The 576,716-nt window shown below is 38.2% G+C and overlaps 14 protein-coding genes and 1 long non-coding RNA gene across 58 annotated transcripts; 7 read left to right on the forward strand and 8 right to left on the reverse strand.

Annotated features, from left to right (window-relative positions):
* Positions 1-22,522: 22,522 nt before the first annotated feature.
* TRMT9B (tRNA methyltransferase 9B (putative)) lies at positions 22,523-124,672 on the reverse strand. Of its 6 annotated transcripts, XM_085223104.1 has the most exons (9): positions 122,994-124,623; positions 121,471-122,135; positions 119,637-119,687; positions 47,858-48,014; positions 40,709-40,768; positions 40,582-40,593; positions 30,074-30,228; positions 27,087-27,260; positions 22,523-24,170 (listed from the first exon to the last, which is right to left on the reverse strand). In XM_085223104.1, the coding sequence occupies exons 6-9, from the start codon at positions 40,590-40,592 to the stop codon at positions 23,128-23,130; spliced, it is 1,383 nt and encodes a 460-aa protein (XP_085079230.1). In that variant the 5' UTR covers position 40,593; positions 40,709-40,768; positions 47,858-48,014; positions 119,637-119,687; positions 121,471-122,135; positions 122,994-124,623; the 3' UTR covers positions 22,523-23,127. The 6 variants fall into 6 exon arrangements, with proteins under 6 accessions (XP_085079230.1, XP_085079231.1, XP_085079229.1 ...); XM_085223105.1 differs by lacking the exons at positions 121,471-122,135; positions 122,994-124,623 and adding an exon at positions 124,640-124,672; XM_085223103.1 differs by having other exon boundaries at positions 119,637-122,135.
* On the forward strand, positions 91,270-94,410 carry LOC146544488 (uncharacterized). Its single transcript, XR_014883147.1, has 2 exons — positions 91,270-91,455; positions 94,215-94,410. It is a non-coding gene; the product is annotated as an uncharacterized LOC146544488 (long non-coding RNA).
* A 176-nt stretch (positions 124,673-124,848) lies between the features above and the next one.
* Positions 124,849-139,942, forward strand: LONRF1 (LON peptidase N-terminal domain and ring finger 1). Its single transcript, XM_085223100.1, has 12 exons — positions 124,849-125,625; positions 129,642-129,760; positions 131,996-132,118; positions 132,810-132,956; positions 133,464-133,701; positions 133,789-133,879; positions 134,719-134,833; positions 135,397-135,518; positions 136,210-136,368; positions 136,480-136,642; positions 137,036-137,188; positions 138,672-139,942. The coding sequence occupies exons 1-12, from the start codon at positions 125,049-125,051 to the stop codon at positions 138,828-138,830; spliced, it is 2,166 nt and encodes a 721-aa protein (XP_085079226.1). The 5' UTR covers positions 124,849-125,048; the 3' UTR covers positions 138,831-139,942.
* Positions 139,943-144,333: 4,391 nt separating this feature from the next.
* On the reverse strand, positions 144,334-179,898 carry PAICS (phosphoribosylaminoimidazole carboxylase and phosphoribosylaminoimidazolesuccinocarboxamide synthase). Of its 2 annotated transcripts, none has more exons than XM_085223109.1 (18): positions 179,499-179,898; positions 175,003-175,089; positions 171,157-171,594; positions 170,080-170,169; positions 165,392-165,478; positions 163,357-163,428; positions 162,245-162,646; positions 160,791-160,856; positions 159,572-159,762; positions 151,294-151,342; positions 150,592-150,789; positions 149,315-149,493; positions 148,762-148,941; positions 148,561-148,674; positions 147,679-147,762; positions 147,352-147,532; positions 146,149-146,307; positions 144,334-145,494 (listed from the first exon to the last, which is right to left on the reverse strand). In XM_085223109.1, exons 1-18 carry the CDS (start codon positions 179,881-179,883, stop codon positions 145,328-145,330), a joined length of 3,129 nt encoding a protein of 1,042 aa, XP_085079235.1. In that variant the 5' UTR covers positions 179,884-179,898; the 3' UTR covers positions 144,334-145,327. The 2 variants fall into 2 exon arrangements, with proteins under 2 accessions (XP_085079235.1, XP_085079236.1); XM_085223110.1 differs by having other exon boundaries at positions 171,157-171,637; positions 174,998-175,089.
* PPAT (phosphoribosyl pyrophosphate amidotransferase) lies at positions 151,457-194,389 on the forward strand. The gene is made up of 11 exons (XM_085223101.1): positions 151,457-151,895; positions 181,960-182,026; positions 185,462-185,668; positions 186,276-186,388; positions 186,480-186,625; positions 187,651-187,723; positions 188,754-188,905; positions 190,036-190,163; positions 190,432-190,653; positions 191,411-191,531; positions 192,896-194,389. Exons 1-11 carry the CDS (start codon positions 151,768-151,770, stop codon positions 193,069-193,071), a joined length of 1,533 nt encoding a protein of 510 aa, XP_085079227.1. The 5' UTR covers positions 151,457-151,767; the 3' UTR covers positions 193,072-194,389.
* Positions 194,390-194,542: 153 nt separating this feature from the next.
* Positions 194,543-217,760, forward strand: AASDH (aminoadipate-semialdehyde dehydrogenase). Of its 9 annotated transcripts, none has more exons than XM_085223094.1 (15): positions 194,543-195,929; positions 197,903-198,156; positions 200,177-200,297; positions 200,952-201,292; positions 201,938-202,130; positions 203,328-203,569; positions 206,371-206,477; positions 206,918-207,090; positions 208,099-208,291; positions 208,824-208,942; positions 210,760-211,597; positions 212,400-212,563; positions 213,144-213,269; positions 214,484-214,615; positions 215,641-217,760. In XM_085223094.1, exons 2-15 carry the CDS (start codon positions 197,927-197,929, stop codon positions 216,046-216,048), a joined length of 3,387 nt encoding a protein of 1,128 aa, XP_085079220.1. In that variant the 5' UTR covers positions 194,543-195,929; positions 197,903-197,926; the 3' UTR covers positions 216,049-217,760. The 9 variants fall into 9 exon arrangements, 6 of the variants coding, with proteins under 6 accessions (XP_085079220.1, XP_085079222.1, XP_085079223.1 ...); XM_085223096.1 differs by having other exon boundaries at positions 200,955-201,292; XM_085223095.1 differs by lacking the exon at positions 194,543-195,929 and adding an exon at positions 195,936-196,215.
* Positions 217,240-325,976, reverse strand: CRACD (capping protein inhibiting regulator of actin dynamics). Of its 6 annotated transcripts, XM_085223089.1 has the most exons (14): positions 325,754-325,976; positions 279,146-279,250; positions 274,665-274,803; positions 264,134-264,205; positions 253,812-253,980; positions 240,829-240,964; positions 233,120-233,284; positions 230,633-230,698; positions 229,206-229,388; positions 224,586-227,745; positions 223,132-223,322; positions 222,113-222,275; positions 220,297-220,453; positions 217,240-219,144 (listed from the first exon to the last, which is right to left on the reverse strand). In XM_085223089.1, the coding sequence occupies exons 4-14, from the start codon at positions 264,156-264,158 to the stop codon at positions 219,084-219,086; spliced, it is 4,476 nt and encodes a 1,491-aa protein (XP_085079215.1). In that variant the 5' UTR covers positions 264,159-264,205; positions 274,665-274,803; positions 279,146-279,250; positions 325,754-325,976; the 3' UTR covers positions 217,240-219,083. The 6 variants fall into 6 exon arrangements, with proteins under 6 accessions (XP_085079215.1, XP_085079216.1, XP_085079214.1 ...); XM_085223090.1 differs by lacking the exon at positions 279,146-279,250 and having other exon boundaries at positions 274,665-274,799; XM_085223088.1 differs by lacking the exon at positions 279,146-279,250.
* A 6,281-nt stretch (positions 325,977-332,257) lies between these two features.
* On the reverse strand, positions 332,258-364,417 carry CEP135 (centrosomal protein 135). 5 transcript variants are annotated; one of them, XM_085223111.1, is made up of 26 exons: positions 364,139-364,417; positions 362,318-362,452; positions 361,229-361,419; positions 360,741-360,908; positions 358,934-359,075; positions 357,299-357,383; positions 356,335-356,460; positions 354,505-354,720; positions 353,870-353,935; positions 352,740-352,890; positions 351,567-351,784; positions 350,961-351,104; positions 350,258-350,401; positions 349,643-349,720; positions 349,342-349,493; positions 347,621-347,736; positions 347,397-347,551; positions 346,891-346,946; positions 345,977-346,145; positions 342,809-342,919; positions 340,845-341,030; positions 339,727-339,936; positions 338,901-339,103; positions 335,145-335,249; positions 334,593-334,739; positions 332,258-332,846 (listed from the first exon to the last, which is right to left on the reverse strand). In XM_085223111.1, exons 2-26 carry the CDS (start codon positions 362,428-362,430, stop codon positions 332,825-332,827), a joined length of 3,474 nt encoding a protein of 1,157 aa, XP_085079237.1. In that variant the 5' UTR covers positions 362,431-362,452; positions 364,139-364,417; the 3' UTR covers positions 332,258-332,824. The 5 variants fall into 5 exon arrangements, with proteins under 5 accessions (XP_085079237.1, XP_085079238.1, XP_085079239.1 ...); XM_085223112.1 differs by having other exon boundaries at positions 362,318-362,471; XM_085223113.1 differs by having other exon boundaries at positions 351,567-351,760; positions 364,139-364,416.
* Positions 364,418-364,804: 387 nt separating this feature from the next.
* On the reverse strand, positions 364,805-392,877 carry EXOC1 (exocyst complex component 1). Of its 4 annotated transcripts, XM_085223116.1 has the most exons (20): positions 392,758-392,877; positions 390,090-390,223; positions 389,474-389,604; positions 388,419-388,578; positions 386,554-386,741; positions 385,963-386,190; positions 385,595-385,727; positions 385,300-385,409; positions 384,754-384,807; positions 379,760-379,909; positions 378,349-378,454; positions 375,003-375,047; positions 373,663-373,826; positions 372,098-372,208; positions 371,555-371,631; positions 370,846-371,074; positions 369,493-369,676; positions 367,877-368,076; positions 366,260-366,454; positions 364,805-365,472 (listed from the first exon to the last, which is right to left on the reverse strand). In XM_085223116.1, exons 2-20 carry the CDS (start codon positions 390,211-390,213, stop codon positions 365,320-365,322), a joined length of 2,742 nt encoding a protein of 913 aa, XP_085079242.1. In that variant the 5' UTR covers positions 390,214-390,223; positions 392,758-392,877; the 3' UTR covers positions 364,805-365,319. The 4 variants fall into 4 exon arrangements, with proteins under 4 accessions (XP_085079242.1, XP_010708417.2, XP_085079243.1 ...); XM_010710115.4 differs by lacking the exon at positions 384,754-384,807; XM_085223117.1 differs by lacking the exon at positions 375,003-375,047.
* A 2,802-nt stretch (positions 392,878-395,679) lies between these two features.
* On the reverse strand, positions 395,680-403,774 carry EXOC1L (exocyst complex component 1 like). The gene is made up of 3 exons (XM_085221917.1): positions 403,591-403,774; positions 399,901-400,028; positions 395,680-398,018 (listed from the first exon to the last, which is right to left on the reverse strand). The coding sequence occupies exons 1-3, from the start codon at positions 403,709-403,711 to the stop codon at positions 397,755-397,757; spliced, it is 513 nt and encodes a 170-aa protein (XP_085078043.1). The 5' UTR covers positions 403,712-403,774; the 3' UTR covers positions 395,680-397,754.
* Positions 403,775-448,927: 45,153 nt separating this feature from the next.
* NMU (neuromedin U) lies at positions 448,928-462,959 on the forward strand. 2 transcript variants are annotated; one of them, XM_010710157.4, is made up of 10 exons: positions 448,930-449,135; positions 451,190-451,248; positions 455,168-455,215; positions 455,315-455,374; positions 456,279-456,308; positions 456,415-456,465; positions 458,048-458,122; positions 461,346-461,399; positions 462,050-462,089; positions 462,608-462,959. In XM_010710157.4, exons 1-9 carry the CDS (start codon positions 449,003-449,005, stop codon positions 462,083-462,085), a joined length of 546 nt encoding a protein of 181 aa, XP_010708459.2. In that variant the 5' UTR covers positions 448,930-449,002; the 3' UTR covers positions 462,086-462,089; positions 462,608-462,959. The 2 variants fall into 2 exon arrangements, with proteins under 2 accessions (XP_085079266.1, XP_010708459.2); XM_085223140.1 differs by lacking the exon at positions 455,168-455,215 and having other exon boundaries at positions 448,928-449,135.
* Positions 462,960-463,967: 1,008 nt separating this feature from the next.
* PDCL2 (phosducin like 2) lies at positions 463,968-471,542 on the forward strand. Its single transcript, XM_085223423.1, has 6 exons — positions 463,968-463,973; positions 465,989-466,133; positions 467,281-467,371; positions 468,482-468,625; positions 470,499-470,707; positions 471,012-471,542. The coding sequence occupies exons 1-6, from the start codon at positions 463,968-463,970 to the stop codon at positions 471,173-471,175; spliced, it is 759 nt and encodes a 252-aa protein (XP_085079549.1). The 3' UTR covers positions 471,176-471,542.
* A 2,562-nt stretch (positions 471,543-474,104) lies between these two features.
* Positions 474,105-528,421, forward strand: CLOCK (clock circadian regulator). Of its 16 annotated transcripts, none has more exons than XM_085223124.1 (25): positions 474,105-474,245; positions 483,191-483,292; positions 486,536-486,616; positions 488,876-489,028; positions 499,818-499,926; positions 501,427-501,517; positions 503,221-503,280; positions 503,637-503,785; positions 505,942-506,033; positions 506,962-507,051; positions 508,496-508,616; positions 509,172-509,285; positions 511,008-511,126; positions 511,682-511,764; positions 511,996-512,102; positions 512,707-512,854; positions 513,078-513,153; positions 514,013-514,154; positions 514,551-514,651; positions 515,547-515,636; positions 516,089-516,247; positions 518,078-518,284; positions 519,552-519,760; positions 520,039-520,315; positions 523,241-528,421. In XM_085223124.1, exons 6-25 carry the CDS (start codon positions 501,471-501,473, stop codon positions 523,412-523,414), a joined length of 2,565 nt encoding a protein of 854 aa, XP_085079250.1. In that variant the 5' UTR covers positions 474,105-474,245; positions 483,191-483,292; positions 486,536-486,616; positions 488,876-489,028; positions 499,818-499,926; positions 501,427-501,470; the 3' UTR covers positions 523,415-528,421. The 16 variants fall into 16 exon arrangements, with proteins under 16 accessions (XP_085079250.1, XP_085079249.1, XP_085079246.1 ...); XM_085223122.1 differs by lacking the exon at positions 488,876-489,028 and adding an exon at positions 481,132-481,234 and having other exon boundaries at positions 474,114-474,245; XM_085223123.1 differs by lacking the exon at positions 488,876-489,028 and having other exon boundaries at positions 499,818-499,938.
* A 4,751-nt stretch (positions 528,422-533,172) lies between these two features.
* On the reverse strand, positions 533,173-544,144 carry TMEM165 (transmembrane protein 165). The gene is made up of 6 exons (XM_085223136.1): positions 543,817-544,144; positions 541,106-541,331; positions 538,787-538,962; positions 537,890-538,072; positions 534,954-535,059; positions 533,173-534,128 (listed from the first exon to the last, which is right to left on the reverse strand). The coding sequence occupies exons 1-6, from the start codon at positions 544,003-544,005 to the stop codon at positions 534,052-534,054; spliced, it is 957 nt and encodes a 318-aa protein (XP_085079262.1). The 5' UTR covers positions 544,006-544,144; the 3' UTR covers positions 533,173-534,051.
* A 237-nt stretch (positions 544,145-544,381) lies between these two features.
* SRD5A3 (steroid 5 alpha-reductase 3) lies at positions 544,382-550,557 on the reverse strand. Of its 2 annotated transcripts, none has more exons than XM_085223137.1 (5): positions 550,305-550,557; positions 548,022-548,173; positions 547,415-547,612; positions 546,113-546,235; positions 544,382-545,595 (listed from the first exon to the last, which is right to left on the reverse strand). In XM_085223137.1, the coding sequence occupies exons 1-5, from the start codon at positions 550,505-550,507 to the stop codon at positions 545,336-545,338; spliced, it is 936 nt and encodes a 311-aa protein (XP_085079263.1). In that variant the 5' UTR covers positions 550,508-550,557; the 3' UTR covers positions 544,382-545,335. The 2 variants fall into 2 exon arrangements, with proteins under 2 accessions (XP_085079263.1, XP_085079264.1); XM_085223138.1 differs by having other exon boundaries at positions 547,415-547,609; positions 550,305-550,556.
* Positions 550,558-576,716: the final 26,159 nt, after the last annotated feature.

A 576,716-nucleotide genomic window follows, 5' to 3' on the forward strand; every position in this document is an offset into this window, starting at 1 on the left:
CTGTTAAAACCCTTATGCAGATGTTACAGTAGGCTTGCTCTGGCTACTGTTCACTCCTTATCCAAATGGTCTTTTGGGAGTGAAGGCAATTCTATAGCAACTTTAAGTAAATAAATATACTTTGAAACAACGTAGCAGCTTAGAAATGAAATGCCTACTTAACAAGCAAGAGAGCTGGTAGTGTCAATTGTTATAGTGCCAAAAAATATTTGTAGATTTTACCCTCACTAATTATATGTATGTGTTTTAATGAGCCGTTAAATATTTTACCATCTTCTAATAGCTCAAGAGGAAAAATTAAACACTGGAGTCACAGGACTCTTGCAGCAGCGGATGGAGTGAGTTGGATAGAAGACTTTTGTAGGAGTTTCCTCCCTTTCTCTCTCCTTTGCTGTTTTCTTAAAAGCTGCACGCTAACGTGAACAGAACCTGAATGTGAGCAATTTAGAGGGGTACAGCTGGGGGCAGAGAGAAGGGTGAGATTTTGTTTTGGGTTTTATTTGCTTTTAATTCCTTTGGGATATCCCCCCCCCACATCCCTAACAATTAAAGTATGTGAACTGTAGGAAGTGTTGAGGTCCTCCAGAAAGGTGTTGTTCAGTAGGTGTTACTGTAAAGGTGAGGTGCAGTATTAAGTGATAAATGTATTTTGTGGCAAGAGTATGAATGAGTGGAAAGATGGAATTTTGACTGAGACTTTGTTACCATTGTCAGTATTATTTTAAGCTTTCTGATGAAGATTTTTTTTAATTAAAATAAATAATGTAGTACTTCCAGTAATAGTGTTCCTCATGAGTAGGAAAACCTTGTATATTCTTCTACAACAAACACTTCTGAATTTGTAAAATTGTATGTTGTACATACCATTCTATTGTAAACATGTATACTTGCCCACAGTGTACTGTCAAACATAGATAAAGCATGGTAAAGATTATTTAAAATATACCTGTATTTATACCTCAGATATTCTTTTTGGGTTTTTGTACCTCAAGTATGTTTTCTATTGTAAATGTGCTTTACACAATTATGATGTAAGTGAGAGAAAGGAAGATGTTTAACTTGCTATAGATGTCTGTACAGAATATATCCAATAAGTGCACTATTAAATGTTTAAAAAAGATCATTGTAACATTTTTATTTTTTTCCACATCCTTTTTTCTCCTTCTGCCTCAAGCCTATTTCTGAATCAATACTCTCACTGATTTCTCCAGCCATCTGAACTCCTGCTTTTTGAGGCATGGGATTAGCTGGAAATCCTCCTTTCCTCCTTCCAGTTCCCCAGCTTTGAAAGTCCCAACTAATCACCATCACCTATATTGGGATGATTCAGTGTTGGCTTACTGCATGCTGAAGCTTATTCTAGCTCTATCTGAACTTTTTTTTTTTTTTTTTTTTTTTTAAGCTGAGTGGTTCTTACTGGTGTAATGCTGTGACCAAAGCATCCAATAACCATAGTGATGATGACATGCAGTACTGTGTAGCAATTGACATCATACAATCCAAATTATTGGCTATATTCATCCAGCATCAAATCAATTTGAGGTACACAACAGCCACCTCTATCCCTTCTTAACGGCAACCCCATGCTGAATAGAGCCAGTTTGATATGTGCTTCATAATGTTGAAATTCAGTACTGCTTTCTAAAAAATTTAAGTAGGAGAGTAGAAGTCTTTCTTTTAATTGAAAACAAAAGAAAACACAACTATCATTCTTCAAGTACATAAATAATCACTGGCCTTCATCTTACTTCCAGAAAGCCACATCACTGACACATAGTCAGGACAACAAAGCAAGACCGGTAAGTGATTCAGAACAGTACCAACAAATCCCTGGGGAGACCAGGACCTGCTATACCTTCACACCAGTTTATTCGAGGGGATTGTTAGCCTGCATGTAGTATAACTCAGGCTAAGATACTTTCTGCTTAATATATCTGAAAATTAAATGTTATACACAGATGTTCCTCCTCAGTACCAGAAGCACAGGTTCCCAATCATTGAGAATGAAATAAAGATAATGGTTTAATTTACCAATGCATTTAATTTGCAGAGACAAAATGCTAATCACTTTTACCATGTTCTAAAACGTATTTTGTCAATACAGCTATTAGCTATATTCTTTCTACAATACCTCTACAGTGAGATACTAATATTTCTGAAAAATTGCTTCCAGATGTTTCTCATCTGTCAGTGCAGAATTATTTCATTTCTCTAGGAGAAAAAAAAAAAAATATTAACAAACATCTAAAATGTTAACTAGTATAGCACGGAAAGTGAAGTGCTGTTCTTATTATTGATGATAATAGAAAACTTGCAATTATTCTTCTTTTGCATAAGAGCACTATCCAAGACTGAAGGCTTGCTCACTTCCCCCTCCCCACTACCCTGATTGCCAGAGGCTTCCTGAGTTCTTGTAAGAAATGAATTTCCAAGCTGAGGCCAGGAACTGTAAACTGCAATGTAGGATGGGATAGAACGCAAAGCAGAAGATGATCCCATGAAAAGAAATTAGGACACTGAAGGGGTACGTTTATGCAGAAAGATTCAATATACATAATCTGGCCACTAGACAAGAGGTAGTAAATGTCTACTAGCACTGGAATGTCATAAAAACACAGAAGAAGAGTTCAAACTGCCTAAGTGGGTGTATAAGTTGGGAGAAAAAAAAAAATTGTTAATGGAAAATCTGAAGCAGGAGAAAAGGAAAAGACATTTTCCACACAGCAAGAGGTCTTTGAGGCTGTGGGACAATCTCTCCCTGAGAAGCAAGAGCATAAGTCATCTAAAACTGTGCAGTGTAAAACTCTGGAATCATTCCTTAACTGATTTCCATTAAGCATTATGAAGGCCTAAGAGAGATCATCTGACCATTATTTGACATGATTACAGGATTTGCAGACCACCAGTTTTCATCTGTTGATGTTGAATAATGCTATTTCCCTGAGTAAGAAATAACAGTGTCAATAATAAAGTCACTTTGATGTAACATTTATTCTGGAAGTTGCTAATGAGCACATCTTTCTTGGAGCTTATGTTTTGCAGAAGTGGATTTTTGTTTAAGAATTAAGGTACAGTGCCTCCTTTCTACATGCCAGAAACATAAAGATCAGCACAGGACTCAGTCAGTCAGGTTGATGGTTGGATTTGATGACCTTTTCAAGATCTTTTTCATCCTAGATTATTCTATAGGCACATTACCTGAGAAGTGGGACAATCTTTTGGTTTTCTAACATTTACTCAAAGCCTATCCCAATTAGGAAGGTCTGTTAGTATGCTTTGTTAATGCAATACCTGTGATGAAAGAATATTACTATTCAAAAAATATATATATAAAATACTCAAAAAGTAGAGTGCTAAAAGTACTAGTGCAACTGAATTACATTACACACATTCCAAGGAGCTAAATTAAATAACACTTTCCACAGTATGACAGCCAGCCCCCACAATTTGTTGAGATAAGCCCATTTTAAGCATAAATTCAGAACAGCATAGAAGAGGGATAAGGTTTGGGGGTGCTTGTGCCTCATCATTAGAACTGCTAGAAACTTCCAGTAAATGAAAGGGTAATTTCAAAAAAGCGTGATTCTAGTTAAATTGTTTGAATGTTGCTTTAGACAACTTTTATCTTTTAAGTACATCAGCTAGGAGCAGAAATAGATTGTGTTCACAGCACAGCTCAGAATAAGATGGAGTGCAGGATGTCAGCAACAGCAGAGGGGTTCTGCTGGAAAGAAGATGAGGAGCCAGCTGGCCAAACATTTCTGACACTTCTAGCATCCCAGTAAGCGGCAGAGCATTCTGGAATATTTATTCACAACAAACCAAAAGGTCACTTCATTAGAATTCTCTATTGTGTCAAGTTAACAGTTCAAAGAAAATATATTTAGGTCAGGGTACAGTTGTCATCTGATTAAACATATAATCTTCACCTAAAACATAGTTTAACTAACCCTCACTGCACAGCTAGCAAAGTCCCTTGTAGGCCACCTTGTTCCCTACTTGAGACATCTGTACAATCGAGCATATTTTAAGTAGTCCATTTACACATTTGAAAAGGAACACAGAGACACCAAAATCCTCATTTTGTGTCAGTCATCTCCAGCAGTATTTACTTTTCTCATTTCATTTCTCTAAGTATTTGCCAGCACACAACAGTACAACTGAATCTCTGCAGAGCACCCATGAGGATTTTACTGATCTATAGGAATGCTGGTGGGTTCTTTTTTGTCAGAACATAGAAAGTTTTTAGGCAATTTTGCAGTCTTTGTCCTTATCATCAAAAAGGATATACAGAAAAACAGTTTTGAAGGCCTTCCTTGTTAGTCTTTTTAAAAACAAAAGGAGTTCATTAGGTTACCCTGGCTGGAAGACAGCACCTGCTCTTCCTCTACATAGGCACTATGTTCTAGTACCTGAAGCCTCTGAAGAACAGATAACAGGTGCCGAAAATGAAGAATTCTAGTTCTGTGGCTACAGCAGTGGTGAGGTATCCACTTTCCAGAAAGGAGAGCAGCAAACCAAATCAGAGGATGCTCAATCATACATAGTGAGAACAGCAATTATCATCCTCAAGGGCATTCCTTCTCTGTTCCATCTCCTTATCAGATCAAATGCTACATGCAGCATAGAAACATAGTCCTATTAACTTTGGCATAGTATTCGATTAAAGTGAAAATAAACCACATTTAGAAGGGGACATAACCACTTATGCATGGATTCCAGGACTGTCACAGAGCGCTCAGCAGCATTAATATTGCACTCTGCTTGCTCTTCTGTCTCCCTGATTTGGGTTTGGAGGCCTCAGCAAACACAAAGAACTGTACCTAGAGGCCTTTTAAGAATTGAGCAAGCAAAGAAAATAGAGATTATCTAGCTTCTAGCTGAATGACTGAATCATAGACTAAATAAATAAAATTGAGTTTGATCTCTTCCCCCTTCCAACCTACAACAAGAATACTTCTATATAGTAATAGTATCCAAACAACGAGGCAGAACACAGACTCACAGCATTAGTTACAAACCAGATCAGGCAGAAGAGTTATCAAACTGAAGTCAGTTCAGTTATTGGACTGGAGACAGAGGAAGTGCTGTGCCCCAAACATCTCCCCTGGTAAGGCAAGGCAGACAAAGAAGGAATGAATGACCCCACTGATGGCAATTGGGTTTAGAGCCCCTATAGCTTAGGGTTACACAGATCTCAGCAGGCCAGCCATGGCTACCAGGCTGTTAGGTGTTTCTCTGCTAGAAACTCCAGCCACAGGCAGGCCTTAGGGAGCTAGAAGTGTCTGAAGTTCCAGGCTTGGATAAAGCTGTATCTGGGTTAGTGCTTGGAAAAGAGCAGCACAGAAGCACAGAGAGCTGCACTAAGATGCCTCAGGAACAAAGACAGCACACCCTGACTTCTGGAAACATTAGCCATCAGCTCTATAAAAGTAGTAACTGCTTTCAGTATATCATTAACACTTGTAATTCATTATTTAAGTCTTCAGAAGTGTTTTTTCTTGTGTCTTTTTTTTTTTTTTTTTTTTTTTTTTTTTTTTTTAAGAGCTTGGAGAGAAGCATGCTTATAGAATTACTATTTTTATATGCTTTGATTTCTACACAAGCCACTGATTTGCTGGGCTTACTTGTGAATATATTTTTCAAAAGAGGCCACAGGAAGTTCCCTGAGCTGTGCTCCAAAGAGTGGTGCTTCTGTTTGGAATGTAATGCACTTCTCCTTGTAATCTCTTGGTAACAACCTATATATAATATTATATTTATACATAAATATATATTATATATGTATTAGTTTGTGTGGTGTTTTGGTGTTTTGTTTTTTTTTTTGTTTGTTTGTTTGTTTTTAAGAGTTAACCACTGTATCTTACCCATTTGGAGTTTTTATATGAGACTTTCCACTATCTCCTTTAAGTTCCTTTCCTGTGCCTCCTCTTCCTCCGCTGCTAAATGGTCAAAACATTTTCCAGATCCAGCAGCTCTGTGCAGCCATTTACTGATGAAAGAGCTGCTGCCAAATTTTATAAAGAATGTTCCCTGGGGCACAGAGGGGCGGGAAGTATCCTTCATGGCCTCTGTTTTCTTCCCATATTGTTTAACAAACAAGAAACCCGCCCGCAGCCGCTCTGACCTCTTTAGGCACATCCCTTTCAGGCAGTGACACAAATGCACTAGGAAGGAAGTGTTGTCATAGCCCTTAGAAAAGATGCAGGGAAATAAAGGCCAACACTGTGTGGCTAAACAAACAGGCTCACTCTCCGCTATCCTCCTCTGCTGCCCGGTTCCTTCAGAAACAAAGCCCAACAGCGTGGCTAAGCCTATTCCCCAGGTTTCACCTATAGATATATAAAGGTAATATATGTAGGTTGTACACACACACACACACAAAACCCCTGAGACAAACACCTAGAGGCCAAGCTGAGAACAAGTTCCTGTTTGAGCTGCTTCTTTTTTACCCGCAGCTCCAAGGGAATTCCAAATCAAATTACTTGTGATAGACAAGAGATGAAATAGATGGATTACTAACTCCACTTTATGGAGGAGAGCATAAAGATAAAGATTTCGGAACCAGAGATGCTACTACAGTGTTTGAAAACCAGACTTAATACTGCATGGTGATCATGGGAACGAATTGTAACACATCAGAACTGACAAGCTTTGCTTAAATAATGCTTTAACTGGGGCAAAGAAGAAAACAAACAAAAACACATTAAAAAAACCCAGTAATTTAAAAGATTACAAGGATTAATTTTTGAAATATTTCCACATTTCTCTGGTAAATTCCATTGATTGTAGTCCCAGCTTGCTGAAACCCCAGTTGGAGAATAACCTCAGAGTAGTTAAACCCTGAGGCCACAGCAGAAGCAGAGCCAGGTTGCCCAGCACCATTGGGTTCCCCCTGCTCACCAGCAGCACGCTGACCCTCAGGGCTGCTCATCAACAGCCATTGGCCCCAGTTTGGCCAAAGGAAGGGAAACCTCACTGTAAACGCCTTGCTGCAAGGGCACTGCCTGCAGTCTCACAGACTTCTCAACTTTTTTTAAAGTTTGTTAGAGGAACACACAGAAAAGCAGTCCAAGCATTTGCAAGGATTTGTTGAGAGCCTTGCCCTGTTCTGCTCATCACTCTGATAGCACCACACAGCACAGCAGACAGAATGCAGGATGGAGCCTGGTGGGTGTCACGACCAACAGCACTATTTGTGCTTCTGCCTCAGCAGCATCCATCAACCACAGCTGATGGATAGCACCACATCCAGCCAGCTCCCAGAGGAGATAACACTCAGTAAGTTGTTATCAGTTGTGCCCCAATCATCATTACTGGGGGGGGGAAAGAAAATAAAATGTTTTTAAGCAAATTAGATTTTTTTTGTTTTTGTTTTATACCTATCATTATGTTCCAGGAGTTCATCAACTGGCATAAAATGAAGATACATACAGCTCACAACTGCTTCAAGTCTGTTTGTTTCATGGCTACAAGATACCCTTTGTAAGGAAATATTTCCCAGGCTGCCATTCCTTACAGCTCATCATCCTATAAATACTATTATCTTTCTTCAGTCAATTGTTGATCAAGCATACTTAGTGTGATTTAGACATGAATACTTCACTAAAGCACCAAAAATCCATAAATGCTTTTCAAGTGCAAATAAGATTCTCTGGTTACTCTCTGAAACACTGCAGGAGCAGACAGGAGGCTGAGCAGCAGCAGTTCCAGGAATCATTTCCTGCTGTAGCCCTGCTGTCTCTTACTCTGGTACTTTTCATTCTGCAAACCCCTCATTAGAGCCAGCAGGCTGTCTTGGAGGGCATTTTCCCACTGCTTTTGTGCTCTACCTGATGGCAGTGGTCACTCCATCCTCGCAGGGCCAGCACTGCAGCTACTCCAGGTTCAGCCTTGACACCTCACTTCCTTCTTCTGCCTTAATCTGATGAAAAAAACCTTCCACAGTTGGCCTCATTTGCTTATAGATTACACCATCTTTAGCAGTACTTAGAGGTAAGGGGCTTGTCATCAGCCTCTTGGAAAGCTGAATTCTGAATAACCATCCTTTCTCCAGAAATGCATGGGTTTCTGTGAGGGGAAGATTGTCCAGGCGTTTTCCTTTCTATGACAAAATCAGAAGTAATCTAGCCTTACTAGTTGTTTTCAGTCACCAAACAAGGCACCCACAAACTCAGGATCATCAAAAGGTGTTTTAAAATATCTGACTATTTTTGTCTAAAAGCAAATAAAACTTTTAGCTGATGTACCCTACACCAAGTCTCAGCTTCTCCTAGTTAACTGAGACCCACTCAGGAAGTTTGCAGATGACACCAGACTGTGTGATGTGGTAGACATGCCCAGGATGCCATTCAGAGAGACCTAGACAGGCTCAGGCAGTGGGCTCATGTGTACACCATGAGGTTCAATAGATTCAAGTGCAAAGTCTTACACATCTGGGTTGAAGCAACCCCCAGTAATACAAGCTGGGGGATACAAGGTTAGAGCATGGCCCAGCTGGAAAGCACTGGGAGGTACTGGTGGATGGCAAGCTGGACATGAGCCAAAAATGTGCCCTCATGATACAAAGAGCCAACATTATCCTGGGCTGCATCAAAAGAAGCATGACCAGCAGGTAAGGGAGGGGATCCTTCCCCTGCACTGGTGAAGCCTCACTTTGAGTATTGCATCAAGGTGTGGAGTCCTTGGTACAAAAGAGATGTGGACCAGTTAGAGCACATCCACAGAGGGTTATAAAATTGATTCAAGGGATGGAACACCTCCCCTGTGAGTAGAAGCTGAGAGAGCTGGAGCTGTTCAGGCTGGAGAAGAGAAAGCTCTAGGGAGACCTGATAGCAGCCTTTCATAGAATCATAAGATTGCTCAGGTTGGAAAAGACCTTAAAGATCATGAGGTGCAACTGCAACCTAACCATAATATCCCTAACTCTAACAACCCTCCTCTAAATCATGTTCCTGAGTAGTGTTTATTGTGATGGACAAAGGGAAATGGTTTCAAACTAAAAGAGGGGAAATTAGAATATGTATATATATATCCAATTTAATTTTTTTTGAATACAATCAGAGTAATGAGGTCCTGGCACAGCTTGCCCAGAGAGGTGGTGGATACCCCACATCCTTGGAGGCATTCAGGCTGGACCAGGCTTCGAGCAACCTGATTTAGCTGTAGGTGTCCCTGATCATTGCAGGGGATTTGGACTAGATCTTTAATGGTCCCTTTCAACTGAAAAGAAGATTCTATGAGATAAGCTTAGCTGTTGCTTCCAATCCTGCTCTCCCTGCAGCTCCCAGGTGACACTTCGCCCCATGAAGCCAGCTGCCTGGAGAGCAGAATTAGCCATGGAGGAAGTTTCTCATTAAAGATATCTCAAACTCTCCCCTTTGGTCATTTTTCCTCATTGTTATTCCACAGAGAATAATAAAAATGTCCCCAAGAGAGTCAAATGCAACACCTATAAGATAATCCCAGTGCAGACAACCCACTGTGCTGCCTCAGAGGGTACTGATAGCTGAGACATGATTCCTCAGGGGATTATAGATTCTAAATCAGTGCAGTTTTTTTGTTTGTTTGTTTGTTTGTTTTCAAAGCAGAAAAAAAATTGTTCTTTCTCCTTAAGTACACTGAGTTCTTTTATCCACAGAACTGCAAGTCTGAAATTCACTGTTAAATACAACCAGTCAGCTGAAATAACTTCTTGTTTCTGAAGTTCTAAGGCCATGTCCAGAAACCCCAATAATCACTAACACAGTCATATTTATATGATAAAAGTATGGTGGTATTAACAACTTGTACTAATATATCTGAATCAGGGCTATACATAAATATAGAACTTGTTCTATAGATATGTTTTAGAGCCTTTTTCTACCTGTTTATGGCTCCAGGCAGCTCATCATCTATATAGACACAGTAATTAAGGATTGGGAATTCAGTTCTGTGGCCAATACTCCCTACAGGATGAGACATGGTTGGTTTTCAGCCACTTGGCATTTCAGATGCCCACTGGAAATCAGCTACTAGAAAGCTGTCAAAGGAGAACAGCCAGCAAGTAATTCCATTTCAGCATCTCAACAGGGGAAAGTGGTTGCCCTGAAGATCTCGATAGGAAATAGTTTTACTTACACAGCTCTGCAGATCCTAATAGAAAGCCACTGATTCCATCTGCTTAAAACAAGGGCATACAGCAGGAATCAGCACTTCCCTCATGCCTCCATTTCAGAGGAGTACACTCCATTTCTTGGTAACAAGCTGGATACACAAGAAAACAAAGGAGGGCTTTTAAATCTCTGAAGTATGTGTTATAGAAATACCAAATAAATAAAATATCATAAATACAAGCATTTTTCTGAAATGATTACAGAGGGGTGGGAATTTGAACAGCAAATCAAAACTGACTTCAGTAGATCCTAAATTTTATTCCCATATAAAAACAATCAAGGTGTCTGTCAGCTAGGAAGAAAATAGCTTTACTAGAAACCATGGATCTTTGCGAATAGCAGGAGGAGAGCAAAACCTAAGAACAGCACAGAATCCAGCATCAAAGACATCAGTCTTGATTAGAACTCAAGTTTTAGCACCACCAATCAGTTTTGTTGAGTTTTGGTTCACATTGGTTTGTCATAGATTAAAGCTGCATGTGAGAAGGTAGACATGATGCCCCTGTGCACTCTCCTGGCTCAAACTGAGAACATCAGCCACATCCTGCAGCCCTATAGTACCACAAAGCAACGTCCCTATATAAATGAGCTCTAGGAACTTTTCGGTGAAATCACATCTGTCTGGGTGTGATTTTAAACCCATCAAACTACAGGAAAAGCAGGAAAAGAATTCTAAGACTTGAATGAGAGGTATTTAACTAAGTAGTTCAGCTCCACATAACTAAATTACTGAGGGAGGAATGGAAAGGTAGTGCTGAACTAGAGTCTACAGTACATACAGAAGAGTCTTCCCTAGGACACAAACACCATTCAGGTTCCAGAGAGCAGCTCACAGCTGAGCTATTCAAATCACTACCTGAGACTAATATATTGGGAAGCGTGGCAGAAGACAGTTCCCAGTGGCCTCCAAAGCATCAGCTATACTATCATCAGTTCCTTGAAGTTACTTTGTGAGGCTCTCAGTGTCAGGGGTTGAAAGCCCATTGCAAAGATAGGAGCTAGTTTTATTCTCGTTTTACAGGTTGGAAAACTGAGGATAATGAGTGAAGACAGTATCACACACATTGTATGAGGGAGATACAGCTGGAGGTATTAAAGAAGAAAGATCAAAGCAAGAAATCTGCAGGTGTTTTGGGGAGATCAGCTGTTCTTGAGTTTGTCTATTCTGTGTATCTTGCAAAGCTGTACCAACAGACCCACCAAAAATATTGTTATTTCTCTGTTATACATAGGCAGGCCAGATAACAACACTTGATGACAACCACAACATGCAATGTAGTAACAAATCTAGTAAGTTAATTATTCAGGGTTTCAGAGGGTTTATATTAAAATACATCTAAATAACTTCTCTACTATCAATCGTTTAAAAGATACCTCTGATTTTTGCATTGTGTCCTTTCATCAGATTTTCTCAGGCCATTGAACTGGGAGACCTGGTGCACAGAGCAGCGGATCAATCACATTCAACAACCATTACAGGCAGTGACACAGGGCCAAGGACACCATCAGGGAAAGCTGTGCCTTTTCAAATCCATATTGATAAACTCCTCTCTCTGCATCCATCTTTTCTTCTCTCCTCCCTCTGGAGATAATTTCCTGGTTTATGCTGCTGCACTCTCATTTTTCCAAATGACCTCTCTGACCTGAAAAGTCATTGCTTTATTTTAAATATGATAGCAATTCAACGCTTTAAGCTTCTTTGAAACATGCTGGATTCGGCTTTCCATTGCAGCAAGCAGTAGCTGAGGCACCCTCCCCTTAGTGGAATCATACATTGGCCCAGGACTGATATTAAATTACAAAATGGTGGCTCAGAAGACCAGCCCCGCCTGCCCTTGCTCCAGCTTTCTCCGGAACTACTTGCTCATGGATGGACTGTACCAGGCTTGGAGCATTTGGGGCTTCCTCTCAGTGTCTGGTAAATGGCAAATGTAAAGCAAATAAGAAAACAGAGGCCAAAGTTCAATACAAAACTGTTTATTCAGTCTGTCTTTCAAAATACTTCTTGTTGGTGCACACAGAAACAACGTTTGGATCGCTTCTGCATTTTGCTCTCAGTTTTTGTTTGCAGTTAGATCCTACTTCACCAGAGACAGAGATTAACTGACACCTAGTGGAAAATTGAGGCTTTCCTTCCCCAGATTCTGTTGAGCAGCACTTTTTAAGGCAGTATTTACACAGACTGCATCCATATTACTATTATTATAGAAATGGGAGATCTGGGAGCCCCTGAAGTGCTTACAAACAAATTTATCCTCAAAACAGTTGATCTTCTGGAGTTGTTGCTCCTAGTAAAGCAGAATTATTGATTCCCCAGTTAATGTCTTATGTATAAATATTTAAGAACCGAGAGGCATTTTCTTCCAAAAAAAAAAAAAAAAACTTCCAAAATTTAAGTTCACCATATGGTGTCATTTATTCCAACTAATGATAAAAATGCAAAGATGATTTTGCCTTGTCCTTAAGTTTATACATGCTTCAGAATTCCATCTCAGTAGTTGCCTAATGTTCAGCATCTGTGAAGGGATTTTGCAATACAAGACAAATGCCAAATGCAGCTGAGCTGACTGCAGAGTTCCCACAGACTGATGTAGGTAGCATCACCCCTATGTTCTCGTGACGAATAGATTTGATTGGTGCAGTGCTGTGCTCTACAAGCCCTGCTGAGCAATTGCTTTACAAGGTCCAGCTGGACTAGAATTAAATAGTGGGGATTCTTTCGCAGACAAGATCTCTAAATATAATTCCATGGTACTGAGAGAATTCTGTATTCACTTCCTTAGAACAGCACTTTCATTCTTCTAGCACCTCTGCCCGCACGATTCAAACTTATCTAAGCTGTCAGCTCCTGGCATAGAAAATTCACATTCCTATGACTTGATCCCTCTGTCTCAGCCAAGGGGGATGAGTGTGTTTAGACATAATCTTCCATGCAATTGTTGAAGAAGCCCAGACCTTATTGTAAGTAGCTGAGAATACAGCTTGATAACTACCAGCAATGCCACTCAAATCCCAGAGGTGTGAATATTAGGTTTGGTACAGTGATCTTGAGGGAACCAACACACAAAATTATACAAACTGATATGAATAATCAGATATTATTAACTTAATATATAGGTAAGTTCTGAGATCTGATTTACAAGCCAATCCCCTTTATGGTACTACTACCCAAAAAGCTGATTTCATACCTAACCCCCCAAAAAAGTCCTACTGACACCCAAAATCTTCTGCTCTACAACCACAGTGACCTAGATTTCTAATTTTGCCTGTTAAAATAATTAATCACATTACAGAATCAATTTTACATTCTCATTCCAATTTCAGATAAATATAACTCTACATCTCTTTGAATGTATTAAGTAACTATTATGTTTTTAATAAGCATTAAGCACTTCCAAATATCTCTGCTCCTACAAATGAAACCAAGGACTTTAGAACACAGCTGTAGATCCTGTGTTTGTGCTGTCTTTCATAATACTTAGCTACTTTTAAGTTGGCTTCTAGCTGGATATGGGAAAGTCATCTTTTTCTACAGGGTTATGGGATTTTTTCAGTTTGGCTCATTTATGAACTGATTTTCCTCTGTCCCTAGTTTTGTTCTCTGGGAACAGCAGAGACCACAAAATGTTTTTGATTATCCACTTAATCCCCTTAGGCAGTGTAGTGTCTTTAGTCCAGGCTTCAGTGAAACTACATCTATTTGTTGAGCTTTTAGTTCTCAATTAAAAAGAAAAAAAAAAAAAAAACTTTAAAAACTTCCTGTGGTCCCTTGTACAGCCTTTTGTCCAGTTTATACTAGAAAAACACTGTCTTATATTCCATATTCATACTTTTTTTCCCCTCTCTTAACTCCTTTTTAAAAACTAGCTCAACTTTAAGTTTTTCCCTCAGTTGTGAGGTTTTCCAGAACTGTTAGAAATATTGCTATTTGTTGTTTTGCCATCTCTTCTCACTCAGTTTTCTGTTTCTGAATTCTTCTGACACACTCATTCAAACCTTTGCATTTGCTCTCCAGGAAGTTGGCACTCAAATGCAGGAGACTGCTATGAAGTTGCTCACAACAACCTCGGCATCAGCAGGAAAATGTAACATCATGCTGTTCTCTGCACACATCCAAACAGCACAGGGAAAGCCAGCTTTGGTCCACGCAACCTGAAGGGATCAAACCAGCTGAAACCTATCCCAGACTGTGTGCTGATATTTCACCTAATGTTACCTTTATAATCTGCTTGTATTTAGGAAAAGAAAAACAACGACAAACCACACGAGTCTATAGATACTAGAGGCAACAGGAATGGCTTTTGCTGTGAACCGAAGCTAGCCAACATGGTCCTTCAGTGAGCTAAATGAGCTAACACTCTGAAAAAGCCCAGATTACCAAATATCACTTGCAAGGATGCAACTCAGCTTTGGACCATGCCAGTGACAGAACGCAGACATTATTAACTACTTCATGCCTCTGGAAACAAGAAGGGGACTGTGAGTGCCTCAAATCTGTGCTATCCACCAAGAGTGACATCTCTCTAGGTATGCCTAGTGAGTCATGCTTGGGAGAGATCATTGTTTACTTGGGGTTTTTCAGTCCACTTATGTTGGAAATGAGTCTTATATGTCATGGCACAGGCAGGGTTGACTGGTGGGCAGCCCAGCTCAGGCACACTGGGGCTCCTAGAAAGAGCAGTTCCCCAAAGTGCCCAGCAGCAGAGCTCACTCCAGGCTGCTGCCCTGCTACAATTCACATCCCACAATGCTGCACTGAAACCAAAACCCACAGGCTGATTTCCCACTAAGGACAATGACAAAATTAACCACAACTCAAAGACATTTTTCCTGAGTGTACCACTGGTTATTTAAAACAATAATTACAAAGAAAATATATAGTAAAAACCATTGACATCCCCATATCTTTTTCACGAAGTTTTTTGATGAACTATTTCCTTGTTTCAGAGAGAACATCTGTTGGTCTTTGAGGCTGTCACACAGCTTCTGAACAGTGTCGCTTGCAATTGCTTTGGGAAGGTACATGTCTTCCCCCTATGCTTGACCCCCCTTCCATCTAATGATCTCCTGTAGCTTGTTCCAAATGGGGAACAACTATTCTGACCCAAGAACAGAGGCACAACCTCCCCGTACAACTATTCTACCTGCCAGTGTTCTGCAATCCCCTTTGACATCTCAGTATTTATTATATCACATGGGTGTTGCTGCACACGACTTTATTTCATACTTCATTGTAGGAGCGTTAGAACTGTTTACGTAACCTCATTATTAAATATCTTTCTGGCAATTTGTTAGCTTAAATGTTTGTTTTTTTTTTTTCATAGCCTGTCTTCAGTGAGCTCTCATTTATGCTTCTTTTCTCTTAATAAGCAAAAGCCTAGTAAGTTATCACAGAGACATGAGCCAACACAGATTTGGGTGAACTGCCCAGACAGACTAATACTTTAATATTTCATGCAGACATGAATTATAAATTCAGTTCATATTTGAAAGATTTCTTCACAAAGCACTAAATCATTTCATGTTTCCAGTGAAGTCTCCATGTGAACTGAAATCAAAAGGTGAATCTGGGACACACAGATTTGCAGACCTTACCCTGTACCGGCCAGAAAAATCTCTGAACCTCAACAACAGCCACATGCTCTCTGTCTCAGAATTCCCCATTAAGGACTTTACCCAACATCAGCAAAGCCAACACATATAACTTAAAGCAAATTCAGGCATGAAAAAAAAAAAAAAAAAAAAATCACTTTTTTTTTTATTGTTAAACTTAACACATTTCCTTCTACTCTTTGATTTGGCATCTCTGGCTGAGCTTTTGAAATTTTTCATAGTAACTAAACTATGAATGCAAGGTGCTTGTCTTTCAATCAGGTAAATGAAAGAAGATCAGAATATGTCACAGTCCCACCATGATCAGTCTCATACAAAGGCTGGAAGGAGAAACAGAGCTGGGAGTGCCGGTGGCTCCCTTCCCAAAGGGACCCAGGAGCTGGATGCAAGCTCCACAACCTTGAACCCGCTTGGACACACCACCTGGATCTGCCAGCCATAGCCAATGACACCTGCACAACCTCATTCAGATGTTTGCTCTTCTGTTAAGCTGATCAGACATTTAAGCATTAATTAAACCTCCCAGGGATCTTTTTTCTCCTCCAAATCAATGAAAGAAAAATTCCAGGGTAAATAGTTATTTCTGAGAACAGCCAAGGTTGTTCCAGATCAGGGAAGCCACCAGAAGCACCTGAGTCAGATTTTGGTAAAATTACTCCCAGATCAGATTCTCCAGGCTCAAGCAATCTTTTTTATTCATGTGGCTCTGCTAGGGCCCCCTCCTTTCCTTCTACTTCCATCCAAGCAGACCTGGCTGGGCACTCATCTGTGCCCATGGTGTGTAGTCCTTTTTTCCTTGTTTTCAAATGGTTTGTTTACCTCTCAGAAACTGAACCAAGCAGTAGTTTCACTATAGTGTAGTCAAAACATTTCCCCATCCCCCTTCAATTAAACCCCTCTCCCCCTCCCAAAAAAAAAGAATGCATGGAAGTATTAGGTGTGTCATCAGGAGTTAGAGTGACTTTTTAAGTAGTCCAAAAGTCACTGGTGAGACAGCTGATCTTAAAATGGATAGGGCAAGTCCCAGGAGGCTGTGAGCACTCTGACCATTATTAATATTGATAAGAGCTGCTACTGCTCAGTACAGGCAGTGCCTTCTCAAGGCCATGTCATTGACTAGAACATCAATTTAAAACAACCTAAGAATGCTGCGAGACCTGACCTCTATTAATGTTATCACCACCTCACTTCTAGCATTCTCTTATGTATGTTGGAAAGTGGTTTTGACCAGTGATTCAGAAAACACTCTGCTTTGCCTCCTTCTAAATAGAAAAGTTGAATGCAGTATTGAAAGACTGTACTTTCTCTGCACTAAAGCATTTGTTCTGTTCAGGAGGCTAACTCCTCCTTTCAGAGGAAACATTGATTTGCCCTCCCCAGATGTTCATAATTAAATCTGTCTCTTCCTGTCAGCCTTATGGTAAGGAAACAGACCAGTAATGGCTCATTGTGTTCCCTGTAGCTCTGACACAGTATAGTCTCTTCTATAAAGATATGGAAAGAGACACAGAAAAGGCTTGCTGCTGCTTTACTGTAATGACTCCCATGAATGGGAGACTTGTTTATCTTATGGGAGAAGACATCAGTTTTTAACCTGACTGTACACAAGCACTTTTGTTAGCATATCAAGGTGATGTTTTCAGCTAGATAGTAAGTATCTGCTTGCTTCTGTTCCTTCTTACTTCTTTCTTTTACTCATGAAAAATTTGAAGTAACTGAAAGTCATGGAGCACTCTTTTCTTCATTCAGAAAATTGCATTTTAGATGTTAAATAAACAGTAAAAAGCAGCCAGTGTTGTACAGAAATCAACACACTTCATCATGACAGAAGAGGGCAACCTAACACCATCTAACTGTTCTCACATTACTTATTCCATCCACCAACTGGTTTGGGAAATTGAATCCCATCAACAGAGACAAATAGGGCAAAGAAATTATATCTAAAAATATTTCTAAAGTCAGGAGTCCCCCTTACCTGTTTTTTCTTCAATGTTTCTAGTTCAGTTTGATCGTAACTGCTGAGGTCCCTCCTACTAGCTTTGCTGTTGCTTCATCAGATGATTTGACTTCAATTTAAGATTACCTTTCTCTGTAGGAGAGCTGATGAGTTTAAAGAAGACAGTGAGGGTGGGTGCAGGTGCTGCTGGTTTGCCTAGAATTGACACAGCAGCATTGCAGGCACCTGCTGTCTTCAGGTATGCCAAGCTCTAGGAAGACATGAGAATAACCTAATGGGCTCAAAAGGCACCCAAAAATAGACAGTGATGAATAAAAAACAGCTGACGTAAAAAACAAAGACTGATGTATAGGTGATACCATTATTTGTTGCACTACTGTAGATGTAAAGTGACCTTAATTCTGTAAATTATTCATTGTTTTAAGGTTTGCTATAGTGCTTTCAGGATTTAAGAAGTTACTATCTCAATTTTATCTTCAACTGTCAGAGCTAGAAGTATGGAATACTCAGAAAGTGTTATCATAAATGCAGGTTAAAGGGTAAAAAATGAGAAATGCATGGAATACAATGCTCAGAAAGAAGAAAATGAGTGAGGTTAGAAAGAAATAGAAATGAAATTATTAGGAGTAACAGAGCCTTCGGTAATTAGTCTGTCAAGAGGGGGCTGCACAATCACTTGCATCTGAATGCAAAATTCTAAATATATTTACAACTGTAGTAGCAAACCAAGCATCTAGAAATTAATTGTAGAATCATCATAGAATCTTTCGAGTTGGAAAGGACCCTTAAAGGCCATCTAGTCCAACTGTCCTGCAATGAACAGGGACACCTGCAGCTAGAACAGGTTGCTCAGAGCCCAGTTCAGCCTGACCTTGGATGTTTTCAGGGACGGGACATTCACCACCTCTGTAGGCATCCTGTTTCAGTGTTTCACTACCCTGATTGAAAAAAACTTCTTCCTTATATCCATTCTAAATTTCCTCTCTATCAGTTTGAAAACATTTCCCCTTGTCCTATCACAACAGACCCTGCTGAGGAGTTGGTCCCCTTCTTTCTTACAGTCCTCCTTAAGATATTGAAAGACCGCTATCAGGTCTCCCTGATGCCTTCTCTTCTCCAACTAAGTATCCAAGATGCCCACACATGTTTGGGATAGTTTTCTACAGCACACTCATACATACTGCACTAAGGGAGAGTCTCAGAGCAGTGTTTTCTTCAGTCTGGATAACATTCTGTAACTATACAGAAAGTAAGAGCAAGAAATGGCATCTCTTAACAGCTGAAAATATGCACCTTTTTGTGCCTTAATACTTTTTTAATCTGTTCCTACAACCCTTTCTACAAGCAAACCTTGTACCAGTTTCACTATACTGATAGAAGAGGAAGCTCCTCTGTGCAAGGTCATGTTGACCAGGATAAACTGAAGCTCTCAACAAGAATAAAAGGAATCAAAACACAACAAGCTACAATGAAGTAAAAAGGAAGGAAAAATTGTTAGTCCTATCAATCTTCATCTGTATATGCCTACGCCTTGGAAGTGCACAGGAAAGTACAAACTTAAAAAGGTGTACTCTCCCCTCTGTGTGTGCAATGAAGAGAGCAGGACGACATCAATTAGACCCTCTGGAAATTATAAATATCAGCAGAGCTGACTGCTTTCTCTGCTGTGATTGCTCTCACCTTTGCTATTCCCCTTCATTTCCCTGTGTACTTCCTATCTTTGCTCTTTTTCCTTAGCCCCTCTCAACTCTGCATCAAATTTTATTCATTCTCTCTTCACAAGGACTGATCCATATCTACCTACAATACCCAATCTGTATTCATACTATTTTCCCATTATCTAAATGCTACATGCTCTATACTAAAATCCAAAGGGCTACATGATCTTTTCTACCAGATATACTCACCTGGACAGTGCTTAATTATTTCTAGGTCCTTTGTCACTACTGTGATAAATTTATCAGCATAATAAAAAGTGATCAGTGTAATTGTAAAAGCACAATTGATGATCACTTTAACTGTAAAAACACTTTTAATTGAGTACAGCTGTAATCTCACCTGGAAATTGAATAATTTTAATTACAATGTTTTTTCTATTCTGACTTAAATTGGTGCAAAAAGACTGTGAACAATGTCAACGAAATATTTCGATGTTATCTTATGCCACAGTGCTTACTCCTGGAGCACAGTAAATAATTCAGAAGGGGATCAGAAATGAAGCTCAGTAGCAGATAATCCTGCTGGACCATCAGCTACACCCTTTTCTATCCTCAGCATGACACATAGTACTGATGTGGTTGAAAATCACTTGTCATCACCTTTATTTACGTAGTTCAAATGAACACATTTATAGTGAGTCTAAAGTAAAGACAGATTTTCTGGCTTCATAGAAAATCAGGCTGCTCACCTGCTCTGCATTGTGCTATGTGGTCTCACTGAGCAAATAGCACTAACAGTCTTCTCAAAAACACTCATCAAGAACTTACCCATACACAGTTTCCAGTGGCTAATGTATTTATTAACTAATCCTAAAGCACAGAAGTTCTGTATGAAATCATATTTTATCCAAGATTTATTTTCTGTCAAATACTAGATAATAGGTTCTATGCACAGACAAAGAACTGATTACAGAGCACTACCTAAGCATGGCTGTGATCAGCAGAATGGAAGATAAAATAATGGATAGCTGCCAGAATTAATATATTATATAGAAATGCTGAATGCACAGGATAGTTACAAAACTGTATGTATTTAATATTGACACACTTCATTTTCATGGAGCGCTAAAATAGCCACAACTCCTATCAAAGAGCTGAGCAAGGAAATGGGTAGACAAATGGGTTCAACACAGTGTCAACACCAACAGAGCCCCACAGAGGCATGATGCAGCTTGATATGGCAGGAATGTTACAGGCTTAGAGCCACCATCTCTCTTCAAAATCCACCAAGGTAGTTTGCTTAAAAAGTTCTGCTGGTGTGGAATACACAGCTCTCCATTCAGCATGATTTTATAGCACACACATAAGTAACTTATATATAAATATGTGCCAGAAAAAGATTTGTTGGCTTACTTACAGCTTTCATACCTCACCTGTGCTTTTAAAGATCCTGCATGAGTTTGGAAGAAGATAAATTAGTTGCCATTAGCAGAAAAAAAAAAAAAGATTTTTCTGCACTTCTAATATAAATATTCTTTGTGTTAAAAAAAGACAAAATGCCATTTATCGAGGTTACAATTGTATTAGTCCTTCAGAAATAGATCTGTTCAATTGCATCCATTTTATCACAGTTGTGCCTTCTGATTACGGTTAGTAAGAGTTAACACACTAGCAGCATTTGTTCAGCCAGTTCAGATTCCAGTAAATTAAATTGTAAAAAAACGGGGCATGTTTTCTTGCGCAATCAAGACATCTCCATGTGCCTCTTATGAGCAGATGTACTGAGGTCAGTATCAAATTTGATACTGGCAAAATCAGGGTGACAATTTTGCCTCTAAGTCAGACAAGAAATACAACATATTTGCCTTTAACCTTACAGCAACCAGATCTTGTAGACTGGGCATGACTGAGAATGCAGGGGAAACCGGATTTTATTTATTTATTCATTATTTGTTATAAAGTTTTCAAGAGATTTGTACTTTTAATGAATATTTTAATGTATACACAATGGAGTTTCTGCATGCTGGACTTTAGGAACAAGCTTTCAAGATTGGATATAGGACGATAAATAAATAATTTCATTCCTACACAGGGCCCAAATTCTAGGGGTGCTGAATATACCCTAACATATTTGTCTGGAAGAAACTGAGTTTGGTTCTAATTCCTCAGGCTTCTCCAGAAATTCTCAGGAAATGAGGTAAGCCTTTCTGGTCAGACATGACAACATTGCAGATGAGGTGTGGAGCTGATCATGACCCCCATCGACTTTGCAATTTACCACCACAGGCTTCTATGCACTGTGCTTCAGAAACTGGAGATGGAGGAAGCAGTTGGAGCAGCCCCTGAGCAGAGAGCAGCAGGACCCAGTCACATAAGGAATATTGCCTATGCTCTGAGGTAAGGCTCAGACAGAGAGGAATAATATTTCAGAAGTTTCAGATGGATAGTTTTTATTTTCAAAAGGCAGTAGGGAATATAAGGATTTGCGTCTGGCACTTGGTACATACCTGGGAAATATAAAGTACAAGGATCCTAAACTAAGAGGAAGACAAAGATGATTCTTCTACAGGCATTACTTCAGTAAATAGATATATAATACATTACCATGCAGTAATTACTCCTGGGCAGCTACATCTAAAAATAGCCAGTACCACCAGGGATTTCTACTGATCAACTCAAAATCCGCCCAGTTCAAAATCCATCCAAGTCAAAATCCAATCCAAAACTCATCTACTTGCTCACCATGGACTAGAAAAGTTGTATTTTAGATACAAAATTTGACTTGTATCCTCTTTCTATCTACATTGTTTAATACACCATTTAGTATATATTCTCATGTCAATGAATGACGAGAGTTGATATGAGAGCTAATTGGATGTGCACTGGGATCTTACTAATTATACCAAGTGTTATTTATCTTGGCTATTCAAGCTTATAAAAAAAGAGATATGCATCTCAAATATTTGAGATTTTGTAACCTTTACCTAGTACTGATATTCTCACTAATCCCTCTGACTTGTATATACATATAACCAGTGAAAACTTGCAGCACAGGAAATCAGTGAGAGCCAACATGCAGAACCAAACTTACGACTGAGGCACAAATTAAATTATTTTCAAAACAAAAATCCAAACTGCTGTTCAAAATTCATTCCGCCATTTATTCTGAAATATCAGTCACAAATGACAGAATGCAGCTTGCTCTGTACATAGTATTGCCCACTAACAACTCTACTCCAAACTAAGTAGCACTAGGACCATGCTTGCTCCCAGTTCTACAGCATGCACTCAAGCAGCATATCCTCAAGTGTTTTTCAAAATGTGCGTCTCTCTATTCATATGACTTCAAGAACAGGGAATAATGTCATCTATTTTCAGCATTTCAAGAACAAAACCCGAATGTTCTACTGAGATGATACTTCTCATAAAAGATGTCCTGATCCTTTCCTTGTCTTATAAAAAAGTTTTATTTTTCAATAGAAAAGTATATTTAAAAACACAATTGTTTGCTAAAAGCAATATAAAACTCTTCATTTTTAACTTCATAAAAGTTTAACAAAACATAAATATCGTTTGCCACTTACATTCCTATATACAGGCTTTGCACTAGATATTTACATATGTAATAAATTCAGGAATGAATGGCACATGACTACAGGGGATTCAAATTCCATGTCACACTGTACAGTCACAGGAACACAAGGAGCAGCTTAAAATTCTCAGTCACTACATTGTTTTGTTCTGTTTACGGCTGTTGTCCTCTTTTCTCTGCAATAATGCACCAGTTTCCGTGGTCATAGCAGGAAGAAAGTATCAGAAGCTCAGGCACGTTCTCTTCTATCAGAGAGCAAAGCTCCCCTTCCCGAAAAACATGATAATAGCGCATGAAGGCTTTTGTATCCAGTGTGTCACCAGTTTGGTCTCCAACAGACACTGCTGAATCCAAAGCAGAGTCAGTGGAGTCAGTTGTTGAAGTTCTTTTGAAAAACCTACTGGCATTAGACTTAACAGCATCATCTTTATTACAGCTGCAGCTGTGGTCCTTGTCTTCCACTGGGCCATTTATAAATGCAGCTTCTTCATCCTTACTCCGAGCTGCACTTTGGTGCCCTCCATTTAAACTCAAATCCTTCAGTGCATGTATGGCTTGTGACCACGGCAGTTTTTTGACAGGTGAGCTCTCTACAAACACATCATCATCATCTAAACACTGTTCTTTTAGCAGTGCCCTGTGATGACCTAAATCCAAACTGCAGTGTCGTGACTGCTGAATAGGCACGGTACTGTTTGTCCATTCTCCTTCATTCTTCAGAGGCTTTAACTTTTCAGTTTGCTTTCTGAGGGCTGATTCATCAAGGGATCTGGAGAAAAACCATGAGCGGAAAGATCTTCCAAGAGCACTGTAAAATCTATTTTCTTCTTCAGAAATTTTCATGCAGCAGGCTCTGGATAAGCAATGGTCCGTACTGTGGGGACGTTTTGAATCAGTTTCTGGTTGTAGATTGGTTTGGTAGCTGTAATCAGAGCTCAGTACCTCTGCAGGGTATATATCTTGGCTTTTTACTGCATGCACAAACTCTCCCTTATCTCCAGATTGATTCGATTCTGAAAAATGCCGCGAGCACAGAGCCTTGTTCCAGGGAACAAATACATCTTGTTTCTCAAAGTGACGATTCTTTTGTTCCATAGCCCAAACATAAACCATCATCTGGCCTCCAGGCATCAGTACTCTCGCCATTTCCTTTATTGCTTTGATTCTTCTTTGTTTAGTTGAGAAATGATGGATCACTATGAAAAAGGAAAGACATTATGTACTGGATATGAGTAAGGGCAGAGCATTTTCTTTTTCAACTTGTTCTATGTGTTAAATCATTTTTGTTGCCATTTCACAATCATCACCCATGCAAGTCAGCAATGCTGCAGAATTTATTGGTACTGCAACACAAGTTTACCTCTTTTATGTTCACATTCAATGGATAAAAACAGGCAAATCCCAAAGGAGGACATTCATCCAATCACAAAATAGAGTTTTGAGATAAGTCAGGCACATAAGACAGAGTTTCTATTTCTCTGCATCACCCATAAGAGAAAACAGTATGACTAGCTTTCACTGAAATGCTTGGCCTTTGGTTGAGTTAGGTAATATTAAGTTCGACTTTGGGGTTTGGAACACACTTGAGATTTATCTTAACAGGAAACACACATTCTTTTTATCATTTAATACAGCAAAAAGTAATATTGGTGAAAAGAAAAAGTTTTTCATGTCAGTGTGCTTTCAAGAGAGCTAGTCAGAAAAATTAAACAGAAATATTTTCCAGTGCATTAATTCTGTAGAAAAGTATTTCCTTTATTGAATGTTGATTTTAGAGGAAGAAAGATGAGAAATGTCTCAGTCTCCATTTTCATTCCTGAGAAAGGTATTGGGAAAAAACAAAAAAATCAAAGTCAAAATATAACTATTGATAACTATGGTTGAATTTTCTTTCCAGGACAATTTCCAAGTTTCACTATAACATGAAATGAACTGTGTTTCAAGATTTCTGCATTGTTTATAGATTCCGGCTCACCTGAAGGAACCATTTTAACAGCCAGAGAATAGCTAAGTCAGCTGTTTGCTCTCTAAACACTCAAAAACTTTAACTTGGACTGAGATCAGTTATGTTGGAGAGGTTGTTCTTTATATCATCAGATTGTGATATGTGATTCAAATAAATGACATATGGACTGATTCCACAGTTCAGTTCAGATGGGCCGGTAAGCAGCTACTTCACACAACCATTCAATCTACCCATATATCAAAATACATATGTTCTCAGCTTAAGTCATCTTCATACCTTCAGAAAAATTAGATTATGTGTGCTGCTTGACAGTAGCCAAATCTTGTAGAAAGATTATTTCAATGTTGCAGTTATTAAAACTGTGTCCAGATAGCCCTGATTTAATTCTAAATGATGATTACGTTACCAAAAAGGGGAAAAATGAACTTTTTTTACCAAAGAAAACTTTCTTGGCAGTTGATATTAACTAGGCCCTCAGAAGCATCTGACAGAAAACTCTGAGAAGAGTTTTCCATATGGTCAATGTTTTTTTCCAGCTCCTCCTAACTGGAAAAAAAAATGAACACTATTAAATAAGATGGGGAGAAAGAAACTGATATTTTCTCTCATAATGGAGGTAACTTATATGTCACCACTGAACCTCCTGTAAAATGGTATCAAACTGACAGCATAAGCATGTGATCTTAGTTCACCAGAATAAAGGGCTAATCAGCTAGGTCTATCTAAGCAATTCATTCAACAGATTAAATATTCTTTGTGGTTAGAATTACATAATCATTCTGGTACTTCTACAGAAATAGAAATCCTATAAAGAGGAGAATTCCAGCAAAGCGAAGTAGAGTATTTGATTCTGCTCACAAATACTTGCCATTACCTGGAATGGGATAAAAACCACTTTATTTATAATTAGATGGACACAGACATATCATGTCTCTGTTCAGGAGAGATTAAAATCCATTACTGCTGAAAGTACAAAAATACCACACGAACTTTTAATATTGTCAGGCCTTTAACTGGTATAAATATTAAATAGGTAGGCTATCCTACAAAGTCAGCTAATCTGATAGCATCGAAATTATGCCACAAGACTTGATATTTGGATAGACCTGACAATTATATTGAATAGTTAATACAAAAGCAAATAAATATACAGATTACTCACATATTGGTCAACATTTCTTCCCTTTAAAATATGCTTACATGTACCATATATTTAAAAATACTTGTCAGTAATAGACTGAGTACTGTTGATTACTATCAATAATAATTTTCCCATTTTCTATTTTTGCTCATGCTGCAAAACAGCCTGAAGAAAGTTCAAGCTAGCACTGAACTAAAAAACCTAGACTTTAACTGGGTACTCTGACTATTGCTCTTCATCCACCCTCTTCCAGGTTTTGTTTCTCAAATTATGAGCAATATTTTCAAAAATAGAAATCAGAGGAGATAAGATGTTAAGATTCTTCACTCAGACAACAGGTATTTGAATAGTTCTGAATTTTAATTTTGTGTCTATTCAAAGAGAAATTTGTATTCCTAATACATAATAGTTAATATAAGTTTCAAGCTCTTGCTTTCTTACATGTTTTTTCCATTTCAGTGTATTTGCTAGTCAAAACAGTTCTTAAGGAAGAAACAAAAGTGTATCTTGACCATGTAATGTATTTAAACTACAAATAGCCATGTTTATATGTTTCCTTCCAGTACCTGAAGGGGACCTGCAGGAAAGCCGGGACTTTGAGCAACCTGGTCTAGAGTGAGGTGTCCCTGCCTATAGCAGGGGTGCTGGAACTAGATTATCATAAAGGTTCTTCCAATCCAAGCCATTCTATGATTCATTCTATGATTCTATATTAATTTTTACTTGTTTAAAGTGCATGATGGAAGGAAATATTTTCTTCACAGAGTGATCAAGACCACATATTAAAAAAAAATAATCTACATATTTCCCTGGTCAACAGCACATCTTTGTAATGGAACAAAATTTTTTTTTAACTTTTACTACATTAATTTCAGTGATACATGCTGTGATTCTTAGGGAACTTTTTGAAAAGACATTTAACTGAACCAAAGACACTTGGAAAGAAAATGATCAAAAGAAATATGTATTTGCAGTGAAACAGAATGAGACAGTATGCTGTCTTACCTCCAATGGAAATGACTGCATTGAAGCACTGGTCTCTAAAGGGAAGGTTAAGGTTGTCACAAACCAGAACTTCTTCACCTCTCTTCCTTGCGATTTCTACCAGTGGTCCACAGTAATCACAGCCGAGATTGTACACCTGACTGTTGACACTGAGATATTTTCCAGTTCCACAACCTAAAGAAAAGAATACTCTTTAGTAGATCAGAAGCTGTATGTTATGGACACAATCTGTTCCTCCCAAAATATGAAAATAATGGGGAGTGAGGCTGGGAGCGAGTTTTCTTCTCTGGTTCTTAGGTTTCCTGAAAATGTTTGTTTGCTTCTTCTAGCCTAATTCCAGCCAGATTCATTTGGACTGTTTGAAATTATTTGTTCACACCATTAGGAACGTAACAGTACAACTATCACAGATAAAAATACTCATTACATAGCCCTGTGCTATACTACACTACATGCAGTTTACTGGGGAGGAAAGCTACATGCAGGTGAGAGGAGGAATGAGTGGTCCTCTGCAGCCACGCTGAGTATCTCAGAGCAATGTCTTTTTAGTGACCTACAATAAATCTCTCTGCCAAATACTTCTGTAGACTCTGCTAAATCCCACCCAGTACCTCTCCAGCACATCTCACTCAAAGGGAGCTAGGCAGAAGGAGGAACTCGTTGGCCCAGACTCAGCCAGAAAGATCTCTGACTGCATGGCAGAAGAAAGGATTTATCTGCAAGAAATCTGAAACCATATCTGTAACTGGCACAAGGTAGGGAGGAGCATTTCAACTTGAGATACAGTCTTGACAATACTTGATTCTTAACAATTCTTGTCTTCGTTCTGTTGCATTGTAATACATGTAAATGTAATGAACAGTCCTAAATATCTTCCACATAGAAGTATGTTAACTAAAAGACTGTGCTATACTAAGTTGAAATTTTTCAGAGTGCTCTCCACTACCACATGCGTAACAGACATTTTTCAAAATTAGATTAGAAAACATTCACTGCAGTTACAGGTCAGTAGTGAAAAATAATTTCTGGAAGTTGACAGCCAAGCAACAGGGTAGCAGCTTGGCAAAGAGACCTATCTCTGTACTGGTAATTCAATTTAAAGGCCTGGAGCTATCTTTAGAAACGTCATTGCTTCTTGCAGCACTGCTGCTGTCATTGATGTTAATATGCACCATTATCTGGAGAGACAGCACAGAAACTGCTGGAGAAGAGCACAATGCTTCCATCCTGAAAAAAGAGCAGAATCAAGCGTTTTTGTAGAAGGAACACATTAAGTCAAATTTGTATTCATTTCGAAGATTCAGTTGCTACATACATGTTTTTTGGTGGAGTGCTTTTTAATCACAGTGTTTTCTGAAGTACATGGTCTGCTCTGGAATGAAGCCATAGAGTGGTAACACTGCCAGTACTCTAAAAATCTACATTTGCAGGAGATTCACTTTTAAATGAGTCATCAGGAGGGTGGATTCCTTCATGAAGCTGTTAACAACAGCCACGCTATTGCCATTTATTCTGATGAATGAACAATAATAAGGCAATTACACAAAATGATAATTCATTCTGCTACTGTTATCATTCTTCATGGCAAACAAAAATATTTTAATAAAAGGTGGTATTAAACAGAAAAAAAAAACTATCAGTTGAACATCTTATTTTGAAAATGTTGGTGCTACCGTGTAGCCCTCCTCTCAAAATGCATGCTAAAAATAAACACTGCTGTCAGATTCCTGTAGGTCTTATTAAATCCCTTAAAAGGAGGTACCTTGTGTGCCTTGATGGGAATACTTCTATTGGCAACTGTAAGTATTTGCCTTCTGACCAGATGCTTCACCTGCATTTAAATTATTTCAGCTGAAACTGTAATAGGGCGATCTTAAGGTTTCAGCAACAGTCATGACACTTGCTGATAAAGCCTCAAATTTAGCAAAGGTTTCAATGACTTTTATTGACATGACAAAAAATTTTGGCTGAGAAATACCATGTTAAGCCAACTGTCAAATGAATGGATGCCATAGGATATTTCCTGAGATTATCAGTGAAAATGGTGCAGATGTATAAAAGATACATATCCACATATCCAAAATAATACGAGCCTAGCTTTTTTTTATTTATTTATATATTTTTTTTTATTTTGAGGACTGCTTGACATCAGCAGAACTGATCTTTTGATTACGGTAGACAAAATCTTCAAAGATATTTTTCTCTGACAGGTTCAGGCAGATATAGAATTTATTTTGTACAATTATTGCACTGTGCAGTGTAAATGCATTTTACCCGTCTAGGAAATGAGGAAAATCCAATGATGCAACGGAGCAACTAGTTTGCAATGATGTGGTGTATAGGACTGAATTCATAAAACAAACACAAAGCAAACTTGAGGACCTGGTAAATCTTACAATATCTGTAGGTGCAGCAGAAAATGAAGATATAAACTAAATATGTAGGAAAGACAAGGCCATAGTAGAAAATTGAGATTTCAGTATCCATATTTAGGAGCATAAGGGGATTCTCATAACTATTTGTGGTTGTTGTTTTTAAGAATGGACATGTCAAAACATAAATATGAAGCCATGATAGGAGGAGTTTTGGAACAAATGAAAAGTTCCAAATTGCAGACCAAAAGTATTTAAACAAAGAGTCTGAAAGAAACTGAAACACGAAATAATTGAGCTATATTGATACAATTTAAAAAAACAAAACAAAAAAAAAAGGTGCAGGGAAGTGACTGACCACTACGTCTCTGAAGAAACTGGTAGATTAAAGCTTAGGTCCATCAAAATAAGGTAAAAATTGTACTTACTTGCTGCCTGATACACCATCAAAGAAATAAAATAAATGGCATATGACATCTAATATTATTTTTAAAAAATTTTAAAGCAATCTCTAAATAAATTTAGAAGTTTTTTCTCAAGCAAATACATGTGATTAAAGTATAAACTACTAAAGTTTATGAACAATATTTCATGCTGTCCCAGGGAATGGCTTACCTATGTCAGCAACGAGACTGCCAGGCTTTTGCTCCAACAGAAAGTTTCTCACACGAGGCCATGCTTTGCTCTGCAGATCATTAAAGTAGGCAGCTGTATTTTCATACACACTATGCACATGCTGCTTTTCTAGCTGGGTAGCCTCATGTTCCATCCTGAAAACATAATGAAGATTATATACAATGAAACATGAACTGTTGTAGACTATATTTTATGGACATGTATAATTCCTAAACTTGTACCCTTATTTTTATAAAATCATTACAAACATCTAATAGCCATCATATTTATGTTTTTTAACCAAAGGATCTGGTTTTTTTCATAAATTTTATGAATTTTTTTTTCATAAATTTTAAGAAAAATTTTAAATTTATCATCTTCCTTCAGGAGCATTATATAACTGCATGTACTGTTCAACAATATGCATATTCCTCAGTAATTTGACCAGTGCAGTAAAGGCTTACCTGCTGCCAAAACAGAACATGTATTCAGCAGGAACAGAGAACCAGGAAGTTAACAATAGACTCTCCAATGAGTAGATAGGCAAGCTCTTATTATGGTGCTTTTCAAATATAGCCTGGACCCCGAAAGAGGGTCCATAGACTTTGGTTTCAGTGATGAAATGGCTGAGATTTACACGGGAAAAAAAAATATCAGGATTTCTCTACCCTTGCTTAACCATCTTCATTTCAGTCAAAACACCTATCCTACAAACACTATCTTCTTAATTTATAAAATGGGAATTAATTCCAGTGACCACAAAGAAAGTATTTATGTGTTTTACATTAAGTGTATGTGTGAACACTTATAAAAATAGTATTTATCCATCTTGCTGGTTTTATGCGCTCTGCTATGTCAGACCAAATTGTCCCAGTGGTCTATTCAGACTGTACCTATATATTATACCTATTTAATAGCTCTCGTCAAAACATTTATGCTCAGTGTCCTTACAGCACCTATTTTCATTTTTCTGGCCTGATCCACGGTTTTCTTTTATGATGCATTAGCTGAGGTTTTACTAGCTAAATATATATATGTACGTGTGTGTTTTTATATATGCATATATATTATATTACATGCGAGAAAAAATCAGTAATAGACTAGCAAATTCCCAGTAGCCAAAACTTCAGCGTTACCCTGAGGAGCATAAAACTATAACAGACTGAACAAGAAAAGCAGATACTATTGGAAATACAGACTTGAAATGATATCACGTGATAGAAGTAACTCAGAATTTTTCTCAGAGTTCTATTTCAAGCTATGTTGTCAAATAGGATTGGTTAGTTGCAGCAATTTCAAATAATTACTCCTTAGAATCTAAAGCCCATTCTTTTTTTCTTTTTTTTTCTTATTTGACTATTAAATAAAACAGATCATGTTTTATGTGTTTCATGTTTGCAGTTATCTTTCTTCTCTACCTTGAAATGTACTCTATTTTGTTGTTCAGTTGCCCAGAAGTCCTCTATTTATACGTAGAAATTCCAAAGACTAACAATTATTTATCTTCTTTTGTCATCTTGTATGCTTCTTGCTCTAGTTTATATTTCATGTTTGGTTACTATGTGGTTCAGTGTTTACAAGTCTTTTTATCTTTCTACTTGAAGCTGTTTGCTCAATCTTTGCAGTTCTTTTTTTTTAAAAAAAAAAAAGAGACAGAGTTGTTTTCAACAATTCATACTGATTTCCAAATGCTACAGAAATTTCAGTTTATGACAACTACAGAAATAGCTGCCTGAACCAAAGCTTAATTTGGGTATGTTAAACACAAAAGCCAGCTTGGACATGACATAGAAGATGTTAAGTTTCCTATTGATGCAACATTCTACTACATTTTTCATGAAATGTCTTCATTTAATCTCAATATAGGCTGAAATTCAGCTTTGTTTTCTACAGAATCACAAGCCCATTACATTTTTGCCTTAACTCTCTCATTCACTGAGACTGCTACTGACCCTTCTATAATGGACATGTGGGAGAGTACCACAGCACTGTATTAGAGGTTATTATTTTTGGATATATTTCATACACACTATCAAGATAATGACTTGGCTATAATCTTAGAATAACAGTATTCTACCAAAATGCAAATAATTTAATGTACCATTTTATTACGATTTCCATTCCTATTGATTACATATATTTTGCAGACAATTACGTCACATGATGAAATGAGACTTGCCAGTTTGACTTTCCAGTCAAAGCCCTTAACTCTGTCAGGCTTCATTTTGCAGCACGGCAAGGAAACGCCCTAGCAACAAACCTCTTCATTTCACTGTTTACAAAAGGCAAGAAACCTGTGGAGACAGACTTGACCTACAGCTGTATCACTACTACACAAGCCTGATGTCACTGAAGACATAAAGCTTAGAACTACCTAATTATGCAAGCCAGAGACAGTACCTCAATTTTTCCTTGTAAACAAAACCAATCATTGAAACCCTTTTGCCTTAAAAATATCAGACAAAGTCTCTGCTGCATATAAACCGTAGAAAATGTTCAGTTCATCCAAACCCTATCTTGTGACTTCCAGGATGATGGGAACGTCTGTTTTGCAAAGGAGGTAATGAAAATGTAAGATTTCCAGAAATCCTACTGCTTCAGCATCTGCTCTGCTCAGGTTACCTGGAAGCTATCCAATTGGCCAGAGAAAAGAAAAGCAGAAGAAGGTGATTAATGCATACGCTTTCCTCACCCTCAATTCTTTATTTTCTTGCGTGGTACCTCATACAGCTGCCAAAGAGCTCTTGCAGAGGCTAGATGCAAGAGCATGAAGGGTACTATGAACTGGCAGCCAGTTGCTTAGAGACTGCAGGAAGTCCACAGAATAGGGAGGCAGCTTTAGAAACATGGGACTCCAACAAACTGTTTGGATAACAGATGAAGAGTAGGATTTTCTCCTCTGCCAGTGCCTCCTGGTTCATCTATGTTCACTCACAAGACTACAACAGGCCCTTGTTGTGTATGATCTATGAAATGAAAATAATAGATGGAAGCTGCAGTGTAGTTCTTGTTGATCTTGTGGGAAAATGGATCATCAGTCCATCACTGGAACTGTGGCATATGAACAAGAATGACAGGAATTAAACAGGTTCTTTGACTGTCTTACAGAGATGGTTTTTCTTTATTAAAACAAGTAAAAGCAAGTAAATTTTAAAAAAAAAAAAAACTAAAAATGACAGCTTCACAAGGTGTAGAAATAATTGCACTAACATACCATATATTTTTATAGCTACACTTCTCTCCAAAAGTTTTCTGAGTCCAAGGGAATCTACTTTCTTTCTTTCCCATTAACATTTTGAAACTGTTTAAACAATTGACTTTTCAAGGGTATGCCTTTAAGGAAAGTCATGTTGCTTGGACTTATTCTATCACTGCTGAAGCATTTAACTACATGACCTTGAAATGAAAAAACAAAAAATTAATAATTCCAGCTTACAACATTTTAAAAAATCAGGAATTTCTTTTCCTAGTTTTTTTTTTTTTGGGGGGGGGAGAAGGGGGGATAGAGGGAAGGGGAGGGAGTTGGAAGTGATTTAGCTAATTGTATTAAATACCTTTGCCTCAAGAGGTCAAAACAGTTGTTGCCCTTCAAATACAAGGGGTGCCCTAACACTGAAATGCAGGCGGTAGTGTTCAGTCCAAAAACTCTGGCATTCACTTCAAGTTCCATTTAAGCCAAAGATTTTCACATCATCTTCTGTCTACCTTACCACATATTATTTCACCACCACTATTTAAAATTGATGCATAACACTTGAAGTCTTCAATTGGCTCACATTCAGTTCTCCCTCTGACTGTCACTATGGCCAGGCCAGTCACAATATCCAGAACATGCTACAAACTTCTTCTCAGTGGCCTCTCGGAAGCATCCTCTGATTTTCATGCTTGGCATCAAATCCTGCATCCCTTCTATTTCTCTTCGAATCAATTGCTCTTGATTAATTTGATCCACAGGCTTTCCTTTACTTCTCTCTCTTGCAGCCGCCTGTTTTCTCTATCCCTTTGATGAACAGCAGGAACTTACTCAATTCAGCCTGAGTGTCAGATATGAAATATTTCAGTCTCTCAATGAGGGCTCCTTTTAGCTAAGCTCTTCACACACTGATGGGAATTCTCAATCCCATTTTGGATTATGAGACCTCCTACTTCAAAGATCTGTGAAATTCAGCACAGTTGTCTCTTCATGTTGCTACAGCAACACAAATCTTGGTTACGCATGCAACTGCAGCTATGGATGTAATAATTTAAATAATAACTTTAAATATAGAACAGTATAACCACAAGGGCAGATCTATTTCCCACACTACTCTGCTCTCCAGTAATAACAAGAGCAGCTATAGCCAATACTAACTGGATAAAGAGTGAGAAAGTCCTACTGATTTCTGTCCCCCCACCTACAGGACTGTCTATAACGGTGAGCAGCACTTCCAGTTAACCGCCAGCTTGCTTACAACTTAACAGTCTTTTCATTCAAATATACGTAGCAATGGAAAAGCTACATGTACAGCCAATGGTAAGAAGCAGCTGCAAAACATCATAACACTCCTTCTCAAAACCTGACCAGTTTTCTTTGTCAGAGCTTTGCCCACACTTAAGACTGATTTTATAAATCACAGTAATAATGTTCATTCTGATTTACAGTGTTTTATTTCGTTAATAAAAGCAACAAATAGGAGTGTGATTTTAGATATGAATCATTACATAAAAAACAGGCTTACAAGTAAATAAAGGATAATGAAACAGAATAAAAGGAATCCTGCTGTGAATTGTTAAATGAGATGCAATCCAAGTTAAGCAAAAGGTTACAGTAGAAGACAGTTTTCTTAAGGCTAACAACTCTGGTAATTAAGTTCACCCACGCATGAACAGCAACAATCCCTTGAAAATGCACAGTGTGAAATCAGAGCAAGAGGAAGGCCATGCAGTGTGTTTAAAACCTTACTGAACTGAACTCCTGATTCAGTAGCATTGTTCCAGTAAAATTTGGCAAACTGAAGTGAAAAACAAAGATTTGAGACAAGCTTAGAATCACTGTTACTCAAAATGCTCAGTGTGATGCTAGAATTTTAAAATAATGTCATTAATTGAAATAAAATCACTCTAATCATACTTTTTTTCTTACTGATAAATAGAATCTTGCTCTTATGAAAGACTGAAAGCAGACAGACTGTTCTTTCAAGGTCCTGAACTAAAGAAAAAGTTTATGACTCAAATTCCCATTATTCCAAGTGGCAACCATTCACCATCACATTTATTTTCTGTTAGTTTTATTCTCCAGTCAACACCTAGTACTATTCACACATCCTATTCTTTGATCAGTCAATCATTTAATTTTTCCCTTGCACTTTTGCATCTAGGGGTCATAATGTACACAGCTGAAAGGTTGCATTGTAAGCAGATTTATTACATTAGGTACAAGTGCTGTTCTGTAGATAGGTAACACTCTGCAAAGACAACAATGCACAAACACAAATCCTTTGCTATTTATAACACTCAAAGAAGGCACATAATCATGCAGAAGTCCTATTAAATGCCAGTTCGTCTTTCCTACTGCAAGAAAATACACATCCCAACTCCAGGCAAAGAAGGTGCCTTCCTACAAGGTTCTCAAAAAGTCAAAAATCCCTGATGCTAGACTTGCACTGATGTAATCTTCAGATCTTCCAGGGCACATCAATACACAACAGTCCTTGCCTATGGCAATCCAGCTTTCCAACAGCCACAGACCAAAGTAATGAGAACAGTATGAAGAAAAGGGTTAAATTGCAGGGAAAACAGCTGATAAAAGAATTGTAGCTTGGAAAGTGAATCTTGGAATCATTTTCAGTTCACTGTAATTGTGCAGAAGAGTGTATGATGTACCAAGCCTGTACTATTTTACTGTGAGGTTGTGTGCCAATCGCCTTGCAAGCTTTCTTTGCTTATGGATGTATCTCTGCCCATGATTAGCTATGAAACAGAAGTACATCAGCTATTCCTCCTGTGGTAACAAATACTATGGACTGAAGAACATTTTTACAAATAACTAATACAATAATCTTCATAATCCACACTTGTTAAGTCTGTTGATCGCTGTTTACATTAATGAACTGCAAAACACATAGGTTGCAGAAGCTAGGTGCCAATGGGCTTTTCCAGGCAAATCTTCTACTGCTCCTTAGCCTTTTCATACTGATTCATCAATAAGAAAGCACTAGGAAAGCAGTAAAAAAAAGCTGTTTTCCACAGCAAAGAGCAGACAAAAAATAGTGGCCTTAAACTACAGCAAGGAAGATACAACTGAGACATTTAAAAAGCAATGGGAAGGATAGAAAAGCATTGCAAATTACTCTGGAGTGAGTGGGTCATGGAGCCTCCATCAATAACTTCTGAAAAATATAAGTTACCCAGGCATCTGTCAGGAAACACACTGATATAGGTGATGCAGTTTGGGAGGAGACACATAGATGTCCCAACATTAAGCTTTGTGAGTCTGTTTGTCTATGAATGTAAGAATAAAGCTTGAATTTTTCAATTTATAAGCAAGATTTCAGTTAACTGATACAGAACAAAAAAAAAACCAACCCAACAATAATTAAAAGCTGAAAGTATGTTTCACATGTATTTACTACTCTTTAACATGGAGGTTGGTTTTGAAGCTAAATTACTAAAGATAATTAACTGATTTCCCCTTGGAAACAGCTATAGTTGGTTTGTTTGTTTCTTAAGAGCTCTGCATCAATATCTCAAGTTCCTTGTACTACACTACTTACAAGCTTTTACGTGTAGTTAAATTTTCTTCTTGGTCAGTGTAACACCTCATATATTTTTAAAATTATCTTGTCTTCTGTCCCTTATTTACCAGCAATTAACCAAGTGTTAAACATTTAATACTTTTCACCCTTTGTGATGAATCAATCTCGGTGGTCTTTTATGAGTACTGTTGTCATCCTCTGTCTCCTATCCATATGTCCCTATTCTTCATGCCAAGCTATATTTATAACACTTGATTCCCTAATGTCATCCTATAGTTCTAGAATTATAGCTTTTTAAATTCCTTATGGGATTTGGGTTGGTATTTAGAGTACTATTTCCAGATAGATTAGTTTAATTTATTCAGTATAATTCTCCTTTTTCTCCCATTCATAACGCTCATCACTGTTGGTATTTAAACTTTTCTTGGTGCTACATACAAAGCCTCTCAAATTAAAACAATTTTACAAACCAATTTAATTAAGACATTCAGTTACTTGGAGATATATCTTTTGCTGAATCTTAATATCTTAGTGACAGAAAGATAAGCAGCACATTGCCAAACTGGATCCCCAACTAAGGCCATTAATGGTTACCTTTGATCCTAAAATTAAACATAAAATATTGCAGTAATTACAGAATTGCTATGTGGATTCTTTCAATATTTTTTTATAAACTACTCCTGATAATTGCTAGTTTATTACAGCTGAAAATATGATTTCGTATTTTCAAATGCTCATATTCACTACATAAATGCATTCAGTGTTCACTAGGCTGTCTAAATAAAGTTTCAAAAGAACAGGTCTTGTGGCAGAAAGAGTTTTAGTTATTAAGTTATTCCTAGTTCATGACCATCAGAATGAGAGTAAAGACAGTACCACACTTCTTTTTTTACCATAATGCTCAAAAATCCAACTGATGATTGCTTTGTGCATCCTCCCACAAGGTGCCTGGGCACTGTTGCAGACACGGGCTCTTCCACTAATAGCCATAGTGGGCTGGGCAGTGTGAAGGCTTAGCGTTCCACTACCAAATTCCCTAGACAAGAGCCTTCCTTTTCCTAACTCACCAGAGTTTCTTCTGCAGTATTTTAAAGGCTTTATGTTGTAATGGTACTGTTTTACCCAGCTTGGTGTTTCTAAGCCTTCTATTTGAATGCAAGGAAAGGCCTTTACACTAAGAATTTTTTCCTGTTCAGCAAGGAAAGGAAATGCTGTGGTGATTGATGAGGGAGCTGCAATTCCCTATACACACTGTAAAGTTTTCCATTAGGAAAATATTTGAATACCATTGTCTTTATAGATGCAAATGATTTTTTTTTATATATTTTTTTTTTTAGGAAACTATTCTATGATGGAGAACAAGAGTTAATATCTATAAAAAACAGTGTAACACCATTAGAAATATTTTCTTACAAGAACTTCAGTCTTCAAATAAATTATTTTTCTGAAATGACTACATGTGTATATTAATATACAAATATTCAAAAATAAATAATTTTCAGTAACAAAGCACAAACCAAAATGAACAATGCCTGGCCTAAATAAATTACGCCTGAAGTTTTCCAGGGGAAAAAAAAAAAAACATGCAGGACACTGTCCATGAATTTCAGTCAGTTACATAAGGCCTAGCTATGACATGAATATTTACTCAGTTTTTAAATAATTAGACTTCTTTTCTCCCAGCAATTCACTTAATACTTTTGTCTCCTCTTATGAAAGCACATACAGAAGTTTTATGAAGAGCTAGTGTCTCCACTTCTAAGTATATTTTTAAACAAAAGAAGTTCATTTTTCATTTTAAAAATTATTAAAATTAACTTGGTAAGCATATAGAAGTCAGAAGTATTTTTTCAATGTCTTAAATCTCTACAAATTAGAGAGCCATGCAGACCTCCAGCCATGGTTTTCTGCCACATGGGATTATTCTGTAACTATTATTAGCTATAAACATGCCAACACAGATCCTGGTACTAGAAAGACACAGATAACTGCTTAACTTTGTGCACCACAGTCATCTCGCTGACCTCAGGAATGTTATTAACAATGGCTGAAGGTAAGAATGTGCAAATAACTTTATGCAGAACTGAGCCTCATGCTGTTTGTGCCGTCCCATGTTATTCTTCTGGGTCATCCATCCAGAATGGATGGCAGAATACCTGCAAACCAGAATGTTTGCATGGGAAGTGTTTGTCATCTGTCTCTTGGCTCAGGGCTGATTTCAATCTTTGGACAGACTTTATAACTTCAGGTATGGATTTATGTTTGCTTTATCTCAGAAAATGCTGAGGAGTGACTTTTCTTCACACCAAATTCAGTTTAGCATTGTATGTACGTTTGACAATGTTTTACCCCTTTCAACATCTCCTTGCCAAAGACAATATTAAAATGCAGAGCCACAGCTACCTGCATGTGTCTATTTTTCCCAAAACACACATCTCTGTAAGCTACACAATAGCAGCACCACAGAAACATCTCAGTGCACAGTCCATTACAAGAACACAATGTGAGAGAGAACACAGTAAATAAAAACGCACTCCTTCAGAGAGGCAGGCACTTTATAAATAGCATATAGACAGACATAAATATAGCAATACACCGGATTGAAAATAAACTACCAAAATGAAACCCGATCCCCCCACTGGCTTTATTACAGGGCATTAAAAAGTCCTGAGAGGACCCTCTTGGTTGGTCATGCAGAGATTGATGCATATTTTCCTTATCTCTTTCTCAAGTTTCATGCTCAGAATCACAAACTCCAGAAGCACACATCACCCAAGCAGTTCCATCAGCAGGGAATGTCATCCTGTGTACCACAACCACACAGCTGTACTGCTGTAAGAATTCTGCTCCTTATGACTTTGCCAAAGACCAGGTGTGGATGACCCCGATTCTCTGAGCACCCACTGCTCCCACCAGCACTCAGCGGGAATGAAATCCCTTTACAAACATTCAGTAAACACAGAACACTCAGTAACAGTGAGGTCTCTGCGTGCATTTACAAAGGCAATGTTTAGGTATTTTGAATATTCTGGGAGAGTAAAATACGTTAAACTATTAGGACTCAGAATTGCTCGAGATCATCGCTTCAGAGTGCATACTTCATTTTTAATTAGCCATGCAATCACAGAGAAACTTGTTATTTCTGTTGTAAATTCCCCGCATGTCTCCTAAAAACTACCCTTCCCAAGTGCTGCTGCCAAGCCCAGCGCCAGCAACGCTGCTAGATGCTAGGGCTGCCTGCACCGCGGCCCCGCACTGTTACACGGGGAGCATGGAGGGCGGGGGGAGAAGTTAAATCTCGAAATCCCGAAATCCTTTCGTCCCGGGGAGGGTCAGCAGCTCGGCGGCAGAGGGTCACCTCTGTTCTCCGACATCGAGCTGCCAGCAATCAGGACGCTATTTTGCTATTTTTCATTTCTAATTTTTCGGCATTTGTATTATTATTTTTTTTCCTCCATCCTCCCTTCCCTTCCCCCAAAAGCCAGCCCTCGGGGCGAAGGGCTGCGGGGGGGATGGCAGCGGGGATTTCCGTGCTCCGAGCATCCCACCCGGCGGCCCGCCCCGCTCCTTACCTGCACCAGCGGGGCGGCGGCGGCTGCATCCCGGCGCGGAGGCGGCGCTTGGCCGTGCCGTGCCGGGCCGTGCCAACGGGGGGCCCTCGGCGGAGGGGAGAGAGGAGGGCTCGGCCCTCTTCTGAGGGCACCCCCTCTTGGCACGGCCCCGCTCCCCCCTTCCCCGCCCCCCGGAATGCCAAATGTTAACTCTTTTCCTTACCCCCGTCGCATCCTGCAAAGGAAAAAGGGAAGGATGAATGCTGCTGGAGCTGCTGATGGGAAGAGGGGGAAGCTTCCAGGGAGGAGGGGGGAATTAACCCTCGTGTAAAGGTTAAGCTCGCACTGACCTTTGTGGGTCCCTGCCAGGTTTTGCAGCACGAGCGTCCTCCCAGTGCTTGTGATGGGAGCTGGAAAATGGCAGGTTGTTTCTATACTTTCACACGTTTAGCCATATTTGTCAGAATAGCGAATGGAGACCCCAAGAGTTTTAGGGCTGCATAAACACCGAACATAGTTTGTCCTGTTCCAGGAGCTTATAGTTTAGATATGAGGTTACAGATAAATACAGAGAGAAGCATGAAAAAGCAACACAAGCTCATATTACAGGCACAGAACTCAGCACAGCATTGCACTGATGGCTCTAGAGGTGCTGAACTATTAAATGTTCTGTGTGGCCTCAAATCAGCTTTAAAGGTACCTGTAGACAGGATTAAAAGGGAATAGTGGGAACATGACTGTGTGTCAATAGGGTTTTCAAAATTGCTGAAGTGATTCAAGAACATGCATTGCTTTTAGTCTGACAAGCCCACCTAAAGCAAAAAACAACAGTAATACTGGAAGAGAAGAACAGGCTGAGAAAAACTACACTGGAGACATATGAAGCTAATATCCTGTTAAATATATCAAAGCCCTGGAGAAATGCTGAAGCCCTTGATCTTTATTATGAAGACATCCAACAGTCAGAGCTATTGGCTAACTCACAATTAACCTTCTTAACTTCTTCAAAGAGCTTTGACTGATTTATAAGACACAACTGAGCTTTACAGAGATTGTGTTGACATGTATCCTGTTATTCCATTCTTCCACATGCATCTGCTAATTTTGTTCTGTAAGGCAGTGTCAGGTAATTGTCTGGTACAAACTAGGGTCTGATACAGCCCAGTGCTCTCAGAAACCTTTTTTTTTTGTTTTTTTTTTTTTTTGCAAGATGCCATTAAATCTGCTGCATTTCTGTCCTCAGGTACCAGTACCAAAGCTGGTTCTAAGAAAAGGCTGCATAGTTCAGCACCCCCAGTAACTTCATACCTAAGTTTCCTAAAAAATCACTAAACTCTGAATACCATCTGGTCCAATTTATGTATTGACACCATTATTGGTTTGTTTTAAAATCTCTTCAACTTGAAAAAACTGCCTCTTAGAAAAAGATTCTGATGTAGACTTCTGTTGTGAATTCACTCAGACTTCTCCTTAGAATCTAATCTTTTTGGGGCACTCTACGGCCAAGACAGTCCTATAAACTCTAGCAACTTTCTCCTTTGGATGCATTTGAAGTAGATGATAATCATGTAGCCTAATGGGCTTTAGGGGAAAAAAAAAAGAAAAAAAAAAAAAAGAAAAAGAAAAAAAAAACAAACATCCACACAGGTATTATGGACTCAGCCTGATTTACAAATTTATGCAGAATAAAAATAGAATACTTTTTCCTTTGAAGTGCTAGGCATCTGTAATTGTATAATAAATTGCACTCCTTAGCAACTCCTCCTCTTTAAACAATTAAAAGACCTCATCAAAAACAATTTTTCTGTATTAAAAAAAGATTTAGGTCACTAAATTAAGTGACCAAAGGTTGGGAAAGCCAGAAGGCTACCCATGAAACCTTAATTCAGCCCTTTTGTGCGTGTGCTTTGCAACTCTGTACTTAATTATGAGCTTGTCTGCAGAATACCAGGCTCCACTTGGAGAATTTGAAATTATGTAGTGGCAAGCATGTGAGACTGGCTAATTAGGTCTCCTCCTGTGTTTCATCCATTTATTCCTTTGCTTTCTAGGGTCTCTTTTCTGCTTATCCCTTGTCACCTCTCATGTGGAAACTCTTCTTTGCCAGATCTGCCTGAAACTCACACCCTTAGATAAGAAATTTAATAGTGAATCAGGCAGCAGTTTTTACCTTAGGGTCACAGAGAATTCTAATTATTCCTTCCAAGGTTGTCATTTTCCTCCAAAGATGGAAAAAAAAAAAAAAAAAAAAGAGAAAGAAAAAGAAAAAGAAAGAAGACAAAAGGAAGGAAAACAAAGACAGGAGAAAACAGTAAAATGTAGGGAAATAAAAGTTTCCACGCTGATGCTGAAAGGAAATAAGAAATCGAGGTCAGTCTTCTCAAGTCATAGAGCTTCTTTCTTACAGAAATTGCCAGCTTTACAGAGAAGATAGTTGGAGATGAAAGCAAAAGGAAGGCATTCATTTTCCTGATGTCTTGAAGGGAATATAAATAATTCCGCGTTGACTTTGTAGACATTCTGGAAAATTGAGAAACTTTTGTTCTAATTTGTGACGAAAACTGTAGTTGCTGTCTGGTTCTCTTGTATTTATGCCTTGCCAATCAAAACCACTTTCTTTTCTGAGCCATGTATTAGAAAGAATTTTCACTTTTCGGAAGATTCTTTTTAATGGAGTAGTCATGAGTTAATAACTTACACTTCTGCTTGGTGAATTTGGTCTTCACGTGATTGTAATGTTACATTCAAATTATAATGGTTTTTATAAGTTTTCCAGTAGAACTAACAAAAAAAGGAACCAATGGCATTTGTGACGTTATCAGATGTACAAAGTTAACATTATTACTGTGAAGTTAAAGTGGTATTTTCACTTCATAGGACATTTTTAGCCTGAAAGCAACTAAAGCAGTAACTATTCAATATTCTTTTTCCTGGGATATGAAAATTCAAAGAAAATATGAGCTAGGAAAGTATACAATTTCCTAAATGAAATGCAGTTTCTGAAGCCTTAAGTTCCCTTAAGTATAATCATGCTTTGGCTTGATAGTCAATCTCAGTAACATAAAACTTGCATTCTCAAAATTGGTACTAAATCTCCTGAGAGCTTCAGGATTGAGAGGCTTCCTTTGTTTTCTTTGCAATCATTAGCACTAGAAACGTCATTTCTTGAATGAAATAACATTCTCTGCTTCTTATTTGTTTCCTGGTGTTTTAGTAATAATAAATATCCTTAAAATCATGCTAATATTTCATGTTAGGTCACAATACAGAGTATAAGAAATCAAAGCTAATTTAGTAAAAGTGCAACAGGTGACAGTGCTATGGTCCAGTAAAATTAAATACTCAAGACTCCAGTGACATAACTGCACATATATTTTTTCACATATGCTTAGTATGCAAGCAAGCTCATCTTGTGGGAGATGTTCAGTGTGTGGCCTTCATAACCTACCTCACAGATTTGCAGTGGGGATTTACTAGTTAAGATTTGTAAAGTGCTTTGAAAATTATAAAGCTTCAAGTTGTGTAAGTGGTAAGCACTATTATTTAATACTAAAATATTACAACCAAGCCTCACAGGCCTTCACCTTACCACACAAGCCTTTGTGAGGTCAGTATGGATGTTGCAAGAGGTAAGGCAAGCAGAACTGATCACAGGAGAGAGAAATTTCTTTCTTAATTCACTGTCAGAGATTGATCTGAAACACAACTCTAAAGGTGTTAAAGAGAGACTAACTGAAAAATAAATGTGAAAAGCAATAGTATATAAATCCACATAAAAATATAGTACTTCTTAAAGTGCCAGTTCCTTACTTATTCTGTATAACGTCTTAACCAAGTAACCTACTGACCGTTTTCTAGGAAACACAATTCAGACCCCGAATGCATAGATGGATCGACTACAACACTGATATCAGCTGAAATGTTTCCAAGTGACAGTAAGAATGGGCAAAATCTATGCACTGATAAGTTGTACTTCATGCATATTTTAGGTTTGACTTAAATCAAGTAAAAACTAGTTAAGTAAAAGTTTTGAAAGAAAGATGAACACAGAAAAACTTGTCTATCAATCAGATTGAGAACACCTTCTTTGACAGGTTTTTTGTTAAATTTTATTTCAGTTTCATCTTTCCTCTTGCTTGTTTTACAGTTTTCAGAAGCAGAAGTTAAAGAAATATACTTGGATGGATTTTGAGGTTGTTACTTGATTGTCTGCTTATTGTGGAGGGTTCTTTTCATTTGGTTTGTTTGTAGGTTTGGTTTGTTTGTTGAGTTTCCTTTTGTTTTTGCAGTATCAAAGGGACAGAGCGTTTCTTAATAAGGTAACATATAATAAACAACATGAATGTATAATAAACAACATATAATGTATAACGTATAGCAACGTATAACATATAACGTATAATAAACAACATGAACGTATAATAAACAACATGAATGAATTTGGTGCCTAACTATCTTGAACGCAGGTGAACACAATTGTTTCAGGACTGCTGGCATCAATGCACTATAGATGTTAGGGTGGTATATTGTCAGACACTGAGCAGCGTCCCAATATCCTGAAGCAATAAAACCCTATTTGGCATGCAAGGAAGGAGAGTTGGATTTATTTATCTTATAAGGACTAATTACTATTCATTGGCAGTCTCCATGCAGGACAAAGCCCTCAGTACTTAAATTTCTTGCCTCTGCAAAAATGATGCAAAAAATGATGCAAAAAATGATGCAGGCATTCCACGAGGACAAGTGATTTTCAAGCATTTGCATTTTCTCTCTGTGGCTAAGAATAAAGATTACTTTCCTGCAGCATTTTGACATTTTGATCTGAATTGAAGCATATAATAAAAATTCATTTCAATGAATGTTCAAGTATTAACTGAAATTCAGTATCGGAGAGAAGTAAAGGTAAGAAGATGCAAAAAGAGAGTGAAAAGTGCACTACTAAAGCAGATGCATATTCTTGAGGGATATGGTTTAGCGAGAACTATCGATGATAGGTGGATGGTTGGACTGGATGATCTTGTAAGTCTTTTCCAACCTTGGTGTTTCTGTGATCCTTGCCCTTTTCTGGGTGGAGGAAGTTGCAGGCCTCTACTGCATCTACTTCTCTTTGAAAAACAAACTTTGCTACCTGTATTTAGATATTTACAGTCTTTGTGTCACAGGAGTTAAATTATTTGTCTCCAAACACACAAAAAGTCCATGAAAAAGCCAGAGCTCATTTTAACTTTCTAGACACCAGTCTCGATCCCCTGTAAACATTCCATCTAGTAATAGCTTAAAGTAGACTTGAACTGTAGGTGTACATTGTTCACAGAAAAAACTGGCTATATAGGATGGCAAATTTCACTCTACATGCTTTGTTACCAAGGTCTTATCAGTTTTTTGTCCAGATATCCCAGGTGATGAGGGAAAACTGAGATTATAAACCTTATTCAGACTCAGCTCCTAAAACTCAGAAGAGTCCCAAGAGTTTTAGGGGTTCTTTGTTCTGATTCAGACTCAGTTTTCCAGTCCTCTATGTCCTTCTTTTCAGTTCTTTCCAGTCCTCTACTCACTTCCGCAGTTATTCTTCAACCTCATTGTCAAAGCTGAGGCAAGAAAAGCAACTCAGCTGTAATATTACTTTCTTTTGTCTCTCAAGAACCTTTTTCTTGGACTTCCTTATTGCCTTCTCTTTTATTTATAGAGTTTTAAATCATACAATGGCAGCTATTCATTCACTTTGGATGCAAATTATGGGTTATTTATGCTGTTGCTCATACTAATAGCAAACTGCTTGACCTATATTAGTATTCTTAATGCTCATTTTGGCAGAAGTGAAATTATTGTGTTTCTGAATGGGCAGGAATTTACCAGATGCATTACAAATCTAATTAGAATTTAAACAAAATACAGATGGGTCTTTCGATGCCTGAGCTACTGGGTTTGAATGACTGCTATCAATTTAATATACAGCGCTGACACAGTTTGGAAATAGTTGTATGTGGCTTAGTTTTCACGTGATTTTAGTGTACTGAGCAATACTGAAACACTGCAAAAACAGAACCATAAACAAGTGATTTTGAATGCTGCTTAAAACCAGTATATAGTATATAGCATATAGCATATAGTATATAGTATATGGTATATGGTATATAGTATACAGAAATGAAGTCATTTCTGGTAAGCTGACATTTACGAGAAATTTTACTGTTCAAATATGCTACAGGAATAAATATGGTGTTTTGTCCGCTTAGTAATTTTTCTGTTCTCATTGTACCATCCACTATGCCAAAAAAAAAAAAAACAATGAATGCTTGTTTTTAAAACTATTTCTTAGCAAATATTGGAGTTTCTGAATGAAAATTATGAACAAATCTTTGCCCAGAAAAGGTAAACAATTGACCTGAAAAGGTAAACAAATTCCTAAGATTAAACTAAAACAGGTTTTCTATAATGTTTATGAAATCACACTTACTGTAGCTGCATTACTAGTTTTGCTTCATTTAGAAAATTGTGGTGATTATCAGAATAAAATTAGGTACAATGGATCACTACATTTGAGCCTGGTACATCAAGTCATCTCTTGCTTCTCCACATCCAAAAAAACTTGCCTTCTTATTGCTAAGGGTGTAATTCTTCTATCTTCAAGGACCACTCCAACAGGAAAATATAAGAAATTCTTGATAGGAGTCAAATAACTTTTCACTACTAACTATTTAAATTTTCTTATAGATAGAAGCTGTAAACCTTCTTAATGTTAGTTCAATGGTAACAAGGTACAAAGTAAGAAAAGAGCAATAATTTATGCTATTTTTCTTCTTAAAACTTAGATGTCTTTTCCTATACTGTACATAAACTTTGAGAGTGGATTTCCATATGTGAATGTGAGATTTTTTCTAAATTCTGAAGGATTTTTTATATAGACTGAAAAATTCTGTGGGAGAGAAGTTCAGAATATACACGCTGGGCTGAACTATCTACCAGAAGTATTGTAAATTTGACAGACTCCTTAGCTACTTCTGGTCCCCTGAGCTTCCAGTGAAACTATTTTCCTAAGAGTGTTGTCTTCCTTCTTTTCTTCTTACTCCCTGGGACTCCTTTCCGTATGTACCCACATCTTGCAGCTATCAAGAACAAGCAAACAAAAATGTTCATCCCAACCCAACACATGGGCTCTGATTTCCACCCATCAGCATATTTTAGTGATGGGAGTGGGGTTAGTCTCACTGAATTCCTCCTGGCCATCGAGGAGCAGAAAATATATGCAACACACCCCAGTTAGACCCTCCTATCCCAACTGCATGACAGGTAGGAAATGAGTCTTGTGTTAACTGCATGTGTGTGTATTCTGGGTGGAAGCACTGTGATAGTCTCTATTCCAGATTTACATTAATTAGTTTACTAAAGCTGCAGTTTCACTTCCCTTACATGTCTGAAGTTAGATCATAATACCAGCACAACAAAATGCATTACAAAATTTTGAGAGACTTTGAAGTTGTCAGCCATTTGAAACTTACCCATGCAACTCACTTTCTGAAGACTTTCAGACATATCTTTTGAAGCAGAATGTTGTTCTGCTCAATGTCATCACACAGGAGAAGTCAACATTATTCTCTGTGGGTCACGCTTGAAGCTTTTAGGCCTTGACAGAGCAACCACTAGCATGAAAAGCACCTGAAATTAGAAGTAAAAAGAAGTGGTTAGAATGTAGTCCCCAAAAGCCTCTGCACCTGAAGTATCCCCAGAACACTGAAAAATACAGTGTAGGAACTATACAAGATTTTTGTCCATCTGTAGCAGCCTGTGGAGGCCCAGCAGGATCCCCATGATCACCACACATGGCATTAATGTTATGACACTAAATTTAGACCTTTCAGCTGAGCCCTAGTGTCTTCATTTGAGTATCTTAGGATCTTCTTAATCAATAAGAGATCTATTCAGATCTGTTCAGCTGGAGATCACAGTGCAGATCAAATGAAAAATATAGGTATGGTAAGAATCTCAAGACTAGACACAGTCCACAAGTTTGCACATGTTACTAATGTGAGGTATTCACTGTGATTTTTACACTGCTGTAATAAACATAAGTATCCCAGCTAGAAACTTAACTTGCTTTCTTCACTGTACTACATATAGATTAAATTTAAATACTTGTGGAAGCATGTAATTTGTTGAGTATAAGTACAATTGTAGCCATCTCTACTACAGGATTATTAGTTCAGTTGTGTTACTTCACAGTTTGCTTTATACCATTTGTTAATTTATAATAGGAACACACACTCATCAGAAATTTTCAGTGCTTTTCTCCCCACATCATGGTATTTTGCCTAGTTTCTGTTTGGTTTTGTTGCAAATAAATATTTTTGGGTTTTATGTGTGGCTTCTTTGTTCATTTCACTTTGTTTTTCTATTCTCAGCAGATTTTCAACCTGTACTCATTGATTAACCATCTGAGTCACAGAGCAGCCCTTCTAATCAACACTGTAGCCTTTATAATATCCTCATAAAGGACGCCGCAACTAACAAATTTTGATTCTAGACATTGGGAAGTTTTATCTATCTAGTCACTCTATAGCTAGCAATATGTCACTGCTGTGCTGCTTGCCCTTACTGATTACCTTTGCTTCCACAAAGGAAATCTAGGTGAAAGTGCTAAGCCTCCTGTCAGAGATAACTGGACTCCACAGAGAGGAAGCTGACAGAGGAAAAGCACAAGATCATCAGCTAGGAGGATAACTACTGTTATCATAATACCTACAGCATCTTCTCCAAGGTGCAGTATCTGATATCTGCATCTGTATGCATCTTCATCTTACAGAAGCAGCCACTTTTTAGCAAGGGATGCCTTAAATCAGCATGCAGTCAAGGACAAGTGAAGTATAAAATTATATTACAGAACTGAGTTCATTCCTTTCTACTTGTAATGCATATACTTGTGATGATTATGTTCACTTCTACAACACTTCTTCAAGAAGGAGCAACTCCTTACCATCTGAAATCAGCTAAACAATTAATTTAAAAATCTCTGAATATTTTACATTTTGTACGAAGTCTGGCAAAATATATATATATGCACTTATACATTACATATACATTACACACTGCTTTCTCTTATTTGTAAGAAAGCCTTGTTTGCAAATAATTTTGTTTTTCTTTCTCAGTTTTTCAAAACTATAACATCTCTACATTTGAAGACTCGCTCCTTAGAATTCCAAATTTAAATATAATGAAGAAAATGTAACCCTTTGTGTTTTTCTCTATCCATACCACACCAAATCTCAAGCCTAATATTAAAAGACCATTCCTTTCAGCAACATCAAAACATAATGTTTCTTAGCCTTCTCATTCCAGGAAACTCAGAGAAGAGATTTCAGCAAATTAAATCCAACAAGAACACATCAAAAGATATTTGATTTGCCATCTCGATAAGTTTTAATTGATTAATAGCATCTTCTGTTTATTCTGTCAATAATTTTAACTTACTACAATTTTAACTGAATATCAGCAAATTATTTCCTTAGCTGTTTATTTGTCAAAATATATTGTTATTATAACAAAGTAGGATCTATTCATTCCTATTTTATTTCTCAGTGAAAAAGCTAGTGTCTCTGATGGCTCTGACTGCATTCACTTAGTACCTAAAGCTACTTGTCGAACTGGGTGGTGTTTCCTACTTAGCACCCCAGTCTCACAGTACTGTAGAAAAGGGACAGAGAGATAGACAACTAACTCCACAGGGAAATGTGTCCTGTTCTAAAAAAGCTGGAATGATTTGCATTTCATAATTGCCTACTACTATCTGCTAATAGACTAATTTATCAGACTAAATTGGAGTACATATATAATGCTTGGCAGCTTTGATCATCTAAGAGGAATACAGCCCCAATAAAGCATTGTGATTCAACTAAAAGAAATGATTAAGAGCAAGACTACTGTGTTATACTTCTTCCTAAACCTGAAAGACAGCAAAGAGCAAATGCAGCCAGATTTCACTACTACTACTATTCAGCAGTGCTTTCTGTTGATTAACTAGTTACTGGCTACCAGTTCAAACTTGCCTGAAGAAATTCAGTGTAAGCAAGCAAAATCAAGTTGTTTGAGAGTGAACATAAATTACTGGCATTCTTTGTCTTTGGACGATTAAGGGGAGAGATCAAAGTACTTATCCAAGGACCAAATTTAGACTCTGAGTTGGCAATGTATTACATCTGATTATCTGGACACAAGTCTCCAGTCTTCCTTGCTGTATACGAGCTATATAGATGCCTGTTTAAAAGCCTTAACAGGTGTTTCAGCAAGTTTTAATTTTATGTAATTTAAATGTAATGTTCAAATGAATTTTTAATTTGCCACTAAAGCCTGGGGTTTGTTAACCATTTACAGTAACACATGACAGGAGTTCTGTCATCTCTGACTGATTTGTCCTTAAGATCAATAAGAAATTTTCAGAACCTTGAGATAAGCTAAACTGTGTGCCTTTGTAAAGTAAGTCTCTTTAAAGATCCGGAAAGCTGGCTCTGCTCTTTCAAAAAAACTTATGATTTTACATATACGCTTCTTAGGAAGGATAATTTTAAAACAGAAAATCTACCAACCGTATCAGCTAGACAGAGGTTCTTTTTATACGCAGTAAGAATAATGGTGTTGCCTGACTCAAATACCAGTCTTTGCTGTCCTTGCTGTTTGTATGCAAGTTACTGCATTCCTTTGCTGAAAAGGAAAGAATGCGACCAACAGATTTTTCTGCTTATAAAGAAAAGGTATATGCAGAAGTTTCGCTTTCTTTTGTCATCATCAAGCAGCTTAGTGAGAAAGATGTTACCTGTAAAGCTACATAAAAATGCAAGAGCAATTTCAATCTAGACAGTTATGTTCATTAAGTATAAAAGCAACAGTGATATACAACAAAAAAACTGTGTGAGTTTTCATCTTTTATCAATTTCTCGCAATTCTCTAGGAGTTTTCTAGGAGTTTTCAGCAGTGTTTCTAGAAACAGGAGCAATTTCAGTTGTAGGTAAAAACATTTCAGTTTAGACTCGGACAGCTCTGTTCTAACTTCCTCTCTCTCTCCTGGCTTCTGAGGGACAATCTTGTTCTATATTCTCAGGTTGCTTTCTTCAACCCCTGCCTCCTACCACAAATGCACGAAGTTGCATTTCCAGGATCACTTACTGCTGTTGAAATATATTTATTCTTGTCTTGCCTGCCTGTAAATACATTTGCAGTTCCCTAATGGCTCTGATATCTTTGTTAATCATTTTCAGCAGAATTTCAGCACAAGAGTCTTAATTTATCTTCCAAAGATTCACATTCACAGGTATAACACAGTCAACACTTGAGTTAGTTCACATAAATCCTAGTCTAGATAATTTTGCACTAATCTTCAGATGGCTTTATAGACATAGCCACAGTGGTTTCTTTCCAGCTCTCAGTGGCCAAGGAGAGCACTGAAAATTAGCTTTACTGAATATGAGGCTGAAGTTTTGAAACAAAGGGACTAAGGTACAATTCCAGGAATTGTACATGGATAAAGAGCCAAATAGTTCAGACTTAGTGAAGTAACTCCTACAGAAAGGTAAATGTTTCTCTGAAACATGACTCAAGTTTCCTGATAGTTAGCTGAAGACAAGATATACGTGCTACAAATACTGTCCTTATGTGCTTAAATCTTACCATATGGATGAGCTTTGGCAGAGGCCACGCTGTTAATGCCAACAGACAGATGAATGTCTGAAGGAGCGGGACTTTCAGCGATGAGTACTGCAACATCTACATCTGCCTCAAGGAAGTGATCCATCTGTATTCTTAGCCAAAGTCAATTTATTAAGGGACATTGCCTTCTGTCTTGATTTCATACCACTCTTTGCAAGAGGATTAGTCTAAATTTCCTGTCTTTCCCTGTTATATAAGCTTCCTCTGACTTAAAGCTTACTTCAGCTTCTTAGATAAAGATACATCTTTCTATAATTTATATGCAGAAATCAGTTCTACATTTCAGTCTCATTTAGTCATTTCTGTAAAAGTATTTGAAAGGGATAATAAGATTAAAATATTTTAAATAAAATAGGAAGCATTAATTATCTGCCTTATTTTATGCTAGAAATTAGGCATATATAATTACAATGGAAAATTATCTAACAGTGTACCTGACTCATTCTCCATTATATTATCAAAGTTAGAAACAGCCTTACTAAGTGTCCAGGGAATAAGAAATGCTAATTATATTGTCTGGCTCTGAGTGCTCTGGTAGTACTTTACAAAAATAAATAGCTATTGTATGTCGCCTATTTAATGTAACTGGGCTACATGAAAAGAAGTTTAGAAAAACTCTTATGTAGAGTTTTCTATTTAAAGAATCTTTCTAAATTCAGCAAAGAATAATCTTTTTAAAAATGTGTTTGATTGTTTTTCAGGCTTTTCTGATTGATTTGGCATGCAAGAGAGTAATCTAATTGTTACCACTGTGATGAAGTTGTTTTGAACAGAATCCAACATTCTTGATAAATCCTCTTGCTTTTTTGGTTTGTTTTTCTTAATTGCCAACAGATTTCAACTTAAATATGTAATTCATATTATGAATATGCAGAAGAATTGAAAGCTTTTAGATTTTTTATGAGACTATCCTGGAATGGATGGGCTAATGGACTCTGTGATTTATTTTCCTTAAACAAAAGAAAAAATCATATCTTATTCATCATCTGTCACTCAAGCCAGAATTTTCTTTGTTTAGTCTCAACCAAAGCAGATAGAATTCCTAATCTGACTAATTTTTCTTTATACTTTACCTACCGCACACACAACATTTTTCATACAAGAGAAGCAGTGAGGAAAATTTTAATAGCAACACACTATGTTTTTATATACCAGCAATGAGAATAGCCTCTTTTAGAGACATTCAAAAACTTCTTGATAACAAGTATGACGTTTACTAAATAAATGCAGCAGCTGCTTCTGTAACGGAGGGGCAGAGACTCAGAGGCTATGTCCTTCAGGTCCTCTGAATATGAGTTAGAGAGCAAGGAGGTAAAGAAGGCTATAAATTTAGCAGGAAAAGAGGAGCAAGGTCTCAGTATCTATGCCATATCTCAGATATGAGTTATACATTCCTGTTTCTTGGCAACTGATGATCTGCGGAATCTTGCTAGCAGTGAAGACTACAAGTCAATTCTTATATGAAAATATGTCACACCAAGAAAGAAGGAGGTCAGTTTGGCTCAGATGTTAGATTTTTTTAAATCTTAATGTTCTTGGTGGTATTTCAAAGACTTTTTACAGTATTTAATCCTCCTCTCTGTGCAATATTTTGGTTTTAAGAAATCCTATGGTTCTCTTTGGAAGTTGGCTGAAAATTACTAATGGGTTCTTATAATTTTATTTTATTTTTTTTATAACATGCCCTAGAGGTTTAGTGAAAATCCTGAAGGAAACTTTGGCAGTGCCCAAGCTAAGCAGCAAGAAGAACACATAACAGTTATGTGTTAGATCTTCAGTGGTCATTTGTACTTTTCCAGACCCTGAAAATGTAAGAAAACTCAAGAACAATGTTGTTACCATACCTTCTAATGTCATTGATTTTGGCAGCTAGATCCATGAGAAGAAAAGGTCTCCCACACGATCATTACACAGAAGACAGTTTTACTTTCTCAACCTTAATATACTGCTTAAAAAGAACAAAATTTATGTTTTACCCTGTTCCACAAACAACATAACCAGCAAACACTTTTTCCTAGTTGCTGTAGTATTATTGCCTCTTTAATCATCTTTTATTCCTTATCTATGTAGCAAAGTGTCTGAGTGCTTTCAGGCGTTCAGGATATGGGAAAGATGTGCATGAGTGACATACAAAATCAGAGCTGTAGAGTCACTGTGCAATCTTCCATTGTATTTCCCAGCATGCTCCCTGACTGGGCCACAATGCTACTTCAAGCCTGCTGTGTGTGTCACATTTTTAGCTAAAACACAAAGAACAGAAAAAATAGATTGCCATTTCCTTTCTCTCTGAAGGTGTGGGAAGAACCACAATTTTGGCCCCATCCCTCTCTCATCTTCCAGGTTGTCACTGTCCAAAACCATGTAGGCATGCTTATGAAGACCAGCTCTAGCAATAAGCTAAGATGAAGCCAGGCTGCTTTTGTTCAAAAGCATCGTTGTGTCTCTGTGCTGCATCTCCCAGTTTATCTGTCTTTAAATAGGTTTTTGAAAAGCATAGAGCCACACCTGACTGCTCAGCCACTGTTCCAAGTGGAGTCTGTTCTCCTGCAGATGAGCTGTGCTTTGAAGAACAGCTGGACTCCTGTGATAGGCATCTTAGCTAAAGCACTTGCACAGATATACAGAAAGCCCATCTGCCAGTGAATAACAGATTCAACTGTAATGCATCATGCCAACTCGACTATTTACTGTCATGTGTTTCTGACGTATATGTTCTTTAAAAAAAAAATTGACCTCAGGCTACCTTATGGAATTCAGGGATTTCAGGGATTGTATCTAGACTCACTCATATACATACAGTAGACTCTTATGACCTCTCTCAGAAATGTGCATATCACAGAGTACTGCTTCCTCTCACTGATCCAAGAAAAGCCTCCCAGTCAAAAAGAGGAAACTCACAAACTGAAATGAAATACTATTTCAGGCTTCAGAATGCCTTCATTCAAAAGATGCAGGAGGCATCAGCTTCCTTCTCACTACTTCTCTGAGACATTAGTCTGTGCTCCTGATAAATATATTCAGTCCTACAGTATGGATTGAAAGCCACATTTAGAGATAAGAAGAAAACAGTACATTCTAAAGTCAAAATACATCAACAGATACTTCGCTGCTTTTGTATTTGAAAGTATTTAAGGAGTACAATTAAACTTCGAAAGTCTAGACTTACTCTCTGTTCCTCTTCAAAAACCCCTAAAGTCATAACTACCAACGCTGAAGAAATAACTACCAACTTTAAAGAAATGAAGCTTTCTAACTGTTGAATAATAATCACTGTTCCAGTGAAGCAAATGATGTGCATAAAGATTTCCATGTCTGTACATTTTGCAGAATTCCAATTTACTGAGATACCATATTGAAGAAGCATGTCCTGTTAAAATCTTTCTTAAGCAGCTGTATGAATGGTTATTCGCATGATTAGCAGACTATTCCTCCATGACTTTAACTTCAGTGTTCTGGAAAACATAAATGACATTACAAGAAGGTAGTAAAAGTATTATAAAAATGAGTCATGAGACCAAGAACTGCAGGTGATATTTGCTGAGAAACATTTTAATATATTTCTGAGTGCTGCATGATGATTACTGCTGCTTGCACAGGGGAAAAGGTGAGTCTTGCATAATAACTGTAAGTATCTTGAAGTTACTAGTTCTTTAATTACAGCAATTCTCCCACACAAGTTTTGAAAATACCCAGTATTCTACTCAGTTATATAAAATTTCAATTTAGATGGCAATACTTAAGAGATTTCAAGGTAAGAGGGAGTTTCCAGTGTCTACTTAAAGGCCTGAAAAATGTTTTGCCATAGCCATGATGCTTAATTTCAGGGTGTTATTATCAACGAAACTGTATATTGCATCTACTTTAATAAAAACAAATAAACATTTTGGAATGGAAGTATTCAAGCACCTCAAAATTATCTGGGGATTTGATCTCATTATACCCTCATCATTACCTTAGGTCTCCAAATACTCAGAAGTAAAGACTAATGTCTCATATTCCTGTAAATTGTTCTTGTGTGTATAGCACCTGAACCTCTACCTATCTCACTGTAAACTGGAGGGAACTGCACTGAGATCAGTGGGGCTAGAATAAGAATTTCCACAACTGTAAGGTTAAGTAAGAATTTACCTTCTGGAATAAATAAATAAATAAATAAATAAATAAATAAATAAATAAATAAATCAATCAATCAATCTATATCTGCTCCCCAGGTATTTTGCCTTTCTCAAATTACCTAATAAAATTTGCACAAATATATTTTTTGAATGAATAAATGCTGCTATTTATGAGCTACTATCAACTTAAAATGCCCTGAAATCCAAAAGAAGAAAATATCAAGAGGCACCCCAGCAGGTTCTATACTGAAGCTGACAGAAAGCAAACTGTTTTCAGTTCTTCTACTGGTGAATTATTCAGTTATTTTTATTGATGTACTTAAGAATTTTTGATAATCGTTACAAATACTTGAAATCCTTAAGGTGTCTCTGTTTTTAGTTTTTATATGTGATAATATTGATATATCTGTAAATACAGTAATCATCAAGTAGAACTCAGAATAACATACAGGTTTTGCAAACAGCTTAAAGAATGAGCTAACAGGAGTGATAATCTAGCATTATTTCATTCTGGCTGAGGAAGACTCCTTCCTCTTTAAACAGTGAGGTTCTTTGTGACTGTACCTAATGATATTTATTTTCTTCTGATAGGCTTCACTTTACATTCACTTAAATATACTTAAATACAGGCAAGTTAAAGAATTAAGATCAAGCAAATCATAATGAAATAATCCCTTCTAACTTTACTGTTCTACTGGAAAATTCTGCTGATCAAAAAATTCCTGAAACTATCCTTTTTCATCACAAAACTACTTTCATGTCGCAAATCATGTGGGATGACTACCAGAAAAGGAAGTTGCTTTATATATTCAAGATTCTACACATCTTCCAATTATTTAACATAGCTTTTCATGAGAAATGTACACGCTGCCATGAAGAGTTTAATTTCTCCTTTTTGTTTAGATCATGTCATACCTAAGTTGAGGAGATAATTTGGGCTTCCAAATGTTAGTACCAGCAACTCATTTTATATTCTGAAATCATTCTGTCAATTCCTGTCTATTGCAGATTTTTGAGGTGCCCTAGATGCCTATGGAAAATCTTACATTTAATATTAAATTTTCTGTAAATAATGGATGAGTTCCTGCCTACATTGGAATAAACTGTAATTTGATTTTAAAGGACACTGACTTTAGCCCAACATGCAGGGCATGACAAGTAAAATCATAGTAATTCCTCTCTAGTATAATTATACACCTTAGAGAACGCTTACACTCAAAATCAGTTCGGCCTTTGACTTATACTCTTTTATACATCAATTTATCATTTAAAATATTCAAAGATCACAAATAATATGTTCTGAATATTCAACTATTTTTTTCTGTTCTGCAGAAGCTTGTAAGAAGTGAGAAAGAGATACCGCAAATTACTGTGGGCATGACAATCAAAAAATAGAAGACCAAATAAATATCACATTTACATACCTTACAGTGAATTCAAAATGAAGATGAAATTATGCCTGATTGTGTCTATTTAACATTATGAAAAGGTGATTAAAAACATAGGGGGACTTGCATTTGGCATTGAAATTGCGAGACATGTTCAACCTTTAAGAACCATAAGAGTTGAAGAAATAGGATACAAATGTTGAAAGTAAATAGCTGAAAAACTGGAGAGACAGAGAGATTTAGCTAATATCCTTTTGACATCAGAACATCATGGGCATTTTGTTGTAGTATCACAAATGTGAGAGCATGTTCAATGTGAGAGCATGTTCAAGTGTGAGAACTGATGATATCTGCATTAGCTGAGAATGTACCGGTAACCTAGGACTAGATTGTTTCACACAAAGCACAGTCTGTAACACCATTTATCATATGATTGCCTCTTCTCAACTTAAAAGTACCCAGCAAGAAAGAGACAAGCTCAATTTTAAAACAAAATCCACTGCAAGCCACCTTTAAGTCCATCATGAACTCTTGTTGGAGTTTCATGTAATCTTAGTTCTCCTATCACTTCTCCTAAATAATTTCTCTCCATTCTGGAAGAACAAGGACAAATGCTTGTATATTCAGCAGTGATTTTTCTTTAAGCTTTATTATGGGAAGACTCTGAAATTGATGGTTTTTAATTTGATTTGGAGAGTAACAGATGTAAAACTCGTTACGTCTTCAAAAAATCTCCTGGGTTTGCAGCTCTTGTGTACAAGACCACACAAAATGTACATTCGTCTAAAATAGAGTATCTTAGCAATGCTTGTTGTTATGCCCTGGGACTAATATGGTGACACTCTGCTTGGGTGGTTGAGGTAAAATAACACGTCTGTCCAGGACCATTAGTGGTAATGCTCTCAGATTGTTTTCACCATAAAGGAATGCTGTATAGTAATCACATAACACTATGGGTTCCAGTCCATCTTCATAATTGGATTTTTTTCCACCTTTCTGGATATGGAAGTATCCTGTATTCAATAATAAAATATTTAAATATATATAAATATAAATAATTTAGTCCTAAGTTCTGTTTTATCCAGCCAACCAAATGACGTCATTATAATAGTTTTGTTGCATGTCTAATTTACCCATATCTATCTATTCTTCTGAAGTTCTCAATCTAGCTGCTGAAACAAGCTTCATCTTGAATGGGATATTCCTAGGCAAAAAACCTCAGCTAGAGGAGAACATTTTAATACCCAGAATCACAAACTCATCCTTTTTCATTTAGGAATAATCATTGTGGTTATGCTGGCTTAAAAATCACAAGCAGAAAAACCATGAAACAATGAAAAATATAAATTTGATGTTTTCTTACTTATTTTAATGTTTTTGAATGTATAGATCCACCTCAGAAGAATTTTGAGTAACTGTATGAGGCTTAATGTCTAAAGTTGCCACATGTCATAACCTACCAAGATACGGCAATTTTAATGAAAATTTTTATCAATTTTTAAGTGGGAAAATTTATTTACTCAGACTTTGAGATTTTGAAGGTAAAAAAGATATTTTACACTATACAGTACAATTATGATAAATAAACACAACCGTACTTTCTTATTTTTAATAAAAGATATTAACTCACTCTGAACTTGCCTCTCTTCAACATCCTGTCCAACAGTTTTCAGCCATCCTGGGTGTATAGATCCTTACAGTTTTTCATCTAAAGCATGAAAACCTTCAGAAATCTTTTGTGACATAGTGTTTAGACATCACTAGAAATAATTTGATCTTACTCTTGTATCCATCACAGGCTAAATAATTCTGGCTCTGTCTTTCTAAGAAGCTCATTTTCTTGTGTTTCACAAAACTCGCACTTCATAAAGCATCTAGCTCTTGTTGCAACAGTTAATTAACCAAACTGTAAAAAATAAAAATGTGCTTTTACATCTGATTGCAGTTTTGCTTACTTTTCATTCCCAAATGTTTTTTGGATGCTGTTTGTTTAGGCTGAAATAGCATAACTAACTGGTGATGTTTTCCTGGCAGTTATATGCCATAATCAAGTCACCTTTCCATTATCTTAAGTTCTTTAATTACTCCATTATAAGGCATTTTCTCTAATTTTCAAATAACTTTTGTAGATCTTCCTTGGGGCTTCACTTTTTTTTTCCATGGAAACACAGTAATTCCATTATCAGTTTATAATTATTTTGCCTGACAGGCAGACTTATTGACTTTTTCTACGTGAATTTTCTCAGCTACTTCATGAATCTCTGACTGAGCAACTATTATGAGCTACTCTGAAATAATAAAAATTTGTCGCAAATAAACAAAACAATATATGTGCAACTGATCAAATCCAAAAGGATATTAAGATAATATAACTCAGTAACATTGAGTTGGTGGAAGTTAGGCTGGACATAAGTTCTTCATTTTGAATACTCTTCAGGAAGAAGTATTCATGACCAGGAGTGCTTACACAGAATTCAAATCCCTCTTTCGTTTGTGAAAAGTAAAAAATGTCACATATGGAAGCCAGATCAACTCGTATTCTCACTCACTAGTTTAACACTCCAAACCTACCAGTAGTCCTTTTGTACAGTGTCCGAATTAAGGCATACATTGTATTGCTTTCCTACTACATCTTTTTAGGAGTTGCTATTAGTGGCTACACTGCCGTGGTCTAAAAAATGCCTGTACTGTTTTTACCCATATGTATGATCTTGCATTTTGTGATTTAAAACATTTATTTTTCTTGAATAGCATTCTTGAGAAAATATATTAATATATATATATTAATTATTGTGATGTCCACTAGCTTCATCAGAATTAATTTGCACAACATTTATGATAATATTGAGTAGTCACAACGTAACAGGAACAAAACTGCTCATGATTGCTGCTAGAGGTAGCTGAATCCAATGAGCTTCATGGTTCGGGTGATTTTTCCTAGACCAGCCCAACAGCCTCACTTGGACAACAGTTCCTCTCCAGCCTCACTTGATCACTGTTCCCATACATTCAATATTTGCCCTAAACAACACTTAGGAAGTTCCACACAATCCTACGATCGTTTTGAAACATATGTAGTCTAAAAATTCTCTCTCCCTCCTTCCCACAGCAAGTCACTTTTAGGCAATTGCTCTGTTCTCATTGTGTTGCTTTTGAGGAAGAGAATTTCTTCCTAAAAAAACATCTCCTTCAACAGTCTTTATGTAGTAGCTGATGCAGTTTGCTCCATTACCACCATCCAGCACAGCAGGGATCCTCCACCTGCCATTGCTACTGTCATCCTCTCCAGGATTTCCTATTGAACAGACAACCTGAAAACTCTTATTTGTAGATGATCATTACTACAATTACTATTGCATTTTGGGCTATATGTCATGAAAATTCTTTTTCCTGTTTACCCCAATTTAGTCCAGTGACCTCCCAGGTTACTGGTTTCCTGTCAAACTGGTCCCATCAGAAAAATACAGCAATAACTGGAACTTATGTAAATAAATAAGATGCTTCTCAGACCTATGGAATTACATTTCAGTCTTTTCTACCAATTTTTGAACTTGTCACAGCTGAGAATATCTTGATTTACAAGTCACAGTGGATCCATTTCGGTCCCACACATCAGGCTGAAAAGACAGTATGAATTTATATGAAATTATATGCTGACAATGAAATCCAAAACCCTTATATTTTGAACAAAAATTACATCAAGATAGACTAATAAGGTTGGGTAAAGTAGCTTTGAAGATGTATTCTGAGAGGTATTTTTTAAATATACAGCTTTGTCACATTGTACAAAAGCAGAAAACTCATGAAAGGCAGACTGTGATATACATTTTGTTCCCCAAGGCTTTTAGTAAACTTTAATAAAATGAGTAAGCAGAAAATAAGGCTAAAGTACAAGGAACTGTTTCTTTGCTAAGGGCATCAGTATGCAAAATGGAAAATATGGAGTGCAGATAAGCAGGAGGAGGAAGTTAGTCTTGTTCTCCTGCAATGCTCATAGGTAATTGAGGAAAGTAATGTTTTTGGACTTAAAATTCCATTTCAAAAGATCATTTTTCCCTGTTCCACTACCCTCCACATTCATTATCTCTTCCTTCCTACCTTTTAAACACATTTCATGTTTCTATTTCCTTTTTATTTTCTGAAGCTCTCTTCTTCTCCCATTATCCTCACGCTCTTTGATTCTTCCATCTCCTTCTCCTATGTTGTACAGTTCCATATAGCAAAGCAAGCAGGGACTGAACCTCATCCTTCCTCTCCTTTACATCTCATGACAATGGCAAGGTTTGACTTACATATTATATGGCAAGACAATTGGAAAAATACCAAAAAACAGTCATCGATACCCATCAACCAAGTATCTGATGACATCCCCCTCCTATTGCCTTTCCCCATAGCCTCCTCAAAGGTTATTTTCTGAAGAACTTGCACTCTTGTGATTGTCTCTGCTTGCTTAGAGTTAGGGTTTAACACAGAAAAAGCCTTTCCAGGCTTATCTGAAATGGTGAATGGAAGCTGTGTGATTCTCTGCTGCTTTACTGCAAAATGTTCCAGATTCATTGCCCACGTCCGTGTGTTGGACTCTGAAGTTTTCTTAGGGCTGGGAATATTTTAATTTCAGAAATCCTTCCACATCTTGTTTTTTACATATATACTACCTAAAGAAAATATCAGTAGAAACACTGGGCTTCATACTCTGCAAAGGGAACTAGGTAACTTGTCAACTTATGAGAACTATTCTGTGCTTCAGTTGTGAAATGAATTGTGAAATAAATTCTGTACAGTTGAAGACTTGCCTTGAATATGTCCTTATAACATTTCACTGGTATCATTCTTATCTTAAGGTCAGGGAAAACTGTTTTGGCGATCTGCCTTTTGACATATGTACCAGCATAACTAGCAGATGGCCTAACCTGAAAGAGCCTGCTGGAACATTATTTCTGTGCTGTTTTTAACAATGCCCTAAAACTTTACTCTTTTGGATTTTGTCAGCAATAGACAATTCAGCAGCATGCTTTGTTTATTCCAGTAAGGTAGAGGGGCAAATCCTTTTAAAAGATAAGCATCTGGCTATGGAGCATTAGATTTTACTCCGATCTAGAACGATGGCATTACTTGCTCAGAGGGCATTACCTTCCAAAATTAACTTATCGTTTCCTGGCAACCAAACTGCTCTCGTTAGAGTGCCAAAGAGCCTTCTGCAGTGACCTGACAGAGTAGGTAATGCTAATTCTCTTTATTCCCATCTTGAACTAAGGCCAGTAGAAATACTGTAAGTACTTTCCCTGTTTTTCTACCTGAAAAATAAATTGTTAAAAACTTTAAAACTTTACACAGATTCTACTGTATTATAATGCAAAGGCAGATTTCTTCCTTTTGTTGCTCTGTATTTAAAGATGTGATGTCATATTTCTAACTGTACATAGTTCTAACTGTATTAAGCTTGTCAATACTTGCTATGACACAGAATAAGACTTGCTCGTTTTGATCCCACTTGCCTTCAAACTGACATTCAGCATATCTCCAGGTTTTCTCAGTTCCATCCCCATAGATGCTGATATCACCCATCTAATCAAATCTCTTAATACTAGTAAGAAAGCTGGTGATCCTGGAAGGCCAGATAAAAGTTGCTGAGAGGCAGACAGAAGGAGAGAAGCAGCTTCTCTGCCAATTATCTTGTTGGCCATTTTGAAACACTGCTGATTTTTGGTTGGTCATTTTGGATAACCCTCCATGTCATGTTCTCTTAACTAGTAACAGCTGCAGTACTAAATATACAAAAGATATTGAAGCCTTTCTGGTGCTGTACAAAGTCTTAGAGCGACAAAACAAACTGATGAATATGCCAGCACTGTTTACTTACATAATTTCATTTCATTGCTAAGAATAAGCTTTTAAGTAATCTCACAGACCTGAACTTTGAATACTTTTTTTGTGTTGGTAAAAAGAGGGGAATTGCAAAAGTTTTCCTATTTAAAAAAAAAAAGAAATATACATATGCAAAGTACACAAAACCCGAAGAAGTTGTTATATCCTGGACAAAAACCAAAGTTACCAGAATTGAGCAAGTGGTTACATAATTTTCTGAGAACAGCTCTGTAGAGTTCATATCCTGAGGCTACACCAGATATCACAGCAGCCAGAGGTAAGGTGCTACTGATCAGAATAAAATTCTCAGTATCAATATTAAACTTCTCTGTTCTCACTTTCCAACAATGCTATTAATGTAGAAAAAAAAAATAGAATTCTACTGCAAAATAATTGGGTTTACATCAGCTGAAAATAAAGTACTTCTGTGCTACAGAAGATAAAAATAAAAATATATATTATTGTGTGATAGAAATAACTATTGTACCTAACAATTCTTTTCCATAAAGGAAAATATACTAAATGGCCCACAGGAATATTTGTTTAAGAGTATTGAAAGCTTTGCAGAAATCCAAAAATATCAAATGACTTTCCGTGGTCAACTAGCTGAGTAATCTTGTCATGAAAAGCAATTCAGTTTGTTAAACAGGACTTTCTCCTCATGAATCAGTGTTGGCTGTGATCAGTGACTGCATTGTCTTTCAGGTATTTTTTAATATTTCCTCTCAAAAATATTTCCATAATTTTTCCAGGCATTGAAGTGAGACTGGCAGGTGTGTAAGAGGAGACTAGGCTCAGGCACAGGCTGAACACTTGCATTTAAAATACAGTATAGAAACAGAATATGCTTCATTTCTCTGATAGATTTTCCCACTACGCCACAAAGTTAGATGATATACATAGCAGGTTACATTTGCTATGTGCCAGGTTGCCCAAATTCATATTTATCTACAAAAGTGTCACTCACAAAAACAGATTAATAGCTCGAACAGCTAATCATTGCGAAGCCATACTAAGCCATTTAAAAGACAAGGTGTCCTAAATTTTTAAAAAGTAAATCTGTAGAAACGAACACCACAACCATCCATTACCTGCCGTTGTCAAGGTAACAGCTGCTTTAGGATTAATATAAGATACTTCTAGTGTTTCATCACAAACACTACAAATGTTACATGTGTTAGCTGGCTACTTGCCAATCCCTTCTTTCTTAGTGTTCTTCCCACAATGGTTACTCTATTAGCTTTTCAAGAGCAGTATAGCACTGGCTCCAAATCAGGAGGGAGTTTTTTAATTGCATATTTATACATCATTTATTTATTTATTCTCCAGCAGATATAAGATAATTGCCAATTCACCTCTCAGTTTCTTTGTCTAGAATGGTTCATTTCCCTTCACAGAATCACGAGGGTTGGAAGGGAGTTCTGGAGATAATCCAGTCCAGCCTTCTCCTAAAGCAGGTTCCCTATTGAATATCTCCAGAGAAGGGGACTTCACAACCTCTCTGGACTTCTTGTTCCAACTCAGTCACTCAGAAAGAAAAGTTGTTTCTCATATTACAGATGGAAAATCCTCTGTTCCAGTTTGTGCCTATTGCCTCTTGTGCTATCACAGCGCATCACCAAAAAGTGCTTGGCACCCTCCACTTGGCACCTGCCCTTTCAATATTTGTAAGCATTGATAAGATCCCCTCTCTGTCTCCTCTAAGCTAAACAGCCGCAGGCCTCCCCACTTTTCCTCATAAGAGAGATGCTTCAACCTCTACTTATTTTTGCAGGCCTCTGATAGACTCTCTAGAAGTTCCCTGTCTGTCTTGAAGTTAGACAGGACACAGTACTGCAGAAATGTCTTCACAAGGGCAAGAGTAGAGAGGGGAGGAGAACCTCCCTCAAACTGATGACCATGCTCTTTTTAAATGCACCTCAGAATACCATTGGCCTTCTTAGCCACAGGGACACAATGTTGGCACATGGTCAACTTGTTCACATGGACATCTCAGTCCTTCTCTGCAGAGCTCATTTCCAGCATGTCAACCTGCACAAATGCATGTGGTTATTCCTCCCCAGGTGTAGGACTCTACACTTGCACTTGTTGAACTTCAGCAGGTTCCAACTCCACCCAACTCTCAAGCCTGTGAAGATCACACTGAATGGCAGCACAGCCTTCTGGTGCGTCAGCCACTTCTGCCAGCTTTGTATCATCAGCAAAATTGCTGGAGGTACACTCTATCCCTTCATCCAGGTCATTGATGAAGATGTTAAACAAGATCAGACTCAGTACCAACCCCTGGAGAGCACCGCTAGCTACAGGCCTCCAACTAGACTGCACCGCTGATCACAACCCTCTGCACTCTGCCAGTCAGCCAGTTCTCAAACTGGCCACTCATCTGTCTTGCACTTCTTAAGCTTACCTAAAAGGATATTATGAGAGACAGTGTGAAAAGCCTTGCTGAAGTCAAAGTAGACAACATCCACTTCTCTATCTACTCTATCTGGAGATATTCAAGTCTCGCCTGGACGCCTACCTGTGCGACCTGTTGTAGGGAACCTGCTTTGGCAGGGGGGTTGGTCTCGATGATCTCTAGAGGTCCCTTCCAACCCCTACAATTCTGTGATTCTGTGATTCTGTGATACTCAGCCAGACATGACATCGTAGAATGCTACCAGATTGGTCAAGTATGATTTCCCCTTGATGAACCTGTGCTGTTACTCTTGATAACCTATTTTTCTTACACTTGCTTGGAGATTACATCCAGAATAAGTTGCTCCGTCATCCAGGGTCAGATGTGAGGCCAACTGGCCTGTAGTTTCCAAGGTCCTCCTTTTGCCCTTTTTGAGGACTGGAGTGACAATGGTGTCCGTCCAGTTTTCAGACACCTCTCCTATTCTACATCACCTGTCATAGATGATTGAGTGATAAGTATATAGATAAGTAAAAATATCTCAAAATTAATTCTGGGAAAATGCATTGCTTCTCTGTATCTTGAGAAGTTTTAATGAATTTTGTAAATCCTTAAAACATGTCTTTTTTTTTTTATCTTAGTACACCTAAGAGAGAGTGTTATATCTTTTCTTAAAGCAGGACATGTTTTCCTCAAGACATGAATTCTGGCATTAAGAAATTAGACTTGCTGCTAGGATTTTCCAAGCATCCTTCAGGGCATGGCCCTGAAGAATGAACAAAGATCTAGAGGAAATTGCCTTGGAAACAATGAAGTCATATCTGTATAAATATTAAAAGGACATCTTTGGAGTACAGTGTTTGGTGTGCGTAATAGAAAATCATTCATCAAACATATTGGCAGTTGGTGTGAACTCTGCTGACTAAAAGTGTAGTCTCTGGGGACTTCAGTGCATTTGTTATAGGCATCTGAAAATATACAGTTCTTCTCTTTATTTTGTTTCTCTCCTGTAAGAATACTCTATTAGTCTCAAATAGAACTGCCATTTTGCTCCATAAAAATTGTCAGTGCTAACCAACAATGTAATCCAGTGTTCCTTTAACTTTGCTTTTTGTTAGTCTCAAAAGAACTCCCTAGACTGGATTTATACACACTATCATCCAGTGTCAGTCTTGAAGTAACTGAGCTCCATCATTTTTTTTCTAAATATACAGGCAGGAGAAAGACATTTACCTCTGTAAGCCAAAATAAGAGTTGCTAAATGAATGTATTTAACAAGGATTTTTCAATCATAGGAAACATTTAACTTGGCACATAAAGCATTTTTTCCTCTTTTAGGAAAATATCATGCATTCATTGTTCCTTTCAACACCCAGCTGAGAAAAGTACATGTTCAGAAGATTCTGGCATTTAGTATCATTCCACTCTTGGTCCATTCCGTCTAAGCTGAAATACTGCATTTACCTGTAAGCTACTAACTCCCTGCTTCAGGTCAAAAGGTCTATGACTGATGACAGATCTCCACTGAATTCTTGGAAATGTAATCTCATGTAATTCCCCTAAATAATCTTAGCAAAACTGGTCTGTCACCAGCATCCTTTAGATACAAAGAATTGCTCTGAAAGTTTCTTCTGTTTTCCTTAAGAATGATAACTTAACCTGCAAGAATACATAATTTTTTAATCTAATTGCTCATATGTGCTATAATTGGACACAGCTCATTTCTCTTTTCTGCAACACAGGCTGTAAAACCATCATGTATATAAATTTATGTAAGAGATAGCAACAATTACAATGTTCTTAATATACATTTACTTAATTAATCTCTATTATCATTTATCATATTAATGCTATGCCTCAAACAACTTGAAAGGATTATGCTTATCTCTCAGGATATATTGTAAACAATGGTGAGTAAATCTTAGTGACATACTGACAACTTGTCTGAAAATCATGCCAGCTTACTATTAATTGCTTTTAAGAATATGGCACCAATACTTCTAATGGTTAGTCCTACTTCCTGAAATAAAAGATTATTAATTATAACCTCTTTTACCTTCCTTTAAATTTGATGACAAAGAACATTTTGGGATTAGATCAGAAAACTCTCTGAATGAATTTCACAAGGCAGTAAAAAAGATGGCAATGTTTTAGGTATTCTACAGATGCCCTAAATTTCAATCTGCTTGAAAAGATAACCTTCATAGTCTAGTTCATCATTCTGTTGAGACTCTTTCACATACCTTGGAGTACACTAAATAAAATACCACATGCAACGGCACTTTCAGAGATTTATTCTCAAAGTTAACACTCAGTTATTTACTCTCAGAGTTAATACCATTCTAACAGGAACATAATCTATGAATATGTGGGCACTGCAAAATCCAAGCTAGTTTGTTGAGCTGAGTTGTGTGCTAGGGTTTTACTGTTGGTGCTATCATCTGTTTTTAGCAAGAAACAACTCCTTTACTATGTTGTAAATCATTACAAGAGGATCTTCTATTTTCAAGGCAGCCTTCAATGTTAATACAAATTCAAATTCCATAGTTATGAGCTCTGCCTAAACCTATAGTTAAACAACGTTTCAACGTTTCATTTCTTTTATGTTATTTTACCTTAAAGACCAAAATTCTTCTTCATTTCCTAAATTAGAAATAACATCTCTATGTTCATAGCTGTTTTATCTGGAGTATCAAGGAGAAAAAAATAATCCAATTCCTCATCATCAAATTTGCATGACTTCTGAATATGCTTCTGGGTGATGCATTAAACAAAACAAGAACAAGAAGTACAGTATTAATCTTCACAGGGCATTCCTCATTAAGCTAGTTTAAATAAATCAAGCGCTGAAATGAGCTACATTGCACAAGCCACTGCTGCTCTAAAACTAGGAAACAAATTTAGGTCTTGCAGTCACTGAAGAGGTCTAAGTCTGGACATTTGTTTCTATAAAATACATACACTAATTCATAAGTTATAGCTATCACAGAATTGCATTTATGCTGGCATGGGGCATGGGGCATATATCATTAAAAGTAAAATGGGGCCCAGAGGGTAGGAAATGAGGGCACAGTGAAACGATGTCACAGGTGTAGCCAACTGGCTGATCTTTCTTTCAAATAGTACCATGTCTTTACATCATATTTTTTAACTAATTATGATACAATTCCTCCTTACAAGAGAGAATAATCAAAGGATGGAAGAAAAAAATGTAATTATTTCAAGATGAAGCACAATATTTGTTACTGAAAATGTGCTCAACAAGAATTCTCCCAAGAAGAAATGATCCTCAGACAAATGTGTTTCAAGATGGATTTGAGGGAGAAGAGATATGAGTAAAACTTAGAAAGGAAGTTGGAGGAAAACTCTTCTAAGTATAAAGGACAGCACACGAGGAGATTTGAAATCAAGATCAATGAAAAATCAAATGAAAGAAGCTCCCAGCATACCCCTGAGTCTGAGGATATGTCTAGTCTGTCAACAGATTTCTTGTTTTAAGATCTTGCACATATGATTGTATCCTCGCAATTTATTTCGTATGGGAACATCCCATGTTCTTTCACATTGTTGTGTTCAAGGACCTTACCTGGTAAGTTAAATCAGTGATATGAGAACTTACTTATCTATTTAGAAAAATGATGAGCAGGTTGTTAGAGAATTTGCATATTTTTAGGTAAAGTGAGCATCTTTTAGCCTGCTTTATATAGTTCCACTGGAATAAATTAAACAATATTGAGAGTGTTTTGTGTAGACAAGACCTTAGCAAAGGTATGCAGGCATAAAATAAATAAGGACACAGAATGGCATATGCCCATAAAAACAATTGATTAACCGTTATTTAAAAACAATCTTAATACTGTTATTGTTTACTTGCTTTCATTAGCTTTTAATATACATTTGCTTTCTTTTTCTGATCTGTATGAGTGTTGTGCTGCCCATGTCACATTGAATTATCTGCTACAGTGCTGATGATCTTAGAGATTTTCCTGTAGCTCAAGAATAAGATATAAAGCACACAGAATGTGATCCTAACAGCACCGTGTTTGGCTGCTCACTCAATGTAAGGATAATATTTTGCCTTTGTCTTAATAACAGTCTCTAGATATAACCATAAAGAGCAGATTAGATAACAACAATCCTGACAACTATGATTACATAATTTTTCTTTATAGTGAAACTGACTTTTATAAAGAGACGCATTAAATCTCTAAGCCAGAAAGGAGGTAGTAAGAAAAAATAACTCTTACCAAAGTTTGCTGACTTTCTGCTTTTTATAATAACAACTAGGAAGATTATTACCATTTTCAACCCCAGCAGAAATTTTACCATTGCAACAGCAAAAGAATGCTGAAAAATTTCAATAAGCTTCACAGTGACTCCACACATCAAGAATTATTTCATTCTGAAATGTGAATCCCCTAGAGGATTATACATTTAGAGTTTGCAGGTCACTGGTGATGAAAAGCATAAAAAGAAGTGACATTAGACACACGCACTTCTACTAAGTTACTATCAAATATTTTATCAAGAGAATCCAGACTGTAACTTGCTGATATTAAAATTCTAGCTCACAAAAGCAAAGCATATTTACAAGCTTAATAACATCTTGCTACTTTTGTTTTTAACTTCATACTAATAATATTAACAGATGATACATGAACATTAACTGACATCAATGACATTTTTAAATGCCCATGCTGATGCTCCTATCAGACATGTAAGTCTGCTCTTCCCTATTAGATAGGACTGTCATAGAAGCCAAAGGGCCCAATTAAGTTTGAGAGCCCTTTTGTGCTAGGCACGAAGCAAACACATCCTTCTCTGTAGGATGTAAAAGCTGAAAAACGAGACATGCCTGATGAGTGTTGATGACAGAAAGATATAACCTAATGTTTACAAATTATTACTGGTACATTAAATGAATGCAAAACATTAACATCTGCTCCTCTAGCTGCCACCATTCATTAACACATAAGCATTTGAAAAATGAATTTCATTTTTTTGTTGTCCTATGTAACATTGGTTCATTTGTTCCACTTCAATTTGATCAAAAAACATTAGCTGCTCAATAATGATTTTTGCTTTGGCACAATGCTATTTTGCTTAAAGCATGGCAGAAAAAAAATCATTTTATTAAAGATATTTTCATTAAAACATAAAGAGCAGGCTGTGAAGACAATCACATACATAAGAGTGAAATAAACCCTAAATGACTACTATGTGACAGTAGTGAAATTATACATTTAAGAGTTTTGGTGAATTTGAGCCGTAGTATTACACAATTATAACTTAGCAAATTAATCCAGAAGTGCCAACTAGTTCCATATACCTTCTTCTACCAGAGCAAACCTAAGCTGCCCCCACTTTGCTCAAATCATTATACAAGAACAGCTGTTTGTGAGCTGACATGACAAATCAAATCAATGAAATAACCCTGGTTTGAAAGTGGGGTTTTTTATTATTTTATTATTTTTCACTCAACTATCTTCTTGTGTGTAAAAGAAATGCTAGGATCAATAGATCTATATATGGGATAAACAATACATCAAATACAGTATCTAAACACTTCCTTAGTAACCACTGTCGCTGCAAAATAATGAATTTACTTCCACAGTTTCTACATTATGCAAACATCACTTTTAATTTTTTATGCACTCAAAAGGTGAAAATAGCGTTTTATTAATGGTTGATGAATAAGCAAGTTCTATTAGGAGTGTTATTTATAAATTACTTTCCAAGACAGCTCTCACTGGAGTAGGACAGAACCTTATATTTATCCTTGATTAGTATGCCTCCAATGACTTAATAATGACTTTCAAGATTTTGTAACATTGTTCTGTTTTTTTTAATGTTGGCTGTGATTATGTAACAATAGTACATATAGCATACAATAACATTATTCAAGTTTACATTAATTAATTACAAAATAACATAATAACATGGAGTAGTCTCACTACATTATTAATTTTCAGTGAAAAAACAAGGCTCCTTTTTATGGGCTGGTGGTGATATTGTGGTGATGAGCACTTGCCTCTGCTGGGCTCCAGAGGATGCTCTGGGGCTGGATTGCCACAACTATTTTAGCACATTGTAGCTGCAGCCTCATGCAGGCCACCCCGTCCCAAAGGTATAGTATGGTGGTTCTGATGCTGAATCACCAGCACTGACTGGTGGAACCACTATCATCCTCCAGATGAGGAATAACCTCTATTGAGCCATGCCTAAATGCAAGAGGCCACACTCACTGTTCTGAGGAATGAACGCCTCATGGAGTTCAACAAAAAAAAAAAAAAAAGTTCCTCACCTGAAAAGGAATATCTCCTGGATAAGTACAACCTAAGGGCCAGCCAGGTGAAAAGTAGCTTTGCAGTATAAGACCTGGACATCCTGATTGACAAGAAGTTGAATTAAAAGAGCAGTATAGCCTTGCAACAACGACAAATGTTACTAAAATAATTATGCCTTAATAATGTGGCCAGAATGTAAGGGAAGTAATTATTCTCTGCAATTTGTCACTTGTGAGATTGCACATGTAGTAATGCACCCAAAAGGATATTCCTGATGGAGAAAAGACATTGGAACCCCAGCAATGGGTCTAGCAAAAGTAGTTAGGGTGCTAGAATACCTGACAGACAGGGAAAGACAGAGAGCAATGTTAGCTCAGCTTCAAGAAGGCTAAGGGAGGTCTCATTGCTGTCCTCAACTAGACAATGGGAGAGACAGTCTTTTCTCAGAGATGCACAGTGAAATAACAGAAGGCAGTAGCAACAAGTAACAGAAAGGAAAATACTGGTTAGACACATGGAAAAATAAATCATTGGTGAATGTTTAAATTGGCAGTACATTAAGTAAAATATCCCAAGCTGCATCTGTTTGACAGTACTTGGTAAGTGATTTCCCTGTCTTTATTTTGACCCACAACTTTTCCTCTTCCTGCTCTGCTTTCTCACTTTATCGTGCTAAAGGTGGGGGAGCACAGTGAGTGAGGGTCTATGTGGATGCCTGGCTGCAGGCCATGTCCAGCCCATCACATAGCAAAGTATAGTTAGCTGATATGTCAAGACGGGCCTTAGCATAACTTTGCCGGCCCTACACAAACAATACAAGGACTAATCAAATGGCTGGTCACAACTATGAGACCTTAGTGTTACTACAAAACCAAAGAGAAATTGATGAACTAAAATAAATCAATTAATATAATTCCTGTGCTGCCATTCAGCGAGACCTGGACAGGCTGGAGAGCTGGGCAGTAAGAAACCGGATGAGGTTCAACAAAAGCAAGTGTAGGGTCTTACACCTAGGGAGGAATAATTGCATGCACCAATACAGGCTGGGGGATGAGCTGCTGGAGAGGAGCTCTGCAGAGAGGGATCTGGGCGTCCTGGTGGACAACAGGTTGGCCATGAGCCAGCAGTGTGCCCTCGTGGCCAAAAAGGCCAATGGCATTCTGGGGTGCATTAAGAAGAGCGTGTACAGCACGTCGAGGGAGGTGATCTTCCCCCTCTACTCTGCCCTGGGAAGGCCTCATCTGGAGTACTGTGTCCAGTTCTGGGCTCCCCAGTACAAAAAAGACAGGGATCTCTTGGAAAGAGTCCAGCAGAGGGCCACAAAGATGGTGAAGTGCCTGGAGCATCTCCCCTATGAAGAAAGGCTAAGTGAACTGGGTCTGTTCAGCCGTGAGAAAAGACGACTGAGAGGGGACCTGATCCAGGTTTATAAATATCTGAGGTGTGGCGGCCATAGTGGTGAGGCCAGTCTCTTTTCAGTGGTACGTGGAGACAGGACGAGGGGAAACGGACATAAGCTGCAGCATAGGAAGTTTCGCACGAATGTGCGTAAGAACTTCTTCATGGTGAGGGTGACGGAGCACTGGAACAGGCTGCCCAGGGAGGTTGTGGAGTCTCCTTCTCTGGAGATATTCAAGTCTCGCCTGGACGCCTACCTGTGCGACCTGGTGTGGGGAACCTTCTTTGGCAGGGGGGTTGGTCTCGATGATCTCTAGAGGTCCCTTCCAACCCCTACAATTCTGTGATTCTGTGAAGATGAAGATGCCGACCAAACAACACAGTGACCAGTTGTCTGTGAATTGAGTTAACAGAAATAATGAATAAGCTTTCTGAGGATGCAAACTATAGTATATGATAGGTCACAGCATCTTGAGGAGACAAAAAGACAACTTAAAGACTACCAAGGTGGGATGAAAAAAGATCAAAGTTGAAGATCCCAGCACCTAAGAATCTACTCTTGCAGAAATGAACAGACATCTAGGCCTTCTCAGCATAGCAGGCTAGGCTGGGAACCTCATGACAGAAGTGTGGGTTTCTAGGGCCAAGAGAGGAGTACTGAGGACCTTCGCAGACTGGGGCAGGATTTGCTGCCATAACCATAACACTACATTGTTAATGGTTCAGTTACTAATGCTGATAATGTTTGTTATAGTTATATCTACTGCCATCATCACACTCATTTCATAAACTGTTATACTTACTCAATATCATTATCATTGCTTTCTTACAGTTATCTTATTTTTTCTTAAGAATTCATTACACAGTTAAATATTGCAAGACATGATGGCATCTGCTATTGCCATGCTCAAGTTAAAGCACTTTAATATTACAGTCTACATAAGCTGTTAAAAATCATATATATAGGACACAGTCATTGTCTCTTTCCATTCCGGGCATTACTGCAGCACTCTCCTGTTCTTCCCCACTGACAAAGAAGCATAATTGTGTGAAAGAATACAGGCATTGGTGCAATGTGTGGACGGCTGAGGCAAGTGCTAGAAGACATTCTAAGGACATTCTAAGTGAAAGCATTTAGGAATACAGATCATGAGCACACATAGCCCTGGAAGACACATTAAGGACTAGAGATACTTGAAGGTGGGTGCTCTCATAGAAAACCTAAAGATGAGCTTGTGAATAATGCATTTGAAAAGCTGAGGAATTCAGCCTTAAAAGGAATGATAAGGCTACAGAAGATGGGCATATGCTGCATATCTCATTTAGAAGAAATTCCATTCCAGTAAGTTTATATCAGAGCAGTCATGAGAACCATTTTTGTTGTATTTTCATACAGATACTATTTCATGAAGATCAGCCTTCCTTTGTTTTCATGGATCTCTTGTCCAACATCCTTGTTTTAACACAGTTCATTTCCAATTGCTATACAACCAGTTATCTCAGACAGCTGTTTTTCACCACACACTCTATGCAGCATGTGCAGCACGTGTGTGGAGGAAGGAGAAATGCAATGCTTCTGACATCTGAGAATGCTAATGAGACTAGAAAATAGAGCAGTTTACGTAGGCAGGTTAGTGAAGCACACTTCTCCAAGAATGTTTGTTTTGAATCCAACACTGGCAAACTAACAAAAAGCTACTGTCACTCAGATGCTCTGCTGTAATCCAGATGTGGCCAGGTATTGACTTCAGAAGAGTTATTTCCAAAGTACAGGGATCCAGATCATGCAGGATACTATCACTAACCGTCCCCTTTTTACTCCACTTGAAGTAAAACCGTTAGGAAAAGCACCAAAAATATGTTCCTAAAGCCAAGGTTGACAATAGAGCTAAGCCACAACAAATGGGAAAATTTGTGGGATTCTAGCTCCGGAATCTACTATTACTTAAGGTCATTTCACTGAATTGTGCACAAGCTTTAAAGACTTTTGTACTATTTCATTTTGCATATTAATTATATTTTCTTTTTCTGTGAAAATTCCCAGTACTTCTATTTGTACTGTGTTGATGAAAAATCTGTATTTTGTACTGATAGAAAATCTATTTCTGAGAAAGACTTCTTAAACTGACAGCCACTAATAGTTCCCAAACACTGGTGTTTTCAATGCCTTACTATTTCACATTGGGTTACTGTTTCATAAATATGGAATGGATGATTTCTTATCATGTCGCTCTTTAAAAGATAAATAAGCACTGCATTCTTGTACAGAGAGGAATCTGTGGGATACAGAAGATTAATGAAAGCAGGAATTGAGGATGAAATTTAAATAGAAGTAGATTCTTCTTAACTTTTTCACTTGGATAACTCCATTACCTAGTAAGTTATAATTTAGAGATTGTTTTCAAAGATAGAAGTGTTGATAAAATTAATGAGTAGTACTGTAGCATCCAGGCAACAATTTGGATTCAAGTAGTAAGAATTCAGTCCCCTTCCTCTCATAGATTTTCTTGTGTGATTGTGTGCAACTTTATTTCTAAGTACCTAATGTGTAACAAATGACATAAGATACAGGATGAGGAAACTATATTAATGACTCTGAGAAAGAGAAAAAAAATCTATACAGAAGTTGATGGCTGTGTGGCATATTTGTCATTAGTATCTTTAAAAAGGTCATTTTTTGGTTGAACGTATGCTTTCAGCATAATAGAAATGTGCTACTTTAACACACAGTACTAAGCCTTATTATACACATAGGTCACCCCAAAAGTAATACCGCATATTTCTTTCCATGGGAATTACAACAGATATGAAGAGCACAACAGCACTTTTAGATAGAGTAAATTCTCAGCTACAAAACAGTATTTTTCATGACTGTCACCATTATTAGTTATGAATTTTTGCCAGCAATCAACAAGGGCCTGCATGCTGCAGAGGTAACCCACTGTTGCTGTTTCCATTACTGAAGTGCACTCCAATCACCTCACTGCACTCACTTTCACTGTACGGTCTCCACTAACACTCAGGAAGTGTCAATAAATGTCAATGGGTGCATCTTTCTTCTGCATGGAGAAATTCAGTGACAAAACTTGGCTTCATACACACTTCCATGTCAGACACCATTTTGTCTGCCCCTCTGCTGCCATCTGGGAACAAAATGTAATGCAATAGCAGTGGGAAGTTTCAACCTCTACTGCCATCCCACCATCTACCTTTGATACTGTAGGCCAACATGATAAAAGATGTTACTTCTGAAACAGTGCTCTTAGAAGAAATACAGTCACTATATGCTTGTAGATAGTAATAACTTACGTATCCTACACAAGTTTGAGTGACTGACATAAATATAACAAGACTTGTGATACAAACTGCAGAATGATAAAACAGATGTCCGGTGAAGTAGTAAAACTAGCCTCTTGCTACTTGCATATAAAACTACTTTTTGGCACAAATTCATTTTTGTAAATTGACACAAACTGAGCTGTGCAGCTCATTTAACATTTGAGCTTGAGAAATTCAGGTCTTCATCCCCCTCCATTTGACCCAATAACTTGCTTACATATGGCCTCAATGAGCTCTGAAAAAGTGTGGATTTATTGTGTACCTAAGAGAAAAATGTACCCTTGGGTCTCAAACTCTGAATGTATTTGGATTCTACTGTAAAATCACCAGAAAAAGTATTTTTGGTACAATAAATATATTTTTAAATACAGATACACCCATATAGAAGTATACAAGTGTATATTTATATGTATAGAAATGTATGCAAGAATTTTATTCAAAATAACAATACAGAAGTACGAAAGGTGGTTTCTGCAATCAAATGCAGATGACAACAAAATATAGAACATCATTTTAAAAGATTGTATCTGAGTAAGTAGTTCTGGGTTTTTATTTTTTAAGCCTGCAGAAACTGATCTATCCTGTAGCTTGTCAGAATACCAGTGAATACTGATATAAGCATTTCTGTTCATTTAAGCAGCATAAATGAATAAACATGTGAAGGGAATGATCTGAGTTGAAGAAAATGATGTATTATTCATGCAGCTAACAACTCTTACTCACGCCTAGTATAAATTGAAACCTAAAGTGCAAATCTAGGACACTGAAGATTTTTCAGTCATGCTGAGTTATATTTAAATTTAATCTATGCCAGTAGTTACGAGGTTATTTCTTGTTTTGACATCACCACACAAGCATTTCACAGTGTAAAACTTCCTCTCACTGGCTACGCTGTGGGAAACAGCCTTCTCTCATAAATTATGAAGGTAGCAGTTTCTGCAAATGAAACAGCTAGGTTGGCTTAACTGGAGGTGTAACGAACATAGAGATGGTGACTAGTTTAGTTTCATATGACATACATCTGAACAAAAATATTTAAATCAAAACTGAAATATGATGTTGCCCAAGAGAAAAAAAAGTTTGTATTTCTCATTCTATTTTCTTTAATGAAATATTCATATAGCACTGTTTCTGATATGCTGCGTTAACTTGGAGTTGTGAAGACATTAATTCCTAGAATGTGATATCTGGGTTTTTATCATCAGTGGTTGTTGTAATGTTTCAGTAATTAATATTTTCAAAATATGGTAATCATACTGAACTCTTATGCTGAGTCACTGCAAAAACTCACTGCCAGACTGCAGTCAAGTCTCTATAACATCACCTTTCCCAAAGGTGCCTGAAAACTTCATCTACAAACCACCTAGCTTTAATTACCCCATACTGGAAAATAAATGAAGAAAATAGATACAGAAAGAAGAGTTTCATTCAGTGGCAAAATCTGGACCCACAAGTTAGGGCAAGTAATTTCATCTTAACTGGATTTTAAGACCATTGGAAGGTAGAGATTAGCTGATAGAGTATCTGTATCTCTTTTGTTTCAGTTGGATTCTACTGACATAACTACAAAATAAGTTTTATCAAATACAGGTAGTTGGGTCATTTTCTTGTCCCTACCTAGCCTGTGAAGTAAAAGGACTATGCAAGCAAAAAATCAAACTCAGCATTCACTTTTATTACTCTTAATGTATCATAATTTGGAAACAATTTCACAGGTGTTCTCTTTCTGTATTAATTCCTGGATGTTTTTGCATAGCACAACAGAGCAGACACACCTAGCTAGATGAGATGCAGTATAAGGTATCTAAGCATAACATTGTACCAGGACTGTTTGATCTCATATAAACTATTACTGCCTCTATAAGAAGAGTTTTTCCACTGGTCAAACCTTATGGAATTGTCATTAGGAAATAATCCGGCCTGTGAAAAATTTGCAGAGACCCAAAAAGGAGTATTATCAGACTGGACTATTTTTTTCTCTTCTGGGCTTTTCCAGCTCTTAGAGAGGAAAGTAGGAGTAAATGAGAAGTTCTTTTACACACTACTACACTGACATTCTAAGAAATAAAGAGTAACTCTGAAAAATCATTGATGAGACCAGGGTTCCTGAGGCTGGTAAGGTTTTAAACACTGTGCTGGAAGACTTTGCACATTATGTTGGTTACAATTTGTCTCTCAGAGGAGAGTTCTGGGCAAAAGATATGAGTCTGGAAATGTGTTAAAGTTCTAGAACAGTGAAGCAGGCAATATCCATATTTAAAATACCTAATAATGCATTCACACTTCACGTGACTATACAGTGCTATGTTACCCATTTCCAGTAGCAGTATTGTCGCAGAATAACAAAATTTTTGTAGCTGAAAGGGACCTCAAGAGATCGCCTAGTCCAACATCCCTGCCAAAGTAGGGTCAGCTAGAGCAACTTACTCAGAATTGAGTCCAGTTCCATTTCAAATACCTCATCAGGTAAGAATGCACACCATCTCTGGGCAATCTGTTCAAGTGCTATACATTTCCAGCTCTCTCAGCCTTTGCTTGGATCAGAGACGCATCAACCCCTTCATTATATGTCATGTCATAGTCTTTTGTTGTACTCTCTACAGTAGTTCCATGTCTCTCCTATACTGGTGAGCCCAGAACTAGACACAGTATTCCAGATGTGGCCTCACTAGCGTTCTTACTTATTTACTTCCCCTTGTTCTGCTGTTATTTACCCTTTCAAAGAGTTGACTCCCCTCCTACTTGTAGGCTCTCTTTAGGTACTGGAAGGCTGCATTTAGGTCACCCTGCAGCCTTTTTTTCTCCAAGCTGAACAAGCCCAGCTCCCTCAGCCTGTCTTCGTAGGGGAGGTGCTCCAGCCCTGTGTTCATCTTTGTGGCCCTCCTCTGGACCCTCTCCAACAACTCTCTGTCTTACTTGTACTGGGGGCCCCGATCTGGACATAGTACTCCAGATGGGTCCTCACAGGAGCAGAGTAGAGGGGGACAATCACCTCCCTGTCCCTGCTGGCCACTGACTCTCACATCAGTTGTGAAAATTTAGCAGGTCTAAGCTTATTCTTCTTCATTGTTCATGGCTGTCAAACATCTTAACTGCAGTGATTCTACTGGACCATTACAACAAAGCTTCATTGAAAACATTTACATACACCATTCCTCAACCAAATCGTTACTGCAGAGGTGCAAGAATGGCTAAAACAGAAATATGACTATGACAATAATTTCACTGACAGTTTTGTGACCAGCAAGGTACATAGCTAAATCTGTCAGACCAATTGGAAACCTCAAGCTAATCCTGAAAGTGGTTTTAATCTTAAAATAAACATCTAAGGCTTGATCATATTTCATTATAATATAAAGTCACTTTTCATAGCAGTAATATTGTAAAGGAACAGAAAATTTAACAAGTCTAGAAAACAATGCAGTAATACAATCCTCTTTCAGAAAAAGCTTTTGATTTTATGAGTTAGTATTATCTGGTGATAAAATATTTGCCAGAGAATTCTATATGACGGGAAATTTCTGTAATGTAGTTCTGTTATTGCAAAGGAAAATAGAGAATGACAGAACGCAAACAAAAACTTCTAAGATGCATTGCAAGATACCGTAGGGATCAATTTCTTTTTAATCATCATGTGATGTCTTAAAACTAATAAGCAGAGAAACAAAAAAATGAGAAAGTTAATGGGCTGCTCATGAGAGATTTTTTTCAGTGTTTTTCCTCTTTTTTCTTTTTCCATAAATGTAGGCACATATAAAACATTTAAATACTTAAGTCCAAATCTTCTGTTTTATCTAGAAAAAAAGAACAAGCTGCCAGTATTATACTTTGGCTAGAAATGCTGATTGTATCCAACATTATCAACATTCTTTTGCTTCAGCAGATTCAAATTACTTTATTAAATTTTCCTGGCAAGAGTTTACCCCGTGTATGAAAAACGGATGTTCTTGATATACTTCCAAGTTGTTAATCAACTGACATGTTATTTATGTCTGAGAGGTTTTAAAGTACAAATGTACAGCACAGATCCGGAGGAAAAAAAAAAAAAAAAACACGAGCAGAAATTACGTTGAGTAAAACACACTACCGTAGATTATACCAGAATACCGTGGTTTGTCAGATGAAGACAAAGGGTTGTCCTATTTGGCTTGAGGGAGATGAAAAATCATGACTTCTCTGTTGGCAACAAATGATAGTTAATAAATCCTCAGCACACTGGCATTTTTTTAAATCTATATAGAATACTGCAAGTATAGCCAAGTTCCATTTCCATTGGCTGTATTTCATGCAGTGCTCCTTTTGGAGCTCATATTACTCTTTCAGTGTAATAGCAATAGCAAGATGAGCAGAGGCGAGCCTATGGGTGTTTTTGCATTAGTTCATAGGTGCATGTTTATTGAATTAATGTAAAAACACTCAGACATGTCTTTACTTTATAGGACTAAGGTGCTGTTATCATTTTATATTAGAGACAAAGTTTAATTATAATTTGAAATACTAGCTGGAAGTTTTATGAGGTTTACATTCCCTCTAATAAGAATTTGAAAGTAGATAAGCAGGAATCTCCTAACTCATTCTGACATTGTCTATAATAAGAAGGAAACTGCACAGTCACATCTTTTTCAATATAATTATCTAAGCTGAAGCAGAAAGGTCAAACCTTGTAAATCATTTGCAGGCTAATCAGGTAATCATTCAGAAAAGAAGGTTTTAGCAGAATAATTTTCAGATAGTCACATGTACATTACATAGAAATTCAAAGTAATTTCAACTCAATAGCTTAGGATTCTGACTTTAGCATGGTTACTCCTGTACAAATCATGGTAAGTAAGTAAGAAAAAGTTTTTTATACTTACTATCTATGAGAAAAAAAGGGGGGAGGAAGTGATCAAGAAAAACAAATTTGCATATGCATAAAGATGATTAAGAGAAAATTGACTACAAATATGTACAAACACATACAGAAACTCATTTCAGAAATACAGTCACAGCTTACTTTTCTGTTTTTTTGTTTTGTTTTTAAACAAGATCTACTAATTTGACTGAGATCTAATTGGTTACAAAGTTCTCCTAAAAATAGAGCTGATCAGCACTTCACATTTCCACTTCACAGGAAATGAAGGCATATAAATCTGACCACATTCTAATTCACAGAAAATCTGAGTATTCTCAATACTTCTTATTAAATAAAATTAAAGTGTTATGTAAAAACTGATTATTTTATGCTTACATTTAGTTCTTTTTGTTTATTTTTTTAATCACATTCTACTACAAATACATACAAGTTGCTGGAAGTTATCATAGCCTAATACGATTTATCATAGAATCATAGAATATGATTTATCACGGAATCCAAGATAATCTAGTTTCAAACTCCCTGCCATGGGCAGGGTCACCAAAAGTTATATTATATCATGATATAATATGGCAACTTGATGTACTAAAGAGTTGATTATTCTATTTTTATATTATTTCCACATAAGAGTTGCTGCTACATTGTTTATTTTCTAAATTAAGACTGCAACATTTTAAGAACTGTGGCTTGCTATGAGTTTTGGGACTCCTAAAATCAAGTTCATAATTTACTGGAAATTGATAGTCTCAGCAGTAACTTGCAGAAATAAGTGGCCAGCATAACTGAAATGATCAAAGTTGTACAGGTCTGAGACAAATTTATCCATCAGATTGGAAGGATAACTCCTTCAGATTAGACAGTTTGCAGGCCAGCAACTCTGCTGTAAATCACATTTTTTTTTCCACATATGCTGCAATGAGCCAGTGTGATATTTTGACACAAAATATCTCTCTTCAATTTCAGCGCCCAACAGCATTATGAAGAAAACAAGCTTTTGATCTTTCCAAATATTCCCTATGCGTATATGTACATATATGTGATTGTTTTGTTTTGTTTTTTTTAAATATCCTAGTCTTCATGAAAATATGTGTTATTCTGTCAGGTATTTGTTATTAATCAGCCCTTGCACCCACATATAAAGAAGATACTAGGAATATTTCTCACAGTTAAAAATGTATGCATAATGGAAAATTGGAGGAGTACACGGAGTAGGGACTCAGCTCATCCTTTGATTACTCATACTGCATGCATCCAAGTTCTGCTTAGGGTCTAATTTAAAGCAAATTAACTAGTTGCTCTAACACAATGCTTGGGTGCAGTCCAGAGGTAATTGTTTTTTTTTGCCAGGACTCCAAACTAAACATACTATGAACAAGAGTACACCAGGGATGTTTCTTCCATACAGTCCTCTAACACTATTCCAATAGACTCATCCTCAGTAGACCTTAAATGCATTTCTACTGTCCTTACATATTGTGTTCCATGCATACAGTACATAACACAGGCATCATCTTACGAACATGTCACTCTAGCAGCTATGACATAAGTCTTACATGATGGCACACACTTTTATTAGAAAAAGCACAAAAAGCCCAGAAGTACACCACTTGTAGACAGTCAGATTCAGAATTAATATTTTTCTACGTGATATGAACTGTCCTGTCAATGAAAACTACCATACTATCATTAACGCCATATTCACTTTTTTTATTTTCTTCCAGAGATGTTTTCATGTTACCTATTTAAAATCTATTTTTTTCCTCCTCTAGTATGAATACACTTAATTTTGCAAGGTACAGCTGGAAATGGGAGATGCCCTCTTTCGGCAGATCAATGAGTCTGGACAGTAGCTACTGGAAGACTGTAGTCCCTACTGGAAAACAGGCCCTTTTCTGTGAAAGGTAATGGTAATCCTAGCAGAGAGGAATGGGTCTTTGATAAAAGCACACAGGTATGTTATGATAAAATTCATTAAATTAAGGAGTCCCTTCCAGATATTACTTCAGTGAGAGGAAGGTAGGAAAGAACACTGCTCTAGAATTTTAAGGATAGGTAACATCAAAATGCATTCATAAAAGCACACCAATTGCAATTCCATTCCCACCTTGTTTCTGCTGTCCCCAGCTGCCAATTCCTCTAAAACTGTGCTCTTACTGGATTATCATAACAAATGACATTTTTTCAGTGTACTGACTGAAATTGTTAGCATCAAAAATGAGTTTTTCTTCTTATGTAGAAGAAAGCAGATTTGTTTTCCCCTGTACTGTCAATAAATGGGGAGATTATTCTTATCAAATATGATTGCATTTTTCTTGGCAGAGATGACATGCACAGCCTGAATTTTGCTTCAAAATAAGGTAAAAACTGATAACATTTGATGCATCAACTTCTTATTTGCCTGCTTTTAGCACAGTATCCAATACATAGAGGACCCTTATTTTCCACAGAGCATAGTGTGTTTTATGAATCACGATCTATGCCTAAATGAACTTTACCTGTAAGGGATGATCTTAAACATTTCATAAAAAAGTAGCTTTGTACTATCTACAATGTATAGCTTTGTTGATTGCAATTTTCAGTATATTCTGCAAAATAAAACAGTGCCAAACAATCTGCTGAGCAGTGCAGTCAATACACTGGAGGGAAGGGAAGCCATCCAAAGGGACCTGGAAAAGTTAGAGAAGTGGGCCCATGAGAAGCTAATGAGGTTCAACAAGGCCAATTGCAGTGTGCTGCGCTTGGGTCGGGACAATCCCAGGTGTTTATATAGACTGGGAGAAGAAATCCCTGCAGCCCTGCAGAGAAGGATTCGGGAGTCCCTTCCAACCCAAGCAATTCTATGATTATATGATCAGGAAAAGCGTTTACCTAAAAGAACGATTGCTCCTGTCACTGTGAGAAATTGTTTTTAATTGAAACAAAATGATAATGTACCAACAGCATCAATATTTTTCCTGTGACAAGATTTTTTTTTAATTTTAGTGGGAAAACAATATAATCTGCAGCAAACACATTTGTTTGCTTTATTACATGCTGTTTCCCACTGGATGTGTTTGATCAGTTTACTTGATTGGTTTTAATCCACCATGCCCTGATCCAACCTGTACTTTCTTCCAAATATTGTTCAAGATGAAGAGCTATCTAATGCCAAATTAGCTTGGGGATAGCACAAGTAGTGGGTAAATAAATTAAGGCAATTACTGTTGAAGCATCATCCTTAAACGGAAATATATCTGCAGAAAGACAGAACGGCCCAAGAATGATTTGGCAGTAGTTCTAATCTAGCAGACAAAACTTTCATGGTAGTAGCCATAGCAGGGGAATTTTAATCAATGTTAAAAAGCTATTGTAGAGGTTTCTAGTTTTTATGATGCTGAAGGAAAACATTCAGGACATAGTATATCACTTGAATATGCACACAAAGATGAACAAGCCACTCACAGTAATTTTTAAATGTTAAAACTGACCCGCAACATTGAATTGCTCAGAACCATTGAAGCTTTGAAATACTGGCAGGATTCCAAAGCAACTCAAGAACCAAAAGACCAACTGGAAATACTTTCAGATTATTAAACTGTGAAAGCATTTACAGAATTCATACTTCCTAATCAACAGCAATTTTTCCTCTCTGATATTAAAACAGCTGAAAGCATACATCTGATGCAGTATTTGACCTACAAGGCTGAAAAGCTAATTGACAAAAAAAATTTACCTTAAAAATATATTTTTTTTAAAAAAAAAGAAAAAACACCAACAAAAAGCAAACAAACAAGACAAAAGCCCATATGACATTTAGTCCATTTTGAGTCTAGTATGAAAAAGTGGAAGACTGGCAAAGCACGAAGAAAAAAAATTGTTCTCTGTGACAGTCAAAGAAGCCTGAAAAGTATGAAATTGCTTTAGTGCTCAATCAACTTTAGAATATTGTAGTGGCAATCAGATCAGCAGCTAACCTGTTCCAGCTCCAGCATTGTTACTGAGCTCTGGAACAGACTGTGCAAATCAAACATTCAAAAGAAAAATGTTACAAAGCAATAAAAATTGTCAACATTTGTTATCAGATATTCTGATAGATGTGTTCTTCTGAATTTCATACTAATGATCAACCGCCGTTATGAGCGCAAGCTATTTTGGGCAATAATGCATTTGTCAGCAATAGGATGAAGATGAGTCAGTATTTTCATGCTGTATTTAGCTAACTTGAAAGACATACATGTTCTTATAGTTAAACAACAGGTGTAAATCAATCAGAAAGCACGACAGAAATAATTTAAAAAATGCTTGGAAAAATAGATAACCTTGTCATATTTGTGTCTCAGATTCTGGTAAATTATTTAAAACAAAACTATCTTGTAAGTTACAAATGCAGTATATCTGCAGTTAGACTACACTGTAATGCTACCAATAAAATTGAAATGTCTACTGGTTGAAACTTAATCAATGAGATACAACTCATATATCAACTCAAGTTTTATCAGAAAGGCACTTCTGTTTTAGAGAATCTAGTAACCATGCTGATCTCCAAATGAATCCTTGTTCTCTCAGTAAAATTCTTTTGGATTCCCAGATCTGATATTCTGAGCCTACAACAAGCATGTTCTCAAAGGAAAAAAGGAAAAAAAAAAAAGGAAAAAAAGGAAAAAAAAGGAAAAAAAGGAAAAAAAGGAAAAAAAAGGAAAAAAAAGGAAAAAAAGGAAAAAAAGGAAAAAAAAGGAAAAAAAGGAAAAAAAAAAAAGGAAAAAAAAGGAAAAAAAAAGAAAAAAAAAGAAAAAAAAGAAAAAAAAAAAAAAAGAAAAAAAAAAAAAAAAAAAAAAAAAAAAAAAAAAAAGAAAAAAAAAAAAAGGAAAAAAAAAAGGAAAAAAAAAAAAAAAAAAAAAGGAAAAAAAAGGAAAAAAAAAGGAAAAAAATCCTGGAAATGTACAAAAGTTTCTAGAGTTTGTTCAGAGTGCTCAGGTAATGTCCTATGAATTCTACACAAACTGAGGCTAACATTCTGGTTATTCCTTAGTCTGGAAAGGAGGTAGGAAGGTCTACAAACAAGTTAAAAATTATTATGTGTACTAGTATTTCTACTACTCTTTCTGAGAAAATTTATGAGGTTGGGTAAAGAACGTTAGAGATAAGCAAGGGGCAGAGCAGGTAAAGAACATTATGCTATCTTACATAACTGTTCTTGGTGCATTTTTTCCTAGTCAAAACTTTCTACCTTGTTGTGAAATATCAGCTGTCCATATTCAAATTCTATTTGTTGTGTGCATGAGATGAAAAGATATCAAACATTACAAAGCTGTAAATAGTAGCCTATGTCTTTGTTCGTCAAAGACAATACCAGTGCATCAGCTCTATGATGTGCTTAGGGAGCCTCTGTTTTCTGCAGTCAGAAATTATTCAAATATCCAGCCCACGAGGCTGCAGAGCTGGGAACACCACAAAATTTCCTGCATGGATGGTAACTTCTGGCACCGAACAAATGTCAACTCTGACACTCCAACAGTGAACAAATTCCTGTGAAGAGCTGTAATGTTCCTTTGCCAAAAGTTAGCCTTTGCTAGAACAGAATAGTGGTATGGAAAAAAAAAAGAAGTCATATGTAGTAAATGCATAAGAAATATACAATATAGGGTATCCTATTGTAAATTATTATGTAATCAGCCCTTCAGCCTGCTGCTGAAGTTACGATTTTCTCAGTTCTGCTCAGTATGGCTGTTTGTTTTGCCACTCTCCAAAACAGATCTGCCAAGTATCATTTGGACACCACTGTCAGAATTTTCTCAGATTTCTCAGTTTGAATTTTGGGTGGTCCTGCACAAAGCCAGAAGTTGGACTTGGATAATCCTTGTGCATCCCTTCCAATTTCAGATATGTCATGATTCTATGAATTATCCCAAATTTGAAAGCAGAAGAGTGGCACAAAGAATGTACAGTAAAACCTATCATTAAATAGATCATCTTAATTATAAATTTTTAGCATACAGAGCCATCAAGTAAATTGCTATCATAGCAGAATAAACAATTAGGGTGGTCACTGTCAGCAAAGAGGTGGTAATGCCAGGCTGAGAGGGCATCAGGACTTGTATCTAGATCAGCAACAGTTAGTGCCATGTGTAAAGCCACAGTCTCCGGCTGATGGAGAGCAAACAAAATGGCAGCAGCCAGAAAATGTCACTGTTGCTGAAAGGGGGAAAAAGAAAAAAAAAAAAAGAGAGAAAAAAGAAAAACAAGATCATAAAGTGGTAAAGCTGCCAGAAACATTTAAGCCAATATCCTGCAACTTTTAAACTTTTAAACTCTTCCTAGTTGAGACTTATTGATTTACTGTTTATACAAAAAAAGAAGAGAAAAGAAAGAAGAGAGAGAGAGAAAAAAAACCCAACACATTAGCACTGTGACCACCAACCAGCCTTTTCCCAGGGACATGTAACATAACTGAATAATCTTTTGCAGAAGACGGCAATGCTCAAGCAAAAAGAATAGTCGAAAAAAAAAAAATCATTTTCTTTTGTAGCCTATTCACTGCTATGTTTTCAGACCTCGGAAAAGGGTAAGTCGATGCAGCAGAGCAATGAGCACCACCAGCTGTGCCACTCGAGATGGGTCTCTGCCCTTTCAGCCTGTGTCATCAGAGGGATCCCACATCGCTACAGTCAGTGGCTTTCCTGGCACCACACCGTGGAAGAAACACCAAACTGCAATTTTCCCATCAGCAAACTATGAAGAGCTTGCAGCTGTTAACTTTTTACTTTTTCATATTTTTTTTTTTTCCTCTCTTTTCCCTGTAAGTGGCTTCTTCTTTTTTTATATAACAACAAGCCTACATCTGTTCAAGACATACTGAATCTGTCTCTCTTCCAACCACAGCTTGTGTTAGGGGTATGGTGTGACCCAGCACCCCAGAATATCCTCTGATATGCATGTGGCTCCTCGGCTGCCCTCTCCTGATGGTACATCTGCAGTTGGCCTGGGAACTGCCAAGCCCTCCTGTCCCCATCTCCATCACATCTCTGCGCCAGCCACAGCAGTATACACCATAAATCTACATGAGAAGTCTCTGTTCTATCAGCAGCACTTTGTGCAATTATAGAAGTTCCAGTCTTTTCTACTGAGATGTAACACATTACAAAACCCAGAACCTGAAGAATTTCTTTCAGAGAGCAGCAAGTCAGAACCCACCCATCACATACTCTCCTTACTCTGGGAAAATTCAGAACTCTTGCTACGATACACTGAAATGAGGCCAAAGAGCTCATTTCAGTAGAAACTGAAAATGTAATTTCCATCAAATGAAAAAAATCAATAATTTATCCACTAGCCTTCACCTCTACTTTAGTTAGCGTCCAGAAATGAAGATAAAGGACAGTAACCTCATTCCTGCAGCAAGCTCCTTCAAGAAAAAAGGACTCACTCACACAGATAGCTACACTGAATTGTATCCCATTGTCATTTTATTCCTTATTAGATCAAAGCTTCAGAGAAAATAGAGTCATTCTGCAGAGAATTAGATTTCTTATTCTTTACTTGTATAGAAATATTCCTTCTTAGTTTCCAGAAAAAAAATCTACTGTATGTCTTCATGACTGCCTCTTCCTGTAACAATTCATATAACGAGTTCTGCAGACTTGTAACATAAGCCCGTGTCTCAGATAGAGGGTATGACTCTGAAATTTGATAAAGACACAACAGCTGAAACACTGAATGCAGTAAAGTAGAAGATTTCTAATTAAATCCTAGCTATTAATTATTATGAGATCTAGTACTTCATTCTTCAGTATAGCTTGTATCTTAGCCTAGATAAACTTTTAAAAAATAAAGTGATATGTGGTAGATAAACTGTAAAAAGTTACAAAACTTCCATACATGCTGAAATTAAAAAAGAAGCGCATCATAGTATTAAATATTTGCACCCTAACCAAAATCTTTGGGCACAGTTAAAGGCTAAATGTTTCTAAGTGTCCCTTTGCTGCAATGAAGCCAGTGCCCAGCCAGATCTCGTTCAGCCTCCAAACAGTGGGACACACTGGCAGGATGATCTGTACCAATGTACCCTGATTTTCCAGTACTTTCACTTCAGTTTGGAAACGTTACCTCCATTACGTGCATTCATATTCGTGTTTGCTCTGAAGTTTAGAGAGATTAAGGCAGCTTGGTGAGGAAGGCAGAACAATATTCCTTGCAGCTGGAGAAACCTCACGTCTGCCTGGTATTGTGCTATGCTCCAGGGTGGATTTCTTGATACTAGATATACAGCAACTAATAGACTTTTCACACAGATGTGTAAATATAAAATACCATTTAACTGAAATGAACATATTTGAATAATAAGGATTTTGCAAATGAAATATTATAAGCTCAAATACATAACACTGTCAAAAAAGGTAGTAAAGCACAGTCTAGAGGTGGCTTGCCCGAGCTCTCGGAGCAGAGACACCTGCCGCAAGCCGCCGCGGTAGCAGAGGGGACGACAATCGCCACTGACCTCCGAACGCCAGCGGATGGCAGCACCGGCACAGAAACTGGAAACACGAAGAGCTCTCTTTATGGCAGCGAGTGGGACTCCTGCTTCTGGAATAATTGCCCCAGTCAAGGCACATTAAATTCGTCATAAGGGTCTCTCCTTCTCTTTCATTATATCCTCTTTCTGAAGTTCCAGCAGGAAATGGGAAATGCATAAGATGCACATCTGTGCACATAGATTAACCAAAAGCTTACCTTTTTTTTTTTTTTTTTTTTTTTTTTCCTTGACTAAGAAAACTAACCTTGTAACAATCTGGAATCAGTACAAAATACTGTGAGTACCATTACTAAAGTCATGTTTTCAGTTACAGGGCAACATCTCCTGAGTTGAGGGGAGAAGGAGAAAAGACATACCTCAGCAAAAGGTATTTTCATTGTGTTGAAGTGAACCTGTTGCTATTTACCTTGCAAACAAAATAGACAAGTCAATATTACTTCCCAAGAGAGATCTACTATGTTGTGCCTGAGAAGTTTGGAGCAACATACAAATTTCTAGTAGGGTCAGCAGATTCAGTAGCCATCATTTCTAACTTAATGGTATTGGTTAAATACACAGTGTAAATTGTTTCAGTATAAGCAAATAAAAAGCACAAAATGAAGTATTTCATTGCTCAAATTCCAAGAAACACTTAAATGCATATATATACACACACACACTTTTAATTTAGAATAAAGTTTGAAACAGACACAGAATATGTCGTTTGTACACATTTCTAAGCATTTGTAATCCTTTAATCACTATCAAGCTAAACTATCTTAAGAGGAATACTTCCTTTGCACCGTAAACTTGCCCTGGCCCTTCTATAAATATCTGAAGCACTAAATCTAAAACTAATTTATTTTCAAGTATGATTAAAGCTATTTTCTTACATATGCAACTCAAGCTCATTGTGACACACTAAAAATTAAGTAATTATATAAAAATAGTTTAATTAGTTACTTATTAATTAGGTAGTTACTTATCTGAACATACCCCAAACTCACAGCTAGAAATCCTATTGACAAGTTCAGCATAATAAAAAAGCCTTCAACATCACGAACAGTAATGAAAGTGCCAAATATTCCAGATATCATATGTTGCTAATGGTTCTCATTTCTGCAGAGGGTACCAGGAGTGGGGAAAATAAACTCATTTGCCTATTACACCTTGGAGGAAAAAAAAAAAAAAAAAAGTTTCCATCTTCTTCATTTGTTTTATCATAGAAATGTGATCTGCTGACACTTCTACAGATTTACTGTTACTGAAGGTAAGTCATAAATATGTGTTAAACTGAAAACTGATTTAACTATTTACATTGGGAAAGTAATCCATTTGACTTGATGCTCTAACTGCAGTACACTAAGTCTGCACTGGGTCTTGCAGATCTACAAACATCTTGTTAAGAATACAGTTAGCTACCCAAACATTAAAACTGAAAGAGGAAGAGGAAAAGAGTCAAAAATTCTTTACAGACTGTAATGAGTTCCTCTTAAATATACATGAGGTTAAGAGGATTTGGATGGAAGTTAAAAGTTTTAGATACACAAAGAAATGAAAGTTTATGTGCAATGAAACAGACTGGTCCAAAAGTAACCACTGAGCAAGCCAGAAGCATTGGTGACCATTTTTTACTATTCTTCCACAGAGGTCTGAGAAATGTGACAATCTATGCAAAATAAGTCTTTGACATCCAAAGTCAGTTTAATCAAAATATTTCTTTTCTCACTCTCAACAAATCTAATAATGGCTAGTCATAAAGGAACTTGAGACTGGTTGACAGATTATTTCACATTCACGTACAGTGGTTTTGAGCCACATTTTCCCTTATTTACATATGATAGAAGAGGGAGAAGAGGAGATGGAGGAAGCACAAGAGGAGAGGCAAATAATTAATTGGTAAACTCTCATGAAGCAATTTAAAGGACTGAGTATCAAGCAAAGATGTAATTTAGGTTTGATGGCAGCTTGTTATAGAAACCTTCATTCAAATAAAACTTCTTAACTGGTTAAGTATGTACTTTTTCAGAGAAAATCCACCTTCTCGTAAGATCCAATAAGCCTTAGTTTTCTTTTGGTTTGTATTTCTAATATGTTGAATTTTGCTTGAAATTTTTCATTAGGATTCCATAAGGAATCTCAAGCAAGTCTCTGCCTGTTACAAACAGTAGCTACTTTTATGCCCACAGTTACTATTTCTGTTCATAAAAGACACTCTCTAAGTCAGTCCTTTTCAAGAGACTGAAAAACATCATGGGTGCCAATCCCTTTCTTCAGGGTACAGACATTAAATGACAGATATCCATGTGTTTCTATTTTGACTTCCATCCAAGCAAATGTCTGAAAATGACAACAGCATGATAATGCAGAATAAAAAACCAGAAAAATTGTCATTCTGTACAATATGAAAGAATCACAGAATTTTCTGCATCATGAATTTGCAAACTTATTTTTCTAGCATTAATTTCAATTAATATTTATATATACCTTAATGTACAATTTTAACAAATTTTCAGGTTAGAAACAAAAGTATGCATTCTTGAAAGAAGAAAGTCTGCTGAACTATGATAAATCAATAATAACTATGACAGTACAAGAGGATTTGGAATCTTCCAAAAAGATTTGGCAGACCAAAAATTTTCCAGTCAGTTTGAAGAGATCTTCACGCTTGGCAGAATACAGACGCATAAAATCCCATCTGACCTCTTCCTGATGACAAGTATTATGAAAGACATATGCATTTCAAGATCTATCATACTGGCAATATTTTGTACAGTAGTATCAGATGGAGCAAGGTGTAACCTTAAAAAAAGAATTCATGACTCACTTTTGCACTGCAGGAGAACATTTAATCTTTCCTAGTATCTGATATGAATGACTGCATAATGGTGGCTTATTGCTAGAAAGCTTTTTGGTTGCTAATACATAAAGCTTCTGATTCTGCTGTCAGCTTTGGACTAACAGTTTGAGGAAAATGATCTATCAGATACCTTCTTTCACATTTATCAGCGGAACTGAACTGCTAGTCACTCAGGAGCTCATTGTTCTCCTAATCTTCCTGCTGATGGTGATGGGCATACCCCATCACATACAGAAATCTACCTCAGTGTTTTGCAAACATGAACTGAACATGGAATTCATGCTGAAAACCGCTGAACTGGGATGGGGTTCTGCACAAAAAAAGAATATTAATCATTGGAAGTGTTCTACTACATGCACATTTACATCTCTCTGAAAGGGTTCTGAGGACATACTCCTTTCTCAGAGGTTGCCTCAGTTAGGGACCAATTCAGGTAGTGTGGTCAAGGGCCCCCTCCAGACACAGCTGTGGGGAGACTGCCACCAGGGCTGCCTTCCCTTCCCAAAGCTGCTTTTAAGATGAACCACTATCATTTGTCTGTCTCCCAGATGAGCTATGGATCCCATGACATTGTAATTATGCCTGCACCTGGCCAGCAGCCATGTTAAGACCCTAACACACAACCTTACTTCATCATTACTGGCCTGTTTGACATTGCTATCATGTTCAGCTTCTGGCTTACCTCCTGCTATAGAGCAGCCAGCCAATGATGTTCTCTGACAGCCTCATTAATTGGGAGAGTATGCAAACCAAGAAGTCACAGAGTTACATAAGTTGCCCACTTTTATTCATGAACTCTTAATGGGCAGGAAGTCAGGCAAGTGGCTCTAAAATGGAATTCAAAATTGAGAATCAACATAGTTCTGGTTGATATCAGAAGAGGCATTGCTGAATTTTTTGTTGTCATAAAGGCTAGTAAGAAAGGCTGGAGAAACAGCTGAGGCTTGGAAGGTATACATCCTGTCTCAGGATATTCCTCGTCAGACAAATGCTTCTGCCACTAACATTCACAGCTTCTGCGCTGAGAGAACCCATGGCAATAAAAACAGACCCAGCAGTCTTGGCTCTGCCTTGACAATGACCACTAAAGGCCTGAAGAAAGTCTCTTTCTAGAATTCCTGTGTAGTAGGTCCATAAAGAGAACTGTGCTGTTTATGTTTTTCTTCCAGAAAAAAATCCTAAAAGGTTATCATCAACGACATAAAAGAGGATACACAAAATATTTTCTCACTGATCCTGAATTGAGCATCGTTGTGATATCAGTAAGTGTGCTTTCTGAAGATAGATTGGTATTTCCTCCTTAACAGAAGTTATAAGTTTTATAAATTATATAACTTCCAAATAAAAACAGATAGCAAGTAATAACTAATGCCTATTTGAATCCTTTAAAAACATTGCAAAGAGTGTAAGGTAAAGTATTGATGTCATACATGTGACACAGTTGGTTTGATAGCTTGAAAGCAATTGTACACCTCAAAAAAAAAAAAAAGTTATCCATTACTTCATTATAAATGATAAGGAATTCTAATGAAGTTTACCTGTTTTCTTAAATAACTGAAAAGAACCAAAGGAGTAATACAGGGTACTTTTACCATACATGTTTTCCAGATAGCTTGAATTTACTATTTATTCATGTTTTTTCCATGCACCTTTCCCCCCAACCAGTTTAATTCTGATTCTGTTAGTCAGTCAACTTTTGCACTGTTAGTGTGTGGAAAAGATTATATGCATAAACCAATTAGAAGATTGGAAGTGCTTTCCTACTGTAAGCTGGAAAACTAGTTCACTAATGGTGAATGAGCTAATTGAGTACTAGCAAGGTGGCAAGCTTTTTATATACCAGCAGAGACAACTAGAATAGTCAGGCAGAGAATCTAATCTATTACACAAGCATTATGCAAGGACATTAACTGGTTCCTTCCTGTTGCAGCAATGCCAAATTTAATTCAGATATGCTCTGGATTTCACTCTGCCAGATCCTTGTTAGCAGTTAATATGCAAGGTATAACTGACAGATGTAAGATTTAAATGCCAAAGCAAGCATAATTATGAAGTTGTCAAGGTAATAAAAGCTTACATTGTAGTTCAACTACACTGTGCATGAAGTTTAAAAAAAGGGCTATTATTTCCTCTATTAAATCTTTATTAATGTATTCATTCAAATATTCTAAAAAGCAATAAATAGTATTCCAGAAATTAGTGAACCTCAAAACATTGAGAGATTCAGTTTAGATTAGAGCTTAACATCAAAAATTAGCTGGTATATCAAGCTCTCAATTAGCTCCTGCCCAAAATGAATCCTTCCGTGACACATCATCTACACATTAAAATGTAGCTCCTGTGCAAACACTCCCCTGTGGCCTTTCCTAAGCCCTGTTTATCCCTAGAGCATGATCTTGATGGCAAAGCTAATCGGCTGGACAAATTATGTATCTGTTTTTTTCACCTAAACAGAAAGGTTTTTAAGGAAATAATCAAATAGTAAGGCAACATGCCCTTGCTGGGCATGATTTTCTGAAACATGCAATAAAATCTTGACTCTATCTGTGTCAAAGGCAGGGCTTTCTTTTGACAGGAAAAAATAAAAATAAAAAAAATAGATAAACACTACCAGAAAACCCCCAGAACAATAGCAGAAATTAAGGCAGACAGTCAGATTCAAAGAAAGAAGAGGAAGCTGACTTCTAACTTCAGTGTGTATCTTTTTCATTGATAACATTTTCTCCCATCTACATATTGGCTTTACGAGGAGTTCCACTGCCACTGAATGAATTGGGTAGCCATGCTTTGAGGGAAACGAAAACTTCCAGATGGGAGAAGCAGTGGTAGTTAAGCTTACTTTTTCTTTTCATTTTGTTACATGTGGGTTAAACCCAAGTCATTTATGAATTAGGTTTCCAAAGGAAGAATTAAAAACCTTAATTGTGAATAGTGAACTGCTCAGAGTGAACACTAGGCAGTATTAATAGTGACTTGAGCCTCTAATCTCATTTGATATTACAAATAAGAACAAAGATTCTATCAAAAAGGAACAGGAGAAAATAAAGACAAACAAGCAAATCAAGGCTGCAAAAAGCAGTGAGCACGGGTATGTTGTCAAGACCAGACTCAGCAGTAGGTATCAGCCTGGTTTCTTCAAGATTAACATCACTTTTGCCAAAGGCAGTAACAACCAAAATGGCCATGTTAGCTAACTTCCATTTAGTGATGATCATGCTGGGTAAGCAAACCCTAGTGATTACATCTGGTTTAGATCAACAATAAAAGACAAAGGAATACTCTGGTGTATCTAATGGGATGTGCATGAGAGGGCATAATCCATTCCAGAAGCCTTACAGCTGCTTACATAACTTTTCAATAAAAAGTTAGCATCACACCACGGTATGATTTTTGAGAACACAAAATTTCACTCACACAGCACAACAAAGTTAAATTAGCAAATAGTTTCAGAGTACAGTCAAATCCTTAACTGTGATTAAGAGATCACAGTGTGATGAAAAGAAGTACTAACATAAACAAGACAGCACATTGGACTAAGGAATAAGCAATTATTACAAAAATTCCCCAAGTGATCTAGTACACTAGAGATAGATGGTAGCATGATTCTCTGGAGTCACTATAAAGAAACACCATCCTCTGAGGATGCTCAGATACAAGAGAAAAATATTCCAGAATGTCTAGAAAAAGCACCTCCCCCAAAAAGGAGGGGAAAGGAGGGAAGGAGGCAGTAACATTTAATGAAAAAAAAAAAAAGAAAGAAAAAAAAACAAGCTAATACCCGTAGTATTACACGTAGTGACAGCTAAAGGTTTTGTCCAGTAAGTGACATGTCGTACCAAAAATGCCTTCAAGAAAAAAAGAAAAAAAAAAAAACAGTCTGCTTGTATAAGCATCCCACAGAAGATCAAAATGTACTTTGAGTTTTCCTTCACTCATGATGTGTTATCAGTACAAACCACGTCTCTTGGAAAAATACAAATTGGATGCCAAAACACAACTGATTATAAAACTGCGAGACAAAAATCTTTCCACAGAAGAACAGAAGTACCAATGCTACTAAGCCAAAGCAGATAATTAAACTACCCATCAAAACTGAAATCAGAAATCTGGATGTTCAACAGTTAGAAAAGTACGTTATATCCTAATACATTCATACATGCTGTGGGTGCTTTACCAAGATACTGAGTAATCAAAACATTAAGCGCTATTACAAGATGAGAATCAACAGAGATGACTCTTAAACTGGAATGAGATTTCCAAAATCACTCTTAGGTTTATGGACACTGGAGAAAGAATTAAAGCAACCTCTCGTCCTGTCATCATGAAACAATTCTTTCTTCTGTTACTAGAACAAAAGCAGCAATTAACCACATGAAACAAATATGATAGATTTTCTTAAGAGGTGCATTAAATTAGAGGTGTGCAGGCATGATAATAGTGACAACAGTAGGACTGCATTGAATGAAGATAGCTAGGCTTCCTAAAAAACAAAATTAAGCAATGTCTACATGGTATGCCTGTTTCAAACATATTAACAACAACAAAAATGCAATATAACACACAACTTTTGCTGATTCCTCACACTACAGACTTTGCATATCATCTAACTACTGTCTAATACAAACTCCCTAACAACACTCTCAAAATAGTATCAGTGAGCACAAATATAAGTAGTTAAACCAGACTGTGTTTCAGGCATTTTCTGTTAAGCACGGAGTTTCGTACAGAGACTGACAACAAACTAGCAGTCTCAGGTGACACATGACATCGGATTTTACAGATGCTACTTAGAATCACAACTTTTTAGTATATTCAGTAGATAAAAACAATAGAACAGCATTACCTATGCACTATTTCCATTTTGCCTACCTAGATTCTTGTCTGATTTCCTCATATCTAAAAAGAGAAGAAAGATTTGAAGGAAAGATTGAAGGAAAAAAACAGCTCACAAGTATCTATGCTGCATTAATTACTTTGTCCTCCTTGATTAGCAAGCAAATGAGAATTATCTATCAGAGCAAGCATTGCTTTGAGTCATCCTCAGAGAGATTTTCAATTTCTTTCTCTGGTAGTCAATATGTCAGCTACCCACACAGAACCAACAGCATGCCCTCCAGATCCACTCCTGGTAAGGAGCTGTCCCACTGAATAGAAATAGCCACCCACATTCCTGTGGTCTATCCATACTCTTGATAAACCAAAGTAGAAGTAAATAATTTCAAAGAACAAAGTCTTATGCAGTCTACCCATAGCTTTGTATAGCCATTGGTTTTGTGTCACCCTTCAGTGTTTTGTTACTCAAAGATAAATACATAAATAAAAACCAATTAAGCATTAACTAGGAATGCTTAACATCCTTCTGACAGCAGCGTGGCATTGCTCTTACAGGAGAAGACTCTATGCAAATGGAAAAACAGTCTTGCATTCATTCCAAGCATAATGTGTTTGTATGATTCCCAAACAAATTCTTTCCTCAGTCCCTCTAAGCCTCATTGCTTGCAATATACTCTGCAGAATTTTTACTTATTCATCTTCTCTCCATCCTCCCATTCCCTGGCTGCAAGATAAATTTCAATTTAGCCTCCATGAAATTTACTCAGAGATATTTTGTAAAAATTCAGACACTGGAAATTTCAGAATTTAGGTGATTCTAAAATAAAACATATGGGACCACTTACCTATCAAACCTATTAACTGAGCTTTGCAACTGCAGGTGAGCTACATAGTAACAATTCACAGCCCTAGGAATGTGATAGAGGAAACCATTTCATAGATTGTATAATCATTTGATTTGGAAGGAACTCTTAAAGGTCATCTAGTCCAACTCCCCTGCAACGAACATCTAGAGCTAGACCAGGTTGCTCAGAGCCCCATCCACCCTGAACACAAATGTCTCCAAGGACAGGGCATCCACCACCTCCCTGGGCAACCTGTTGCAGTACCTCAGCACAATTATAGTAAAAAGCTTCTTCATTATACCCTTGTCTTATCACAACAGACCCTGCTAGAATCTGTCTCCTTCTTCCTCACGGTCCTCCGTTAGATACTGAAAGGCAGCTACTAGGTTTCCCCAGAGCCTTCTCTTCTCCAGGCTGAACAGCCCCAGCTCTGTCAGCTTGTGTCCCATCACTTTGATCATTTTTGTGGCCCCCCCTCTGGACATGCTCCAAGAAGCCTATGTCTCTCCTATACCAAGGACTCTACAAGAGGATGCAGTAATCCAGGTGAGGAATCACCAGTAAAGAACAAAGGGGCAGGATCACCTACCTCAACCCACTGACCACCCTTCTTTTGATGCAGTCCAAGATACAGTTGGCTTTCTGTACTGTAAGGGCACACTGCTGGCTCATATCTAGCTTGCCATCCATCTGTATACCCAAGAGCTTTTTGGCAGCTTGTCTTGATAGTTGCCACTACCCAGATGTAAGGCCTTGCAGTTGAATTGTTAAACCTCATGATGCTCACCTGGGCCCACTTCTCATATCTATCTAGGTCTCTTTGGATGGCAGCTCATCCCTTGGGTGTGTTGACAGCCTGGTGTCATTCATAAACTAGCTGAGGGTGCACTCAACCTCACTGTTGATGTCACTAATGAAGATGCTAAGGAATTCTAGTCCCAGTACTGATCCAAAACCATAAAGGATAAGATGATAGGGAGTAGTCAGCATGCATTTACAAAGGGGAAATCATGCCAAGCCAATCCGATACATGTAACCGAGAACTGACTAACTTACTGGGCGAAGGGAAAGCAGCTAATGATGTTTACGTCGACTTTAGCACAGCTGACCCATAACATCCTCACAGACAAGCTAATATAATTACACAGCAAGAAAGGTTGAATCAAAGTCCAGCTAGATGTTAGTGGTATAACCCAGAGGTTGACAGTTGGGCTAATATGAACACCTTTATTAATGAACTAGGCAATGTGATGGAGTACTCCTGAGCAAGATCACATATACCAGAAGGAGTGGCTGGTGCACTACATGATTATGTTGTCATTCCAGTGGACTTAAATATGGGGAATGTGAAACCCTGAACCTGGAGAGGAACAACTCCAGGTACTGGAATACACTGAGGGCTGACCAGTTGGAAAGCAGTTCTGCAGAGATGGCCCTTGGAGTGGATAAAAGCTAACCATCAGCCAGCAATGCACCTACATAGCAAAGAACATCTACTCTATGAAGACTAGAAATATATTTTTTTTTTCAAGTAAAAGTTAGTGCAATCACAAGTGCAAGGGGGATAAGTTGTCAGAATATATGCTTTTCAACTTGTATATTTGACATAGAAAGGTGAATGAAAAAGCAACATTGATGAGCAATATTTGTTCTTCAGATACTTTTTAGATAAACCCTAGGGGTATTGTCCCTGAGCTCTATTACAGTCCACATAGTGGATGATTATGTAAGTCATACGCTGCACTACTACATTTTTAATAGGGAACAGACTGTCACCACCATCCTTTCAGGCAGCAAGCTACAATCCCCAGGCAAGATACAATCTGCTGTTTTCACCAAGTTTCTGCAGGTATTGTGGAGCAATCTGACTTGAAAACTGCTGCCTAGTGCCTAGAGGAAGGAAATTCCCTCAGCTTGCTTCACAGGTCTGATAGGAATGCAGCTAAACTTTGGGAGGAGCTAGGAGCTTTCAATTTGCAGAATTGTGTTTTCTTGCCTCTTTGCTTTACATTTATGCCTTGTCATCAAGCCTTTGAGAATTGTGAATTTTATGTTCTGAGTTCTGGCAACTTTGAAAAATAGACAAATACTTGATATCTTAAATCCAAAATTTTATCTGTACAAAATCTAAAGTATGAATTTCTAAAAGGACAGCTGTTATACCTTATGTAACTCTTACCCTATAGTTAATAGCATCTAAGGAATTTTGTGGGCAGTAAGGAGGAACAAACTAACCAAGGTTTATCTGTACAAGCAGGTTTTGCAGCCAAGCAACTAATGTACTATAAACTGAAACCCTACTTTATCATTTATCAGGTAAAAGGAATAATTACGGCAAAAATATTGCAGTACTTGTCTGATCATTTTTCATCTGCTATTTTACAACGACAACAAAAACTAACCATCATTACTTGTGGATGTTTTGGTGGAGACCAATTTCAAATAGTCAAAAGGAATTTCACAATTAATATATTTAGAGGTGCAATGAATCTTGACACTTCAGAAGTTCTAAAGTGATTTGCATAGGAAAACTTGCACATATGCACATTGTGTGTACGGGTGATGAGGTGCTCTCTTCTTAAAAATAGAGATGGAAAGCTGAAGATCACATAAATGGATTAGAAAAACTGTGGATTTCCCTCCCATTGCTTTGTTTGCCTATTTTACAGTGCCTCAGTGACTCTGTTCAGCCTAATTACTTTCTCTTGCGAGGACAAATCTTTAACTATCTCAACACAGGGCAGAACACAGCAAAGCACCACTGCAGCAAAGTATCAAGATAAAGGGTGAATGATTTAATACATACTATGTAGTCTGGCAGGAACTTTCAGTGTCTGGAGCTGTTTTTAATTTTCAGTGTGACATAGAACATACTGTCCTGTTCTGAAACTCAGATTTAACTCATTCTGGAGTGCCAATCTCAGGTCAAGCTGTCAACAACAGTTTTAAAACCACTGTATTTAAAAAGCAATGTAAAATTAATTTAAGTTTGACTTAAGAATAACAGAAGGAGAGTTCTTCTGAAACTGTCCATTTACAAGGCAACAAAATATTTTACATTATGACAGTTCTCAACATATGCCTGAAGAAACTGTATGGAACCTAACTTATGCCCTAAGAGAGGATGACAGGAAACATGAGAAACAGATTTTCTTCATAATTACTATCATGTGATAAGGCTGATATAAAGATATCATCAGAGTAATACTGATTACAGTAGCAGTAATTTCCCCCCAGTTTTTATTCCCAAGCCCATTCATGTTCTAGCCCCAAACCAAAGGAGAAGTTGGACAAAAATCAAGAGGAAATGAACAGCTGCAACAGCCCCTAAACCATCACAGCTGGGTGGAAGGGAATGGGTATAGTAGCACAAGCCAGACATTGACAGGTCAACAAGTTTTGAAGTAGGCTACTTAGAAATAAAATCTCATCACTTTGCTTTCTGATACTTTATTTGCAGCTTTTCCTTTCAAACCAAATTCTTTAGATTTATCATTAAGAAACTGTTCTACAGGGAATTTAGCAGTCATAAAACTATGGCAGCAGAGCGGCAGTCTGACAAAGTGATGACTGACATGAAAGCGTGTATGAAGCAAAGGTGTGTCACTGAATACTTTTGTGCAGAAAAAAAATGGCACCCACTGACATTCATCAGCACTTGCTGAACATTTATGGGGACTGAGTAGTGAATGTCAGCATAGAGAGGCAGTGGGTAGTGCATTTCAGCAGTGGTGACAGCGACATGAAAGACAAGTCCCATTCTGGACAGCTATGCAAATTTTTATGAGCATAGTATGCAGGCTCTTGTTTGTTGCTGGTGAAAATGCATAGCTAACAGTGGTGACTACACTGAACATTACTTTTCTGTAGCTGAGAGTTTGCTCTATCAAATAGTGTTATTGTGCTCTTTGCATCTACTGTAGTTTCTAAGGAAATAAGTAGGAGGCATTACTTTCAGAGTGACTTATATGTAATTGTCATTACATTTAGTGCTATATACATAATGTGCAAAATAATATTTATGAGTTGAACAGAAGCAGTTCAGCAGAGGAGGACACCTGTTATAAGTTGAGTATTTTAATTAGAAGTCAAGTTTTGATAAGAATATGAATTCTCCCAGTCACTGCTGTATCACCAACTAAAAGGCATATCTAGCACACAGGGAAGTGATAAGAGCTGGGGACACAACAGCCCACTCAGCCACTCTAGTTTATCTGTACACAGATCAAAAAGGTTAAACTATGATGCACAAAGGTATCTCTAGATATTTTGAAGTTTAATTCTGACAGGGTGAATTAAGCCTCTTGAGCATATCTGCTCCCACAGCTCAAGCACTTCAGATCATGAACTATTTTATTTCAAGCTAATTTAGGTACTATACACTATTGCCTTCTGGCATAAGTTGTAAAGTAGACAATAATAACAGTCATGTACCTTCAACCTATGCACAGCACTTAGTGAAAGTGTCAGCTGTTAGTTACTATAGATACAGAAAGTAAATTCACATGTGAAAAGTGTTTGAGTCACAGCATGTGGCAGTAAGGTTGTAATGCAGCTCACTACAGGAGGTACTGTAGTGGCACGATTAAAATGGTGAAAAATCACAATCATTAGCACAGGCTCATCCAAAATAAATTTCCTGACAGCAAAACTACTGCATTCCAGCCCTACGGAGTGTCTGAAGGATATCAGTGTTGCATGAACACTAATAACTTATCAAAACTAAATACATGCCTAACATTCCTTCCTTCCCCCATGCTGGTTCAAACTAAGACTATAGACCAGAATTGAATGCTGTATGACGACATAACACCCTTGGTTATTTCTTTGCAAAAGGCATCTATATTCTTTGCCGCTGCACAAAGGAGTGGCTGGAAAGAGCTTGTTATGGTACTACCTTTGCAACTTTACAATGTGTTCTTATATCTTTTCCATTCTATCATGTAAGAAAAGGTTTCACAGACATTAACAAAACATAAAGCTATCCTTTAGAGCTCTCTATCACCTCTTGCGGTTTTGTACCTAATTTCCCTATACTGTTCTAATATGGAAACTATGCCAAAGAGCATTTCTTCAGAAAGAGTCCAAAGTAATTTATAGTGTATGCTAAGGCCAGATAGCTGTACTTAAATGAAAACTGCTTAATTTTAGCTAGCATCAGTACAGGCTAACCTGGACTGGAAAGCAAAGATATTTTAGGATTGTAGTATTTAACGCTCCAGGTACAAATTTAATCAGCAGAGCTAAATTGTAACATTTTACTTAATAAAATATAGCTAAATTTTACTACGCAGAATTCAGCAGGTACGACATTTGAACAGGTCATCCAAATGAAAGCCATTATTATTCTTTAATAATTGTCAAGTTTCCAAGTGATCTCAATATTTCACCATAAAAGATAGGAATAATGAATTCTCTCAGGTTAAAATATAAAATAAGTGGGAATATATCAGTTTATTGTTATTTAAGTTTTTTTTTTTCCTATACTGCACAGTAACTCCTGACTTTTCATTCATTCATCTTTTCCTCCTTCATTTTGAGCTTCACAAATCCTCTAGTTTTGTGATTGTATTTATTCTGCCTGTTGAAGAATAGTCTTTAATAGATGGACTAACTCAGATAATGTTGACAAGATAATACTTCAAATTAGCAAGAACTGTAAATCTGAACTGCAAAATTAAAGAAACAGGAATTGCAGAGACAGGATGTATAGACAGGCTTGGCAAAGAATTAAATAGTTATTAGGATAGTAATGAAATTATCCTAAGGGATGCAGACCATATAGCAGGCAATGGAATTAACAATATTTAAGGTACCATCTGATACATCACTACCAATGAAATTATCCAATGTTTTTGATTAACAAGATATAGCACTGAAATAAACTATAAGAAGTTCTTAAAATTGATAATAAAAAGCTATATCAGACAAAATACATGTGTTAGACTTCTGAAATAATCTTTAGATAGTTCTTAAAATGGATATTAAAAAGTTATCCCTGCTATGTGGAATGCCTGCCACAGTGTTCTAAGCATTTTCTGTAGTAAGCAAGGAAAGTCATAGTTTCATTTAATAGTGTTGCATGGCCTGAGGGGAGCAAAAGTATTTTCAACAAAGAGAAAACATCTGCAAAGACACTTATTTACAGAGGCATGTGATATACAGACTCATGCACTCATGATGTGAAAAAGGAACAACATCCTTTTCTGGGAAATTAGCAAAGCTTATGTATCATAAATTGTAATCTGAGTTTTGGGAATACTTATTTGCATATTTGTTCTGCTTTGTTTTACTGTTGTGTGTCAATTTTCTCATGTTGTAACATAATCCAGTAACACGATTTGGGAAGCATCAGCCACATTTTAAATTTCTATTACAAGTAAACTAAGTTTCATAAACACGTAGACTTTCTTCTGTGTAGCACTTCTTAATCAAATGTTACAAAGGTTATGAGAACAACTGAGGCCATCAGAGGACTGAAAAAAAAAAAAAAAAAAAATCAACAAATCCCTTATTTAAAAATATATATTCCTATGTAAGTATGATGACTGAGATCAGTTCTTCTCTGAAAGCTACTCTCTGTCAACAACGTGGTAGATATTTTGGAGAATTAACAGCAAACCCAAACTATGAATTCTTATTGATGCCTTTTACATTGTCTTGAACTTTTTTTTTTTTTTCCACCAAAACTTGTCTCCCATAACTGTATAGAAGAGAGCTACTGGATATAAACTCCCACTCATCCTCTAAGTTTAACAGAGAATTCAGACCAACTCTTAACTAGTTCTTTTAGTCACATTGCTTTTTCAGACACATTTATGTTTCACCCAAGGATTGGTGAATGCAAATTACTTGAGGTAAATAAGGTAAGGTTTGTTGGAAAGTATCATCTTCTAAAAGACCACGTGACGTAGTTAGGGAAAAAAAAAAAAAAGGTACACAATTATTTTTTCAGATTTGAAATAGAAACATAAGTTTCAGGATAAGGGCAAGTTTAAACAAACTGATCCCAGTTGCCTAAAAATTAGGCAATGTGAAAGAAAAAGGTGGTTACTCTTAGCAAAGCAGAGCGAATGACGTCACTAATAGGGCAAGGAATGACACGGAAAAAGTACTGCTACTGCTAAATATAAAGGTCTTTCTGAAAGACAAAGAAACGAAGCAGAAATGATTTCAGATCTTCAAAAAAAATTAAAAACATTTAAATAACCTTCATGTCATTAGAAAAAAATAAATATTACTGATTCCAAGAAAATACCAAGAGAAATAATTTCCACAGTAATTTCATTCCAGATAAAAAATAGTGATATATTATTATTGAAGAACTGTACAATTACCAAGCCTTGAAAACACTCAGTAAATCACTTAGCAGTTTAGTATAGGCAGATAGTATCAGGAAATGTTTTTAGAAAGTTTCCTCTTCCCAAGACACAAAACACTGCAGTATGAGTCTGAAATGCTAAAATATTGTCAGCTCTGCTTGTTATCTGATTACATTTCAAGTTGTTCAAATTTCTATACATTTTAAATTTACAATTTGTAATCTTGTTCTTGTTCATTGCTTACTTATTTTTCACAGTTAAATAGTTCATCATGTATCTAACTAAAGAAGCTAGCACGTGTGGCAGAAAGCGACATAATAAACTCTAATCACAATTAGGATATTACCACTAAAATAATGTTTCAGAAAGCAGCATGAGAGACATGCTCATTCTGAAAAATTGGGCAACTTTTAATGAATTCCAACATCAAGAGGTGAATATCATTCAAAGATTTTGTTTTTCCCTCTCAAAGATTTGCACAAGAATATCAATTAGACATTGTTCTTCTTGCCATATGAAGACACAATGCAGCCACAGATCAGCTTTGACCACACAAAAGCAGGGCAAAGTACATCCAGTGCTTCATAAATTATTTACTAAATATATTTTGAGATGAAAGATACAGGAAAAAAATTGCAAGATCTGAAAGGAATAATAAAAAGAAGTGTAACTTTTAGTCAACAGTTTCCTGTACGTACTGATACAAGCATAATCAAATCCCTAGCAGGAGGAATCCCTTCCTATACTGGGGGGCGGGAGTAGATGATCTTAAAGGTCTCTTCTAACCCAAACCATTCTATGATTCTGGGATTCTATGAAAGTCCTAGCTGCATCTTCAAAAATTTAATCAGGTTGCACCAATGCAATTTCAGATAGTCCTTTTGCACTATTGCTGAAAGCTGTATAATGAATTCTTCACAGTAAATAATGCATGAGTTGAACTGAGAGACTGAAAAACTGCGGCTTGGATGTTTTGAGATAGAGAGACTTACATATGAAAGTCAGTGGAAATAATTTTTGTCTTTACTGGTCTTTGTATCTGTACCATTGTATTATGTGATGTAACATATTTTGAAACATAGGTATTCTGCATAGTAAATCTTACTTTTATTGCTTTGTAGAGGCAGAATTTTTCAGTATTCTGCTTAACAGTGTTATGAAGTGAAAATGTGCAAATACCATTTGATACCTTCTGTTTTTGAAAGCAATAGTACTAAAAAGGGCTGTGCAGGAGAAGCAAGAAACACCTAACATCACGAAGATCAGGAAGGATTGTTACCAAATACATCATTTTGTTTCCATCATTGTGCTCAATGTGAACTCTGGCTGTATTTATTTTCTGTTGCTATAAACAACTTTCATTTAGTGTACATAAAAACCTGAAATTTTCCTGTGATTATTTTCTTCTCACAGAGCTTCTCTCAGGGCATAAGCATGAAGTACAGAAACTGGATTTGCAGCGAGGCTTTAGGCATCGAAACATTGGCTTATAGTTTTCTACAGCATGCAGGAAAATCATGAATAGTTTTTTTTTTTTTTTTTTAAGCAGAAAGAAACATCACTCAGAGGAAAAATGTAAGTTACTACACCTGAAGTAATGATGCTTTTTGAGAATATGCATCTCTAGGCCTTGGTAATATGAAAATCTTTGAAAAAATAGCTTAATTATGATTACTGCTTTATTATGATAAAGTATACTTATGTTTCATAGAGATCATACATAGATTGAGAAGTTCTTACTAGAAGAAGAGAATATACATATTACTCAAATGCTGTAAACAAATAAGGCTACTTTTCTTACTGAAAGTAGGTTAGATGTAAAGGTTCCCATAAAACATTCGGTATACCTTAACATCTTAATTCTTCCCTTTATTATCTCTCAATTCTTCTCTGAAATGTTCTTGCATAACACTCCTATATGCCTCATCCAACAGTTACTATGAATTCACATTGCAAAGATCGTCCTGCAATTTGTGCTTCATCATTTGCAAAATAATGTGCTGGAGTAGACAGGTAGACATGTGAAAATAGTTTACTCAGCACAAAAACATATGATAAAGCTATTCATCAGAAAAAAACATACAGATGGCATTTGGATTGTCTCAGCAAGGGTTCATATTCTATATTTTTCCCTCGAATAGAATTGTCTGTTTTTCATGATTCATCTGGTACTGTGGTAGGCAACTAGCGTGCTAAAAGCCTAGTGCGGACAATGAACAAAGCCTAGCTAGCATTCCAGTACTTTTCTGATGCCCAAATTCCTGCTTTGAGTAAAGGCTAACACATTTCCTAATGCATTCTTGCAAATTCTGACTTCCTTTCCTGAGATCTGTGACAATAAAATGGAAGATGTCATCTGGAAACATTTTATGCTTCTGTTTGTACATCAGATCATAAATCTCTTTTAATAGAAAAATAATCCTGAAAACAATTGTTGAACTCACTATATCTACTATCTTGCTTTGGATACATTCAGTATGCGATCAGGAAAATTTCTCTAAGACTGACTGACGGACTCACAAATTCTACCTAATTAGTATTCACCAGATTTAGCCAGGCATCTTCAGCACATTAAGAGAACATTGCTTGGAGTAAGACCTTGCTTTTCCAATTCTACATATGTAAATATTTCCATGAGTCAAAGAGAATTATTCAACAATACTATGTCTCTCACCAAATTTAAGGATGTTTCAAACCTGAAATGTAGGAGCAGCTTGATATAAACTGCAGAAAAACTAAGCAAGAGATAAAAAGAGTAGATGTGCAAGAAAATACTTTATTTCAGATACTATCTTGGAAAAAAAACAGTATTTGAAAGATTATTACACGTTTAAAAACCTACTCAACCATAGGAATAAATGTTCTATTTAAGATGATTCACTTCAAAAGTGGCACTGAAGAAAAAAATCTACCCTAAAAAAATTTACAAAGACTTTCTCACAGTTAGTTTCAACAACTTTTCGCCAAGGAAAAAAAAAAAAAAACTAACAGAATTATTTTATGATGCTACATTTCCAGGCTGTAAAACAAATATTTAATGTACCAACTAACCGCCCCACCCACCCACTGTACTGACTGAATATCAGACAACCACTATATATTTGATATGATTAAGACAAAAATCGAGCCATAAGGATGGCTTGACCCATACAGTAAAGGGGATCAACAGGAACGGGGGGAGTAAAATTAATTTCTTTTAAGTCCCATGTAGAAAATTCCTGGTAAGGACATTTCTTGCAACAAATACATTATATTCTTTTCCAAAAACAGCTCTAACATAAGTGCAAACACGCTCTCTGATTTTTTGAAGTGCTTTCAGATTTATGCTGGCCTGAATATGAACAGAAGTTGCCCTATAAGTTTTAGAAATACTTGGCTAGACACCAAACACTGGACTTACATAAGGCCATATAATCACCTGACACTTGTAGCTGCCCTGTTGATTTTCCAAGAATTTTAATCCTCTTCTCATGAAACTATCCCTTCAGTGAGCAAATATGTTTAGTCAATTATTTAAATGCTTATTTTGGAAACAAAGTTTGATTTATCAAACAGGAGAATATTTTCCATTCTCAAACATCAGAAATCAAAAGAAATCTATGTGTACAGCAAAGTACGAAGTATAGCTTGTCATGAAAGGGCCCATTACTCAGCTGAGCGCTTGCAGGCTGCTTCCACACGTTTAAAAGTCTTTCTACAGGAAAATAGTTAAGCTTCACAGCTCTTGCTTCCAGCCAAACAGATGGATCATCATGCCAGCAAGTAACTCACATAGTTAGCACACAGTAACTGTTACACTCTGCATAAAGCAGACCAGAGATTGCTGCCTGATGTTTGGGCACAACAGTAACATGAGCTTCCCATTACTATAAGCTTTGTTTTTATAGAAAGCTTAGACATACAACTAGCCTATTCCATTTGCTTTAGCTTATATTTATGTCAGATGTATAACTAAATAGATCAAATCCCTAGCCTCATGAAGGCAATGGAATTTTTTTACAGGCTTCAAAGATACCAAAATCTGTCTCATTAGTACTCAAAATATTTTTACGTGCTGACTGCACAACTGGAGCTATTCATTGGTGATGCTGCTAGTATCTGGGTTTTCTTTTTGTTTGTTAGTTTTTTTTGTTTTTTGTTTTGTATGTGTAATTTACATTTATATCCTTTGTAATAATTAAGGGTTGCTGATGTGACAACAGAATAAAAAAAGCTCTGAACGACAAATTGCAAGAAGCCAAAACAATACACTATGGAATTACTACTTTCTGTGCACTTTAAAATGGATTATTGTGTGGTTTTCTTAGAACAGCTTAAAATTAGTGTCAGGGAAGAACTACCGACAAGTCTGCTAGCAACTATCATTTTGTGCTCCCTAAAATTCCTGCTTCAATATAAGCAAAGCAACAAGAAAAGGGGGCTGCATGCTGCACACACTCCTCCAACTCCAGCACAGATCACAGAATCATCTAGGTTGGAAAAGACCTTCAAGATCAAGTCCAGCCATCAACTTGACTTTACTGAGTCTCATCACTAAGCTATGTTACCTACTCCATCACTTCCCTCTGAAGCTCACATCAATGCTTGACTGCCGCCCTCTGTGAAGAAATTCATCACGACTTCAAATCTAAATTTACTGAAATGCAACATGAGGCTGTTTTCTACTACTTGTCACCTGAGAAATGAGACTGACACCCTCCTCACTGTAAACTCCTTTCAGAGAGTACTTCCAGAGAACGATGAGATCTCCCTCAGACTCTGCTTCTCCAGATTAAAGAATCCACATTCCCTCAGCCAATCATTCTGTTCTCTGCACACAGTCACGCAATTCAATATTCTCGTAGCAAGAGGCCTCTAAAAACACAATATTCAAAGTGGTCTCACCAGCACTGCATAAAAGGGTACAACCACTTCCACACTCCCCTTTGTCACACTATTTCTGATGCAGGTCAGGCTGCTGTTGGCCTTGTTTGCTACCTGGACACACTGCTAGCTCTTGTTCAGACAGCTGCCAATCAGAACCCATAGGTCCTTTTCTGTGAGACAACTTTCCAACCACTCTGCCCTAAGCCAACACTGCTGCACAGGTTATGACCCAAATAACACACACTCTCCTAGCAGACTCATACCTTCGGCAACTGCTTACCTTGCTTATGCCCAAAAACAGCTTTTAATGGAAAGTTCTCTAGTAAAAAACCTACTGGAAGCCAGTGGCGATGCCCAGCATTTTCACTGTTCTAGCACCTAAGCAGATATACCAGATGAGGCAAGAGACAAGCAAAAAGAACAAAAAGCATAAGAACTCCTGTTGCTCTCTCAACCCCTTTGATTCTGACACAATATTACTGGAGGTCTCCAAAGGAGAGGATATGTAAGGAGAAAAGTCAGTCACCAATAAGCAAGTACAACTACAGGAACACTTCTCTATGTGAGCACAAAAGATTCTATGCTCTTGCTTGACATGCTCACAATCTCTGACATGAACGAAGCTTTGGTAACTGAGAACTCAGCTGGCTTCCATAGGGATTACGCAGCTTAAGCATGGGAAAAATGCTGTGGTACGCACAAAATTCAAATTCTGACAACAAATCAAATGGGATGAAATATTTAGCTCTTCTTTTTTTTAATTCCTAATGAAAATAGTTACATATAATTGAAAAAAAAAAATTTTTAATAATCTTTTTCTGTTACTAATTTTTTGTTAATTTTAATATCTACACCATTCCACTGAAAAGGAAATTCTGTCAATTAACTCTTAAAAACTGTGTTTTGTTTTGTTTTTTAACTGCTGAACTTACAGGACTAAATTTTAAAGATTTGCAGTAGTTTCTACATTTGTCTTTATTTTTCTGGAAGAGCAGTTATCTTACATACACATGTATATTCCCTGTGGTATGCATTGTGTGATAAGAAGTAGTTAGAAAATTACTTAAAATCCTGGACTATCCATTTAATGCGAACAGAATTGACTTCAGTTCCTTGCTTGAAGGGTATTTTAACATATTAAGCAGTTTGTTAAATGTTAATTTTCTAAGGGGAAAGCAAAACAATTTTGAACTACATTGCTCTCTTCATCTTATCTAAAACATTGTTTCAAACTTGTTTACCAAGCACTGAATGCATCTTCATGTCAGCACTTTTACTAATTTTAGCCAAAATTCAAAGTTCTCCTTCTAAGGGCCAAGTCTGCAGAAAAATAACATCTGGCTAGAGAAACGTGTATTTTCTTCAGCATCATGGGAAGTATTTCTGGCCAGAGAATGAAGCTTCCATAGCAGAATAGGCATTTCAAGCCCTCTAAAATTCTTATGTTATGTTAGGTAATGATACAAAATGGAAAATGCTGAGAGTTGAATCTACACAGAAATATAATTGCCTATAAAAAAATAAAATAGGGATACATGCTTGTGTATGAATCTGCATCACAAAAATCCTTCTACTTTCATTCAGCACTGCTTGCTACCTTCCACAAATCACAACAGATTTTTTTATTTGTATCATGAAATTTGCTTCACAACTTTCAAACTGCTCTTGAGCACAGAACCATAGAATTGTTTGAGTGGGAAGGGACGCTTAAAGGTCATATAGTTCCACTCCCCTGCAATCAACAGAGAGGGACACCTACAGTTCAACCAGGTTGCTCAGAGCCACATCTAGCCTGACCTTGATGTCTCCAGGGACAGGGCATCCAATACTTCTCTAAACCTGTTCCAGTGCCTCCCCACCCTCATAGCAAAAAACTTTTTCCTTATAGACATGTGTATAATCAATGAATATAAAAACATTATAATTATGAAATAAACAAGAGAGCTTGGCTAAGCAGGTTATAATAACAAAAAGAGAATAGATAGAATGCTTACCCATATCCTGGGCTCACTGCAAAACTCCAGAGGAGCGATCTCGAGAAGAGATCCACTGGTAGTCAGCATAAATGGGTGTAGGAGAGGTAGAGCCAGGCTCCACCCCTTCCAGCAGCACAGGTAAATTGCCTTCACCTTTGCTCCTGTGGTTGATTCATTGCTCACCTCAGGTAATCAATCAGAGGTTCAGGCTGTGATTTAGCAGTTTCCCATACAACATGTCTGAAGCATCTTCAGAGAGTTTTGCATAAGCCCTGCTCCTAACTCCAAGGAACAAATAGAAACTTGTACAGGATCTGCTACAGGAGAAGTAGCAGCAGCTTCTCAAAGCAATACATATGTTTTGAGTGGTGATGGAAGTTTGCAGAATGAAGTAAAGCAGGTATACAGGAACGCATAGCCAAGTCTTACAAATGAAACTAATACCATTTTCTTAGGAGAAAAGCTCAAATATATTATGAGCAGTTCAAAAGATACATTTATTTCCTTTAACCTGTATTAAGCTATAGTGATCTTGATCATCGTACATAGTCCTGGAGTTAGCGATCCACACAGCAGTTATCCCATGCTACATGCAGTTTGGCCTTTAAGCCTGTGTTGCATGCACTTCTTGGCTGCAGAATAAACTCAGCCAGCTCACTGCAACAGGCAGCCCCCATTATCATAGAATGGCCTGGGTTGAAAAGGCCCACAATGATCATCTAGTTCAACCCCCCTGCTATGTGTAGGGTCACCAACCACCAGGCTGCCCAAAGCCATATCCAGCCTGGCCTTGAATGCTTCCTGGGATGGGGTATCCACAACCATCTTGGGCAACGTGTTCCAGTGCATTACCATCCTCTGAGTGAAAAACTTCCTCCTAAAATCTAACCTTAATCTACTCTTAGTTTAATACCATTCCCCTTTGTCCTATCACTATCAACCTGTGCAAACAGTCATTCCCCCTCCTGCTTATATGCTCCCTTCAAATATTGGAAGGCCACAATGAAGTCTCCCCAATGTCTTCTCCGAGCTAAACAAGCCCACTTCCCTCAACCCTTCCTCACAGGAGGGACTCAGCAACCACATCAGCCATTTCTGTCAGAACCCTTGAATGCACGTCATCTGGCTCCATGGACTTATACACATTCAGTTTCATGAGGAGGTATTGGACATGTTCCACTGTTACAGAGGGACAGAATCCACTCCTCTCACCCACACCTAGAGGTTCAGGGTCCTCGCAGGTATGGGGAGCCTGATCATCAGTGTAGAGCTGTAAATACTTTGATTGTAAGTATATTTTAATGTTAGTAGTTATGATGCAAAAATTGTAAAAATGAAATGTGTAGTGAAAGCAATAGCACCTACAGTAAAACCCAGTGTACTGAAATGCACAATTTTCAAATACATCAAGTAACTAGAATGTTTAAGACAATTATATTGTACAAATGAAAATGCTTATTTAAAAGCAATGATAATTAGTTGTTACATTAAGCAAGATTGCTTAAAACAGTCATTCCAGATTATTTACAGTAAGAACAGATAAAAGCATTATGGCTTTCTACTGAGACATAAGAAAGATAGTCATTATCTTAAAATGAAACATTATCAAGACTAGAGATCTGTTTCAGCTTTACTATAGCACATCACTGCTCATATTGCCTGGAGAGAGGTGATTTCAGTGAGAATAGGAACAGCTCAGTCCCAGTAGTGTAAGTAGAAATCAATTACTGGCCTGACTATTAATCTTGTTAATGACGTTGCAAACAACATGCATTCTGAAAGTCTGTTAGTCCCCAAGCATTGGTACTGCAAACATCAGATTACTCTGCTTACAATTTTATCAAGGTAATACAGGTATCAAAAAACATCCCAAAGTATTTTTAAATAAATGTTTAAATAAAATCATACTGCATCTTTTATTTCTACAATTAAGAATTAATAATTACATCTAGTCTGTGTTGTTTTGGCTTAGATTTGTGGCTAAGGAATTAAGGTTTTAAAGCAGTACAAGTGGGAGGAAGAAATATTACAGGAGTGATGAATGTTGACACATTGAATCCTACATCAAATCTTCACGGTTGAGAGCCCCAAGACAAAACCAAGTACTTCATCACAAGACGCTGCAATGTATCACAAAGGAAAATGATGACAACAGCTTGTCAGCTTTTTTTAGCTTTTTAGTGAAGAGCAGGAATCGGTGAGTGAGAGGTAGGGCTCTATAATACCAGCCCTAGGTGTCTTACAAATCTGAAATCAGAACATGCTGTAAGTCCTGTGTCAACAGAGTTCCACTGCCAGACATGAGAGTCTACCTTCTAGCACATGTCAGCAGCTCAAATAATAAGCTATTGCTAAATTTACTGTACAGCATTAAAAAAAAAATAAAACAACAGCAACAAAAAAAATAAAACCAATTTCTACAAACTTCAGTTTCCCATTCAAAAAACACACTGATGTTAACTTATCTAACAGGAGCACTCAGAAAACTGCTATAAGATGCTTTCAGATACTCTAATACAGTATCTAATTTGTAACAGAGAACAGATATGTTGATTAAATGTGAGAACTTAGCTGTATTTGCTTCTTAGTCAAAAACAGTTTTTACAGGAGGACTGAAACCTCAATCTAGTGCCTACATTTATCACTATAGTATCGTATTTAGGTATTATGGATTCCTTGTTGTCTAGGCATCAGACATATTATGCTTTAAAAGAGATGGAAAAAATTTTATTCAGTGTATCCCAGCTTTCTGTAGGAATACAGAGAAAACTGATTTATTAAGATTAATGCTTATGGAGGCTGGCTTGCATAAAGCATCACAGTAAGATACTTATACATCACTTGGTCAGCTAAGCCATTGCTCTTTGCTCCTCAGCAGGCACGTGCTAATAGACTTGCATAGTTACTTCATGTATGATATGTTTTTGTGAGTCCTGAGTTATCTCACCATTTTCAGATAACTGAAACTTGAATGTCCTTTCTATTAAACAAGTAATTAGTTAAACCATAATGACAACACTATAGTTATTTGGGTAAGAGACATTAAATACCATTAGCAAAATATCATCCTTTTTCTGACCTACAGAAAAGACAATGTGATTACGCGCTGTTAGAAGAGACATACATGAAAAACAGTGAATAATGAAATACCTGCATGGAGGTAACATATTATTTAGTTTTAAATTGCTTCAGTAGGCTGAACAGGTGCATCTCTTACCACTCATTCAAAATTAGAGCTATCCACATCTTGAAGATACTGTTTTAATTCAGTTACTTTAACACAAAATTAATTTAATGAAACATTAACCCAACTGACATTCAAATATTTTAATTGGGATTTGATGATCCTTTTAAATTACTGTTTGCATGGATACAGTGTGGGATCTTCTTTGAAAACTGTATATGATAAGCATGGAAAATGTATGATTCTGAAAATCATTTTTTATTCAGGCAGTATTTACCTGCATAAACAGGTCTGAACTTTCAGTGTGTTAACCACAAATACTTAAAATGACCCAAGTTTTCTTGACTGGATTCTCAAAATTTCAGGGGAAAAAAAAAAGGTAAGTATAAGAATATAACTTATTTATTCCTGCTTCAAAAGAAGTCCTTTCTTTCCTTTGTCTTCTTTCATATACAGCATATAAAATCAACGGCCTAGAAGAAACACTGCAAAAGTGTACAATTAAAAAAACCACAAAAATTATACTTCTGCAGGGGATTAGCAAGGAAAAAGCTTGATACTGTTCAGTTTTAGGTTTTGTAAAATCTTCAATATATCTCTTTTTACTGCTGTAGACGAACAAACTTTTTAAATTGTTTCTGAGCTGAGAATAAAAGAGATGATAAGGTACACCATTCGCATAAATGAACAAGTAGCTCAGGTAACGCGTTAGTTCAAGTAACAGAAGCAGTGTGGCCCTGTTAGGTTCGTATTTTGCCCAGGCTTGTTCTCAGAATAGTTCACTAAATGGAAACACTATAACAAAGCTACACTGCATTCCTACTCAAACTGGCTAATATTATAGAGGGAAAATACTGACGCGGTAAAGTACATAATCATCAGATATTACTCTGTGGAAGATAATAAATTGAAATGTGATAGAAACACCAAACAATATTTACATAAACACTGTAAGTGAATATGACATATTGGTAGTTACACTACAATTATGTTTGATTTTAAATATTTCTTCTGTAATGACCTAACATAACTGGAGTTCAGAGAAAAGCAAACAGAAAATGGACACAGTGCCAACAAACCTCTGAAAAACAAAAAGATAAGTTGCTCACTTAAAGGATTGCAGGATTTTTTGGTAGGATTTTCTTTCTTTTAAAATTAGAGATAGAAGTATAAAGACCAATAAAATATCAAGCAATGTGCTTTAAAAGATACACTCACACGCATGGGCGTATCACGATCTTTCAGCTGTTTTGATATCACTTGCAGACGATCAGGAATCGAAGGACGTAGATCCTTAAGGGAGATCCCTAAAATTTAATGCTTATGTAATGTATGACAAGGACTGAAGATACGATGAAGATCATTTTGGATGGGCTACTTTCACTACAGAGATGCCTTTAAGAAAATGTGACCAGCCTCAATTCATATCACTGAAACTCTGTACCATCGCATAGACAGATTTGCACAAATATATACTGGGAAAAAAACAAACAATACTTGTGTTCTTTGATATTGTTGCTGAATAGAATCTAGTTAGGAAATGAAGTGCTCTTTTGTCTCCACGTTGATCATTTGTGGGCAACAACCTGAGCCCAGAAATTGCTTTATCTCATTGCAAAATTCAGCAGAAAAAAAAAACAAAAAACAACACAAGAAGGTAGGGAGGAGAAAAACTGAAGTAGTAAATGTTCTTTACTCAGCTGATGTTTCATTTACTCATTTTAGCGTGCTCACTTTTCTGCTGTATGATGCAGTGCTCTGTTGGAAAAAAAAAAAAAAAAAAAAAAAACCAACCAACAACAAACAGATAGACTCTGAATTCAAGCCTGCAAACAACCACCTTTGTCAGAAGTGATATAGAGGAGAACATTTCCTGCACTACATTGTACAAACGACTGACAAAATGTATGTAATAACCCAACTTACAGTGTACAATGTTCTGCGTGATGCTACTAATGTTCAACTAGTAAGGAGGACATAGAAAAGAGATACAAGTCAAAGCAGAAAGAGGATACCAAAGAATCAAAATAAACAAGAAAATCCACCTTGCTGCTAAGGGGCAAACTATTGCCAAACAGGACATTTAATTAAATAAATGTTTTTTGCACCTTAAGTTTAAATTAACCAATTTTCATCCAGCTCATTTTCTTCATACAACACTAGATTCCATAAAGAGTACTATTCAGTTTCTGAAGAATATTCTATTATCATTGACTACAAACAGTTGCCTAGTATTACAGAATTTCTGAAGAAGGGGCACTCATTAGATAATAAAAAGATGCATGTAAACTCTATTAAAAAAATAGTTGATAAATATTTAAGACAAGGAGCATACTCCTTTGAGCCTAAACGGTTAATCTAAAGAGAATAAGTAAATCCAAATTTTGTACTTGTATTAACTGCTTTTCAATTTTCAGAGACAGGTTACTTTATCATTAACTATCTCAAAACCCAATGATTTATCTAGAACTAGCACAATCAGCTTTCACTGGAGGTAGAGGTACTTGACAGTCTCATTTTATACCCTATCCCAGGTGAGATACAATACAGTTGTAATAAAAAATGTGGGGTTTTTGCCACTCTGTGAGTAGGCTGAAAGTAATTTTATGTGCATTTCTTAAAATCAATACACAGATAGACTGAAATTACTTCCACAACTATTATTGACTACCCAAAAATGATAGTTTTTTTTTTTCCTTTTGAGATATCAAGTATCACCCTTAAGATGGAAAAAAAAAATCTTGTATAGCACCGGTGTATTTTTAATACAAATATAACATAACGCTTGTTTTTGTTTTTTTTTTTAAGGGTATAAGAATGAACGTCAATAATTGTTCAAAATCAAAAGAACTTTATTTGACAATATATATTCAAAACTAAGTATCTCAGAGGATGATCATAAGTAGATGCAAAGCACCCAAATTAACAAGGATGTAGTAGAGAACATATGTAAGTATATATAACAAAAAACATATCAGATAATATTTAAAAAGATATCAGAATCAATTATTGTTTAAGTATCAAATTGTAGCACAGAACACAAATCTCAATCATTATCTTGAATTTTTGCTCTATATTCATTTATAAATAATCAGCTTATCCTTTTTCTTCACTGTGAATCATTAATACTAAAAAAACAAACAAACTTTAGTACATTCAATAAAATCCTAAGTCAGTAACTTTCAGCTGGCAGAAAACATCCTGATAAACTGAAAGTAAATGCTGGCTGAGTTACTTGTCTTGCACACTTTCTTAGTGAAACATTTTTGTAAAAGCAATTTCTTCCTTACTGAAAGCCTTTTTAGTTCTACTTTAACTATTCTGCTTTTTGTTCTGTTTATTCAGTTTGCAGTTCTGTATTAAAAGCACTCGAACATCAAGAATAAATATGACTACACAGTGTATTGCTCTGTATCTCTTTAAATTTAGAATTTAAAGCTATCAAGTCATGACAATTTGAATTGTTACAATATATGTCAATGTATATTGATAGGAGCAAAAAAACAAGCTTTTCCACTTCAAATTTAGCTACTTTATTAATCTACTGATTAAGTGAATCTCCTACCAGGCAACAATAGCAGAAGGAAGAAGTCCAATCAGTCCAAGGATTCTCTTCCTAAAGAGAAGACAAACATTACTTGTATCATACCTGGAGCTAAACAAGGTTTTCAAACCAGACAAGCCTAAAATAAAAACTTCTTGATCACATTTAGAATTTTATTGTCCTGCAAGCATAGAAAAATTCTGCTATCTTTTGAAATGCATACCTTTATAGCTCTATACTGGATATCACATATGAGGGGAAAAAATGAAATGAACATGAGAACAGGGAAACAAGCAAATCAAATTGGTGTCTTCAAGGCAGTCACTATATTTTCACAACTTCAAAATATAATCATCAGATTAGATTACTGAATCTTGCTCATCAACAGTAATTGATGCTAATATATATAAAAACATACACATACACACCCATATCAATAATTAAGTGTGATGATTATCATTTTTTGGTGGGAATACATTTAATCCCAGCACCACTCAAGGAATAAGTTATCTGGACATAAAAATTATGCAATTCCAATTTTTTTTTTTCTATTTTCCCTTCCCAATAAAAGTTTAGAAATTCATATGAAATATCCAGCTATGCTAGTTAGTACATATGAGGAGGTGGTACCACCCCATGCATCAGAGTCACCTAACGTCAGCCCGCAGGAAGGGCAGCAATGCTACTGCAAGCCCTTAGAAACTTAACTCAGGACAAGACACTGATGTGTCCTCTCCACAGTCCTCTCTAACTGTAGGATCCAGCTACCGTTCTGTTAAATCATGGCTGAGGCAACAGAAGGAAGAAAAACACCTCTCATACAGCAACCCATTGCCATTGCATGCCCTTGTTAAACCAAAAAGATTTAAATCAATATATGTCAGAAAAGTGATTCTACCCAAGAAGAGAGGATATTAAAAACAAAGATGGCTCTGCTTTGTTCCCGTTAAAGTTGTGCCATCGAGAAGAAAAGGATTCGAAGTCTATAGGGACAGAAATAACGTGTGAGATTTATCCCAAAGAATAGAGCATTCAGCAGGAAGTGACATTCTCATTTCTAATTCATGCTCCCAATACAATTTAAATTCATGCTGTCACACTTTAGATAAGTTACTTGGAGAGATGAGACAAGTTTGAAAACTCTCAGAACCAAACTGAATCTTCCAGCTCAGATAAGTAATTGAAGATAGGTTGTTAAATAAAAAGTTACTCCATCTCACCATCCTTCATATAAATGTGAAAAGCAACCAGATACACCTAACTTTAAGAATCTCTGAATACAATTGCGTGTTTAGTGGGGCCTGAAAATACTGACAAAGTAGAGTCACTTTGACAATTCAGTTGAAGACTGTACTGGTTGAAGAGTAAGTGCTGAACTATTCCAGCTGCTGCAGAATTAAAACCCTAGACATTCAAGGGATATAAATTAAAAAGTCTTCTGACTTTAGGCATCTTCTCAGGCAACAGCTGTGTGAGATTTCTTAGATCTCTTTTTAAGGAGCTCGGTACTTAAATTCCTCTTAAAGCTTGCTTTAGGTATGCAAGTCCCTTATTGGATCTCACCAATAAACTCTCTCTCTCTGTGCATCTGTATATGTCTTTTGCTGGTATTTTCAGGTCTGTTATGCTTTGCCTTCCTTTTATTTTTCATGGGATACTTACTATTTATCCTATCTGTAGCAGCTTTTTTCTATTTGATAGTGCTATCATAATTAGTAAGTGTAATTAAATAACTTTGAGTGCCCTATTTCAGAAGTTAGTTAGAAGAGAGTTAGAATTTCTTGAAAAACCCACACCGCAGTACTGCACAAAAATGCCAGAGATAGCTGTAGCTGTCTAGATCTGATAAGCTTACCTTAACATTGAAGGCCAAGCTGCAAAAGCAACTTTGTTGCAGCTCATGCCAAAAAAAAAAAAAAAAAAAAAAAAAAAAAAAGCTCCAAAAAGTCCACCAAGCAACAAAGAACAAACTGAAACAAAATTGAGTTGCATCTAAGGATTCCTTATTCCTTAGCCACATCTGAAGTGATTCAAAGATCACTAAGGTTTTCAGAAGTTCAAGATTTTCCTAAGTACAGCTTGATATTCTTTCTTATATTTGCTTTTTTTTTTTTTTTTTTTTTTTTTAAGAAAAGGTGTTAATAATCTCTTAGCAGAATAATTCACTCTTAGGAACAATAATGTTTAAAAATTAAAAAAGTATGAATATTATTTTACCTAATTGAATCTCTAACTAGTTTCATTTTGCTGTACATACCCTAGCAAAATTTACAACAGCTGGATAGGTAACTACCTTTAAAGAAATAGAGGGAAAATAGCTGGAAAGCAATTACCACATTTCTGATGAGATAGAGCAACTTTCCTTGGATTAGCTACTTTTTTCTTGGGATGTACGTCAAGAGAGACTGTCAGACACAGCTCTGGATTTCCAGGCATTAAGCTTCAGGTCCACTGCCTGCTACTGCCTGCTCCCTCAGCCTGCATTGGTTTTGCTTCATTTTGTTTACAGTGCTGTTATTTCTGAAAACGTTGACTAAAGATTATTTTATATAATTTACAAGAGGCATAATTAAAGACAACTTAAAACACTATCTTATGGTCATCTTGTATTTAATCAGGCTGCACACACTACGTTTATAAGGAATCGCTTACAGAAACATCAAATCAATAGCTTAAAATCATAAGCAATGTACTTCTACCTCACTGTACTGAAGGCATAACATTTTGTAGGTACCCTCCTGAATGAGGACAACCAAGACTTACACAAGCAGTTGTAAAATTCTGCTCTACAGAAGGCAGGGGAAGGACAATCCCTGGAGTCCTTCTTAGAACAGCCCACACAAACTGTGCAACTGCAGGGATATGTGGTGTTGTCTGAAAGTATTATTTATCTCATCCTACAGTAGGAAAAAAAAAAAACCTTGCATGTGTTATTTTTAATCAAGTGTTGGTGGAACTATGTGTGTTATCTAATCTAGTAAAAAGCTGCAGGTCTTTTATTCCCTGCTTACATAACCATCACATTCTGATAGTAGCACAGTGAAACATGAGAAAATATAGGCTTGAAGGAACAAATGTAACCTAAATATCTAAGTACAACCACAATGGATAATAGCATGGTTTAACAAGGCCTAGTATCTCGCTTCCAAGAGCGATCAAAAATGTGCATCTAAAAATTAGGACAAGGTGAACATACAGTCAAATTTGTCCTCAAGTAATGTGCCACATTCCAGAGATCCGCGTCCTGGGAATTTCCTGACAAGGAAGTGATTAATTTTATATAAGAGATTCTTTACTATGAACTTCTTTCAACACATCTTGGGCCCAACCCTAATGCGCTATGCTCCAAAATCATCTGATATCCAGAGGCTTCCCTACCTGCAACATACTGCTGATGTATTTAACAACATTTTGAGGTCTTCAGTGAAACGCTTCAGTGTCTTTCTGCAATCACACAGGACAAGAAGAAAACTTTTTCTATCTAAATCTCGACAATGTTTTTTGGATGCATGAAGTCCTGAATTTCCAAGAGAAATGAGGGCAACTACGAATGTAGAACAGAATGTGTCACAAACATGAGCAGACAGTAAAGGCTTACAGTGACAGTAAGTACTACTCACATAAAGAATAAGCTGTGAAGGAAGATACTAAAGATAGATTTCTAAAATGGTGGGAGCAGGATAGTGTCAGGCTCCCTATCAACCCATTCATCCATCAAATCCAAACTCTCGTCTGTCACTGTTTTTAATTGATTTGAAGTTGAGGACAATGGAATAAATCTCTGCTCTTCTGCTCTAAGACACCCCAGTTAGCAAAGGTCTATTTTATTCTTGTAATCTGAGAATTAAAAAAAAAAAAAAAAAAAAAGAAGAAGCTGATTTGAGCTGACAATACTGTCCAAATGACCGGTATGAATGTTAACATGTGAACTTTCAAAAAATTCACTGGAAATGGTGAAAAGGGGCTTTTATTTCTACTTTATTATCATCCTAACTCCAGCTTTTCAATGAATTTCCACAACCCCATGAATGTTGCCCTGTTTTTCTGTTTCCATGGGTAATCTAATCTGAAATGAAAACAAAAGTATTGCTCTCTTTGATGCTAATTCACCCTATTTCCTAAAGAGTTTTGTTTGAAATCTCTGCTTGTCTCCCTGAAACCCTGTCCTCATATTTCCTCATAAGCTTAAAAAAGAACCCCAAACCACTGAAACTATCCATGATGATTCAAACCACCCCACCTTATCCCACCACCATTCAAGTCCACACTCCAAGTACCTTTTACTTCAATCTTTCCTGAGGCTGTCACTTCCTAACTCATGTTGACTATTTTAAAGTACAATCATTTTAAGACTGCTATCTCTCCACATTTAAAAGCCATCCACGTTCTCCCTTGATATTTCAACTCCCATAGCATCTTTTATATTTGAGTTCAGGAAGCAGAAAGGCACTGTAAACGCAGAGGACTGGTTTGAGAGGGAACGAGCTCCGAAAACACAGCCGGATGTCACGCCATGGACTCCATGCTTTCTTCAGAACGAACGAACATGTAGAAACGCAAAACATTTCCCCATCAAGACGGGCTGCAGTTACGCTTTGGGCGGAGATCAAGAACTTCCCAAAAGCACTGGGCTCGCTATTTTACGCTCCCAGAAAACTGGAGATGCTCTGCACCAACCGGCAGTTACGGCATTATCTGACCAGCGACCGCATCAGCCGCCATCCTACAGGCACGATACACAGCGAACAAAAACCGTTCGAGAAAATCGGCTGCTCCCCCTCGTACCGCCCCCAGCAGCACTGCTAACGCCCGTCCCTCACCGGAGTTAGAGACGCTCCGAGGGGCGGCAGCACCTATAAGAGCCGCAAGCCGAAGCCGCGGGACCGACCCCTTTCCCAGCAGCCGTCCCCCTTCTTTCCCCCCTCGTCCCGCTCCCCTCCGAGACAGAGCAGGGCTATACCCAACGCTCGCTCCCTAACGGCCGCACGCGCCCCCACGCGAGCCCGCCCCCCCGTTTGACTCACACCCAGTCCGCCCGGCGCCAGCCCCGCCCCTCCCACCCTGTTACGGAACGCGCGCGCGGCGCGGCGTTTTGTAACCGCCTCGCTCCCGCCCTGGAGCTTCCACCAATGGCGAGCCGGCCCGGCCATCAGCTGACGCGGTCCTTTATGTAAGCGACGGGGCGAGGGCGCGTGGAGACGTTTGAAAGGGGCGGGAGCGGGGTGGGGCGGGGGGAGTGCACACGTACCCGCACCCCTTTCTGCCCCGGGTCGCGCGCGCGGAGGCGCGCACGTGACACGCCCCCCGCCCCGCGTGGAGGGTGCCTCGCTTCCTCCCCCACCCCGCGCAGCCAGTGCCTCAGCGCCTTGCGCAGCGCCGGGCTCGGCGGCCGGAGCGGCAGCGCCACACCCCCCTCGGCCGAGCCGGCAGCCGATGGCGTTCTCTCCCGTGGCCGTGGGCTCGGACGCGTCGCCGGAGCCGGGAGACGGCGGGCGGCTCGGCGAGGAGGCGGACGGGGAGCGTAGGGGCCGCCTGAAGGAAGCGGCGGGTTCCTCCCTGGCGTCGCTGTGCCTCGGACCGCTCGCCGGCCCGCGGCGCTTCGGGACCCTGGTGGAGTGCCTGGTGCTCAACTACCGCCTGCGGCAGGGGCCGGGCCGCGGCCGGGAGCGCGGCGCCGAAGGCGCGGCCGAGGGCCCGCTGCGGTGCTGCGGCTGCGGGCGCTTCCTGAGCGAGCCGGTGACCGTCCCGTGCGGGCACACCTACTGCCGCCGCTGTCTGCGGAGGGAGCTGCGGGCCCGCTGCCGCCGCTGCCGGGACCGGCTGCTGCCGGCGGGAGGCACCGGCGCGGCCGCCGCCCCGCTGCGCACCAGCGTGGTGCTCAGCCAGCTGGCCGAGAAATGGTTCCCGAGAGAGTGCGAGCGGGCGCGGGCCGGCGGGCGCCTGGAGGAGCTGCTGGCGCAGGGCCGCTTCCGAGAGGCGCTGGGCGCCGCCAGGCAGGAGCTGCGGGCAGGTGAGCCGGGGGCGGAGGGGGGGAGGCGGCGTCCCGTCTGCTGCGGGAGGGACGGGGAAGAATGCGCCCGGCGCGCTGCATCTCAGCGCTCTGAAGTTTTCGAAGTTTGTCGCTAGGACCCAAGGAGCCTCCCCGTGGGCTGAGGTGCGCTCCGGTGCCTCCTTCCCGCCGCGCTGACCGGGCTCAGTGCGTCGCCGTGGCGGCCGCGCCCGCGTTGCCGCGTGTAACCCCGTTTCCTGACGGAGACCCATTTCCAGTGTCACCGCGCGGCTCCGGAGGGCCGGGCCCGGTTGCATAAGCGCGAGGCACGGCGGGGACAGGTTGTGTAATGATGGTGACATCATGGCGGGCGGAGCCGCGCCCAGTCTGGTGCCGGGCGAGGCTGCGGGGGGCGGGCGGGGCCGCCGGGCTGCCCGCGATACGGCCGTGGCTTTGTGCGCCCTGCGGGGCTCGGCCCGGGGGCGGATACACCTGGGTGGTGCTGGCACAACGACCTTCTGTGTTGGTTTTGTGCATCTGTGGGGTTTTAGCGCTTCGGCAGCCCCGCATTTCCTACTGTAAATACTGAAGTGTTGGAAGAGGTGGGTTTTGTTTTGTTTTGTTTTGTTTTGTTTTGTTTTGTTTTGTTTTACTTCAGATTCTGAAGTACAGCGTTGACTTACATGAGTCATAAGGCAATTTCTTGAAACGTGAAAGAAGTTACTTTTTGGAAACATGAGAGGATTGGTAACTTTCACATAGGTAACATGGGCTATGCAGGCGTTGGAAGGAATTAACTTATGTAAAGGAAGGCTTTAATCCCAACACACCCGGCTCTCTGAACCGAGGTTGGTGCAGTCACAAACCCGTTCCTGCTGGAGGAGCCTTAGGAGGTCTGTTGACCAATTCTGTGTTCAAAACAGGGCAAACGCTGAGTTAGAGCAGTTTGCTGGAGGCTTTGTCCTGTTGGACCATGAAAATGCTGCCAGGGCGAAGATTCCACTGCTGTCAGGACAACCTGTCGAACGGTTAATTACCATCATAGTGAAACATTTTCTGTTTACATAAAGGCAGAACTACTGTTGTTCTGATTTATAACCATCATCACTTGCTTTTCCTGCTGTGCATGACAGGTTCTGTGATCTAGGCAGCCTCTTCTGGGATTTCAGGAGGCTCTTGGGTTCTTCTGCTGCCTGCAGTGTTTCCTCATTAAACAAGACCAGTGAGCTCAGCCTCTTCTTAGGTGTTTGCACCCTTGACCATTGCAATGACCCTGTCGTACTGCATTCATAAATACTGCATTCTGCAGTTCTTTTGAACACTGGTGCAGAGCGCATCTTTTACCAGGTGAAGCCGGGCAACCAGACCAGAAGCAATTCATTTATGATATTCTCATGCTGACAGTAGGTAGAAGCAGATGCTTTGAGAGTAGTAAAGAAATGAATGCTTACCTGGTGTTTTTTGTGTGTAAGCTTTTGTACAGTTTTCTATTTGTGTGCAGTAATATTTGGCGCACACATTTCTGCTCTGAAGATATTCAGTACCTTTTGGTTTTTAATTGCAGTAATTTGTATTGATGTGCTAGGAGAGAGTGGTCTCTATATAATATATTGTAGTGTTAAAATTGACTGTTGAAACAAACTATTTCTGGTTTGTTTAGTATCTGATATAAGGAATTGAAATACGAGGGCTGCTCCAAAAGTAATGCCTCCTATTTTACTATGTTGGCCCATGATGTCAGAGGCAAATGATGATATGGCACTAGAAGTTGAACCATCCCACCAATATTCGATTACAGTTTGTTGCCATGCAACAGATGATAGAGCTTGCTGAATGTTTATAGAGACCAAACATTGAATGTCAGCACAGTGAGGCAGTCGGTGGTACGTTTCAGGAATGGCATCAGCAACATGAAAGACAAACCCCATTCTGGATGGCCATGCAGATTTTTAAGAGCACAGCATACAGGCTCTTATTTGGTGCTGATAAATGCATAACTAATGGTGGTGACTGTGTCAAAAAAAAGATAGTGTTCTGCAGCTGAGAATTTGTTATGTAGTGTTATTGTATTTATTGTGAGTGTTGTAGCCTCCATGGAAATCAATAGGCTTTACTTTTGAAACAGTCCATATAATTTTACGTCCTCTTGTTAAGTGGCAAGCATCAAAACGCATTCTGCAACATTGTAAAACTTTTTTTTTCCCCACAATACAAAGCCTAGGAATTCTTATTTTAAAACACTCTCAGACATAGGATTTAATTTTTGGGTGGTCCTCTGTGGAGCCTGGTGTTGGACTTGATGATCCACATGGGTCCCTTCCATCTTGGCATATTCTGTGATTCACTGGAAGTTTTTGTGTAGCAGCAGAGCTGAAATCTAGTTGAACTCCTTGATGTAGACCTTAATTTTGTAGCAGTTCAGTTCAAACCATGCTTTTCTCTTGGATAAAGAACAAACTATCCACCAGCTCTAGACTTAACTTACGTTTTTATCTTCAGACTATCCCTAACCCCACCTTCTTGAGGAAAGCTTGGGGCTCCTGAGATCATCTTCTACACTTGAAAGTCTGAAAAAGATGAAATCCTTGCACTGATGAAGTGCAAATAGGCTGCTAGTTTATTACAGAACAAAGACCCCCACTCACTGCTGCCTCTGAAGAAAGGAATTTAGGTCAATATTGACTCTGCTGGACACCAAAAAATGAAACACAACAGAAAAGAACTGAGCTCTTGCCTTAGAAGGCTACAATAGTCAGAAGGCCACAAGAAAGCAGGCATCGGTGATCTTGCACCTGCAGGATTACATGTTAAGTTAGACAATTTCACCGATTTCTGTTAACTGTCCAAAGCAGAGAAACAGATTTAGGAGTATATGTATTTTAAGGGAAACTGAACTATAGCTGAATCACACACTTCATTTTCATCCATGAAATCTGTTGACAGTTTTTATTTACTTACCGTTTCTTTTTTGTTAAAGTCTTTTACCTGTGATATCTAAATATAAAACAGTATGTTAAAATATTTTGGTTCATTGACTGGTCTGGCTTGCTGCTAAAGCAGACTTATGTGTAAAACAAGCTAACGCTGGAAATTATGGGAACTTAAACTAGGCATTTAGGGTAGACTTAAGACAGAATATAGAATTGAAATGATTCCTCTGCATCCCTCCAAGGGAATCTTGTTCAAACAAGCTTATGGAACTTAATTTGAGTGTTATTTACATTACATTAATGTTTAACGTATTTATTTTGGTGAAAAGCACAGGTGTGCAGTTAGCTGTGTTATGAAAGTCATGGTTTAAAATGACATGGAGATTTCCTATTTTGAGATTCCTCTGCTGAAAGTCCAAAATGCTGCATCTGGGACACGAGAATTTGTCTTTAAAGAACACACATGAATGTTTTTCCTCTGTGGAGGTGATTCTAGCACAACTACTTCGAGCAAGGCTGCCAGCTGGCATCAGTGGCTTTCTGGTGTTGGCTATCTTTTCAGTCCTTGTAGGGGTATAGACTATCTCTGATAAATCATCAGGTGCTAACACTGTCTGTAGCTATCGCTGGCAGGGGCTGGGCATTATCAGAATAAAGGACAGTCTAAATAAAAAGTCAAACATTTGAAAGGAAGCTTTCTAATACTTAGACTTTTTAATACTTGAGATTCACTATGCTTGAAAAATGACAGATTTGTGTGATTTTGCATAAGTGTACCATAAAACTAAAATCAGCTCTGTTCTCTACTTCTGTTGTCACAGCAATATTGAGCAATACTTTATTTTGTCAGCTTTGGTGCTAAATCTTTTAAAATATAAAAGGGTTCAAAAGTTAATCTTGGAAGATATAAGCTTGGAAGCATTGCCAGTTTTTTTAAAATCCAAATACTGGTGAAAAGGCAGGAAGGAGGTACCTCAGTTGTTGTACAGTACAGAAGAGTGTACTAAATGTTTTTGTACAGTAAGGCTTTGACATCACTGTAAAACATCTCATTAAAAAAGTACAACATTCCAAATTATTAAAGATGTTATTTAATTTTGTCTTCAGATTCCAGTAACTTGATGCTAAGAATCTACAGAGCTGAGTCATACGCTGGCCTCCAAGAGTATAAAACAGCCATAGAAGATCTAAACTTTGTTATTTCTAAAATGCCAAATTGGCCAGAGGTAAGTTGATTAAACTCCTAATTTTTCAAGATCTATGTTTATCTATGAACATAACGTATTTTGCATAATGCAAGCTGTCTTAAACACTTGGTTTTCTTGTTTTTCTTTGTAAATGCAAAGTACTCAAAAGTTTCTTAAAATAGTTACTTATACGTGAGACAGGCAACTGGTCAGCACTGTAAGTTGGAACTGTTAATTCAGCTTTCATCAACAATTTCAGGTGCTTTTATTTCCCATCGCAACATGCGATAGTGATGCTGGATGTAGAGTGATGTGGAGCAGAACTGATTTGTTGAGAAGTACTATGAAGAACTTGCATGCTGTTTACAGTTGCTTGTTAGCACTTATTTCTCTTTTTAAGAACAATGCTTTTTTCAAATTCTCTTAAGAAAAGTTTTAAAATATTTACAAACTTAAATTCAGCTGAATGTTATTTGAGTGGGTGGCTGGCTGAAATCATGCAGCCAGCTTTAACTGCTTCATCTGCAGAATTTCTTAGTGTTTGGCTCATTGATGTAACCAAAATATGAAATTTCTTATGTTATATAAAAGTTAGTCCTTTTAAAGCTCTGCATTTCCCTGAAGTGTTTATACTTTGACAGCATTTCCCAAATTTGAGAGCGTTTTAATTGCTATTTGTTCTTTGAATATCATGTGAGATGAGTGAGCATTGTTGCCAGCGCAGATTAGGATTTTTGGCTCTACGTTGAGTCAACATTTCTCAGGTTTTTTTTTTTGAGTCTTACTGATTAGGAAAAAAAAAAGAATACTAATAGGACAATTTTCTTTTGCAATTGCTACCAGAGTTAAACAAACATGTAGAGAGAGCATTAAATTCTTTTGCAATATTATTTGCAGTAGTAAAAAATGTGTTTATTTGGGGCCTTCGTTACTGGCTTCAGTACTTGGAGTTGGGATAGTTTGTGGTGATGTAACTTCTTAGAGTTGCCTTTTTTTGTTTGTCTGGTGAAGAAAACTTGCTGTTTGAGCTGGGAAAGTTTTTCTTTGAAAAACACAGAGAAAATCGTTGAAAGCTGAATTCTGCAGACAGTGCAGGCAACTGGAGAGTCATTGGCCTTTGGAACTGTTGCTACTTAAATATTGCTTATTGCAGCAGCATCCGAACTCAGCACAGCAGGAGCAGCAAGGTCTTGCTGCACAGGGACAGATAACTGCTTCGGTCTTGTTTTCTCCTGTGTTGAGCAATTTCACGGCTGCTGCAAATTCAGAGAGCGTTGTGCCTTTCTTTGTTTCTCAGACTTCATTTAACTGAGCTTGGTTTGATGGATAAAATTATTATCTGTGTAAGGAGATGAAGTACCTGTAAGAGGAGGATTAGCTTGCTTTCCTTCTTAATGAAACTGCCCAAATCCATCAGAGAAGATGCACGCCCTCATCTTACAGCCTTGTTTAAGATTACTGTTTCATGTTGGCAGTCTATAGAAACTGCATTCAGTGTTTTGCTTGTTTGTTTTTTCTGGTTCAGTTTTCTTGCCCATTGTCCAAAATCTAGTTTAGAATTTTTTTTATTGAGTTTCTGTTTATATTACTGCAAATGCAACTTTTTTAATTCGTGTGAGTTGGGTCCAACATTGTATTTTTGTAAGTTCACCAACATGCAGTAATCTCATCTCTTTCTTTCCCTTCTACCTTATATAAAATAGTAAGCATTTTTTTATTTAGTGTTCAAGAATAAAATGTAGTTGGAGGAAGCAATTCCAAAAGTTCGTTGTTTTGGATTAGGAATCTAAATATAGATAGATGTAAGGAATGCATGGTTGTGTGGATTGCCTTTTCATGCAGGTTAAAGCTATAAGACTTCCAACAAAACAGCAAAAAAGGTGTCCAGTGAAAGCTGTTTCACAAGGATATGTAATAATTTTCATGGAATTTCCCTCTTCTCTGTTTCCAGAACCGCACAGAATAGTGAGATTAAGGCCTTGTGTGAATTCAGTCAGGATTTTAAGTCTGTTTTAAAGTCTGGCTTTTATCTAAGCCAGAGCAAATTAACTGGAAGGAGATGAACACCAGCCTATGCCATAGTTATTTTCAGTGTAGGGGACTTAAGTTAGGCAAGACATGTGTCAGACATGCTGTGCATGGCTGAAGGTTGCTGAAGAGGTGCATTCCTTTGTCATTGAGGGTTCTTGTTCTAACTCTGTTGTAAGGCCTGTAAGGTGAATACTACAGCTCTATATATTCACCAGAAGTGTAAACATGTTTTCTGTTTCTCAGGTCTACTTCCGGAAAGGAAAAGTGCTGCACGACTCTGGCTTTGTAGGCGATGCCTTACAACTGTTTCTACAGTGCTTAGCCCTTGATGAAGATTTTCTTCCAGCCAAGATAGAAGTAGAAAAGGTAATTTGATATATCAAACTGGATTACTACCTATGTTTGGATTCCTTTACAAAGTTCCTGTTGTGGTAGACAATTGACCATCAAAAAATCTGTCATGCATACGGAGAGGGTTGAGCTGTTGGTTTAATTCCTTTCAAGATGTACCATGCTGTGTTGGAGAGTCCTAACGTATAGATTTTGAGGGCACATGCCTCAAAGTATTAATGCTTCTGAATTTGCTTGTAGGTGAATGCAAAGGGAATGGTAACTTGAATATGGTAAATGGAATTATTTAATGCGTAAACGACAGCAGCGTTTCTTCAGTAATGAAAACCTGCACAGAGAAATGTGTGTGATACTGAATTGATAATGTCTGACCCTGAAGAGGTTGCTTACTTCTAGTGGAAGAATTTCTAGATGCGTTTTCCTTAATAATACAAACTGCATTGGAAAAACTGCATAATATTTAATTGATAATGTCTGAATGTTCATGGAGATCATCCAGTTCCAGTGGAAATGATTCTAAGATAAATTATGCTTAGTTATACAGGAATATGGATTTCTGCTTATTTCTAACCATTCTTAAATAAAGCTTTATTTGGGGAGTAACTTCATATAAGTTGAATTGTTGGTTTTGGTGAGTAGGTTTATAATGAAGCTATACCCAGGTCTTCCTTTCATTGTTATGAACAGTTAGCTGTTTGTTTTCCAGACATTGTGTGATGTACTGTCACCAGAGATTCTAGGAGAGAGTTTGAAGGAATCTGCTTGGAGTTCACCACATACTCGAAATAAATCTTTTGTGCTTGGTTCTGAGATGACTGAGCCTTACTGCAATTTACAACTTTGTCCTGATCAGGTAATAGAAATCATAATTTGTTCTAATACTTGCTAATATGCCAGTATCAGACATCTTGATATCCTTATTTGTCATGCTTATTTTCTAATGTAAATGCTGGCTCTCTGCAATTGGTTAAATTAGAAGAATTATGATTTGGGAGCGATATCTTTTCATTTGGATTATTATATACCTCATTCAAGTGAATTACTTACTAGAAATTACCGAGATATTATATTAGTTCTAAAGCAAAAAGTACTTTTTGATATTATTGTTATTAATATTTTTATATTTATATTTGTTTTTTAGTATAGCTTCAAAGTAAGAAGTTTAGTTTTTCTTCTCTTTAAGATAAATATTTTTTTTAATTGTTAATGATAAGCAAATCTGAGTATTGTCTTAACAAATTCTTCCAGTTAACTGATGAGCTGACTGCATATCAGTTTGGATTAACCATTTTTGCATGTTTATATTTTATGTTCTTACATTTGTGTTATCCCTTATGTACAGTTCTTTTGTCTTATGTAGAGTTTAGGAAGATCAGAGGTACTGGAGCCTGTGATTGGAAGCCTAAATCGTGCACAATCTGCCCATGCTCTTAACTCAACAAAAGCCCTTGCCAAGGAAGATGGCTTAAAGAGAGTATCTTCTGAACCTCTTCTGTCTGGCCGAGAAAAAGGTGCTTTGTTGAAAAGAAAGCTTTCATTTTCAGAGCAGGATACATTTGTGTGTGAAGATGGAAGAAACAAACACAAAAAGCAAGGAGGTAAGCGATCACTTAATTTGAAAATCTGAAGTATTTATTCTCTTGTGCCTGTCTTTGAAAGGTGTGGGTTTTTTTGTCTTTCTTTAGAAAATTCAAACAGGGACATGAAACTGGCTTATGGAACAGTTCCAGAGAATTTGATTGACGTATCCGATTTTGAGTGCTCTTTATGTATGAGGTAAGATTTTTCTCATTGATTCAATATTTTCATTATAGGTGTTTGACTACATATCTTTGTCACATGTTAACTGAGATGTTTATAGATTGTGATGAGCTCTAATGTCAGTTAAGAAACTGACATTTTCAGGCTTTCCTATATCCCAGTATTTAAATGCTTATTTAAATGTGTTACATCATAATTGTAGTCAAGTTGCCTGTCAAATTTGTGGTGGTATCAGCTGGTAGCTCAAAAAGGAGAGGATCTTCTGTGATACACTGCTAGAGTTTTTTTCAGCCAATAAAACTAGTTAATTTGTTCATTTGGAAGGTCTAATGGCTAGAAGGATTACCTGTGCATTTCAGATCAAGGAAATGACTTCAGAATGACAATCTAGTAGATGCAGTTGATGGATAGTTTTTATTGAGTAGTCTTCTGTTCTAGAATAGAAATCTTAAAACATAGTCTATCTGCTAGATTGTCTATAGTTCTGTTAATAGTGTGCAAAACAATGTGAAAACAACATACCTCTTTAAATAATTACTTCATTTTGTATATTTTGAATATCTGTGTAGTAGGATCAAAATCTTTTTGTATTGGAGTGAAGGTTTAAATATTTAGAGCATAGAGATGTGTTTGGATTAATCGTAACGTGCACAAAACTAGTGCAGTGATGAATGGAAACAAACTTCATAGAAGAAAAGGTAGCATAAGGAGACATGGGATTAATGTTCTCTTTAGATAATAATTAGTGGGGAAAAAAATTTAAAAGGTTGATCGCTGAGTTGTGTGTGTTGCTTAATAAAGAAAACAAACAAACATTTGCCACGGTATCTTAATTTTTAATAACTTTGTTTCAGGCTGTTCTTTGAGCCAGTGACAACACCTTGTGGACACACTTTTTGCAAAGGTTGCTTGGAACGGTGTTTAGACCATGCTCCTCAGTGTCCACTCTGTAAGGAGAGTTTGAAGGAGGTACTGTTGATCGGTAGAACTCAGATAGACAAACATTTTATCATTGTAAAGGCTTCTTAAAATGCAAGGAATTATGATTATAGATTGCTCCTAGAAAGAAAAAACTTGAGGTAAATATCAATACAAACTGACTAGGTTTGCCTCAGAGTCTTAGAGGTTTTATATTTTTGTGATCACCTACTTTATGATATAATTAAATCCTGATTATTAGTAAACTGATAACTGTTCAATAAGACTTCTCTGTGGTTTCTATACGCTTTCCGTATTTGTGTGGCTTTGTAATGTGAAAAATAAATTCTGGTAAGTCTGGAAATACATACTGAATTAGACACCAGAGATGTTTAGACTGTAAGAACTTAAACAGAATTTTCAAATATTAACGGTGGGGGTTAAGAAATATAAGAATTTCAGAGCTCTTCATATCTTCAAGTTTTCATGGACATATATCTCATTTGTCACACATTTCATGTATCACACTTCTAAAAAAAAAAAAAAAGCTGATGTGACTCAATTCTTCTGTTAATATATCAATAAAGAAACACTTTGTTTTAAATTGTTTACAGTACCTTGCAAGCAGAAAATATAGCATCACAGAGCTACTAGAGGAATTAATTATGAAATACTTGTCTGATGAACTGTATGAGAGAAAAAGAATTCATGCTGAAGAAACGGCTGAACACTCAAAGTAAGCTTCACACCTTTTACCTAGAAAACCTGAGAAATTAGTATCTGAATGGTATTTGACCTAGACAGGCTTAATCAATGGGCCCAGCTGAACCTCATGAGATTCAATAGATCCAAGTGTAAGGTCTTGCAACTGGGTTGTGGCATACCTGCTATCAGTACAAACTGGGGCTGAAAGGATAGAGCACAGCTGTGCTGATAAGCTCCTGGAGGTATGCATTTCCAGTGGAAGAATTTCTAGATAAACGTTCCCATTAATAATTATTCCTAGATTCTGCTTAGTTTTTTTCAATTACTATGCCTTGTTGAGACATTGCAAGTGTAAAAACCATAGCTTGGGTTGCATCGTTGAACTTAACCTAAATGGAGAACTGGTTACTATGCAGTTATTGTGGCATCAACTTAACCAAAAAGGAAAAAACAAGAAACACTCTTGCTCTCGTGACAAGTCCTATAGTCACTGACTAGACATTTCAGCTCACTGCTGTTATGTATTCAAATCAATACATAAGTATTCAGTGACTGTGTTCTTACTGATTATGGAAGTTATTGTAACGTGGTTATTATTGAAGTTTGTAACAGGTGTTTTACGACCTCAAACACATACTGTAAAAAAAAAAGTCTCGGCATTGCTCAGTAATTATGTTTTAAGCCGTGGTTTTTTTTTTTTTTTTTTTGTCATTCTTTTGAAGCTTGACCAAGAATGTTCCAATGTTTGTTTGCACTATGGCATATCCTACTGTGCCTTGCCCTCTACACGTGTTTGAGCCAAGATACCGACTAATGATTCGCAGAAGTATGGAAACTGGGACTAAACAGTTTGGGATGTGTATAAGTGATTCTCAAAATGGGTAGGTTTTACATTCTTAATAGTAAGCTTCTTTTCTCTTCTGTCTTTTAAATTAAGCCAACTGTCATCATAGAACTGTGTAATTACATTACTGATAAAGTCTCTTTTCTAGTTTTGCAGATTATGGTTGCATGCTGCAAATTAGGAATGTTCATTTTCTGCCTGATGGACGATCTGTTGTTGATACAGTTGGTGGAAAGAGATTTCGAGTTTTACGGAGAGGGATGAAAGATGGTTATTGCACTGCAGACATCGAGTATTTGGAAGATATTAAGGTATTCAGAATGCTGTCCAAGTACTTCTACTTTTAGCTGGTATCTTAAGACTTTTCCTTGATTGGTTTTGAGGGCTCTGTCAAATTTTTAGGTCCACAGAACTGTGGAGGATTCAATGTCAATATAAGGAAGACGTAGAAGATAGCTTTTTTCAATTATTGTTAAATAAGAAGGAAATATTTTGCTTTTTATTTGAACAATAGTTTGTGAAGCTGTAATTCTTCTTAAGTATCACAGGATTTCTTTGCAATTCAGCCACTAGCAACCATGGCTTAGGAGAGTGCAAAAACTTAACTAAATAGAGTTGAAATTAAATGTCTTTTTTATGTTAGCTTACAAACTATGGCAGTTTTCTTCAGCTGTAATGGTGTTTTCATAATGTTCTTCTGCTAGGTTGCTGATGAAGAAGAGCTGAAGAAACTGAGAGAGCTTCACAACTTTGTTTACAGTCAGGCTTGCAGTTGGTTCCAAAACTTAAGAAACAAATTCCGCACTCAAATTCTTCAGCACTTTGGGCCAATGCCTGACAGGGAGGAAAATATACAGGTGAGACGTAATTTAATATCAAATCTTGGGTGCCTGTTTTTTACTGGAGGAAGGTAGGTGAGGAAAACCAAAATCCAATTGTTAAAAAGCTGCTAAACATTAAAAGGAAAACACTTTTTTCCTCAACTTAACAGGAAGCAGGACTTCATCTTGCTTCCCTTATGGAGAGCAGCAAAAGACAATTGGCAATTTTTTTCTGCATTAAAGGATGATATGCTATTTTACATATAGTGTACTGATTACACTTTCAGTTATAGAAATGTTTTGAACTATTGGTTTGTATAAAGCTGTTAGAATACAAATGGAAAAAAATAGGAAATGTTTTAGTATTTTCTTTCCTGTAATGTGTATAAGCAGTAATCTGGGACAGAGGTAATCACAAATAACACTTTCCTCCTTTCTGAGCTTGTGCTGTAAATTGCTGCAGATGTTAGGATTTGGCAAATATTTATGTTAACTTTAAGGAACTAGCTTCAGCCATCTATTTCAGTGGTTGTTGTAAACAATTAATGAAGATCAGGGAGATCCTCAAAGAGTGGGAGGCTGGAAAAAGTCATCTCCTATGTGCTACATATATTTTTATGAGACCGTATCTACTGATCTTGGAAGACTGTAAATACTTTGGAGGCCAGTGTATCATTTCAGAAATAATTTTAGAACATTTTAATTAAAGACTGGTTTAAAACAACATATGTTAGCAAAGAGGAATAAGTGCACTCAAACAGAGTAACTAGCTGGGCAGCAAGACTGAAGGTATGTGCCTGAGACTTAGAACATTAAGTGTCAACTGTGTGATAAAGATGAAAGGGAGAAAATTTCATTCAGGAGTGTACCACTGCCAAGACTGTTTTTGCAAGTATGTGAGGTAACTGAGGTAAGTCTGCTCTGCAGTGATGCATCATCCACTGAGAAGTATTGTGTCCTGGGCATGATGTCTCAGGCTCTATGTAGGGAATTGAATAAAGTATAGGGGAAAGCTAGAAAGTATGTTTTATAAAATTAGAAGAAGCAAGCTAAGCAGTCTTGCTCTGTCTAGAAGATAACAAGATGAGAGTGGAATGGAGTGGTAGAAATAGAGGAGTCCTTCACATGCAGCAACAGATAAATGTAATCTATGTTAGGCATCAAGAATACTCAAACCTGAAGAGCAATGTGACAGATATGAAGTTAGTTTGCATCAGGGACGTTTATTAGGTGACTGTCCTATACTTAGCCATCCTTTCCTTAGGAAACTGAGATGCCTGTGTTGTCTTGAAAACAATTGATTGCTTTATCAAACATAAGTGCGCTTTATTTATAGACTTCTGTGGTGAAGAGGGATGAGAATAGATTAACTCAGAACCCTCTTGATCTTACAATCTGTAATTCTCTAGTTGATACCAAAATTCAAACCAGTGCTTGTTTTTGACTTGTTTGTCTTTTGATGTCTTCATTGTATTAGTCAGCATTGTTCATAAGTAACTGACATTTCTTTTATTTTTAGGCAATGCCCAATGGTCCTGCTTGGTGTTGGTGGCTTCTAGCTGTTCTCCCAGTAGACCCCAGATATCAGCTGTCAGTTCTCTCTATGATGTCTTTAAAAGATCGTCTGATAAAAATCCAACATATACTTACATATTTTTCTAGGGACCAGTCCAAGTGACTAACCGCCTGGGTCTTCCTAAAAAGTAAATCTATTCTGGTTGTAGTAGCAGCTGGAATTTTTGCTGCCTTTGCACATCTAGCACTGGTTTGAGAAGTGTAATGGAACTGCTTTTTCTCTCTCCTTCCCGCCTGCCCAGCTTCTTGAACCGTATGGTTCTTTGAATGCACACTTTCTTAACTATGAGAGAAGACCACTGATGATTGCACAAAGTCAATCCAGCTAGATATGTTTTTCACATGATCTGTTTTACAATTTGCACTATGTAGAAGAGAACGTTTTTGAGACTTGATAATTTTAGCCACTGACTTTTTAAAGCTGTGGGAATTGCAGGACTTAAGGCTGACAGTCTGAGTTTACAACATAGAACAGGTATTAAAGGTTTTGCAAATAAGTAAGTTTGCCTCATACAACTGTTCTTTTGCTGTTTGCACAAATATTTGAAATATAGTGTTGAATATCACTGTTGAATATTACTTTTCCTGTTGAATTATCTTGACCATGAATATGGCACAGATTTTTAAGTTATCTTGTAAATGTATGCATCACAAAACAGTGACATTATGAACTGTATGCTGAACTGACAGCCAATTTTAAGGATCAAATGCAAAAAAAAAAAAAAAAAAAAAAAGGTACTTCTGTCTAAAAATAATTAAACTGTGAATATGGTTTACATACCTAAGCCTGTACATGTTAAAGAGGAAACTGAAAACTAAACTCTAGTACCAGTTACATTTCTACTGGGCTTTTCAGGCTGGCTGTTCTTCCAGAGCACACACTTAGTTTATAGAGCTTTTAAGAAGAATTCTTAGAGTGTGCGTGTGTATTTGGGATTGTGCATCCAGGATTTAAAAGCTTAAAGTTTTATTTGAACTCTTTAAGTTGGTGCAAATGTGAGTTCTATGCCTTATATCAATAGTAGAGCACACTGCAGTGGCAAGGTAAGCATCATGCTGCCATTAAGTACTTTTTGTAATTAACGGTTTGCATATTTGTGAATATGTCTGATACTGGCTTTCTTGTATGTAAATGATTTGTAAAATATTTCTTAAATCTTGCTTTTGCTAATATATTTAATTTTCAATAAAAGCTAAAAGTTTGTAATATTTTAACTTTATCAGAAACTAACTTTCATTTTCCATATCCTTCTGTTGAGAAGCTTCTGCAAGGTACAGCTGCCAGGAGCAGCTGTTCAACTCAGGGTTGTGGGCACTTCATGATGTTAAGTAGTATGTATTTCTGCTTACGGTACCTCTCCTGCTGATCATTGGTCAGTCAAGTTTGTTGCTGGGGTCTTTCTGTAGTACTGTTGTATCTACTCAAGGTAACTTGAAGTATAAAGTTTTCATTTCACAGAATTTGAAAGTCATGGGAAACTGTTCCTGCAGAACAACATTTCACAAGTTTGCTAACCAGGTGTTTTGGCTTTGTTCTCTTCTGATGTATAAGGTTTGAGATACCACAGGCAACTGAGAATCTGCAGAATTTAGTTATAACATGGGTTTCAATCCAGGGTAAGTTCGGTTTAATATTTGGGAAAGGTTTATTTGCATTAATGGAAGAAGAAGGAGGATCTTCGATTCCTATGGTTTGGTATCTTAACAACTTTAGAAGCTTAATTTTTGTATTACCATGATCTCCTTAGGAATGCAGATGATATTTTTTTTTGTTTGTTTTGTTTACAGGAAAACCTAGTGGTAGATTTATGTTTTTTTTTTTTTCTTTTTTTGTTTTCATGCAGAGAGCCTTAGTTTACAAACAGTGTGTTCCCAAACCTGACAGAAGATGTGGTCTCCAGATGTTCTTATTAATTTCCTTGAGTTTTTAATGAAATAAAAATTCTGCTAAGAGCAGATAAGGAAGTGTCCTGTGCTTGTGTAACTTCTACCTCTGGGATTGGGAAAAACATAAGAGAAAATTTGAAGAAATAGAAACAAAAAAAAATGAAGTTACTGAGATCAGTATGTACTGCATTAAGACTTTAAGTATTACTGTCTAATTGCTGTTCCACAAACATCATCACCATGGTTGCCATTGGAAATGATAAGAAATTGAGAACAGAAAGAAAAAAGATTTTTGAGGCCTCATTTGTTTTTGGATCAGACTTTGTCACTTTGCAGTTAGAATGGAACAGACAAGCAAGATGGACTGAAGATTGGCATAGACCTTTCAGTGTATATCTTAAAGATATGTACTATGATGCATATTTTGTGTAGTGTTTTGCAATTGGGAAGCTCGTCCTTATCTTTTTGATATTTTTTGCTCCATCTTTGAAAGCATGAGAGAAAGGCTGTTCCAGCAAGTGAGTAGGTAGGAGGTATGTTTTTAAGGATCATTGGATCCATGCTGAAATCTCTCCGTAACTCTTTTATTTAAAGTGTTTTTCTACAACTGGGAGGGAAAAGAAAAAAAATAATGTAAAATGTTCAGTGCTAGGATGTAACTAGCCTTGATTTTTGTTGAAGGTGTACTTTCCCAGATGCTGCTGACAGTAGCTGCTTTCACAAATAAAGGCCAACGAAATGATAGCACCGTGAATTTGAAAATACAATTACATCAGTGATAATCAGAACTGATGTAGTTCAAGTGCAGTCAGAGAGCTTGCCATATCACAACAGCCACGTCTAGATAGGACAGACAGGAAAAAGTAGATGAAGATGACTTCATACTTCCAGTTGACAACTTGTGTTTTGTTAAGGTGAAAGAATGTTTTGTGTAATATGATATATATTTTATATATATTTTAAAAATGAAATGATGTAAGGAAAAATTCAGGACAGGGATCTGTACTATATTAAGACAAATACAGTCACTGTTAAATCCAAATAGAACTTTGGAACATGGCATCTTGAAAAACTTTTTTGTTGTGTAAGAGTTGGTTCCTTGTATTCAAAGCTTTCTAATCTGTCAGCTAGGAAAACATTAACACAGAGCTATACAGTGGGCTTGGCAAAGTGGCTTTTTCCTTGACAGTGTTGTAAGTTTTGGTTTCCCTTTTTTCCTGCTCCTTCATCTTCCTTTCATCAGACAGCGTTTTGTTAGGAGTACTTGTTGGGGCTACCGTAGTCCATTCTCTGTTGTATACTTACCAAATGTTCCATCCTGCTGCCCTCTGTTGGTTGAAAATCTGGGATTTTAGAAGCTCTAAGTTCCTATAGATGCCAACCTCTTCCTTTCTGTTGAAGACTTGATCCTTGAAAAGACTCAAACCTGGTGCTTGATATTCTCAAGCATTTGTTGAGCTTTTGGCAGCAGTTTTGCTGTATTATTCTTCTCTCAGGTATCCTCCTGCTGTTGATGACATCTGTCATCAGAAGAGAGGGAGAGAGAGAAATGTATTGTTTCTGTAATTAAGTCTTTCAGAAAACTCAAGGTATTTCCAAGTCCTAATCTTTTTCATACATAAACAGATACAGACATAAGATAATAAAAGAGAAGGCTAAGGCCTGCTACATGGCTGAAGAAGAAACCCAAAGCTCTACAGGTAGCCACAGCACTGTGATGCTCAACCTCTATTGCAGTTTTTTAAAGAAACAGATAGAAACAGTGCTAGAAGAGGAAATGAAGATCTTTCTTTAGGTCTCCCAAATGCTTGTCATAAACTACCCTTCTAAGATAGGACGAGGCTGAACTTTTTTCTTCTCAGTAGAGAAGGGATTTATTTGCTTATAACCCAGGTGACTGTTCTGACATGTAGGATGTGTCTCATATTTTGAATGGATAGGTACGCTTTGATAACTTGTCTGTAGTAGTGATTTTGTGTATCCTGATGTGCCTTAAACGAGCAAGCTTAGCTGTTCTGCCCTGTAAAGACCTAAAATGCTTCTGCACAAGTACAACAGCAGATGCTTAAGTGGTAGGGAAACTTAGATACCAAAATCAGGCCCAAAAGCTTTAGGTCCCTGTCAGATTATGCAGCAATTGCATAATCCTGCAAGTACTTAAATTTGAAATGAAATATGGAGCTGGGACTGCAATTCAGTTCTAGGGGAACTTGAACTATGCAGGGGCTTTATATGTAGGGTTTGTTTTTGTAAATCAATCATCTGTGTGCTCCCTCTGGTGAGGGAACAGATGTAGTTTTTCTTTGGGAATGAATTGCTCAAGTAGCTTTCAGGGGGAAAAAAGAAGCATAAAAAACAGCATGCTTTTATGCCATCCCCATAAAAGCAAGGTCAATGCTTCAAGCACATCAACTTACTCCGTACAATTCTATCTATATTCAGATGCTACTTATCGTTCCCTTTTTTCCCTTTGAATGTTTTTACAGAGTGGAGCTTGGGGGTATTATTGGAAGTAAATTTGTTATTAAAGACTTAAGGACCAGATGCCACTTACCTGTACCTGAAGCAGCTAAGGATGTAATACAAGTCCTGCTGTCAGTACTTCCCTCTGCTTGCTGCTACCTTTTAAGAACTACAGGTAACTGCTGAAGATGACATGATCTCATGGAGAGTCTGAAGTTTCACAGATTTTTACTACGGGTATTCCAACTTGAAAAATGCAAATAAACTTGAGTAACCTCTCCATTATAGGTTTGGTTTTGTTTTACAAAGATACAAGCACTTAAGGTGTTGGGTTTTTGTTTGTTTTTAACCAATGGGAAGTGCTTGCCTTTATTAGCAAGAACTCTAGGAAGAATTTTATATTAAACAGCTGATTTGCTGCATTCTAGGGCAATCTTAATATCCCAGCGACTGACAAACAGTGCAGGTTTTCTCTTCTGATTTCAGCAATACACCATCAGTGCTAACTAACTACAGTGAGTACTTTTTGCAAGGCAACTTCACAAACGGGGCCTCCTCACTTTTGAGGATTTAATACAGACTGCAAGAAAGGAAGAACACTCAAAAACTGAAGAATGACCTTCTCCATGGCAACTAAAGCACTTAACGTGCTCATGCCTAACAAAGGTTGGCACAGCCTTACAAATGAAGTTAGTATAATTGGGGTGAAAGTGATTTGATGTAAGAAATAAGCCACTGCACAGAGCATGGCCCCACTACTAGTTTTTATTGCAAAGATGATATTTTACTATGAAGTTTCAACCTTCTTGTCACTAACTAGCTCCAAGTACTACTAGTTTTTTTATGCTTTTGTTTAAAAAACAGAACAACAAAAAAAAAGCAAATTCCCCTCAAAACTACACAAAGAGGTAGAGTTGTTTTGCTTCACTGTAGGCTTTGATCAATTTAAGAAGGCTGCACTCAACTCTGAAAAATAGCACTATTTGGACTCTGCTATAGCTACACAGAAGATGTGGTCCTTCGTGTGAAGGCCAACAGCAGCAGAAATCAATCCAGTTTACCCTCATTAAGCAAATATGAGCTACACAATAAAACTATGTTTTATGAAAAAGCATCAGGGCTTCCTCTAACAGTAAGCAACATTATCTACTACTTTATGCTGCTTTAATACATAGGGTTCTTTGACAAGTGTTTACTGTATCTTAAGAGCTGATGACTTATTGTATGAGTATCTTATCAAGTCTCCACAAAGCAACTTTGAATTAAATAGTTTATTTAATTATAAAAGCATAAATTGTACATACGTTGAGTAATTGCATATTTCTTGGAATCAGTACCTACTTTGAAGAATGTTGTGTGCAAAGACAAGACAGTCATGCTTAGGCTTGCCCCTGGTATTCTGCTGCTTTACTATTTGTTCCCACCTTCAGTTCAGTATATGTCCCATAGAAACAGAGTGAGGGAATATAGATACATTGATGTGTATGAGGATAATTTGACAGCATCACATACATCCACAGTAGATCTAATATTTGAAGGGCAAAGACTGGACTAGTCAAGAGTTATACAGCAAGTAGGCAACAAGCCTAGTTATAGTTCCATTTCAAATTAGTTTGTCACAAACAAGAGAACTGTTAACTTCTCAAATTATGTAATAAAGTTATTGATGGGGTGTATATACATACACACATGTACACATGAAAAAATATATGTTTTTTTTAAATAAGGCAATTATTTCTTTCAGGCTCTTATTCTTAGCCTATTATTAATACAGCATGTTGCCATTTTATTGCTAAAAGAAAGCATACCATTATTACAAGCAGAACAGTATCAGCACAGTTTTAGTTAGCAGTCCCATTGAGTTAATAAGCTTCAGGACATACATTATTACTATGGAAGAATGTTACTTTTACAGAAAAAAATGGATTTCCATTTAAATCACACCAAATCATTATGTTGACATAACCATCATCAGTAGTTAACAGTATACACTGAAGAGCAGAACAGCACTATTTTGGAATAACAGAAAGATATCTAAAATATTATCTTCTCATCTTTTACTAAGTGGTTATACTAAAAAAAAAAAAAATACGCAAGAGAGGGATGAGGACATAGCAGACTTAATTGCTGCTCTAAAAGATGCTTCCTTCTGTATGAAAAGATTTCTCACATTGTACAGCTGCAAATCCTGATGCAAATGCATATGCATGCCATTATCTTTGTGTAGCTAAGAGTAGTTACTTGTTGGACTTACAAGGTGCACTCCCGCAATTTTTTGTCAGCCTGTTTCAAGGAGATCCATGTATTTAACATGTTTGATCGCAGTTTGGCCCATACCAAGTGGTTGTTTAACCCAAATATCTGGGCAGCAAACTGAGCAGCTCCTTCAGGTGACAAAGTAGTAGGGCAGCCAAGACCTGCAAAGAAGGCAGAATGCTACTGTCAAAAAACATTTTATAAGCACGAGCAAAACATTGCCTCTAAATGACTGTTTAAGACAGTGCTTGTTTCAGCCCTCAAAAGCCACATGATTTAGTTTTAAAGCTACTGAAGTGTCAAACGTCTCAATACTTCTCTCACCATGGCATTTGAAACCCAAAGCCAGCATAGCAACAAGTTTGAGGAAAGAGGTAACAGGCTTCTGGGCCTGTAAGTTGCCAAATAGCTGTTCTAGTCACTAAGTGATCAGAATTCATATGTTAGCAATACACTGCTGTAGAAAAATCAAGTTAATTGTAGAGAAAGATATTATTTGATCTTTCATCACAGTAAATTTACCAAAGTAAAGTGGAGTACTATAAGCAGAAACAGCAGCTTCCCATTACTACTAACTCCTCTTTCAAACTCAAATATTTAGCAAGGATAAGCAAAGGATCATATCTTTCTGAAGAGTATTTGTACATAATCTCTTTGGGCTTTTTGCAGCTGAGAAGTCAAAGACTGCATGCGGAAGATTTCTAGAGACTGTTCAGTACTGATCAAACCACTGTTCCAAATAGTGCATGTACATGTTTATGATAAAATAACTATAAGTAGGTCTGTACAATTGCACATGCTGAAGATCATCTTACCACTGGGCAGTCTGAGAGAAGACCACACATCCTGAGCACCCCAATCAGATGAGAGGGGGGGACAGTTGACAACAGGGTAAGCAGTGTTACCAGACATTACTGGTCCTAAACCATTGCTTCTGCCAGCTACTGCAACGAACACAGTTGGGATTCCATCTCCTTGTAGAGGAAAAAAAAAAAAAAAAAAAATGATTGGCAGTCCATCTTGTTTCCTCCCACTTTCTTTTCTGGAGTTTTATCTGTCTATACAGTTCTTCAGTTTGCAGTTAATTTCTTTCATTCTGTTACACAGCACTAAAATTTACGTTGAGTTTTCCCCTTCGTAGAAACAACTGATCTTACAGCCTTAAAACTCAGATACTATTTATCATAACTGAACAAGTTAGCATGTCTTACTCTGCCCCTGAGAGAAAGTATCAGAGTAATGGGTGCTGCTTAGCTTTTGGAAAGAGCAACATTTAAAAATGAGAGATTTAGTCAGCTAAGTTCTGGCTGAAGTGTTGAATTAAGACTTTAGAAAAAACTATTGTTTATCTCAAAACAAGTGAATCTCAGCTGTGATTACCACGTTTGTACTTCTGAGCCTCTATAACTGCTTCCTCCTGTCCCCAAATGCTAATTTTTTTTCCTCTGTGTAAGGAATACTCCTACAAATTAATTTTTATCTCTTCCTTGCTAGCCTATAAACTGTTTCAGAGAAAAAGTCAAGTTTCCTTGGTAAAAAATCTGAATTAAAATATTTTTCTCATCACATAAGAAAATGATTGAACATTTTCAACAAATGCGTAGAATGATGGCAGCATCATCTGCGTTGTAGGTAAGCAAAGAACATTTATAGTCAGCTAGAGGAAACCACCATTCTTCCCTGTTTCAGAAATACATTTACTGTAGTATCTTCCTACTGATGCAGGTATTAGCATGATCAGCGCTTGGGCAAAGAAGTTCAGTACTGAGATATAATCAGAGTTCAAGCTTTTGTGTAATGGAAGCTCTGAGACAATATGTTACTTTGTAATTGCTTAGTGCAGTCTACCATCTATCATGTAATTAACAAGAGTAGAACTGCATTGCAACAGCTTATTGCTGTGTTCAACAAGCAAAAAATTCTGGAAAAAAAAAAAAGCTTACAGAGATACTTAAGTTGACCAGTCATTTTTGTACATGATACTGCTCATTCTCATTCATTAGTTCTTTGACACCTACCTTCATATTCTGCTTTGATCCTCAGAGTTTCATCTGGCCCTTTGTGTGCAGAGGTTACTCTTAATTCACAAGGAATTCCAAAGGTTGCACATGCCTTCTTTATTTTCTCACAGTGGCCAAGGTCAGAAGTAGAGCCCATCAATACCACAACTCTACCTTGGCTCTTTGTTTTCAGAAGCAACTACAAGAAAGAATTAAGGGAGAAGACAGAAGGAGGAAAAAAAAGGAGAGAAAAAAAAAAAAAAAAAAAACAGTCAACAGGACTGAAGACAGTTATCAAAAACCACACACATTGTTCATTAGAAGAAAAAAGCCACCAGAAAATACCTCTACTCTTTCTGCAACCCATTCAAAGTTTCTCTTAACCATCTGCAGTGCTTCAGGAGTCACTTCCTTCAGGTCTCGATAGGACTGTAAAGGAAAAAAAAAAAAAACACCAAAAAAACAAGCGTTAAAGCTGATCTTTTGCTTCAGGTGCACAAAGCAATTCATTCTGCTACCAACCATTGGTACAAATACCCCAACTGAGGTATTTATGCCATTTCAAGGAAAGAAGATGAGCTGACGTTGGTACAGTTACAGGAGAGATTCTAAAGCGAGTCTTTTTTCTTTACATAGAAAAGGAAACGGAAAGAGCAAAAGTCTTTAATTCTACAAAAATAAGAGTTTGAGTGGATATGACTACTTCTTTTAAACATGGATATGGAAGCAAGGAAAAAAAATTAAGAACATTCTCTGTTAAAAAAAACACCACCACCACCACCACGACATTAGAATTGATTGCCATTTGTAACATGGAAGGCTTTTTGCCACAGGGCTATCAAGGTTTCAATAGCTTCCCAGTGGGTAAGCTTAGGGAAACAAATAATTTGAAGTTGGAATTTGCAGTGATTTCATTGCCTGCAGCAGCACTGCACTAGCCAACCAAGGTTCTGCATGATGTTATCATGTACTTTATTTTAGGAAGATGAACAAATGTACATTCAGAGCAATTCACTTGAGGATGTCATTACATGATTCATTCAACAATACAGTAAGTCAGAAAGCAGAACTGCTTTAAGTTTGATGATGATGAAGTGACACCTCTGCTTCCCTACTCTCCCGCACTATTTAAAGAAAACAGAAACAGAGGCTTAACTACAGGGAGAAACATTTTTCTTAATCCTTCTCCTTTCCCATTGACTTATAATTTAATTACTAAAATGTTACCTGTTTGTCCTTCTGCTGGCTTCTATCTCCCGATGGCCACAGTCTCCATGAATCATTATCAATAACATCAGCAAGAACAATTTCTTTGGTCAAAATATTAACACCAAATTCAATCTATAAAGACAATAAGAAGCTTCTGTAAGAACTATAGAGATATATTTCCTGTCAAAATTAGGATCATGGGAAATTAGATTTTCATACCTTCAGGTCCACCAGAGTGCAGTTTTGGGGCTGCCATGATTTCTCCAGGATCTCAAAAATAGCTTGAGTAGAACGAGCCATAATATCCACTTCAGTCTTGCCAATAGTAAGTCCAGCAAAAGAGAATTTTGCTTCAATTAGCTGCTCCTCAGACCACTGTGGATCATTATTAGCATCATCCTGTTAAGGAACCAAACAGATAAAACATGCAAGTTCAGTTGTTATAAGGGAAAATTAGCCATTAGAAAATAACACTATTGTTTAAAAAAAAAAAAAAAAAAAAAAAACGCATCATTAAATATACTCTTTACCATTCAGCATTTTCAAAAGCACTTTTGATTTATCTACTTTATACACTTCGGCTTGTTATTCTTTGATGGCTTTGTAAGCCAGTATTGCATCGATGAGAACATAAGAAAACATCAGAATACCAGAACTAGCAACTCCTTAAGAGGAGGTCAGTCAGTGCAACCTCTTATCCATTAGCATTTTTAATAAGATACTACAGAGTTCTATCTGTAAGTTTGATTCTCACCACAGGAGAGCAACCTACCTTGTAAAACATCTCAATTTTAGGCGGGTAAAACTTATAGCCTTCTTTGACTCCAGGGTTTCTTTTGAGGAAAGAGCCAGTAGCAATTCTTCTGCAGACCCATTCAATTGGGATCATTTCACAGTGAGCTGCTATGAAAGCTGTGTCACTCTGCTTCCTGACAAAAGCTGTTTTGATTCCTAAATAGAAGGATGGCAGCTTAGTTTCATTAGTAGGCAAACTCCACAGCTGAATCAGAGTCTCTACAAACTTTAAGTACAACCAAATCTTGCACTTTTCTATACTTAAAGGATGCAGTGAATCTTTTCATGGTATTTTAAGCCTAAGAAAAGGCTTTTTTTTTTCCCCCCCCTTGTATGTGTGCTTTTCAAAGGCTCACACTGGTTCCATTATAAAGGAAAGAAAAACTTTAATAGAATTTGTTGAACTACCACCTTTGAAGAAGTTAAGGTTAAGAAGAGTTGCGAAAAGCTAACAAACTTCTACAATAAGGCATTCATGTTATCTGCAATTTATGCCCTCAAATAATCAAACCAGAATAGAAAGAATCCTGGAAATTCTTTTGTTGCTTTAAAATGCAACTGGAATTTATTGTGCCAGAAGCTACCAAGTAAAAGCCACTTAATCTTTGAGGTACCTTCTTAGCATTTAAAATTCATACTATACTCATAGGCTATTGGGTATTTAAATTATTAGGTTAATTACGGGCCATATAGACTTAGGCAAGATGCTTAATTCATGCATCAACAACAGGCTTTCCAGGCAAGCCAGCAGCTGGAGGTTATACCAAATGACCCAATCACGCGCTCCTCTTCACCAATCTGTTCGCAGAAGACCTCGATCTCTGCTAATGCTTTAAGAACTACTTGTACAGAAGTAGATAAAATTCTACAGAGGCCTTTTTTCTCACACATAGAACATACTAGCTGTGACTCTGCCGATTGACTAAAATCTATTACTTCTTATAATAGATCATACGGTTTTTAGATCAGTTGGGACTGAGCAACAAAAGGGAGGTCCAGGGCTACATTCAGACTAGGGGAGAACCTGTACCAGTGATATATGTGATCAGAAGATTATGTCAAATACTCTAGTACTCCAAATGACTGGGCCACCCACCCAGCTCTGTAGTATCAGAGGAAAAGGTGAACTAAAAATTAAGTCTGAACAAAATATATCAGAGCCTTCAGGAAGGCTAAGAAGGAGCACGGAATCGGTGGTGTTGGGTAACAACTTGTGCAGCATGCAGGCATTAATTCTACCTCTGCAATACAAACCTGCTTCCTGCAGCAGCTGGAACACGCAGCTGGTGGTGGTGTTGGAGATGGCAGCCTTCCCCTCCATCCGGTCCTTCCTGGCGGCATTCCCTGCCGTTATTTGGTCCTTGGACTGCATCAGAACGCATCCCGGGATATCCGGCAGCTCATACACTTCTTTCGTTTTACCTTCATTAACTTTTTTACCAAGTTTCAGTTCTAGAGAAAAAAATAAAATTAAGAGCGTTTTAGATGCGAAGAGTTTTGGTCGCGTACGTCAGCACGCGTGAGAGGCTCCGCGCCGACCAGCCCCAGCGCCATCTCCACACGTAGCCCGGGGCTGCAGGCGCTGCCCAGGGGGCTCGGTACGGCGAGAGCCCATTTCACAACTTTTTCGCCGTTTTCCAGACACCGAAGCCCAGAAGCGCAGCTGAGCGGCATGCGCCGCGGCGCTCCGACAGCGACGGCAGCGAGACGCGGAGCTTTTCGGCTCCCGGAGCCGCGGCTCCTCCTCCGCTCCTCCGGGACGCGGATAGCGGCATCTCCGCCCGCGGGGCGAGGGAACGAGAAACAATCAGAAGACGGCGTCGCAAAGAGAAACTTTTCTGCAGGCGGCCCAAAGCGGAGCACGGCCACGCGGCAGCACGGCTCCGACTCCTGCTCCAAGCCCTCCTCCCCGCGACCGCCACCCCATCGGCACCCAGCGGTCGCGGCGTGCGTTACCTGAGGCGGCGGGGGCCATGGCGACGACTGCGGCGGCGGCGACGGGCACCTAGGACACAGGAGAAGAGCTGAGCGCACGCGGCCGACCCGCCGCGGGAGTAAGAAGGGCCCGGCGGAAGGGGCGGGCAGGCGGGGCGGTGGAGCCCGCGCGCCAATCGCCGCCCAACGCGGCGGGGCCGACCCGAGCCCCTCCATCCCCACCCCCCGAGCGAGCGCTGCCCCGTCCGCGCCTCGGCCAATGTCGGCTCCCCGCAGTCGGGGGGGTGCCGGCGGGGCGGGGGGTGGAGAGCGAAGAAGGGGCCGGGCGGGGAGCGAGGCCAGAGCCCCCCCACGCATGTAAATGAGGAGGCCGCCCGGCAGGCTACCCGCGGCTCCGCGCGGCGCGGCGCTGTTGGCTGCGCGCGGCGCCCGTAGGAGCGCGCGGGAGGGATCCGCCGGAGCGGGCCGGGCCGGGTCCCGCCGCCACGTGCCGCCATGGAGCTGGAGGAGCTGGGCATCCGCGAAGAATGCGGCGTGTTCGGCTGCATCGCCTCCGGCGTGTGGCCCACCGAGCTGGACGTGCCACATGTGATCACGCTGGGGCTGGTGGGGCTGCAGCACAGGTAAGGGGGACGCGACTGCTCGGACGGCGCCGAGCCTGAGGGGGGAAGTTAGCGCGGGGCCGGGCACCGGGCCGGGCCGTCCTGCCGACGGCAGAGGAGGGAGCGGTGCGGCCGGGGGCCTGCCCGGCCCGTCCCGTCCCGCGCCAGCCGGGCAGTCTCTCCGGGCCCTCAGGAGCAGCTCCCGCTTCGGACTTCGTCTGCAGCCAACGAAGCAGCATCGCCCGGCCCGGCTGTGCGCTCCTCCCGACCCTGGGCCGCGCGGGGAGGCGGCAGGGATGCGCCCGGCCCGGCAGCCCCGCGGCTGCCTTAGCGACCCCGCTGCCCTGCCATGCCCTGTCGTGCCCATGTGCGAGATGCTCGTGCCTAAATGCCGACCGGAATCTACAGAAACAGAACGGTTCTCGAGGAGTTTTAAGCTCCTCTTAGGCGTAACCGTTCAGATGTATCATAATAATAAAATAAAACTCGCCGTCTACCTGAGATACATATGGCTGTGCAAAGGAAACTACATTCGCTGCTATTCATTGTAGAAAGCGCGACCTCGTGGGAGCACCCGCACAGGCTCACACGCACATGCTGCGTCTGGCTGCTGGCCTACGAACACCTGCACAGTATTGCTTAACTTCCTCTTGCTGGACGGTAGGCAGCATTCACATGCATGGCAACTCGGGAAGGCGTGCTGCTCTAAGTACACATGCACAGATTTGTTCTCTACATTTTTGAGGTCACAAACATGTAAGGGTTGCTCCGAATTTGTTTTGGATCAACAGCAGAAAATACAACCAGTTTTTCTGTTAGATCTGAGTCTCACATACGTTACAGGTAAAATGCTGCATCCTTACATCACACTTACATCCTAACAATTTTCTTTGGGTTGCAGGTGTATCATTCGTGAACTATACATGTTCGTCAGTGTCCATCAAAATCATTTTTATTGGGAATGATAAAGCTACAGAATGCAAGGAATGAAGCCATGTGATCAATGGCCTCGTTTTTGGTTGAATCATTTTTCAGTAAAGAGCCTGGAAAAACGTCCTAGTTCATTTATGCTTATAGTCACGCTGCTGGACTTGGATGAAGTTTCTTAGTTGGAAACAAAACGATGTATTTCTGTCACTTTGCAACTTACTCTCTCAGTGTTTGCTGCAACCTTGTTTTATGATTTTCAAAAAATAGTTTTTTCCTCTCTTTTTCTAATGGACACTTGACAGCTCTGATTTCCATGAGCTCTTTAATATTAAATATTTCCTGTGGCATCGTATATGATAGTAATACTAATGTTGTGGCTGAAGCTGTAAGCAATTTGCAAGTTATACAAAACTACAAAATAAGCTTCCGAAGGCATACAGACCCTGCCTCTGGCTGATCTCTTAATTCAGTGTAAATCAAAGATTTTAAAGGATGCTTTCTTGGAGACATAAACTTTGATGCCTATGTAAAAGGAAATTTGTTTACTTTCACTGTAAATTTAAAGTCCATGCAACTTGATACACATTTGCAAGCAGTCAATAAAAGTGTTGTATAGCTGAGATGTTAACTTTCCGCTCTCCTTTTTCACCATTTCTGTCCATCCTCTCTGTATTTCTCCTTAGCATTCTGCTGTGAGTTGTAGTGAAAGGTGCCACCCCCTTTCTGGAGGTAATAGGGTACCAAATTTGTTGGAACACCTCTTGAAAACCAAGAATAAGATATATAGCATTAACTGCATTGGTAAATTTTGTTAAGTCTGTTCTTTTAAACTGAAAAGCTAAGAAGTGTCTCTTAGCCATATTCCTTTTGAGGGGGTTAAATATGAAAGAGAGATGCGGTAAATATTAATGGATAATTCCAACCATGCCCTCAGCAACTAACAGAGATTTCATTGTCCAATGGAAGATATAGTCTTTAGGCCTCACACTGAAGTTAGTGGGGATGCTTAGGTAATAACTACTGGCTTGAGATGGGTGCAGTCACAATTCTTTTACATTGCTGATTATTCCTGTGCTATACATGTCAGAAATTATCCTTTAATTCATCTTGGATTTTAAAAATTAGGATATTAAGGCATTCTTGAGATGACCTAAAAAAAAGAAAGCTATTGGGAAGTTGTTACAATTTCTGGTCTTTGAAATCATATCTGTATGCATAAACAGAGTTTTTGTTACATGACACAAGAACACATGGCATGAATTCTTTGTGCTTTATGTCCTGATACAGTTGTTTTCAGCAATGTGAAGGGCTTTGCTTTTTGTGCTAAGTGGCCTAAAATGAGGTGAGATTTTTACAGTGTTAGAAAGATAGTCAGACACTGGAGAGATTTTCTACAGTGAGGATATTTGCAACTGAAAACTTGAAACTCAGTGCACTGGCTTGCTCCAGGAAAATATTTTAGCATGAGTTCAAATGTGTGTATTTGAATGGTGCTCTTTCTGCCACTGAAACTCATTTGCATGAAGTCAGGTATATGTGTCAGCTGGGTTCTGCAGTGAACCCACAAGCAGGCACATCATGAAAGACAGACTTGGGATCTCACTGCACTGACATGAGCAACAACTTCTAAGCTTTTTTTTTCCTTCCTTCCTTTCTTTCCTTCCTTTCCTTCCTTTCCTTCCTTTCCTTCCTTTCCTTCCTTTCCTTCCTTTCCTTCCTTTCCTTCCTTTCCTTCCTTCCTTCCTTTTCTCTCTAATTAAAAAAAACAGCTGCCTGAATTTGGAGCTTAAACTTGCACTTCTTTATAGCAGAAGGCAGAATATGGCTTTTACTTTATAGTCATGTACTGTGAATTGAAACAAAAACTGAGTGTATTTCTACTTGCACACTAATCAAGACCTTCCCTGCACTAAGAAGACAGTCCCAATTTAGCTTAAGACCATTTTTCAGTGATTTTCATCTGGTCTTGGAACATCCTATAGCTGGGTTAGCAGTGAATTCTCATTGCACATGAAACTTAAGGCTGTTAAAGTTAAAACTGTTACTTTGGATTTAACACTAAGAAAACTTAAAAACAGGTATTCTAAGTCATCTTTATGAAAAGTAAGCTAGAGAACAAAGTCACTGTAAAATCGACCAACAGCGTGCCAAAGTCAAGTTAAAGGATATTGGTGAGGAGATTTTCTTGGGGGCAGTGAGAGAGGGGGGACGAGTACTTTGAGTTGCAAATCTATTAAACGTCATTGAAGTCCTTGACCAGGACAAACGTGCAACATTAATCTTGGAACAAGTGTGATTTCTGTTAACTTTTTGCAAAATTCTCTGGAAAATATTTTTGGCAGTAATGCCATGTACTGAAACTGATTTTTTAACAAGGTCTTTGAAAGTCCTTTTCTGTGCAGGGGGAAGCCTGGTTAAGTAAGGGAATCCTGCCTGTCCCAGTTCAGCTGGGTCTGTGTAAGGGATTTGTTAGGAGAATGAAAGTAAATGGAGAAGAAGATATGCTTTTCTAATACATTCTCTCTTACTGTCCACTATTAAAACTCATGCAGTGATGCCAAAACAATTACCATTGTATGTTTAGAATTTTTACTTCATTTTCTCTCCAGTGGAATTACTTATTGCTTCCAATTAGCCATTCTTTCTAATATCTGTAGTCAGTATAGCATATCAAATATCATCATATATATCATATGATATAGGTATATCATATATCTACCTTCTCTATGCATCCTGTTCACTGCAAGATAGGTTTTTAAAGGCTTTTTAGCAAGCTATTGGTATCCTGTCTTACACTGAGTCTTACTGGAGCAAATTGGACTCAGCAGTATTTGAATGGGAATTTTCTCAGGAGCATGGATATGTTACAGGTAGTGATCCTTATAATTTCTATGTAGTATATTTAACTTTCAGTATATTTAACTGTAGCAGATCCTCCATCCTCAGAGGTAAGAGTAGTATTGTTAATGTTTTAATTGTCTAAATGCAGGGGTTTTTTTATTAATCATATTTCTATATACATTACCTGTGGAATATACTGGGAAAAGATATTTGTCTAGTAATTATTTGAGCCCTTGTGATATTTTACAGCAAATTTATGCTGTATGTGCTGGTTAAACATTCCGAGTACTTTCAGAGACACATACTGCATGTAGATATACTAACACTTTACCTTCAGTTAAGATTGGTGTAAGTTTATAGGCCATTCTGTGCTGCTACATGTGGACAGCCCCGTTCAGTTATATGCTCCAACCCTCACTGCTGCAGGAAGAAGAGGACAGAGAGCTTTGGGTGTGGTGAGCTGTTGCTCTGCTCTGCTTTTATATAACTTCCTGCATGTTGATTTCCAGATAGTGAAGGCAGGTTTATGTTGTAAGTTAAAGTCACTGAAATCTAATGCTCATTTCATAAAATGCAGCTCAGCCTTAGGTCTTATTTCTGGATGTAGAGTAAGCAATTGGAATGACATAACATAAGCAGTGGGAAAAACAGGAGGGAAGTGGTGCTGAAATGCTTATTAAAGGAAGATTTTTCAGAACAGCTGTTATGTTCATTGTGGCCAATGGAATTTAATTCCATCACATTAACCTAGCCATGGAGTGAAAGTAAAACTGTTAATTTTTCTTCTCGTTTTAGTTAAGTCATCCATGCAGGTGTGATACAGCTCTCCAGTTCTTTTCACAGGATTGCTCTTAGTTGGCTTGACTTCCCACACTTCACAATAGAGCCTGGTGCATGGAGAGAGGCTTGTACACGACACAGGAGGTTTGGGTAAAACAGACTATCTTGGCTGCTCTTTCTGCCATGTCTTGCATTCCTCTTGATCTTAAGGGGGAAAAAAAAGCAGCAGCAACGGCAACAAAACCAGCAACAGAGTTGTTTGGAGGGGCTTTTTGTCAGATTAGAACTTACGGTTGGACAGCTCACTTGAGCATGAGTGCTTGTGCCAATACAAAGGTTACTTTGCTGCAGAAGAAAGGTGGGAGTCTGGAGGAGAGTGCCTTTTAAGCAACAATGGTGATTGTGGATCCACCAAGAATGCAAGTACTTCTGCTCAGTGAAGCCCGTTCTCCATGCATTTGTCCCAAATGTAGTTTGATCTACCAGGAAATCTAAATGGGGCATTCAGAGGACCTTGTAGAGTAATAGCCCTATCAAAGGCACATAAAGTGAGCCATTCATATCAGAGAATAAGCATGTTTTAGAGGTGAATTGATCATTTAATATAGATCAGAGTGGTGATTGTGATGTTTATCTGCTGTACCTCAAAAAAAATCAATATCCTCATTTGAAGAAGGCAGTGGGGTGACCTCATTGCAGCCTAAAGGGAGCCTACAAACAGGAGGGGAATCAACTCCTTAGAAGGGTAGACAATAGCAGGACAAGGGGAAATGGTTTTAAATTGAGGGAGGTAAGATATAGGTTGGATGTCGGGGGAAAGTTCTTTACAGAGAGAGTGGTGAGGTGCTGGAAGAGGTTGTCCAGAGAGGTTGTGGATGCCCCGTCCCTGGAGGTGTTCAAGGGCAGAATGGATGGGGCCTGGGCAGCCTGGTCTAGTATTAAATGGGGAGGTTGGTGGCCCTGCATGTGGCAAGGGGGTTGGAGATTCATGATCCTTAAGGCCCATTCCAACCCTGGCCATTCTGTGATTTGCAAACTGGGGATGAAACAGTTTTGTCCTTATGCTAGTCTGAATGGTCCTCTGGCAAAAGATAAGATGTTTGAGAAGGGAAAAGAGCAAAGATCTCTGTTTTTTTATAGGATTGCTGTTACTTCCATCATTCCTTGATGTTGGTTTTGATTTTTCAACTGGATCATTTTTATGAAGTAGTTTATATTAGATTATCAGGAGCAGTTATATGTGAACAACTTGGTCTGGCCATGCTACTTAACAGGAACCACAGTGTGGTTGCTAAGAAAGTAATTCTAAGCAGCTGTATTTTCCAGGCCCTTTCAGTTTTCCTGCAGTGCTCTCACACCTAACATTTAGCATGTGTCAGTATCCCAGGTTCCATTCAACTTGTTTGTAAGTGTGCCTAGACTACATATTGTGTGACTATTACAAGTTTAAAGCAGAACAGAGCCACAAGCTCAAGTGGATCTAAAAATACTCTCAAAGGATGAGAATATTGGCCTAAGTAATTGCTAATTTCAAGGGACTTTTTTTGATAAATCCTTCATTTTGGTGATTTGGCCCATCATCACTACCCGGGATGATGTTGTCGAAAGGAGACAGACCATAGCTCTAGACACTGGAATTCTAAATGCAACATTCATGTTATTTTGTCTCTAACAAAAAAATGATGTTGAATCATAACCACAGCTGCAATGAAGAAGGACTTTCCTTACACCACTTGGATTTTTCTGTCTAATCTTCCTATATATTCAAGTTAATTGTAACGAATAAATGAGAGTAGCAAGTAAATATTAGATGATGCCAAATGCCCTATACTTTTGATCTCATACCACTACTGACTGAGAATAAATGTGAATGGCGAAAAAGAATGATAAAGAATGTTAAAACAATTTTAAAAAACAAGCTATGCTTTGTAGTCACAAAGCAGAATACACAAAAGCAGATCCACCTTCTTTGCACATTTGTTTGTCACGTAAATCCTGCTCTGTGGCACGTGCAGACATGTTTTCTGAGGGGAAAAAAACAACACCTTTTCATTAGAAAGCCACGTGCTCTCTTTTTTTTTTTTTTTTTCCTCCTGTCAGTTCTTGTTTTGTACCTACCCTCTAGTGCTGATACGAACAATTTCCATATATAGATTGCAAATGCATTCTCCAATTACCTGCTCTGAGCTGCTGAGAATTCAGTCATTTGCCTCCATGCTTTTGTGCAGTTCTTACCTGAACAATATCATTTAAATACTTGTTTCTTGAAAGATCTGCTTATTTTAATTAATATAATAAATGTATTTTTTATTTTCTGGGAGAGGAAAAAGGATTTAGGGTGCAGGTGAGGTTGTTGTACTGAATGATAGCAAAGCTCTGGAAGCACTGCAGATCCTCAGAGTGCATTATTCAGAATTGTAAGTGAAGTTTGTCTTCTTTGTCATACAACCTTCCTAAAGCCACCCTTTCTTCTGTGAGGGCAGACACAGTATGACATACACCTAACATTTGAGCTGCTCCAAGTTAGGGCTAGCAGAGTTGAGAACTTGCTGGGCTGCTTCTGTTCATTACCTACACAGAATATAGTTTGCTTTTTCTTTTTTTCCTTTTTTTTTTTTTTTCAGCTGGGCCAGTTCTTGTGTCATATTAGCAAACTGAACTGATTTATACGGGACCCAGTAAGAGTAAAGAGCAGATCTGGTTGCAGTGAGTTATCAAATCAGCTTCAATTTGTTTATGCAGCGTTAGCCTTGCTCTTGTGGAATGGTACAATTATCATAAGAATTTCTGACTTCCTAACATGGTCATATTTGATGGGTTGAAATGTTAAGTGTAGATGTTTTATTTGATCAGAGTGGTATTTGCTTTCAGTTAAGCCTGTTATTTGTGTCATGTAGGTGAGCCAAGGCATACAGGGAGAAGTTATATCTTTTATTAGACTGATGCCACTTCTAAAATCTCATTGTTAAGGATTGTAATAGAAACTCATACCTTTTTCAGTTTAAATAACTGAAGGTGACAAAATCAAAAGGGAGCAACCGTGTACTCATGTGGGTGACCTTCTCTCACAAAAAACTCTGTTTAACTTCTTACCATCCAAGAGAATTTTTTGCATGCTAATTTGGTAGAAAGTTCATTAAACCAACCTGTTGCATGGCTGAAGGATGTGCATACAGCTGTGTTCTGTTGAGATCTTGCATTTCTTCCTGCTTACAAAGCCTTTCTAATAGCAACTTTTTGCCTTCTGTTACTGTGTTCACTCTCTCTGTTAATAGTTTTTGAAACTGGAATATGGTGTTTTCAGAAGCACTTTTCTTAAGTGGAATGGGTGACATCTCTGTGGACAAAAGCAAAGTATTTAGTTAGAGTGCACAAGTCAGTGAACTGCTGACTCTGAAGTTTAGCACATGCTAGATTTTCCTCATACTGGCCTTGGAGTACCCTCTTTTGGCAGGCATTACCCAGTGTTGCATAAGGGGACACTGTAAAATGACTAGTAGGAAAGGAGCAGACCTTGTGAAAATCATCATATTGCTCACTTGTATTTGAAAATTTTAGCTTTACCTATTGCCTTCTGCAAGACATAGTTATCTAGGTAACAGTAAATGAAAGTATATTTAATCACATAAAATTGGTCTTTTTGGGGTAGTTGTAACAGTGCACTGAGCAGCTTGAATTCAAAAGTTTTGTAGTGTTTGGACTTGTGTTCATTTGCCTGCAGACAGACATTAAGGGGGAACCTCCCAAAAACTAGCTTTCTTATTCCTCATTGTTGAAGTTATTGATCATTTAGGGCTTGCCAATTTTGGCAGGAATGAAAATAGCTCCTCTACTTTCCTATGTCAAATTGCATATCATATATTTTTGTCCATCCCTTCATTTTTCTCTCACAGTAATTCTATACCATATTTCTTTGAGAATAGCTGTCTTAACTCGTTTTTCTCTTGTGCAGTTTTAGGCACAAAATTTCTCATTTACTGACTACATGGTATAATATGAAGAAACTACAACCATGACTGTGATATCGTCATTATTTTCCTCTGAGCAGCACAGGTTATTAAAACAGCTTCCTCTTTTGAATTTTTTTTTCCTTACGTTTGATTTTTTTAAATCAAAATCAAGTAAAAATCCTGATGTTTTCCTCATTCTTATCACAGATGAGGACTCAGAGGAATTGCACTTTTTCCCTCCGGTTCACATTTTAATCTGGAGTTTTCTTCTTACAGATCGTTGATGGTTCAAGAAGAATGTTAGTTTGGGGGTTGGTATTAAGTTCTAGGATTGTTTTTTTCTTAAGTGTAAACTAGAATATGACTTACGATTTATAATAATGTATAGGTGCTTTAAAAAGTCAGAGGGTCTTACCATCATTCCATGTTTTTCTCTTGATACCCAAGGATCCAGTGTTTGCTGTAACATCTCCCACTGAAACTTAAGAGAGAAGCAAGCTGACTAGGTATTTTGCAGAGATTCTAAAAACATAGTCTACGATTCTGTGATAGTCACAAACCAAAATGCCTTAATACTGTAAAAGCAAATGCACTGCAACAAGTGACTTGGAGCAATAGGAGTCTCCTAGAAAAGTTAGGCGCTGGATTGGCACACAAAATGAAGATGCAGACATGTATGCTTGCTTGGCAGATGCCTTAGCAAAGCTAATAATTAAAGCATCTTTTATGAATGGCTGTTGAATTCCTTTTTTCTGCAGCAGTATTCACAGCACAGGTTACACAGCCCTTTTCTAGCATAATAAAATATAAAGCAACCAATTTGGCTCAAAATTTGGCTGAAATATTCTATTTAAAAAGACTAGAAATGAGTGATACTTTCAGCAGTTTCTAGATGTGGAAGAAAATGAAAGTTTTAAGAAAATCATTTAGAGTAAGAACAAGGGAGCTGGAAAACAGTGTCATCTCATAACTGTGTGGACTTCATTCCAGCCACAACTGATGGCACTACAGGATGGTGCCACTGGACACCTCACTAGGGCTCCGATTCGTGAGTGAGCACAGCTTACTTAAGGATGTCAGTAAGGGTGGCTTCAGCCATTTCTACTCAAGCTGTCCTTGTGACCTCTGCTACCAAACTGGTTCAAGTCCTCAAATAATATTTGCAACATTGCAAATTATTATCTAATACGTTGACAAAAATCATAGTTCTACTTTACCATAATTCACTGAGCTCTAAGATGCTTTGGCAAACTTGCTTCTACCTGATTGCTTTGACTCTCAGGGGCATCTGCCTCTGCTCCAGGCAGGTAATAATTACAAGTGTTGAAATACATATCACAGCCATGGATTTTTTTCTCTCCTGTCTGGTGTGAATTGAATTAATGAAGTTTGTATGTTTGGAGCCCTTGCACTTCATATCACCTTGCAGCTCTCTATCTCTTGTCTATCTAAGTGCTTTACATGCCTCTTGGATCACCTCTGAAATCTGCCATATTTTTCTAGCACCATTTCACTATATGTCACTTAAGATTCCGTAAGCATGAAGACTCTCCATTAACACTGAATACTTCATATGTTTGTACTTTTTGGTAATTTTCTTAATTCTAAACTCCCCCAGAGCCCACTGCTATTCTTTGACTATTGCCTACTTGACAGTGCACAGAATCGAATAATCATAGAATACCCTGAATATCCATAGAATATCCTGAGCTGGAGGATACCCACAAAGATCATCAAGTCTAGATATATGTTCTTTAGTTGTTTTCCTTCCTCATTATGACCATGTACTTCACCCCTAGAACATGGGTCAAACAGGCAACTTTAGCATTCTGTTTAATTGCTTTATCTCATTGTGGAAGTTTTTAGTACCTGACAGGAGGCTTGAACTTTCACATCCCCAGCCTGATGGACCTAGAGGCTGTCTTCTTAAGATACAGTCAACTTCATCGTAAAATCTCATTTTTCTCCTGGGATTACCAAGATGTTCATTTTCTTTCTGCAGTGCACGATATTCATATTTTAGGTTCTTGTACTTCGTGCGACATTGTTTCCAGTCTCTGTCTATTCCACATTTCATTAACCTTCTGGCAATTTCCTCAAATATTTCTTTATTTCTTGTTGCCCCTTCAAGCATTTGCTGTATCTTTTCATCTGACCATATGTTTATCAGAGCTCTGACTTCATTGTCACTCCAGTGTTTTCCTGCTCCAGTGTCATTAACTGTGATCACTTTAAAGTGATTTTGTGCTTCTTCCAAGGGGATATGATTATCTGAAAATATAATGAAGCAACCAAATACTGCTGAGTTATACGCACATTAAAGTGTAATTGTAGTTAACAGTTAAGTAACAAGCTGAAGGATTAATTAACATTTATAATAATTCTCTGGTTGCAAAAATCTTTTAGTTTTGCAATATTAATATCCATATGAGATTACATTTCTTTCTAAGTGCGCAAGATATATATATAATGTCCTGTTCTTGGAAACCATCAAAAATTCAACATTTTTTCTCTGTGATTTTGTTCTGTTGTCAAACTAAAGACAGATGTGTCTGAGTGCTATGTGCAGGACAGCAATAAGTTTAAAGTCTTAAAAGCAACAATTTATCAGCAGTTGTAAGAAATTGGCTTTCCAGTGTTTTGTCAAATTAGAATGGCAAGAAGAAATATTATTCAAATGACAGTGCTTCCAGGGATTGAATACAAGAAAAAAAAAATCTTATTATGTGGATATTTAGAAGAAAGCAGATGATGTTTATACAATAAATACAAAACTTCACTAAAATATTAATGCAAGTTTTGTTAATGACAGGGAATAAAGATAAGAAACTAAATTTTGGGTGTAATGCTAAGACTAGACAGGAGGCAAAAGCAAATAAAGTAAAGTAGTATTTATGATAGAGATTTGATTGATCCAGCTTTGGTCCTGAAATTACAATGCAATTTTCTTTCAGAGTAAATGCATGGAAATTAATACTCACCTGTCCCAACTATCTGTTTTGCTAGCAGCGTACATGATCTGTCTTCTGAGGTAGAGCTTATAGAATCATCATCTATAGAAACACACAGGTTTAAAGAAAGTGGACATAGGCAAATTAATCACAGAGATTATTTTCATTTTCTGCAGGTAACACCTGTCTTAATTAAAAATGTCACAACCCATTAGTCTTAAAGGGCTTTAATAAGTCTTCTGCTACATGCTTCCCTAAATCAAATTATCTGTTAGCATATCTCATAAGCCTTATCTTTGTTTCTGCTGTCGTGTTCCCCAAAAGGTAGCTGTGGATGCTGCACACAAGTTTAAATACTTAATTAAATGTGTAGGGGTACATCAGTGGTTTGCATCTCTCATATAGGTCGATTTGCATAGCATGTTTCTGCACATTCACTGGCACAGGTATGCCACCCATTTTTGGGTGCCATTTGTTCAGCTGTGCTCTTGCAGATTCACTCATACCTAGTAGGGATTGAAGTTCTTGAAAATTAGAATCAGAAAGTACATTCTTTGGAAAAAAAAAAGTGTGTGTGGTTAACTTGGGATGACAGCAAGAAAAATTGTTTCATAAACATCTATTTCATGACTAGGTACCCCATAATTCTTCAGAAAATTCTTGCATTTTCAGCTGTTGGAAATATAACCTTGAACCCAAAGGGAGCACTAGCACATCTGGTCTAGAGGGACATATCCCTGCCTGTAGCAGGGGGATTGGAACTAGATGATCTTAAATGTCCCTTCCAACCCAAAACATTCTATGATTCTATTCCTGGGCTCTTGAGTGATTATTATTATTATTATTTTCTTTTTTAAACTGTGACCCAGGAAAGATGGCTTTCCTTTCATGTTCATTCTCTCAGCGGTGCACTCTAATCTCATTGTGCTTTTGTCAGTGGCATTTGTGTACTTCTGACCTCAGTGATTGCTATCTTCAATGGATATTTGACAAGAAAAGGCAATTGGTGCGACTAAAGCAATCATTTGTATTCTGTTTCACCGTGCATGAACTCTTCTCTTTGCATTCAGGTGGCCTTGTTATGCCCCTGAACTTTCAGGGACACAGTCTTACTTTATCCTTAATGTAATTTGCGTTTTCAGTGTCATTGCTGTGATGGCATTGCTGTGGTGTTGTCCTCAGTGTCATATTCCTTACAGTTATGTAAACAGTTGTAAAAGCTGTGCTGGACAGGAGGTCTGAACAACCAATTTCAGATCACATAATTGCCAAGGACAGCTCCTTGCCTGGATTGCAGAAATACTGATGCATACGATGGAAATATTCTTTCAGTCTAAGAGGGCAAAGAATTTTCATTCCAAAATCGCTGCATTGAGTTTTTTATTCTTTCATTTAAATTCTGGGTATAAACAGTAATACTGTAAAAGTAGCATTTGATTCAGGATGTCTGGATAGTAGATTTCAAAGTCATCGCTATTTTTCTCTCTAATGCCTTTCTTCCATGACCATCCATAGCTTCCATGTTCAGTTATTCCAGAAGGTTAATATCCCTCATGTACTCTAATGTCAATTTTAAGTGATTTTAATATATTTCCTGAATACTTGTTGTTGAATGTATTCACCTCTGATTTCAGTTTAACAAGTAAGATAACGCAGAATATTTATGCAAACTGTTGGATAGTGAACAGTGTTAAATTTAATGGTCTGTCTTGAAATAGTTGGAAAAGACAGACAAGGCATAAAACGTTTAGTGTTTATGAGACAGGTCACCCTCTAGTAGCTGTGTACAAAAAAAGAACTGTATTTGTGTCACAAGCAAGCACATATTTATCACATGTAGCATAAGGGGTATGTTATCAGATGAAATACAATCTTTTTTTAATGGAGGAAAGGAGAGGTAACTGTTTATGCATTTTTTTTTCCCCAGTATTAAATCAAACAAGAATAGGTTTTATCATAACCTAGAAGTAGAATGAGTATATGTAGGAGTAACATGAATCTTAGAGATCTGCAGTTCCCATTAAAATAGAGCTGTTATAAATATCAGGACACGGTCTTCATTTACCTATATCAATTGTCTCCTTCTTTATTTGTGTAGCTTCCAGAGCTGCCAGAGTGGAATTGCTGAAGTCCTCCTCATCTTCAAGTATTTCTGCAACAAAGATTTAGAGTTCTTATTAACTAAACAGTCCTTAAGTTATGTCTCTAGGACCACCAACTTGAGAGTGTCTGTAATGATAACTATTGCTAGAGATTTCATCTCTTAATTTAAGACTGTCACTTCTTGACAATGCTGGGCTTAAAAGCCTAGTGTAAGCAATTATAAAATAACTCCAGAACACCATGTGACAACTTGTCAGATAAGTTTATGGATGAAATGTGCAAACTCTTAAGTTAGTAAAATCTGGATCAGAATGTTTAGAATTGTTCTCTGATCATGGTTGTAAGTAACATAGTAACTTTTATAGAGGTGTTTCAGTACCCACTGAAATATTGAAAGACTCCCAGGTGACTGATGCTAAGAGTCACTGAATTAGCCTCAGCTGGAGCAAGAGTCCATTCATTAACATGGGGGTGCTCTGCCTAGATAATTGATCTGCAGGACTGATTGCTTGCTTGATAGAGACAAAGTATTTCATTCCTGTCCTCAGAGCATCCCCCTCTGCTGCAGCTGTGGCAGTGCTTACCTCACACTGTTGGGGCCCAGGCTCTGGGCACACTGAGAGCGGGTCCATGGGCTCTCCTCCATGGGGAGGAGAGCTCTGCACCTCTGTCATTGGTTCTCCCTTGTTTAATGGGGAACTCCACCCCTGTGCCCTCAGACAAATTGGCAGATGATGCAAGTGGTCTCTCCAATCATCATTTCTAGGTGAGGAAACTGGTATACAGAGATTACATGCTGAAGGCCACACTGCAGATCAATGACAGCAGCTGCTGACTCCCAGCCTCAGTCCATTCAAGAATATTGCCCACAAACATTGAGCAATAGCACACGATCTATAGCCATTTTATTAAAAATTACCCCCTGAATCAATACAGCTTTGTTTGCATCAGACATTCTTTATGATGTGACCAGCATCATGTGCTTTTCTTTCCTTCTTTTTTCTTGTGAGCCAAGAATGTGTGGTAGATAGCCTGCCTTTTTTTCTAAGCCATTTGTCTGAGTTTCTGGGGAAGGGCATGAGGAGAGCATGACTGTGCCAAACAGAACAAACCATCATTGGTTTCTGGCATTTATAAAAGACACTGGCTCCATCCACATTGTTTTGTCAAGCTATACATGATTGCCAGCAAATGTGCTTAATCCCTACTTTGTATTTGGAGTATTTGCTCACAAAGCCACCTGAGCAATATTGTAGCAGTCTTCCCATTTACTTCCTCAGACTGATAACAAGCTATGTTCTCTTTCAGCACTGTGCTTACTATTGCTATTTATCCTGTGTTCTGGCTCACGAGGCAAGATTAGTAATGTATTCTAATCCTTACCCTCATCTATGTCATGTGCGATACAAAAGTAACACCTACTTCATACCAGCCTAAGACATATGCATTAAAACATTCTCTTTTGACTGTACATTTAAAAATTCTATTCACACAAGAGACAATATTCAAGAGAAGCCAACATAAAGGCCTTGAGTACATTCTGACTTAAGACCTTAACTTTAAACAATCATTTCAAATAAGTGTTTTCCTTAACAATGTACCATGGCAGTGTCACAACTTATCGCAAATCTGTCCTTAGAGAGACATAGAGTAACATAAGCAGCACATCAAAGAAAAACAAAGATAATGACAAGAGAAGTAATTTTTTGGAAACAAAACACATAGATGTTTTTGCATCAGTCTGCTGGCATTCCTTAGGGTCTTGTCTTTATCTTCACTGTACACAGTCTGTGGTCATGCTACAAAGTAACACGTTTGGAATGTGTGCTTACACATACAGATTTTGAATTGGCTCTTCTAAATAGATTTCTGGTATTAGCTGCCCTTAATAGCAATCTCATGTTTTATGAAACGGCAGTAGAAGTGACTACATACGGTTTTATTTCCAGATTGACTTAATATGGATAACTGTTATCAGGACAGGAAAAAGTTTACAGTGACCCTGGGTTTTCTTTACCTGTTTTTGACCAGAGAATGGTTTTGTGATTGATACAAGGCTCTGGTGCACTCTGCTGGCCAGTCACTGAAAGCTCTTCAAGCACAATGCATTGAGAGACTGCAGTACAGTTGCAGTCTATCAAAGAATGTGTAAGGATTTATTTACCTCTATCTATTCCTTCCCAGGTGGACATTTGCTACTCTTTAAGTGGCAAATACATTTGTGCAGTGGTGAAAAAATAATGAAACATCAAATAACTGAGCACTTGCCTCAGACTGGTGGATTTGTCTTTTGACTAATACTGTCTTAATCTTTTTCCTTGCTGGAGCCTGGCATACCTGACTGGACTATTTATAATGATTGGCAGTGGGTGATAATGTCGTTGTGGTTTTTAACTCAGATGCACACATAAGATCATGAGAAGTACATACACTGCAGAGGAATCTTATACACCTCTGCACTTTTATGCTACTGCAGTTTCCAGAAAGCAGATGTTTCTAGTTCATAGAAACAAATATGCACTTAATTCCACCTGCTGTTTCTATGTACAAATTTGGAAGATGCCCCAGCATGAAAATGCAGAGCAAGGTTAATTGAATTTCTGAATTCATATTTATTTTATAATTCTTCAAAACAAAAATAAATAAATGAATATATATAGGTTATAATTATATACTTGTTGAGGTTTTCTATGGAAGTTCTGCTGTAATAGGTAACAGAGGTCACCCTAAAAGCTATGGATCACCAGAATTCTGTTGATATTGAAGAACTCCTGTAACATGGTATCCCTGCTGCTTTTTATGAGTACAAAGCTACAAACTCTTTACTTAACAGTTTCTCACCCTAAATTCACTTGAACTATCAAGGAAAGGCTGGTACCAAAACTAGAGAATAGAGTGCCCACGATACTGTGATGTAAGAAGCAAACTTCTGTTCTCTGTTTTATGTAGTACCTAATAATTGTACCATAAATAACATTAAACATAAAGTAGTTTTTACCATCTGTGATAAAATAATTTGATCCTGTATTGTTCATTTGGGAATGGAGAAAAGGATTTTGAAAACTGAAACGGCATCTTATCAAGAGTGGGTGCTGGGTGCTGTTTTTTGCCTGCTTTTCCCCACAGAAGTTGGAACAGTAGTTTTCAGAGTGAATAGGCTAAGCTAGAGAAACGTAGTGAAATACTTGCGATTTTATTTTTTGCCTACCAAATGAGACTGCAATTGCAATTACCCAGAAACAAAGAAAAAATGCCATTAAAATACACATATTTGAAAAGGGAAATGGTAACCATGGTAAGCTATAGCTGTCTAACTACTACACGTATCCTAAAGGAATGTTAAAAAGTTAAAAATAAGTGCTCAGAACTGTCCCAGAAATATACGGTTAACTTTCTCACAACTGGTTCAGAAGTTAATATTGTAACCTTCTTGGAATGCAAACATAGCAAGCATTTGAAAACTAAGCCTTATGACAGTTTAGTAGCACTGCTGAGTCTATGTATTATTACAACGTAGTGATTTTACTTGTTGATGGGGGAAAATGGAGTTTGATGCATTTTACAAATTGTCTTGAGTAGATCTCACTGAATAGTAGTTAGGATTTCTTATATATTTTGTCTCTTTAGAAAATGTACTTTCTGTGACAACCTATTTTTTCCCTAATGAATGGCTCAGGTGTCCGTGGTAATCTGGTAAAAGGGTAGTTGTATTTCTTTGTAAATAAACTTAAATTAATAAATCTAATTACACTTGAGTGGTGAAGCCAGAATGCTAATGCCCAGAATACCTCAAATTACCTTTCATCATCAACTATCTCTTTACTTACTTGTCATAGCTGTTTCTTTCCTTATATGAAAATCTGCCAGATTCTCTGGAGAAGTATTTACAGTAACATCATCTGACATAAGATTTTTAATTTGACATTAAAACCTTTCAAGGTCACTTTAGACCATTTTAAATTCTATTGAAGTACTCCTTAACACCTTACTTATGAGCACATTCTACCTTGTGCTACTGAAGGAGACCATTAGGTTCTCTCTGCCAAGGAAAGATGCATCCTTCAACCTTCAGACTTTCATACATGCCCTGAGCTCAGTGCTGAACTCTCACTTCCCCCGGAAGTTATGCTTTCAGAAGTAAGCTGTAATGTTTCTTTGTAAGGAGTGTATGACTTTCATTTTCAGTGTCCACCATGAGCTAGAAAGTGATATCTGAAAATGAAATTCTCACCCCTGGCATGGGTGTTGACAGAATTCTGTTAAATACTGACCAAATAATATTGTGAAATTGAGAACACTGTATTAGACTATGCGCAGGAGATGAATAATTATGTACCTTGAGGATATACTGCTTAAGTAAATGTAGTAATACGTTATACTCAACTTCCTTAAATCAATAGCTTCTTTATTTTGTGGTCGCTACATCTTCAAAAGGGTTATTTAATAGACTGTTTTTGTCAAATTCAGCAGAGCACTGTAAATGTGCACGTGTGCCTGTTTTATTAGAAATATGGTTATTACTGTGATATCTTTTGATTTGAAGACCACTACATTTTCTGACTGTTGTTGCAATGCACACTTCTTTTAGAAATCTATCCGAGGTCACTAAATTTAGGTATTTATATAAAAAAAGCAGACTTTTCAGTTTACCTGAATCAGAAACTTTCTTTACATCTGCAACCTGTAGGTCTTCAGACAAATTACTAATAGAGTCCTCTTCACCTGTGTCTCCAGGTATTTCTGTGTAAATAATGCTGTGTTAATTAGGGCATTGCATTTGTGTTCCATAGAAGAACAGCTGTGCTGTGTCAAGTCAAATGAGCCATCCAACCTATTGATCTGCTTTATGTCAGCAGTCATTATACATCTACTAAACAAAGAATCTAGAAACAGCAACTGAAGAGTGAAACTTCTCCCAAAACGCTCTCGTAATTTTTGATCAGACTATCCACTCATCTTTGCATTACATTTTTCTTCATTGACTTCTTCCATTAACCTGCTAGGCTTATATTTTTGGCCATAAAGTCATTCACCATGTATCATTGTTACTGTGTATACTGTGTAATAAATTACTTTGATTTTAGTTTTGTTTTTAAACAACATGCCTCTACCTGGATGTACACACAAAAATTAACTCTTATGCACTGTAGGTTCATTGGTCTTTTCTGTTTCTGCACTAGTCCATTCAGTATGAAGTTATCCATCAATAAGCACACTAAAACAAGTAACTGCCAGGATTCTTTATGCCAGTCATTCTGCTATTTTTACAATAGCTGTCTCACTAGTTGGGGAACCTAGCTCAAAAAGTCCAGTAAAACTGAATTTATTGGACAACATAAAAAAAATAAGTTAAACATTTCTTAACTACTGCCTATAACTGTACACTTCTTTTGTCCAGTAGCAGTCTGATCCTTTCTTTTCTAAGCTGCAAACAGTCTGTTCAGACTTCATTTTGATTACAATTGTCTCTCTGTGTCTCTTTCTTTTCATCTTGTTTTCCTCTTTTTGTTTCCTAGTTCTATAGAAAATGCTTGGAGGAAATCTGAATAATATTAAGTGAACTACTGGACAAAACAGTGGATTTCTACTCTGGGTTCCTTCATCACCTCACCCAGTAAATTGGTTTACCTACCTGCTTGGTTTTTTGTGATTCATTTTTAAGATTGCTGTTGCAAAAAATTTAAAACTAAAAATTTTAAATGATGTGTGGGTAGCTGGAGTACTTACCTATGGAGTCCTTTCCTGATTTTGCTTCTGTCCATTCTGGAGGCCTCTCACTTTCCTCATTATCTGATTTACTTGCTCGTTCCATGGTACCATGCCCCAGAATGGCATCCAGTTCATTAAAAAATTTCATGCTTCTACTTGTACTCCCTGAGTCTTGGCCATTTTTTATGCTCTTGTATTCATGTTTCAGATTTTTATATTTTGTCCTGCACTGCTTCCAGTCCCTGTCAATTCCGAACTTTTGAAGTCTAGCAGCAACCTGTTCAAATATTCTTTTATTTCTCACTGTCCCCTCCAGTTGTTGCTGAATATTTTTGTCTGACCATATGTGTATCAGAGCTCTGACTTCATTAACAGTCCAATGTTTTCCTCCTTCATTTGCTACTGTTGGAATGAAAGCCGGTGTTTTGGAAGCCTCTACAGCTGGCGGTGGATTACCTGCATCATGTGGGGTAGGGGAGAGACACAGACACAGGTTACCCTCGTTAGGTAGGCGGGGTAGGGAAAGGACAGAGAGAATGAGGATGAAGTATGCTAGTTCCTAATGATTTTTCTAGCATAAAGACTTAACTTCCTGCATTCATCTCATGCTTCTCGTTTTACATACATGCAGAACTTCAAATTGGGCAAGGATCTGAAGAATCCGATTTTTAACTCCAAAAAAGCACCCCTTTTGAGGGAAGTAGACAAGTGGAGAGAATTTTCCCATTTTGTGATAATGAGCCTGGATCTGCTAGTACAAAACTGCTCCCTTTCTCAGTGCAGGTCAGCATAAATATCAAGATTTCAATGATAAAAAAAAAACATATTTTTAAATGAAAAAAAATGACAATTTGAGTGTCTTATTTTGTAGACCTGTATTACTATTATGTATTATGACTCTCTCCAGTCTCCAGCTTTTTTTTTTTTTTTTTTAAAGCATTAGGAAGTAAAGGAGATACCACACAATCGCTGTAAACACTGAAATATGATCTCTTGCATTGAAAAAGAAATCCTTATTTGTAATTACGAATTTGCTTAAAGACTTCATTTTGATTGATTATGGAATTAGTTTGGGAGTTTTATCTCATGCATTTTACAAATCTTTTCAAAAAATAACTTAAAAAAATTAAAAAAAAAAAAAGTGTTTTATCAAAGAGAGCAAAACTGAAAGTCCACAACAGTAACTTTTTTTTTTTTTTTTTTTTTTTTTTTGCAGTCATACTGAAGTCATAAATGCTTTTGCAAGCGGCTTATTCTAACAGGGCAAGCCAGAATACAGGGGTTGGATACATTATAGTCAGTGGGCTTTGTGTGATGGCAAAAATATCTGACCTCTGCTTGCACAGACAGCAGAAGTGGAATATAGTTGAGTATAATAACCTGTCTGGGGACAAGCTTGTCCTAGATACAGGCATTATTTGCTCAGTAATTCATTCTAGTTGTGAAAAAGCTGTACTAAGAAATACCAGTATTTTTCCTGTTAGCCCTGCGATAACTGGAATTCCACAGCAGCCAACTGACTGATGTTTTACTGGAAAGTGTAATTTTCAGGTGACATATGCCTTCTTCATTTGTTCCTGAGGGAAAATGCTAGCTTACATGTGAATGCAAGCATAGGAATTGTCATGGTTGTCAACTGTCAGCACCAGATAAGCTTGATGTAGTCTCTGCTTAGTATTACTGGAAGTATTTCACCTATCTGTGTTTCCAAAGTAGTTCATTCTTCACTGTCAGAGAGCACTGTGAACACCAGAGGAAAAAGCCCCAGGGAAAGGACAGCCCTCTATTGCCTCTGCATTTCTCAGTCAAACCCATACAGTATATGGTAGTTTGAGAGGGAAAAGGTTTCTTTACTTCTTGTATAGTCCAGTATTTCTCATTATGAAGTTCATTTGCAACTGAGCTCACTTTCAGTTATAAACATTAGTTTGAATGAGTTCTAGTGACTCAGTGGATTGATCATCTGTTCTATTATATGCAGAGCAAGTAGAGCAGAATAGAAAATTGCTTGTTTGGTTCCTCTTTACCTTCCAAAAAAAAAAAAATAATAATAATAATATCTTACCCTTAAACAGACAAAGCAGTTATAACCACTATTTTTTTCTTTAATGTCTTCATTTCAGCTCATATTCATTTAAAAATGATTGTGAAATTAAAGCACATTTGGATATCCTGTCTTAATAATCAGAAATACCATATTTGATATTTTTCTCAGCTTCTTCAACTTGAAAAAAGTGAGCAATCTGCTGAAATGAAACCAAAATATTAAGCAACATGGATATGAAGGGCTCAATGTTTTTTTTTAGCGGTGTCTGAACCACTGTCTGAAATCTAAAGATCAAGGGTGGCACTAGAGAAGACATTCTAGTATTAGTACATACTTGAGAGCCTATGCAATTTAAATTACTGAGCTGACTTCATAGAAAGCATTCCAGAAATTAAGTTATTTAGCAGTTGTACAATTAGCAAATGTACAGTTAGAAGAGTAGCATAGTTAGGATAGTATTTTCAAGGTTTATAGTTTAGATTAAGATTATCATAGTGGAAAGAGACAAAAATGAAATGCTTGCCTGTGTCTTAAGCTCACAATAGAAAACTCCAAAAGGAGGAATCTCCAGAAAGAGATCATTCCTTAGTGGCAGTCAGCCCTTAAATGAAGTTTAAGAGAAGTAGAGCCAGGCTCTACCCCTTATGGTCACACAAGTGAATTGCCTTCACCTGTGCTCCCATGGCTGGCTCAGTGCTTGCCTCGGGTGATCAATCAAGTAGTTCAGGCCGTGACTCAACAGTTCCCATACAGCAGGCCAAACAAATCTGCTTGGCAGTGTTCTGTAGGAGCACTGATAGCACAGACTTATTCCTGTAAACTTTGTTTCAGATATGGCTATAAAAGTTTTGGTTTTATGAGTATATATGTATACAGTTGCATGGGCATTCTTGTCTCATCCTTGATTTCTTGTTATGCCAGGCAGAGAGAGTGTAGTGTAGCTATTAAAAGCCGTAGGTTTAGCTGGGGCCCTATTTTCTCTCAGAATATTGCACCTTGGAGATTATGTAATGAAAGTTGAGCCGGGACTGGGATGTACACTAGGGCATAAAGGGCTTATCAGAAGTGAAAAGAGCACTTGGGGAGATTCAGGATACTGCTGCTGTTCATCCAGGGAAGGAATGAGCTCATCAGTTCTCTCTTATTCTCCCCAAAATGTGTTCAGGTCTCTCTGTTGTCTTTAGCAGCTTCTTGAAGGGGGTCACATCTAGGATATTCACCTTCCTTAAAGCTTGCCAGATTTGTTCTTTTGCTCTGCAATGACTTTCCTTAGCAAAACTCTTATAGGAGTCCTACTGGCCAGTTTCAAGTTGTATTGTTGGACTAAAACATTGTTCACCACCCTTTGCTTGAAGAGAGGACACAGTTGCTGTGAAGACTATTGTGAACCTGGATTACTTAGTAGGAGAGGTCAGACTTCTGCACTGCTGTCCTGGCTCAGGCCATTCACTAAGTACTACTTCAAGCAAAAGTTACATGAGTTGGAGAAAATCCACAAGTTGACATGTGGATCACACACTACCACTTGGCGTGCTTTCCAGTAGCATTTAACAAAACTAATATGGTTAATATGATTAAGCTATAACATGGGATGTCTTTTGAGTGGGAGTGGGGGTCGAACAGGAGGCATATCACATGCAGTGAAAAGTATTTAGTGATGCACGAGACTACTAAGTACTAAGACTAGGGAGGAGAAGGTGGAATGGTGTGATTATTTTAAAGCTTTGTTGATCAGACAATGATGGCATATTCAAGCTATTGAAAATCCTCTGAAAGCTTGGAAAGCTATTTTGGGTCACTGCTCCATCATACTATACCTAGTTGAACTGGTCTGACATGTGACATAAAAAGTAGTGGATCTCCTGGTGCATCCTCATCGTCTTCTAAAGAAACTGATAATTCACCTGGGAAGGAAAGAGTTTTCAGATGAAAAATAGGTATGGACAAAATTAGAAATTAGTTTAAGTGAAAATGTCCATACACGATGAAATGAGTAACTTTGTAATCTCCACACTTAATTTGTATTTAAATTAAATTTAAACTCATTTAGCCTGTCCCCATAAAAAGACGGGAATTACAAGAGTTAAATTAAATTACTTTACATCTACATACACCACCTGTTAGATATATATTTTATTCTAAAATTCTTATAGAAACTGACTTGATTCTAGTGACCCATACACTTTTCTGATTCTAGGTATTACAGGTTGCACTTTAAAACTATAGTTTGGAAACAGAATGTAAAGTAAAGATTTACAAAAAAGTAGACTTTGCACATGGATTCAGATAAACATGAATTCATTTATATAACCAAACAAATATTTCCAAAAAGAACATTTAGAGAAGAATAGGATGAAGATAATGATGTTCAACAAAGAGTTGTGGAAATCTAGGGATTAATGGCACAGGGAATGCGGGAAAATACTTTGAGTAGAGCATGGAGATATTTGTAGCCAACTGGATTCAATCTAGCTTTTAAAGTTTTGCATTCCTACATTTCTTTAACAAGCAGCATTATAGCAATTGCTACTTGCATTTGGAAAGCAGCACATGTAGCACAAATTATGAGTCAGCATAATTTTCACAGAGGACAGACTATTAAATTGTGCTGTATTCAACACACTGTGTTGACAGGAAGTTTGAAATGATGATTTTGCAGTTATGCTGAGTGAGCTGCTGTCATTTCCAACCAGGTAGGTCATATCGATCAAAGCTACCTGCACAGCAGTACTGCAGTAATAACAGCAAGCAGTGATGAGGTGCAGTCCTGATGGAATGTAGCATCCCTGACTGCATCTAGATTTGTTTGAAAACATTATCCTAAATCCTTCCCGACTTTCAGCAAGACCCAGAATGACTCATAGATACTATGGCCTCATCTCTAACTGCTGCCAGCTGTCCACCTTGTTTCTCTGGCAGAAGCTGTAATCTCCTGCAACTGGCTTGACAGGAAGAAAGGTGTGCTCCTGCCTCCACCCCTAGTGCCAGGCTTTGTGCTTTATCTGCCTGAGAGCCGCAAAGCAAACTGTGGAGAGGGAAACGAGCTCTTTGTTGGAGCCCCACTGAATGGGCAGTGGGATAAACAAGCTTTATTTACAAGGTACACTTTAAAAATAAACTGCTTAATATTGTAAGCAAATAAGAACAACAAACATGAAATACGTTGTATTTGAAAGAAAGGATATTTGATGGAAAAAAGTAGTTGATGAGTAAAAAAGTTTACATGCGTGTATTGCATTCTCTTATTAATAAAGCTGTGTATATAGAATATTTGTGAATGCTAAGTAATGTTAAAGTCCAGACATGAAAACGACATATGTGTGGCATTTGCAGTTCGCATTTTCATAGGATCTTTTCTAGTAGCTATCTAACTTGAGTGCATATGATAACAATTTCCTATTTCTGTTCTGACTGAACTGAAATTAGATTTTTTTTTCTACATTTGCTGTTGTAAAGCAAAGGGCAAGGAAAGTGAGTTTGTCCTCAGACACCTCTCTCTTTGATTTAATTGTGATTTTAACTATTAGCTTATCTAAATTACTTTCTAAAGGAAGCTGACTTTATAAGATACGAAAAAAAAAATCAGGAAAACACTGCAGAAACACCATTCAGTCCTATAGAATTTGACTTCTTTTTTTCCCTTCTTCTCCTTCCTTCCCCTCCTCAGCAGTATCCTAGTAGTTGAAATAATCAAACAAAACTTTGTAGCTTTATATGAAGGATGAGTATGAATATTTAAACTGAGGCTAAGCAGAATGGTAAAAGAGTTCTTTTGGGAGTGTGCACTATCCGTATTGTGCATGTTAAATAACACTTTACGACAGCTAAGTTCTCCAGATAAGATCTGCGTAGTGAATATTATTATTTGGCACAGGTTTTAGTTTTCTGATAGCCTTTTGTTGTTGCTGCTCCTCCTATGCAAGGCAGAAGCCTTGAGTTCCTCCAACTGTTAAAATAAGGCTTCTCAGCCCCTTCTAAAAAAGAGAGAGGTAGAACCATGCGTCCCTCTGCTCCCGTAACTTTCAGTGGCTAAACAGAACTTCAGGAGGACACCTACAAGGACACAGATGTACACAGCTCTTAACAGGAGATACTTGTATGAAATAGTCCCTTTCTTCCCGAAGGCAGCAGAAGAGCTGTGATGTTGATGGTGGATAGGCACAGCGGGCTGTGCAAACTCACGCTGCCATCTGTGGTAGTGCCACATTCACATCTGCACCCACGAGACACTTCTGACCAGCAGCAGCACAGCCACAAATGCCACTTCAGCCTTACAACTGAATTTCAAAACACTGGGCATGGCAACTCCTCCTGTCATAGCCACCACAACTGTCCCTGAAGCAGCGCTGTTTACTTGGCTTGTGTCTTTAAATGAAGGAAGTTGATGCTGTCACGGCTATTCGCACTGTCCGTGGTGCAGATGTGTGTGTGCTGCATAGCTGCAGGGCACATTCATTCCTTAGCAAGCTTCTATTGTGGCTAAATTATGGCTGTGGGAATCTTTGCATTTAAATTGTTACCATTTGTGTTACATTATTACAATTACAGTTATTTTACAGTTTTACAGTTACTATTACAGTTTCATTTACTTTCTATTTATAAAATAGTTGGGGTTTTTTGTTTGTTTTTTGTTTTTCGTTTTTTCCTTGTAAAGGAAGTAGTAGAAATGCTTGTGCATTTCAGAGATATATTTCATTATACCACCTTTAAAAACAGATTGTGTCAATGCTTCAAAATGAAGCGTCTCACCTCGGGGACAAAAATTTTTTATTTTATTTTTTGTGTTTTTCTCCAATTTGGGAGTCATAACTGCCATCAACCCTTCCTGATTTAAACTCACAAGAGGTCGAAAGCAGATGAGAATTGAGATTAACAATTGGTGCAAACTGCATCAAAACACAGAGGATAACTTAAGTTCAGATCCTGAGAGGAGGGACTCTGATTTAGCTTTGTGCACTCCTCAGGAGTTAACAGCTTGTATCAGCCACAGATTTGGTTCTCAGTTCTGGATATTTAAAAATAAAAATGGACTGTAGTAGCAATACATTGTGCAGACAGCACATGTTAAAATAGCATGAAATTGGCATTTTATTTTAAAGTGACTTGTGACAGATTAGAGGCTTTCTGCTAATGATGACAAATTAAGGTTGAGCTTTTAGTTAAGGTAAACAGTGGCAAGAGAAATGTTAATTCCTTTTTCTCAGACCTGTAAGACAGCATTGTAGAAGGAGCCTTGGAAGAGTACAGTGGTAAGCTATATGTCCAGCATCTCTGTGCCATTGGCAAGCTCCTCTAATACTATTTTAGTGGGTTTATTGTTTTCTTTAAAAAGATTCACAGTCTTAATTAATGTAAATTAGTATATACAAATGGAACAAATGGAGCTTGTCTTTGAATTTCTCTTTGTAGCCATATTATTTTAATACTTGCAACTATTACTGGAGCTTGTGCTTCAGTGACATTCAAAATGTGATGAGGAGGTTTGAATGCTGTCGAATAGCAGATTGACCCTAATGAAATGTTAAGCACAGCTTAAATGCATATGTAAAGAGGGCTGAATCAAACAAGGAAAGCAACTAATTTGGTTAAAAAAAAAAAACCCTTCAGAATAAGAGCAGTTGTAGTTACATGTTTTGCCTCAGAATATTGAAACATGATGATTTTTACTTTTCGGTGGCACATTACAATTTTTAATAGGCACATTACAATTTTTAATAGGAAGTTATTAAATATCCCTCTGTTTCTCAAAAAAATGAAGTTAATCTCTTATAGAATAATTTAATTTACCTTTGGTCATCATAGCTGAAATTTCAATTACAGAGAAATAAAAACTAGAAATTTCAGTTGTGTCACAAGTAACAGTTTTTGAAATAATTGTGACATTTTCCATATCTACATTCAGTTTTCTTTAAGTTTAGGACTGGAGCTCTAATAGTCATGGTTCCAAAGTATCGCAAATGAAATTAAAAGGAAAAAAAAAGCAACACACACAACCATCTTTCCTTAATTTAACGCATGACCTCTGTGCAGGAGCCTTGACACCAGAGTACTTACAGAGGCTTTATGCAAGCAGTTAGCGTGATTTGGTGAGAATTACAGTGTATTTACAGACTTCAACACTGGTGGGTGCTAATATGTCCTGCCCTGTGCCGGAGTGCATCCCATCTGGGGCTGCTCTACAGCACTGGCAGGCTGGGCAGCCTCAGTGCAGAGCAGGCAAACTTAGGCTGTGGGCTTGTTTGCCTGGGGCTGGGGGCTTTTCGTTTGGTAGTTTTTAAACAAAGGGAGGATATAGAAGCAGAAAGAGTTTTACCTTGGCTGCTGTCTGCGGTGGGACTGGCGTTGAGCCGTGCGGTGGTGGAGCACCTGCTGTTCCCCTCGGCAGCCAAGTGTGCGACAGGTTCACATCGCAGTATGGCATCCAGGTCATGAAAAAACTTCATGGTTTTAGTGGCATCCCCGGAGTTGCGGGCGTATTTAACTGTTCTGTATTCATACTTCAGGTTTTTGTACTTTGCTCGGCACTGTTTCCAATCTCTACAAACTCCTAACTCCTGCAGCCTTTTGGCGATATAGATGAATATTCCTTTATTCCTCAGGGTGCCGTGGAGCTGCTTCCTGATGCTCTTCTCCGACCAGATGCTTAGCAAGGCTTTAACCTCCTCCTCAGTCCAGTGCTTCCCCGCTCCACTCTCCATGTTGAGAGTGACCTGGAAATGATTCACTATTTCTAGCCAAGATCTGGTTCCCTAGGCAACCAGGCGACTGCTTCTCGGCGGCTCCGTGCGCCGCCCCGAGCACCGCGGGCTGCAGGCCGCCCTGAGCTCCACACCGGCACCCAGAGCCCCAGTGTGCCCTCAGCAGCCGCATTGCCATCAGCCGGCTCTCTGTCTGTCCCCTGGAGTGGCCTCTCAGCCCCCTGTGTAGAAAATGGTGCCGGGGTCACCACCGCGCTGCCATCAGGGCAACAAAGCCGGTTGGGCTGGCTTGCTGCCTTGAGCAAGAAAAACACGGGTGCAGAAAGCAAGCTGTGCTTGCACCCACCCCATGCTGGGGACAGGCTGCGTGGACGCGGTGCGTGGGTGCTGTGTGTGAGCGCTGCGGCAGCTCCTCTCTGCCAGCAACGTGAAGCTGCTGCCGGCCGCTGTGTGGGCTGCGGGGCGGTGTGGGCGGTGTGGCAGCAACGTGGGCATGATGCACAATCTCACCATTGCATGGCCAAGTGGCGTTTGCTGTAAAACTTGTGGGCTCTTGTATGCATTTCTGTATGCATTTTTACTGTCCATTTACTACCGGTGATGAGTTAATTAAATGCTTGCTTACTTAAAAATCACTGAATTGGTAAAATGGCATAAGCCATTTTGCTTGTGCTTACTCTTCTTCTATTAGCACTACATAAAAGATGTAAGCCCACTACTTGCAAAGTCCTTTTATTCACGATGTTGGCTTCTCTCCCTCTGTTTGATTTTGGTGATGTTTTAAGGGACATTATCAATATTGAATTGGAAATCATCTATAATATTGAAATTTGGATTAAAAGTTGCTGAATGTGTTGTATCAACCCTTAATCTTATTGCCAGTCATTAATTAACAGACAGGACATCTTCCTGAGTTAAAATAAATGTACTTAAGGGTTTTCTTATCTCTGATTTTTTTTTTCCTCAGAGATCTTTCAAATCAGTTGTAGAGTAAATTCATTCAGATATGTATGAAGTTTGTTTTGTTCTGCTTTCTTTGAGTAAATGTTCTTTAAATGTTGCTGTACACATAAGTGGGTCTAGTGACAAATATAAGCGTTTTAGGGCTTAAAGAAAATCTTCAGTTGTAGATTATAATCTGTTATGTAGGTTTACAGCTACTTTTATTACTGCTTATACTTGATAATTCCTTAGTTGAGTTAAACCAGTCCAGTGGATGAATAGCAGCTTCTAGTATTCTAAAAATATTCTAAGTAGTTCTAAGAAAAACATCTTTCCCTTTTACTTCTTATTATGTACGAGAATGCAGTGGGATCTGAGCAGACCAGATGGGCTCTGCACAGAGTCAGGGAAGACAACTGGGAGGAAAAGCAGCAGGCTAGGGACAAGGCTGCCGTTTAGCTGATAGTGCTCTTCTGCTTAGCAAAACACAGCTGCCATGTGAGAATGGTCTGCCATAGTGGAACCATTTCCATTTTCAATGACACCATACACCAGAACTGTTTTGCTATGGTTCAGAAGCTTAGGTTTATGTTCTCAAGCACTTTGCCAGAGGGTTCACACAGCAGTTAGTGGTGTAAATGCTAGCTTGATTGCTTAGGTGCAAGAGTGCAAAAAATTTGTGTAGGTGATCAGTGGGAGAAAAAATGCATTCCTTTAGGCAAAACCAGAAGTTTCTTCAGACAAACCCCAACAGAAATAGATGCTAGCTAGTGTTAGAGTACTAGCACTGCAAAGTGGCTTTTCAGATTAAACATCTGCTGTTATTTTATGCCTACACTGAAATTGGACTGCAGTAAGAGGCTGAGCCAATGCTTATTAATGGAAAGATTTCCACTGAATTCAGTGGGCTTAGGCACAAACCTTATGTGACTGTTTTGAAAAAAAGAGCACAACATGGGCAAGAAACCACTGTTTTGAATTTTGAATACAAGTGTGTAAAATGAAACAAAAAATAAATTTACATTAAAATTTCATGTTGTAAAGAACAGATGAAAAGCCACTAATCCATAGCATAATATGGTGTTTCATTCTAAGTATTTCCATCCTTTATATTTATTTGTATTTTGTCCACAGGGGCCAAGAGAGTGCTGGAATTGTGACAAGTGATGGAGAGTCATCTCAAGCATTCAAAGTGCACAAGGTAGAGTGTAAATGTTTTGCTGATGCCCAAGTGAGATGCATATTTCAGCAATAATAATTAGAAAGAGGGGAAGCAGCATGGTTTCATTTGCTGTTTTGGCATTGTCAGAGTGATAGTATCTAATTGTGTTATTTGGGTGATTTCTGTCTGTTTAAACTCACGTTTAAAGCAAATCTACCAATGTTATCCCTTCTGGGTGTAGCCACATACACTGTAGTAGACAGAAAGAAGTATCCAGATCAGGCTTTTGTTACCTTAAAAAGTGCTTTCCAAACTCCACCTGCACCTAAAGTGTTAACTACAGAGATGTGGAAGAGTACACCAATGCAACTTGAGAAGAGAAAAGGAAAATAGGTACAGGTTCTGCAGAAGTACATGGCCAACTAATTCTTAGCTTAGTGAGAATCAAGGAAATGGCAGCTACTTCACCTACAAATAAACATAAACTTAGTAAATGATTGAGTGGAGATCTGAGAAGGTCACCCAGTCTTTCTCAAGCTGAGAAAATCCCAAGGGAAGTTAAAAGCCATTAAATGACCACAGCCTCAAGTAATATGCCAGGAGAATCTCTGCAAGCTCAGGGATTGGTTTTGCTCATCCAGAAAAAGATAATCATCATCTTATTAAATCCTGGAAGAGCAGAGGACTAGAAATAAAACTATTTCAGCAAACAAAACTGTGGAGCACACTTGATATGAGTGTGCTCTCTGACCACCATCAGAAGGCAGTTCATCTTTATGTTTAGGCATCTCTGAGGAAGATTAATTAAGCTGTTCAAATCAGTTTAAGAGTAAGAACTGTTTTGCTGCAGCAGCATGCATATCTGCCTGACTGTTCCATGCCTCGTGCACACTCTCATCTCTTGAGCATTGTGTTTGTCACCTTTTCTGGAATTTCCCCCCTTCCTATCTGTTACTTACAACCTCATCCTTCCCCCTACACACTTTTAAATGCCTATTTTCTCAAATTCCACACTGTGTTATCTGTTCTTCCTTCCTGCTTCTGCTTGGGTTTCAACTTACCTTAAGGTTTACTGGAATTGCAACTTTCTTTTCAAGTGAGATTTAAAAATAAATGAATAAATAAATCCTGCAGTAAAAATTACTTATCTGAATGAAATTCTAACAGGCAATAAAATAATCTGCAGATTTTCGATGTTACTGAGCTGACATACTTAACTGTCATGCTAAGAGTTTAATTGACTTTCTCATTGTATCAGCTTTGATATTTTAAGAGTTGCAGAGCATGTGATGTTTACTCTTATCCTTGAAATACCTTTCTTGGATTCAACACTTTTAAAAAGCGTAATAACTAAAGTGTAATAAACAGCCTGTGGAGTACAACAGATTTGACTTGTATAATCCTGGAAATTATGCTAATGTAAGGAACATTTGGGTCTGTTACCCTGGTGAAAATACATTTAGGATTCTGACTTTAAACTACACCATGAAAACATCTCAGCAGTGAAGATGCTACTGTGTCCATTTGTCCTCCAGACACCAGCTGGCATTCTTCATAGCAGAAAAAAAACAGAAGGGAAAAGCTGCCTGCTGCTCACCGCATCGATTTACAACACTGTGCATTAGTGCAAGCTCACCTTTGTCAACAGATTAAGCCAATAGATTAGAGTACAAACTGGACCACCTAAGGCATGGATATGTGTTCCTTTCTGATTGTTACCAGCCTTTGAAGGTAGATTAATAGCCCCTGATGAAGGTTTTTAATCCTTTGTTTTAAACTCTCCCAGAAGACTCATCCAGATTTGTCTGTTAGTGCCTTTCAGCCAACTCTGTGCAAGAAAAAATTAGTGTCATAGCTGTACTAGCCTAGGATGTGGAAAAATGTACATCTCTTATATAGATGTAGTGACACCAGTAACAGGAGAGTTTTGTCTTACTGTTGCATGCTTGGATATGCAGAAAAATCTATATTAAAGTAGATATATTATCATTTTCTGGTATATACCAGACTTGGGACATACAGAAATAAGATTGCATTCACTAGGAATTTTTTATACTGGTGTAATTCACATTCGTTGTCCCACTGACACAATCTAAATCATCAAAATATTTCACTATGCATATTAAAGATTATGTACTTGTGTCACCAAATGTGTTTTGAATAGCATTGCTTGTTTAACCTATTGCAGTGCTTCAGATAGCCACATCCATTAACATTGGACCTGTGAAGTGCCAGATCTCCTGTTGGCATAAGTAAGCCTAAGTGAAATAAGAGCACGATTGCATTTCTGCACATGGTACAGATTTCATGTAATTTGTGAGACAATAGGTGACATTTGATTGGGCATATAGTTTGCTGAACCATTAAAGCAAAAGCACTACTTTGCTTGTGGCAGTAACTTTTTAACATGACAGCAAGTATCCTAAAACCATATGTGCAACCTCACTCTTTTTGTATTTTGACTATCCAGACAAAGAACAGAATACTCTAAAGCTTGACTTTCTTTAATCTGCTTTGGTTGAGTTCTGCAAACGATTCACCAGATTTCCTTCCTTCCTATGTTATCCCACTGTGTTGTTATTGTATCCACAGCACAGGCCATAAAGCAATCATGACTTTTCAATCTCTCTCATGTAACTTTACAGATCCTAGAAGAGTCTTATCGTGTGTGATTTCATGTACATCACAGTTACCATGCATCATAGGGAAACAGGGGCTTAGAAGTATAAACATTTTCCACAGGCAGCATAAGAAGCTGGAATGGTAGGAGGGTTTGGAATCCAGTCTTAATTTCTACTGTGTGCAGGTTTTTTTTTTCAGGCTATTCTTGCTGTTAATTTGTTGCCACATAGCGCTTGTTGCCATAAGAAGCTCCTGACAGCTGACTAAAACGCTTTGACGCATTTCTGCTTTAAATAGAAGGCAACCTGGATGTATGAAATGTTTGTTTTAAGTAAACAAGAAAAAGCTTTGCTTCTGACATTGATTGCAGTCTGATAAATGGGAATGACTGCAATCTGATAAATGTTGTCATGGACCAGTATAAAAGCAAATCATATATATCACTAACTTGCCAATAGTATATCCTAAGTGGAGAATCTTGCAACTTTTTTCTTCTTTTCCTTCCCTTTGGACATTCTTTTTTCTTACGTTTTTAAATGCCTTAACTCTTTGGTTGTGTTTTTCGAAGGGTGCATTTTTAGTCAGGAAATAGATTGTTCAGTGGAAATCCTCAGAACGAAAATGTATAATATTTTGTCTAAAAATAGGAGTAATGGTATCTGACATATCATTGTGACACCTAATCAGCTTCTTTCTTTCTTGTAGATTTCGGGTTATTTCCCTTTCTAGCAAAGTATTAATTACCAGGAACAAGCAAAGTATTTATTACCAGGAACAAGCACAAGGAGAAATGAGCACACTGCCAATAAAACAAAACAACAGAACAACAATTTTTTTCCTTTTCTCCTGAAGGGAATGGGTCTTATAAATCACGTGTTCAATGCAGACAGCCTGAAGAAGCTATATGTTTCAAACCTTGGTATCGGGCACACCAGGTACTCTACTTCGGGGATCTCTGAGCTGCAGAACTGCCAGCCTTTTGTTGTAGAAACTCTTCATGGAAAGATCGCTGTGGCACACAATGGGGAACTAACAAATGCTGTACGACTGAGGAGGAAGGTTAGTATCTCCTGGGAGAACCCAGTATCATTCATTTCTGAGCATGAAGCAGAAATGAGCAGAAAGTTTACTATGATGAGTACTTAATGACAAACTACTGTGTGTTGTGAAAGAGCATCATAATCCAAATAGCCCTGGGGGAGGAGAAGCCCCAGGAAAGAGTAGACATTTGTAATTACTAAAGGGCATAACTCACTAGTTCTCTAGTCTATTTGTCAACACTTCTGTATGTCAAGTGAGAAAACTAATTCCTAATGATCATATGTTTAGAGCTAAGAGAGACATAATAATTAGGTGAGGTAATCATGATATGAAACGTTCTTGTTTGCAATATTGTCTTTACTTTCTGGCTTGCAAAATTCATCATGAGCACTATCAGGACACAAACATAAGGAGATCATCAAATGACAGATTTTATAGTCTATTTGGCTGGAAGAGTATTTTTTAAAGAACCTGCTTAAAATTTAGCAGATGTTTCAGTGTGAAATCTGTGCTATTAAATTCCATCCAAAATCTACAGGATCTACTCCTGCATTGAAGCAAGGCAAAGGTATGACAAGATAAGTACTTTACTACTGATAACCCTTTTTTGTGTGTGTCTTAAAAGCTTATGCGGCATGGTGTAGGATTGTCAACCAGTTCTGACAGTGAATTGATCACCCAGCTGCTGGCTTTCACACCTCCTCTAGAAAATGACGACACTGCTGACTGGGTAGCAAGGTGAGGATTACAGGTTTCAGAAGCAAGAACAGCAATCTATTCTCAGCATGGTGTGCAACACACGATTATGCTCACCTCTGTCTCATTGCAGAATTAAAAATTTAATGAATGAAACTCCAACTTCATATTCATTGCTAATTATGCATAAAGACATAATCTATGCAGTACGTGATCCATATGGGAATCGCCCTCTCTGCATTGGTCGCCTTATTCCAGTAGGAGACATGAATGGAAAAGGTAAATCATACGAATAAACTAATATTCATACACCTATATATATATATATATATATATGAATATGCACATTCATGTTAGCACATGAAGCCATCAATTTAAGTAATTACAGCTGCATTACTGAAGTAGAGATAGAAATATGTAATGCAAAAGACAGTTTTGTAAATTCCTAACAGTAGTGGTGTAAGGAAAAGGTAATTTGTAAGAAGCCTGCAAACATTGTTTCTGTTTTCAGCAAAAGTGAATACTGCCTGATGACAGTGTCAGAATTAGGCACCCCAACTGCAACAGTGTATTTCTGAAAATGAAACTAAGTTCTTATCACCAAACTAGGAAAGCAAGGACGAACAGAATCACAGCTGAGGTTAGAAGGGACTTGGAGGTCATCTGCTCCATCCTCTCACTAAAGCAGAGCCATTTGGAGTCATTTATCCAGGACTATATCCAGTGCAGAAAAAATGTCAGTTTTCTTCCTTTCTTTTGTGTAAGACAGTCAACAGGTGTTGGATTACAGACAACGTATTTCTACTTTCCAAGTGCTCACATCAACTGATGGGAATAAAGTCCTTTGAGCACAAGAAAAAACTCAAGATTTTTAAAGCATACAGACATTTGGTTTGATCTGTTCTGTGCCTGTACTATCTTTATTGGAGTTGAGTACAATATTCACTGTAGTCAAAAGGCTATGGACACAATTAACATAAGAAAAAAATAAGGAATTTCTTGTCTAAACAGAAGTAATTGTATATATCTAGAGCAATTCAACTATAAATGGAAAAATCTGAAATAGTGTGGAGACAACATTTCTGAACCAGGAATATGATGCTGTTACTACCAGTTGTGCCTAGAACTACTTTATGGTGCTTACATTTTTTAAAATGATACAGAAATTTTGGAGTGCTAACCATTGCAAATTTAAATTTGAGCATTTGGCAAACTAGAACATAGCAAGACAAGTACTGTATTAGGTATGCAGAGTGGTATCAAAAATTGTGGAATCTAACTATAACAGAAATCTTTTATTTCAGGAAAAGATAACAGTGAAACAGAAGGATGGGTAGTCTCCTCTGAATCCTGTAGCTTTTTATCTATTGGTGCTGAGTAAGTGTTCTGGTTCTCACTTGATCTGAAAGGTCTCCTCAAGCAGCAATTAAACATTAAGCCTCAAATTGCCAAGTATCGTAATCTCTAACAATGTAAAGACATGAAGGATAAGTTTGTTGACTGTTTGGAAGGGGAGGGGGATTGTTGGTTTTTTTTTTTTTTGCCAATTCTGTCTTTTGAGAGTTTATTTTTTTGATTGAGTTAATGTAAAGGAAGTTAAATAATTACATGTTCAGGAAATAAGAGTAAAGACAACCTCAAGAATGCCTCTTGTTGCTTTAAATTTGAATATCCTTATCGATTTTAATTTTACCCTAGTTAGCAGTGAAATTCATGTTATTATAAAGTAATGCTATGGAAGAGGTTGCAGTGGTAGCTTATGGGTTGTACTAACTTGAGCAATAGCATATGCTGGCTATCAAATGGCCTCCTTGTTTCAAAAAAGTGACAGGCACTTGAAACTATTTCCATAGGTGCAAACACATTAGATCTATTAAAGCAATACATGAGATTCACATTCCCTCCCTACCTAAAACACTGTAAAAAGAAAAATGGAACACTTTCTTGAAACAAAAAGAGATTGAAGGCTCATTGGGAGATGTCAAAAAAAAAAAAGAAAAAAGAAAAAGAGCAGTTATATTTAATTTCTTAATACGAGATTACAAAAATATGCATTTGGGTAACACACTACCCGAAGAAAGAAAAGCAAAACCAGGAAAGAATGTAATAACTTTAGTAGTCTTTTATTGTCTTCTGTATAGTATTCTTGTGGGTGTGTTTTTCTGTGTTTTTTGTACTGGATTACATCCCACATATGGGAAGAATTCTGTGGTATCACAGTATTAATTTATTGCTATTAGGTGCTAATTCAGGCCATTCTAGTAAAGGTCACTTCTCTTACCATGTTGGTCATAAAACAGATCAACTCCTAAGACAAGAAAAAGATCATATTCTAAAGCAATTTTCCCACCAATAGGGTTTATGTTTTAAAACTGTCATTCTAAATGCTGCGTATTTCTCTTTCAAGGTACTATCGTGAGGTACTTCCTGGAGAGATTGTGAAAATATCCAGGTACGATGTCCAAACATTGGATGTTGTACCAAGACCGGAAGGAGATCCGTCAGCATTCTGCATCTTTGAATATGTTTATTTTGCAAGACCAGACAGTATCTTTGAAGGTGAGAAGATGTAATGTACAAACCTTCTGCCTCCCGAAATAATGGGAGGTTATATTCTGGAGGACAACTGACTCTAGAGAGGATCTCAAATCATTGCAGAGTGGCAGTGAGTGTGAGCTTTCACAACAGGGCTGGCACAGAATGGGCTCGCACAGTTCTTGAGGATATAAGACTCAGGAGAAGCATGTAGCATCACCTTCCTGTTCCTGTCTGTGTATACTGCCTCAGTCAGGCCTGCCTGCGTAGCCTCATGGAAAGGACAAAAAGAACCACAAACATGATTAAGGTAGTGGAAATATCCCTTCAAAGCAAGAGACTTAAGAACTGTATTAGTTCTTAGAAAACTTTTTAAATAATTAGACCTATGAAAGAGAATCTGCTAAACAACGTTATCTTAGTGTTTTTGTTGGAAGAAAGGGTTACTTCAGGAAGACACTTTTAATACAACTTCTAAATCTGTGAATTATCTAAGTATTTGGGACTGTCAGTCTAATGTCTTTATTTCAGTAGAAGCTTCTGAAAATTGTCTTAGAGATGTGATATTAGCCAGCACATTCATACCTAGCAATGTCCCCACTTCCCTCATGTTCCCTAGTACTGTCTTCTGTACCTTTACCTTGCCTATGTCACCACAGTACTTCCAGTTTCCTCTCCTGGTTCCAAACTTTTAGGACCTTCAAAGCTCTTGAGGCCTCTTCTTGCCTTAACGAATGTGGGGTAAATATAGCCAACTGATTCAAAATTAGTAAGTAGATAGAGACAGACAGAATGATTGCACAAACTTTGCTTAGGAAAACAGACTAAAAATAGAATATGCATATTGTGAACATGCAGGCATAATTTCTTCTTCTTTGCTCCTGTAAGTAGATTTTGTAACATCCACAGGAAGTTTAGTTACCTGATTAGGGCAGACTGGGTGTTAATTCTCTGTGTAGTGATAGAGTTTTGAATGTTATAATATGACATGATGGGTGGAAATAAAAAATGAGCTCGTGTGAATGACTGCTTATTAACTCCAAAATTTTTCTCACTGACTTCTATGCCTGCAACTTACCACAGACATTTGTACAGCAATCTGAGAGGAAATCTGAATTATGCATACCAGGAAAAATACTTATTGCTGTTCTTAGGTCAAATGGTGTATTCAGTCAGGAGGAGATGTGGCCAGCAACTTGCTATTGAAGCACCTGTGGAGGCAGACCTGGTCAGCACTGTTCCAGAGTCTGCAACCCCAGCAGCTCTGGGTTATGCTCAAAAGGTTTGTGTTAATTTGCTTTCTTTTCTCAAGTATATCTACACATACCTTTTTTTTTGTAGTGGTGTATTTCAGCACAGGCTACTAGAGTGGCCTCACACCTTCTGAGTCACTGCATCACTTATTTTTGTTATTATTCCACTCCAATAAGGTATTTCAAAGATGTTTGGTTATTGTGAAATTATACTGAATCCTAAGGTTTCTTTAAAGCACAGTAACAGAATAACCAGTTTTACAGACACTAACTCTGTTTAATGTCTCCTGTTTATAGTGTGGACTGCCATATGTTGAAGTACTCTGTAAAAATCGCTATGTGGGAAGAACTTTTATCCAGCCAAATATGAGGTTACGGCAACTTGGTGTTGCAAAGAAGTTTGGTGTTCTATCTGACAATTTTAAAGGCAAGCGAGTTGTTATCATTGATGATTCAATTGTGAGGGGCAATACTATTTCTCCCATAATAAAACTACTAAGGGAATCAGGAGCTAAAGAGGTAAGTTCATTTTTAGTCTGTACAGTACACATTTAAGTACAAGATTGATGGGAGGGTAAAGCACTGGGTTTTTACTTTATTTGTACTCTGCATTTTTCCATTATTTAAAAGTGCAAGTGTGCAAAAAAAAAAGGCGGCAGGTGTGTGTGTTTTGTCATGGTGGGTTGAAAAGTTTATTTTGTTTCTTTGGCTTTGATTTTTGGGAGATTAAGGGAAGAGGAACAGGGGAACATGTCTCCATTTATAAAGTGCTAACTGACAACTAGAATAGAAAACAGATTAGGTAAGATGAGGAAAAAAGTATTGGTGTGATGTTACTGCCACATGCATTAAATACATTCACGTACTGCAGTAAACAGACGTGCTTTAAGTCATCACAGCACATTTGTTTAATTGATTCAGATTTTTTAACTGAAACAGTAAGCAAGTTTTTCACTGAAGCAGAAGTGTTTCATATGATGTTTGACTTTGTAAACTGAAACACCTGCATCAAGAATTGAACGCTACGGAAGAGAAGCAAAATCAAGACTGAACCTTATGGAACATTAGGAAATTGTAATGATAAATTCTAAAATTACCTTTCTTTCTTTGCGTCTTCAAATCTGAAAGTTATCTTACTTTTAACCATTCCGTGGCTTTGATCAAATGCTGTGTTCCTTTCTTCATTACTATTTTGCAGAACTTGGACTTTGATATTTTATTACGATCTGCTGAACTTCACCTAATAGCACTATTTTGAAATTGTGTTTTTATTCAGGTGCACATTCGTGTGGCTTCACCTCCCATAAGATTTCCATGTTACATGGGAATAAACATTCCAACAAAAGAAGAACTGATTGCCAACAGACCTGAATTTCATGATCTTGCGAACTATATAGGTAAATGTGGGGTTTTTTTGAAAGGTGGTTTTCACCTGCAAGGTATTTACTGCCTGCATCAAAATAAAGAACACATCAAGGCAAGAATGGCAAAACTGACAAAAAATCGTAAAAGTTGACACACTAAATATTGTGTGTTCCCTCTGATTCAAACCAACTTAGCTGCATATTTTATGATGCAGTTAATGAATTTCTCTGACTAATGTAAAGCATTAGAATAATTCATAAGTTACAAGTAAAGGCTAATAACATATTTCCAGTACTTAGAACTCCTTCTGGGAAACACTTCACACATAGTGTTGCTGTAGGCAAATATCAGAAAGAAAATAGGTGAAAATCTGTTGTGTAATGAAAAACTAATGTAGTTTCACTTTCTTGACATTCATAAAAATGTATCCTAAATTTGTAAACACCCACTGATTTTTCTACAAATTTAAGTTCTTGGAATTTGCATCACTTTGAAAGAAATGACATTTGAAACTAATCAAAGAATGTTAATTAAATACATTTAATCTCTAGAGCAAGTTACATTTACAGCAGAACAAAGAACCAGTAACTTAATGTTGCTTGCGACGTGGTAAATAATGTGCTCATCATGGAGATAGCAGTAATAGAAATTGTGTGAAGGACTGTGAGTGACAAAATCTAGTATATGGCTTGTTGTGCTGCAAAGTATTTTAAAAATGGTTTAAGAATATAGCTGTGGTTAGAAAACTTTAAACTCAGATTTCTTGTGTAAATACTGTCTAATCTTAAAATTAATTCCTTTCTCCAAAATCATCATCATGAAGGCATGTTGAAATATTTCAAGTTTGTAGGATCTTGTATTTAAGAAATAAATACATATTTATATACTCACATAAAATAGTGAGTGTAAATGAAAAAGTGATTATGTGAAAAGGCTGTCAAACTTTTCTACTGCTACAACATTTTCATGACCTGAATACTGAATTTTTTTTAACATGATGTTCTTCTGCTCCTCCACGTTCCAGAAAGGGTATTATTGGTAAGAAGTTTAGTTTGGGAATTGAGTCACACGTTACACCTGCTTCCAGAGCTGAAATGCAAAATAAGTCTGTGAAACTGCTCAGAGTTTAGACAGTCTTAATACATACCCTGAATTCTGTTTCAATTTTTGCAACTCAGAACCTCCTGTCTAGATTTCAGTGATTCTGTTCCCTGTACAAATAATTGGAGAAGGGCAAGGCTTGTTATGGTCTTGTTATTTTTCATGACTATTGTCTTGATGTGAGGTGATCCACCTTGTATTGTAATCAATACAACAGTGCACTCACATTTTGTAAGAGCACTGCATTTGGAACAAAATTGCAGCTTTTAACTGATGAATTCTTTATTTCCTCTAGGGGCCGACAGTGTTGTTTATCTTTCTGTGGAAGGGCTCGTATCATCTGTACAAGAAAGCATCAAAGCAAGAAAAGAGAATGAGAACAGTCTTAAAACCCAGAAATCGCGTGTTGGAAAGATTGGTCATTGCACAGCATGTCTCACTGGAGAGTATCCTGTAGAGCTAGAATGGTGAATTTTTAGTGGATAGACATTGGTTCATCCATTGATGAATGCACCTGTTTCAAAGATGCCTTCTTGCTAGTAGCCTTCTTACGTTTAGGTAATATGTAAAGCTTACCAGAGCTAACTGATTACTGTTACTAACTACGTCTTTATGGAAATGGCTTAGATAAAGTCTGTGCTGACAAAAACTATCTAAGCAAATTAAAATATAAAACCATATAGTTTTGAAGCACAGTTGTGCTTTCTATTTTCTCTAAAATATTGTAAAAACCAAAGTGTTTATAATTATTTACCAGTCCCAAAGCTTTTTGTTTTAGTCTTGCCCTGACTGTGAGCTGTGTCAGATTTATTCACAAAGTTGAAGAACAAATTATAAATCATATGGTGTAATTTCAAATTATCAAAATCAGTACAAGGAATGTGAAGCTTGCTTCTCTCTTTTGGAAAAAATCTGAAGAGTCAAATTGCTTCCTTGGCAGCTTTTGCTTAGATTTTAAAAAAATATATCTTACTAAATAGCCATTTATATATATATAGCTAAATAGCATATAAGCTAAATAGCCATTATAAATCAAGCCCTTTGTACCTAAGTGTCCAGATTCCATGAACATAATGTCTGTTACATGATTTTAAAAATGAACACTCAGGGAGATTGTAAGCCAAAAGCTTTCTATGTTTGTAACTTCAAAATTCTTTTCCGAAGTCCAACGCATATCTTCAGGTGTTTTCCAGTGGCCAATAGAATGTGGAAAGAGAAAAACACTTGGCACTGCCATTTTTTATTTTTTGTTTCACATCTTGTTTTCTCCAGGACAAGTCCTGACAATTTCTGAAGTCTGAGCTATTACTCAGTGTGCTCTATCTATGTTAACGTCCAAACTTCACTCAAAAATATAGTCACTTTCTTAACAGTAAGTGTGATATAACAACTGAAGATTGTGTTGTTTTGGCCAGACTCTTCTTTTTACACTTCACTACTGTTAAAATAAATGTAATGTTTCAAAAGAAAGAGTTTTGAAGAACCATTAGTATTGAACTTTTTAATTGTATTAGCATAATATTTTTAATTGGTCACAGTTAGTTACTTGTATACATAAAGATCACCTCAAAATGAACCACTAGCTGAAACAGAAAAGCACCTTTTGAAACTACTGCAAATGAACGCACAATTGTAAAAAATATTTTGTATACCTGTGTTTTTTCACAAAGTACCAGCAACTTGATTTTAGATTATCTATTTAATATTGTGTATTTTGGCCTTAAAATTACATGTGACACTGCTACAAAAATAGAGAAAAATAAAAGTTTAAGAGCTTTTTTCTTCCCCATCTTGCACATAGTTGAGAATTACAGCACTGGTCATTATATTAAAAATTGAGCTTACTTAGGTGGAATTTGTAGCAATTGTGCCTGATACATGATCACAAAAGTCTCAATTCAAGAAAGGATGTAAGTACTTTCACAAGACTGAGCCTTGTGGAGGTTCTCTGTGGAATCAGAACCTAATTGCAGTCAAGCTAATGGGAAAATCTACTTTATTTTGAGAATTGCACTCTTTGTGGAAGTCCAGATCTACTTATTGGGTGAGGTATATAGATCTCTTCTATTTAGCAAGTGTTTTTGTTTTTTAACAGTCCCATTACCTGGACAGCAAAGTGAGCAAAAAAGGAACTGGATGCAATCTCTCTGACCTCCACTCTTACACACTAGGAGGGAGAAGTGTGAGAAAACTGAGAAACTTCAGCATTTTTTGCCCTTCTTCTCTCCTCCTTCAAAAAAGCAAACATTTTTGAAAGGCTAAATCGAGCTCTTGTGTTAGATGTGAGGAGATGAAGCCAGTTGCACAGTTTAATACAGTTGCAAGCAGAATTCAATCCATTTGAAGTTATCTTGTAGAACAGGTTGAAAGTTATGCAAATAATTTTTAAGACTTTCAACAAAAGTGCTATTTTTACATGTGGAAAGAACTGTTTAAATGTGATTTGAGCATCAGGTGGCATAAATCTGATTTCAGTGAGAGTCATAATCCCATTCTGCTCCATAAAAACGCACATTACAGAAGGACTGCCATCGTATGCCCCATAACTTTCAATTACGCTGCATGCCTCATTTTAAGGATGTATGTTTTAAACTTAAAGAATGTTTTTTGAGCACCACTTTATTCACTGAGCAGTGAGGAGGTTACTGGGCTTCTCGTGTATCACATACAGCAGGATGCACACGTGCTGTCAACACTTTGAAGGGAAGAATTCCTCTGGCTCTAGGCTCTGCTACCACTTGCAACATTAAAAAGGGTGAACTGGTTTCTTGGAATGTCTCTACACTGTTTTTGGTGGCAGCATGCCAAGGAGATATCTTTAATAAAAAAAAGAAAGAGCCCTCGGGCATGAGATAAATCCATTCGGGTCCTACGTTAAACCCCATCCTTGCGGCAGCATTTCAGCCCAAGCCCGGAGCGTTACCCAAAGCCGCAAGCGCTCCGTTCCAGGAACGCCGCAGGACCCCTACGGCGCTCCGTACCGTCTTCCTGGGGGAGGGGGATGAGTGGCACGTGCGCGGCGGGGCAGAACCTTGCCCTTCGCTCCGGAGACCCTGCGTTTGTTTTCTCCCCTCTGGCTGGCAGGGCTATAGAACTCCCCCTCGTCTTCTCGCCCGCGGCTAAAATGGCACCATCCACACCCGCCATTGAGATCCGGGCGCCGTTTGTTGATGCACGAATAGCGCGACAGGTGTTGACCAATGAACGCACGCATTACTAGAGAGCGGACCAGGGGTAACAGAGATTCCACCAATTGAGAGCGCTGTTCTTTGGTTGCTAGGAGACGGTGAACGGATGGCTCTGGGTGTTGCTGGAGGGCCCCGGCAGAGGTGGGTCTCGTGGTATCCGGGCCGCGCTGATGGCGCCCGTGTTCCCGGAGCGGCTTAGTGCCCCGGGACGGGCCGTGCAGGGCTGTGCCTGCGGCGCCTGGAGACGGGGAGGGTTTGGAGCGTGGCGGGAGTGTGCGGGGGAGCCTGAGCGCGGAGCTTTCTGCCTCGCGTCTCGGGTACCGGCAGCGGTGCGGGCGGCCAGGAGGGCCCCGCGGTGCAGGGAGCGGTACTGACAAAACCATCCAGTCATCGGCGCGGTGGATTTTCTACTTGCAAAGAAAATAAGGTTATTTCACAGTACTACTAAAGAGAAAGCTATTAGCTGATCTGTGTTACCCTCTGCAGTCAGTCACTACGGGTCACTACAGGCATTTCCAACCCGCTGCCGCCCCCCGCATCGCGCCGTCGTGGCAGCCATTACGCAGTTAACGCTGTGTGGGTGAAAGCACTGCACGGCGTAGCTGAAGCTACTGCCAGTGAGCGTGTGCAGTTTGATGCGTTGGCTAAATGCAGTCCTGTGCATAGAGAAAAATGTGCAGCTGCGCTTTCCATTCTGATAAAGGAATTCGAGAATGGGTTTCAAGAGTGCCGAAAAAACTTTGGTGGTTTTTTTTTTTTTTTTTTTTTTTTGGTGACTTCATTTTCAGTTGATAAAAGTATGTTTTCAAATAGAATATGTAGAATTGCAGTCAAAAATCTGACCATGTCTCCTTGCCGGACTTCGGTAAGCCCAGTCTTACCAGAGAAAAAACATCCCTCGGTTCACAGTTATGCCTTATTTGTGTTGCTGTTCTTTGGCAGTACATACGTTTGTAAGCAACTCAAGGATGAAGTACAGGAAGGGTAAAATTTCATCAAAAATGAACACCTTAAGAGCTCACTGAGAATTATTAGCACTGCCATTGAACCTCCCTTATGCTCTAGCTTCACAAAAACAAGATCACATATCCCGCTGTTTTTATGATTTAGTTGCCTTCTTCTTTTTGTTTATTTTAATAAAAAATATTAAAGATTGAGATGACTTTTGTTACTTGCATATGCTAACTGTGTTATATGAGGGGTTTCAGAAAGTAACGCCTCCTATTTTATGGTGATGTCTCACAATGTCACGGTCAGATATTGGTGGTATGGCAGAAGAGGCTGAACCTTCCCTCCGCTATCCTGTTCCATTTTGTTGCCATGTGGCAGATGGTGGCAGAGGGACCGTCTGACAAAATGACATCTGACATGGAAGTGCATAGGAAGAAAAGGGTTAGAATTAAATTTCTCCATACAGAAAAAAGGACACCCATTGACACTTGGTGAATGTTGATGGAGACCAGACAGTTGACGTGAGCGCAGTGGGGCAGTGGGTAGTGTGTTTCACCAGTGGCGATAGCAACAGTGGTCATCACCTCTGTTGGCACAGATTTTTATGAGCGTGGCATGCAGACTCTTACTCATTGCTGGCAAAAATGCATAGCTTGTGGTGACTCTATGTAGAGTCATAGAATGGCTTTGGTTGGAAGGAATCTCAAAGATTGTCTAGTTCCAACCCTCCTGCTGCAGGCAGGGTGATTGTTGTACAAAAACAACGTTTTGTAGTTGAGAATTTGCTCTGTTAATAAATGTTATCATGCTCTTTGTATCGGTTGTAGTTTGGAAATAAATAGGAGGCATTACTTTCAGTGCAACCTACGTATAGTGGCCCAGGACAATCCCACTTCACTCAGTGCAGCCCAGGCAAGGCAAAAGGTTGGACTCCTGTAAATTAGTGAGTTACTCCTAGCCCTTAGCATGGGAGCTGTTGTAAATGATGGAAGTATCAGGTTTTGCATTCCAGTGGTGTAAGGTGTTGTGATAAAGGATTGTGCTTTCTGTTCAGGAGTTGTTTTTTGAATTTTTTTTTCCTCTTTGGCACTGTTTTGTGTATTTAAGTCATTAAAATATTATAAATCGGGAGATGACAATGCACTCTATTTTAATCTTTCAAGGGGAACTGGAGAAGTGCAGCAGAGATGACTCTCCATGATATGGTGGCTCAGGCGGCCAGTCTGTACTCAGATAGAAAAGCTGTTTGGTTTGATGAATGCAATGATGGACCTCCAACTTTCTACACATATGCAACAGTGATTAAACATGCCATGGAATTAACAGTTTTCCTTCAGAAGTACTGTGATCCCCAAGGAAGGTGTGAAGTAGGCCTTTACTGCTGTCCTGGAATAAACTTACCATCTTGGATCTTAGGGTAATGGTTTGAATACCTGCATTCTGTGTTGTATTTTTAATGGTCATCTCCATTAAAGAAAACTGCAAGTTTAATGTTTTTAATATCAACAAAAATGCTGTAATACTATTGTAATACCACTGGCAGTAACTGTTAGTTGGCTTTGGTGCTGCTGAAATGCTACAGTTGTTAAGTGTTGGGTTTTTTTTGCCATTGTTGCATTCCTTTACAGTCTAGAGGCACTGGAGCCTCAGATTCTTATGAAAGGATTGTGGTATTACAAATCAGTCTTTGAACAATCAGTGCCAGAGGTTTTTGAATCTTAAGTTCATTGATCTAAAATGTAACTTTTTTTTTTAATGTGTGGTTAAGTATGTTTATAGAAATATAAACAATTATTAATGACCAGTATTTTTATTCTTGTTTTACAATGGGGTTGATTTAACAAAATAAATATCCAGTGCAAAACAAATATGCGGTTTTGTAATGTATTCCTTTTGTCTTGCTAGCAAAATGTATGAAAAGAAATCTCATGCTTTAAGCTAAACGAGTTTACGGATGCAGTTTCATTACAGGAAGGTTGTAGGAGAAAGTAATTAGCAATGCAGCACTAAAGAAACATTGATTATTTAATGGGAAGGAAATGGAAATGTTTGTGATCTCAACGTTAATTCAGCAATTTTTAAATCTTAGTGTTGCTAATGAATAATAATAGTTGTATCCTTGTACCTGTTACACTTACAGTGTAATACAGTACCTCATCACCACGAGCATATTTTCTTCAGCGGATGAAGCAGCATCAATGCTTCTCTTAGTTATGTGTCTGTATTTTCCTGCTTCACACTGCACCTGAAATGTGCACAAAGAAAGAGCACACATCACAGCTGACTACAGAGATCTCAGTGAAAGGAGAGCTGTAATAATAATCCTTCCAGGTGTGCTGACAAACTGCTTCATTACTAACGGAAACCCAGTGTGGCAGCAGAGGAGGTTTTCCAGAAAAGCTGTACAGGCTCCATCCACTCAGACTTTCAGGGTCTGACTGGAGCAAGTGCTGCACAGCATGGCCTGCTCTCACAGCTGACCTGGCTTGAGGTTGTCTCAGGTCCCGTCCTTCCTTACTTACCCTCTGTCCCAATGCTCTGAGCAGCCACACAGATATCTTTTGTAATGTCACTGGAAACTGACGAGGCACTTTGGTTTATCGATTCATTTATTTAGAGCTCTAATTGCTGAGTAATTAACTGCTGTACATAGTGCAGGGCAGGCCTAAGTGCTTATTGATTCCAGACGCTGTTCAAGTTTGCAGAAAGCTGCAGTTTCCAAGCCTTTGTTCAGTATCTTGTCATCATTACAATGATGATTCATCTGCACGAAGTATACCTAATTGGACATGGGAACCCAGCCTTAGATGAAATGCTAAAATTTATGGGAGCTGTTCCTGTTTTAGTTACCGTTTTGTTTTGTGGAGTAATACATTCAAATGCTTGCCTTTATCAAATTGAGCCAGTAGAGGGAGTGATTGCATTATACAACTGTTGGAGAAAAAAGGGACAAGGTATGGCACAGTGAATAACAGCAGAATGATACTCAGTGTTCCTCTATTCATTAGGAAAAAAGTTCTGGTACACACTCAGATCTTACGCCAGATTGTTTAGTGAGAATAGAAATTGTATTCAGTGTGTTGTTGTACACATATAAATGAATGTTTGTATTTCTATTCACAGTCAATAGCAGAAGCTTTGAAATTGTGTTGCTGTTGATGTCAGTGCTACTTTTGTCACCGCCGACCTGCTTGGCAAAAAGAATTTTGAATATTTTTGTCTAGCTCTAATCTTTTTCCTCACTGTAAAATGCCAAAAGGCAATACTGATTTGCTTCATACTGTATTTCTAAAAAATACTTGAAAGTCATGTTATAACTATATTTTCTGACTCGGGGGGGAGGGAGGGGGGGGACCGAGTGAAATGTAAGTGGATTTTACTTAGTTTTATTATTATTTTTTAATTTACTTAAAACATTTTAAATTTTGTCTTGTTAGAATCCTTCAGGTTCCAGGTGCTTACTGTCCTATTGATCCAGATGCCCCACCACTATTATCTACTTACTTCATGAGGAAAAGCAATCTTCAGTATATTCTTGTTGAGAATGACAAAATAAAAGTGAGTGTTCAGACTTCCAGTAAAAGCATTGAAGCACAGTTTAGGAATGTGTAGCTAATCAGATTGTATGTTCATGTAAGGTTTGTTGAGCTTGTTTAATTTCTTCATGACAAAAGTCTTTAAGTCAGAACGTCTTCAAGATTAGAAGCAGAAAGTATTCTTCCTCCATTCAAAAAAATTACCTGTTTGTTTTTACAGTACTGTCCAAGTAAACTTGTTGGGCAGTGACTTTCAAAGACTTCTCCACTCTTGTTTCAAGATTAGGAGTTAGAAAGCTTCACAACAGTTGAAAACAGTTGCTGCATGTAATGGTTTAGTTTCCTTTTCTTCATCTTCTCTCAAATCCAGTACCCTGACTTATTGCTAAGGGAATAGACAAGACTGGATCATACAGTTGTAATGTGGGGTGCTTCATCTTCTCTGAAATTCTTTTGTATGTTTTCACTTTTCATTATTTGCTCAGATAATTGATTTCTCATTTATGAATTCTGTGTTTATTTAATACATAAGTATACATGAGTTTAAAACTGCTTGGTGTATGTTCTGCAAAAGTAGAGAGGCAGATTTGTGAAAAACGTTTCATATTTTATTACAATAGTGGAGCAACAATGCAGTCTGAGTTCTGCTGTTTAATCTGTTCATTTTCTTTTACAGCAGTTCCAGACATCCCATGTCGGTTGGTTGTCCCACAATTCTTCCACAATAGAACATATTGGTTTAACTCTCTTCCAAATGAATCAGAGCAGTACTGATGTTAATTTGCAAGCAGACAATGTGAAAAATAAATTTGAAGCTTTCAAAGTTATGGATAACTCACAGCTAGGAAATACTGTCTACCTAGAGCATCTCAAAATAAAAACATCAGAGGGAGGACACAAGGATGTTGGCAAGAAATGCTCTTTAGCATACATCTTGCATACATCAGGAACTACGGGGACCCCCAAAGTAGTCAGAGTGCCTCATACATGTATAGTGCCAAATATTCAGCATCTTAAGTAAGTGTGGTTTCTAGGTTTTCCTTTAAATGTTTCTACAAATTTGATATTTGGGGTCTCTTTTAAACACTGAAGAGAGGTGTGCATTTTTTCCTAACACTGCTTCTCTTCCCTCTTCCCTTTCTTTTCTGATTTCCTTGCATTTGTTTTTGTTGCTTCAAAATAGTATCATAAGATCTTGTTTTTCATCATGCTGTGTTTAATATTTAAATGGTACTTTGCCTGAATTTTTGAAGAGTGTACTTCAAATCGTATTATACTGTTGTTTTAAGTATTTTATTGCTGGTTTGCTGCTTAAAAGAAGTAGATAACTGTATTAATTATTCACAGTTAAATTTAATGTGTTTTATGGTTTTTAAAACCTAATTCAATTTTAGGCTATTTGTATATATTTATATATTTGTTAGTTTAATCAGTAGTTCATGTCTCGATACAGGACCTTTTGCTTAAATTGTCTGGTCTGCATATTAAGGCAGAATATGCTTAAATATTTACTGTAGTCTGTAATCCCTTAGTAGTGCTAAAGTGAGACATCTATTTCACGTTCTTCCACTGTGCTCTTCTAGTTTAGAGTTGTTGTTTGTTGTTTTTGTTTTTTTTTTTTTTAATCAGGGTGCATCATAATTCCTGGCTTTCTGTTTTTAGATCAATTTTTGAGATCACCCAGGATGATGTGCTGTTCCTGGCTTCTCCTCTAACGTTTGACCCATCTGTGGTTGAATTGTTCATTGCTTTGACAAGTGGAGCCTCTATTCTTATAGTACCAAATGCTATTAAAATGATGCCTGTGGAGCTGTCTACTGCCCTGTTTAGCCATCACCATGTGACAGTGCTGCAGGTAGGCAACACCTGAGTGACTGCTGTGTCTCACTTCTCACTTCTGCTAACGTGTGTTATTTGTTTCAGCAGTCTTAACAATAATGACATTGGTGTTCTTCATGAAGAGAGCAGACTGTGCTATCCTTTTTGCAGTAAAATGTTAACTGTTCAGAAAATTGCCTTCTGATCAAAGTCTCAAACATCTTGCAACATAAAGCAATGAACTGAAGATAAAACCAGCATTCATCTTAAGAATCCATTAGTTCTTAAGAATAATTACAGAGTAACCTGTTAAAAACGTCTACATCTATTTAGCATCTTATAGTGGGTTTCCTCTTTGAGGAACAGTTTTAATAGCAGTATCTACACTAAAAATACAACTAAAACAATGCTATCTATAGGATGTTAAAACATTCGTTGTTTTTACAATACTGAGAGAAGAAGAATCACTGATTCCCCAGCAACACTTCTTGTTTGAGGTGTTATTTGCCTCTTCTCTCTTGGAATAGGTCTTGTCCTATATGATCACAGTTATAAAAACTTTGAAGTTAATTTTTGGGAAATTTACCTGAGTTTATGAGCATTCAACTTGGCCAAATAAGCCCAGTGTAAAAAGGTATTTCATAAAAACATTAATTGATAATAGAAGATTAAATCAGGGTTTAGGGGGAAATGTGGCTAAAACAGATCTCACTTGTAATTAGCTTTGGACAAAATTAGTGTAGTTTAATTAATCTATTAATTCTGATAAATCAACCCCCAAAGTCTTGCTTTGTCATTAACATAATTCTGAAATACTTATATTTGTAGACAGGTTTCCTTTTTAAAGAATAGTGATAGTTGAGATTGTAGGCTTTAAATACACAATTAATGAATAATTTGCCGAGGACACCACAGCAGAAATAAAATTCTGAATATGCTGTGACTTTATTCCCTGCTTTTGTTTTGATTTATTAAATTGCTATAAATCTTGATGGTGTCCTTTTCCCTCTACAGAAGAGCATGGGGGCTGATAGCATTCATTAAAAACTTCATGCAGTCTCACAAAACACCAGCATGATCTATACTGACATCCAATGGTTGATGCCATCTATGGTTAGGTAGATCTGCAGTATAGGTAAGATAGTAGATAGGATAAAGCTAAAGAAAGAGTACGCGCATACTGAAATGATGTACAGTGGTTTCTCTGTTTTGTTTTTGAATATGTATCATCTAGGCAACACCAACACTTCTCAGAAGATTTGGAACTCACATTATTAAATCAACAGTGTTGTCTGCAAACACTTCGCTCCGAGTCTTAGCCCTTGGTGGTGAAGCGTTTCCCGTACTGAATCTCTGGAAGAGTTGGAAGCACAAGGAGAACAAAACAAGTATTTTTAATCTGTATGGTATAACTGAGGTTTCAAGCTGGGCCACTTGCTACAGGATTCCTGAAGAGGTTTTCAGTGCTGATTTTAGGTAGGAAATTTCAGTTTTCATGGCTTGGTGTGTGAATGATGAAAATCAACAGAATAGAACCTGTCCAGGGTTAGAGAGTCTTCACAGGTGTTTATGTTGGTGGAAGTTACATTTAAGTACTTGTTTTTCAGTCAGTCCATTGATTTCTTGCTCTAATACAGCCCCTTCAAGAAGAAGTTTTTGTTGGGTGATTCTTGAACCATAAAACTTCAGTCTGAGAACCTTCATACTTGTAGCACTGTTTTTTTTCACATAGTATTTCATGATGGTCTCTGTTCCAATCATCTGTATGTAGACCTCTTCCTCTTTCCAGCCTGTGTTCCCACGTGCTGAGCTTAGGTTGGGCTGTGCTGTCTCTGGTGGTATTTGCTAGCTGTAACTTCAGTTAGTCCTACTCTTGCTCATCAGGAAGCTTTTCTAGTGAGATATCTTGCATATTCAAATAGAGGAAGCTTAGCAGAACAGCGGGAGTTTAAAAAAACAAACAAACAAAAAAACATAGGCTTAGAATGAAGCTATACTTGTAACTTAGGTCTGTCAAGTTCAAAATGTTATTTCTGAGATTTGCTTGTTTGAAGCAAAAATAATCAAAGGAGGACATTGAAATAGGGCTCTCTTCAGTGGAGCCCAGTGAAAGGACAAAGGTCAACAGGCACAAACTGGAACACAGCAAGTTCCATACAAGCAGAAGGAAAAACTTTACTTTGAATATGACGGAGCACTGGAACAGGTTGCCCGGAGATGTTGTGGAGACTCCTCTGGAGACATTCAAGACCTGTCTGGACACTTTCCTGTGTGACTTACTGTAGAGAATTGCTAAAGCAGAGGGTTGGACTTGATGTCATCTCCAAAGGTTCTTTCCAAACCTGTGATTCTACGTGTCTTTCTTAGAGATACAGGGCTTTTATCTATGGTTTTTTAGAACTCCACAAATGAAGAGATGGAGACTAGTTACTGATTTTTATTTTTCTAACGTTGGATAATGTACTGCAGCAAATGATCCCACTGATGTTACTTGGCAAGTACTAAGTAGTGAAATTGTACAAAGTGAGACATAAGATCTCACAGTTATTTTACATGGACTTTGAGAAGTAATTTCATCATTTAGCACTCCACCATTTTCACTCTACTAAAGACTTTGTTCGTTGTATTTCGTAAAGAGAGTTGAATGAGTGTTGAGGCCAGTTAGCTCAGTGTTTCGTTTGCTTCCTGAAATGTGTAATTATTCCTTATGACATGCATGGTAGTTACATGTGTGACTTGAGGTAGGCATGTCTGAAACATTCCATTTCATAGGACAAGTGATGTGATATTTTAACCAGGTACTTTAACTGCTGAAGAATGAAAATGGAAGATAACCAGAAACTATTCTCAAATTTTCCTGCAAAATTCCTTATAAATAAGCAAGGAGTTTTCTGTGGAAGCAATGTAATATGTCCTGTTATTAAATATCTGCTATGCAGAAAATATGAGGTCTTCTACAGCACTGACATTTTCTGATTCTACTATTATGTTCTGATTTCTTTGAGTTCAAATGTTACTTTCTCCTTTCTGAAGCTGTTTTTTCCTACTTCTTGTCTGTGCTGCAGAGATAATGTGTTGTTTTTCTGTTCTGAGGTAGAATTGGAACATTTGAAAACTCCTATAGTCTCTGATTGTTATCTCCCACTTTTCACATCACAGCCTGCTCCCCCTAAGGGGTAAGCAAGTAAGTAGTCCAGAACCAAAACCAGGACACGTGGTTTTATGTCATCGTTACTTCTTAGTATTGGTAGGACAGTTGGAGCATAGTGCATTGTTATTTTTGCTATCTGTAAAATGAAAACTGGAGCAATTTCTAAAGAACACTAGAAAATCAAAAGATAAGCAGAAAAGTTAGCACATTATTGGTCTGCCCTGCTCTGCACCGCTGCCCTTTTTTCTATATGTTTAGCAAAATTAAATATCTAATCCCAAGATTCTTAATAATAATGTTCAAGTGAAGTGCTGTTTGTCTTCTGTTTTTGTTCTTTTATAAAAATTTAGAAATCTTGTTCTAAATTGTTTGTAGATGTAAAAAAATTTCTAGTATTGCATTTCTGGCAGCACTTTCCTGTGGTATGGGGTAAACATACTGAATATCAGGGATGCTTTCTCAAGCTTCTTACTTGGCAAAAATAAAAAATTTGGCTGCATTTAGCTTAACGTGGGATAAAGAATTCACTGACTGAGCAGAGGAGGAAAGGTTTCAACTGCCCAAATAACAGGGTTTGAGCAAGAGCTGTTAGGTTGATGTAAGAGACTTTATGATCAAAGTTGATCTGGAACCTGTGCCTAACTTCATGTATTTGCAAAGTTGTTTCAAATTACTTTTTCTTAAATTTTGCTTTACTGAAAAAAATCTGTTATGCTCTACTCAGCTGTACTCACCAATACAATATCAGTAATCACAAAGAATTAAAGCTCAAACTATAATGGGGAAAGAATGAATTAAAAGTCGTCATGTGTTTAAAATAGTTGTGTTTGATGGAGGTTTAACCTCAGAGGCTTAAAAACTGGGTACTGTTATAGGATTTTTGGGTACATTTAAGCCTTATTTTCTGTCATTCTTTCGAATGGGTTTTGTTGAGTTTTTGTTTGGTGTGGGGTTTTTTTATATATGATCATGAAACCCATGTGTGTTGACAAGATTTTTCTTTTTGAACTAATAGAGAGTTTTTGAGAGATAATCTTTTAGAAGATTATATGTGAAATCATTCTTGTGTTCAATCATTTGTGTTCAGAAAGGAAAGATTTGTACTGTTTCTCTCTATCGTACTTAGAACTGATTTCCCTGTCCCTTTGGGATCACCGCTTCTTGGAACAACAGTTGAGATCAGAGATGCCAATGGTTCTGCAGTTCTAGAAGGCGAGGGACAGATATTTATAGGTTACTTTATATTTTTTTATTCTTCTAAGATATTTTTCCTACTTGACTTTTAATAATGTGTTGGTTTTTCTCGTTTTGTTTGTTTGTTTTTTCTTGGTGCTTGCCTCTGCTAAACAGATTAGAGTAACATTGTAAATTTCCATTGGGCTGGGGACCTTCTGATGGTATTTTAGGTTGTTGGAATGATGAACAGGAAATGATCACCGTTTTAGCTGCAGACAGGTTTAATTGTACTGATTTTTTATTTTTTTTTCCCCTGCTTGCATTTTGAGTCAGCTGAAGTAGTTTGTATGTATTAATTGAATTAACTCTATTGCCTAATTTGTACAGTGTAGAAGTCTAGACATTGATAAGAAACTTCTGATAAAATACTTAGTATTTCATTAATTACTTCATGTACAGATAGACATCTAATAATGACCACAATCTTTTTTTTATAGGTGGTAAAGAACGAATCTGCTTTCTTGACGATGAGATAATCGTACCACAGGGCACAATGAGAGAAACAGGGGATTTCGTAAGAGTACAGAATGCAGAGATATTCTTTTTGGGTCGGAAAGACAATCAGATTAAACGTCATGGCAAACGTTTTAATATTGAATGTTTGCAGCAGGTAATGTAGCATCTTATGAACAGAGTATGCCAGTATGAAAGAGCAGGGATAATGTACAAATCGTTATCATCGAAAATCAGTATGTATTCATTTTCAGAAGATCTTTTGGAGTCTTAAGGAAGTTAGAGATTGTATTATCAAAAATGTGATCACTAATGTACCTTAATGTAGGTACTTAAAATGGAGAAGTTTGGCTCTGAGTTCTTATAAATCTGTCTTATTATGGGCTTTGTTCCAATAGAATTGAGATCTCTATATAGATCTGAAAAATACTGCATGTTGTGTTTCCGTGCTCATATAGTCATTGTCCCACAGGACTGAATTCAGATCTCTCTGCAGGGCTCCATGAAGGAGTCCGCAGCTCCTCCCACTTTTAGTATCATCAGCAAACATACTCAGCATGCATTCAGTTTCTGCATCCCAATCATTTGTTTTGAGGATTAGTTTCTAAATAGGAATAAACTTTAAAATATTTTTTTTATTTTCACCAATTGCTTACAATTTCATTTTTATCTTCTTTTTGGATCTTACTAAAGCCATTCTTTTTTAAAATAATGCATAACCAGATGGGATTTTGACTCATTTAAGACACAGGCAAAAACGTAACCCCTTGTAGCTGTTATCATCTAGTAGTATTTTTGTTAAAAATTGATGGTTTAGCATTTATTCAAGTGTCGACACTTCAAAAACATGTTCTCTATCTTTATTGACAGTTTGGGCTAAGAGACCTAACGAAAGCATTTCTTCTAGGCTTTTACTCAGGAAAGTTGTTTAGATAACTGCGAAGTACGCTGTAAAGTAGCTCTGCTGGTTTCTCTACATTCATTCTTTATAGTGTCTGACAACAGTCATTTCTATCTAAGTTAACACAAGTGATGTACCAGTGATTATATAAGAATAAGAGAAATACAAATTTTAAATTACCATAAAAAATTACCCATTTGTGTTTTTTACTCCTTGTGCTCAGGTGAACTACGTTTCAAAATACATGTATATTTTTAATTACAGGCTGCTGAAGATCTTTGTCAGGTAGAAGCTTGTGCAGTGACCTGGTATCAGCAGGAAAAACTTATTCTATTTGTGGTTCCCAGGGGTGATTTAAAAGAGAGAGAAACTCTTCAGGAACTCCAGGAACGTCTGCCAACTCATGGAATTCCTGATGAGCTTGTACAGATTAAAACTTTGCCTTTAACATCACACGGTAAATGACACTTTAAGTACCTTTGCCACTTACTTTAATGATTATCATTCTGTTCTAGGTTTTTTTGTGTTCTTGTTTTTTTTTTTTTTTTAATTGACCAAAATCCAGTCATGCTTTTTAAACACATAAATCAGATAACTAACTCCTCTTCGGAAATCATGGCCATCTGTTACGTGTGTTTGATAATGTTTCATTCAAGATTCAAAAAGAAGCAGCAAAATCAATTTAGTATTAAAATTGCACATTTGTTTTCTCCATTGCTGTTGTCACAGTCTGCGACAGAACCCTGACTTCACTTGGAGAAAGATCAGGGACTGAAAGTGGGATTAGGTGGGAGGTTAGGGTGAATGTTCAAAAACCTTATTGGATTCTGTTGAGTATATCTGATTGACTGGATTAAAAAAAAAAAAGTGCAGTTGAGTATTAGTAAGGAAGTCAGTAAAAAACTAAAATGACTATTTGGGTAGAGAGAATTTTGGAAATGTAAATGCAGAAGAGCAATAAAAAAAATCGCACTTTATTTTCCACAAAGGCAAAGTTGATATATCTGAACTGAACAAGATTTACCACTACCATCTAAACTCCAGAAGGCGTGACAGTAAGCTGAGTGGCGCAGAGGAACTGTGGGAAAGATTGCAGTATTTATGGAAGGTAGTATTTTGAGCTGCCTTTTTATCTTTGCAAGTGCATCATTATACATGTGTCAGGAATTAACAAGTTTAAGAAGTATGACTAATGCAGCCAGAACATTCTAGCTGCCTATACATTCAAGTATTACAGCTCCTTCCGTTCAGTTAATACTTAAATACAGTTGCTCAGTAATGGTCAGGAGGGAGTAATTTATGTTTCTGTATCAGATAAAACTGCAGAGTATGAAGGTATAAGAAATTAGCAGACGAAAGCTGTAATCTGTCAGTAGCTTTTTGTATGCTGCTTTGCTTACCAAGTAAGGTATCCCTAAGGGAAACAGGGAACTGGGACGTGGAAATTTTGTACAAAATAGCTACTGTGTAAGTAGAGTTTCTATTTGCTAAAAATAACTGTGAATTGGAGAGTCTTTTTTATTTTTTTTAAATTGGTGGCACAGTTGTGTAATTGTCTCTTGAGCTGTTTGATTGTATTGTTTCTAAATTTGTGTGCTGAAGTCTTGTTTTTCAAACTACCTAAATATAATATAATATAATATAAAACAGTAATATTTTTTCAAAGGTAGACTTTTAATTGTCACCTGAAAATGGGATTTGCTCCAGTTAGATCTTGAATAAATAAAGGTAGAAAGAAGTTGGTGAAGTAATTGGCTTTTCTTGTGCTGATACTGAGCTGTGTTGCTGGCTATAGAAATTATAACCAATTGGATTGGATGTGCCCTAGACTGAGTTTGAACTGTAGAAAGCAGCTTACAAAACCAGAGGATTTGGGACTTTATAACCAGACTTAAAGAACAGAGAGTGCAATGACAGGAGATTGTATTAATTGTTCTTTATTGTAATAACAGTGCTCAATCCAGAATCCTTCACACATTGAAAGGGCTTGTAGCTTCAAAAGTAGAGAGAGAAGTAAGTTGCTTAAATCATTCAAAAGCAGAAGATACTGCTTTATATAAATTTTATTAATAAAATGAAGCATTTCAATCAATTTTATCAAAACGATTGGTAGTTTAACCCAGCAGGCAGCCAAACACCACACAGCCATTTGCTCACTCCCACCCAGTGGGATGGGATAGTGAATCAGACAAAAATGTGAGTTGAGATCAAGACAGTTTTATAGGACAGAAGAGAAAGGGAAAATAATAAAAGAATATACAAAATGAGTAATACACAGTGTAGTTGCTCACTGCCTACCAACTTAAGCCAGCCAGGGAGTAAGCTGCAGCAGCAGCTCCCCCACAGCAAGCCCCTCTGGTTTTCTTGTTCAGTGTGAAACCACATTGTATGGGACAGCCGTCAGCTGTCTGGTGCTGTCCCTTCCCAACTCCTTGTGCACCCTCTGTCCTCTGCAGCACAAGAAGTTGAAACATCCTTCTATCTGTGTAAGTGCTGCTCAACAACAACTAAAACATCAATGTGCTGTCAACACTGTTCTCATACTAAATCCAAAACACAGGACCATACTGGCTACTAGGAAGAGAATTAACTATTCCAGCAAAAACCAGGACAGGCATCAATATCTTAACTGACAGATAGTGTAGATATCGTTAATGAACAGTATTGAGATTGAAAAAGGCCGAACAACACAGCAGAATTTGCCTTAATTCCTTAATTGGGAAAAATTGGAAATAAATTGGCAAAAAATATTGCAGTGTCTCTGTGTTCCTCCTCAGCTCTTCTTATTGGCACAGTTTCAGAGCTCAGTTCCTGTTAATTTTTAGTGGAATTCTGGATATTGGTTAGGATTTTACTCAAATTTTTTTGTGGGTGTGATATGGTGTAACACTTACGAACTGTTCTCTCTTTCCTTCTTTTCTCTAGTCCGTTCTGGATCTCCTAGATGATTCAAGTGGAATTTCTAAAGATGCGGTATTTTTGTACAGTGGTGGAGATTCTTTAAAAGCACTACAGTTTTATGATGAAATTGAGATGCTAGTAGGCAGAGGTGTGCCTGGGCTCCTTGAAGTTATTCTCAGCCGTTCAATTGAGGAGGTTTATAAGCATATTCTTAAAACTGTGTTTCCAGATGAAGACCAGCTAATAAATGATGACAGTGTTTTGAAAAGAAAACTAAGTAAAAACAGTGGAGAGGAAATTCACAGAAAATATGCTAAACTGCAATCTGAAGGATATCTTAAGGTTGCTCCAGGATTAATTTCATTTATAGCACTGAGAAGAGGAAATCATTTTTTTTCTATGGATTTCACCAGCTCTTTTATGCAACCCAGTAGTACAGTACAGGTGGGAGGGGAGTCACTACAACAGCCATCCTTTTTGAATGCCGTGACTCCAAGTATAACAAAAAGCCACATGCAAGGGCATGAAAAGGAGAACAGAACTTTAACAATTACCAACAAAGAAAATAAAACTGACTGCTACTCTGTGCAGCAAATCTGTGCAGAATGCAATTATGTAACAACAGCAGAGTTGGCATTACGCACAAGATGGAAGTCAAATACAAGAAAATGTGTTGATGCGTCACCGTTGATTGTAATATCATCTAAAGATGAAGAATCTGCATCTGTATTTGTTGGCTCTCACTCTCACGCAATGCAGGCTATTGATCTAGATACAGGAGAAGTGAAATGGGAGAAGAACCTTGGAGATCGTATTGAATCTTCTGCCTGTGTATCAAAGTGTGGAAATTTCATTGTTGTCGGTATGTCTTTTGTTTTAGCTTTCATTTCAGATTATTTTTTTCATATTTCTTACCTCTAAATGTTCCCATCTACATTTATCCATAAACTTCCATATCTGCTTCAAAATGAATTTATTGTAAAACAGAATCAGAAGGCATAAGTAATTTAAATGTCATGATACATTGAGATAGAGATTGATATATTATGCAGTTATGATTGATTTTTATGCCAGTTCATTAAGGCCTTGTTAAGGAGTAAACCATGGGTACAGGTAATTTTCAGTGATTGATTGAGATGTGACCCTTAAGGTGTTTTTTAAAGAAGTATGGAAGGGTGATTATGGAGTGTTTAAAACGTCATTAAAAATTGATAGAGACAGCAGTTAGGATGTGGTACCTCAGATAATCAAACTCCGTGAAGAACAGTGTAGTTTCCTTTGACTACATATTTATAAACTACATGTTAACATTTGGATTGTTTTTTGTCTTTTAAACATAAGTTTTGGAAAGGAAGTTTTTAATCCATCATAGTACGGGAATTTTAAAGACTGCTGGATGTTGATATATAGCACTGACTTTATATGCATTCTGTCAGCTAGGACAAGTTAAGAAAGAACACACAGAATTGACAACTTAGAATGTATAAACTAATTGGAAAGACTTGATGCTAAAGGAGGAGGAGCAGCTTTGGAAAAGGTTTTGAAGCTGTACCTCCTTAGTCAACTAAATTCTTTCCAGCGGTGATACAGCTAACAGCATAAAACACACCACAGGTGGAGATATTTCTTTTTTTATTTCCATTGTTGTGTTTTGTTTCCTACAGGTTGCTATGATGGCTTAGTGTATGTGCTGCAAAGCACCGACGGAGAAACATACTGGACTTTTGCTACAGAAGACACTGTGAAAAGCTCTGCAGTGGTAGATCCTTCCAGTGGACTAGTCTACATAGGATCACATGACCAACATATGTATGCTTTGGATATTTATGTAAGAACACTGGCTAACTTGTACATAGACAAGAACCAATATGCAAATTAGACCCTTTTTGTAGCACACCAGGTGAAGCTGTGTTCATTATTGTTGGTTAGTGTTGGTATTCTCAGAAGTCTGCCATAAAACTTTTGAGATAGTTGTGCTTGCTTGAATGGGCTAGGATTATGTTTTACTAAACAGTTCTAGTGGTGTTCTCATGCTCCTAGTGAAGGAGTGTCCTGGTGAAGCTAGATCTTAATTTTCTCAGTCTCTGAATACTCTTTGGGTATTTCAGAATAGGGTGCCCATCTAGAAGTGACACAATGGTTTAGTGGTGGGAAGAGAGTCTTACATTTTGAAAGAATAGATGAGGGAAGATGGCAAATTAGGAGGCCAGATACTGCTGATTGTTCAGCAGAATTTTGTACATTTACTGGTATGTGCCACTGACATGAGTTTCTATAACACTATGTGAATTATATCTTAATTTAACTAATGTTTATTAATTAACTACACTGTTTGATAAGCTTCGACATTAAAAGATCTTTTTAAAATTCTGAGCTTGAACTGGAATTGTAAATTGTTGTTCTTACAGGAAAAGATGTGCATATGGAAATTGCATTGCGAAGGTGGAGCTGTGTTTTCATCTCCTTGTCTGAGCACTTTTCCACATCATGTTTATGTTGCTACGCTAGGAGGACTGTTACTGGCTGTCAACCCGGTATGTACCATTGCCAACTTGTCTTTAATCTCAATGTCAAATTTAGATTAAACCAAAATGCATTTCTGAAATTAAAAGCAGTTTATCAATGGAAGAAATTATGCGATCGTGTATTACTATGAAATCTTTTTCACGTGAGAGCCTCATTGTTATACAGAAGGTCACTATAATAATTTCTGGTGATAAAGAGAATGTAAGTGACTTGCTTGAATTTACGTGGCATAACTGTAAGCCAAAGTTGGAATCAGCATCTTCCAATTCCCACATACTTATTTTATCAGTTAAATTAGTATGTGAGAGTATGCCTGTAGATTTTGTTTTCTCTCCTATGTCCTTTTGACAGTAAGACTTGGAAAAAAAAATATACACAGAATGTACTGAAATTAGAACAGAATAAGGAAAGAAGCTCCTTTATTCCTTTATATTAGTGTTCCCCTTCTCGTAGTCATTTAAAGAGCTGCCCATTGTCATCTTGGACTATTGCTCTGTTCTCTGCACCAAGAGAGTGGCATTCTTGATAAATGTGGTGCAATTTCATAATTTTTCTGAGGCAGTTTTGGCTTGCAGCTGGTCCTGCCTGAGAGAAGAAACAGTCACTTGGAGCAGATACTTGTGTTGTACACCACTCGCAACCCAACATTAGTCCTCACTTTCCTTATGTTCCACCCACTACAAATTTCCACAGTAGCACCCAAATACTACTTCTGTCTGCATCTAGTTTTATAAGGTTAAGTATATGGTGTTGCAGCTCTAGTGAGCTGTGGATAAGAAGTTTTGGTGTGTGGGTTTTTTTGTTTGTTTGTTTTCATAATTATGAGTAACAGGCGGTTGAAAACTCCAGCCATAGCTCCATGTGATTGTTTATAACAAAGGAGCTTACTGTGGCAATCATAGATTGTAGGTTGAAGCATTTAGTATGGTATTTATTATAAAGACACAATACTCATTTTCAAAATATTCTCTACTTCAGTGACCCTGTTCGCATTCTGAGAAGCTGAGAACAGAATTAAGAATCAATGTCCTTCTTGAAACTTCTACTACTGCTTATTATTAATTATTTTGCCTAGGGGAAGGGAGAGAAAGGTGGAATAGAGGCAACGAGTATGCCAGTGTATACTAACTATTTTGTTGGAATAACATTCGAAGAGTTTTCTTCTGGTATGCATGGCTGGGTCAAGTTGGAAGAACTTTTTTTGTGCAACCTCCATTGACAGGTGACAGGGAATAAGATTTGGAGGAGTTTCCTGGGAAAACCACTTTTCTCTTCTCCTCACTGCAATGAGAAGTGTGTTTGTATTGGATGTGTGGATGGAAACTTATATTGTTACACTCATTGTGGAGAAAAGGTAAAAACTGTTGGTGATGGAGGGGATGGATTTTTTTTGTTTAATGCTCATTCCCAAACACTGCATAACATTCTTTATTAATACTGTTTTCTGAGGCTTAATGATTAACATACATCTTTTTGCGAACCAAATAGAAGCATGTTTTATACAGAGGCAAAAGAAGAACTGTAGAACATTCAGTCCGTGCCAAACCAGAAATAAGCCACTAAGTCCCAAATTGCTTGATGTAGTAACAGAAATTGTAGTAGAGCTTATACTCAGAGCAAATGATAGTGCCAACAAGTAAATACTTTTGGGTTTCATGTTTTTTGAAGAATGTTTAAAGCCATCTCTTCATAGAGGATGGCTGTTGAGAAGTAAAGCTTTCTTAGAGTGTTTAGTTGTTTATTAAATACTGGCATTGTGGCAAAGATGTTGCAGATGATAGTTTTGGAAAAGTAAGTCAGCATGGAATTAAATATTGTTTTGTTCTGCCATGATGAATATGGTTTATTAAAATAAATGATACTATTTCTGTTTGCCTCAGGTGCAACATAGCAATTCCAAAGCTTTTTCTGATTGTTCAGTGTCTTAGCTCTGCCCTCTGTCTCCTGGCAGCAGTGGTTAGAGCTCATACTCACTTGAAGAAGGTTCTTTCTAACCATTATTAGCTTGAGAAGAAAACTATAGCACTAATGAGACTTCATCTTTGTTGAAAAGAATGGCATCAGAACAAAATCCTTAAAGTTCATTACTAGTTGTGTTGTGATGACCCCAAAACATTCTTTTCCTAAGTTGGCTATCTCTGTGTAGGCCTCTCAGAAGACAGTAACTCTTCCAGCATATCTGTGTTCTTTTCTTACCTACTGTGCTTTGTAAAACTTAACTTGTAATTTGGAAAGTATTTACCAGCCTACACTGAAATCTTGTATGATTTTGAAATTATACGTGCTTCCATCAACAACTAAGTATTAAAAATTTATAGTTGCTATCATACTGAAAATGTGATCAGCCTGTGGTAATGGGTGGTTATGTTATTTCCATAGGTTTGGCAGTTTTCCACTAATGGACCAGTGTTTTCATCTCCATGCATCTCAAGCTTAACTAAGCAAGAAGTATTTTTTGGATCCCATGATCACTTTATTTACTGTTGTAATACAGAGGGTGATTTACTGTGGAAATTCAAAACCACTTCGAGTGTATATGGAACACCGTTTCTTTTCCAAAGTAATGACTCAAAGAACAAAGTTCTTTTGGCAGCAGTATCTACAGATGGCAAAGTGTGGATCCTGAATGCCAGGAGTGGAACAGCAGAAGGAACAGATACGCTTTCAGGAGAGGTTTTCTCATCACCTGTAGTATGGGGAACAAAGCTCGTTGTTGGCTGTAGAAATGATTATGTTTATTGCCTAGATTTGTACATAACAGGAAAAAAGGAACAAGAAGGATGTTAGACTGCTGCTGCTTAATTGTTTACATTTGTAAATTAAGAACTTGAAGGCCTTGTCTATCTCTCTGCCTATTTTGCTTTAGGCAAGAGTTGCTTTGTGCAGCTTTCTCAGCATTTTGCACCACTGAAAATGCAGGTAAGTGATGTTTGTTGACTTGCTGTACTGACTGAAGGATGACTGGTCGGCACTAGCCACAAGTTTCACTGTCCTTCCCTCATTTCCCTGCTCAGACTGATGAAAGAAAGAGTGTTTCAAATCATTTGGAGTGTTGTGCTTTTACCTGTGTAGCAGGAAAATGAGAGTCAGTAGTTTGGCTTCAAGTACTTGTACGGCTGGAAGAAACTCTGGTAAGGTGCCACACTGTGCAACTGGAATTAACATTCTTGTCTCCCTGAGGGAGGAATGTATTCCTTTCTGTGAATCCAGCCTAGCCTGTGCCTGCCTCTTGCAGGCATCAGACCAGTGTTTGTCTAGTTTGATTGGAATTCCATTAGATGCTAAGGTAGCCAACATTCTTTGTTCAGTCTAACTTTTTATTGATTTCTGAGGATGTAGCCTGCATTCTGTGTACATAATTAATATTAATAATCTATAGCAACTTGGGGCCCTCCCTGGCTTCACTTCAGCTAAGTCTGTATTTTTCTCTGTGGAAGTCAGTACCAGTCACTGTATTCTAAAGTGTCTATTAAATGTCAATGACAATTCCCATATGAGTTCCTAGATGAGGTGTGTAGTATTCAAACCAAAGCTTGCCAAATTATTTTTGAAGAAATTTCAGTTAATGCTATCTATAGTGTTTACAGAGTACTGTTCATAAGGAATTGTATAATTTTTTTGTTGTTGTCACAAACATCTTAAAAAGAATTATTGTCAGTAATGCAAAGCAAGGATTTGCAGACAGAAGTACTCTTAATTCAAGAGTATCTTCCTGATTACAAACCTTCTTAAAGAGCTGTTTTAGAAACTATCAGTCATCTCTCTTCTTGTGAACCATCTACTTCGAATTCTAACGTTCTGAGTTAGTTAAAAAGTAAGTAGAAGTTGCAGAGGCTACATTACATGTCTTGTTCATCCATTTTACTGTTAGGAGACGGGCACAGGCAAGACGCTTGTGACAGCAGAAGTTCCGTTATAAAGCAAACCTGAAGTACACAGACAGCAAAAAGAGACACAGAATTGATACATCCCTGATAATTTTGATTGAGTTATAGTTTAATTAGAATTAAAATGACATTAGTATAATAAACAATTGCACTTTAAAACATTTGAAAAATTAAAAAAGTACACAACAAATACCCCACAATTATACATCTTATAGTTTTTTATACATTACTATATGAACATAGAGGTTAATCATATAACCTGGTCAGAAGAAATGCTATTAATGTGTATAAGTTACAAAAATTGAGACAATATACTACATAGTGGTTTGTTTGGTTTTTAAAACATTTTTGTGTTTTAAAGTCAGAAGTAATGGTTTGTGTTGGTTGGGTTTTATTTGTTATGTTTTGTTTTTGTTTTTTTTTTAAACATATTTATTTCCAACACTTTATCAGAAACAGATGTAACAAAGCTAAAGCAAAGTAACACTTCACTTCATTGGTATTTAGTGCAAATTTTTGTTAGTTTATCATGAAATGTCATTATTGAACATGTACTTTTTAGAAATGTTTCCACCAAGTTCTGTACGTAATACAGATTCCATTATTACACTAGATACCTTTATGGTTGAAAAAAACAATCTGGTTTGAAGCTTCAGCTTAAGACCATCCTTAACAAAAGCTCTGTTCTGTGTGCTATAAGTGTATTGTATTGGAAAATTGCATCGTTATGTCATGTACAATAGCACCTCATTTTGCTATGCTTTCTGGAATACTTTAATCCTGATTTACTTCACCTTCTCTGTATTAAACCTGTATCCCTATCCCAAGGAATAATCCTAAAGACAGATTTCAGGCAGTTTAGTTCTTGTAACTACAAATACATATTGCAGGCTTACAAAATTCACAAAAAGAATAGATTTAAGAAGTACTAATTCATGGTGCTAGCAGAGCAGAAATAATTACGGGCCAAATTCTTTACTTGGAAAATTCTTTGCAGAGATTTTACTATGTAGCAGTAAGTATTTTTTTTCCAAATATTTGAGAACAGCATTGCCTCATCTCCGTATAAAACATTCTAAATACTTACATTAATGGAAAAAATGTTACTTCACAGGTTTGTGTTTTAAATATGAAAATGAGCAGAAGTGATTGCTTAGGAGGCTCAAAAAAACCATCTTGCTGCTGTTCTCATCATCTCCATCTACCATGTCCTGTGTGTTTGTGCTGTTCTAACCACAATAGCAAGCCTTTGCTTTCTGTTTGGTGGGAAGCAGGGTATTCAGTAATAATTTTACTGTTGAGCCCTTTCTGATTCTTGGGATGGGAATTCATGGCAGATTTCAGTCTGTTTTCTGTATAATTTGAAGTGCTACTGCTCGTGCTGCATACAGCAGTTTGGCTAAAGTATTTCCATGAAATGCATGTGGTATCATTCTATAACAATACAACTTCTTTTCATCAAAATTATCAACCTTTATCGTGCTTTAGGCCTGAAGTGCCTCCGAGCCTTACCATTACTAAGAGATCATCAAATTTGTTAAATACGGCCTTGTAAAACCTTGTTGGGCATGTTACAGGTTTGCTAACTAGGCTGATTTTTAAAAATATAGATATAGCTATTTCCGTAGGATATAAAGGATAATACAATTTTTATTATACTATGGACTTTATCCTTTTTTTGCAAGAGCAAGGGAGTGAACACCACTATTTTAGGTACAGAGAAGTAATAAAGTATCTGCCACAGTGGGTAAGTGAATTATGGGCACTAAGTCAACACTCACTTAAGGAGGGTAAGTAAACCCTTTCAAAGTGTGCTGTCTGTATTGGTCAAAGTACAGGAATTTACCTGAAATACCCAAAGTTGCATGTGAAGTAAAACCAGGAGAATTGCAGAGCTGAAACTCTAGAGATGCTCATTGACCTAGCTTTCAGGTCTCAGTTAACTTTAACTTCAGTTAAGTGGTCCTGCTCCTGTGGGAACTTCCTGAGACCAACTCTGTAAGTATAGGAGCACAGGAATAGTTTTACTTACTTTAGTCCCAGTCACACACAATTTAAAGTTTTAATCTGCAATTGCTGTCTCTCTGCATGTTAAATGTGGCCAAGCACACAGTGATGCACTTAAATGACTACAGTAAATACTGACTCCCTGGCTTCTGGAAGCACCTAGGTTGGAAACAACATTCAAGACCATCAAGTCCAACCATCAGCTTGACCTACAAAGGCCTATCACCAAGCCACATCACTTACTGCCATGTGCACACATCCCTTAGATGGCTCTGGCAGCAGGAACTCCACCGCTTCCCAGGACAGCCCATTCTGTGACAATATTCATCCTAAAATCCAAGCTAAGCCTCCCCAGCGCACCTTAAGACTGCTTTGTCACGTCCTACCACTTGTCACCTGAGAAAAGAGAGTGACATTTCTTGCTGCCACCTCCTTTCAGGTAGTAGCAGAGCAGAGGCTTCTTTCTAAAAACTTGCTGACTTCGGCATAAGTAGTAATTTTTTTGTAAAGTTGGATGAATTGTTTTCTTCTTAGGACTAAGGGAATATTAACACAACAACCCTACGATAAAAAAAAATTACCTCAGCATTCGAACCACCTTCCTATTATTTGCGGGTGGACAGAAGTCTACCAACGTTCTTCATTAGGTAAGACACTTTTAAATAGCAGGTAGAACTACTGACAGTTCATACAGTTTAACACTTGAGAAAATTTAGAAGTAAGAGAAGGGAACATGCATCTTGCATTAATTTTCAACAATGGACTGTTGAAAAACTTTTCTGAGATCTCCACTCAACTGTAGAGATCTAAAACTCCAGAACCAAATTCAAGAGAATTTAAGGAGCTGCTGAAGTTCTGCCCCTTGTTATGATACTGGCTAAAATTTACATCCAGTATCTGAGCACTCTTGAATTTTTGAGAGAGACTGGCTCTGAAATTTGTGACCTCACTTAGCTATTTGTCAAAGCAATGGAATATATGACTTGAATAGGCTTTACAGCGAGCTAGAGCAAAATGGTAATCAATTCAGTTTCCAGTCCTCCAATACATGCATTTTCACTTTTGTCATGTGTTTAAGAGCTGAATAAATAAAAAGAAAGCAGTTAATAGGCAGCAACAGAGATATAATTTTACAGTTTACTTTATGATCTGTGGACAGTCACTCCAGGCTTTTGCTTTCCTCTTGGCCAGTGCAAGCCAAGCTGGTTCTGTTGACACAGGGTTCGCATCAGGTGTGGAGAATCTCTTGGCCACCTCTTTTGCCAGTGGTGTTGGTGGAGCAGAATCTGAAATTTCCACTTTGGGGAGGAAGAAACAAAACAAGTTTTAGTTGAACCCTATACTTTGTTGGAGAATTTCAGAGATTTAAATTCTGTAAAGGTGTTCTGATTTAACACAATACTACAACTCTGTTAGTTAAATCTTACTTATTTGCAAAATAATCAGATAAAGAAGGAGCAGAATTTCCTTTTCCAGAAGCTTTGTTAAATGTTCTCAGTCCAAATTACTTTTAGATGCATTTTCACTTTTTGACTATTTTAATAAGTTTTAAAATTGCACAGATGGCAAAAATTACTTTTTTAGAGCAATTTTAATGATGCGTTATTAGCTGTAAGTAGTAAACGAACAGTAGCAGGAGCTACTGCTGTAGGCAGAAACTTTGAAAATTGAGTAATTTGAAAGGTTGCAGTAATTTTAAATGCAAACTTTTATGGTAGCATTTAAAATGCTATTTTAAAGGCTGTACTCTTAGCAGTTCCTGTTGCAGAAGATTCGAGTGAAATAGATCACACTTTTCAATTTTTTTTTTTTTTTTTTTTTTTTTTAAGCCTTTAGAGGAGAATTCAGCAAACCTATTTTAAACATTTTCTAGCCTGGTCTTCTGCTTATACTGCTCTACTAACTGTGGGAAACCCAAATCAGTGTATCATCATCCATAGTGTAGAAATACTGGCTTGTACTATATTTGTGCTGTTGATAATGGCTGCCTGACTCCAACTGTAGACAGTGATCACATGGATATCCAGTCACTGTTTCCTTTATGACCAACACAGTTCTACACTTTCCCTTTAAGGAAATTCAAAATCTCTGATTCCTCCTGAAATTCAGCTGATACCTGTATTTACTTTCAGAGAAGCCCACATTATTTACAGTGCAGCTTATAAAAAGGTTTAATCTTTTCCTATCTGTACTCCTCTCCAAAACCTTTTGCCTAGAACTATCGCTACAACTGTTACTTCCCAAAGGTCATGGTATTTCATGTATCTGCTTTATTGTTCCTGCCTTTTGAATGTACAATTATTTCAATTTATCTAAGTGACAAGTAAAGGAGTAAGTCCTGCTTCCAGCTGTCCAGACCAGGTACTTGGCTGGGAGAGAAAAATCCTAAATTCCAAAATGACAGGGTAGCCTCAATTTCGTTTAGTTGGTGTTTGTATTTTTGAATGAAATGAGTACTCAGATTTCTGGGGGAGTTTTTCTCCTCTTCAGCTGGGGATGCATGGGAACATGATGTGTCTTATTTGCCACACAGATGCATTTAGTAGAGGTTCAGCACCATCTGCACTGGGAGCTAACTCTCAAACTAAAGGCAAAACAATACTGCAGTTGCAATTTACAGCAAATCAAGTTCCCTTAAGTTCACCAATCTTGTTCCAGAAGTATTTGTTGAATATGGCATGGGGAGGGAGCCTAATATCTTAGTGGGGTCTTTTTTATATTATTTTTTTTAAATTAATCTGGGGCAATCCTGAAAAAGTTGAATAATTTGAAGAATCAAGTTAAAATGATGTACTGGCAGCTCATGAGACTGCAGCCAGTTGTGCTGAATGCAAATGCATTTATAATTGTAGAGGTAATCCGAGAGAAGAAAAAAAATCATTCATTTTCTCAAAAACATGCAATACCACTTCTAAAACTACATTACTGCTTGAGTAAAGGTGAATCTCTCACTGTACCTGTCACAGAAGTTGGAAGGGTGTTAGACTTCTTCAGCTGCTCCCTTCGTTCTAGTCTTGACACAGCCGTCTCAATTTTCTTCTCCCCTTCTTGAGGTGTAGATTTCTGCAGTGTGCTCGTTTTGCTGCTGCTTTTATTATCTGATTGATTGCTTACAGCAGCCTAGAACAGAAGAAAAGTGGTAAATGAGAAACAATCTGTAACAAGGCAGCCATAAGTAAGAGGTGTCGCACTTGATGCTTTCATTCGTTGCTTGTCTTTTCCTCTGCTTTCCTTTCAGGCAAAGAATCCAAACACTCCAATACTTCTAAAAGTAATAGTTATTAAAAAGCTTGCAAAAGAAAGCAGCAGAATTAATTTTTTCAATTTGTCACTTCAGTCAAAATATTGAACAGTATGAACCACCCTACCTGTTACACAGAGGACAGAAGAACAGGGTGACTTCACACCCACTGCTGTTTTCTTCCACCAGTTATATATGTTTCTGACTATAGATCTGTCTGAGAAATACAGGTCTCATCACAGACATTAAAATACACAGTTAACCACACAGCTTCCCTTTTTACCATCCATAGTATCTAGATACAGCATCACTGCTTGTATAACCTGTTTTAAGCATTTGAAAGTTTTGTATGACAGTTCATTTCTTTCATTCATCCATATTGTATCCAAGTATTATGTCAGAAGTGAATTCAAACATTAATGTTCACCAATAAATGAATATAGCAGTACTCAAGCTTTGAAAGAAACATGTTGCATACCATTTTTCTGCTGCACCAGCTGCCCAGCGGGCAGGCTTATGATTATCACTAACTCCCCCGGATATTAAGGCATCACAGTTTATACTACGACTGTCACAATGTTGCACATTACCTTCTATTGGAGCAAAAGGCTGCTTTTTACCCACTGTCATCTTTTTATGAAGTCTGAACAAACCAACTGCACATGCAAATACTTCACATAATAACAACTGGCTAATACTTTTAATGGAATCATCGGTGTTTCTAAAGATATTTACATTTTCTTTAGCCAGCTTCTCTGCTTGCTTTGCCTCTCTGGCTTGTCTCCTCTCTTCCCTAGTAGCTTGCTGCTCACGAAATCCCTTCTGTTTTTGCAGTGCTAATGTGATCCACAGTGGTTGTGAAGTTTCAACTTTTTCCATCAATTTAGAGCCATCCAAAGAGTGTCTGCTCTGTAGGACTGGTTTTTCTGAAAGAAAACATGAAAGTAGTTGGTTGAATAAGGAATATCCATTGTCTCAAGTAACCAGTACAACTTCCCACCTTGTGAAACTCTGCAGCTAAGCTCATAGACTTTTGTGTCATTCACAGACCTTCAGGAACTGTCAGATCCTGAATGAGTTTTTACTGCCTGAAGAATAAGTCCTAATTCAACACTCCAGTACTTCAGCCAAGTTGAAAGTTCTGTACTCTGATAAATGCACTCTTAGTATTTTTTAAAATTGCTATTTGAGCATTAGTTGGTTTCTCATTCAGTGTGGTGATTCAAGAGCAATGAAAGGTGGATGTAACCTTTTCTTCTGCAGCACAAGAGCTTTCTGGATTTTCCAAAACTATCATATGTCTCCACTGAAATGGTTCAGAGACAGCAAAACCTGAATTACTCCCTTCTTGCTCTTGTTGCCTTTGGCTATTCCCAGAAACACATCAGGCTTTATTTAAGCAATTGATTGAAAAGCTTCATTGAAACTAGTAGCCAAAGCACCTGTAAGTCTGATACCACATAACTAACTTTAAATATCTACACTCGTGTTTGCAAAAAAAGTATTTGAGGCTAAAAACATCTCTGACAGCAAGCATCTTGTAAAAAATTGGGTCTTGTAGTCAGTACAGAGCTGTGTAAGGCACTGAGGGTAACTGTGAGCAGCACTGTGGGTGCAAACGTCCTCCTGCAGAGCACAGAAACCCTCAAACGGCACAAGGCCCTGCTCTCCTAGAGCACAGCTGTGCCTCCAACTAGTTTCCAAAATCCTCATTTAAAAATGAAAGGAAAAAGTCTATCTGTGTTCACAGAAACTGTAAGTAGGTCACTGAGATGCAATTTTAGAAGTCTTGATGTTTACAGAAGTCGAGAATCTTTTTAAACTAAATACTGTTTGCCCCAGAATAGATACAATATGATGCAAATTATAAAACTGACTCCCTCCACTTTGATGGCACCATTACACATAGAACACAAGTCCATATTTGCCTAACTAGGTAACATCTCTATCAAGGAAAACTCACTTCTGTCACCTTGAAATTCACTTTCTGAAGCAGGACATACTGGCTGCATTGAGTTTATGTGTATCTGAATTAAATAGGAAGTCTCATTCATTCAGACAACCCTATGCAAAGCAGTGGCACTCCACACATAATACGTGAGGTAAAAATAGTTTAAGTCCAGATTTCTTCCTCTGGACTTCAGTATCTTATTTTGGAATTGCAGACAATCGCAATTTAAAGTACATACCTTTCTTCAATGGCTCAGGCTTTTTGTCATTTTTTTCTCTCCAGGGAATACTTAGAGATGGGAAAAATGATTTCTTTTCTCTGGTTTCTTCCTCTTCATTTTTGCTCTCGTTCAGTGCCACAGGAGGCATTGCTCTGTCATCTTTTCTCCAGCCCCCATCCGATTCAGCCTTAACAAACCTCTGCCCCAGTGTATCAGCCAGGTGTGATCTGTTCATTTTCGAGAGAGGAGATGACGGAGGTGTTTGGCTGGCAGGCTTTGGAGCTAAGGCAGGTTTCTGTGGGAACAGCGACTTGCATGCTGGTTTCTCATGAGGAGGTAAAGCACTCTGGCTGGTGGCTGGCAGTGGTGTGCCCGCTTGTGAAATCTCCAACACAGAAACTGAAGAATCTTTTGAGTCTTTTAAATTCCCGTGGACATTTGCTTTCCCTATACCAGGGGATGTACTCTCCTGTGGAGCAAAAACAGCAGATTCCTTTTCGCCATCAGCTGTGAGTAGTGGGTCAGGCACACCATCAAAACTGTCTCCTGCACTGTATCTTTTCTTTTTCCTCTGCTCTGCCTGTTGATCATAATGGAAACGTAAAGAATAGTTTGTCCTCCGTAACTTTATCCCAAAGGGAGAAACGTTTTCTTCTCCATTTGGTGCTGGCTTATCTGTTTTTTTGGTGCTGTTATTCTGCTGATTTTCCAGAGCACCTGGAAGTTCGGATTGGGGTAACTCCTTACCTGGAGAACGAGGAAAACTTGGAACAAGGAAAGACGGGAGATCTTTTGCAAATTTACAACCTTCTGTGTTATCTGTAATTTCACTGTGTGTTTCTATTTTCTCTTTAGCCATTTCAGATAAGTTATCCTTTAAAGTGGATACTACATCCTCATTTGCATCAGTGGACGAGCCAATGTTTCTTCCTACAGCCACTTTTTCATTGCATTTTGCTGCACTTACATTCTCAGTGCCTGAATTGGTTTTGGAACCTTCTGAAAATTTCTGCCACGCTGGTGTTATTGAGAACTTTGCATTTGCAGATAGGGTTTTCCTCAAGTTACCATGGGGAGAACCTCGTCCCCGGGGCGTCCAGTCATCGCTGTGTCTGCAGGCACTTACTCTGTCTTTCTCATTGTATTTGCCATTTTCTTTATTCTTTAAGATTCTAGAACGGATAGAGGCCCACTCAGCTAATGTGGCTTGGTCCAACGCCTCTTGTGTGTATTTCATTTTATTGTTGCTGGGTTTGGGACCTGGAGATTTTTTCTGGGCCTTCTCTGGTGAAGGAATATCCACATTTTTTTTCTCTTCTGTTAAGCCAAGCAATGATTTACAAGCCGTGTCCTTTATCTGGTTCAGGTTAACTGCTGTGCCACACAACTGTGCTCCAGTAACTAGAATAGCTGTATGGGGTACACACACAGATGATGGGAGCGTATGAGAGCCCTTGCTGGAGGTGTGCATCATGCTATCTTTGACTGATGGAGAAGATAGTCCTGCTCCTCTGGCAGGCATGACTGGACTCAGATTTACTTTCTGAAATATGATCTGTTTATCTCCAGAAGACACTTGAAATGTGAAGGGTCTGGATGCAGTTTGTCTTTCATCTACCTCCTGCCACCTAAGTTCTTCCCCTATTCGCTTTTGTTCTTGAGCATCAACTTCTCTCTTCAGTTTCTGGGCCAGGATTTCTTCTACTGTTTTACTCCCTTTTTCTGGCTGTTTGATTTTTTGGGGTCTTGGTCTTTCCTGGAGCTTGTCATCTGCTGGATTCCTATCAGCCCCTCCAGAACGCAGCTCATTCTTATCATTTTGCTGCTCCAAGGATTTTTCCTGTTGCTTTTGATAAAGATTTTGCCCTTCTGTGTCTATTTTCTGCTCTTCCAGCTTGTTCCACTCTTGTTCCTTTTGCTGTTTCAGTTCATCTTGTTGCACAATGTCTGTACTTTCCAAGTGCATTTGTTTGATGAGTTTATGTTTTCTCGGCTCTTCCCGCCTCTGTTTCTTCTCCAATAGCTGCTGGGATTGCTCTTCCTCTGTCCTTTCTCTCTCCCTCAAATGCTGTCTTTCTTCCTCCTCTTCCTTCTGTTGGCTGGGGCCCTCAAACTCTTTCTCTTGCTTCAGTTTTATTTCAGCTTCTGGAAGCTCTTTCTCTTCTAGTTCTCGTCTCTGTTTTTCTTCTTTATTTTGTTCCATTAGTCCTTTTTGTTCCTCTATCTGGTTTCTTTCCTCTTCCTCCTGACACCATTTCTCAGTCTCATGTTGCCTCAGTTCTTCCAGCTCTAGCCTCTCCTGCTCCTCCAGCTCATTTCTCTGTTGCTCCTCCAGCTCCTTGTGCCTCTGCTCTTCCAATTCCTGGTGTTTCTGCTGCTCTAGCTCTTGCTTCTTCCGTTCCTCCAGTTCCCAGCGCCTCTGTTCCTCCAACTTCTGTCTCTGTTGCTCCTGTTCCTGGCATTTCTGCTCCTCCAGTTCTTGTCTTTGTTGCTCTTCCTGTTCCCAGTGCTTCTCCAGCTCTTGTCTGTGTTCCTGACACTTCTGTTCCTCCATTCCCTGTCTCTTCTGTTCGTCCCATGCCCTGTGCTTCTGTTCCTCCAGCTCCTGTCTCTGTTGTTTTTCCCATTCCTGGTCCTTATGTTCTTCCAGTTCCTGTCTCTGTTGCTTGTTCTGTTCCTCACACTTCTGCTGCTCCACCTCTTCTCTCTGTTGCTCCTCCAACTCCTTCTGTCTCTGCTCTTCCAGTTCCTGGCATGTCTGGTCCTCCAGCTCTTGCCTCTTCTCTGCCTCCAGCAGTCTTCTCTCCTCTTCCTGGCAGGTTTGCGGTTCAGTTTTCAAAGATATCTCTCCTTCGAGGAGATACTGACTACTCTCTTTTTCATTGTCCCTTCTCTCTTGCTCTTTTTGCATCTGCTCCTCCAGCTCTTGGCACCTTTGTTCTTCCATTTCTCTCTGTTCTTCCATTTCTACAATCTGCCTTATCTTTTCGGCTTCAAGGATCCCCCAGTGTTCTTCAATTCTTTTCTCCTCTGCCAGCTGAAGCTGCTTTGGCTCATCTCTGTTCTGGATTAGTTTGTCTGCAGTAATGTGTCCATTATAACCTGGGTATCTGTCTACAAACAGCTCAGTCTCTAGATCCTCTGGCTCAAATTCTGTTATCGTTAAGCTTTGTGATCCCTGAAATAGGGAGACAAGTATGGAGTTACTTAACATTGCCCACTGGCTTGTTATTCTTTACAGTGAAAAAAACTAAAGCTTGCAAATGCAAAATAATGTCTTTTCTTTAAAGATAATGACTCAGATCTGAAGCCTTCAATTTACAGTTAATTTCTTCACAAATACCATGCCTCTCACCTGTACAGATGATAGCCTTTTTCAGAAAGAAAATATCTCAACAGTGATAACTACGGTGTTAAATTAACAGTCGCTATTAGAAGTACGAATTAATCCAGGCTGAGATCTGCCATTTCAGAAGGCTGAGAAATACGAAGTTTCACACTCGGTTCGATTACTTAGAACTTTGTTCATAAAGTTTGAAATAATTAGCACCTGCCTCAGGGCATTTGTTTTGCCAGCTCTTCTGTGACAAATCTAATGTTAACATAAAGAAGCACTGCAGTGCTAATCAGGAAAGAACGGTGCTCAGGGGAACAGAATTTGGTTGCTTTTCTCAAAGCCTAGCCACACCGAACTGAGTCTCTGTTTCTAAGGGCTGCCCAGCAATGCTATACTGTTCCAAGGCACATGTTAACTACTGCCTGGTTCTGCGTGTTTGCCTCACAGCACAGCCAAGTAGGTGCAGTGCCTGCAATAAACAGAAGGTCTTTTCCACAGCTTACTTCTCATCTCTGTAACGAAGATGAGCTGCACCTGAACAGTGCTGTCCAGCACTTTCCGTGAGGAAAACAGTTCAGTTAATGGCCTGCCCAGCTCTCATCTGTACAGTTGTTATTTGGCTCCAGTTAAATAGAAAGAAACTAAATGGTTAGATTTAATATCTTCATTGTAAGAGTGGATAAGAAGGATCAGTGCTTTCTCTTATATATGATATTAGTTGAATAGTCCCATTTATAAATGCTGATAAGATGTCAGGATAAAAACCAAAGTAACCACGCAGTAAGCATATTAGAACTAGGATTTGTTATCTCACTCTCAAAGCTGCAGAAAGAGCTGCATTACTCATGTCTTTCTCTTTCCTCTAAGACAATGATGTGAGCACTGTCAGAACCTGCACCATTCTTCCAGAAGCTTCAGACCATTATGTCCTAATTTTTATTATTACTTTTTTAACTAGATTAGCTAGAACTAGAAAGTTCTCGAGTCTAGAATACTAATGGATGTACCTCAGATTTAAATAGCATTTGTTTCAGCTAGCAATGTTAAAACTTTGTTGCATCTTATCTCCAGGTAGGGTTTCATCTTTAGGTCTTGATTTCAAAACAAAATAAAGCAATCATCTGTTTTGTTTTGGCCTGAAGACACAAGATTTGTCCAAGCTTTCACTAGGTGTCTCCAATTAATATAAATTACATCTTAAGGCAGTCCTCTGCTACTCCTGGTGCACTCAGTTATGGCTACTTTGTACACAGCTTCAAAAGCAACCTCCTCCTCTTGTTATTTCACTGAAGGTTCAATACCTTTGTTAATCTCTTGTGCTTTCTGGACATTCTCTGCTTTTTTGGCTTTACGGACAGCTTGTGTTTAGCTGCACTGTTGTCTAGACGAACAACAGCCTGCGGAACTGCATCCAGATTGATTGTTTCAATTGTGCCGGAACAGGAAAATTGTCTTTTTGGCCGGGATGACTTGACTGGAGTTACCTGTTTGTATCACAAATACAAGAAATCTCTATTAAGTTGCTCACTCGATTTAAAAATATCATAACAAACACACATACAACAAAACTTGACAGTTTTGAATTCAAAGGAACTATTAGCTTTTAACTATTTGTTATCTCAAGCCCTATTTTTCCATTACAGTAGTTGTGAACTTTGTACAGCTGTAACATTTTTCTGTTTCCAGAACCACACACATTTTCATACCTTTCACTTAAATCTTGCTCACAATATTCTAACTGACTTTTTTCACAAAAAATGTCAGCTCTGCTCATAAGCTGTTGGGAACAACAAGGGCAAAGGCAGAGTTTTCAGCAGCGTCCCTTAGGACATTTTAAAGTTTGCTTACTGAAAAAGATGTGCATCTTTAAATACTTTAGATGGGACGCTTCAGGAAGAGTAAATCAGAATGACTTATCTAAGCATTATAACAGAGCAACTACAGAGAGGTACTGTCTGTGTGGTAGATGACTAAGCTATAGGGTCTCAGAGCCTCCAGACAAGCCTCTCTCCACAGCCATGTGGAGATGTCCAAGCAACAACAAAAAATGAAGTATGAGAATACTGGCTTTGGTGCTTTTCCTTATGCATTTCAAATGTTTTGGTTCAGAAACTGCAAATACAAGCAAAGTGATTTAGTGAGACAAGGGGCATGAGTACAGTGGAACTGGATGCCTACATGTGTAAGAGTGAGCCTGGAACCACAGCTTCTCCTGTAAAACACTGAGCTGTCATCCCGAGACCTGTGTTTGGCTCAACCCCAATGGAAAAAGAAGGCCAAAAAAAAAGGGAGAGAACGTTTTCTGTAAGGAAACAAAGTCACACACGTTTTCAAGACAGCCCTGCAATTTTCTGAGGTTAAGCATATGCTAATTAGGGAACCAATTACTTAAAGCTGATGGAACATTTTACATACGCTTACTGAACTACATGTAGACATAACAAAGTAGTAGAAGTACTTAGGAAAATCATGGCTCTGTGACTAATACATCAAAAGCAGAAATGTTGTAGGACCGGCAGAGAGAGTTCTGCTGTTTCCTGCAATCAGCTCTCACTACAGAAACAGATTTCACAATCTTAGTGATTGCTGATTTACTATCCCCAAAACCATGCAATATTCACAAGATCTTGGATGATGATCACAAAACAAAGAAATGTGTATTAAAGCAAAAATCAACTGTTAGGCTTCTAATAGCTAAAACTGGAAACTAACTCAGAAGTTTCGTTACCTTTTCTTCCATTTGTCCTGTTCCAGGCAAATTCATTGGTCTCAACAGATCTGGAGTGTCTGCTGACTAAAAAAGAAGATTAGCACAGCTGGATATTAAAACTACAGAATCTAATAAATATGGTTCAAAGAACTTGTGAAGTCATGCAGTTATAGTAGATTCAGTTTTCTCAAGTCTTATTTCCTGTCACTACAGGACTGCTGGATAAGCAATTCTTGTTTCTAAATACTATCATTTTCTCATTGCTCCTTCAGTCACTAGTATCAACAAGAAGCAACTGCTGTCACTGGACACTACAGAAGGCGAAACACACTTCCTTAATGAGATAACTAGATTCAAATGAAAGAGTACAACTTTTCAGGATTTCAGGCAGCTCTTAATAACTTCTCCTGATCGAGGCCCAGTGAAAACTAAGAACCTGGTCTGTGCCCGATCAGGCATCAGTTCTGCTGCACAGAGCTGCAGCTCAAGATTTTCAGTAACTCCCATTCTTCACAGAGTGACCCGAGCCTACCAGAGCTCCGTAGCTACTGTCCTACTTGAAGCCAGCTCACACAGGGGGATTCTAAAGCACAGGGGTAGAAGCAGCATTAATTGCATCCGGAAACATTTTTTAATTATCACAGTATTACTTCATCACTTAATGAATGTTTGGATCCACTACACCAAGTGGGCATAAAATTTCCTTTTGAACAGATTAATAGTACAAAGCATAAAAATATAGCTTAAATATAAGTCTTGCCATCGATCCAATTTAGGAAAATCAGAAGCCACAAGCCAGCATGGGAAGCTTGAAGCGTTACAGTGCTACATGGTCCCAGCCACCAGGACCCCCAGACCCAAACAGATAAGCACATGGAGCTGCTACAAGACCAGCAGAAGAGACGGTAACTGAAACCAAGCAAGGTGCCATGCAGCAAAAGTCTCTGATAAAGCAGGCAGCAAGCAGAGCTCAGCAGGATAAAGCAAAGTGCTGAGCACTCTGGCAACTCAGCATTGACTTATTGGTATCTACCTATGTACTTGGAACCGTGATCTCCTGGGAATACCGACGTTCACTCCTTCTGTGTTATGAGAAAGAACTACGCAAGGCAGCATTAATTCCGTTTTCAGATCATAGTATTTGAAAGAGAGGCCTGAACATCTCTCTCTATTACACAAGGGAACTCCTGTGATTTATTTTTTTTTTTGTGATTCTTTCTTCTTTCCAGCTGGAGGTCACTAGGTGGTGACGTTCTGGTCTCCTGAAGCACGAAGACCATCCACAGAAGTGGTGTTGGAGTCTTCTCCCAGTTCCAGGCTACGTAGCCAAAACTTGCCACAGCCCCACTGTGCTTTGAGGCACAAAGGATGAACTAAACTGACTCCTTCACGAGATTATTTGTGAACCAGAAGAAATACACCTTACTTCTAATTGCATTTCTGGACTGCTGAGGGACAGGTGTGAGCGTGCAGTTCCTACCCAAGTGCCTAGCTCCCTGACAGCTCCAACTACTGCCACGAAGCAAGCAGTAACAGAGAGTTATGCTGCCTCTTGAAGCGGATGAAGACTGGGCCACCCTCAGCCATAAATCTCTCTTCTGTACATTTATCTTAACATAGGCATGACCTGCAGAGGACATTCATTGCCTTTCACATAGCCAGTGCTGGCTTTAGCACCCACAAGCAGAGGCTCACACCCTGGTTCCCTTCCAGGATTTTATGGGCTGCATGTACATGGTGGGGTTGTGGGGTTGCTGTGTGCCTTCCCCAGGGGTACCCTGGCATAATGTCAGCCTTTTTCAGGCAGGGGAGACTGCCCATTTGTCTGCCACATTCCCTTCAGTCATTTCAGCAACTTCCAGAACCAGCATCACAGCAGAGAATTTCCAGATTCCATCCCTTGCTATGTTTCTTCAGCACGAGAACAAGTCCCTTCTAGATACACGCTTTCCTGCAGTTCCTGGTATCAAAGTCTCTGTAGAGAATCTGAATCATTATTTGAATTACACTGCACATTTGGGTTTACAAATCATTCTCCAAATGTTTCACCACCTTATATGTCTTCAATTCCTGTCCAAGAGGAATATGGGTATTTACCCCAAGATCACGGATCTTGGGGATTTAGTCTCCAAACCTCTCTCATTTTGCAACGATTTTCAGTTTTGCCACAGATGCTGCGCACAGCTTTCTGTGCTGGAAAAACCATACTTCAAGACATATTCAGTTGCAGTTAAAAAATCCGGTCTGCTGGCTACTCTGTGAGTAACACATGCTTTGCTGGAGGTTCAGAGCAGATGATCAGATTGGCAAGACTATGGGACCCAACTCAGGAAACCAAGAGCACACGCTTCTCACCAGTCCAAGACGCATGAGCTATGCAATCCCACCCACATACAGCAGCCGCTGAGTCTGGCTCAGCCTCGCTGGAGACATCTGTTACGCCCTGGTGAACTTCACTGGTTTATTATCACTATAAAGCCGTGAAAACATCAGTAAAGTGCTTACTTTATTACCACTCTCTGAGAGCACCGTGTCCTGCTGAGAGTCAATCTCCATGAGGCTACCGAGAAACATATCCTCTTCTACACTAGCATTTGCCTCCCCCATTGTCCTCCCAGAAATTGTCATTTGCGGAGGCTGCCCAAATTTTATATTCTTGGCCAACTGTTGCTGAAAAACAAAAAGAGGGAGGGGAAAAAAAATAAAAATAAAAATAAATAAAAAGGTATTTAGATTATCAGCAAAACAATCCAAATCTCCCAAACGTTCTCCTTCTCCACATGGAAGCGGCACAGAAATACTCAGGACAACTTCTGGCTCCAGACAAATATACCATCCTGAAGCTCATGTTACTGCAGTATGGTGGCCCTTCCCTCTCTATTCCCCCCACAAAGTGACCAAGAATAGGAATTCACTGCCTAAGTTCTGGTTTGGGATGGTTAGCTTCAGTTTTCATCAGTGCTGAAAATTTATTGTGAATTTTGTGAAGGTTGCAACTTTCTATCTATTTTCATAATCTATCTCCTACATTAAGACTGTTTATAAAGTTAATTACCAAGACTTACCATCACAAAGAAACGATAAGATCACAAACCAAATTCAAACTGCCCAGTATCTGGTTCCTACATGGACCCCAATACGAGTTTCACTGAGAAATACAGAAGCTTAGAGTAGGTATCACATAGAACAAGAGTGTATCTTTTTCCTATACCACAAAATCATGAACATGGCTCAGGTGAACAGCTGGCAAGGGAAGGAATCCTTTAATACCACAGGGTAGACCTCTAAAATGATTCAAGTCAGATCAGCCTTCCTTTCATCGTTGCTCAGTGGCATTCTTGCCTAAGTTTACCTATACCAACTGCAAAACATTATCTACCAGTTTGATACAGAAATCTGGTGAAAATTCATGCAGTTTGTTTGTGCCCATGTGAATTTTGACAGAAAATAATGCAATTCACCTAGTACAGCATGTTGAAATAGTGGGCAGTTTTGAATGGCAGAGGTTTATTTCCACTCAGATTACTGTTAGCGTATCCTCTGTCTAACAGCAAGGGTTCCACAAAATCTTTCCAGATTTCTGTGTTACAAATATAGCTCTCTGACTTGAAATGTTACAGATGTCCACTGTGCAAGAGGGAGTCAGAGAGATCAAACACTGTGAAGGCTGTAGTTGTGCTCTGCTCTGCTCCTACAGCTCCTCCGATACCAGTAGAACGCAGCTTCAGAACAGCTTAATTCAGTGTGTTTTCTAAATTGAGTTTCCTCCCTGGTTCATCCTAAAGTCATATTCTTGAGAAACAGTTCTCCCAAGCAAGAAATTGGAAGTGACAGGATTACTCTAGTAACTACTCATAAAACTAAAGACTTGTGCCTCTGCTCCACAGTGAGAGCATGAACACGTACATGTGGTGCAAACTGTTTTGGTGGAAGGGAGATCTGTTACTCTGTCTTCTGATCAAGTTCTTGATCTAATGTGAGTGCAGCATACAGTGGGAGCTGCGTGTCAATGAAGCTATTGTGCTGACTGGGATTAACTTTAAAAAGTACAGGTGTTTTTAATAGCCATTGAGGATTACAATGGAAAATCATGTACATGTATATATAAAGGTTTGAAATTATGTTTTCCAGATATTTCCAGGAAATAGGATAACTTCAGTATTTCTGGACTATATACAGATTTTTAAATTACTTTGAATTGTAAAGATTTTTATGCTCAGACACGCATGAGTTACTTTAAAGATATAAAAAAATCTAATAGCCCTCACAATACTTATAGGACAAAAGGCTATTTTTGTTATTATTTACTTAAAAAAAAAAAAAACTTAAACTTCATTAACAGTTTTCCATGGCCTATTGCTTTCAGTGCACACTCATCTACAAAACCGATGCTGAATATTCTACATCTAAATCTCAAATAGCTTATTGTTGCCACTAAGCAAATTTATTCTGATTGCTTTCACAAAGCAACATAAAATCTGTTCCTTACCCTTTTCTGAAAATGTGCGTATACTCCAACCAAACTGCAACTATTTCCTTATAAATTCATAAAAATACATTCTGTACCTGGTCAATCATAAGAACCCCAAGACTGCACCATCCCTGAACGAGAAGATAAAATCCACAGGTTTGACTTGGAGGAACACATTCAGGTAGCGCAACCCAGAGATGGAGAGATACATTTATTTAAGCTTCAAGTGCACTGAGAAGAGACCATATTCCCTGAAAAGAAGCATCTGCTTTGAATTTCTTAAATGTTTGTCTTACACAAATATTCCAGGACACATCTATAAACCCTGTGCTGACAGCATGTGGGCGACAGTTGCCTAAGGAGGGTTATTTGCAATTCCAGTCATTAGAAATTGCAGGCGTGACATTTTGCTGTTCCACGATTGTGCAGTCACGCTCAGGATGCTTAAATACCCTGCAGAAATATCCACACATGAATACTGATCTCAGTTAAATGCACCTGGTTTCTTTTGGTTTGTGCAAAAAGGCTATTAATTTAGCAGTCAGAAATTACCATCCTGCACCAAAGTCTCATTGTCAGCTAGAAACAGCTGAACATCTCCTGCCTGTACCTTCTGCTTTCAGTCTTACCAACTCCAGTGCAGTTTCTTCATCCCTCAGTTTGCAGACAGGTATTTTGCACAGACATTATAAAACATCCACAGTGACAAACTGCTACCACACTTGACCATGAAACAACAGCCAGTGGGCCCACATATGGGAGCTTATGAACTGGACCACTAAGCTGGAGCATGGGCTCCAACCACAGCTTACCTCATGGCCACATTTTCCGTGATTCAAGTGATGCGTAAGTGTGTCTGTTCACACCCAAAGCAGGTGGCTGTGAGCAAGGTGCCATTCAGCATGGGGCAAAGCTGTGCATGGGAAGTCACAGCTGCCTCCACCTCCCCTCTAGAGGAACAGGAACCAACCACACTGGGCTGCTCCCTACCTAGGGGATCTGCACCCCCACCTCTTCTTGCTCACCTGTGCCCAACTGCTGGCTTCACTGGAAGGAGTTGTGCCCTTCACATGCTGCAAGGTGCAGGAGGTCCACCTGTACAGTACAGTACTTACCAAAACACAACCTTGGGGTCACAATCCCACCGCTTTATTTAAGATATTCTGTACTGCGGCTCTTAATCATGCATTTAGTTAATAAAGCCAAAGAAATATTGAGAACTTAGAAAAAAATTTATACTTTTGCACTCATTCCATTTTGAAAATCTTCCACAGCAATGACGCAGACTCAGTTTTACTTCATGCAAAATAATTTGCTAGAACATGATACTACTGAACCAACATCTTTATATCAGCTTAACGGTAATAGCTTCAAAAATAAAACTCAAAAGTGAAATTGCTCTGCATTATTTGGCACCTGTGGTGAATTAAAAAGCTTCAACTTTAAAAACATTTGTTGTGTTCATGTAGGAAATGCCACAGAAAACCTTCCATATTAACCAGCAGTGAGCCCAGATGGACATCTCCTGCACAGGCTGCACATCTCTCTCATTCAAATTTGGCTATTCTTCTGTGTACATGCCTGCCTGCATGCTGGATTCAGCCCTCTGAAACCACATCATTCTTATGGCTCTGTTCTGGAGTGAATCCAACCCTGATCCACAGAGCTACTTTCCCTGTTCAGTTTTAAATCATTAAAATAGAGAGCATTATTCTGGCTGATCCTCTTTGAACAATTCTTAGAAGAATTGCTGGTAATATTTTGCCTTCAACTCAAATACCTATTTTTCATGCCTGTTTGCCCACCTATATAAATAAATTACGCTTTCTAGTTTTACATTATTGTAAAATTACTAATTCATCAATAATACATGCCCTAAGAACAGCCTTAACGCTGAAATCCCACTTGGCCCTGCAGTTTCTCCCAGTGATCAAAAAATCAAACGACTCAAGAATGTATAAGAACAGGGTGAGCCCACACTATGAATACCATCATAAACGCTCCTAGGACTTGTGGCGTCTGAGCACTTTTGGAGTCAACAGCAATTTGGAACCTTTTATGAAAGTTTAATTGCTTTCTGAGCTTTTATAAATAGAAAGGAGGAAGAGAGAATAAGGAGATGTGTGCTAGAATGATTTGAAAAAAGCAATAAATCCAGTTTATAAAGTAGAAATTGTCAAATGTAAAAGGAAAAAAATTAGGATTCACTGGCACTAGAAATATTGGCACTACAGAAGTGATTTAAGAAAATATAAAGCTGGGCAATCTTTTAGTGAAAACTCACTCCCAGTTCTATAGAAAGAAGAGCATTAAGTTAAAAGATAATAGCTCTGAGATTTAACGAACAGCCTTTACAGCCTTGCTGAGGTCTGGACAATAGCAAATACAAAGAGCAATGGGGAACAGGTTGGACAAATACAAATGTGCAGTGCAGAGCAGGGGAAGCCCTGGCTTGATCATTAGCTATAGTATGTTAATGACTAAAAGAAATGGATACCAAAACTGATTAGTCTGACAACAACAACAAAAATATTACCAGGACATTCATCAGTACAAAGCCAGTAACATTTGAATTTAAAATTTGGTTTCTTAGAATTTGATCAAGAAGCCCAGATCTCCAAAATACGTTTTTATCATAATGAATCACTGTAATAAATGGTGTTTTAGACCATACATCCACATAAAATGAAAACATTTACCCAGAAGTTCCTAGATGCAGTAAGCTGTAAGACATACTCAACCTTTAATATTTCTTGCAGCTTACTGCCACTGCCTGAGGGATGCCAGAGATATATTCAGTGAAGGCAAGAGGCAGTGAACAAGCTGTCCTCCTGCTTGCAGGGATAGAGCAGTGCCAACACCATGGCATTCTCACGGCAAAGGGGAGACAGTGGTATAGGTGCACCAAGATACTAACACTGAAAACAGGTTTTCATCTTACTAAAGTTTCTATGGGTCTGAAAGAAACCATCTTTTGCTCTCTCGTTAACCTTTGCTGGCAAATATAATCAGTAAGATCTACAACCACAGCTGCAAAATAGGATGAGATTGATCTAACATACTTTCAAGAAAGGACAAAGAAAACCTACCTTTGAAAGGCAAGTCTATAAAGACATGCTTCCAGAGTCTCTTTCTGGCTTGTTCTGATACACTGCTGGATTTAGGCTTTAAACACTCCTTAGTTTTCATTCAGAGTCTTGCATAAGTAAAGCACCAGACCCTGATTAATTAAATGAGTTCAGCATTAAGAGTACCAGTAGTCTCTTAGTGGAACAGATTTAGGATAGACTTTCACGCTTCATCTTGAAAACCAGGTAATGATTAATCTTGGCAGATCCAGAGGACAAAGAAATGACTGCTTTTACAATAGTAGATTGCTTGAACTAGCACAAAAATAACAGCTTCGGGATACAACAAAGCCCACCTGAGGTTAACAAGAAGTCATGCTTTTCTCAGCTCAAATTCTAGCACACACTAAAACCTTAGAACATGACCAAATCCATTTATGGAAAGCCTGATAAGATAAATGCTGCTAATCTAAAAATCAATAAAAATAAATGAGAGCTGTGCCAGAAAGAACTAGTTTACCTTGAACATACAACCAAAAGAAAATTTCTACAATAAGAAACTGAACCAGCCGCATCAGGCCTGTATCATTACACAGCTCTTTTTGTGAGTTCATCAGCACTTCAAAGGCAGATAAAATGCCAGGTGAAAATGGGAAACACTTCGGTGGTCAGTGGAATGAGATCCAGCATCATCAGTATTAAATTGCTTGCGTCTCTATCCTGATTTCAAAACCCTTTCCATAATATTATCAGTTGGGCTTGTCAGCACATTGTCTTTTTTGACAAAGACTCAAGTTTTGCATGAATGTTTACTGTATCATCACCCACAATTTCCTGAGGATTGTTACAATATGCAGAGGTTTCCGTCTCCACTTGGAGCACACTAAGTTCAGAGTCAGCACAGAACTCTGAATTCTAGCATTACTCCCATGCTGAGAAGCACCTTGCCAAGCAAGCAGAAACTGGAAGTGCTTTAGAAGAGATGACTGTCTCCTTGCTCTACCTTGATCTTGCGGTTGTCGAGTGCTGTAATGGGCTGCTCAGAGAATTGGTGGAATTCCGATTCCAGGAGGTATATAAGAGATATGTGGGCTTGGCAATAAGGAATACAGCTTAGTGATGGGACTTGAAATGTCAGTTTGATAGCTGAATTTGATAATCTTGAAGGTATTTTCCAACCTAGATGATTCTACAACTCAAAATAGTACAGACATTCCCAGTGGGACTGAGCTTGCAGAAAGGGATTTCAACACAAAGTTCTGATATTGGAGAAAGGGTCTAGTTCCTGCACCCCTGCTTTGGAAAGGGTTGCCATTTACTACATCAGGTTCTGCCTTCCAACCAGGCCTTGAATACTTCCAGGGATGGGCATTCGCAATATTGAAGGCAATAATTTTCATTCAAAACTGTAGGGTATTCAGACATAGAAGGAGCAAAACTTCAAAGAGAAAAGCTAACGTACTGAAGCCAAGACAAGGTCCAGCAGGCAAGGAGGGCACAGCTCCCTGCTGAAATCAGCGGGCTTAGCATACAAAGGACACTAAAGCATTCTGCAAGTGAGGTCCAACTACTGCACATCTTTGCCCAGAGCCAGTAATCATTTTAAATATGACTTCTAGCCTAGCAAGTAGAATGCATTAACGCTAAATGACACAGGGAAATTTAAGCTGAAAAAACAGCACAGAGAAATTGGAGCTGTCCTAGCATGGTTTCTACTTCAAAGTTTATCTTTAGTCAGCACAGTCAATGCCATTCAGGTGCTATGTTTGCTGACAGCACTGTACAGGAAAAAAAGGAACAATTACATCCTGAAATTTTGCTTATTATTTCACTCACTGGAAAAGCTGAACTCCAGTTAGCAGTTTGGAGGTAAAAGAAATCACTGATATTTTATTAGTCATCTACATGGTAGCGGCACCTACACAGCATTAAAAATTTACCAGCATTGGACAGAACATGCCAGCAATTCTCAGCAATAAACTGATATATGCTCCTGAAGAACAGCTCTTTCAAGGTCTAGATAAGCAGAGAGATAAGCGTAAGCTTTGAATCCTACAGATACACAAAAAGTAAAGCAGAAACTTAGGTAGAGCAGGAATGGGATACAATTCTGGAAAGGAAGGGAAAGCAGGTCATGTAAAGCTCTTTCAAAGCAAACATCCAACTGAATTGGGTATGTAATTACTGATGTACTTCTTATTGTGGAGAGTTACACTTATCTGCCTTTTGTAAGCACTGCCCAAAGAACAGGGAGAAAAAGATTGCGAAAGAAATGTAATAAGTACAAAATGATACTGAAATGAGCTTTGCAAAGAATTCTCACTCTGTAGGCCATTTGCTGTCACCTGAGCCCCATTTCTTTTTCCCTACCACATCTGCAACCAAAGCATAAGGATCAGGAGATATCAATCCCATGAGTTCGATTCATATGAATTCCACAAGATGCAGACACCCATGCAGTTTCATGCTTGCAGCATCACAGCTGTACCTTTCAAGACTAAAACCCAGACCTCCTGCAAACTATCCAAACTGTTAAGACAGCTTTTGGCCAGATAATTCACATAGCTCAAAAACAGCCCTCAGGCCCAGAAAGCAAACCAACTTTATCCACACTGGAGCTCCAGAGACCATTTTCCACCACATTTTAAATATTTTTCCCACTTGTAATTTCTTACCTGAAGAGTTTTGACTTTTCCTAAAACGTTCTCCTGTGACATTGCTTGGACGGCCTGTTCACTCTCTGTTCTCCCATCAGGTATAAAAATACTGTCATGGGAAAAAGCTCGACTGCCCATAGAATAGTGGGAAGACCTGGAAAACAGTTAAAAAGTACAGCAATTAACTTATGAGAGCATCTCTTCATATCATAACTGTGTTGCTGCATAGATTTTTCCTCCCGTCTGTCCTCTATATGAAAGCTTTGACCATTCTCAGAAGAGAGGTATCCAAATCTCTCTTACCAAAAGGCTGATGATTCCTTCTCATACAGCTTCCCTCCTTGGTAGGATGTAAAGTAGAATAGTTTTTAACAAAAATACTGAAAGGTTAAATCCATTTTCCTTAGAAGCCTCAGATCTAAACACTACTTTTGGGATACAGAGTAGATGATGATGATGCATATGTTACTTTAAATAAGGTAATACCTAAAAAGACTGCTTTCATGCTTAGCCAGAAGTTATTCAGAAAGAAAGACAGGAGGTCCAAAGTAAAGGTAGGACTAACACAGACAGAGGTAAAACACCATACTAGTCTGTTTTTAAAGAAAGACCTTGTCACACTCATTACTTAACCATTTCTATCACCTTGAGTATAATCACACTGACAATAAAATGTTATTAAACTGATATGAAGGATATAAGACCATCCCACATGTGTTTTATTAGCAACAAACAGAGAGATGCCCATATGTTACTGTTAAACTTGACACAGTTGCAAAGGTAGGGAGTGCATTAGGGACAACCTTCTTACATGCCTGCTGTAAACCAACGGGAAAGAGATTAAACCAAAAGGTTCTTCAGGAGAACTGAGAATTAAAAAAAAATGTTTGTGAGAGTTCTTAGGTTATTAAATTGAAAGGTTTGTTTTCAACTCCACTGAACCCATTTACAGCTTCAGCAAACTTACAAACTTTGGGGAAAAAAAACGAAACCACCAAACAGCTTTTTTACACCAATCTAACCAACATAACCTTCTAGATGTAGTACAGAACAATATAAACAATAGCAAAAGCAAGGAAGGCAGACCCTTCTGGAGAGAGATAAGTAAAAAGACAAACAAAAAAAATTAAACCCTCATATACTTAAGAAAAACCATATGCTCTCTTTTTCTCCCTTTAAACATGTGCTGGTTTAATAGCACGCAACATAGTCCTATTCATGTATTATAGGATGTATTCAACTTGTTGATTTGCGTTTTGTCCCCTAGGATATGGCCATCATTTTTTTAAATAATAATCATAATATTTTCTCACAAGTAGAAATGCTATAAAAGGTTAAAATAACAGTGATTATATTATGTAGGATGCTCTGAAAGTAATGCCTGCTATTTATTTCCAGAGAAAATACAATTAATACAAAGAAAATAATAACACTACTTGATAGAGTAAATTCTCAGCTACAAAATGCCATTTTACAACACAATAATCACCAAGGCTATCTATTTTTACCAGCCACAAACAAGATCCTGCACACCTTACTCATAAAAATCAGCACCAGCGAAGATGACCCACTGTCACTACCACCACTGCTGAAACACACCACCCACCTCCTCACTGTACTCACATCCACTGCCTCGTCTCCATAAATGTTTGGCAAGTACCAATGAATGTTATTGGGTGCCACTGTTTTCCACGTGGAGGAATTCAGTGACATACCTTTACTTCACATGCACTTCTATGTCAGACACCATTTTGTCAGACTGCCCTTCTGCTGCCATCTGTCACACAGCAACAGAATGTAACTGAATATAGGTAGGAAGGGTCAACCTCTACTGTCATATCACCAACATCCACCTCACAGATCAAGATAATAAAATAGGAGGCATTACTTGCAGAGTAGTCTTTGCATAAGGTATTCGTGACATTTATTACAGGTTTATTACAGTTTATTACAAGATTTTGTACAGGTTGCCTGAAAATAATAGGAAAATGGCCTCCTACAACTTCTCTGTTTTTTATATGTAGAATATATCTGTGTTCATTAAATATATCATCCAAGCTTTTGGAACATGCACAGAGCTCACTGTATCAGTCCACTTTGCGTTCAAGCACAGAAAAACTGGAAAACTATTTTTTTTAATCCAAAATTGCTATTTGAACAACATGCTTCATTTGAAACAAATTAGCGTGCAATCAAGCAAAGAGTTGTTTGATATTCCATAGCATTTTTAGCCATCAAAGAGGGGGAGTATTCAACTGATGCTATATACTATTCTAGATTTTTTTTTAATAGAAGCCTCAACTTGATTGCCTTTGGCTGCTAAGGGTAATATGCCTTCTTTTAGAAACCTTCTATTAGAGAAACCATAAAAGTATATTTTTAAACTCTCTTCCAAACGGGGTTCTGTACTGAATCATCATGACTCAGCCTGTACACAGAGCTGTGGAGGAACTGCATGGCTTTGGAAGACATGACAGAAAGCTACATTCCTTGGACATCCAAGCACCAGACCACGAACTGTAGTTTCAGAAATGTCCCCTAAATGGAAACAAAAATCAGAGCAGGTCTGGCTTGCAAGATGAGGGTTGTGACATGAAGCTCAATGAAAGCTGTTTTTTTTTTTTTTTTTAATTTAATCATTCAGGTGAGTTTGAACTAAAAGCTCCAGCATTACATTCAACAAAGGTAATACAAAAGTCTATGTACTCACAGACCTTTGCCTGTGACCAAAATTGAGGGGAACATGCAAAATTTGATGAATCAGCCCATGCTAACCACTCTTTCACTTGAATATTGATTGGTTGAATATGTGAAATGGCAGCAAGAGCAGAAGGCAAGGACAGTGACTTCTGAATTTACAGTTCAAATTTTACCTTTGAGCCAAGACATCTGCTGAAGATGTACAATTACACTATGCTCCAAAGAGGATCCTCTCTCACAGATTCTTCTAGCAATACCATGGTTCAGACACAGCTTTGTCTCACAGTTATTGTGCCCATGGCACTGATGTTCCCTTTACACAGAATTTTTGTTGCTGTACAAGTAACATCAAATGTCACATGTTTACCCCCATCCTTTGGTTCACCACAACTAATTAGTAGACAATGGCTGCAATATTCAGGCACCAGAAGAGTCCAATGATTTGTTTGCCAATGGTGCTTGACCTTATTAATGCATCTGTTAATATCTAAGCGGGGAAAAGCCAGACTGCAACTTTTGAACCAAAGAGGGTTCACTAGCAGTTCAAATCCCAAAGCTTCAGCTGTCCAGGAGCAGGAACTGCCAACTACAGGAAGTTCCCAGTAATGTGAACCCCCAAAATGGAAAAGAAGAAAGACTGTTAAGGTCAGTGCCAGTGGACTGTGTGGCTCACAACTGTGGGCACAGCACTTCCTTGTTCTGCTGAGGAAACCCTTCCTGGTCAGATCTCACCTTGTGTGAGCTCATCTAAAAAAAATCTCCCATTGGTGATGCACAATACACTGAGATTTGGCTACATGCAAATCTGTGTTTATGACTAGCGTGATCAGACTTAGTAAAACATCACTGAAAGCCTCCTTTGGGACATCAGATCACGTGAAAGAGCTTGGGAAATTTGTGACCTGCAATGATAGGAACATTAAGACGAAAAGTCTCAATACCCTATCTCTGACAAGCAGCCACACTGGCTGGTTAGGACCATGCTGTGCATCTACAGCATCTCTCTCCCATATACCCACTGCTTTAATTTTAGGCTCCGCCTTGTTACAAGATGAAGAAGAACAAAAGCAACATTGCTTGTTTTTGTTTTATAGAGCTGAGGACAAACCTGCATTTTGAAAACTTCGGTTTTTTAACTTCCTACCAAAACAAACATAATAAAAATGGTCAGAACATGAAACATTTGCATGAAACCCTGCAGTGAATTAACCCGGGACCTCTCTCTCCTGTATCCCCTCAAAACATGCTTCAGATACTCTGGACATTTCAGCACAGCATGACTGAGAAATTCTGAAAGCCCCATGTCCAATACCCACTAAAAATGGTTTAATTTTTCTTCTTAAACATCTTTCTAGGCTAAAGTACACCACAAAAAAGCATATTCAGACTTTGTAGTAACTTTGTTTCTTTTACAGGTGAGTTTAAAAAGCATTTAAGGCGATCTCCAGACTATTTGAATTTTACTTATTTTACTCATTTGGATTCTTTCAAGTCTCTCCAGCTGTTAGTCTGACAGATTATATCACAAAGGTTCTTTTTCTACCCCTTTTTTCATTCTCCTTGTGTTCTACTTTTAGAAAGACTGCATTTATTTCAAGTCATAATACAGTAGGAATAATTGATTCTCCTTTATTTCTACTACCATTCTTACAGCTGAAGATTTTCTCAGAAACCTTTACACAGTAGAATCCTCCCAGTTCACATCTACAGACTGTCTCAGAAAACCCTCTCCTCAATTAAAGTGCATATGGGCACCAGGAACGGCTTTGGATAGATTTCAAGGTGTATCACAGAAATGGGTTACAGATGTAGCCACGGTTGAAGTTGTGGCTCAGGTCTAGGAAAACATCAGCATCAACTCCTAAGTATTTCTGCAGGTAATATGACAATGACACTTCACAGGCTGTGCTGAAAATAACTGAATCATAATGTGACTCACTTCTAGAAACTTGACTGAATTAAATAATTATGGATGTGCTACTCCAAACGCACAGCACTTAGAGCAAACCCTTAAAGATGTTATCTCTGAAGATGTGTTGTTACCCAAATATTCTGGTCCAGTTTCACTTTCAGTACACAAATTTTCAAAAAAAATTTTTTTTTTTTTTTTTTTTTACAGTTGGAGCAAAGGTAAATTTAAATTCCATGAATTCTCAGAGCTTTCTTCGCCCTACTTTCATCTCAGTATAGATCCCCGAATACAAGAATAATTTTTTTTTCTCATAAAAAAAACTAAGAACAAGAGCAAACAGGAATATTGTTCTTTGGATCCGCATCAGTCATCCATGATTATGCACTGTGTCTGTATAGCATGGGATCTTTTATCAGCTCTAGCTACTCCATATTATAAGTGGGTGAAGTATTACCCTTTCTTCCCTTATCCTCCTTCCCACATGTTCCTGTCACTTCTTTTATGCCTGCTTAATGGTTCACATGAAACAACTGAGGGAACTTATTTAGGTAAATAACTAACTTGGAAAAAATAAAACCTACGTCTTCCTGGTCTGGCTGAGAGGAGACTGGCATGAGCACCCATGCCAGCTGCAGGAGAGGGCTTGAAAACACATCCAGAGAGCTGCAGGAAAGAGTCTGACAACTGCAGTCTGGACTTTGATCCAGTTATACTACTGTGGGACTGCACCTGTAAGTAAACCGTGGTAGATACAGAGGTGACACTACACAGAATACAAGGCTAAGTTTACCTAATTTCCTCCTGAGCTACTTTTCCTCTCAAAGACAAACATGATGTCCTCAAAAAGAGAAAGTTTTGCCAGCAGGTTAACACTCAGCTCTCAGCTCTTGCATAATCCTGCAACGATGAATTACTGTCGTACAGAAATCTCACACCACCAATTGCCTCTTCAGAGTCTCATAACTGTTCCTCCCACTCTGATATTAAAGAGTTAGAAATAGAAAATGGAAAATAAAGGAAAAGAAGGCGTTGTTCTGTTCTTTCATGTTCAGACTCAAAAAAACAACCACATGAAAAACAGTCTCATGACTTCCACTGCTCTAAATTTATAATAGAAACCAATTCTATAAAACCAACCAGGAACAGCCAAATTTTTAAGATTCAGCCATTTTTAATGCTGAAAAACTCACTAAGCATGCAATGCAAGAACAAACGTGTTTTAGCCATGCATTGACCCTTTCCATAATCCCTTCAAAAACATCTGAGAGTCACCCGCCAGAAGAGTGCTGCAGGGAAATGACAGGTACAGAGATAGCTTGCCTTTACTTAATTTGTTTAAAAAAAGAAATCTGATTCCAACTCTCTTCCTCTCCCATGAATGTCCTCAGGGCAGCTAGAGATGAAAAACAAAAACTGTGTTATCTATTCATTCCAAAGATACATTAATACTTTAATAGATTACAGTGGACTGTAATTCTGAGATGCATTTGTAGCTATTTTATCTGTTTACACAATGCTGGAATGTGAGTTTTAATTCTAAATACAGACCCCAGTCAACACATTGGCTTCCTAGCTTGCCTTGTGTTCTCACTGTGGACCTGATCCTAACCCTGACCTACAGACTGATCTTGCTCAGCCTAGGACTGCCTTATCATCCAGATATTGTCTTATCTGTGCACGTGATTGGACTTGGATCTATCCCTACTATCCTTGTTTTTCTACCCTATCCTTGTACTGTGAGACTGGACTTTGGGCAGCAAGGCTCCTGCCCTGTTGTGGGATTGCCTCAGTGTCAAATCTACTGTTGCTGCTCCCTGGTGGGAAGATAACGACACAGTACGAGATAATTCTTGACATATGAGTTTTATATAATTATTCACCAAATCCTCCAACTGTCAGTTCACAGTGCAAAAAAAAGGCAGCACTCTGGTTTCCAGTGATTCGGCAAGTAACATAAACTTGAGGATTGCGGTCAACTCACTCACCAGCTATCACAGAAATATCACAGAGTAGAGAAAAGAGCAGAACTCTAAATGGTCTGGATATTACGCTTCACCTGGGAATCCACTACACGTGTTGTTGAGCTCTGAGTAACTGAGAAAGTGTAATGAAGAGATCTCAAAATCATATACAAATGATGGTGTACATAATTAACCAGCTTTATATCTGATGGCTAAAAAAAAAAACAATAAAGATATTGCATGCAAATTACTAATACGTGATAAAATTGCAATAGGAGGTAGAAAGTCCTAGCTCTCATACTTGAGAACAAAGCTTCCAAAGTACAAAGAAAGACTTAATGCAGTTAGTAACAGAGGAGGAGAAAAACAAGAGCTGAGGTGCCAAGAAAAATGCTAAGCATGATGTTAGACTTATGTCTTATGTTCAGTAAAGACACCTGCAACTGTTTCAGAAAGGCTTTCTGCAATCTTCCTACCACTCAGTACAGATAAGAAATAGCCACTCATAAAGCAGTTGTGGATCCTATTCTTGTGCTGCTCAGCTGCAACATAAATTAGAGAAAAGGAGGAACAACCCTAGTTTCACCACCACATGTAATGAATCCTCTACAAGAATACATGAAAGTGGACTGGTGAGAGCAAAGCTGCTCTTTACCACAATCTTCTCTGTTCTGGAACATCCCTTCATTCCCTTGATATGCCTCATAACCCAGAAATAAGAAACTTGTTCAACACAGGTCTGTGTCTGCTAACACAAGTGAGGAAAATTCAAGCATGCTTGAATTCTAAAAGTCTTAAAAGGGCTACGCATGACTTTGCTTAAGACTGAAGGTTAATTCAACCAGCGTGCTGCTAACATGAAGGCTCCAGGAAAAGATGCACACCAAGCACTACTGATCTAAGGCATTCCAATGAAGGCAGGCATTCACAAGGGGAAAAAAAACATTAAATAAAAGTTTTCTAATTCTTCCTATTTTGACAAAGCAGATTTCCAAAAATTGTAACTTTTAGGTGGTTGGTTTTCCTCCTCCCCACTCTCAAATTTAGAAACTCAACAGCTGAGCTGTTGGTGAATCACTTTCATGAGATCAAATGCTCTAATAGTCATGCAGAAAAGAAATATATATATAAACACAAACATTAAAAGTTTATGTATTAGGCTTCCAAGTTTGAGCTGAAAGTAGAAACAAAACTTTATTTTAAAAAGACTTGAAAATATAATGAGCTGCTTCTAGAAATTTTAGGAAAGAATGCATGCCAACAGGTACTTTGATATGTCTGCTTTATAACAGCCTATCTAAATGAGATACTGAAAACAGACTTTCTGTATTCTTGGGATCAAGCCTTACATAAAATCTATGGGGTGGCATGGAGCAGAAATATAAATCCTCACATCCTGCTCACTGTCATCTGCACCAAATCTGGTATGTACAGGTAGTACAGGTCAACACTAAGGAAAGAAGACCTTAACGCTTGTCCTACTCTTTTCACTATCACTCTCAAAGTAACATGAGAGATGCTGTTCACATGAACTGTATCACCCATGCAATTGGCAAGGAAACGTGAGCAGCAAGGAGAACATGCCATCACAGTAGGGGCTGAGTTTGCTCAGAAGGCAATGTGAAGTCCAGAAAGAGACTGAGCAGTTTCTCCTATCATTATCTTTTGCCTTGTTTAACCAAACACCACACATTCTTTTAAGGTACATGTCAAGAAATTACCATAGAATAACAAGAGTCACCTGAGAAATTACAAAAGTATAGCTGCATTCATTTTTCAGGTCAGTCTCTATGACAGTGGGACTGAATGCCATTGATCAGCAGTTAGTTAACAAAGGCCATATTTGATATAGATGAGCTGGTCGTCATTCATATGAAATGCAAAATGAAAATGAAATATTCAGAAGCTAAAATGAAGATAAAAGAGATGAATAATGAGCAAATTGTATCACTCCCTAGACCTAACATAATATGCTGTTACTGGAGGAGGAAAAGACCACAGTTACCTGCAGAAATTTCCAAGCTGAATGCACTGCTTACAAAATCATTGTTTTCTGAAGTACGTGCTCATCTGGGAACAATCACAGAAAGGGTGGATGAGCACACAACCTCTGCTACCTCTAACTTCTCTGAAAACAAGTACAAGAATACAGGTCCCCTTCTGTACCTGCTAGAAAAAAAAAAACAATTTTCTTTGGAAAACATGTTCTTTCAAAGCTGTGACACTCCTACCTATGTATGCATCATAAACTCAATATAAGCTACCCTCATAGGAACAAAGTTCACAAAGACTAAAAATAGACACAATACTGAAAAGTACAACTAGGGCATGTGGGGTTTTTTTCCTTTTTTTTTTTTTTTTTTTTTTTGTACTGAAGATGAAAGTTAAAAAGGGACTGAAATTGTGGCTTCCATTGCAATTGCTTGTGGCCATCATTTCCTCCTCACTTACAGTGAAAGGAACTCTTTGCTTAGTCCTCCCATCAGTAAGTAACTCAAAAGGTCTCTTCCTTATCCTTTACATCCCTGCAGTTCACCATTTGTTGCCACTTTCCATAGGCTTCTTTCTCAAATTTCAGACCATTAGACCATTGTTATTTATGCTTCCTGCCCTTTCCCTGCTTGAAAATCTGTGCTTGTACACTTTTTGCTCATTCAGACATGAAATTCAAAAGTAATGCAAAATTAAAATGTAAAGGTCAAATAGCTCTTAAGTAAATTATAATCTTTATCATACTATTTTCTCTCCAAAAAATATTTTGAAAAAGGCCAGCAGTGCCAAAGTAGGAGACTTCTTTTTCTCTCAGAAGCCTACTGCTAACACACCTTGCAGCTTTGTGCATGTGTGGTCTGACTTGTTTGCTGCTGTGTCTGCATTCACCGCCCCAGGGTGGCTCTCCTGGGAACTTCCAGTCACAACAAATAAAACTGATACAGCTTGAGAAGGTGCTGTGCAACCTGCCCCAACTCTAGTCCATAAACTGTTTACTCCTTATTTTGCCAATCTATACAGTCTAATTATGAGAACTGTGCAAAATACTCATCCTATGCCTTAAATGCACATGAAATATGCCTTCAAGTGCAGACATTGGGTAAATATTACAAAGATTTTCCTTCAATTCTGCAAGTATCTAGTTTACATCTCTAGAATTGAGGTCTCCTGGCAAGATGTCAGTGCTCAAAGGAAGATAACGTTGATGTTTTAGTGGTATGACTGTCATAATTGCAAGGGAATGCTTCTGGCTTCCACAATAATAAAAATTAAACAGTGCATTTATACAGTCTCACAAATTATCTGACCAAGTGCACAGGGATACAGCTTGAAAAGCAAATAGCTTAGAACTAATGTGTTCGGAGAAATCACACCGCTTATGCATGCAGTCTGCATAAGCAGAAAAGAATCTGAATTCATTAGGTGAGAAGTACCTGCTGCACAGTCTGGCATAGCTCAATGAGGGCAAAGAGCTGGGTGTTTCAGGGCCAATCTTAACAGCAGCTCATGCTGACAAAGTTACAGCAAATACTAAGCAAAGTTGTTTACAAGATCATAAATCCTCACAACTTCATAGGCAGCATTCCATAGCATGGAGAAAGAATTACAATCGTTAGATAATTTCCTCTTAATGAAGATGATTTTATGAAGGTGATCTGAGAACAGTTTTATGAGGATTATGGAGAACTGGATGGGGATTTACAAATAAAAAGATCCCATTTCATAGACAGCACACTCAATAGATCGATGTTTCCTGAGAGACTTTTCCCTGGAAAACCGATGTTATCATACTTGTGTCTTAAAGACTTGTCAGGTTTAATGCCATGTCCTTTGAAATATTGCATTCAGAGAGTCCAAGTAAAGGAACTTTTACTTTTTTTTTCAAAATTGGAATTTGTACTAAACTTTTAAACTATGGCATCTTTTCACATTCTTAGAGCTTGAAGCAAATGGATTTATAAACTACTCCAGAATTTAGCTATATAACTATACTACTAGTTACTTGTATTTGCTTTGGTTGATTTCTATATGAATAATGAAAAGTACAAAAACGTGCTTAGTAGCATAGGCTTATAAATAGTTTTGTGTGTTAGATTACTTAAATAGCTCATCTCTACGTTTAACTCAAACATTTGAAATTATACTGATTATTAGAACTGGTTGCAAGATCGTATCCAGAGAGTAGAGGTCAATGGCTCAATATCTGGATAGAGATCAGTGACACATGACAGTGACAAGTGTCCCTCAGGGTCGGTACTGGGACTAATCTTCTTTAGTATCTTCATCGATAACATTGACAGTGGTATCAAACGCACGCTCAGCAAGTTTGCAGATGACACAAGCTGTGCAGCAAAGTGGACATGTCTGACAGATGTGATGCCAAACATAGAGACCTAGGCTCAAGCAGTGGACCCAGGAGAATCTTATGAGGTTTAACAAAGCCAAGCGCAAGGCCAAAGCCAAGCATGAGTTGTGGCAACCTCCACTACCAATACAAGCTGGGGGATGTTAGGATAGAGCACAGTCCTGCCAAAAAGGAGTTTTAGTATACCACCAGGAGCACTGGTGGATAGCAAGCTGGACAAGAGTCAGCAATGTGCCCTCACAGCTCAGAAAGCCAGTCATATCAGCTACATCAAAAGAAGTGTGGTCAGCAGGTCAAAGGAGGTGATCCCACCCCTCTGCACTGATGAGACCTCACCTGGAGAACTGCATCCAGATGTGGTGTCCTCTGTATAGGAGAGATGCAGATCTGTTGGAACGCACCCAGAGCAGGGGCACAAAAATGATCAAAGGGATGAAACACTTGCCTACAAAGGCAGGCTGAGAGAACTGGGGCTGTTCAGCCTAGAAAAGAGAATTCTCTGGAGAGACCTGATATGCATCTTTCAGTATCTAGCAGGGAACTATAAGGAAGAAGGGGATAGACTCTTTCAGCAGGGTTCTAGTGTGATAGGACAAAGGGAAATAGTTTCAAACAGAAAAGGTGAGATTTAGACTGGATATTAAAAAAAGTTTTTTATAATAAGGGTAATGAAGCACTGGAACAGGTTGCCCAGAGATGTGGTAGATGTTTTATCCCTGGAGACATTCAAGGTCAGGTCGGACAGGGCTCTGAGTAACCTGATCTAGCTGTAAATGTCCTTGTTTATTGCAGGGGAATTGGACAAGATGACCTTTAAGAGTTCCTTCCAATTCAAACAATTCTATGACTCCATGATCACTAGCACTGTAAACTTCTTACAATCACCTGGCATCCTGCATACAGTAATGCAATGCCACAACAGTCAGCCAAATCTCCCATCTACAATGCAGCTACCTTCAGATTTGATTTACTGAAAAGTTTCAACAGGCCAAAGAGGCATAGAAGATTGCATTGCAGAAACCAACAGGAAAAACAAGAATTTTTTTTTTTAGATAGTTAGATAAATGGGATATATACCTAAATATCACGTTTTCACAACTGTGATTCTGCACCAATGAAAATAATGTGCATGCCATATTTCTGATACACATTTATTTCCTGACAAGGGCAATTTGGTGCAGCTTCTTGATGCTCTCAGATCTTTAGCTACTTTCAGATGCTCGCACTCCCCACTGCAGCTTCTCTTTTTCCAAAGAAACAGGTTTTGACCAGGAATGAACAACTGAAAATCTCAGTTAGAAAGTGAAACATGAACCCACTTAGTTTGTGCACCTTGTTTTGTTGTTGCTACTGCTATTGTTTTGTTGCTGTTGTTGTTGGTTTCTTTTCGTGTTTGCCTGTTGTTTTGTTCTTCATGCCACTTTTCTATCTAGTTAGAGACTGATGACTTATTAATTCCATGCAGTTTCTGTGGAGAACTTTATTAATGCTCTCCCTCCCACTATTCCTGCTGCAAATTCTCAAGCTCTCTTTCTATTCCCTCTTGCCACTGGAATAGGATCTGATTACCAGGTATATCTCTCTGCACACTTCCTTCTTCTACTCTATATTCAGATAGGAGCAGAATAAAAGCAATATGTTTAATTACAATGCAAAAACCATAGAGGGATGGATTCAAAGAGGATACTTCTAATTTGAACCAGAGATACCACCTTCCAGAAAAAAGAATGCAATAAAATTTCTATAGCTGCCAGCTCAAAGTTCCCTTTCCCCAATTTTAAAAGCAAGGGGTGCCAATAATGTTACTACTCAGACACTCTAAATCATGAAGCTGGATTCAAAATCACTTCTGCTTAGCCCTGGGATTTCTTGTTTGTATACCTGCACAGCAAGTACTGCGTGCAAGAAGTGAGATCTCAGTTTCTGCAGCAGCAGCACGTGTCAAGTTCAAAGAGATGCACCTGCTTCCTAACAACCAGCACACAACCATCTGCCATTAAGCACTGCCCAAAAGCAGAAGCAAGAAGCTTTGTGTTTGCATAGGCTGCTCCAACGACCCACACACACTTACCTCAGCCCAGTGTTTGGCTCTTCATCAGAGGAAAAGGTACCATTGCAGACGTTTCCAAAGGAGTGGCTCGGCTTCAGTTTGGTTTCCTCGCAATCTGACACTGGCTCCCTTTTCTTCCGTTTCCCAAATAACTTCTTGAAAGGCTGGAACTTGACTGCTTTTTTCTTGTCTGTAGATGACAAGACAAACACAGGCAGGGCTGAGGGCAGCAGCACCCAGCACAGCTCACAAGCAAGCAGGGTTAGTGTCTTCAAAGGAGGAACACGGTCAAAGAGCAAAGCAGCAGCCCGGAGCAGCCTAGCACTTGCAATGTAAATGCTGGGCTGCAATTCCCTGCTGACGTACAGTATTGACAAAGCAAAAGTAAGAGCATTAAAACATCTGTTCCTGGATTTAGGGATCTGCTTGTAGGTGTCAGCTGATTATTGGAATAGGGGAAAAAGGATAATTTTGCAAGGCCAGAGCATAATTTTGGGCTCACTTTTAGGCTTTGTACCATGCTTATATTTTGTCTTTTTCACCAAAAGACAAGCACCTTTTTGATTACCCCAGTACTGTAGGTGCAGGATCTTCTGTCTTGAATTTAAAGAATTTGAAAATCACGTGCTGGACTTTCCTTTTGCAGTCTCATAACTAGACAGGCATGCCAATTTGCAAATGAGCAAAGAGAACACGAACAAAGTTCTGTTACTTTGCTAATGAGCTACTTAATACGCATTTTTCTGACCATTTCTTTCCCCCTAAGTAACGGAGTACAGAATTTAACCAAGCATCTCTTCCTTGAGATACTTTTTAAAAACTTCACCAAAACAACACAGCAAAAAGACAAAGCAGACATGAAGACAGGAACAAAATATTTTAAAAGTTAACCAGAAGTTATTTTTTATTTTTCCAAAAAAGAATTAATAAAATGAATATAGCTTCAAATGACTTTTTCCTCAATGTGCATTGAACAAAAATCACCAGGAGTTTCTTGTTAAACACTGCCAACAAGAGATTAATTTATCTGGACTAGATTGCACTAAAGAATTGCTAGAGCACTGTACTGTCAAAAGTTCTTCTCTACCCGTATGCAATTTTGCACTGAATCTACTTAAAACAAGCTAGCGGGTTGTTTTAAGACAACTTTGAGTCTCAGGTGAGTGGACTGAGACAACTTTTAGTCTCTTGTCCTAATCCAGTTTTGAGAAGCATCGTGTCGTACTGGTGACAAATAGCTCTGTAAGCTATTTAAATTCCTCTATGCTTTTCTCTCAGACTGCATGCAGAAGCACTGCCTGTGTTCACACCATGCTCTTCCCTAAGGGCTTTGCTCAGCAGGAAGCAGCAGTTTGGTTTTAAAATATAAGACTTCTGTAGGAACATTTGACCAGGAAATACGAAGACATCTCTGTAGTGCAACAGCATTCTTCAGTACCACATCAGGTTTTATGTTCCACTTTGTTATACCTGTGTATGACAAAGCCACGCCTAAGTAACACTCACTGCAGCTGCTGGAGGCTTGATGACGGAGTATTTAGTGAGAGAAGAAATGCATGAGCACACTGGGATCTGGCTACCTCCAACAACCAGTAGTTTCCAAAGTGCCAGGTGGCCTGAGCTGAATCCAGGGGAGGGAACAAACTCACACAAACAACAGGAAAGCTGTAACAGACTCCTTGTGAATCTGAGCACATCTGTACCTGATCATGGATGAAGCACGAAACCTAGATTTAAATAAAACAAAGATGCAATACATCCTAACAACACATTTCCTTTAGAAATCTTTAAGATTTTTACACTGGTATCATCCTTCTCATTCAGCAGTTAAGATTCATGGCATTTGTGCAACTTTGTTAAGACAAGACTGCATCCCAGTAGCTGTGGAAAGACAGGAAGATGAACTGCTGGAATGCCAGGTGACATACATTTGCTTCTCCCTGTTCCTGAGATCTGCTTTCTGCGTGCCAACCAACTGACGTCTCCAGCCAGATCAACCACCTGCTGCTCCATTCTAACTTCAGAGAAACGTGTTGTTAACTGAGCCTGTACCAGGCAATCAGGCAGAGAGAAAGATTTTTCTCCTTAGGCAAAAGATGCCCCAAGCCCTTCACCCACTTCAGAGACTGTCTGCAAAAACTCATAAAGCAAATGGCAGATTAAGCAGGAGAGAAGCATCAGCACCAGATATGAGACTGGGTGAAAGAGCTGCTTTAACATGGTTCCCACATTGCCTGCCTCCTCAGCCTTCTTTGAAAGTGCCCAGTTCTGCTCGGTAATGTAATCTGCTGCATAAGTCAATTTAACTGCAAGATTTTTGAAATGTTCTCACGATGTTACATATCCAAATCATCCTTGTCTCCTCCTCATCTAGAGGTCCATGGATAAAACTGCACTGGCTCATCAGCTTCAAGCTGCATTCACTCCAAGTTTTGAACAGGTAAGACAGCTTTCATTTCAAAATGAATGAAAGCCAACATGATTATATATTCAGCCAAGGTCTGTTTGTCCCCATGTGATTTAACATGTCCCTTAGCTGATTCCTGCTTCACCCAGCATCATCATAACAGCCACATTACTTTGAATTCAGGCTTTGTGAGTCACTGCAAAACCAGCAAGCACACTTCCCTGCACAGGCTGCACACAACCTTCCTGATCCTGGTGATGCAGGCATAAGGAGTACTCAACTCTAAATGCTAAGGCAAAGTCTAGTATGTAAACCTGTTGTCAGACTTTACAGAGGAAAGTATGGGCTGATATCACCTACAGCATAAAATCCTTCCTGTAACAGTAGAACAATTACAAAAATGGGAATGAAAATATTTGCAATGCAGCAGATAACGGCCTGTGCAAAAGCCATTCAAGTCTGATGCTACAGCTGAATTGTGGCTCAGCCTTCTCACCCACCTACGCTGAAAAAGGAAAAAGTGGGATAGATAAGGCAGACAGTTGGGGTACCCAACGCTGTTAACTCGTTTCAAGGGCAACTGCTGAAATAGTCAGGAAAGCTTATCTGGGCCATTTCCTTCTCTTCTTAACCATGCAAACAGCAATCCTGCAAATCCAGCCCCAACAGAACACTGGAAATCAGTAATTAAATCTTTTTCTCTGCCTGACTCTTTTGTTCAAATCACTGTAAACAGTTACCAGTAAATCAGTTCTGAATCACACAAAAAACAACCTCACAGGGTGTGAAGGTGACAGATAAACAATGCTGGATACTAACTAGAATAATAATGGCACATATGGTAGATGCTGCCTTCTCAGTTTATTCCAGAAGAGTAGCTGAGCAGTTTGGAATAATCTTTAACCTGTCATATAACTCTTAAGCTGCATAAAGCCATGCAGTGTCCAGTTGCATTGTAATAAAGGCAGCCGGTGCCCCTTTGCTCCTCATGACAGATGGCAAACCAAGAAGAATGTTCACTCCTCCTGCATCATCTCCAAGCAAATCCAATAACGACAAATGCAAGTGAAATGGTTTTTATTGCCTGCAAATCAGGCACAGCCTTTAGACTTCAGCTGGCAAAGTGTACCAGTTCCAAAACCCATCACATAGCTTGTATCTATACCTCAGTGTCATCCAAATGCATGGTGATTCCTATACTTTTCAAAAACTGGGAAGAGTCCACGACACAAGGGCTGGTGGAACACAGTGTTACAGGGGAAAGAGATTTAAATGATAAGAAAGAGAGCAAGCAATGTACTTGTCTGCAGATCCAAAAGCAGCACTCCTTGGAGAGGTGTCTCCACTCCTCCAACAGCAGGAAACTAATTCTTTGGAAACAAGTAAGGACAAGGGCAGACTCTGTCCAGCTTAACTATGGTCCCATGTTTTAAAATAAGAGCTCCACTGCCTGTTAGCATTCATCAAATTTCACACAGAAAGCTGGTTTCTGGATTCTTTCTATTCCCATAATCTTCCCTTGGTCCACTCACACACAAGAAAAGCAAACAACAAAAAACCTCAACAACTGACGTTGATAGATAGACACATCCCAAATGCACAAACACTTAACACCACAGAGCTTGAGGAAATGTGTAAGCTGACAGAGAAGAAAATAGAGATGAACCGAAGATAAGGGCTGGGGTTCAGATTCAGTGATTTAACTTCCCAGCAAAGAATTCAAGTCCAGCTGTGTGAGACATTTAGCATCACAGCATAACACTCATAAAGAAGACAATAAGCAACAGTTCCATGCTGACTAAGATATGATAATGTAATCCAAAATGAAATTGATTCTTGAGAAACAGTAAATGAAAACAAGATTGGAAGGGATAAGGCAACAAATTGGTGCAGTTACAATGGTTTCCTAAAACATATAGGTACAACTAAGGAAAAAACAGCCTGCCAATACTTGTCTGTTTTTCCAAGACTATCAACTGATCTTACAAGAGAGATTATCTCTTGCAAACTTTATCCCACAGAGAAGATGAGGCATTCTTGGATTACATGATATAAACAAGTAGTACTTCCTAAAATATCCATAACACAGCAAGAACAAATCTTGCTTTCCAGAAACATCTGCTTTTCCTTGCCACCTGCAGAAGCAAGAACATTTCCATAAACAAGAGATCATAATGTGATTTCCTTTCTCCTGAAGAATGTACCTTCCAGTGAAATCACATATAGCTGAAACAGATGTTAGGAAACATGAATCAGCATAACACATTCTATTAAAGTTCAAACAAACACCATAAAATATACTTTACCTTCCAGACCAAGAAAAGAGCAACTCTACTCTCTACACAGTGAAATAATGGGAAAAGTAAAACCTGTATAGTTCTTACATTATTTAATTCAAGGTAAAATAACTTAGTTTCTGCTGCATGAGAATTGCCATACCATTATCAGCAAGGAAGAGATATTAAAGGAGGACAGTGAAGAGCAGTGCTTGTATTTACATGACATTACGAAGACGAACCAAGTAGATGCTGCTCCTTTCCACTTTGCCCCTTTACTCTGGCAGGAGACTCACCTCTCTCCATTTGTGAGCTCCCATGTTCTTCCTTTCCCTACTTATTTCAAATCAGCCATTTGTATAATTTCTGTGCTCATAGTTTTATTAAGAATCCCAATGAGCACTGCTGGAGGTCAGAAAGTCTCACATTCCTCATGCCCCCCCATTCTGACACTGACATCCTGCCACCTTGCCCATCAGTCAGCTTTGTACAGCACCTCTAGGGCCAGGAAGATGCAGCTCCTTCCTGATCGAGGCAGACACTTAGACAGACACCACAGTGGCTTCTGATTCACCAACAAAGCATTCATTCATTACGTAACAGGAGGGAGAAAACCTAATTGTACTAGGGCAAGGCTTATAAACCAAAGCTGTTCACGGAAGATCCTGTCAGTATTCTGGGTTTTATCCAAGGTTTCTTGATATGCATTAAACACTTGATGTCGATATAGTAGATATGTTAGCTTACTGTTTCCTTCTTAGTAAAAAAAAAAAAAAAAAATTCTGATGAACATGGGATTTCCTCAGCAGATTCATTTTTTAAATGAGACAACTCCTGCTTGAAACTATTTAAATCTGAACTACTAGCCAGCTGCAAAGAGCAACAGCCTCCCAAAGGCAATGTGAGTTGCCTAAGGCCAGGCTGCAGTGCAGCCCCAAGTGCACAGAACACACCTGATGTGGCCAGACGCCTCCTTGCTGCCCTTGCCCAGGCTCAGCAGTCATTTATACCTGAGCATCCATTAAGATCATTTCATCAGGGCATTATGTCATACAAAGTCTTTTTCTCTGCCTCACCATCCCCAAGTACAATTCCTGTATTGAACCAGTACAAACTCTTCTTCCATTTTTTCAACAACTGAGAGAAGAAGCATTTCTTCCTCACTGGTTTACAATATGTTAACTTTCGTGAAGGAAGCATGAAAGTTGTAGACCAAACCTTGTCAGCACAAGAAGCACAAATGCCAACAGCATGCTCCTGACAGCTATTACTAAGCAGTGTCCTGAATGCATGAGATCCCAAATGTTGCACCAGAAGGAGCTTAAAATGGACTCAATTCCTCATCTTGTCATAATAAAATATACAAAATACCTAAATACATAAATATCCCTGTTACTTATTAAGGAAGAAAGGAAAGCTTGGAGCATAGACCAAAAGGAGTACCTGACTGGCATATCTTCAGTAGAGTTCTTGCAGTTTGGAGGCAGCTGAAGGATTAAGGTGGTCATGGTTTGCCTTTGGTTTTCAGAATCAAAGTAGAAAAACAGGATATCACTTGAAACACTTATTGACTAGTAATCCAGAAACATCTGATATGATTTTACAGCTCAGACTTCCTTCCTATTTCTAGGAAACAGAAAACATCCTGAATATTTTTCTTCTTTGTAAAACTAACATCACTGATTTCATCAAATACTCAGATAGATGCACTTAGATAGATGCTGGATAGATAGTCCAGCTAATACTGTGATGTTCAGTGAAATCTCCCCTTCCTCTGCCGATTCTGTTTTATGACAGAAAATTAATTGCTTGTGAAGAGGAAAATTGAAGAGAAGAGGAACAGCCATAAAGAGAGATACTCGAGCATTTATAAAGCTAAGCATTTTTTAAAATATCTTAAATAATTTATTTATAGAAAGTTATTTGAGTGAACGAGCAACTCCTCCCTAAACTACAGCAACCAGACGTTTCTTTCAAAAATATCTCTTTGGGTTTTCTTTCCTCTAGGCAGAGAGAATAAAGAAGAAAAAAAATTTATTTCCTATTTTCATGCTGGTTTGATTCCAGGCCAGGATTTGCCACTGTGACTAACAATGCTTATCACATGCTGTCTCACAGCGGTGAGATCACAAGCCATTATCACCACTGAACTGCTGAAATACAGCAAATGTAGCAACAGAAGTTGAACGCAATTTAATCTCACTGAGAAAGGTGACAATATCTTTTCTTCAAAACCACTTGCCCGGACTAGAATTTACTTACCATTTACAATGTCCCAGAATCAAATAAAATAGAAGGTACTCATATGGCCCTCCTTTTCTGGGGAGGACAATTAAAGGCGTTACTACCAAGGGAAATTAATGCATTGCACACAAAGGATACGACATCAGTGCAGAATATAGATCGACAAATATTCAGATGGGTGATTTATAAGCTTCAGAAGCACACTAGCTATGCTGGCAGTGCCTATCCTACTCTGAAAAGGTATAGCAGTCGTCAAAGCCCAGTGTACCAGCCACCTGCAGCAATGTGCTACAGCGTCATCCCAGAGAATATCACTTACACAGAGTGCCTTCTGGCAGACCAGGTATTCTCCAGCCATTTGAATGTGGGAATAAGAGCATGAAACAGAAGTATTCTGGGTACAGGCACTGATCAACTCAGTTGATTAACAGAACAAAAATAAGAGAAAAACAACAACAACAACAAAAGTTTATAAAAATAATGAGTTTCTGTAATGTAACCAACTAGCACCTCTGCCTTATCCATTTTGAAGCTGAGATACTGCAAGGCATCTCAAAGCAAATCCAGGCTGAACTTCCTGAAATCTTCAGCACACGATCATAATTTCTTAATGATTTGTCAGATGCAAGCATGGCAACAATAGTAGTTGTTGCTTTGTATCACTAAATATAGAATGAGAAAATTAACAAAGAAAGAAAAATTATTCTTGCTGGCTGTGAGGCAGGAACACACTTTAATGCCAGTCAATGCAGGACAACTTTTTCTTCAATATTTTTCTGCATAGGCTTTGACTAAACCTCAAGGCAAAGTGTTTGTTCCAATTTTATTTAAATAAATCATTTAGAGTGAAGTGGAAAGACTAGAAGCAGAAACCTCAGGTGAGGCCAACTCTCCTAAAGACAGCATCACCCTTTAGAGCCTTGGTGAAAACACAATGCATACCTCACAGCAGGATAGGAATCCCAAATAGAAGCTCCAGAGACACCAGTCCTGGGTAACTAATGCAGAGGATTCAGCAGCATCACTTGTACCCTAACAGAATGAGGTCAAAATTGAAGAAGGGAGAATGCAGACTTATTTTTGTTGTTATTTGGTTGGGGTCTTTTTGTGATTTTTTGTTTGTTTGTTTAATAAACTAAAAACATCTTAGCTTTTAACTATCTGCTGTGGTTAAACATAACGTGGTTGTAAGCTCCTCAAGGTGCTGAAGGACAAGGGCAAAGCCTCCAAAGACTGATACAGGCTTTGTGCTGGAGCTAATGTGTTCTGAGGACATGACCTCGCTGTAAATAGCTGTGTTTCTCTGCCCTGCCTTCCTGGACCATGCCATCAGACCAGTAATGTTTGTCTGTACCTGTTCTCCAGGTTATCCCAAGCATCGTTTGTGGAGTCATCCTGTTGTTGTTATTCTCCAGTGCCTGAACCAGCTGGGTCATTCCTGCTTTAGGCTATATTAGAAAATGGGACATTCACTCTACCCTTTAGTCTAGACAGAACATGTCATTTAGAGAAACAACATTCCAGAGTAAGAATTAAATGCAGTTTGCTATGGGATCAAAAACATGAAGAGACTGAATCTTTGGAGTATGGAAATGAGATTTTTATCTCACTGTTGTATAAAGAACAAGTCAAGAAGTTTCCGAACAACAATGGGCAGAGATCTTTAATTAGTTCATAAAGCATTTTACCAAAATAGAAATTTATTCACATACCAAAGAAAAAGGTGCTCATTAATGGCATGTCATTAAGTGTAAGTTGCTTTGTAATTAGTAAAAATTACGACAGGCAAGGTTGACTCAGACAAGAACTGCACCTAGGTGAATGTCATATTTCTGACTTCAGTGAGTCTACTCAAACTACAGAGAAGAAATTTGAAATTCAGTCATGACCCATGGGGACAGGCAGTCAGGCCATGCATTCCAACCTGTCTGAACAAGCACTAGAAGAAATCTTATCAAACACAAAAGTATGAATGTCTTTGGTATAAATGACTGTGTTAGCCAGAAGGAAAACTAAAAAAGTTTGAAAGCTTCACACAAATAAATTCTTTTCTTTGCACTGAATCGACACTGTACTCCCACTCCCTTCACAAAGGAAGTTAAGAGCTTCTTTATATTTCAAGCCCACTCTGTTTTTCTCAACAAAATATAAATGAATTGGCCGTGTGAATTATTAACAGATGTCAACAGAGAGCTAGCCAGGTATTTCAAACACTTCTATCTATCCTTCCTACATGAATTCCCTAATTGCAATTGCAAAATGTGTCTTCTTACTTCTTTCATACTTTAAATCCATAATAAGAGCTGATCAAAACTTTTCAAGGAGTAAAAATTATTGTACATTCCTTCCTCTCTCTTTTCTTTTCCTGGTAGAAAACATTTTTCCTTTTCCTTACTTAATACCTCTCCAGCAGTGCAAGCTCATGCAGAGCATCACGCAGTCCAATGGAAACAGATATTATTTACTTCTGAATAGAAACAGACACAAACACAAAACCTCAAAACAGACTAAAGCTTTTGTCATGTTAAGATGTTAACAATTGGTTCAAGTTAAAAACAAATGCTGTTCGTTATAAATATTTGGACAACCCCTCTCCCCATCACCAAAAACCCCCAAAACAGCCAACAAAGAGGTGAACAGAAGGACACCACATTGATCCAGCACCATCAACTGCTTCAGAGCATGCTTGGTATTTACACATACATAAAGATTTAATACTGCTTCAGTCCATTTACATCATTTAACTCAAACTCTGAATATGTCAAATAATCATTGCAAATCCAATGCAAGAAATAAAAATGAAGTAACATGTCAGTATCAGTACAACTGGAAGATGATAATATGACAGCTAATACAGATAGAAACTATAGAAATTACAGCTATAGTAGCAAGCTTTAAAAACAGCAACCTTTTTGACAACTTTGCAAAGGAATCAGGATGATCCTAAATGAACACATTTTTCTATTAAGTTCAAAATTTAAATCCATAAATTCGTAACTTTCATAAATTAGGACCATCTTAAAAGATAAGGTAAATCACAGCATCTGACATAACGTAAAATGGGGGAGTCAAGTTTGTAAGTGTGGTGCAGATAGTTCCCAGTGATGCTACAGGGAATTACCAGCAAAAATACAAAACAGGATAACCTCTGAGGTTTGGATTTGACTCCACTGCATACACATGCTATTCATTATGCCTGCCAAAAAAATGGACAAAAGCAGCACATACATTAGCAGCAGCTCCTGCTTAAAAACCATAAGCACAACACATCATCCCCTCAGCCAGCTCCCCAATGAAAGTACTTCAGACTAAGCCACAAAAAAAAAAAAAACAAAAAAAAAAAACAACTAACAGTGAGCTTTTGAATGACAGGACACCATGTGCTCCATAATCTACAGAACCAGTGAAGTACTTACAAGGTTTCTTAAATAAATTGATCATCCCTACAATTTCAGATGAAGACAGAGAAACTCCAGACTTGATCTTCTCTGAGGAAGAAACAAAAGCCGTGAAATCACCAGAGGGAAGGGTTTGGCATTTTTTGTTTGTATTTAAGAGAATTGAAGGACAAATTGAACATGAGGGAAAGCTTGTAGAACAGCCCTGCAAATCAAGTAGAGCACATATTTCAGCATTATTTTTATTATATATTTTCCCTATTTTAAAGTCCTTCTCAAATAGTGGAAAATGTTTTTGCATGGAGGTTTAAACTAGCAAGAGCCAAAGTGATTTTAGAGTTATGGCTAGGACCTCCTGACCAATCTTTCACGCAAAATGCACTTGCTACATTAGTTTATACAACTGCTTTTTGCTCAAACCTCCCCAGCTACAAAGCCAAAAATACCTTACCTTTTCTACAAGGGCAGAAAGGTAGACCCAGAACACTATGCAACTCCTGACGGGTGCTGTAACACCAGCAGTTTTTAATAAGTCAGAAATTACTCTATGTTTTCAGCTTTACAAGAACAATTAAACATCAAAATCTACCATGAAACCTGGAGGCTGCATTTTTCCAAAAAAAATTATGCTAGACACTAGTATTTTCTCAAGCATCCTGTTAATACCATGAAACAGAGGCAAGTGTTAAGCAGTCTATAATATTGTCATAAAGGAAGCAACAATGACGCAGATCCCTCCTGGAAAGCAATAAAATCTTGAATATAAGACCTAAAAAGACTTCATTACATAGTTCTCAATCAATACAGTCTAAGTCAAGACATTACAGTACTTCTCCGCATTCTGGATAAAACTCTGTATGGCTCCTTTTGCAGAGGTGCCAGTCTTACAAATCTTTACAACTAGGATTTAAGCAAAAATCAGCATCGTAAGGCCAGGTTCTCAGATACATAATTTGTCATAAACATAGATGGTCTAATTTTCCAAACTCCTAGCACCCAAGTAACTTCAAGTGCAGTAAGACTATCTACAGAAAATTCCTGTTTTAGTACAGTCTTTTAAGTTCTTACATGAGGTTTGTTTAAAATCATGGCTTAAAATCTTTACCCAAAGATCAGTGATGGTAAGCAGTTCACATCCCAAAGGAGTTTAGATCAAAAAGTGTGTCCTCTAAAATTCACCATCTAGAGAAACATTGCACTTTCTCACTGTAAAACCAAATAAGTTTATGGTCATTTTCTGTTTTAAACAGTGGTTCTTAGCACTTTCGTATCAATAGCAAAGGCTTTTGAGATCAGTAACATCAAGTCTTTAGCAGAGGAGAATTTAAATTATGGAATATATTGCATTCGACAAAATCTGATTTATTAAATCTCTTTGTAAATTCAATTAAACACTAATTATTCATTTATTTGAAAAAACATTTAAGAATCCCAAACTGTTAGCATCCACATTTTGGTAAGCATTGAAAATACAGACACATAGATAACCATTTTCCCAGAGTACAGGCATACAAATGAAACAGAACTAAAAATGAGAGAAGATAAAAAGGCTGTAGCAATATCTTCCTTGTGCCTCTCTTCTGAGGCATCTTGTCAGGAGATATATAAAGACTTATGTGTAACAATGGCTTTAGTGGGGTTATTTTTGGTTTGTTTGTTTGTTTGTTTTTCAGGGACACATTTTATTTCACTAACAAAACATTTTCAGGAACCAGGAGAATGACTTTCAACCTATTTCATTTTTAATTAATAAGAAGTGAAAAAAAAAAACGAGAGAAAAGAAAACAGCTTTGGTCTAACAAAATGCATGACATTTTGACCCATCTGAAAAGGGTCGCTTCCTGCACTCCAGCGTGTCACAAGAAGATTCCCTGAAGTAAACACATCACTTCACCTAGCCCACTTAAGCCCTTCTCCCCTGGCACTACATCCTAACAAGCATCCTGCTTAGTAGCCAGCAAGACAGAATTAATTCACAGAGCTTATAATAATGTTTTGGATTATCAGAAAGGCCGCATGGCTGCCTAAGCAATCACTTCACAGGTCACAACTGAAGTCAACACCCTTGGATGTGTTCTGCAGCTATGCAAATCCTTTGCAATTTTATTATTTCAAAAACCATGACTGAGATCCAGCTCGGAGATCAACAGATGAACATACTGAAAGATATTGAAGAGCCTAGGCATCAAGAGGTAGCTTTCAGAATGACTTTTGAATCTGGCATCAAAATTGGAGATGCACGAATGACCATGAAACAATCTCCTGGCCAAGGATAATTAGCACAGTATTTAATCATCCCACAAGTTTACCAGAAGACCTTCTGGAACAGCAGCTGAGGAAGAGCATCACTCAGACAACCATCATGAAGGCAAGCAGAGGACAATCCTACAAAAATAGGAACTACTCACCCTAATATCAGCATTATCTTAGCCACATCCAAACTACCTCCCACCAATGTCACAGCCTTTCCCATCTAGGGGAATCTACAAAAACTGAAACACAAGCTTTTCTTATATATCAAAACATTAAGTGCAAGAGGATTGAAAGATGAAGTGACAAAACTAAACTCTGTACAATCAAAGTTCATTTTCCTGTTTAAAGCTTTTTTCCATTAACTTACGTGAAAGCAGGTTTTAATAGTTGAAGGATGTAATGCAGTAGACATTTAAAAGGTCTCAGTTATTCCCCAGACAACTTCAATTCATGTCAAATGCAAGAAGATTTTATGCCCTAGAGATGCTTTGTTTTTACATTTTCTTTTGTGGAGAATAATTAAATAATGCACATCACTGAATTAGAAGTAATGCCATTCATTGATGGCAAACTAAAATTTTGGCTCCTTCTCATGGGCTTATCTGTCTCCATATTGCATCTTTACCTATTTTGGATGCAACAAGAAATTAAGGCAGCTGGTTTGCTAAAACTCTGCCATAAGTAACTGCAGATACTGATTTTTTATTTATTGCTTTATTGCAAAAAATTGTGCATCTTGCTGTCTTCTGTTATATACTACCTTAAATCTTAGGGTATTAATGCAACCATATAGATTTGACATGGGTACTAGACTTGTGAAACAGAAAGCTTACCTGATGGTTATACAGAAACCTATTTTACCAACTCAGTCAAATGTTTCAAGCTACATGCAGTCAGTGGAGAACAGTGAAGCAAGAAAGTGAAATCTAGTAAAAGAAAGTCACAGAAAATGAACCAGGTAAAAATAACTTTACCGGATGCCAGGAAAGTTTCTGAATGGTGGTGAATGACATAAAATGGGGGGGTATTATTTAGACAATTATTTAGACAATACATGCCCCATGGGAACTACTGTCAGGTAACAAAGAGAGTTCTGGAGAATATAGCTGCAATCTTGTCTCTTATTTGTCCCTTAATTGCTGGAAGTCCAAATGGAAAAACTCAAGTCAATGTAAGAAATTTGATAATGTTTGAAATGGAATATCACAACTCTCAATGGAAAAGAAGTATCTCTCATAAGTAAAGTAAAGCTTGTAAGTGTTGCTTCTTACCTTAGTAAGCCACAAACTTTAATATTTCAGCAGTATTATCTTACTGATGAGCAGCTAAATCTCAACTAAGTCATGTTGCCACGATTTTGACTTTTCAAAAAAAGTTACACAGCTAGAGGAGAAATAAAGACACTAGAACAGCTGAAAGAGTAGATAATGAGGTCACTTCATACCTCAACACACACAAAGTTATTCTATTCATTCAAATAACTTCAAGTTCAGTAGCAGTCTCAGCATAAAATACCATACCATTTTAAAGAGACAGAAGTGACTTCAGTATTTTGACCAATTAGGAAAAAAAGAACAGAAACCAATACTATCATGTGTTACTTTTCTGGTTCTCTTTTGGTTTCATAGATTAAAATAGAATTTAAAAGGGAGAGAAATGATCCTTCCCTCTTCACTCCTCCAAGGCAAAGACCCTACATCCAAATGCGTGGTTGCAGCTCCAGATCACGGAACAACCACCTTTATGGTACTTCAGAAACCCCATCATGCCTCTCTTTACTTGCTCACAGAGTCAGTCATTGCTGTGGAGACAGCACAAAAGATCCCCTTCTCTTCAGGCATTACCTTTTCTTACTCAACTTATCTACAGTCTCTTCTTTATTTAGCAAGGAAGAGATTAGCTTCTTAGAAGCCTGTCAAGCTACCTAAAAGTAGCAATGCAGTGCCATAAGGTCCAGCAGTGCCAGTGTCATGAATTCATGGGAGTGTAGAGGAAAACAGTGGTGGGAGGCAGGAAGGAATAAGGTAGATATTCACAAGTCTGAGCATGAACAACTGAAAAGGAGACAAGAAAGGATGAGGAAAGAAAACTGAGGGATCTGCTTAAGATTAAACCTGATTGGTAATAGATGTGCAGTCAAAAAAAATAAGAGGAGTGGGATTTTTGGGGGCAAAGGGAATGTAAAAAGAAAAGACACCAGAGATCATGCTTTTCTGAAATGAAAAGTGAAGCAGTCAATATCTAATAAAAGAAAGTTCTAAGTGAAAAAAACCTCTCAGAAAGCACGTCCGCCTACTGTTAAAGCATGACACTGCTATCCCTAAAAGGGAATTGGTTTCTAAGTAGGAACAGATTGGAATCACTGACTCATCCACTCTGGGATTTTATAGCAAACTGACAAAGAACAAAAAGCTGGTGGAGGAGAAAAATAAGGAGGCAGGGGAGATTCAAACAAGATTAGTTAGACATGAAACCTAAATAAAGATTAATATCACTACCTTGTGGAACTGGGGACTTGTGAAAGTCAAGGTCATGAAATTAGCAGCATTAGCAGGAAGTTCATGAGCTCATATGATAATATTTAAAGGAGCAACTTTCAGCAGTATTTCTACTCTTAACATTTGCCATTACATATTCTTTCAGGCTTCTTGAAACTGTTACTGTCATTTATTGCAGGTATCTAAAAATCCCCTGCTTCCATTTCAGAATTATCAACCATCTCTTTTAATAGAAATAAGATGATTTTTTGGGGGGAAAAAAAAAAATCATTTACTATTTATACACTCTGCTGCAGCCAAAAGAGCCAGACACTCCCAAGAAAGGTCAATCGCTTGAGTCTGTCCTTTTGGACTCATAGGATAAACACCATTGGTAGAAACGGTCTTTACCAAACTACCATTATTTAGTTAATTAGATTTTAGTTAATTAGATGACATAGATTACAAACACTTTAAAGCCACAGAAAGCACTGTTAATTTCTGCTTTTGTAACTAATGCTCAACACGGATCAGATTTCTTTGCACATTGAAAGGCATTTCAATTCTTTTAGGTATTTTTAATTTTATTTTTTCAAATTAAAATTTCCTTAAGAATGTTCAGTATTCCTTTCTTCATTCATTCATTCAAATTCATACTCTCAACCAAATGAACTGTATTTTCTTCCATTTATAACTTTGTAAAGATATCACAAAGCCTATGTAATTTCCTGTATGTACTTAATATGAATTAGAAGTTAATAAGCTGTAGCTCTTTTATTCTGCTGTGACAATCTTTTCAAGAAAGGAAAGCAAGGGACACATTACTAACTCAAATCCTGCTATTAAAAAACTTGTAACTCAGATTTCCTTTAAAAGTACTTGCTACCTGATAGGTCAAGCAATCAAATATACTCCAGTAAGAAAGACATTGGGAGAGTCATCTGGATTAAGAAGAATTTGCAGGACCAGCCTGGTCAGCTCTATGACTTTCAGACACAGATTATTTGTGATAATTTATGAGGAAGAAACTGGTTTTCTCTGTAAATAAAATGACAGTGTATTCTGTCTCTTTAATTTTTAACCAAAACACCAAATAATTTTTACAGTACTTGAATCATCAGTACCCATTATCTCAGGGTGAACATTTTGGTCAGTATCCCTTTCAGCAGTAGCCATGCTTTTATACGTTTTTTTGTTTTGTTTGTCTTTTTTTAAACGTTACTGAAAGAATAAGTACAGTACATTTAAGGCCAGATTGAATGGGGCCTTGGGCAGACTGGTCTAGTATTAAATGCGGAGGTTGGTGGCCCTGTATGTGGTAGGGGGGTTGGAGATTCATGATCCCTGGCCATTCTGTGATTCTGTGATTCATTTGCATAACCACTGAGTTAATGAAATCAAGCAAGAGTTTAAGCTTTTTCTTATTTTTAAATCAATCTTCTTGCAATGAAGTGTCTTATATTTTAGGCTTCTTTGGAATTAGGCAGCGTTAGTAAAATTGTGTGGGTACAGGAGGTGTTACATGATTAAATCTTTAATAAATGAAGATTACAGTTGTAGCAGGACTAATAGTTGCACCTCCAGTGAACCACAGTTCTGTAATAAGAAAGTCACATTGTGCAGAATACATATTCCACCTGTCTGCATTTCTTTCTTTGACCACTAATGGGAACAGCTAACAGTGTTATATATTTATATAATATGTAATATTACTTCTATTATAAGAAATATTTTAAACAGTATATCCAGAATTTCTATTTACCATAACAAATAAAAACAGTGCTGTACATGAATGCTAAATTAAAGTGTAATAGTGTTGAAGAGTATTACAGTATAAAACTTTGCATTAAGTACCTAAATCCTGTAGAACTGAAAGGAAACCTTTTTAAAGAAAATAATTTTCTTCAAATTACATCCTTTAGCTGGGTGTTTTCTTTACTTTAAGTTTCATCAAGGAATAAACCACTACATTAACATGCTCAATCAGAGACACTTTTACTGTCTATATTATATAGGAATATTATAATAGTAGATTACACCTTTCAGATCTAACAAAAAAAAAAATCATTAAAAATTACAGCATTGTCCTTCTGAAAAATATATAGTCAAACCAAAATAACAGCTTAAAAACATCCTGAAGAACTTTCTTGTGAAACTTGCCTGAAGACTGAACACTTCTTACTTTCACGTCATCTCCAGAATCATTCCTTTTTGAGCAATAAGTCTTTCTTCACACAATAACATATGCTCCATGGGAAAAAAAAGATTATGATTCAAAATAGTGCTATAATACAGATTTACCCTCAATTACATCAACAAAAATTAGCCAAATTATATGAGCAATGAAAAACTTCAATGAAAAACCTTAACCAGCCATACTAGGAGAGTCCAGCTGCCCTTACTGCTTAAATGCTTAAAGATAATGGAGCTGAAGAATAAACTTGTCTTGAAGACACCTCTTCCTACTGCCAGTTCAGGACAGTGCAAATCTCTAGGAAGAACACCACGTGCAGTGAAACAAAGTAAAAATAGCAAAGGATGCATGAAAGCTCTACGAAAATCATGCAAGTCTCTGAGCTGTATTTCAACTGAGAAATTCACTCAGATGGAATCTGGATGGCCACAGGGATCTTGTGTGGGAATCTACCTTCTGATATTAAATTTGAGAAGACAACCAATTCATTCACATTTCACAGATTTTCAAATTGAAGCTTGTTCCAATTACCATTCAAATTCATTGCAGTTGGAAGTCCAGAAATACAGAAAATGAATCATGAAGAAATGCTACATTATGCTGACTACACCAAGGTGTCTGTCTTCTTGATAGGACCTCTTTGTTAAAATGAGGAAATAAATTATTTGCACAGCTGATTAACGCATAGTGATTCATTTAATTAAATCCTTGTAGTTTGTACTTCTACTGAAGTCCACAGTTGATTGCAACCATAGTCATCAGTTACTGTAAGAAAGAAATCTTTATTGGAAAGAAGAATGAGGAATGCAAAATACAGAAAACAAATTAACAGAATAAATGAAAGAAAAACAGCTTTGAATGATACAAGTGAAATCAGAAAATTTAAGAGAGCAAAAAGGAACGTAGGTTTTTCTATTCTCCTAATTATTTGAAGGATGAAAACAAAAAAGCCACATCTTGAAGAAAAACTGAAGCCTTTGGAGAACCAGGAGAGAATTACCAATAAATATGAGTCTGAAGATGAACATTTTAACCTAGAAAATGTGAAATGACAGCAGGAGCTAGTGAAAAAGTATATACAAGGGCCGCTTCAAAAGTAATGCCTCCTATTTTGTTATGTGGGCCCACAGTGTCAGAGGTGGATGCAGGCTGAACCTTTCTATCAATATTCCATTACATTCTGTTGCTGTGTGACAGATGGCAGCAGAGGGGAAGTCTGACAAAATGGCGTCTGACATGGAAGTGCAGGTGAAGCAAAGGTGTGTCACTGAGTTCCTTCCATGTGGAAAAAAATGCACCCATTGACATTCATCAGTGCTTTCTGAATGTTTTTATGCAGGCCAATTAATAGATGTTAAATCCCATATGAATGAATGTGACAAAGTGGACAAGGGAAATGAGCAGTTGTTCTAAAACAAAAGTAACTTGACATCTAATGGGAACTAGAAGATCTTTAAAGTCCCTCACAACCCAAGCCATTCTATGAGTTGATGATGTTAGTGTGGTGATGCGCTGGGTGGTACATTTCACCAGTTGCAATAGTGTGTTACTTCTGCTGCTGCAGATTTTTATGAGCGCAGCATGCAGACTGTTGTTCACTGGAGCAAAAACACACAACTAACAGTGGTGACTATGTTGAAAAAGAGTGTTTTGCAGCTGAGAATTTGCTGTTATTAATAAATAGTGTTATTGTTCTCTTCGTATCTGTTGTAGTTTCCACAAAGCATTACTTTTGGAGCAACCTATGTGTTTAGTGAAATATTTGATTTCAATAAACTTGTTAAAAAATTGACTAACACATTTACAAATCATTTACAACAGAAACAACTATATGGATAAGCAAAAATCACTACTCATAGTGTGAATTATTTCCTATTAAAGTTTTGATTCTGTTTTCTGTGACAAAAAAGAACATTCTAACATAGGACACGTGGGTGTAGATTACGAAAGAACAATGATAGACTGTGGGGAAAAAAAAAAGCTATCTTTACTTCTCTTGGAATAAAAAATATGTGCAAATACTATACTGAAATGTATACTTAATTTACAAAATTCATATTAGCCAATCTGAAGATGGCACTATAACTGACCACTCTCATACTGCTCTTCAAATACTCCTTTGTTAAGCAATGTGTATTGTACCAAGGCTTAGCAAAGTGAAAAATGTGCTTTTTGAGAACTGCTGTATTGCATGCATAAATTAAGTCTATCAAAAAGGAACAGAAGGTAGCTCAGAACCTATCCTCCTTAGACACAACTGTCATGCAAACATGATGAGGTTAGAGAGAACAGGCAGGAAGCATCCTGCATTGACAGAGTAGCACACTTCACATCTTCCTGTTTTGAAAAAGTAAGAAAATACCCCCACCTGTGTTATATTAACAGAAAACAGCTGACCATTTAAGGAAAGCTGCCAATGAAATCTGCCTATCATTCATTCTCTTTCCACATTCCACACCAGTCAAACATACATTTTCACATAACATTCACAAGTAAGTCAGGACAAGAATCTTTTTCAATTTATATAGTAATATTGGTTAGACATGACAGATTTTCCAAGTAACGTGAGTAGCTGTGAACAACAGAGTCTACATTTTTTGTAAAAAAACAAATACAGCATCTCTACATTAGATAAAGACTGAACCCAGGTTTACAGAAATGCAGAGTGCATGAACAGTATATTCTGAATGCTAGACAGAGCCCTGCAACCAAATTTTGACCGGAGCTGCCTCTACGGATAGAGTAAGTTCACGGTAGCTTTTGTACTACCTTACCTTCACACTGACTTCACAGATGAAGTCACTGATGAATATGTTTGCCCCACACTCCAAATTGAATGCTCTAGGAAGAAGTCATTACCTATCGTTCACAATTCCAAAATTCTTCCCAGGCAAAATAAATAAATAGAAATCAAATAATAAAACAAATAAAAATGAAATAATTATAATAATAATAATGACAATAAAATAAAGTAACCTAAATAGACAAAACCCTTTGCTGCTGTCATTCCACTTTCAGAGGAAACAAGCACAATTCAGTATGTTTTCAGTATCTTCCAGTACTCATTAGAACTGAAGCATCTAAGGAAGCCGAGTTGTAAATATTTCACAAATAACCAATCAATCAGAAACCCTGCAGAAATTAAAATAGTACAGATCAGTTCTGGTAAAAGCCTAAATGCACTAATTCCCAGTGGTAGCATTCTGCAAACACGCTGTATTTCCCAAAACATCTCTCTTGGCAAAATGAGAGCTGCTTAGTAGACTGGAGACTATGTGTATCTTTACATGACTTCAGTGATTGAAATTAAATATTTGCAGTTGTGTACACTGGGTGTTTGTTTGTTTTCCCCTAAAAAATGCACAAAAAGTACACGCAGAATAGTTTGGAGTACAGTAATACATACAGTACATTTTTCCTTTAATATGATAATGTTTTTTTCCGTTGTATAAGTTAGAGTACATAAGTTAGAGTAGGTAAAATACAAACTTCAGTATTCAGTTATTATCTGCATTTTCACTTCAACTTAATGTTAACTGAAGACATCACAGTCATCAGCACTAAATCTGCTGGGGGAAAAAAAAACAAACAGCACTAAAGGATCAGTAGAAAAATGTTCCCTTACCTTTCTTAAGATGGGATGTGACGTTCTATATTTTCAGTCTTCCTTCCTCTCTCAAATAGGGATTTTTCTTTAATGAAAGCGATCAGAAAGCAGAATATGCCGCTAAGGCCATGTGGTTAACATTCTTCTCCCACACTGTCTAGGTAAAAGGGGGAAAGAAAGAGTGTTAATTCACGTTTTTAAGATCAGACTTTTTTGCTTCCTCTCTTTTTGGGGTTCTTATAAGCTGAGCAATTCCTGCCTGCCATGTCTTTTGTAAACAGTCTGAAATGCTGTAGTTAAAAACAAAACAAAAAACAGAGAAAGATGGAAAGATATTGCAATGAGAGAAATTTTCATTAGTTTCAGATTTCCCTTTGAGAGTTTCATACCAGTTGTTCTCTTTACCTTTTCTAACTACTGAAATAGCAACTTCCTACGTTTCCTCCCAGTCATAAACTGTGATTCTAACTCAATTATTTTTCATGAAAAATATGAAAATGGTTTTACTGTAGTTTTGGCTGAAATAAAAATGTGGTATTTGATTCCAGTTATTCCTTTTGAGAAACTAACAACTTCCAAAAATTAAAATAAGAACTTACTGTACCTTTGATTTTCTTCCAACTGCAGGATGTCAAATGAGTTTTAAATACTCTTCCAGCAAAAAGTATGGAATACTTTTTTAACAAAAAAATTTCTTACCTCAAAATAATCAAACTATAGTAATTATTCAATACAGTAATCTGTTCTGTGAAAGAAGAAAATTTTAAACAAATTAATAGAAACTGTAAAATTGCACAAAGGTGAACTATTAACAAAATTTTGTTTTCACTCAGCTTTTAGTTTTGCGTTGAAAAAGTCTGAAACTAACTTTGTAATTTTAAATAAAACCATGCTGTTGAAGTTTTCTTGTAAGTATTTTGGCTTTTATTAGGGCATTGTTGCTGTCAGATGAAGTTCCCAGGGACTGGAAAAAGGAAAACATCACTCCTATCTACAAAAAGGGGAGAAAGGAGGAGCTCTGCTGAAGAGGACCTAGGGCTCCTGGTCAAAGAAAAACTTAGCATGAGCTAGCAGTGTGCGCCTGCAGCTAGGAAGGCCAGTAGTACCCTGAGTTACATCAAAAGAAGGGTGGCCAGCAAGGAGAGGGAGGTGATTGTCTCCCTCTGTTCTGCTCTCATGAGCTGGAATATTATGTTCAAGTCTGGGGCCCCCAGCACAGGAAAGTTGTGGAGCTTTTGGAGAGGGTACAGAGGAGGGCCATGAAGATGATCCAAGGGCTGCAGCACCTGCCCTGTGAAGACAGGCTGAAGGAACCAGACTTGTTCAGCCTGGAAAAGAGAAGGCTGTGGGGAGACCTCACTGCAGCCTTCCAATATTTAAAGGGAGTTTATGAACATGAGGGAATCAACTTTTTACAAGGATAAGATAAGGGAGAATGGTTTTAAACTCAAGAAAAGAAGATTTAGATTAGATGTCACAGGGAATTATTTTTTTTACTTAGCGTGGTGCTGGAACAGGCTGCCCAGAGAGGTTATGGATGCCCAGTCCTTGGAGGTGTTTAAGGCCAGGTTGGATGGGGCCCTAGGCAATCTGATATTGTACTTGATCTAGCAGCTGGCAATCCTGCCTGTGGCAAGGGGGTTGGAACTTGATGATCCTTGAGGTCTCTTATAACCCAATCCATTCTATGATTGTTAGCTTCCATTTTCATACAACTAAAAATAATTGAGTATCAGATAGACATTTTATAGCATCTATCCTATTCTCATACTGCGTTAAATAGTATTTCTTATATTCATTCACACAATCACTTGTATCCTCAGGCAGCTACAAATAAGAGTATTTTGTAGGAACAATGTGATAAGAAAATCACAGAATCATAGAATTGCAGGGGTTGGAAGTGACCTCAAGAGATCCTTGAGTTCACCTCCCCTGCTAAACCAGATACCCTACAATAGATCACTCAAGTAGGTGTCCAGATGGGTCTTGAATATCTCCACAGAAAGAGATCCCACAACCTCTCTGGGCCACCTGTTCCAGTTCTCCATCACCCTTACTATAAAGCAGTTCTGTCACATGTTAGTATGGAACTTCCTACATTCAAGTTTTAGGCCATTACTCCTTGTAATGTACACACCACCAAGAGCAGACTCATCCATTTGCCCCCCACCTCCCTTCAGATATTTATAAACATTTATCAGATCCTCTCTCAATCTTCTTTTTCCTAAGCTGAACAGACCCAGGTTACTCAGTCTTTCCTCATACAGGAGATGCTCCAGGCCCTTTATCATCTTTGTGGCCCTCCACTGGACACCTTCTAGGAGATCCCTGTCTTTTTTGAACTGGTGAACTCAGAACAGAATGCAGTAGTCTAAATGTGGCCTCAGCAGGGCAGAGTAGACAGGAAGAATTGCCTCCCTCCACCTGCTGGCCACACTCTTTTTAATGCACCCCAGAATACCATTGGCCTTCTTAGCCACAAGAATGATGCTCCAATTCATGAGACAGGACTGCTCTTCAAACAAAAGAGCTTGCCAACAGCTTGTGAGCATCAGACTGTGGGATTCTTAGCCTCAGTATTCAACTGCTCCTGAAGTTCATAAGGCTGAGTATGCAAATGGATGCTCTGAGGATGCCAGGACATGAATACTGGAAATCAGTGCTGATCCTATAGAAAACGTATTTGGAGGTGGAGGCGAGGTCAGCTCAAGCTGAGAAATGACACATTAGTGCTCTGTTGACTGACTCTACACTACTCGTAACATTCAAGATGTATTCAAGGTGTGAATGGAACGGCAAAAACATCATGAAAACATCCTGAGCTCATCAGTCCAAATTAAAATAAAAGAGTACTCATATGCTATGACAAACTGTGAAAGTCTCAATCTGCTGATAGTTGTGAATAACCAGGAACTCCAGATGTTAAAAATCTCATATATGCACATCATCAGCTTCAGATCTAAGTTCCACACAGTGAATCAGAACTGCTCTCTTGTTTACAGACACAAAATGCAGTAATGAGAAGAAAACATGCAACAGTTTGAGCATAGAAAGTTTGTGACCTGCAAGAGCATATCAGATCAATATTGTTCTAGCAAAACAGGTAGAAATCTACCATTTTTTATCAGAAAATACCTCCTTCCCACCAGTAATTAATTGTCAGTCCAAAGACCTCTGCTAGTTTTTATCTGTAAATCCTGCATGCAACCAAAATCCATTTCCAGAGCAGACTCTCCAACACCCCTATCTTGCAGACATAACATAGCTGCTGGAGTAATAGGCTTTCAGTGGAGCTGGCTGCTAATTTCACGTTTCCCTGACCTTCCCTGCAACTGACTTATTTATGCTGATGGCTGTGGCACAGCAGGCCCCAGGAGGCCAATGCACCTGCAGTAAGCAAGAGGCTGTGGGCTCACTACTTTGTATGCATCTCAAGGGGAGTATTAAATCGATAAATGGCTGGCATAACGTGGAGTCAGTTTTCATTCATTGGTTAAGGTTTCAAGGGATGTGAGCAACGGATCAGTCTTTGAACTAGTTTATTGTTCTTGAAAATCAGAACCCGAAGTATTCTGAACTCCTAGGGATAATATAGACTTCTACTGCTCAAGGCTAAAGGAAAAGAAAAAAGTTGCTGTTTGCTAGCAAGCTCATGAAGCATTCCAGCAGAATTAAAAAAAAAAAAAAGTCTTCCTTATGTTTAATAGCATTCTTTTATCCTCTCAGAGGAAGAAGTGGATACAGGTATATATGGAAACATTTTGATGAAAAGGAAATTCCAGCAGAAGTCTGGAAGGGAAGACTTGGTCCTTGAAAGATTATTTCAGGAAACTATTCTACTCACATCTTTCTAAAGCAGTAGTAAAATTCTGTGCAATGTTAGAAATATATATTTCTAGCGTAGAAAGTTAAGTAGATGCATACTCTGCATAACGTTAAGGAAAAAATCACTGCATCCCACAGTAATAAGTAGCACCCAAAAGCAATGAGGTCAGGCGCCAGCATCCATGAAAACTCTAACCAGAATGGAAATCAGGAAAGAAAAAGTTGCTTCAGTTTCTCAAGCTGTTGTTGGTTGGTTTATTTACAGCTTCTCAGACAATAGTTGTTCATAATCCAGACAGCTGTTATTTTGCCATGCAGCACAAGACTAGTAGGCAAGTCAGCATGTCAAGCCATCAAATATTCATACCAGCAAAGGACTCTCCTCTACCTTTCACCCCATCTAAAAATACCCATTCAAATAAACAAATCTCTGTTTTACTAAGAGCATATTTCTACTTCTCAGCGTAGCTGAGTAAAGCTATTTATTCCAAGAGGAAAATAATAGTATCACTAGGTAAATATAACTGTTCTTACTCACACTACTTTCTTTCCAATGCAAAAGAAGCTTCTAATTTAAAGGAGAATATATATATATATATATTTATAATCAAACAGAGAATGCCAATATTAACAACTTTTTTTTTTTTTTTTTTTTAAAGCAGTAGAACACATACCTTTCAGTTTAAATAGTGAAAACTGTGAGTCTGTGTTTCTTATCGCAAGGAAGATGATCCCTCTAAGAAATGCATGTTTTCTAGTGTAGAATGATCTTCCAGGTTCTACGGAAACAGCGTTAGCCCATTTAAAATTGTGGTTCTCAAATCTATTTTAATAAAATAACTATCACACAAATTAATTATTTTACACAACTATAAAAATATAGAAAAATCTATTTTTTTAGACTACTTACTCCATAAAATCTTGCCATAAGTTGTTAGCTATGAAAAGCAGCAGAGTTCAGAAAAGCACTTCTGGCATAGTCAGATTTAGGAAACAAGTTAATAATAAGATACAAGCTTTACTAATAACTTGTAATAAATTTTGATATCTAAATTTAGTTTGTAAACTAAAAACAAAACTGAAGAACATCACACATTTCCTTGGTGGCCACCAATACATTTCTTTCTCCACTTTTGAAACTAAGATGTCTTTGTGTTGCACACCACACTATTTCACTGCTTTGTATTCCTGTCTCTGACACTGCATCTCTTACCATCTGCAAATGCTAATAGCTAATAAACAGTCTCTTGAGATCCTATTTCCATTTTTATCACCGACCCAAACTTGAGTTTGACTCTCTAGTCTCTCTCAGACCAACTCCTGAAAGAACACAAGCCCCAGACATTCATGTATGCATGTGCATATACACAGATAGAGGTGCGGAAATGCTGTGCATATATAGCAGCAGACATTTTCCCCATAAGGGATGAAATACCAGGTTCAGTTCATCTAATGTCGTCTTCTTCCCTGAGTCTGGGGTTTGAACTATTTGAGTGCAAGCAATCTCCTTAGTCCAAATACCATGGTACATTTAGAGAAAATAATAGCCAACAGATATGATCTGACCTTCCCTTTCCTAGTTGTCCACAAGATACCTAGGTTTTAAACAAAATGCTTTTGAAAATCATCAAAGCGAATTCTACTTCAAAAGGAGCTACCATCATAGTCCTGTGTACCTCTCCTTTCCATCCAAACATAGATGGCAAATCATGCCCTTGCTACACATGCAGGAAATAACAACCAAACAGGCTGGACAACTTGTGCTCTCCTTTCTCAGCCAAAATTACATTTTTATGTACTTTCTTGAAAGACAAGCAAGAACCTAAAGGTTCAGAACTAGTATTTAAAAGCATATGAATAGCATAAAATGTAAAAGTCATGGTTAATAAATCATCTCCCAAAGAAGAGCACATGAATCCTGGGATAAGTTGCTTAGGCAACTTAGCGCATCTGTTGTCATTGGTATATATCATCTCCTGAAATGATAAGACCTCATAAAATATAATTTAATTCATGTAACTGCTAGGAGATTGGGAAAAAATATAAGCAGCAAAAATGGTCAACTGTCAGTTTTCAATACCAGTATTGGTCAGAGTGGGGATCCCAGATCTCCTTGCTTTGCCTTGCAAGAAACCCTCTTCTGAGGTGCAAACCTACGTAAGAAAACCAAGAAGGAAAAAAACAAACAAAACAAAACATGAAGAAGATCTGAGCTGACTTTCAGTCATATTCCACCAGTCAGTATGGCTCAATAATATCTACAAGAACACATAATAATCTAGAAAAAAGAATATTAAGATGGAGCCAGGCTCTTTTCTGTGGCGCCCAGTGAGAGGACAAGAGGCAGTGGACACAAACTGGAACACAAGAGGCTCCCTACAAATATCAGGAAACAATTTTTGACTGTGAAGTGACCAAGCATTAGCACAGGCTACCCACATGCTGTAGAGTCTCCTCCTTGGAGATCTCCAAAAGACACCTAGACATGGGTCTAGGCTCCTGCTCTGAGTGTCCCTGCTTGAACAGAGAAGTGACCAGATGGATCCAGAGGTCCCTGTCAACCATAGCCACACTATGATTTTGTGCAAATGGAAGAGAACAAATCCAGAAAGTAACATACATGCTTAGGAAATATAACCAGGAAAAATGTCCTGTTTTTTCTCAAGTATAGCCCTATTTTATAACAAGCCAATAACTGACATGAGTAAATACGACAAAACTGAATTAACCTTGTTGGACCTGCAGAACCATTGCCACTGACATAATATTGGGTCAGACTGACACCATTAAGAAGTCATCTCCCCAGCAAAGCTCATATATGTAAAATTCAAATGCTTGCAACAGGCAGAGTAAGAAGGCAGTTTGATCTCCGAAACAGGAGCAGGAACAGCCTTCTCAGAAAACCCTGTCGGGCCTTAATATGAAAAACATAGATTTTGGAGAGCTAACAACCCCCTGCTCGTGCACACTTGGCAGCTGTGTGCCCTGCTCACCTCTGCGCTCACTCAATTCACTGCAGCACAGTGAGGGTCAGTGAAGGTTAATTGCATTTGCACAAGAAAGCAGCACCACAGCATCTAAAGACATGGGGACATGCAGATGGGTAAATGAAACTGTTCGGTCTGCGCAACCTGACTTCTGATGAGGCATGAAGAAGAGAAAACGTAGCTGGGTGTAGTGGAGCTTGATGGCATTGAAGTGAGGAAGAAGTACGTTAACAAATGGGTACCTTTTTGCAAAGCATTAATCTACAGCAATGACGTAGTATAAGCAGAGCATGCTGCAGTTTTACCTTAACTGATGTTTAACAGCAGCTAAATCAAAATAAAACCATGGTTTTACTTGTGTGTTACAAATGTTTGAGAGAACTCCTCTAGGAGACTAACCCTCTAGCAGAGCTCTTCACACTTGGCTAACCTCAACCAGGGGAGGTGACCTAAGTGTGAATCAAAGTACGCTTCATTGAAGTGCTCAGCTATACTTATGCTGGCAGAATTTAAGAAATAAATTAAAGAAATTAAGGAAAATTCTACCTATCCCTGAGTGGCTGAAGCCTCTATTCTGCACAGCTTCTATGCACAGATGTTTTTTTTTCTTTTAAGACAGCATAACACGTTCTTTCCTAAGGACCACAAACATCTTCAACTAAAAATGTTTTTAGCACACTCTGGAAGTGAAAAGTAAAACATTGCTGTTTCTTCATTTCATTGCCAAGACTGATTTCTTTAATTCTCTACACTGTGCAAAATAGAATTCTAATGTCCAAGAGAAAATACACTATAGCTTCTCTTGCACTACTTTAAAATAATAAGGCAGGTCATCAATTGCTGCAGGATTTTTTTTTTTTTTCCCATGGATTTTGAAGGTAATATTTCTTCTGTTCTTTTTCCACATATTTAAAATGCAAATAAAAACACTGATGGCTTAAAAAATAGTTCCCCAGTGTATACACACAATATTCCCAAACAATTAGAAAAATTATTACTTCCAATACTATGTGACCAGATTCCATCAATTTTATTTAATCTAAATTGAATTCTGCGCTACAGGCCGACTTAGTTGAAGCTATAAAATTGCCTGTGGAGTAGGATCCTGCTCCACATGCATAAAATACTTGCTACTTGTTTGCAAAACAGTCAACAGAACTTAAAAGCAGAAGAAAAAAAAAATGGGCACAGGAAAGACTGAGAAACTTCTTTCTAAGGAACCTCACATGTGCAAAGTGCACAGGGAGCACAAACCTCATGGATTAATTGTGCTTAACTCCAACATATACCCAAGCATAGAGCGGGAAGAGAGAAGTTTCTTGTAATGACTTCCTGAATCTATAGAGAAATCACTAACAATCTGTTTCAGTTAGTTTCTGGTGCAGAAATAAATTTGCCAGCAGCCTTAGAAGCCCTCTGAAGAATGCACTATATAAATATAAATCATTAATGAATTGAGTGACCTCACCCTTGGGTAACTAGAGAGGCACAAATACAACACTCCAGAAGTAGAAAGTCTTCTAGCTGGCAGTGCCACGCACCAGCAGGCAGCAAACACAAGAGCATCCATCCTCATGATGCTGAAGCAGATCCCTTTTGACAGGCTTCGTGTTTTTATCTCAACCACCACATCAGTGGCAAAAAGCAAAGACTTCTGAGGACAAACCAGTGAATGATTCAATAATTAAGAGGAGATCCCTGTCCCATCTCTACATTTCAAAGGCTTACCAGAAATGGAGCACTTGACAGGAGTGAAAATATATTTTGCTACAGCCAACACCACAAAAGTAGTGATTATGTGCAAGATGCTAAATGATGCAAAGCTTTTAATGCAGACTGCAACGTGTGGCTTCCACTACGATCCTAGGGAAGAAGGGGACCAAATAAATGTTCCATCAAACACTTCTCAAGCAACTATCCAAAACTCCTTCAGCCCTGGCAAGCCATGAGAACTACTTTCATCTGGTGTGAACATAGATTGAAAGTACCCAGACGGCAGACCCTATGAATTCAAGAGATATTTTCAGTCACTGATAGAAAAGTTCTGTTACTCTAAATTGTCCTGACAATTACAAGTTGCTTAATAGCATCATGAAGACAGCAGTTCTTTAAGCGGAGTCTAAATGAGGACAGGACAGTGACTCTGCAAGACCAGTGAGGTTGTTCAATGCACAAGCTCTACAATAAAGGGAAACAAATGCAACAAAGAAATGAAGTGTTTCTAAATCTGGCAAAGCAGAAGAAACACCTCTGGTAAAGCGACTGTAATAAGCCAGTGCTTCTCTTGGCAATTCTGTGGGGTCAGAGGCTCTGTGAATGCCATGCTAGGCTGAGTTTTCTTCTCTCTGTAGAGAGAAGTGACAGAGGAGCACTACACTGGCAGTGCCCTCCTCCTAAGAGCTGTACACAGCAAGGAAACTCACAGCTGAGTGTCATGCCAGCTCTTGGAAATCATTTTAGCTAACAACCAGACTAAGCTGCCTCTTTTGCTTTGCATTTAAGAATAACTAGTATACAAGCAAATTAAACATAATATTGTTCCAACTGGCCTCAGACAGTTTTTCAGTCTATTCTAAGATAATTAGACCCTCAAATTGTGGCTGTAGATTACAGGCAGCCCATTCTATGTCAGGTGTCATTTTGTCAGACTGTTTCTCTGCTGTTATCTGTCACACAGCAATGTAACGGAATACTGGTGGGAAGGTTCAACATCTACCACCTTATCAGCAACATCCACTTCTGACTCTGTGGGCCAAGGTAACAAAATAGGAGGCATTACTTTTGGAGCAAACCTCATATAATAAAAGCAAAAGCATCAAACAAAGTAAAAAAGTCATTGACAAGTACTTGCGAGCAGTAATTGTATTCTTCTTCTTGGCGTGTATCATGACTCTTTAGTTTACCCTCCTCTTGAAACAACTCACACAGTGCACTACAGAATAATTTTTCTTTCAATTTCACAACATTTCCAGGAACAAAATCTATAGCTTTCCCAACAAGCACATTAATATCTGTCCATCTGACAGGCAGAACTACCTCTTAGCAGCAGCCAAGTTCCTAAGCCTCCTAGCAGCGCTGTTAAGTAACATCAAAGGTAAAACAGATACATGCTTATAAATAGATACATATACACCCACTCAGGCACAGGCACACAGTCAGTCTTCAAGTTTTTATAATACAACGAAAGCTTCAAAATTTAAAGAATTTTACTTATCCCAACTTGATCTAAGCTGAAAATAAATACAAATTAATCTCAGCACTAGCCAGGAGAATTAAATGGATCACTAATATAGCAAAATATCCTTTATACAAGTTAAAACTAAACAATACCTGTATCTGTGGGGATTTAAAAAGAAATAACAGCTCTTTTAGAAATTCCATCTTTTATCCCTTCCATCTAAGTAGGGGAGACATCTTAGAACATATTTGAAAAAATGCCAATTTGGCATGTACAGATTTGCTAAATAAACAAAATATAATTTTAAAACCTTTACTGTTTTGTTTTGTTTGAATTGTAAGGCTGCTAAGCTGTTTTTCACCTCCAGGAAACACACTGAATTTTATGTAGTTATTCAAAAAGTCATCCTTTGGTAACTGTGATTGGCTGCAACTCCCTCTCCTGGGAAAGATTAATGCGTGCTTGTTTTTCAGCATCATACTTTCTGTTCACTTTAACAGCTCTGTCTTCCAATAAATTGAAGCAGCAGAGGAATATCTTTACCGTGTTTATTTTTCAAATCAGAAAATGCATGTTTTGCAGAAGCTGTTCTTTGCCAAAAGGAATACATATTAGATGTTGAAGCCTTAAAAAAAAAAAAAAAAAAAGTTGTAAAATGAACTATTATTTGGTACAAATTTATTAATAAACTCTTTATTATAATATTTCATGAATTCTTATTGGATTTTATTTTTTTTAAATGATAAACTTTTACAAACATTCCTCTGTATGAAAACTGTGGCAAATACTGCACACTGCCTAAAGTGAATAACTTTTTAAGCAGTTTAGATATCCCTATTCAGGTAGACCTGCCTGTGCCATCCATCACTACCACTACAATAAACAGAAAATATATGGAGAGAGAAAGAATATATGGAGAGGAAGAAAGACATACGTACAGCAGTAGCAGTACATGCCCTGTCTTTGCTTTTGTATTTTGCAAAACTGTGTAAGTTTTCACACCAGCAGATATTTTCAGTCACCTGGAAACCTTTGTGTTTTCTATCTCCACATCAAAAGAAGGACAGATGATAAATTCCTCCAGTGTTATTTTTATTTAATTTCCAGTATGTAATTGCACCAGTCACATGATTTCTCCTGTTCTTCTGTGTTCTCCTAGACAAGTACCAAGTCATTCTCTAAATTGGAGATGCATCCAGCACGTTTGGCCCTGTTGCCAAGTAACAACTACTGACAATCCTATAGAGCAGTGCTATTTTTTTTTATTATTATTATTTTCTGCAACAAGCCTAAAAGGGAATCTTCAGCAGCAAGGTAGCATAAAATAAATGTCAACTGTCAGTCACAGAAACACTTAAATGCACCCACTTTCTCTCAACAAGAAAACAGCCAGAAACTTGAAGAAAGCAGGTTCCCACAGCATGCCCCATGGGGGAGATGAAAGTAACACACAACAGGGAGATGGGAACAAAGACTGCTGTAGTATTTCTGTGGGCATTTGTGCTCTGAGTGTCATTTCCAGAAACATACACACATACATACACACACACACAAAAAAAAAGCACAAAAAAAAGCAAACATCATCTCTGGAGGTTGGGCAGGGTCCCAATGGGGCCCAGGTGTTGGTCCATAGCTGCCTGTGAGGAGAGGCTGGGGCCGCCTGGTGCCGGACACAGCTGGTTCTGAGGGTACCACCCCCAGGTGCAGCTGAGCCACACAGCTATACTAGACACCTCTGGGAAAACGTGTGTAGGTTGCTCTGAAAGTAAAGCCTCCTCTTCATTTTCATGGAAACTACATCAGTTACAGAAAGTGCAAAAAAACTGTTTGATAGAGCAAATTTTCAGCTACAAAAGACTGTTTTCCAACACAGTCATTACCATTAGTTATGCATTTTTGCCAGCAATGAACAAGAGCCTGCATGCTACATGCATAAAAATTGCACCAGCAGAGGTGGCCTGCTGTTTCACAGCTGCTGTGACAGCTTTGTTGCTGAAATGGACCACCCACTGCCTCACATCCATGGCTTGGTCTCCACAAACACAAGCATTGATGAATGCCAGCGGGTGCCATTTTTACCCCTTTGCTCCACGCATTCTTCCATGTCAGATGCCATTGTGTCAGACTGCCCTTCTGCTGCCACCTATCACGTAGCAACATGGAATGGGATATGGGCAGGAAGGGTCAACCTCTCTGCCATATCACCAAAATCTGCATCTAACATCTGGGGCCAACATAATAAAATAGGAATCATTATTAGAAACAGTTCTTCAGCTTCGTATCTGTAATATCAGTACTCCCACAGATCAAAAAACAAGAATTGTTGCAGTAACTTCCAGCATTATTTCACTTCAGTATTTCAGTATATTGCTCAGTAATAAATAGAAACACTTTTCAATGGTGCTGGAATGACCAAGTGCTCACTGTGCTACCAGGAATTAAGAAATTTAGTTGATGGAAGCAGTTACGTTTTAGAGAATTCCATGGAAAATATAAAGTTAGAAAAATTGTTTTTAGAAAAAAGAAAAAAAAAAAAAAGAAATACAAAGAAGGCAAAACTAAGGAGAGCTACATGCCAGCTATAGAAGCTGTATGCATGTCAGCACCAGGAAGCACGAGGCTCAGCTATAAAAGCATAAGCAGGTGAGCAAACAGAGTACTGGTGCTGATAATCCACTTCAAGCAGATGAATCATTTGGCTAAAATTGGGAACGTTCTTTTCAACATCTATTTTTAAATAAAACATTTAAGAAGCTTTCACAAGATTTCTGTAATATCTATTTCAAATTCCAAGAAATACCAAAATACTACCAGAAATGTTTGTCCCAGAGCATTGCTGCCAGAATCTCAGAATAAAATTCAAAAAAAAAAAAAAAAAAAAAAAAAAAAAATCACATGGAAGCATACTGCAAATGTTTCTAGCTTGATCTGTCTATGTTTGAGGTTCAGTGAGCCTAAACAACCAGTCTAGTATGCACATCTGTGACAAATGCACCTTCATCTCTTTGGTAAGTCCATCTTCCCTTGATACTAGAAGAAATGATTCCCTATGCTAAAAAGAGCAAACACTGGAAGGCACTCAAAACATTATCAAAAGACAGCTTGAGAGGGAGGAAAGTTCATTTATTTGAAACAAAAAACCATCTGAACACTGCTAAGTTTCCATGGGTTTCTTCATCTGATTATTTTTTTTTTAACAGCAGCTCATCTAAAGAAGAGATTATGCTGATAGATGAAAAATACAGCTTTCCCCAACTGTCAGCTTGGCTGTTTTCTACTTAAGAACTGAAAAGCCATAAAATTTGTCCACACCTTATTATATATTAAAATAGATAGCATTGTTTTACGTAGTATGAAAAAAAATAAATTAGTTTAGATAAGAAACCCTATATGCTTTATTATTGTTGACAAATGCTACAACTTGTAACATACTGGAAGATGATAGAATTGTAACCCTCTGGCCAAATTTACTGCCTTAATTGTCTTTGGAGCCAAATTACATTGTATTAAATTGTGTTATAATGTGTAGAATTGCAATTACACTTTAGTAATTTGGTTTAAATTGAACCAATGCATTTGCCATGAGCTAATCACAGGCAGGACAAGCACATTTTACATGAATGGAGAAAACTGAAGTTATCACACTTCCTTCTATGCAGGATAACAGTATTCATCTTTACTTTTTACCATTCCTGCTCAGTATAATTGTTACTCATATTATTAGGGGTTTCCTGTTCAATTACGTCAATATTGTGATTAATGAATATGAAAAATGAAAAAAAAAAAATCTGAATCTTGATAGTTGAAAGTCATTTCACAAAGTGAACATGACACAGGTAGCAGCAGCAGAATCCTTCCTGCACACAAGACATCTGGGTCTTCTCATCTTATACATGCAATTCATTTCAAAAGTCTTCTTTAACCTTAATGACTATCTTGCAAGAAGTGATGAATCCATATTGTAATGATATGCCAACAATTTATACCTAGCTACATATATACTATAAACCTAGCTAGTTATATTAATATGTAAGTGCTCAGTTTTAGTCTTATGTTGGTAAAAAAAACTTTACCCAAAACATCTCTCACGCTCTTTCTGCTGCTGACATAAAAGAGAAAGCATTCAAAATGTTCACAAATGCCAGGTACACAGCTGTATATTTTAATTGAATAAAAAGTTAAAATTTTCCCTTAGGTATCTTTAATTTAAAATTTGCAACCTCCTGGTTGTGTGGAATCTTATCTTGGCACATGAATATTAAAAGACAGGACTTTGAAGAAGTGCGTTAGAAAGCTTCCTCACCCCTGGAAACTTCTATGGGATTACAGCGATCAAATGCATTAAGAAGGGAATCAAGTGTTTCTCTAAAAATAACCATAATTTTTCCAAATAATTTAGCTGCAACCAGAGTATTTCAGTTTAAGTTTCCTGTGCCAGAAAAGCTTTTCCCCTTGTCAAAATTAGCCATATCATTTTGGAAAGTTCACCACTAAAACAAAGAGAACATGTGAAACTGCAAGGGAGGTGTTATCACCTCTACTCAACAATAACAGGCTGTGATAGATTCCTTCTTGCCAAATTATTTCAACTTCATACAGTATTTTAATTCTGACACAGCTAGGTTTAGCAACTTGGATCCTATAAGCAAAGCAAGATTTGGAACTGCCAGTCTCTGAGACTTGAACAAGTTTCAAACATCAGTAAGCTAAAAGGAAAAGACCTTTGCTAAGGCTAGTTATATTAGACTTTTTTATTGTTTTACCTTATTAATTACAAATTATAGATGCTTTTCAGAGTGCAATGAAATAACTCTGAACAAGGCAAGTTATATGAGAAATAGTTGCAGTACCTAACCCTGGTTGTTATGAAATAGTTCAGTTATTACCTAATTTTGCTAAATTATAATTGTCTACTCTTTTCTTTCCTTTAATGGGTCCATTCTCTTCTCCCTCTACAGGTGCTCACACCTGCTCTTGCAGACTCAATGCCTCCCACCAGCTGTGTGAGCAAACAGGTAGAAAACCTCCAGCACAGCGCAGCAACAAGCTGCGGGGCAGGAAGGAGCACATAGATGAGAACGTTCAATTTTTCAACACCTTCTGCCTTCCCTTCAAACTGGATACCACAGTGCTTACAAGGCAAACTGAACGACTCTCATTTAATTGGAGACTTACGTTGTTGTTTCTTCGCATATGAATAAGACAAAAAGCTGAGCAGTTCCACGGATACAGTTTAGGGAACATGTAATCTGTAGATGAGGAAGGACGTTTGATGAGGACATAATGGAGCCTTAAGTCAAGCAGCCACAGGCTTTTCAAAGGACTACCACTGTCCAAAGCTATATCACACCATTAAGATCTGATCAATGCAGATCATTGATTCTAACATGAAGTGTGCTTGTTTTTAAAAGTGATTTTTTTTTTTTTTTTTTGCTATTACTCAGTTTAGTGGTTGTATATCACTCATAGAAACCACTGTAGAGAAAATTAATCATTTTTCCAGATTCATTCATTGTAAATTTGCCTGTAGTGCTCCTCATAAGAATCAGTCAATCAATCAATTATTGAATAGCTAACTCAGAATAACTTCGTAAATTTGGTAATAAAATGCTATTAAAAATCCTTTGTATATGGACTACAGCCTGAAAAACGGTAGGAAAAAAACAGTCTGGAGGATGTCAGAAGCACATTTGAAGACCACAGAATAGGAAAGTTTGGGGAGTAAGCTCTGCTAAGATCTCTCAGTTCTAGTGGTTTAGCACATGCTTGACTTAATAATAATAATAAACGGAAAAGCTTATTCCTCCCCTTTCCTCCATTTAATTCACCAAAATTCAAAACTGAATTGCTTCTGAAACATTTCAAAATAATGCTCAGACTGATCAGGTTGGGTGGAAAATGTCAACCCTCGTGAGCAACAAAGCTGCGTGAAACTTTCTGTTGTGACAGTTTGTGCTAAATTAACTGCATAGCCATTAGGGAAAAACAGAATATTCCAGACTTCCAGGAGGACAAGAAATGGATTTAGGACTTGCAACTGATACTTAGTTATTAAAACCAAACTATGTCAAAGTTCTGCCATAATCTCTCTGAATTTTGAAATGAAGAGACAAAGTTAGAATAGGATTTTATTTTCTACACTTTTTTGGAAAAACTCAAACCTAGATCTGTATTCCATTTTAACTAATGCTTGGAGATTGGTGGGGAGGGAAGGTCACAGTAAAGCTCCCTTTACAGTAGAGGTGAAACTGTCTGTATCTACCGACATTAGATGAACCTCCTGCTTTCTGAGCTGAATCTTTTCCAAAACATTTACTGTTGCTAAAATATTTACTATTCCACAGTTTTCCTAAGTGCTTTAAGTTTGACTTATTTCCAGTTCTAAGAGTAATTAAATTTTTCGTACAAAGCATTTCCCCAGAGCTTCAGCGACTTCAGATCTAATGGTTACAAGCTCACCTTGGCAGGAGGAGATATCGATGTTCCTAATCTGGGCCACTAGCAAGGCACTACTGTCATTTTATCTGAATTAATTTTAGCTATCATAATAGCCGTGCCTGAAAACAGCTCTCTGAGCAGAAATCCCCAATTGTACTAATGAGTTTAAGGGTTTTGCACAATCAGATTCGTGGTTATTACTGGAAACATAATAGGAACTGCAGCATTTAAAAATGATACCTATGTAAGAGTATTTAAACAAGAATAGCTCCTGAGTGAAATAAATACTTCATGCTCACATGAGCTGCATGCCTACAAATCAAATACGGCCCACTGAGCCATCTGCTCTCACAAGCTTTCTAGTCTGTCCTCATCATGATGCAGTATGGGCTGTGCTGCTCTCAGAAGGGTTTGGATTTAACCTCTGAGGAAACTTAACTTTAAATGGCATGTCAATAACCCATCAAATGACTGTGTGCTGCAATTGAAATCACTAACATGAAAAAGATAGCATGTAAATGGCTAGGATATGATTTCTAGGTTTCTGTAAATCTTGGTTCTGATAAGAAAGTTGGTTCTTTCTGCAACTGAAATAAATCACTCTCCTATTTTCATTACTAATGTGATCTTGCCTAGCTCAGACAAGAACAGGGTATTAACTTAATCACCTCCAGCATAACACTGTGGAAAACAGAACAAAATGCCTTTCAACTTTGGTGGAGCCTACTCAAGAAATAACAACACTTTGCACCTTCCCAGGGCACATTCTTCCTAAGAGATCAAGAATTGTCCCCAAATTCCAAGGTGCGACATTAGCAACTACTGCATGAGGCTATTTCAAAGGTGAGAAGATCAACTGAAAAGTTGCTTGTGAGCATGGAAAGTAATCTTACACATGCTTCTGGGCTGCTCTGATGGACGACAGGTTCATTACTCTGGAGTGACACAGCTTGTGTGAGACGCTGAACGGTAACAGCACAATGTCAAGGACCAGAGAGGATGGGGATGCGCGTCATGGTGGAGATGGGAAGAAGACCTGCTATGCTCAAAGAGGATTCTTAACTGTCTCAGTGGCTAGCAGCCAGAAATAGGCCATGTGAAGATCAGGAAAATAACATTTCAAAATGGTAACGCCTTTTCAAAACCCTAAACATGTTTTTAATGACTCGCCTAGAAGACATCAAAAGAAGCATTACACCCAGGTCTCCACATCTCAAAATGATGCTCAGAATTGCTACTTTTTGATAAACCATAATGTGATTGACTCATTAAATCTTAAAACTAGCATGCCATCTCCCGCCAATACTTACAATAACAAAAGATTTTCAGTGCCATTGCAAATTTAATACATAATACTGTTTCTACACTAACACCTGGCAAATATCTGCACTCCCATATATATTTTTGTCTAGAGTCACGTATTAACATTTTTTCAAGATACAATAATGTTTCCAAGTAGTGGTCCCTAAGCAACAGCCGTCTAATGATACCTGTGACCAAAGAAAGTTGTTGATGGTAAATAAAGGGTGACAAGGAATATAAAGTATATTTAGCAATACTGAGTTTCTTTGCTCACAAGCCAGTGACTTACAGTCCTTTTCCAAGTCTATGTCAGCACTTCCAGCTTTTCAATGAAACACTTGCTGTTTGATAACAGCAAGTTATCAACCTATTTTCCCCTTCACAACAATGTGAAAATAAAATGCCCTGGGAGTTATATTGATTCCATGCCTCACCACAGCCCACTGTACACGAGGACATTTTATTTAGCATTCGATAACAATAGCTTAGAATACTCCGTAGCGACTGTGTGACTTTCTAAAATCCCTTAGAAAAATATTTTAATCAGTATTTCTTATTATAATAGCATACAAATCTGACATGGCAGATCTGTGTTTTTTCACATAAATCAATCTAGCACATTGAGATATTGAAGCCATCCTTTCCTGACTTTCCCAAGACTTATCGAGAGCCTGAGGTCTCACAATATCGCGTTTGGCCAAATAGCAATAGAAGAACACTAAAATCCACTTTAAAATCCAGTAAAGAATCTAAGTAACCTCTCAAGCAGAAAGATTGTTACGCATCTGTATTTGTTTTTCATGCATTTGATTTTGTTCTCCTTTGCTCTCTTGAGCATATTTTAAATAGATTCTGCACATTCCCTCTGATCTGCGTCAAGTCTGTGAGCAAATGAAGCCGAACCCACGTCTCATGCAATGAACAACTCTTTAGAAGAATAATGCACTTTCTTTGATTCTTGGAATTCTGAACAGTGTGAAGTAAGACTATCCTAAGCATTTTTACTGTCCAAATGAATGAACTCCAGGAAATTTTCAGCTGTCAGCTGCATCTATTACAGAGGCTGAATGCCCCAAGCTGTGGGAGGCCTGAGGGTCTGGGTTTTGTTCATAACAGAAATCAAAGACTATGATCCAGAAATTGGGAATAAATCAAAACCTTGGATCAAACTTCATCTATCCATTAAGCAGGCACCCCTAGCTGAGACAGTTTCAACTGTTAAGCTGTGCTGAAACAGCCCTTGACTGGGCATTCTCACAAGTAGCAGACACTATATTTTAAAAGAGAAAGAAGGAGAAAACAACAACGGAGGAACAGATTCCTAACTGAGTGGGTGGCAGTACCCAAGCAACACAAGCCTCTGCTTTGGAAGAGAACAGAGTGATCTTGTAGCAGTTAAAGATGTTCTGCTTATGTATGTTGTCATGAGGAGCAAGAATGCATTAGATGTGCTCTATGGACTTCAGGGCAGCTTTAATTGCTGTGTGCTCACAGCTTTAGGCATTGCTCAGTGGACCATTTCAGTTATTGAAAGTCCAGATTCAGCTATGAAACACCATTTTGGCCATACCCCTACTCCTTAAACTGCAGGGAAAGATTAATAACCACAGTGTACCTTAGCATTTAAAAGACAACGTAGCAAGAAAGGAAGCAAACACCTTCTTTGTATTAGTGGCCTAATCATTTTCATTGCCAACACATCCTTATGCTACTACTGTGTCTCCACCACACAGACACCATCTCACATCCTAAAAGCAGCGCAGTTGCATTAGCAACAACCATATGCTTTCAGCAAGCCTTGTCAGCTGAGGTACAGAGCTGCTGCTATAGGTTCTGGAGCAGGATAACCCAATGCCAGCCAAAAATCACTGTGTGTGTGCCTGTTCTGCACAACAGCAGTGGGACAACAGCACAAAAATTCCAGATACTGTAAGGTAGCTAAAGTAAAGCAAATAGAAAGGAGTTTTCTCTAGAAACACATCAGAGATATAAATGCCATAAGAGACTAAGATAAGATAACGGGCATACTTTGAATGAGAATCATCAGTTATCCAGTGGTCTGTAGGACCCAATGGTTATAGGGAAAGCGAAGCCAGAACTTTCCCTTACCACATTCTCCAGCCTGTGAAAGAGTAGCAATTTGAGTTGGGGAAGGAACAACAAAAATGCATGTACACACACAAAAAAAGCCAGAAACACTCAATAACATGAAGCAAAATATCTATGACCATTTTCAAAGATTCAATATGATAAGTATATGAAAACGATACACAGCACAATTGCCCATCACAGATGAGGACAAAAATTCAAAAGCTAAGGAAAGCAAAATGCCACACACATTGAAACCTAAATTATTAGTACATAGTAGCATGTAAGTCATGTATTGAAAACTGGAAGAAAAAAAAAAAAACAGTAACAAGTATAAACATCTTCTAGCAAAGGTTGGAATTTGAACAGCCTCCTAATCACCACAAACCCAACTCTATTGCATAAACGTTTTAGTTGGCAAGCACTCCAAGACTGAAATAATGGTGGATCATGATGCCAGTCCCATATCAGCACACAAGTCCAAAACTCCTCTACACGTGACAGCCAAACACCTCCCTAAACAGCAAGGAAAGCCCTTCTATAGTTGACCACTCTAGCTGCAGACTTTCACCATTGCCTGCATAATACTAAAACAATTCATGTTCTGTGCATGTGCACTCACTGCAATATAGAATGTTTAGGATTAATTTCGTTCTGAAACACTGAGCCACAGAAGTAACTTATTCAGCCAGTTTTTCTGTTCTTCTGTTACCAAATAAGCTAAGAAACACAATTCTTTGCTCCTCCTCCAGAACCTGTCCGGGGAAACTGGACTATTTCCATCTCCTGGGGCTATGCATCAAGCCAGTGTATTATTCCCAATAATATTCTGTTACTTGCTGCAATAACATGAAAGAGAGGAAGCGCATACAGGAGAATTTCACAGAGTACGGTCATCACACACAAAATCTATATTGTTCTCCATTCGCTTGAAGGCTAGAACATCAAGCTATTTTAGATTGATAATTGACTTCTATTTCAGCACTGTAAAGAAAAGAAATGTCATCCACTGTGGGTAATCAATTGCATTACATATTCACATACGCCCACATTCATTTCAAGAAGGAAAATACAACTCCCTGACAGCGATGCTTTACTAAAAAGTAAAAACCCAACAGCTATTTATAGAGATTCCAGATCATGCAAAAGAAACCAAATGTTAATGTTACGTAATTGACTTCAATACTGGAGACAACAATCTTTACCTAAAAGTTTTCTTTATAAAAGAAGTCTATTGATTAGCACAAACCAGTTTCTGTTTCCCAGTTTCATAGATCTGAACTTTTATATTCACTTTTTAGTATCATCAAAGTCCCTGCACTTCAGTCAAGAACAATATGTTCTCTTTTTCTTTTTCTGGGGCCTTCTGTCTGCACGTAATTTGAAACTGCTCAGGAGCAGAATAAAATGGAGGCTTTCAGACTCACAGCAATGCAGGTTTCCCTTAAGCACTGTCACTGGGGAATTTGAGTTTGGGGCAGGACAAACTCCTCAAGCATTTGATCTGCTTATTAAAATCCAGCCTCTTGGAATGGTACCTCAGCCTGGAACTGACAGACCTCATGCTTCTTAAACATACTCTACGGTTAGAAAAGAAGGCTTGGAAATAATGCAAATGTTAGTTAAGACATAAGCAAATAATATCAATTGTTATTACAAGGATAAAACACCATGCAACATCCTCTTGTGTTTTTTTGTTTGTTTGTTTTTGTTTTTTGTTTTTTTTTTTTGGAAGGGTGGTAAAATTGGTTTGCTGCATGAATTTTAAGAGAGTGCACCTGTGAACAGATGCAGTAACATGCTCTTTCCTTTCTATAGGGTCAGTAGCAAACAACTGCAGATTGCTCCAAGCCACCACCGCAGGCATCTAAAGGACACTGAAAGATCTATGTGAAGAATTTTTGTAACTACTTCCTCAAAATTCTCTCTATGAATCAAGAAATTCTTCCCTTCTTGGAAAAGGAGAGCAGCCATTTAGTCTTCAATTTCATCTCAAAGGCCGTAATGAATCCAGACAGCACCTTCCAGCACAGCAGAGTTGGACAACACCCTGGGCAATGCCTACACATCCATCACTGTTTGCTGCTCAGCTTCCCCTCTACTGAACCTCTGCACTGCGTTTCCCATCTGCTTCAGCACAGATCTCCCTTTGTTTGCCTGCCTAAAGAAAACCTCATGTGCCAGCTTACATATAGAGATCCCCTTTTCTGATTCCTGGAAGTCCACAGCACATTGGATGAAAACGAAGTAGGACATTAGGAAAAAGAAGGCAGTATCTCAAGGCAGGCAAAATCCCGTGTCTTAATATGGGGTTGAGGCCAACAAAATCACATTCTCAAGTAAGATACACAGATTCATTTTGCAGTTCAGAGAGATTAGTGTTCTGGGGACAATTATAATATACTAAAGAGACCCAGTGTTCAGCACAGGAAATGCAGCGTGTTCTGGAATAACTTCCTTGAGAATCAGGAAAGGAACCTGCCACTGAGATACATGCATTTATAAAATGCACCTCTGTACACAGATATACATAGATAAGAAGTGCCGGATTTAAACAGAAACCCATTGCAAGTTAAAAAGGTTACTTGTTCCGTCATCTGCTTGTTTTCATTACCACTGAAATAAACTGCAGGACATCTGCCAGGATAGAGCTGTGTAAAAGCTCTGAGGCAGCCTAAGACACAATAAGCAGGATCAAAGCCCCATAGACAGAGGCGCAATGAACGTGACTTGCCTGGAGACATTACGGTATAGCCTTGTGAGCAAAAGAGTGCTGGCCAGGAACGCTGCAGGGAAATGAAGACTTCAAGACTTACACAAGCCCAGGAGTTTTCAGGGCAGAGCCTCAAGAGGGCGGAGCCTATTTGTCAGGATCTTTATTTAAGAACGAGAGTCCTAAGCTTCATATCTAATTAATCACCCAGTTAATTATTGTTACACAGTCCCTAGAGCCAATTGCACCCCTATTTAAATTATTTTTTTGTTCATAATGTTCCATTAAAGCAGCGGTTGTTTCCGCTCAGGCTCAGCCTGAGCAGCTTCTCTGGAAGACAGCCCAATTAAACAGATTTTCTTATTAAGCATGCCCCAATTAAGTGAGGTACATCACTACTGGCTTGGCTTCTATGTGATTTTTATATACTGAGCAGAGTATCACGAGAATTTTACACTGATTTTGAGCTAGTTGGTCCTCACACAAACAAAATACGTTTTTATGTTAACTGCAATAAAACAACATCAACTGTAGATAATCTGAGATGGGATGACTGCTGCTGTAGTTCTTCATGGAGACTGGAAAGAAGCTACCCAAACTTCCTTTTACACATTTTGCTGAAGTACTTCTTGAGAGGAACTCTCATGCCTTACATCCTAGTGCTCACAGCAGCACACCCCTGTGCTGGCAGGATGAGGCTCTGCTCTTCCAGGCTTCTGCAGACTAACTCTGTAAGTCACTCTGTGCTCCATTACTACATATACATACATACATACATACGTGTACATATATATATATATTTTTAAATTAACCACAGAGCCTGTGGGGACAGAGATTCAATGACAGCCTACACAGTCACTGCTTAAGGTTCAACTTCTGCCACTTGGTAAAGGATCCGAAACAAATCCTGGATACGTGCCTTATTTTTACAAGATGATTACACTTAAAAAAATCAGCAGTCCTCGTGCATTTTATTGCATTAGAAACTAGCTTATCTAGGATAGTAAAATTAAAATAAATGCAGAAAGGAGAAATTCATTAAAAGTTGTTGTATGTCTTAAAGAATGTTTAAGTTTGTCCTAAGCATTACACAGTACTGTCCTTACACCCTTAGGTATTGTTTCAGTACAGAACATTACTTTCTGAACCCATTATAGTCAAGCAATTGACATCACTTTGCAATCCATGTTTTTATTAAAAATAAAAAACAAAACAAACAAAACCCAACATACTTCGGAAATGCTAAATTGGTTGCCCAAAAAATGATCTTCCAACTTGATTTGTCTGACAGTGGCAAATAGCACAGCACTAGGGATGAAAACCTGTCACTGTGAATTGTCACTGCTTTTTGAAGTAGATAATTTCCAATTTAACATCATTATGTTGCTATATTAGTCCACTTTCCCCATTTTATTATAATAGTTAAAGCTTTAACTCTATAAATTATTTCCAGTTTGAAAAGACACGGGCCTTGTGCCAGCAAGTTAAATGAATTACTTTTGTACCATCAGAGGTTTAAACATAACCATCTGGTCCACCAAAACTGCTCCAAATTTTTCAGTATTCTTTAAATGGCACATGCTGAGAAAAATCCTGGTCCAACCGAAGAAGGTGGCAAAACTCCCACCAGTTTAAACGAAGGCAGGATTTCATCCAACACACCCCAGTGAGAACATTTCACATTGCTGGTCCATGCTCAGGTTTTGCATTGGCTATAGCTATGTTGGTTGAGCAAGAGATTTTTTTTTTTTTTTCTCTACAGAAACAATAAAATTAGCATTATGAGCTATTGAAGAAATATTCCAGCTGGACAGAAAGAAAACAAACAGTACATTTCTTTACTGTGCTATGTCTTTTGCATACCCCAGGATGGAGAATTATTCTACCATATGTATGGTGAAAGGAACAGACAACTTATTTTAGTCAAGTCCAAAGTGTGGCCAAAATACAAAGGAAAGTCCTTTCCTGGTCTAACATAATATCTCATTAACTGTCAGCAATGCATGAACTTCTGTGCAAGCTTGCTAAATTGGACAACTGGTATACTGTACTACTGGTTATATATTTATTTTTAAATATACACATAGACACCCACATATCACCAAAGGACCACAGTCTACAAAATCAAATTATATATGCTAGAGTAAACCAGTAAAGTTTTCACAATAACACTTTGCTAATTAATAATGCGTACAGTTTTTTTTTCAGGTCGTTTAAACTAATTTTATTTACGCAGAAAATGTTCAGAAGTCACGATGGAGATGCCAGCCCAGGCTTCTCATGCAGTGTCACCATTTCCAGAGAGCCAATCCTGTGAGGTGACAGTCAGGCACAGCCAAGCTGGCACAAAATTGTCTTTTTTATACCACAGTAAACAGATAAAGACAGAAACCTGTGCTCAATGCAGTCCATTTTGGCCAAACATATAGACTACTTAATTTGTTTTGCTGTTTATACTAGAAATTAGGCAGGAGCCACTTAAATGTATGTGTGCATGCACACACAAATTTAGACGTGTATTTACACCAGCATGATTGCTTTGAAATAAGGCTATTCTGGATAGTTTTAGATGCAAATCAATTCCATTTTCCACTCTACCTGCAGGATTAGATTTCTGCCATTGGTGAAATCCAAAGACATCAAGTTTAACCTGGTGATTCTCAAATTATTCATAATGAAACCCTTTCTCACAGCAGTGGGTGGCCATATATTTTCTCCTGTTTTATTCTGAATAGAGACATGAGAGCATCACCACGCAGAGTGGTAACAGCAGTCAGATTTCATTAGACCTATCAGATGATCACACTTCAACTGTGCTTTCAGGGAAGGAGAGAGGTTAGAACTTGTGGCCACAACACCACACACCTATTGCAGAAGTACAGTGTGAAAAAAATGTTATGTGCATCCCTTTATGACATTGCCACTTTCTAAAAAAAAAAAAAAAAAAAAAAATTCAGTGATTTTTTTTTTTAGAGAAGAGAAAAATAATTATTAAATGTACATCAAACAACTACCCATCAATAATTTCCCTCAAAGAAAAAAAAATATATATGCTAAGATTTTATGATTAATATGATTTTTCTTTGCAGTAATTTTCTTTAAAACAGAAATTGCAAATTTTTATTTGAAGTAAAAAAATCCAAAAATGCTTTTAACATAATGACAAGGATCCATAGGCATCAATGGAGAATCTCTTGTTGAATCTGCCTCCCATTGCCTATTAAGTATGAGGAGCTGGAACATATGTATATCATCAAACACATACGGATATTAATTACATTAATTTTAGTAGTCATGTATTAAATATTTTCACTTAGGGATTTTATGCACTAGGTGTAAACATTTACTGATTTTATTATTATTATTATTATTATTTTTTTAACTTCCTTGCCAAAGCTCAAAAACAAATGAATTTTCCCTCGACAGGACAGCTAAAGTCCAGCTCAAAACGTTTTCCTTGAAAGACAAAGTTGAAACTGAGTTAAACAGAGATATTTCCATGAGCATGTTTAATTAAAATTGCTGCTTGATAATTTTCCTGCTAGTTTTATATTTCAGCATCACATTTCTCTGCAAGTAGTTGTCTTCACATAGTTTAGGTGATGCTTATAGTATTAGAAAATTCATTTGCAAGCATGGAAGTAAGAAGTGTCCAGTATTTTACTCCCTCTACAGAAATAATCCTTTCATCTAAATAAACTTCATATTTATTTATATCCTACGTGAATGTGTGTGTGTATATACATATATATATAGTATCATATATGTTCCACAAGCCTTTTTAAGATCTGACATTCTGCAAATTAATGCATGCTATATTAGTTTCCTATGTTTAATCAAGCTACACAAGAATATCTTCTCATGTAAAATATATGGCAGTTCTGAATAATTTACAAAGGCTCAAATGCTCTGTTCTCTTTGATATCTAGATATTCCCTGTCAGAAGAAAATAAGAAGAACACCTCTTCTGCTCTTTGAAATTAAAAAGGAAATATTTTGTGGAAAAAGACTTCTATTTCAACCATGTATAAGTAATTTGAAAGGGAGAGGGAAGGAGATGCTACTCAGGTATTTATTCCCCAAACAAACATTTCTGAAACAGGATAGACCTTTACTTATGGTCCAGCTGCATTAAGACCAGGATACTGATAACTCAATCCTGGAATGACAGAAGAGGAAAACCAAAATTTATTTAGCCAACAAATACAAGAATCAATTTCAGTTCGATGATGAAGTTTGAAGATGAACTTATTATACACTTACTTTTCTATAGACTCGCTCAGCACTCTATGTATTTCATGGTATTCACTTAAATATCAATTTCCAGTTGTTTCCACCAATTACTACAGCTTTTTGTTTCTAAAGATCACTAGTACTTTAAAGGAATGATTTGGGATGCAGGCATTAGGCATGTAAGAATAATTAGCAAAATCATTCACAGTTTACTGGAAGCTAACAGCCCATCATCCTCCCACCCCAAAAAATTGAGACCCTAAAGAAAGAGACTTAAGTGATTTTGAAGTACTGCCAACTTCTTCTTTTACTCTTAATTTTATTCACAACTTAAAATGGTAAAATGGTAAAACACAACTGAAGCCAGCTGGGTTCCAACTAGTTCTGTACCAAGATAAAGCAAAGTACTTCAGAATCATTTAGAGCCCAAAACAGAAGTTGAGCTCATCAGTACAGTTGTGAGTAGAGTCTCATTTGGTGTTTTTTTTTTCCCCACACAGTCAGCAGACTGTTTGAAGAACTATGTTAACAAGGTCCATTAATTTGTAACTCTTTAAAAGAGTGACCAATGTAACAGAATCATTTGTGTTATTCATGTTTCTAGTTGGGAGATTGTTTTCAATAATTCAGTATTTATATCAGTGTATGGCCCTTCCTATAGTAATTTAAAGAAAGCTGAAATGATTATATAAGATTATATTAGGCACTGGAATAGGCTCCTTAAGGAGGTGGTTGAGTCACCATCCCTGAATGCGTTTAAAAACCATTTGGATGTCGTGCTCATGGATATGATTTAGCAAAGAGTTGTTAGTTATGGTAGAATGGTAAGGTCTTGGTTGGACTCGATGATCTTTAAGGTCTTTTCCAACCTGAGAGATTCTATGATTCAGGAATACTAGATAATAAACAAGAATAAGCATGAATATATGACTATTAAATATTTAATCATAGCTAAAAAAGCAGAAATACAGAAGGACAGAAATACTTCTTCTTTTAAAATGCCACAATGCAAACTAGAAGTAGTGACACAGTATTCTAAACTGTTGGGGTTGACTGACTTTGAAACAAGATTTGATATCAAAGTAGCATTAATATAATTCTGTTCATGGAGGAGAAAATGGGTGAACACTGTTTTACTGATGAGGAGGAGCCAAACAACCTTAACAGCTCACTACAGCATTATCACTCTAAGTCTATAAGTTACCAAATCCTAATATTTCTTGGAGACAAAAAGTAACAAAAATCTTCATATGCATCTGTTGACTTCCTAGGGAAGATATTTAAAGAAAGAAGCATTTTCACTTACACACGCCAGATACAGATCTTGTAAACCCAACAGGTTCTCACAGCTGGCTACAGCTTTTCCACATCCATTACACACTGGCATCTAGGACTGGAGGGCACTTGAAAACAAGAACAACATCTCTGCTTCCTTACAATAAATGTCTGTCAGGGCGTTTGATGCCCTGCAAGCCAGACCTATATCCAGCAGCAGTAGTATCTGTATGCAACGGTAACTTTCATGATAGAAGGACACATGCATTTTCCATTCTGGATAATTATTATTTATTCAGCATTTCAATGAAATCCCAATGAAAAGCAACCTGAGTTACCATACCATTTAAATATTGCACATCCTGCTGATCCCAGGGCTGGCTTCCCACCATCCATCAACTCAGGCAGGCAGCTGTGCCCCATCACTAAGGCTCCCACTGGCTTTGAGCTCTGCTGGCAGTGGCCCAACCATCTAGCAAGGCACTGTTGATTTCCTAAGGACAGGCTCCTCCATCACCTGCTGCTGTAGCTCCAAGAGGAGCTACAAGAGGCAGCAGCTCCTGGGCTGCTCCGTTCCAGTTGGGTTGGCTCTAACCAGATTCCCTCAGGCTTTTGGAAAATTGCCCTTCCTCCAGGAGAAAAAAAGAAAAAAGAAAAAAAATAATCCTTAAAAACCCTCTGGGATGCTGTCTTTCCTACCATATCCTTCTGTGAGCCTCCCAAGCAAAACAGAACTTGTTACAAGGATGCATCACATATTTCTAGTAGTTGGTGAAAGTTTTAAAAACATGCTGAGAAATTGGTGGGTTTGGGATATCCTAAAAATTTAGAAAAGCTTTTACTGTAGGGGAAAAAATATAAAATAAATGCTTCCTACAATCTTAACTGTATCATATATAAATACTAACTTATCAAATTATGTTAAGCAGATATAATTGGAGAGGGAATCTGCAGCATAAAAATACATAAGTCTTCTATCTTTAATGCAGGAAATATTTCAGAATTATTAGCTAGGAGCCAGATGTATTCTCATACTCATTACAAATTTCTGTCAAAACAATCTAATATAGCTACTTAAGTTGGTAACATTTGTGTTTCAAGCTGTCATAAATTTGATTCAGCCCCGCTGAAAATCCAGGACCAAAACCTTTTCAATTCTCTTCAATTGTAAGTAACAGAGATATAAGCTTAAAATGCATCTAACTCCAGTCTCTGATTTTCACCTCCCAGGCGTATCCAATGCAAGACCTATCACTTTCATGGATGCATTCTCAGCAAACAGGAACCATTTCACCCATTTTAACTTTATCTTACCAATAACCTGCAAACCTCCACAGCTGTTTAGGCCCAAAAGACAAAACTAGCCATCGTTGCTAGTTCAAAATCTCACCAATCATTCCATGTGGCATAGTGAAGCTGGAGACCCAATGCCTCCAACCATTCATATGCTTCACGCGCATCAGTTCCGTGCTCAGTTAAATCTTTCTGGAACACTCTTGATTTAGCAAGTGTGTTCCTCAAAACACATACATACAGCCTTTTACTGAAGACTCAAGCTTAGGAACGTTGTGAAAACTGACGAATTCTGGAATTTTGCAGAGCAAGAACCTAAGATTGTAGGATGACAACACAGCAGATGGAGAAAGACACTATCTGCCCTGATGCTCAAAGGGATGGCAGTTCTTCGACGCAATCTTCCAAGAGAAGAAATCTTGTACAAAAAAAAAAAAAAAAAAAACAAAAAAACCACACACACACACACAAAAAAAAAAAAAAAAACACCAAGAATTCAGACTCTCAAATCCAGGCTTTCAGTTCTGCAAGTTCCCTGATCAAAAAGCTAAGTTAAAGAATATTAAGCTTCCTTAAGTTTAGATAAGCAGTTGAAATGTTAAAATTAGTCACTTCATTCCCAAAGTTGTCGCTGAGCTCAATTAAGGCAATTTAATTACAACCGACAATGCTCAGCAGAAGATGCTATGACAGACCAAACATTTACTATCCATCCTATATTATCTCAATGCAGTCAGTAGCTCCCCTTCAGACAAGACTAATCCCAGCCCAGCATTTCCTCAGCTCTGTGACCACCCAGCCCCAGCAATGACCTTCCCAGCATATATCTGGGGAAGACTGGCAGAGACCACAACCGAGGCCCAAGTCTGTCCCACATCACACAGCAGTTCTACAACAGTCAGTGTTGCATTTTTCATATTCGCTCAGCAGATGGGTATCTAAAAACAAACTGTGGGCATGCATACTGATGCCTTTGCAGTTGCAGAGGAAAATAATGCAGGCTACATACCATTTTCACTCAAGATAGCAGAATTTTAAAACATCTTAAAAGCATGAGAAATGGGTGGCCTAGGAAGGGGAGGACTAGGAACTCAGGGAACCATATTTTGCAGAAGTTAACATTTTTTTGAGCTACAGAGCTATCTTTCTTGCAATGAAGATTTAGACAAGGTTAATTCAATCATTACTAATGCCTGTTTACTTCAAATGGCTCCTTCCAGAACAGGCATAAAACTCTTACGGTTGGATTAAATAAAAAACTCTATCAACCATTAAATAGCATTTAGGTCAAATATATACACTCTTTAGAGAGTATAATGTATTCTGATACGGTGCACAGTGTAGCACAGGCTCTGAGCACAGTGCACTATGCAAGGAAGTACTGAGTTGCTTTTTGTCCCAGTTACCTACCTGAATAACACAGAAACGTGATGATTACAATTATATAAAATGCAGCATATTTCCACTCACATCGCTCGTCTCAAAGAAACAGATGTGCTATGGAGGATAACCCATATTTTTCTCCTTTTCTACAGCTCTGGCAATTATATGATTGTATAGTCTTTTTCTTAGGTGGATGAGAAACACAAATGATACAATTTTCCAGTAATACTGGAAACCGCTATACAACATAGAAGCTGTAGATTTTGAGGAGGTGATTTTGCACTGATCCTCTCTAATGCAAAAGACTTTAGTAAGAAACACATTCATTTCTTTACAAGTAGTAAGCAAGATTATATACAGACTGTTGATACAAGTTACGTATGCGCAATGCATCAAAAAAGACATTTTGCAGAATTATCAAAAAACTGACAGTTAGATCCCAATAACAAAATTAATAACTGGTTGACTGGGCTAATCCAGAAATTTCCACAGGAGAATAAGCACATGTTAGAGGCCAGCTGAATGCTTTGAACAGCTGAGTTGTGATCACAGAAATATCAAATCCCTGTCATTAATCCAACTGACAGACACGTGGCTAAAACTATTTCCTTTCTTTAAATATTAACGTTGATGGGTTTTATTTTAATTTTCCTATTTGTCTAACACTAATTTTACTTGTACTGCTGTGAGAGAAATAAGTGGCTCACTAACTTGTGGCTGGACGTACTTATTTTATTCCCTGAAACACACATTCCTAGTTTTGTTTAAATATATGTTTCATTTCAATTCCCTTTGCATTGGGAAGAAGAAATGCAAGTCTTGTTTCTCACTGAATAATAAAGCAGGAAAGTTACAACCAAAACATTTGTTAAGTACAGAACTTTTCAGACAGATAACAGTTCTATGGAGTGCCCATGGCATCCTTTTTTCCAAAGTTCTGGGAAACCTGTTTAAAAAAAAAAAAAAAAAAAAAAAAAAAAGGAATCCCTAGTGCAGCAAATAAATTGTGAAACATGGTAATTTGCTGCTCTTGCAAGGCACTGTGCCCATTTTCCAGCATACCTATGAGTGCTGGAAGTTGACACAGAGACTAGAAGAAGTTGAAGTTTTGTCCATTAAGAAGCAACGGAGAAGAAGGTAGTCCTGTGTTCAGGGAAAGCATGGCAGACCAAACTAATGGCTAGCTCTACAGCTCTGACTGCCGAGGAGGTGCAGAAGAGTGCAAGGACAACAGAAGTACTGACTCTTGTCTGACTAATGGTTATATCAGCCTTCATGAGCTACACAGGAATTTAGGAAAAAAACAACTACCCAGGATAAGTGAGAACAAACAACTCAGTTTTCAGCAGCACATCTGAACCACTGTAAAGTGGAATTTGGCGTCCATTTCTACATCTCCGGTAACATGCCATTTAGCTCTAGAGGAGCATACAAAACATGTTAACTCAGGGTGAGGTAAGGCTCTTAATGCAAAAGTTCAGTGGCAGGGAAAAAACTGCTTTTCTCCTTGCTCTTTTTGATTGATATTGCACAGATCACACAAGGATTATGCCGTGGTGGGTTTAGATGGCACGTAAATGTAGAAGAGACACACTTAGGTGGAAAATCTGCTTCAATTTGGAGGACTGTGGGCTGGACATTGGCAGTGTCCAGCTGCACTTCTCAGTAAACCATGACTTGTCAGCTCCCTTCATTCAGACCCAAGGGCAGACATAGGATGGGTCCATTGCTTCAGCCTGCATTTCTGAAGCTTAACAGTTGCCAGAAAAGAGGAGACCTTCAGATATTAAACACGACAGATAGCCACGGTTAACAGGCAGTCCCATTTAGCCTGACATGATGATCCCAAGGTGTGGGATACTGCCACCTCCTCCAGTGACAAAAACCCTCCCCCAGGGGCAGCTGGGTCATGTCAGAATATACAAAGACCTGGTGCCACTTTCAACAGGAAGATGACTTCTGGGAGTGACTGCTTCTCAAGCTATGATGAATTAAGTATATCTAAATATAAAGACTAGTCTGTAGCTAGTGGCAAGGGAGTGGGATCTGGATCTAGTGGGTTATAGTTGCTGTGTTATCCAGGTCTTCCAGCACCATGAGAGGAGACTGGATGGGATCCTTTCTATCTGAAATCAGAATCAGGGGTTGCTGGGGTTTCCTACTGCTCTAGGGTGAGAAGCAAAAGAAACGGGGGAGAATGGCACGCTAGGCTCCAATTTCCAGAAAAGTTGAGAACTTGGGTCCCGTGAGCAGGAAAGAAGGCCAAAGCCTGCCACAAAGCAAACTCGGCAGGTGAGCTTTGCAAAGGCCTCCAATTAATCTCCTAACAACTTATCTATAATTAGATTATGAAAACCGCCAGCTTAGCTAGCCCAGCAGAAACTGCATCTCCCTCCTGAGTCATCACTCTTTCATTTAAGAGACATTTGGGGAAAAGCAGTGAGGTGTTAAACATTCATGAGCAAACGTTCGTAATCTTCAAATCAGGACTTTGGAATATAGTTGTGTTTGGGAAAAAGGAACTTCTGGATAATTAACTGACCTTCCTGTAATCATTACTACTGTAAGCCTCCACTTTCAGAACCGGGAACAATGCTGCAACTTTAAACATTTCAAATTACAAACAGATGGATTCCCCTGCACATAGGCCAGCATCACTAAATCTCTAAACCTGTGAGCCTCCAGGTTTGCTCTGTGTCCCACACAGTGCAAACATAAATCATGACTACCGTTACAGGTAATTGAAACTAACGATGTGATGCCACCAGGTAGCATGATGTCCTGTGTATAGTTATTATCATGGTGAGGACCCATCACTCTAATAATTACATTTCACATTTGGAGACAAAGTCAGATGTGACTTTGGACAAGATGATAAAAAATTAATAAATCCTCAAAAGACATATACCCCTACAGAATCAAAAATAATCCGCTTTTTCTAATCCAAAAGACCAAAATACCCACACAGCACTTATTTAAATAAAGGTTTTCTTACTCGGGATCGGTTGTGTGCACATGAGGCTGTATTACAACTGACCAAACACTAGGATGGGTTAGGACACACGATCACTACAAAGCAAGATGCAAACTCCATAATTCTGTTATATATTTGCATACCTTAAGGAGATTTAAAGTTTTTACAAATTTTCAGTAGCTTATTGTGTTGGAGGAGCATCACTCTGATACCACAATTAATATGATGAAGAAACAAGTTATTTCTGTAAGGATCGTTGTTTTACTACGTATTTAAGAAGTCTGCACAGTGTTACCTGGAGCTAGTACACCCTACCATGCCTCAAGCATAAGGAAAAAAAAGCTTTTTTCCAGGAGCATTAGCATTTCAGTTTTGAAACTAGACAGATACTGAACTTACCAAACATTTCTTTGAAAATTTACCCCCTGCAGACACATTAATGCCAGTAGAAACAAATCACTTCTTATCAGCAAGGAGGGAACACGCTGCAATATTCAGCAAGGTGATTTGAGTCCCTCTTACTGATGAGTATGTGGACAATTATTTATGATGAAACATTCCCACCCAAGATAGCATACTAAGGATTCACCATTTACCACTTACATAACACTGTTTTGTTGTTGCTGCTGTTGGTTTTTTTGGTTGTTGTTTTGTTTTTAAGAGGATTATTAATCCTTGTAATAAAGGATTAACATTCTTCAAAATAGAAAGCAGATGCAATAGAACAGGGCTACAAGCTGGATGCTGAGCAATCCATTTTTCTTCCAGCTAAAGCACCATTAGAAATCACTTTAACACAGTCAGCATTGAGTAGGCTGGGACTAAAGGAAAGTGCAGGAGGCAACTGCTGTGGAAGATTTAAAGCCCACTTGCTCTGCTAAAACAAATAAGTCAATACAAATAGTAGTAAAAACAAGAACAAAAAAATTGGTGAAATACTGGCACTGCTTTCTTCCACTGCCACTTGACACTGCTAAATGCTGTGCCAATGGAAAGGGGCACGGTTAATAAAATGCTATGAAGTGACTTTTCTTGCTGCGGGTGATGGTTCCTGCATCCTTCCTTCTCACCATACCACCACCTGCTCCAAGCCTGCACGTCCATAACCCACAGCTGACATGGAGGACCACAGTACAAATGCCCATACAATTGCTCTGAATGATTTGAGCACATAGCCTCCCATCCTTAGGGAGGGATGCCAATGTCTGGGAAGGCTGCATCCTCTCCTTGCTGAGGGCCATCAGCCAGAGCAGAGCTGTGAAGCAGAACCATGCATCCTCAGGGCCGAGCCGCGTGTGCGGAGCTGCTTCCCAAGCACAGCAGTGACACTTCCATGTGGAACCTCACTCAGACGCCAGAACAAAGCACAAGGGATGGGCGCGCTTGTTGAAAATTACATACAAAAGAAGGCTTTTCCTTTAAAACAGAATTAATAGAATGCTGTATTTTAAATGGTGATCACAGTAAAGCAGTTAATTCAGATTATCACTTTTTAGGGTGAGAAAGTAGTTTCATTAAGATTCAGACATCTGAAGGAACTGCCCACTATTTACATAAAAACTGTCTGCCATTCCACAAAATGAATGCTTTCTGTGCTAACAGTGGTGTGGAGGAAGAGCTTTGTTAAGCTAGATTCATACAAACAACCGCACTTGCTTTACTGTCTTAATGAAAATCTTTCATTGCCAGACTGCATTAGGAAAATTACAGTGTAGTGCTACACCACGGTTAAAAATCCTTTTGGCCTCTGATGGTTGATGTAAAAATTGTTTCAGGGATAAAAGAACAGATGCTGACAGCCATAGCAGCGCTTAGTGCTCATGCCAGTGAGCCACGTTCACTTGAAAAGGCCATTCATAACATGAATAGTGCTTCTTCTGAAGAGAGCTCTATTATGCAATATGGTATATATTTGCAGCAAAAATGAGCCCTCCCTCCCTAGATTTTTTTTCTCCTTTACCCAGCTTTACTTGTTCTACAACTGCTTTGTGTTGTATTGTCTGCTTCACTGCTCTGAACGCTTCTTGTTTATAAGTCTGGTGCTTAAAACAAACACACACCACACAATTCACAATTGGGGAAATGTATTCACAGACTCATTTAAGAATTCCAAAAATGCTAAGGTTTAGAAGATAAAATTCTGAGAAATTTGATCTCTATATCGCTTTATGATCGAATTTTCTCCCTGAAAGCATCTGCAACTGCTGTCCCCCATGGCCAGCAATAGGAATATCACTTGTATCACTGTTCTAAATAGACCTCTGGAAACTCAGCACAGCATTTTTAGCCTTGATGTCATAGAATCATAGAATGGCCTGGGTTGAAAAGGACCACAATGATCATCTAGTTTCAACCTCCCTGCTACGTGCAGGGTCGCCAACCACTACGTCCAGCTAGACTAGACAGTAATTATAAAAGCATCAAATTTGCCCAAAGTACAAAGAAAACAAATAATTTCCAAGGACCTTCTCATTTGAGGGGTTCTCCTGCACTCCTTCAAAGCAGGAGCACAATCTTACAAAGCTCCATCAACTGCACCGTGGCTGCTGAAGGCATTCCTCACTCTCATGTCTGTGCTATCTAGCTGCGAGTATACTCAAGCAAAAAGGCAAGAAAGGTTTTATTTCAACTACCAGATTTTCATTACGCATCTCCATGTGACACACCGCCCAAGGGATCCAGCTTACATTTTTTTTTCTTCATATAAAGATGCTACAAAAGACTTGATGGTGGGACTCTCCAACCCCCTCCCAGGTGTCAGCCACTGTGTGCTGCTTCTGGCAATGGATGCAGCCACCGAATGCTCCTGACACCATCCAGCCCCTGCTGGATGCTGGCACTGCACTGCTGTGAGTCAGGTTCCCTAGTCCCTTCCCTGGGGACACAGGACAGCATCATGTTGCAGCCCAGCCAATTCCCCACTGAGAGGGCAGAGGGATAGTCATCTCCCTGGAAGGAGAAGGGAACTTCTCTGTAACACCGACAGGGAAAATATCCTGCAATATTGTATTTATTCCATCAGCTGAAAATCTGCGTAGGTGGGCCATGAAGCAAACTATCTAGGCTTGGTTTCCATTGTCATACGTGCACTGGTTTATAGCAGTTTGAGTGGTTTAGGAGAGTTAACATCAAGCCTTGCCTGCTCCAGCATCCCCTCCTTAGCCAAAGCTAACTTCACTTACTTGCATCCTCACCCCACTCTTAAAACATGACTACGAACACTCAAAAGAGCCATACTGCAACCAAGCCTATGTAAAGCCCAGTTACATTTATTCTTGAAACACCTAGTTCATGACAAATGAATTCAACTACATAGACTGTAATAAATACGTAGATATTAATTCTACATTGAGGACATTTCCTTTTCATGACAGAGGAGTGCATTTCCAGCTGGACGGTAAGATGTTAGATCCACAGCAAAACAGCCAGCACGCTTTCTTCTTTAAAAGTTCTTTGGAAGAGCAGCCATTTCAGCCTATTTGTCTAAATGCAAATGTAATAGTTAAAAAACAATGGATGAAAATTGCCTCTCACTTATCTGGATAGAAAACTGAAGACACTGGCTAAAAAACAGGCTAAACACCCTTTAAAGAGTTGTTAGGCAACCACCTGTCCACCAGGAGCAGAATGAGTGCTTCCACATCAGACATGTTTGATGCTTGCACTGATACCCCATTCCTGAGAGCAGCCTGGATGAAGGCACAGTGACTGTTTCCTTGGGGTGACTGAATACCCTGAGCTGGATCCCAGCTTGTCGTGCGGTGCAGAATCTTGTGACCCAGAGCAATTTACTCTGTCATCAGGTGTAGCACAATAGCTGCTTTCAGCAAAGAAAATGTTTTCTGACATTATATATTGTCAACTCCATTTGCAAATAACCAACTTGATACGATGGAAAGCAGGCACAGCAAACTGGAGCTGCCTGATGGCAAATCTACCTTGGACAGCTGGGTCACAGATTCACTGCCAACTATGGAGTTCATCACGTCTAATCTGTAGCACACAACAAGCTGCTGAAATATAAGAAATGCCATGTAAAACCAATAAAATCAACAGCAGCTTATGATGCAAGGTACATGGTCTACTGATTCTCCCCGCTATTTGGAAAGCTCTTCATCTGCCACACTCAGCCAATATTATGCAACTCTGCTCATTTGCTGTCTTGCACTATTTTCTTCTTATACTTTTGCCTTATTTGTGACATAAATGAGAGGGTTACTTCATGTATTAGAAAACACAAATCAGAGTTTCCCTGGTCCTGCACCACTGGGTGCCCAACACCTGTGAAAAACATCTCCCTAGCCTGACAGCATTGCTACTCCGCTGAAACTATGGGGAGCATCACAGCCCATCTCAGAGCAGAGCGAGGCGTTTGGAGATCAAGCTTAAGCACAGCGTTTGCATTAATCTTCCAGCAACTGGAAATTCTTGAGGAAAAAAAAAAATAATATATATATATATATATATATATATATATATTTTAATTGCTGTTGTTTGCGTTAAGAGTCCAAGGCAAGGCTTGCTGATCCTTAAAGCATGAGAGAATCTTGTACAGGCAAGAAAATGTGTCTGCTGTTATGAAGATACAAAGAGGAGATGCCAACTTCCACATGCAAGTTAATGAATAAGTCAGCTAAAGATTTGTTTTTGCAAATCCTGATGCTCTTCTAAACTGAAAGCCCAAAAGTGGCGCTCCAGGGTTTTTGCCTTAATCCAGATCTGTTTGCCCAACTCATGAATCCTTCAGAATGGTGAGAGAAGAGATCCTGTGGAGCCCTGATTCTTCTTGTTTCCTCTTTGTGCAAAGTCAGCCTGGAGTCCACACAACTAAAACCGACCTCACTCCCAGGCATATCACTGTGACCTCTGATTTATTTTAGACAGCAAATTTAACATCTCTATGGAGCTGTCATAACTAAGCCATAAATTCTTGCAGGTGCTAGCAAGGATCTGATCTCTCTTCATCTGCAAAACCAGAATTATTGCCGTCAAACCTCCTTATCTTCCATGTAAAGTGGAAGAACTTGCTGTTTGCTGGCCTGGCATAACAGAGCTGCAGCCTCACGGGCCCTGCTGCCTTGAAACACAAGCACAGTACATGTGCCACATACATTAAGCACAAGCACGGACTGGCATATGCACGCATATCATAAAAAAATGTGAGAACATCTTCAGAATCTTCTCTGTTTTTATTCGCGTGCTCAAGAGAAACGTATTCCCTGTGAACTCCAGGTATGTACCACAATACATACCCCTTTGTTCAGTCCAGAAGCACAAAAGCACCAAACAACATTATAACCATACTGTCAAATTAGCAGATGAAGCGATGCCGCATATATTGCACAGACAATCAAGCAGAGGAACACGGTGGTTAATTCCTCAGCCTGAAGTTACAGCAGGTAAGTTACAGCAGCCAATACTACCACAAAGGCATTTGACCCATGGTTCTGCCTTTGGGCAGCCTGTGGTCACACAGCCAACCTGGTATTCCTCCTCTGCCAACTTAATGCCCTAAGTCATTTTACATCCCACACTGGACATTAAATCATTTTGCACTACTTTTCTACACATAGATAAGCTTTGTCTGCATGAAAGGGAAAAATGCAATAAATAGCACATAGACTTTAATTTTGATTTGACCTAGATCATTTACCAAAAAACTCAAATAGGCTGAGCTAAAAAAGAAATGAAAAATATTCATGACGCCTTTCAATTAAGTCTAGTTTAAAATATCTTCTCAGATCCAGCTGTCACGAACCTTCCTAAAAGCCTTCTTCTAAAGAAGGAGATAGACTTCAGGGGAGCATTACTCTTTGCAATGCTTCAGCCATTAGCAGTTACAGAAAAGATCCGCCATGCTGAGGAAATGCTCACCTGCCTACAACCCAGAGCAGGTTATTTGCAAAAAGGACACACAAGCTTATATTCCTCAAAGCAAAGGGTTGTTCACAGACACCCATAGTAAGGGGTAGCCAGCCAGCACTGGAAATTGAGTTTTCCTTTAGCACGGCGCACACAGCAGTAAAGCAAGCACAGGACTTGAGGAATGCTCCAAAGCAGTGACACAGTTTTTTTGGACTGTGGCTTTTTCACCTGCCCTGCTAACTTGGAGAGCAGCTGAGGTTCACACTGAAAATGCAGAAGATCTCAAAGGTTAAATTATCCCCTTGCCACTGCAAACAGAGACACTCTAGTTTAGATTTCCTGGGGTAACATTCATATACTGTTTCTTATTTTGCATGATGACAGTGACTGGCATGACACTAATGCTATGCTAAACTGTTCATAGTTAAAAACAGACATAGATGTAGGAGGAGATGCAAAAAGCAAACAAACCATCTGTTTCTTTTAGAAAAAAAAAAAGGGGGAGGGGGGGGCAGAAAAGTGAATATCTAGAATTTACTTGATTTTTGAATAAAATTTATGAACCATGGCAGAAAAAAAACATTGTCATAAGTGGGAAACAGATCTGAGAAACACACACGCCTAAACACATAAAATCCCATAGATGTTTACTTATTTTACAAGACAGTAATAGCGTGGCTGATGAGGAAACTACTCACATAAAGCAACGCTGAACAGTGCCTTTGGTGACCAAGTCTGTGATATGTTATCCTGACAACTATATGAGGCTGCTGAAGCCCAGCTTGTGTCTTAAATAGCCCGTGTTGACCAGAGAATACCTTTCACGTATAAAAACAGTGTGCAAAGGATTGGCTGTAATTGGCTTTATGAACAGGAGAGCTGTCACAGCACATGAAATATTAAAACCAAGATATAAAGTTAGTTGCCCCCCGGCAGACATCAGAATTTATAGAAAAAGAAACATTTCCTAAAGGAAAATACTCTTCTCTACTACAGTGTTATTTGATGTAATATGCTGGAGTTACAAATGTCAAACTACTGTAGCACGCATTAGCCTGCAAACCATTTCTTGTTAAAATAATAAGCAGTTGTGGTACCAGTATATTAAGTACATAATATATAATTAACAATAATTATATATTATAATAATAAAATATAATTTTATTATATGTATTAGAATATAATATAATTAATAATAAGCATTATTAACGCATTAAGTAATAGCAGAGCAGAAATCCAGGTACCAGAAAGGTAAACAATTAGAGCTCAAATTGTCTTAGGCATTCATTGTACTTGATTACACTATCTTTTACTGTGTTCTTATGTGAAGAAGAACAGATAATCTATGCAGTGCAAATATCTCCCACTGTGAACAAGCTCTGCATTCCCCCTTCAGATATGGTTTAGAAAAAAATTAAAAAGAAAGACGAAATATCCACTGTGAACAGACAAGTGCTTGTGATGGCCCCAGGCACCCCGTGCAGCCTGGGAAGGGGCAGTCGCACTAGAACACGCTGCAGTGCAGTGAGCCCTGGTCCCACACAGTCAGTACCAAAGTTCCCTCTACTGAGGAATGATTGGGTTTCACATCAGTCCCTGTCCCTAAGCACTGAGCAGATAGACACACTGGCAATACAACGTGCTAGTGGGCAGGATCCCATGGAAGAATTGGGGAATGGCGATGAAAGTTAGTTCCTTAAGTATTAAAAAAAAGAAAAGGAAGAAAAAAAAGAATCTTTTGCAAGGCAAATGAGGCACATTTCTTTTGTTTGTTGGGAAATAAAAAAATATATACACTAAATGAGGTTGAACACCATGACACTGGAGTCCCAGGAAAAAAATGAAAAACACGACTGCAGTTTGCAGTTGATAAAATATGAACATGAATATTAATTATTTTTCAAGAAAATTCTATGCCAAATAAGATAATGATGTATGAAAACAGAAAGAATCATGTCACGCTTATCGCACCTCAGCAAAATCTTAGGCATTCCATCATCAGAAAAGGAAAAAAATTAGACACGAGTTGCAAAAACGGCATCAACTTGGAGGAAGGCCAGAAGGATGAGGGCAAGGGGAGGTGAGCATAGGTTGCTGACAAGAAACCAAATATACGCGTGGCAAAGCGCTGCTTCTCCTCTTAATCTTTCATGAACTTAACAAAGCATTTTACAGCAAAGATAAAACCCAGTGACCAGTGGAGCTGCTCCAGCAGCAACATTCTCTCAAGCTTAGCTGTGCTTCACTTGTTCTCAGGAAGCGTATTAGGGAACTGAGTTCACAACTGTGTGCAGCTGGACCAGGAGTGCCCGCAAGGACACGAGCATAACTCGTTCATTATATGTACACCAGATTTTTTTTGCCATTTAAGTAAGAAAGACAGCTGTCATTTCCTTTATTGTGAACTACATGCATTTTGCGTGTCTGTAGCAAATATGTGCTTATAGGGAATTCAGGGCGTGATACGAGGTAGCTGCAGATGTTTGTAGCCACCTGTATCTGTGTCCTACATTGCAGAGACTCTCCTGCAGTATTTTACAGTAATTTAAAAGGCAAACATTGCCGGTGTGTTTTCGGAGGGTAATCTTTGAGCATTAAATGAAGAGCTCACTTATTTCATTTACAAACTCCAGACAGTTATAGAGCGCCAGCAAACTGTGTACTCATTCTGTCACCCAATGAAAGGTCTGAAAACAGCCACTGGTCTTTCAGTCCATATGTTTTTATGGAGACAAAACCATCCAATCTCCACATACCAAGATGTTATTAGATAAAATACACTGAATACATCTTTCATTAATTAAATAAATGTCTTCAGCTTGTTACCTGCCCAGGAAAGCCGCCACATTAGTTACCTGCTTACTCTTCTCACACTTAGTCACCCTCAAAATGGGCAACATTCATGTTCATGTGGAACTTTCTGTGTTCCAGTTTGTGCACATTGCCCCTTGTCCTGTAACTGGGCACCACTTAAAAGAGCTGGCCCCATCCACTTTACACACTTTATATTCTTATAAGCATTGGTAAGATCCCCTCTCAGTCTCTTCTTCTCCAGGCTGAACAGCCCTAGGTTGGAGATGCTCTAGGCTTCGAAAGTGACACTCACAGTCAGGAAAGGGCATAAAACAGAACTTAAAGTAGGCTCTTTACAGACTGGCAAGTTGAAATCACAAGAAAGAGCTGAAACTTAAGTGATAAGAGACTGTGGGTAATTGCAGTTAATTGCTGAGAAAAGCAAAGATGGCGCTGCTGTCCCTGCAGATGCAGAATTCAACACAAGCTCCATCCATGGAGCACAAACGTTACCAGATAGCAATTTGAAAAAAGACACTACTAAAAACTTTCCCAGCACCAGCCCCAAAGCACATTTGTCCTTCTACATTTGTCCTTCTGTTTGTGATGGTACAGCACAGTTAAGAGACATACTGCTGTACAAGAGCTGCTCGGAAAGTAACACCTATTTTATTATGCTGGCCCATGATGTCGGAGGCAGATGGTGGTGGTATGGCAGTAGAGGTTGACCATTCCTGCCAGGATTCCATTACATTTTGTTGCCCTGCAACAGATGGCAGCAGAGGGGCACTCTGACAAAATGGCGTCTGGCATGGAAGTGAAAGAAACGGAAGAAAGACTGCATGGGCAACACCTTCCTAGCAATGACACCATCACAGCAGCATTTAGTGGCAAAGAGAAGAGATGTCATCTCATGTTTTTCACATACGCACACAATGCAGTGCCACTGTCCACCAGAAATTGAACATGCATACTTGTTAGGAAACAGAACTTCCTGGCATCCCTTCTGAATGGTGCAACTCAGGCATATTGTGCAGAAGGTACTCCCACAGTGATCCAACAGCAACACAAGTTCTCCTTTTGACCAAGGCAGCACAACTACTGCCTGGATGTGGGTCAGATAAAGAGGCATTTCTACTGAAACGCTGCATAGCGATTCTCATAACCAAAGCTCAAATGTGACCACAGAATTGCGATCAACTTGTCACAAAGGTCTTTAAGGTTTAAAACAGTACAAAGCCAAATGCAACAGTATAGAGTCTGTGTGCGCATTACAAGGTTTACCTACATATGCAGTCGTTCACTTCAGTATAGATTCCCGTCTGCTCTAGCACTAGCGAAATGTCAAGCATAAGCCAAGTAGGACCTCCAGTCCTCCATAGAGACATCTCTGGGTCATCTGCCAATTCACAAATCAAGGACAATACTTGCACATTCTGTCTCACAACACATGGTTAGATGAGACTTTCATTACATTCAGCGTGACATCCAAGGGATCAAAGCTTTGCAGAGTGAGCTGCAGAAAGACCTGTTCTTCCTTAGGAGAACTATCCTCCACTGAGCAGTCACTGCTGTAAGTCACCCTGTTCTCCCAAAAATGGACAACTACTCCAAATACCCCAGAAGAAAATCTCAGAATCACCTAGAGTTGAAATGGCCTGTCCTCGTTTTCAATCTATGCCAAATTGAAGGCAATTTCACAAAACAGAGAAACTACAGCTTGAAAATAAGTAGTCTGCAGATAACACTGTGCAGAACAGGACCCAGCCACAGTCACCATTCAGTCTGACAAACCAAAACATTCAACTTCCCTTTGGAATTACTAATGAGCCTTCACCATCTCTCTTGCTCCTTTTGACAATATAAAATAGCTCCACAAAAAACATCTAGGTGGTGAAAAAAACATTTAAATAATTTCTCTGGTCTGTAGCCTCTGGTTGGAAGGGCTGCAGAGGAATGCCTTTAACCAATGGAAGGCATGTCACAGCACTGAGGTGCTCCAAAGGTTACCTACTTTGTGTTTTTTAGCTGTACTGGTAAATCTGACAAAAGCTCCTACATCATCTCCACAAACCTCATCCCACTATCACCCTTTGATCACTGCTGGTACACCAGCGCTGCTCCTCCTGCATCCACAGCAGTATGTAACCTAAACCGGGCAGCCAGTAGGCCCTCCATCCCATCTCAGGAAACACAATCACCTGAAGCACGAAGTTTATTAAATATCAGGTGCTGGTATCAGGATACAGAACCTATTAACTTGTGATAGCGTTCAGCAGGCTGTGTGGACACTTGAAAGACTAATTGCCAGAAAAAAATATAGAGGAGTTGCTTAGTACAATCCACCCTTGCACTGGCAGCAGGGAAAGATGGAAAAGGGTGGTTAGGAATAATACCAAACCCCCATGTACAAGATGAGGGTGCCATTCACTCCTCCAAACACAAGGAGCAGTGAGTGCCAAAGCTTCAGAGCACTGTGCCTCATCACAGTCCCCAGAGTGGCCAACACAGGCTACTGCTGATTATCTACAGGCTTGGAACAGGATTTTTGAAAGAAAAGGAAAAAAATCAGCCACATTTTTCCTTTCTTAGCAACTTCTGATGCTCTGACAGCTTTGTGAAAGCTGATGACATGATTTCTTCTGAAGAAAGGTATGAAAATGTGCCTTATTTGCCACTAGAAGCAGAAATAGGAAACTAAGGCTATTTCTTTGAGCTTCTTGTCATAAGAGGCTACTCCATTTCTCATCGTTTGCAAGACTGGGAAATTAATAACTAATGCTTCACATTAAGCTAGGTGAGAATTAAAGTCTGGTCTTCATCTACATCACTATCCCCGTTACTCACCAGTTTAAAAAGAAGCAAAAAAAAAAAAAAAAAAACCCCTACAAATATTTGAAAAAGTCAGAATTGCAATAGCAAGCCTTAATTAGTTTTCAGTGCCTTTAGCTAAGCTTATCATTCAAGTGAATGAAAATGCCTTAATTAAGCCACCTTCTAACTCAATTTCTTCAGATGTCTTCCTGCTTCTGCAATAAATGACGGAGGTGCCAGAGACCACAGCTTCTGTCAGCACACAGCTCCAGTTCCCATTGAGAACATGAACACAGACACACAGGATGGCTGAGGTTGGCAGAGCCCATTGAGTCTATCTGGTCCTACCCTTGCTGCAGCAGGGACACCCAGAAGAGGTGCCCAGAGCCACATCCAGGCAGTTTCTGAAGATCTCCAAGGAAGAGACTCCACAGCCTCTGGGCAGCCTGTGCCAGTGCTCCATCACCTGCACAGTGAAGTTGTTTTCCCCCATATTCTGACAGAACCTATTGCGTTCCAGTTTATTGCCCCTGCCACCTATCTTGTTTCTGGACAGATCCACCCTGTGTATCCATTAGAGCTTGGGTTAGGCAGGTAAAACAAAAATCAGTAACATCAGTAAAGTTAAAATAAACACATACAAAGAGTCAAAATCTTTATGAGGAAACTTGAGTTCTTGCACTTTCTTTTATTCCATGCCAAGTTCTTGTCATCTGCCCAAAGCCTACGTTCCCCTCTCCCTTTCTTCATGTCTTGTACTCCCTTTCTTCATGTACCGTCCTACTCATCACACTTGTGAAATTTATACCAATGCTCTCTAATTCCTGTCACTTTGCCTTTGCTACCCAGATCTCAGGTTAGGTTCCTCCCAGAGCATTCAGTCCTTCACACTTTCTTCGTTTGTAGAAGGCACCTCAGCTGACGCCTGGGCAAAAATGAATGGATGTGAATGGATTTGGCCCTAAAAGAGAGATAATAAGTTTGGTCATCTCTGCTCACACACCAGCTCTCTTTGGAGAACATCATATACTGTCCAATAACAGCATTTGCGAGGGGACAAGTCACATTGTGGTCAACACCAGGAAGTAAAGCGTTGGGGTTTCACAGGCCTAGAGGTGACCTCAAAGTGTAATCTATCCCACTACTCTGCTCCTTAAAGAATCAAATACATTTACACTGTTCCTAACTAACATTCCAACACTTAATGATTCTAAAATCCTCAAAACCCCAATCCAGTGACCAATCTCTTTGCTCAATGTCACTAATGCTGAACCTGTTACATATCACCTGGGCCAGCACAGGTGTGGAAAATACTGCTTCACAGCAGCTCTGTGACATTTGAAGGTTATCACATTGTGCCCTCTGCCACTCTTCTTTGCTTGGAGCTGAAACAACCCCAACTTCTTTCTACCTTCAAAGCCCACCTTTTCTAAATCTCCTATTGTTTTAATTCCTCTCCTCTGGATTCTCTCCAATGTGTCTGATCTTTCTTGAAATGTTCACTCCAACTGGATACAATGATATAGGTGAAGAGGATTATTGCAAGGCTGGAAGCATCACTTCTCACATCCTTCATGCAGGTCTCCTGTTTGCACATCACAATTCCAGGCTTGTCTCTACCGCAGTAGCATGACTTTATTTAGTTCCACAACTCATCACAAACCACAGATCTTCCAAAGAACTACCACCTAATCCCTGCTGATTACAACCACAGTGTCTCCGTCCTCTCAAATCATTTAACTTTAATTCTGTATCTAGAATATTCACAGTCCCCCTCCAACTACATGCCAGCTGCATATGCAGTAAGCACTACCAAAATCACCATTACAAATGCTGTAGTGGGTTTTAATGAGAAACACAAAATTTCTCACTTTATTTGCTAAAGTTTTCACAGGTGAATGTGTGAAAATACAATAGCCTGAGGTCGTAACACCAAAAATTTTTGCAGGATTTCTGAAGATGGTAAAAATGCAGACCTTTGAGAAGAGGTCGCTACCTACAGCTCACACAGTTAAGACCTGACAAAGTTTCACAGCAAACAAGCTTTATTAGAGGGGAGATAGTTCATTTTTGTTGGCAGATGGTACCACAACCAAACTATATCACCTGTGCACCAAAATACACTCACAGATTTACAAGGGTTTCAATCAGTATTTTTCTTTTTCGTCTACATTATGTCAAACTGCTCCCCAGTTCACTTTGCATCTTCATTTTTCTCTGCTAAACAGTTTCACACATGATTTTATTAAAGATCATAGGGAAACGCTGCATGTTACTTTGAACAAAATCAACTTGCTTTGAAGAGCCACATGAAAGTAGTCTGTACAGCTCAGTTCATTTGCCACAGCAGCCTCACCACATCACCAGGTTCATCGAGCTGCCCAGCTCTGACTGCTGGCTTTCAGAAAAAGCTGAGCAACGAAAAAACACGTGCAAGCAGGTCAATAATGCATGTACTGCATTTTGTCCATCTGAGCACTAAAGCACCAGGAAAGCTTTTACATGAAAATGACCTGAATAAATAGGTTTTCTGAAGGCAATACAGTTGAAGAAAATTAAGCTAGGTAGTTGTTCTAACTGAAACGATAGAGTTGGCAATTTTGGAGATGCAAAGAGCTTGACTTTAATGATTTCATTCTCTAAGAGTTAGTTACCACAGCTGAAAGTGGTCAGCAGAGAGGTAATAATTACAATAACTTAGCTACAACACCTGGTCCCATGAGCTGAAATCAGAGGAGAGTATGTTCTTAAATGGGCTTCTTCGAGGTATGAAACTGGTATTTCTGTAACTTGGCAAGTGGCATCCACACAAAGGAGAATTTAAAATGTCTTTAAAAGTGCATGAATCACACGTTTATCACTTAGCATTTGAACTATATTCATTTAACACATATGGTATAACTGCAGCATAAGCCATGTACCCAAAATAATACACAGCAAGATCCTTACATTTTTCTTCCCCCCAAACTTAATTAAACAAATCACTGTGACTCAGCCCATGTAACACACTGGCTCTTGAATATTATTAATTAAAATTTATATGTAACAAGCCAAATTTTATTCCTTTGTATGAAATCATAAATGTAAATGCTGAAAGTAAACTAAGTGCAAATGTCGTACGCTTCTGACAAAACGTGTTTTTGTTCTTAAACAAAGAAATTGTGTAATATGCAAGGCAGAGATGCATGAGGAGTGCCTCCAGGAAGTGGTATGAAACAATAATGAAACAAGGTCGACACAGCAATCATTGTTTCTTAAAGACAGAACTCACAGGATCACTGCGGAAACAAACACGCTTCTTATCCAACTCTGACTGAACAGATAAAAAACAGAATTTGGCCTGTCCAGTGGTAGCACTAATGTGATTACAGTTCATGCCACAACGTTATGTGGCATTCTATCACATTATGTGAAACCAATGAATTCTATTTTAACATGCATTTCAGACCACTTTATTAAATCCTGCTCAAACACGTACATCAATGAAAGCATCTATGTTCAGAGCAGCTCCGTGTCTACACCACACTAAAGGCAGCTCCACACAACCATGCTGCCCTGAGGCTGCTGATGCCAAAGGAATTGACCGTACTTTTCTAACTGCCAGTGGTAGGCTTGTCTGTATTTGCTATAATTCTCTTATTTGAGAACAAAGGCCGTGCGCTGATTTTGTGTGAGGAAAAAAAAAAATTCCTCCTAACAATCAGTGTCAGCTATTTTCAAATATAAATCATTCAGAATCTGAAAAAATCCTTGTCCTGGCTTATGAGAAAAAAATGTCACGTTGCAGACATTTAAGCAGATAGCGTCTACATAAAAATTCCATGTAAAACAACAACAAAATATATTCATGTTCATGAACTGACCATCACGTTTCACCCAATGCTTATTATGTCAGCAATTTCATGTTTTAAAAGACCTTTCCTGACATCTACAGTCAGTACATACTGAAATAAGGGTGAGCACTGATGCTCACAAGGATATATTAATTTTCAGTGACTGAGATAACTGGCAAAGCAGTATTCAGAATGAGTGTGTGGCAAAGCAGGAGAAAACCTCAGAACTTCAGCATTCTCATTGCTGTTATCAGAACTGGGAAACTAGAAATGCAGCTTTTTACCATCTGCAATTAAAATGACATGTTACTGCCATGATAACAGTCACTTTCGAAATTAAACCTGTTGTATTTCAGTTTGTAGGATGAGATGCTAAAAAAAAATGTTGATTTCACCAAATGAATTATCAGCTCAGCCCCACTATCACCTGCATAACCTTCACAAGACAACAAACCAAAATCACCTGTAAGAAACAAACAAAAAATGAGCTAAAGCGATGCTGTATCACAGAACATTGCAGGACATTCCTGGTTTGGACTGAGTGGGTCTGTCATCGCTGTGCTCTTAAAAATGACATTATATAGCATACACAATAAAAAAAAATTGTTGTTGCTCACCGATGTGAATCAACTCTCTCTAAAATGCAGGACTGTCCAAGTGAGTATTTGAAAAGACCCCTTAATTTGAGGAGGGGGATGCCCTGAGATATGTTTTCCTATTGGAAAAGAAAGATCCAATGGCAACTAGGAGCAATCTCTTTGCTTCGTGCTGTATTTACTAATAAAGATTTCTGAATAATTCACATAATTATCATAAAACTGGGACATAAATAAATATACCAATCAATTTCATGTAAAGTTTCAATAAACTCAGAGTGTTCCATTCAGGATCATTGTTGGAATGAAATATCCCAACCCAAACACAATCTTCAGACCTACGGACCAATACCAGCCAGGGAAGAGCTGGTTTTATGAATACGATGAGTTCCCAACTTGGATTCAAACGCCACAGAGCACATTACAAACAGAACTAGCAATTACTGCTGCGTTACAATATGCTGGTGGCTTTGTTACAGAGTCTCACCATAACGTGCCTACTGATTCATGCCCTGATACAGACCCAACCATCGATGCATGGCATGCTTGGAATTATTTTAGCAAGGGGAATCTCTTCAGCCTACGTTACTCCACATCAAATTAAAAAATCGGTTCTGACCCCAATGTATTGTCTTCAATCTGCCAAAACAGAGCACCTGCCACACACGGCTGCCATTGGACAGCATAAAGGGCTCTGTTTCTAGGGAAAGAGCTCTCCCTCCTGCACAACGGCTGCACGCTATTTGGGGCCGGCACGCAACATTCGGGTGTGCAGAGGCTTTCAGTACCGCCCGGCAGTGCCGCTGCTGTCCGTGCCTCCCCCCATCCCCCCGGAGCAGCGGATCGCTTTCCGTGCCACCATTGTCGGAGCATTAATTTTTCAGGCGCACGGCTGTGGTTTCCAGGTCGCTGCCCACAGCCGGTACCGTACGCTTCTAGCGGGGCGGGTTAGCCCGAAACGACAGAGCTACGGCAGAACTACGACCGGACCGCAACCGGAGAGATGCGGATTTGTCATTTACTGATGTTAACACCCCGGTCGCCAAGAAAGCGATGTATGTTAATGACATACAGAAGGAAGGACGCGCACCTCGCATAGCTCTCTCTAAAACACACGTTTCCCAAGGGGAAGAGGACGGTTTCCCATGCAGAACAGCCCCACCTCGGCTCACCTGGGGAAGGGGCTCCAGGGGAGGGGCGGGGGCAGCCCGCACGCCGCTCACACCCGGGGTGGGTTCGGTCGCCCACCGGAACGCGACGGCAGCGCTGTGACAAACGGCTCACGGCGCCCAGACAAAGCGGTGCCGCTCTGACAGGCGCCGGGTGAGACCGAGCCATCCTCCTGACGGGTTCTGCTTTTCAGCGGAGCCCAAAGCACGCGAACGCGCCGGGAAACGCTAACAAAGGGCTGCCGGGAGGGATGCGAGAGCCACGGAACCGCCGGCAGCGCCTCCCGAAACCCCCGCTCGCCTCCGTCCGTCGCACAAAGGCGGTCACGGCGGCAGGCAGCCACTTACCGACTTGCCGGCTCGCCCCGCCGTGCCCCCGCCGCAGACACCGCCGCCGCCGTCCCTCCGCCTTACGGGGCGCGGCGCCACGTGCCGCCTCCCAGCGCGATGCAACGCCTCACGCGCTCACGCGCCCGCCCACAGCAGCGGGCAGCCCGGCCGCAGGGCGCGAGCCGGCGTCAAGGCCCGGAGGCAGCGCCGATACCTGCCCGGCCCGGCCCGCCCTGCGAGGGGCGGTGGCGGGAGGAGCGCCGCCAGGCTGCACCGTACCGCCCAGCCCCGGGAGCCGCCCCAGGGCAGCGCGGCCGCAGAAACGGGCTGTTTGACGCCTTGGGCGGCTGAAAGGGAGAACGGGTGAGACCGGAGCCCGCTGGTACCGGCACCGTGGTGCTGCCTGAGCTGTGCCTGGGCTCTTGCTGATGATTTGTTCACGTCCCGCAGTGAGACCCAAGTCTGAGCGCAGAGCTTGCCTGGCGTGACATGCAAACCATTGTCTAATCTCATTTACCACGAAGTGTGAGGGAACTACAAAAAAAAATAATGCAAAAAATGCAGCTGTCAGCCCCAACACAGCAGTGCGGGAAAACAGCCTTTCGTCTCTTCTGCATCCTTACACCCAGTACTTCTGTCACCTCTGTCGGGGTCCCACTCCCACAGATCAGCCATCAAGGCTGCGAGTCAGCAAGGTTTTACTACCGCTGGCATCCCAAGTTTCCTGAGGAGCATACGGCAAAACCTGCTGCTGCAGAGGTTGAGGGGAGGCCTCCTGGCAGCTCACAGTTCCATAAGGGAGTGATTTCTGCTCTCTGGTTACAGCAAGACTGCTCGAGGGAACAGCATGGAGCTGTGTCAGGGAAAGGCTCTACATCTACCAGAGGGTAGTGGGCGTGGCCCCAGGCTGGAGTTCAGGGTACGTTTGGACCCTGCTTTCAGACATAGGGTTGGTGTGGTCATGTACGGAGGCAGGGGATGGACATACTGCTTTGCAACCAGGTTCCTTAACTTACAGGTAGAAGTGCCCCTTCTGCTCTTGTTGAAGAGAACAGGATCTTATGGAGAAATAACACCCATGCTGGGTTGGACCAAAGAGCTATTGTGCACATTCTTCTGTGTCCAATACTGGGATAATTTAAAGGAAGAATACAGTTTTAGACTCTTTAATGACCTGCAGATCAGCAAATTACAGAGTCAGAAATATATTGGGGAGGGGGGGGGTTAGGAAATGGATTAAAAAATAAACCGTACAACTCTGGAATAAATGCTAACTCATTTTTTCATCTGCAATAATCTGGAGTTGTACACCTCAAGAGAGTTGTTCATTCCCTTCTCATTCCCTGCATAACTGCAGTCATAGCATACACTGCACGAAGCCTTTGTACCAGATATGTTATTTGGAGGTCAGAAAAATATAGGAAGCACTATCTTTACATTAGCAATTACACGTATATATTTGTATCGAAAACATGTGGCTACAAACCACCTCAATTATCAGAGCTGAATTTTGCAGCACTCCTTTGAAGGATTCAGGTTTTTTGTTTTTTTTTTTTACTATTCTGCTTTGCTGCTCTTGCAGAACTTAAACATTTCAGACAGTAGAGTCCAGAACTTCAGTGATAGTCATTAGAACAGAGGTAAATTCAGCCTTCGGCTCAATTTGCTCAGTTATATGAGATGTTTGTTGATAAAGTCAGTGTTCGTGCTTTCATGGAAAAGAAGCTATAAGCTGAATTGAGATTTCCTTATTTTTTCTTAAGAACACGCTTTTTTTGCAAAGCAATTGCAGCTGTAAACCTCTCTGGCAAAGCGATGTTTGCAGAATCACATGACTTTCTAAATAATTGTTTCACTGCGAATTTAGTCGATGTATCAAGTTCCCATGGAATAACCGAATCTGCGGTGTGCTATGATCGTGAGAAAAGACAGACGTCCACTAGATGGCACAAATACACCACAGAAAAGCAAGGAGCAGCTGTGATAGGAGTCTACTACCCTTCGAGTTATATTTATGCAAAGAAAATAAGTACAGGTACACTTACTGCACATGCAGCTTTAGTCCAGTAACCCACATGTCAGATAAAACAATCGGATGTCAACGTAAGTAAAAGCTCAGTGCAAAACTTCCTCCAGAGCTTTGTTTACAAGTGGCAGTAACCACACTGCCACTCATTTCTGTTTGTATTAAAAAAAAATACACAATCGTATTGAAACTAAGTATAAAGAGCCACTGGCATCCACACTGATTCCCCACCCTCCCCCTTTACCATCATGCTGCTGTTGTTGATAAAAACAAATACAAACAAATAGTCTAATTTCTACCCCATCACCTCGACATGATTGAGGCACCGCTGGCAAGCCTGTGGTGGAGCAGCTCCACTCAGACTATGCTCACCTAGTCCCACACACAGGAGAGGGAAATACAACATGATCAATACCAAAACTCACCATCTACCTCACTTTGAATGTAGATTAATCTAATATTGAGGGGGAAAAAAGCAATAGAAATTATTTTTATACTCATAATTTTTAAAAGTCAAAAATAACATGGAAAATAAGCATAATTTCACTATATGTCACAAGCGCAGGATAATAGAGGCTAGAAGGGACCTCTGGAGATCATCCAAGTCCAGCCACCTGCTAAAGCAGGTTCCCTACAGCAGGTTGCACAGGAAAGCTTCCAGGCGGGTTTTGAATATCTTCAGAGGAGACTTTGCATTCTTTCTAGGTAACATGCCCCTGTACTCTGTCACCCTCAAAGTAAAAAAGGCTTTCTTTCTCACATGCACATGGAACTTTGTTCCAGTTTGTTTCCATTGCCCCTTGTCTTCTCACTAGGCACACGGCTAGATCACGTCCAGGGAAAGGGCAAAAGTCAGTGGGCACAGGCTGGAAAGAGCGTGGCACCATCCACTTTACACCCACCCTTTCGATATTTGTAAGCATTGATAAGATCCCCTCTCAGTCTCCTCCAGGCTCAACAGCCTCAGATTGGAGATGCTCCAAGCCCCTGCTCATCTTTGAACCAGGGAGCCAAGAACAGAGCACTCCAAATGTGTTTTCACCAGGGCAGAATAGAGGTGGACAATCACCTCCCTTGACCTTCTGGCCATGCTCTTTTTAGTCCACCGCATTGGCCTTCTTGGCCACACAGATACACATGGCCAATCTGTTATTCACCAGGACACCCAGGTCCTTCCCTGCAGAGCTCCTCCCCTAACCAGTACTGATGCATGCAGTTATTCCTCCCCAGGTGTAGGACTTTACACTTGCTCTTGTTAAACCTCATAAGGTTCTCCACCCATTTTTCTAGCCTTCCTGGTCCTAATGGATGGTAGCACAGCCCTCTGATGCGTCAGCCACTCCTCCAAGCAACAGATGGACAAAGTAAACTAATCACACTGCTGTCAGGAAAATATCAGTCACCAAATCGGCTGCAGCTGTGAGACCATAGGAGCAACTGAGGAGAGGGCTGAACTAGACAAAGAAGTCCAGCTACAGCAAGTTGTCCAGGACTGCAGCCTGGCAGGTTTTCAATATCTCCATGGACAGGGAAACTCCACAACCTCACCCAGCAGACTGTTACACCATTTGACCACTCTCACAGAAGAGGAAACAATAACAACAAAAAATGCATAGTTAGATTTAAAAGGAGTTTCCTATATTTTCATTTGTGCCCATTGATTTCTGTCCTTTCCTTATCACTAAGACTGTCTCACCACCCATTTGGCATTTATAGACGTATTTCCTCCAAAGCATTTTCTTCCCCAGGCTGAACACCCCCCCAGCTTGGTCAGCCTCTCCTTATGTGAGAGATATTCCAACTACTTCATCATTTTGGTGGTTCTCTGCTGGTTACACCCAGCCCTCTTGAGGTACTGAGAGCCTTGCAGAGCCTCTCAATGCAGGAAGTAGTGACCTGGGGTAAGTCAAAACTCTGTTGCACCTCAGTGCCCCAGGCCTGATCCCAGCACTCCAGCTGGGGTCATACAGATTCATTTAAGAAATGGCATTTAAATAGGTCAGCCTTCCCACACATGCACCATTTTTGCATGAAGCGTTCTACATGAAAAGATGGAAACCCTAAAGTTAGCCCTCTTTAATTAGCATCACACAGAAATATCACTATTTCCAGATTTGGGGTGACAAAAAATAAAAGAAATGCATTTTCAAATGAATTCTATAATTGCTCTTTAACATTATTAATCTAAATTAAAGTTTAGGGACAACATTTGTAACACCATAATGTGATGGAAAGTACGGCAACAATAGCAAGGTAGCAAAGTCTTTGGCTGCAGCAAACAAGGACAAGCAGCAACTGTGGACACAGAAACAAAGGAAAAAATCTGCTTACCTTTGGAAGGCCTCAGGTAGTCAGGGATCTCCAGCAAGATACCCTTACCTCCACTGCCAACCCTTAAATGAGATCTGGGAAGGGGTGGATCCTGGCTCCACTCCTTCTGGTCACTCAGATTGCTTGCACCTGAGTTCCCCTGGGTTGGCCCTGCCTTCCCACCAGGTGCTCAATCACTGTTTCAGGTCATGACTTAGCATTTCAGCTACAGTACAGTAGGACACAAGAAATTAAGTCAAAAAAAAAACTACAGAAAGTTTAATCAAGCACTTCAAGTTTTAATAAGTTCATAAAAACCATCCTTTTATTCTCTTCACATTTGACAATACACTTGCCTTGTTTTGTAGAAAAAGCAGCCCCAATAATTACAGCCTCACCTTTATTATTCTTCTAATACTTTTCCTCCATTCCCAACTGTAGAAAACAACAGAAAACAGATTAAGTAAGATTTAATGTCTGCCCTACTCTGCTTTCTACTAACCCCGGATGATAATTAAAACAGGTCATGAGGATTCCATGATTTTTTGGTCTTTCAGCAGTTGAGAACAGCACAGAAGATTCTTTGAATGAAGCCCAGCAGAGATGATCATATCCCCAACTTACATTTGATTTCTTTCATATATGACAGTCCACTGATTTAAATCTACAAATTTTGGCTTGTTTTGTACTTTCAAATATAAAATATTTTATTTTAATGCAAAGTTGTTTAATTCTTACTTTTCTTTTATTGTAGTTGCTTACAAAAATGTATTCAAAATAATAGTAGCAGAAGGTAAAATGATGTCTGAATATCAGCATTGTTTTTATTTCAGAAAGCTGCACAGGCTTTAGTCACTGCAGTGACACTAGCTTTATTGTACCTGTTGTGCTCCATGATCTGCTAATTTTTACAGTTGACAGTCATGTAAGAAGGGTTATTAATGTGTTATGGTTTTAATAATAAAGACAAAGTATAAATTTCATGTGGGAATAAACATTTATCAATAAGATGGAACATTTGCCTTTTTAATTTAGATTCCAATTTGAAGGCTTTATATGCAAAATAAGGTGTTTAGAAACCAATACTGAAAGAACCGAGAGCAGAAAATGAATTAGCATCAAAAAACTACTGACTTATTTACAAATGGTGATAAACCATAAGAGAAAACAACCTCCCCTATTTCTATAACTGGCAAATGAGAGACATCAAAAGTAAAAAGCATAGATGCATACATTTTGAAATAAACAACTCCTTCCAGTGGCTCAGAAGCCTAATCTGATACAAGCATTTTCAGATACTCCTGAATGTGTTCTAAGTTGTTTTTAATTAGTAAAATATAATACATACACAAGACACATTAAATAACACAACTGACAAAAATACAGTATGTAAAATTAAAATATACTGGTTTAGCTTGCAAGTAGCATTTATCTACAATTATATGAGACAATATTTCCAGTTAACTCAATATTCTGTGTAATTTACAACTGTAACAATCGTAATGCAAAATAGACAAGTTCTAAAAGCAAAAAAAAAAAGTTTTTCTTGTTATTTAATGGGTTGTTTACTTACATGTTAGGGATGCTTTCAATATTAGCTGGTAATCATGTTTTTTTAATTATTATTCAAAACGTTAAGCAGTCATAGCCCCACCTGTTGGCCAATGGAAACGGCAACAGTCAACTCCCCCACTTCCAGTCCTCCACATGAGTACCTCCACCTGTGAATACACACCGTATCAACCTCAACTGCCATACATTCTGGAGTAGAACAGTGATCTGATATACAATATCCTGCATAGATGGACATTAAGAGAATACCATAAGATTCTGATAGCACACCTCATAATCTAAATTTGTAGCTCTTCTGCTAAATACACTAAATATTTTAAAGATTAGCTCTCTCTACTTTTATCTAATGAGTCATAATATAAAGATCTGTGTCACCTCTCTAACAGCTTGAGTTGTGTGAAGGATTCCTGATGTTATACTCTTTAAAAAAAACTTTTTTTAATCTCCCAATATGATTTGGAAATCTGAATATACTTTTTTATTAGTTTTATAATATTTACTTCAATACACCTTTTAAAATACCAGTTTTCACTTTTTATTTAATATTGGGATACCATTTAAATTGTACATAAACACTAAGCAAAAGGAGATGAGTAGTTACATGACAAAAACAATAAAGAACAATTGATATTCTTTATTAAGAAAAACGTTCAGTAAGCAAAATACATTCATAAAATATATACATTCTTCACAATATTTGAAGTATTGAGAAAACACTTGTTAAAATTCCAAACAGATAGGTTATCATCATCAGTATAAAACATACACTGGCTCAGCACTTTTAAGGCAATCATGTATGTTATTCTCCTGTTAGCTCACAATAAAATAGACAAACTTCTGTAACCGTGTAAGAGAAGCAACTAGAAATAAAATAATAATAGAAAACAGGAGATAATCGTATCATATACTCATTTCTTTCATATAATTATATTATGTTTGCAGAAGTCACAAAACCTAGCCAGACTTGATACCAACCCCATCAAAACAACCCACAAAAAAATCCCAGACAGTTGGGAGGGCAGAATTTTGCAGAGTTGGTTACGTCACATGTTTTCAGAGATTTCACAAAAGTAATCACTGATTTGAAGAAAACAGAGGTAGAATACAAAGTCATCCTTCATAATTTTCAATAATAAGTCCTTATAACACAGAAATGTTATGTTTGATTGCTCAAGTACTGGTTACTCCTTGAAGCTCACGTTTCTAGGGGAGAGAAAAGAAATTTCAAAATAATGCTACTACATTCTAATGAAAATTAATGAAAATTAAGATGAAGTAGGTAGTAATAATTAGCAACCTTGTGGTCTCTTTTGTTATTCCTAAATATCAACCATTAGCATACTATTTAAAACTCTATTCACTTCATTGACTTATTGCTCAAGTGCTTAACAAAGTAAATGTGAGCTGAGGAGGAAGACAAATTCTTGAGAGGATTAAATCAGATCACAGAAATACAGTTACAGAACAATGTAATTACAGCATACACTTTACTGTGTTAAGTTCCCAGGAAGGAATAAGTAGATGGACTGAAAGATGGTGATAGACGTGCAGAGATTATTCTAATGTACTTATCCACAAATACATTTATAAGGTAAGACAGTAAATTAGTTTGCATATGAATTAAAAAATACTTCCTTTCCAAACACATACTTTGTGAAATTGGGATATTTGCTGATAGGATCTGATAATGAGTTCTCATAAAAACTAAGTAGGAAAAGTAGAAGGATAAAATATTTCACTACATGATATTCTTCAAGTATATCAACCAGCCTGCACTGCATTCAACTATAAAGCAAGAAAGAATAAGGACAATACTAATTATGTTCATTCTAAGAAGTATATTACTTATCATTATCTTAAGAACAATACAAAAATGATCCACAGACTACTAGGCAAAAGTGTTGATTTAATATGTAACAAGGTTTGCCTAATGACTCACCAGTGAAGCAAAAGGAAAAAAAAAAAAAAGACAACTGCTGTGTTGTCCTCCTCATTAATATTTTATTTTTGTTTCTCAGTTTCATTGTCAAAAACTTGTAGAAGAAAAATTGCTGGCAATGTGGATCAGGCCACACTGACCTCAGTTCTCAGGAAACTTATATTTTATTAACAGAAGCAAGCCTAAGGACAGGACATATGTATTTACCAACATAAATAGCTTAAAACTCTTGTCAGTCTGGAATTCTGCTTCTCGGAGCTAGCAGACAGATAGTTACATTTATAAGCTTATTGCTTAATACGCTATTTACCAAAATAATCACTGCTTCTCTCTCCCTGTCTTTCCATTCTTCACTGCAATGTGTTACACAGTATGGGAAAGACAGGACATGAAGTCGGTGAGGCCTGTAACATGTAACAGACATCATCTAAAACAATACTCTCTAGAAGAATAAAAATGACAATGAAAATGAAGAAACTGATTAAAACCTTTTTTTTGGACTCTGATGATCATGTTCTTAGATATTCACAGCCTTTAAGCACTAACAATGCAAAATACAGTAATAATTTTTATGCACTATTTATCTAGATACTATTTTATCTAACATGTTGGGATCAAATTCATTCTTCTTGGACTTCTTCCTACATGGTGTCTCTTGAATTTTATTTCTCATAATATGAACTATTTGTCATTTGGAGATAAATATTAACAGTAATAAATTGACAAAATATATCTGGACATAATTAATAACAGTAGTAAGCAGGCAATATACATTTGGGAGCTGTCAGCTGATGCAAGACCATTAAGAAAAACAGAAATGGGAATCCATTGTATGGTCTTTGGAGAACACTTTGCATCTACTGTTTCCAATTAATATTTTATAGCAGAAGACAACAAAAGAAGAACTAAGCACCACCTAAAGTGCTGAAGAACTTCATATAATTAAAAAAGTATTATTTAGAAACCATTTAACTTAGATGGAAACAAAGTGACAAAATCAAATCACTTACTTTTCAGTTGCTCCTTGATCAGCTGTCTTTACAACTGCACGATCTGGAGAATGTGAAGGAGATCTTAATGTAGAACTGAGAGGAGGTGAAGCACGTAATGATGATGTAGAGAGACCATGTCGACGCATTTCCTGTATTGCACGCTCTCTACCAACAGACAGCAATTTCAGTTACAAAATACTTCACTACTGCATGATGTCAGAGCAAAAAAATGTTTTATATTTTACTTTGGCAATTATCACAATAGTTTGCAAAGAGTCTTGTTTTCTTGTAGTGCCTTTCAGTTTTCTTCTCACATTTATGATAATGAATTTCTTTATAATGCAATAGTAAATTCACAAAATGTAGGAAGGAAATCAGAAATTACATTTTTTTTTCTTTTTTAATTAAACAATTTTCAAGTTATTAGTTTTACATCAGGTTATGAGAAAATTAGATTTTCCATAACAGGAACATATTTTCCATATAAATTGTGTTTCCATGTTAAAAAAAAGCGACAGTTTTAAAAATGAGAAAGAGAACCACCTCAATATGAAGAAAACAACCTCTTACCGTTCAAATCTTTCAGTTGTTAGCTGTCTTTTTAAAACATCATAATCAGTCTGCAGCTGCGCAACTTTACTTCGAAGTATGGAAACCTCTCTATTATGACTGCTTCTAAAAAAAACCATCAGAAGCAACAACGTTTTCTTTGAACGCCGATAGATAGGAGCTCAGAGGAATTAGAGCAAGTCAACAAAACAAAAACAGAAACTCAACACGCTGTTTCACACAGACCAAATCACAGAGACAGATTAGAAGTAGGGAGAGCCAAGCCAATTCAATGGCATGTTTGTGGCAGAACCTAAGGTGAGAAAGATGTGAGAAGCTAGTAAGTCTCTCATTACATCTTTACTACAACACACTATTCTTTTTCAGGCAAAGGTAAGCAGGGATGTTCTATAAAAGCAGACAAAATAATTACATTACTATTCTACCGATTGTCTTCTGTTGCAATATTAAATTGTTTTTATGTGTACAGTGAAAAAGAAGAAAAAAATAGTAGCCATTCACAAAAAGCACAAACATAACTGATATAACTGCAGTAAAAAGTGTATCAGTCTAGAAGGGAGCGTAACTGAATAACATTTAAATAAAACTGGTATTAATACAAGCTCAAATCCGCAAAATCTGCAGGTTTGCCAAGTACACTCCTGATTTTGGGGTCAATTATACAACTACAAGGATCAAAAAGAAAAGCAGCCCTGAAAATCTTAAGTGATATAATTAAAAATGTTTCTCAGCAAATCACTGATCCGGACAATTCAACGATTGATTGCAAAACACTCCAAACTGCATTACAGAACAGAAAAAAAAAGTTGCTCCTTGAGTGTAAAAGGAGTCATCTAAACAGCTATATTATTCCATGTCTTCAAAGCCAGTAGAAGCTGAGTGCTGAGAAATCAGTTGTGGAAAAGGGAAAGATGTAGTAGCTCGCTGTGTAAGCACTGAACTGCAATCCTGAGAAAACAAGTTCCTTTCCTAGTTCAGTATCAGACTTCATGTCTGGGCACCCATTGGTCTCTGACTCCAGGGAGATGCAAAATACTCAAGAGATGGGAGCCCCCAGAAACGCAGAACATTTTTCTTGGTCTTCCATATTCATCAATAAAATTCCTATAGTAATTCTGATCTAGCATATTGCAAATAGTTGCAGAAGGCTTCTGATGGTATACTATTCAAAGTCCTTCAGAAATTGGCATATATTTCCAGGATGAAGGTAAGAACTCAGAGCCCGAAATCATTATTGTAAGATGAAGAAAGCAAGCAGTTTTGTGAATTCTGAGGTTAGTACATGTAAATAACATTGAAACAAAATTAGAGATGATGAGTTAAGTCACTCAAAAATTAAGGAAGATTAAGAACAACAGAATTTTGGAACCTCTATGCACAGCAATCATCCTATAATAAAATTACATGGTGATCCAATATTTTTCACGTAGCATCTGGTCTTTCCACAGTGATTATCTCCAGCTAGCATCAAGTAGTTTAGCTACTAAATATGCTGTTTATTTAGTACATGATGACTGTAGTCTCAAGTAACTCATTTACCCCATTATGAAAAAAGCATTTTGAGTAATACAACTATTCACTCTTCACAGAGTTCAATATTATGGCAGTGAAGAGCTTCAAAGCTATACTTTTGAGAATCCTTCTGAAGGTAGAGGCTGTATCAGTACTGTTTCATAAACAGAGTGGAAGCGCAGGCACAATAGTGTCAAAAATGTAAATAAAGTTCAAAAACATTGACGCACACCTTCTGCAAAGTTTCAGTTCTAGCTGACAAGTTCACTGCATTTTTCACAAGACACAACTGCAACTCTCACATACTTCAATCACAGTTGTGAGCATTTAAAGCTTCTGTTCTTTAGACTCCAAGTACTACAAACTGAATAGTAGAAAACAGAAGCATATGCAACTAGTTCTTTTACCTGAACACTAGCCTGGCAAGATGAAGAATCTCCAATATAAACAGAGTATTGACATTTGCAATAAAGAAGAAAGGAACCTTAAAATGCATTCAGAAGAAATCTTTTGAAAGAAATACTATGAAGCGATTAAAACAATGTTTTGTATTTTTTGCATGCAAGAAGCTTAATTTATATTAAATGAAAACCTCATTCTTTCCTTGTTTTGTAATTTCCATCTTTTATTTCACAGTCAGGACATTCCATTAATTTATATTCTTCATATGTGATTAAAATTCTTTTTTTCTCAAGTAAACAAAATTCAGCAAATCTAAAACATGTAGCAATGAGATGCACAGAAGTGATCGATACCATCATCCTCTATACCTTTACTGAGATCATCGTTTACACACATCAATCCGAAGCAATTTTCTTCCACATTTGTGTCATCACAGATAGCTTTTGACAGTTCAGGTATGTCATATTCTATTTCTTATAATAGGGAAGCATTATCTGTCCTTTTACTTTTTGCATGTTTCCCTTTTCAACCTACTGCAATGTTTATTAATTGGGTCTATTAGTTCTTTTATTCTCTTCTGAAATTTAGTTTGACTTCAGGCTTCATCTTCATCTACACTCAGCTGCTATTTCAGCATCTTGCTATTCAGTGCAAAGTTACCACTACAATCACTGGCTACCGTATCCCCACAAGAATAATGGTGTTACCAGGTCATGATGAGACCTAAAATGAAAACTTCAAAACTTAGTTTACTGAAATTTTACATAAAGACTTATTATGAAAGTGCTGTCCACATTCAGTGTAGGTATTGGTTTCAGTTCTTTTGGCTTTTGACCTTCTCCAAAGTAGAAGACTCCCCAAGCTCTCTGTGCAATCAGTATCAGTACTCAATCCGTGGAATTGGAGCATTAACTCTTTAACTCCCAGTACTCTACATGATGTTATGATATGGAATACTGACAACAAAAATCACAAAACCACGACACTGGCAGAGTGAAAAAGTGCTTGTTTAGAAGGAATCTCATGTTCCCACTGGTGCTCACTGCCCATCGTCCCTGTCACTGGGCACCACAGAACAGACATTGGCTCTGTCTTCCCTCCTGTTCAGTTATTTACATACACTGATAGATCCTCTCCAGAGCCTTCTGGTCTCCAAGATAAGCAGCCTGAGCTCTCTCAGCCTTTTCCTCACAGGAGATGCTCCAGTCCCTTAATCATCTTCATGGCCCTTCATTGGACTCAATCCATTAAGTCCAAGTCACTCTTGTACTGGGGAGCCCAGAACTGGACACAAAGCCCCAGGTGGGGCCTCACCAGTGCTGAGAAGAGGGGAAGGACCACTTCCCTTGATCTCGGAGGAAAGGATTTTAGTGATTGCACTGAAAAGATGGGAGAGTTATATCAGACAAATAAATTTAAGGAAAGGTATAACTTACCTGATTTTGACATGAAAAAGAGTCTGATGTGAGAAAGAATGATGACTAGCAGAGAAAGTAAAGCAAACATTTTGGAATAAACATTTGAGTGGTGAGAGAAATTTCTGCTTATTCTCAAGACTCTGAAAACAAACTTAGCAAGATGCGCCTTCCTTTTAGAGAAGGTTTATTTTAGAATTCTCATTTGAATTCACTGCTAGTGCTAAGCTGGATTCCACCAGATTTATTATTTAAAGTGATATGAAAGATCCAAAGAGAAATTTTTCACTAAACAATGCCACAATTGGTCAAAAGGTCTATCTGCAAAAATCTACTCAGCCACACTGAACATCAAGACTATGAGTGCCAGAATAAAGGAAAAAAAGTCTCTTTGTAACCCACATAACACATATAACTTAAGACTTACAGTTTCCCCTCAGCAAGTGTTAGCTTGTCTTTCAGTAACTGAATTTCTGAGTCTTTTTCATGAGACGTTAAATGGTTCTGAAATTCTTTATCTCTACTGGTAGCCAGCAATGTTTCAAGATTCTGAATTGTAAGCCTCTCACTGGACAATTGCTTTTTCAGCAACTCTGCTTCTGATTTAACGTCTTCTAATTCACCTAGAACCTAGGGCACAAATTTTATTCATAATTAATACACTGGTTTACAAAAACACGCAGCTCTCTTTCCTGAAGAGCAGTAAAAAACAACATGATTGGAAGTTTCATAAAAGCGAAAAGGAAACTGAGCTCAAAAAACACACTAAGGCAGATAAATATTTAAAACTATACTTAATTAAGAAATTTTCAAATATCTGTCAAAAAGTTTTACCAGGAACTGGTTTACTGAATGTGCAGGCACTTGGATAGTGTAGGCATTTGCACACAGGTATAAAAACAGTACATACTATACTTGATTTTATTTGACTAGGCTAGCTCAATTAGTTTCATAATTTTTGCTGAAATTGTAGAATTGTTTGTTTTTGTCATTAATTTTACCAATATAAAGAAATTCTGTGGGGATGAGATCTAGAGTTCTCAAGGTCTTGAATAATCCAGTAGGAGAAAGCCTAATATAATCACTAAGTAAAAACACTGATTTGTGCAATAACCAGGAAAACAACTGATGTAAATTAACATATTTTGCTCTCTGAAGCAATGTATTCTTTTTCTCAAAAACCATTAAAAACAAAAAACATTAAAAGCAAAAGATGTTTTATTATAAAAATTAAATTTGCTTTTGCTGCTTACCCTTTCATAATCCATGCTTTTAGATGCAAGCTGTCGAGATAAAAGGTCTTTGCTAGCTTCAAGTTTAACACAAAGTTCTCTCACAGAAGTCAAGTCAGCCAACACAGAGGACTTATCCTGATGTTCACGTTTAATGTCCTCTTCCAATTTAGACATATTTTTTGTAATGGAGGAGATCTGAGATTCATAAGCTTGATGTGCAATCATATGCTAAACAAAAACAAATATGGATACCATTTCAGGAATATTAATAGTTATCTCCTGGTTAACAGATTTTTATTTAATACTTCCTTTAGCCTTCAAAAATTAATTTTCCCTAAAAGATTAACTTTAGATTACATTTTTCTTTTCTCTTTCTAAATCACAGATAAGAACAACTGATAAATAGTCTCTGCATTTTTAAATCACCATCTCTAAGAATTACACATGTATTGGACAGGATTGGAAGGAAGCTGGAATTCAGAACAGAATTAAAAGTTTCAAACTTCAAAATACAATTAACTTCTTTAGTCATCTCACATTACTTTGTCTCTTATTCTGCTTTTGGCTAATTAAAAGCATGAAACAAAATATGGTCAAGTCCAGAACTATTTATATGTTCCAAAACTTCCTTGATCTCCATGAAGTTACTGTTTCTGGAACATAAACCTCATTATTTTAAAACCATTGCTTTCGGTTACTGCACTTTGTAATTCTGATCTGGAATTTGGACTACTACTTATTAAACATTATCAGATTTGTGCATTTAACCTAGTCACCAATGCTTCAAATACTTCTTTCAAAGCTTCGGATAAAATCACGAACTAAGCTCACACAATGCTCACAAAGATAGATAAAAATATTCTGAAGCAACTAAATAAAATTTTATTACAGAGACAGTAACAATGACCACCCTACAGAAGAGATCTTAAAGTACATGCTGAGATTCTAATTTTGGGAAGCTAGGGAAGGGGGGTTAGAGAAGGAAAAAGTCTATCTAACCAGAATCAGTTGCTGTTTCTAAAGCTCACCATCCATAACTGAAGCAGTTATACGTAGGAATTAATTTATGTTCAAGAATAGAAAAAGTATGTTGACACCTCACTTTCTTGACAGAATTACACTGTGTAGGTTATTACCTCTTGAATCTCTTTTTCCAGAAGTTCTACTCTCTCTCGAAGATGTCTCCGATCCGTATCTACAGAAAGGAGTTCAAGCCGTATTGAGCTGCTTTCCCCTTCAGCTTGATGAGCCTTGATTTCCCAGTCCTCAGCTTGTGTATGGAGCATTCGGAACTTCTCTAACAATTCTTGGTTTTCTTTTTCCTAGGTGAAGCAGTAAAACACTCTGCAATCATCAACATACCTTCAAGGAGCTCGGGCTCGGCCTTTTTTCACACCTATGAAATACTCCCCATATATTTTTCATCAGAAAGTAGAAACATTCTCTTACTCCTCTTATTTTGGCAATTACTAAAGGGCATCATTCCTTTTACAAGACCAAATGACAAATAAATGCTGATGGCACTGAGTTTTATTAAATAGAAGTATTGACATTTAGCCGTTACTAGTAAGTTTTAAGGCTCCTTGTATTGTCAAGGGTCACATTACAGAGATGTACTCATCATAGTAGTTTATCAATGAAATTCCATCAGAAGACCATTTTTGGCCCTTTTCCCTATCATACTCTTATTAATGTGTATATTACAGCAACACTTGAAAGACTGATAATCCATCTGGGCATAAGCAGCCTATTACAAAACGTTAGTGCTTGTAAGATATGCAGTGAAAGAATAACTGCTGCCCAAAAGTTTTAATTTTGCCCAACTGCAAATGTACATTATAAGACAGTGCTTAACCTTTCTTCTTTATTTAGCCCCTTCTTTTTTTCTCCTGTTCATTCAGTGCACAGCAGGATGAGCATACTGCTACCAGGAATGAGATTTATCTAGTGAGGAAAGTTTGTGAAATTCTTCTGTATTTCTGGCACAACTTGGAAGGTACAGACAAAAAAAGGGGCATTCAGATGCAGAAACTCACAATCAAGCAACTGAAGACTATGCAGAAAAGTAAATTCTTGCCTCTGCAGACAACATTCACATGTTGTGACAAATCCCCGAAACTAATCTTTCATAACTGGCGAATGAAAGTCTACAGTTTCTTGGTACCTGACTTGAATGACTGGATTCCCATTCACCACATTTGTAGCTTTGGACATAATGACATAGTTGATAAGAGTGTTTATAACTATAAGCTACAAGAGTTTTAAATTGAAGGTTCAAAGGTACTGACCTTTAGTTTTCCTCTGTGCTTCAGTTTATACTTATAAATTGTGTTTGAATTAACAGACATTCATCTAGCCTATGCAAATTGAAGTCAGATCAAAACTCATTCTTTTATAGCCAATTTCACATAAATTTGCTGGTTCTTGTTGTCTTGACTTATGCAGTATTGATTCATATAGAATCAAGAAGAGTAGTCCACTTATTTTAAATACTTATAAGATTTAATTCACACACTTCACATTTTTGAATTGAAGTATGAGAATAAAATACATTTAGCAAGAGCACTGTTTTGTCAGGACAGCAAAAAGATTGAAATCTTATCGACCATGGAGAAAACATTCCAATATGCTATTTTTACAATGTCTTATAGAAGAACTACACCTACAATTTCTCTTTTTTTTCTTCAAATATTAACAACTATAATTCATGCTTGCTTGTTGTCTATAATCATAATAGAGTAACAGATATTTTACTTGTTGACTTGTTAAAACTCACAAAACTCAAAAAGTAAAACAACATTCAAATATTTGTTTGTCATTCACCAGTGTCATGGAGAACTGAAACATCAATGAAATTCTGATGCACCAGAATTCAATCGAAGTTTTATATGAATTCACTACTAAAAAATATTGCAGATAAAGCAGGGGAAAAAAAAAAAAAAAAAAGAAGAAGAAGAAGGGACAGTAGGTAAGGAGAGAATAGGACACAGAATTCTACATTTCTTAATTTGTTTACAATACCCTAACAAAACTGTGTTATATTCTAAACCTAACGACGTTACCAAAAACAGCAATAGGTGCCTACAGATTGTATCTTTACCTTTGAAGCTATCAGACTCTCAAATCTGGAAACTTCAGTTATATAATTATGAACTCTTGTTTTCATTTCTTCCTTTTCACGTATTGCATCTTGAAGCTCAGAACTGACAGCCTAAAATGATTACATAAAGGTAAAATAGTGCATTACAGGAAATTTATCTCTTGACATTACTGTATCAGTAAAGTAAAGCAAAGTAATTACATATGCCCTAGATGTTATTCTTAAACTTTTAAGTAGTTTAGTCAAAATCCTTTGGCATTGGTAGGGTTCAAAAATATCCCCTATTGCCTTAGCTATAACAGAACGCTTTCCAGGGAAGGATAAACACAGAACAATATGGAACAATGAATATCATATCAATTCACAAAATCTACAGCTTTTCTGGCAGCACAGCCTACTGCTGTTTGGCAAACTTGATATACGCATGTTTGGGAGCTGGAAATTTTTTTAGCCACAGAATAAATCATTCCTGATACAGGACGGTTTTGTGTGCCGAATCACTACAAAAACCAACTTTGTAACAAAAGAACATTACTTTAAAGTCAAATTGCAAGGTAAATTAACTAAATGTATTATTAAGACCATATTTAAACATCAAAAATGCTCCAGGGAATTTACTTGAGATCTTGGAACTGCTAACTCTGACCCTCTCTGAAGTTCAGCGCTGTGTCCTCATGCTATAAGAGCTAAAAAGACACCTACATTTTATCTTGACTATCAAATATGTTTCTTTTCACAGTATGTTAATATTATCAGCCTTTCTGTGTCTCTTACTTACATGCTTACATATGCTTAATGCAGGCTGCTTGTGGTAGCCTTCCACAGCTACCTGGAAAAGATTTAGTCACTGAAGTTTGATATTTAACACTTCATCTTATTAAATGCCTGTGGAGGCATTTCTAATTCCAATAATACACCCACATATCTGTATACTGTAACACAGGATTTGCAGAAACAATCAGAGTACTACATCACTTAGAATATCTTTCTATAATACACATTTTAGCTCCAGACTCAGTAGAGTTGATTGAATGGAAAAACATGATTTAAAAGGCAAGGCATTTACAGTGGTTTCAAACAAGCATTTGTATCTCAGCACCAAAATTGAACAAAGAATTTGAATCTTATGATGAGCAGCAATGGCTGTATTCTTATACAAACTGAATGGGCAGTGAAGAGTTGCAACAAAGCAAATTTGCATACTACCTACCTTTTTGTAATGTTTAACCTGATGAAACAACGTTACTTACCCTAAAAACACTGGGTATTTTTTTTTAGAAATTGTTCATATGCACATTCTCTTGCATGGTGACATCCACCTCATGCATTTGGAACTGGGAGACTTTCAGTGAACAGTAATCAATTAGTGCACAAAACTCATTATTCCTCAGTACTTTAAATGAGGGATTAACAAGACAGCACACAGCCTTTCCCAGCTGTGAATCCCAGACTCATAGAATTCTAAATAAGAACAAATGGAGCAATGATGACTAGGAAGCGTGCATGTGGACATACACCACATATGCTGTTTGCGTTCTTTGGAAGAATGAGCCTTACACAACAGTGGTTGCTTTAACTTCTGAACCCTGGGGGACATCTCAAGATGCAGAACCCACAATGATGATGACAAACACTGAACCTCTCAACCACCTCTACTTGAGAGTTTTTATTTAACCTAAACCATCAACTTGAAGTAGTTCATCTTTCAACAAAATAAATTAGGATACTCTAAGAAAATAGGTAATCCCTCAAGACATTAAGGATTTCATTTTACCTTTGATTTTATAACTGATAGAAATTTAATTTATGCACTAGTAGCATGCACCTTACAAGGAAAGTGTTCAGTCATCAGCAACTGAAAAGGATTGTATGCCTCTCTGCTGGAAGTTTGATCATAAATACATACAATGTAACACTGAGCCCTCCAGGCAATTGTAAACCACTTCCCACCTACCACCAGCAGCTAAAGCTACTGACTGGCGAGCTGCTAGGAAGCAGCTACGACTCTGAACTACTGGAGGAAAGATTAAATTATTAAGGAAAAATTAAATAATATAAAAGTACATAACAAAAATAAAAGATAAAGTTCTGCAAACAGTCAAAGTACCTGAACAGAATCTCCACCAAAATAAATTAAAAAAAGAAATCCAACATACACACTCACATAAGAAATACGTTCCCAAAAAAGCTGCAATACACAGCCAAATTCTAAGCTACTACCTCACTAAGACACCTACCTTACCAAAGCAAAGACAATCCAATAAGAATGTTTTCTCCAGGCACCTTTGAATTCACCATCTAAAAACCCCACACTACTTTGACAGAATGGAAAGGGAACCTCTACTATTTCTTATCAACTGTGCATCCTTATCCATTCCTGAAATCAGGAAACAAATTCAGACTATTCAAGATTGTCATATCATAAAATAAGTTTTCTTTAATCTAATTTGTAACCTTTAAACTCTATTCTATTTTCTCCCCATAACTAATCTTTCCCAATTAATCAGTAGAGTAGACTTCTTGTAGAGCAACACAAAAAAAAGTAAACTGACCTTGCCAGAACTGGACATTAAGCATCAGCCAATGCTTCTTTACAGCCACCATTATCAAGTTTCTTAGAAAATAAACATTAATATCTACATTCAAAACACCCTGATTTCAAAATGCGGCATAATTCACCAAATACATCCAATGCTTCATGAAAGTGATGGATAAAACTAAATAATCACAATGCACTAGAATGTATTCTGATGAACTAACAACCTTCTTTTTTCCTCCCTATATATAATCTTTTAAAAATTACCTATTACTCTTTTTTTTTTTTTTAAGCAATAACTAGCAACTATGAAGCGATATAAGTAGGAAAATTTCATTATAAGAAAAGCAATTATGTCCTCAATTTATTTTATTTAGATTTCTTTTTTAATTTGGGGAAGATTGACTAAATGGAAGGTTTGTTTATGTATCTCTTATTGTACTGAGTACGCATTTACAAATTCCTGGCTTAATTGCTTTTGTATTTTCCACCCAGTAACTGTTACTACATCAGCATTCAAGAAATGCCAACAATTAATTATAATAAATCAAACTCAAGATGCAGCAGTAGTCATGTACAATAAGCAAGTAATAAATAATTCAATACTTCAGCAGTACGTACTATCTTCATACCTGGTTTTCTCTGGTCATTGTAGCTAGATCATCTTGTAGTCGTCTATTTTCTTTCAGAGCTATTTCCTTTACTCTTCCTGTTTCTGCAATCTCTGTGTGGGAAGCATCAAGTTGGCGACGCAAGCTAGATATCTCACGGTCTCTGCTGCTCAAGAGGTCCTTCAGCTGGCTATTGAGTGAGAGATTTTTGAAAATCTTATTTAAGATGTCCCTACTCACACTATACTGCATACTGCTGAAAATTATCAAACATGGATTTTATATACACAGAAAGTTTTTTTGTAGTTATTTCCTTCTTTTCTTTTTAAACGGTACAATTCTCGCTCTCCAAAGACTGACGAACAAGCATAAGCTAAGCATAAAAGTAACTTAAGGGTGTGGCATTAAGATATACAAATAATAAAAATGATGCTTAGAAATATACAAGGTGGAAAGATCAGATGAAACAGCTAAAAACTAAATAAATATATTTTATTAAAGACTATACTTGCAGGTTAAGCTTGAAGAATTAACTTATCAAAATTAGAGATCAGCTCCTGAGTTTTAACTGGGTAAATCTAATAATCTAATATTACCTAATGGAGTACTTGGAACACTAAAAAAACAGTTCTTAATTGAGAACAAAGAAATGTTACCGATTTGGAAAAATAAGAATAAACAAACAATTGCTAATTTGTAATTGCTGTCTTAACTGTAACCCAGCACCCTGCCATTTAATTGCAGGAGGAGTCTCTTTAAAAGTTATATACATTTTACTCTATTGCATATGCTCATTTACTTGTCTTAAACAGAATTATATTCTTTTCACTGAAGTAATTAAAATTACCATCTACTTTCATTTTAAGACCACTGAAGACACTTATTGGAGACAGCCAAACCACCGAAGAAACTGTCTGAAGAAAGTTTTTACTTACTCTGTTGATGACTCCAACTCAGAGAGCGTTAGCCGTAAGTGAGTAATTGTCTTTTCCTAGGAAAATAAAAGCAAAAATTGTCCTAGGTATTACTGCAACATTCTAGGATAGCTCAAGTTAAAAATCTTTATATTTAAACCTTTATTTTAACACTCATCAATAAGTAATTGCATCTTTGCACATTCAAATTTTCAGGGTTTTTTTCTTTATTGAGAAAGGCTTGTCATGTCATCAAAAAAAGATGGGATCTCAATATATACCTTGAACTGCAAAGAGAGAAAAATATTTTTACTTTCTTGAAGTGTTCAGGAAACACGTTATCAGTAATAATTAAAACTTTATTAAGTTGGCAAATGACTTCATATTGCCTAGGTCTAAACATGGAGCTCTTGTGGTGCATACAGCTCTACCCAGGCTTTGCTTTCAAGGCAAAATGCCTCCCTGAAACTTAACAGCTTTGAAAATCCCAAGATAAGAGCGTAGAGTAGTACTTTCTCTGCACATACCTTATTAGCTAAGTTGTCATCTAAGCACGCAATTCTTTCTGTTTTTTCATCTACAGTTTCTTGAAGATTATCCTTTTCTTTGTCCAAAACAGTAATAGTACTTCTAAGCACATTGACTGCCTCATCCTGTGAAGTGCTCTTCTGGTTTAACCTATCTATAAATATCACAGTAAGTATTCTTGTCTTTAAAATAGGAAAGAAAGGTAAAAATAGCTAGTGATCACCTATTTTCTCCTCTAGCTTTACAATTTCTTCTTGAGCTGACTGAAGTTCATCATTTTTGAGAGACAATCGGTGCTGTAAGTCTTCCACAGTCCTCTGGAGTTGCTCATTTAAGAGGCTGGAAAATCAGTACACAATTGAAAGACATTTGGGAACTCTTAGTTTGCGTTCCTCAACTTGCGTCTCTTGAACTGCTTGAAATTCTGTAACAGTTCCAGCATAACCTCATGATGGGACTGTATGATAGCAATTAAAGATTGCTGAGACCAAAACCACTTCCTTGCTTTGGACCTCTGCAGCAAATCCACCTTAACACCATTCCAAAATGGAGCCATGGAACCTCTATGAAACTACCATGGTAAACTGAAACATTCACGTCCTCTGATTTTTCTTACTAGAAAAGCTTTTCATTTTTCCAGAATACAACGTAGCTGCAGGTAAAAGTTACTTTTACTCTATTTAGGACAAAACTTCAGAGGACAAAAAGGTGCTCTAAACAGAGCAATAACGAAGTGGAACCAAGTGCTAAAATGACTACGGACCTTTTCCTTATCTCCTGCTTTTTATAGGTAATGATGCTTTCTGCTAAAATTGTAAGGAGCCTCACAAGATATTCCAGCTCCACGAATTATGTCACAATTTTACAAACAAATACACTAATGGTTTTACCAACAAATAGCTTTTGAGTAATTTGGAGTATTATATAAACTTTGAGGATTGCTTCTGAACTTCATCTCTTTACAGTTATATAGTACAGAATAGTACTGCTTTGCCTTATATATGTTTTTGGGTTTTTTTTGAAGGGGGGTGAAGGGGTGGGAGGGTATGTCGTAGTGTGGAGACAGACACTGGTTTCATTTGTAAAACATTCAAAACATCTAATCTAACAGCATAACCTTGCATCCAACGCTCTCATTTTTACCTAAATCAAATGCAAGATTTTCAAATGTCTGCCTAGATTTATTCAAATTTCTATTTCCACATTTTGTAAGGCCTTTTCTTGTCTCTGAATGAAATACCTGATGGAAGCTCTGAAACAATTTGAAGGACCAGCAGTGATCCTTCAAGTTTAAGTAGGCCTCCAAAACATTTATGTATACTTAATCCTGCACTTTTGAGCAAATAAAATCCCTTCTGACTGGACCTAAGGGTCATAAGATGCCAACATGCAAAAATGTCGTATGCTTTGGATAGTACTAGCATATAAAAGAGAGACAAGAAAAACAGCTCAAACAAGATTCCATTACAGAACGGCTCTCCATGAACTACTCAACTGTCAAATATCAATGATGCTTAACATAAAATCTTCAGTATTATTTACACCTCTGTAAAACTAGCACAATTTGGTCCTATGCCTACAGTTTGCAAACACATCTGTCTTCAATTTAGCAAACTGCATTTCTAAGTCCTTTTAGAACTTTCTGCTCTGCTACATTCATAAACAGAAAACATGGTTGTTGGAGGAAACCGATCTAGAAGGAGAAATTTTTCACTCACGGTTTGCCACAAAAACCATCGATATTTCTGGTCATTAAATACATCCAGGAGAAGTTTGGTACGAAAAGCTAAACCAATATTTTTTCCTTATTCATATTTACATTTCCTTCAGATTTTTTTTTTCAACTATCTCAACCTCCTTCCTAAGACCTTATCTCTGCTATGCGTGTAGAGTAAAATTATGTTACTGTCACTGAAAGATGATAGTATTTTGTATCAGACTTACTGAAGTGAGCAAAGTTCAGCTTTAAATTGAGAAGAATCATCAGATGTCTGCATAAGTTTATTGGACTTCAATTTTAATTCATTTTCCAAAGACTTTATTCTTTCTTTCAGGATAGAGATCGTACTCTTTAGTTCACACCTTTCCAACTCAAACTGCAATTAAAAAAATAAAAAGACATTACTGTTGAAGAAAATTTGGCTTTTAAGTAAATCGAAGTTGAAAAGAGATGAAAAAAACAAATTGCTGGAAAAAAATCTATCCTATTCTAGAATAAAAACTAGTTTGTTAAAAATGGACTTACTTGTTGAATATTATTTTCCAATTCTGAAATATCATGCTGCATCTTTGATTTTTCAAGGTTAGCCGCTTCTTGCTGAATCTAAGGTAAAAGCATTGGTTTACATGCAATGAATAAGACACGGATTTTCACTATGCATTATTTAAGTAATAGCTGAAAATCCACCACTGCAGTTATACATACACACACAAGATTTTAAAAATAATAAATTTAAAGTTTGATTAATTACAATGCAAATTTATATTTGGCTCTAATTTAATTAATATTTGTGAGTTGTTGCAGAAACATTACAGAGATACAGGGCAATAGAAAGGTCACAAGAATGTAGCACGTAAAGTTTTGAAGATGGTTTTTCTATCACAAAGAAGCACATACAAAAATATTCTGTGATATCTGTACTCTACACTTCGACACTTCAAACCCTTTCCTCTACTGCCACCCTACCTAGGAACTGTGATTACCAGGATAATTCAGACAGTTCATCCAGTTCTGCTAAATGAATTTGAAATCAGATAGGAATAGAAGTTACTCAAAAGTGGAACTGACAGTCATACACAAATACGGTGGCATTTAAAAGCCTTTTCTCACTGTAAAGCAATGCAGCTAAAAAAGTCTCACCTTTAACTTTTCTCTTAGACTTTCCTTTTCTGCCATCAGTCTTCTAAAGTCTGCCAGTGCAACATCTCCATCTTCTCCCATGTGACTTTGAGAAACTAAATGATGCTTTGCTTCTCTTCTCAGCCTGTTTAATTCACTCTGAGACTTTAAAAAGTTTTTACTTGTTAGCATTTGTGGATTGCAATTAATACAATGTATACACTGACAAAAAGAAAGTTCCAATGCCATTATCACAATAGAAGTGCTATTACAGTCTATTTCCCTAGATAACTAGAACACATTTAAAATCACACAGGAAGCATAACAACTTATACTGCCAACATACTTGAAATCCTTCTGCCGTTCCAAGCATAGACTAACTTCACTTCGTTTTCTCATAATTTAGTTACAACTTCTACCTAGCCTGTATCTCTACCCAACTTTCTTACCCTTTGTTTTTATTCTCTCCTGATCTTTCTCATTTCCAAATGCCAGTAGAATGTTAGGATGACTCTGAAGTTAATACATGAATGTCAGAACACACAATTTTATTAACAAGTTAAAAAAAAAAGTATATGTAAGTATTTATTTTATTATTCCTCATATTTTCTAGTGGGCCTATACTCAATTTCTATTATAATGTGGAGTTCCTTCTTTTTGAACAAGCAATAGTAAAGTAAGTTTGAATTGGATATTTCAATGCCAATTATAAAGATCTTCTTACCTGCTCATAAAGAATATTTAATCTGTCTCTTTCAGCAGTCAATAGCTTGACGCTGGATTGAATTTCTATCATATGCTTTTCAAATCTGTCTAACATGGACTGTAGCTCATCCCTTTCTCTAGTGATCAATCTCAGATCTTCACTCTGCAAAGTGATTTATAAAATTGAGGTTAAAATATACTAATTAGATAATCGGACACTTAAGTGTTACAAGAAAGAAAGAACTCACATGATTAGCAATATATGAAAAACATACATAATACATTTTAATTCCAAGAAACGTGGCATGACTAGTATAATTTAACCATGAGAACAAACTGTTAACCAGAAAAAGCAAACCAGGTAACAATACTTCAAATGTTGTTTCTTTAATATCCATTTATTTTACACAAATTGATCAATATATAAATCAACACTACTGTAAAATGTGAAGAGAGAAACAAAAAACAAGCTCACTGAAATTATTCTAAGTTAATTTTTATGCTAAGAATGCAATCTAAAAAAGTAAAAAACATTTATTGCTATTGAAAATATATTTGGTAACTCCTTACATCATCTACAGTACTCCATAATTTTTCCAGCCTGTATTGACAATAGGAATGTTACCTTCTCAGGAGTCCTACGACTTGGGCTAGGTCTTCGTTTTATCATTTTTTGAAGATACTCTAGTTCTCTTTTATAATAATCTCTGTCATCTTCTAAAGTTTTGACAAACGCATCTAGACGAGATGGAGATTTGTCTCCTAGAGCTATACCGTATTCTAATCTCATTCTTTCTATTTCTAGGACAAGTTCCCGTTCTGCAGAAAGAGAAATAAAAACAACTGCAAAGAAAGCTTAATTTCATCAGAGACATTTGCATTAGGAATGGACTAACATCCAGTAACTGCCTGGGCACAGGATCTGCTGAAATCAATGCAGGGATCCTGGTTTATCACTGCCTACACATGAATCAGCAGTGTGCTTTGGAACCAGTTGAGGACTAGCAGTAGAGTGGACTGCGTCAGTGGAGATGGAGACCAAGAGATGTGATTATTTCCTTTTACTTAGGGCTTATTAGGTCACATTTACAATACTGTATCCAGTTTTGTTCCTTGCAGTACAGGAAGGATCTTGATAAACTTGGGTGAGTGCAGGAAGGGCCTCCAAACTAGTCTAGTAGCAGAATACTTGCCCTGTGAGGAATGGCTGAAGGAACAGGGTTTGTTCAGCCTATAAAACAGCTCATGAGGGCCTTCAGAGCTGCAGACAATACCAAGGAGTTTACAGGCAAGATGGAACCAGTTTCTTCACAGGTGTGGGTAAACAAGGGAAAGCAATCTATCAAGCTATTTTTACAAGCAATAGAAAGAAAACATTTCTACATTGAGCATAACTAAATTTTGGAAGTAGTTGCCTAACAAGACTGAGGAATCTCTGCCTGTGGAGGTTTTTAAGGTCTGGACAAAAGTCTTAAGAAACAGTCTGAAGTCACTCACTCAGAAAGACTGGATAAAAACAGTATGGGATAAAAGAAATTACTTTGTAAGAAACTGCCTTATTACTATTAGGATGCCATGTGGGACTACAATTCAACTGTGAAAGCTGAATTTTTAAACATGCTTTTGAGATAAAATATTTCACTTAAATAATGATTGAGGACCTATAGACTACTTTTTTCATTTATCTATTAGTGCTTTTAGTCCCTCAGTGTTATTAATTGTATCTTAAACATATAAGACATTCTATTTCAAAAATTAAAGGAAGATAATTTGCAGGAATCTACATTTTATCATTTACCTTTTATTTCAAAGTTCTCTGTTTTTTCTGTCAGCCTCTGTTTCTCTTGTTCAAGCTGGTTTAGCAGTAGTTCGAGATTCTCTTTATCATCTGCTTTTCCAAAGAGTTCTTCACTCAATCTCTCATTCTGTCGACGACATGAGCACAACTCCTAAAGTAACAAATATTACAAAAATTTAGAAGTGCCAATGGAGACATCGGAAGAAAAGTTAATTACCTAACATTTTGTTAAGCCACTAATATTCAACACTGTTTACTTTCATGTAATCCTGATGTTTTATGTAACATTTTAACTGAATATTGTTGCCATTAGGCAACAACTCTTACTGATTTAAGCATTACTTCTGACACAGTTAGCAATCAGCAGTGAAACAAACAAGACTCACACTTGTTTAATTCAGCCGCTAACTCCAAGAAACCAAACCAGAAGTACAGTGAGATGTAAACACGGGAAAAAGTAGTAACTAAATCAAGAAATATTTTTAAATGGAACTAAGTAATATTGTTGATGTTAAACGAGATCATAATGCTGTATCTCAATCAACTCAATCCTGCAGCTAATATGCCAAATAGCACTTAATATTTCCTATAATTTGGTGCTCTAAAAATATTTTCATGTTTTCAAGTTCACTAGAAACACTAAAACAAAACATTGCATGCAACCAGCACACAGCTTATTACACACTGAAAATAGATGGTTCAGGAATGGGTCATACTGCCGTGAGGGCTATTAAGCTTTGCTTCTGACTAGGAAAGTAATGTGTAATTATTCATATATTAAGAGACAAAGTAGATCCTATATTAAAACCTCTTTGGATATCATTATTAAATTTTAGTAAAAATGATCATGTCATGGCAATTAAACTTCCAATAGCAAGAAAAATAACAAAATGTATAGTAAGGATAGTAAAGCATGCGGCCTACAGAGATTTCTTTCCATTTATTTTCACAACATGATGTAGCTTCTTCAGCTCTTACATGTATTACATTAGTTTGATAGAATTTTGAGATACTACAGAAGTTTCACTTAAAAAATAATGAAGCACTGCTGATTTTTATGAAAGAAACATGAACGGCAGTATGATAAAAGTATTACAAAGAAAATTTAAACTGGAAGAATTTTTACTTACTGACTTAAGCCTCGTTATTGTGTCTTCAAGATTCTGTATTTCAATATCCTTTCTTTCAATTTCCTTCTGTCAACCAAAACAAACTTTATTTTTAAAGTTACGTATTCAAAACACCAATTCCTTTGTTATAAAAATTAAGGAGATTGGATTTTAAGAAACAAAGTATAATTAGTTCCTGTAAACTGCAAAATTTTAGGTTCACACATACATTAAAGCTCCTATTAATTGAATGTGCATAACACTTTAGCCATAAACACTGATTTTGAACAAAACAACTAAATGAATCACTCCATGACTCCTCACAAAAAAACTATCCATACACTCCTCACTGTTGCAAACATCTATTACGTATCAATAGTTTAAATACCTCTGAATTTTGTTTTATACTGAGCTAACAGAAAAAGGAAGACAGACTGCCCCTTAATTGAATTAATCTCACCTAACACGGTAATAAGACGTAACTGCTGTAATTAATCTTTTAGTGAGAAATTACGTATATGACTACGTAAACCAGAAAAAATATTTTCAACGTTCCTTTAGGTATCCTACTGCAGCTAAAAAAAGTCAAAATTGAGGCAAATTAGAGAAATTTCATCTAAGAGCTTAGAAGATCCTACCCGTAAAACACTGATTACCTTTGCTTCTCCTATTTCTTTATCTGCAGTTTCAAGCACAATTTCCTTATGTCTTTCCAACTGCTGTGCCAAATGGTCTATTTCATTCAGTTCTTGACAGAGTTCTTCATTTTTATTGCTTAAGTGCACTACCTCACTAGTCACATTTTTTTTTGTGTCCAAGAGGTCTTGAATGCGATTTTCAAGTTCTTTGTTTGACTGCTGAAGATATTCAACCTAAAAGATATTTTTCATTACAACTTTAATATATATTATTTAACTAGGTAGTATATTTTAGAAGATAAGGAGGAGTGTCTGCTATCGCTGTATCTATATATTAAAAGTGATATCCTGTTAATAATGTCTAGACTTCATGTTCTTAGAAAACAATAAATATCAACGTGCAAAAATATTATTTTTACAAATGCGCATGGTGAAAGAATTAATTACTACACTGATCTTTACATAGGCTCAAAAATCCAATGTTTATCCTGAAAACAATGTACTAAAAAGCAGATATCTGCACAGAAACCTGTCTTGGGCACCAGTCCAGCAAACTCAGCGCACTCAGTGTTTCCCCAGATTTCACAAGATTTGAAGACAGTTCCTTCCTTCTATCTATCCAGTATACTTGCTAGGCTTGGATTCACTGTTAACTCTTTCATAGAAAAGGAAGATTTACAGATCACGTTCCCAAGACCTATCTTGCCTTCAACACGTCAGCATCTTAAACACAACATTCCAGAAACACTGTTTTTACCATCATGCTATTCCATGCAATTATAGTTAAGAGAGGCAGAGTAAGAAGAAAAATAAATATCTCAACCTATCAGAGGTGCTGCACTTCCAATTCCACGTAACTTTCCTCAGTACTCCAGAAAGAAGTTCAGTTCTAGGCACAGAACACAGTCTGGGTCTTTTTATGGTTGTAAATGCTACTATACAGAATCGATCCATTTACTGTCAGAGATTAAAAGTGGTAGATTGGCACTACGCCTGAATAAATAGCCTTGATGGCCCCAAATCTGCTTTATGCAGCTCTGAAAATATAGTATAGAAGCCTGAGCTCACTTTGTATGATCAATTTATCTACAGCACAACTTACTAATTCAGGATCACTTGAAAACAGCAGTACTGCTTACAAGTCATAGCTCATACCATATTTTTGCATCACTGAACCACTGAAGTTAATGAGCTCTGCAGCCTGGCTCTCTGTGACCCTGTATATGATACACAATCAGTATCCACATGGTAAATACATAGTATAAATTCAGAGATAGACTATACTTCATCTGTACTCCAGTGTGCCTTATTTAGATTCAGAAATCTGAGACGAATAATGTATGCATGCTAACATGCACAGTAAACACAACATCCTTATTCCTAACCTTATTATTTTCTTACAAGTCTGTGTTGCAATAAAGGTGAGGACCATTGGAATTAAGAGGATTTCCCACTATCTGATGAGATTACTTGCAGACTTTTTGGTAAGTATATATACCAGAGTTAGTTCCAAAGACATAAATAGAATGTACACATATACATTTTTAAAATAAAATAAGTAATTTCAAACTCAGTCAAAACACTGTATCATACAGAAATTTCCTGAATACTCTGATTAGTATAAACAGATGTGCATACATTAAATTCTATACAAAAAACAGGCTCTTAAAACAAGAAATTTCTTTAGACAAGAAACTCACCACCTAAAAAGCAAAGTAAGTTAAATTTATTGATTTTTATCTAATACTGAATTTTCTTTTTGAAAGAAGATCTAAAAGTTGTTTGTGGATTGTTTTTTAATTGCTATTATTTCTTATTTTGACTAATCAACAGCAATTCATTCATTACCTGCAAATTTAACTGAGCAATAAGTTTCTCATTACTTTTACTTCTTGATTCCAGAGAAACTTCATGAGAACGACCACCATCCACTGCTAGCATTAGGCGTTCTATTTCTTTGTCTCTAAGCTCAACCTTTGAAGAAAGAAAACCTTCATCATCTTCGACAGCACTTAACAGTACCTTTGTTCTGGTATGCTCCTATGTAGCGCTCAGTAAGAAGAGATGTCTCTAACAATTAAATTTTTAAATTTAGTATTCAATTTTCTTGAATTCCGCATTTTTCTGAACAAAGCGATTTCTCTGAAATAAAACTAAACAAATAAAATTTATGGGAGAGAAAAGAACCAACAACAACAAAATGGAACAAGTCCTAGCTGATTATTCTTTTGGAGAGCAACCAAAGAATTTAATTCACCAAGATGTGACTGAAAAGATGTGTCCACTACTCCTCAGATATTGAAAGATACATCAAGACACAAACACCTGATGCAATTCCCTCATTTATACGTATTGTACTGTCTTTTTGATCCAATCTAATTAAAGAGCTGTAAGATCTGCTGTCCATGAATTAACCTCTGAAAAATAAAAATGAAATATAACCAGTCCAAACAATAAAAAAATTATTCTAATATATCTGTGGATCAAATTAATTTTAACCAGTGGATATTTCTACACTAAAAAAACCCTAGATGTACAAAAAATTGAGCTTATAATCATCAACTACTGTTTATTTAATGTAACTTCTAAATAGGTAAATCTATAAGCTAAGGAAGTGGAGTAACATTTTAATGTTGCTGCTGTCTTCAAAGCTATAAATTCAAAACAGCATAGAGGAAAGAAAGAATTAGAATAACTAATTGCATTTTATAACACCTACAAGGTTAAAATAAAAATAAAATTATAATCAAGGCTATTACAAATAATTAAAACAAAAAAAGAAAACAAAATAGTGAAATAAATGTAAACATACCTGCTTGCTGTAATTCTTCTTTCCATTTTCTGATATCTCTAGTTTTTCCTTTAACTGTGTCACTTCTGACTGAAGTTCTTGTATTCTGAAACATAGCAATATACTGTTCATGTAGATTCACGAATGAGCCCTCCATGCACAATAATTGAATGCTGTTATTTTCTCTTTGCTCCTGAATGGAAATATTTCACCAAAAAGAAAACTGTTTTGCTGATACAAAATATTAATATAGAAGCTATTGTTTGAGATACTGTGGCAGGCCAATCTTGCCTTGCTGTCAGACCCTCACTCAACCGCTCACTCCATCTCCTGAAAAGGACAGTGGGATAAAGACTTGAGGAAAATTAATTTGTTAGCAATTGAGTAGGATGATAAGAAACAAAGACAAATCAAGACCATCTTCCACCCACCTCCATTTCCTAGGCTCAACCTCACCCCTTCATTCCCCACTATTCTACCTCCTGTCCTCAAGAAGTTGCCCCCCACAGCCAACTCCCCTAGCTTTATTGTTCAGCATGTCACCAAAGGGTATGGGACATCCCTTTGGCCAGTCTGGATCAGCTGTCCTAGTGCTGTCCCCTCCCAGCTCCTCACTGGCAGGGCAGCATAGGAAGCTGGTATGTCCTTGGCTCTGTGTAAGCACTGCTTAGCAACAATTAGAACAATGGTGTTACCAACATTGTTCTCATCTTAAATCCAGAAGACAGCACCATACTAGTGACTAGGAAGACAATTCATTCCATCCCAGCAAAAAAATAGGACATTGTTCTTTAAAAACTGCTTCAGCATGCATCCTCTCCAAGGATTACAGTCCTTCTAAAATAGACAGCTGCAGCATGGGTGCCCCACCTCACAGTTCCTGCCATAAAATCTGCCCTAGTATGTGCTCCTGTCCATGGGCCACAGGTCTTGCCAGGAGCCTGTTCCAGTGTGGCTTTTCTTTCCACAGACTGCAGCCTCTTTCAGAGCATATCCACTTGTCCTCCCTCTAATAGCTGCCTTTTTTTTTTTTTAACTTGTTCTCAAGTATACTTTCACAGAAGCACCATTAGTTTGGCTGATGGGCTCAGCTCTGGCTATCGGTGGGCTCATTTTGGAGCCAGCTGAGGGCAGCTGTGTCTGGAACAGAACAGCCCTTGATCTCCTCTCACAAAGGCCACCCCTGCAGCTTCCTCACTAACAAAACCTTATCAAGTAAATCCACTTACAGGCATACTCAGAATAAGAAAAATTGTATTGAACTTTTTGTAATGTAGGTTTCCAAGCCAAAAATAGTATTACATAAGTGCTAGCCTTCCACTATAAACACAAAAGATCAGTTTCCTCCTGCACAAAATGTTATGTCTAGTTTTTTTCCAGAATCCCTTACTTAACATTCAGTGCAAGAGTAAATCCTGTAGAGAAATCTTAACATAAATCTCTTAAGGATATAAGTAGCGTATTAAATATCATTGCAACTTCAACAGAAGCAGCAAGGTCAATCGCTAAGTAAAATCCTATTTAAGAACTATAAAGTTCTCAAAACATCATGAAACCTTTTACCTCGGGCAAATTTGAAAGGCAGAAGGAGGTGTTGAAGTCACAGCAGCAGATATTTTACACCTAACTTTAACATGTAAAAATTCTTTAGATTACCGATTGTCAGCCACCTGAAGAAGGTCTGCAATGTATGGGTCCTCTGGCTGAGGCACTGGATAGGCACTAACAGCTGATGGAGGGACAGGCTGGTCTATCTGCATGCGTTGACGCCTGAATGGGATGTTTCTTTTTCTGCCACCTGAAAAAGCCCGAAGTCCAATAGCTATTACATGATGTTAAAGCAAGAGAGTCTTCACCTTTTATACAAAGTGCAATTCTATATTTATTCCACTCTTTCCGAACTGATATAAAGCATCATTTTAATCTGAGTGAAATAAGTTAATAAAATTTGTACAATCTAGACATCATTCCTGCAGATAGCACTGGTTTTGCTGAAGTTCAGTTTTAAAATAAGGAAATACACGAAGTCTAGTACAAGTCATTTGCTCCAGTGCTTAAGTCTCAAAATAGTCCACAGCTTGAACCTGCTGAATCTGTAACTGATTTACCTTCCTTCCAGCTTAAACACTATCTATATGCATTAAGATTTTATTTATTATATTTAATGTATGTTTAATAATAATGGCTCAAATAAAGCCTTTGGCTTTTTAAAGAAAACAAATGCGCGTTCAGCAACAGAGAGAGAAAGCAACAAGACAGAAAACAGGGGAATTAAGGAGAAAGGAAAGGAGTAGATTTACTAACAAAAGAAAGGATACAAAAGCAGTGGTCATTTGGCACTGTTAACCAGTTCCCCTAGCAGTTCATGAAAACAACTAAAAAAAGTTAAGGTAAAAGATCACAAAAAACATTTTGTTTTCAAATTTGAGAGCCATTTCATGACTAGCTTAACTTCTGTGACGTTTACAAGTATTCCTTTTCCTTCTATTCTACTACCACTTGTATCATAAACATATCGAGCAAAGTAGGTCATTTGGTTGCATAGTAGCATTATATTTTAAAAAAGCAAAATATATTTTACAGAGGGAAAAATTACTCTCCATCAAACAAATAAGTATGTGAAGTTTTTGATGCTACAGCATGGAAAAACCTTGTAGGACTGGTGGAAAGTAGTTAAGTATGAGGGAAGGCAGACAGAAGTGTAACAGCATCTTTGATGCAAAGAACATAGAATATAGAAAGGTATGAAAAAGTATGATTTTTTTTTCTCCCCACTACATTATTATTTCTCTCAGATGCCAAAAAGATGGGTAACATCAAATGACTTTGAAGGAAATAATTAATTTTACAGTACGCTTTCTGTTATCGCCCTTAATTTGAAACAAAATGAAGAAAAATTGAAACAATGCAAGAAGTAATTAACCCAACAGTAATATCCTTAGCATCTGAAGTTAGTAAAAAAAAAAATCTTTTAAAGCTGTATGCTTTCAGAAGGTTGGACTTTTTGCCTGCAGATGTAGTTTGCATCTTGCTATTTTTTGATCTTGTTTAATAAAAATCTGAATTACTCACTTACATAGCATCAGTTAGCTATCAAAACACTCATGCATATATTAAAAAAAAAAGGACTAGATTAGGAGTAGCATTAAAAAATGGAAATAAAAGCCACTGAGCAACTGTGCCTTTCAGCCACGCTTTAACTCAATAAATGCTTTAATTCTAATGAATTCAAGTTGTATATAAATTTGTCCACAGCACAATTGATGAAATTTCTTCCATACAGAGAGGAAGACTGAATTCAGAGCCCAAAGTCTCAAAAGTTAATGTCATTCTATTAGACGATGTTATTTTACTTCAGTAATTTCTCTTCCTACGTGGAAAAAATATATGTATATTCTGAAGAGCCAAAAAAAGAAAGAAAGAAAAGCCAAGAGAAACATTACCTGGGATTATTTTCACTCACCAGGAGTTTGCACAACTGCTTGCAGATTCTTCTCCTGAAGCTGCTGAATTTTTTCAGTCTTGGCTTTGCTCTCTTTTTCCAGCAGTTTAATTTTATGCACATACTGGTTATTGAGGAATTTCAAGTCAGCTGCTTCATTTTCAGCACTCCTTAAGCTGGCTTTCAAGTCTTCAAGGGAGAGAAAGAGCAATTTTATCTTTTTTATTCACTAAAATAGGTATGCAAATGATACTTATATTCTTTTCCCATAACGTAAAGTTTCTGAATACCCATTGGCAAGTTTACATATACCTACAGATGTATACCTATAGATGTACACATAAGCACTAATATATATTTTTTTTAATTACAAAAGGAATATCTTCACATGAGCCTTAATCAAAATTAATGACCACTTATAAGTAGAACTACAGATAAATGAATCTACAGATTTGTCCACACTTTTGACACTGAAGAATTTTTAAGAAGTCTCATAATTTTCATATTACCTTTAATATGACGATCAGATTGCTCTTTCAGTTTTAATATTTCCAAATGCAGCTCATTATTTTCCCTGGTAAGTTTTGCATTCTCAGTTTTATACGGTTCTATAATAGCATCATAATTGCTGCATTCTTTTTCAATTTTTCCAGCAGATAACTTTGCACTGCGGAGGCTCTCTGTTGTATGAACAAGGTCACTAGAATCAAGGACCAACAGACAAGTTCAGAACATTATCACCCTCTAAACCATTGCTTCAAATATTTATTAAAACCTTAGAAACAAAACCAGACCACGTTAGATGTAGAACACTTAAGTTGCAAGAAAAACAAAGAGAACATTAAAGTAAGAAAAATACAAAGACAGAAATCATTTGCTTAAAAAAAGTATATAGGAAAGGACGGGAGAAATACACAAAATAAAGATATGGAGAAATTTACAACTGATAATTCAATAAACTCACTTGCTTCTATATGCATTAGACATTAACTATTACTAGAACCAATTTTTTTTTGCATGTTTAGCCAGATATAACTAGATTACTATGGAAATTATTATGTTCCTATTGCATCAAAGCCACGAAACATCAGAAACGTTAAGAAGGTGACAAGAAAGTTTATTTTTCTTCTATTATTATCCTGTGCAACAGCAAAGACAGCAAACTTAAACTTCTTTAAATGGAATAACAAACAATGGAGTTGTGAATGTTTTATGCTCAGATAGAGACAATGGGGATTAGTACACAACCAACTATAAGCATGTCTTCTAATTATCAGCAACAACTGTTTTGGCTAACTGGTAAGGTTAGAAAATTGACTTTCCCTTGACTGTAGATCCTTAGAAACTATCTTAACAATATAACCAATTTAAAATAAATCTTAAGATGTTCTTATAACCTAAGCAAACCCACTTGACTTTATCATATGCTGAAACCAAATGTTAGCCTTGAAATAAGATTGTTTGAAAATAATCTTTAGGCTAACTATTTTCCCTCACATAAAAAAATAAAAAAAAAAAATCAAACAATATCTACTAAACGAATACAATGTGTTTGTTTGTTTTGTTTTTTAATTAATAAAGAATCTCTTTTGGAATACCTAAAAAGCTTTTCCACCAAAGGTAAACTCTCCACTCCCAAGGGCTGCCGATAGCCCAGCTGATCCAGACGTTTCCTGAGGTTAACAAACTTCCGCTCCGCTGCTGTTGTCATTGTAAACACAGCTATTGTAAAACTGAGGAAAAAAAGGACATCTGCAAAATATCATCTGTTACAGCACTTGTCTCTTACAGCAGGAATAACACAGAAACTAGTAATGGAAAAGTAATTTATTGCATAATACATAAGCATACTCTGAAAATTTAGGTAAACTAAAACAGAATCATAAGGCAACCAAAAAGTTTTCAACATATTTACATATATTTTTTAAAATATTTGCCTTGCCAATTAATTGTTTATCTCTGAGCATTTCCTAACATCAGAAAGCATTCAAGGCCAGGTTGGATGGGGAGTGTGATCTAGTGAGTGGCAACCCTGCACATAAGGGGGTTGAACTGTATGAAACTTCAAGCCTTTCCAACATAAGCCATTCCACAAGTCTATGATTTTAAGAGTACAAACACATGAGTTTTCTTTCCAGACCTGCACTGTGAAAAGATCTCTCTATAAAGATGACAAAGAAGTAGTTTCTGATTTCTTGAATCAGCCATCAGGGTAGCATCTTTCATAATCCAGATTGTTCCAAGAAAAACCTATATACTTTTTATCTTTCATATCTAAATCTTGTTTTTAGAATTTACAAGGCAGTACTTATATTTCTACTTTAATGTTAAGCATTCTTGAATTTGGGACAGCAGTGATTGTGTTACTGTAACAAGATCTTGTCTCACAGATCCATCTTACTACAGAAGTAATGTGATAATTCAAGCTCATCTTCTCCTTAAGAACTAGATGAGTTAAAAAATTAATTGCATTTGTTCATCTGCTTGATTTAAGAGCATATGTTTTGTTAAGAAAAAGGATTTTTCCACTAATCACCGTGAGAGAGTTTCACAGTAACAGCAAGAATAAAACTGCTTTACAGCAAGTAAGGGAGTAAAGCTTTTCTCCAGTAACAATGCTTGTTTGTGCTCCAGTATGACCAAAAAGTGGATACAGGACATTGTTAAATCACTGAAACCAACATTTAAGTGAGGTGTCATTCTTAAATGTACTCTAGGATTAAGAGATACCAAGAACTTTTAGGATGAATCACTGTCACGCCTTTCTGCTTCCTTAAGATTGAGAAATTCAGATCAATTCATTATTACCACTTTAATTAAACAAGTATTATCTTACATTCCCTGGAGACACATTTGATAACAAAATTAGTCCAAGAAATGGGTTAGGTCATTTGTGGTGTAGGTCCGAAAGATGTAAAGGAATTAAAATAACCAGAAGAGCTGGGGGTTGTTGCTTCAGAGTGCTTGCCAGACAGTAGATTCTTTAAGGACAATAACCTTTGTACAATCTTTCACACAGGAGAATAGAATTAGAAAGACATTATGTGCCAGTAATTCCAAACCCAGCCCTTACAGATAACCACAGCACAAATATCACATCCTAAACTCAAGGCCTGTTCCTAGAGCTTATCACATCACTAAGCCTTCAATAACCTCTTCATCAGGAAAACACGGTTTTCTGGAGATACAAAACGCATGTAAGAGCGGCAGTACAGCTTCAGTACAGCCTGAGCTCAAGCCAACTCAGTATCCCGTGCCTCTGATAGCGACCACGTTTACAAATAAAAAAAGCGTGAGCAGCAGGATCAGATCGCCGTGTGGCGAGGCACACGAACACCGCGCTGCTGCCGGCCCGCTCTGCGCCCACCTGCCCCGCCCTTACTCCTCTCCTCGCCGCCCTCCCTCCGGCTCAGCCTTACCGACACGCTGCTGAAGGTAAATTCTTCCAGGGTAAACCACGGAGGAGACGCCGAGACGTGTCACCTAGGCATAGGCAGAGCCAGGAGAGAACGAGAGCCCAGCGGCTGCCGGGCCAACCCGCGCTCCCCGCGGTCAGAGCGCATCGGGCGGCAGCGGCCGGTTCTGCGGCAGGAGCCCCAACAGCCCGCGTAAGGCCCGGCCCGCCCCGGCCCCGCCGCCGGTTTGAAAATGGCGCGCGGCGCAGCAACCACTTCCGCCCCGTCACCACAGCAACGCGGCACGCGCCGCCGGAGCAGCCAACAGCTGCCCGCGCCCGCCGCCTCGCCCCGCCTCTTGTTGCGCGACCAGCAGCCCTCGCGATGGGAGCGGGGCGGAAGATGGGAGGGGAGCCGGCTCCGCCTTGAAGGGCCAGGCTGCGCCTACAGGGTTCGTCAGGCGCTGCCCGGGCTGGGCTAGGGGAACTTCTGCTGCGCCTGACCCCGCCCTCCCTCCTGCTTAACAAGGCTTAAGGGGGCTTATAGTGATGCTACATCACGCCTACTAAAAGGAAGGGAAAAAGCAATTGAGAAATAGAGCAGCGCTCCATCAGTACCCAGAGACATCACCCCAGAAGCAGCTCTGCATTGCTGCCTTTCTGAAATAACACGCCTCAGAGACATAAAGAATGCGATGAACAGATTTTAATCAAGAATGACAGCCACCCTCACATCCCATCTCAGAACACGAATTCAGATTCCCACTGCTTATGTTCCACACCCATACTTTCTGGAACGAGGATGGGAAGAGATGTGGCAGTCTTTAATGCTTGTGTAATCTGGAAGATGCAAAGTACTAGTAGAGATGGTAGTACCCTTTTGTGTACTACATGTGTAGTGCTTGCTGCTTTTAGCAAAAGAGGGGTTATAAATAAAAGTATCTGAACATTAAGGGAGGGGAAAAACATATACAAAGTGTTTCACAGAATTAATGCTTTCAAACACTATTTCAATGCGTAGAAGAGCAACAAATGACCAAAGATTTCACTTTGCCCCGAAAAACAGTTGAAGCGTATACATACACAACAGTTAGCTATACATACATACTGAAATACACCTTTTAAAAACAAACAGCATCTATAGTGTTTGATTCCCTTATCATACAGGCACAGACTTTGCTAGCTTCTCTGTCCCTTGATAGAACCTCAATGAGATTGTGCAATACTGGAGCAGTAGTCTAAAATATCCTGTATAGTGAATTCCATAGTAATTCCTGATCCAGGATAGCAGCGAGCTATCAGCCCTTCAAAGTGCTTGTACTGTCGTATGAACTCATCTTGCATTGAATGCCACACAACCTGCCAACAAAAGCAACTTTTAGGAAATGACAACTGGTTCAGTATACTAAATGTGAACTACAGGATGCATTAGCTCATTAATTTATTCTCAGTTAAGGTGACATGAAAACTAAAGCTTGTCAAAAGCAAAGTTCAGTAAAGTGAGCTACTGCATTAAAAATTCTCAAAGTTTTTTACCTACCAAATTTCTTAAAGATTGTTAATATTTACATCACTCCTACTAAGTGTATTACAAAATAGAGAAAAAAAAAAAAAAATGAGGTCACTCTTGAAGAGGTTGCTTCCAAGAAAGCAACGCAAACCAGACCTGCATTCATATTCACACTCTTAAAAGCTGTTAAGGCACACTTAACTCATCATTTACAACAGCAAGAAAGTTTACATAATATAATACAAGATCTAAATAATACACTATCAGAAAAAGTCTAGCTGAACTATATTCTACTGCTGTGTACAAGCCAAATTTCATGGTAAGTTAATGGTTCATTTCAGTCTAGTTCCTTCTATTTCCATCTTATTTTGGAGAATAGAGATCACTCACTAATGGACAGTTAAGGAATCATAAAAGAATTTTCTTTCAGAAATCTACCACCATACTTGAAAACAATCTGTTACGATAGATCAGAGAAGGATTATTAAAAACAAAGCACCACAAAACAGTTCAAAATTCAGGGGTTTTCAGAATTTTGCTGAAGCTAGGCACATCTCCCAGGATACGCATATGAAAGAAAAAATAAAGACCTTTCTGCAAACATACAAGAGATTCTTAAGCCATGAATTAGCTTACCTGAAGTAAGTTTTCTTCTTCACAGAGATGTTTATCTACCTTCTTGTAAAGATTATCCAATCCCTTCTTGACTTCTTTTCCAGGATACTCCTTTATAACTTTACGAAGCTCTTGTTTATTAAAAGCCAGTTGATAGCTTACTTCTTCTTCTCGTATACCTTGGGCCACACGAGCTTCAACACCTTCAAAAAAATGCTAACAAACAATAATACTATTAATGATTGTCATAAATACAAACTAATTAACTGTAAACATTCTGGTCAAACTGCATCTTCAACAAAAATGTGGGGAATGCACAACAGTTGTTCTTTTTAACATAAGTTGTGCTCAGTCATAAACATTAAGGAACAGCACACCAATGCAGTACTAAGTAAGTAATAAGGTAAAACTGAAATTTATCTATAATCTATAGAAACAGTCAACAGTACCACCTCGTACCTAATACTGAACCAACCTCAAACTCAGTTAGTGAGACCATAGCTTGGGAAAGCATTGGATCTTTCAGATAAACTGACAAAGCATTTGAATTGGAAATTTTCTACATAAATCATAAATATACAAGAGCAATATTGGTTCATTATTGCCCTCTTTTCTCAAGATTCCTCATCATGTTGATCAACATAATAAAAATGGAAAGAAATATGCTTATAAATGTGCATGTAAAAGTGTAACATCATTTGAAGCATTGCACTGGCTCTGGACAGGATGGAATTCATTTACTTCACAGCAGCCTATATGGTGCTGTGCTTTGGACTTGTGGCTGAAACAGCATTAATGTGTGATGTAATGTGTGATAACACCACAGCATTTTGCTATAGCTCAAGAGTGCTTGCACTGCATCGAGACTTTCCACACACATCCTGTCCTCCTTTTGCCTCCTCCACAGTAGACTGGCACGAGGCAAGAAGCTGGGAGGGGACACAGCTGGGACAGCTGAGAAGCTGTCCTAAGTGTATTCTCTAGCATATAACATAATGCTCAGCAATAAAAAGTGCAGCTAGAGGAAGCGGACAGGTCAACCCACAGAAAGTTAGAAGTAATAAGCATCTTAATTTAAAAAAAAAAAAAAAAAAAAAAAAAAAAAAACATCTTAGACTATTCTGAAAATAAATGGCTGTAAGCTGCGAAAGCCTGGAGTCCCGCTTATTGAAAAAAGCAATTGAAAAATGGGAAACAGAGAGCAGAACAAGATTAAGTTGAATGCATAGCTCAACTTAGGACATACAGAAATTTCCTAGAACTTTTCTTACAGTTATATGAATCAGAAAGGACAGCAATAGTCTCTGTACTTGAGGTGGGGGAGATCATTCCAAAGCTCCCGACTGCTCTTCAAGGTAACAACTGTGGATGAAAACAACTAGATTTTTCATGGCAGCGTACAGTGCTGACTACACAATTAATTGTGCATTAAATAAACAGTTTTGAGGAAGGAAAAAAGTGAGGGGAAAAGTAGAGCACTTTAGGCAGCCAAGCTTGAGTCTAAAATAGTAAGACAGGGACTATGATAGATGCAGTGATAAATAGACTGGACATTGCAAACTAACCATATAAGAGAAAGTTATATACGTACTTTTAAATTGTGTAGGGTAGTACACAGCTAGACTGAAGTAAACTTACATTTAATTTCTCAAGAGGCTGTCCAAGTGAGTAGACTACATAGGACTGAAGATGTTCAGTGTATTTCAGTTTGGCTTCTTTTTTCTCAGCTTCAAGACAAGAAATTTTCAACCGAGAAAGTGTTGCAAAAATATGATGGAAATTCTCCATCATTACCACATCCCTGGGTGTCTTCTGGCTTTCATTAGCTACTTTTTCAACTGAAAGATATGGGAAACAAAAAATTTAGAACTCCCAAAGGACAATCAAATTCAGAAAAACATAACTGATGAACAGAGAAAAAACATGGGATTTTATCACAGTGATAAAAACCACAGAGTGGTTTTGGTTTGTTTTCTTTTTGCAATTTTTAATTCTATGTGAAGTGCTACATTTTTCTGACTTGTTTCAAAATTACTTGTGTATTAACTACCATACTGCATTAAACATACTGCTTGCATTAACTTTGTGTATCATTTTGATATTGTTTTATCTCCATTATTTCTATCCCTTTTACTCCCCCCCATCATAAATACTTGCTGAAGTTCATGCTGTACTAATGAAATTTTTTTTCTAAGTTCAACTGAAATTCTTTTAAATCTAAAATATACTTTCCTGAATTCTTCCTACAGTAGTAATTCTATGTGTATGTTGTGTGTATGGTTTGACTATTAGTGTCTGCCTAGTTTCATCACTTGAACAGTAAATTCTGAAGTACTGACTAGTTGGCTACAATCAATGTTTTTAAAATTCACTGTCCTATCAACTTCTACTGACTCTTTATGAACTGTAGTCCACTATATTGTGAAATGATGCATCTTCACAACCTCCTAATATGTTCAGAACTCCTGTGCTACAATTTCCTCAAACAAGCTTTATTGCTAGAACTTTCTTCTTCCTCAGCCTCCTTCTGAAAAAGAAGTAAGTCTCAGTGGTTGGAAAGCACTATAGGCAGAGTTGTCTCAAGGTATGTACACAAATCAGTGTGGAGAGGTCTCCCTGTTGTTTAAAAGCTAAGGACAATTTTTCTGGAGTTTCATTTCTGTTACTTCAGCTTTTTCTTTTTTTTTGTTAATAACAAAATAAATGAATAAAAACAGGAGAACAAGACTGTTCTGGTTTTCCAGATCAGAGTTGGGAAAACAGGGAGGGATAGGAGAGATATTCTACGGTATCAGGCTAGGACACAAAGGACCTCATCTGCTATAAAACGGTCAAATTCCTAGCCAGAACATAAGGCTACGTAAGGACTGAACAATACAACAACAACACTGAGAAGCTGAACAGCATAAGATCCAAATGACAGGGATTCCACCTCACTTCAGACTGGACCTGCAGCATTGCAGTTATTTCCCCTCTCCTTCCCGAGTCGTGAACCACATTCCCTGTAAAGTAACTTTTGGTTATGACATAAGGGAAATATCTATAGTTTGCTTTTAAAGATTACATCTTATCAAAATGTTTCAACTTACTTCTGTAAATTAGGGTTTTTGTTTGTTTTTAAATCAGTACAATGCTGGTCATGTGCTTTACAATACGGAGTCTTAAAAAAACCCAGAACATTATCAATTAAATAGAGCAAAATACCTACATAGGAGGAAGGAATTTAGTAAGTATTACCAAATGAGAAGACCTACCGCTGATAAAAACAGCTCGAATAAGTTTTATGTATGCTTTATCCAGATCTCCTCGTCGTTCTGCGTTTTTGAAAATTGACTCAGCAAGGGCTGCAAACTCTTCAAATTCAGCAACAAATAGAAGGATCCCAACTTTACTTTTCTTTGAGATTTTTACTTCATCCATCTGTTTCATTTGATTGCTCTTAAATTAAGAGGAAAGAAACACAAGTCTCTACAATACAACTCCAGACCATATAATAACTAGTAAGAGAAAAAAATAAACGTATCGAAAGTAACATTTAATCAGGGAGATCATTTTATCTTTTAATTATAGCATCTACTATTTTTTCTTTCCTTTTTAATCTTCACAAATTTGTTAAAAGTAAAAACTGCGAAGGAAGAAAGGTAAGTAAGATCTTCCAGCTTTTATCTTCCTTTGCTTGCTTATTTAACATTAAGAAAAAAAAACACAAAAACTAATCCACAACTTATCCGCCAGAAGCAATTAACAAGTGATATTTAAGACTTCCATTCCACAACTTCACTTTTCAGCATCAACTCAGCAAACAATTCATTTTGCCATAGAAAGCCTCTTTAATCTTCTATTGAAATTTTATTTCTAAATATAAGCTAAAAAAAAAAAAAACCAACCTCAAGGTACCTCAAACATTGCTCTGACAATGAATGATCAGTGTTACCACACTGGCCTGGAGTCAAATTACACTTACAACAATAAAAACAAAAGTAACAGTCACACAAACAAGTACTGGTACTAAGGTTGCCTTATTAACAATAGCAAACTTCCTTGGTGGCAGAAGCTGGTAAATCTTTTGGCAGTAGGAGAGAAATCTTAACGTTTAACAAAACTGTGTTTTGTTTAATGATAAAAAATACCTGAGCAATGGACTAGATGTCTATTCAGCATATTATAAAGATTTTGATTTTCCCGTAAGTCCATGAGGTTGTTTTGGTTTGTTTGTTTGTTTGTTGGAATGTAAGAAAGCCAGAGCACTATTATTTTTACTTGATCAACTTCAGTAAAAGTTTACAACTACTACAAGAGTCAGCTAGCTCACAGAATTGAAATTTTGAGAACAAGAGGATGTATTTCTTAAAAACTCATTATTCAAAAATTATTAAAAAAAACTCATTATTCAAGAAAACTGGAATGGAGAGGGAAGAGAGAAACAACTGCTAATTACTTTTTTTCAATTAAAAAAAAGTTTGGCCAATATAACAGCAACAAAGACACTCATTTTCACTTCAAATTAAAGCAAAAAGTCTTAACTATAAATCCTAAAATCAAATTGAAAAGGAGTGGGCTTCCTATAATGGTATAGTTAGCTTAAATAGAAAAACTAAAGAACTTACAATGCATTTATCAAAGTTCCTTTTGACAGTCACCAAAACATTTCCAAGAGTTGTGCTGAGAAAGGAAGCTGGGTCCACATTTTGTGCAGTCCATACATGATGGCTCATCTTAACTAACATATAAAGGGAATTAAAGCTATCAATTTTGTCCCCCAGTGCTATAAGATTGTTCAGCTCAGGTTCAATACAACGAAATATTTTTGTCATCATTTGTCGGATCATGTCCTTCCTAGGAAAAAAAACATAAGAAAAATATTAGTCTGATCATTTACTTGATTATTTGAAGTGTTCTCTGATACATGTTTTTTGGATAAATTTATTGCTTATAACAGTCTCATTTACAACCAGCATGTCTCATGATTTTCAGAAAGCTGTCTCACTGTAAAAATCAACAGTCACAGGTATGAAATATTCCAACAAAACATGTTCTGTGTGAAAGCTGCCACACACTTAAATTCAGAATTTTGCTAAGCATATTTTATATATTATGGAGTCTAGTTTCACTCTGAAGTTATGTATTTATTCCGCTGTAGACAGAAACATTCATTCTGTGTACAAGATTTTTTTATATTTGCTGTTGTATTAAAGTGACTACTTACAAATTTAGAGTTCACTATTCATTTTCACTAAAAGGGAACATTTGTTATAGAATTTTACAATCAAAGAAATTCACATGTAGACTTAAAGAATAAACAGCATCAGCACATACTCAGATGATATTGTCTGTGGAACACCAGACATGTATGAACGAGATAAATTTCCTCCATCCATTTCCTCTGTTTCATTCTGTAAGAACAAGGAGTATATGTATAGAAAGTTGAAAGTTTGTCTCAAATTTTATATTCAACTGATAAGCATGTGTGATGAAAGCAATAAAATTATCACTTTTTTATTTTCCCCCCAAAGTAAACATAATGGTTAGCGTGGCTCTGGTATAAGATCTCCAGTTCATGTTCCCCAGCACTACATGCAATTACTCCCCATTGCCTTCCTGCATAATATCACAAAACAGCATGTTCAGTGTGAACTTACAGGGAAATTAGGCCATGGCAAAAGAACCACGCCAGTTCTTTCTTAAATAACTTTTGTACCGACAGCCAAAATTTAAAGGTTGTGCTAGCTAGTAAAGAAAAAAACGGTGATCACCCAGATCACTTAGTAGCCAGATAAATTCCAAAGTTAACTTTTAAATGAGTCTCTTATGAGACTTGTTCGGTATTTTTAAGTTCTGCCACTGAAGAAAGAGTCATACCGTTGTTGTTCCTGAGATGCTCTGATGTTGCTGTAGTTTGAAAAATTTACTTATGAAGTCCTGTTCTGCCAGACATAGGGGCTCTAGTTCACTTAATACTTGCTCAAAAATCTAAAGAAATCAAATATTTTAGTCAACACATTGACTAATTTAAACCATTACAAATACTATGTTTAATTATTATTAAATATTATTTATATAATCACTATTTTTACTGTTTACCTTCAGTAAGTGTTAGAAGGCCAATTTTCAGCTAATAAAAACACAAACAGCTCAGAGCTTTTAACTCTAAGAGTGTTACCTGTGTTACCTGCATCTTAACATTATTCCCCTTCCTATGTGAAATGGATGAGAGGGAATAATCAGTACTTCCCCACAACTGAAAGTTTCTTAGCCTAAGGACAGACTTTTGTGCTATAGTGAACACCTCAGAATTTTAGCACCAAGCAATAGGTTCTGCCACCATTTTTTGTCCCCGTATGCTAAGAAGACAAAAAGTAAAAATCACTCACTGAAGAAAACAAGTAGAAGGTAACCCGTTCTGTAGAAAAAGTTTGTATCTGCTACAGAAACTAATAGCAGGCCTTGCGGTGAAATAAGAGTATTCATGGTGATTAGGTTTATTGTAAAATGAAGCACTATCTTGGAAAAAAATAATGTTAATTAGTATGAGCTACTGAAATTCTCAGCTGTTAGACATATTTCCAGTCTAACATAAATATTTCTACATAAATATTTAAGGATTAAGACAGAATAATTTACACAAATAAATCCAATGGAATTTGAAATTCAGCTAAAAAGGGTAACTGAAAAAAATAACTATTTGCTCAATAGCTTGCAACTCTGTATATAATAGTCACATTCACATTTTCCCAAAGGGTGAGAAAAAGTCATAACATTTTACAAGACTGTTTAAAAAATTATCACTTTAATTCTAGAAAAAAATGCTGCCACTGTTGTCCTCATTTATATTTAAAAACATTAAACGCTTACAGTATTTCCTTCCAGATGGAAAAAAGAACACGGATTTGAAGAGAGAGGAAAGAAAAATAATTTTCATTAAAAAAAAAAATTAAGAATCTCTCTTTCAGAATGAGTACTCTTCCTTCCCTTCCCCCTCATGCTGAGGTGTTAATTCCACTGAGTTTTGTGACTTTAAAAGGGTCAGGAAAATTAAAAATTATAATAAAAATAGATGCTGAGGACACAGTAGATGCTGAAGATACTCCAACAACAATATAGTGTAATTGGTTAAAGCTGAAAACTGACAATGACCTTCCTGTGAAATGAGTATAAAAAAGACTTTAGGACCATGCTCAAGTCCTGGCTAAAAGAGGATTACACCTTCTTATCTTTCACTTGTGCTTACTGCCAAAATGGAACAGAACTCCTGAACACTTGTATTGAGAAAAAGTCAAAGAATCAGTTGAGTTCCTATTTGCTTAAAAATGCACACTGACCCAGTTCAAAAACTATATACTTCTTTTTAATAACTGAGAAGGACATGGAATACACAGCTCTAATACACAAGTAAGCAGAATTCCTACACAACATTTTTGCTTTACCTTATCAAATTTTGTTCTATCAGCTACATCAAGATCAGAAGCAGACATGTTTCCCATATCTAACAGTGAGGATGACTGAGACCTACGATTTCCTGAACTCTGAACAGAGAGCTTATTTAGGCTAGAAGTGGATCCAGTCAATTTTCCAGAGCTTCCATGAAGACCTGTTAAATAAAAAAAACCATGAAAGAGGGACGCAAAGGTAGAATACAATCCTCAAGAACAGGTTCATTACCAAATGTAGGACTACTAGTAACTTTTGATCTTCTATGTTAAAAACCAAACAACTCACTTTATTCTAGGAGAAAATGCTCTTCCTATAAATCAGTTATTTTCTCAATACAAAGTAAGTGAAATACTTCAAGTTTCAAAGTTTAATACAATTCAGGTATCTAATCCCACATTGCAAATTATGAAAGAGCTATAAAAGGATTTTTCTAACAGATATAAAAGTCAAATACAGGAATACTAGGGTATTGTCCTTGAAAGCTGGGAAGCAAGGATCAGTTATGATCTTTGTGAATGTATACTTTGGGCAAAGCTGCCATAAAAATAATATTTTATTCAGAAGAGGGGAAAAAATAAAAATCAAAAGTTTTACAGGCACTTTCCACTTTTAACTTATCTTTTTTCTTTTTTTGGCTACACAGCTATTTTGTCTGACCCACAGTCCCAGATGAACTCTGCTGTTATACTGATGTTACTCCCACCCCTGTGAGCAAAATTAGCGTTCAGACGTTTTTCCCTGATATTCTAGAGCTTTCCCTTAGGTGAGGTGTATTTTTCTGTTGATGTTTGAAGTTTTCTGAAATGCTGAAACAGGATGAAGAAAGCCAATAACAAAAACAATGCAAAACAAACAAATAACAACAAACACAAAACCACAAGAAGTCATCAATATTTGACCCAAATGTAAACTTCTCATACCTCAACCGTAAAGAAGCTTGAAAGCAATCCTGCACATTTCATTTAATTGCTATATTAGCATCTTGACATGACTTTCCTGGTCTAGGGCCATATGCAAGTCTATATATTCAATAAAAGCTGAAAGAGTTTGAAACTAAGACAACCGCTTGGGCACAAACACTTCTTTTAGATCAGCTTCCAGCATGAGAAAAGTAAGAGACACAGTCTTTACATGCAACACTTCTCTATTTCTATCTTGGGCAATCCTGGCTGCACTTAATTTTTGCCTTGCAAAAACAATGATTCTGCTAATGTTTATTTCATACAGAACAGAATGCTATAGCATTTGGTAGGTTTCCCATGATGCAGCACTACATCTTTACATTGACACACATGCACTGACAATACCAACTAATGCAACTAGTCATACTCACTCTCAGTTTCCTGTTTGACAGCACTTTCTTTTCGAGGCAGTGTAGCTGGGATGGATTAGGTTGCAAGCATCAAAGACAAAGACAAGTTAAAATGCAGTTTGCACAAACCATGCACAAGATGCAAGTTAAGCTCTAACTGGAAAGAAACATGCAAAGAACTATAAGCAGCAAGTAACTACATGGCAAACACATTTAGTTGGAGAGGTACTATCCTAGAAATTGAGAATCTAAGCTACATGGAAAACAGTACACTTTAGTTATTAAACTTTTTCCTATACAGTGTATTTAAATCATATTGCTAAAAATATTCTTTAAGTTCTCCCAAATTGAGAAGTCCATTGAATTAGGGATTTATTTATAAGAGTAAATATTGCAAAAGACTCAGTTTTCAAGATCAATCATCATACTGATACCAGACAAAGAAATTTAAATGCATTTATGTGGTTTTATACTGAGTCAGAAATAATTTTCCAGCTCTTCAATTTAAAAAAAAATAAAATAAGAACAGAAACTGCAAAAACCATTTGTATATGTTGTACGACTGGTTAACTATTTCTGTTGTTAGCAAATCAGAGTGCTTACATTGAGAATACATCTCTGTATTCATGCCACATCAAAAACTGTTTACTACAAATTTGAAGAGGATGAAAACAGTGTAGTTATACTGAAAATAACAAGTTTTTGTTTTTTTTCCTGGTTTATGCCAAATAAAACACTTCCCTCAAGTGAAATTCAAGAAGAAATTAACAGTAAACGGGTGTTGCAAAAATTTCCTTACACCTGTAGAGTACATAGAGAATCCCTAACCAGTAAAAGGCATTTGCATACATACACTAAAAGCAGTATGTGGTATTAGGAAGATTTTGATGAGAATGGATCCCCAAAATGGAGCAGCCAACAGAACCTACTATGATAGAATGAGCAACAAACACGTCTTAAATAACAGATGTTCTCAAGTAGCCAACACCATTGACAATTTTAATGTCAAAATCAAAGTTAATTCCAGTCTAGTTTTTAAATCTTGGGTTTGGGGCAATTTTTGAATAAAGAAGTGTAGGTTACGTATGTTTAGCTTATGCATATACCATGCATTTGTCCCTTTTCTTCATCGTCCCCAGTTTTCAAATGCATGGGACCATATGACAGAACGTGAAGAACCTATAGGCAAAGATCAGGCCCAGGACAATCAGAGGCATCATACTAGCTTTTGAGAAGCCACATAATATAAACATATAACAATAGTAGCACATTTTCCCACACTTGATTTTGTGGTATTTAGGTATCAAAGTCTTGGCTTCATCAGAAAAAAAAAAAAAAAAAAGATTACTTAAGACAAGTGTGAATGCTCATGACTCAGATTTTTTTTTTTTTTTTTTTGCCATAAAAATGCAGACAAAGAACCTTGCATTAGCACAGAATGCCAGAATTCTCCCAGCATCCCCACTGCGTTTGAGGGTTTCAAAGAGTAGTGCTATTCCCAAAGCACAAAAAAAAGCAGGAACACAAACCAACACAGCTTGGACACAGATCATCCTCAGTGTCTGAGTACAACTGGAGCATTATACACCTACGCTATTTCTTAAAAGTTTGCTAATAAGTGATATATTTTGAATTAATGCACAACCAGTAGCTTTGCAATCATTATATTCAATATGGAATGTTTTGAAATTACACATCATTATAAGCTGTTACAAACTAAATACATAACTTGATATTTAAATGAAATGAAATCGTATTTATATAACTTCTTATATATAGCTTCTTAAACATAGATAATTTGCTTTTCCATCTTTGCAAGTGATACCAATAAAATCACTATTAGTTCTCAGGAGTGAAGTTTTATTGGTGTAATACATTATCAAATTAGCTTGTTGCCCCAAATACATGGCCACTGCTAGCCATTTTAATAGCATAATTTCCATTCCTAGCATTAGAATTCCAGGAGAGTCTTCACTTTTAGTTTTGGCTTTGTGATTGGTGCCTACCAGATTTCACAGGACTGCACACTTGGGCCAAGTTTTCTATGCAAGTCAATCTCCAGCAAAACTCAAACAAGCAGACAGCTTTGTATGACTGAAAACGTAACATTATAAAAGAAATTAAACCAAGAGAACTGGTTAAAATATTCTTTGTTACTCTCTTCCTAGACTATTCTGTGCAAAGTTCAAATGTGCTTAAAATTTGCACAAACACACAACAGAAGCCTTCTCAAATGCAGCTCTTGCACTTGTGAATTGAAGGACCTCTTTCTCCAAAATGTCAGATTACAACATTTACAGACATCAGGAATGTAACTGCTACAAAAACCATTTCATCACAAACACAGATCACAAATGAAGTGCTAGGATATAATGTTTTAAAAGTCAATTTATATTAGGTTGTATTTATAAAAGTGTCCAGTTCTACCAGTAAGATAGCTTTCCAGGCTTTAGAAATTTAACTGTTGTGACAATGTCAGACTATGGCACCACTTGTCCTCCATGTCCAACAGCTCGCCAAGACTAATCCTTCCAGCTGCCCTCCCCCCCTTACTCAAAGCCACACCACTATCCCACTTCTTTACTCTCATTACTTTTCTCTGTTCTCCAACATCAACAGAACCCAAAAAAGGCTTGAAATAACTTATTAGTTTTGAATTCAGAGTTTGGAAACAAGCAAACTGTGACACATATAAATATCTTCAACATTTTGAACCTGTGCATTTGAAAATACAATATAGTCAATTTATGTATATTTCTATACTGTTGTTGCTACTTATTCAGTTTTGTTTTAAAGCTTCACTTCTATACTCATACTAGATGTTCTACTTATGAGGAACACATACTCCTTCAAATAGGAAGACCTACAAGTTACTAAGTATCTAGTTTTTGACTACATAGCAAATCTCACACAAGTTTGCTCATGTAGAATCAAAGTTAAAAATAGCTTCTTCAAAATCTGAAGTCTCAATAAAAGGAGACTAGCAGAAGAAACATACATAAACACATGCGCTGCTCAGTCTTTCTTTAACTCCAAAAGCTGATTTTCCAAATTTGTTACAGTAATGAAATAGGATAGTTACAGTAATAAGATTGAGTGATAATTAAAAACTTGAGTGTAAATTTAAAATTTGAGAAATATCATTTCTTATCCTTCCAACTTACTCCATTTCACAAGAATTCAGTTGTAATTCTTTGGCCTTGGGGAAGCTAGAAGAATATCATCAATCATATTTCTTACCCAACTTTCACCTTGCAAAAAGTGAACAATTTTAGACCATTATAAAATTGCCCCAAGATGTTAGAAAATACCCATTATAAGTAAATAATAAAAATCAAAGAAAGATATACGCCTCCTAGAAGCTTACCAAACTTTTTTCCTTCTTTGGTTGTGCCTGTCATCTTGATCTTGGCAACTTCAAAGAAATCTTTTATTTCCCTTTCATATAGACGTGATAAATAATCCATGTAATTCTTAAATGAAAAATGTAAAATTAGTTAACAGGAATATATACTTACTTATTTTGATAACAGTTAAATAGATCTTAAAATAAAACAAAACAGTGAGACTGTAAGTTCTACTGAATAACTATTGACTGTTTTGGACCTTACAGGTGTATGTAACACGGCCCCAGAAACCTCTACTGCTCCTCTGAAAGGAACCATTTATAATGTGATACATACAAGTAGGATTACACGTGGAAGAGCACTATGGAATTTAATTCAAGAGTGGAAAGGGGGGGGAATTCGGCTCCATTGTTCACAGTCTCAGTGTAGGATGCCACTCCTAAACAGCTTCCTTTGTCCTCCTTAATTACACCTTCAGCACAAAAAACAAAAGACCCAAAAAACTTCAGGATATGCAAGTTGTGTGTCCTTACTGTAAGACTCAAAGAATTCCAAATTTATATTTGTAACACCGCCCTCCTCCCTCCTCCCCCCTTCCCCCCCAAAAAAGCTTGAATTTTAAGACAATAATTGGCACAACAACTGAAATAAGTTTGAAAGTTTTCTGTTGTTTAGATCTTTTGGTACAAAGGTTATAATTTCTTATTCATGGACAAATATGACCCAATATGTTTTTCTCCGATTTACTTCAGAATTTTGTTAGCATATAAAATACATAAAAACATCCTAACTTTTTTATTTTTGAAGAATTCCATAAAGATGTCAGTCACCTACTTAACACCTTCCTTAAGCTGAAACTAAAAGAATAACTACTTAAAACATTCTAGGAGTCTGACTTAAATATTCTAGCATTGAAACTTCAAGAATGACAGTACTTCAATAAATGAACACTTCTGCTATGGAATAACTTTCCACTGACCTCTATCTAAACACATCTCAGTTTTATGTAAGACAGTCAACAATTACACATACAGAAAGCCAAAATGTTTCTATTTGATCTACTTTACAAGAAACCTCTGATGTTTTTGATAGTCAAATGAAATGAAGAGAATAAGGTCTGTTAAGATAAAATGTCATAAAGGTGAACAAGCACATCAACATGAAAACAGCTTAGTTATTTATCTTACTAGATTATAAAATGGTAAACTTGCTTTACACAAAGGTTAGCGTCAAATGATGCTTCATAGCATCTTGGAAAAAAAAAATGCAGGATACAACAAATATCAAACATGACATTTCTTATTCCAAGAGAACAGTGAATGTAGCATGAAGGAATATTAAAAGAGTACACACATAGTCACAGATAATTCATTTAAAGTTCAAAACAGTCTACTGTGTAAATTCTGTATCATTAATGAGCACTTCACATACCTTTGTTAACCCGTCATATTTTTCATAATCTGTGTTCTTGAGCCACTCCATGAGTTTTGCATAGCGAAGCAAATCTCTATGAAATGGATGGTGATTGGGTAATGTCAATTCAACAGAGTGCTGGGCAAGAGTAGAACTCTGATCATGACCCTTGAATAAGAGAAAGTATTAAAATAATTCTAGAAGCACAAAACAGATGTACTACAGAGGTTCAAAAACTCAAAAAAAAAAAAAAAAAAAAAGACAGCATCCCATTCAGAGAAAAAGACTAAAATATTAGGGCTGCTCTGAAAGCAATACCTCCTATTTTATTCTGTTGGCCCATAACATCAGAGGCAGTATCAGTGGTATGACAGTAGAAGTTGAACCTTCCTGCCAGTATTCTATTGGATGTTACTGCATGTGACAGATGGCAGCAGAGGGGCAGTCTGACAAAATGGCATCTGACATGGAAGTGCAGGCGAAAGTGTGCCACTGAATTCCTCCATTTGGAAAAAATGGCACCAACTGATATTCCTAGATGCTTTCTGAACATTTATAGAGATGAAACGATGAGTGTGAACACGGTGAAGCAGCGGGTGGTGCATTTCAGCAGTAGTGACAGCAACAGCAGGTCACCTCCACTGGTGCACGAGCATAGCATACAGGCTCTCACTGGAGAGAACGCATAGCAAATGATGGTGCCTATTTTGAAAAATAGTGTTTTGTAGCTGAGAACTTGCTCTTTGTATCTGCTGCAGTTTTCATAGAATTAGATAGGAGGCACTAGTTTTGGAGTGAGCTACATATCTTGCACAGGAAAAAAAAAGGCAGACTCAGACTGAAAAGATGCCAAAAATAATACATCCACTGGAGTGTGGCAGTAATGCATCTTAGCAAGCTTGTTCTTTGTAAGGCTCTTGCTGTTTACAACTTTGCATTAAGGGCAAGTCAGTTGGGTTGGGTTTTTTTGCACAAGAATTTAAGGTACACCTCAGTGAGATTTAGTGACAAGCATTCAACTGTTTTTGAAAAACAGTTAAGATAATTATATTATTTAAAAATTACAAAAATAAAAACATAATAATCCTGTAGTTACTTCTTAAAAGTCTTTTTCCATATGCTGCAAGACATTTCAAGTTCCTAGCCAGGAGGTGACTGAGATTTATGTTCTTCTAAAAATATGTTCAAATTAAACCAATTTAGCTGCATCTTAAAAACCTTAGTTTAGTTTAGTTCACGTACATTCTATCATTGTTTCTGAAGCACACACACATTTTCAGTACAAATTTACAAGAGTTAAGCAGTTTGGGACATGCAGTATAAATCAATCTTTTTAACAGCAAGCTACTAAGTTTATACTCTTTTTTACTAATGTGTTTCCTGAAAAACATAATACCTCTCAAATGAAGATCACCTTATATTTCTTGAACAATCTAAGATTTGGCTTCTTCAAGCTTTCACTTGCTTGAACTCAGAGGATTTCTGTCAATTCAGGAAGCAAGATGACAGCACAGCTGTGCATTCTACTACACAGCTCGACCAGATATAGAGGTAACTATGTGACACCAGGGTGAATGGAACATAGGGCTCAATGTAAAAATCACAGAATCACAGAATTGTAGGGGTTGGAAGGGACCTCTAGAGATCATCGAGACCAACCCCCCTGCCAAAGCAGGTTCCCTACACCAGGTCGCACAGGTAGGCGTCCAGGCGAGACTTGAATATCTCCAGAGAAGGAGACTCCACAACCTCCCTGGGCAGCCTGTTCCAGTGCTCTGTCACCCTCACCATGAAGAAGTTCTTACACACATTCGTGCAAAACTTCCTATGCTGCAGCTTATGTCCGTTTCCCCTCGTCCTGTCTCCACATACCACTGAAAAGAGACTGGCCTCACCGCTATGGCTGCCACACCTCAGATATTTATAAACCTGGATCAGGTCCCCTCTCAGTCGTCTTTTCTCAAGGCTAAACAGACCCAGTTCACTTAGCCTTTCTTCATAGGGGAGATGCTCCAGGCCCTTCACCATCTTTGTGGCCCTCCGCTGGACTCTTTCCAAAAGATCCCTGTCTTTTTTGTACTGGGGAGCCCAGAACTGGACACAGTACTCCAGATGAGGCCTTACCAGGGCAGAGTAGAGGGGGAGGATCACCTCCCTCGACCTGCTGGACACGCTCTTCTTAATGCACCCCAGAATGCCATTGGCCTTTTTGGCCACGAGGGCACACTGCTGGCTCATGGCCAACCTGTCGTCTACCAGGTCCCTCTCTGCAGAGCTCCTCTCCAGCAGCTCATCCCTCAGCCTGTATTGGTGCATGCAATTATTCCTCCCTAGGTGTAAGACCCTACACTTGCTTTTGTTGAACCTCATCTGATTTCTTACTGCCCAGCTCTCCAGCCTGTCCAGGTCTCGCTGAATGGCAGCACAGCCTTCAGGCGTGTCAGCCAATCCTCCCAGCTTCGTATCATCAGCAAACTTGCTGAGGGTGAAAAAATGAGTTCAACATTTTCTGTACAATACTTTTTTTTTTTTCACCCAGCTTGTAATTAATACAGCAATAAAAACTCATCAATTTGTGTCTCAGCAGTCCTAAGTTGTTTTCAGCTCCTCTGGTGTAATACAGTTATTTTAGAAAGGTTAGTCAAATTATTGCTAATTTTTTTTAAATAATGTGAATGACTATTCCATGACAGAAAAGCATTCCTGGCCAGTTCTAACTTGGCTACAAGTTAACACAATACAATCTATGCAGTTTAAAGACTGCCCTTGGTTTTCATTAAGTTGAATCACAAAGTCAGAACTAAGAAATTTTGGTTTACCCTTCTGTATTGCAGCAGGCACAAATCAGTTTGAAACTTTGGTTAAAAAATTCCTAAAGGCTTCTACGATATAGTTACTACAGTTACAGTTATTATCATACAGTTTTGTTTTTTTTTTTTAAAGTCTTGTTATTCATTGTAAAAGACTAAGCTTTACTTAGTAAGGCAATGTGAACAATCTCACTTCCGCATAAAGTTGGAATGCTTTTTTGTATCCAACCTAAACACAGGCTTATTTTAAGTTCTCCTGTCTGTGTAAATTGAAACTGAGACACAAATGGCACTCAAAGTTCCAGAAAACGTCATTCATTTAGTCTCACAGACAGTGGGAAGAGTCACATCTAATGTTCCTTCTGAAAACAGTTCTTCTGCAGTTAGGTTCCAGCAAAAAGCTAATGTCATGAAGTGTAATTATCTCAATACATGATTTAGAATTGGAAATCAGCATTAGCCCCACAGCTACTGAATACATACCATGAGTGACCGTGGAGGTCATACTGTATACTGTGATTGCTTCTGGGCAAACAAATAAGTATTTTAGACAAATCCTCAATAAACTTGTATGAAAACTGGATACAGAACAAGTGCACGATTCTCATTCTTATCCACGCAACAGCATGCATTTTAATTTTCAAATTCATTATTGTTAAAAATAATCTACCTGATGGCTTTCTCAACTCCCTTTGTTAAATCCGATCAAGTATATACTTTCAGTATAATCTGTAAGTCAGTAGGATAAGCTTCAAGTACATACTACACATTTATACTGTATGAGTCATTAAAAAAGAAGTTTGTACTTCTAAACTGTTGTACTTAGGCCAAAATGTCACTGGAACTGCTTCTTCACCTTTGTTCTGAAACAAAGCAAGTCTTGCAGGTATTAGCAGCTCCTTAGATATCTGCACATGTTCATTTTCCATTCTGATTTGATATCTTCGTCTTATCTAGATTTTTCCTTTAGTACTTTTTTTAAAATAAACATTTTAAACAAATAATGCAACCCTTCATATGCTAAAGTATTCTGCTTAGATGCTTCAAAACAACAGGATTGAGAAATAGCTACAGTCTGTTCATCAGATTAACAGAACAATATTGTTTCAGTGAAAATAATAAAAAAAATTGTTACATCTGCAACACTTGAATCCATGCCTCTGAACTGTTTTGGTTTTTTTCCCCTCTTCAAAAAGCTTAATGCAGAGGCTCACCTATCACATTTAACTACTCCAGCATAATCTTGCAGTAATGCTTTTTTTGTTTAAATTGCTGATTAATACTTGATTAGCAACAACTTCACATAGGGTAAGTTTATACAGAAGACAATATGAGGTCAAAGTTAGTACCAGAATTTAAAATACACATTTTTTACAACTGTGAATTTGCAATGTTACTCATTCTTAATAGCACTGGTAATCTCTTTCATACCAGTTCATCTAATACACATAGCATTACACTGAAATAGTAATCTCTTACCATTTTTAATAATAAAATCCTTGGCGCAGATAATCAGAAAAGACATTCTGCTTAAAAGCCACTTTCATTTGCAAATCTAAGATTCAGATTTCATTTATGATTGCCTTTCCATTGGATAATTTCTACTTGATCATTATTTAAAGGCCAGGACAGATGGCCTGCACTCAGTTTTTCAAAATACAAGAAGTCATAGGAGAAATGTACTTTCTTAAGAATAGAGCTAAAGATAAAGATTTTAACATGCTTTAGAACTCTGATTTCTCTGCAGAAGAAAACGTAGGAAACACTTTCCTACCATTAAAAGAAAAACAGACTTGTACTCTCAAATGTCATTTTCTATGCAATTTTCAAGCATAACTCTATTCTATCTCCTGCAGACTAATAAACAAAAACCAAAAGTTCAACTGCATTAATATGTAGAAAAACTGAATTAACTTTCTGTTTACAAATATTACTGTTTCAGACCACTGTACAGTTATACACATACTAAAATGTTCTGAAAGTACATGTGCCTCTGCAAACTTTGGAGATCAAAGGAATGTTTATCCATCAAGAAAATGAACACTGGTGGTAAAAATACTGGAACTGAGAGAGGATGCAAGTCTGATATTCTGCGATCAGTAAGGATTTCTTATTGTAAATACAAAGATGCAGCCACTAGTTGGGTAAGTCAAGCTCAAAAAAATTAGTTGGAGAAGCTTGTATGAAAGCTGGTGTACTCACTGGAACTGAAAGATTGGAAGACTTGTTATAGAGTTGAAGGAGGGTCTGAGTAAACTAATTGGAGATAAAAGAAACAATAAAGGAATAAAAAGATTGAAAAAGATAGAAAAGACATCCAGCCCTTAGGAAACAAAACTCAGGACAGTGATCTCTGAATATTTTAAGTAAAGGCTCAAAAATCAAGGTTTAAACATTCTTTCTTCTTTTTTATCCCTTGAAGTTCAGAGAGCAAGAACTCTGATCTTCGCAGCCTCCACAACCCATGAAAGTTAATGATTTTTTTCAATTAGTCAAGCCTTAAAGTTAAAATAAATCCTTATATATGACACATTTGCTTAACTCAGACACTGAATCCGCTACAGAGAACTATTTTTGTAAGAGACTTCTGCAGTCACTATAGTTTGACGTGATTTAATAATACCTCCGTCCGACGTACCTCACAAGTCCATTCAGTTGCTGGTTAAGATCACAAAATTTTAGGTTGGTGATCCTTTTCAGGAGAAGTTTAGGATTGAAAATTTCATATAAAATAATGAGAAATAATACCTGCTGAACAAATACGCTGTTCAAATGGCTGGTAAGTCTCCGTGCAAACTGCTCACGCAAGTCACTAAATCGCTGCTGTTGCTGTTTGACTGCATGAAGCATATCATGTCCTAAAAACAAAAAAGAATTCACAGAGTACAAACATAATATACTGTATGGGGGAACCAACAGGACAAAAGGTCACAATCCCTTCTGTGTTTGGAAAAAAACATCTGAGACTGGTTGGAAAAGCACACAGATTAAAAGACTACCATAATAAATTTTATGTCAGCTTGTAGTCTAACAGAAACATTACCTGGATGAAGAGCTACATTCATACACTGCAGAAGGGCATCTGCTGCATTAGTGCAGGCCTCAATGCCTCGAGAAGATGTCAGATCCCCTTCCTGAAGGGCCTTTATATGACCTTTAGCCAAATCCATGTGATTCTACAAAGTAATAGATTTCCTTAAGCAAAATCAGGTTATAACTTGCTATCCTGCTAAACCAAGAACAATAAATACAATTCCTCTATTATAAAACCTTACTGAAGTGTGTGCAATGATAAAGCAGAAACAAACTGATGTAAATTTAAAGAACATACAGATATCAAAGAGGGTAGCAACTTAGAAGAAATTTATACCAAATCTGAACAGACACAGTAAACACCATAAAATTGCTTACCACTAAGTACTCTATCTCTGACAGTAGCTTCACATTGTTCGTGTAGCTGAGATGGATTAGGTGATTACTTTCTGAAATTTGATCCATTTGATCTTTTACACTCTGAAGCATTTCTTCATAACTGCTTAATTTTATCTCAATTTGGTCTACTTCCTTTAGAGCTTCATCCAGCAACTTCATCAAGATATTCACCTGTTTCTCTGAGGCCATAATTGACTGGATATTTGCCTGTACAGAAAATTATATCATAAGATTGAGACGTTTTTGGACCTCAAAAGCATTTTGATATACTCTTCTATCTAAACCTATGAACATAAATATGATTGCCTATTCTCCCTGCATTTCCACCTTCATGAAAGCTATATATAGAGTATATCTTTTTTTATCTTCTCTCCTATTTATGTGAAAGCTTGCAATTTATTTCAGAAGGTCTGGAAGATGAATAATAACATATAGGTTATAGTTCTGCTTAGGAGAAGATTTATGTTTAAATACATAGCAAAACATTAGCTACCTTTTCAGAAAACACTACATAGTATCAACGAAAACAGTTTTCATGCTGACACACTGTACATCAGAGGAAATGTTTACCCCATCTAGAACTTGCAGCTCTCTAGACAACTTCTCTGCAAAGGCTTCAGCATTAGAGATAGCGTATTCACACCCTTCCATCATTATTTCAATATCCTGTTCTTCTCTTGCATTTAATTCCTGGTATTCATCCACCGCCTCTTCATCACCTCCAGCTACACTTTGATTCTCTCCGCTTGGAACTGATTCTTGTGTAGAGAAGGAAAGTAAGACACGTTACCAAAAGCAGAAAGTCAAAAGCATTTCAGAGTACTGACTTACATTCAATTATATTTAAATAAATGAATCTAGCAAATCACTTTCATAACAAGCATCTGCTACCTACACACACTTTTTTCAAGTCTTCCATGGGTTTCATTAAGATTTCCAGAACTGGTTTTCAATAGCAATGATTTTCAAATCATGCAACATAAGTAAAATACAAATAGTCAGCTTCCTTTACTGCATGTAAAAAAGGGCATAGTGTCTCTGTTCATTCACTTCCCATGCTGGTAATCAATATCATATGTAACAGTATTATTCTACAGTTGCAAGCAGAAGACTGGTAGAAATTTGACTTGAATTTGGTAGACTGAACATAAGGAAATATACTAAAGTTAAATACATCTTTAGCAGCAAGACAATTTTTATCTAAAGATAAGTTGCTCAGCAGAAAAAGCAGTACTGAAGTAAGTGAAAGTTACATAATGGTGCCTTTGAAGAAAAAAAAATTCTTGTTGCAGCATTTAATTCAAATAGTCACCTAGTCACAATGACTGAAAAACGTTGTATACAATGTTAACGTAGTCCAGGCAGAAACTATGTAGGCAATGTGAAGCATCGCTCATCTCTACGAACTTCACAAATTATTTAAAGCCCTTTCTTCAAAGACAGTAAGAAAAAAAAAGCACATTATTCAAGGAAAAAAATGCTTACACAGCAGAATAAAGAAAAAAGGTGTTACGCACCTTCTGTGACTTTAGGCAGTTCTGGAGTATTAAAAGGTATGGAAAAGCAGAGGGAAAGGAAGCAGAGAATGTTAGCTAGGCAAAGCATGAACAGTGTGTATTTCTAAGTGGAAGTAAGTTTGAATGGTTTCATATCACAAGAACTTGAAGAGGCAGAGGTCAGCTATAAAAAAGTTTCTGACAAAACCAAAATACAGAAATGCTATCCTGTTTTACACTTCTAATCCACATTCCCCTACTCAAATCAGTCTAGTATTTAATATCAATCTTCAGCTTAGCCAGTTCTGACAGAAGTGATGCAAAATTCATCTACTTGCTAGATTTTAGCAGAAATTTAACTATTAAAAGATAGTGAATATAAAAATGCCAAATACAACACGAGCAAACGACGAAAAGCCTTTTTGGCATCCAGTCACTCAGATGTGATAGGATCCAGCAGAATTTAACACGAGTCAGTGTGTATTTAGAAACCAGATGAAAAACCTCATCTGAATTTTAGCATGCTACTTAAGCGCCACTTTTAAAAGCATTTTTATAATTCACAGCAAATTAAAACTGGAAGAAGATTTTTGCACACTTAAAACTACCAAGCCTCACAGGTTGATTTTATTCTGTTCAGAAATATGATGTCTTAGAAATACAATAAACTCATCAATATTAGGATTTCACTATTCTAATTTTGACCCAGTTAACAGATTTACAGTATCTAGTTTTCTGTTGGAAAATTTCTGTTGGAAAATCTGTTATCTAGTCTTCTTGCTTATTTTAAAACTTAAAAACCATAAAGGAATAAAATTGAATAGGAAGGAAGGGTTAGAATATTCTTTTTTTTTTTTTTTTCAGTACATCCACTTCATATTAGTAATTATTAAAATTTGCACTTAACATGCAGATATTGTAGAAATTGTATTAATTTACCTTCCAAAAGTTGCGAACTAACATTAATAAAGTCAATTTTTTTTCTAAGGTATCTCTGATTGAGTTTCCAGATACATGAAATGAAAGTGTTCTTTTCCACTGCGCTGCTTGCAACCCATTTGTATACTTTGTCAAAATGCAAATCAAATTCAGGATTCTCCTGCAAAAGACAAGATACGTTACAGGCTCAACAATCAAACAATTCTCTGAGCTGCAGAGATTGTTTCTTCATTTAATTACTGAGATGATAGGATAAAATGAAAGTACACATACGCCAACCTTGAGCTGATACACCAATATTGGCACCTTGATGTGCCTTAGTGAAAACAAATAAATAAATAAATACAAGTAACGAATGTAGTATATTCTCAAGGAAGATGAGGTAACAATAATACAATATAGAGATTAGTGAGAGTTTAAAGAAACATTTGACAGCATTGTCTGCCCAGAAACATGGTCCTCAAAATGACTAACTGCCTTCTGATGCCAAAAAGGGCAGCTGGAGTTACTGACAACACAAAAAATAACTCAGAGAGTAGGCAAGGGGAGAAGCTTATTAACACATCAGGTCTATACACTTTCTACAAGCTTCCAACTTCACAATTTAGAAGGTTTAAGAGCTCGCCTGCAAACCTATATACTGCTCATTAAAAACGTTTCTGCATTCTTGTAGCCAGTATCAATAGCAAGGTGGTCATAATTTAAGGGGCAATGAAGAATGGAATAGTATTTTATGTAAGGCACAAGGCAGAAAAAAGAAAAATGTATTGATTCTTAGCAAAAATACCGTATGATCACTGAGAGACCACTATAATAAACCAAGCAGATGTTCAGAGTATTGCTGTTGGGGCACATTTAGACTTACTCAGTTTAACAGGGCTATATTCTTGAGAAGCCTGAAAGAAAATGCAGATATAATAACCACAGGAATGTATGATTTTAATCCCAAACGAATGTTATTAAACTAAGTTTTAGGTTTCAGGGAAGCTAGCACTGCCCTGGAACCAAAAGAACGTTCTGAATCAAGCACTAACCCAAAAAAAAGTTACACGTACTTTAACAGCATCTTTGGCATCAACAACAGCAAGGTCTCGAAGCGCCCATGCAGTCTGCCGTTTGTAGAAATCTCCCTTGTCAGATTTTTTCACTTTTACCACATTTACTTGCACCGGTCGTTCTGTTGTCACTGTTAAGTGAAGTACAAGAGTAATTCAAAATGCAGAAAGTAACATCCATTTCTGCTGTATTTCAAATTCCAAACAGAATTACTCGTAGGGGAGTTCAGTTCCAGTGTTCTTCCAGAGCCCTCTGCCTTGAATTCTAATCAGCACCTTGTTGCACCTTATTTACGTTGATCAGCCTACAAGTCTAACAGATGCCCCTTCTGAGCACTAAATAAAGCCTGCTTCAGCAGCTCACCAGTCTCACATAAATAGTTTTTAATCTTCAACTCCAAATTACATGGAGATCTAGGAGTAAAAGTACAGAGCTCTCCTTTCTTAATAGAAGCAATAATACAAGTGTAAACTACAATTGATTTTCTCCATTAGAAATGGGGCACTATTTATACAGGGCAAGAATTAATGCTGTAATGTGTTGTAAATAAAACTAAGAAATGTAACTGAATACAAAAGGCAAAGACACGTAATGCAGTGTGGTATTGCTACATACCTGTGGCACACAAAAAGCAGTTTCTCTTCTTTTTGCCTGCTTTGCATACATTCACAATGCTCAGTAAGCGTTCATCATTGGGAGTGAAAATATCCCTCTGTAAAGCATGCTTGATTGCAGTCATTTTCTCTCAACTGAAAGATGTTATGAAGACAGAAGGTATTCAGACACATTTAACACACCTAATGTAAAACACCTCTTAAACTCTAGAAACGGGGCTTTGGGTTTCTTTGTTTTGCTTTTCAAGTTTTGCAAAGACCTGTTTCAATGCCCTTGCCAGAACATACTACTAAATGGAACAGGCAGTTCTATCCTCTATCCTCACATAAGGGCCTATCAATTGTTACAGCAATGCAGAATAAAGTGCATCATTGTGTCTGGCAGAAAGTTCCATTTGAAGACCTAGGTCAAAAAAAAACCCAAAGCCTATGACCTTTGACTAATTTGCTACCTGAGCTTTGGACAAAGCTCAGAACCGGAAGACATTTTGGTTTTTATTTATGATGTTCTTCAATCTGGCAAGGGAGCAAAAGGATATTTCACAAAGAGAAAAAGAAAACAAGCGTGTATATGTAGGAAAAAAAATCAAGAGATTTCTTCCAGGAATCAGATGGCTACCTTGAACCTTATACTCCAACCAAACTCTAAAAAAAATGACTTCTGCTGACAGGTACCAAACAGCCACCAATTACTCATTCTCACAGCCTGTGGCAATGAACGCAGGAGAGCGTACAAGGAGATGAAGGAGTGTCATTTACACCTTTCCACGCAGCGGCAGATACAGCTTAACATTAGTGATGTAGTCACATATAAAACCACACCATCGCACTGCCCAGACAAACTGCACTGCCACTCACAGTCCTAACAACACCACAGAGTTTACTCTGTAGTTTTTCTCCTCATTAAGAACAGGGTTCTGGGCTGACGTGGAGCACATAGAAACGCAGACAGATAGGGAGGGAAAGAAGGTGACTCTAGACGCTGTTCAAAGGGTTCACCCCCATTCCTTGCCCCAACATACAAATGAATCACTCTTGCAAAAACAGCAATGGGAAAAAGGAAAATGGTTAGAAGAGAGAGAAGTAGGAAAAACAAGCTGTTCAGATGTGTGGAACACATCAACAGCTTTTGTTTGGTTGCTTTTCTTTTCTTCTCCACTTTAAAAACACAACATTCACTACTAGCTCTGATTTTCATCGGCAATGACTTGAAGTACCCATGCAACATGATCAGAAGAAACATTTGCTTTTCTAGCAAATTCATGTATGACACTTAACTAAACATGCACTAAACAAGAATAAAATCCTGAGAAAGTCATAAAATTATAGAAGAGAATTCAGTATAAACAGGTGGTTCTCCAGCAAAGCGTGTAATTCCCACAAGAGTCTAGAGAATCTGAGGGAGAAGGAAAATACACTTTTTTGGAACTTATTTATTATTAAGGAATTAGTACCATTCATCTGATTCAGAACAGATCCTTACATTACAGATTCCTCCAGGTGAAGTAAGAAGGGCAACACAAACACGTTTCAATGGTTTTAGTTAAAAAGACTTCCAATACAGCTTGCACGCTAAAATTCTAGTATGCTAAGAACATGAACACATACTGCAGGCTGCATGTACTGTTTCATCATAAGGCTGCAGTTACATTTTAGGTTGTTTTTCTCTTGGAGATACGTGGGTTGCACTCTCTAACAAACATGTAGCAAACAAAAAAGGGTTTCCACAGCAATTGAAAAAGAAAGGACACTGACTTTACTGCCTAGTCCCACTTTTACGTCCCACCACATCTCTCAGCTTAGGGAATTGGGCAATTTTAAAAATCACTAACTAAAGGCTTTGAGAAAACAGAGGCCAGCATGCCAAGCTGGAACCAGTACTGTGAAGAATACAGAAGTCACAACATTTGAACCCATGCTGTTCGTGACACCCCTATGCCAGTGCAACACTCTTTGTTAGCTGCTAGCCAACAGTGTTCCTATATTCCTTCCCCTTCATCAAGTGCCAGGCCAAGCTTCTGTTTCCAAACTGCATCAGGTTGTGCTTTTCTTATTCATCAGCAGGAGCCCAAACACAAACACACAAAGTACTCAAAACCTTACGCATTTCAGAAATATCACTTTTCCTTCTTGATTTAGGATTTTACCTGCTGTTCTAAACCACAGATTGCTGTAGCAGACCCCACCGTTTCAGCACTGACACCCACGACGTGCTCTGACACACAGCCCAACCTTTACTGCAAGCCACTGCCACCAGAACCTTCACACGGAGCCGGGATGAAGTACGACCACATTCTTTATACCCGAGTACCGCTGTCCCAAAGGAAGCCGGAACAAGCCGGAGATAAAACTGCTTCCTCAAAACAACGCTCTAGGATAACTGTAACCAAGCCAGCTTCTAAGAAACGCCCTTATAGACACCGCTGTATCTTTCTGTCTTTAGCGGCGGTACAAACAAGGCCACTTATACATGACATTCATCAGACACAGCATCGCGCCAGGCCCCGACCCTCCCCGCTCCGCCACCGCTCCCCGCGGGCCGCAGGCACAGCCGAGTCGTCCCGAGCCGACGAGAGAGGCCAGGCCCGCGGGGAGCGCCCCAAGCACGCAGCGCGGGGAGGGGTGGGGAGAGGAAACGACGGGGGACGCCGGTACCGCCTCGCTCTCACCGCAGCGCCGTAGCTCAGCGGGACGGTCGTGGCGACGAGACGGCACCGCTCCGTACTACCCGCAGCACCCCCGACCTCGCCTTCACTTCCGCCCACGTGACCACGCAGCACGGCTGCCCGGCTGAGGCGCGCGCCCCCTTCCGGCGCGGGGGCGTAACGGCCTCAAAGACCGCGAAGGGGGCGCAAGAGAGGGAGGGGGCAGCGAGCCCAGAGGGGCGCGGGCAGGGGCGGGGCGGGGCGGCAGCGCGGTGTGAGTCGTAGAATCGCAGATCAGTCATTAACGTTGGGGAAGACCTCTGAGATCTGGTTCAACTAATCACCCGTCCCCGCAGTGCCTGCTAACCAGTCCCTAATATTATGAGGCAGATGAGTGCACTTCTATTACTATCAAATAATTCCTAGAAAAACCATTATCACATCCAGGTGAGTGGCACTTGATATGGTAAACAGCCACTCAAGAGAGAGCACGATTAGTGAAGAGTACATAGTATGGAACTTCAGAGCACACTGAAGACCAAACTGGAGAACAGCTGGAGAGATGCACAAGGCTTTTTCACTTCAGTTTTATTTTTGGAAGTGTTTTTGTTTTCAAGGAGTGAAAGGCTGATGATGCTCTGGTGTGCACTCCAGAACCATGGGGAACCATTTACTTTTAGATGTGCATGAAGACATACAGCATGCAAATGAATACAGATGATCATGGTCCCACTCCACAAAGTGCCACGGGAAAGGTCTGCAGAGCTGATCTTCAAACTGCAGCTTCTGCTCCTAGTGGGACAGCCTCGAGCAGTTCCCACATGCGTGATGCTGGAGTGAGCTGGCCCCAAGGTAAGAGAATTTGCTCTTGTGTAAACGACTTTTATCCCCTTCCAAAATTGAAATGTCTTTCTTTACACAGTTTTAAATTGTTAGAATAAAACTACAGTTCTTGTCAAATGCCTAACCGTCAGTGTAAGAGCACCAAAAGGAAGTATAGGCAGGAATTAGATTGAAATCTTTGCCTCTAAAACTGCATTAAGCCCAGACAGCATAGAACAGGTATAATGTAATTGAAAACACTTTTGGAAATGGAAAAAAAGGCTCCTCTAAGCTTCTATTGTCTTAGGATCAGCAAGAGAAAAGGGAAGTTGGATCACAGATGCACTGGGATATTGCGAGAGTTTCATTTACACTCTGCTTTGTTACATTCACTTCCAAACAGTGACAGTCTCCCTAAAGAGAAGCCAGTGGATTTCTCTGTAAAGCCTGAGCTGCCTGTTTCAATTTGTAAATCTCCAGCCAAAGTGAGAGGAAGTGAACCCTTGTATCATGTTATAGCTCCTTTGTTAATGTTTGCATCATATGAGGAAGTTCCACACCAAAGTAAGGAAAACCTTTCCTTTGAGGGTGACAGTACAGGAAAGTGTTACCCCTGGAGCTTGTGGACTCTCCTCCTCTGAAGATATTCAAAGTCCACCTGAATGCTTCCCTGTACAACCTGCTGTGGGGAACCTGCTTTAATTGGACTGGATGATCTCCAGAGGTCCCTTCCAACCTCTATGATTATGTGATTCTGTGATTAGTGCCAGCTCGTATTCTATAGCACTCCTGGGGCTCCTTCTCAGCTGCAGATCTCCTCCCAGTGCTCAGAAGGAGATCAAAATGATCACAGCTGTCATTAGCACAACTGCAGGTGTAGGAGGAGAACCAGTCATCATCCGTCTGCCAAAGCCATAGCTGTCCATGTCACTCAATACAACTTCTTTGAGAAGGGGCTGCCTTCAAAATCAAATTGGGTCAATAAGCCTCCAAAAAGAGCTGCTGATGCTATTACTGTGAAGTATTCATCAAGCTGGATCTCAGTTGTTTTTGGATCCAGCTCTTGCCCATGTCGCACTGCAAGCCTGCCATGGCACTGGAGATACCACTCTGCACAGAAATCTGAGCAGAAACACTTTATCCTGTGGCAAGTTTTAAACCTGGGAAGTAAAGAGGCCTGGGCCAGGAGCAGCAGCAGGATCATATCCTATATGTATTCAAATGGCCAGTATGGTGTGGGATGAACAGGATGTGTTATATTGGAAGATGTGGGACGTTAAGAGGGTGTGGTACTTCAGAAGCATGTGGAATGTTAGGAGGGTGTAGCATGTTAGGAGAGTGTGGTGCAGCAGTTTGCATGGGCAGTTGGAGCACCCAGTGCAGCAGACAGCCAGAGGTAGAAACACAGACCAAGGGGTGTGTTGAGCACCCAGACGGGCTTCCCAAGGAGCAACAGGGCTGTCCAAACCTTTGACAGTAGGGAGCTCTGAAATATGGGGGCCACTCATGGGACCACGGTAGACGAGGGGTGTCATGGGTGCAGATGTGCCCAACTGGATGATCATCTTGAGCAGTTGAGCTGAGAGAAGAGGTTGCCAGGCTGAGATACATGCAGCAGTCAGAGAGGGAAACAGACACCTGGTATCACACGGTTGCATGGGCAGACAGACAGCTCTGCCTTTGGGCCCAGCCAGGGAGGATGATAAGCAGGCTGAACTGAGGATAAACACAAGCAGGCTGAGGGGGGCTGGACCCTTGCCTCTGCTTGGGGCAAGAGGGTCTTGATGAAAATTATCCGAAGTTCATGAACTCCTAAACGGTGCCTAAACAGTGTATTTTTTGTTGATATGAAAATATATTATGTGAATGATATTAAAAATGTTTTTGTTTGGTTGGTTGTTGTTGAGGTTTTTTTGTTTGTTTGTTTGTAGCATGGATCTGCAGGAATCTTATTTTTCAAGTATGGAGAAAAAAGACAAATATAGCACCAATAGATCAGGAAGTCACCAACTGCAACTGTATTTCAAAAGAATGCTCTGAGGTATCAATTATTAGAGATTCTACTTTTTTTTATTACCATATGAATGATTCTTTCATCCATAAAATAATTCCTTGTGCCTAGTAAGCAAAGAATTTGTTGACTTCACAGAAAACAATGAATATATTATTGTAAAGTTAACAAACAAGACAACGTGGCACAATATACAACTATATTCTTCTTTATACATGCTATTGTAAAATGTCTTTGTACAGCCTGGATGTTGGGCAAATACTTTTTGTAGTGATAGATCAAATGCTGGACTGAGTTATCTCAAAGACATTCTGATAAGAACAACTGCATATCATAAACAATAATTATAAATACAATCCTTCTCTCTATCAATATTTAGCTGACAAATGTAAGCTGTAAGTTTTCAAAAATTGCTGAAAATTAGTGTTAATCCATATAAATTGCCTTCATAACTGTCAAGGTATACATAATTATTAAGTTTTGTGTTAGAATGTGTGTAATTTACAAGATAAGTCTGGAATAAATATGTAACTTAAGATAATCAAATATATGGCCTTTTTATACACAAGCAGTAGGTTAACGTTTTAAAAGAAAAGTAGAAAGCTGTACATTTTATACAGTTTTTCAAATATACCCTCACTTATTTGATTTTATTTCAACTTTGAATCCAAAGTACATTTGCACAAATGTTTTGGAAGGTGGGAGTGCATGTGAAACGCAACAGTGAAGACCAAGTCGTGATCTCCTTCCACAAAAAAGCCATGATGGCAATTACTCAGAGAGAACATTAACCAGCTTGTGATTTTCTGAGAGCTATTTACATTTATCAACTTTGGTACTTAGCTGGCTTAGTCTAGAGCTACTCTCTCTGTACTCTCTAGGCTGCCAATAGAGAAAATGAATTTTCTCCTGCAGGAAGTTCTGACCAGAAGTTTCCCTGAATCACCTTTTGGGATGGCATTGCTTTCTCTGTTGACTCTGGGGGAGAGTAGCCAGCTAGCTTATCTGGGTGACACCAAGAAATATCACTGTGCCTCTTGCTGAAATTGTTCCTCTTCAGCTCCTGGTCAATACAGCTTTAATTCATCCTGTATTTCTACTGTAATATTATACTGTCACAAGTCCAGCTGTTATTTTTCTGTTATAGGTTAGATCTTCCCAACTATTCAGTAGAATCCACCCCACATTCAATGCAAATGTAAGTATTAATACACATTTATGTAGTGCACTGAATATGCTAACATAGCTAGACATTGGTGAAAGTTACTCTCATAATCCTATGATTTTTGAGAAGTCCCTCAGTCACCTACAAAGTAATTGTAACTAACTGCCAAAAACTACTGTTTACATAGGATTTCCAGTAGTATGTTGATAACTCTTGGTCCTAAGGCAGAGAAGAGACATACACAGTTTCTGTTCCCCAACCAGGCCTGTTCATGCACATAAACAAGTTGCAAGAAAGAGACATTAGTGATATTAAAAAAAAAAAAAAGTTTTCAAAGGTCTGTCAAATAAAATAATTCTGCTTGAAAAATATCCATTTTATGCTTCTATGACAATATCATAAGAAATGAAGAAGTCAAAGGGAGCACTTTATATTCAGGAGGAAAAATCACTATAAGTGCATAGGTAAAAACTGGTCCCATAGTACATAAATGCAAAACTCCAGTCCATCAGGATGAGTATTTGATTCATGTATTTATGTAGGTGTGATCTCTTTAACAGAGTTCTGTATTTCAATACATTTGAAAAATGAAAACATGCATCATTCTTGTGCAAAAAAAAATTTTTTTTTGCTTTGTTTTTCTACTTCTAGGATGTAAATGAACTGCTAATGGTCTTAAAATATTTTTAAATATTTCTAGCTATTCATGAAAAATGATTTATATCTCTATAAACATACAACAAATGCCAACCTTATCTTACATTAACAACCACCGCTGAATTTAAGAATCACTGTTCTATTTTTTTGAAAGCCTCATATATTTCTACTTGCCAGAGTGAGGCCCTTCTAATACATATAAACTCATGGTCAGTTGGATATCAAAAAAAAGAGGTTCCTCTTTGGACTTATAGGTAAAATTAAAAAGCAGGTATCACATATCACTTATTGTCATTTTCATCAGATAATTTATAAAATGCTGGTTAGCAAAATCGACCAGTCCCCTTAATGTTATAAAATACATCTTCAGGACAAAGGACACAAGGAGAGACATAAAAGGTTGGAAGCATAGAAGCATATTCTCATAAGTACTAAGCAATCCCTATTGTTGGATGACCAGATCGAATCATCGTTTAGGTAGGTGCTATCAAAGTTCACAATCTTCAAGTCCTTTTTAAGATATGTTTCATTCAGATTGCTCAGCGTTCGAGCAAAGGTATATTTAGATGCACAACTGTATGCCTCCATACTGTAGACTTTGTGGAAGTGCATATCAAAATATGGATTATCCTAAAAAAAATTGAGAACAAAATTATTACATGCATTATAGACATCAGAATGGCAATTTCTTGTCTTCTGTTTACCTACTTTTAGGCTTTCTTTTTCTCAGTTTTATGGATTCCAAAAAGTATTAGCTATGGACTTTGTGTATTTCTGCTATTCCTATTAAAGAGTCCTGTAAAATTTTACTAATTAACAGTTTATAAGTAGCTGCCCTTCTTTGCCATTAGGAGTTTTGCCTAAATAAAACTTTCACAGTTTGTCCAAGGAAGACACTGCACTTTATTGTGATTATACAATGCTGTTTTGAAGTGAACCAATTTGTCATGTTGCCTAAAACACACTTGCCTTGGACTATATGTGCCTGTCAGAAGAAGAATATTGATTGCTTTTCCTGCCCAAACTGTAATTTTGTGTGCTTTCAAGCTTCTTGGCACAATTAATACTAGCAACAGCTAAATTCTATTAAATTCTATGGATATAAATAGCAATATGATGAATATTTATATATGATGAATATATAATCACTGTGTAATGAGGAGTTTGAGGCTCATTTACACTTTTCTGTAACCAAAAATAAGATTTTAAACATCCTAGTTGTGGAAGGCTGAATAATTTCCGAAGTGTATTTTAGTTAAAAAAAAAAAAAAACAACTTAAAAAAAGTTGGGAGTCAGTGAGTCCATGTAGGCAAACAATAAGGTAATCTTCTGGCTGCCTTATCTGGTAAAGGGATAGGAACACCTCCAGCTGCAAGATAACTTGGAGAGTACATAAAGTATTATTAGCTTTGGCTATTTTTCCCTCTGGCTTAAGCTGCAAAGAGTTCACGCGATTCGCGGATACTCTGAATCTGATCTTGACTCCACAGTCTCTTAGGTTCCTAGTTTTAGAGTTGAGAGCAACGCACAAGGGACTGCAGACAGCTGCAGAGATTGTGGCTGATTGCCCATGCAGGAGCTGTGGAAGACTTTTTGAAAAGGGAACAGTTGTCAGGATGGAATGAGTACAACTGGAGTCTGTCATTTTCCTTGAATCAAGACTCTGAAACCCCTTTTGTGGGCTCTCGATTTCTATGTCATCAGGACAATATAATCTGCATTCTATTTTATGTTCATTTGAAACATGAAAGGTAAAAAAGTAATTTTCTCCGAAACTACATTTTATATGCATGGATGCCTGTTATAACACTTTACCTACAGTAAGACATTATCTTCAAAGCATTCTTACAGCTTCTGTAAAATAGAATTTAATTCTACTTTTGGTGTTTTGTATAAAATTGTATATTGTATTGCAGCCTCATTTACCCTTCTGTCATTGAATCTGAGAGATTATGACTTTTTTAGCAGTAATATCAGTCATAGCTAGCCAAAGCTGTTTTATTCAGTTATTCAACTGATGCAAGCAATGTGAATGAAATTATCTGAAAGATGATTTTGTACAACAAAGAGAATTTGCATCAATATATAAAAAAGCAACAGGATCCTAAATTCAAATGGAAGGAGTAGAGTCGCCAAAAATATATTTTCAAATACACTGATCTTAATTCAAATTTGCACCAGGAATTGCATGTTATGAATTTCTGTTCCCAGTTACAATGAACAAATGAGAAAACATCCAGATTGTTCCTCAGATCTCAACAGGAGAAATGAAAATTAAAATAAACAGAAACATCTCTCTTTCTCCCCACACCCCAAGCAATATAAGTGCAATCTAGACCCTCTCGCATGCAATAAACTAAAAAAAAAAAAAGGGAGGTTTTTTGTTACGTTTTGTTAAAAAAAAAAAAAAAAAAATCAGGTAATGTCTTTCAATTGCATTTCAATACTTGTATTCCAACTTGCAACACAATAGAATTATATTCTGTGTATTTAATAATACATAACACTTACAGTATCTGCTTCTTTTCCATCAATCATCTCCAGATCTTTTAAAAACCACTTTTCAACTACTTCATATTTCTCTTCTCGATCTCGAAAGTGTTTTACCATACATATTTCTACTTCTTCACTTTTAGACACTGCAAGACAAAAATAGTTATGATATGCAAGCAAATATTTCCCAAAAGTTCTAATAATAAAATACTTAAACTTCATTTAAAATAATAATTTAAATGACAACGTTAGTAAAAATAGGCCAGCGTTCTCAGCCCATGAAACCTATCTGTCTTAAACAGATTAAGTGTTTAGCTTCCCTATCCTGTGAAAAGGCAATCTTATCAGTGCAAAAGCCTCCATTTTGAACTCACCAACAGTGCAGTGAAGGCCCAACTCCAGCACTGGAACTGTGGGGATAATCCACATATCCTGATTACTTTGACGGTGAATCCTTGGGGGTACTAAAGTCAGAGAATTGCCAAATCACTTCCAAGGCTCTTGTATGACTGCTTTCTGTTCTGAGGATGAAGTTCTCTTACGGAGTTATTACTTTTTAAACAAAACTCTTCTTCCCTATCAACTCTGTAATTATGTCACTTAACAGAAGTAAAATTGAAAATACTTCTTAAAGCCTCACATTGCTCAGTGTTATTTTTGTAGAAATTACTATTTTCTTACTTAGACAGGAAATGAAAATAAAAAGAGCTCAAAGACATTCCTTGTAATAACTACCATTATTAATTGATTACATTGAGTGCTGTGTAGAAGATCAGATTTCTTTAACACGAAACAATTAGTGTGAAAAGCACTGGAGCCTGAAACAACTTCTGCATATCCAGCATAGCAGCTGCTGGGCAGAGCACTTCCCCAAGCCACCTTGTAGATTAACGTAGCTAATCATTCCAACCGTCACCTTTGATATCATAATGTGATGCTACAAATGAAAGACCAAGATTCTTTCTTATCTAAATTCTACCTGGAATTTTGAAAATCCATTCTGAAACTCAACTAAATTTATCTTATTTATGTTAAAACATACTTTGCTTCTGAGTTTTTTTATAAGATGGTTACAAAATAAAGAGAAACAAAGGATTATCTAGCTTCTTTCCACTGCAAATAAAAAAGAGGAAAGTGTCTAAATTAATTGTAATTCCCTCAGCCCGTGGCTTCTCAAACAGCCTGCTGTGAAATACACATCACTAGCTTTTTTTTTTTTTTTCCTTGGTTCTAACAGTCATAGTTGCTCAATGATTTTTATTCAACAGATCACTGGTGTATTACCTTCTGTGAACAATATTTTCATTTATGCATCTAATAGACTTCTCATAGAAAGTTATTTTCTCACTTTGATTTTCTCCCATTTTGTTTGCTGCCCTGTGAAGGAGTATGATGTCTCCCACAGAGTTAAAAGAAAACAAATCTAAACCCAAAAGCCCACAGTCTTTTCCGAAATAGATGTCCTAGGCACCTCTGAGACCCATAGACTACCATTTCTCTATCACTCATGTATGAGCAGAAATTGTTCAAAATAAGGACAGAGGCAGATGTGTTTAAGAAGCTGCTCTACTAAGAATAGTGAAGCCAGGAGCATGCTCTATTCAGTGGTGATACCTGGGTGGACAGTTTTCATCTATAAAAATCTTAATTTTCCTGCATTTTAGATATATCACTGGGTCCTGAATTCAGTTGATGTATTTAAAAACAACTTCATTTTTGATATATAACAAGAGTTCAGATCTAGTATATCACTCATTAAACTCTCAAAGATTTTCCTGTGGCAGGAATGGTTATGTCAGTGCCCTCAAGAGCACAAATCATTTCTTAATGATTCCACGGATTGAAGACCTTCCTGGATTTTCTCTATTCCACTGGATAGTCTGATGTTAGCCCTGCCATTGTTTTCAGGCAGACTGATGGGGACTTGTGAAAGTTCCTAAAGATGGCTACATTTCAGCTTTAAATTCTTCCAGGGCTTACAAAGAAACCATTTAATGAAAGGATACTCGTCTTCACACAAAAACCTAGATTCGCTTTTGTGAAAAAAGGAAGGGGAATAAGGTTGGGCATATGGCACAAAAATAAGATTGTTCAGTTATCCATGCCGAGAGTTTATTTTAATATAGATTTGAAAAGGTATCAACTTCTAAACATTTGCCTACATGTAGTTTGACTAGGACTTTTTTTTTTTTTTTTTTTTGCTTGTTTGTTTTCTGTTATGTTAATTTGAAATACAAAGGAATACAGTGAAGATGTATTGTGGGGATAAGATTTTAGAGTACAGAATCACAGCAGATTACAGTAACTGCTGGCAGATGAATGCAACTTATTGTTCAGAGTTAGAGTGCTACTCTACTTTCTACTCACTTGACTATGCCTGAATATATTAAGAGAGTTTAATATTGGATACTCTACATACATTTTCCTTTACATCTTCAGTGACAATCAATTAGTCAAGCTGATTAGAGGCTTTCTTTAATGGCTTGTTCTTCTCTACCTTAGGAAGAGATTTTTAGTTAAAATTGTATAGATAGCAAATGTTTTTTCTCCTCTTTGCAAGTTTCCTAACACCAAACTTTTTAGTTCTACCACACAAATCTAATCATGCTTCTACCAAATTGTTTTATAAACTATGAATCAGGTTGGTATTTTTGTACATTTAGAAGCTCTGATACTCCAGAATCCATGTCTTAAAAGAAAGCTATTTTTGCAGTTCTAAAGTACAAAATCTCTTCTACTAAAATCATGTGGCTGCTAGGAACAGATCTTGCTCAGTATGTCCATTAATCTGTAAAATACAATTATTCACCAGATGTTTACAAACATAAGGATCACAAAATATAGTTGGCATCATCCCATACTGGCCAAAAAAATTCTGAAGTACAGAGATGATTTCTATCTGCTCTGTGTGTTTTGATCATCAAGAGGAAACAGACTTCAAAAAGCATTCCCTTCAACCCAACTCCTTATATCATAGAATCACCAAAGCTGGAAAAGACCTCCAAGATCATCTAGTCCACCTGCCCACCTAACACCAATATTTCCCACTGAATCACGTCCCTGGGAACAATATCTGAACATTTCCTGAACACAAGATGCATGAGAATTTTTCTCTTTCCCATCAGCTTCCAGTATTATGAAAATAATAATTAAAAACATAATTCCTGGAACCAAGTTCTAAAGTCACTAAGAAACACATGCACTTGAATTCAAATTCAGTAAAAAGCCAGATAATTAATTTTGTCACACAGTCTTGCTGTAATCACGGTTCTTGCTAATTACTAATTCAAACATGTATTTGTTTAAGCCATAAGCCCAGTTAATTGTTACTTAAGTAACTGAGCAGTATGCAGGACTTTAAAGTACGACAAGAGATAGCGCAAAAGCTCTGAAAATGACAAACGCTTCCTGCAAAGCGGATGTATTGTTACGCTTTGTTTTACAAAAAACAAACCAACAAACTCCTAATAGAGGAAAGAGCATCGCTCTTTCCAACAATCACTCCGAGCGCTACCACGTCCCACACATTTACCAACGGCTGTGCGGAGATCCTCGAGTCTCCTTGCTGGTTAGAGCGCTCATGCTCTCAGGAAGGCGCAGCAAACAGCAGCCCGGACAGCGCCAGCAGGCACAGCCGCCGCCGGGCAGCGCGGAGCCGGCCGGCACCCCGCACCCCGCGCCCCGCACCAACCGCGGGCAGCCCGGTACCTGCGGCGCACAGGTAGCAGCGCTCCGCGCCCGAGCCTTCCACCTCGATGAACTCTTGCAGCCGCAGCCGCCGCGGCCCGAAGAGCCTCTTGGCCAGGTCCTCCTTCACCAGCGAGGACATGGCATCCGCCCGGCAGCGAGCGACGCGCCGCGGGCCGCCCAGGCTGCCACCGGGGGGACATCGCCGGGCGCAGCCCCGAGGGGCCCCGCTGCCGGCCCGCAGCCCTGGGGAGAGCCGCGAGGCTGCGGCACGGGAGCGGCCGGGCGGCACATCTCACCGCCCCGCCTCCGCCCGCCCCCCTCCTACCGCCGCGGGACGGCCCCTGGACGAGCGGCGGTGCAGCTGTTTGTAGCTACGGGGGAGTTACCGCGTGCTGCTCTTTACAAATGGCAAATGAGCAGGCATACAGATCCGTGCAACAGGAGTGTTCAGAGGGCGGGTGCGGTCAGGGGACGCAGGTGTGTTTCCGTGTGTGAGGGGCTGGATACATCAGTGGGAGCATTTTTGGAAATGGTAGCAGTTCCGCCATACTTTGTGTGAGTGGGTAGCATCTGGTGTACATTTATTCCTCTAATTTATGGATCTGCAGTTGTCTGTTTTAGTGTTTGAATTCCTGGCTGCATGTAAAAGTTGAATGGGTGAAAAAAAGAAAATAATAATAATGAGGTTTTTTCCAATGTTATTCAGCGCCAGAGACGTCTGTGGTGCTTTGCTGATACGAAGTGAATGAAAGCAGGTAACTGCTCCTCCTTTGTGTAGCTGTGGACTGGGGAGAATAACCCTGTCTTGTTGATACTAAGTGTATTGCATAGGCTTTTTGGTCCCATGTATTTGGAAAGATAGTTGTGGTTCATGAATCTATTGATGAATATTCATCTCTGCTTTGGGAAAGTAATATTATTGTAAGCTTGAGGTTTGGGATGTATGTTATCACAAAGCATAAGCCTGCAGACTTTGGTTCCTCACTACTGGTGTTACCAGCATCACAGTCAGAGGGGTCAATGCCGGTACTAAGTGCCAGAGGCCTCACTGGGAACTTGGTTTTCCCCCAGTCTGTAGCTCACATTGCATCTCTGGTACTTGGTTGTTCTTGTGCAGGTTTGAAGCAATAGATGCGGAGGTGCTACAGTACCTTCAGAAAAGTATCTTCAGCTCTGGAAGAATTATCTATCAGTTTTCCCTTGTGAGAGGTTTGGCTGATAATAGCAAAACTGCCTGGATGGTGAGTGACATGGCACTGGCATCCTGGAAGTGACTGAGAGAGCTGAGGTAGTGGCTATGTGGAGCTCTGCTCTTCCCCTCTTGGATGTTCCTCGGATTATAAGAGAGACATTTTGAATTAGGCTTTATTTTTTCACAATTCTATCAAACTCTAAGTCATTTTGCCTCAGTTTTCACAGGAGTGTTTTTTGGTTTGATGCATTAGCATTATTTTTGTCTTTGGGGATATTCTGCAATATTGATGTTAAGCTGCTCTGGTCAACAGTGTATGTCTGGTATCAGCATGTACCTTAGCAGCTCTGTACTGAAAGCTGTGTCTGGCCATTGGTGGGGCAGGGCTGTTCAGCTGCTATCTGAGCAGTACTGAAGGGTGGACAGCTGCTGTTCTATCTCCTCATTCTTGTATAGGCAGAAGTGCTTGGAAGACCTTATGCTGTGATGTAACTGTTTTCTTTGTATCTCCTCTTAAATCAAATTACATTTCAAAAAAGTATTAGAGATTAAATTATTTCTGCAGTATGCTTTAGTATATTCTCAAATGCTACACCAGGACACTAAGTGACCACGCTGAGTATGTATGTGATGTTACAGTGATGATTTTAATGTTGAATATTTTAATAAGAAACAGGAAAATCTGTAATTCAGTGTTGTTCTTGATGAGAACATAGCAGGACAGGTCTGGTGAGCTGACAGTGGGATGGCCTGTAGTCATTTGGACAATGACAATCAACATTTTTTTCGTATCTTTTGAATGCTTTATAATTTTTTTTTTTTTTCTCTCTATGATTATATAACATTGTGGAGAAACGTCTGCCCTGTTTTGGAGGTGACTCACAAAATAACTTTTTTCTTCCAATTGCTCTGCTATTTTACTGATTTGGGTGGAAGGGAAGTAAGGCTTAGTAGGCTTAGGAATCCTCCCTTTACAGCATGCACAAAGGCAGCTCTTATGTTTCCATGTCTGGTTACCAGCATATTACAGATTTTGTAGGATGATTCTTACAGAAGGTAAAGAGCATCTTCAATGTCTGCACAGTACTTCTTCCCTGTGCTTACACATTCTTCTGTTGTCTCTGTTTCCTTGTTCTGTTTCTTCCTATTGCTTTTCTTCTGGTGTTCTGTTCTCCTTCTCTTTTTTTTTTTCCCACTCAAATTCAGAAACATACAACTCTTAAGGACTTAGAGGATCATTTTATGACTCATGCAGTCCCTCTTATTTCACACACAAACTGGCGTTTAGCTAAAAGCAGGTGAGTATAGCCATAAGCATGTATGAAGAAGCATACATAAATCATACTACTGTAGGAAATCCTTCTGTTCTGCAAATTAAAGCTTTCCCATTTGGCTCAAATTTAACACTACTCAGAAACTGTCAGTAAAAGCTTTCACCTTAATATGCCTTCTTGCTGGTGTCATTATTTACTGAGTAGAAAAAGCCACACTCCCACAGTCTTATAGAAGATAAGCAGATGTTTTGATCTATGAGGTTTCTGTTCCACCTTAGCCGTAATACTATAAGTCAAAATCCTGACAGTTCATAACTTAAAGCCAACAGTTAGGCAGTAACTTACCCAGCCAGCAAGGGCACACAAATGGTGGTCCAGGACCAGGCTCCGCTCCTGACGTCAAGCACCACACCACCTGAGCTCTTCCCATATATTCACAGATAGAACAAATAAAACTTTTTGCTACCAATGCCATAAACAAACTTAAATCCAATTTAACTTGGATTTTTTTTTAACTGTCAACATCACAGATGTTTGTGGAAGCTGCATACCCCATACCACAGTCTGTGATCTACAAAGGGCCTCTCTACAAAATGAAATATTCACCAGGGAATTGTATTAGACCTTTCTGCCAAATATTAATTATTCCTGTGCCTTTCTGTGCCCTGCCATTTCCACGCAAACTTACATTTTTTTCTTTACTGTATCCAGGACATTAATTTTAATAGATGTAGTAGCAGATCCTAATAGGATAAATCTCACCATTTTTAATCTTCGTTATTTCTCAGATGCACTGTTCTGGGAAAAGGCAATTCAACAGCTTCAGAAGCAGTTTTTATGATGAGTCTTTATATTCCTTGGTATCTACTGATGTGCATTAGTGTATACATCTAAATGATTACCCTGGGGTTTGATCCAAAACCCATTAGGTCAGTAATAAGATTTCCTTTAATTTTGGTGGGTTTCAGAGTAGCCATTAGTTGAGCAGCACAACAGTCACCATGTTTTCTGTTCGCAAAAGTGAAAGGATTACCAATGATGTTTGCAACTGTTTTTAATGAATAAGCTTCTAGCATTTATGAAAACAGTCTTAAGAAGCAAATAACGACTGGGCTAAGGCAATGTAGAAAAGACCAGTTGCTACCTTTTACTAAGGAAAAGAATCCTTCCACTATCAGTAGCAGAGGGGCTGTCCGCCAGGAAAGGCAACTCAGGAGCTGAGAGTGACATTTCCTTATTAAAAATAAGCACATTGACCATTCCTGCTGACTGGAATAAGGCATGAAAAAGATATCAATTGCTCTGCTCAAAACAGGTGGGAATGTGCTGTGTTCTGCGTGATGAAGCACTCTGGAAGGTGTACATTTGTTCTCACATCTTAAATTCCCAACAAATACCACACCCTTATAAAGCTGGAGCATTGCTCCTTGCTTGACAATGTTATCAAACAAAAGGAAAGAAGGAAAATAAATATAGGCTGAAAAGCCTTATTTACCATTTTATTTATATTAGGATTTATATTGCTCTAGCTATTTCTGTTCGAGGTTTCAGCCAGGTGTGGTTTTCTCGGCTAGCACTCAATTCGTTGTCTAAAAGTCTTCTTCACATCTTTAGGGCTGTGTATTTAACATCTTAAATGAGGTTTTAGAATATCTTTCAACATTTCCATTTCATACTCTACAGTGACCTGGTTGTGAAGACAGATTTCTGAGGCATACTAAATATATATATACTTCATTTATGTATATATTTATATATTTATATATATATATATTTATATATATATAAATTCTGAATGATTGTTACTTTCTTCCCCTTTTTTCAATGATTTGCTTTTCTCAGGCTTGTTTTCTCACTGAGACTTACATAAAAGATCTGACTCCAAACCATGTCTACTTATTCATATGTTTTGACAGTCAGGAAACTTGGATCTCTGTACAGTAAAGCATAAAAGTAGTTAAGTTGTACAGAAAACTGTAAGCAGCAGAAGAGGTAACAGTGTTTCATGCAGGAATGTTATTCAGTGATGTACACCTGGAGTTACTCCTTCAGTTTTGAAGTAGAAGTGTAGACATACACATGGGAAGATACCAGTTGGTTAATTTCTACTGCTTTTCTCCTGAATTCCTTTTGTGATCCTATTAATTATAATAATAATAATAATTATATTATTATTAATTATTGCTATACTAACTTCAGGATATGTGGATGCTAAAGCAGAGGATGACTTTAAGATCTCATCAATTCTGATAAATAGCATTAAAACTCAGATATAACTGTTTTCCTTAGTGATATAACCAGTCAATTAAAAAAAAAAAAAAAAAAAGTAGCATTATTCTCTTTTTTTGAAAGGAAGGAGAAAGAGTTTGAGGTTTTATTTAACTAAAGCTCTAATTTGTCAAATTTATACAGAGCACTGTAATTCATCATTCTGAAAATGCGGTCAAGACTGTTATTTGGAAAACAATATAACAGCATGCCAAAATTCCACCAAAAGCTTTTCTTTAAACCAGTTTTTCATAGAATAGTAAATAGATGCTATTTTATGGATGAAATTTAAAAACATGGGTTGAAACCTAAAATACACATAAGCAGTAATTCGATGAAAAATTTACACATGTTGAATAGTACATATTTATGAGCTAAAAAAATGAGGACCTTCAGTAAGTTAACATATATAGTAAGAGTTTAGGTTTGTGTTCAGGAAAGCGCATAACAATGCAGTGATGAATTGGAGGCATATTTAATTAACAGCATAAAATCCTGGCATGATGGATTCAGCATTTTGTTATCCATATATACTCCATTCAACATCATACAATTTTCTTTGTGAGTGTAAAATCCTCAAGATAGCAGTGGAAAAAAAAGGGTAGTTAAGGAAATTAAAAATAATCTTAGGCCACTCTACGCATAGAAATAATTGTTAGTTTTTACATAGCTGGAAGCTTTTGAGAGCTTAGTTCAGGATTTTGACATCTGTGTCAAAAACAGTAACTCTTGGTGGCATATTTTACAAAAATATAAGGAAAAAAGCCCAGCAGAGGATTATATTGATCAAGAGTCAATAAGTATCTTGATAAACATGTTTGAAACAAATTAGGCTGTGAAGCCAACCCAACTGCCCTTTTATGTTCTTATTTACTTGTATTTTTTTAACAAATGCTGTTTTTTCTAGAAGAGTTACCCAGAGCAACTTCAATAGATATTCTTTCAAAAGCCTTTTCATACTTTTCAATAATGATTTTCATCCCAACTTCTGTCGTCTCTAGTAATAAATTTCATTTGTCTTGGCACAAGAGCCATTCTCTTCCCTCATGAAAATTGAACATTATTATTAATGTAGATAGTCAATTACTTCAGATTAATGTGGATTTATATTTAAAATCAATGCACCAATGTGATACAGAGCACTCTTAAAACACTATAAGCTTCTGCTGGATATCTAATCCATTTTTTAAAAATTCATAAAGAGCTGGGAATCTGTACAGCTACATAATTTGTATGGATATTGTATTTAGGGGATGAGCACATATTTGACAGCTGTGTGACATAAAATACATTTTATTCTACACAGATATTTATAAATTCTTATAGTGTCAGTTACTCAAAAAGGTTGATGTCAAATACGCTTAGAGGAGAAATATAATACAACATTGTTGAGAGTGAATACAATTCATAACACAAAACCTTGGTAAGGGAATGATGGACACAACTCCAAATGCTTTCAGAGGTGGCCGGCATTGTAAAAGAGTACTTTAATCAGTTATAAACTAAAGGCTTTCAGTCTAAGGATTATTAACAGAAACGTAATGATTCAGCAATTACAGATTGCACAATCTGATCTTAAACTTTGTGGAGCCAAAACATTTTGTGATAATTAAGGCAAGAGGCAGTTCTGAATTGTTGGGTTTCATGGGAGTCCTGAGCATGGAAGAAACTACTTGGATCTGAAAGAAATTCTCACAGGGACAGTAGGACATTTGTCTTTCTTAAGGCAGGATCAATCCTATCTAGGCCATTGGTCTGCTCTTAATTGCAGCTACAACTTGTACAGTGGTCTCGTAAGGTCTTATATCTCCCATTCCAATTGCAGCACTAGAAGAACTCAGCCACTGCTGTTTGCCTATTTGCAAACCTGACCTCTTTAGGGTTCTCTGGCTGCACTGAGAAAAGAATAGGTATCCAGGGCAAAGTTCTGAGATTTTTGACTTGGGAGCGCAGTAACATTTATCTTAGTTTTCATTTAATTCTTACATTTCACCCCTAAATTTAAAAAGTTGCATGCTAATGCTAAATTTAATAAAATAAAACTACAGTGTATTTTTCTTTCCTGTCAGAATTTTGATATAGAACTGGAAATGATGGTAAAAAGATTGGAAAAGTATAGCCCAATCTCCTCAAGTCCTTTCCATACCTCAGGCAGGGAAGAGTCTTGACTCTGGGTAATACTTTTCAGTGAGCAAATTTTACTCGACATGTACAGTGAGCATTTTCCTGTAATTACTTTTAATAGTTCCCTTTTCTCTACTTCTGTAGGCAGATATCACAATGTCAGTAATTATTTTTATTCCCATTAGCATCTTGGTAAAGATCTAGATGAAGACAGGAATATCCTTGCTCCATAGACATGGAGAGCAGGACCCTGCACATGGTTTGCTGTGTTGATCTCTGCCAATGAGCGGACATTGCAGAAGCCACAGAACCAAATCAGTTGACTACTGCTGACCTGGTGATTTGTGAAGAGAAAATCACAAGTTCTGTCCATTGGAAGGTCTATTGCATCTGCAGCATTTGATGTGCAAAAATAGATGAATCTGTAGAGTCACTCTTTAAGGATAAAATTGTCTTCACTGAACATATTTTAAGCTGCTAGTGGAAAAGTTGCTGTAGTAGTGGAGATAGAAAGTTTTCAAGATCCGACCTTCAGGAACCATACTGTCAGGTAGCTACATCCAAGCTCAAAATTCTCCAGGAAAGACATTTGAACCCTTTTTCGTTTGTTTCCACTGAGAGGTCTTAAAACACACTGATGCTTTCATGTAGCATCTGCAGGGAAGTTGTTAATTATGCTGTAATTACTTTGCTTCCATTAGAATACATGTATTTTAATAGTTAAAATTAGAAACAAACGAGGCCCTCTTTTCTGTAAGAAGCCTGAACTTCTAATTCTGTAGTTAAACTTCAGTTCCACGGTGTTTATTTCAAGTATGATCAAATGAATATCATTGTTAAGGATGAGTGCAGAGTTCTTAGTCACATTAGTCTGAAAACTGTCTGGCTTTCTAGCTTTTCTCCTTGCTGCGTGCATGCCTCATTGAGGTCATACGTTAACTGATTCAAGTTCATATTTATTAATATCATGGCTAATGTCCCTCTGGTTTGTTGTCTAAAGCCAGTCATGCAGAGTAACACAGGTAAAATTATTTTATATTGCAGACTTAATGATTACTGAAATCAAGTATTTCCCTTTCTACTATTGGAAAATTAGAGCTTGAAAAGATTCTGCACTTTTACACTTGCTCCTCTATATGCAACATCATAAAACAAGCATAGGCTTATGTTGATTACGCTGGCAGTGGGAAATCCAGGTGCTATACTGTTAAGTGGCAATGACACTCTATTTCTATCACATGCAGTATATGCTGTACCTGGATTTATGGAAATACTAGCTTACATGAAATTTTTCAATAAGTTATTATCTAAAGGAAGTTTTAGAAACAATAGCTATAGGTCTTTCAAGTTGAAAATACATGTGCAAAGTGACACATGTATGAAAACTGTAAATTAATGACTAATGTTTCATTGTTTAAAAAAGAAAAATTGAATTGTGAAGTCCAAGTATTGTGACCGTATGAGTAATTGGTACAGAAAAATAGGTAGCAAAACTTGTATCCATAATACAATAATGATATAAATACAGTTTTTCTGTTACTTTACTTCTTGGGATATACGGCTCTTTGTCACATTTAAAAATATTTTCAGCAAAGAATGTTAAAATACTAAAAGAACATTAAAAATATTTTCAGCCAATCAATATCTTTCACTCCAGCACACTTTTTTCAAAATTTGGGAAAAAAAAAAGCATTATTTAGCTTGGTCAGAAGGTGCAACATTTCCACAAATTTGTCATTTTGGTTAGAAGATTAATTCAAATTCATTGTTCAGTCAATCCAAGAGACTGTTTTTTCTTTTCTTTTCTTTCTTTTCTTTTTCTTTTCTTTTCTTTTCTTTTCTTTTCTTTTCTTTTCTTTTCTTTTCTTTTCTTTTCTTTTCTTTTCTTTCTTTCTTTTCGGAACATTTTCTTAATTGTCTGGAAACGACACTCAATAAAAGTAACAAATACATTCTCCCCTTACGTGATTGGAAGTATATTGCAACAGGATAATGAAGTGTCACTGTGTCTGCCAGATCTAAAAACATTTCAGAATCAAGTTGTTCCATTGAACTAATTAAATAATTAATTAATTCTGGAACTAATTAAACTTAGTTTCCAGAGAGCTTCTGTCTGGTGTCTGGTTCATTTTGTAGCAGAGTTGCACTCCGGACGTGTGGGAGCTATTCCCTGCTCAGACATCAGACCAAGCCTGTGAAAGCTATTGTGAATGTCCTCACCACAGGAAAAGCTGTGATTGTAATTAATGCCTTATTGGACACGAGAGAATCCACACCTTGTTTTTATTTCTTCTGGAGCAGCACTCTGATTTAGCTCAAACTATTGCTCTTGCTTGTGTGGGTGCATTCTCTCTTGTGTAGATTTTCAAGTGGCTAGAATATTTGCCTGCATATTTCCTCCAGGGGACCACTTGTGTCTTTAGCAGCTTGTTTTCATGAATTTTGAGTTACTCAGTGCCTACTGGGGGCAGCTGCTTTGTAACAGTTTTCAGCAATGTTAACCAAGAGATGAAAAAAAGATATGTGAGAATAGTGATTGTGTGCACTTCTATTCTTGCATTATGTGCAAGCATAGATGTCATGTTTCCAAAGCTATAATGTTTCAGATTATTATGATGTTTTAAATAATAAATGTGTGCTTTAAATAATGTACACACTGCAACACGTGTGCTCCTGCTTCCTTGGCGTTTTTCATTGCTTTGCTTCAGTCCCCTCCAGCTGCCTATCCTTGAAGAATACAAATAATCTCATTGCATTAACTGTTCTCATATTTAAAATGTAGCACACATAGAAATGTTCAAGCCTTTTTGAAGCTTTTTTTTTCTTTTTTTCTTTTTTTTTTTTCCATTCAAGTATTCTTGTACACCTTTTCTTTCTGGTATACAGAAGTGAGCTGGGCAATGTTCAACTTAGATTGTTTCATTCTTGAAGAGATCTATTTTCAATACCGGTGACTATTTTACAGGTAACCTGGTTGATATTTGTAATGTCTAGGTATTCTGCATATTAAGAATGCATAGTACATGGTATCACTAGCTCTGATACCAAAAAGATAGAACAACCAGATTAGACCAAAACTGAGATTTCCCCTGATTTATAGTATCCTACTTTCTTTGTGGCATAGAGTATTATCACAAAAATATTATCTAAAGGATTATATTGTTTTCTACGCTACTCTCCTGTGTAAAATGGTCTTTTCTAAGCTGCAGCTGGCTCCTGGCAGTCAGCGTCTTAAGGACTTTCTAAGACCGAGACTGTATTCAATCCATTACGTTCAGTAGCCATCACTAGACTTGTCTTCAATGAAATTATCTAATTTCATTTTAAAATGATTTATACTTTTGTCCTCCATACCATCCTGTGGCAGTGAGTTCTGTAGTTCAGTTAATAAGTTGGATAAAAAGAGTATTCTCTCATGTTCATTTTAAACCTTCTGTCCGATAGTATCTTTGCATAACCCCTAGTTTTTATACTGAAAGAAATAAAAAATAGTTATTTTCTGATTCCAGTCTGTTTGGGTTTTTCTAGGTTTTTATTCTTCCTGTTAATCATTTAATCTGCAAACTGGAAGATCCTAATCTGTTTAACCTCTTCTTATGTCAGTGATCAGTCACTGACATAAGAAGAGGTTAAACAGATTAGGTCAGATTAGATCAGTCACTGACATAAGAAGAGCCACACTGCCACATTTCTCTCAACTTTATTTTCTTTTTCTACTCCTCAAATGAGCATAGCAGTACAGCAAAATTCCATCTGTCACTCACCATCAGCTCTAGGTTTGACCAATTGTTTGTTTCGTCAATGCATTTTGCTACCTCATTATTTACTCCCTTTTTTCCAGTTCATTTGTCCTTATTTTGGAGAGCTCATGTCACAGTGCAGATCCCTGATAGACCTGACCTAGCGTTTTTCACAAATTTTTTTCACATTCTTCTTACCTTGTTCTATATCCTTGAAATAAAAAAGTCCTGCAGAATATTTCATAAGAATATATGCATAAGAAAATAACTCCAAATAATTGTTATTGAATTCCCAGTGAGAATTTATAGCACTGTAAAATGACTATCTTCATCCTATTTAAAATGATTTATTATTGTAGAATTCAATGATGGTAAATCAGTAACACAGTTTGTGGAAACCAATTTTCAGTTAGGGATATTGAAAATACAATGCCTCTATTAGTCTAACACAGGAGTTTAACTAACTCCACTATAACGGAGAAAAAAAAAGAGATTGTCTCAACTGGCTGTTTCTCCTTGTTCACTGAACACATTTCAGACCTGAACTCTGCAGTAGACCAAGCAGAGAGCACATCAGCTCCTGTACAAAGCAGATGCTTATAGTGGAAGGCTGCAGGTGCTGGCTGTTTTCATTTGTTGAAGAAAGCATTCAATAAAACTATTTTATGTGTTACCTGTATATCACAGTATTTTATAAACAATCTGTCCTATAAATTAAGATGTATTTCAGTATTTTTTCTGAAGCAACGTTCATATTTAATATGTTTCCCCACAACTGCTGTAGAATCCTTAAGTGCTCATGGGGAGAGGTGAGATACCATCCACATAAATGCATGGGCAATATTTCCATATTCTGTTTGTTTCTGAACAAAGATTTTGAAAAGCTTTATTATTTACTGAATAGTTGCTTTGAGCAAAGAAGCCAGCAAGACTGCAAGCAGGTACGTAAAATAGATTTCTGCTGATAAATAATTTATCTGATAATACTGATATTCATAACCATGGCATTTATGCAAATATCGTTTAGAAGAAGAAAGAGCTTTTGCTTGTAGTGTGCAACATTAATAATTGCTCTGACATTTCAGACTATTTCACTTGAAGCTGTCACTCCTGCCTTGAGTGTAGGAGTACTAATCTGGCTGAGACCAGTTTCCTGATCTTGAGGGACCTGCACTTGGCAGTCTTTGTTGTGGTATGAAAGAAGAGCAGATGACAGTATTGATCACTGGCAATATGGGTACGCAGGGGAAACTTGGCACTTCAGTATATATTATCAAGCATAAATACTGCAGAACTAAAATATGTTGGTACATTGAGATAACTGTGACTACTTATATTGAAGTAGCAAAGCAGGTTGAGTGTTTGCTCCTATTTTAATGGGGAAAACATTCTGCAGAGGGGGAACAGGAAGAGCAGAGATGAAATGATATAATTAAGCATGTATGAAAGCAATTGTTTGATTTCAGGGCAATGAACATTCAAGATGGAAGATTTTACAATACATGAGGACTTTTTAGAGTTTCAAATTAATTCAAAGACAGTTTCCAGAGGGTTGCTGAGTATTTTCTCCCATTTAGGCAGCGCAAGAAGGACATGCCGAGACAAGATATTTTTCTGCACTATTTAGTGTTTCAATATCTTAATTTAAAAGGAGCAAACTTAGAATCATCGAGTCATGGAACTTCTTGATTTGGAAGGGTCCCATAACAATCACTGAATCCAACTCCTGATCTTCTTATACAGTGATAAGCAAAGAAATCTAGATTCTATTTTTTTAGTGGATACAAAGTAAGCAGGCATTTTAGAGTTAACATATTTCTATTTAGTTGCACAAACAGGATAAAACTTGTCTGTAAGCATGAGCTTGCTGTATACCATTTGATAAATACTGATGCTTCCTTTAAGAGATTGTAGCACTGACTGTCTCACTCATCAGAAGAATGAATGATAAACTAAATATCACTTCCATTATGCACCAAGTAAAGAGTTTTCCAAGCCATTTTTCTTTCCGTACATTCAGTTGACCGTATAATTACTGTTCTACCAAGCCTTTCTTAAGCTTGCAGATGTGTTCATGCATCCATTACAAGCTCACACTGATGTGGTAATTTCCAGTTCAGCTAACTCAATTAGTGGTAGGTTGCTCTTAGGGAGCATTTAGATTTTTGGACACACAAACACTCTTCTGAACACTTTACTATCAATGAAATGGTCTAAATGAGGTGTAGCAAATTGCAGGCCAGAAGACAATGAAGTGGGCATAGCAGCAGATGATACAGCCCATCCCCCTTCTCCTTTTGCTTCAGATGTGAGAGAAATCTTCAGCGAGGACCTGAATCAGGGATGGTCAAAGATGAACAAACTCAGTGGTGGGTTTAGAGTGATAGGACGCATAGGGGGTAGTATGCTTTCTGTGGGAAGAAGGTGAAGGAAAATGCGGCAAATGAGATTTTTAAGCAAATTTACTTCCTTATGCAGTGGCTGATCTAACAATAGGGGAAAAAAGGTGCTGAATGAACACCAACTGACTCTTAACTGCAGTGGAAGTCAAATGGTGCTGTGCCAAAAAAAAAAAAAGTTTGGATTCTTTTTTGCCAGTGAGTGCCTGCAGGCAGGGTTTAAATTCACCATCTTCACAATGTACCTTGAGGTAGCTTCGTGTATTCTGCCCTCTCCACAAGACCTTGCACTCTGTTTATTATAAAACAGTATGTAAATATATAAATGACTGCGTTATAGCAGACAATCTAAGATCTAGTTTGTATGGCAATTGCACTACAATTTGACATGGAAGTCTTTTTAGAGGTAAAGAAAAGGATTTTATATATATATAAATTACAAATAAGGAACATACTATCTATTCTATTATTTTTTCATTATTTCTAAATCAGTTAGTCCGCAACCAAAGGATGAGTCCCTGAGGACAGAAGTAAATTTCTGATGCTGTTCACCAACCATATTCTTGTTCTAATGAAAGCTGTAGTTTTTATATCATGACGTGCCAGGTACCAGAGATAATCGATTATGTTCTCTGTAGGGAACTTTGAAGTAAGAAACCTGATTCATCTCTATTGACAATGGAGAAATAGGGGAACTTACTGACCCTATTAGAACATTTCAGAGTATCTGTAGGACACTTTGTGGTATTCAGTGATGGCCCAGAAGTACATTTGGTTATTGGTGTGTTTAATGACATGCACAGGAAGGCAAGGGGAGACTTCACAGAATTATTTAATGGAATCAAATAGTGGTTCTAGATGGGTATAAAAGGTTAAGTATTTTGAATTGGACTCTTTCGTCAATACTAAGCAAATAAAAGTCAATATTTAATATATGCGAAGATAAATCAAGCTCCAAGTAATGGCCAAGCTACATTACAATAATGCATCTCAATTTGTAAATGTCAAATGAAATATTCTGCATGTTTTAGCAATGTGTTCATTATTTTCATGGTTTTGTGGATTTTTTTTAAAGAGAACTTACTCAAAACACAGAAATCTAGTTACTTGTTGCAAAAACTGTGAAAGTAGCGTATGTTCTATGATAATCTCCTGTGTTGCAGAGTACTCCACAGACAAAAATAAGTGTTGTTCCCTATGTAAATGTTTTAGGCAGGAATGGAGGAGAGGAAACAAAACTGATCCACTGTCTCTTCTTCACTATGGAGGATATTCCACTGCTAGTGAAGGCAATGAATGGAATGGTGCTGATGTGAGTTATGTCTGCCATTCCCTAGACAGTTTTATTACTCGAAAGATTTGCTCTGGGTTTCAGTGGGTATTTATAGGTGCAAAGAGTTAGTACTGCATATACAGACTTCATGTTTTATATACTGTGAGACTACAATATCCCTAGGAAGTAATGGTTTGTATAGCCGCTCAGTGTACGTTGCTCCTGTTCTCACTTTTCATCTTATTCAGGAGCGTTCACATATTTCAGTGCTGTTAGTTCTTGTGTGTATGTATGTGTATGGGAAGGAAAGAAGCAAATAAATGCAAAAACAAAAGAATAAGCTCCATCCAGGCAGAGAAAAAACTTGAGGAAAACCCAGTAGAGATCATGGAAAGTCTGCAAAGAACTTGAGGCACAAAGCACATAAATTGTCTTTTTCCTTCCCTCCCCCCTTTTTAAAAAAATGAATTTGAATTTCAGATAATATCATAGTTACTGAATCAGAAGAAACTCTTCACTGTTTTACTCTAAGATTCAAAGTTGTTGGATTAATTTCTGATTTTAAAGGGCTGTTTGAGACAGAACATCTCAAAGGAACAGAGGATGAAGTATTATCCCATTTAATCATGTAATAAGAATGACTAGGAGAGAGCATCCTGTCTTCTGAGATCAAGAATCATACTGTTATGGATCAACTCCTCTAGTATTAGTTATTTAAAAGGTGAGTAGCATTTCTGGTTGTATGATTGGAGTGTCAAAATCTTTATGTGATCATCCATGGAAAGAAACGTCTAATATCTTGGAAACCTGGGTAGTGTGAATGAGATAATAATCTGGAAGACAAGAGTATTCACCCAGCTTTCCTTTACAGATGAAAGGATAGGCATCTGCTCTCAATACAGTGCACCACTATTAACACTGAAATAGCTGGAAGCTCATTGCATCTACACTCTTTTCACCTATCTTACAATATTATAGCTCTGAGGAGGAAGCTATCTTGAGTTTGAGAGCCACATGGTAGCTCAAAAGCCAAGATATTGTTCCACATGGAAATCAGTTTCCTCAAAGGATAAAATACTTCTTTATGTTTGGAAGATGTGTCTCAATAGCTAACTAAAAGATATGTCTTCACTCTAACTATAACGAGAAGCTAACCAATCTTCTCAACATCTCTATCCCCTCCTAACCACACCATTGCTTCATTCTGTGTTTAAAAGACATCTGTGCACTTGGAGATTCACTCTGGGACAGTGAAAATTCCAGAACTTTGAAGCCTATCTTCAGTCTTCTTTGTATCTCCCACGGTGTTCACAAATATATGAAAAAAAACCCCACACTTTCACAATACCACTTTCTGTTATATTTTCAAGATGTTTAATATGTCCATAGCTAGACAGCAGTAGTTTAGCCATTTTAAAGGGATTTTCCTAATTTTCTTTGCTCCTTATGAGTTTCATTATGCATATTTTGACTGTGGAAATGCCCTCCAAAGCAGAGAGTGATATCTTCCTCTCACATGGTAGATGTCCAACTAGCTTTTTATGTATTATTAACATTATAGAGTCAGCAGCACTTGTGGTTTGTTTCATAAAGAGATAGACATTTAAACTCGTTGAGAATTTGTCTATTTACAGTAAAATAAGTAATGGAATACAGAAGATATGTCTAAAAACCTTTTCAGCTCTTGGGATTTGGAGGATCTGGTAAGTGGTTTCTTTTCTCACCTCTTGCTTGAATAAACACCAGAAATGAACGCCACAGGCAATATATTAGCTATAGGAGTTAGAATCAAAAGAAAGATTCCAAGATCCAAAGCAATGTTATTTACTGTAAGTTCTCCATTTTGAAGTATTTTGCTACATAATCATCAGGCTAATTTGGGTCTAATTTGGGTTCTTTTGTACTAAGGCTTTGTATATTAAAAATTATACAAAGTTAGATATCCTACCATCATTATATAGCTGCTCTTTTTCACATAATATAATTGATTAATCTGTGTATGGTTATGTTACACTTTTCACTAGCAAGGCTGACTAAAAATCTCCATTTGAGAAAAACGTATATCCATCATTATGCTAGATAAAATGATGCTAGATAGCTTCATATGGTTTGTAAATAAATGCTAAGCAACTGTTGGGGGACTGGTTTCTTCATGTCTGTGGTCTTTATTCTGCTTCATCATAAATTTTCTTCACACATTTATTAGTGGCATGATTGAGAGGGAATTGTCTTGGGCTGCATTTATGAAAGTTGCTCAGAAAGTAATGCCTCCTAATTATTTATATGGAAACTACAACTGATACAAAGAGCACAATTACCATGCCATGCTTATAAAAATCTGCACCAGCAGAAGTAACTCACTCTCATTGTTACCACTGTGGAAATGCATCACCCACCACCTCACTGTGCTCACATCCACTGTTAGGTCTCCATTAACACTCACCAAGTATCAGTGAATGTCAGTGGGTGCCATTTTTTCCATGTGGAGGAATTCATTGGCACAGCTTTTCCTCATATTCACTTCCCCGTCAGACATCATTTTGTCAGACTTCTGCTGCCATCTGTCACATGGCAACAAAATGGAATGGAATACTGGTGGGAAGGTTCCACCTCTACTGCCATACTACCAGCATCTGCCTCTAATATTGTTGGCCAATATAATAAGATAGAAGGCATTACTTTTGGAGCAGCCTTCATAAAATATGCAATATAATTAATGTACATAAGTAACAAAATACTTTTGTTACAAAAGTAACGAAACTTTTTTTTTTTTTAATTAAAACAAAACAAAAAAGAAGGCAACAAAACCATAAAACTGATGGAATATGTGATCTTGTTTAGGTGAAACTAGTGCATCAAGCAGGTTCGATTGGCAGTGGTAAAAATCCTCAGTGAACTCTCAAGGCTCTCATCAGAGATTTCTGATGAAATTTTACTCTTTCTGTGCTTCATCCTTGAGAACAGTTGTTCATAAATGTACGTATTGCCAAAGAGCAGTGACGTGAATGAGGCATGACTGTGAAGCAAGGGGTACTTCTCCCTGGTAAGAGAGGGGTTATGGAAGTCTGGTAAGGAGACATGGTCAGATTTTTGATTGCAAGTCTACATATTCCTTTTGAAGCTGTGCATATAATGTATTTATGTCAACTGAAAATATAGTCACAAATTAAAAAAATGGATGATTTTTTTGGCACTCTTGAAACCTGTTCTCAAATTCCATTATTTCACACATATATAAATGTATTATATTTATATTTATTTATAAATATATAAATATTTCATTATTGCTGTTCACAGAACCGTGTTTAGAAAATATATCAAAATGCATATGCGTCACTCAAGTTAGCACCACACTGCATACCTTGTTCCCTAGTTTCAGCCCAGGCAGTGTTGATAGTGCAATGGCTGCCGCTGAGCAATGTCTGCACACCCAGGGCCGGGCTGGGCTGGTTGGCGGGAAAAGCTGCCGCCATGATGGTGTGGAGCAAGGGGCAGCTGCAGGGCAGATGGGCCCAGCCAGTGTGAGGGCTGTGAGCAGTGGATTGGAAATGTCTGAGTTAGTACATAAAATGAATGTTAGGGGTACAAAAGCGTCTTTCTTGCATAGCCACTCATCTGGCAATAGCTACACTTTAAGCAGTTCTCTATTTGCTGGAAGTGCTGCAGTAATGCACTTTCATCAAGTGCATATTGCTACATTCGCCATAGTTAAAATTAACTCTGATGCAATGCTTGCTGTTACCAGAAGAAGGGGACTATTAAATCGCCCTTTGGTTATGTACTCTGCTGCCTGCTTGTGGAAAAGGAATTCCCCCTGTACTTCTTTTTGGGCCTGACACTAAGAGGGAAGAAGTGGTCAGTACATTTCAGCCATCGTTTGTTTCAGTGGGAACTGAGAATTCATTGCTTACAGAGCTGGCAAACCTATCTCCAAGTATCACAGGATTCAGCTTTGTAATTTTGCAGAAAAAGACTTAAATGGCATTTAAAAATCCAAAGCATTATATGCATGTTTAAAAAAAAACACCTGAATTAACTGTAATAATGAATGGAATAATGGAAAACAAAAATATCCTACAGCTTATAGCTGGTAGGATAATGGCCATTGGGAATTCTTGCGCTTGAATGCATAATATATAGTGGCCTATAAAATCTAGGACAACAGTGTGTGAACTGAACTGGACACGAAACTTGGTAGCAGTGTTTAAAGATGGGACAAGTTTCAGAAGTGAGAGTTGTGTTATATACCGCCTAATCCAAAATATGTATTTCCTTTAATATCCAATTTCAACTTTTAGCTTGGATTGAGTAATAGAAGAGAGCTGTGACTATTTACTTTTTTTTTTTTTAACCCATAAAATTGTTTTTATTTATTACTGCTGTTGATTTCGTGTTGAAGATATTTGAGCATTAGCACCCCTGGCTGAAAAATCTGCTGCGGAACTGGGTCTACCAGCTTCAGCTTGGTGGAATTTATGGGCACCAAATAGGAGACTCTTTTGTAGTTCTTGGGCTGCTCTTACTTTGTTCTACTCAGTTTAGATGTGAAGTTAGCAACTTAGATATCTAGCTCAAAATACTTAAATCTAAGATTATATTCTTTGCTTTGAAATCTAACATTTTGTGATGAGTTTGAAAACAGGATGCCAGAGAGCATTGTCTCTCTTACAAAGTACAAACCTTCAATAACACATTTTTAGAGAGTAATTTGTTTAATCCCAGGAGACAGTTGCAATAATCTAAGGTCATTTAAGTGAAAAAAGTCAGAGCAGTGCCACCTGGGTCAGGACAAGCATTTAAAGAAGCAGCGTGTTAATACTTAAAGGATTTATTCATGCATTTTTTATAACTTCTTGCTTTTGTAGTTGAATGTAATGAATGGATCTCCAAGAGGTTGAGTCATCATGCCCGTAGCTGATGCCAGTTTCCAGGCATTAACTTTAATTATTGATGTTTTCCCTAATAGACCTGATGGCACATATTTAAAGTAAAGGTTCTGTCTTACTAAAGGCATGCCTTGCTGCCAGGTGCACAGGCTGTCAAGGCAGAGGTAGAGGAGTTTCCACTTGCTTTTTCTTTGTTTCCCAGTTTTTGTTCTTTAATTAGCCTGCCCAGAGCTTTTACTTGTAGTCTGTGTTTTATTCGAACAAGTTTATAACTGGGAAACCAAGCTAAGTGTGAGGAGTTCGATGGGTCTTTCAAAGCCTTTCAGTTGGCTCTAGCACTTCTGAAGGCAGCACGATCTTTCACTTTTTGCTTCACTAGGTTGTTGATCAGCAATTTCCAGACTGACGTGTATCTAGGTATTTTCAAGGCAATGTTTTTGTGCTTCATAGTGCCTCACATTTTCAGTCTTGAGAATTTTCTTCACAATACCATTTGTAGTTATTGTGTAGGGCAGGTAGCTGGATATTCCTCTCATTAGATGGAACAAAGGGGCAGTGGAAGGTGCAGTGAGTTAGATATCAGCTTCAGAGGTAAAAACTGAGTTAAAGAATTGTTGACACAAGTTGAGACAAAAAATACACATTAATTTATAATTTCACTCTAATTGGTGCAAACTTATAAGTAACTCCTCAATTCTGCACCTGTGCAAGTGAAGGGTAGGAGAGAAACGGTGCAGCTTCCTTTCTGGACCTCGGTAAGAAACTGACCTGACAACAAAAGGCTTAATGAGATAGACATATAACAAAAAGGAGACTGTAGAACATGAATAAATCACTTTCAGATGTTGGCCACCTCACATTTGTGCAACATCAGATGGACACCAGATGGATTTTCCTACAGCTTGCTGCACAGTTTCCCTCTGTGGTGTGAAGTTCTTCCTTCCTGGTCATTCAAACTGTTATGAGATTGTCTTACAGATAACAGCACTCTCCGAAGAGGATGATCACATGACAACTTCTTTCTGGACTTCTAGAGGAAAGCAAAGCCTTGTGGTTGAAACAATTGCTGGTACCATGAGGGAGCTGTGTGAAGGCCAGGAGCTGGCTGGGGTTTTCCTGCAGCCCAGGGATACGTGCCTCATAGCACAGTCTGGGTGCAGCAGGTCAGCTATCAACTCATGTTAACACTATGTGGGGATCACTAACATTCGTGTACAGTGGTCTGCTAGCAAGGATCAGTGCCCTTCTGTCTGAAAAAGGTAGTCTTCCAACTCCAGAGTGAGTGACCACACGCAGACTTTCACCAGCAAGATTCAATCACATGTTCTGGTTACAGCATCATTGCACACAAACTTTTAAACGTGTGTAAGCTCTTTCTCTTACTTGGGTGATTTTTTATAAAAGCTGTGAGCAGAAATGTATTTACAGATTTTATCGTATCAGTCAGTGTTCAATACAATTTTGTGCCAAAGGTAAAAGCATATAAAGAGCCATGATTACAAATGAAATAAGGCAGAAAATTAGCAAAAGAGACTAAAAGGGGACTGGATGTCCAGGAACTTCAACTTGAATCCTGCCATTATACGGTCATCCTTGTCAAGCCTTTTAGCCTATATGTCTGATCCACCTTCTGTAAAAGGAAGTAATTGGTGTTTTTCCTTGGGAAAATTGATTTCTTACAAGCCTTTCCTAGGTACATATAGTTTGTGGATGGTGGCTACCCAGTGTTTGGTCTCTGTGGTATCATGTAGTCCAGAACACCAACAAGTGCATCAGCTTTGTCTCTGCTGGTACATCCAGAAACATTTAAACAGAAGGGTCTGGGTTTATGGCATGGATTGTTGCATAGCAGTTTCTCAGCCTTTTTCATCATTCTCATTCCAGCAGAGATACTGGCTTCTCACAGTTTCAGTCATTTTAATGTAACAGTGGCATGTTTCTTACGTCTTGGAAAGCATTTGAGTCTTTCTGGATTGTTTTGGGTTGTTTTTTTTTTGTTTTGTTTTGTTTTTTTTTTAATATGCTAAACAATAGAAGATAGAAAATTAGCTTAAAAGAGATATGCAGTGATTTCTCATGCTATATTACTTACTATTTGTACTAAATATTTACTGCTATTTGAGCACTGACTATTGCATAAGAGACAAATACTGATTTGATGTCTAAATCATCTTATATAGTAAAATAAGACATTACAGAAATGTGTAGATATGTGTAGATATGTACGAGAAGAAATTACAAAGGTTGTGGATGGATTCTGTGAGTCAGTAACTGTTTCTTGATAATTTTATTTTTCCTGATTCTGCCTTCTCTTTTTGATTTGATTTTACTGACTTTCTTGCCTCGTTAAAATTCAAAATATGTTTTAGGGATTTCGGTAACCTCAGAGGGAAATGTGGCATGTGAGGACGGTAAACCATGTACATCCATAATGCTTATTGTACCATTACCACATTTGTTGTTTATTTTTAGTTTTAGGTTTACGCACATTATTAATGTATACATGTAGTTGGAACCCCAGTGTGACATGGACTTACTTTTAAAGGCAACTCTGTCAGCCTTGGCTGAGGGAAAAGGATATGTTCTGGGCCCTGTTTTTATAAATGTGAGGTGGTAAAATCTATTTTTAGATTTTTTCTATTATATTATTTTTCTCAAAAGTTTACCTTTTTCTTTAATAAGATTGACATGAGTCAGGTATTTTTCACAGTAGGTTATGGCTGAACTTGTTTATTTAATATTACTTTTTAAAGACAAAAGAGTAGGTCAAATAATAATACTTCTGTTTCATGCCCATAATAATAATGTCATAAAAATGCACATTCTGTATTAGTAAAAGATTTTTTGAAGAAGAACCTTTATAATTTCATTCTTGGGAATACCATTCTGGGCATAAGCGTTGAAGGAGACTCGGAGAGCGATGCCACATGGAACTGCTACTGTTATTGATGGATGTAATCCTGTCCAAATTTCTTCTGTTTACAGGTGTGTTACCAGTGTTATTATCTATGTGTAGCAAATTGGTTTTCCCATCTCCATAATGCAAGGAATGACAGAGAGAATGTTTTTTCTTCATTCCCTTTTTTTTCAGTGTTACCACTATTTTAAGAAGTTTGCTGTTTTCACTTTACTGGCATGATACTGCCTCAGATGAGGTGGCAACAAAAGCTCTTCCACTCTCCCAAAGCTTGATTTAGGGTCATGTTAGTGCAAAAACTGTGAAAACTGGCATCATCTATAAGTTTGGCTCTTTTGGCATATAACTTTAACCTAGCACTGTGGAAAGTCAGTTAATGAGATTTCCTAAGTGACAAGAAAGATTAGAAAGAGTTTTTCTCAAGCGTAAGGGTGAAGAGACTGAGAAATACAACATCTTGCTTTCTCCCAAGATGTAGAACTATGAACTTGGCAAGAACTTAGTGAGCAGCCATTTAATATTTGGTGATGATTGAGTTTCTCTAGAAACTAGAAACTAGGATTAGCAATGCTTGGATGAGGCATTTCATCCCCCGGGGGCTGCTACCCAGCAGCTGTTGTTCACAGCTGCTGAGGTGGGCGCTGTTTGGCTGAGCTTGGTAATACCACTGATACATGCTAGTAGAATGTCTGGGTAATGTCTGGCACAGAGTTCCTTCATAAATACATCTCCTGTCAAACTAGCAAGTATTTATACACGTTTAGTAGTTTTTGGCTCTGTTAGGGGCCCAGGGTGTGACTGGGATGTTCATGAGCTCTATGTCTGTTGATATTTAAGATAAAAAGAGAAACACTACAACAAAATGAGGGGAACCAACATAATAGATAATCCCAATGAACAGCATAGTAACATAATAATCTGTAGGAAAGCATCCATCAGATGGTGCTCTGTGATACCTAATGAACCCATGCCCCAGCAGGAAAGAGCTGTCTGGTTTGACTTGGTGAGGTCCTTCCAAAGGGATCGCCGTTTAAAAAAAATATCAAGAAATTGGAGCGGTACCGAAGTAATAGCTAAAGAGAACTATTTTTCTTAGAAGAAATATGACACTTTATAAACAAATAACTTTTGTCAGTTTTCTCTTGTTTTTACCTAAAGTCATAAATCTGCTGAAAATGTAAGTAAAAATGGCAAGTATATCCAATAATGCATTTTAAAGATATTTAAATATTATATTAGCACACAACAATGTATACTCAGTACTATATCTCACATCTAACAACTGCAATAATGTACTGAAATTTTATTAGGGGCTGTTTCCTTAAAAAAAAATATGTGGCTCACATGTGATAAAAATTTATAACGTGTTTATCACTTATTCATTTCAGTATGATAACTTGTTAAATCCTAATGAATATGTATTTAAATACAGATATTAGTAGCAGAAACCACTGTTGTTGCTGAAGGAAGTCTGATGTAATATATGATCTTGGCATGAGGTTGCTGACTAATTTGGCATATGTTATGTCAATCTTACAAGAATATGAATCAAAAAAGAAAAGCCTGTGGCTCCTTAGCTTGTTGAAAATGAGAGAATGGTGTTCTAATTACTGATAGGAAGTAACTATTTAGTGATAAATCACCAGCTGTAATTACAACCTGTCTCCAGAACTTTAAGTAGAAGTAACCCTAAATGCACATTAGGTCGCACATCTGTTCTGATATGCATCTTCATCATCCTGTGACTATTTCATTCTCTGCCACTAGGAGTCAGCATTACTCTTGCTATTTGTACAGTATTTCCTAGCTAACAAATGCAGCTGTTTTACTTCAGCCTCAGCAAGGCAATGATTCCCTCGTGGAGTCTAAGGCTTTAGTATGCTTCTCTTTAACAAATGATCTTGAATGCTCTGACACCAAAGTTTTCAAGGAAATTCAAGGTGAATTAGTGCATGGTGTCTGCTTGATATATGTATGGCCTATACAAGGAGTTAATTCAGGGGAATGAGTGCCTTGTGTTGCACTTCAAAATGTCCTCTCCTGGATTTGCAGATTATTTGTCTTTCACCATAGTTTCTTTGGGCGTATGTTTTCATATTGCAGTTTATGTTCATTTTGAAAAATGAAAGTAGACTTAGGTGACTATCTGCACATTTTAAATATTTGAGTAGGAATTAATTTCTAAATGAAAAAGGCTTTGATTTAAAAATGGTACAATTATTCTTTTACTAGGTATAACGAGGTACAAAAAGTACATGGCTATATTCTCAAGCATGATAACTATTTATCATTAAATTTATTCTGCTGTTCCTTTCTTTATTGCTACTTTTTGAGGAATATATTTACAGTAATATTTTTATACCCATCCCACAGTTATTTAATGTATATTACAGTGTAAGATTTCACACACTAGCTTATTTAACAGTGTCAAAACTAAATAAACCAATCTCTCATATGATTGTTATACTCTGTCACATCAGTGCATTTTTAGTGATTTGTACAGGATGATATAAAATCCTTGACTATATGCATAGGCAGAACTTTACTTACACGTAAAGCTGACCAAGGACAGCATCACTCCCTGATGGATATACGGCCTATTGAATACGTATCATTTAGAAAGAAGCTCAATGCTTGATTGCTCTGTGAATCACTTGAACTGTTCATGCGTACTCATATTTATGAAAATGTTATAAACTGTAGAACATCTAGCAATAGAAAATAATGAGCTTGTTTGCAGAAATCAACATATGAACTTGTTCATCCAACCCAACACAGCCTCCACATTGCTCTGACATGCTCTGCCTCTGTAGGACAGTATCAGCCTGTGTGGGCACAGCCCTGGGCTTGAGGGCACGTATCCCTTGCAGGCACAGTCAGTGCTAACGCAGTTATGCAGCTTCTGGACTGGTGTCTGCACATGACTGGCTTGAAGCACAGGCAAAACAAGCACCATTGCACCCATCTGGATAGAGTTGCCCTGAGGTACTGAAAGCGAAGGTTCTGGAACAGCCTTACGATAGCAGCCAAGCTCCGCTAACCTTCTGACTTTGCTCTGATTCATATGGAACTTGTTAAGCTGATGACTGAAATTACATATGTTGCTTCCTGATACAGGAGACTGATCTGGATGATGGAAATTTCCCCATCTTTTGTCCAACAGAATTTGCCATGGCTTAGCTGAAGTCAATGAGCTCAAATACAGTGAGAAGAAAGCCTTAGTTTGTGATGGCACTGATGTGTTATAGGCTCCCTGCTGTGATCAAGCACAACTGTGCATTCTGCTGCCTTGCTGGAAGTTGGGAAGATCTTTCAGGGTAAGCTCACATAAGCTTATCAGTTATGTGCAAACCTCCATATAGATGCGGTTACTTGCCAAACTGAATAAGAGGGGGTGCAATTTCATTTCTGTGTAACAGAAAAAACTGAGGGTAAATGCATCTGTGCATATGTGTGTAGTATAAAGAAAATGAATTTTGTTATAAATGTATGCCTTGAGCTACTCTTTCAGGAACTTTATATCACCTACTCCCCTTACTACTGAAGTGGCCATGAAAGTCAAACATAAAATTATTCCATTTTGGAAGTCTTGCAGACACAGTTGTCTTCCCCCAGGGCTGGGTCTGTATCCCACCACGTGCAAGGTACCTAGAATCAACCTCTCTCTGCATGATTTGAAAATCATTTGCAGTTCTTCATTCCAAAGCAAAAAGCTTCCAACTTGTCCTTTCCTACTCTCTCAATTTTAACTTGGTACTGGGAGAAAAATAGTTGACTGGAAGAGAGGAAAGCTTCTCTCACCTGACATTTCTTAAAAAAATCTTAAGAAAAACCAAACACGCTCATTCCTTTCCTTGGAGGATCCCTTTCTATCCTTTCTATGGCAGGGAGATTGCCATGCCATCAGGTTTTGATGATTCTTTTCTGTTCCACAGGTCTGTATCTAGAAAAAGTTGTTTGGGAGGAATGACACCAGGAAAATTAACAGATTGAGTTGTCATCTTTTTGCAAAGCAATCCAATTTTGCTTCATTAAGCGACAGATGTATCATAAAATAGGATTCATAAAACATTTATTGGGTATTCCTAATGTTATTCCATATCTGTCTAATCTTTACAGAGAGATTTTCTTCCTCTCCCTGGTCCAATTCAATTTAAAACAAAAATAGTCTGGATTTTGCAGGACAGAAACCCTAAAAAAATTTAATTTTTTAGGGCTTCTGGACATTAAAAAAAATTGAATCAGGCACCTCATGAGCACATTGGTCCTTCCTCTGCAGATCTCCTTAAATTTGTCAGATTATACTGTAATTTCCAGTTACTGCTGGAAAAGAGTTGGAAAAGGGTAGGTCACATGGAGAACTGATATAATTATTAAGATACAGAATGTTACTGTGACGCAATTATGGGATTTAATTAGAGTAAAATAGATAGTTTTATCAAATGCACACCAGTGGAATGCAGCATATTATGCTCACAAACTTTTGTCTGTCTCCATTTCTCTGATGCTCTCCTCAACTTCCTACCATTTGTCCTTATGTGTTTCAATGACAAGAGTGGCTGCATGGAGCCATCAGCATCCTGAGTGCTGTGTGGAGAGGAGCAGAGTAATGGTGGTTTCTTCTTTTCTACTTCAGGAACTGCTTGGCCTCATTTCTGTGTACTTGTTAGCACACTACATACCTTGCTCTTGTCCTCCCAAGGCCTTGTGTTAGCTGCTTTATGTGTTGATGAAAGACCTAAAGGCCCCAGTCAAATGTTTTTAATTCATTTCTGTTTCAGTAGAAATGTAATTTCCCCTACATGCTTCAGATCAGAGTAGGAGGTTTATTAACAAGCATAATGCCACTTTTTGGTTTTCAACAAGAGACTCACTGTGTCCTTTTCAGATTCATCTGAACAAAAGAGTCCCTCACTCACTGCTCCCTGCTAACATATCACAGAACTGTTGCTAGTAAAATGCAACATAACTAAATATTAAAAAAGAATACTTTTTATTCAGAAAAACTAGAGAGAATTTGTTAATAACTGCATGCAAATGTAGCCAGTTCTAATAGCGCAGGAAAGATTTTATTCAGGAAATGAGAAATGTTTTGCAGACTGTCTCAGCTGTGAGTTAGCTCTCTTTACATGAAATTTATGTTCTGAATATGCACAAGGGGGAAATTTCAAAGGAGCCTAATGTCTTGGTGCCAAATTACAAATTTACTTCATTTTAGCCGTCAGCCCCAGAGTATGGAGCCTAAATCTCTCCACAAGCTATTCTGCAAATTAGGTACCTAAAAATGACCACAAAGCTCTAGACTGAGACCAAGGCAATAAGGAATGCTTAGAATTGTGTGAATTTGCTACTAATTTCAGGCATCAGATCGACTTCTTGTGATGAACTAGAGCTGGCAAAGCCCATGCATCTCTGCTCTGTTTCCAAGCATACATGGACTCTGCTCTATGCGGAGTTTTAAAGCTGTGGCTTTGTTTTACGGTAGGTCTAAAATCCTACAGCTTCTTGAACTCTCAGCTGGTCCAAGTGAGTGTATGCAGGGTGAGTGGGATGCCCTTCCGCTTTATCTCTCCTTCCTCAACTGCACAACTAACTGTTGCATCGTTGCTTGAAATCCAGGTGAGCCACCAGCCGTGTAGTGTAGACTACTCCACAAACTGGGATTTGGATGCTAAGACAGCAGGAGAGATACAGGTTAAATGTTTCCCATGCTGAAAAAGTCTCCCTCTTTTTGCATATTAGCACTCAACGTGGCCTCTGTGTAGCTCTGTGCAGTCAGGATGCAGGTTTTTGCTCAGCTGTTCACACACAAAGCCACAGGTGCACAGGAGAAGTGTCATTACAGGCTGCACATCGCCACTTAGGTTTGAAGCACTCACTGAAAATTGAAAGTAGTCTTAACATGTCAATAATCAGTCATTGGAGGTTTGTTAACTAAGAAGACTTTCAAGGCTGGAAAGACGACTGATGGTGCCTCAAGAGCCATCTGAGAAGCACTGCGTATTTCTGGAGCCAAGACTTATGGCTGAGATTTTACATTTTGATTAAAGGCTGATTAAAGAGCCCAGAGGATGGGAAAGACTGTTTTCTACAAATTGAAAATTCAGAGTAATCAGAGCAATCTCACAATATATTTCTAGTGTTGATGTGCTAATGCTGCAACTCTTGTTATCTTTATTTTCTTCTGAAGTTAATTCATTGAAAAAAAAATTATATATATATATATCCATATTCCTTAAATCAGAACTGTGTGGATGCCTTCAGGTATTAGGAGAATTCCCACAGTTCATCCTGCAGTGTGATTCCTTGTCTAGTTTGGAATTTAGCTTAATAAAATGAAAGAAAACTAACCTCCCAAATTTCATTATGGTGTTCTTTTAATCTCATTCTGAGGTCCATTTAAGAGAATGGATCATATCAGCTTCAGTATTACAATCATGACTTTCTGCCTTACAATCATGCTTTCTGGCCTGCTAACTTCTGAAGGCTTTTTATTCAGCTGCTCACAGAATGACACTTCTTAAAGAACTACTCAAGGGAGCCCAATCCTTTATTTAGGGTTGACTTTCTCTTAGAAGTTCTTAGAGGTGTTGATGTAAAGCCATAGCGAGGCACATATTTTCAATTTGTTGTATTTCTCCTCCTCTATCTTGTCTCAGGTGGATGGAGATGCTCCTGAGCCTATGGTGGTCACCTTTGAATGAAGATGTGTGGAACATAAATGCAAAAAAGACTGGGATCTCAACCATAAATCATACAGTTTTGTATTTTAAAAATTACTCAAAATGAGTCAGCATGACCTTCTTGCATATTGCTGCATAAGTGCTGGTAAAGCACCTAATTATAACAAACATGTTTTATTCAGCTCTAACCTGGTGCTAATGTGAGCAATTTGATTGGTTTGGTCAGGAAGATGGTCTAGTCTGGTACTGCTGAAAAAATTGCTCTTTATTATGATGATTGGTTTTTATTTGCTTGTTTATTTATCCATTTAATAGCTGATGTTGTGCATATGCCAGATGTCCAAGGAACAACATTAATCAGTTGGTACCTGCATGTTTTAGTTGGTGTGGAAGAACTGAAGTTAATGATACATCTTTAGCCAAAACTGAACAAGTGCAAATTTTTGAAAAAGAAAACCTTGACTTTAGGAGTCACACGATCATTTGGAATTACTTGCCCTAATTTTTGCTAGAATGTACTCATCCTATCCTGATGTTCAAGATGCAGTATTGCACAGAGGACATTATGCGTAATTGGAAAGCTCATGCCAGAATTTATCATATTAGAAGCAAATTTAAAAAGTCAGAGAGCATGAATCATTTCCTAAATTAATTAATGCATCACTTGTTAACTGCCATTAAAATCTTGTTTACTCAATCAAATGGCAGAGCTAATGAAGAAGATGTATGTCCTTCTAAAACTAATGAATATTTTAAGCACTTTATTTCTTGAACATCTTCCTCAATTGATTTAACAAACAATGGCAGCATCGTGTCACTCTCCCATGCAGAGCAGCCAACAGTCACTTCTTTTTTGTTATAACAAGGTCCCTTTCCTGTGCCCATCTGTAAGCTCTCTGATTGCATTATAAAATTTGCCTTTAACCAGCCAAACTGTACAGTCTCTTTTAGGTTGTTTTATTGGTAGTTTAGGTGGAGATTCTATTCTGATCACTTGTCTACATGGGATTATTTTTACAAGGATTTAAAGTTTATAAACACAAACATTTGTCAAAGAAGATCTTCTACATCCAGTTCTGTAGCAAAGCCATGTATTTATAATGCAACTCTTACAGCAAACTGACTTCCCCCTTGCTACATCGGTACTCTCATTGAAAATCATCTTCTACTCTCTTCTTCTTTGCTTACCCTTCTCCCCTCAAATTTTTTAAAAAGTGTTGCAGCCTTTCCCTCCTCAATCTTACAGGTATTACTCATTTCTTCTTGAATCATTTTTTAAAGAATTTGATATTATTTTGATTTTGATAATCAAGCTGTAGGTGTTCTTCACAATACTTAATGGACCTAGAATACCTGAAAGATAATTTCTGCACCATGTGCCTTTCATCTTGTGGATACTTTTAGTCCTTAGTGCAAACGTCCTCATTAACACTGCTTCTGATGCTTTTTATCTGGTTGATATCTAACCAGAAATTTTGCACGTATTTGTGATTATATTGAGTTTGAAAAGAACAGTGTAATAAGGAACAAGAATAGTGTATGTTATTCACTATCAAGATAAAAATAACAAATTGGTACAGGAGTTATAAATTGAAAAAACAAAAATTTGTCATTGTTTTAGTAAAACAGGGAGGATGTCCTCCTAAGATACATATAAGGTAATAATGAGTGGGATCTGAAGAACCTGCATTCTTGCCGTACACCTAGGGCATGGGAATTTCTGGCAAATTAAAATGAGCCTTTTTGATGTGCCTCACCAGATAAACCTAGAAGTTATGTGCAAAGAAGTAGCTGCTCTCACAATCAAGAGATCAAGAGAACAGCTTTAGAGACCAGACTAGCACCCAATCAGACTTTATTGTGATGGCAATCATACTGTGCTCTCTCCATAGAACCCCACAGAGCTGTGCTTGAATGTGAGGACAGAAACAGCTAGTGAGCAATGTTGTAGTACTAGGCTAGAACTGTAGGAACATTCAAGGTTTGAATTACAAAGTGGATCAAAGGTTATTAACATTATCACTTTTCTCATAGGTTTCTGAAAGCAGTGGTTTTTATCCAACAGACTTTCTGTATTCCATTGTGCAGCATTTTTACAGACCTCTAGAATGCTACCAAGATTGCTGTAAGCCAGCATTTGTAGGATATCTAGGCTCAAAGCATCTCTGCTTTGTGGAGAAGTAAAATAATGAAATGTTTTTCCCCATGAAGCTTGTCAACATGTATTTAGGCAGATTAGTTTAGAAAATTCTTTGCTCATTAATGGAACAGAAAAAAATGTTTATAAGTGTCCAGCTTTTCATTAACCTGTGGATTGTACTGTTTTGTTTTGTTTGTGTGTCATCATGGCTACTTTCAATAAAACAAATCTAATGGGCAGATTTTTAGAGATGCTGCCTGAGTACAGTGCCTAGTGATGTTAAATGGAGCTCTGGCCGCTTAATATAACTGAGAATGGCTGTTTAATCCTTCTTCAGAGATGGATAATTCTGTATGAAGGTGGAAAAAAAGAGACTGAGATCTTAATATTTACTGTTGAAAAACAGTTTCTTAATAGCATTGGTACATACACAAACACACATACAAATATGATCAGTTGACAAAGACTGAGGTGGAAGCTAGTTCATATTCTAAGAATATGCTAGTTCATATTTTAAGAAGTTGCAGTGAGAGCGGGGTTGGTCTCTTCTCACTGGTGACAAGTGACAGGACAAGAGGAAATGGCCTCAAATTGCACCAGGGGAAGTTTAGGTTGAATATCAGGAAAAACTTCTATGTAGGAAGAATTGTTAAACGCTGGAATAGGCTCCCCAGGGAGGTGATTGAGTCACCATCCCTGGATGTGTTTAAAAACTATTTGGATGTGGTGCTCATGACATGATTTAGCAGAGGGTTGTTAGAGTTAGGGTAGTACGGTTGGGTTGCGGTTGGACTTGATGATCTTTTAGGTCTTTTCCAACCGGACCAACTCTGTGATTCTATGATTTTAAGTACAAAATAGCAGAGAACAATCTTAAACAAGAGACTAAAATTGTAAATAAAATGATACTCATCAAATCATTAACATTACATGTATGTATGTGTAATAAGCAAGTTGATGTGGAGCTAATATTATGTGATTACTATGTCACAGAATTATTTTGTAGCTCCCTTGTTCTCATCAAGTTCCCTTAGGACTGGTTTCTGCAAACGATCACTTTCCAAGTAGAAGCCTTTCGCTTTTGACAAACCAGCACTTTCCAAAAAAGTAAATATTCCAGACACCAAAAAAGTGCTGTCCTGTCTGATAGTAAACATTTCAAATATGGACATTGTTTGTTTGATGTTTGTGTTGTGTCTTGGTACAAAGGATCCCTCATCAACAAAAATTACTGGAAGATTGAAAGTAATGTATCAATGCACGCAGCTTGGGAAACAAACAGGAGGAGCTGGGAGCTACTGTGCTATTGGAAAACCACTATATAGTTGCCATTGCCAAAACTTGATGGATGATTGCTATGACTGGAGTGTGGCTATCGACAGCTACAAGATGTACAGAAGGGATAAGCAAGGAAGGAGGGAGGGAGAATTGCTATCTACGTCAGGAAATGAGTAAAATGTGAAGAGCTGTCTCTTAAAACTGCTCATGAGCAAGCTGAATGCCTATGGGTGCCAGTTGGAGACAGAGGCAGCAATGGGAGCCTTCCAATAGGCTCCTGCTACAGATTATCCACTCAAGTGGAGCCGGCTGATGAGGCCTTCTACTTCCACCTACAGGAGGAGTTGCAATCACAAGCACTCATCCAGCAGGGGAATTTGACCAAGTCAGACATCTGCTAAGGAAGAGCAAGACAGGAAGGCATCCAACTGCCACTGATGAAATTGGTCATGCCTTGGAGGACAATATCCACTTCAGATGTATATAGATATGTCTCCTGGTGGGCTACAACTTCTCTGCCTATGAAGTGAAACTGCTGTCATGCACCTCCATGCACCACCTTCAGAATGGTGGTGTGCAAGGCACTTTCTGCAGAGGATAGATGACACCTTGCAGTACCTGCACTGCTGCCTGGAGGAGAAATGCCTGGACCAATTCCTCATAGGAAGTGAGATAGACAGAGATCATCTTGCACCAGGATTTCTGAGTGTCCAAACCACTCAACCTCTTCCAATGCCTGATGCAGGAACTGGCCAACCATGTTTGGGTGCAGCATGAGCTGGATGAGCTGCCAGATCAGCTCATGAGACTGCTCATCTCTAGGCAGTGACAGACGTCCACTTGTCCCCAGACCTCAATTTTCTGGAGAGGCTACAGTAGGGATGCTTGAGATCTCTACAGGGATGTGGCTCTTCTGCCTTTTCCTTTCACATACTGAGCCTACAGCCAACTCACTCCTGCTTGGGTATTAATAGTGCGGATCAGAGATAAGGAAAAATGATTTCACAAATTCAAAAATATTTTCAAAATCTTTGGGACAGGGATAGGAATCATTCCTCAGAGCTATAGCAATCCTGTAATTGTAGGGATTATTGTCTTGTCTACTGTGTCAGCAAAGAACTGAGGAAAGCACAGCCTGTGAGGTTGGTCTAGGTTCTTGCAGGCTGTTTTTCCTGGGCTCCTGCACAGGACTTAGTACTGTCAGAAAGCTGACACACAGCTCTGAGTGAAGTTAGATATGAGCTGAGACAAGACATGGCACCAAAAGTTCCCACATGTCATGTAAGAGTCATGTATCCAAGAGCTGGGTGGTATAATTGGCCTGAGGAATGACAGAACAAGACACCAAACAATGGGCTTCTGATGGCACTGCACCTCTGGCTTGCTGACCAGGCAGCCAGCAGAGCCCAGAGCTCCTTCTTGGATACAGAATGCAGTGTGATGTTGTTGGGTCTTGTGTGAACAAAGCCCAGTGGATTGCTCCTGTGTCAGGGTGCAGGTGTGTCATTTCATCATCTGAGGGCTTCTTGTATTGAATATGCTTGTAGTTTTGCTGCAGTCTGAAGGTTAAGGTTATGTCTGAGACAATGCCTCTTCCAGCTTGGGATGGAAGAAGTTTCTACTCCATCACGGTGGGTGTGAGCTCATGCCTTATATCAGACACAGAGCAGGGCTGAATCCTTCACTGCCACAGCCCAAACATGCCCAGGGCATGATTTGTTATAGCAAGCACAGCTCTCACAGTAATGTTTGTCTTCTAAAGGACTCTTGGAAAACCTATCTAATTTGCTGCAATTTTTTTTTTATATCTTTTAGGACACAATACCGAAGATCCAAGAAGCTAAGGTACAAATTACTTGTCTTCCTGAGCTTGTGTGCCTGAGGAGAGGAGGTCTGGGGTAAACTTAAACAGTAATAGGTTTTCAGCTCTGTGGTTTCCTCTCCAAAATTGCAGTGTGTATATGGGGAAGACAGTTTTTCTCTATTCCTATAATTTTGTGGAATTTGGGTGAATATGAACATCTCAGATATCCGTTTAAATGCTGGAGAATATGAGGATTTTTCTCAGAAAATGTCATCTGAAATTTGTGAAGAAAACTCTCTTAACACCAAGCGGCATTCCTTTGTTCCTCATGATACATACCGGGTGACCTGACAAATCAAACACACTCTCTCAGAGTTCAAGTTCTGCATTTAAACAATTAAGACATACATACAAAATACATTGCTTCGTTCTTTTCCAAGAACTCATTAATATATGCTAATATTCCTCTAGGTATGCACAATGGCATGTAGGGTGATCATACAACCACTTACTTTCTCCCCATTTTTCCATCATCAGCTTCATCACAGACACTTTTGGCTGACCTCTAGCTGTTTTTCCCCAATTTGGCAAATTTCCATTGCTTTTTAGGCCATAGTGAGCAACTTCCAAAACAACATATGTGAAATCCAAGGAAGAAGTCCTTGCACATTTTATGCAAAGATAAAAGTAGTCTACTGTGACTCCCAGTGCTCCTGTCAAGCAGAATTGTTGAGAAAAACAAGGCTGTTCACACACCAACTGTGCTGGAGGAAAACACTGCCTCATCCTACACTTTTTCTTTCAGTTCCTCAGGAGCCATAGCTGTAGCCTGGGAGGACAGAATGAGCTCCAGTCCCACAACCAGGACCAGGTTATGGTATGCAGAAAGATAAAGTCAGCCTTATACAAGATGTCCAGGTGCCAAGGTCTAGCTCTGGAAAGCCTCCCATCCACTAGCCATACCTTTTTACTTGAGTAGTGCTAGGTAGAAGCTTTAGGATTTGACCTTAGAGAAATTACTAGATAGAAGATTGTTTTAAATAAAACAAGTATTAAAAAACCCGTTGAAGTAAATTTGCCAGCTCCATGGCTGTGCATTCACTGTGAGAAGCTAGTTCTGTTTGACAAAGGGAGTTTTATTCAGGGCCAGGACATTGAGCAGGCAGGCATCTTAAAGCAAAGTGGAACCTGGCATGTTGCAGAGACAGCCAATTTAGGAGAGAAACACTGAAAGCCTGGGTCCATGGTGCTTGTGGGATGAAGAGCAGAAAGATGGTTTGTAATGATCTGGTTATCTTTGAAGCCAAATAGTACTTAAGTAGCTGAAAAAAAAAAGAAAAAAAAGAAAAAGAAAAAAAAAAAAGAAAACCCAGAGAAATATTAGAAAAAAGCAATACTGAAGTCTGCCTGATGTCAATTGTCACTGATGTGGGAAAACAGTATGAAGAAACTTGGCCTTTAGAGACATATGGAAATATGCTACTGGAATTAATATGCAAATGTAATTTTTAGCTGCTGTCCTTGTTAATGATACACAACTGCTACCACCAACTGTGTAACAAAAAAAGACCATCTTCGCCAAATGGAGAGAAACTAAATTGCCCCATTCTATACTCCTACTCATGATAACATTAAATAAGTAGCATGTTGGTTCGGTGTGATAAAAGGGGACAATATTAGTCTGTAGACCCATAATGATAGTCCTGAGATATTCTTAAGTATCCTACAGTTCCAACTCCTAACAACTTATCCGGTTCAAAATGGTTTATTGTTTATTGTTAAAATGTGATTGTGTTGTTGAAATTAAGGAGGAAAGGAATTAAAAGCAGGCTAAAAGTGATTATTACTTCTATTTAGGTCTAGTAGTACTAATAAAAACTACAAATTAGCCATATTGACAGACACTTCAAAGTCTGTGCTACTGCATCTAATTTGATCTCCTAGCTAAGTAAGGTAAAGCAAATGGAAGTTGGAACTTGGAAGTCAACCAAAAACCAGCATGAAGTCTTGTAACAGAGTTGCGGTTTGCAGCATGTAATTTTGTGATGTTCTGTTAGAAAAGAGATGGAAAACAAGCTTTGCTAGGGAACAAGGATGGCTCTTTCAGCAAGATGGAGTTATTCACCTCTTGAAGTACTATTTGGCAGCACAATATACTGCTGTGCGCTGATGCTCTTCAGCATCCACCATTTCCATGGTGGTTAACATGAAGTAACCAGTGCAGTAGTGAGTGAGGTGTCAGAAAAAGTGTGGCAGCCTCCTCTCTGCTGCATCACAAGAGCTGATCCATGTTGCTCTTCTACTGGTGACCACCACAAACATTTCATTTCTAAGCAGAGAGACTGTGCTTCACCTTGCAGTTTCTTCTGCCTTCATTGTTTTCTTTTTAATAACAAATTTACTCATCTAGTTGCAGAGATGCTGCATTTCTTCCTATGCCTAATTCCTGCTGCCAGCATAAAATCAAGATCATGTGTACCTATGTTATTCAGTTATAGTTTGTTTTGTTTGATCTTTTGCAGTCCAGAGCAGCTGGTGCCTTTGGAAATGATCTGGGTTGAAAGTAGAAGATTGCAGGAATGTATGAATTAAGCAGCCTTTGCACTGACTGCTCTGCATCTGGATCTGGTTAAAGATGTAAGAGCAAATACTGTGGTATCATTCAATAATTTAGACTATCAGTTCAGGATTTTTCTTACCAATAACAATGAATCCTCTTTGAAGATGGAGACTTTCATACTCTGCTGCTGAAATTACTGTTACCCAAAAAACCAGTTTGACTCAAAGCCACAGTTTTCTTAATATCTTCAAATGCATATCAGTTACTTCAATATATGGAAGTCAGTAAAGAGACAATGGGCTGAGGTTTTTTACAACATCCTGATTTAGGAGGCAGTTCCAGAGAAGTCTGTAGAATTATTTTAAGTTCACAAACTTTTGCAAAAAAACAACCACGTTTTTCCTTCTTTTCTTCTTCCACAAAGGTGAATCATATTTCTTAAAATTTTTTTTTTTTTTAGTCCAAACAAACATTTTATTTTGCAATAAAAATATCATCAGGTACATTATTTTTAAAAGGTCACTGAACAATTTACTTAGGATTATACTGAGAATATGAAAGAAAACAGATTCTTGTTTTTAATAGGAGTGAGGGGGGAAGGGGCAATTCTTTAGACTGAAATAAGGAGATCTCTGACACTTCTCTGACAATGTATAAATGCATGCCATCATAACACTGAGTGCCAGCTTTTTCTCCCCACAAGTATTACTTGCCTAGAGATATGGTGGATGCTCCATCCCTGGCTTGACCAGGCTCTGGGCAAGCTGATCCAGCTGTGGATATCCCTGTTCATTGCAGGGGAGTTGGACTAGATGGCCTTTAAAGGTCCCTTCCAGCTCTAAGGATTCTATGATTTTACTTACCTATCTGAGAATATAACAGGAGTTGAAAACGTCAACTAAGAGCCCTCCTGCACTCACAGGCCCATGGTCCCATGGTTTAAACACAACATTTTGTTTCAGTTGCTTATTTCTAAGACTGTTCTTTAGGAAGAAAAAAAAAAAACAACCAAACAAAAAGACATGTATTATGATTAGGGATGAATCAGGACCAGTAAACCAAAACACATACAGAGGTTGCACGAATCTCTCACAGCTATCACCTACAGTATGTGGGAAAAAATTTGCAACTACAGAAGACTGACTTCATGCTAGTGAATTAGCTGCATATCAGGATCATTTTTCAAGGCACCAGGACAGTATGAATAGTTCTGCTTACAGAGAAAGGTGCAAAACTAGAAGTGCTCAGGAGGCTTTTGTGACTTTCTATATTCTCAACGTGAACATTTTAATAAAATGAACACATTAATAATGAATTCTAAGAAGACTGAACTTAGATTTGCCATTAAAACAGACAGGTCTTTTCCTCAGCAACCTAAAACTGTTTCTCATATAGCAATTCGTGTAGCTGTGATGTGAGTTTGCAAAAAAAAAGGCCCTTGAGCTGCAATCCAGGCTGCATTAATGTCAATAGAAAAATCACCAAACAGACACAATTTGTTTTACATAGCTGTGGGCGTTCCATAAGAAATCTCAAAGAGAAGACTTGGTATTACAGAAATGGATGCTGCCAAGACAGGGAGAAAGCTTGCCATAGGTACTCAACTCTTTGCACAGGTATAGCAAAAGCATTGCAGTTGCTTTATCACAGTCATCAATACATTTAAAAAAAGAAAAAGCAGAAGGAAAAGAATAATACAAGTTTGAGTCATCCACAGTATATGGAATTTAGCCCATTTGAACATTAATAATTTGCAAGTGTTCTTCAGCTGGGGAATGTTTTAAGTCTGCATAAGCACTTACAATTTTTCAGAACTCTAATCTGGAAATGTACAATGTGGTATAAATCAGTTCAAAATGACAGGAGTGCGTCAATTTTCATGGAAGATAATATCCCAACTGCCTCTTGTGAATCAAGCTTCAAAAATACACATAAAAAGCAACACTTCAGTCCCTAAACAGACCAAAAAATTAAGACTGACAGTTGTGAAATAATGCTATCTGAAAGGGGAAAATTGCAAATAACTGTGATCAGTCATTCTGCATAAGCAGCTGGAGCACAATCATCACTTGATATTACCAAAAGCGCCTCCTCTTCAAATCAAGTCGGAAGTCAGGAGCCCCATGAATGTGCATAGAGCCTGGTAATGATGGAGGGAAGAAGTGGAGCATCCCTTGTCTCATTTCTCCCTGCCCGTCAGCAATAGCTGTGCCCCAGTAGCGTGTATTTACTGCCTTTCTGTCCTGTGGCAGGTACAGGGGGTTCAGCAGTGGCCAGTGAATGTATGCGTGTCCTCTTTTCACAGTGACCAGAGAAAGGGAAGATGCCTCCATGTACTGAAATAAGAATGAAGGAATTCAAACAAGGACATCTCTCCTTTCAGACATCTAAGAAATCACATGTAATATTCTATGCGGTCTCAATATTTGTGAAAAATAGGTAATATATACCCTGCTCACCTTCTTGGGAGATGTTAGGAAAACTGAACCTTTTAAAATATCTGTTTCTGTAAGAGTACTATCCTTTACCAAATACGTTTGGCCAGGGGACTGGAAAACGTGCACACAATGTCAGAAGAATACAGTTTAGAAATAGCAGCAAGGTAAGGCAGTGTGTTCTCATTCTTTCTCTGAGTGTATTTGGATTGAAACCAAGCTTCTATTTAGGTCATAAGTTGTTAATAAGGTTTGTAAAGGTGGCAAATGTGTAACTGTTGTGCGTCTATAAAGGGCTGCTCCTAGTCTTCCCTCATATCATCATTGCCCAAAGCCTGCTTCTTATGCCTGGCTGATCTTTGCAGTTTGATCCCAACTCCTGTTGCATAGAATATTGCATATACAATATGTAGTGTATATGTATATATGTATGATATGCTATATAGATGTGTGCATATATGTATATATATGCAATTTATATTGCACATACACTATTCTATGCACAAATTTTCAGCCCTGAGCAACTAGGTAATGAAATTGTCCAAAGCAAAACTTCTGCTGGTGAACATTCAGGTAATTCCACAGAAATCTCTCTTCAGCATAACTGCTGACCAACACGGCATCTGAACAGTTTTTCTCATTTAAACATTTATAAAAGTCAGAAGCTGTCACTAAATTCAGTGCTTTCATTGCAAGGACTCAGTGCCAGGATCTGTCAGGTCATGCGTGGCTAATGAAGTATTAACTCTCCAAGCCCAAAATATAGGGAAGTGGTAGCTTTAAAATAAAAATTTCTAAACCAGACACTAAATATATTGACAACTGATTGGGCTTTATCAACTATTAAATCAATTTAATGCTAAATCAATTTAATTGCTTCACCTGTGTCAAACCAGAGTATCAGAGATAAACTCCTTTTGTTGTTTTTTTTTACCAGGGACTGACCAACTGAAACCAGTGCATATATTTTCTATCTATTTTAGTAATTTAACTATTGGGGTGACAATTGTATTTTCATTATAAAGTCCATTACTATCTATATTGAAATAAATATATTTTCATTAATTGTGATTCTCAGTCTCTCACTTCTATTCCCTTTTCCTTAGTGACATGTTTTCTTGTCAAGGAAAGGTCATGACATTTCAAGGTGTTCACTTCCTGAAGCATGACTCTTCAAAGTAATGAGATTCAGCTGATCTGACAGCAAAAATCTGCCACAGCAAATGCAAAAGCAGAGCTCAGAAGCCGCTCGTGGTCTCTCTGATGGTGTTGATGTTCTTGGTGTTATTACAGGATTGTCCGGAAAGGATAAAAGAAACATGATTTTATGTCGCTGAGTGCTGTTATCTGAACCTCTGTTTTCATACAGCTTGTTAATTTACATAGTGATTCAAACTCAGACATACTTAGTGTTGTTTTAACCTTAAACAGGGTTGCATCAAAAATGGCTGTAAAGAGATCTTCAGTTCCTTTGTGAGTGTATCATAGAATTATAGATTTGCCAAGGTTGGAAAAGACCTCCAGATCATTCACAATATTGCCCCACTGAACCATGTCCCGTAGGACAACATCTAAACATTTCTTGAATACCTCCAAGGACGGTGACTTCATCACCTCGTGGGCAGCCCATTCCATCACCTGACCACCTAGTGGTAGAATTCAGATCACATGTTTAGCTTGATCTTTCCTGACAGAAGTTTTTTGTTTTTTTTCATGGATGGTTGTTGCTCAGAAAAGCATCATTGAAAACTTTCATCTCAAGGCAAGCACTTTGCCGTGCTGATAACTGCATGAATGTACTGAATGTAGCTTTGGGCCTGATTCAGAAAGTTGGTTGTTTTCTGCCCCCATTTTTTCATAGAAGAAAAGCTGCACAGAGTTTCCGTTTGGCTTAGTGGTGCTTTGAGTTCTCTGAGGTGTCGTTTTTACTACTCATACACTGTAAGTACTATAAGTGTACATATTTATATAAATAGCTATATGAACAGTCATGCAGGTAAGCAAATGTCACTTTTGCCTTCCAAGAACTTCCATGAGGAGTTAATCCTGCATCTTTACTAGTTCAACATTTACAGTTTTCAAATAATATTGAATAGAGCCAGAAATATGACTGCAGATTTGTTGTGCCAAGGAACTTGGGATAATGGTCAGTGTGGAACATTTTGCAAGATTGAAGTTGATCTGAAGTTAGTGACAGCACGAGGTGAGCAATGTCTCCAGAGTCTCCACATCTCAAAGATATGATGCATACACGGGTTTTATTCTTTTCTAAGTTCCAGGTTTTCATTATAAAGTCAGTGAAAAGTTCATGTAGCACATCACACTGTCTGTGATCAGATAGGTAAGATGCATTACAAAACTCTTATTATAGTTAATTTTCAATTTCATCACCATGTAAGCTAATCACTGCAGTGCTGTTCATCTCAAGAGAATTGAAGAGTTGGCTTCCAATGTCCAACTCTGCACAGAGAAATATGTTACCTCTTAAACTGCAGAGATAGAATGAGCAATCTCGCATGCTCCCAAACCAAGGAAAGGGGAATTTATTGAGTTTTGATATTTGGAGAGCAGTTCTAAAGACTCTGTGGATTGTTTTTGGCATTCTTCTACATTTTGTGTTTGGTTTAATTAAAAAAATGTTATAAGGTTTAGAAATAATGTCCTGTGTCACATCCGTTATATCCTGTCAGGTAAGCTGCATCACAGATGAACTTACAGCAAGAGCAACTTTCCAGAACTGGGAGATAAAAGAATGAAAAGATTGCTAGAATTGATTTTTGTTTACCATTATTCTGACTTAACATAATCTATTTATTATTCATCTCTTGCCTGATGGATAACAAATTTGATTTCTAAGTAAAACTGACATCCACTGAGTGTTCTGTTCTTGGGAGGAGAGTGAAGAGCAAAGAGAGCCAAGAGAGCAAAGTGTTGGGATTCCTCTGCCCAGCACTTCAGACTGAGAACCATGGAACAACTCAGACAGGATGACACTCAACACTGAATTAAGTTTGCTCAGGGCTTTGTCCATTTGGATGTTGAGGACAGAGATGTCACTTCTCCCATCAGCCTGGTCCAGTGCTTGAACTTCCTCATGGTAACAACTTATTTCCTCATAATCTTTCCCTTCAGACTACCAAGCCAATACTTACATGCAGCTCCTATGGAACATTTCCAAGGTGCCTTCTTCCTAGCTGGATTTCTATTGTCAGTAAAATAAACTAAATTACTGCTAGGCCACAGCATTGGTTTGTCTTTCCTTAAGAGAAAAGGCCCCAGTGTAAGACCAACTCATCTCACATCTGTGTTGAAACAGGATGACATTTTCTCAGTGTCTGCAGTGTCACCTTTACTGTTTTTTTTCACAGTTAATGTAATCTTATTTATGAAACATGCTAATTCTGAAAGTGATACTGAGTTTTCACTATTTTATTATGTGCCAGTAACTGACATCATGCTCAAAATCTTTTTTTCTTTTCTTCCAGGTAGATCTAATCATCCTGTTTTTAAAGCAATCACAGGCATTGATGAGTCTCGGGTTTTATTTAAGAAAACTGTGATGGAAGAACTATCTTGGAGATCAGCCATTTTCATTAAATTTTTACTTACTCATGAAGAAAGAGCTGAGATATTATCTTGACTAAAATAAGAAAACAATATTCTGGGAAAATACAGGCTTAATTATGCCTTACATGGCTTGTTTGTTGTTGTTTGTCTCTCATTTGTAAGGAAATACAGAAGATTGAAGACTTCTACAAAGTGGAAGTCTTTATGAATTAAGGCTGTGAAGAAAGTCTATTCAGAGAGGCTTATTCTTGAACTAAATCCCTTCATGGATCCTTGTTCCAGTAGAACTATCTTGCGCATTATGAGTCAGTAATATATGGAGAGTGCCCTGAAGATGTGCAATGTCTAAGTAGACATTAACTAATTACTGAGACTTCCCTCCACAAAGTTTAATCCCCCAGAACACAGACAAGAATCCAGGTATCCATCTTTTTCACTCCACAGAAGAGGAAAGGTATGATCAGATCCATCTAAATTGTGAGAGGCATCAGTACACATTAGCACACACTGAGCCACTTCACATTCTGGACTCTCTTAGTGCTTAAGTTCATACGTAGGTGGAATGATTCCTCATAATTTTTATTAGATCTAAAATCTTAGAAAAACCATCATGCACTTTCACTTTGGGCAGTGCATGTGCACAGCAAGGGAGTGCACTCAGTGTTGTGCCTCCTGACCTTGGCTTCTACGAAGACAGAGAAGCCGATGGTTCCACATACTCAGCTGTTTGACTTCCTCTGCACTGGCTGTAATTAACATCTATTCAAGCAACATTAGGAAGAAAATAAATATTTCAAAGCAGCTAATTACAGCATCCAAAACATCCTCTAGGCTATTTTTTAGGATGTGCTTTGTTCCTGCAATAGTGTAGCATTAATTTCATTGAGCAATTAAACAAAACAAAAGCAGACATGATACACAAAGATGCATTTTTTTTTTCCTGTTTGCAAGAATGCTCACTTGCATTTCACAGAATCATAGAATTGTTTGAATTGGAAGGGACCCTTTAGGCCATTTAATCCCACTCCTCTGCAATGAATAGGACACCTACAGCTAGATCATGTGCTCAGAGCCCCATCCAGCCTGACTTTGAATGTCTCCAAGGACAGAGCATCCACCACTCTCTGGACAGAGAGTTACAGTGCCTCACCACCCTTCTGAAAAAAGCTTTTTCCTTATATCCAATCTAGATCTCCCCTCTTTTTCATTTGAAGCCATTTCCCCTTGTCCTATCACAAAAGAGTTTTAATGTTTTCATGCAAATGGATTCAGCATAATAGTTCAGTTTGCAATCTTAAAACAGGTATCACGTAAATTCAACCCCTATAAATGCAACCTCTGCGCTAATCTGAACTCATCTGAGAATAAGTTTAATTCAAGTGGTATCATTTTTGTGCTATACATAAAATGTTATTTGCACCACTAGGCAGGATAAGAATGTTCATTGGTATTAAACTTTCAAATTTATAAAATACTGGAATTTATTTTTCTGAGCAATCTTACAATGATTTGAGTTTGAAGGGACCTTTAAAATCATGTAGTTCCAATCTCTGCTACAGGCAGAGACACCTCCCTCTAGACCAGGTTGCTCATAGCCCCATCCAGCATCTTTTGAACATTTTAATTAGAAGGTATTAATTACCAAAATGCACAACAGATTAAATCCCTCCATAGGCCAAGGCTCAGGGTGCTGATTTATGTATTTGGATCGAGATAGATTAGGGAGATATCTTTCAGCTCTAATGACTTCCCGTTTATGATGATGTCTTCTAAATAAATATCTTCTGCTTTTATTAACAGAAACCTGAACCAGAGGCAGTTCGTTGTTTTGGATTAAAACAACTCTTTTAACTGGGTAGATGTAAATACAATTATAAATACAAAATACAGGATTTTTTTAATTTATTTTCTGATCCAATAAATGATTTTCTCATCAACAGAGGGATTAATTCTGTCCCCACTCATATCAAGGAAAGCTTTGCTATTGAACGTGATATAGAAGATCCTCCTATGACAGAGACACAGGGCAGCTGGCACCAACCCAACACCCTGATGCACTGCTTGTGGGCTGGTGGCCCTGCATTGAGTTTTGAATCCTCAGATGGGCTGTACCACCACATTGCTGAGTTCTGCTACCTGGTGTGGCATTTCATGTGTGTGTGCCTTCTCTGCTGTCCTAGGGCTCACCCAGTGTCAAGATAGGAAGCTGGTTTCCATTACAATTGACAAGTTTGGGGTGTGCAGAGCTTCCCCTGCCATCATGCTGGGGATTAAATGCAACGGCACTGCTCTTTCCAGCAAATTCTCTTTCCCTATTAGAAAGAATCACAATTCTGCCCTGGAACACGCATAGACGGAGAAGCAGAGTCACACATAGGCACATCTGGTGGCTTCTTTGCCACTTGGCTTCATCCTCCTCTCGATCAGAGCTGCCCGCACCTCTCCAGCTGCCAGATGGGGTTCTGCATCAGGCAGTGCCCGAAGCTCACCTCCATCACCCCAACTCATCACCCTCCCCCTCCATGAGCGGCAAGGGGCAGCCGGCCACTTTGTGCTCATCATGAGGCCGCTACCATAGCTGTAGATGTTAACACGCGTCTTTTAAAGCACAGATTTATTTTTTCCGAGGAGAGAGGTGAAGAAGCAAGGGCCGTCCGGCCGCTGTCCCGAGGCCGAGCGGGGCCACGCAGGGCCGGGAGCGGGGCTGAGTCACCGGCGGTGCAGAGGGGGTCTGCCCCGGGCGGGGGGAGGCCGGCGGGGCGGGCGGGGCGGCTGACGTGTGCTCCGTGAGTCAGGGTGATGCTCGTCCACGTGTCAGAGCGATTTAAAAAGTTTGGGCAGGGAGCGGGGCACGGACAGCGGCGGGCAGGCAGAGCAGGGCATCGCGGGCATGGCGCAGCTCTGCCAGCAGCAGCTCCCTGCGGCCATCCCCCCGCGCGGACCGGGCAGCGGCGGGGGGCTGCCGGGGTCCCCGCTTCTCTTGCTTCTCTTCCTCCTCGCCTCCTCCGTGCGTGTCTGCAAAGGTGAGGAGCGTCTCCCCGCAGCCCCATCCCTGCAAATTTGGGGGGCGGCAGCGTGACCCCGGCATCCCGCGAAGGGACAGAGGTCCCCGCGAAACCCAAAGCCTCGCAGCGCTCCGTCGGGCTGCTGAGTGGGGTGGGATCCGCGCTGGGGATGCGGAGGTGCCGAGGCCAGGGCCAGGAGGGGGCTCGTCCCAGGACAGGGGGTGGGGTGCGGACTGGGGCTCCTCCACCTGCGTCCCGGCCAAACTGCGCTCCGGTAAAGGGGGAAAAGACTGTTGTAATCGTAGCGTTAAGTGGGGAAGGATGAAGCTGATCAGCTACTTAAACAGGGAGTCCGGTTATCTTTGATCTCATTGGGAGTGCTGTGTTACACCTGGAAGCCACTGTTTTTATACGAGGGAATACTGTGAAGCGAGAGCAGCTGATGGGCATTGTGACAGAAATCACTGCCTTGCCTATCGCTTCGTCCGTGCTGCTGTCCCACTCTGCATGCATGGAATGCTTACACCTTGTGAAGCACTTTACATCATCTGCTGCTGTGCACTGAGCAGTTCTGTTTGCCTGTACTGTGGAAGAACGTGTCACTTTCAGTCACTTTTTTTGTCCTAGGTATTTTCAACATACCGCATGCTGTGTTAGAAATGAATTCTGGAGATGGGAGAGAGAAGAGGGAGGGATGAGGAGGGTGAGGAATGACAGCAGCATGCCACATTGTTATGATAGAAATGACTGAAATTGTGCACCTGGCACCCTGCTGCCTGCAAGAAGTTGAGGTTTTTAGCAGCTGGCAGAATTGAACAAATGGTCAGCATCAATCTTGTAGGAGTTCCTCTTCTATGTTCTTTCTGATTAGGATTGCTTTCCTGAAGAGCACTCTTCTCCCACCATGGCTACACTGCATATCTTACCAGAAAACCTGTGCATGCCATTGTGCAAATTACTGAAGCCTGTGTAGGTTCAACAGCGTTCTGGATGGCGCGAGGGAGGGATGCTGCTTAGCACTGCTGGGAGCTCACAAAGAGGGACTGCGCCTGCCCTCAGAGTTCTGTGAGTGAGCTGAGAAGGGAAATCTATGATATGGTGAAATAATTGCATCTTCTCTGTTCAAAAGCTTTGTTTCACCAAAAACAAACAAACAAACAAACAAAAAAAAAAACAAAAAAACCCACACCACTGTGTAATATTCAGGCTTCTCTGCCTGCTGCTCCACAGGCTGTTGGATTCCCCCTAGAAAGCCTGGGGAACCAGAGGCTGTGGGCAGTGACAGACTGGCAGAGGTACAGTACTGAGGGTCGTCATGGTGCACTCATGGCTACAAAGGCACCAGTCCCAGGCAACACTCCAACGTGAACACTCCAAATTAAGAACAGAAAATGACAACAAGAATTGCAGCACCTTTAATTTATTTGGAGTTGTTCCTTGAACTAAAGCACACATCAAAAAAGCACAGTTTTCATTGAAAGGCAGTTTTACTAAACCTTGCAGAGTTTTCAGAAATAAACAATTTCTACACAGTATGAAGTTAACCCCCCCTCTATCACTATTCATACTGGTTACACATCTCAAGCCTGTGCCAATACCAAAAAGAGTTTTTGCAACTTTTATGCCTGGAAGTTATTCCTGTTGCTATTTGCGGTATTTGGAGATGCTGGGCTCACATCCTGCTTACCTGGCCATTCTCATTAAGACTACCCTCATTTTTTATTTGTTTAATTTGGTACAATTGTTTGGGGAAAGAAAAAATTGACCACAGGTAACTATGGACTTTCTGGGAGGCTGTAAAATCTCTGCTCAGCAGAGATCAGTAAAAACAGAGCATGAACCTGCTGTGCATGATCACAGGCAGCAACCTTGTGCACAGGGATAAACTGGATGACTCCTGGGAAACCTTACCATGCCCAGAGCAGCAAGTTTCCTTGGGACACACTGCTTTTAGGCCTTGCAGTTAGTGGGTATCACAGCATGTTCAGAGTGTTATTTCCATCATTGCCATAGGATACTCACAAGAATGACCCCTGCTGCGCAGCATCACTAAGCAGTGTTTGTGCTTCCAGGTGTTCCGATGCCATCCCAAGTGTTGGAGGCAGAGCAGGAACTGCAGCTGTGGAAGGAGGTGAGCTCTATGGGCAGGCTGGCTCTACCAATTGTGGAAAACCCGTGGCTCTAGGGTGAGGGCTGGGAGCATCCTTGCCAGCTTATCCCTGATAGGACAGGGATACGTTTAACACTGTTTCTTATTCCAGCCTTTTCTGTGGTCACGCTTTCCCTCTTCATGCTTTCTCTTGTATGGAGTTCAGGTGCTTCCTCTTCCAATCCTACTTCTCCCACATACCTGTTCTGACATTGGTGAAGATGTGAAACACATAATTTTCCAGATTTCTGAACAGTATCCAGAGGCTGGATGTTGATATTTCATTCAGGGAACAGACTGCTTTGGCTCAGTGGAGAATTATGTTTGCTGACAGTTATCCTTTAGCTGTCATTGAAATTGAGATTGCTGTTTCTGGAAGCAGTACAGTGTCCCAATTGATACTTTTATAGTCTGTGTATGATAGGCACTAAATGTTTCAACTCATTCAATCAGTCTCTTGCTTCTTCCATTCTGCAGACAGGGCTGGGACACAGTATTCAACCACATCTTAGCATTTTAATTCACTAGGTAGAGGGTGACATCCTATTGCAGTTTGCCTTTCTAACGTTTTTTACCAATTGCAGCTATAACTTTAATTCTCATCTCTGAAATTTAGTCCAGGATGTTACTTGTTGGCATGAACTCTTGTGCCCTTTTGGAGCAGATGGAGAAGCAGAGCATAACACAGAGAGAGGGTTCAGCTTGCAAGTTGTGTGCCCTGCCATTGCTGTAATTTTTCAAGTATTCTGTTGATATTTAATTTTGTAGCTTCTGATAACATTAGAAAGCAAGTGACTCACCCTGGGTACAGCTGCACAGTGTAAATTTCTTCCTTACTGTCAGTGCATTTCGGAAGTATTGACTCAACCACTGTCATGTTCCTAGCACGGCACTTGAACAAGCCCTGGTGGTACTTTGCTCCTGGGAGAAAAGTGATCTCTTGCGAAGTAACATCCTAACGGTTACAAGGAGTTTGTGAAAATGAGTTATTTAAATTCCAGACTGAAAACTTGCTGGTTTATATGTTTCTGAATTTACTGTTGGGATTTGTTATTTATAGCATTGGATTAAGGTCAGTGATTACAGAAGGAAAAGGCAAGGTTACTGTTGATTTCTGTTAACAAAATGAATGCGTATGGACACTAAATTCGGTGTAAAAATATGTAACAGGAGTGATGTAAAACATTGCTTAACAAGAATAATACAGGACTAGGAGAGCCTTAAGGTCTAAATAAAGAGAGTTAGATGCATAGGTACATACTTCTGCTCAGCCTGGCAACAAATCCATACTGGAGATCCTTGGAGTATTCCTCCCTGCTTGTTATTTGAGTAGTTGATCATTCAGCAGAAGCACTGCCTCAAAATTAAACTACTATTTTCCAGGAATGATTCCGATTTCATAAATAGTAGAACTTTATAACATCCTTTAATTTCTTTGTTATTTAACCAGCACCAAATAACACACACACTCCCAACCTCAGGCCATATTTCTGAGGAAGGAGAGAAAATTACTGAGAAGATGCAATAGGAATCAAAGGCAATAGGAATTATTAAATTTATATATGCGTTTTTAAAAATAAATCAGCACGAACTATGGCTTTTCTTCAGCTCTTGCTTTTCCCATGCAGGTTTTAGCTGAGAGATATACTGCCTTGTATTTACTGAATACAAAAAAGTCTCTGGCTTATCCTGCTGTTGAATTATGGTGATCACTAATAGCTCCCTCCAACTAAATATCAAGTGGATAAACCAACAAATAAATAACAACAAAGAATCCCTCACTGAGAAGAAAAAGCACCTTTTTATCTTAGGCTTCCAAAATGAATTCAGTTTGGTTTATGTCCTTCACCGTAGATTTTTCCCTTTACATTTTTTACTCTGAAAGTAATAAATATGAACTAATATACCAGAGACGAACCAATGCAAGATGAAGGAAAAAGAGACAAAGGAGGTTGTGTTACAAACAAAAACTATTTGAAGGGGGAATCCTGTGAGCTATTAGCTTTCCACTATCTGAAATGCTTTTTCATAGCCCGTCTCTAGAGAAATGCGTCATCTTTTGTCTTGAAATACTGATATGCATTATTTGTTTATTGCTTTTTTCATTGAGTGTTTTCTTCACTAAAGAGTGCTGTTTAGGGCTTTTACATACAATATAATCACAAGACCCATTGCATTGCCCGCTTTTTTAAATAACAAAACATTTTGATGCAGTCTGTGAACAAGACAATGATGGCACCTCTACTAACAATAATGAATATTTGTATGGGGCTGCTGAATCACGGCCTGAACCTTTGATTGATCTCCTGAGGCGAGCAATGAGTCAGCCACGGGAGCACAGGTGAAGGCAATTCATGTGTGCTGCAGGAAGGGGTGGAGCCTGGCTCCACCTCTCCTAGACCCATTTAAGAGCTGACTGCTGACTGTGAGGAAGGATCTCTCTCTGGAGATCTGCTCCATCAAGAGTTCATCTTGTGAGCCCAGGACAGGGTGAGTGACTTTCTCTCATTTTCCTCCAATATAAATTATATTAGCCAAGCTCCTGGAATATATATATATATAACACACACACACTATCTGTATATCCACTGATTAAACAATATTCAATGGGAAAAAAACTGGTGCATATCAAATGGGTCACAAAAGATACAATTTAAAACCTATATAATGAAAAGTTAAGCTCCCCACCCATTATTTTTAAGCTGTGCAGATTCAATTTGAGTTCTGGAGACATTTTCTCTTCCTTACAGAATACTTTGAGCTCTCAGCTGGGGTAAAATTTCTTCCATGATTTCAAGTGTCCTTTATTCCACTTCTTCTCTTTCCCTGATTAAAAGTTCCACTGAAAATGATTTGGTACGCTGGGATGCTTTCATTTGGAAAAAAAAAATATAGAAAAAATATATGAAAAGCAGGTAGAGGATGAGTGGGAATCACTTCTTTGTTACTTCTTCCAAGAAAAGATCATGATAGCACTAAATGAAGTGAGCTTTGGAAGGACTGACCAAGACAAATGGAAATGGTATTCTGTGGTGTGTTTAGGAAAGCCTTACCATAGGGTGTTGTAGATGCTAAAAGTTTACAGTGGTTCAGAGAGATCGGTCAAATTCCCAGAACAGAAATCCTCTGAGCTTCATTACAAATCACCTACATCCTACTCTAAGTATTTGCAGTACATTTTGCTGTTGGATGGAGAGTATGGCTTTTACTAAACCACAGGTCTCTTCTTAGGCTCTTCCTCGGGTGCTGAGGTTTGGCCTTTTGGGGGGATAAGACGAAGAGCTAAACATCCAGGGAGGTTTTGATATGGTTTTAAACAAAATCTTGTAAGGTTCCCCACGTGACAAAGAAATCATTGTGAACCTCAGACATAAACTGCTTGGTGACTCACACAAATGAGTAGCATGCGTAAGAGGTGCTGGCACATATCATCATCACTCAAGAGATGTGTGGGTCATACACCTGAAGGGATACCAGAATGCAATTTGCAGAGGAGTGTTTGAGGACTGAGCATTGAATCACTTGCAGTGGCCTTGTCATTTTCTTTGCCATTTTGTACAATCCAAAAATATAACAGAAGGGTATTGAAGTTTATAGTCCATGCCCCAGACATTCACAACATGTCTTAGCCGGAGACAGATTTAGTAGGGACACAAGCAGTGTAAGAGAATAGAAGGCATGATAGCTGAGATCAAGCATATATGTTTATTTGGTGGTTTGCTTTTTTTCCCCCTTGAATTCAAAATATTTCATGAACATACCTGTAAGAATTCCTTCTGGAATTTGATGCAGGACAAGCTTGCCATGCTTTTGGCTGAACAAAATACTTTTAAGAATATAGTTATTTAACTTGCTTATATTAATTTGACTTAATGAAGAAGGATTGTGTGAACTTTTACAGATAGACGATGCCTGTTCTACCTACATGTCCACAGATTTTCAGCCTCAGGTGAGACAAATAAAGGTGGCTTTACTAATTATGATATTTATTATACGATAAGAATGAAAGTGTGATACCTGAGTGTGATACCTATTTTCTTTTCATTAGGTGTCCAGTACACTGGAAGAACTTTGTTTTTTGGTCATGGGATTTCTCCAGAAGCCACAGGTAACACACATGAAAGACTACTTGACATTTCTGAAGCAAGATCTCTCAGTGTGCCTGTGCCTACAGTGGATTCTGAGGACCCAGTAAATCATGTGCCACTCAGTGCTGAAAGTAGCATGCCAGTCCTTACTCTGAAATGTTACGTGTCCTAATACAGTGCCTATTAAAGACAACTGGGAGACTCCACCATTTGTAAAATGATCTCCAGCTTGGGTACAAGGTTTCAGCATTTTATTGCTCTAGATTAGAAAATTTATGAGCTCTGATGGGGTAAGAAATTTACTGATGAGAGTCTGCTGCTGTCACTGCCAGGAAGACAAAAAGGAGCACCCACTAAACCCATCAATTCTTCTAACTTACTAGTGCTCTCTACAGGGTTTCAGAAGAGTAATTACATTGATAAGCAAAATCATACAGTAAATCTGTTGAGGAATAATGATGATATTTCAATCCAGTACTGAAAAGTTTGAAACATGATTTCAGCTTAGAGTAGACTGAGGGGTGGGCTCATGGCAGGGGGAGCGGAGGGACAGTGCTGATCTCTGCTCCCTGGTGACAATAACAGGACTCAAAGGAACAGGTTGGGAATGGGATGGAGCTGAGTCAGGATATGGTCAAGCTGAGTGTTAGGAAAAGGTTCTCCACCAGAGGACGGGGGGCATGGCACAGGTTCATCAGGGCAGTGATAACAGCCCTGAGCTGCTGGAGTTCTGTGTACATTTGGACGGTGTTCTCAGACATAGAGTTTGAATTTTGTGTGGTTTTGTATGGAGCCGTGGTTTGGACTTGGTGATGCTTGCAGGTTCCTTCCAACTTGGAGTATCCTATGATTCTATGAAATAAAATCATCAACAACTTCTTTTTTTGCAAATAAAAATCTCTCTACTGATTATTATTCCCACAGGGTTTAGATGAAAAAGACAACATGAAAAGGGTAAGATTTCTATGTTTGTCTTACAATCACTCTAAAATTAATAAGAAAATCCTAACTCTTTTGTCCTATTTTGTAGTAAAACCTCACTTTTAATTTTTTTGAACAGTTCTTATTTCATTATTCTAAGACTCATGACTCGGGAAACTCAGATGTCAGGGTAAGTGGCCTAGCACCTCCATGTGAGTACACATTTGCCTTTAAGTAGCACCAAGGTGATGTTCCTTTCCTCGGTAGTTTCTACAGCTGTAATGGCTCAGATAGAAGGGTTTCAAATTTTATATACAGACTGTATTTTAATAACATGGGAGGCAATCACTGATGTACAGGTGTGCAAATGGAAAACAACAAATATCTTGGTCTTGTACAGTCAACATTTAAGAATAAACATTTAAGATAAAACACTTGCTTCTGGTGATGGAACATAATATACAATGAAACAATCCTGATTCATAGGAGTTGAAAACGCGGCCATAAATTTTAAGAAGCATTTTTATTAATTAAATGGTTTTATTTATTAATTAAATTGTTTATTAATTATTAAGTAGTATGTATCTATTAGAGGATATCACAAATATCAGACAAAAGAGTATGCAAGTCTCATTCACATTTTGGAGTACACTATGAGAAAAATCATGATTTAAAAATAGTTTAGTACTTCTCCTGTAGAAATATTCTCAGCAGCCAACAAATAATGTGATCCACTCTTGCTTTTAAATTTCAGTCATCATCTGTTGTTTCAGCACATTTTTTTATGTACACTGTAGGATTTTGAGGAAGTTAAACATACATGTGTTTGCTCATTTCTTAATGATATTCTTTACATGTTGATGTCCATCGTTGCCTTGTTCATTAAATTCCTTCAGAAATAGGCTATATATTCCTTGGAAAGTGATACAGTTTTCTAGGATTCCTGAGAGTACTGCTGATATTGCGGTCAATATTTTCACAGCAGAGCTTCTCTGGAGTTTTTAATGGTAATCAGGGCACTGGGAAATTAGCTACTTATATTCCTACTCCTGCTTAAAAGGTTACTGCATTCCCCTTCCTCTCCATCCTGAAGCTCTCTCCACAAGCCCACATGATTCTGTGCTACCAGTCACTGCCTGGGGACTTAGGCTGCACACACTGCCACTGTGCTTCCCAGGCTCTGTGTCAGCATAGAAAGTCTCACCAGGACCAGGGATTTCAGGATTGGAGCTTGTCTATTATGGAGAATGACCAGTGTCACAGGTATAAATTTTACTTCAGAATGGACCCCCCCCTTCAAACTGTTTTCTAGTAAAAAAAAAAAAATTGTTTCTCTTTCTGTGATTTAAGTTAAAGTAAAATGAATTTTTGGTACAACAGAGACTGAAGATGTTAACCTCTGTAGCAGCTAGCCATAAGAAATTAAGGATAGTGTATGTGAATGTTCTCTGTACCACATAAAGAGGTTGATCAGGGCCTGAATAACTGCAGTTACTTGGGGAAGTCTGTAAACAGTTCTGATCTGCCAGGGAATAAAGGTGAGGATGCACAGCTTGTCTCTCCATCTCCATGCAAGCCACATTCCATGCAAATATAAATGTATGTTCCTGTTTGTTGTCAACTCAGTGTTCAAAATCACGTTTCTCAAATAACATCTTCAGTCCTTGGTACCCACTGGTCCGTAAAGTACTACTGCAAGAAGAGAGATTATTTTTGCATCATAAAATCAGAATTTCATTGTTGCTCATGTGTCTATGTTCATGTCCTCTCAGTCGTCTGTCCTGCATCCTTTGCTGCAACTCGTTCCCCAGCTTAATGAGAGAAGACTGAAGAGATACAAAGTGGACGTATGTAATCTTAAACTGTGCATGCTTGCATTCTCACATTAGGCGAGTCATTAGCACAACTAAAATGTCCTTGTAGACCCTCCTACTCAAAGCATTTTTATTTTCAGTGTTTAGTGTCACGCTGATGTGTTTTCATTAGAAATGTGCATTTTTTTCTATTCTGTAACTAGTGAAAAATGATCCTGGTGATACTTAACATTTTAAACATAAAGTAATAAATGCTTAGCATAGAATATTGTTTCAACACTGAGCCTACATTCAAACTGGACTGGGTAGTTGCTTTATAAAAAGAAAAATACTTTCAGATTATCCATACATTATATTGCAGTTGAATTCTACTTTGTAGAAAGGGCTCTTCTTTTTTTCCTTCCCCATTTGGAATTAAAACCATATTTACTCCTTAAACATATGTTATTTATGACATACAGAGCTAAGGATTTCCAAAAAAAAGTATAAGCAATATTACTGTTCAAGTTAAGGTGCAGATAAGAAAGTCCTTTCTTTGTTACAGTTTCTGCCCAGTGTCTCAGTTTCCTGAACAATAAGCAACAGAAATGGGTCTCTTGAGAAGAAAATGACTTCTCTTTCTACGGTGCTTTTACTTTTTTTCATTCTCATATCCTTTAATGGATGTTAAAGTACCACTGAATTACTTTATGACCTGATCTAGCATCAGCAGAAGCAAAACTTAAGAAAAGGAATACATCTTCTCCCTTCAAGTAGAATATACTGAAATAAAATTTTGATAAAATAGATGATAGTCAGAGGGACACAAAATTTAGAACATTTCTTTCAAATTTCAAAAATGAAAATTAATGCTGTATTAATGCTCATCTCTATAATACAGCTATGAAAAGAATAGAAAAGTGCAGAATAAGAATCTTTATAAGAATTCTAAAAGTTCACATAAAGCATAGCAAAACCTAAGATCCACATACTTCCTGTTTTGCACCAACTTCAGGTTGCTTTTTCCTTAAATTCACTGCAGACTATTGGTTATTTTGACCACTATTCATGCTTATTGTCTTCTCCTGACATAATACAAAAGTGGAATACAGAGGTGGTCCTATCAAGATTTGATTGTCCATAGTGAAGTCTGTATGGTGCATTGTGGAGGGTATGTTCCTCTGGAGAGATTGTCTTTTCAGATACGTGTGCAGTACACAGGAAAAAACCATCTTTGTGATTAAAATGTATTGGACAATTTTTTTCGCTTAGTAAAATGCTGTTTCTCATCTTGATACTTGATAAAGTTTCAAAAGTTCAACAGTGAGGAGGTGTTGATGAGTTACAATGAAATTAGAGGTGGTTTTCTTTTTTTTTTTGAAGAACCGATCAGAAAATCATGCAGCCTGTGCTGTTTTTTTTCCTAAACAATTACTTGCATGATTTGTTAAGAGAGAAGCTTAAGAGCATATCTCTTTCAACTATTCATTGTTGTATATTGAATCACTTAGAGTATCATCTTTTTGAATCTCACATAACAAATTAGTGAGATAATTAAGGAACAATGCAGCTGGATTCAGCAAACTCCTTAGTTTATACAATGAGGAAAGCTTTGCACAGGCATAGTACCACACCACAGTGTACATTTTATTGTCATTGTGTAAGAAGAGGTACGGATATTTATGCTTACAGAGCTATCTTTCATTAAGAAACAGTGATTTGTTTTGGGAATTCTTTATTACACCTATTAAATGTTTCTGATCCACCTTGACCTGTAAAGGGAGAAACAGTCCTGTATAATATTGCTCAGATCTTCTGGGTCTTTCCATTTCCTAGTTTGTGACTTGTGGAGACTGCTGATCTGGTGTCACAGAAACTTCATTAATCAAAAATATATTTTTTTTCCCATAATCTAACATGGGCGCAAAGAGAAATTGCTGGAAGTAATTATTTTCCAAGAAAAAAATAACACAGGTAGAAAAATAATTAAATATGTAAAATGTAGGGCACTCCAAGTATCTGAAAAGATTAAAAAAAAAAAACACCAAAAACTTGCAAAACTCCATTACAGATGTATTTTTGGTAAAAAAAAAAATAAAAAATAAAATAAAGCTGATAATATTTAAGGGTTTATAGATCTGAGATAGGTATTTCAAAACTAGGTAATGAGAGAAGGAAGTTGACAATATAAATAAAAATCACACAGATGTTATATGTACAGCTAAGAAACTGAGCATAATGATGTATCTGATGAACTGATGTCAAAATTAAAAGACTCAAAAATGATGTACAGTTTTAACCCTACTTCCTTTGAAAGTTTCCTTGAAACTATTCCCGTGTTTGTAAATGATGGGAGCCATGCTGCTTCACACAATTCTTAGAGTGTTAGGATAGAGCAAGCAGCAATTTCTCTCTATGATTATTTTGGTTATGATCATAACCCAGGAGATTACACAAGCTCAGTTTTTAATTGAGAAACGCTATCATCACTAAGGGAGCATACAGTAAATACATTCCATCTAAATTCTGTGTGCTGCTAAGCTCAAGATCTGAAATACTTCATTTCTGAGTTGGTCTGTCCCTCCCTCTACAGGACAGACACAGACAATGAAAATACTGTGATTAAGCTTAGTATGTTTTCTAATGAAGGTCTCATTAGAGCAGCTGGATACTTCATTCTCTGTACTTAATATTTTCCTCACTGATCTTTTTTTTGCTCCTTGCTGCACAGATTAGTAGGCAGTTGTTTCTCAATGTGTACAACATGAATAGGATAGAGTATCATAAGTATTGGTCTTTTCTTTGGGAATTTTTCTGAGAGGGGTTGTCAGGATGTTCCTCTGGGGTCAGTCTGGGAACTCAGTCCCTGGCTGGGCCCAAACACTTTTTTTTAAGCTTTGAGGACTTGATGATCTTGAAGGTCTTTTCCAACCTGAGCAGTTCTGTGTTTTTTCCCCATTGTTGTCCTTCTATGAGGTACAAACTGTTTCATGCATAGAGACTCCAAAACTATGGGACCAGTTGTGTTTTTGTGATGAAACCTGTCAATAAAAAAGACTAGTCTAATTCTAAAACTATCTAAAATAAGTCAAAGCTTAGAGTGGATTTTGGCCTTCATTCATGTGTTTTCTACAATTTCTACATGAGAGTATGAGCTGCATAGAAAAACATGTACACAGTATGTTTTAAGGGGCAAGACTGTATAGTAGTACTGAATCTCTTTGAGGGGATTCATTCACAAGTGTAGGTATCATCTAAAATACTATTTTTTTTCAAGGAGGATCTTCAAGGAGCTGGAGGGATTCAAAGTAGAGGATACTTTTTCTTCAGGGTATGGTTTGTTCTACTATTTTTTCCTTTTTTTTTTTTATCTCTAGGCTGTTACCAAACAAAAGGTAGAGAAATTAGTGGAATAAAATGAAAACTACTGTGTCAGAGAGAACTTTTCTGTTAAGAGTCTTCTGCCATAAGCGATTCCATTAGAAATGTTTGTCTTTGCAGTAGATGAGAAATGCAACTTCCAGTGACTTCAGTTATGCTTTGTATAGCACAGACTATATGCTTGTAAAGTAATCAGGATAACAGAACTAGATTGAAACTACTTGGTGATACTGAAGTATCAAAAAGAAATTAAAAAAAAGTCAAAAGAGATTGTATGTGATTAGAATCTTTCAAATGCAGGCAACTACTGATATGTTTTTCACGATGGTAAATAGTAAGAATCTTGAAAAACAAACATTGCCTCTATTAGATCCATAAAAGGATCTTCTTAGTGTATTGAACTAGTATTCTAAAATATGTCAAAATAAGAATTTCTAGATTATTTTTTAGGAGTGTATAACCACTGTGCTAGACTGATGGAGACTTACAGACGTCTCTGGCTATGTAGGGCTTGAAACAAAGTTGGTAGCAGGTTGTGTGGGACTTTGTTACTGAAACCAATCAGTTTTCTACAGTATTTATTGGATGTTTGTCTTTCAGCCGCGTAATGGGAAGAGATCAGTGGATTTTCACTAAGGAGGTATTTATTTAATGCTTTCATCATCACCTGTATTGAAATTACTTTATTTTTATACAAATATGCCACAGTATTTACAATTTGAGTTCTGCAGACAGTCTTCTTGGAGATATGCTAAATCCACATATCTTTGTTTAAAGTGAGTAGAAGCTACAGATACTCAGTTCCTAGAATAGAGAGCGAAGTGTTTCTGGAAGCAAGAAATGGAAAAGATCCCAGATCTGTAGAAAGTTTAAAAAGTTATCAATGATAAATGAAAGGTGTGTGTCAAGAAGTACCAACTCAACAACCTGCCACAGCCTGGGCATAATCCTGCTGCTCTTACTCTGAACTAAGATCTACCTTTATATTGAAATTGTGTACTTCAGATTTTAGTTTAAAATCATTCAATTCTTTGGACAGAAAAAAAAAAATCCTGTGCTAGTATTATGATGCTCTGTTTTCTAATGTTAAACTTCTAACATTTTAAGTATTTTGCTCTATACCATACCTATAACTAAAACTTTTTCTTATTTTTTCAGGATCTTAGATTCCTGAAGTAGAACTTACACTGCAGGAATACTGAGTATATGGACACAGGTTTCTCCTCACAGAGATAATTCCTTACTAACGTACAATTAAAAATCACTAGAATGTAAATGCTCTTACATAAGATTCACTGAAGAATTCAAATGTTTCTTTACTTCCTTGATTATATTAAAAGCATATTAAAATTATTTGTTTCCTACTGTTGTGATGTTTATAACTGTGTCTAATGGAACCATAAAAAAGCCTCAGTGTATGCATGCAAGAGATATTGTCCCCATCAACACTGCTATGTACATTTATTTGCCTGTACAAATAAAGGCACTGAGAGAGTTGTTTTAATGAGAATGTTTGCAACGTAGATTATCATTTTTTTTTCTGAATATTCTTCAAATTTCTCATGTAGTCTTTAGAATGGCAGCTTAATTTATTTTGTGTTTGAGAGGGCATTTTTTTATAACGATGCAAATTTATGTAGCCAAAGTGTTACATTTGCAAATTATTATTTTGCTCTCGTATTTACTGAAAATGCACATTCTTTCATTATCTTGGTATGAGTAAACTCAATCCTACAGAAAAGACATACACTGAACCTAAGCTTTCAAATGCCTGTTTGGCACTAACTCCAGTTCTTGTGGTACTTTACTTTGTTCAGGGTGTCTCAATAGTGTTTCACTGGCAGGAAAAAAAAAAGAAAGAAAAAATAAAAGAAGCTCCATTAGCAATAAATTGTATGTTTTGGAGAAAATTCTTGATTTTAACTCAGCTAAAGCATTTTGAAAGTTTTTGTGCTGTTATTTTTTTATTTTTATTTTTTTTTACCTTTTAAGAGCAGTGATACAGTACGGCTCTGATTCAGAAGACTTAACTTCATTACTTACATTCTTCTAGAATTAAGGTCTACTTGAAAACATAGCTGGTTTTGGTGTAGTTTTAAAGAAATTATATTCAAAAGAGTAAGTTAGCCTCTCCATCTTCTAAGCTTTTCACACCAGGGGTGGGCAGAAATACTTGAAGATGTAATTATATTTAAAGTAACTAGTGGGGAGCTGTAAGAAAGAAAGGGACAGACTTCTTATTAGCGGCTCTTGTGACAGAGCAAAGGGAAATGGTTTCAAACTAAAAGGGGGTATGTAGACTGGATATAAGGAAGCAGTTTTTTACAATCAGGGTGCAGGTACTGCTTTTTACGAGGGTAGTGAGGCACTGGAACGGGTTGCCCAGAGATGCGGTGGGTGCTCCTCACCGTTACTGGTGCACCGCGAATCTCACTCTGCACCAGCTGCCTCCCATAGAGATACGTGGAGGCGGGGCCGTTAGAACCGGGTCCTGCCCCAACCGCCGCCTTGAGGAACCATGCAGGTGGGCGTGAAACCGGGGGCCTGAGGGAAGCCGGGGGGAAACGGGGAGCCGCCGGGCGGGCAGGGCGGGACAGAGGCCGCCGGGACGGGCTGTGCTGCCCCGCGGGGCGGGGGGAGCGCTGTGAGCCGGGCGGCCTGCGCTGTGTTCCCGTGGAGGGGTGGGCCTCTTATTGCCCAGCGTGGGATCTTTCGTACCCTTACTGTGCAGGAGTCAAAATTCGTATTTGATGAAGGATTGAAAGCTTGCAGTGAGATTGACTGTAAGGTTATTTTATTGTGTTGGGGAATTACACTGTAGCAAAACCTTCCTTTGGGTTTTTCTAGACCCAGGATCATCTGATTAATTACTTTATACACAGCTTCTCTTTTCTTTTTCCTTTTTGTTTCTTTTCTTTTTTTTTTTTTTTTTTCTAGTGGGTTATATCCACAACTTTTCAGTGAAAAAAAGAATGAGCTTTTTTAACTTTATTCACATATGAAAATGTAAGCAAAGAATTAAGTTTGCTAGTGTACTTTTTATTTAAGCAATAAAATCAGCTTCTCAGCGGTAGAATGCTGCAGAAAACACTTTTTCAAATAACGTGACTGCTTATTATTTAATGGAGTTGGCGTTCCTGGTTCAGAGCATGGATGTCTGAGCGTTGCAGAAGCAAACAGTTAAAATATTCCAGTACAAAATCCCTTTCTCTCAGCAATAAGCAGTAGATGTTCGCGAGGCCAGAGTGCTGCAGCAGCAATGAGCAGTGGGAGCAGTGGCCCTGCTGAGCCCGTGCAGGACTGGTGCAGGAGCTGCCATGAGCTGCTGCCATCTCCTTCCTGCTCCAGCCCTGCAGAGCATCACTTCCTCACCCGTGCCAGAAGAAACTGGCGGAGGTAAAGGTCTTCTTGCAGACCCACTGTGCTTCCCAGGGAGCAATAGCATGATGCTCTTTACTGTCTTAATGGGTTTCCTATTTCTTTACATCCGAGATGCAAAAGAACTTGTTTTATCATTACAAAATTCCTGGGAGCATTTATATCTTAGTATTTGCTTTGCGGTATCATTAGAATTGTGTTGTTATGTTCATGCTAAACTCTGTAATTTGTTGAAAAAAAAACAAGGCAGCTGCCTGGCTGGAAAGGCAAAGGTATCATTTGCAGGCATGGTAATAATATAATGCAAATCCTGGATGTTTCCTCAGGTAACCTTTTTGTAATGTAATGCTTGTTCATTTGATGCTGCGTTATTATTATTAGTGCCATTAAATATTTCTGATATGTAAAAATCTAGTCAGGCATCTCTTCATGGAGGTTTTCAGACTGTATTTCAAGGCAAAAAATACTGCAGTGATTAACAACCTGTTTTAAAATCATTTCCAGTCCTTGTGAAAGACGTCCTTGTGTGTTGCAGCCCAGTTAAAATAAAGATTCTTTTATTGTGATAATTTGAGAATAAATACAGCCTTATAAATAGATGTGGTTCCTTTATCTTAATGGCTTAATTAAATTACTACAAATGTAGGCTTAATACCTACAACAGTCATATGCTATAAATAAGGTTATGTTGGCATATAAACAATAATCATTCATTTAAAATGTAAAAGTCCTTTTTTTTCCCCTCATTCTAGGCAGCTTTTGTATGTTTATACAAGATATCTGTAGTTTATTCTCACTAGTAACAAAAATACCAATACAAAAATCTAGCAGTATTTGTTTGTTTAAGTAAGCCATTGGTGGTTCTGGGTTTCTGAAGCAGGTTTCCACATGTCTCCTAGAAAACTTCAGCAGATGTTTTGGATACTGATTTCTTTGTCTATGCCTACATTTTGAGGTGTTTTTTTTTTTCTTTCCCATTTTCTTGCTGATTTTTGTTTAGAACTGAAAAATGACAAATGGAAGATCATGGTGGAGGATGGTCCATTAAAGTATTGCGTTCTCTACGTAACTATTTCCAGTTGTTACATCCTTAATATGTGCCAAAGTGAAAAATGGCTGTGCTTGGTCAAAATCAATCAAAAGACTGATTTGTCAATTTAGTTTTCTTCCATAATACCAAAACAGGACCCAAATGAAGATACCGAATGGAATGACGTGTTAAGAAAATTTGGAATTCTTCCTCCAAAAGAAGAGCCAAAAGATGAAATTGAAGAAATGGTTTTACGCTTGCAGAAAGAAGAAGAAGGTGAGTCGAATTAAAAATACATGCTATTAGAATAACAGCATTTGGAACGCAGATGTGTGTAGTGTGAGGTTCATCTCCATGGTGGGAATCTTTGCCGCTACGAGGGCCATCCTTTGCTATCTCTTCCAATCAAAATTAGAGACCTTCATAGACCACAGATCAAAAGGAAACAAGAATGGAAAGAATATAATCCAGCTTGTTTATTTACCCTCAAAGCAGAATCAGTTATAAATATCTAATTCTGAGCAAATGTTCATTTAATCAGAATTTTAAAAACTGATTTTTCACAGAGGCCATGAAAAAAATATATTTTTGCTTTCTTTGCAGATACCTGAAAGTACTACAAAATTATTACTGCAGATTCCATAGAATCATAGAATGGTTTGGGTTGGACCAATCCAAGACCATCCGGTTCAAAACCCCCTGCAGTGAGCAGGTTCGCCACCCATTAGATCGGGTTGCCCAGAATCCCATCCAACCCAGCCAATTTTTTCCAGCCTTGACTTTCTGTAATTTCTATTTGAAGGATAGAAAGCATTAAGGTGTAGGAAGTGGAAGTGGCACTATAAACTTTGCCTCTTGGTTTCCACTGCTTTCCTGTAGGCAAACATATTTGCATAGAGCAACAAAGGCTCTTGCTTAAATGTACTGTAGTAATTCTCACTTTCTGACAAGTTTTACCCTTGAGCTGAAAGACAAGTTACAGCTCATTCAGTTTTCAGATTCTACTGAGTTTCTGTTCATTATTTCAGAGCAGAGAAGGTTGTGTCTTCAGTAGTAGCTTCTGCCAAATTCTCGCAGGCAGCATCGATCAGAGTATTGTTTGTATAAAAATACAGTTAAAATACACTAAAATAATAAAAAATATAGTAGTACGACATACTACTGCGAACTGCATCATTTTAGTTACTGCTGTTGAATGATTTGGGTTGGGAGGGACCATAAAGATTATCTAATTCCACCCTGCCTGCCATGGGCATGGACTAAATCAGGTTAGTCCAAACCTCGTCTAGCCTGGCCTTGAACATCAGCATATCTTTTACTCTTGTCAATTCCATGTCTGTGTAATAATTTTCATACATTTAAAATGTGCAAGCACTTTAGAGAACAAAACCAGTGTTGTTTTTTTGTTTTGTTTTGTTTCTAGTGAAACCATATGAAAGAATGAGTCTTGAAGAATTAAAAGAGGCTGAAGATGACTTTGATGAGGCTGATAGGAAGGCTATTGAGATGTACAGGTGTAGTAAGATATAGTAAGATGTCCTTTCCATGACATACATATACTGTTCCTAGGCATAACCGTAGTACAAACCAAGTTCTCATGCAGCTATTGAATAGCATACCAATCTGTTTATCATACCACGAGGAGTTGGTGTGTTTTCTGACTTTGAGTTCAGAAAGCTTGGGTGGCTTGTTTAGAGACTTAATTATTTCAGTTGTCTTGGACATTCATACGTGTATTTTACAGAGTACTCTGTGATATTCTGCAGAGCTTAACACCGTAACTAAGAAAAGTCAGACATAAGCAGTTCAGACAGAATAAAAGTGGAATGTGATCAAAACATTTCATCAAAGATTCTACCTATGCTATTGCTTTTGTGCTGTTAAAATCACTAAAATCTATGCATTTAGTAGTGTATTCACATAGAAAGCTGATCATTCACATAATTTAGGGAAAGTTATGAACGTAAATTATGACGTATTGTTGCCAAAGTATAATGTTGTGCGTACATTTAGTCTTGCTATCCAACAGTGGCTTTCAGTCAGTAAAATTAATAGGTTCTTGTAGTTCACATCTCAGGAAGGCATTTTCATTTTCCACTCTGCAATTATTTTTATAGATGAAAGCTGCCATCTACTGGTTTCACATTCCAATTTTCATGAAACATTGTAATGTGTTGTATTGCATTCGCACATTAAATACTGGTAGTTCATGCTCAAATTACTGATGTTCAGAATGATGAAAATGATTTGTACCTGTACAATTTTTGTGCTTTTTCTCAGATGATTAAGGCACTTTGCAGTGTGTTTCTTAAGTTTCCCAAAGTTGATGCTGATATAAAAACTTTCTTTTATGTTCATATACTATTTATTAGCTTTATTCAGTAAGATTAGCATAGAAACCTTTCTAGCTCTGAAACGATACTGGAAGACCTTGAGCCAGAGCTTTATTCAGTAAGATTAGCATAGAAACCTTTCTAGCTCTGAAATGATACTAGAAGACCTTGAGCCAGAGTATTGCTCAAAATGGGTTTTTAAAAGGAACTGAGCAAAATGTACTAGATATTATTAAAAATGCATTTTAAATGTTTCAAATATACTTATTTTTCTTACTGCCTTCTAATTAGACAGCAACGCTTGCTAGAATGGAAATGTCTTCAGAGGAGGCAAAAGTATGGGGAGCTGAGAGAAATCAGTGGAGAGCAGTATGTTAAGGAAGTTACAAATGCTCCTGAGGATGTTTGGGTCATAATTCATCTTTATCGGTCAAGGTAATTACTTTCTAGTTTAAGGTACTGAGTACATCAAAACAGGGAATTTAGCTGGTGATTACACAGGAATACCAACAAAAATGAAACACAGCAGACTATCAAAATAGCAGTTCGTTGGAGGCAATGGAAATGATTCCATTGAGCATGGGACCTCCTTGATTTTTTTTTTTAATTCACTTTTAAGATTAGTTTGCTTTGATCATTTGTGTGAAAGATTCCTTTTGCTGTTGTATGGGAACTGCTGAATCACAGCCTGAACCTCTGATTGATCACCTGAGGCGAGCAATGAGTCGGCCCTGGGAGCACAGGTGAAGGCAATTCACCTGTGCTGCTGGAAGGGTTGGAGCCTGGCTCCACCTCTCCTAGGCCCATTTAAGAGCTGACTACCAGTAGGGAAGGATCTCTTCTGGGGATCCACTCCACTGGAGTTTTCTACACAAGCCCAGGATGCAGGTGAGCGTACCTATCATTTCTGTTTCCTGCTTTGGTGTAATGATTGCGTAGCCAAGCTCTCTGCCATACCATAACATCTGTACATTTGTTATTTGTACAGCTGTATGTACATATCAACATGTACTAAATCTCAGAGATTTCCACATTTCACTGAGAAGGTGCATCTACTTTCTGTTCTAAGGAAACTTCCTTTGAAGCCCTGTTGCTCAGCAGGAGGCCTCTGACAGGACTTTTCTGTTTCTCCTATAGGAAATCAAAAGTGCGGCACTGGAAAGCCTCAGTTCTGAAAATCCAGGAATGCTGAGGGAATTTCTTAGTTCAGCAGTTGCCCAATGTTTGGTAATAGTAGCAGAAGTTGGGACAGAATGAAGCAGAAATTTCAAAGGGCTTCTGAGATTAGTTCAGCATGTGTTAGCAACTCCATCAGGTGTTTTGCAGAAGCACTGTGAATTAGAATGGAATGTTCAACATTTGTTTAGATTCAGACCAGCTTTCTCTTTTCTTTTTAAGCACGTTGGGAGGAAGTTTATTTGATTCCTTTCAGTTGCCAAGAATTGAGCGTTGTTTCCAGGAGCAACAAATAGGGCAATCAAATGAAATTGTTTAAATTTACAAACCTGAAGAATTGAAAAAGCATCTTTTCTTCTTTTTCGTTGTTTTTGTTTACTGGAGAATCGCTTCTTTACTTGTTCGTTATGCAGACGAGACTGTGAGAAACATACTCTCAGTTCCTTAGGACTGAACATGGGCTCTCTGAGGCGTAGCCAACAAACAAATCCCATCCCCGAGCTGTGCCACCAGGGGGCGCCTGTAAGCTGTACCCACTGGCGCTTCGGTTCGTTTCAGCCAAGTTCCCGACATGTAAGCGGTAACCGGGCAGGAGGGAAACAAAACCACCGCACTTTGTTGTTGTCGTCACGGAGGCTTATATGGCGATTGCACTGCAAATATGTGGAAGTAATGAGCAGCCCCGTGGTGGTCATATGGCTATGCAAATATTTCCCTGGTGTTTAGCTTTCACTAAAAGAATTAAATGTTAAATTGAACGCCAGTTCAAGCGAAACGTATTGTAGACTTAAAATGTCATTTAAACCTGCATTAAGTGGACAAGGTGAGCTTTCAGATCTTTGCATGTAACAAAACTGAGGTACAATGTTTGCTTGAAGCACCTGGTAGCTTTACTGACGTGTTCTGGGAACTGTGCCTATTACATGCATTGAAGGTCATTACTTGGGCAAATCAAAGTGATCTTAGAAGCATCTAAATAAAACCTGTGGTGCAAACCTAACTACAACACGAGGAAGAAACGCAGTAAGCCAAAGTGCATTTTTATTTGTCAGAGGTCTAATTTTAGTAATGCTAATTAATTTACACATCATTTACACTGCAGATATGATCGTACCCTCTTATCCCTTCCTAGCATCCCAATGTGCCTACTAGTCAATGAACATCTCAGCCAGTTAGCCAGAAAGTTTTCAGAAGCCAAGTTTGTCAAAGCCTCTGTGAACAGCTGCATCCACAGTTACCATGACAGGTGTTTACCCACAATACTCGTATACAAAACTGGTGAAATAAAAGCCAGGTTCATCGGAGTAGCTGAATGTGGCGGGATGTATCTTAAAGTGGAAGGTAAGAGAAATACTTCTGAATAATTCACTTTATAGAGAAGAATTATGTCGTTTGTAATCGTTAGATCTAAAGATTGCTGCTTAAAAGAAAAAAAAAAATATTTTTGTAGGAAAGTTGACAAAAAGCAAAGAACTTATGTAATCCTGCGGTGCTAAGAGTTCTTGGCAAGCATAGATATTTTACACTAACACAGTTAACATTTAACAGCTTTTTCTTGCTGTTGAGATAGAGCTTGGCTGTTTATAAAAGCCCTTCATGTAAATGTATTGCAATCAACAGCATAAATTGTCATTTGTTGTTACAGAGCTTGAATGGAAGCTAGCAGAAGTTGGAGCAATTGAAAGTGACTTGGAAGAAAACCCCAAAAAGGGCATTATAAATATGATGACATTATCAATGCAGAACATTTCTGTTCGTGAAAACATCAATACAAAAAGCAGTGATGTACTGAAACCACATATTACTTGAGGATGAGTTTTCCATGTGGGTAATCTGTTCAGACTCAAACTAGCACAAATGTAGCTTTCTATTGCTTTTGATAGTCTGAAACCTGAATAAAAAGGGCTTTTGTTTCACTTGTTTTTTGTTTTTGTTTTCTTTTGATTTTGTTTTGAACTAATGTAGTATATTAAATCTCTGCCCGGAGATTGCTCCTGTGGACACTGAGAGCCTGCATGCTTCTTTTCAAACAAATGGCTCAAATGGAAGAGGAAGGGGAGAAGGCTGTTAGCACTTAGGCTGTAATCCATATTTATTCCTCTTTTTATCTATCAGAGGTGCATGCTCGACTCCTTTAATTCACAGTGCAATGACTGTAGTGGGATTCTACTCTAAATACTTTTAGTTCCCCCACTGAAAAGCTGAGCTGAAGAAAACGATGCGTACAATGATATAAAAACAGGGTTTAGCCCTGAATGTAATGACCAATACTTTTGCTTGGCTGACAGGTATGCAAGAATTTTCTCTAGCATCAGGGATTCTCTTTGCACTCTTCTAATGCACATAGTTGGATCAGTTGTTCCTTCCCAGTAAAAATAAGGACATACTTCACAAAATAGCTTATGGTCCATGTGTATATAAGCAAAACAAAACTATGTCAGTGAATAAAGTGACCGCACTCCTGATTTGGTGTTTTTATTTATTGCAAGCAGTGAACCAAATTGGATTTCATAGTTAATTTTTCCAATGACTCAATTAAAATTGTTTTAACCCCCATGTGCTAAAGATTATATAGACTTGACATGGCTTATTGCATCAGTATGCAAAAACAAAACAAATGGTTCACTTAACACTTGGCATGAAGGTACCTCAAAAAAACAAGAAAATAAACATCAGTGTTCTCTTTTTAGCCAGAAGAGGATAAAGTAGGTATAAGTAGGTATCTGCTGTCAGGTATCACTACTGGAAGCTTATAGTTTGCAGATTCAAATAGAATGGATAGATGCATTTTTAGAGTTAATAGCTTCTCTGCCACTTATATTAGTTCCTTTCTAGTTTTCAAATGCAAACAGGTCATCAGCGATGTCTGATATGATTCCCTAGGCAACGCTGGTATTCACCTTAAGTGACTGCAATGAAAAAGGTGCTGCCACCCACTTCTTCCTCGCAGCAAACCTCCATTACGCATTAAGGGGTTGCAGTGTTAGAGGAGCACAAACACAGTACCCACCCTCATCATCTGACATCTACAAACTGTTGCCCCTACTCGAACCATCACAGCAAACTCACATTGACAATAAGGGTTAGGAACGCAATATTTCTGGGTGGAAATAGCCTCACAGAACTAATACCTGTTCCTTCAGAAGTCCTTAAAATATTTTCCAAGGTGACACATTAAAAAACATTGCTTCAGTTAGGTTACGACAGGCAGAAAGTACAGCGGTGTGTGATCTGCATGGCCTGACAAATCTGCAATCGTAAGACATGCAAGCTTCAAAGAGAGATTTGGTACTGCAGCACTGCAGTAGGCTGATGTTGCTCTCTGCAAGGCGTATTTTGAGGGAAGAGACACTGCATGTATCTCTAGCATGGTTTCCTGGAGGATTACTACTGGCACTACTTGTGTCAAATTCCATACATGCAGCTAGATGCTAACTTTAGTCTGTGGGTTTTTTGGCCATGTCCTAGTTCTGGCAATAACACCTTTTTGTTGAAAATGTTTCTGTGTCTTCTCCTGGGGTTTCCATTCCTGCTGTGTCCTATTGCCTTTACTGTGAGGAAATGCAGAAGCATTACCCTTTACCTAAGTAACGATATGATCGCTTTATTCACATCCATTTTCCACAACCAAAAGCTAGAAATGGAGTATTTTGAATCTGTAAATATTCCGAGTATTCTTACTCATGCTGTTCACAATTTCACAAACAGAAAAACCCAACGCGCTCATGGATAGCTTTCTGGCAGTGTTACTGCTAAAAGGCTTCCTGTCCCCACGCTGCCTGTGTACAGTCACAAAGCAGCTCAAACAGGGCAACGAATCTACCTGAAAAGTAATCCAGAAATGAATCTCTCTGAGATTTGGGGAGCCAAATCAATTCCCTTCCCTCACTGCAGGCACCTGATTAACGGCGGCCGTGTTTGCGGCTGTTGGTTGAACTGTATTCCACAGCGCGTTCTGCAAAGTCCACAATACGATCACATCCCGCAGTTCATATAAGCTTTAAAAAGCACACGCGGGCACAAAAAGAAAGCTGACTTTTATTATCAGACAGTCCTGCTGCCTCCAGTCTCAGCCGCACGTTCCTGCGCTGATAGAACATATTTTCTGAATACACAAGACGGAGGATTTCCATAGGTGTCGGGATTTCCAATGCTGCCAGGGCCGCTTCCGACGTCTGACAGATAAGACTGCCTCTCAAACCGGCGCTAAACGCGAACGTGGAGACGCTGAAGGCCGACCGTGAGCTCCGCCCGCTTACCCACCCCGACGGCAGAAACCGCGGCGCGGGACGGCGCGGAGTCCCCCCGACGCGCGGCAGCGGCGCTCAGCGCACCCTTTCCGCGGGCAGGACGCCGCCCCCCGGCTCTCTCACCCCCGCACGGGCTGCGGCCGGCCAGGCGCTCCGAGGCGCAGAGGTGGCGCTGCGGGGCCGGGGTCCCCCTCCCCGCTGAGAGAGAGCCCGCCGCCATTTCCTCCTCGGGCGGAGCGGGGTGAGGCGAGGCGAGGTGAACCCAGGTCATGAAGGCGCGGCAGCCACGGCGCCTGCGCGCCCCCCCCCCCACCCCGCACCCGGCTCCTCGATCTTGCGCACGCGCGGAAGGGCGACCTGCCAGCTCGGGCGTTCGCCCGCCGCCACTCCGCGCACGCGCAGACGTGGCGCTCCGGAGCGAAGGGTCTGCCGTGCCGCGGCTTGCAGTGCGCCGTGACGCACGCGCGGTGGCGCGAGGCGCCGCGGCTGCCGGCGGTGGGCTCGGCGGCGCAGGCGCGGTGGCGGGGATTGGCGGGCCCGGCTGCCGGCGCTGCTGCTGCCGCCGGAGAAGGCTGCGTGCCGGCGGCGGGCGCGGGGCTGCGCGCGGAGAGCGGCGCTCGCCGGGAGAGGTCGGGCGGGCGGGCGGCGGCGGCCGCGCCGGGAACGGGGTGCGGAGCGAGGCGCGACGCGGGGCGGGCGGCTCCGACGGTCTCGGCTCCCGAGGAGGGGGCGAGCCGGGGGACGGCGCGGGGCGGCCGCCGAAGTTTGACGGCGCCGCTGGGTCCCCCGACGCCGGGGCGGCGGCGGGGCGCGGGGAGGGCGGCGGCCGCCCTTGAGCGGGGCGCGGGCGGCGGCGGGGCCGGGGGGCGCTCGCGGGGCACCCGCTAGGCCCGGTGACCCACTTTGCTCCTGTCACAACTCCCGGGCACGTTTGGAGCGCTGCCCGCCTGGCCCGTCGCCCGGCCCGGCCGCTCCCGGCAGCGCGGCGGGCGGTTGCAGGCCGCGTCCGGGCCCGGAGCGCTGCGGGGCGGCGGGCGGCGGCCCCGCGGCAGGTGGGGCGGCCGTGGTCTTCGCAGGAAGGCGGCTCTCGAGCCTTCGGTGCTTTCGGACGTTCCCCGTAGAAACTCGGTGGCGGTGGCCGCAAGTGCGCTCCCGAGCGCTGCCGCGCGCGCTGAGGCTGAGCGCCGTTCCGCGCTGCCCTGGCTCCGGGCGCCGTGAGGGTGCCGCGGGTCGGTGCGCAACCCGGCGCCGGGCCGGGCCGCCCTGCTTTCCACGCGTGTCCGCTTAAAGCGGCCGTGGGGTTCCGGTTGGTTTCGGTTTCAAATGGCTTGTACCTTGGGCCCGGGACATAAACTCAGAATGTGTTTGCATGAGGAGCAAGGCTTGTAAACTCCCCCGGGGTATTTACGCTGACATCTTCGTAAGGGCTGGGCTCTCCTGTAGGCGCTGGACGTTGACCTGCGAGAGATAGAAGGAAAGCGAGGCGCAACTGTGCTGGGACGCACAGAGGTGCAAAGAAGTGCAGTGACCGAGCACAGATACCGATCTCCTAAATGCTGACAGCAGGTGTGCTCTCATGGCACGGTTTGATAAGCAGCGCTGCAGACCGGAGCTGCTGGCCCTCCTGTCCCACTGCCCTCAGCCCCACCAGCACCACACTGCGTGGAGCTGCATCCCGCAGAAGGCCGGGAGCGATCCCGGTTAAAATTAACCACTTTTTTTTTTTTTTTTGATGTGGTTATATTTAACCTCGTTCATTGCTCTGGATGACAGGTGTGCCAGAAGGCAAGAGGATTGTTAGGGCAAATGCGCTAGTGAGAGAAGTGCTTGAGAAATACTCCATGACTGGGGGGCAGTCCTGGCAGGGCTGTGCGAGCAGCTGGGTCGCACTTCCATCATATCACACAGGAGTAGAAGTGGTTTTATCTTTGGATATCTGCGGGTTTGAAATCAGGCAGCATTTGATTGTTTTAGTAGGGAAATTCTACTCGGTAGACTTGGTGCTGATTTTCATGCATGTATCCGTTCAAGGTCCTTTGGTGAAAGCACCAAAGACGTTGCTTTCAGATAGATAAAATACTGAATGTTTGGGTTGGGGTTTTTGGTTGAATGTGAGTGCTAGTGCTGTGAAGGGCTGAGAGTTTTGTGAAGAGTTAGCTCTTTAAGAAACAGTTCACTTGGTTAAAAAACAAACCTGAAAGCCTTCCAGGTTTGATGCTTGATACTTTAAGATGTTATTCAGGCGTGCCTTGTTTTTTAATTCTTCTGCATCATATTCTTACCTCAAAGAGTTTAAGTTACATAGGTAAAATAAAGGATAAGAGTAAAGTAATGAGTATTTTTTTAAATGCTTGAAAGAGCTCATAAACTCCCTCCTGTAACTAATTTTACTGTTTTTATGCTCAACAATATAAAAATGGAGCGGTAATTACTTTAATTTGTAGTGTTGGCTAATTATCTTGTTAGCATAGAATTTCACTGAAGTCATAAATCTTCGCAGATTGGCCTGGTTGAGGAAATCACTGCTTTCAAAAGCTTTGAGCTTTTGCTGCTTTTTGGCCCTAGTCAAACTCTGGGTGGAATATTAATAAATCAGCAATAGAAACATCACCCTCTGGGTTCTTTATACAAAGTGGTTGTATCGGGGTAGAGTTCTTGATTTTTATTGCACACAATAGACTTGTGTTGAAAGTAGTTGTGAATCTAAATCAGTGGGTAATCTCATCGTTTGGAAACAGCCCCTTTTTAGCTCTGCACCCCTCCTTCACAGAGAGGCACTGTGTCCAGGGCTGCACAGCTTCAGCCTCGCTTAGCAGTTGATGAATACAGGTACGAATACTTGGCTGCCTCTTATTTTCTGTTAATGCTGAGAAATTGCTAGCAGCATTGTTATTCTGAATTCAGTGGTGCTTCAGAATAGGAGGAATTGTAAGAAGTGCACCTTTGGTCGTGTGGCAGAGCCTGAAGTGAAAGATTCCAGTGCCTCTGTGTAATGCTAGCACAGGGGAACACAGTCATTCTGATTGGGAGGTTCTCTCATTCCCTTCTTTGTGGTTCACCTGGGGAAAGCAGCTCAGAATTGCAGCTGGGTGCTTTATTAGTTCAGATAATGGGCTTCAGTGTAGTTTGAAACTGTTAGGTGTTCCCCAGTTCATTTGTTGCAGGAGTTAAAGATTGAAACTCAAGGAAGAGAGGAAGAACACTCATGGTTAATGCAGCTGCCTGCTGCCCTGAAGGATAGAAATCTCAGCCCCTACAGCTGCCACAAAATGCCTTTGTAATGCAAAGGCCACTTTAATTTTGGCATACCTCATGCCTGAGTGTTTAATTTTATGGCCTTAATGTTCTCTTACCGTAGTTTTAATGTATAATATAAATTCTTAAATATAGCTACTTTCAGAATATGTAATTGTACATTTAAAGTTTCTGCGCTTTGCAGTTCCCATGTATTTAATATAAGTAGAAGCAACATGACTTTGTTCGTGGAGTCTTTTGTCACCTTACTGTTTGCCTCCTTTGGACTCTTTCCAGCTGTTACATTTTGTCGTTAAAATCACTGAATTAGTTTTCTTACTCTGCAGTGATGTTCTGAGGAACAATGCTGACTATATCATAAAATCAGCTGTAGTAATATTAATATTTTATTCAGTGTAGATCCATTAGAAGTAGATACACTGTGTAAGATTCAGAACTGCTATTTCGGTAGAATCTTATGAAGCTTAGGAGATACTGTGGGCATTCCCCATCTTCCCAATAAAGATGTATCCAAGTGAGGTTTAAGAGTGGTGACAAATGCTTTGTCCTTGTAGTAGTGTTTAATAATCTTTAAGTGTATGAGAAAGCTTCAGTTCTAGAGCTAAAACCATTTGACTCGTTATGACAGCCTGCTACCACAGGGCAAATGGCATTGGACTAATATCCGTATGATAAAGCAGAATGAAACAGTTCTTGGAGAAAGATCCGTCTTAAGTGAATTTAAAAATAAATACTGAGTTGTAAACATCGTGAGGTTCTGTAGATGTAAAAAGATATTTGCAGGTGTTTCTGAGGTTTTGATGCATGTTATTTTGGTATCTGGCCAGACCCAAAAGGAATAGAGAGAAGACAAAACTGTGATTTAGATGGGTTCTAAATATCTTGTCCAGCGTGAACTTTTAGCCATATGTTGGCTGTGTTTTTACAGATCTCTGTAAAAGTTTTCCGGGCACCCTGAAGCTTTGTTCTCACTCAGATCCTCCGTGCTCTTGTCAAAACGGAGCATCTTGGCACCTCTGCCTGTTTAGTATTCATAAATTAGGCAATCTGTAAATTAGGCATTCACTTGTCCGAAGGCATGTTCAAACCGCACCTGAGTCACACCTATGGGGTTGGACTCGGGCCAACCTGGAGACTCTCCCTTTGGTTCAGAAGCACAAAGGAGGGACAAGGTAGAAGAAGTGTTTTTCTTTTTTTGTTTTTTTTTTTTTTTGGTTGGTTGGTTGTTTTTTTTTTTAATGTCTCTTTCCAAAAGAAAACAAAGCTCAGATGCTCCCAGCAACAACGAAAACCCAAACACTAAAAATCCACTTTTCACTGCTTAGAAGGTGATTAAAGTTTAACTGGGCAAAAGAAAAACACTACAGTGCTTGTTTTCTTGGAGCTGGAGATGAAGGAGATAGGCAACTGTGTTGTGGTCTCTTCCAAGAGCTCTTCAGTCTTTTCTTCCATATAAAACTTTAAATGTCATTAGGGAATGGAAGCCAGAACTCTTCTCTGTCATGTTGGGACCCAGAGAGTCTGCATGCTGTCCAGCAAGCCTCTTACTTCTCAGTTTTTCTTACTTGCTCTGAGGGCTGATGCTGGAAGGAGAGGTCAGGAGTTGATCCAGCTTCCAGCACAGCATGGAACCTGCAGAGAGGCTGTGGTCTGGACCCCTCTGGAGAGTGGCTGTAATTTCTCTGTTCTGGCTTACTGTGTTGTAACTGTGCTGCTGGACAAAAATGAGAACACTTATTTTCCCTCTCTCTGGCGTGTCTTGATGGGAAAAGCTTAGCTACATACATCGGGATTGCAAATACTAACCTTACCAGTGTTCTAGTCCTCAGAAACAAGTGATGTTGAAGGCTTGGTTTTGTGTTTACCAGTTACCTTTAATGTCTGCGTATCTACTAACTTTTTTAGAAGTATTGCTGAGCAGTGCAGCTGTCCTTGACTTTGGTACTTATTTTTTCTACAGCTACTTGAAAGGAGGTTGTAGTGAGGTAGGCGTCAGCCTCTTCTGTCAGGTAACAGCGACAGGACAAGAGGTAACAGCTTTAAGTTATGCCAGGGAGGGGGTTCAGGTTGGATGTTAGAACTGAATTACTGACATCTTGTGGTAGTGGTGGAGCTATCGGACACCTAGAAGAGGAATGCCTGGGAGTGGGCTTATCATCCAGCACAGCGTCTAACTTTTAGATGCTTAACAGTGGGGTACAGTATTGTTTACAATGTAATACTAACATTGTAGATAAAATCTAAAAGTTTTTAGCATGCAGCTCCCTAAGTACATGAGAATATCTCAGGTGGCTGATCCTATATGCATCCCATTAACTGCTGACCTGACAGTTATTCCCAAAGTTCCAGCACTGCCTTATGAATGCCATCAGAAGAGTGTTTGTGAACGTATTAGGAACAGCCCTTTAACAAGTGGCCCTTGGAAGAAAGAGGGATGGTAATGTGTGCATTTCTTAATATGCATTAACAAAAATCTGAGAAGAAGCACACAATTTTACATATTAAATGATTATTTTGGAGAATATTTGAGTATGAGATAGTAAGATGCATAATGAGGAAGAAAGAACACTTTAAAATAAATTGCATTAATATAGCTAACTTTGTATTTCCAATTCCAAGAATTCCAGTGCTGCTGCTGCAGTAAATAAAACATAAGTTACCATTTTTACACTTTGTGAAGTACATCCAGGATGATAAAAGCTTTTATTGGTGTAGTAAATATTAGTTGCTGGCATTTAAGAGTATTTGATATTTTGGGTGGCTGTTTCACTGCATGTTTAATGCGGTGTCAGAGACTGGTGTTGGTCTTTCGAGTAGTGGATGTTACTCGCATGCACTCTGACAAAGCTGTTCTGGAAGAATAACGTTCCAGCAGCTTGGTGGCTGCTCGCAAGAAGGTGGGTGTGAATTCTGAGAGGGTAAGCTCATGCTGATGTGAGCAGGTGGGAGATTGAGAGTTCTTCCCTTGGAACTTGTCAGAGAAATGCCAGAGGCTTAGGCTGGCTTGGTTTTCCTTGGTCATCCAAAAGCTTCAGGCTGTGTTAAGGGGAAAGATGGTGGTGTGTGGAGGGACTTTCCCAGCCCCTAGTCCACAAGGGGTGTGTTTTATATTTGAAACGTAGATCTGAAGATGTGAGAAATCAGGAAACATTTCACCAAAATCTGCTTGGCTCAGGAAGCAAGCAACAAGGGAGGTGGCTTTTTGTTTTAAGCCCGATTTCCTACGGAAAGTGATTGACGCTGTTTATCCCATTCTTTCCTTACATATTTGCCAATAGCTTTTGAAGTCACAGACCAGTTGCAACCACGATTGCAGGAAGGACAGATCTCAGACTGTCACATTCCTACAGTTTTGGGGAAGATAAACAAACTGGGTGGAGAGAGAGCACGCTGCAAGTTTGGCATTGATTTGCTTTTTAGCATGTGCAGGTCTCTGCTGTGCAGGAGATCATTGGGTGTAGGCTGGCTTGTTACTGCGGGGCAGAGGAGTGCTCATGAAAGGTAGAACTATAGGAACTGTGCCCTACTGTCTGTTAATGGGTATTTTGATCATTAACTGAGGAATTAGTGTTCTGATCAGAATTAGTTTGCTTACTTTTAATTCCTGGACAATTCTCTGCTCAGTAATGCCAGATACTCTTTTCAAGCCTCTGTGACAGGTGTAATGTTTACAAATTTTGTAGCATGCAGAAACTTCCATTATTACCATATGCTTGTTACAAAGTAGCATAATAGATGTAAAATAGTTATGTGGCTTCAACTTGTGCTTATTTTAAAGTAGCTTTCATAGTAAAAAATATTCTGAAGGAAATCAGCTTTTCCTCTGTCTGTGCGTAGAAAAGCAAGTAGCAGCATGAATCATGTCTTCCAAGAACTGTCAGAGTAGGAATGCACGTTCTCCCCCTATTCACACACTTTCCTCACTGTCAATTTTAATGAGGTAATATGATTTAATAAAGGTTTTCTTGCCATCCGCAGCAGCAACATTCATTATATGTAATCAATCTGCTGTTAGCAAGTGTGTGGCTGAAGGGTGAAAGTAGAGTTTGGAACTTGCGTGCTACTTTCAATGGTAGCTTGTTATCATCTCAGTAACCTTGCTTAAAATACATTTCCTTATTTAGCTGCAGTAAATGCAAATTTTCAGGTGAAAATATTTTTGTTGTTTTGAGGTTTTTTTTCAGATTGTATATTTTTTTTGCTAGCCTAGCAGTGTTAAACATTTTGTGCTGCGCTAAAGGTTTGCATGATGTTTCCCAGATAAAGACACAGTTCCAGCCTTGAAGAGCTTATGATCTAAATGTCAGTGATATAGAAAATGAGGAGAATGATCTCAGAAAAGGGGACAAGGATTCAAATGAATGTAAGTCATAGCAATCAACTTAAACAAGTTGTAATTTTTTGAACAGCGTACGGTATCAGCACAGAAGAGGGTGAGAATATAGAGGCAGCAGACAGCATAAAGCAAATCCAAATAGTATAAAGATTTGAAGGAATAGAAGGAAAATGTTACTGAGCAGGATTTGGAAAATATAACATCAGAAGAGTAGGCAGAATCAAGATGAAGAGGAATGGGGATGTGGTAGGAAACGGAGACAGGAAATACATAGAAGAAACTTCTAAATTATGGCTTTTATGAAAAGAAAAAAAAGGAAGGAGACAGGAAAAGGGTTGGGGAATGTGCTGGTTTGATCAGTTTGGCAGGAAAGCTGGGACACACATCCTAGTGCTAAGACTTTCCCTTACCCCTTGCCCCACCCTGACATTTAACTGTCAATTCAGTTGCTTTTAAAAGGAGTGGTGGAACAACAGCAGTGGGCCTGAAAACTCAGGCACGTGTGTTCTCCTGATGCTGTCTCCCATTCCACTGAGGTTTTGTGTGAGCTGCTGGCCTTCTTTATGAGTTTTGGCACCACTGAGGTGAGATTGTAGAAGCACCTGGCATCAGAGGTGATTCAGGCACTACTGCTTAATATAAGTCAAAAAGGATCCGGAATGTTTTTTGCTACATTATCTGAAATTGCTTTTCCAAATGATCTTAGTTAAACTGGTACTACCTTTAACTGGAAAAATTAAACACATTGTTGGTTTACATTGAGTTGTTTGAATCTTGTTTGCTTTGCTGATACAGGAATGGGAAGTAATCTCATACACTTGTATAGAATGTTTTTAAAATGTCACCTAGACACTTTCCAGTCCTATAAAAAAAACCATAGTTGTCCTTTCTTATCTATATGTTATTACTGGGATTTGATTCAATAGATTGATTTCTGATATTAGAATGTTCTCCTGGAAAGTAGATAAATGGATGATAATCTGCCTTTCTTCTTCTCTCATTAGACTTGTCTAATGAAATATATTTTTGAAATAGCCTTGTTCAGTCTGTGGCGTTCTTTGTCTCTATTGTGCCATCTTCCAGCTGTGTTGTATGTATCTGGAGACAAGATGGGGAGGAGTAGGGATTTTGAAGTTCTTCTTTTACGTATCTTATGTCAAAAGAAATTTGTTTTCCTTGCATGTGGTGGAAGTAGATGTATAGATGCTTTAACAGATACACTTTGCTTCATGTAAATGTTTGCTGCAAGATATCAGCAGTGATAACTAGCAGTGGTTTTCCCTGCAGAATTGTCAGCAGTTCCATATATATAAAACTCTTCCCTATTTGTAGGAGTACTGCACTGATAGGAAACAGAGAGTTGTTTTTGTGAAGTAAGTAGTGTTTGCTTACGTAAATATTTGGGGTATGGTTAGCTTCTACTCAGCAGAACTCACTGAAGTTTGTTCCTCCTTAGTGAGGGGAAGATGGCTTTTGTTCTTTCTTGTGCGGTCATATGCTGTGTTCCCTAGGAGTTCTGACGTGGATAACACCTACTGTCTGAACCACAACACAAAGTTAAGATTGTATCGGTGTACTTCTTTCTTAGAAATGTGGCTGGTGTGTTACTGATGCTATGGAAGAAGGGCATAACTTGCTGCAAAGCAATTGTAACATTTGGTAGGCACTGTTAGAACTGTAGCTGTGGTGCTACCCTTAGGCCTTTGTGTTTGGCTGCAGGTTGGGATTTCAGGCTGGAGGAAGTTCAGACTTCAGAGCTGAGTAAAGGGAGGGATGTACATCTGAAGTTCTCCTTCCTCACGTGTATTCCAATTTTGTGGAGTAAAGAGTAGGAGTGTGAAGTTGTGAACACTTTAGGGCTAGAACTAAAGTGACCGTAATAGTAGCAGAGGAAATGGGGCAGCAATCAAGGGCTCATCCGCAAGTTGTTTCAACTAGATTCATTTTCATAGAGCTGTTGTTTTTTTTCGTTTGTTTTTTCAGAACACTGTGCCAAAAAAGACTTTTGCTCAGATGACATCACACTTGGACTACTAAAGCTATCCACCCACTCTTCAAGGCATAATGGATTTCTAGGTAATTTAAGTAAGTATGTAGATTTTATTGCTGCTAAAACAGTACTGCTTTAAACAGAAGCGTCTTTTTTTCAACCTGAGGCAAGGTAGACATTCCCCTTCAATTTGAGATTGAAATTAATGTTGTGTGGGTGCCGGAATAGACTTCAAATAAGCTTTTAATAAGCTTCCATCCTGTAGACAGGAGCATAGAATAAAACAGTTGTGCCTGAGAAACCAGAAGGAAAAGAAGCAACCCATGATGGCACTGTCCTTAGCAATGACATATGCTAACGTGGCCCTGCTGTTTTAGGAGCCTGAGTTAGTGTCTCTTCCAGGGATGTGTTGCAGCAAATGAGCGTATGTATTGCTACGCTCACAGCTTGTTGGGGTCTTCTTTCACAGATGCTCTTGTTAAAGTGGTAATGATACTCCATTAATGTACAACTACGTACAAAGCAAACAAATGCATCTTAATAGGTTCCAATTAGCAGTCCCTCTGTTCACTTGTCATCATCTTTCTGAAAGGGTTGCATCTCCCCACTGCCTTGATTTGATACTCTGTGCTATCCAGCTGAAGACAGGCCAGGAGGAGCAGATTTCCATCTTTGCAGGATTCATTCATGTCTTGTCATGCAGTCTGTTTACTGATTGTATATCCATGATCACGCAAAGTGGAGTGCACGAGACTGGGCAGATAGTTTGAGGAGCCTTTTATGAGCAGCTTATGTTACTGTTAAACTTTTAAGGTGACTCTCAATAAAATAAACAAAAAAAAGCCCTCCAAGAAATACTGATCTACTTAGATATTTCAGACTTTGTGCCAATCTTTCTCAAACTAGATCGTTTTGTCTCACTGACAGAAAACCTTTCTGTATTCTTGATATTTTATATGCATTGGAGATGGTTGGTGTGCTTATAGTTAATGATGCTTTAGGCTTTCTCTTCGAAGACTTTTTTTTTTTTTTTTTTGTAATTTAACAGGATTTAGTGAGCAGAAATTCTTTTTATTGTTCAAACTTGGCCAAAAGTTACTTCAGTTCAAGCCTTACCAAAAATCAGCTTATCTCTGAGGATGAGACGGAAGGGGAGGGCAATACTGTTTTCATGATTCGAGCTGCAGTGTTAATCTTAGAAATGGGAAGATATAAGACCTGCGTGTGTTAGAGTAAGCACTCAAATGCTTAGGAGACAAATAGAATTTTAGGAGAAAATTAGAACAGTTATATTGCAGTATTGGGCTATTTGCTTTGTGCCATCCCACACTCTTACATTAGGCAGCATGATAGATTTCTGAAAAATACTGTTTCTACCAGCTCATTGATTTGCCTACATCTGTTTCATCAGTCCAAATCAGGTGAGGTAGGTCCTTTTATTTATAACCAGACAGAGCAAGTAAGCATACTCTAGCTGGGTTGTGATAGGTAAACAGACCTCAGCTGCTCTGCTCCTTTCTAATGTCAGGCACAAGCACTGAGTAAGGAGACTTTGTTCTGTGCTCTCAGTGCTTTTCCTTAGCACACCCCCAATATTGTGTTCATTCTGTTTGTGCAACGCACCTTCAGTAGGATATTTCCATAATTATTGAGCTTTTTTCGTTCGAATTTTCTTTATTATGATTATTTATTGCTGCTTTTGTGTTCAGAAAGATTCACAATAAAATGGACTGTTTGCAATAATGTGTGCTGTACATAAAGTTACAACAGAGGATTTTTTGAGCATCCTGATTTCTTATACATGGTGTAAATCATAGATGTTGCTTTTTCAAAATAACGTTTTCAGACCATGAAGATTTGTTTTGTTTTATCAAGAATCTGTATTTTCCAGGGCATACTTCAGCTTTATTTACCACTTTTCTCTCCATGGGCTGTTTTCCTTTGCATTTACAAAAATGAAAGGTCAAACGAAAATGTTACTCTCTCAGTCTTTTTTTTTTTAAATGCTGAAAATCTTCAGTTCAAAACTGTCCTTAAGCAACAGAACATTTTGTATTTACTCTATAAATATTAGTTACAAATATATTTTTATATATTTACTTTATAAAATAAAAAACAGAATATTCATAAATGTTGTCGTAATGTTTTCCGTACAAGCAAATGGCTAAGTAGAGATGAAAATATTTTTAATGCTGATTCGTAGAAATAGGAAGAGAACAGAGATTTGAAAGTTGTTATTCTCCTTGACGTGTGTGCATATGTAAATGCATGCAGTTCAGCCTCTGCTTTTCTGGAAATGTGCCTGTGTCACCACTTGTGGAAAAACCCATTTACTCAGGAGAAAAGTCAAACCACTATCATTTAGATTTATTCTTACTTGCTGTACTTCCATAGCATAAGAAGGAATGGTGGTGCAATCAGAGCCCATCCATAGGAGATGGGAAATGTAACATTGTAGGGCAGGTAGTATCTCTTTGTCATAATTTTTGGGGCCGCTCTATCTATCACAGTGAAGAAAAATCTCAATTTATTTAGTAGGTTCTAGAGAGGTAATGATCTGCAAATGGTTTCTTGGTACCCAAAAGATTTAAAGAGAAAGAGATTGCTTCTGAGCCAGCTTGGGGTTTATCCCAGGTTTTACCTTTGGATCAGAGTAGCTGACTGAAATTAAATCAAGAAGTTGCTGACCAAAGCGAAGCTATGCCTTGAGCAGGCAGTAAGGAGGGAGAGGAGCTGTGTAGGATAAATCACTGCTCTGTTTGTCAAATTACTCCAATTGTGAAACAGAGTAATACAGATTTGCAAGACAGGCAGGAGGCTGTAGTTCTACTTTGTTTTGCTGAAAACAGACCGTGTAGCATTGAGGACTGATTAATGCTTCCCCTCCCACCTTTTGCATATTACAGGTTGGTGCTGAACTTTTTTTTTTTTCTAGATTTTGGACTTTTTGTGTTGAACCAGACCCAAAGGTTTCTGGTGTTGATGAATTACAGGAAGATGGAATTTATGTTCCATATAGGAATAAATGGGATTACTTCTTACTGCTTCAATTTTTATAGATTTAGAATGTAGCATTCATATTTCACAGATGCTTAATGATGCTTACAATCATTCAACTGAATTTTTATTATAGTTGATGAAAATTATTATTACCTTGTTACTCTGTTATTTTTTGCTTTGAAGCCCAGGCCCACACAGAATAAATCTTCTGAAATATACATAATACCTCAGCTCTTAAAATTTCAACTTAAGTTTGTATGTATTTAGTTTTTTTTCCCTTAAAAGATCATTTTTTTAGACCTTGTTTGAAAATCGTTTTCTTTTCATCTCAATTTCAGCAAATGCAGTGTGAAGCCTATTCCTTCATTGGCAAAAACCTCTGGAAATATATGCTATATATTGAATGTTGGTGAAATTAGGTGAGTCTCCGTGAATGTTTTAATCATTCTAAGCAACAGGATGAGTTAATCATGTGAGACCAAATCCTATTTATAACTTACAATGCTAAGATACAATCTGACATTTAACTTAAAATCTAAAAGATTAAATTGATTAAAAAGATTAGATAAGCAAATGACATAGCTCAGAAAAAGAAAGGTAAATGTTATGCAGTGTATTCCTGGATTTTCCCTTTGCTTGTGTAAAAACATATTTGTAATGCGGTTCTTTTATAACATAAGTTTCTTGATTCGTTTCCATTGGCATATCTGGCACGGTGTTCCTGTGGCTGCTCTCTGAGATGATTAGGGTCAGGCATTTCGATATTGGCATAAACAAATATTGCTATATCATTAATCCTTTTTCTTTCTAAATTCCCATCGTCATTTACTGCTCGATGTTGAGATGAGTTTGAATGACAAAAGCAAGCACATGTTCATCTTCAGCTCTTTTAAATTTAGTTTGATAGGGGCAAGTTGAATTTTGGTAGTAGTGCTTATAGACCTGTTTTGGTCTCAGCCACGTGAATTGCAAAGTGAGAAAAATCCTGCAAGCTTTGTCTGAAAGTTCAGAGATGCCAACAACTTCAGTTTTCACTTGCTGTAATAACTAACACAGATAATAAGGGGAAAATAAATTACTAAGACACAAAATCTGAAAGAAATAGCCAATAGATTAGCACATACTGTTTTCTGTTTACTTTTGCTTTTAAGACGGTGAGCAAAAGCTTCAATTCTTGTTGAATCAGTGCCTGTTCTGTTTTGTGAGATGATACCTGTTTTCTGGAAAGGAAGAATACAATTGAAGTATATGCATTACCATTTTGATTTATGTCATTAATATGGTTTTGGACAGAATCTCTCAACTAATTCCTCTTAGTACCTACTGGTTCACTGTGACTGAATTACATTCCTTTCTGAGAAAACAATCATTTACATTCTGCTGCAGGTGTGAGGTGCTCTTTGTCTCTACTGGGAACATACAGGCCTGAATCAATTATTAAATCCTTGGAAAACTTTGAGTGGCCTGTGTAATAGTAATGTTTGCTTCTAGACACTAAATGAAATCTAACCCAAAATAAACCTGCTTGAGCAGTGTCCGCACAAGCTGCTTTGGTCTACTGATCCTATTCTACTGCTCCAGTTTACTAGCTAGTGGTGACATGGACAAAACTGTTAGCTTTGATTATTAGTGAGAAGCTGAGGTTTTCTTTGCAGCTTCTTTTTATACAAACTGTCAAGGAAATAGGGAAAAAGAACCTGCAAATGACAGTAAATCAAATGACTTATATCACAGCTGTCTTTTGTAATTGATTGTTCTTTAATCTGGTTTTCTTCCCTATTTATGTTCTTAAATTGTGAAAAATAGGAGTCATGACTTTTTTATAATTTTATGTACAATACTGAAATTTATGTACTTCCTACTTCAGATTTTCCCTTGAATTTTTAATCACACAAGCCCAGAGTTCTGTTGCAGCCACTGAGTCTGAGCAAGGGAAAAAAAAAAAAAAAAAAAAAAAAAAGGTGGTCTTCACAAATATCTGCAGTTTCTGTTTTTTTTTTTTTTTAATGCATTGGTATCAAGAATCAATACTGATTATTTTTTTTCCTGTATTCCTCAGTTTGAGGTTAAAGATGGCACTTGTTAATGCTTTGAAAATTTAAGTAATATTTGGTTGCCAGTGTTAAACCACTTCATCTTGAACTAACAGTTGTCAGAGTTCTCCCCATCTGTTCCTGTATAGCTTTAATTCTCCCAAGTCCCAAGAACTTGTGAACGTTTGCTGCTAGAGTGATATCCTGCCTGCCTAAGCCAATGATTAGGAATAAACTCAGTTATATTTTCTGTTTATCAGATTTTTCCACATTTCAGCTCTTGATGCATTTTGTTCCCCAGAATTATTACCAGATTGCCAATGAGAGCATCAGTTCTTTAATGTGATCATTAAACAAATCTAAAGTTGTAGCACCATAGATATCAGCACAATTTTGGGGACTTCACGTTGTTATTTCTTTTTTTTTTTTTTGTATTTTTTAATTTATTTTTTTCTATTAAATGTCGTGTGGGTTTTTTTTTTTCCCCAAACCAAGTTATTTGCAGAGTAAATTGGTTATATTCACAACATTATTGCATATTAATGAAAATGCTAGATATCATATTTTGTTCTCCCAGGCCTAAAGCATCTCTCTGTTCAAACTGTATAACCCTTTCTAAAAGAAATCTTTACATTCATGTTTCAGAGACTTCAGCTAGCAAAAAACCCTAAGACATTAAGTCAAAATCAAAATTGAATACTCTGGTGCTTCATCCAGCAGATTCAAGAGGAGGCCTTATTGAGGCAAGAACAAGCCTTTAAAATGAAGGCAAATGTTGAGAGTCAAAACTTGAAAATTGTAAGTCAGCAAGTTATGATGAGCCCTCATTATTTTAAGTAACCTGTCTTTGGAATATTGCTCTCTTCTGTATTTCGTTCTCACTCTGTTTGTAAATTAGTTCATGCATTAGGCATAACTGAAGCCAATGGGATGAGGTTCAACAAGACCAAATGCCGGGTCCTGCACTTCGGCTACAACAACCCCCAGGCGACGCTACAGGCTTGGGGTGGTGTGGCGGGAGGACAGTGTAGAGGAAATGGACCTGGGGGTATTGATTGATGCTCGGCTGAACATGAGCCGACAGTGTGCCCAGGTGGCCAAGAAGGCCAATGGCCTCCTGGTTTGCATCAGAAACAGTGTTGCCAGCAGGAGCAGAGAGGTGATTGTTCCCCTGTACTCAGCACTAGTGAGGCCGCACCTCGAGTACTGCGTCCAGTTTTGGGCCCCTCACTGCAAGAAAGACATTGAGGCCCTGGAACGTGTTCAAAGGAGGGCAACAAAGCTGGTGAGGGGTCTGGAACACAGGCCATATGAGGAGAGGCTGAAGGAGCTGGGAATGTTCAGCCTGGAGAAGAGGAGGCTCAGGGGAGACTTCATTGCTCTCTATAACTTCCTGAAGGGAGGTTGTAGTGAGCTGGGGGTCGGCCTCATCTCTCGCGTCATTAGTGATAGGACCAGAGGGAATGGTTTCAAGCTACAGCAGGGGAGATTCAAGGTGGACATTTGGAAGTATTACTTTTCAGAAAGGGTGGTCAGGCACTGGAATGGACTGCCCAGGGAGGTGGTGGAGTCGCCGACCCTGGGGATGTTCAAGGAAAGACTGGATGTTGTGTTGAGGGACATAGTTTAGTGGGAGCTATTGGTAATAGGTGAACGGTTGGACTGGATGATCTTTTAGGTCTTTTCCAACCTTGGTGATTCTATGATTCTATGATAAATTGTATCAAGCCTTAACGTATGCCTAAGTAAAGCATGGCTGTATTCATTAGCCTTATAGCATGTGGCCTTGACATTTGATTTATATTAGTTCCAGTGTTTCTTATGAATGCTGATAACTATTGGTATCTTATTCCTTGATACCAGTGCTAAATAGGAACCTAGCAAGATCCTAGGAATCTCTAGTGCTAAATACTTTTTTCATGTTATTTCTCAAGTCTTAAATACTCAGTCTGAATCAGATTCTGTTAATAAAGTGAGAAAAGAGCCTAAGTGGAATGTTCTACCTCATTTGCTAAGATTTCAGCTATTAGCTGTAGGACACATCTAGTGCAACTTGATTTTTAACTAGATCCTCCTTGCTATTTGAGATGGCAGTCTTTTAAGCATTGCTAATTTTAGTATCCTCAGGAATGACCTGGAAGGAAAGGTTGTAAGTGTTTGTGAGTAAATCACGGTGATGCTAATTTGGGAGTTGCTGAGAACTTGAGAGAGCAGAGGCGGCTTTGAGGGGGCAAGGAGTGAGCACACTGAATTGGGTTTAGGTAAATAGAAGTAGTGTCATCTTATTGTTCTGTAAAATAAAAGCTGGAAAAGTTGCAAAAGAAAAAAAGCTAGTGAAAGCCTAAAAAGTGCTTAAAGAATCCTGCTGATATAGTGTGTGTGGTACCAAATAGCTGATACCGTTTTGAAAGTTCTTATCTGAGCAGCAAAGTTTAAAAACACTAGACCTAAAAATTCTACAGTTGTATTATATTTTATGACTTTCAGTAAGTGTTACGATTTTCAAAATATTTTTGAAGGTGCTTGGAGAGTGGAAAATGATTAAGACTAGTTCTGCTGCAAGTGCTGAATTACTCTGCAAGCTCCAGAAAATGTTCATTAAAAAAATACCTGATGTTTGAAGAGGAATTCTGTCTCGTAATCTATCAAACTAATTTGCTATTAAGAAGACCAGACTCAAGGCTTTGGTTGTAATTGTAGTTAATGGGAACAAGGAATTTGTTGGCGTGCTTTGGTGCTTTTCTGGTGACCCCTAGAAGATGAGAAAGTGGAATTTTTGAACTCCACATACTAAGCACAAGTTCTGAAGGTTTCATCTTGTGTCAGTAGTGAGCCATAAGGAAGGAGTGCGTGCTGCTGCTGCTCAGAAGCATGAAGAAAGAAGTTGAACAAACATGACGTCTGCAGAAACTGATAGGATATCAGAAAGATAAATGGCTAAAGACGGTTGTTTAGAAGTTACAATGCATATTCAAATTGCAGTGGTATTCCTTTTAACAACATTAATTGAACATTTAGAAGTTCAGTTGTGCTCAGTACTCTAATATTTGAACATTTAAGCAGAGATTTATTACCATGTATGTAAGGAATGATTACAGTAAAATTATGTTACGTTTAAAGTTTGTACACTGTTGCTGTATTGTTTCTGCATGCTTTGTGCAATACTGTTCTTTCTTTTTATAATATACCATTTTTCCTGCCTGAGCAAGCCATGCTACTTGCTGAATGTTGTGATGTTCCATTTCCTTTTGGTCCTTGTTTATAGGATTTGAGGTGGTTAACGGATACCTTAAACTTTATCCCCAGGGTAGTTACAGATTGTTCTGCAGGGGTTTCTAGGAAATATCTTTTGTCTTGGATTTGTCCATTTTTTCATCTAAGACAAGAGTTAAGACATTTCGTCTGAGCAGCAATTGTAAAGCTTTTTAATTTATTTTGCCTTTTTATTTTCCCCTACCTGATTAAGGTACTTCTTGCTATTGTAATGAAGCATGTGTCCTGTGTTTCAGGTTTTGCAATCGCTGTAATTCCAGTTGGACCTGGATTGTTGTGCTGAAAGCTCTGACAAAAGACAAACTCTAATTTTGTGTGATGAGATGAAGGAGAGCACAACAATGCGGGTGTTCAAAATTCTGTAATATAGCGTTCAGACTTTATTCGATGTATAAACTTGCTCTTTCTATAGTTGTACTGTGGAGAGGAAACACTGAAGGACTTACTGGCAGACACCAGAATTACAGAAAAGTCCTTGCTAAATCTCGTTAATCTTATGAATATAGCAGGAACTGTGTGCTAATACAGATATGGGGGAAGAGAGGGAGCTGCAGAGAGCAGAAGCTGCTAGTTTGGTATTTCTGACTTAGACTTTGCTTGAGTATTTGAACAGAAAGTGTTCCCTCTCTTGGTAACATAAACGTGAAGTTTTAGTTCCTCTTTCTTTTCCAAGACAGCTTCCAATGAAGTGTTCTGCCACTTCACTCCACAGGCAGTCAGTCTGCTCTTCCCAAATGCTTTACAGGATAATTTAGTTGTGCGTGAGTCATGCGTGCTGGGAAATCTAAGCATCAGAAGCAGTTGCACAGCTGCACAGATTGAGGATTGTGCAATCAAATTAGGAAAAAAAAAAAAAGGCCCATCACTAAATATTTTTGAAGTGTTGTATTTACGCTTGCATTTCTGAATGAGATGAATAATTAAGATTCAGATTAAATACTAGCTTTCTATAGCACCTGTCATTTATTTTTGAGTTGCTGTTTTCAACTATCCTTGTTTGTTTTTTATATTTGTCCATTTGGTACTCTTGCACAACTTTAAGAGTTGTGGTCTTAGAATAAGTCATTTTTTCATTAAATTTCTGTAGTTACAGGTGAATAATCTCATAGAGTAAGTAAGTATAATATAAAGTATAGATACGTATGTGCTTTGCATTTTATATGAGTTTCCCATTGAAAAAGCTGAGTTCTGGAATTCTTTCTATATCAAGAAACTAAGCTCTGCATTAGTCTGAAATAGTGCACGTATACAAACCTCATTTTGAAATTTAATTTGTTCCATGTTGTCACATGAGATACAGCAACTCATGAGAGAGTGCAAATGTTTGTTTCATCTAATATATGGAGCAGACTTCTCAAATCGGAACTACAACACTGTCTTTTCTGAGCAGAAACTGAAATCTTGTTCCTTCTAATTTTTTTCTCTGGTTGTAATTTAACACATGGTGTAGATCATCATGAGCTGACATTGTTGCCAGAATATGTCTAACCTGGTGATTGACTGCTTCCCGTTCCCTTGTGCCAACATCAGGCACACTGAGCAGCCGTATGGTGAAGCAAATGTGGATGATTTAGCTGAATGAAACAATGTTTGGGTTGCCCTTAGGTTGGTCTGGCTTTAGGCTGTGTTGCCTGTGTGATCAGAGTTACTAATGCTAGCAGTAGAGAGGGAATTTAATACAGTTGTAGAAATGAGTGGCAAAAATAATAATTTGTAAAAAGCTAACATTATCTTCAAAATTTTCACCTTTACAAAGGAATTTGGTAAAGGTGATTAGAAATACTTTCTCTGGATTAGAGATACTTTCTCTATGAAGTCACTTGTATCTATAGCCATGCCCTTATCTTCAGAGCCTATGCATACCCTGTTCCTGCTATCTTATGTATGGTAATTTTCATGTATACACTGATCTGGAGGAGTACTGAGTCTGTCTCTCCTTATTCTAGATGAGTGCCCTATGCAGGAATAAGTCTTTGTCTCTTATAAAAGAACAGACAAGCCAACAACAACAACAAAATCCTTAAACTTTCACAGCATAAGTTCTTAGAGGCCTTCTTGACCATCTTATTGATTTCAGTGAGTTTTAGAATGTAGTAGTGGTAACAGAGCAAGAAATTTTGACCAAGGGTTTTTATTTGGGTGTTTCGTTTTGTTTTTTTTTTTTATTAGTTGGTCTGATTCTTCACATACAAACTATGAGCATCTTTTGGATTATTTAAAGTATTAAATATTCTTTGGATTAAATTTCTTCGTCCTGGGTAGAATTTTGAAAAGGTTCATTTGTATGCATTTCAATAACTGCTTTAAATTACCTTTCACGCTTCACAATACACACATGCACTGCTACTAGAAGTCTGGCAGGTGCTCACTTGACATGATTAATTGTAGTGCACTGACAAATGCTTTGTGTTTTGTTGAGTAATAATAATTGTAAGGTCTCATTTTTTGCATTTAAATGTGGATTTCTATCAAAACAGAGCAGAATTGTTTTATGGAATGGAAGAAGAACCTAATCTACCCTGTCTTGTTTTGAATGTGTAGTAATTACAGCTGTTGAATTTGATAGTGGATGATTTCCAGGACAGTTTTCAAAAAGTATTTTACTTGCTGTATCTAAACATTGTTCCCTGCTGTTTTTTGGGACAGAGAAAGAAGAATGCTTAACTTGTTGACTTGTCTCATTTCTCAGTGTAGTAACAGTGTTTTAATAAGTTTTTTTTCATTGCATTTTTATCAATCTTGAGAAATAAAGTGAAAAGAACTTTTTTGTCTGTCTGGTAACTTTATTCTGTAGAAAATAATTATCTTGTACTAAACAGATTATTTTCTGGAGTAATTAATGATTTTCAGTAGGAATTTCAGTTTTTGAGCATGTACGTGGTATTATTACCTCTTTAAGCTTCTGAAAAAAACACCTGACCTGTCACTTGCATGCATTCTCAGTTGTCTTTAAGAGAATAAAGGAATGAAGGTGGGATTTTCTTCTCTGTAAAATAGACCAAGTTTAGATCCCTCTTGTGAGAACAGCAGAATGACAGGATTTTGTACAGTTTAGAGCACTTTGTTCTCTGTTCAGCTAACATCTGTTTAGAATCTGTTATTGAGCTGACTGTGTAAGCTATTTCTGCCCAAATCTCATTAAAGTATAGATTTTCAGGGGCATGGACGTTTCTAGTTTTGAATTGTAGCATTAACAAGTTAGCTTGCCTTGATTAAAATTCATGCAGTACTGTTTTTAAATACTCTATAAGGAGGTACTAGTTGTGTGTTTCAGATAGGCTTTACTATGAGCAAAGTTGGATTTTAGATGTGAGAAAACATACTCTGAAGACTTAACCCTTGGTTTCCTGTTAAAAACCCAGCAGTCATAGATTTACTTAATAGTTTCCTCCTCCTCAGCTATGCAAATTTTCAAAGGTACATAGAGCCACAGTTTTTAATAAGAACAAAATAATAAAGGTTGTATTTAAAACTGTGAGTGTGATATGTGAGTTCTTTTTAAACACATTACTTTGCAAATCTGCTTTTCTGTGGCCAGAGTCAAAAGGATGCAAACCTCCAGTGAAAGTCCAATAAGAGTGGCAAGAGGCAGGGAGGAACCTTATAAAATAAAAACTGGTGCAAGAGGAATTGAAACCTGTAGCTGCAGCCTCCTCTTGTGCAAACTAGTTTCACAGGATTTACAGGCAGCATTTGTGTCATGCTTGCATTGCTTTGTTATTGAGAGAAGAGAATCTCCCATAAAGAACTGTGAATACAAAGGAATGTGAAGATATTTTACATGAGAATATGGAAGAATATTGACCTGATGGCCAAGTCGTTAGACACTGCCCTTTGAATTTATTGTATAAATCTGCTTAGGTTTGTATTCTTCCTTGATTATTGCGAGCAGGTTGAGGGATGTCCTTCCTCTCTCTAATCAGCATTGCTGAGATCATACCTGGATTGCTGGGTCTAGTTCTGGGCTCTCCAGTGCAAAAGAGATCTGGAACTGTTAAAGAGTCCAGTTAAAGGCTGTGAAGATGATGGGAAGGCATGGAGCAGTTCCTTTCTTGTAAGAAGAGACAGCTGGGACTGTTCTGTCTGGAGAAGAGAAGGGTCGGGGAATTTCTGTAAAGAGTTGAAGGGAGAGTGCAAAAAGAAAAGGGAGCCAGTGGTGCCCAGGGACAAGTCAGTAGGCACAAACAAACATCAGGAAGCACTTCACTGTGAGGGTGACCCAGCACTGCCTGGAGGCTGTGGAGTTTCCTCCTTAGAGATCTTCCAGAACCGCGTGGGCTTGGGTGCCCTGCTCTGGGTGTCACTGCTAGAGCAGACACCCAGAGACCCCTTCCAACCTCAGCTATTCTGTGATCCTTTGACAAACTCTGTGTATCTGTATTATAATCAGTTTATTCCAATATCTTTGGTAATGATATGAAAGGATACGTAAGCAACACATCAGATTATTTCTAGTTGTGGTTAATTTTAATTCATATCTGAGAAGTTAAAGATAATACAAGTACCTGGGAAGAGATGGAGGGGAGGAAAAGAAGACTGATAAGCACTTGAATGCTAAAGAAGGCCTTCAGGACTTTGCTGTCAAAGACCAGTCGTGTGTGAAGCTTTGCGGCTACTAGCTGAGTTCTTTCTAGCCACTGCAGGGAGCCAAAAGGACAAGCTGCCATCAGAAGGTGTAATCAAGTTCACGCAAGAGCCCAGATCATCAGGCTACTCTGTGATACGAAGTCAAGTCTAAGAACAAGCTGGGAAGTCCGACTGGTGAGTCAGAGCCTGAGCCCAGATTGAGAAATAAGCATTGTGCTCCAGGCCAGCTCTTTGATGCAGAACTCTTCAGAGGGCAGGAAGCTCCGTGCCAGTCTTCATGCTGAAGGTAGCAAAGGGGAAGTAGACTCAGAAGAAAGTGGAAGGATGGTAGATCAGCTGGTTCAGAAGAGATCAATCCAACTGGTGTGGAACAGGGAAATGATGAACAGAGGTGCTTCCTATAACCATGGAGAGATGGGAATCTGATTAGAGAACATGGCTCACCTATCTTAAGCTCTCTTACTCTCTCCAGAAATCCATACTTACTTAAAACTAAACAAAGGAAATTCTTTCTCTTCTTCTCTCTACTCCTTTCTCCAAAAAAGATGAAGAGAAAAATGATTAGACTGAGGAGGGAAACAGGAAAGAAGGAATGAAGTGAAAGTGTGAGTGATAGTGATGCAGTATTCTGGACATGAGACAACAGATGGATCTCTGTTGGCCTGTTATGTTGGGATGTCTCACTAGAGTAAAGTCTGAAAAGTTTGTAATGCAAACTGGCAGACATAATGTTCCTTTGTTCTTGGAAAGTAGTATCAAGATGGTTTATAATTATCTTCAGGGTCTGTTTAATAAATAAGTTCTTGTTGCTATGCTTGTGTTGGGAGTCAGGTACTGGTTTGACTGTTCACTCACAGTGTGACTTTTCTGCTCTTTGGCTTGCTTACTGTGCTCTGTAACTCAAGAGTATCCCGCTGTTCTGTGGCATCTGCTGTTGTGGAAGTACAGACTGTTGTCCTGTGATTTTGATTCTTTAAACAAGATTTCTAAAGCTAATCCTCAGTGATTATAATCACTAGTTTGTTCCCCTGGCAAAATAGGATTATGGCATAGAGATCAGGTTGTATTAAGGATGTTAATCTGATTCAGTTTGCAGACACTGTATTGTTGGACAACTGAATTGTTTCCTATATTTTTTGTAAAATCTTTCCTGTTTGAAATTATTTGTCTTAATAGTGCTTGTCATCTTCCAATAATTGCATCTGAGAACTGTAATCCGTAAAGTGATGAAAACATTACTTATAAAATTAAGATGTATGTAGATACCTCTTTCTTACAGTACGAAGACAATATTGATTCTTTCTCAAAAATATTTAGTAGTGTTACTGTTGAAGTGTCGGAGGAGACATAAAAGCTTTAGTCACTGACTATATACAGAATTGGCTGTTGCCTCATCTGTTTTTCAGTTCCAGTCCTGACAGAATACTTGTCATGAGAAAGACTGTGGTGTAATTTCACAGTTTTCCCAGTCTTTGAACTTGTTTCTAAGATTTAATGCTGTCAGTATGCAGACCAGTCAATGACAAAATCGGACTGAGGTTACTGAAATTCCTTCAGCCTATAACATGGAACATTTTGTCAGATGGTGCAAATTTTTTTGTTGTTACCTGAGGTTGGATTGTGGCTTTTTTCCCTAGGACTTACTCAGAACTGTGTTTCTTTGGCTGTGCACTAATTTGCTATCCAGTAACTGCGTGTCACTCTCAGAATGATAAGTCAGCACAGCACAGAGGCTGCGGTATTGCTAGCTTTCCTGCTTTTGCTACAGATTGAGCAATGTTGGGTATTAATAATTTGTATATCCATGGCAGCAGCTGAGGTTTTTGATTGAGGAACTTAGGTTTTCCTAAAAATAGTAAGTCGCTATTCTTCTTAATTGGACAGAAAAATTTGAAAGCATGCACTGAATGTGTACAAAAGATAGAATAACTAGAAACAACAACAAAAAAATCGATCATATTAAAAATAATTTTCAAAAGCAAGAGCAAAAAAAAACCCCAGCACTCATGATTTATAGAGACAGACTCCTGACCTTTGAACACTTGTGGCTGAAAGAACTGGTGTGTAGGCGTCCAGACCTTTCTGCTTGCTTTCACATGCATGCCATTTCTACTGAGTTAGAGATCTATGTGGTTTTGGTTACAAAAGCTTTTCCACTGTGATTAGCTTTCCTTTTGGTCTGGTTTAAGCTTGCCTATGTTCTTTCATAACATAAACATATTCTTGTCCTCTTCATCTTGAAATCCCATTTTGAAACATTCTTAAAAACTTTGTATTTTCTTGGCTTTGTTTTAGACATTAATGTATATGGTTCTGTGCTTAAGGTCTGTGGTGTTAATGGTGATCAAAAGCAAAGCAAAGCAAAGCAAAAAAAAAAAAAAAAAAAGGCAAAAAAACCCCCCAAACTTCTGCACGCTGCAGAGATGAAGTCTAAAATTTTCCTCTGCTAGGAGCTGGGTGAGAGTTGCCAGAGTTCTTCAACTCCAAGCAGTTTAAAAACATGGGTTTCATGTTGCAGTCTCTGTAACCTAGCATACATGGGACTCCTTGTCACTGTTAATGTTTGCACTTGTCAAACGGAACAAAACAGGAGAGGAGAGGAGGCTGTAAGCACCTAAAAAAGTAGGTCAATGGGGCAGCAGGTTATTTGGCCAGAAAAGAGTGAGTGGCTTCATTGAATCATGCCGTAATTGTTTTTCTCTTTTTGGCAGATTGTTCTACTGTGTTTTAACTTCCCATGTTAATATTTATGTCTGGTTTTTAACTACTTAAGAGTCTCTGCTAGGTGCATGGGAAGAAGACATTTAATTTTTCTAATTGAATACTTTAAAAAGTGCAGAAATAATTTTGAGTAGCATTAATGAATTTGAGAGTAGCATAAGCTTTGCTTTTAGATCACGACCTCCGTTTTAGAATTTAATGTTTTTTATAATAAGATTTGTAGAAAGTTTTGTGAACGCATTGTTCAGTGAATTCATTTTATTTTAAGAACAGAAAGCAAGGCAGAGAGAAATGAGATAAAGGCAGGAGGAAAAAACAATTTCAAGTAACTTAGAAACGTAGGAAGTAGCATGGTGTGAGGGAAAGACTGTAAAAATACATTCCAATGAAAAGTGATAGTATAGAGGAATGAGAAATTGAGGATCATTTAGACTGATTTTCCTAATGCAAATACTGCATTTGTGGGGTTAGTTTGGAATACGTTTTTGGAATGGTTTTTGAGCTGGGTTTTGAAAGAAGAATTTAATGTCTGTCTGAGGCAGCAGCGATAATGCAGCTAGACAACTTTGCTAGTCACCAGCAGCATTCTATACATTCTGCAGTCCTGAGAGTAGCAATTCTGAGGATTTGAAGAAGAGGAGGCATCAGTGAGAAAGACAGTGGAGAGCCAAGAAAGAGTTTTAGCAGAAGAGATGCTTAAATCACGGTGTAGAGAGTTGCTTTGCAGGTAGCAAATGAAAGCAAAGATGTAGGTGGTGTGCTTGATACCACATTTAAAAGTAAAAATGATGTCAAGGTTAAAGATAGACATAAAGTGACAGCAGCTTGAAGCAGAGAAGAAATAGTTTTAGTTCAACAAGGAACAGAGCTTTAAAGCAAGGTGAATTCTGACAGTGAAAGTGGGCAGAATATGGCATTAATAAATCACCTGAATACTTTTTTTATTTAGAAAATAATAATTCTGTAATTCATTGACTTAAAAACTCTCCTTTGTGATTTTTTACAGTTCATAATTTAATGCTTTTCTGTAAAAGAGGATACTCCACATTATTCTTGAGAAGAACCAGCGTTTCATCCCTAAACCATACACTTTAACAAGTCCCGAAGTATAAAAGGTAAAATAAAAGGTATTCTTTTAATTAATAAAATTCCTCTGGCTTTCTGTCATCAACAGTAAAGGCAGTGGCAAAGTAGTGTCTTTTTTGCTGTAGAACACGACTGAATTTGATTTTTAGAAATAGGCTTAGTCCTTCATTTGTGTTGTTTGCTTTAAAGTTGCATGATTTCATTGGATGTATCTCTGCAGTCTTATCCACTGACAGGTATCACTGACAGTGACAGTTTCTCGCTACTTGGATGCAAAGGGTCAGACCTCAAAAAGAGAGAAAAAAATGCACCACATATACATTTTAGATAGTTTTTAAGTTCCTTTTCACAATAATTTAAACAAAAACTTTCAAAATTTATTTTTCTCTTGCCATTTCTGCCTTGTTTTCAAATAATACAGCTTTGTTACTTTATAAACCTTGGTCAACAAATGTAGAGAATTGGGTTTGTAGGAATGGCCAGTACAATTGCTATTTTGAAGTATTTGAGTAGTTTGAGAATGGTTTACTTCAAGTGTCTCTACAGGGTGCTGGACTTTGGAGAATAAATGCAATACAAAGTGGACCTTATTACTTGAAGAAGTGGTTAAGAGGGCTCTTAGGCAAAATTGCATGCACACTCTGTTATGTACCTTGAAGGAGACTGTGCTGCAGCCCAGCTTTCTCATTTATTTTTCCCATTGTGCTCAGTTCTGAAGTTTGGTTTGAACGTAAGCTTTCTTCCTCAGTTTCCCTTTCTGTTAAAATCTGGGATTAGCTCTTCCTGGAACATTTTGTTGACTGTTTGGATCGTGAAGTAGCAGCTGCCATATTTCTTGTGGTATTACCACTGTTCTGCTGGATTTGGCACTTTCAGAAACAAATAAATCCTTCCTTCTCAGAAATTGTGAGTTATTGAAGTGACTAAAACGAGCTCCTTTGAAATAGATGTAATTCCTGTTTAATATTAAGTTTATAGCATTTTAAAAACACCTGAAAATCTGCAACTGTAGCTCTTCTATAAAACTTTTTGTTTCACACAGTTTTCCTTAATCTCTTACATTCCAGTCCTGCTGCTCCATAAGCAGCTTTTGACTACTGACTTTTTTATGTCAAAGAGAGAGATTTTACTGCATTGTTTTATCTTTGGCATTCAATCTTTCTGTACACCTGTGTAGTTCTGTAATGTTTGGGTACCAGCAAGTAGATATTTGTTGAAATAAATACTTTCTTTAATTTTAAATCCCCAAATTTGGAGCCAGGAAAAGGCTTATGTTGGCTTTGTCCAAATTTATTGATTATGACATTTAATGAAGCAATGCTCTTTTAAACTCTGTCATGTAAAATAAAATATTAAAGTCCAGATTATAATGGTAATGGAGACTAGATTAGAGAAGATGGCAGTACAGAGCAGGAGACAGAGAGGAGATTAAAAGCAGTTTAAAGAACAAATAAAAACAAGTATGCTTTAGAGAAGTATGTGGTTATTCCTCCTGAGTTGCATTTTGATTTTTTTTTCTTTTCCTACAGGCAAACGTACAAATGTCTACCACAAGACTAAAGTGTGCTATGTTATGTTTTTTACCATAAGCACCCATAAAATGAGCTCCATTGCAGACAGGTATGTTTATAGAAACTGTGAGTTTTGAGGGAATTACTGTTAAATATTTTCTTTACTGATTTTATTCTTACAGTTAATATAGAGGCAATGATAATTTATGCAAAAAAAAAAATAAGAGGGGTGAGGTTTTGGCTACTTTTGGCCAGTATTTTGGTTGTCTTCAAATGTATTGTGTTGTAATAATTGGAAATAGTTTATTTTATTGCTTGAGATGAATCTTAAAATGTATGACTTTTTTTCAGACATGGAACAGCATCTGTGCAAGTTGAGTTGATTTTTAATGTTTACTTGATAATATATATATATATTTTTTAAAAGTACTTCACTGTTTGATTAAGGAAAACAAATACACTTAAATGATTAGTGGTGCTACATATGACAGTAAAGTGACCTGGTAACCTATTTCAAGGGAAAAGTAATAGCTGGGGCATGATTTCTACTTGATTCCTTGCCCTAGACTTTCTTAGCAGCTTGGGTAAACATCTGTCCCTAATATACTGATTATTACCATTTTTGAGATTTCAGGAAATGAGACTTGCATAAAATTTACAGAAAGTTAAGCCCATTCTGAATAAAACCCAGTAAATATAAAGGATAAATGTTTTAAAATACTTACATGACTTTTTATTTTTTTAGTGAAGTTTTGCTGAATCTCGCTGAAACTTCAGCATTTTGAATATGTGAATTTTTTCTGAAAGTTTCATGTTAATGTAGTGACAGAAGATAATTACTTCCTAACATCACTGCTTATCATCATATATGATTACTTGATGATTTATCGCTGTAAATCAGAGGGATGAAGTAAGCTTTTTGAATGGACAGTTACATGCCTCAAGGGAAGGAAACAGGAGGTTAAAAAATTAAGATTGGACATTCAGTAGCCAGTGGGCAGACAACACTAAATAAACTGAATGCAGACAGAAGAAATGAGAGAAATAAAATATGAGTCAATTATAGAGCAGTCTGGAAAACAGAAGAAGAATTTCAACTTGACTTTTAGAAGGAAATCAAATGAAGTATTGTCTAAAGTATACTGAGGCTTCTTAAAACTAAAATGTTTTCATTTTGATATCTTAAAAACTCTTTAGCAATGCATGCACAATTTTCAAGTTGAGTAAAAATTGTGATACTTGTTTAGGAACCAAATATAATGAATAATTAGTGTTACTGTTTAGAGTTAATTATATATGCATAAAATTATTTGCATGGATGAAGAATAGCGTGTTTCTGAGCCCTCTTCCATTACTGATGTATTTAAGGCAAAACAAGTGCTTTCTTACTGTAAGTATTTCCAGTATTGTAATAGATGCTGTGAAGAAGTCGAAGCAACAAATTTCTCCTGTAATGTTTTCAAAAGGATAAGGTAAATTCATTGGTTAATTAAGAAGATGGAAAAACAGAATTCTTAATTAATTAAAATAATTCTTAATTAAATGTTAGTGTAAAGTTTTGAGTTCGCATTAGAAATATCCTAAAACTAGTTTCGGCTGTGTCAGAATTGTAAGTCTTTATGCTGTCTGTTTAGTAAACAGTCTACAAAAAGTTAGAGCAGACTTGTCTTTGGTTTATTGATGGTGGTCCTTGTGAGATGTTACAGTGATAAAACAGTGCTTCAGTTTCTTGATTTAAGGGAAATGATGTATAACGACCTCTCTCTTTTGTGTGTTTTTTTTTCTTTCCCTCGTTATTTTTGGTTCTTTCAGAAATGATGGAAGCATTTTTGATGGTCTGGTGGAAGAAGATGACAAAGATAAAGCAAAAAGGTAATTTTTCAGTTCACCTAATTCTAAGAATATCCTATGCTTGTACCCTTGGACCAAGATTTCTCAGTGGAATAAAAAACATGAGTCTTTTGTAAGTAACCACATTTTACAACATTATTCAGGCATTTCTCTTGCTGTTATTCTCTAGATTTGTGGTGTATTTATTTGTATTTTTGTCCAACCGGGGTCTATTGCAAAAACCCAAGTGCATCCTTCTTTGAGAAGGATACCATTCTTTCAAAATGTTGCTTGTGATTTGCAGTAAGTGTGACAGTTCTTTCAGCGGGGGTTTGTAGTATATATCTTACTATAAGTTCTCATAATTGCTATAAAACATTTTCTGTTTTATTTGTCAGAGTGTCCAGAAACAAGTCTGAAAAGAAACGTCGAGATCAGTTTAATGTTCTTATCAAAGAGCTGGGTTCCATGCTTCCAGGTAATGCTCGGAAGATGGATAAATCCACTGTACTACAGAAGAGCATTGACTTTTTACGGAAGCACAAAGGTAACTGTAACAAGAAAAAATACATTTGTAAGTTATGATAGTATTTATGATATGCACTAAGGACACAAAACATTAACAGTTGTGCAGCTCCTTTAAGGGGATTGCCAAAAAATCTAAAGAGCCTCTGAAGAAAGATATTCATGTGATCATAATTTAGGTACCAGATGTATTACTATATTTTTGACAATATTTTTCAAAATCAGTATATATATTTTTTTCCCATATTTAATCCCCTAGCTGTTGAACAAGTCTGTTTCATAAAGAGAAGCATTTATTTTCTAAATAACCTTGAAGTTGTTTGAGCTGGGCCGATGGAGACCTCTGTTATACAGTTGCTTCATAAGGTGCAAGCTGTCAAATGCTTGTCAGGAGAGCTCTGATCCATTTTAGTGAATGTATTTGTTGGAAGCACTTATTTTGATACTTAGACTGTGCTTTGAACAGTTGGTTTGTCTCTCCTGCTTCCATATAAAGCAAGATGAATTACTGAAAAAGCTAATCCAAAGGAATCTATGCTCTCTCTCTGCTATATGACATCTACATGGCTTTCTGCTTTAACTGGCGTTGTGTTCCACAGCAGGCTTTATTGGGCTAGTTTGATGAGAGAGTGGCATGCCTTGAGAATTTGGGAATGCAGATCTGGAACACAGGCATTTTCTTTTTACCTTCTAGCTGTAGCACTGAGGGGAAAAAAAGGCAAGAAATCTATAAATGCTTGCAGCTGAACTTTCTCATTTTCAAGACATATCCACTTATATATAAGTCAATGAGTGTATGTTTTTCGAACTTGAATATGAAATGTCAAAACTAGAAATATCTTTGGACATCTTTGCTGTGCTTTTGTTTCTCTGGTTGTTTGCATCAGCTGATGGGGGGGGGGGATACATTAAGATATGTTGAAATTCATTACCAATTGTTTTCTTTTAGCCAAAAAAAAGCCATCTTCTACCAAGGCTACACTATGTATGGCTGATACTTCTGTAAATGACAAATCCCTATATCTGCTTGTACACTTGTTCTTAATATGGCACCTTGTGGTTCACACTGCCGAAAACAAGATTAAAATCCAAGAAAACAAGCTCTTTCTCTAGTTAAGCCATTTCCTTGAGTAATTTCTTGGCTTGTATGCTAATGAGAAAGCTGTAGCAACAAAGGAAGCAACTATTAGTTAGCTATAAAATAAAATAAGTAGGCTGTTAAGTGTGTGAATAATTATTTGTTTATCCCACAGTGTGTAAGTTCAAGGTATGTTAAGATATGGTAAATATTCCTTTAGTATTATTAACACAGTTTGAGCATCACCAGATGTGTTCTGCATAGTGCCATAGAATAAACTTAAACTTACTTTTTTTTTCTGTTGCTGTTTTCATTCTATTGTTGTTTTTTGTTGTTTTTTGAGTGTGTGTTTTTGGTTGTTTTTGGTTTTGAGGGTAAAAGAAAAAATGTAGCTGTAGGAGCGGATATGTTTTAAGGCCTTGGGCATTTGTCCTTGACCTAATGGGACAGAATATTTGTGTGACTGCGGTTATCATAGTAAGGTACCGAAAGCTCTGGCAGCCAGTGCTTACCAGCATTGTTCTGCACAGGTTTACATTACAATATTTTGCACAAAATATTGGCTAAGGTCAGACGCTTGCTTTGCCTCCCGAGGTCCTTGGATCTGTTCATTATATTACTCTAGCAGTGAATAAATTGTTCAGCAAAGATTGCCTGCATTTCTGTTGAAAGTCCTACTGTGTTCAGCCACCAGATTTAGATTGTGTTGCTTCTGGTTCTTTCTGGACCACTTCCACTTTGACTAATCTTGGTACACTGGGAACAGGTCCAGATGAACTATCTGATTTGTTTATTGGCAAGAGTGGATTCTGCTTCTTATTGTAAACAAACAAACAAACAAAAACCAGCAGACTGAGCACACTGAAATTACTCTACTGAGAGCTTCTCACTTTGTAATGCTGCTCTCAATACCTTGAATTTGTAAACAAGAAAAATTTGAAAATGCTAGAGTAGTGAAGAATTGATAAATGAGAAACATCCACACATAGAGGAGACTGGAGGAGCTTTTGCTATTTCCTGCTGCTAATATGCGACTTAGTGGAAAAAACAGTGGCTTCTAGGAGTGTGAATCCTTATATTGTATTTTTGTTTTATTGCAGAAATTACTGCACAATCAGATGCCAGTGAGATTCGACAGGACTGGAAACCAACATTCCTTAGTAATGAAGAGTTCACACAGTTAATGTTAGAGGTATGTTATTTCTACTTTTCTGGAAGTACAATATTACCTCCTAGGGAGCTCTGAGTCCCTGGTGACATTTTTTTGTTTGGTGGCTTATCTTTCATTTTTATATTTTAATTCCATCTATATGTTTTCTTGAAGGTAAACAGCTGAATTTTCTACGTACATTCAATGCATATGATAGTGAAAGAGTTGCTTCTGTTTTTAAAGATTTTGCTAGCTGTTTCTAGTATTTCTCAAGTCTTCTTACAAAGTATGTGTCTACAACTAGTGACTTACAGTTAGAAGAAAATGATGTAAGATTTTTGAAGATGTGACCTTTAAAATTTCCTATTTAGAAATGCAGTTCTGTTTGGTAATTTTCTACCAAAAGTCAGTCATGTTTTTTCAGCAGGAATATGTTTGAGTTAAGTAGAAGATAAAACAATCAGAAGTGTGTTTCACAGTATTTAACTGTGTTTCACTAGTATTTAAGTAAGATCTTGCTACAAGTTTCTTTTATTGAAATTGGAGATATTGAGACTTTAAATATTGAAATGTGTTGATTTCACCAGCTCTTTCATTTGTTCTTTTTATCGTTTCTCCTCCTTTTCTTTCTTCTACTGCCGGCTCATTTTTCTGAGCTTTCTGGTGTTTAAAATGATGGTGTAATTAAAAATAACAAGCAGACAAGATGGCATGCCACAGAGCCAACTTAACAACGTTTAGATGTGTCAGGACCAAAATCTTGCCTATGAAATCATAGATTATTTGAGAACAGAGCAATATGGAAATTGTAATGCTCACAGTGTAAAAGCAAGACTGAGAAGTTTTAATACAGAATTCTCATTGTAAATTCAGTTAAAATTGGTCTAAATTCTTTTCAATGTTGCATATAGCTTAGCATTTCTAATATGCAGTTTCTTTATATTTAACTGCCTATTATGTTTAATTTCAGGCTCTTGATGGTTTTTTTTTAGCAATTATGACAGATGGAAATATAATATATGTGTCTGAAAGTGTAACTCCTTTACTTGAACATTTGCCAGTAAGTATGAATTGCTTTCAGAAATGTGCCGGTTTGTCTCTGGATAATATTTTACTATCACTACTAATAATTTTTTTTCTTTTGGGCATTATAGTGCAGATGTGTACAGTATTCTAATGCTTTTGCACAAATCCTTGCTCCTGGTTTGTGTCCTGTGTTAAACATTTTCTTTGGATATGCAGAATGCAGTCAGTGGTCTCTTATGCAAGATTAAGAAGTACCAGACTAGCACCAGTTTCTCTTCAACATGACTATAACAACAGATGTGACTGTAGGAGATCCTCTAGAGTTCACACCTATCGTGGCCTGTACATGAATCAGAAGAATATTGCTGAAGAGCAGGACCTTTGGATTTTTTTTAACTAGTTTTTTACTGCTTATTTGCCAAAGAACTCTCATAAGAAATACATTATTGCTGATTCTGCTTTTTAGGCTAGGTGAATGCTTTGAATTTTACTACATTCACTCATCTTTAATTTTGGTGACATTGCTCGCTGCTAAATTAAACGTTCTAGTTTTTAGAAGTTAGCTTTGAATAATGTTACTAAGAAATGAGAAACATTAGTACTCAAAAATGTACAGTTGATGAGTGGAACAGAGCTTTTTCTAGAAGAGGGGGACAAATTATTGGTACGGGCTATTTGCGTTGTAGTGGTAAGAGAACTTTGCAGAACATGGAGTGACGTATTTTAAAAATGGTTCTGCCAAACAAATTCCAATAAGGTAAGCATGATATCAGCTTAAAAATTTTGAAAGTTGCACAATTGTGGTTTTTAAAGTTTATAGTTTACCTACTTCTCAGAGGCATAGTTATCCGTTTCTGTTAGATGTGATTTATATATTCTTAATATATATTCCTGTGATCTTTTCTGAATACTTTATCAAATAGATTTATGCATATAAACATGCATTAATTTTAATTGAATTCATCTGTATGCTCCTAGTGCTGTGTATATAGTTGAGAAACTGATGATAAAACACATTTGTAAATCATTCCCAGTTGGATATAATTATTGCAAATATTGTCAACTATGTGATGTAGGGAGGTGCTGCTTTTTGTTACAAAGTACTGTTTGGATGTGCTGATTGCCACTGACGGATTACAATGCACTAGACCACCACCACATAATTTCTCATCTAAATGCTGCTTTATTTAGCTCCCAGAGAGATTAATAGAAGTTCCACTGTGCTTAAATGTGTATGCACATCTGATGCATTCATGGCATTTTCATTAAATGATTCACAGCGTCAAAACAAATGAAAATGGTGGATTTTTTTTTACTTGCGAAGTGTTCACATGTAATCCAGCAAGTGACATTAAAGAGTTACTAGTATTTTAGTGATATTTTTCTGATCTGTGGAATTGTTTTGCACTATAATAGTAATGCTTGTGATTTTGTATGTCTTGCATTATTTTAAAATGTATTAAATATTTTTCTTTCAGTCTGATCTTGTGGATCAGAGCGTATTTAATTTTATCCCAGAGGGGGAACATTCAGAAATTTATAAAATTCTGTCTTCTCATCTGCTGGAAAGTGATTCATTGACACCGGAATACTTAAAATGTAAGTAGTTGCATTAAAAACAATCCACTTCATATCGTATGTGATTAGTTCTTTTTTCCAGTGCTGTATAAGTGGAAATGTGTGGATGAAGCATGCAGAATGAAACGTGCAACTTGAATGGAAGCACTTTCATGCTGTACTGTTCCTCTTTTTCCTGAAGAGTAATTTTGTGTTGTGTCACTCTATGACTTTGTTTACATGGCTTCTATTTAGACCATTCTAGCATCTGACAAGAATGAAAACAGGCCATGGGTGTTGGAAGGACATAAAGTTATGTTTTGGGCAGATGCTTGTTTAAAATAGTTCTATTTTTTTCAAGGGATCTCTGTGTCACTGACATTCAGTCCTTTCATACAGACATTCCAAATGAGTTCTCTTTTTCTTTAGTTTAGCTAATATCACACTGTTTAAAAACAAAGGCTGTAGCTATTTGTAATCACCACATTTACAGTATCTTGGTAAAGTACACAACTTAATTATTCTTGCTTTCCATTTCTAGTTGCCTGTGTGTTTCATCAACCACGCAATCTTTTAATTTGTTTGTTCTTTTCTCAGCAAAAAATCAGCTAGAATTCTGTTGCCATATGCTGCGAGGAACAATAGACCCAAAAGAGCAACCTACATATGAATATGTAAAATTTATAGGAAATTTCAAGTGTTTGAATAATGGTAAGTAATTTCAGTCACATTAGAGTGGAATACTTTGGGACCTTCATGCCTGAACAAGCTTAGGATGATTATGCAAAAACTAAAATCAGTCTTTGAAAAGAAGAGCCTGAAACAGAATTACATCAATTTTTTGTTGTTTTAATGAAAACAAAAACTGCCCATCAGATATTACACGTATGTGTATTTGAAAGCAAAATATGAAGTCTTTCAGCTAAACAAAACTGCAAAGCATTTTTAAATAGAGTTTAAATAAGAGAAATTTAAGTCGGCACCTTGAAGTAAGAGCCTGAATTAATTTAAGTATAATCCATATTTAAGCGGGTGACTGAGTAACTTGAGGATACTAAGTATCCGCCGTTCTCATTATTCTTGCAGTGAGCTGACAAGTAAAAATGCACATTCTGCATTTCCCCTCCCATTTTTACTTTCAGTTGCCAGAGCTGCTACTCAAATCGGTGGATGGACCGTTGTAGAATTTCACTTTTCTGCACTGAATGACTTCTCTCATCCACTAAAGTTATTTTTATTCATTATTTCCACTTCTGTAGTACAGTATCTTAAGTTTCTTTGGGCAACCTGTGCTGAGTAGCTGCTTGAGAGACACATCTGCTTGGTTAGTCAGACAAGTGGATTGTGGGCTGTGCTCAGTAGATCACTTCTCAAAAAAAAAAAAAAAAAATTATTAAAAATTATCAACAACTGTGTCTTGCAAATCAACTGACTTTCTTCATAGGATGGGGAGAGGTTGAGTGTTAGAGCCAAAAGCAAGTATCTGAGCCTGTAAGAAAGGTAGAAAAACAGGTCTGTAAAGATGAAATATGGTGTTAGTCTCAGAAAGAGGAGCTGGAGAACTGTGGGCTTATAAGTTGCAATTCAAGATTGGGAAATCATAGAATCATAGAATTAATATTCCCAAACAAATAGCTGGACTATCTAGGAGCCTCAGGAAACTAACAAGGAGTGGAGTAGCAGCCATTATGGACTTTTCAGATACAAACAGCATTCACATCCAGTTTTCTCTACCAGAGTAACACACTGTGTGGATAAGAAAAATAAACTGTATGCTTTGAGACAGCTTTTGACCATGATTATAGTATCTATCCATGAACATGTAAGGGAGCACATGTTAATTGAAATTGCTAGGAGTAGCTGCAGGAACAGGTTGAAAAAGTTACCTGTCAATTTGGAGTTTTCACTGTCAAATTGAAGTTTTGTTTTTTTTCTGGGTTTTGTCAGTATTTTCATTTATATTAGGGATAAGGGAACATAGTTTGCAGTCATACAGTGAAGCAAGAATGCTAAAAACATGCAAAATGCTGCAAGTATAGAAAATAAATTGCTTTTGGGGAGAAAAACAGGCACATTTGTTAAGAACAAATGCAAAATGCTGCATTCAGGGATAACCAACTATACAAAAAAAAGATTATAGACAGTTAAATAATAGTCCATAGGAAAAGTGGTTACTGTGGAAGGTAAACTGAACATGGCCAAAGTGCTGTGACCAGTCATCAAATTATGAAATTTTAGTGGTGAAAATTTCTTTATGGTTGTGTTCCTATTAATACTATTCCTTTGTATATATGTGTATGTATTCTATGTGGCAGTTTTCACATTGGTGACAAATTCTGAAGAAACTACATTAGTAAATACTGATCCATTTGTCTTGTGATGCGGCATGCCTGTGTTGTAACCTTTGTTGACCTCTTCTCTGTCTTCTCTCAGTTCCCAATTCAGCACACAATGGTTTTGAAGGAACTATTCAGCGGTCGCACCGGCCTTCATATGAAGACAAAGTTTGCTTTATAGCCACAGTTAGATTAGCTACACCTCAATTTATCAAGGTATGCACATTTCTATCATATCACTTTTATATTACTTTAACTGTACTCTGAACAGGAAAACTTTAGAGAAAATGCATATAGCACTTCAGATATTATTGATGAAAGTCATAAGGAATTCTGTCATATGAAACTGAAAATATCTGTGTTTCTTACTATGGGGTACTGTTGCAAGCTCCTGCAGTAGCTGAAGAGATCTAGAGTACTCTCTATCCTGTTTGTAAAGCCAAAGTAAGGTGACCATCTTCCTAATGGTACTTCTTACCCATTATAAGCACATACAGCTTGTACTACTGTGCTTGTAGATGCTGAGCATGAGTGTACTAGCTGCATTTAAATCAACTGAGTTTCAGCCTAGCATAGCTGACATTAGATTTTACCGCAGTGCTATGCATCTAACCAAAAATCTCAGTGAAATTTACAAATTTTATACCCATTGTAAAGTTATCCACTAACTTCAGGTAAGCCTGAATTAAAGAAGAGTTTATGAATTAGAATAGAGCAGTTTTGAAAGAGTTTTTTTTTTGTTTGTTTTTTGTTTTTTTTTTCACTTTTTAGGAAATGTGCACTGTTGAAGAACCCAATGAAGAATTCACTTCTAGACATAGCTTAGAATGGAAGTTCCTATTCTTGGATCACAGGTGCTGCAATTCTTTCTATATATAGCAGCAGTAGTAGCTGAATCACTTTTAAATGGCTATAATATGTAGAGTTCACTAATCAGTATTAATTAATCATAACTTATGTTGGGTTTAATTTTTTTCTGAGAAAAATGAAAAATAAAATGCAAATGCAAAAAAAATGCAAAAAATGTATATAATGGATTTTTTTTCTTGTGAAAAGAAAATGACTGTAAATTTTCTATTAATTAGGGCACCTCCAATAATAGGCTATCTTCCATTTGAAGTTTTGGGAACATCAGGCTATGATTATTATCATGTGGATGATCTAGATAATCTGGCAAAATGTCATGAGCATTGTGAGTATGACCAAGTTGCTAAATTTGAGTTAATTTGTTTTCTAGATGTTCAGTTTAAAGTTTGTTAAGAGGCTTGAGTGAAGTTTTCTTGTGTTTATGAGTGAAGTTTCTCTACTCCTATTCATTTGATGATATCATACTACTGATATTGATACTTTTCTTTTGGTACAGAACTGGAAAACAGATTCAACTTCTAATTTAGATTTTTCGTTGTGGTGAATTGGAGTGCACAGCACTCTGATTAATACTTCTCCCTTTCTTCTAATAGCATTTAGAAGTCTCTGTGATGTTTAATGAATACAAAAACTGTCTGGGCATGTGGTAGAATAAATTTTCTGTTTAGCTATGATTTTCTTCAATTTTTTTTGCATATGAGTATTTCACTATATATAAAAGCTCTACAAAACTGGTAAGTTGAATTTTGCATTCCTCAGACAAATGCAGATTCTTTCTGGTAGAAAACTACAATTTTAATTCTCTTCTTAGCCTTTGTATCAGATTGAACGTGGGCTCGGAACATGAAGAGTTGGGAAATAATGCTTATTATATAATTTAAGTATTTATAGACTGGAAAGACAGTAAACTTTATTTCTCACTTTTACAGTAATGCAATATGGGAAAGGGAAGTCGTGTTATTACAGATTCCTTACAAAGGGACAGCAATGGATTTGGCTGCAAACACATTACTATATCACGTATCACCAGTGGAATTCCAGGCCAGAGTTTATTGTCTGTACGCACACAGTTGTAAGGTAAGTTTTCCTTGCTAAATCCATGTTAGAGATATTTAGATTACACGGGAGCGGTATTGCTAGTTAGTATTTTTTTGAGATAGGGAATAATAAATAGTAAAGAAATACTGGAAAACTTCCTGAGGTACTTTCTAAGCAAGATAAGTTGGAGGAGTTTGTTTTGTGAGATGTATTTTTAAAATCATCTAGGGATTTAGCAGTGGTATTTGGTTTGTTCTTCCAGTTATGCAGAAGTCAGAGCAGAAAGGCGGCGAGAACTTGGTTTTGAGGAGTCTCTTCCAGAGATAAAAGCAGATAAGGTGAGTAACAAACACTGTTTCACTTCATCTTCATTTCATAGTAATAATAACATGTAGTAAATACTTAGCAGCAAGACTTATTTGTCCTTTTTAAGTAATTATTTCAATCATTAAATAGTATGTCTATTTGAAGTCGTTAAAGAAGTTTGCGAAGGATATTTTAACTGTTATTCCACTCCTCCTCTTCTCGGCAGTTTATATACTTGTAATTATAGCATGTCATTTTCCCTAAGTCCCTACTACGATCTGATTTCTGCAGTTAGGTTCATACATAAATATTCTTTCTTCCTGGAAGGACTCATAACTTGGAAGAACAAGGTCGGCACACAAAGGTGACGTAAAGGAATTCACTGGAAAGTAGGAATTGTTTCCTTATGTGACTCTCTTCTACTTCTTAGATGTGTGCAAGATTCGTTTTAAGTGAACATCCTTGGAAGCTCAGCAAGTCTTAGTTGAGCCAGCTTGTGCAGATACACTGTGGTGTTTTTCCCTTGGCAGTTCAGAAAGTTTCATCTGGCAGTGCTCCTTCTAATGGAATTAACTTTTCCTTCTTCAAAAGGATAAGCAGTTCATTCCTAACACAGGTGTTCAGACTTAACTGAGTTGCTGGAGAAGGAGGTCAGCTCAGCAGTCAATTTGTGACATGTCTGCATGCATTTTGGTTTCTAGGCTTCTATGGCTTTGTTTTGTTATAAAAATAAGAGTAGAAGTTACAGATGCAAACTAGAACGCTACTTCTGTGCAGTTAGCGATGAAAGGGATTGATGAGCCAATGTGTGGTCTCAGATGTTTTCTTACTGGAATGTACAGTGTGGGCTGAATCTGATAAAATAGCTGTTGTTTCTATGTGTCTCTTCAGAGTCAAGACTCTGGATCTGATAATCACATAAACACAGTGAGCCTCAAAGAAGCTCTGGAAAGGTTTGATACCAGCCCCACACCTTCCGCTTCCTCCAGCAGTTCAAGAAAATCTTCACATACTGCAGTATCAGATCATTCGTGTAAGCATCAACTATTGAATATATAATTTTCTTCTTAATGAAGACTTTCTCTGCTTTACTTAATTAAATCCATCTCTAGCAATTAATCATCATTTTATTAAGAATGTGCAGATGAGAATGTCCTTTATGATGGGTCAGAGATATTCTAAGATTTCCCACTAAGATTTTCAGACATTGTGTAATGGTTTCTGCTTCTAAAACTGCAGTAGCAGCCCCTATACTGCCCTGTTTCAGTCCATCAGATTGCATTATTGTTGGATATGCAAGGCCAAAAAAAAAAAGAGTCCAAGCCTTAAGCTTTTTTTATTCTGGAAGATCTTCCTGTGATTTGAATATTGTGTTGCAGAATTGAGATTACTATTAATTTGTTTCATTTTCTTGTAACCACTTTGTCAGCGACACCAACTAAGATGACAGTGGACACTAGCACTCCTCCAAGACAAAGCTTATCTGCTCATGAAAAGTCTACACAAAGAAGATCATCTCTGAGCAGTCAGGTAACTCTTTGAAGAAAAATTTTTATACTTAAATCAGCACGTTTTTCCTTTAAAATATATTATTAAATTCATGTAACCTTTATTCTATTTCCTCTGAAAACACAACATTTAAACTGTAAGACTTTTACTTGGGATATTTGGCTGTCATTTCTATGCACCTTCAGTATACTACATTTTAAGGGAATGCAATAATTAAGCATGTGGGTATTTATGGTTTGGGCTTCAGAATTCGTAGGAATGTATCTGAGTCTATGCTTTCACTCGCACAGAACTCCTTTATATGATTCTGCATTTTATATGTATCTGTGTGTGTGTGTGTATAAAACTATATACATAATTGCAACATAATGCTGTGAGTCCTATAGGTTATTCATATATATTTATACCTCTAAGAATATCAGCAAATACTATAATATGGTTTCTGAAATCTTAGTAACGTGAGAAAATACAATGCTTTGTGTGCTTAGTGCTCGTATTGCACTATATATATGAACTAACACATTTACTTCAAAAATAGAATGTGTATTAAATTATGTATTCTGCTAATATGCTGTGTTTTAGTTTAAGAACAGAAGTGTCAACTTCCAAACTTGTTGGAAAGTTTTTGCCCTTATTGCGAAAAAGAATGTTAAAGCGGCCTTGTTTTTCATTTTTTATACCTGCTGCTTCTTATTTTTAGCAGGGAAACAATTATATAGAGATTATGTATATTATAATTTTTTGTGTGTGTTCTTAACTCTTTAATATTTAGGCTTAGGCATTTCAAGAAATACACCTGTTTTTTCATATATTCACATTATGCCATTTTGGAATTGAATTTATGTAAGGAAATGTTTCATGTCAAGTATGAAGTCCATTCTCTTCTAGTTATGGAACAATTTCTTTTAAATCCTAGTCTTTAAGCTCCCAGTCTCTTGGACAACCAGTAACACAGCCAACGATGTCTCAGCCTGCTACTTTACAGCTCCAGTCCAGCATGTCCCAGGTATGGATTAAGTTGGTTTGCTAAGTTGTTTTATTATTTCTTTAACAGTCTTGATCTAACTATAAAGTTAATGTCTCTTTCAAAAACTGAGTTCTTAGATGTCAAAGTTGCCTTCAATGCTTTTCTCAAAATGAGCCATTCTGTTTGACAGAACAGTACCATGTGAATTACTAAAGTTTTTATAGGGTCTTAGTGATTTGAGTGGCAATCAATTTGTTTTGCTGCGATTCGTTTTGTTTTGTTCTAAGCAGACTAATTTTGTGCATCAGTTAAACATGTAGACATGAGGTCTGTGACATTTTTGTACTGATGATTTTGTCCTTGGTTGATGACTACTACCAGTTTAAAAATCAGTGCTTGATTTCTTCGCTAGTCTGGAGGAGTGTATTTACTACTTGTGAATTAAATGTGATTATTTTTGCTCAGCTTATAATTTATACATGGCACTACAGCCTGTCTTTCAGTTTTCAGCTCAATTAGGAGCTATGCAGCACCTAAAAGATCAGCTGGAGCAGAGAACACGCATGATAGAGGCAAATATTCATCGGCAGCAAGAAGAGTTGCGGAAAATTCAAGAACAGCTTCAGATTGTCCACGGTCAAGGACTTCAGGTGAGTAAGTGTAACTCATACACATTTGATCTGTAGAGAATTTAGAGATCTAAAATGAGATTTGGGCACTTCATTCCACAGTGGGATTCTCTGTACTCCTTTTCAGCTGTCTTCTGGACCTTGTGTGCCCAAAATTCGTAGAACTAATGTTACTGTTCCTGGGGTACTTACAATTTTGCTTCTGAATGTTTCTAGTTCTGCCCCAATGTATTCTTTCAATGTTGAGTGGCTTGTGCTACTAAATGTAAAATAATGTGTTGTAGTGGTTATTACTTCTTAAATAGCTCTGCAGCCATTAGAATATTCATTCTAAATGTGCAAAATGAATATTTATTTCCCCTTTTAGCTCAGGAGTGTAAAAATCATGCCTCTTGGATGAATGCATACCTCTTAGAAGATTGTCCCAACTGTCAGGCTTAGATCCTCTTACAAACTCTTCTAGTGAAGTGGTTATACATTGTGTGGCATTCTGAAGTAGTTATTCAGCCACAAAGACAGGAAGTCTAGAAGACTAGAGGGAATGGCCTCAGGTTGTGCCAGGGAAGATTCAGGCTGGAGGTTACACAATACTACTTTTCTGAAAGAGTGGTCAGGCACTGGAATGGGCTCTACAGGGAGGTGGTGGAGTCACCAACCCCAGAGGTGTTCAAAGAATGTTTAGACGTTGTCTTGAGGGACGTGGTTTAGTGAGAGCTGTTGGCGATAGGTGGGCAGTTGGACTGGATGATCTTGTAGGTCTTTTTCAGCCTTGGTGATTCTATGATTCTATGCATTACCCAGTCTAGCAGCTGAGAGTAACAAAGACCTGACTGCTTGATTTCTGTATTTCAACCAATATATGTATTTTATGGATTTTCAATTTTGTCGTTCTGTTTTCAGCATCTATATCAGGAAGAAAAGAATGACCATATTGATTGGACTTTTCTAACTTAATAAGAAAAAGCCAAAACAAGCAAACAAAAAACTAAAGTGCATCATAAGAAAAGAATCTAAGTATTTTCAGTGTGCACTGTGAATAAAGAGTAAAAAAATCTATACTTCCTGGAAGTATTGAATGCGTTGCTTAAATTCTGTTGTGGAATAAGAGTTTCTGGCATGTGCTTTTTTGTTTTACTGTGATCTCATGTAAGCCTTCCAGCAGTAGATTGCTTTGTAGGTGCTTGAAAGGAGAGATTCACAACTATTATCCCATGCACTGCAAAGGGACCTTTTTTTAGGACTATGGAAAGTAGAATACAAAATTGAAGTGCTGCCCATTCTACGTTATTACACTGAGTCATTGTAGTTTTTAGTCTAACTATTTGTAAAGACTCAAAGTACTTTCATGGTAAATTCAGTTTATTGAAACAAGGTAATATTGGAAAATTCAGTGTAACCAGTATGGTTTTGTAATTGCCAGGGAAGATTGCCTTCTTGGTGTATGTCTATATCAACTGATTCTGAGATTTTTAATTAGTTTCACTTCTAGAGGCTCCACAAGTAGAAGCAAAAATTCTTCAGAGAATTTAATCTTTAGACAGTTATAGCCTACATTATAAGTCAGTCTACAAATATTGCTTCTAATTTAAAAACAAATATTAAACCTCAGTGTTTAGGGATTTGAAATTCAGGATTCTCATTCTTAGCTGTTACAGCAGAGTCTTTGAATACAGACCCTATATTGGAGTTAGCCCTTTGCTCTTGGTAATTGCAGTGCTGTTTGAACATCTAAAAACTGGAATTAAGCTTTATCTTGTATTAATATCGTAAGAAAATAATTTTAGTTTTTGTCTAAGATATTGAACAATTAACAGATTTTTCGTAAGAGCTAATTTTAGGATTTTTTTTAAGATGTTCTTGCAGCAGTCAACTTCTGGACTAAACTTCAGTTCTGTGCAGCTTACATCTGGAAATTCTTCAAGTGTTCAGCAACTTGCACCAGCAAACATGCAAGGTCAGGTTGTTCAAACTAATCAGACTCAAAGTGGGATGAACACAGGACATACAAGTACACCACACATGATCCAGCAACAGCCTTTGCAGAGCTCTGCATCACAGGTAAACTTCTCACTAGTGAGAAATGCAATAATAGCTTTCCTGACTTCTCCCCCTCCAAATTTTTTGTGACTGTCCTTCAAATCAAGTTTATTTCTTGATGTTCAAAGTTTTACAATTGAAATGTACTTACATTCTTGCTAATGCAATTTCACACCTTGCTTTAATTTTAAAACTTAGAAATGTGAATAATTACAAATACAAATAATTTACAAGTGGAAATAATTCCAAATGCTTTTTGGAAAAACCAATATACAGAAAACAGTTAGCTTGCCTTTTTGTGAATTTTTATAAATTTTCTATTGACAGAATGTACAGCATGAGAACATTTGTACTAATTGAGCTTGAAACCCAGTGTCCAGATACTGATCTCTACAGTAAATGCCTAGAAAAACATAAGAACAGGAAAAGCATATATTGATGATTCTAAAGTTGACTTTTCTGCTCCTCAGCAATTTCAGTCAGATGCCATAGATGATACCTTTTGCATTTTAAATCCTTTGATGGATTTTTTCTTCTATGAGTTTATCCAGTTTCTTTTGATTGCATCTAAACTTCTGAAATCCACAGTATCTTGCAGTGAATTCTACAGCTTTAGTTCCTGCGAAATTTGTTGATGTTTGCTTTTTAAACCTGCCACCTAGCTTTTATACTGAGAAATACATTGAGTAGTTACTCACTTTTCATCTTCTTCTTCATGCATAATTTCAGAGTCTTCTATCATATGTATATAAGTCTTTTTCTCAAGCTGAAGAGTTTTAGTGTGCTTGACAATTTTATAGAGAGGCTGCTTTTAATTGTAATCTCTGTGTTCATCCTCCTCTTTACTTTTTTCCAAATCCCATAATATTTTTTTAAGATTTGTAATGAGACAGAGTAATGGTGGACAATTTATCACTTTAGCATTAAGTTAGTTCCAGACTTTGAAGTATGAAATTGATTGAGGTAATGTGCGTGTTTTAATGTGGCACAGAGATGCTAAAGGAATGGAAGACAGGATCTTGAACAAACAGTATGCAAGCAGATGAAATATTAAGGAAAAAGATATTCTGAAGAGGAGAAGAGATTAAGAGATTTTCAGATGCCCTAGAGCCAGTCCCACCTCCAAATCCTCAATTGATAGGAAATACCTGTCTACTTTAAAGTAAGAATTCATTTGTAATAGAAAAACATTAGCAGTTGTAAAGCATGGGTAATTACAATGAGGAAGATGATTGTAGTAGCTGGCTATTTTCAAGTGACTGATTCATTACATATTCTTCCTTTACAGCATAATCAACAAAATGTACTTAGTGGACACGGTCAACAATCTTCTCTTGCCAGTCAGTCCCAGAACACAGTCTCAACACCTTTGTATAACACTATGGTGATTTCTCAGCCAACAACCGGAAATGTGGTTCAGGTTCCTTCTAGCTTACCACAGAACAATAACCAGAATGCTGCTGCAGTAACTACTTTTACACAAGATAGACAAATCAGGTAAGTTTTCAAGACCACATTGGGATGACTTGTAGCTATGTAACCACAGCATTTATAATATCATGTATGGAAAAGTAGCATAAAACCCATGTTATTTGTTGCTGTAATCGCACAGCTGTTTAACTAACTTTACCCAAGGCGGTGTGTGTTCATAGGCTTATCATAATCAGTAGTGTTACAACAAGGTATGAGCCTGACAAAATCTGCATTTGTCAAGAGCACATAAAGCTTGATGCATTTTTCCTAAAGTGATGCCAAATGTCTTTTTCTATTGACAGATTTTCTCAAGGTCAGCAGCTTGTAACAAAACTTGTCACAGCCCCAGTAGCGTGTGGAGCAGTAATGGTACCAAGTACCATGTTTATGGGACAGGTGGTGACAGCTTATCCCACTTTTGCTGCCCAACAGCAGCAGCCACAGACTTTGCCAGTAACACAGCAACAGCAGCAGCAGCAGCAGCAGCAAAGTCAGCAAGACCAGCAGCAGCAGCAGCTCACTGCAGTTCAACAACCAGCTCAGCCACAGCTGACCCAGCACCCGCAACAGTTCCTACAGGTAACGTAGCATTCTCTAGAAATTTGTCAGTCCTGAGACTTTCAGCATGCTTGTCTTAGAATTATCTTAAAATACTCACGCTGCCATGAAAGTAATGTCTTGTATTTATTTCCATGGAAACTACAACTGATACAGAGAACAACACAGTAACACTATTTGATTGAGCAAGCTCTCAGCTACAGAAGTTTTTCAGCATAGTCTGTACCACTAGCTATGCACTTTTCACCAGCAATGAACAGGAGCCTGAATGCTATGCTCGTAAAAATCTGTACTGACAGAGATGATCCACTGTTTCATAGCTGCTATAATAATATTGTTGCTAGAAGGATGTTGCCCACGCAGTCCATCTTTCATTGGTCCAATGAAATTGGAAGTCAGAAGGTTGCAAATCCAGACTATATGGTGGGTGTGGTAGAACAGTCCAGTTAAGACTGGCTATGTGTTCCATGGTCTTTGACATGATGTGGGACCAGGCATTACTGTGTTGCAAGGGAAAGATTGTCTTCTTCTCTAGCCTTACTCTGGTGGTTTGGGTCTTCAGCTTAGTCAGTGTTGTGTTGCATCAGTCAGAGTTGATGGTTTGTCCAAGTTCTAGGAAATCCAAGATTGCACTGTTCTTATCCTAAAAGATAGTGCACATCACTTTACCTGCTGAGAGCTGTGTCTGGAACTTTTTCTTCAGTGGGATATTCATGTGTCACCATTCTGTGGACTGCCATTTTAATTCCAGCTCATAGCATTGACACCATGTCTTGTCACCACTAATGATGCAATCCAGTAAACTGTCACCTGCAGCATCATATTGGTTCAGTAGGTCCTAACAAGCTTGCATAAGGTGCTCTTTCTGTTCCTTTGTGAGCATTCGTGGGACACATCTGGCACAAACCTTGCAATATTCTAGCATTGCTACCATCATTTCCAACGCAATGAAGCTGAACTTCAGCTCTGCACACAGTTCCCTGCTCATAATCTGCTGATTCATGTGGTGAGCTGATCGAGATTCTCTTCATTTCATGGTGTGACAGCTGTGCATGGCCATCTAGAATGACCACTAAGGTTTTTTAGTCTAGTGCCAACCCATCATCCCATACCCATTCTAACCATGCCCCTCTCATTGCCACATCTACGTATTTCTTGAACACCCCTAGGGATAGTGACTCCACCATCTCCCTGAGCAGCTTGTTGAACAAAATATTTTACTATGTGCAGTCTCCTTTTTACAATAAAAGAGGTTTCTTGGATAAAGGTGGAATTTCTACAATGGAGTAAGTAGCTGGAAACTTAATCTAAGTTTATATGGTCAAGGAATAGTTAAGATTCCATTTATGGATGAGTAAAATTTTCTTTACCTGGGCCAGTGGCAGAAAATTGTAGCTTGTTAGAAAAAAAGCTTTTCCATAAGAAAATCGAATTTCAGCCACTCATCAGGCAAAGGCTTTTTAGCTGCAAGCTGAAATCTCTGATCAAAAAGAGAACTGAAGAATACCTATTATTTGAATTTCAGCACTCATTCATGCTGTTTAGCAGGTAGGTAATGTCTGTCCCTGCTTTTATGCAGTTTTGACTTCATTCTTTTGAAAACAAGGTTTGTGAAAGATGAAGATCTCCAATGGTCTGTTCCTGTCCTGGCATTTCTTTCTAGGCAAGAGTTTATGGGTTTTAATATAAACTGGTCAGCCCTCCCTCCTTGTTGAAGTGTTAGAATTTGACGAAAAGCGAATGGTTTGTTGTTATTTGCTTTTTTTCCCCCTCTCTTTAAAGAAGAGAGAAAAGGAGGCTTTTCCTGCCTGTGTTCATGGAATAGAATGGAATGGAATGGAATGGAAAATGGAATAGAATGGAATGGAATAGAATGGAATGGAATAGAATGGAATGGAATAGAATGGAATGGAATGGAATGGAATGGAAAATGGAATAGAATGGAATGGAATAGAATAGAATAGAATAGAATAGAATAGAATAGAATAGAATAGAATAGAATAGAATAGAATAGAATAGAATAGAATAGGTTTGGATTGGAAGAAACATCAAGGATCATCAAGTTCCAAACCCCCTGCCACAGGCAGAACCACCAAACTTCCAGATCTGGTACTAGATCAGGTTGCCTAGGGCCTGATCCAGCCTGGTGTTAAACACCTCCAGGGATGGAGCATCCACAGCCTCTCTGGACAGCCTCTTCCAGCAACTCACCACCCTCTCAGTAAAAAACTTCCCCGATATCTAATCCAGATCTTCCCTTCTTTAGTTTAAAACTAGTCCCCCGTGTCCTATCACTTCCTTCCCATGTAAAAAGTTGATTTCCTTCATGTTTATGATCTCCTTCTCACAGTCTGATTCTGCAGGTGCAGCAGCGATGTAGTTGTTCTGGATTGAGATGTCCAATTCCTTTTGTACCCGTTCTTCACTGCTTTTTCTTCAGCACCATCATCTTTTGTTTCTAAGGAGAGTGACATTAAAAATAAGTGTTATTTGCAGTAATGATTAATCCCCTTCAAAGAAGATGTTTGGGTCTGCAGATGGGGCAGCTTCCTTGGTTTTCTTCCTTGGATTTTTATCCAGGGATGAATTTGATCTATGCCAAGTCATGCTTTGGTATGCCAAGGCACTGCTTTCTATGTGACTGTAGTAACAGATGTGTATGGTTAAAATAGATTCCTTAAGCCCCGTTATGCTCTTGTGTTTTGAAATGGGGACAGATTGCCATGTGCTCTACCCATTGTCACTGGAAATCACAAAGACCAGCTGCTTTATCAAATGCTCTAAGTATCTCCATTAATGCCAGCTAATCTCTGTGTTGTTGGTTCAGCTTCAATGACCAAATCAGAAGTTTATTTTGACTGAATTCTTCCACAAAGTAAAAAGCAGCCAGGCCTGCACTTCTCAGAGCAGCAGAAAACATAATTTTCTTCTGTTTGCATATTTTAGACATCCAGGTTACTTCACGGGAATCAGTCAGCTCAGCTTATCCTCTCTGCTGCTTTCCCACTACAGCAAAGCACTTTTACTCAGTCCCACCACCAGCAGCACCAGTCGCAGCAGCAGCTCTCACGGCACAGAACTGACAAGATGACGGATCCTTCCAAAGCGCAGCCACAGTAGCTGGGGGCTCTGCCTCCCCTGGAAGTCAGCTACCAGGAAAGGGCTGCTCCATAACCACTTGCACTGAAGTTGCAGAGGTAGCAGTACAAAGCCTTTCTAACGCTGCGGTATTGAGACCTACAGCTAACTTCTGGAATCTGTTAAGGAAAACCACCAGGTGATGGCAGGGACGTGGCCAACTTTGATTGTTGTCCCAGTTTCTGTGCTCTAAAAGGTTTGCTGCCACGTGTCAATTTGTCCAGGTGAAATCAAAAAATGTGACTGAAATGAGAGGGATGCTGAAAATATTGGTATTTTTTATCAGTTCTGTACATTTTTAAAGTATTAAAATGGACACAGAGCAATTGTTTGATTTAGCAGAAAAAATGCCAGGAATATAGTCCGACAAACATCTAATTTTTTCAGATGATTATGGGACAGTAAATATTTTGAAAATGTTGTGTGAAATCCAGTTCTCTGTTGTACAGATGCTGTAAAATATTGTGTATATGTCTGCATAAAAGGAGAAAGAGCAAAATATTTTATATGATGCATGAAATGTAATCTGTTATTTGTAGGTTTGAATATGTTTCCCTAAATTTTCACGCCATACTCAGACTGATGTTTTCCTTTGTTCTGCCCCTTTGTTTACAACATGCTGCATCGTTACTTTCACCCTCAGTGTGGGCACAAGTCTCTCGTTTGTGCTTTGTCTGTGATGTCACAGTCTGTTCGGTGAGGTATGGTGTGTTGGTTAGTTGACTTCTCGAGGTTAAATTATTGACGAAGCCGTTTGAACTGGTGGTCGTGCATCAGGGTTCAGGGTGTTCAGATTCATGAGTATCATCCATTGTTTCATACCTAATTCATTTTATTTGAAAAAAAAAAAAAAAAAAAAAAGGAATTTGCACTGCTTCCTTGCGGATGGTTTGGAATTTTATTCCCCAAAGCTATCTTTTGATATAGTTGGAAATATTTATGTAAAATGTTACAAAAAAAAAAAAAAAAAAAAAAAAAAAGACGGTAATTTTCAAGAATGTTTCAGTTATAGGAGTAATTTGCACAAAAAATATATTTACATTTAATAACCTTTTGGGCACTTTTTAACCACTTTCTCTGTGGTGAGAATTGTAACTTGTTAAAACATGTTGGAATCTTTTTATTCTCATTCAAAAATTAGATCTTTCTTTAGTCAGAACTAATTCAGGGTCATTTTAACAACGACAGAAAAACCCATAGTGCCTTGATTTTAATTCAGGTGATAATGTTGAACATCTTGACTTACGGTGTCTCGAATCTGTATCCATTCTCAATTTTGAAGTCTTAGTACTTTGTCAGCCAAACTCGTGTATCTACTTCATAGCTGTTTCTGCATCGTGATCATCTCAATAACCATCTGAGTTGAGAACGTGAGCGTTTTTGAGTGCTGCTCCCCCTCAAACACTAAGTCAGAAACTGAGGAGTCTCTGCAATCTCAGACCTTGAAGGTATTGTTCTTGAAGATGTAAAAACAAAGAGTGCTCCTTTAGCAGGAGCAGGGAGGGTAACCTGATTTGAAATAATAAGAGTCAAAAATCACTTCTGTAGTGTTTAGAGTACGTCTTGGGGGAGATCGTGGTCGATTTAGGAGATATCACTGAACTAAGACTTCAGAAGGCAACTTCACTTTATAAAGAAAATAAAAAGTTCCAACAGATACGATGTGCTATTTTAGGTAGGGTTTTATGGTACTAGTTTGTGAAAACCACAACGTTAGAAGAAAATAAATAAACACAGATAGATCTGAGAATTAAAATAAAACAGCAAAAGCAGTTAAAATTAGTAGTAGGGAGAGAAAGCTGGATTAATCTTGAATACTGAGGAGGAGTTGAATGAATGTAACCAAATGGTGACGGACAGTTCTGTACTCTGGAACAGTTTGATTGTATTACTGGGTGAGCCAAACCCCATGCCATTGATGGCATTTTGGGGCTGGCCTTTGCCTCTCCAGGTGTCCCACCATTGCATCTTTGTTGTTCCCCACTTACAAAGCAAGAGTTTGGTACCAAAAAGCACAGTTGTGAACAAGGAAGGAGTGTGAGAAATACAGTACCAAAGAGAGTTAGATTGCGCTCTGCTCCAAGAGGCCTCTTGCAGCAAGGTGCAGGTGCCAGTGCCAGACATAGCAAGGAAATTCCCCTTCTCTAAAAGGATTTCTGCCATTCTCTGAGCTGGGATAAAGGTCTGAAGCCCACTGCTGTAGAGCTTCGTGTAACAAAGTTTGCCTTGCTCTGCTCTGCTGCTGCACCATCCACCTGTTTCTAAAATAAGCTGCGTTTCCAGAGGTCTGTGCTAGCAGCACTGCTGCTTAATGGAAGTAGGTTAGAAAAAAATTGTTAACCATTTACAGTAATAACAGAGCACTAAAAAAGAAACCTGGGAGAGCTTTAATAGTGCTGTTAGAACTATGGAATAGTGGTAAAATAGGTTTATTAAGCTATTATACTGAGAATTACAAAAAATAGAGATAACAGCCAGCCAGTTAACGATGCAACTTTTTATATGAAGCTCCATTTAAACTTCTCTTCCCATTTCCCCCCTCCCCGATACTCTTGTGTGCTGCTATAGGTCTGTTGGTAAAACGCTGAACTAGGTGAGAGAAAATAGATGACAGTGATAGCAGGGCTGCTGAAAGAGAATAAAGAAATGTACGCTTTGATCAAGCTTTTTGTAACCTCGGAGAGAGCTCGTTCAATTACAGAGCTACCAGCCAGTAGACAAAGCATAGAAGGTGGGGAAATTCACAGAAACTGGAAAAATACAGCATCCATTTGAAATATACCTACCGTGAATCAGGCAAACTTTATACAGAAGTATGTAGAACTTGTTCCGTGTTCTGTGCAAGGATGCAAATGCTTTGTTTCACAGCTGCTGACTCAAAGGTGTGTATTTCAGATGTCTGCGGCTTCCCCTTTGCTGAATCAGTTGCTGAGCTGTTCTTGATTTTAGTGGGAAGAGGACCAGGCTGTCGCCTCTTTCTTAATCAGCCTTTTGCTTCTGCCTGACTCATTTACTACAGTCATAGATTATTTGCAACATCCTAATCAATAGTATGATAAGGAATGCTGCGATGCTGCAGGTTCTGGGGTGCAGATGTCACAGAATGACTCTGACAGAAGGGAAGGAATCTGTTAAGGAGAGGGTTGTATTTGTGAATGCACAGTCTGGTGGTATGGAAAGGAGTGAAACAGTTGCATGGAGTTTAGAAGACAGATATTGTTTGCCTGCGATGGGTGAGGATTTGAAGAAAAGCTTCTAGGAAAATTACAGAGAAAAAGAATATATAGCTATTTTTATATTATATTTAATATATATTTGTATATAAATATGAAAAGATTCTAGTAAGAGCTCTCCATATGCCTTCCATTTCATCTAGAAGGTTTACCTTCTGCACTATGGTTCCGGTGTGTCGCCACTTGTGTGGGCATCCTGCCTGCTGCCAAACACCAAAATCAGTAACCCAGTATCCTTACAACAGGTAGGTTTCATTTCAGCTTTATGTAAAAAATTAATTAATTAAAAGAAAGCTATATCAGGCAGTTTTTCATGGAAAAAGAAATTCTCTTAAGATTCAAATAGCACTTTCTATCTTTTATTTTATTTTTATTTTTTGGAGTAATAAGAAGCACTTTACTGAAAAGATTATTTGAAAACCAGTTTATTTCTTTAGTCAGTGAAACTGTTAAGGGGGTTGGGGCATCAAGGAGTAATTTGTGAAACTGTCAGAGACATTTCTGGAAAATGTTTCTTTAATACAATGATCCTTTGAGGTTCAAAGTGCAAGATGAAAAAGGCTTCTAGAACTGATTGGCTTCATGTTTTACATGGCGTGGGGAAAGGATGAACGATTGTGGCTTCCTAGGGAGGAGACCTTTTACGTTGCACAGTCGCCTATGAGAGAGACTCATCTGGAGGCCCACCTCCCTGCTCAGTAATTCTGAGTGTCCCTTAGGATTATAACGTGTGTGACAGTGTATCGCAGGGTTAAAGATGTGGCCTTTTGCAGATGTTGAAGTCAATTCAAAAACCATGCATACGTTCAGAGAATTCAACCCGGGTATTGTGATGAGTGTTGTAGATGTCACAGCGTCAGGAGATGTTGGACGTCACAGTCATGAATTTCTCTATTTGAAATCATTATTAAAATTAGATGTACAGTCAGAGGACTGGAAAAAAATGGTTATTTTGATTAAAAGGAGAGAGACTAGTTTTAATAATTAGCTTTTTATTTTTTTACTTATCCCTGGTGGAAAAAGTTGAAGAGTTAAATGAATTTGGATTTAAAAAGACGTATTTAAGCCAATTACAGTAGGTGAGACAACTGTGAGCGAACATTTGAAATTGTGGTTGTCCTGAGACTGGATGGTTGCTTTTTCAATATCATGATTTGTAACACTACATTCCTTGTCTTTTTTTTTTTTTTTTAGCCAGGTGATTTAAACTCTGTTATGCTTCATGCTGTGTCATCTGCATGAATTGCGCCAGCATGATATGCTCTATTCAAAGAAATTGTACCTAAATAAAAAGGAGGGAAAAAAAAAAACACAAAACAAAACACTGTGTCTGAACAAAATACTGTGTGGCCTGTACAGAGACCCTAGCTATGACTGAGAGATGCTGCATTAACAGACAATCAGTGGGTAAATTATTTATGAAACACTTTCGGGAACGGTCTTAAAGGTGTTACTGCTTTGAAAGCAGTTGGGGAGTTGTGTTTTCTAAAGAAGGAAGGTAAAAACTATTTATTTTAAAATACATCGGATTGAATGTTGAGTTTTTAAGCAGTGTTGATTTCACAGCGTCTCGGGTTCCGGTTTTGTTTTGTATTTTTTGAACTGGCATTAGCTTTGTATTTGTTCACCAACAACCCCTAATGCCACTCATATTGATGTCAGGAAATGTAGATACAGTTCCCTGGTGTTCGTGTGACCATTACTAACTGTCAATTTTATTTTTTTTTAATTGAATAAATGTAACGTTTAAAATTTTGCTTTTTGTAGCTTCTAAGGTTCTAGAATTTTTTTTCCTGAGTTCCTTAATGTCACTTCGATAAGAGTTTCACAGTGAAGTGCTCTCAGACCCGTTCCACAGATGTAACGAAGGCACTGTCTACCCCCCAACAACTGACGTGTGAGAAGTTGCTTGATGTCAATTTTACCTCCTCTCCCTCCCCAGAGAAATGACTTGTGCGACTTCAGTAAAAATGCATACTGTACTCCTTTCTTGTCTGCTCTCTGTATCTCTTCATAAACTGCTGGCCCATGCAGTTTATGTGGTTGTGTGGTTACACTGCCGCTCTTACGGGCTGCTCTAATCCTCTCACTGAGCAAAGTGGGAATGCCAGGGGCAATAATTTAATAATTTGAAGTTAAACAAATGTTTAAGGGAAGGTGAGAGAGAAGGCAATCCCACAGTTGAAGCTGAATACCTGGAGGAAGTGATAAATACTCTTTACACTCTGCTGTATCTCTCTATATCATCATCACAGCAGATGCTCATGGTAAAGCTACTAATCTTTTATCTTTGGGAATTAAAGCATCCTTGTGCAAGTTGTGTCCCACCTCAAGCCCCTGAGCAACTCCACATACCAGGAAACAAAACAAGCTGCAGAAGCACCAATTAAAAACGGCCAACACCCCCCAATAATAAGGCTGATAGCGCGCAGCACAATTAGCACTTTTCTTAGATCTGAACTTTAGAAATATCAATATATTTTTCCATAAACTTATCGAGAAGAGCTATAACTATAAATAGCTACTGCAGCACCCGAAGCAATGCTGTTCAATGACACTGTTGTGCAAATTGAGAAACAGGAGCTCTGCTTACAGGAGAATGTTAGGTAACTGGGAAGATTAGCAATCCAAAGGTTAGCTACCTCAGCACCCCAGGCTCAGAGTCAGCGATACAAACTCCAGACCTCAGCAGTCAGAGGGCAGTGGGTAACAACCAAGAATTCCAATCTCAAGCAGTCGCAGTAGCTCAGTCTCTTTCAAACACCTTTGGTAACTCTGTTTTCACATAGGAAGTATGTGTAAATCAGCCTGAGGCTATCTCTCTGTAGCACATCACACAGATGGCTGCAGCCATTGCTGTGCACCTCAGCAATAACATCAGCCCAAGGTGGCTACCTGCCACAAGCGCTGGCTTCTGGGACACAGCAAGGTGAGCTGCAAGAAAATGCCATGTGAGCATAGCCTCCTACACAGCATCCGGTATCATGGAAATACCTCAGTGTAACTCTGGGTAAATTTGGATGAAACTGCATAATTCTCTTCATTCAACAGCCCAGTTTGTTTGATGCAAAGGAAAGCTGTACAGCAGCAGGCAGCCTTTGAGAAAGCTCTGAATACAGCCACTTATTAACCTGCAGATTTCCACAAGCAGCATCTGCCTATCACACCTCCAAGCAGCAGCTCATGGGACTCAGGCCTTCCTGCATTGCTCTGAGCACAGGCTGGTTTTTGAGCCAGACCTGTACTTTGGCTCACTGGGTTTCTTCTGAAAAACTCTGTACTGAAGATTACAAGTTTACTTTAATCTTTGCTTAGTGCACTTTGCCACATGCAGTGTAATGAGGGCTGTGAATTAGTTAGGAACCTTGAAAATTAAAAACTCCAGTTTCCTCATTTCAAACAACTTCGACTGGCGGGAGGTTTTTCTTCCATCCCTGTAGAACTGACCGTACCATTTAATTCTGTTTCCAGTGTTCAAGCCTGGAAATGAGTAGTTGTAGGTGGCACTTTCAAGTTTCCACTGCGTTCACAGCCTGAAATGCAAATTCTTGCTTTAGAAGCTGATGTGGAAATTCCCCTGGAACCGGCAGGGAAGTCTGCTGGAATTCAGTAGGGTTGGAAGGTCAGTGCTGGATCACTGCTTATGTTCATATTGCTGTGTAGTGATTTGCAGAGCCTTATCTTCGCTGCATAAGAATCCACTCATCATATTTAACATCCTCCAGCCACGAAAGGAAACAAAATAGCAGATAACCATCAAAGTTCCAGCTAGTTTAGTCTGTTTCTAATTCAACCCTGCAAGGCACTCGAAGTATTTAAAAGGAAGAGTACTATTTAAATTGCATACATCTCATTTCTGGAAAGCAGGGCCTTGACTGGCTAATGCAACAAGCAGCTCCTTCCCCCAAAATACCATGTTCTTCTAAGCAGCAGTTACACCCCAGGACATAAGCATGTGTAAGCCCAGGTGGGCATGTCCCAGCAGCACAGCATCAAGCCTGCTCTGCCATCTTACAGCCAATGTTTATGAGATTTTGAAATTCCCGTTCCTGAAAATGGCTCCTTCTCCCCACCTGAGAGTTGCTGCAGGACTGAACTAGGCAAGCATTGCATTTCATCCTTGTGAGCAAGCTGACATGGTCAAAAACATTAAATCACACCCATACCTGGCTCTCATGGCTATTCTTCATGCTTTTATTCCCTGCTAATCATTATTCTTGTTCACAAGGCAAAAGCAAATCATTCTGGACCACTTTAGAACTGACCATTAGTTACTGACTGCTTCCATGCAACTGAGAGAAAGCCAACTTGGATGCTGTCATAGTACTGTCAGGTGATTCATTACCCTACTTTTTCCCCAACACTTCTCAAGTGCTTAGCTACAGTTTCACAGCTTGTGCATCTCTTTCAACATTAAATCTCAGGTCAGTCCCATCTGGTTACCCAGCCCTCTGCTCTTCTCAGTGCTGTAACTTGCAGCCTGAACACTCCTGCAAGGTGGTGAACAGCTTCCTACATCTGCATCGCCAAAGAGCAACAGCGAGTTAGCTGCTGAAAAGACATCATTTTCCATTCTCCTACGCTCAACTCCACTGCTAAACACATTACAACTCACTGAGTGATGGAGGAAATTGGATAAATGTGCAATGAATGAACCACTCATTCAGACAGCACACACCACAAGTTCTCACTTCATCTCTTGGCTTAGGGAGAAGTAGAGAGGCAGTGACGGATTTTTTTTTTAATTAGAGATCAGTAACTTCTTCCAAATTTGAGGGTAGAGAGGAGGATGGGGAAATAGCCATGGGGGAGCAGAAGAAATTACTGCTCACTCTCCCAGAACTGCAAGCATTAACTTAGGATGCAGACTGCCCATAAGGGTAGGCCACCTTAGGTGTGATATCTGTCCATCTATATACACATCTTACGGCAGTAACCTGCATCTCAAGTCTACAGGGATTTCAAGATTTAACAGCGCCACACCTCTCTGAAGGCAACGCATCAGTAGCATCAGAATGCAGTATGGAAAGCTGCTAAAATCCCAGCCACTGAACCAGCCAATTTGCAGTTGTCTGAGACAACAAAGCAGACAGCTAGAGGCTGGGCACTACGGCTGTATGGGAGGACACTGTTTCATACAGTGCTGCCAAAAATACACTGGGAGTCTCCAATTACCTTCAGCAGGCTTCAGTTATACAATGACTGGATTACACCAGTCTTGGAACGGTGAAAAATTCCAACAGGCAACTCACAACATTAAATCTCTACAGTTAGTAGTATCTGCTATAGTGCCTTTTAAAACTCTTGCTAAAATCTGAGAACCTGTCTCATTTTATAATACATTTCCAAGCATAAGTTAACATTGGCTCTAAACAACCAAAAACAGTAGGAGCATTATTCTAACTCAATGAATATCTGCCTATGTATTGCCTATTTTTGACCAGGCAGTGGTCAAAAGCAGTAGTTTGCATCACATATGAGTTTGTAACACCGGAATGTAAATGTGAAAGTTGCATGGATTTATATATATATATAAAATATCTTCATTTTTTCTGTTGATCACAATTGTTTTAATACCAGAACAGTTTCAAGCAGTGCATAGGAAGTTCAGAAAGTTTCTACCTTAGGACACAGCCAACTGGTTTGGCTTTTGATCAAGAATTTTCAACAGGCAGCCTGCAGCACTGTGATTACCCAGCACTACTTAGCACATGTGTAAGAACACACTGTGCGGTAGCACCACACAAAAAGCAGTTTCCCAGTGAGCAGTTTAGGCTCTTCCCTGCTTTGGATTCCCTGTTCTTTCTTTTTTAATGTGATCCAGGTAATGCATCCCCTGAGGGTAAAAGGTTGAACACATTACAGAGAGGGCATTTACAGGGTGTGGAAAGAAGAGGCTGCAGCAATTGGTTACAATGCTTGCTTCAAAACTAAACAAATCAGTGCGTTACCCAGCAATTAACAACAGTACTGCCGTCAGCACCCTTCCTTCAGGTCAGGACACGAACATCTAGGCCTGGAGCTGTAATCTGTTTTCACACCACTCTGCATAAAAGGAATCAAGCGGCTGCAATCTTTGGGGTTTGAGAACCTCAGCATTAAGGGGTTTCTATTGGTAGCAAAATCCAAGAGGAGGCCTCCTACCCTCTGTTCTCAAACAACAATTTGGACAATCTAATTTGTAGCACTTGATCTTACTTTAGCTTCAGGCTAAAGTAGTAGATAGATAGATGCTATTAGAAACTCTATCTTCTGCTTTACAGAACTGCTACTGAATAGCTCTTAACATCTTATTTAAGCTATTAGCTCAGAATCTACTAGTTACCAAACAGCAGAGAGAACCATGTGTTTCAGTATCCCATATCTTAAGCTGCCAACATTTTCAAAGTTTTTATAGCTGGTATTTATAACAGTATCCAAAATAAATTTAGTAAGTTTAAATAAATCATCACTTTAACCTCTGTGGCAGGAATTATGGAAGTGCCAAAAAACAATACTGAAAATGACTCAAATTGAGACACTATGTTTTATTAATACTCTTCCAGATTACATCTCTATTCCTAAAAAGAAAAATATGAACATATCTAAATCTAAAGATTCCATTATTGTTCAGTCCTGGGAATGAAACACCACTAAGTTGGACCACTTAATTACTTTCCACGTACTTTATAAAGTTTAGAAAGTCAAAAAAGAAAAAAAGAAAAAAAAAAAAGGAAAAAAAAGTCAAATGCTACTAGCTCCAGATTGCACATTGAACACGGTAGGCTGTTAATCAGCACAAAATTTCCTGATAAAAATCCCTGATTAAGAAGTTTGCCCTCTAAATGAAATTTATAATATTTTCTGTTGGTGGCTCAGCAACTAAATGGTATAGGAACGGTTCCCCAGCTTTTTGTTGCTTACATTACCCAGCCTCAGGCACGTCCTGGAACCAAAGTCTTTGAAAGTGGGAGTCAACTGTTATCTCTTTAATATTTTGTTCAACATTATGAAACAAAACACTCTGGTCTGCTTCAGAGAAGGCGTAAGAATTAGCTCTTGAAGCAACGGGACCATGTGTAACAGTGGAGAAAAAAAAAGCAAGCTCCAACATTTATGGACGTAGATCTCAAAACTCAGCTGAGCCAGGTTCAGCAAACAAGAAAACCACGCAAATCCTACCACAGTAGCAGGTGCCACAGAACATACAAACCAGACAGCAAACAAATCACCACCACAGAGGCTGTCCATAAACGTGTCAATCCCACCAATCATTTGCTATAAAAAGTTCAGTGTCTCATCTTCGGTGCTTGTTTAATAATAATTCTGTACATTTATATACAAAACCACACAAGGATAGCTGCTAGATGCTTCCAATCCTTGTCCTTTTGCAGTGATGAAAAATATTTAAAAACCAGAGTCTGGACTTATAAATAGTGCAGAAAATGCAAAAGCTAAGAAGACAATGCCTCCTATGATTGTCACTGGAAAGGAAAAACAAACAAAAAATGAATTAGACATTGAGAAAGTTAAATAAATTATAATGCGTCACGGAAGACATTTACTTATTTGTTTGTTAAGAAGTCTGATTACTGAAAAATCTTTTTAAAACTTAATGCTGCAAACAGTGAAGCAGTAGACGCTATTTCTAGCTGAGTGTCAGGATGCCCATACACCACCCCATTGTTTAATCTTATCTACAAAGACATATTCTGGACCTTAGGAAGGACCTTCAGCTAGCGTGAAGCTGAGGTTGATGCCTGCTGTTGTGTATTTGGCTACGTGGAAAAAAAATAAGATACAATATTATCAAGATGGAGCAAGTCATCAGTTAGGAGTGACACTGCAGATTAGCAATTCTAGCACAGTTCAGGTAACTATACTGAATGAGTATTATCCATTAACTGCTTGCAATGGCCAGAAGCTGCTAGAAGTTGGGGCAGTATCTCTAAATTTGGCCCATTCTTCTCTAAACGAGCTAACAGGTTAGGTGGATCTTTGACCTAACCTAAGGTTATTCCTATTGCCAGAGATCCATGCTGGGCTTATTGATAGCACGTTAAATTATTGCTAGATTAGCAACTCATCATCTATGGCCTTAACAAACAAGATAGAATACATGTTTCACCTTTTCCATTGAAATTTACCTCTTCACCTCCTTTTCTGAAACTGCAGAAAACACACAGACCCAAACACTGAACTGATCTTAAAGAAGTCTCAAGAAACATTCTTCCTAAACATGCAACCATTGACATCACAGACATTACCAGCATTAATACATTTTTCAGCTGGAATGAGTTTTCACTTACCAGTCCTAACAGAAATTTTTTGTGCTATCATTCTCCCTCCAATAACTGCTAAACCAGTGCATAGACAATGTCCCACCGTTCCTCCTACTGCCACACCATAAGGATCCTGAGGAGAAAACACAGAAGGGAAAGGAAACATCAGCACAATGGAAAGCCAGCTAGTTCTGCAACAACTTCCTACCATGAAAGAATCATAGCTTGGCTCCTTGGTTACACAGAATCAAGCACGTGGAACACTATCTAGCCTTTACTCTGCTCCAGTACCTATCACTGTCTTAAAGAACAGTAACAGAGCCTTCAGCTAGTAAAACAGCCTTAATGTAAACCTGACTAATATAGGGGTATTGGGGATGTTTCAACCAAAAAGCATTTTCAGGTGGTTAAATGTAGATGCAGAGATCACTCTGCTGCACTTAAACAATTAAGTAACATTTAATGGGAAGATGCCTGCTGTTGATACACACCAGCAGAAAGAACATCAACTTAATTATAAAGGAAGAAAAAACTCATAAGTGAACCTAAGAACCGCAAGTGAAAGCGTTCAATAGCTAAAACATTCCAACTTTTTTATCCAGCTCAAGTTTGTCAACAAGTTTGTGCTTTATACTCTGGTGCCCCAATAGAAAAATTAACCAAAGAGGGGACTATTATAGAATTTAAGTCCAGAGGATAATAAACTGCTTTCAAAATGTATTGTCAACAACAGCTTTCACACAACACTGTGTAATGAGCATCACCTCACTACAGTAACAAATCCACAACAAAAAGAAGTTCCCAAGATCTGCTCACAAATTACAGCATATGTATTAAGCACCTCATAAAACAGAACAGTTCAGCATTAGAAACAGAAAAAAAAAACAACCTTTTAATGACAGATGAAGAAGGCAAAGTAAGAGCCTGATTTTCTACTGCATTAAGATGAACTAGGGAAGGTGGAGTTAAGTCCTGCAAACCTCTCCTTCGGGAAACAAAGCAAGACTTCCAGCTCAGAGAAGAAGCTATTGCCTTGCTTCATGAGGAATGCATGAAATCGCTAACATGCAAACAGCAACTGTCCAGGAAATTATCTGATATAAGGAAAACACAAAACTGACTGATCAAGACAACCAGAAGCACAAGCTACTGAGAGAAGCTAAGAGCAGTGGACAAAGAACAGATAGAAAACTACTAAGAAGGCCAGGAGGGAGGCAGAGCTGTGCCAGCAGAACACATTTGCTTCCACAATTGGGAACAGAATCCAGTATTCCTGGAACTCCTCATTTCCATGCTGACAGCAGCCTACTGGCAAAGGGTGGGTCCTGCCCTCTGCTCCATTGGCAACTGCTGTCCCTTGGAGAGAATAATTTACAACTTCTTCCATGAGTTCAGTGTCTTCAGTAGAAGTGCTCAGAGACAGCCAAGAAAATCCGTCTAACATGATGTGATAGAATTTCAGTTCCCTTTCCAAATATTTAGGCAGATGAGTGTTTCTTACACACAGAAAACTACTATGGTGTTAATTCAAGTTCTTAAGGATTGTTGTCAGGATTAGGTTCATTAAGACAGACTTAAATCTTACTCCTGGTGTATGCTCTGAGACAGTTTACATTATACTTTTTTTTCCTCCAAAGAAACCATGTTTCATTCACTGTGACAGGATGGATACTATTCACTTAATGAGCAGTCAGAGTATTTTCTTTTCACTGAAGTTCACACTTGACTTACCACTCTACTGACAATCCCTGTAAAATTTCTCTCCCTGTAAAATTTCAATCCCTGTAAAATTTTCTCTAATATTCTCGCTATGTAAATTACTCTTTGTGAAATACTTATTTAGTAAGGTATCTGAATACTTTATGTAAGTAGTATAAAATAACCCCACAGATAGAATGAGAAAAGATCAAGACACTTCAAATTCATTTTCCGTAGTACTTTTGTAGCACTTATACAAATGTTTCATATGTTAAAAGCTTAACATCCACAGTCTTCTTTCACAATCCTCAGTACTTCATGGACTGCACCACAGAGACTGATGGACATTTCTTAATGGGACACTCAGAAAAATGCAAAAGAGAAGTCAACCTGTGATAGGATGGGCATAAGCAACTTACCCAGCACCATACAAACTCTTTGGTGGGGGCAGTAGTAATAATTTCCAGTTTGCCAAGATGGCATGTAGCTAACTGAACAATGAGATCCTCCTCTCTCACTTGCTCCCTGCCTCTCAAGCTCTCAGTGCCTTCCCTACTCTGTAATAGACAAAAGGTTCCTACAGATTATAGCCTCCTTCATTATGCAGCCTTGATTTATCCCTGGGGAAGGTCTGAGAGTGCACTGATGGAAGCACGAGTCCTAGGAAAAAGATGTAAATGATCTCAATGCATGGAAAAAACACAGGGCAACTAGTGAAGGCTTATAGTCAGCCTTTTAATAAGCCTGATGTTTCTGTAAATGTGTAACAGTTATATGAACTCTGATCATCGTGCTGAGTATCATTTCATTTATGGTACTGCTTACTGCACAGCAGTTCAGAATTTTAGTTCCACAAACTTTAACAAATTCTTTTAGATTTTTTAGAAAGCAGTATCTTATCAACAGTTTCAAATTTGCTAGAATTAAGGTCTCCTTTTAAAGCTGCTGTGTTAAAGCTGTATCATCTCACAGGATCCTGAGAAAAAGTAGTTCTGTAACATCCCTATCTTTACACCTTATCAAATAATTGTATTCAGCTACATGATGTCAAACAACTCTTTTCAGAAATGCCCATGCAGTTCTAATCATGTGACCATAGTTAAAACAACACGAAGAGCCTCCGTGCATTTTCACATCTCTGCACAGCTGTGACATTAAGTAAGGCACTATAAAGCAGCAGGTGTGAACGTGACGTATTTTGTCTCTTTTACCCACCTGCAGACAATCCAAGGAGAGTAAAAGAAGGAGCATTCTGCAGCACTCACCTCTCTGGCTGCCAAGACGATGGTTGTTAACTGGGAACGATCACCCCACTCTGCTAAAAATGTTAAAGTAAATGCTTGTACAAAGATGGGAGAAATAAAATGGAGCCATTTCTTCTGAGGTATAGTGGCAGTTGATCCCGTTTCCACATCCCCGGGCCCATTTAACAATTTAGTTCTCTGAAGCTGTAGAAGACAAAGGGAATTAAAAAAATATATAAGATTAGAAATGTCATCTAAACAATCCAAATGAAATACTTAAACTGTAAAGCTGTTAATTTAATATCTGAAATGCTATTAGCCACTGGCTGTGCATACTAACACGTTATTTATATTAGATGGTATTTTTTTAAAGCTTACTACATATATATAGTGTTTAATGTAATATATACATATCACCTCTGATTTCCAATTGCTGGTACTCTCAAATCTTGCAATCACATCACAGTTACAACAGGAACAATATCTAGTTTTAAATGACAGATTGCTTCCCACCTATTCTAAAGCAGAAGTCTCTCTTCAAAAGTGGTGGCTTTCAAATCAAGAGTGGATAAAATTGACCCAAAGAAACAAGATTACTATTCCTTAGAAATGTACCTGAACATTTATAAAGTCTGTTAGTACACACCATTAAAAAAAAAAAAGAAAGAAAGAAAGAAAGAAATTCTACAGGGAAAACCCCTTTTCTTCAGAGAAGTAAGATATGCCACAGGTCTGGAATCATCTGTTGAAATAGCATCCATATGGCCACTTCTATCCAGCTGACCACGTTTGTTGTGTTAGACTTATTAATTGCAGCCACAGCTGAACATCCCAAACATGAAATATAGCACTGTTCTGCAACTTCAAAGCCATAACTGTTTCATTAGTCGTAATTCACAGAGAGAGTTTATGACTTACTTCCTCATCTTTTTTCTTAATTTCTGCCTGAACTTCCTCCAGCTCTTCCTGGCCCTCATCTGGACTCATTTTCAAGCCTTCTCGAAGCATTCTAATGCCAAAAATGGCAAACAGTGCAGTCGACACATAGTATGTATACACACGAGGAATAACTGTTGTGGCATAACCAAACAAAACTGAAAAGAAAACAAATGCATAATTTCAAAAATAAGAATGAATATAATTATTTTTCCCATACCAGTCCAAGCAAATTTATTTTTCTACTCAAGGTAAACACAAATCCTGCTCTTCCCCAAGCACACCGAGAGATTTCATCTATAATCACGTTAGATTGGTTATGACGTATAACATCAATTCACTCTATTTATTTACATGGCTGTATGTTGGATGACATCTTCTTCCAACCATTTTTTACATTTATTTCAGATCTGTCTTCTTCATCAGATAAAGGCAAAATGAGATTTTCTACAAGATAAATTTTCTAAGCACACCCACACCCAATTGCCTGAATTCATGCCCTTCTTTGGCTGAGTGCAAATACCTGAAAGCCACTATTCCTCTCTCTCTCTCTTCTACACTCCACCAACTTCAATCCTTCTTTAATCCCACTCAGAGAACAAAAAACTACTTCCACAGCGCATCTACTTTTATGGGTATTGAAGGTGATCAAACTCAGCCAAAACTACCTCTCAAATAGAAGAAATATGTACCCAAGATTGACTACTCCACAAAGATCACAGTTATGGGCATAAAAGGCCTGTGTAGATACAAGGAAATTAAAACCTCACACCTAATGTTCTCAGCTGTTTGGACCACAGTGTCATACTGCATGTGCAATGAGCCACGTGGAAACATGCTAACATATGCATACATCCTTCCTTACTTGCATCCACACCGTCACTACCAAAGTAAGATTATCAGATCAAAATAAAATTAGGCTGCAGTACACATGCAGAATAACAGTATTATTGCATAGCCAAATAAAACAGAAGAATATAAAATTTGTTTGAAAGATTGAAAATACTGCATTATACAAAATGCATACAGCATTACTTGCCACATACAAAGTACAAAAACAGTGAAATAATCAGAATGACAATGCAGCTTGTTATATCGCAAGGGCAAAAATGTTTCTGGGCACAGCTTGAAAATAAACAACACCAAAAAACCAACACCACATACTGATTATTTGGATATAGATAATTTAAATGAGCAGGAATTCATGAAATCACGGTTGGAAAACAACAAAAACAAAAACTCCAGGAATTTCTAGCCACAGTTTCTAGGAAACAAGGGCAAAGAAAGGGAAAATCCCTGCTCCTTTTCTAGGGAATACATTGACTTTACATAGAAAAAGGGAGAGCTGTAATGGGCAGACAGATGTAAAAAAGAGGCCACAGGGTGCACCTTCAACTATGATACTAAATAAAGGAAGCACACAGTGCAAAAGTGGAACAAGTCTCACAGACTAACATTATTAAGCAAGTAATGGAAGAAAACTTTTACAATGCTATCAGAATGAACAGCACAAATGGAAACTGCTGTAAGACTGCAACAATAATTGTAACAATGCATTCACAAAAGCTATGCATCTGAAGACGCTCAGACCAACACTGAGACCCGATACCAGTTAAGAGGCTGTTTCCAGCACATATAAAACACTGAACGTTATTTCAAGTATTTCTGTAGAGGGCATGTTAAGAAATGAGCACACATACAACCAAATTCAGTCTGCATCCGATGTACCTAAAAGGCTGCTTCATTCTATGGTTACAGCTGTGTAAGCAGCCAAAGCTACAGCTCCCCACGTCATCTGACACCTTGCTCCCCTTCCAGCTCTTTGCTCTGTACTGTGCACCACAAAGGTTGATGACTGAATGTAATCTTCCACTTTTACAGCCAGATACATACACAAAGACACAAGTCAGTCAAGAGGAACGTGACATCCTATTAAGCATCTTTCACTTCGGGAAGGTAAAGACCTCAGCCCTACATTCTTTAGGTACACTAATTTAACAGGAGCTAAAAATAAAAAGGAATGAAGAAATCTAAAAGCTAAGGGATTGCTTGGGCTCTCCGAATTCAATTCCTTTTCCTTAAAAGCATACAGATGTCTAGGGAGTGTGAACACCTAATTGGAGTTTAGAGTCTAATGCCACAGCCCCCAGAAAAAACCTTCAAAATCTACACAAAACTGAAGACTGCACACACCTGCTGTCTTCACACTACCTTCCATTTAATTTCAGTTAGGGTTTACTAATAAATACAGACTTATTCAGCACATTTAAACATACAAAACAAAACAACATGAGGGCTAACCTGATAAGCATGTCATCAGTCCTAAGGCAAGCATAGCACCAGCCAGTACAGTCAAACGGTTGTATCGCATTGCCATGATGGCTGCAATGAAGAAGGTTTTATCTCCAAGCTCTGATACAATGATGACTGATATAGCAGCCACAAACGCATGAATAAAGCCCAAATTAGTCTTGTCAGTTGACTCTTCATTGACAAGATGAACTGGAGCAACTGGCGAGGGTCCCTTCTGTAAGCAGGGGAGGAGACAAAACAAAACAAACACCAATTAATTAAGCTTGAACATGTAATTCCTGGAAGTACCGAGCTCTCTGTTTCTCCTGTCACATCACATTGCCTAGCGTGGCATTTTAACTATTCACCCTCCATGTGGTATTAGCTATTATTAACTGGCTGCCACCTACCTCAAATTAATAGGTGGTCACTTCACAAGAAGCACCTGCTCTGATTATTAAAGCAGTACTTCACCATGCATGCTACTACTGGAACATGAGAGCCACTACCAGTCAGACAGGGGAGAAGCAACTTTATATTGCTGTTGCTACAGCTGTTGTCTGCTTACATTACGACACTCAAGCAAGCAAGCAATTTTATGATGGAAATATTAAGAACTAAACTCTTCAAATCTTCAAGCAGAAATTGAGTGATTATGAGAGCTCAGGAGAAAAGGGAATCCTTTAAAAATCTGTCAGGATCTCCTCGCAGAATCTTTGCATCTCAGCCCCATTAAAGTTTTATGCAACTTTTCATGAACTCTTTTTTTTGTACGCACTGTTGAACACCAGCTCTAAGGCTCCTCAGTGCTCAAACCAGCTCAGCACATTCCAGATTTCCCTCAACAATCAGTGTTTACTTTCATGAAGATTAAGACACCTATAATTAAAAGCAGACCCAAAAACAACAAAGCTGCTGTTCACGTGCTTGACCAGAGATGGCCAAGAAAGTTAACACCTCCATGAACAGAGACAGATTGCAACTTGTTTCATCAGGAGACTTGCCAGAATTCCCTCAATAGTGCTGGGAAGTCTGAAGTTTGATGTTTGAAATTTTCATGCTCCCTATCTTGCATCAAGCAGTATGCTGACAACTTTTTTTTCTATATGTGATCACTTGGCAATGGAACCCCCTAACCAAGAATAAAATTTTAGTTTCTTTGTATTCAAACTTCTAATCCTAAATACTGATACAAGCTGAAGAGTCCTGAGTTGCAACAAGATAGACTTTCTTCTGCTTACACGCAGGAGACTACTTTCCCCCCATCAGCTTGTAAGCAATGGGGTCTTGGTACAAAAATTTTTATCTACTGAAAAACATCAGCTCATTTGGCCAAGCTCCGCTGTCCAGCACAGCATCAGGTACCACCTCCCCAATGTAGTTTACTGAGAGCAAACACACAAGCTGCTAAAACAAGCTCTTTTCTTACAATAAGAGAGTTTGTCAACTACTGCTTCTCAGATGATGAATCAAAACTTTTTTTTTTTTTTTTTGGTAACAGATCCCTCAATTATTTTTTTTTAGCATTAAAAAACAGATAATCACAGCTTTTCTATCTTCAGCTTGCCAAAAGGCTGGCTTTTGTTTGGCACGTATAACTGAAGCAGAAAACATTAAACTACTTAAGAAAAATCTCCTCTCTGCTCCAGCTTTATCAATATAATGCCTATTGACATTAAAAAAAAAAAAAAAAAAAAAGACAAAATTCATTGCCAGCTTTAACCTCAGTAACTTACAATCACTTCATTACAGCCAGCAGAGTGCCCTTCAACAGAGTGGTGAACAGAAAATGGCAATATAACACTTTGGCAAACTTTTTTTATCCTTTAAAAATCACCAAAGCTCAGCCACTGGTGGCCAACACAGATGACAATAGGGATGCTTGCTCGACTACAGCAAGAGCAGTCATATCAACAGAATCACATACAGAACATCCTGAGCTGGAAAAGAGACCCATGAGGATGGAGTCACAGCCTGGTCTGGGTTGGGAAGGACCCTAAAGCCTTCCCAGTTTCACTCTCATGGGCAGAGCTACCCTCCCATCAGCTTAGGCTGCCCAGGGCCCCATCGAACCCGGCCTTCGGCATCTCCAGGGATGGGGCACCCACAGCTCCCACCTGGCAGCTGCGCCAGAACCTCACCGCCCACAATTCAAACTCCACGTCCGACAGCGCGATGCAAGCTCTTCTCGAGTCGCGCTCCGGAAGGCGGGCAGCCCCCAGCAGGCTGCTCGGAGCTGCCAGGTGAGGGCCGGGCGGCCACATGGAGCCACACGCAGCCATATGGAGCCACATGGAGCCCGCCGCTGCCTCCACGTTCCGTTCCCACCGCCCTCTTCGCAGCGCTGCGCTCAGGCCGGGATACGCGCTGCCGGGAGCGCTCGTGTTACCTGCAACGCTATAACTGACGCTTCAGTTCCTCTTCCCCAGAGGTTCCAGAAGCAACACTCCGGCGAACGTTACAGTGCTATCTGCTAGAACGTTACTTTTGCACTTCCTCTGTTTTTCTGCCCTCGCGCTCCCCCGTTCTGGAGCAGCCTCCTTCAGTCGCAGCCTTCGTGCGCACACGCGGTCACTCCGTACGGTTCACCTTGACAATGCGAGCGCGGAGCCGCGTTCCCGTTCCCGCCCCTCCCTCCCTCGCTCCGGCCCCCGCTCTGCCCCAGGGCCTCGAGGGACGCGCTCCCTCACGCAGGCCGGCGCTGCGCGGTCCCGCCTCACCTCGGCCCGCGGCTCGGCTCCCTGCCCCGCTCCCTGCGGCGCGGCCGCCGGCACCTTGTTCCTGCCGGGCTCTTCCTCCGGCGCGGCGCGCAGCCCGGCCGGCGCCGCCAGCAGCACGAGCATCGCCAGCGCGGCGGCCCCGGACAGCGGGGCCGGGCCGCGGCGGCCGCGCTCCGGCGGGGAGCCCATGGCGGCCCGCGCGGCGCTGAGGGCCTCTCACAGGCGCCGCGTCATCGCCCCTCGCCGGGAGCTGCCGCCGCGCGCCGCCCGTCCCAACCGCTTCCTGCCACGGCCCGAGCGCGCGGGGCGGCGCCGCGGCTCGCCCACCCGGCCCGCCCGCCGTGACGGCAGCGGCACGGCCCGCCCATGGCACCCGGGAGGGCGGTGAATGGAGCGGGTCGCTTCGCGGCGCAACCGGAGACCGCCTGAGTGCTGCCTCGGAATGAAGGCGGCGAGGTTCGGTGCCGGGAAGGGGCGGCTCCGCGTCCCGCAGCTGGGGCTCCGGGGTTCGAGGAGGTTTTGGGGGTGTATTTATCGCGATTTTGAGAAATTAGACGAAATGGGATCGGAAGGTATCAAACATCTTTTAATTAAATATTTTGTGTCATAAGATATGTACCGAAGTACATAAAAATTCTTGTCATATACAAAATATTGTTAAGTATACACAAAGAAGGGAGAACGCGCTGGAACACCAGCGGCCCTCTACTCCCCTCCCAGGACCACGAGGAGGACACACCGTCCAGTTCCTAAGTGCAAAACCCACCTCCCCCAGCGGCAGCACCTCTGAGCTGCAGGCCCCTCGCATCTGCCCCTGCAGGCCCTTAAGGACCAGGGCAGGCTGCTGTCACCCCACAAAACACAAAGGATGTCAAGGACCTGAACTTAGGATGCAATCTGCAAATTCTCTAGACAGAGAACCTTCCACGATTTTCCCAGATTAAGGATAAACAAGGAGCGTTTTGTGCTTCGCTTATCGCTGCTGCTGAGTGAGTCACCACTCCAGCACAGCTTCCTCCACCACTCCTCTGTGCTCACAGTTGCAAGGCATTGCTTGGTTTTCATTACCACCAGGGAAGCATAGAAAGACAATGCATCATTTGCCTCCCTCTGAAGAGTTGCAAAGAAAAGAGAATGCATATAAATATGCTTAAGTATTAGGTAAGGCATGAAATACAACAGTTCAAATGATTCCCTGCACTATCGTTTCTCTTCAATTCTCATGTATATGTATTGTGGCTTGCTGCACAACAGTAAATGCTTTCTGCATAAAACAGGACTATAAACATGGAAAAGACCCAGTTAGCATCTCATCAGTTCTAATTAAGAGCTTCATTAAACTTTTTCTTTGCTTGCAAGACACACAGAGACCTTACATTTCCCCACATAAATTAGGAACTCTGATGAGATAAAAATTATGAGTTTTTAACCTCTATGGCATAGAGAAAGTGTGCAATTTTGCCTTGACTTTAGTAAAACATTTCCTAGTTTGCACTAAATACACTTTAGAAGGCATATTCTAAAAAATAAATGGTATAAATGCTTTTCGATGCTTTGGGTAGGTGGTAAATTTTTCCTGATAGAACTCATGACACAAAACAGCAGCCAGTGTCTGGTTAAAAAAAACATACATCACTACGAACCACCACGTCACATTGTGAAATCCAAATGTGATGGCCATAGATATATAGATGAGTAGTTCTGCAAAATAATGAGGGCAAGAAACTCTTTCAAACCAGTCTCCAAAAGGTATACTGTGGTTCAGACTTAAAACTTCTCCTGCAAGCAAACAGAAAAAAACTGAGAACAATTCATTAAATGAACTTTTCTACTCAGAATTACAGAACAACACACTCATTAAAATGATCACATCGTTCACTCCATCTGATCTGGCAGCTTTGCATGTCTTAGTGAAGTAAGACATCACTCTCTGGCTGTTTGTGAAAATACAGAGAAGGAAATGTATTTTTACATTTTTTCTTTCTCAATTTGTATGGAGAAAGAAGTGATGGTTCAGAGGAGTGGTACAAGTCCTAAGCATTGTTATTTGTCTGTCTTTAGGATGACAGAAGCTAGACCCTTCAGTGTAACTTCTGAAAAAATATACATACGTATGTAACATTCAGCTGTCTGATCTCTTTTCCAAATGGTTTCATTTAACCTACTGAAAAATCTTAAGAGTGCCACACTATGAAAAAATACTGGTGTTTTAAGGTGGTAGAAGCTACAGAAGCTTATTGAAACAACCAGCAAATATTTACTTAAATATATTGTTCACAGAAATGAAACACCTTACCTGATTTACTTTTTCTAAGATTAGCTAAAATCACAAGACATCTGTGCTGGTGAAAAGAGGCCCAAACGTACATCACAATCCCTACGATGTGATACCAGAAGATCTGCACTGAAAGTCCTTTTCCTGAATAAAATACATTTCATTAAAATATGTTTCACCTTTTTCTGAGCATTGTCCCAAAACAGTACATACATATTTTGTACGTGTCTCACAAAATTTGAGTAGCAAGATGCTAATTTGTTTTTTGATCCAGTATCTTTAGGTACACTATTACATACAACTGATAAATAATTCAGTCTCAGATCTCAGACCTGAATTCTGTTTATAATTCTTACTATCCTAATGAAAGACACTGCTATGTTTCAAGTCAACACGTAAGTACAGTTTGTCCTGTTCACAGTGAGTGGTATATATACACATTATAAACCACTTACCCCAGCAAAAACTCTGTATTGAGGATGGTCTCCCCTATGTACAAGTGGATATATCATTTCTGAGTATCCAGCAGATAAGTAGAAAACAGGTCCAGATTAAAAAGGCTTTACCAACTCATACACAGTCTGAAGGCAGTTTAAAAAATAACTTGATTAAACTAGACCTGATGTGGTTCAAAGTGGTTAAAAGCTTTGCTAAAGTCACATACTTGGTAATGACTACTTGGCATAAAGCAGTCCCGGGGAAAAGCTACAGTCAGCTCAAGTGTTGCAGAGAAGCAAGCAACAGTTCAGTGGAATGTGCTGGCAGAAACGGGTCATAAAATTCAAATTTCTGCTTTATTAATGGAGACATTACAGTACCAAAAGAAAGAAGAGGCAGATTGATATAAGGCAGAGAAGTGGGGAGTTCTCAATGGAAGGCAAAGGAACTGACCAAGACTGTCCTGCAGGCTCACCTGAAAGGAAAGCGTACGGCAAAAAAACAATCTCCAGTTTGACAACTGGAGTTATCTAGTGATATTTGAAACTGGCAACAATTATTGTTCTTCACAAAGCATATATATCTCAGTAGAAACTGATCCAAAACAATTGTGAGAGTATTTACAGTGAGATGGAATAATGGTGAATTTCAGGGAATAACAGCGGTGATTTAAGACAAAAATTAGTGAACAAGCAAGAGCGTGTCTGTAATACCGCTTGATAAAGCAACATACTGAAATGTTACTTTGGAATATACCAGTAAGTTATTATTACTTCTCATTGATTAACACACTTCTCACACAAGTCCTCCATGAAATCAAGTGAGCCATTTGCCTTGATGGAAAGAAATGGGAGAAAAAAATGCAACAACGAAGCAGGTACTTACCGTTCCTAACATTAGTAGGCACTTGACATAGCACAGTTGAGCCAACAGCAATGTAGTAACCAAGTCCAAAGCAATACTGCACAATGTGGATGACGCCATTGGAAAACACGCTGGTATAGAGGCATTCTGCAAGTCTTTGAAAGCTATGCAGCCAAAGGAGCAGGAGAACCAAGAGTGCAGAGAAGCCTTCACTGTCTGCTTACAAATAAAAAATAGCGACTTAATGAGAGATAGGACCAATTTAACCACAACAGTACTTCAAAAGAACTAATTTTCCCCTCCCCAAAGCAAGATCCTTACCCTCTTTTTAAACTAACCTAGCACTGGCAAAAGTATTTGTACATTTGACACACTGCTGCGTGCAGAGACTGAGCAAGACTACATCTACAAGGTGCTAATAGTTGTTCCTGCTAAAAGAACTGCTGAAAGTTACTAAATGCATAGCATAGAATGATTTCCACCCTGAATAAGGGAACTGGTATTCCAGGAAAGTCACTTGGAGCCTAGTTTAAGAGCAGCTTACAAGGTAGCATATGAAGAATACATATTAAACCAAGGATGGTAACAGAGTTTCATAATATTTACGTGGCTGCTTCATAATACCTACCCGCATTCTGGTTCTGCAAATCTCTGCCAAAAGCATTATGGAAGATCTGAATCCATGGGGGTAATGATGCTCCAAGGAACTCAGCTTGAAAAAGCCTCATCAGTAGAAAGCCATTCCAGAGTATAGAAACTACATAAAAATGAATAAACCACCTGGGAACAAAAAGCGCCTTCATTAAACTTAATGTTCTCCTCATTCTTTAGATGGAAATGTAGCTGCAGGACATGCTTGTCTTGTGGTGAGTACATGCCTTTTTGGCTCACCTATCAACAAGATTACGTTTCCTTAGAACACTCAAACCTTCTCTTTTGGAGAACTGGAGGTGAGAAGACAACTTCATTAGTTAGTGAAGCAAAATAAAACAACAACCTCCAAGAACAGCTCATGTGCATCTCAACAGCAATAAAGAGGCCAAGTAAGAAACTCAAATGCACACTCCACCACAGCTTGCCCATCAGCAGTTAGTAACCCCTTTGGGTGTTCACTCCTCAGTTCTATCACCTACCAAGCAGAAGCAGTGATGTTTGCTCTGCAGATGCGCAACAGCAAAAAATAAAGCTTCCACCATTTTCTGCTTAAAAGACAAACGAAATTTGTATATAGACAAAACCATATTTCTCCCTTGAAGCTTCAAGCTCTTTCTCCCCCAAACTATTACTTGGTAGATTTATGTCTTATCAGTTGCTGGAGAACTTTCCCCACAAGCAGCGGTTTTTGTCCCAGCAAAAAAAAATAAACAAGCCCTGCCAGCTTAGCTGAGAAATGCCCTGTGAGATTTCAACAATCTCAATTATGCATGTAACGTACAGAGCAATCCAGCACTACAGTAAGTACACATGTCCTTCAATGAAAGAGGAATGCTCTGTGTTTGCCGAACCAACCTGAAATTAATCATAATACTTGACAAGATGGAAGAATAGAGTTAAAAACCAGTCTGGGCTGGTGAAAATATGGTTGTTCAGAAACAAGATGAATGGGGACAGAAAACATGTCAACAGCTAGCTTCGGGATCTTCTCAGCTAGCAGGATTACACGTTCAACACTGCAGTAACAGAATTGTTTCATACATTCTAGAGCTTGATATCAATTCACCGAGAAAGCTGTATTCTTTGATTAGTATATTCCCTAAGAAGTGGTGGGAAACTCCTGTTGGAGAAAGGTCGATTCAGATGAAACCCTACCATACTTTGCAGTGCATTACAACTAAAGCCAATGCTTTTATGAACCCTTCTTCTTGCTGTGGCTACCACAGAGCTTAAGTGCATCCCCGAGAAACTGGAGCCAGAAGCTTGATAACAAAGATAATACATGATAACATCTCTTTTAATATGTGTCACAATTATTATTATTATTAAAACATTGTCTTTGGAAGCAACTTACATAAACTGTATTGCTGACAACTGTGATAGTGATAGATTGCCTCATTAGGGATGACTGAATCTTTGGGTTACATAGCACCCTAATCCTGTCCTGACAGACTTGTTAGATCATGTCACACCTGTGTTCAAGTCAAAGGCCAGTTCTAGCTAAAAATCTCAGCTGAACAAAACAACAAGGTCACAGTAACATATAAAAAGCTGTAGAGTTTTAATTCCCTCTTTTATTCTATTGAACATAACCCATTAAGAAGAGGTCTTCACAACACTTTGGTTGTTGCAGTAACTATTTCAGAAAAAAAGTTGTGCTTGGGTAGCAGGACAGTTCTTTCGCCTTATTAGTGACTGTTCACACAATATCCAGATATTTGTATTAACATGCTATTATCAGCACCCTGTAGCATGTTTTATAAAGGAATTCAGAAGGAAGAAGACAATGACAGAATCAATGATCCATGTGGATCCCTTCAAACTCAGGATACTCTGTTTTATGACTGAGAACTGATTTAAGAAAGCAACCCCACAGCATATTTGTACAGTCACACTTACACTCAGGAGTCCATCTGGGACCAAGACAAGTCCCAGATCCGGTCTTGCTGTAAGGTTTGTTACATAAATACCGCATGGGACTGGGATTCAAGAGTAAAGAACATCAGAGCCTCACAGTCAGCACCTCATGGGAACCATATACTTAGCCATACCGTAACTCTAGAGCAGGCAGTTTCTCTGCGGGGCTGAAAAGCATACAAATAAGCTAGTAATATACTGAGTATTAATATTTCAGAACAACGCAACCCTCCTGGTAGCCGAAGACATCTGCAGGCACCGAACGGGCACCAAAACATCACCTGAGAGGGCCTTCAACGCCCTCAGCTCGCAGTCACGGCCGCCGCTCGGCCCCCCTCACCTCTTTGGCACCTGTAAGCGGCGCAGCCAGGCAGCCTGCTGCCCGCCTCTCTTGGTCTTCCCGTACCGGATGAGATCCTGGAAGAAGGCGGAGGCGACGTCGGTGCCTCCCCCGGGCCGCCGCGCCTGTGCCCGATGTAGCAGCAGCAACACCAGGAAGGCGGCGGCCAGCAGAGCCCAGGCGGCGGCCAGCACCGCCGGCATGGCTCCGGGGCGGTGCCTGCGGAGCACCGCCCGCCACAGGCCCGCCCCACTCCGCCCACCGGCGCGGCGCGGCGCGGCGCGTGGGGGGCCGGCCTCGGAGTGCGCCGGCGCCGCTGTCTGCAGAGCGAGAAGTTTTCACAGCCGTCGCTGCTTTGCTTTCTTATTTCTGCGGACCTAAAATAGCTAGGGATAAATAAAGTGTGTATTTAGAGTGTTATCTAGTGCCTCTCTCTGTGTGCAAACGGGCATGTTCGCTGTTTTTCTCATGTTTTCGTTTGGAGCTGCCACTGCCTTGGGCGCTGAGGCACGTTGAAAAGCGCTGGGGAACCTGCCGGTTGCACCCTGATGCCTGGGGCAACCCGTGAACTGCACTGCTGCAGCCTAGGACACTTACTTTTCATTTTTTTCCTAATATCACCCTCCTCTACGCATGCAGGAGTCCTGTTCAGACCTTCACTTATTATGGTCTAGAGTAAAACTACATCTAAAGTCAGGAAAAAATAGCTGAACAATATTTTGAAGTCTTTATAGAATCGTAGAAAAGACCGCTCATATTGAGTCCAGTCATCAGCCGATCACATCATGCCCACTAACCATGTCTCTCAGTGACACATATACACGTTCCTTGAACATCTCCAGGGAGGGACAGTGACTCCACCACCTCTGGTTCCAACGACTCATCACTCTTAATGGGGAGAAATGTTCCTAATATCCAACCTGAACATCCCCTGTGCAACTAAAGGCCATTGCCTCTTATCATATCACAGTTATCTGGAAAAATAGGTCGACCTCTACCTCTCCACAACCTCCTTTCAGGTCATCGTAGAGACCTCAAGGCTCCCCTGAACATCCTCTTCTCCAGAATGAACAATCCCAGTTCCCTCGGCTGCTCCTCATAAGACTTGTGCTCCAGACCCCTCACAGCTTCCTTGCCCTTCCCTGGACACACTCCAGGCCTTGGCGACTTTCTTGTGCTGAAGGACCCAAAACTGAACACAGTACGTGAGGCGAGACCTCAGCAGATCTGAATACAGAGGGGTGATCACCTCCCTGCTCCTGCTGGCTACTTTAAATACAGAGCAACCTGATTTTGTTAGTTTTTAGTGCTACTTCAAGCTGTCCTAAAGTCAGGAGATTTTAAGAGCGTAAAGGAGTGGCAACAGTCTGAGACTGAAGTCTCAGACTGAAGTCTGTAGTACCCATAGATATTTTCAGAGGAACTTTTGTCAACACAACTATACCTCCACAGTGCTTAGGTGAGAGTAGAACAGTACTTTATTTCCTGTATTGGATTGAATTATGTCATTACAAGCACTGTATTTGCATTCTAACCAAATCCCAAACACATATAATATGTAGGGGTTTTGTTGTTGCTGTTGTTGCTTGTTTTTTTCTTTTAACTGTAGGTCAAGCTTGATTCAAACATATTCTTGAATTCTATCCAGGACCTTTCCTAAACAGAGGCATAAACCTTGCCTAAATGATTTTGAGGATGCATTTATGATTTAGTCCATCTTAACAGTAGATCCTGCAAGGCAGCACACTCAGCGAAGCACTCATGGCATCAATAATATTGCTTTGTGAAGAAATAACAAATATTCTTGTGTCAATATGTTTTTTGCTAAATTTCAGGACTGAGTCTAATGTTTTTGCAAATTCAGTAGAACTGAACCATAAACCCGTTTCAGGGATTTCATGCCAAGCCACTCCCGTAGTGTATGGTGCACCAGCAGCATGGGGAACCGGGATCTGTCCTCAAAATGTGGTCATGTTGCTGGCTGTTTCCTCAAGGCTTAGGTAACTGGAGGAAGAAAGGGAAGGAATACAGTTGGGAAATGGCTTGGAGAAAAGAGGAAGTGATGGTTGGCTCTTTTAAGTACATGTTCTATATATTTGCAAGTTATGCTGAGGAATATGATACCTTTTCAATATAACTTGAACTCTGCTACTTCTTTCAATTGTGTATACTTCTTGCACAGTGATAAGGACTGCTCTTTTTAGGGTTTTTCCTTAGCACTTGGCACCTAAGGCACGTTATTGCACCCCTGTGCAGTGACTTCCACTCTTTTTATGCGATGGTCCCTCTAGGTGGCACCAGCACTCTGTGGTTCCTCGAGTGCCAGATTAAGCTGCCCACTGGCCCTCGTCCTTTTGCCCGCCGGAGCTCATGGTCCTCCCTGGTGGATATCTTCCCAATGGAAATAGAATCCTGAAGGATTCAAAATAAAAATGTCTATCAGTTCTTCATGCTCCTGGAACCAGATTGTTTCAGCGAGTTTCATGCAAAAATATTTGCAGTGAAATTAGAAGAACACAACACATTTTCAGCATGTGGAGCATGTAGGAGAGTTATCTTGAGATGTTACAGCTTTATTTGTATTGCCTGCTTTAATATCAAACAAGGCCTGCTGGGATGAGCCATAGTGAGACATCAGTCACAGCAATCTGTTTGCCAGAGTCTGAAGAGATGCTGTGCAAAAGTTGGGCAGGTGTTTCAATCACTGATTGAATTGTACTGATGATGCCTGAGAGCTGATGTCCTTTATGTTCTGCTGAGCTGGACTCATATGACCACAGAAGACTATGTATGACATTGCTTTGTCAAATGCCTGTAAGGTGGGAGGGTGGAGATTTGCTTTTGAGCTTTTCAGCTCGGGCCATTGTATTACTCAAAAGAATTTGTCTGCTGAGAGACAAAAATCAGTAACATTGACTGGCCAGCCCAAAACAGATTTCACAGCAACTCTGGACTTGATAGACCTACCAATTTATTTTATGTGATGATTTGATTTTATAATGTATTAAGAGTAAGTAGGGAAATTATGAAATTACTCAGATAGTTTTTGCTGGTTGGTTTGTTCAGATCTTTTTCCCAAGGTAGATTTTAACTTGCCAACAAAGCCTGAAAAGCTTTGTGAGTAATACAGCTATAGGTGGTATCCCAGTGGTCTGTATGGGAGACAATTTGATTAGAATTTAGGACAAGAGCGACCTTGAAAGTACCAATTGAGGCCACATTCCTTCAGACTTCTATGTACATGAAAAACAGTGTGAGTGGAGATCCTAACATCTAGATAGTTATAGGACATAATAATCTCTGTTAATTAAGTTGGCTGGTATCAGAGGGTCTGAGGATCTTAATTAGTAAGAATGTTCTTTGATTCATCTAATTAGCACCACTTCTGGGATTTGTGGGAAAATAAACCAGAAAAGCCAACAGATGTCAACATTTTGAAGCTTAAAATACTAGCCTGTGCTCTACTGGTTTTAATCGTTGGAAGATAATACCTAGATAGTGGGACCAAAAAACATAAATCACAGAGTACAAAAAATGGGTGCTTGGAGGTGTGGGAAACTTGCTTCAAAATGCACTTCCCATAATTCAAGGATGACTGCATGTCCTTGACTTTCCAATTAGAAAGTAGCTGAAGGAAAGCAGGAATTGCTCTCTGATAAGACAAGAGGTCCCATGCTTGTTGGTGCTGGGCTTACAGGAGGGCAGGAAACCATACCCAAATCACACAGTATTGGCAGCATGCTGTGCAAGCAGCATCATGAAGAGGTGGAAAAACCTGCTACTTCCACATCATCTACAGTCTTCTCTAAATCAAAGTTAGTCGCTCCTGAGCAAAGAAATAGCTGTAGTGTTATGTTTACATGACTCTCAATACATAATTAATATGCACTAATTCATGGAATTCAGAGTGTGACTTCTACAACTTTCAGAGCTGTGATACTAAAATACAGGATTTGCTCTCCATTCTGTTATTTGCTGAGCTTTCACTGATCACACCTAGTAAGTTTCTTGCCAACATAGTAGACTTGGAAACTGAGAGGTAGTTTGGAGTTTCAACTTGGAGAATAAAATCAGTTTTATTCCTGTTCTGAAGATGTGTGGCATGGTATTGGTCATGGGCTAGTTTCATGCTGTGAGGGCTAAGTCTGGGAAAGCTGTCATTTGCAGTAGAAACATGTATTTGAGGTTTCATAACATCATTAAAATTCTTTGCCAAAGGGCATCTGTCCATGATAGGGACAGCAGGAGCAGTACTCAGGCCCTGAATAGTAGCAAGGGTTCAAATGATTGTTTTACTGCACAAAAATCCTCAAAGAATAGATGGAAGACATACTCACCTGTCTCTACCTTCTGCATATCGCTTTACATTATTTTAGAAAAATGATGGGATGTATGTTCTTCCAAAATGATAAGGGTTTTTGAAGAATAGGCAGACTGCATTCAGACACAGGTTTAAAATTAAAGATTTTTCCTTGACATTCCTGCTGAAATTTTTAGATTCATGTACAAAAGTTCAGGGACACTGTTTACCAAAGGAGAAAGATAAATGTTGATAAAAGGGAGGGCAGTTAGCTTTAACAGGGCTGTCAGCTGATAAGGGAAAGCTGCAAGTAAATCTGGCAGGCAAAGAGAAAGGTACTATCAACATTAATAACTTACAATTGAGGAGGGTCAAAATTTCCTCAAGGAAAGAAAGGTCTTCTACATTCTGCTTTATGAACTCTGTGGAAACAGCTGTCCTTCGTGGCCCTTTCCTACTCCCTCCAGGACTTTGAATCAAAAGTGATTTAATACTAGTGCCCATTTGATAAGAATTAGCTGAGAAACAGGAAGGGATACTAGAAGTTGTTCTAGAAGGATGAAAGTTGATTCAGTAAAATTTGCAGAGACTAAACTTGTCTGCATCACATCTTGAGGACCACTCCACAGTGTGAGTGAGATCCTTTCAGTTTTTATGCTGCTTTTCATTCAGGAGGTGAGCCTGAAATCTCAGCCTACATGCAGCCACCCTCTGGAGCACCAAGCTGTAATGTGCTTACACATGACTAACAGCTTATTCTACTCACACAGCTTCGAGAAGCTCTGCAAAAGTTGTCCTAAGGAGCCTGCAAGATGGTCCATAGAGGTCTTGAAGAGCATAATTCTGGAAGCAGCTCTCCCACCACTCACTAGCTAAAGGGAGTTATTCACAGCAACAAGGAAAGAAAACTACTTTTTTTTGCTTTTTTTTTCTTTTTTTTTCTTTTTTTCCTCATGTTGTAGAATGATCTTGGTTATATATTGGCTCTTTATTATGTAGGACCTGCATTCAAGCTTTGAGACGTCATCTCCCATGGGGAAAAAAGGAAATAAGAAGTCCTGATGCTGTGGTGTACCTAGACAGAGGCCAAGGAACTGGTTGCATTTCAGATATCCATATGACTTTGTCTGGAGAGACAGTTGCCCATTTTGTATTGTAATGCTGTGAACACAGAGACCTGAGAATGCAACTGAGTTCATTTTTAGGTATCCGATCTGTACATGAAATCCCATACAAAGACATTTGAATAACATCACCCACATTTACTATGGGCTATAGGAACGCTATTACTGAGTAGCAGAAGCAGTCCCTTTAATGACCTCCATTCAGAGTGGGTACTTATCCCATAGTACAGGAGGCTAAACAAAGTACCTGCATTCCAGAAAAAATACTACCTGCCTCAACACAGTAAACTGCTAGGTTTGAAAATGGACTGATTTCCTATTCCAGAATGCAGATGTATATATACATATATTCATATGCTGTCAGTGTTTTGCTGCATTGTGCCATAACATGAAGACATAGGTTTCAGTCATACATCTACTCATACTTACCGGTGGTCCTGCCTTGGGAAAGATAGAGAGGCTCAATGAACACTTGCTGCCCATGACTTGTGACTAGACAGAAATTCAGGTCTTAAACTATTAAGTACAATTAACAGCTGTAAAAATAGATGTTGAAAATCATTTGTGTTCCTAAAATTATATAGTTTAAATATGATTTTTTTTTGTAACAAACCCTTAAAAGAATTTCTTTTCCAGTGTGCTTCCTGATAAAATACCAGTGGCAAATATTTATCAGAAAAAGTGTTATGTCAATCATTTTCTCAATATGTATTTATTAGAGGCTTACCACTACAAACCTGCATAGAAGTGTGATAAATACATTCTTCTATGGCAGAAATGGTGTCTGCATACAGCAAGCATGTTCAGAGGCATCTTATCAGTGATAAATTTTTCTGTGATGGTTTGTAGTTAGGGGTGCTGAGGTTGATAGTTCAGGGTTAACTCCTGAACTGGGGCACAGAATTAAGAGGCAATCTTAAGAAACTGGGACACTGCTGCATGTAGCCCTCCTACTCAAGTTTGCCTGTGATACATCTGGACACAGATGCCAGTACCCATTCCATTCAGATCTAAGTGCGCTGTTGGGAAAATGATTAAAAAAGAAAAAATCTAGAGGGGGTAAAAGCAAATTAAAGGTCATGTATGAGTTAATTACTTGTAGTGCTGTGTGTAAAGTTTTGCACTGGCATAAACTACTCAGTTGCTCTCTAAACTAGAAGCTGGAAAAATAAACCAATATGAATGAGCAGATATGATTGAGGTGTGCGGGGTCTCCAACAATAAATAATCTCAGCCTTTGTGTTCTGATAGTGCAAGCAGCTTTGGCTAATGTCACATCTTGCTTGCCAGATTCATTGTGTGCCGTTCAGCAGCCAGAGCACTCGAGACAGCAGTTAATAAATATTCACATTGTCTGGACTCAAAACAAAGTTAAGGTCACGTGCAGCTGGCTCTATTACATAGGAGAAGATACAGGCTGTTCTCTCCACACTTCTGACTTTGCTGATAAAATGAAGTCTTCTCAGGATGGGCTTCAAAACCCTTGGAATGAGAGTGACAAGAAGACTGTCGTAGCAATAGGGACATGCTGTTTGTGCACATACCTTTGCCGTCCATGTTGAGAGCTCAGAGCCACTCATAAATCTGCATCTCCTCGCTCCTAGGCATTGTAGAAAGGTGTCGGAAACAACGATATGTGATGGATGAGGGGCAGAGCTCCATCCTCAGCATTTAGTCTCCTAACATCAGTCTGTTACGCTATAGCGCTTATCTGCATTTCATAAATAGCAGCAGCATTTTGCTTTACACACAGATTACTATTTGTACTGAAATAACTCTCAGTTCTGAAATAGTTAGAGGAAGAAAAAAAAAAAAAGAAAGATGAAAAGGCAGCAGTTTGTACCAGTGTGTAAACCATTTAGCTTTTCCTATCATGGATGTGAGAAAAAATGACCAAGGTAGGATCCCTAAACTTTCCCCACTGCTGATCTGAACCAGTGTTCAGAACACAGGGCAACAAGTGTTCTACTTAGTGCTGGTACAGTTTGCATGACAAAATGTAAGGTCATAAAACTGCTAGAGTGCGTTCAAAGGAGGGCTATGAAGGTGGTGAAGGGCCTACAGACCAAGAGGTATGAGGAAAGAGGCTGAGGTCCCTTGATTTGTTCAGCCCAGAGAAGGGGAGACTGAGGAGAAGCCTCATGGCAGCCTATGACTTCATCAAGAGGGGAGTGGAGTGGCAGGTACTGGTCACAACAGTGGCCCCAAGCTGCCAGAGTTCAAGCAGCATTTGGACAGTGCTCTCAGACACAGTTTTAATTTTGAGTGGTTCCATGTGGAGCCACATTTAGACTCAGCGGTACTTGCTGGGTTCCTTCCAACCTGGGATATTCTCTGATTCTGCAATTCTAAGTGATAAAGAGCTATTCTGCACTGCCAGCCTTTTATACCACAGTGGCAGGTGCATGGAGCAGTCCTGTCTCCTGCTCCCCTGTCTGAGCTGTAGGGGAGAGGACATGATTATACTCGGTAGCTGTGTGCCTGGGCAAGGTGCATGGGCACTGCTGGACAGAGCATCATGTCACAGCTCCAAATAGGAGCGAATGCGACCTTCTTTCCTTTGCCAATCAGGCTTAGCAGCATCTCCTCTGCCTGCTGGTACCTGGGGAGCCAGGTGGAAGTCTTCAGATTATGGATTTTTAACCTTCTGTTAAATTCAGCCTCCATCTGCTTAAAGGCCTCCTCTGAAATTCCTGCTTGGAAATTTTACCCCCTGAACTGGAGGGGCTGCTGTGGTGTTTGTCACACCTAAAGATGCAGTGCTGGTGGATGCTTTTCTCTACTCACTTCCTTCCTTTTATCTGCATGTGGGATTTGTTCTCACTTACATCTAAAGAGCCTTGGAAACTGATCTGATGAGTTAAAAGAGGTTACTTAGGAGGAAATGAAAATAACTCCGTGAAGTTCTCTGTTATTTCCTCAAGTCTCTTGGTGGCTAGTGCTAAGCTGTTATGATACAGGATTTCTGAGATGCCAGAGAGGAAGAACAAAGGGGTTTCTGTGTAGCACTCATTTTTCTACCCCGCAGTTTTGGATCCCTGCCTGTGGGACCAACACAGAGACACCCTGCTGCTGCTCACAACAGTGCAGAGATAAAATGGTGGTGGTGGATCCTGCTACCATCCTGTGGCTTCACTGGGGATGGTGTGAACACACATTTACTGAGGATCTGATGAATTCTGCTACTAATTTTTTTTTTTAATTGAACTATAATTTATTTCTTTTCTGTGCAAAACATCCCTCCCTCTTTCTCCTTCCCCCCACCATCCCTTCTCCTTTTCACTCTTTTTTTTTTTTTTTTTTTGTTAAATGAGCAGGAAATGTTTTGGAAGGGAGAGTCAAGAGACTTAAGTCTGGAATTTTTATGTACACCAGAAACTTAAATGTGTGGTTCAAGCTGATAAACTTACCACACCTCTTTCTGTTTTCTTTATAGACTTATTACAAATATCTGGCTTGGAACCTAGATTTATGGTGTGAACAAAAGAAATATAGACCATTGGGACGTGAACAGATAAATCTCAGGAGGAGACATAAAAGGGTTTGTTCAACTTTTAAACTGCTTCTTAATGAAACAAAATAACAAAAAGATCAGAACACTCATTTTTTAAAACTGTTCATGTTTAGAGAAGCTGTTAAACATCAGTAATGCAGCATATAAATATCCCCTCTATTGTTTTATGCTTGAGTCGAAATGCATGTAGAGTCCAGCCCTGAGTTTTTGGTAGCATCACAGTTTGTATTCCCCTCAACTGTACAAACTTATTTTTGTACAGAAAAAGGAACACTGAGCACAGTGCTCAAAATAAAAGTAATCTTCCACTTTGGAAAGGAGAACTTTTAAAATCAATCTTATTTCCTATAAGGCAGAGAAACTAACTGAAAGCTCTGATTTGTGCCTACAAATAAGACTGTGCAAAGTGATTTCAAAATGACTTCAGTTGTTACCTCTGTTCTGGCAGCGTCATGAACTCTGAAGTCCTGTGATCATTCAAGCCAACTTCTTCTCTAGCAAAAATTCTAGTTCCTTCAAAGTTTGAACTATAACATCTTTTAGGTAATAAAAGGAGATTTAATCTTGACTTGTTAATTGTCAGTGATGGAGATTTCTCAAAACTTCTTATTGTTCCAGAGATTGGTTATCCACACAGGTGAAGAGCTTGCACTATCTAGATTGAATGTATGTAGCTTCAGTGTCTCCCTCTCTGGAATTACTTATATATTGGTCTCCCACTGTGAGGAACTTTTTACTCAAGAACTAGAGGGTCTTGTAGGAGGAACTTGATTGTAGGTTTACTCCTTCACAGTATCACTGATGAGATCAGTGACCATTTAATGGTTACTTGGTGTCTCCTGTGAAATGAATATTTAAACTTCATGCTGCAGGTGTCCATACCACAGCTCTACCACCACAGCTATTCCTAGAAAGCACCTTTCCCAAAAGTTAGACAAGTGTTCCAAGACCAATATGAGTATGGAGACCGATCTGTCTACCTATTCCCATTAGAATGACCCTCAGGAAATAGGCACCTCAGTAGGAACAGATGGGGAATTTATGCTGCTCCTCCTTGAGCTGTCATTTCTCTGTGGCTAAATAAGATATCTGATCCTTTTCTAGTACACTAAATTAACTTAAAAGAGAATCAAGTCTGAGTCCAAATGTAAAGAGATTAACTATGGGACCTAAAAAATGAGATTGTTGTGAAGAATTATGTAATTCTCAAATTTGACCTCCACTCACCGTAAAAACTCTAGGAGCAGACGCATCTTTATGGGGATGTGCTCAGAGCTTTAAAACATCTAAGTCTCTGTGGTTTTGTCATGTGCACATAGTAAAAGTGTCTAAACATTGCTACTGCAATTGTCTGGAGGTTACCAGCTAAGATACTAATTGAATACAGCACCAGCAGGCTCAATAAATGTGCACTGATTCTAATGTTATGTGAAAGATTTAATATTCAAGTGAATACATTACTATTAATTTCATTGCTTATTCTAAAGAATGCAAGAGATAAACAATTACTAAAATTTATGTTGTCAGCTCAAATGAAATGATTAAAAGTAGAATGAAAGAAAATGAAAATAAAGCATTACCAAATTCATTTACTTAATCTGTTTGTTAAGAAAGATCTTTCTGTGATTCAACTGCTGACTAAAAACGAACAGAGATAATTTTAATGTATCACAAGCTGACTAAGTATTTTTCATTTGAACAATGATTTTCACTTAGCACATTAATGTTGACAGAAGAAGACCAAAGACACCCTTGTGACTTTACCGGCATGTCATAACAAAATGAAGGCTTAACCTGTTTCTGAAGGATTGGCTTTCAAGCAGGAAACTGGGCTATTTTGGAAACTTAGCTAATGACACTGTTATTTTTTCTCCTGAATGATAAGGTTGATGGATACATACCATTTGTATTTTGCTTAATCCTTTTTCTCCCATGCTCAGAACTATCACTTACACCATAGCGTTGATCAATCAATGTGTATTAGTATCTAGCTCCGCTGAGAAATGCTCTTGATGTGTCATTTGCAGCTGTGAATTTATTTCAGCAGAATTATCTAACACGTAGTATGCTTGTTTTTCTTGGGAGCACTGTAGAGATCAACGTTTTTAAGTGACCAAGGGGAACTCCATGAGTGCTGAGCAACGATTTGCCATCAGAGTCCTAGAAAAATCAGCCATAGGCTGAGTCAGTCGCAGTAATCTAGCATCTAGAGATGTAAAAAGTAATAAACATACAGACTTTGCAGGCTTAGAAAGGTAGCAGTAACAGTAGCTACCACAGGTGTTCAAGTGGCCAGGTTTTTCCAAGCCAGCTCCCTAAAGTAAACTCCTACAGTGAGCACACAGTAAAGGATATAATTAGATTATAGATACCTACAACATCAATCCCTGGCTTCCTCATAGAATTTAAAATCTATTTTAACTGCCGATGGAAAGTTTTTAGTTAAAGAGAAGAGATGCTCTATAAAAACATGATTTTACCATCGCCCAACACTTCTGAAAGGTCATGAGGGCAGATAAACAACTTCCTGCAGCTGTGGCAACATCTGGCACACGACCGAGGCAGAGAGCGTGCTTCACAAAGATAAACATATCAGGTTGTATCTCCATAGTCTCCTACTCTTCTGGATAAAGCTTAGGGAACTGAACTTGGCCCTGCAGTGCCTGCAGTAATTAATGTCTGAAACTGCTTTGCTGCTAACTTGGATAGCTTAAATTTGGCGCTTTTTTGGGGGGGTTGGGAGGGGAGGGGAAGCGGAGGGGGAGTTGATGAACTTTTTCCTTCAACAAAAGCTGTTACATTACTTACATCACTTTTTGATGTGCAGAAGGGCACTTCTGTCTTCTAACTGAACAAACTGGAATTAACAAATGATTTTTTACCAACCCCGGACTGAAACTTTTGGCATATGCAATGACGCCTGCCAACTTACCTTTAAACTAGATGGGAGAACCAAAAAGGAATCAATTACATGCTCTGACAAATATTTTTATATTTGGACTGAAGACTAGCATCACACAGCTGGTAAGGCACTTCTGTTGTAGCCCCTTTGGTACGTTACACCTCTGGAGGAAAATTGAGTCCAAGGCCCTGCTCTTGTGGAGTCTTCCTCTTCCATAGCACCCTCTGTACCGTGAGCTATAGGTTACCTGCACCTCTGCAGGACCTTCTTTTTGAAGCTGCTTCATTTCCAACACTGCGCTCTCAGAAAAGATGCCTTAATCTTTGAATAGCACAAGTTCTTGCTAAGTTTTCCTTCTTTTATAAGGGAATAACCACATAGGCAATCCTGCTTTTGCCTACATTGCCTTCATAGGAAGCTGAGAGATGCAGTCACCTCTGAAGTTTTCTAGAGGGAGATCCAGTCTTCCTAAGAAGGTGCCTTCCTCTGTCCCTGGACTACCCCAGGAAGCCAGTCATCTCCAGAGGGCAATCCAGACCTTTCTTCAGGCTGGAGATGAGCAGGCTTCTCTAGCAGGCTGGGTACCCTGGCATCTCAAAGGGAAGGGCAGGCAGCACTCAGCATTTAGACTGTCTTAGATACTGATATTTTGGATATTTTGAATATTGCTTCTATGGAGGCTAAACCAGTATGGTCAGAATACTCAGCTGTGGCTGGGAGCTGTGGGCCTCCAAGCTTGGAGATTTCCAGCCCTGTTATTTCCCATATGGAAGCATACATGGCCATACTCTGTAGCCACCCACCAGGTAGCAGCAATGCAGGAGCTTCTGTACAGACAGAAATAAGAGTGAGAGGTTTCTGAGCCTGCCCATCGGTCGTGCTTCCAAAGCTGACATGGGAAGCCTTGGCATATGCCATATTTCTCAATAGGTCTGAAAGAGAGGCAGAGTTTTTCAGATTCCATGGCGAGGATTCCAAATCTTTGAAAACTTTGGAAACCTGCACACAGTGGCTCAGCCTGTTGGAGAAACTGGAGAATGGAAAATGTCCACCACAAAAAGTCCTCACAGAACATGCATTCAAAGCAGTGCCTGGACAAGTCCATCCATCTTCTGTGTGTCATCACTGTAAAGGCAGTTCTTCATGATTGCATCACAGGAGACAGCTCGGCAGACACAGAGCTTTGGTGGTGGCTTTTGGACATGCTTTATTCCAAGGACTGCCTTAACAGCAATTGGCCATGGAAGGGTTATGTTATTATCTCTTCAACCAGCCAGATTCCCAGCACAAGGTGCTTTGCCCCTTGAAAGGACAAGAAAATTTGCCCTTAGCTTGGTAATCTGCATTGAGGAGTAGCTGTCTGGGTGTGCAGCTGCTGCTTTTGTGAGAGGAAATTGCTCTCTCTTACCTGTAGGTGCTTGCAGTCTTCCAAGAGAAAACTATGGTTGCTGGGATCTTGGCCCTGAACAACACAGAAACAACATATTACAGAATCATCATATCATCATATCATATCATCATACTGAATTATCATATTCTGAAAATAATTCAGTTTGGGGGGGGAAAAAAAAAAGAAAATTAATGAGTTATAAAACATTTGTTTTCTTTGCAAAGCTGTGTTAGGTTAGCACTTGTCCACATCTTGACACATCACAGAGAGAGACCTGCAGGAGCTAACAATATCCGAGCTATTTGATGTTGTACTTCCTGGCAGACACCTATCGGGGATGACAGGGGAATATCATTTTTACATTACGGTGTTTCTACCAAACTGCTGATAGAGCCCTTCACAAGATCACAGGGGAGTCCATATCATCTGATTAGCATTTAGAGAAGCTGGTGGGCCGGGAGGGAACCACAGGAGACCAGAGCCTGCCACCCTCAAGGGTTGAGAGAGGAAAGACTCAATCAGTGGTTGATAAGGCTTAGCCATGATAAATCACAAACAAAACTTCAGGCTTAGGAATTCACAGCACAATCTGTCATGAATTTCCTTCCCTTCCCTCCCTCCCCAATATCTGATGAGGATTTGCCTTTTGAAATGGTCTCTGGCAGTACAAGAAGCAAAGTTAGCAAGAATTAGTGAGCAGTATCTGCCTTTTGGTAGTTTTGTTAGTCCTCTACTTTTTATACCTGTATCTTTGTGTGTATATGTGTATCTGTGCATCTTCATGCAAATTTGCTGCTTTTAAGTGGTAGCAAGAGGAATTTTTAAGTTCAATTCTTTTTTTTAATATCAAAATGCAAAAATCTATTGGCACCAGACTACCAACACTTCAAAAAAGGGAAAATGAAAACTGCACAGAAGTGCCAGCTCCCCATTGATATGCCCTGCAAAATTCTTTTTTTAAAAAAGATATGATTGATAAGAAACTCTTCTCAGGAGGATTTGGCCTGACCTGTCTGCTGGAAGGAGAGCTCTTTGCATCCAGTTGTTTCCCATCTGTTCTGTGAGGCTAGAACACCTCAGCCTGCTAACTGTGTGTATATATACAAGCATGAGAGTATCAACATAAACCAATGCATGAGAACAGTCAATGCATATCTTCCTATGCTGTGACTCTAGTAAAGTGGTAGAGGAATGAGATAACACATTTACTGGATGCACATCTCAGTGCTCAGCTATGACTGTTGACAAAATTGTTATAGGGTCTGTCCAGGATGTTGGATTGTCATGTTATGGGCCTGTCCCTTTCTGCTGTACCCTCTGTTACCCTCATTCATTAATTAATCAATGGAAAGGGTGAGTGCAGAATGTACATGAACATGTTTGGAAGTGGGATCAAACAATCCAAATGCATTCAGAAAAAAAGCTAAAAATGAGGAAAAAAACCCCAAAATTGCTAGAATGGACCAAGTGAAGAGGAAAAAGGAACAAAAATTTGAGGGAGAGTGATAGCAAACAACTACTAAAGACTGCAAAAGAGCATGAAAGAGAAAAAGAAGGCACTTCAAGAAATATCCACCATGTTAATCATACAGTAATTGCATGTGTGCTGCTGCCTAGTTTGAGGGGTGGTAGGAACTGTGCTGAGCATTCCACAGAAGTATGCTTAAAAAAATACATTAAAACACTGGCTCATGCACTTCACACAAAAACCTATGGGTTTTATCCTACATCTCTCTGTTATCCTCTTCCACTGCCATAACTGAGATATTTTGGAATACTGTTGCTTTGGATTTCTGTAGCAGTTGATGGGCTGAACAAAATATAGTTGTTCTTTGCAATCTAGTGAGAGAGAGAATTGTTACCAGAAGGGAACACTGAGGATCTGCTTCAAAGTTTTCACCTTGCTAAAAATCATGCTTTGCACTATTGTAATAGTATGCTTTTACATCTCTAGCAATTCCTGTCCTGAAAGAGCAGCACGATTCCTCCAAGGGATGCTCAAGCATGCAGAAATGCTGATGTTAGCCTGAAGTTGGTGCTAACAATGTGCATGGCTTACTGTTATTAGACAATAACATGTACCCTGGGGTGTCCTCTGGCTTTTGATTAAGCTCCCTGGGATTCCAGCTTTGTAGATTGGCCATTGTAAATGTAGAGGCAGAAGAAAGATGCAGTCGCCTCTGCTCCAAGGGTGGTGCAAGTACCTCTCCTGGCAGGAAGTGTTGGGATGCCCTTGATGACAATGGGCTAACAGGCAGTGTTTTTGTTTATTTTCTCATAAAGTGCTGATGAACAAATAAGGCTGAGGCATTAAGAAGCTCATGCTGTGAGGAGAGATTTGAGTTTATCAGCTGCTTCATGGCAGGGTAAATTTAACATACAGTGAAGATATAAAGCGATCCCTCCCTTAGGGGTGAGACTATCAAGTTTTATTTCATAAATGAAAGGGGAAAAAAGTGCTTTCCTTAGAGATTTGCTCTTCTCTGAGTCAAGTTGGAATAATACCACTTCGTTTATTTTCTCTGAACTTTAATGCAATATGACCATGAAACAGATTACAGCCAGTTAATGTATATTTGAGGGCGTTAGAACACAAGAGAAAGTGTCCATGGATAAAACACAGACTGAGAAATACCAAGGAAAACCTCTGAATAACAGGCAAAAAATGTCATCAACTAACTTTTTAAATTTGTTGGCCTAAGCCCTATAATGATATGTGCTGTTCAAGACTTGGGATGGCTCCTGCTCTCCCTGAAGTTATCCCAAATAGCTCAAACTGCTATGTACAGATCTGTGCCCTTTGGAAAAAGGCAATAATAAACCCGAGTGATCACATGTAGAGCTCTGTGTGGACAAGTGGTGAGAGTAGAGACAATGAAACTCACAGCTAGCAAGCAATTCTTCCTTTTCCTGTACCCTCATGTAGGACATCCTTATATATTTCAGCATAGAACTCACACTACATAGTAGATTTGGGGAAAAAAAAAAATATCAAAATACACCTTATGAAGCTAAGTGGTATCTTCCTTCCAAAGCACCTAGAGGCCAGTGGTGAGGTCCACACAGTCCCCTGTGAAAAGGTGATACCATATGGCAGGAAATGGTTTATCTGGCTTCATTGCTGTAGGGAGTGAAAATTGACAGGACAATGCTATCTGCCCAGCTCATGGCGCTGGGCCAAATCCTGCTTACCTTATGTAAATAGTTCCACGCATCTCAATAGCTCTATGTTGTTACAAACTGTCCTGATTTGCACTTAGCAAACTGAGAGCAGAAACTGCTTCCAAATTTTCCAAAAGGAGCTTTTCCCTCAAACAGAAAAAAGCTTTGTCCTGCCCAACAGAGTTGTCTGAATCTACTGCAGAAACCCAGTGGCATTTCACAAGGAGTTTGCTTTTGAAGTTACGTTAAGACAGGAGGGGAACTTTCCCTCCCAAGTATAATCCTGGAGCATAAAATCAGCTTTATATTTATTTATTTTGACATTCAAACCATTATTTTTAATGTATATGTATAAGCTCTGAGGGATTTAGGTCTTCATCACTTGGTGATCTGCCTAGCATTTCTCACAGTCCCTGATACAAGGGAGTTATTTTTAAGAAACTCTGCAGTTCCTACTTTGCTATTCCTTTGTAATGGTTGGAGAGGGAAGGCTGGAAATAAGGGAAGTATTTGAATAAAATGTTGAAGAGTGATTTTTTAGTCTCGATGGAACCCACAAACAGGAACTCAAACCCATGAAAGGCTTAACAAGACTTAATACAATTGTCAGCCCCGATGCCCAGAAGCATAGTGCTCAGCTCTGAAGCACCTCCAGTTTCAACCATCACACTCCCATCAGTACCCACGGGGCTCCTTCTGTAAGTGTTGGAAAGGGACTCCGTCCTGGCAGGGCCATAATACCCATGTCTTCCTTGTGAAGCTGAGAAAATAAAGATTTCTCTTCACTGGTCTCACCCAGAAGGTATGCTCTGAATATATAAATCATTTTTCTAGGCAGGCTGCCCTGCTGAACACACCAGGAGCCTTACTCAGAAGGTAAAAAATTCTCCCTTCTTTCTTTTCCTTTGCTTCTTCCCTCTCTCCTTCTCTGTTCCTGACAGCAGTGTCTATAGAATCTATAGGATATGGGACCCACAGTCCATTTCTTCAATTGTCTGACACTGTTCAAGATCCTTAATTCCCCCTGGTACCAGCTGACATAGACTGAGGAGTGATGGGGGGAACTCACACATAATCTTGGACCCACAAGAAGAGATATTAGCTAGAAACTCCTTTTGAAGTGTTTTTCTTAGTTGTTTAAAAATGCAAGTCTTTCTTCTGAAAAAAAAAAATGCAAAATATTATCATAAGATGGAGCATTTCAGATGTGCTCTTCTGGAATTAGCTGCAATCTTGATTTGTTAATTTTGGCATTTGTGAGAGCGCGTGAAGCTGGACAAAAAGGGATTCCTGCAGATCTGTGTATAGGCCTGGCAGGAGACTAAAGAAATAAGAAATAATATAAGACCTGGGGTAGGGCTCGGTCTGTCTAAATCCCACACTGATCCTACTCTCTTGGATGGACTAATCTCTCTTCTGAAGCCAGAAATCATAAGCACTGTGTTAACAATCCACAGCCATGCTTTTAGCCCTATCCCCTTATGAAATAATCAAATTGCTGAAGAACCCCTCACACAAGGAGAATGTGCCTGCCTCAGCCTGAAGGAAAGCAGAGCCCCTCAGCCCGTATCCAATAGGGACATCCCTGGCATTCTGGTAGAGGAGTGGACACCAAACCTGGTCTGAAACCACTGTCTGCCAGGTGAACATGCTTTCCGAAGTACACACAGAGTTCTTTGGTTTCAGTGATCCCCCTTTGTCTCCCTTTCGGATTTCCAGCAGCAACCCTGATACATGACACAGCTTTGAAGGAAGGCCAGAAATGGGCTAGAGTAATTACACCTCTCCATTTCTCGTATACCTGAATGAAGAAAGTGAACACACGTGACACAAGTATATTTCCAAGTATACATAAATCCACACTTACATGTAGGAGGAATATCACCTTCATACTTTGACACCAGTTTCTACATCATTTTAATCTTCTGCATTCATAATGATGAAGTCTAGCATTTTGCATATCTTAACAGTTAGACCTCAGATTAAAACATATTCCTTACTTACCATATCTTTACCTGCCTAAAATTATGCTCTTAACATGGACACTACGGTTTTGACTGAGTTTCCTATCCTCAGGTACAAGATACCATTTAAAATGTTGTGCAGTACAGTAGGTGAGCAACTGTGACACTTTGCCTTCAAAAGATTGACCACTGTCTGGAGAAGACTACTGGTATACTTTAGAGCATCTCCAGACGTACTAAATGCCATTTATAGACAGCTGAGTCAAACCTGCAGTAACTCAAACTGTGCCTCTTTGATTGCTGTGAAGAATTTGGTCCTGAGTTGCTCAGCTTCCAAACTCCTTGTTTTATAAGTTGATATTAGTTGAGGGATTCTTATTCTACTGCTAGTATTTTGGCTTAAAGAAGTTGCTCTGTAGAAAGGTCTATCATGGCTTGTTGTTCTAGAAAAACATTGCCTGTGAATAATGAAGGAAAAATGTATTCAAAGTGATGCCATTTCTACATGATAATTTATGTCATTTTCATTATGTTCTGTTATTCTGAAAAAAAGTCCCATTGTTTGGTGTTATCGGGAATTTCAGTGGAAACTCCCTAGAGAAAGGTGCAGTTGGCTCAGTAGAAAGCTTTTCATTTAAACCATCATTGTAGATAGGCCCATACACAAGATAAGAAGGAAGAAGAGTGGTTAACAGGAAATAATAAAACATGACAAAATGTTCTGAAATGATGGTGCTGAGTTGATATTATTTTTTCATTTCCTTTTCTTTCTCCATTATCGTATGAAGAACACAGCTTTTATTTTCATGTTTTCATCTAGTGGATAGTATAGCTCTGGGAGGAAGGGGAAGACTTTTTTTTTCATTTTCACAGCTTAAGATCTGTCAGTAAAGGCAAATACATTTGAAGAAGGGTCATTAGTTGAAATTTTATTTACTGCAGAGACTTGCACTCCCACTTTGGAGTCCACACCCTGTGAAACAACAAGAGTTTTCAGACCGAGATACTACTGTGGCTCTGACTTATGTTAGTTTTGATCAATCCATTCTTTTTATCACTTTTTTTTAGACGCTTGTTTAAATATAAGCTGCCCTGGCCCCAAACAAAACAAAACAAAACTCAGCGATTTTCTTCTCCATTTTCAGCTCCCAGCACAACTCTGGGATCATGCAGCTCCATTCCAGTCCTTGCAGTATACCCACATTTTAAGGAATGCTCTCTGTTTTAAACTTGTTCTCATCCTTCATGAGCCTGAATATTTTACACATTTACTATGTGCAAAGGAGAGGGATACACCCCCTTCAGTTTGATTTCACCCACATCTCAGCTTATCTGTGTGTTATGAAGCTGAAGGGATAAAAAGAGATTGTGTTAAAACTCCTTGTTTAATGTACTCTTCAACAGATTCATCTTCTACGCTGAGGGTTTCAATTCTTCACTACTGTTCAAGAAACTCTTCTCTTTCGCTGTTCTGCCTGAAAGACTGAAGCTTAAATGCAGTGATATTAAGGTCAATGTCACTTACGCTGTAACTCAGAAAAAATCTTTTAGAGTCTTGCTATTATGGCAGGCTTTGCATAGCTTTACACACACAGGAGCAAGCAAGCTGCTGGTCTTAATATTTTGCTGATGAGAGCAACACTTCAGGATTTGTCTACTCTGCTTGCTCTCAGACTTTAACAGGTTAGAGCAATACTATTTTACTTTCCTGGTACTATTCGTTTTTAATGTCACTTAATATTTATTGTTATAGATGTCGACTCTTGGAATCAATATCGTCTGATGGTAGCCCGCTTTAGGATACTTTTTTAAAAAATGATGGGCTAGGAATAGGTTAGATGTTTTCAAACCTACAGAAACAATATACTTATTTCCAATCTTAAAATGCTGAGTTTTGTTCGGAAAATTGTTACTCATAACTTAATAAGGACTAAAATTTGAAATGTATACTGGTCAAAAAAAAAAAAAAAAAAAAAAAAAAAAAAAAACCCTCCACATTTTTGAGCTAATTTTGTGAAAAAGTATCTCACTGGGATTTATAACCAAGTTCTCAGAGGAGTTTTTCCTCCTTGAGCTGCTCCTGTGTTGGCACAGACCATCTTCACCCCAAAACAGTGACCCTTGGGAGTCACGGTGCAGTGTGCCCAGGATCACTACTGCTGGCTTGTGAATGTTAAGCATTACAACTGCTGTCTGAAGAAGGGGAAAACTGCTGCTCCCAGCAAGACCAAGAGAATCTCTCTTGCCCACAGACTCCATCCTTCCATCAGAATTCAGACTTCATCTACCTCTTCTTGCACAGACTGAGTAGTGCTTAGGGGTGTCACCAAATCACAGAGTGAATTAATATTTATTCATCACAAGATCCCATGCTGGAGAAGAGCATTTAATTCCTTGGCTTTGCATTCAGATGAGTGCTCACTGTGCAGGTTATACTTTTTGTCAGTAAAGCAGTCTTCTCCCCCAAAGAGGTTAATGCTTTCAGGGCTCTGTTTGAAGAGTTTTACTTTTTCAGTGTCAGTAACACTGCTTCCTTCTTAAACTCAGGAAGATAAATGTAAATGGGAAGGTCAAAGATCATTAGAAAAAACAAATTAAAAAAGCATGCTTTTCTTTCCAAAATTGCCATTTTTGACTTGTTTTTGCAGGGTTTCTTTTCCCCAGCTGTTTCTCCAAACAGACCTCATCTGCATCAAAGAGCTGCCTTAGGTGTTACTCCCAAGAAAAATCAAAATATTTCTTTTGCTTTTTTTTTGTGTTAAAATCAGCATGAGAGATAGGAAACGTACTGAGCCGAATGGAAGGGAGCAGACTGGCGTTTGACCAGCTGATGTGCAACAAGGGCCGGCTCACAGGGGTATGCCGGAAAAACAGGAAGGCGGACGCATTCACTTTCATTAGAAGAGCTGCAGGATTTCACCTGTAACACTATCTTCCCTGGCTGTGTTTGTGTAACTAACGGGCTCCATGTGAGCAAACAGCCCTGCCAGTGCCTGACTCTCAGGGTGTGAGCAGTGAGGATTTGCTCCTTAAGCCCATATCCCGCATGCTAATTGATTCCACCTTCCCAGTGAGGAAGGGTTTGTGAGGCGGCGTGCCCCAGCGCGTGCCTTAAAGCACACTGGGGAACACGCGGAGAGCAGGGAGGGATTGTTCCAGCCATCTCCCGACCTTTGTTTGTTGTTAATCTGATAAGTGTAAAAAATGCTCTCTAGACTACTTGTGAACCTACTTCATGCTCTTCATGTGCTCTTTCTGTGATGTTATCACTCCTGTACCATCTCTCATCTGTGTCTTCCAACAAGCTGGGTACTCAGCTCTGTGGCTTTATGGTAACTGAAAGTAGTAGCAGTCTGACTGTATTTGGGAGCTTGTATTCCAAAAATATTTCCTTAAATATTAAATGTTTAAATAGTGGCAGTTGAAATGGTAAATCTGACACAGAACTAAATGAATGAGCCAGTTTTGTTAAAACATTTGGCTCAGATGCCTTCATTTTATGGGACACTGAATCTGTTTTTTTATCCAGCAGTCTTGAACTGGTAGACTTAGGGCATAGAGTTGAAGGCCCTTACACAAAGACCAAGGGGAGGACAGGCAACGTGATATGTCTCCACTGTGCCCCTTGCAGTACATCTCAGTGAGTCAAGACAAAAGCATTCCTATCATCACCAGGATTAAGAGATCCCTCATGTCTTCCTTCTGGTTGGACTTCCATCCTAAGTGCCAGTTTCCAGACTCTCATGAAATTCAGCTAATACTGAATACAGTTAATAAGCTTCCCTGCACATTAATAAAGAAAATGTGGCCAACTCTGGCTGTAGGTGTTACTGTTGTTGGCAATGCATTGCTTGAGGTGGTGAACTTAGGAGAGTGATTCTCTTTCTGCTATTTGTTTGCACAATACCTTGCTGAAAGAGGATTTAATCCTTGCTTGGACCCTTTGCACACTATCACATTAGAACTGGGAATTCAATTGCTTACTCAATCTGAGCTCATTGTTATCTGTGCAAATTGTCAGACATTGTTCAGTGGCTTATTAACTACACTCATTAAGTGTGTATTTAATTAGCAAGCATGTTTTCTGACATAATTACAATAATGCTAACATAAACTATTTCTCCACCTAGCAGTGTATGTTGAGCACAAGGAATGAACCTGGGTACTCACTCAGTTAAGCAAAAATTGAACTTTTGTTTTTTATGGAATATCTCTTTATAAAGTCCTTTTTTTTTTCTGTTAAAAATATGTTAAGATGATTTTGATCTTTAAAATATTACCATTGGAGACTGTAAATTTAATTTTCTAGAACTATTCGACTGGATCAAAGGAAAGCAGTCAAGAAGAGAAACTTGAGAATGTTCTGGATGAAGTTTTTATCTTTTAAATTATAAAATCTGTAGTTCTATGCTGCTGACAACACTGAATTTCTTATTTGAGGTTTTTGACAATCCTGCATTTTTGAGGTGGTAAACACTTATTTTCCATTTGGCACCAAATGGTTTATTTATATTTAAATCAGTCCCTATTATGCCTAGTTCAAGCAGTTTTTCACTTTTTGGCTAGTCAGTCACTCAAACAAGTTGGCCAGAAAGGTCAAGTACACTTCCAATATTTAAACCTGGTCTACACAATACCCTGAGCAATGTGATCTAACTGAAAAACTGACCCTGTTCTGAGCACAGGATTAGGAGATCTCCAGGTCACTTCTAACTTAAGTTATTCAATGCTTCTGAGCGTCTGTGAGCTGGTTTGAACAGTCACAACAAAATACTGTAAGTACATCAACAATTGTGCTATCAAACAATGAATATCTGCATTCAGAGGAAGGAAGAGACTTCTTCCCAAGTTTCGTGATCATTGGACTTTCAAGGTGGGACATGTTTTGTGTTTATCTGCAGCATGACAGTCACTAAGAGGATCTGGAAATACATTCAGCTGTACACAAAAGAAAAATATTCTATATATAGAATCTTCCATAGTTAAGCTCTTCCTGCTGGACTTAAATTAATCTTGTTTTGAAAAGAGAAGGATTCTGTACACTTCCCATCATTAGATCCAAACATACAGGTAGCTTACATAAAACACAGAAATTTCAAAGGAGATTTGAGCATTTTCTTGAGAAAATACTGTAGTTTCTAATCCAAACTGAGTATGGCACAGAGATGAAACCGTATTGTAGAGATCCCAATGGCACTTAACTGCAGCCTTGACAGCTGCCATTATAAGCACCTGGGAAAAAAAGTATGCATTTCTGAACACAGATTTGTTCTCAAACTGTAACTGGGGTCTATGTGTTCCATCAGAGGCAACAAGCTGTAAAATGCATTCTGCTAGGCAGATATCCTCTCCATCGAGCTTCATGACGTGGTAGCATCATGTGGAGTAGGAAGGAGATGGATTGCAATGTTATTCACTATGCAGTGCTATCTAAAGCTCAGCGTTTCCTCCCCCTGTGCTGAGATGAAGACTCTGACTCAGGCTAAGCTGCCGTGGTTGGCTCTGCACTCCCCTCTCTGGAACATCTGTACATCACTGTGCTCTGACATCTCACAGCCACAAAACAAAAAGTAAGTTTTTTGGTGTTTTTTTTTTTTTTTTTTAACTGAGATCTACTGCACATATTGAAGCAACCAGTTACGTCAGTAAACTGTTCTTGTATGAAAGACACCATTCCATGAGCTAAAGGGTGTAATGCTGACCAGACTTCAGGCACACGAACATTTCCCCCAGGCAAGATATGTCATTAGGTATTTTTAAAGACAAGCTCCCTATTGAATATAAAACATTTTTTATGTGGAAGAAGGTTGGGGAACATGAGGAAGCTACAAAAAATGAAAAAAGTGCCTGAGCAAAGTTCATTCCAAGTGCTGAAGCATTTGGGTTTTGGGTCTGGGGTTGAAGGCAGAACAAGCCATTTGAGAAAAGCCTGCTTCCAAGATAAATCTCTGTATCTCTACTGGGTAAAAAACAAATTTGAGTCATACGTCCTGGCAATATGACCAGGTAGAAAAAGAATCACTCTATGCATTTGTAAGTTAAGCCCTTGAATTTCCAAGTCTGTAAAATTAATACTCACCATTCACCATGGATTATCACACTGCAAGCCGACATTCTTCCTGTGCAAAACAAAACAAAACAAAACAAAAACAAAAAGCAACCATGGAATTATGTGCTCAGGACTCCATTTTACCAGATGCATGAGGAGTGAGTTCAGCTGAGGAAAGCCTGCTGCGAATCCTCTCTTAGTGCCACTCTGTGACTTGTCTTTACATCTGAGGCAGATCTACCATGTGCAGAGAATTCCTGCCATGTGACTTGTGTAGTCACTTCTATCTCTGCTGCTAGCTCACCTAATTTAAAGAGGAGCTAGGAGAGAAAGAAAGAAAAGAATTAAAATCCCGGAAAGAAAAATAATTAAAAAGAGGCTGGGAAAGTTGTTCTGTCTGTTCTGTCTGCTGTCTCTGGCAGAGATCTGAGTGAAGGCCAACTGCAGGCAAGTTATCTCAAGAAAACAGTGTACCAGCTGCCCTGCAAAAGTCTTTCGTGCTCGTGCTTTGTCTCTACAGTAAACAGAAGTAACTTACCCCATTTTGGGATTACTACAGGGTGAGAGTACGCTCCCATGGTGAAGCTGGTTTGCACCCTGCCTTGGCCGTATTTTAAATTTGCTTTCTCTATGACACACCTTGGTTGGGAGTACATGTGCCCACACTATGGAACTAGCAGTAGCCAGGATGTCTGGTGAACATTCAGGAAAATCTAGTGGGGAGTATCATAAGCTAAAAAAAAAACACCTGGATTTGTACTATATGAAAAATATGAATGGTAGTTTAAGATTCATAATAATGAACATGAAGGCAGTGTTCAGTCCAACTACCTGCCACAGCCGCAGCATCTGCAGCAGCTCCTCCTTATGAAAACAGCTGAAACAGCTCATCTGAGACAACTTCCCTTCCACCAACAGTTGTTTGACTGATTTGTAATTCCTTTCTGTGTGTGCGTGAAAGGTTAGTGTGCCCAACTGCTGCTGAGTCACTAGACAATGTAGCTCATGGAGATGGTGAGGGAATGCAACTGTCTCTCCTGCTGTCTGGCTGCTTTTTTTCATTTATCCTGTCTGGAAAGGCAACACCTCTCAGCACCTCATGGATAGAGAGCCCTGGGAGTTGATCCGAGGTCTGCATCTGTGCTGTCTTCTCCGTGCTCCTTGTGGCCTACTGGCTTCAGTTGGATGACGAGAGTAACGCTAACTCACTTTGGCTGGGAAACCAACATAGTTTATTTTTGTGACAGGCTCAGAAAAGATGGTATAGAAACATCTGGAGTAAATCAGAGTTACACAGTGCGCAGCATTAATGCACACAGTATCATTACCATGGTTCTCCATCTTTATCCCATTTATCTGGAAGAAAGATTTAAACTTGAGCAAAGAGAACATAAAGAGATGCTAACACTAAGTGACTAAAAGGCAGTAGAGTAGGGCTTTTAAATTCCTGCTACAAAATTCATCTGAAGTTTATCTTTAAATCTGAATCAATGCATCTAATAAAATCACATCTAGAATCTTCAGTGAAGAAAAGCTCTTCCTGATAAACCTTCACAGAATCTTAATCCACAAAAATGGTTCTCATTGCAGTGTGCTTTGCACTGGCTGATCCAGAAGGATGTAAGCTGCTCAAAGTTACTCTTCCAGTCACTTTTCTCCATTGCTGAGACATCTTCAGAAAGTTTTTTAGGTAGCAATGCAACTGTTTTCCTCTTCTGTAATAGAGGTTGTCCTACTACAGTGCTGTTGGGCTCCAAACAGTCAGTACTGGCACTGAACATCATTTTGAAGAGATCCCTCAAAGATTCATAGCTGTTAAAGAGGTTCTTCCTGTTGCTACACATTTGTATATGGTTGTACCTTTGTATTTTCTAACAGACATTTCTAGCAGTTTTTTTTTTATAACAAGATTATTAAAGGAAATGCTTTACAAATTCAAAGTTGAATAATTACTTTGCAAGAAGGTAAAATAATTGAACTCTTTCCAACTGCACTGACTCCGAGGTT

The sequence above is a fragment of the Meleagris gallopavo genome, chromosome 4 (genome assembly GCF_905368555.1).
Source record: "Meleagris gallopavo chromosome 4, MGAL_WU_HG_1.1, whole genome shotgun sequence".
NCBI classification, from domain to species: Eukaryota; Metazoa; Chordata; class Aves; order Galliformes; family Phasianidae; genus Meleagris; species Meleagris gallopavo.

What these genes read in the sequence shown, in the direction of transcription:
- CLOCK (XM_085223124.1), top strand. Translation starts at nt 501,471, where the DNA reads ATGTTTTTTACCATAAGCACCCATAAAATGAGCTCCATTGCAGACAG. An exon ending in TTTCAAGTGTTTGAATAATG is followed by an intron (nt 509,286 to 511,007) that starts GTAAGTAATTTC and finishes GTCTTCTCTCAG; the next exon opens with TTCCCAATTCAGCACACAAT. An exon ending in TCCACGGTCAAGGACTTCAG is followed by an intron (nt 516,248 to 518,077) that starts GTGAGTAAGTGT and finishes ATTTTTTTTAAG; the next exon opens with ATGTTCTTGCAGCAGTCAAC.
- AASDH (XM_085223094.1), top strand. Translation starts at nt 197,927, where the DNA reads ATGACTCTCCATGATATGGTGGCTCAGGCGGCCAGTCTGTACTCAGAT. An exon ending in TGGAAATTTCATTGTTGTCG is followed by an intron (nt 211,598 to 212,399) that starts GTATGTCTTTTG and finishes TGTTTCCTACAG; the next exon opens with GTTGCTATGATGGCTTAGTG. An exon ending in TGTATGCTTTGGATATTTAT is followed by an intron (nt 212,564 to 213,143) that starts GTAAGAACACTG and finishes TTGTTCTTACAG; the next exon opens with GAAAAGATGTGCATATGGAA.
- TMEM165 (XM_085223136.1), bottom strand. Translation starts at nt 544,005, where the DNA reads ATGGGCTCCCCGCCGGAGCGCGGCCGCCGCGGCCCGGCCCCGCTGTCC. An exon ending in GAGCCGAGCCGCGGGCCGAG is followed by an intron (nt 541,332 to 543,816) that starts GTGAGGCGGGAC and finishes CCCTGCTTACAG; the next exon opens with AAGGGACCCTCGCCAGTTGC. An exon ending in TCGTCTTGGCAGCCAGAGAG is followed by an intron (nt 535,060 to 537,889) that starts GTGAGTGCTGCA and finishes TTTTCTCCTCAG; the next exon opens with GATCCTTATGGTGTGGCAGT.
- EXOC1 (XM_085223116.1), bottom strand. Translation starts at nt 390,213, where the DNA reads ATGACTGCAATCAAGCATGCTTTACAGAGGGATATTTTCACTCCCAAT. An exon ending in TAGTTCGCAACTTTTGGAAG is followed by an intron (nt 386,742 to 388,418) that starts GTAAATTAATAC and finishes TCTCTACACAAG; the next exon opens with AATCAGTTCCAAGCGGAGAG. An exon ending in CAAAGAAGGAAAAAAGTTTG is followed by an intron (nt 375,048 to 378,348) that starts GTAAGCTTCTAG and finishes AATCCATCCCAG; the next exon opens with CTACACTGCCTCGAAAAGAA.
- CEP135 (XM_085223111.1), bottom strand. Translation starts at nt 362,430, where the DNA reads ATGACAACAGCAGCGGAGCGGAAGTTTGTTAACCTCAGGAAACGTCTG. An exon ending in GAGTTGGAGTCATCAACAGA is followed by an intron (nt 346,146 to 346,890) that starts GTAAGTAAAAAC and finishes CTCACTCAATAG; the next exon opens with CCAGCTGAAGGACCTCTTGA. An exon ending in AGAGTCTGATAGCTTCAAAG is followed by an intron (nt 341,031 to 342,808) that starts GTAAAGATACAA and finishes TGCTTCACCTAG; the next exon opens with GAAAAAGAAAACCAAGAATT.
- CRACD (XM_085223090.1), bottom strand. Translation starts at nt 264,158, where the DNA reads ATGATCAATTTATTTAAGAAACCTT. An exon ending in GCCTGAGCCATTGAAGAAAG is followed by an intron (nt 223,323 to 224,585) that starts GTATGTACTTTA and finishes GTTTTCTTTCAG; the next exon opens with AAAAACCAGTCCTACAGAGC. An exon ending in CCTTCCAACTTCTGTGACAG is followed by an intron (nt 220,454 to 222,112) that starts GTACAGTGAGAG and finishes TCCTCCCCAAAG; the next exon opens with TGGAAATTTCAGATTCTGCT.
- PAICS (XM_085223110.1), bottom strand. Translation starts at nt 179,883, where the DNA reads ATGGAGAGTGGAGCGGGGAAGCACTGGACTGAGGAGGAGGTTAAAGCC. An exon ending in GAGAAAAACATGGAATGATG is followed by an intron (nt 159,763 to 160,790) that starts GTAAGACCCTCT and finishes TTTTGTCCACAG; the next exon opens with AGATGTCACCCATTCCACTT. An exon ending in GGGTTGCAGAAAGAGTAGAG is followed by an intron (nt 147,533 to 147,678) that starts GTATTTTCTGGT and finishes TCTTTCTTGTAG; the next exon opens with TTGCTTCTGAAAACAAAGAG.
- EXOC1L (XM_085221917.1), bottom strand. Translation starts at nt 403,711, where the DNA reads ATGTCCTCGCTGGTGAAGGAGGACCTGGCCAAGAGGCTCTTCGGGCCG. An exon ending in CTGCTACCTGTGCGCCGCAG is followed by an intron (nt 400,029 to 403,590) that starts GTACCGGGCTGC and finishes TTTGTCTTGCAG; the next exon opens with TGTCTAAAAGTGAAGAAGTA. An exon ending in ATGGAAAAGAAGCAGATACT is followed by an intron (nt 398,019 to 399,900) that starts GTAAGTGTTATG and finishes AATTTTTTTTAG; the next exon opens with GATAATCCATATTTTGATAT.
- TRMT9B (XM_085223102.1), bottom strand. Translation starts at nt 40,408, where the DNA reads ATGCAGCCGCCGCCGCCCCGCTGGTGCAG. An exon ending in CCGCCGCCCCGCTGGTGCAG is followed by an intron (nt 30,229 to 40,379) that starts GTAAGGAGCGGG and finishes TTATGTTTTCAG; the next exon opens with GATGGAACATGAGGCTACCC. An exon ending in TGCAGTCATTTCCATTGGAG is followed by an intron (nt 24,171 to 27,086) that starts GTAAGACAGCAT and finishes CCTTTTTCATAG; the next exon opens with TGATCCATCATTTCTCAACT.
- SRD5A3 (XM_085223137.1), bottom strand. Translation starts at nt 550,507, where the DNA reads ATGCCGGCGGTGCTGGCCGCCGCCTGGGCTCTGCTGGCCGCCGCCTTC. An exon ending in CGCTTACAGGTGCCAAAGAG is followed by an intron (nt 548,174 to 550,304) that starts GTGAGGGGGGCC and finishes TTTTGTTCCCAG; the next exon opens with GTGGTTTATTCATTTTTATG. An exon ending in TTTGCAGAACCAGAATGCGG is followed by an intron (nt 547,613 to 548,021) that starts GTAGGTATTATG and finishes TTTATTTGTAAG; the next exon opens with CAGACAGTGAAGGCTTCTCT.
- PDCL2 (XM_085223423.1), top strand. An exon ending in AAGGCTATTGAGATGTACAG is followed by an intron (nt 467,372 to 468,481) that starts GTGTAGTAAGAT and finishes CCTTCTAATTAG; the next exon opens with ACAGCAACGCTTGCTAGAAT. An exon ending in GATGTATCTTAAAGTGGAAG is followed by an intron (nt 470,708 to 471,011) that starts GTAAGAGAAATA and finishes TTGTTGTTACAG; the next exon opens with AGCTTGAATGGAAGCTAGCA.
- LONRF1 (XM_085223100.1), top strand. Translation starts at nt 125,049, where the DNA reads ATGGCGTTCTCTCCCGTGGCCGTGGGCTCGGACGCGTCGCCGGAGCCG. An exon ending in TACAACTTTGTCCTGATCAG is followed by an intron (nt 132,957 to 133,463) that starts GTAATAGAAATC and finishes TGTCTTATGTAG; the next exon opens with AGTTTAGGAAGATCAGAGGT. An exon ending in GAAACGGCTGAACACTCAAA is followed by an intron (nt 135,519 to 136,209) that starts GTAAGCTTCACA and finishes ATTCTTTTGAAG; the next exon opens with CTTGACCAAGAATGTTCCAA.
- NMU (XM_010710157.4), top strand. Translation starts at nt 449,003, where the DNA reads ATGGCGCAGCTCTGCCAGCAGCAGCTCCCTGCGGCCATCCCCCCGCGC. An exon ending in AAAAAGACAACATGAAAAGG is followed by an intron (nt 456,309 to 456,414) that starts GTAAGATTTCTA and finishes TTTTTTGAACAG; the next exon opens with TTCTTATTTCATTATTCTAA. An exon ending in TGAAGAGATACAAAGTGGAC is followed by an intron (nt 458,123 to 461,345) that starts GTATGTAATCTT and finishes TTTTTTTTCAAG; the next exon opens with GAGGATCTTCAAGGAGCTGG.
- PPAT (XM_085223101.1), top strand. Translation starts at nt 151,768, where the DNA reads ATGGAGCTGGAGGAGCTGGGCATCCGCGAAGAATGCGGCGTGTTCGGC. An exon ending in AAGCATTCAAAGTGCACAAG is followed by an intron (nt 182,027 to 185,461) that starts GTAGAGTGTAAA and finishes TTTCTCCTGAAG; the next exon opens with GGAATGGGTCTTATAAATCA. An exon ending in GGGAATCAGGAGCTAAAGAG is followed by an intron (nt 190,654 to 191,410) that starts GTAAGTTCATTT and finishes GTTTTTATTCAG; the next exon opens with GTGCACATTCGTGTGGCTTC.